The sequence below is a fragment of the Ambystoma mexicanum genome, chromosome 7p, assembly GCF_040938575.1.
Source record: "Ambystoma mexicanum isolate Mex_15411 chromosome 7p, UKY_AmexF1_1, whole genome shotgun sequence".
NCBI classification, from domain to species: domain Eukaryota; kingdom Metazoa; phylum Chordata; class Amphibia; order Caudata; family Ambystomatidae; genus Ambystoma; species Ambystoma mexicanum.
This window is the reverse complement of record NC_090939.1, coordinates 1,354,303-1,931,018: the sequence shown is the minus strand read 5'-3', so window position 1 is coordinate 1,931,018 and position 576,716 is coordinate 1,354,303. Positions and strand designations below refer to the sequence as shown.

General features: G+C 49.7%; 1 protein-coding gene and 2 pseudogenes across 4 annotated transcripts; 1 reads left to right on the top strand and 2 right to left on the bottom strand.

The window, feature by feature from the left end:
- Positions 1 to 77,982: 77,982 nt before the first annotated feature.
- On the bottom strand, positions 77,983 to 88,389 carry LOC138526563 (collagen alpha-1(X) chain-like; annotated as a pseudogene).
- A 23-nt stretch (positions 88,390 to 88,412) lies between these two features.
- LOC138526562 (cuticle collagen 2-like) lies at positions 88,413 to 89,012 on the top strand (annotated as a pseudogene).
- Positions 89,013 to 204,134: 115,122 nt separating this feature from the next.
- MAB21L3 (mab-21 like 3) lies at positions 204,135 to 535,123 on the bottom strand. Of its 4 annotated transcripts, XM_069635640.1 has the most exons (8): positions 534,949 to 535,109; positions 533,856 to 533,968; positions 479,037 to 479,177; positions 476,449 to 476,520; positions 265,867 to 266,158; positions 261,579 to 261,760; positions 215,185 to 215,379; positions 204,135 to 207,424 (listed from the first exon to the last, which is right to left on the bottom strand). In XM_069635640.1, the coding sequence occupies exons 2-8, from the start codon at positions 533,928 to 533,930 to the stop codon at positions 207,191 to 207,193; spliced, it is 1,191 nt and encodes a 396-aa protein (XP_069491741.1). In that variant the 5' UTR covers positions 533,931 to 533,968; positions 534,949 to 535,109; the 3' UTR covers positions 204,135 to 207,190. The 4 variants fall into 4 exon arrangements, with proteins under 4 accessions (XP_069491741.1, XP_069491744.1, XP_069491743.1 ...); XM_069635643.1 differs by lacking the exon at positions 215,185 to 215,379 and having other exon boundaries at positions 534,949 to 535,123; XM_069635642.1 differs by lacking the exon at positions 476,449 to 476,520 and having other exon boundaries at positions 534,949 to 535,113.
- Between the last annotated feature and the right edge of the window lie 41,593 nt (positions 535,124 to 576,716).

Sequence of the window (576,716 nt, the reverse complement as noted above, 5' to 3'; positions counted from 1 at the left end):
AGAATATCGCTTTTCGTACAAATGATGTCAGCACGCATATAGGAGAAAATATGAAACAGCAACCAACATGCCTTTTGGACTCTGATATATCAAAAGTATCAGAAACAACATTGACAGCATTGATTTTTGCCATCAACTCATTGATACATGTCTTTGAGTCACTGAAGAGTGAATTCAAACACACTTGTGCATATTGTTCCAACTAACCAGGAGTCGGGGGCTTTGAATCATCTTTGGTGGGCTTAAGTGGAGCCATTAACAATTTGATATGCGATCCATTGAAGGAGCTAAAAGCTGACAGTTTGGAGCAAGTGCTCGAGATGAAGGGTTTGAAAGAGAACTTTTACAGGTCTCACTGGAGTGAATGGGGTCAGTGATTAAAAACTCTATAGAGAATGGTACTAAGATGGCATTAGAGGAGAAGACCATCATTCTCCAGACGGGTAATGGGGTTTCATACCAAATTTTAGATGACACTCCGCTCTCTGCCCCCACACTAGCAAAATTTATAAGGATGGGACAAATTGCTAATGATTTAGTAGACTTGGAAAACTGAGAAGAAGTTTCAGAGGCTCACACAAAGCGCTTTCAGCAAGGGGCGGCCTTGGCAGCTTTGACGAAGGAAACTTATGACTATGTGGAAAATATCCAAAGTGATCAAATAAGCCAGAATTTTCCACAGGACTCTAGAAGGAAAAGAAAAAGAGGAGTAAAAAAAAAGAAACCTTTGCTAGAAATGTCTAAAACGGAACACAAACTACAGATGGTGCACTGTAAAACTAAAAATACAAAATCAGACAAACTGAAAAAGTCTGGGAAGAAAAACTTCTTCAAAACTTTGAATAAAATTACTGTTACAGACCAGATAATAAAGTCTAAGGCTAAAAGGGGAAATACGATTTTTATCCAACAAGTGGATATGAGCAAGGCCCATCTGTGTACCAATGAATTAAGCTCGAAAAGAGATACATCGAGAGCTGAGCTAAGAAATCATTTGAAAGCTCAAGCTAAAATCAGTCTAGGCTTGTAAAGAATGAATAATGTCATTCCTGCTATGAACCCCATACGTCTGGCACCTATTTGTTGTCGTGGCAAAGAGCTCTGAAATAATTCACAGAATGATACGAAGGCTAAGGAAGGAATTCCTGTGGTTAATATTGACATTCTCCTTTGTCACCGACCAACACTATACATTCCATGGGAAATCCTTCTGAAGTTGTTAGAAGGGCCGAGACGAATATGGACACATCATCATATCCCATGAATAATCAAAAAAGGATAATTCCTGTGGACTTGAACTGGAAACATATATAGGAATTGCCCAAATGCAAATAATACTGTCCAGAATCAGTCCACAGATAAGCCGTTTGCAGCTTCTAGGGTTTGGTTCAGACGGATTTATTTAAACGAAGGCTGTAAAGTATTAAATTGCATCACTATTCTATCTCTTATTAGAAAAGTGCTAGATTTATACCTCTTTTATACGTACGATATTGACCCCATAGGCTTCCCGTATGGTGAAATAACACAAATAGTGGAAATGGTTCTGAAATCGAATGCCTTGCTAATTTCTGCCCCAGATATTAAGAATCTAGGAATAGAGGTGTTGGATCATCTCTCCAAGCTTGAGGTGGGGCAAAATAATGGCAGGGGGAAAGACAGACACTCTGTTACTAAAAGGGATTTTGACACATATAAGAAGGCTAAAGGGGAAAGCAGGGGAAAGCACGAAGGAGCTATGAAAAACTCAGGGGAAAATGACAAGTCTAAGATTTGGTCATTGCTTCCGGGTATTTTAACAGAAGTATTTAAAAAAACTGAATGAGTGTGAAGACCTACTTCAGTAGCAGACCAGGTAAAATTAATTAGGTGGAACACGTGGATCCAGGTCTTTTAGGGATGCTTCTACTAGTAATTCATTTTCCATACCTATGACTTAGTGCTTTTTCAGGGGACATGGCTTATGGAAAATATGAAGATAGTTGGTATAACAATTTTTGAACAACCCACAGTCTGTCACAACGGCAGCCGACCTTTGGGAGGCCTATTAATAGCAACCCGAAACACTCTAGAATTTAGTACAGAATGTATTAGCTACAATTTTCCAGGCATGCTTGCTGTTAGATCTGTTGTTTTGAAAAGAGTGAATAAAACCAGAAGCTTGGTTCTGATTAATTTATTTTGGAATCCAGCGAGTAGAGATTTGTTCCCATTTCTTGAGGACTTGTCCGCCTTGCTCACAGAGGTGAATATTAGATTTGCTGGAGATTTTCTATTACTTGCTGGGGATTTAAATTCCTACTGTACCCCCATTTCTAATGCATTAAAAAAGTCATCTACAGGAAGGGTAAACAGGTCGAAATGGATTGGAATCTGAGGATTGTTAATGGGAACATAGTGGGTGATCTACAGCCAACAGCAACTTCAACAAATGGAAGGGTACGATCGATCATTGATTATTTGGTGGTTTCCCCAGAGCTCTTTCAGTGTTCGCAAGAGTTTACAGGTGGTAAAACTAAGCACGAGTGACCACTGCTCGTTGCAGACCTCTTTTGCATTTGATCCTTAGAAGCGGTAACATATCTTTTCTCAAAGAATTTTTGTAAATGCAAAGAGGAGTCGAGTGTCTCGATTCTCTCGGGAAGGATGTGTGCTTAATGCGAAACTGGGTGACACTGTTTACTCTGTGATTAAAGAAGATCTGGAGTGCTTCCTCTCCCCAGGGAGTTTTGTAGACTTTTTGTGGGAGTTAGACCCTCCGAACTCCAGGTCACGCACAAATCTAGGGAAACACTGGCATAAATTTGATGAGGAGACCAGTCTGCGGAAGAAAGTTTGGAATAGAGATTTGCGTACCATAAAAAAGGGTGGCTATACTCTTAGGAATGATTTCTTAATTGTGGGTAATTATCCTTCCATGTGGCAACCCCTGAACTTTTTGCTGTTGTTTTCACCATGATCTAGACTTTGCCAGAGAAGTGCAGCCTTCTGCCGCACTCCTCTGGGCTTTCGCTCCATTCTTACGGGGAAACTGACATGCCCTTAAGACAGTCAGTGCCAGGAAATGTTGTTTTCGGTAGTTCTTTTATCATGCTGCAGCTCTCGCACAACATGACACAAGAGGGCACTGTAAGCTAAGTTACTGCTCTCTTGGGACTCTAGTCACTCTACAGGCCCTAGACACTCTCTTTGGATTGTTAACGAACGGTGCAAGTGAAAGACGGATGGGACTGGTGGCAGCGATCGTTTCTTTGTGTTTTGAGCTCCTTTTGGCTGTTTAAGCGCGTGTCTCGCGCTTAGCCCAAAATGGTGGCCTGGCTCCCAAAATGGCCAGACCACGAGGCTCTTTGTCCTGCCCGCTGACCGTCTTGCCCCCTTCACCTTCCCCAGGTCGAGCCGACCCGGGGCCTTCCTTATTTGGGCATGTACTTTCCCGCGAAACACAGATGCTTTTGCAGGCTTCTACAGGTCTTGTGTGGGCCTCCAGGATGTGGGCTGGGATGGCTGGTCCCAATACACATCTGGGGTGCCAGAGAGTCTAGTGTGTCTTGAATGCCTGGGACCACCGTGGTCCGTGATAGGTCCACGTATGGTGTGAGTGTTTTGTGAGCAGATCTCCCATTGGGTCCTCTCCGTTTTGGCGCGAAGGGAACCCTGGATAAGAGGAGGCTGGAAACACCACTACCATGTCGATCTCCTGAGTTCTCACGAACGACGGATACAGGAGCCAAGTATCCTGCAACCAAGAGGCTGAACCGAGGAATCGCTGGTGACCCGCTGAAGGACTGCTCCTCTGCACTGCTGTCGCTCTGTGAAACCATTCTGCCTCTGATCGAACGAGAAGGCCTGTACTGGTACTTCGACCCTTTGGAATAGTGGGAACAACTATTCTCGGCATCTTCATCATCTCCTGCACGTAAGCCTTCGGAAGCGTCTCTGGGCCATCCAGTGGACTGACCAGCTTACCCAGGAGTCTTGCTCTGTAACCGCCGTCAGGTTGTGTTGTATTCCGAGTCCGTGACACTCTCACACGATTCGTACACTTGGCATTCCCAGGTCTGAAGTGAGGAGTGTACATTGGGCTGAAATACACACGACCGCTTCGTTGCCCTGCTGTGGTAACAATCTGTGCGAGTTCACTGCGTTTGGGACATCCTCAACTCTAACTTCTGCTGCTGCGGAATCTACACGATGCCGAGACGTCCCCTGCTCGCATCTGAACCTGCCAGCACTGAAACTGATACAGAGAAGCCTGGGTCTGCCTGCATCGGGGACCGGTGAGTAGCAACGCTAGGAACTGGTCGCCCTTCTGCAGTAGCCCGTAGCTTTTCCTCGCTGTGTTAAACAGCACACCTTTTTCGCACTCGCGCTCTGCTTCTGCCCGCAAGTGGAGGCCGCGCTTAAGTAGCGGAGATCTGTTCGCCCTCCTTTGTTCACTGCTCTGAACTGCCTGACTTCCTTGAAGAGACTCCCCTTGGCCCATCGGCACCAGCGTGTGCAGGTACTTTTGAGCACAAGGCTCCACTCTTCGTGGGGCTCGGACTTCCTTCTAGTTAGGGGGCCTCTGAAGGCAAACTGGGTCTAAACGATTACTTGCACTGCCTGTTTTCCTCCCCATCTAGGTGGTCTGCATATTTTGTGTTTCTAACTCTTTAGACCCTTCGGTAATTGTATATATATTGTATTTGATTGTGATGTGTTGGTTTACTTAAGTTTTATCGTTATTCTTTGCTATGGTCAATACTACAAAGGCCTTGTAATAAATGTGTCTATATTTTTAATATAACACCTGCTTGGAGTAATTTATAAGCGTACTTGCTTTGTGTGCTCATTGCGGGCTTTCAGTCACCCTCACCCCTCTTGAGACCTAGTCTTGACTGCCGCGATAGCTACCTTGATTGGTCTGGCTTGTCCAGAGATTACCCTGTTCCAAGAAACTAGGCTGGCCTTCTGAACCTCTGCCCCTCCAGGACAGAGTTCAGAAATCCATCTTAACATATACAGAAGCGACTCTACGCCAAAAAAAGAAGGAAATAAGAAACACATACCAAAATTGGCCCCGTGATCATAGATATAGGTGCAGTTTCCAAGATGGTCAGAGGATGTTAGAGGAAGTTACACCAATTAATTCTAGACATTTCTGGGCAATAGTGAATAGACAGATCTCTCGCAAAGTGCCCTACCAGTGTAATATGGTCACGGAAAAAGATTGACTACAATACTTCAGCAAAGTCTTTGAAGGTCCTGTCTCATACTCCTTGGTGATATCCAAGGAGGTAGGGTGGAAACTGCATATAGACATGGAAATTGTTGAAGCATTAATCAGGCAGGCTTCAAGATCGAGATCAGCAGCCAGGTCCCAAAAGGCATAATGAATATGAACTTGAAGAAGAACATGGTACTTTGGACAAAAGCTATCCAGGATCTCTTTCAGAACATTCTGAGTGCCCAAAGATGGCCCCACTCATGGAGGTGAGCAATCATCATTCCCATCTATAAAAAGGGCGATAGGACTGAACCAGCTAATTATCATCCTATCGCCTTTTGGATCTTGAGAGTAAAATATTCCTAGTCATAATCTTAAAAGATTTGGAGGAGTGGGCGGAATCCAAGGGTATTTTTTCGAAACTACAAATTGGGTTTAGAAAAAGACTCCCAACAACACTAAATGGTTTAGTAATGAATACCATCAGTGATACAACTGGGACAATGAAAGCAAAGCCAATGTATGCAGCGTGGATTGATTTAGTCAAAGCCTTTGACACAGTCGAAAGAGGTAGACTGGGGCAAACATTAAAAGGCTGGGGACCGGCAGAGGGATTGTTGGCGGTATTTATACACATGCACGAACACACGACCATTCAAGTCAGACTTGACATGCAAGGAAATCTGACTTCTCAAATTCCAGCTAACCGGGGTGTGAGGCAGGGTTGCATGTTACCTCCCTGCAACCTATACTTGGCTGACCTAGCGGATTTCTTATCCCCCTTCGGTCTAGCCAGCCCCAGAATTGGAGCATGTCAAATGAATTACATGGCATAAGCGGGTGATATAGTCCTATTTGACTATACTCCCGTAGGTCTCCAAAACATGAACACCGCTTCGGACAAGCATGCCATACTGAATGACCTAAGAGTAAACCCTATAACAACTAATATCATGGTCTTCAATAGTCCAGCAAAAACATTCCGAGGTTTACCTGGAAGTTGCACACACTCCCATTACCAGTGACAAAAAGGTTAAGTGCCTGGGCTTCCTGCTAAGACCCTCACCATCGCAGAAAGAACTCGAGGTAGAACAGGATAGTCAACTACCCCAGTTAGTATGTCAAATGAAAAAGATCATGAACACATGTTGTTGGTTTTCGCTGTTACACTTGATCAGGTTTTAGAAGGAAAAAGCAATTGCAATTATTTTATATGGTATGGGAGCAAGCTCCCTTGCACATAAACTGCATTGGTCGCGTCTAGAAGGTCGGTTACAGAAGAAAGTGTTATCTCAGCCCGACTACTCTATGAGCTGAGCCTACAATCACTAGAAGCTCAGCGAATTGGAAGATTCTGGCACTGTATAGATGGGTGATTCTGCCGGAAAGAGCTCACTGTACAAGGATATTCGAGAGCACATGCATTTAGGGCACTGTGATTATTAGAATACCTTCAAACAAAATGCATGTACAACACTGGCAACATGTGATGAAACAGAGTCGGTACTGATGGAGAATACGGATAAAGGGGGGATTTTAATGTCATATATGAGAGTGTTTTAACTGTTGCACAAATGTATATAATGTGTCACTGCACCTGATCTGAACCTCGCGCCGGTCAACACAAGGCAAAGCTTTCCTGAGGTCTGCACCCTGGGGTCCCTGCGTGGAAGGCACTGCACCTGATCTGAACCCCGTGCCGGTCTGCACCCTGGGGTCCCTGCGTGGAAGGCACTGCACCTGATCTGAACCTCGCGCCGGTCCACACAAGGCACAGCTTTCCTGAGGTCTGCACCCTGGGGTCCCTGCGTGGAAGGCACTGCACCTGATCTGAACCTCGCGCCGGTCCACACAAGGCAAAGCTTTCCTGAGGTCTGCACCCTGGGGTCCCTGCGTGGAAGGCACTGCACCTGATCTGAACCTCGCGCCGGTCCACACAAGGCAAAGCTTTCCTGAGGTCTGCACCCTGGGGTCCCTGCGTGGAAGGCACTGCACCTGATCTGAACCCCGCGCAGGTCCACACAAGGCAAAGCTTTCCTGAGGTCTGCACCCTGGGGTCCCTGCGTGGAAGGCACTGCACCTGATCTGAACCCCGCGCCGGTCCACACAAGGCAAAGCTTTCCTGAGGTCTGCACCCTGGGGTCCCTGCGTGGAAGGCACTCCACCTGATCTGAACCTTGCACCGGTCCACACAAGGCAAAGCTTTCCTGAGGTCTGCACCCTGGGGTCCCTGCGTGGAAGGCACAGCACCTGATCTGAACCCCGCGCAGGTCCACACAAGGCACAGCTTTCCTGAGGTCTGCACCCTGGGGTCCCTGCGTGGAAGGCACTGCACCTGATCTGAACCCCGCGCAGGTCCACACAAGGCACAGCTTTCCTGAGGTCTGCACCCTGGGGTCCCTGCGTGGAAGGCACAGCACCTGATCTGAACCTCGCGCCGGTCCACACAAGGCACAGCTTTCCTGAGGTCTGCACCCTGGGGTCCCTGCGTGGAAGGCACTGCACCTGATCTGAACCCCGCGCAGGTCCACACAAGGCAAAGCTTTCCTGAGGTCTGCACCCTGGGGTCCCTGCGTGGAAGGCACTGCACCTGATCTGAACCCCGCGCAGGTCCACACAAGGCACAGCTTTCCTGAGGTCTGCACCCTGGGGTCCCTGCGTGGAAGGCATAGCACCTGATCTGAACCCCGCGCCGGTCCACACAAGGCACAGCTTTCCTGAGGTCTGCACCCTGGGGTCCCTGCGTGGAAGGCACTGCACCTGATCTGAACCCCGCGCAGGTCCACACAAGGCAAAGCTTTCCTGAGGTCTGCACCCTGGGGTCCCTGCGTGGAAGGCATAGCACCTGATCTGAACCTCGCGCCGGTCCACACAAGGCAAAGCTTTCCTGAGGTCTGCGCCCTGGGGTTCCTGCGTGGAAGGCACTGCACCTGATCTGAACCCCGCGCAGGTCCACACAAGGCAAAGCTTTCCTGAGGTCTGCACCCTGGGGTCCCTGCGTGGAAGGCACTGCACCTGATCTGAACCCCGCGCAGGTCCACACAAGGCAAAGCTTTCCTAAGATCTGCACCCTGGGGTCCCTGCGTGGAAGGCACTGCACCTGATCTGAACCCCGCGCAGGTCCAAACAAGGCAAAGCTTTCCTGAGGTCTGCACCCTGGGGTCCCTGCGTGGAAGGCACTGCACCTGATCTGAACCCCGCGCAGGTCCACACAAGGCACAGCTTTCCTGAGGTCTGCACCCTGGGGTCCCTGCGTGGAAGGCACTGCAACTTATCTGAACCCCGCGCCGGTCCACACAAGGCAAAGCTTTCCTGAGGTCTGCACCCTGGGGTCCCTGCGTGGAAGGTACTGCACCTGATCTGAACCTTGCGCCGGTCCACACAAGGCACAGCTTTCCTGAGGTCTGCACCCTGGGGTCCCTGCGTGGAAGGCACTGCACCTGATCTGAACACCGCGCAGGTCCACACAAGGCAAAGCTTTCCTGAGGTCTGCACCCTGGGGTCCCTGCGTGGAAGGCACAGCACCTGATCTGAACCTCGCGCCGGTCCACACAAGGCAAAGCTTTCCTGAGGTCTGCACCCTGGGGTCCCTGCGTGGAAGGCACTGCACCTGATCTGAACCCCGCGCAGGTCCACACAAGGCACAGCTTTCCTGAGGTCTGCACCCTGGGGTCCCTGCGTGGAAGGCACTGCACCTGATCTGAACCTCGCGCCGGTCCACACAAGGCACAGCTTTCCTGAGGTCTGCACCCTGGGGTCCCTGCGTGGAAGGCACTGCACCTGATCTGAACCCCGCGCAGGTCCACACAAGGCAAAGCTTTCCTGAGGTCTGCACCCTGGGGTCCCTGCGTGGAAGGCACTGCACCTGATCTGAACCCCGCGCAGGTCCACACAAGGCACAGCTTTCCTGAGGTCTGCACCCTGGGGTCCCTGCGTGGAAGGCACTGCACCTGTTCTGAACCCCGCGCAGGTCCACACAAGGCCAAGCTTTCCTGAGGTCTGCACCCTGGGGTCCCTGCATGGAAGGCATTGCACCTGATATGAACCTCGCGCAGGCCCGCACAAGGCCAAGCTTTGCCCAGGCCTGCGCTCTGGGTTCCTCTGTGGAAAGCACTGGAACTGGCCAGAACACAGGTAGGTCTCCCTGCTCCCAACAGGACTTCTTCGAATCTGAACACCATGTACAGGGCATTTCACTCTCCCCAATAAAGATTGCGCGGGCATGATGCGGCTTGTAAGGTCCTGCATGTTTAAACCCCTTCTCTGCGCTACCTGGCTAAGGAGACGGGCAAGGGGGCAGTGGCTGCAGGTCTGCTGATTGCGCAGATGCCAGCGGCTGCGCGTTGCCTGGGCACGCATCTTACACGCGTAGCTGCCAGGGCAAGGCGCCCGGGATGGCGCTTGGCAGAGTGACCTACTGCAGGACACGCGGCTCCGCCAGGCGGCCCCGCCCGGGCTCCTGGCAGCAGCAGTGGGAACTGGACCTGGCCCTGGGGGCACGGCTGTCAGGGCCCAGCTGAGGTGTGTGCGAGGCGCCAGCCATGAGAAGAGGCCAGGCTGTGCCACCTGGCCCGCTCCTCCGCCCTGGGCGCGCCTTGTTCCCAGTCCAGGGTGGAGCAGGGAACAGGCGGCGCTTGCTTTATTGAGAGGCCCCGGGGCCTGAGAACCCCCCCCCCCCGCCCCCGCAGCTGCCAGGGAAAGCATCGCGCCACCTGCGCACTTAACGGGACTTCCATTGATTGTCCGCAAAGTACATTTGCGGCACTTCCCGAACGGCGATGATGAAAGCCTCGCGCGCTGCAGGGCTGCACAGGGTGCACCCTGTGCTACACACTGCAGGGGGGGGGGGGGGGCTGGCGTTCTGCTCCTGGCTCTGTCTTCCCTCTCCACCACGCCCGAGTATGCCCCAGGCCCCGTGCTGCACGAAGTGCGGCACGATGGAGGGCCTGGGGGGTTAGGCGCAGGGTGGGGGAACACAACAAGCAGGAAAGAAAAAGGGAGGGGCAGCCAGGCGGCGCCCCCACCCGCGGCGCGCAAAGAGACACACAAAAAGATAGAGGCAAGGTGAGAGAAGTAACAAAGGGGTGTGGGGAGGACAGGAAGGAGCACCAACGGCCCGTAATCAGCACAACAAAGGTGGAAGGGGTACAAATACCCCAGAGAAGCAGGACCAAGGCACAACCAGGTTAGGAGCTCACCTCACTCGGGTAAGCTCCCAGGGCCTGGATAAGGCGGTAAAGGATTCGTTTTTCTCCGTCTCGTTCGCTTTCGCCTCTGCGGGCTTAAGCGGCGTGGTGTCGGTCCCTCTCTCTCGGTCTTGCCTCTGCGGGCTTGATTGAAAAAGAGACCGCCGGAGGAGCAGAAGAAAAGGAGACTCACCTCGTCGGGCCGACGCTTCCAACGTCGAAGAGCGGGACCAAGGAAGGCGAAACGAAGCAAGAAGTCCGCCATAACATCATCGAAATCCAGTGCAGCGGAAGCGGCGGTCGGAAGCAGGAGAAGCCGGGAGACGCCGTTACCGGGTAGGAGAACCGGGGAAGAGGAAGCAGGTGCCCGCAGAAGAGTCGGAGGTCAACGGCACAGACCAGAGGCGGACTGGAGCAGGAGAAGCCGGGAAAAACGCGGCGCGGGATAGGAGAACCGAAGAGGAGGAAGCAAGCGACCGCGGAAGCTACAGAGAACAACGTCACGCCTCGGAGGCGGGACTAAAGGTATACAGGAGTGGGCCTTAAAGTGGCAGTACACACCGCCAAGCGCCGAAGGAGAGCAGAATAGAAGGTCGGAGGATAACGCGAGGGAGTGAAGGCTCGAGCTTGTGCATCTCGGCATGGCGAAGCCGGAGCTGCGTGGGAAGACCTAAACACATCGCGTCAGCGGACCCAGCGGAGAAGAGGGGGACCCCGGCCGACGAGAAGCGGTGACAGCAGCAGAGGACCCGGGAAGACGGAGCTGCGTGGGAAGACCGAAACACATCGCGTCAGCAGACCCAGCAGAGAAGAGCGGGACCCCAGAAGAGCGGGACCCCGGCTGGCGAGAGGCGGGGACGGAAGGAGGAAGACCTACCACACCGCGTTCAGCGGACCCAGCTGAGAAGAGCGGGACCTCGGCGGGCGAGAGGCGGTGAAGGAAGGCGGCGAGAAGAAAAAAGAAGACGCACTACGGACATCGGGGGAAACCAGGCTGCGGAGTGAAGGAAGCGGACATCGGGAAACCCAGGCCGTGGCGGCGATGAGCAAAGCGGAAGCAGCCGGCCAGCGTCAGGAAGCAGGCACACGCAGAACGTCGCGCCTTGGAGGCGGGGCTAGATAAGGCCTTAAAGCCACAGCACATAAAAACAAAAGTGGTGGAGCAGGAAGGAGGGGCGTCAGCTGGCATCAGGAAGGTGGCGGTTCACGCTAACACTCCAACGGCGGCCAACAGGAAGTAAAAAAAAAAAAAAAAAAAAAAAAATTCGTTTGGAAACAAACGGCCCGGATAACGCGCCGGAGCAGGCAGTGGTGCCACAGGCAGAGAGCGGCCATGGCAACAAGCATTTTGATTCATGAAGCCAGGCATTAAGGAGCCCGGCTAGCTCAGTCGGTAGAGCATGACTCTTAATCTCAGGGTCGTGGGTTCGAGCCCCACGTTGGACGAAAACAACTAAAATCTTACCCAAGCTGGCAGTATAGCTCAGTGGTTAGAGCCAGGTGGAAAAGAACAGCAAAATCACAGGCTGATCCCTGAGTTTTTCAATTTTGAACATTGGTCAAAAAAGTGGAAGGATGGAAGAAAAACTAAGAAGAGCACAGGAATTCAGTGCATGGGCCAAAAAGGCCGAGAAGGAATATGGAGCACAGTGGGTAATGAAGGTGGCACAGTCGGAAGAAAGGGCTAAGGCAATGTCGCCTCTGCTGCTTGAGGAATCCGCTGGCAGCGACGAAGAAGCTGCAGTACCACAAGGCCAAAAGAGGTTAAGAGAGATCTCAAGGGAGTCACAAGAAGAAAGAGCAAGAAGAGCACAGGAATTCAGTGCATGGGCCAAAAAGGCCGAGAAGGAAGATGGAGCGCAGTGGGTAATGAAGGTGTTACAGTCGGAAGAAAGGGCTAGGGCAATGTCGCCTCTGCTGCTTGAGGAATCCGCTGGCAGCGACGAAGAAGCGGCAGTACCACGAGACCAAAAGAGGTTAAGAGAGATCGCAAGGGAGCCACAAGAGCCCTAAGATAAAACGGAAGAAAGGAACCATGAAAGGTATCGTAAAATTGAATAACAATATTAACAAAATGGTGAAAGTGTTAAATGCAGGTATCACGGCTCAGGGTAAGTCGCCCAGAGCCAACAAAGGGAGAAGGAAGGAGTACTAAAATGTGGCATCTGTTACAAATAGTAGGGAAGATGAGGAGAGGGATCACCTGCAAGGGGGGGTTAGCATGGGTGAAAACAAAAGGGGTGATAAGTAAAGAAAAGCAGAAAGCAGATAAGGCAGGTCAAGGGCCAACAGACAGCGGGGATCCAATACCACAAGGGCTTCCACAAAATACGGGTCCCCAGGGGTCACCTGCCAATGCAGCAGTAACTACGACAGAGCCGCCCGTAGCGTAATAACAGAGCCTACCTCAGTGATGACTAAATATGGCAGACCAACTATAGGCAAGGATGCGCAGGGTCGGTCCTTAAAGGCAGAAGCATGGTAGAGATATTATAGGAAACAATATGTTCAGAATGATTATGGTAACGAGTATAGGTACAACAGGAGATACGAGACTCCATATGACAGATCAAGGGAGCAGAATTTTCGGAGTAGAGAGGGTGGCAGAGCAACATATCCCCGACGGCACAAGGGAGTTGTAAAGGGAGCAACGGGACAGCGAGGTCGGAGTCAGCACCATGGGGGCGAACCCTAGCTTACCGGTGACACCCGTAGGGTTCACCCACGTACCAATACAAGGGACAGTCATAGTCCCAGCAGGGCGCCGCACTGGCACAGCGGGAAAGGAGGGTGACCCAGTATGGTAGGCCCACGGTTGGTAAGGACACCCAAGGCCGGTCCATGAAGGCACAGTCATGGCACATTAGGGAGAAAGTAAAGGAGAAAATAGGGAGAAAAGAGTTCATAGATATTTTTGTGAAGGGCCCGGATAGCTCAATCGGTAGAGCATCAGACTTGCCCTGCTAGAATGCCAAAAGAGAAGACAGATTGCAGCAATAGAGGGAGGATGAGAAAGGCTTATTAAGGTACCAAAGAGTTTTTTAAATGGATGGCGGTTTTTCAAATAATGTCCACTATTATACGGCAAACATACCCAGAGGACGGGGTACCGCTGGTGAAATGCCAGCAGAGAGTATTGAAGTTACAAAGCATTTAGGGGGGGAAGTACGGAAAGAATAGGACCAAGAATTTAAGAAAGAAATGGTTTGCTTCCCAGATTTAGGTCGGAATGAGGAAAACTTCAACCTGTACATATTTAAGGTTTTAAAGGAGAAATGGGACACCAGGGAGCAAAGTGCGGGTGGATATGTTAGAAAGCAATACTGCCAAAACGATTACAGAAGTGATTACAAATAGAATAACAAGGGTCTCGGAACACCCCAAATAATCTGAAATCCACCTTAGAGAACAAAGAGGTAGTGGGCAAGGGGCTCCATCATCCGAAACAGAGAGCAGCGATAATGAGGAAGGGGAGCATTGGAAGGCATAGGATAAATGGAAAGGTGTAGTAAACAAGGAGGGGGAGGCAGGGTCGGAACCCAGAGGGACTCCGGCCCCAACACTTCAGGGGGCACAAATAGTGCCAAACTCAGGAGGGGTACCGCAAGGTACCAACCCACAGCCAATAGGACCTATAGGAGCAACAGCAGAACCAGTGGCAGGAAGGTGTACTGAGGAGGGCAACAGTAGTAAAGAGCTTCGACAGCTGGATGACTGCCCTCCAGACAAATGCCCACCATTATATTACAGAAACTCCCAGAGGACGGGATAGCATTGGTAGCATAGCAGCAGAGGGCGTTAAAAGTATACAAGGCATGCGGGGGGGATGCATGGAATGAAGAGGAACACGAGTTTAGAGGAGAAATGGATTGCTTTCCGGATATGGGATGGGACTTTTTTAACCTGACATATTTAACGTATTAAAAGAAGAGTTGATCAGGAAAAAGGAAGCACAGAAATGGCTAGGTATGCAAGAGGAGGAGGAATATTTCAGGGACATATGTCTACATATGAGGCGTGCCAGCTCATGGCATATGGATAGAGGGGAGGTTCAGTCCGGCAAGGGGCAGTCTGCTAAAAGGGACGAACAAGGCCACAGTGACAGAACGGCAAGCATTAGTTGAGAAGCTAAATACGGCGGGAATTGTTCACTAGCTGGGTAGCATTACGTGCAGCGGGAGGGGTGCTGAATAAAAAAGAAATAGCGGTGCAGTCGGATAACATGGCAGTGGTGCACGGGTCGAGTAAAGGGGGTGCATCATGCCCAGCTGTATTAAAACTGTAGCTGTCACCTTGGCGCATTTTCAGTGGCGAGAGGTGCAGGGAGCTAAGGCCGGGCACCAGAAAGGAGAAAACGCCCACGCCAAAGAAGGCATCGGTCCCATCAAAAACTCTGAAAAGGGAAGAACGGTTGACTATAAGGTTAACTCAAAAAATTAAAAAAAAAAAAAAAAAAAAAAAAGTGTGAATGCTTGGTAAGGGCATTGGCCAAAGGGAAAAGGAAAAGTGGAAATGTCCACGAAAAGCTCTGGAATGATAAGAACGGTTAACTACAAGGTTAACGCTAAAAGGAAAAGCAAGAACGCAGGGGAGTGCAATGTGAAAAAAAAAAAAAAAAAAAAAAAAAAAACTAACTGCGGCAGAGAAAGTGTGTGAAGGTTTGGAAGAGGCATTGGCCAAAAGGAAAAAGAAAAGTCCATTAAAAACCTGGAAAGGAAAGCACGGTTGACTACAAAGGTTAACTCAAAAGGGAAAGAGGATACAGGACGGGTCATAAACAAGCGATCAAGGAACGCCCTAATGTACAAAACAGGTAAGCAGTACGAGAAGCAGGTAATAAATGCAGTGGTGGAAACAGGAGCGCAGGATGTGGGCGTAATTTCGGCAAAAAGGGGTGAATGTTGGGAAGAGGCATTGGCCAAAGGGAGAAAGAAAAGGTGGGCCGAGTCATACCATGGGGTTTTTCAGGGCAGGGGAATTAATGGCCCGTAACACGATAGATGGGGAGGGCCAGGCAAAAAGCAAGGTTAGTATACCAATAGGGGCGGGCTGACGCGCAGCATATGCGAGTCATTAAGGGCAATAGCCCAATGTCGGCGGAATACCGAAATTTTCATGTCCGAAATAATTACCCGCAGAACTTGGTATGGGGCACGCTGACGGCAGGCCATTGAGACGGCACGGCAAAAGCTAAACAAAGCTGTAGGGAAATATTGTAGGAGCACGGGGTTACACTTCATAAAACATGGGCTGTCTCAAAATGACACCGAGTGGTTCCATCAGGGCAGTGTGCACTTATCCAACAAAGGGTTGGGCAGATCAAGGCTGGGGCAGATTTGCGGACAACATTTTTTCAGCGCTAGCGGCACAGGGTTGCAAATAGGTAGGGCAGCAGGGTCACTGTTTTGGGGGGACCTGAGCGGTTTAGACAAGCAACCCCTCAGGCGTGGCGGCACGTGTCCAGGAAAGGATGCCACAGGACAACGAAAGGGAGGCTAAAGGAAGGGGGGCATCCCAACCCCTGGACACGAGGGCCCAAAAAGTGTTTAGCTACTGTACAGTTGTCAGAACCAGTGTACAGTGCCATTATTGTATGTAAATAAAAAGGCCTACGGCCACTAATTTTTCCACGCAAACAGAGCTGTGCACGCTTTATCATTTCTGGGTCAGGGCACAGCACAACAGGGTCAAGAGCTGGGGGGGAACCCCCACTACTCAGCCTATGCCCCAGGCCCCGTGCTGCACGAAGTGCGGCACGATGGAGGGCCTGGGGGGTTAGGCGCAGGGTGGGGGAACACAACAAGCAGGAAAGAAAAAGGGAGGGGCAGCCAGGCGGCGCCCCCACCCGCGGCGCGCAAAGAGACACACAAAAAGATAGAGGCAAGGTGAGAGAAGTAACAAAGGGGTGTGGGGAGGACAGGAAGGAGCACCAACGGCCCGTAATCAGCACAACAAAGGTGGAAGGGGTACAAATACCCCAGAGAAGCAGGACCAAGGCACAACCAGGTTAGGAGCTCACCTCACTCGGGTAAGCTCCCAGGGCCTGGATAAGGCGGTAAAGGATTCGTTTTTCCACCCAACCCGCCCTGCAAAAAAGAAAAGAGGAAGCCGGAGCAGGAACGCCGAGTACTTTTTCACGGTACACGGTAGAAGAAAAAGTCGTAGGCGGCGGCACGTGTCCAGGAAAGGATGCCACAGGACAACGAAAGGGAGGCTAAAGGAAGGGGGGCATCCCAACCCCTGGACACGAGGGCCCAAAAAGTGTTTAGCTACTGTACAGTTGTCAGAACCAGTGTACAGTGCCATTATTGTATGTAAATAAAAAGGCCTACGGCCACTAATTTTTCCACGCAAACAGAGCTGTGCACGCTTTATCATTTCTGGGTCAGGGCACAGCACAACAGGGTCAAGAGCTGGGGGGGAACCCCCACTACTCAGCCTATACACGGGCGGGCCCCTTATCCTGGCACTCCAAGGGTGCATGCCTAGGCGCTCAGTCTCTCTGCTCGCGGGGGGGAGTGCAAGGGTGGCTCGGACCCGTGTCCTGCTCCCAAGGCCGCCGCTTGTAAAGCTGTTGGGTGGAAACCACTTCACATATGGCAGGGGTCTGCAACCTACGGCTCTCCAAATGTTTTGGACTGCAACTCCCTTCCGCCCTAGCTTGAAAAGTCAAAGGTGAGGGATCATGGGAGTCGTAGTCCAGCACATCTGGAGAGCCCCAGGTTGCATATCTCTGCTGGAGACCGTTAGACGCACTGATATTGTTCATGTCTGGGACCCAATGGGCTGGAGTGAGTAGCGACTACGTGGGGGCATCAGAGGAACAAAACGCACCCAGCCAGGGTGTCCAGCGGGCCCATTGTTGCTCTCCAGAAGCGAAGGCACCTGAGCCTCACCCCTTGGGTGGAAGCACCCTGAAGATGGATGGCCGACTAGCAGTCCAGGCACACAGTATAGCCTACTAACCCCCCCCACCCCTTACCCCCAGCACGATTATCTGTTTTACAATCATTTTCAAAACTGGCCATTTTATTTAGGCCGCATCAACAGATTGTTCAGCCTGAAACCTACAGGAATACAGCGCAAGAACCTACAGGACGTGTGCCCCTATGCTGCCACCAGCGGAACCAATCAGAAATTAGCAGAACCGTACCCTACCACAGCCTGGATCAGGAACTATGTCCACTGCCTTCCTTGCGTGTGTGCAAAAACTCAACCCACGGTATAGGCCCAACCCTCAACAAAAACGAGGTCCCAAGGCAGTGTGGGCACCTGCGCGCTGATATGGCACGTGCCACTTATAGTATGATCCTAGGATTCGCCCCATGCTCTGCTGCCGTTTGCATGGCCTCCTGCCACTCTGGCGGGCCTGGAAGAGAGTGGGTTGGGTGGCTTAGTTGGGAGGAGAAGGAAAGGTAAGATTGTACTGTCTTGTGTGTGTTCTGTGTGATATTTCAGCTTTATGAAGGCCTACAAAAAGCAGACATATGACATTCATTGAGGGAGGAGGTTAACCCCCCCACCCCACAAACTCCCTGGTAAGCTGCTCCCCTGTCACCCCGTTCCCTAGTCCCCACCCTCTCCCACGCTGGCAGGAGTTTTTAGAAGTTGGCAGGGGAGTTGCTAGGTCTGGAAAGGACCAGGGGCTATGCTGATGTCAGAACTGTTGGGACTGGGGGCCTGCTAGTCTTTTGGCTGTAGCTCCTGAGATTCTATCCGGGGCTACAACTAAAAGATCAGGGGCTATAGCCCCCTTAGCCCCCCCCTAACAACGCCCCTGGAAGTTGGTGTTTCACCCCCTGAAACCTTCTTTCCTCTCTCGTCGCCTCCCTCTCAATCCCACAGCGCATGCACACACAGACTCACAAACAGTTACACTTACTCGCCCTCCCCGCCCCATCACAAACATTCATCCCCGTCTCCCACAGAGACATGCAGACGCACACACACAGACACAAATAAGACACTCACCTGGGTCTCTCCCGGCTCCTCTTCTGGCCCCACCACCACTGTCTGCGCCTGCGCGCACTCATGTGGGGCATTTCAATGTAGAAAGACCGCTCTGAGGGGTCTCCGAGCGGTCCTTCCAAAACAATGTTGGTTTATTTTGATCAAGTTCAACCGATTTGTTTCACTCCACGCCTTGTGAGCAGTGGAGGAGGACGCACGGAGGGATCTCTGTCAGGAATAAGGAGGACCGCTGGCTGGAGAGTCCTCGTCGCCAAATGTTAGGGAGCGTGGGAAGCTCCAAGAAGACACGGACGCCAGCGGGTATAACAGAGAACCTTCTTTATTCGATTAGAACTCGGAAGTGTTAATCTCACACCCCCCCGTTCCTCCTCCTCACGTCACTTCCTACCGTGACGTCCCCCGTTACATGTGGCTTGCCTTAAAGGGGCAGCCACTCATAACAGTTGCAGATCGGAAGTAGCCTGAGCTCTGCATGGTTGCCACCTTTCTGGGTGTGAAATGTAGGAGGCCCCAAAGGCTTTGTGTACAGTGGGGCAGCCATGTGCGTATAGTGCGGGCGGCCGTGTGTTGGCCAGGTGCCGAGTATGTTGGTTGTAGTTGGTGGCGTAAGTTTGTAATGCTGAAAGTTTGGGGAGAGGATTTTAAAAAGAAATCTGTGAAGGAGTGGCTGGTGTGTTTTTGTGTGTGATGAGCAAGGTGGTGAAATATTGAGGGCTGGTGTTTTGGGAGTTTCTCTGGTGCTCTCAAGTTATTGGTCTTGCTGTCGGTTCGTTATGGTGGGAGGTGTGGGCTTTACTGGTTCATGTGTGGAATGTCCTGTGTTGAGGCTGAGATATCCTAGAAGACAGAAAAGACGCCCCCTTATTGATCTGCTAGTGCCTAGATACGAAGTCTTCTCGCCGCTATAGGTTTCTGAGTGTCGGGAGTGAGACTTTAGATAAAAGGACAGCAGCTGCAGGCCAAAAGTCACCCGTTGACACGTTTTTTTCCATGTGTTTTCATAACAAAAAGTATTTTTAAGCATATCATTTTCTTTTTGCAAAATAATCACTTTTTTAAATTTGTATAAACAATGTTGGTGTGACAATTTGAGCGGAAATGGGTGCACATGTGCACATTTGCCATTGAAGCCCCGTGTTTCCATGCACGCCCTTGATGTAAAGGGAGGAGGGGTGAGGCTCGTGCAGCGTCTCTAGAGCCTGTCCCGTTCTCGCGAGAGGACGTCAAGGTCACGCTGTCCCCGCTGCCCCCAGGGCGGCGCCTCTGTTCTCGCGCTTGGCAGCTTTGCCTCTTCCTGGAACAGTCCCCTGCCCCGCCCAGGGAGCAGCTCACATTGCATCAGTTACTTGCAGGCGCCTTGGGAGCTGCACGTGCTCTCTGCAGGCACGTGGGCTGTTCTGTTAGCACTTCACCCCTGTCTGAGTAAATGCCTTTACTCTCAAGTGCCTGCAGGCCCCCTTTGGAAATTAACCTCTGCACTTAAAGTTTCTTAAAAAAAATATGTGAAGTACTGCAACGGCTTGATCAGGAACGCGCAAAGAAGCCCTCAGGACATGGGCAGCGCCAGCAACCACCGACTCCACGTAGAAGAGTCATTTTAATGAGATCGGTCTAAGCTCATAGAAAAGGACACACCTGGCTCGTGGCCCCGCAGACTGTGACCGCGCAACATAACACACGTGCAACTTTAACTCCCGGACCCTCTCTTTCATATGCACTCTTGCAACCGCTCCATATTCAAAGGCCTGTTTTCCAGGTGGCAAATTCCAGCCTAACGCATTAAGCCATTCCTGGACATCCGCCCCCACTGTCCTGCAATGGCGGAGTCGCACTAGAACAAATCCCCTTCTAATATCTACTCTTCGATCCTCCCAGCCATCGCACTGTATCCCACGCTGGGCCTATCCAGCGGGACCAAGCCAACCTCGCCCTCCGCATGTGTTGCTGCCCCATCATACCTCTTCCCATTTTCAGCCAAGCAGCGTTACACACTAACACACTGTAGTAAATAGTAATGGTTACTCACACACGTCGGCAGTAACAAAAAACCTTGTGATGCTCTCTTTCCTAACCTCCATGTGAGACAGCCCAAAACCAAATGCTCTGTCTCGTCTTTATCTGACCCGGACACTTGTGCTCTTCTTTCTATGCTCCTCTTACGGCCTCACCTTCTGACCCTCTTCTGTCTACTCTTACTCCCCAAATGTATTCCCATCCATTGTCTAACTCTTGCTTTCCTTCTCTTGTTAAGCAGGCACTCAGTCTCCCGATCTTGAAGGGACCATATCTCGATCCCTCTATCCACGCTCACTTTTGGCCAATTTCTCTTCTTCAATTCTTGTGTAACCTTCTTGAGCGTGCTGCTCGCTCACAAGTTTCTGCTTGTCTCAATCTTCATTCTCTTCTGCCTCCTCTTCAGTCTGGATTTCGACCTTCTCATTCAACAGAACTTGCCGCTTGCACGTCTCTGATGCTCCCTTACAGCTCGTCACCCCAAATGCTCCTCTATCCTTAACCTCTTTGATCTTTCTGAGGCATTCAATACTGTCGACCATTCCATTCTCATCTCCTCCTTTTCCACTCTTAGTCTATCCGGCTCGATTCTCAAGTGGTTACACTCTTATCTTTCACAGCACTCTTACTCGGTAACGTGGGCTGGTCACACTCCCCCTCTCACCCTCTTCTATATGATGTTCCTTACGGGTCTGTTCTTGTTCCCCTGCTTTTTTGGATTTACACTGTCCCCTTTTTGCTCTTATTTGTTCTTTAATCTCTTTTTTCATCTTTATGCCGATGATACCCAAATGCTCTTTCCTTTCTCTTTTTTGACAGCACTTTACACTCTCCTGTCTCTAACTTGCTCTCTGCAATTCAAAGCTGGATGTCTTCACACTTTCTCCATCCTAATCCTGCAAAAACCGAGGCTCTATTTATTCCTGAGACTACAATCACGCCACTGATATACCTCCTTTCCTCTCTTTTCCCCTTCTTCTCTTTCTTTTTCTTCTCCTGCTAGAAACTTGGATGTAATCTTTGACCCATCGCTTTCTTTTCTTTACATATTTCTTCTACTGCTCGATCTTGTCGTTGTGCTCTTTTTAGTTGTCGTGCTGGACCTTATCTTTCTTTTCATGCTACTGCGCTTCCTCTTCCCTGTGTAGTCTTCTCTCGTATTGATTCTTTTTCATCTCTCCTCTTTGGTCTTCCTGCTTCTCATCTTCTTCCTCTTCGCTCCATCTTTAACTCTTCTGTTCGCCTTCTTTTTTCTCCTTCTCCTCGATCTTCGAACACACCCTCCCTACTTTCGATATCTCTTCTCTGTTTTGAGTCTTGTCTCATTTATCATTTTTTCTCGTTGGTCTTTAAGTGCATCCATGGTCTCGATCCTCTTTATCGCTCTTCGCTTATCTCACTCTATTATTCCCTCTCGGCCCCTCCATTCTCAGAGCCAGTTCCTTTTTTCTGTTCCGAAACCTCTATGTGTGTCTGTGATGCTGGAAATGCATGAGGGGGACAGGGCCTCTGAATCCTTGTCCTTTATTGCTTTATCATGTATGTTCTGACTTGTTTTCCGCACAGGAGTTCATGTGGGACTTTTGACGGTGCGGCTCTTCCTGTATTTGGTTTGGTGAACAGACCCTTGGGATACCCTTATGGCACCCATGGTGGGAGTACGACCCTGTACTCCTACTGTATGTTTTTGGGCACCTGTGTGTGGCCCACAGAGCAGGGCATGGGCTGGTGGCAACTCTGTGCTGAATTGACATGTGCCCTGCGCATCCTCCATTTTGGGATGCCCAGGCCCTGTCTTTGGAATCAGTGGATTCCTGATGGAGACAAGATGGCCCCAGTGGCCTCTTTCCGTCCATCACCTGTTACCTTGGTTTTCCCGAAGTCCCTGGAAACCCTGACTCTGTCCCTTCCCCCTGACTGGCTGTTGGGTGGAAGTTCCATATATGGTAGTGTGGGGAAGTGCGGACCACACTGGCTGGAGCCTTCCCAATGACTATATGTTGTGGGTACGCCTGTGTGTTGGGACCTGGGTGAATAGAGTGTGTGACGAATACGCATTCTGTGTTATGGGTGTCTAGTATCTGGTGTTTGACACAATGACTGAGACAGCCTTGCCCGAAACTGGTATGAATGCAGTGTGTAGTGTTGAATGGCAGAGTGCTTGTCCGAAACCACATTCTGCGTTTTGGGTGTCTGGATGGAGAAGAATGGCCTGAATGCATTGTGAGCTTGATTGGCTGCCTGACTGCCTGAATGCCCTTCTGAGTGATTGGTTGCCTGAGTGTGACCAGCAGAGTGAATGGGAGATGAACAGTATATCTGGGTGCCTCTCACTGCTAGAAATCGTTCAGAAGCTGAAGTTGCTACTTGATGCTTACTCTCGAAGCCGAGCCTGGAAGAAGAAGGTGATCCGCTGGTCCCTTCCGTGTAACCTGAAAGCTGCTGTGTCTTCAAGAACTGATCCAAGAGAGGACCTGGAAAGGAGACCTCTCCCCGAGCTACGAGGGACCATCATGCACCAGCTGATCGTTGCCAAAGCTCCCTGGTGGACAGAACTACGAAAGGCTGCCGACCGGAGAAGGAGACCACTAAGGAGCATGAAGAAAAGCACTGGACAGCTGCCGCCGACCGGAGCCGCCGTGCTCCCGTTTGCCTAACAACATTTGATCCAAGGATTCCCTTGTTCATCATCATCGACCGCTTTCATCCTGCTGGAGAAATTTAAAGGCTGTCGACGACCGTGGAGAATTCGCCGGTGGGTTTCCTTCCACCCGAAGACCTTAGAGATGCAGACGAAGCTACTGAAGCCAGCCGTGGTCATGTCCCATTCGTCGACGCCAGATGCCGACAACCCAACGCCCTTTCTGGGACAATGTTCTTTACTAACTCTTTGCAGCAACAAACCATCGTCGTCGAGGTGCACCGCACGCCTCCCCTGTTGCGGGACGTTTTCGATCACTCGTCTACGAGCACCGCAAGGACCAAAGTTGCTGCCTCAACAGCAATGTTCACCCTTTCTTCATCTCAGAAGTTCGACGACCCGTGGCTCCTACTTGAAAGGTAGTGCACTCAAAAAGGGCCCTTCGATTCCCAGATGAAGAACTCTACAACGCAAGGTACATTGGGTTGCAGAACTATAGAAGAAGATAAGACTCTCATAGAAATATCTGGACTGGGCTTGTAGTGCATCTTCATTTACAGGTTGCCCAGGTGGGGGGATTCTCATACGGAACTGTGCCTAGTGGTAGGGGTCAGTATTCTTCCAATTGTCTAACCAACTCATCTTCCTCCTACGTCTATGGTTGATATCGTTTTACTGTGTTGTCTCGTATGCTATTTGAACTGAATACAGTTGATGCATTTTAATGGAATCAGAGTAATTGTGGTACCACCTAGAACTGTATATATTTACCATTTTAGAATTGTCAGAGCACAAAGTGTATTATCGTGATAGTGAATATAACATTGAACCTTATTTATATAAAGACTGTGTTTTAACTAATACAGTGTGTTGACATTCCTTGTGGGGGGTTGGGGACTACACTGTACTTAAGAACCAGCCTGCATCACCTCCTGAGAAGCTAGGCCTTGATTGCTCGACCACGTACCAATAATAGAGAATCTTGGCTGGGCTGCTCTGTGCCTCTCCTCTGCCATATAGAGAGCAGGGGTACAGACCCCCTCCCCCCTCCAGTGATTTTCTTTTACAGCGTCTTCTTGCTTTCCTTCCTTTGTCCTTCTTGCCCCTAAACATTGGGACTCCCTCTCTATTCGTCCCCCCATCCCTTTGTTCTTTACAGTCTAATCTCAAAGCTCACCTTCTAGCTGCTCTCTAACAACGAAGCTTTGCCTTTCTTCCCTTTTCTGATTTTTATCTGGAATGCATTGTTCAGTTTGATTGTATCACTTTCGATTGTTCCTGTATTAGTGCTTTTGTTGAAAAGTGCTACATAAATGTAATAAAATAAAATACAATTAAATACACAATCCCACAAAATATCCCCATTTCCGTTTCCCCTATTCCATTTTATTCCAGCCTTATTGACAGGTTTTGCAGCGTGATGCTTCACCCAGTCCAAAGTACCTCTGTATTGGACCGAACCACACATATCAGCTTTTGAAACTTTCATGCTTTTCACTGAGGAAACACTTGAGTCCCTGACCAAAGCAGTTTATTCTATAATCATCACCTCAGTGGTCTACTGTTAATTAGGTTTTTGAACTCGTCCTTGTGAGTGTTCTTAGCTCTGAGAAAATTAGGGAGTGAGAAGCAGTCTGCCCTGTGCATAGGTGTGACCATCTCGTTCATCCAACTTCATGCTTCCATGTGACTGGAGACCATGGAATCGAGCCTTTTGTGCATTTAATATTATTTTCTAATAAGCCTCTGACGTCTTCATTGTTATGTTCATGCCTTCTGAACAGGAGACTTGTTCTTTCACACGACTTTGTAGTTAATGTCAGTTCACTCCAGTTTGATAAGACCTTGGTTTCTTGGTTCGTCCAGCCTCGCCTTCTGAAGTGCACTTGTAATTCAATCTTGATTTTTTAAATGCGACACACTGAAATGAGGCCTTTTTGCTAATGTCCAACCTGCTATAATACGTTTAGTGGAAACATCCATAGTTCTCTCATTCCTATGTATGTATACGTTGGCGCTTGCCGCAATCTATTCACTATAAGCTTAAAGCTAGCTTCACGATTACTTTGCTGCTTGTGTTTCTTTTGCATCTGTACACATGTAAAATAACTTGATATCTTCACCTGTTTCTGTGGCATAAGCTTCTTCACCTTGAGCCCAAGATGTCACTTATCCTTATTTCTTTCTTGATGCCTTTATAGAGTATCTGCATTCTCTGGTCACTGCATCTCTTTTATGTACGTCATCTTCAGCTCCATGTAACATATACTGGCAATGGTTAGTGACACTACCATTCATCCTTGCCGCTTATTGGTCGGCTTCTTCAGGGATTTCATTTATATTTCCTTGTGTACAGATATGGTTTTACCTTGGCTCCCAGATTCTCTTAGGTACTGTCCCTTTCACTGGTACTGGACTGAGTCCATACTCTGCTCTTTGTCGATTCAACTGTTCTGTGTATGTCACATACTCTGGTTTCCAGCATACAGGTAAAGGGGTGGGTCGGTTGAGGTGGGGGTACTTGGCTCCTCCTCTATAACCTCCATCACCCTCCTCTTGGCTTCCTAATATCTTCTCCATTGCCACGCTCCGCTAGTCACACATTTCAACCATACTCCTCTGTAACTGCTCAGTGATGAAGATTGCCAACAGTTTCTCAACCAGCCTCAACTCCCTGATATGAGATGATATGGCATTTATAATGCACCTATACACAAGTGTTTCAAGGCGCGACTAGGCAAGGGAGGTGGAACAGAGGGAAGACAGACAACGATCCTACTAGGCCAGGTATTCAGATTGCGCAAATGCATGGGATGGGGGAAGAAGGAAAGTGCAGGAGTGGGGGGGGGAGGCACAGTGCAGTACATGGCATAGAATAATAACAATAGGTAAGGTAACGGCCAGCAGGTGGCAAGTGCGAAGGTAAGTGCAGACATCAGGTGTCAAGTGCTGGTAGTGGCACTGTTTTTTTTTCTCCATACAGCAAAACAATCCTCAGACATCCTTGCTGGCAAAGTCTCTTCCCTGGGGACCGAGGGAATCTCGCCTGCTGCAAAGCAGATATGGTTATGATTGGTCAAGCCTGGGCACTGCCTTGCGCTGAAGACAATACCGATTGCCTAAATTCCCATCATGCTTTCCAAAGCTTCAAACCTTCTTGTCTCTGGAAGGATATCTTTTCACACCCGCTACAGCTGTTTCATTGACGTTATGTTCACGAGTTCCAGAGACTGTACGGATAATAACGGCCTGCACCCTGTGCAACAGGGGTTCCCTGGGCTGTTATCAGCAAGTATAGCAGTGGAAAGGGGATTATTGCTATAAGTATCCAGGGGCAATATCCTGGCGTGCTAAGAACATAAGAAAAATTGAAAACGGGAAGTGGCCACCGGGCGGAACAGGGAATCTGCACGTTTAAAAATGGCCCCCATGGGCATGTAATATGGGCTTCCTGTGCTATAGGTGTTCTCTGAAACGTCGCCCTGCAGACTCCATGTAGCTCCACCCACCGGGATCCAAAGTCAAAACCTGTCCCCAAAGTTTCTAGGACTGGAGTTGGAATAATATATTACTCTCTCCTGGAATATAGAGCAGGGTAAGGATTAACATATCACCAGTGTTATTCAATAATTCTTCACACTTCTGTATTAAGAACATTTTAACATGTGGCTGTGATATAGCACCATGGGTTACTGGGTTACCCAGAGGCACTAGTGGGGTAATACTTAGGCACTTCCATTGTTCCCACACAAAGTCCTTCAGGGTACCACTGCCATACAAGCAACTTATACACCCCTATCACCTCCATCTTCTTCACTGCATCTGCCTTTGCATTTCCTCTCATCCAATCCACTGCCAAAAAAAGCCAATCCATCCGCCGGTTTGTCTGGCCCACTGGGGCTAATAGACGGCCCAATTCCCCTCTCAGCTGCACACACACTGGCTCCTGGTTTCTGCGAGGGTCACGTTCAAGACCCTCTGCATCATCCACAATGCCTTCTGGGGCCTGGGACCCCTCTACAGCCAACTCTCTCTCCCTAAAAACCTCCCTGCTAGAGCCATGCCGTCTTCTAGCTATAGCTCCAACTCTCTGCAGATCAGATCAGACGCAGATCAGACGCTTCTCCAAGCAGAGAGTGGGGGTAGATCTCTCTTCTCAGCAGGTGCCTCCCTCTGAAATGGCCGCCCTACCCCTCTCAGACTTGAGCCGGTCAGCGTCAGTTCCAAAAGTTTCTCAAGACCTTCCTTTCCTCTTCTTCCTTCTTCCTTCCCTCTCCCCTTCCCCTGACGATGGCTAATGTCCCTGCCTTCCTCGTGTCTGGCTCTGTGGTACCCTTAGATACCTACAGGGACCAGGCGCCCCCTAGTCCAGTCTACCCCTGCTCTTGCTCTCCTCTGACACCCCCCTCACCCTGCACTGACCTCCAGGGCCCTCCCCCTGCACTAGCCTGGCTGGGCCTGTACCCTGTAGCCCTCCAGCACCTTGCTCGTGGGCCTCCTTCCCCTGCACTCTCTGCTTTCCACCTGCTTTCCTCACGGGCCCTTCCAACCTGACCGACAACCCAGCCCCCCTGCTCTTTTCGCTACAGCACTTGCACGATCCGAGTGTCACAAGGCATAGTAGGATCATTTGTTTTGTCCTCCCTGTTCCATCCCCTCTTGTCTTGTTGTGTCTTGACACAATAAATAAATAAATAAATAAATAAAAACAGTTCCTGACATTCTTATTTGCGCATGCGCTAATCCTACCTTGAAAGACAAGCAACACTGCACAATAATGCGGAACTGCGCCAATAGGGGGCAGGATGCCCATCACCCCATTAAGAACATATTTTGATACCCATGGGCTAGAAATCCCCAGGGTGCACTGGCATGAGCTGGAAAATCCATTTAATATCACACTTCACCAGAACTGGTCCCCATCCACATGCCTAATCACAGCCACTATCCGATCTACACCAATATTAGAAGCAGAGCAGTGCCTCCCAGACTACTCTGCCTAATCACATCCACTACCCCATCTACACTAGTATTAGAAGCAGAGCAGTGCCCCCAGACTACACTGCCTAATCACAGCCACTATCCGATCTACACCAATATTAGAAGCAGAGCAGTGTCTCCCAGACTACTCTGCCTAATCACATCCACTACCCGATCTACACTAGTATTAGAAGCAGAGCAGTGCCTCCCAGACTACACTGCCTAATAACAGCTGCTACCCGATCTATACTAGTATTAGGAGCAGAGCAGTGCCTCCCAGACTACACTGCCCAATCACAGCCACTACCCGATCTACACTAGTATTAGAAGCAGAGAAGTGCCTCCCAGACTACACTGCCTAGTAACAGCCACAACCTGATCTACACTAGTATTAGAAGCAGAGCAGTGCCTCCCAGACTACACTGCCAAGTAACAGCCACTATCCGATCTACACCAATATTAGAAGCAGAGCGGTGCCTCCCAGACTACTCTGCCTAATCACATCCACTACCCGATCTACACTAGTATTAGAAGCAGAGCAGTGCCTCCCAGACTACACTGCCTAGTAACAGCCACTACCCGATCTACACCAATATTAGAAGCAGAGCAGGCCTCCCAGACTACTCTGCCTAATCACATCCACTACCCGATCTACACTAGTATTAGAAGCAGAGCAGTGCCTCCCAGACTACACTGCCTAGTAACAGCCACAACCCGATCTACACTAGTATTAGAAGCAGAGCAGTGCCTCCCAGACTACACTGCCTAGTAACAGCCACTACCCGATCTACACTAGTATTAGAAGCAGAGAAGTGCCTCCCAGACTACACTGCCTGGTAACAGCCACAACCCAATCTACACTAGTATTAGAAGCAGAGCAGTGCCTCCCAGACTACACTGCCTAGTAACAGCCACTACCCAATCTACACCAATATTAGAAGCAGAGCAGTGCCTACCAGACTACTCTGCCTAATCACATCCACTACCCGATCTAGACTAGTATTAGAAGCAGAGCAGTTCCTCCCAGACTACACTGCCTAGTAACAACCACTACCCGATCTACACCAATATTAGAAGCAGAGCAGTGCCTCCCAGACTACTCTAACTAATCACATTCACTACCCCATCTACACTAGTATTAGAAGCAGAGTAGTGCCTCCCAGACTACACTGCCTAGTAACAGCCACTACCAGATCTACACTAGCATTAGAAGCAGAGCAGTGCCTCCTAGACTACACTGCCTAGTAACAGCCACTACCCGATCTACACTAGTATTAGAAGCAGAGCAGTGCCTCCCAGACTACACTGCCTAGTAACAGCCACAACCCGATCTACACTAGTATTAGAAGCAGAGCAGTGCCTCCCAGATACACTGCCTAGTAACAGCCACTATCCGATCTACACCAATATTAGAAGCAGAGCAGTGCCTCCCAGACTACTCTGCCTAATCACATCCACTACCCGATCTACACTAGTACTAGAAGCAGAGCAGTGCCTCCCAGACTACACTGCCTAGTAACAGCCACAACCCGATCTACACTAGTATTAGAAGCAGAGCAGTGCCTCCCAGACTACACGGCCTAGTAACAGCCATTACCCGATCTACACTAGTATGAAAAGCAGAGCAGTGCCTCCCAGACTACACTGCCTAGTAACAGTCACTACCGATCTACACAAGTATTAGAAGCAGAGCAGTGCCTCCCAGACTACACTGCCTAATCATAGCCACTACGCAATCTACACTAGTATTAGAAGCAGAGCAGTGCCTCCCAGACTACTCTGCCTAGTAACAGCCACAACCCGATCTACACTAGTATTAGAAGCAGAGCAGTGCCTCCCAGACTACTCTGCCTAATCACATCCACTACCCGATCTACACTAGTATTAGAAGCAGAGCAGTGCCTCCCAGACTACACTGCCTAATCACAGCCACTACCCGATCTACACCAATATTAGAAGCAGAGCAGTGCCTCCCAGACTACGCTGCCTAATCACAGCCACTATCCGATCTACACCAATATTAGAAGCAGAGCAGTGCCTCCCAGACTGCTCTGCCTAATCACAGCCACTACCCGATCTACACCAATGTTAGAAGCAGAGCAGTGCCTCCCAGACTACACTGCCTAATCACATCCACTACCCGATCTACACTAGTATTAGAAGCAGAGCAGTGCCTCCCAGACTACACTGCCTAATAACAGCTGCTACCCGATCTATACTAGTATTAGGAGCAGAGCAGTGCCTCCCAGACTACACTGCCCAATCACTGCCACTACCCGATCTACACTAGTATTAGAAGCAGAGAAGTGCCTCCCAGACTACACTGCCTAGTAACAGCCACAACCTGATCTACACTAGTATTAGAAGCAGAGCAGTGCCTCCCAGACTACACTGCCTAGTAACAGCTACTACCCGATCTACACCAATATTAGAAGCAGAGCAGTGCCTCCCAGACTACTCTGCCTAATCACATCCACTACCCGATCTACACTAGTATTAGAAGCAGAGCAGTGCCTCCCAGACTACACTGCCTAGTAACAGCCACTACCCGATCTACACCAATATTAGAAGCAGAGCAGTGCCTCCCAGACTACTCTGCCTAATCACATCCACTACCCGATCTACACTAGTATTAGAAGCAGAGCAGTGCCTCCCAGACTACACTGCCTAGTAACAGCCACAACCCGATCTACACTAGTATTAGAAGCAGAGCAGTGCCTCCCAGACTACACTGCCTAGTAACAGCCACTACCTGATCTACACTAGTATTAGAAGCAGAGAAGTGCCTCTCAGACTACACTGCCTAGTAACAGCCACAACCCGATCTACACTAGTATTAGAAGCAGAGCAGTGCCTCCCAGACTACACTGCCTAGTAACAGCCACTACCCAATCTACACCAATATTAGAAGCAGAGCAGTGCCTCCCAGACTACTCTGCCTAATCACATCCACTACCCGATCTAGACTAGTATTAGAAGCAGAGCAGTGCCTCCCAGACTACACTGCCTAGTAACAGCCACTACCCGATCTACACCAATATTAGAAGCAGAGCAGTGCCTCCCAGACTACTCTGCCTAATCACATCCACTACCCGATCTACACTAGTATTAGAAGCAGAGTAGTGCCTCCCAGACTACACTGCCTAGTAACAGCCACTACCAGATCTACACTAGCATTAGAAGCAGAGCAGTGCCTCCCAGACTACACTGCCTAGTAACAGCCACTACCCGATCTACACTAGTATTAGAAGCAGATCAGTGCCTCCCAGACTACACTGCCTAGTAACAGCCACAACCCAATCTACACTAGTATTAGAAGCAGAGCAGTGCCTCCCAGATACACTGCCCAGTAACAGCCACTATCCGATCTACACCAATATTAGAAGCAGAGCAGTGCCTCCCAGACTACTCTGCCTAATCACATCCACTACCCGATCTACACTAGTACTAGAAGCAGAGCAGTGCCTCCCAGACTACACTGCCTAGTAACAGCCACAACCCGATCTACACTAGTATTAGAAGCAGAGCAGTGCCTCCCAGGCTACACCGCCTAGTAACAGCCATTACCCGATCTACACTAGTATTAGAAGCAGAGCAGTGCCTCCCAGACTACACTGCCTAGTAACAGTCACTACCGATCTACACAAGTATTAGAAGCAGAGCAGTGCCTCCCAGACTACACTGCCTAATCATAGCCACTACGCAATCTACACTAGTATTAGAAGCAGAGCAGTGCCTCCCAGACTACTCTGCCTAGTAACAGCCACAACCCGATCTACACTAGTATTAGAAGCAGAGCAGTGCCTCCCAGACTACTCTGCCTAATCACATCCACTACCCGATCTACACTAGTATTAGAAGCAGAGCAGTGCCTCCCAGACTACACTGCCTAATCACAGCCACTACCCGATCTACACCAATATTAGAAGCAGAGCAGTGCCTCCCAGACTACGCTGCCTAATCACAGCCACTATCCGATCTACACCAATATTAGAAGCAGAGCAGTGCCTCCCAGACTGCTCTGCCTAATCACAGCCACTACCCGATCTACACCAATGTTAGAAGCAGAGCAGTGCCTCCCAGACTACACTGCCTAATCACATCCACTACCCGATCTACACTAGTATTAGAAGCAGAGCAGTGCCTCCCAGACTACACTGCCTAATAACAGCTGCTACCCGATCTATACTAGTATTAGGAGCAGAGCAGTGCCTCCCAGACTACACTGCCCAATCACTGCCACTACCCGATCTACACTAGTATTAGAAGCAGAGAAGTGCCTCCCAGACTACACTGCCTAGTAACAGCCACAACCTGATCTACACTAGTATTAGAAGCAGAGCAGTGCCTCCCAGACTACACTGCCTAGTAACAGCTACTACCCGATCTACACCAATATTAGAAGCAGAGCAGTGCCTCCCAGACTACTCTGCCTAATCACATCCACTACCCGATCTACACTAGTATTAGAAGCAGAGCAGTGCCTCCCAGACTACACTGCCTAGTAACAGCCACTACCCGATCTACACCAATATTAGAAGCAGAGCAGTGCCTCCCAGACTACTCTGCCTAATCACATCCACTACCCGATCTACACTAGTATTAGAAGCAGAGCAGTGCCTCCCAGACTACACTGCCTAGTAACAGCCACAACCCGATCTACACTAGTATTAGAAGCAGAGCAGTGCCTCCCAGACTACACTGCCTAGTAACAGCCACTACCTGATCTACACTAGTATTAGAAGCAGAGAAGTGCCTCTCAGACTACACTGCCTAGTAACAGCCACAACCCGATCTACACTAGTATTAGAAGCAGAGCAGTGCCTCCCAGACTACACTGCCTAGTAACAGCCACTACCCAATCTACACCAATATTAGAAGCAGAGCAGTGCCTCCCAGACTACTCTGCCTAATCACATCCACTACCCGATCTAGACTAGTATTAGAAGCAGAGCAGTGCCTCCCAGACTACACTGCCTAGTAACAGCCACTACCCGATCTACACCAATATTAGAAGCAGAGCAGTGCCTCCCAGACTACTCTGCCTAATCACATCCACTACCCGATCTACACTAGTATTAGAAGCAGAGTAGTGCCTCCCAGACTACACTGCCTAGTAACAGCCACTACCAGATCTACACTAGCATTAGAAGCAGAGCAGTGCCTCCCAGACTACACTGCCTAGTAACAGCCACTACCCGATCTACACTAGTATTAGAAGCAGATCAGTGCCTCCCAGACTACACTGCCTAGTAACAGCCACAACCCAATCTACACTAGTATTAGAAGCAGAGCAGTGCCTCCCAGATACACTGCCCAGTAACAGCCACTATCCGATCTACACCAATATTAGAAGCAGAGCAGTGCCTCCCAGACTACTCTGCCTAATCACATCCACTACCCGATCTACACTAGTACTAGAAGCAGAGCAGTGCCTCCCAGACTACACTGCCTAGTAACAGCCACAACCCGATCTACACTAGTATTAGAAGCAGAGCAGTGCCTCCCAGGCTACACCGCCTAGTAACAGCCATTACCCGATCTACACTAGTATTAGAAGCAGAGCAGTGCCTCCCAGACTACACTGCCTAGTAACAGTCACTACCGATCTACACAAGTATTAGAAGCAGAGCAGTGCCTCCCAGACTACACTGCCTAATCATAGCCACTACGCAATGTACACTACTATTAGAAGCAGAGCAGTGCCTCCCAGACTACTCTGCCTAGTAACAGCCACAACCCGATCTACACTAGTATTAGAAGCAGAGCAGTGCCTCCCAGACTACTCTGCCTAATCACATCCACTACCCGATCTACACTAGTATTAGAAGCAGAGCAGTGCATCCCAGACTACACTGCCTAGTAACATCCACTACCCAATCTACACTAGTATTAGAAACAGAGCAGTGCCTCCCAGACTACGCTGCCTAATAACAACCGCCAACCGATCTACACTATTATGAGAAGCTGAGCAGTGCCTCCCAGACTACACTACCTAGTAACATCCACTACCCGATCCACACTAGTATTAGAAGCAGAGCAGTGCCACCCAGAGTACACTGCCTAATCTCAGCCACTACCCGATCTACACTAGTATTAGAAGCAGAGCAGTGCCACCCAGAGTACACTTTCTAATCACAGCCACTACCCAATCTACACTAGTATTAGAAGCAGAGCAGTGCCCTGTGACTGTATGCCATAATCACAGCCGCTACCCGATCTACACCAATATTAGAAGCAGAGCAGTGCCTCCCAGACTACTCTGCCTAATCACATCCACTACCCGATCTACACTAGTATTAGAAGCAGAGCAGTGCCTCCCAGACTACACTGCCTAGTAACAGCCACAACCCGATCTACACTAGTATTAGAAGCAGAGCAGTGCCTCCCAAACTACACTGCCTAGTAACAGCCACTACCTGATCTACACTAGTATTAGAAGCAGAGAAGTGCCTCTCAGACTACACTGCCTAGTAACAGCCACAACCCGATCTACACTAGTATTAGAAGCAGAGCAGTGCCTCCCAGACTACACTGCCTAGTAACAGCCACTACCCAATCTACACCAATATTAGAAGCAGAGCAGTGCCTCCCAGACTACTCTGCCTAATCACATTCATTACCCGATCTAGACTAGTATTAGAAGCAGAGCAGTGCCTCCCAGACTACACTGCCTAGTAACAGCCACTACCCGATCTACACCAATATTAGAAGCAGAGCAGTGCCTCCCAGACTACTCTGCCTAATCACATCCACTACCCGATCTACACTAGTATTAGAAGCAGAGTAGTGCCTCCCAGACGACACTGCCTAGTAACAGCCACTACCAGATCTACACTAGCATTAGAAGCAGAGCAGTGCCTCCCAGACTACACTGCCTAGTAACAGCCACTACCCGATCTACACTAGTATTAGAAGCAGATCAGTGCCTCCCAGACTACACTGCCTAGTAACAGCCACAACCCAATCTACACTAGTATTAGAAGCAGAGCAGTGCCTCCCAGATACACTGTACAGTAACAGCCACTATCCGATCTACACCAATATTAGAAGCAGAGCAGTGCCTCCCAGACTACTCTGCCTAATCACATCCACTACCCGATCTACACTAGTACTAGAAGCAGAGCAGTGCCTCCCAGACTACACTGCCTAGTAACAGCCACAACCCGATCTACACTAGTATTAGAAGCAGAGCAGTGCCTCCCAGGCTACACCGCCTAGTAACAGCCATTACCCGATCTACACTAGTATTAGAAGCAGAGCAGTGCCTCCCAGACTACTCTGCCTAGTAACAGCCACAACCCGATCTACACTAGTATTAGAAGCAGAGCAGTGCCTCCCAGACTACTCTGCCTAATCACATCCACTACCCGATCTACACTAGTATTAGAAGCAGAGCAGTGCATCCCAGACTACACTGCCTAGTAACATCCACTACCCAATCTACACTAGTATTAGAAACAGAGCAGTGCCTCCCAGACTACGCTGCCTAATAACAACCGCCAACCGATCTACACTATTATGAGAAGCTGAGCAGTGCCTCCCAGACTACACTACCTAGTAACATCCACTACCCGATCCACACTAGTATTAGAAGCAGAGCAGTGCCACCCAGAGTACACTGCCTAATCTCAGCCACTACCCGATCTACACTAGTATTAGAAGCAGAGCAGTGCCACCCAGAGTACACTTTCTAATCACAGCCACTACCCAATCTACACTAGTATTAGAAGCAGAGCAGTGCCCTGTGACTGTATGCCATAATCACAGCCGCTACCCGATCTACACTAGTATTAGAAGCAGAGCAGTGCCTCCCAGACTACACTGCCTACTTTCAGCAACTACCCAATCTACACTAGTATTAGAAGCAGAGCTGTACCTACCAGACTGCACTACCTAATTACAGACACCGCCTGATCTACACTAGCATAAGAAGCAGAGCAGTGCCATCCCTACTGCAACGCCTGATCAAACCCACTGCCTGATGTATGCTAGCAGGAGAAGCTGAGCAGTGCCTCTCCAGCTGCGCTCCTTAATCACAGCCACTGCCTGATCTACACTCGCATAAGAAGCAGAACAGTGCCTCCCTGACTCAACTCCCTAATCATGGCCACAGCCTGATCTATACTACAATGAGGCACTGTGCTCTGCCTCCCCAACTGGACTCCCTAATCACTGCCACTGCCTGAGCTACACTAGCTTAAGAAGCAGAACAGTGCCTCCCTGACTAAACTCCCTAATTACACCTTTGCCTGATCTACGCTAGCATAAGAAACCGAGTACTGCCTCTCCCACTGCACCCCCTAATCACAACCACTGCCTGAGCTATACTACAATGAGACACTTAGCACTGCCTCCCCCACTGCACTCCTTAATCACAGCCGCTGCCTGCTCTACACTAGCATTAGAAACCGAGCACTGCCTCCCCAACTGCACAGCCTGATCTACACTAGCCTAATAAGCAGAACAGTGCCTTCCTGAGTCAACTCCCAAATCACTACCTCTGCCTGATCTACACTAGCATAAAAAGCAGACTAGTGCCTCCCCAACCGCACTCCCTAATCACAGCCACTGCCTGATCTATACTACAATGAGACACTGAGTTCTGCCTCCCCAACTGGACTCCCTAATCACTGCCTCTGCCTGATCTACACTAGCATAAGAAGCAGAACAGTGCCCCCTGACTAAACTCCCTGATCACTGCCTCTGCCTGATCTACACTAGCATAAGAAGCAGAACAGTGCCCCCCCTGACTAAACTCCCTAATCACTGCCTCTGCCTGATCTACACTAGCATAAGAAGCAGAACAGTGCCCCCCTGACTAAACTCTCTAATCACTGCCTCTGCCTGATCTACACTAGCATAAGAAGCAGAACAGTGCCCCCCTGACTAAACTCCCTAATCACTGCCTCTGCCTGATCTACACTAGCATAAGAAGCAGAACAGTGCCCCCCTGACTAAACTCCCTGATCACTGCCTCTGCCTGATCTACACTAGCATAAGAAGCAGAACAGTGCCCCCCTGACTAAACTCCCTGATCACTGCCTCTGCCTGATCTACACTAGCATAAGAAGCAGAACAGTGCCCCCCTGACTAAACTCCCTAATCACTGCCTCTGCCTGATCTACACTAGCATAAGAAGCAGAACAGTGCCCCCCTGACTAAACTCCCTGATCACTGCCTCTGCCTGATCTACACTAGCATAAGAAGCAGAACAGTGCCCCCCTGACTAAACTCCCTGATCACTGCCTCTGCCTGATCTACACTAGCATAAGAAGCAGAACAGTGCCCCCCTGACTAAACTCCCTAATCACTGCCTCTGCCTGATCTACACTAGCATAAGAAGCAGAACAGTGCCCCCCTGACTAAACTCTCTAATCACTGCCTCTGCCTGATCTACACTAGCATAAGAAGCAGAACAGTGCCCCCCTGACTAAACTCCCTGATCACTGCCTCTGCCTGATCTACACTAGCATAAGAAGCAGAACAGTGCCCCCCTGACTAAACTCCCTGATCACTGCCTCTGCCTGATCTACACTAGCATAAGAAGCAGAACAGTGCCCCCCTGACTAAACTCCCTGATCACTGCCTCTGCCTGATCTACACTAGCATAAGAAGCAGAACAGTGCCCCCCTGACTAAACTCCCTGATCACTGCCTCTGCCTGATCTACACTAGCATAAGAAGCAGAACAGTGCCCCCCTGACTAAACTCCCTAATCACTGCCTCTGCCTGATCTACACTAGCATAAGAAGCAGAACAGTGCCTCCCTAATAACGGCCACTTCTCTAGCGTGTGAGGCATAGTAGTTCTACTCTGTGGTGTAATGATTCGCGTATAAACCCTCCGGCCAGGAAAGCGGGTGAATTCATCTATACTCGCCCGGCATCCTCTTCTGCAGGATACCCAGGGGGGAATCCTCAGCACTCACCCCAGCATCTTCTTAGCCGATCTCAGATTTCCCAATACCCTCATCAATTGTAGTCACCTGCGCAATCCATTTAAAACTCTAACTGGATTCTTCCTGCTAGCAGGACGGTCCCCTCCCTGTCTGGATAATCTTTCTTGGGTGGACGTTTGCCAGAAGGGGGGCCTCTCCCCAACCCCAGGCACTTCCACCCCTACCTAGACCTTGCAAAGCCGTGCCTCCACTCTCCCCTGCTCTAACACCCTGAGTGACCAGCACAACTGCCCTGCACACCTGCTGCAATCATGCCTACATTTGCAAACCACCTTAAAGCAAACCTCTTTCTACAGGCCATGCAGATCCTTAATCGAGTCTCCTTGGCACCCTTCCCTACCCCTCCTGGGATGGAGACCTTGAAAAGGGTGGTAAGGGAAGGGGAAGTATGAGCAGTGTCAAGGGTGTGTGTGTGTGTGTGTGCGCGTGCGCGCAATCGGACGTGTGTATGGTACTGGATGTGTGGGTACCATCCATTGGAGATGAAGATTCTTGTCTAAAATGAGAACATCCTCCAAAATTCACATAGGCACAACAAACATTTCTGGTTAGCTCTCGCAATAGACACTGGTAAATATAAAACATTACAATATCCAGTTTTAATTATGTGTATTTATTTGTCAAAGAGAGATGCCACCTGTTCTGAATTATGCAGGACAGTGCTTATTTTCCATAATGTGGGAGGAGGTTCCAGAGTCTTGGGGTGTAGACGTGGAAGGCCTGTCTTCTGGTTCTTTCCTTCCTGCACTGGCAGAGTTGCAGTCTGCACATGTCCTTACATCAGAGGCCTCTGGAGATGCTGCTTATCTCAGGGAGGGGCTTGAGGACTTCAGGGTGACAGCCAAGTAGACGATACAACAGGATTTGAAGATGATACAGGCTTGCAGCGGCAGCCTGTGTGGCTCTATGAGGGTCAGGGGGATGAGTCTTGCTTCAGCATGCAGGACACATCTCAGGTGTGCCAGGGAAGTGGGCCGAAGTCCTTCCAGAAGGGCATTGCCACCATCCTGAAGGGAGAGGGCCAAGGCTTGGACAGCAGATCTGAAGTTGTTTTCTGGGATAAGGGTTTGTCTTTCTGCAGGAGAGAAAGCAGGTACCAAGCTGGTTGTGTCATCCGTGCCCTGTGCTGTTTGAGGGACTTGGTGCAGGTGGCCAGCTGGGGCGTAACGCCCTTGAGGTCCAAAGCACAGAGCCAGGTCTGGATGTCAGGGTGTTCAGTGTTGGTCAGCTGTAGGAATTCAGTCTTGGAGGGGTTGAGCTTCAGGTAAGCACTGGCCATCCACGATCATTGTTTTCCAGGAGCAAAGCATGCCCAGGCAATCCCTGTATGGGAACTGTGCCTGCACAACTATCGATGGACCTACCAATTCATAGGAGGGGCAGCTCAGCCGTGTGTAAGTCTTGCTGGGCCGCGAGTCCTGGCATAACCCACTGCTGAAAGTCTGGGTCGCATTCCAGCCAGAGCTTGACGTCACAGGGCTGCACCCCCTGGCAATGGAAATATGTTCACCTGTAGGGTGCCAGAAGAGAACAGCTGGTGCATTCTGCTGCCTGCCCTCCACTCGGCTTCCCTGGAGGGGAACTCGTTTTTCTGGAGTTGATGCAATCTCTCCAGTGTCTTCTCGGGTCACAGGGAGGACGTCTACGCAGGCCCCTTGCCCCGCCTCCTATCCTACCGTGTGAGCCCTGGGATTGCACGGGGCAAATCTGCATTCTGGGTATTTTGGTTCCCCAGACCACTCGGCAAAGAGAGGGTCCGGAGACGTGTTGTGTGTTTGCACCTGCACACCCCCAGGTCAAACATGCGCAGTGACATTTGGGCACTTTTCAGCAAATATGTGATGTGCAAAGGTTAATCAAAAAATGTATTATATTTCGTAGAGAATGGCCAGGCCAGGCCACTTTCCCCAAAGGGCATTCATTATAGAGCCATGTTCCAGCTGAGAGTTGGCACAGCTCCAAAGTGAGGGGGAAAAGCATAACCAGGTTACAGTGACCAGCTGTGTTCTGTGCTTGGAAAGGGTAGCGGTTCGAAGCGGGTAGCGCTGAGTGCTGTTTATATCACCTCGCTCACTGGTCACTATTTTGATGAGGTAGCACGCCAGGGTAGGAGCTGGTAGCTGTCCCATTACGGCAATTGTACACACATCAAACGTGCCTGGGTGCTTTCCCAGGGTGCTGAGCTGTGAACCAGCTATGAATCCGCAGACTGCACACACCCAGTCCTGTCCGGCTACAAATGCCTGCACACGTGCTTCCCACACACAACTTTCACAGACCCAGTCTTCACCGAGTCCTCCTGCTGGGCAACCAAAATGCCCAGCATGCAACTGGTGCTAAACATGAAGAAAAGACTGGCAAATGACTCATTCCACCCACTGTCCATTGGAAGCACACACCTGACGCTTATTTCATTGGCATGCCAACAACAGATCGCAATTTGTTGTGACCCGCGAGCTGCACAGTCGACCCATTTAGACATTACACGAGGGGGCGGGGGGTGGGGGTGAGTGGGTGGTATGTGCTGACCTCCAAAACGCTTTAAAGCGTGTGTTCGGGAAGTTGCACTCACAGCGCAAGCAGAATCGCAACACATTTCACGTAAAATATATATATTTATTAACTATTGTGACTAAGCCCCTCCTGGGCTCCTGCACAGTAAAGTGTCGTGCAAACGTGGCTGGCACCACTTGCTGTGCTTAATAAAAGGCCTTCCACCATGAGTCCTACCTCCTGTGACTTATTTGGCGCGGTGCTAGCGCTGCGCACCAGGCAGTGGGCCTGTCCAGCAAGGTCATCTACCAGCAGGGCCCGGGACCACCGGCCCCTAACAACTGGCGACGACGATGGGATACGGTGCCCCTATGGTCCCGGAGAAAAGGGGCTTGACTTGCCCTTGCCAGGAGGCCAGCATGGCTGAGCTCGCCCCTGGAGGAGCTAGAGTGGTGTGGCAAAGCAGGCCAACGACATGGGTGAAGCCGTGGTGCGGGTGTCCGGTTAAAGTTTCAACTACAAAAGGATCGAATGCAATAGGGTCGACGCAATAGGACCGAAAACAAAAGGGTCAGATTTTTTTTTAAATTATATATATTTTTTTTGGGTTTCGGTATAGGTAAAAAAAGTGTTTTTTACCACAAAAACGGGGGTTGCGGTGACCCCCCATATTTTTTTTTTTTTTTTTAAAAAACAAACATTTTTTCGACCCTTTTGTTTTCGGTCCTTTTGAGTCGATCCTTTCACCTATAACCCATGGTGCGTAGGGCACAACAGCCAAGATGGTGCCCACAACAAGGGGGCGGCCTTCCCGCAGCCCCCAACACATAATTAGGGTCTGCCGGCCTCCCAGGCACCACATGGATCCACTGGCCTTCCTGGCATGGTGCCCGTGAGGGTCGCCATCAGCCCAGTGCCAGAGGTCCCCCCCTGGCATCAACGGGCTCCACAGTGGAACTTTATGTATCGAAGAAAAAGTCAAAGCATATACTCCCGCCTGGGGGAGGCTGCCCAGTGTGCGGCTTGGACCCCTGCCGCGATGGTTCCTGCCCGGGGGACCCAAGACAGGATTTGGCAGCTTTAAGTGCCGCCCTCAAGAGTATTCCGGGGGATACCTCTGCGTGGCCCCTACACCGCAGCACATGAGATGCAGCCCTCTCCGCTCCTGCCTGGAGGGTGTGGGGGGGTTCTATGCAGGTGGTCCATGACCACTATCTACACGATGCTGCCTAGTGAACTCCCGCCTGCAGAGAAGGCGAGGCCTCCGCTGCCCTGTCGTATCAATGTGAACTCGCCCCTCCTGGGGGAGAGAGCGTGGTGAGCTTCCACGGGCGCGTGAGCCAGCTGCCCCGCCACTGCACAACCTCTACGGCATGCCCCAAGGACTCTCCGTGCGGTGCGGCTGAAGCCCGCAGCCCCCCGTCTAGGACTGACCAAACTCCACCTGCCACGTCTCCAGCCGGCCGCGCCTTTCCTCCAGGAAAGTGCTTGGGGCAGGAAGGCCTCGGACACCCTCTACCCCATCTGGCAGCCCAGGGATGACAGCTACCAGCTTCCCCAACCAACAGACCATCAGCATCGACACGCCAGATGTGGCCCCAGGTGTACCCATGCACGGCTTTTCCTGCCCCACCCAATGGCAATGAACTCATAAAGTTGTACGTGTGGGTCACTGTGGGGTTGGCCCAGTATCCCCAAGTGCATTAGCGGGCAGTGGTGTGTGCAAGTGTTAAGCTGCCATCCTGCCTTACCCTACCTGCATTGAGAGGACTCAGTGATAATGTGTGGAGCCTGCATGCTAGCAAGGTGCGTAGAGTGGGCACAGTAAGGTGGCATTGCCCTTCTGATGCATGAAAGTCTCTCTCATGAGGGTCGACCACCGTGTCCAAGTGTAATAAGAGCTGTACCTGGCTAATGAGACTTATGGCTGACTGTGAAGACCAGCCATCTGGGATGTCTGTCCTTCCATTGTGATGCCATTGTGATGCCATTGTGATGCCATGTGTGTATCAGCGTTTTACTTTAGATCCTTGCCATGGGTGTTATGACCAAGCCCCTCCTGGGCTCGTGCACAGTAACATGTCGTGACACCACCTGGTGTGCGAAAATAAAGGGGTGACCGGCTTCCCGCTGACAGTCTCAATCCACCATGACTCCTGCCTCCTGTGGCTCAGGTGGCATGGTGCCAACGCTGCGCAATAGGCAGTGGGCCTGTTCAGCAAGGCCCTATATCACCAGGGCCCGGGACCACTGGGCCCCTTAACATTAACTGCACAAAATTATTCAAACACACATAAAAGTGTAGATGACACAAACCTGACCTCCTGCTTGCCTTGCACAGGTTTGGGAGTGCTAGATGGCCATACAGAGTACGGTTCTTATCTGCGCTGTGGCAAAACCGCGGTGCGCGCAGGACAGCCAGGCTGCATGAGTGGCACTTTGGCTATAGAGAGACTGAGGGAAGGTCTGCATTGTCACTTCACAGCTGTAACAAACCTTTTACAGAGGCCAGGGGCTTCAGGGCACTCACCTACTCACCAGGGGACGCCGAATGTTAAATGGCATGATGCCTCAGTGCAGCGAGCGTGGACACAAGTGCCTGCTACAGGCAGCCAATCACGGGAGGGGGAGGGTTGGGAGGCGGGGTTTAGCACCGGGAGGTTGCTGCAAGCAAGCACGCAGGGGAATGGGGGCACCTGAAAACAAGGCCCAAGATTTTACGGAGGCCGGGGGCTTCAGGGCACTCACCTGCTCACCGGTGGACGCCGGATGTTAAAACAGTGCTCCCCTGGATACTGGTGATGCCATGGCCTGGTCTCCAATCAACTCACCTACCAGTGTTCTAGTGCCTAGAAGTGAACAGCGCTTCCATGGATACTGGTGACGCCATGGCCTGGTCTCCACTCAACTCACCTACCAGTGTTCTAGTGCCTAGAAGTGAACAGCGCTTCCATGGATACTGGTGACGCCATGGCCTGGTCTCCACAGTGCTCCCCTGGATACTGGTAATCCCATGGCCTGGTCTCCACTCGCCTCACCTACCAGTGTTCTAGTTCCTAGAAGTGAACAGCGCTCCCCTGGATACTGGTAATCTCATGGCCTGGTCTCCACTCGCCTCACCTACCAGTGTTCTAGTTCCTAGAAGTGAACAGCGCTCCCCTGGATACTGGTATTCCCATTGCCTGGTCTCCACCTGCCTCACCTACCAGTGTTCTAGTGCCTCGAAGGGAACAGCGCTCCCCTGGATACTGGTATTCCCATTGCCTGGTCTCCACCTGCCTCACCTACCAGTGTTCTAGTGCCTCGAAGGGAACAGCGCTCCCCTGGATACTGGTATTCCCATTGCCTGGTCTCCACCTGCCTCACCTACCAGTGTTCTAGTGCCTCGAAGGGAACAGCGCTCCCCTGGATACTGGTATTCCCATTGCCTGGTCTCCACCTGCCTCACCTACCAGCATTCTAGTGCCTAGAAGTGAACAGTGCTCCCCTGGATACTGGTAATCTCATTGCCTGGTCTCCACTCGCCTCACCTACCAGTGTTCTAGTTCCTAGAAGTGAACAGCGATCCCCTGGATACTGGTATTCCCATTGCCTGGTCTCCACCTGCCTCACCTACCAGTGTTCTAGTGCCTCGAAGGGAACAGCGCTCCCCTGGATACTGGTATTCCCATTGCCTGGTCTCCACCTGCCTCACCTACCAGTGTCCTAGTGCCTCGAAGGGAACAGCGCTCCCCTGGATACTGGTATTCCCATTGCCTGGTCTCCACCTGCCTCACCTACCAGTGTTCTAGTGCCTCGAAGGGAACAGCGCTCCCCTGGATACTGGTATTCCCATTGCCTGGTCTCCACCTGCCTCACCTACCAGTGTTCTAGTGCCTCGAAGGGAACAGCGCTCCCCTGGATACTGGTAATCTCATGGCCTGGTCTCCACTCGCCTCACCTACCAGTGTTCTAGTGCCTCGAAGGGAACAGCGCTCCCCTGGATACTGGTAATCCCATGGCCTGGTCTCCACTCGCCTCACCTACCAGTGTTCTAGTGCCTCGAAGGGAACAGCGCTCCCCTGGATACTGGTATTCCCATTGCCTGGTCTCCACCTGCCTCACCTACCAGTGTTCTAGTGCCTCGAAGGGAACAGCGCTCCCCTGGATACTGGTATTCCCATTGCCTGGTCTCCACCTGCCTCACCTACCAGTGTTCTAGTGCCTCGAAGGGAACAGCGCTCCCCTGGATACTGGTAATCCCATGGCCTGGTCTCCACTCGCCTCACCTACCAGTGTTCTAGTGCCTCGAAGGGAACAGCGCTCCCCTGGATACTGGTAATCCCATGGCCTGGTCTCCACCTGCCTCACCTACCAGTGTTCTAGTGCCTCGAAGGGAACAGCGCTCCCCTGGATACTGGTAATCCCATGACCTGGTCTCCACTCGCCTCACCTACCAGTGTTCTAGTTCCTAGAAGTGAACAGCGCTCCCCTGGATACTGGTATTCCCATTGCCTGGTCTCCACCTGCCTCACCTACCAGTGTTCTAGTGCCTCGAAGGGAACAGCGCTCCCCTGGATACTGGTATTCCCATTGCCTGGTCTCCACCTGCCTCACCTACCAGTGTTCTAGTGCCTCGAAGGGAACAGCGCTCCCCTGGATACTGGTATTCCCATTGCCTGGTCTCCACCTGCCTCACCTACCAGTGTTCTAGTGCCTCGAAGGGAACAGCGCTCCCCTGGATACTGGTATTCCCATTGCCTGGTCTCCACCTGCCTCACCTACCAGTGTTCTAGTGCCTCGAAGGGAACAGCGCTCCCCTGGATACTGGTATTCCCATTGCCTGGTCTCCACCTGCCTCACCTACCAGTGTTCTAGTGCCTCGAAGGGAACAGCGCTCCCCTGGATACTGGTATTCCCATTGCCTGGTCTCCACCTGCCTCACCTACCAGTGTTCTAGTGCCTCGAAGGGAACAGCGCTCCCCTGGATACTGGTATTCCCATTGCCTGGTCTCCACCTGCCTCACCTACCAGTGTTCTAGTGCCTCGAAGGGAACAGCGCTCCCCTGGATACTGGTATTCCCATTGCCTGGTCTCCACCTGCCTCACCTACCAGTGTTCTAGTGCCTCGAAGGGAACAGCGCTCCCCTGGATACTGGTATTCCCATTGCCTGGTCTCCACCTGCCTCACCTACCAGTGTTCTAGTGCCTCGAAGGGAACAGCGCTCCCCTGGATACTGGTATTCCCATTGCCTGGTCTCCACCTGCCTCACCTACCAGTGTTCTAGTGCCTCGAAGGGAACAGCGCTCCCCTGGATACTGGTAATCTCATGGCCTGGTCTCCACTCGCCTCACCTACCAGTGTTCTAGTTCCTAGAAGTGAACAGCGCTCCCCTGGACACTGGTATTCCCATTGCCTGGTCTCCACCTGCCTCACCTACCAGTGTTCTAGTGCCTCGAAGGGAACAGCGCTCCCCTGGATACTGGTAATCCCATGACCTGGTCTCCACTCGCCTCACCTACCAGTGTTCTAGTTCCTAGAAGTGAACAGCGCTCCCCTGGATACTGGTATTCCCATTGCCTGGTCTCCACCTGCCTCACCTACCAGTGTTCTAGTGCCTCGAAGGGAACAGCGCTCCCCTGGATACTGGTATTCCCATTGCCTGGTCTCCACCTGCCTCACCTACCAGTGTTCTAGTGCCTCGAAGGGAACAGCGCTCCCCTGGATACTGGTATTCCCATTGCCTGGTCTCCACCTGCCTCACCTACCAGTGTTCTAGTGCCTCGAAGGGAACAGCGCTCCCCTGGATACTGGTATTCCCATTGCCTGGTCTCCACCTGCCTCACCTACCAGTGTTCTAGTGCCTCGAAGGGAACAGCGCTCCCCTGGATACTGGTATTCCCATTGCCTGGTCTCCACCTGCCTCACCTACCAGTGTTCTAGTGCCTCGAAGGGAACAGCGCTCCCCTGGATACTGGTATTCCCATTGCCTGGTCTCCACCTGCCTCACCTACCAGTGTTCTAGTGCCTCGAAGGGAACAGCGCTCCCCTGGATACTGGTATTCCCATTGCCTGGTCTCCACCTGCCTCACCTACCAGTGTTCTAGTGCCTCGAAGGGAACAGCGCTCCCCTGGATACTGGTATTCCCATTGCCTGGTCTCCACCTGCCTCACCTACCAGTGTTCTAGTGCCTCGAAGGGAACAGCGCTCCCCTGGATACTGGTATTCCCATTGCCTGGTCTCCACCTGCCTCACCTACCAGTGTTCTAGTGCCTCGAAGGGAACAGCGCTCCCCTGGATACTGGTAATCTCATGGCCTGGTCTCCACTCGCCTCACCTACCAGTGTTCTAGTTCCTAGAAGTGAACAGCGCTCCCCTGGATACTGGTATTCCCATTGCCTGGTCTCCACCTGCCTCACCTACCAGTGTTCTAGTGCCTCGAAGGGAACAGCGCTCCCCTGGATACTGGTAATCTCATGGCCTGGTCTCCACTCGCCTCACCTACCAGTGTTCTAGTTCCTAGAAGTGAACAGCGCTCCCCTGGATACTGGTATTCCCATCGCCTGGTCTCCACCTGCCTCACCTACCAGTGTTCTAGTGCCTCGAAGGGAACAGCGCTCCCCTGGATACTGGTAATCCCATGGCCTGGTCTCCACTCGCCTCACCTACCAGTGTTCTAGTTCCTAGAAGTGAACAGCGCTCCCCTGGATACTGGTATTCCCATTGCCTGGTCTCCACCTGCCTCACCTACCAGTGTTCTAGTGCCTCGAAGGGAACAGCGCTCCCCTGGATACTGGTATTCCCATTGCCTGGTCTCCACCTGCCTCACCTACCAGTGTTCTAGTGCCTCGAAGGGAACAGCGCTCCCCTGGATACTGGTACTTCCATTGCCTGGTCTCCACCTGCCTCACCTACCAGTGTTCTAGTGCCTCGAAGGGAACAGCGCTCCCCTGGATACTGGTATTCCCATTGCCTGGTCTCCACCTGCCTCACCTACCAGTGTTCTAGTGCCTCGAAGGGAACAGCGCTCCCCTGGATACTGGTATTCCCATTGCCTGGTCTCCACCTGCCTCACCTACCAGTGGTCTAGTTCCTAGAAGTGAACAGCGCTCCCCTGGATACTGGTATTCCCATGACCTGGTCACAAGTATATAAGGATTTTCGCACATGGGCCAAAGGCTAAAGAACGTCTGTTGTGGCACAGCCTTAGAGAAAGGGTACCCTCGGGGAACTAGGAGTGACCTGGGTAAGTATTGGCACTGTCGCCCAACTTCACGAGCAGTTTACTCTGGCTGGTTGGCATGGCCATGCATGGCATTAGCTACACGCGCGCATTCCTGGTGCCCTGTTGCTACATTCTATGGCTTTTAAGATTCCCCAGCCAGCAATTGCCACCCTCTCTCGAGAACATAACTTGGCAACGGTTCTGTTTGCGGCAGAAGTGGGCTGCACTGGGGCGCCTCTTGCTGGACCTTGTGTCGAGGCGCTTTTATGCTGCTCTAGAGAAGCGCAGCTCTATGATAACCGAGCAACGAGGGGCGCCGAGGGCGGGTGGTTGGTTGCCCCCGCCCCCCCTGGAATGTGTACTTACAGCCCAGCCACACGCGGCTAACATCGGAAGAAGAGGAAACCCCCTGCTTGAGAAGGAGAGGACGAGTCACGTGATGGCGGCAGGCTTCCACCTGCTCTTGAATGATGGCACCGGCAGGAGCTGCAGCGCACCTGGCAGAGACCCAGCGGCGAGAGGGCGCCTGCACCAGCGCATAGCGCCACGAGGCCTCAAGGATGAGTGGAGACGCACCATCCACCCACTCTGGCTGCACTTCTCTCGCAGTGATGCACACGTCCTTATCAAAAAGGGAGGTTCTGCTGCCCGGTGGCAAAGGCACCCAGAGATGCCCATGGGCACTCATCCGGCCGCCCACCGAGAGAACTGGCCCTCGACGTGACCCAGAGATGGCCATGGACACTCATCCGGCCGCCCACCGAGAGAACTGGCCCTCGACGTGACCCAGAGATGGCCATAGACACGCATCCGGCCGCCCACCGAGAGAACTGGCCCTCGACGTGGCCCAGAGAAGGCCATGGACACTCATCCGGCCGCCCACCGACAGAACTGGCCCTCGACGTGGCCCAGAGATGGCCATGGACACTCATCCGGCCGCCCACCGACAGAACTGGCCCTCGACGTGGCCCAGAGATGGCCATGGACACTCATCCGGCCGCCCACCGACAGAACTGGCCCTCGACGTGGCCCAGAGATGGCCATGGACACTCATCCGGCCGCCCACCGAGAGAACTGGCCCTCGACGTGACCCAGAGATGGCCATAGGCACACATCCGGCCGTCCACACAGAGAACTGGCCCTGGACGTGACCCAGAGATGGCCATGGACACTCATCCGGCCGCCCACCGACAGAACTGGCCCTGGACGTGACCCAGAGATGGCCATAGGCACGCATCTGGCCCTGGACGTGACCCAGAGATGGCCATGGACACTCATCCGGCCGCCCACCGAGAGAACTGGCCCTCGACGTGGCCCAGAGATGGCCATGGACACTCATCCGGCCGCCCATCGAGAGAACTGGCCCTCGACGTGGCCCAGAGATGGCCATGGACACTCATCCGGCCGCCCACCGAGAGAACTGGCCCTCGACGTGGCCCAGAGATGGCCATGGACACTCATCCGGCCGCCCACCGAGAGAACTGGCCCTCGACGTGGCCCAGAGATGGCCATGGACACTCATCCGGCCGCCCACCGAGAGAACTGGCCCTCGACGTGACCCAGAGATGGCCATAGGCACTCATCCGGCCGTCCACACAGAGAACTGGCCCTGGACGTGACCCAGAGATGGCCATAGACACGCATCCGGCCGCCCACCGAGAGAACTGGCCCTCGACGTGGCCCAGAGATGGCCATGGACACTCTTCCGGCCGCCCACCGAGAGAACTGGCCATCGACGTGGCCCAGAGATGGCCATAGGCACTCATCTGGCCGCCCACCGAGAGAACTGGCCCTCGACGTGACCCAGAGATGGCCATAGGCAAGCATCCGGCCGCCCACCGAGAGAACTGGCCATCGACGTGGCCAGAGATGGCCATAGGCACTCATCCGGCCGCCCACCGAGAGAACTGGCCCTCGACGTGGCCCAGAGATACCCATAGGCACTCATCCTGCCGTCCACACAGAGAACTGGCCCTGGACGTGACCCAGAGATGGCCATAGGCACGCATCCGGCCGCCCACCGAGAGAACTGGCCCTCGACGTGACCCAGAGATGGCCATAGGCACGCATCCCGCCGCCCACCGAGAGAACTGGCCCTCGACGTGACCCAGAGATACCCATAGGCACTCATCCGGCCGCCCACCGAAGCACTGGCCCTCGACGTGGCCCAGAGATGGCCATGGACACTCATCCGGCCGCCCACCGAGAGAACTGGCCCTCGACGTGGCCCAGAGATACCCATAGGCACTCATCCGGCCGTCCACACAGAGAACTGGCCCTGGACGTGACCCAGAGGTGGCCATAGGCACGCATCCGGCCGCCCACCGAGAGAACTGGCCCTCGACGTGACCCAGAGATGGCCATAGGCACGCATCCGGCCGCCCACCGAGAGAACTGGCCCTCGACGTGGCCCAGAGATGGCCATAAGCACTCATCCGGCCGCCCACCGAGAGAACTGGCCCTCGACGTGGCCCAGAGATGGCCATGGACAGTCATCCGGCCGCCCACCGACAGAACTGGCCCTCAACGTGGCCCAGAGATGGCCATAGGCACTCATCCGGCCGCCCACCGAGAGAACTGGCCATCGACGTGGCCCAGAGATGGCCATGGACACTCATCCGGCCGCCCACCGAGAGAACTGGCCCTCGACGTGGCCCAGAGATACCCATAGGCACTCATCCGGCCGCCCACACAGAGAACTGGCCTTGGACGTGACCCAGAGATGGCCATAGGCACGCATCCGGCCGCCCACCGAGAGAACTGGCCCTGGACATGACCCAGAGATGGCCATAGGCACGCATCGGGCCGCCCACCGAGAGAACTGGCCCTTGACGTGGCCCAGAGATACCCATAGGCACTAATCCGGCCGCCCACCGAGAGAACTTGCCGTCGACGTGACCCAGAGATGGCCATAGGCACTCATCCGGCCGCCCACCGAGAGAACTGGCCCTCGACGTGACCCAGAGATGCCCATAGGCACGCATCCGGCCGCCCACCGAGAGAACTGGCCGTCGACGTGGCCCAGAGATGGCCATGGACACTCATCCGGCCGCCCACCGAGAGAACTGGCCCTCGACGTGACACAGATATGGCCATGGGCACTCATCCGGCCGCCCACCTAGAGAACTGGCCCTCGACGTGGCCCAGAGATGGCCATGGGCACTCATCCGGCCGCCCACCGAGAGAACTGGCCCTCGACGTGACCCAGAGATGGCCATAGGCACTCATCCGGGCCTTCCACACAGAGAACTGGCCCTGGACGTGACCCAGAGATGGCCATAGGCACACATCCGGCCGCCCACCGAGAGATTTGGCCCTCGACGTGGCCCAGAGATACCCATAGGCACTCATCCGGCCACCCACCGAGAGAACTGGCCCTCGACGTGGCCCAGAGATGGCCATGGGCACTCATCCGGCCGCCCACCGAGAGAACTGGCCCTCGACGTGGCCCAGAGATGGCCATGGACACTCATCCGGCCGCCCACCGAAAAAACTGGCCCTCGACGTGGCCCAGAGATGGCCATGGGCACTCATCCGGCCGCCCACCGAGAGAACAGGCCCTCGACGTGGCCCAGAGATGGCCATGGGCACTCATCCGGCCGCCCACCGAGAGAACTGGCCCTCGACGTGACCCAGAGATGGCCATAGGCACTCATCCGGCCGTCCACACATAGAACTGGCCCTGGACGTGACCCAGAGATGGCCATAGGCACGCATCCGGCCGCCCACCGAGAGAACTGGCCCTCGACGTGGCCCAGAGATACCCATAGGCACTCATCCGGCCGCCCACCGAGAGAACTGGCCCCCGACGTGGCCCAGAGATGGCCATGGACACTCATCCGGCCGCCCACCGAGAGAACTGGCCCTCAACGTGACCCAGAGATGGCCATAGGCACTCATCCGGCCGCCCACCGAGAGAACCAGCCCTCGACGTGGCCCAGAGATGGCCATGGACACTCATCCGGCCGCCCACCGACAGAACTGGCCCTCGACGTGGCCCAGAGATGGCCATAGGCACGCATCTGGCCCTCGACGTGGCCCAGAGATGGCCATGGACACTCATCCGGCCGCCCACCGAGAGAACTGGCCCTCGATGTGGCCCAGAGATGGCCATGGGCACTCATCCGGCCGCCCACCGAGAGAACTGGCCCTCGACGTGGCCCAGAGATGGCCATGGACACTCATCCAGCCGCCCACCGAGAGAACTGGCCCTCGACGAGACCCAGAGATGGCCATGGGCACTCATCCAGCCGCCCACTGAGAGAACTGGCCCTCGACGTGGCCCAGAGATGGCCATGGGCACTCATCCGGCCGCCCACCGAGAGAACTGGCCCTCGACGTGGCCCAGAGATGGCCATGGGCACTCATCCGGCCGCCCACCGAGAAAAATGGCCCTCGACGTGACCCAGAGATGGCCATAGGCACTCATCCGGCCGTCCACACAGAGAACTGGCCCTGGACGTGACCCAGAGATGGCCATAGGCACGCATCCGGCCGCCCACCGAGAGAACTGGCCCTCGACGTGGCCCAGAGATACCCATAGGCACTAATTCGGCCGCCCACCGAGAGAACTGGCCCTCGACGTGGCCCAGAGATGGCCATAGGCACTCATCCGGCCGCCCACCGAGAGAACTGGCCCTCGACGTGACCCAGAGATGGCCATAGGCACTCATCCGGCCGCCCACCGAGAGAACTGGCCCTCGACGTGGCCCAGAGATGGCCATGGACACTCATCCGGCCGCCCACCGACAGAACTGGCCCTCGACGTGGCCCAGAGATGGCCATAGGCACGTATCTGGCCCTCGACGTGGCCCAGAGATGGCCATGGACACTCATCCGGCCGCCCACCGAGAGAACTGGCCCTCGACGTGGCCCAGAGATGGCCATAGGCACTCATCCGGCCGCCCAATGGGCACTCATCCGGCCGCCCACCGAGAGAACTGGCCCTCGACGTGGCCCAGAGATACCCATAGGCACTAATCCGGCCGCCCACCGAGAGAACTGGCCGTCGACGTGACCCAGAGATGGCCATAGGCACTCATCCGGCCGCCCACCGAGAGAACTGGCCCTCGACGTGACCCAGAGATGCCCATAGGCACTCATCCGGCATCCCACCGAGAGAACTGGCCCTCGACGTGGCCCAGAGATGGCCATGGACACTCATCCGGCCGCCCACCGAGAGAACTGGCCCTCGACGTGACCCAGAGATGGCCATGGGTACCCATCCGGCCGCCCACCGAGAAAACTGGCCCTCGACGTGGCCCAGAGATGGCCATGGGCACTCATCCGGCCGCCCACCGAGAGAACTGGCCCTCGACGTGGCCGAGAGATGGCCATGGACACTCATCCGGCCGCCCACCGAGAGAACTGGCCCTCGACGTGACCCAGAGATGGCCAGGGGCACCCATCCGGCCGCCCACCGAGAAAACTGGCCCTCGACGTGGCCCAGAGATGGCCATGGGCACTCATCCGGCCGCCCACCGAGAGAACTGGCCCTCGACGTGGCCCAGAGATGGCAATGGACACTCATCCGGCCGCCCACCGAGAGAACTGGCCCTCGACGTGACCCAGAGATACCCATAGGCACTCATCCGGCCGCCCACCGAGAGAACTGGCCCTCGACATGGCCCAGAGATGGTCATGGACACTCATCCGGCCGCCCACCGAGAGAACTGGCCCTGGACGTGGCCCAGAGATACCCATAGGCACTCATCCGGCCGCCCACACAGAGAACTGGCCCTGGACGTGACCCAGAGATGGGCATAGGCACGCATCCGGCCGCCCACCGAGAGAACTGGCCCTGGACGTGACCCAGAGATGGCCATAAGCACGCATCCGGCCGCCCACCGAGAGAACTGGCCCTCGACGTGGCCCAGAGATGGCCATAGGCACTCATCCGGCCGCCCACCGAGAGAACTGGCCCTCGACGTGGCCCAGAGATGGCCATGGACACTCACCTGGCCGCCCACCGACAGAAATGGCCCTCGACGTGGCCCAGAGATGGCCATAGGCACTCATCCGGCCGCCCACCGAGAGAACTGGCCCTCGACGTGGCCCAGAGATGGCCATGGACACTCATCCGGCCGCCCACCGAGAGAACTGGCCCTCGACGTGGCCCAGAGATACCCATAGGCACTAATCCGGCCGCCCACCGAGAGAACTGGCCATCGATGTGGCCCAGAGATACCCATGGGCACTCATCCGGCCGCCCACCGAGAGAACTGGCCCTCGACGTGGCACAGAGATACCCATAGGCACTAATCCGGCCGCCCACCGAGAGAACTGGCCGTCGACGTGACCCAGAGATGGCCATAGGCACTCATCCGGCCGCCCACCGAGAGAACTGGCCCTCGACGTGACCCAGAGATGCCCATAGGCACTCATCCGGCCGCCCACCGAGAGAACTGGCCCTCGACGTGGCCCAGAGATGGCCATGGACACTCATCCGGCCGCCCACCGAGAGAACTGGCCCTCGACGTGACCCAGAGATGGCCATGGGCACCCATCCGGCCGCCCACCGAGAAAACTGGCCCTCGACGTGGCCCAGAGATGGCCATGGACACTCATCCGGCCGCCCACCGAGAGAACTAGCCCTCGACGTGACCCAGAGATGGCCATAGGCACTCATCCGGCCGCCCACCGAGAGAACTGGCCCTCGACGTGGCCCAGAGATGGCCATGGACACTCATCCGGCCGCCCACCGAGAGAACTGGCCCTCGACGTGGCCCAGAGATGGCCATAGGCACTCATCCGGCCGCCCACCGAGAGAACTGGCCCTCGACGTGGCCCAGAGATGGCCATGGACACTCATCCGGCCGCCCACCGAGAGAACTGGCCCTCGACGTGGCCCAGAGATGGCCATAGGCACTCATCCGGCCGCCCACCGAGAGAACTGGCCCTCGACGTGGCCCAGAGATGGCAATGGACACTCATCCGGCCGCCCACCGAGAGAACTGGCCCTCGACGTGACCCAGAGATACCCATAGGCACTCATCCGGCCACCCACCGAGAGAACTGGCCCTCGACGTGGCTGCACACAGTGCACGCAGTGCACACAGTGCAGTGCACCTGCTCGCGGAAAGTGAATACACTTGAAGGTGCCTGAGAAAGTGACCAAGACCCTACTGCTTTCTCAAGAGGAAATAGGCGTGTAGCAAAGAAAGGCGTAGTGTGAGAGAGCCGGAATGCCTGTGAAGGGAGAATGAGTATAGGGTCATTAGAGGAGAAGAATACAGAAAGAATGGGGTGCCTCTACTGAGTTCAAACTCAGGGAGATTGAAAAGAAAAAGTGAGGACGAACACTCGCCTTGAGACTGGAATTCCCAAAACGTAAACGTGAGGTCGATAAAGTCGACTACTCTCCTTAAACTGAATCAATTTACTACCACAAGTAGAGCGTTGCTGCTCGGGGGGAGGGGGGGCAGAGTGGCAGACTTCCGGCCCCACAGATTGATAGAGGTGCAGCGCGTCTTCTACTGGGTCAACGACATTGACCGCTCCTCATGTGGTTCATAGGAACTAACTGCTTGAGGTTCTCACGTTGGCTCTGGAAGAAACCTCTGTAACTCAGTGAGAAGCTTACACTGTTGGAACCAACACGATTAGCAGGAAGAAAAGAACGAGGCAAATTTCCCAAATACGGACATTGGAACATTCCTTTCTACAGTGGAAAAGGACTTAACACAATGGAGCAAACTAAGCACGAGCTTCTGGGCAAAGATGAGGGGTTAACTGGGAACCCAAATTGGCCTGCAGACATTTTTCTAAATGGCACAATTTCTCAGCATGTGAGCAAAAGCATATGTGTTACTAGATACAGATTAAAATGTAGTTAAATGCAACAAAAGGGTGTGGGGGATGCTGGAAGAAAGGGCGCGGGGTGCATGGGTGAGAGGGTTAGAGGTGCAGAAAACTGGGGTGCTCAGGACAGTTACATATTTATTTATGTATTGTTCGCTTGTTAGGCGCTTATACAGCAAGTATATTCTGTTTCGAAGCGCCCACAGGGCAACAGGGAGGGGACACGGGAAAGAGACACATCCATGGATAACCCTCAACTGACATGTGGGGGTTCACTTTTAGCAGAGTGTTTTATTGTTGCACATGTGTGCTTGCAGGCTGTAGCAGCCAGGACTTCGGGGGCCAGGGTTCACATGGGGGAGCATTACTATGAGGGTCAAAGGAACACTCGCTTCTTGGTCCCAGAAGAGAGTATCTCCTTCTGTATATACAAAAAGTCCCACAAACGCATCCCAACGTCGGAATGCACACTGGGAAGGCTTATGTGTGCTGGCTGGGGTGTGCATATAGAGGTTGCGTGCTGTGCTATACAGATAACCCTGTTCCGCATAGCCTAGAGGCATACTTTAATACAGCGCCTTGAAGGCAGCTGTCTTGGCTCTTACTCCTAGAGATCGGGTCTTCTGGTGGTGGGCGTCTCCGAGGAGGGTTTACACAGACCTGCATCACACACTACACTGACCCTCAGGGCAGAACCTGTCTCAGAACGTATTCACGACACATGTTCACAGCAGGCGTGAGCCATGCTAGCCACAGAACACTTTCAAAATTCAGCACAGGAAAAAAGCACACAAAAAATGAAAATCTTCATGTTGTGTGTGTGTGGGGTGGACCCCTCACACTACTTTAGCTGGAGCTCCTATGCGGCTGGAGACCTCCATGAATTCAGCTGGGAGTACATATTTAGTGGCATGAACTGTTTGCTTCTGGCACTAGAAGTTTAGGGGTGGCTCACCTTCTCCAGCCCACCTTGCAAATGGACGCCCCCACTAGCAGCAGTGCAGCTGTAGGAGCTTTAATTGGTGCTCCATTGCTATCCATGACCTGGCAAAGATGGCCGCCAGGGCAGCAACTCCACGCGTTCTAGCAGTGGCCTGGCCAGGGAAACAGGTTCACATTCAGGCTACCAGGGCCTGACAGTCTTGAGGTAGTGAGAAGGAGCAGCCTCGTGTGGCACCCGTAGCAGTTCCCTAGCGAAAAAGAAGTGCGCTTTTTAGATTGTTTTTGGAATGCTTCTGTCTTCTTTTCAGGCTTCAGATTTTGGCCTATATTATTTTGGATGTATCACAAGCAAGGATTGTGGTCATACATTGGAAGATTTATATCTGATTTTTTCAAACTTGTTTCTCGGTAAAAACAATCCAGTAACACTAGGTACACATTTTTACTGTATATAAATGTTGGTCGAATAATGTCAACCTAGTTTCAATGTTTTGGTTGCAGTAATTTATAATGTTGATGTGAAAAACAATTTGCAGAGTTTATGTTTTATTTGTTTTGGATTTTATTGGTGCAATAATAGTTCAACTGCACTTAAGTATTTTTTCAGCAACTAATGCCCAGTCGCTACGCATTACCTTCAGCGTGTACCAATTTGCAGCAACAGGGATAGCACTCTGTCCTTTGTCTTGCAGGCCATTGCATCTGCTGCATGTGTGCATTTGCTTCTACTCAAACTAAAGCTAATTATTTAGTTTCACCTATAGGTGGGTAAGCATGTGAGCATAGGGCCCTTTGGATAGCATGCATGCAATGTATGGGTTGCAGAATAACTCCGACACCAAATAATCTAACCAACTCAGGAAGATGGCAAAGGTTGCTGTTTTATTAACAATTATCTAAAACAGGGAGTTACAACGGACATCAACAGGCGTTCGCTTTGAGCTCTCAGTGTATTTCGCATAAAAACATTCTTTAATACAAAAAATACATCAGACGTGATATCATAAACGTTGTAAATGAGAAAAACCTATGAGGGGTTGTGATACGTTCAAAGTGAACATCTAAGTATACTTTCTATAAGGGGTGGGATTGTGATTGGATATCTACTGTCAGGTGGACAACTTATGCCTACCTCTAAAACATGTAATCTCCAACACTAGACGTACACTCTTTATCATTGGCCCTTCGTCATATGGCCCTCTACAATTATTTGGCAAGTTTGTGCCATGTCTGGAACATTCGGTTCACTTAGCAGCACGTAAGCTCAGACCCAGGTGCCAGGAGGTGGACTTGACTTTACCTCCCCACCCAATTAGCCCAACGTCTCTCATCACCCATGCCTTCTGCCATGAAGATTGTCTTTGAACTTGGCCTTGCAGAGTATTCTTGTCTCTGGGAATATAAGGGAGTGCAAGCAGCACTATCGTTGTTCTAGAACTCCACACTGAACTCTATTTCCATCCTTCGTTCATGTGACGAGAGACCACGATTTGGTTCACTTTGCAGCATTAAAATGTCATAAATGAATAAAACTTGACACACTTGGTTTTCTTTCTTTGCACCTTAACAAGGGATGATTCAGCTTCTCATGTTCACCGCCTTCAAAAATAGATAACCGGGCTTGACTGTCTCAACTTTGGTACCAGGCCAAACAGCCTTGCCATTCATGTCCACAATCTCAGCTAATTCTTGCTGCGACACAGCTCTCGGCTTTCCTCTCCATGGGTCCGGGTTTACTACATTAATGACACCGATGTCCAGCTTCTATACAATGGTGGCTTCGCCTGCAGTCTACTCACTACTTATAGCCAACTTCTAAGTTGAGTTAATCTACTTGTGTTACAGCATCTGTACAGTTAATGAACGGCTTGCATTTTCTGCAATGCTTCTCACATGTGCAATCTTCTTTTCGTTTATGAAAGTTTACTTCGTCATCAATTTCTGTAAGATCCATACATTCTCTTGAGCCAGTCTTCTCAGGGCGTCACGCTCGTCTTTCATGACGTCACCAGCTCCTCTTTACCACGATATTGACAAGGCTGACAATGTGAGGTTTTGGCCAAATTTGTTAAAGATCACACAGGTGCTTGAAACGCTAGCGCCGCAATTTATTTTGCACAAACTGCCTGCATGACAGATTTATTAATGGTAATTGAAGTAAAAATATTGGGCACAAGCAATATTAAATTACAGTTTTAATCTTTAGCTGTGTTTCATAGAATATTGACAATGCTGACAATGTGAATTGATAGCTTGCCCAGCTGGGCTCTACAGGGTTGGAGTATGTGTCTGATATCAAACATTTGGTGAAATGCGATAGCCGAGATTGATTTATATAAACGGATGGAAATGTCAATTTCGTTGGGGGTCTTTTGCTTGGTTGCTGCGTTGGTATTAGGATGCGATAGGTGTCTTTGCAGCATGCTGTGTGCTGCTACAGTTGGAATATTGTTGGTGAATATTGTAAAGTGCTTATGCTCATTGTGTAAAAGATGTTCTGTTCGAATTCTATATTTTTCTTGTATTTTTTGTGAGATCATGTATGAGATCATGTACTCCAGCAGATGGATGGCACAGCGAGCAGACTCTATGGATGCAGAGTCAGCCGGAGTTTATGTACTCCAGCAGATGGATGGCACAGCAAGCAGACTCTATGGATGCAGAGTCAGCCGGAGTTTATGTACTCCAGCAGATGGATGGCACAGCAAGCAGACTCTATGGATGCAGAGGCAGGCGGAGTTCATGTGTTCCAGCAGATGGATGGCACAGCGAGCAGACTCTATGGATGCAGAGTCAGCCGGAGTTTATGTACTCCAGCAGATGGATGGCACAGCAAGCAGACTCTATGGATGCAGAGGCAGGCGGAGTTCATGTACTCCAGCAGATGGATGGCACAGCAAGCAGACTCTCTGGATGCAGAGTCAGCCGGAGTTCATGTACTCCAGCAGATGGATGGCACAGCGAGCAGACTCTCTGGATGCAGAGTCAGCCGAAAAGCAGCAGCCATTGTATATATGATTGATGAATGTATCCTTGTCTCACCTCCATAAAGTCTACAACTCCCATATAGACCAGAAACTGCATCAGATCACATTTCTCCCACCAACAATGAATTACATGTTGCACATTTCAACCATATAATCTGCTCTATCTCACAAGTGTCAGCGCCAGGAATATTATTTCACAAAGGGAAAGGACCCTGAGCACAAGGCATCATGTTGCCTGCCACCTTATATTCAGTGCTAAAAGAGTTGTATTTTTTAACACACTAGGTTAGTGTTCATTTTCTTTTTGCACAACACACACCCTAGCTTAATAATGTTTGTAACCATGACCATAACCACATGTACTCATTCGACCAACCCAAGGTTTTGGATCTGAGATTAAAAGGCTATGATATATCTTTGCGTGTTTGCTTTCTATGGCTGGAGAGTTTTATTAAAAAAAGGGATTAGCCATGAATGTGTGCCTACCCAAGATCAGACATCCTACGGGAATTGTACATGTTCACGGTAAATGTATAATTACTATGCGTTATGTAATTTAACCCTAAGCCAACTGGCCCAAACGTGCTAGGGTGTCACAATATCATGAGGAACATGAAAAGGGCATGAATGTTCGTATATAGTTTCAAGTATAGGAGGCTGTGTTCGCAGCAACAGTTTGCAAGAAAAAGGAAAAAAGTTTTACATGAACATACTTGCAAAAGTTTAGAGCTTTCACCTTAGTTTGCAGAGTAGGGCGATGTAGGAGGCCTTAAAATTCACAGACAGAAAGGGTGGCTTTTATATATTAAAGTGCAGAAGGAACATATGCACTGTAAGTATTTTGTGAGATTGCTGGCACTGTGAAAATTAAGAGACATGAATCTTTTAACGATCAGACTGGTGTTCAGTTGAACCGTGTAGCCAGTTCATAAGTGTGAGATCAAAAATAAATACCCATTAACATATTTATATTGTGTAATCACGGGCGGCTGGTGGAAGTTTACTGGGTACAACGCCTCTAAACTAGCACATTAGTTCTTGTGGTTAGCGTGCCTGTCACTGTCATATATCTATGTTTAGCACTAACCTCTCAAATTAAATGCTACCAGGCATACATTGTTTTTACAGTGAAGTCTTGATATGCTCATTTATTTTTGCCATTGTTTTATATAGCCAGCATGCCATCTAAATGTCACTCCTGGTTACTTTAGCGAAATACGTTTCAAAACAATCCATCAAGTGTTTCTGCTGTGTTACTCAGAAGCAAGTCCCTACCAAGCTTTAGAATCCTGTGGAACACCAACATCAGAAACACGTGTTCTCGCAGCTTAGTAGTCGTTAGATATGGCAGTGCCACCTATGTACCTGCAAGACAATGCTTCCCAATTTAAAACTGTCTTGGCCACTGTCCATCCTGTAGCACCGGCTTGGGGGGTCAATACCGCTTCCTACAGCGTTCCATGAACGAACCTTGATCGCAATGCTGTCCCAAGTGTATACCCCCTTGTGACAATAAAAACAGTGCAATCCATCCCAGTTCCTTGGTCATACATCCATAATCCGGTGCATTCCCAAGACACTAATTACAGAGCTCCATTGAGAAATCATAAAAGCCAATCTCCATCATTGAACTGTCCCATCCGTTCACCCATATTAAAGTGTCACCCAGGCCATTCTGAAACTGCGGCAGACCCCCTCATCATCTTTATGTATTGCTTGCCCCGCAAGCAGATGGGGTATGTTGCGTTAGATGAATCAATCACCATAAATCCAATGGCTGCCGGTTGTTGGCTGACACATTCCACATCCAGAGAATCTACCCGCTGTGCCATCCATCTGCTGGAGTAAATAAACTCATACCTGACGATCTCACAAAAAAAACCAGAATAATATCAAATCAGAATAGAACATCTTTTACACAATGAGCATAAGCACTTTACAATATTAACCAACAATATACCAACTCTAGAAGCACACCACATGTTGCAAAGACACCTATCGCGTCCTACTACCAGCGCAGTAACCAAGCATAGGACCCATAAGAAATTGAAATTTCAATCCGTTTATATAAAGGAATCTTGGCTCGCACACTTCACCAAATGTGTGATCTCTGACACATACTGAAACCCTGTCAAGACCAGCTGGGAAAACTATCAATTCACGTTGTCAGAATTGTCAATATTCTATGAAACACAGTGAAAGATAAAAACTGTAATTTAAATTGCTTATGCTCAAAATTTTTACTTCAATTACCATTAAGAAATCTGTCATGCCGGCAGTTTGTACAAAATAAATTGCGACACCAGCGTTTCAACCACCTGTGTGATCTTTGACAATGATGGCCAAAACTTCACATTGTCAGCATTGTGGGAAAGACAATGCTTACATTTTTACTGTAGTTTCAAAAAACCTATTACACGCTATCACACTGTTTCAGAAAACACCCCGCCAAATAAAATAGCTTTTTACCATCTAGGACATGTAATGTGTGGCACTTTGCGCGCACACACACACACACACACACACACACACACACACACAGACACACACACACACACACACGGAACAAAGGCACAGTCGTCGCCACTTAGGCCACTTGGGTGCCTGTGCCTTCGTTCCTTGTTAAACTTTGTTTTATCACTAAATTCCACACAATTTGACAGGAACCGCACTTAATGATATGATATGATATGATATGGCATTTGTAACGCGCCTATACACAAGTGTTTCAAAGCGGGAGATAATAAATATTCTTAATAAATAATGAAAAAATATGTGGCACACCAAGAATAAACACCCTACCATTAAAAACGCCTGTATTTGTTATCTGTTAATATGTAAATGGTGCTTACTTAAAAATACATTTCAAATAAAAGTAATAAGAACCCCAGATATAAGGGTCTAAATAGAGATGTAGCAGCCCCCTGTAAATTTGGGCTTGCTTTAATCAACCCTTTCAATCAAACTTTACCTTTACTATGCCTTTACAAATACAAGAGCTACTGACTTTGTCAATGCCTGTTTCTCAATAAACTGCACTGACATTTTAACACAGAAATCTTGAGCCGTGTTAACACAGAGCCCAACCCTAAAACATTTTTAATCAGTCTGTCTTTTAAAAGCCCTTTATATATTGTCACAGAATTCTACAAATACGTTTTTAAACTCCAGGTTTGTCATTAAATGCACACAGTTATTTTAATCTGAAAATAACCGTCTTACCTTTTCTTTCTGGAAATATTCAGCCTAAAACAGACCAGGCTGGGTTTTCAGTCAAAAACCTTGCAGGGGGTTCCTCTGTCCCAGACTCTCAGATGATAGGTCCACGCAAAGCTGCCAGAAGTTCCAATAAATTATCCACACCACAGGGAAGCAGCAGGCCCTGGGGTGCTCCCAAAACTACAAAGTGACATTTCTGCTGGCTGGCATCCAAAGTCTGCTTTTAGACATTAGAGGCCTACAATCACTTGTATGTTGTTTTCATATCAGCACCCGACAGTGTGATGTATTTTTTCAAAAGTGTGGACCCCCCCTGTAGAAATCCTTATCCATGAGTACAAAAATATATTTGTGCTTACTTTGTAAAATAAAATGGGTTGTTTAAAATCAATTTCACAATCATCACTCCTTCATAAGCTTCTGTTGCCAATATATAGCCTTTCATGTACACATATGCCAGGTCTACTATGAGTTTTCTGCTGAGCTGGACAACATAGCTACATGGCAAGCCTGGCTGTGAGTCAGCAAATTCTTGATATTTCGCAGCCGACACAAGACACACTGCGCCAGGACCCTATGTCAGCTGTCAGCATTGTTAATCAACCCACCCAACTGCAGCACTGGTTTCATAGCTATCACCTCTTTTATTTCTCTCTGCTACCGTGTCATGAGTCGCAGCTGCTCTGTTGACCCACCACGTCTTTTGAACAGCATTGATAAAGTCCGTATTTGGTGTTTTTGTATAGACTCTGAGAAACACACATTGTCCAGAGCCTGTAGTTTTATGCCAAAGTTGTACTCTTCATGTAAAAAGGACAATGCGTATTGCCAACAGCCAATAATTTTTAGGCAAAAGTTTCCGGCTTGTGCATTGCCTTCATTTAGTTTGAAGCATGTATTGCCAACAGCCGATAGTCTTTATATCAAAGTTTCACTCTTCATTAAAAAAAACACACACAAACACACACATTGGCCAAAGCCAATAGTTTTTATGTCAAATTTTCACACTTCATTTTTAAAAAGACAAACGTACATTGTCCAAAGCCAATACTCTCTGGTCTTTGACCTTTGATCCCTGTAAAGCAGAATTTGCCTATTTATATAGGGCTATCGTTCCAACTGCTAATTACACTATAATCAAGTGTAATGGTACTAGCCGTTAAAGCTATAGCCCTGTAAAGCGCACTTTCCCTATAAGAAATCAACAATTCGCTGGGGGCTACAAAAGCAGTTTCTGTATTTGTAATCACACTGTGTAAGTTAAAACAGAAAGTTGTTCCAGATGTTGACTTATTTATTATCACAGATGATGCTAGAAGCTCTTAACACCCTTTGTCATAATATATTTCTGACAGCTTCATGCATGTTCGCCCCATAACCACTCAACGTAAAAATACAACAAGATATTATAAACAACATTTCTTTTATTTTTAGCAGTGCCTGCCTATGGTACAAATAAAAATGTATACTAATTCTACCTATCCATGCCAGAAGGAGTACCCTTTCTATTTCTGACGTGCCTGGACGTGCCCACTGTGCTATGGATCCTTTCTATGTACTAATCAAGGCTTTGCCCCTGCAGTTAGAGTGCCTGTTTAGAGAGCCACACCTCATGACTGAAAGGCTCAGAGCATTGGTCCTGGTCAACAATGAGACCCATTCATCAGCACATAGCGATGAGCATAGCCTCAACTGGGCAAGCCTAAACACAAGTGGTGCTACTCACAGACCATCCTTGGGCCTCATACCCACTGGCATGGCAAAAACTGGAGACTTGATGTAAAGACTACCACATAGCTCTGTGCATGCCTGTAGAGAAAGACCGACACATGCCTAAACTACCATGCCAGGGAATTCTAAGAAGCCACGCTCCATCTCCATTTTGATCAAGCACCAGCACAGAATATTCATAATAATACTTGCATTTGTTTGGTGCCTGCCGCCAGCCTTGCACTTCTACAGGTTTTTACAAAACAGGGGTTTTCTTACTCAGTACTTTGATACTTATATTAGAGACAATATTCTTGTGGCTGTGGCCGGCCAGATAGCACAGCGAGTAGAGTGCTCATTTTGACATTTATGCAGAGACTGCCAAAACAGGTTCGAATCCCGGCAGGGCCAAATTTAACCTTTCATCCTTCTGAGGTTGATAAATGAGAACCTCACACCGTGGGTAATAACAAGCAGCGCTCACGTGCCTGAGGGCTTGTAGCAGTAAATAAATGCAAATTATTTATTAAATATTGAAATCTGAACAACTTTCACATGTTGATATAGATTTTCAGATTTGAGAAACCGAATAATTGTTCAGCTCTTATTTTCACAGAGGAAACTCCTCTTGTTACAGACTGCTTGGTGAATCCTGTGAAACCAAGGGAGATTGTGATGACGGCATAAAAAGATTGACAAGCCACTTGGCTGGCTACCTGCTGCACAAGCTATTGGACCTTGAATGTAGCAAAAAATTGTGGATGGCAAAAAAGGGAAGATTAACATTGGATATAAAAGGTACATAAATGCCTTTCAGAATACACTGCTTCCTTTCATCCATGCATTCCTGTGCCAGGCGCACCTTCAGCAAAGTTATAAGGCTTGTTGAGCACCTCCTTTCAAGATCTGCCTGTTGGTTAGATGTATTTTTCTAGCTCTTTAAATCTTCTACAGAATTCTTCCATTTTGCATTTCCGAATGTATCCATTGAAGCACCAGAAATGAGCTTTGCAGAACTCTCACTGTTGAGTCCCAAAAAGCACTGCTAAACAAAATTGGGATCCACCGACTGAAGTGGAAAGCGCCCAATTTGTCTTTTTCTACGCAAGTCAGTCGCAATTTAAGGAATGCAAAACCCATCTTATTTTTCATTCAGTTATTGTATTATAAAATGCTACCTGGGCTGGTTCAAGAGCACTCCCTTGCTGCCTATGCTTGTTCTGGGACCCCCAGCCCTCTTACTCCCTGCATTGTGGCTGGGTCCCTTCCTCCCCTCTTGCTCCCTCACATGGTTTTGTGTCCGCCACTCTCTGACTCTCTTGCTCCATGGACCGCTATCCCTCTCCTCTGCTCCTTAGATTTATCCTGGGACGCCACCTCACTTTGTTCCTGCTTGGGAGGAGTCTGTGTCACCCTCTGCTTTACTCTCATCACTGGGTCTGTGTCCCTACTTTCCCCATTTGCTCCCTGGGATGGGTCATGTCCCATCCAGCTCCCTCGGCTGGGTCTGGGTGCCCCCCTCCCTCGCTCCATAGGCTGGTTCTGGGTCCCCATCTGACTTGTTTGCTCCCCTGGATGGGTATGGGTCCCCAACCTTACTCCCTTGCTCCTGTTGTTAGGCCTGTGCCCCCATCTGACTCTGTCAAATGGGAAATTATATCGTACCTCCTATTGCAATGAATATGTGTACATTGGCCTACGGCAAGCTGCTTGTAAGTCACTTGTGAAGAAATCCGAGTTGCAAGGTCCTGACCTTAGAATCAATATAAGTCTACATTTTAGGTCAATCCGCCATTTTAGGTTCCCTCTGTAAAGTCACCCTGTGAGTTAAAATGGTGGACGATGTCATTCCGAAATACAACATGGCCGTGTTGACCTCTGTGTGTAATTAATATGTAACTTGCCTGCAGGCCACTTATTGGGGTCGTGAACTGAGACCTTGTCCTTCGTTGACCTGTGTGTAAAGGATTACTCGCGTCAATGAAACTAATCCGCGAGCATATGTTAAGAACAATGTATTCAAATACTGAACTGAGAACACTTGTTTAACTACATTGTATTAATGTTTGAGAAGACCTTTATGGGAAATCCCAAAATACATAGTTGCCGTGTAGACTTGTTGACGTATGTATTAAAGGCAAACTAGTTACATGTGGATATGCAAACTCGGCATGAACCCTAGATCAGTAATGTATTAGAGGAATATTAACCCGAAGTAGGGCTGGACATCATGTTCGCAAATGGTATAAAAGAGCGATGAATTATAATGTACAGCGTCTCTCACGGAACACACTGAACCACGCTGGAGTTTGTTGTGTTGTACTGAGGGCCGATAGCTATCTGTTACTTTTCTTGGAAAACTGTTCAGTGTAAAATAAAGTTCTTTGTATGTTCCTTTGTAACCCGTGTTCGGTGTATTTCCTTTTGGGGTACTCAGTCTCAATATTTTGATTTTGTTTTCACAACTCAAGGCCTTGTTCTGGGTGCCTACCGAACATAGCTGGGCTGTGTCTGGTACGCATCTTGCTCTCTGGGCTAGTTCTGGTTTCTCCTTCACCCTTGCTCCCTGGGCCTGACTCCATTGCTCCCTGGACTTGCCCTGGGTCTCCATTTGACTCATTGGCTGGTATTATTTTTTCAATCCATGCATGTCCACAAATTGTAAAGCACCCTGTTGGGATTGCTACAGTCATGCTCGTGTGCTACGTACACAGTTTCAGGTTGAATCTCATTGTGCCTCTTTAAAGACATTCGAATAAAAAGCAGTTGTTAATTTTTTTTTAATAGGTAACATCCCATTAACCTTGATCGACTTTCATGTCTTTTTACCCAAATGACTACTAAGACCCAATGAGTGTAATCACTGTTGGAGGGTTTCCTTTCAGGGTTTATTTTGTATATAATTGTATATCATTTTTTGCGGATTGCATTTTTTTTGGATTTCTATAGAATTGTTTGGGGATTGCATTGCTTTTGGATTTCTACCAGCAAGGATTTCTAATTAACATATTCTGGGTGCATTAAGTCAAAAGGAAGTCAAATACAATCCACTGAGAACAATTGGATTTTCTGCCTTTAAAGAGGATTCAAGTGTTTGGAAAAATCCAGTAGTATTGCACTTTCAATCCAGATTGTTTTGGTAGGGTACTTCCTGGGTACTTCCCAGAATCACCTGTTTGTGTAGCATGGCAGCACTGCACCAATCACAAACGCCCAACATTGGTGCGATACCTGAGCCCACCGCTTCCCGGGCAATAGACCTGCGCAGGGTCTAAGGGACATGAGCCTCATGAATGGTATTCGGGTGAATCTGGTGAAGCAGTCCTGGGGAGTTCTGGAGCAGACGGACTCCTGCTGCCGCCTGAGCCCTCTGTTTTATCTGGAGAAGCAGTCCTGGGGAGTTCTGGAGCGGACGGCCACCTGCTGCTGCCTGAGCACTCTATTTTATATGGAGAAGCATTCCTGGGGAGTTCTGGAGCGGACGGCCACCTACTGCCGCCTGAGCACTCTGTTTTATCTGGAGAAGCAGTCCAGGGGAGTTCAGGAGCCGACGGCCACCTGCTGCCACCTGAGCACTCTGTTTTATTTGGAGAAGCAGTCCTGGGGAGTTCTGGAGCGGATGGCCACCTGCTGCCACCTGAGCACTGTGTTTTATCTGGAGAAGCAGTGCTGGGGAGTTCTGGAGTGGACGGCCACCTGCTGCCAAGTGAGCACTTTGTTTTATCTGGAGACGCAGTCCTGGGGAGTTCTGGAGTGGACGGCCACCTGCTGCCACCTGAGCACTCTGTTTATCTAGAGACGCAGTCCTGAGGAGTTCTGGAGCAGACGGCCACCTGCTGCCACCTGAGCACTCTGTTTATCTGGAGAAACAGTCCTGGGGAGTTCTGGAGCGGATGGCCACCTGCTGCCACCTGAGCACTCTGTTTATCTAGAGATGCAGTCCTGGGGAGTTCTGGAGCGGATGGCCACCTGCTGCCACCTGAGCACTCTGTTTATCTGGAGAAACAGTCCTGGGGAGTTCTGGAGCGGACGGCCACCTGCTGCTACCTGAGCACCATGTTTATCTGGAGAAACAGTCCTGGGGAGTTCTGGAGCGGACAGCCACCCGCTGCCACCTGAGCTCTCTGTTTTATCTGGAGGAGGAGTTTCGCAGCCCTGTGGGGTACGTGCTGTATTTAAACAGCCCTCCCATTGCATCTGGAGCAGTCGTACTTAACCCAGGGGTGCATTCCCATGTCTCCTCAGAAGCGCTTATACTGCATCGTACTGTTCACTCCCGCTGCCTTTGAGCAAGGACCCACTTTGGCTTTGCCTAAGGACCAGCAAGGACAGATTCCTGCCTCATCCTGCAGGGTGCTGCGGCTCTAAGAACACCCATGATGTGAGAGATACCTCCAACTGCTCCTAATAAGCACTGCACTATGTCCTGGGGTTCATATATTCTGCATCCTGGGGTACATATATGCTGCTCCTAGAAATGAGTTTCTCCCCGAAAGAAGCAGTGCTGCACAGTACTATACTCCTGCTGCTTAGGTCAGGAGCAGTCACCCCACAATTGCACTGCACACTGGAGGTTTTTCCTGCTGCTTTTGAGGGCACATATGTGGTTGGTTGCTGCACCCGTGTCGGCCTAGGGGCTTAATATAGATTTGTATAAAAAATCACTACCCTCTAAGATAAAGGGCCTCATTACACGTTGTCCGGTAAAAATCGGAATTTAACGGCATGGCGCTATCAGAGTGTCCGCCCTCGCAAGAGGCCGCTAATAGCGTCCCATCACGAGTACGCAGACCCGAGTATAGCACCATGCCGTAAATGACCGTACCGCCCTGCCGCTAAATTCCCCAAAAAGCTCCTTACCGGCGTCGTCCAAACCATCGATAGCACCTCCGCCCTCCCGCCATCTGTAAATAGCGGTCACCGCTATTACCGGTCACCGTTAAAAAGCGGAACCGGAAATTACACCATCACACAGGAACGGGAAAGAGCACGGCGGCCATCTTTAAAAACACAATCCATTGCCTTCCTCTGCATCCAGGACATATATCCAGGGAACTCCGACCAGGAACCATACCGGATAGCCCGAAGATGCCGAAGGCCCTAAAGAAAACAGCTGATCGCCAGCGCAAAGAAATTTTTTCCAATGAGGAGCTTGTGATGCTGACCACCACACTTGCTGCCAATGCAGAAGTAGTGTTTGTGAATGACATGCGGAGGGAGGCCCTCCTTACGAAAAAGGCCATCTGGGCCAAAGTCGCACAAAAAGTCAGTGCGGTGGGCACTACCACCCGGAGTGTCAAGGACTGCCGCAAGAGGTGGGACGACCTCCGGGTCCGTGTGCGGAATATATTATCAGTGAACCGCAACATGGCAATGGGCACAGGAGGTGGCGCAGAGTCCCCGTTGAAGTTGAAGGAGTGGGAGGAGATATGTGCCTCCACGATTGGAGTTGAATTGATCGAAGGGGTCGGAGATATGGAGCTTGGCGTGGCCATTTCATCCGATGGAGGTGAGTGTATACACCAAACAATGCGCAGTGAAGGGTGAGGGGTCCCCCAATAATGTGTCCATGTGGATCCAGCCACAAACAGACATGCATGCATCACCACATACCCGTCCAAAACAGGGCCAATCATGCATGAGCCAGCCAACATCCCCATTACCTGCCTCCACACTGAAGAGCCCCAAATGCATTGGACGGCATGACGTATGCATCCTGCATAAGGCAGGTCGACCCATAGATGATGATTTACCCCTTTTCTCACCCCTGCAGGATCACACACGGAAACTGATGAGCCACACACTTCAACACCTGCTCCCGCACTCAGGAAAAAAGCCAGGAGGGATGCCACGGGGACACCGCCACATCCTCTAGGGGACCTGGGAGGAGTGACCATGATCACAGGGTCAAAGGCAGCAGGAGCAGCAGTTCCACGCAGCCAGAGGCCATGCCTGCTGCCGTTGTGGCACCCACGGGAGTGTGTCTCCCAGCAAGTGAAGGCAGCATTGAGGGAGTGCACTCTGCTGCCACCAGCTCAACGGGTGAGGCAGCAGCCACTGCTCCACTTTCGGATGCGGAGGTAGCACCTGGCATTGAGGATCTGAGTCAGAGCCCCGTACCGACACGCCCCTTACTGTCGAGCCCATGTTCTCACCAGGTCCGTTTAGCCAAGGCGGATCACCCACCCACAGCCAAGATGTGTCATGGAGCCCCCAGGTATCCTCACCTGATGCCAGTGCAATGGGTCCAGGCGCATCAGCCATCCCACCGGCAGCCACCATGCAACATGACCTCCCAGCCATCTTTCAGCGGCAGACCAAAATCACTGGTCTAGTAGGGCAACATGTGGCTGAGACAGGGCGCCTGAGGGAGGACATTGGTGCATTTGCACAGCAGACAAGGGAGTGCATGGAGGCATGCACCACCCGGATCTGCGATGAAATGGCCCAACTAAGGCAGGCCATGAACCGCATTGCAGATGCAATTGAGCGCAGATGCCCACTCCCAACCCAGGAAGAACAGGGCCCCGCCTCCTCAGGGAGTTCACGGCAAACTAGCCCCCTACGCCGGTCTATGCGCAACCTGAGGCGCACCACATCGCAACCACCCGAAGACGGAGCAGGCACTGACAAATAGGGCCTTCAAGGACTATCTGCCACATGTGGAGAGAGACACGGTCACGCCTTGAGGCTCACGTGGGAGTGTTGGGGGGGGAGGGGAGTAAGGATGTGTTCGGGGGTGTTGTGGGGGCAGGGGGGTAAGGGTGTATTCGGGGTGTTGTGGGGGGAGGGGGGTAAGGGTGTATTCGGGGGTGTTGTGGGGGAGGGGGTAAGGGTGTATTCGGGGGTGTTGTGGGGGGAGGGGGGTAAGGGCGTTTGCACAGTTGGGGTCATGCACTTTCTGTTCACATTATGTTCGAAATACACTGTTCTGAGGTTGAAACACAGGCATGGTCTCCATCATTGTGTGTGTGTGATTTTCTTTGGGAACGGGGCCCTTGTGGGCCTCAATATGGGCACAAGGGCAACAATGCACGTCTCTCCATCCATGATATCCCACCTTTGTACATGATGCTATTCCTGAATCAGATGCTGACGCAGATCCTGTCCCGCCATGCCATCGCCTCTTGCATGTCCTGGCGGGGCACTTCACCCATACTCATCCGCATCCGCATCATGCTCATCTGGTGGTTGCATGGTGGCATGGGCACATTCTATCCGATGAGCCTTACACATGCCATGGCCATCTTCGCCTTGAATCCGGAGGTTTGTTGGCTGCCCTTGTGGTATTTCTGGGTGCCATGGTGGTGCTTGCTGTGCCAGTCCTGCCCTCCTCCTCCTCCTCCTCCTTCGTCTTATCTGTGCTGCCTGTTGTTGTTGGTGCTGCACTGCAATCATGTACACAAGCCCATGTCATGCTGCTGGTATTGGGACCATCTTGCTGTGGGAAGGGGTGTGGGAAGGGGTGTGGTGTGCTCTTTAGTGCTGCCTGTCTCCATTGCCTCCACCTGTGCTGATTGTGTCCACCTGTGGCAGATAGGAACACTGCTCAGGTCTGTTAACGTGTGGTTTTCGTTGATGTTATTAGAGCCATGCCGGTAACTGCTTTTTGGGTCTTTGGGATGCCGGTATTGCCATGTACGCATGGGTTGTGATTGCGTGCTATTAGCGCCATGGCACTATTTACGGTGTGGGCGTCGCGCGCACACGGCCCCGCCGCTATTAGTGGCACCGTACTTTACGGACCCACTAATAGTGGTGGGTCCGGGTCGTGATCGGCTTGGGAGAATAACGTTGCCGGTATTTCGTTACCGGTAACGGTATTCCCTTACCGGACAACGTGTAATGAGGCACAGTGGCTTTAGCCAAATGATGACTATAAAAAGGAGTCGACTGAGAAAAAAAGCACCTGTGGTCGTCAGTGCGGCTCATCCACACTGGGCAACCGGGCACTGGCCTCCCACCCGTTATGGGGGAGCCAACGCCGGCCAGTGCATAAAGTAAGCAGGCTGTGAGGAGCAGCGAGCAGCAGAGGCAGTGCCCCTGCTGGGCTGCCCGGTGTGCTGGAGGAAACCAGGTCCCCTGTGGCTTGAGGTAGGTACCAGCTGCACATGACCATTGCACCACACAAAGGCGCCATTTCGCATCCCGAGCCTAGCATGGCCCATAGTGTGTATGCCGGCCCAAAATGGTGTGGGGGTACTCGCACTCCTGGGGATCACCATACTGGACGCCTTTCCATGGCATCTTGATCCTTCAACTCATGCTGCAGGGACCAGGGCTCAGGGGGAGGTGCTGATGGCACCGCTCCTGGCTTCCTGAGCGCGGGGTGGGTCAACCGGGAGAGTATCAGGCAGCGGCATGAGTGAGGAGCCCCCTACTGCAGCCGAAGGGGAAGGAGGGGAACAAGCATCTTTGTGTGTGAACGGTGTATGTGTAGGTATACATGCAAGCAAGGGATTGTATTGGTCTGTGCATGAGTGCACGTTTGAATGTGTGTGTGAGTGATCTGTTTATGTGCATGCATGTGCAAGGGCATAGGAGTGTCATGTAGTTGCCAGTAAAGATTTATCATGGGAATACTGCCACAAAGTGTACCCCGAGCACAAGACACATATTTTGGGGCAAGGCTGGCATATAGTGGCACAGCGAACATAGCAACGTCTTTGGTGACAAGGCCAGTAACCCGTTCCTGTAAAGGGAGGCAGAAGCCCCTCTCGATGGGGGTGAGGGGGAGGCCTATCACAGGAAACACAGACCCAGTTCAAACCCTAAAGTGAATAAGGGGAGTTGAGAGCGCACCAATCCCCCCGCCAACATGTCTCGGTGCAGTCCACCTTTGACTCGAGCCATGCCTTCATTACAAGATCCTTGCCAGTGCTTTTGCATTTCTTTTAAGCGCATTATCTGTTAGGCAGAATTATATGCAGTACCCTTTGGGAATACTACATACAATTAAGACAAGTGACAGTACAAATTCACCTTTGGTACAAGCCTGTACTACACAGTAAAAGTGGTAGCGATGGCTGAGCAGCCAGGCTTATCTCAAGAGTAAGTGAGCAGTATCAATAGTTACACAAAGGACAGCAATTACTATGGTTCAAACAAACACTGACTCAAGGTTTATGAGTAAAAGAATATACATTTATTTACACGTCAGTTATTAAACATTTCACTATTATCAAGCAGTTGATAAATCACATTACTAATACACTACACTACACCCAATAGATTATGGACAAGTTAGGCTCAAAATGAAGTGTGAGCAAAATGGCACTCCAGTAATTTAAAAGGGAGGGAAAGACAAATTTAGACAGAAGTTGAGCAGCACCAACAAGTAAGTAAACAGGGCATTCTAGAAAAAGAACTACAGTGAGGAAATCAAATCAAGAGGCCAGGGCCAAAGTCAATGGACCAAAGTCTTTGCAGAGGATCACACAGTTCAGGGTAGTTCGCAGTTAAGTCTTTGCCAAGAGTTCAGAACGAAGTTGGTTGGACGAAAAGTTACTTTAAAGAATAGAGAAGGACAAGCCCTCGGATTGGTGAAAGATTTCACACACTTTCACCGCGGGTGGACGAAACGAACAACCGGGTTAGCACAGTCCCTTTAGAGCTGAAGAATGCTGTAGCTGCGGCAGACTTTCCTGGTAGTTCCTGCAGGCTCACGGTTCCTGAAGCGACTGTTGGACTGACAATAAGGAGGAAGACTGGAGGGACCTGCACTGCCCAGGGAAGAAACCAGCAGCAGAGCAAAGCGGCGAATAAGAGGTGCACTCCTTAAAACGCAAGCAGGGTCCGTTCGTCCTGCCTATCCGGTTCACTGTAGCTCTGTACAGCAAATTCGACCAGAGGAGGGAGGCCTGGAGAGCAGTTTGGTGAACTGTTTGGCCCCACCAGCACAAGGGGAGAAGATTCCTTGCAGATCTTCCCTGTCGTCGAACTTTGGAGATTCGGACCCGCAGCAGGGCTTCACCCGGAGGTTCAGTCTTGGTAGAGGTCCTCTTCTGTCAGCTTCTCTTCGGGTTCTCTCGTTCCAGTGGCAACTCTGACTTCCTAGCCCCAGAGACCTGCTTTTTTTTCAGTTTTCCCCCATTCACCCAGCCTGGTTGTCAAGCACACAGCAGGGTGGCTGTCCTGCCTGGACAGTCACCTCAGCCAATCATGCTAGAGTGTGACATTGGTCTCCAAGGAGACCCTGTGCAGGGAGTCTCAAACCCCTCCCTCACATCCTGTCCCCCTCAGACATTCAGGCACCTAAGGGGGGCTTCTGTGCAGAAGCCTGCCAAAGGTCGGCGAACAAAGGAACCAAACCTGGTTTGGCACGCAGAGTAAAACACGAGAAATACGTTTACAAAAAGAAATGGTGAATAAACCCAGCCGGAACCGTATATTAACGTATATGGTCCGCGGGTTAAAGTTCGAGGCTACCAAGATAGCCTAAATCAATACCAAGGCTATTTAGAATAACCGCTGTAGGAAAAATAGGGTAGTTACCACTGCTACCAGCCAAATCTTAATGAAAAGGGAACGAACAATGTTCCATGCGAACAGACAAAAAGGGATAAGGATTAACCCTTTCCAGAACTCTATGTAAGATAGTTTGTACTGGGTCTGTGAGTTTAAAAAGACTAATAAAGTCAATGGCAACTTTACATGTTCTAGGAGACAGTAGTCAGTCCCAGAAAATGGAGTCTGAGTTGGGAAGTCTAAAAAGACAACCCTGTGTCACTGCACTGAAGGTGCTGTGTGACACACAGTAAAAAGATGATGCCTATGGAGTAGGTGAGGCTCCACAGTCTATGAACACAAGAATGTTAAAACACACACAGCTAAACACATGTAACAGTGGGAAAAAAGGCTCACACTCTTACCAGGTGAAGAAAATAACTCCTAGAAATCCTCCAGCAAAGCTGCTGAGGGACTCAGTAGGTAAGGGAAATTAGCCATTCTGGAGAATTCTCCCTAACAACATTAGAACAGGAAACCAAAAACCACCACAGCGTGAAACTACATCCAGTGCCCTGCACCCTGCATACCTGTAAGAAGCCTGATGCCCAACCACCATCACTCAGCAGGGATCCGCAGCACAGAACGAGAAGCCCGGAAGGAGGAAGAGAGGCCGCCACACCCAGGTGGTCTTGCACCACAACATTAGTCAAGGCCAACAAGAATAGAAGGAACTGTGAAGAGAAGCTGCATCAACAAACCAACAGCAGAAGGACCAAAGAGAGCGGTCATGGACACCTGCAAGCTCACGCCAGAATTCAGAGAAACCCTAGACCACCAGGGACAAAAGGGGGAGCTCCTGGAATCCCCCACCCACTGTTTCGTGCTTTGAAACACTTGTGTATAGGCGCATTATAAATGCCTTATCATATCATATCATATCATACTTAACAAAGGGAGACCAGACTTGAACAATTGCCTACCTGAGCCAGCATTGTTCTTCTGTGATAGACCCGCGTGGAAGAGTTGGACAGGACTTAGCCCATTATATATGAACTTCAACATTTCTAATATGCCCTGGGTGGTGAAGAAAGAGCCAGATTGGCCAAGGGGAGCAGACCAATGTCAGGAGAGAAGATAGCATAAAAGGGAGCAACAGGAAGTAGGAAGTGTGCTAATTCGGGTGAGGTCAGAGGTGGAGATGGAGGATGATCCAGAGACCAGCAAGAGGGAGGAAGGAGCAGCAGAGTTTTGAGACGAATTCTGGACAAGGTGAGGTTTTGGTTAGAGAGTGAAAGTGGTACTGTTGTTTGAGTGTGCATGTTTGTGTGGCCAGTGTGATAAGAAATATTAGTGTAAGGAGTGACTGAAGTGGATGGTACTGAGTGAAACGAGGGTGCTTTAGTAGTTGGAGATAGAAGTAGTGTGAAGAAGGGAGTAATAGTGTAACTCCCTGTGGGAGGAAATGGGAAAAAATACAGAAAGGGAAACAAACAAGAAACAAAAGAGTAAAGGAACGCCGGTGCGTGGTGCCGCGTGGAGACAAGAAAATGTTAAGAAAGGCGGGAATGGAGTGCCGTTATTCTGTGAAGCCCGACCCTCACAAAGGAGGACCGAGATGGCACTCCACTCCAAGAAAAAAAAAGATCACTGCTGCTGCTAGGCTTAAAGTGTGGTGCTCTGCTGACAGGGAAGGGAGCACCAACGTCACTGAAAACTCCCGGCACACCATTTGGGAGTGCCCAATATTAACTTCCGCCCCACCCATGCTGCATCTGAATTGCCTGGCGCTCCACGCTCAGGAAGGGGAGCCCCTTGTAATGCTTTAAGGCCCACCCCTGCCAAGCCGGGCCACCAAGACTCCACGGCCTGCATATGGCATATACAGCTTGGATGGAGCGTTGAGTTGGGCCCCCCCACGCTGCCATCGATGCCGGACTGCACCTGGCTTATGCAGACCAGCCATCATGCATAAAGGGACACCCCACCCCATGCTGCTGAGTGTTGGACTGTACCTGCCATATGCAGCCCGGCCAAAAAGGCATCTATGTCATCACTGCGCCGTAATGTCGACTTTCAAAATGACGACTTACATTTAGGGCGCGGCGCAGTGTTCACATAGATCACTTAGGCCCGCATCCGTAACCCACCTCCCCTCCCTACTTACCTTTCGTCAGCACACTTCTGTGCGTGCCGCCTACACCTATCTGTCCCTGCAGCGTCAGTTCCTCCCACTTACGTGGGACGGAGCTGGCGCTGCAGGGTTCTTTTTAAAAAACAAATGTTATTTCGTGTTGCAACCTCTCCATCTAATGGAAGCGGGGGAAACCCCTGCAACCCCTGGTCCGCCTGGTCGCTGCAATGGGAGTCTGAAATTTTGAAAATGCTGAATGCACAGTAACTGCGCATTCAGCATTTTCAAGTCGGTATTTTTGACCGATACCCCAAAAAGGACTTGGGGGCTCCTCCAGGTGTTGCTTCTAGAGACAGCGGTTTTGTAGGACAAAAGTGACTCAAATGTAATGTAGATGAAAGAACACGTTTTTGGACCACTCGGAGCAGAGTGGAGGGTGGAGGGTGAAGAAGGGAGAGGGAAGGTTGGGCCGGGGATGAACACCCAACTCGGCGTGCCTGTCTCTAAGAAAAAACACCCTGTCCTAAACTGGAGTGCCTGTCCCTAGGTGACGTGTGTGGTGGCGCCTGTCTAGCAGAGAATAGAAAGGATGGCTGCCCCTGGACTATTCTACTGGTGATCAAAGTATTCAATTTGAAGGACCACTCAACGCACGAAAAGCTACGATTTTTATTGAGTCTTCAATCTTGTAGACAGTCTTCGATACTGTGGGCAGATCCAATTTCGTTTTTTTTAACAGCAACGTCCAGAACTTTGTAATATATTCTGTGGCTGGCTGGGTGTAATTGGAAAGACCTGAGAGCAGGTCAACTGTGTGTCTTCCTTCTTCTGTGTTCAGTAATTTATTCTTGCCCATAGGTCGCCTAAGAAGGAGCATCTAACAGTTCGATAATTGGAAAAGCCTGGAAACAGGTAAAACTAAAAAGACCGGGAGGCCTGGAGGTGTAAAAATGGCTCTTATAAAAGTGTACACACTTTCACCATAAGTGCGCGTAAGAGCAATTGTGTGGAGTAATATCCATTTCCTCTTGTTGGGGACATTTGTGTTGGGTCATGAGAGCTCTCATGACCTCTGGGGTCGACCGGTTTCAATGGCTAGTGTGGATGCAGCCATCTTCGTCAGGACTGTGAATCCATGTACGGACCAAATCCGGAAGTTCAGAGTGGCTGAACTGGATCAAACGTCTCCTGCAGCGACACAAAGGGGGAAGAAGCAGGAGCTAATTAGGGGAGCGAAGAAGCAGGAGCTAATTCACAATCCTTGAGGTTCCCTTCCCCAAGTTCAATGAACACAGTTCACACAGAAAGGGGTCCTGAGGCTGCGTCCACAAGACAGTATTTTCAGTTCCTCAAATCTCAGGGTTCCCTCCCCCAAGATTTCAGTGTAGCGCTTAAACTGGCTTCAATCTTTCAATGTTCAACACAAAATCAGGTCAACTTGACCCTCCTTCTGGTTCGCTTTACCAGTTCACCCGCAGTGCTCCATGGTATATTTTACGGTGTCTTTTGACCTTCACCATTTAAGGCTCATTAGTCTAGGCACAGATGTCAGACCACACGGTCCACCCATCACAGGTCACGCAAACAGGAACCCCAGGCTCTCCAGCCCACACTGGTTCTTCTGCCCTTTTCCCTGCGCACAGATTAACAAACACTTGGTTTCTCTTTATCGTCCTCTTGGCTCTGTGCGCAGTTTTGCAGTTTCCTGGTTTCTCCTGGATAGCCTCTTGGCTTTGTCACCACGTATTACACACTTCTTGCTAGCCTTTGGCCTTGCCGTATTGTATCCATTTATAAAGTTCACTTTATGGTGGTCTTTTTCATGCCCCACCTTTCTGTGGGATTCTTTGACATTTGCACTCTTGTTTTCAAAGTTCCATTTAGTACGGTATTCAATAACTGCATACAGCACTTAATTTCCAAAGCGTTGCCATCTCTGAGTGCCCCAGTGCTGGGTGACTTTCCTGACACTCACCGGTCCTGGCGCTCCTCTCGGGTGGCCCCGCTTCTCCTCCTCTGTCTTGTAGGTCAGCGGGCCGGCTTCGTGAGCCCTGCTCGCATTTCGGATGCCGTCCTTCAGATGCCAGTGACTTTGCTGCTTTGGCTCGGATGCGGACTGTGTTCTTTCTTCTTCATTTCATGCTCGCAGCTCCAGCTGCTTTCTCTCCAACACAGAGGCTCCCACACCTGTGGTAACTTCACAGCCCACCTTGTCCTGGGCTCTACAGCTCCTCTGGGATCTCGGCCGGCATCCTGGCTTCCTCTCAGGTCCCACCACGGCTGCCTCCTCATGAAACAGGCCACCTGCTGGTCTCTGTCACAGTCCCTGGTTCCCCCTCTGCTGCACTTTCGGTCTCCCTCTATACACCTGCAACCCCTTGACAGGTTGCAGGTTTGGATTTTCAATTGGGCTTGCCTGACCATAATTAAAACGACATGCCTGACCCTTAAACCGTTCTACAGGCATCTTCTTTGTCCCAGTACTAGAGAGGTGAAATTAGGTGTTCGTTTTCATCCTTCCTAGTCGCCTCTTTCTCATCCCAGTACTGTCAGAGGTAAAAGATGGGAAAAAGAGGGGAGAGGTTTTACAGCAGCCTATAAAGGCAGGGGGAGGGTTAGGTTGGTCTTCAATAGGGAAAGGGGATACCATGTCTCGCCTGCATCACCTTTACACCCTCTCTTCTTCACCCTCTTTCTGGTTCTTCTGGTTGGAGAATATTTCCTGACGTGTTCTTGGTCAGTGGCACAGGGCTAGCAATGTCCCATAACTGCCTCTGGGATAAAGGTTTCTCCATGAAAGGGAAATGCTGAATATCGTGGTAGCACAAAAACAACGGTTTTGTAGGAAAATGTATTTAATTACTCAGAGTATCTGAAGCAAAAAACTCAAGTGCAAGGGGTGACAAAAGAGTGGAAAATCCAATGGGGTTGGTACATAGCTGTCCAGAACTGAAGATTAGATTCTGTAGCTTTGTGGTGGTAATCCGACCTGGAAAAGGTCAACTGTTCATATTCTGTTTTCCTGTGTTGTTATTTTAATGGTTCCCGTGGGTCACAGGGAGTCAGGAATACTTGAGGTTCAACGATTGGAAATGCACAAATTAAAAATGGCCAAGGGGCCAAAATGTGAGGGAAGGCTCTTATAAAAATTGCACACTCTCGCAATATCTTATTCCTTTCCGTGAAGATATTTGGTGTAGGTCATGAGAGCCCTCATGACCTGTGGGGTCGACCGGTTTCAATGGCACTCATAATTAGGGCCATCTTCATCAGGACCGTGATTCGAAAAAGGGGGATCAATCCGAAAGTTTCAGAGTTGTCTGAAACGGGGACAAGTTCCTCCTCTATGCACAAAATGTGTGCTGGAGGGGGTCTGTCACAGGCTGGCTGGTAACTCTGTTCTGCGTCTTCAGTGGAGGCGTCTGCTTCGTTCGGTGGAGCCGCTCGGAATGTCTCACCTGAGAACATCTTGTCCCCAATCCCGAAAGATCCTCTACCTAGTGATCCTTCCTCGCTTCTCCACCCCCAGGGCCAGGATCCAAAATCGATGCCTTTCCCTGAGGGCCACCTGAGAAGAGGATCCAAGGGAAGTAGGTGTGAGGATACCCTCCGGTTTCTCACAATATGCACAGAACGATTGCTCAAAATTCACTCAATGGTCCCCTTAAAGTCCCCCCTCCACTCCAACAGGTGTGATAAATTGACCGCCATAACATAATGATGAAATAACAGAAGGCCCAAGTCTCTTCCATATTTTCCAGTTAGAGGGTGCAGATCAAGCAACAATGCTAGATATAGTTATAGAGTGCAGATCACGTTACAGCGTTACATTCAGTTAGAGGGTGCAGATCACGCAACAGCGCTACATTCAGTTACAGGGTGCAAATCACACAACAGCGCTACATTTAGTTAGAGGGTGCAAATCACGCAACAGCTCTACATTTAGTTAGAGGGTGCAGATCACACAGCAGCACTAGATATAGTTGGAGTGTGCATATGTCACTGCAGAACTAGATATAGTTGGAGGCTGTATATTGCATGACAGCACTAGATATAGTTGGAGGCTGCATATCTCACAAAAGCACTAGATATGGTTGGAGGCTGCAGCTCGCACAACAGCACTAGATATAGTTGGAGTTTGCGGATCGCACAGCAGCACTAGATATGGTTGGAGGCTGCAGCTCGCACAACAGCACTAGATATAGCTGGAGTCTGCGTATCGCACATCAGCACTAGATATGGTTGGAGGCTGCAGCTCGCACAACAGCACTAGATATAGTTGGAGGCTGCAGATAGCACAACAGCACTAGATATAGTTTGACAGTGCAGATGACAGGTGGGAGGGATCTGTGATGTTTTCCCAATGGCCGAATTGTCCGAAGCTCGTTTTCCTGGATTCAACTCCTTCACTCCAGGAAAACAACATTTCTCTCTGCACCCCTCCTGGTTCTCCTCCAATGCAGGGTACTTCCCTGACATTCCCTCCCCTCGTAGCCCCACCCAAGGGACGTTCCCCACAACCCCTGGTCTCCTGGCCCGCTCGCCTTACTACCTCTCCCATTCCCCCTTGCCACCCCCGCCCCCCACATCCCTAGCTCTGACCCCACACCCACACCACTGCACCTGGCTCCCCACCTTATCTGTGTCCCCGGTGACCCACTACCTGGCCCCTGCCAGCAACGTCATTTCACCAAAATGCCAGGGGTAGCGGAAGTGGCATCACACAACCCTTGACCCCTGATGACATCACAGGAAGTGATGTCATTTGACCTCACCCCAAAGTGATATCACGGGAAGCGATTGAATACGACCTTTCACCCGTTGACAAAACAGGAAGTGGCATCACATAGCATTGTACACTACGAAAAATATGGTTATGATATCACTATAATGTGATGTACATTTCATACAAGAATGGATCGCCATATGTATTGTTAAGATCAGTGTGTATAGGCCCATATTACCAAATTACTGTGAATGCAAGCAGACGTCCATGACCAAAAGATAATGATGTGTTATTATATAGCACTTACGCTTAAGCGCTTTATGTATATACAATATACACCCAATATCACCCAACCTGTGTTGGTACTCATTCATCGACCTCAGAAGGATGAAAGGCTGAGTTGAGGCGTTTAAGAACAGACTATATCAGTAACTCACCCCCTGAAGTGTGCCTGAAATAAACTTTCAATTAGTCTAGCAGTTATTGTATAGAATTCCAGAAAGACACATTATTTGGTATTCCTTCCTATTCTTTCTTATTTAGGGTCAGTGCTGAAAGTGTTAGACTTGTGGCCCCCCTGTTCTTATTTGAATGTATTTTAAGGGGTCTGTAGAAGAATCCAGCTACTCCAGAATTAAGTTAAAGAGCCACATGTTGCTGGCCACAGCCCAGGAGTTTACATTACAAAAAAAAAAAAGGGTTTTCGTTTTATTTTTTTTACAGGTCACAAGGGAGATCACAGAGGTCGCAAGGGAGACCTCTGAGGTCGCAGTTGCTACTTCTAGCGACCCCTAAATGACATTCCTGGCCCCTGCTCCTTCCTGTGCAGAAAGGGCACGCGCTCATTTACCACCTGCCGCCATTCGGCAACAGTGACCCGTTGGGAACATTTTTATGATGAAATTGGTCGCAATGGGTTTAAGTATTCTACTTTCTATTTATTTAACTTATTGAGTGCTCTTGCCAAAGCACTTTACAAAATGAGTTACAGCGGTACAAAAAAAAGGCAACATGATAACTAAATGAACAGCCAGATCTAAGAGGAGGCAAAAGAAAGGAGAAGGTGTGTTTCTAGTTCAGAATGGAAAGTGTGGCGCGTTGAAGAGGCCCGGACAGGAAGCGGGAGAGCATTCCAGAGCCTGGGTGCAAGGAGTGAAAAAGAATGACTTCGAGAGGCAGCACAGGGTGGTTTAGGAACAGAAAAAAGAAAAAGGGATTGAGAAGAAGAGAACAAGGAGGAGAATAAAAAGAGACAACCGAACAAAGATAAGGAGGAGCAAGGCCACAAGGAGCTTTCTAGACAAAGCAAAGAAAATTAAAGCTAAGGTAGAGATCAAAGGCAAATAAGGAAGGAGAACAAAGAGATGGAGAAACAGAAGATTGAAAAGAAAGCTGCAAAAGCAGACAACTAGCAGAATTAAAAACAGAACTTAAAAGAGTGAGTTGAGACTTGGGAAGAATTAATAGAAAAACTGAACAGTCATTTAGACGAGACCAGACAGTTGGACAGGTCATAAGTTTAGTAGCCTGCAATGAAAGAAAAGGACGAGCACGCCAAAGATTACAAAGATAAAACCAGCAGAACGAGCAGTGTTAGTAATATGCGAAGAAATGGGAGAGAAGAATCAAAAAGGACAGCAAGGTTTCCAGCACAAGAAAAAGAGAGAAAAGAGGGGGGACAAAAAGGAGACCAGAAGGAGGGGAGACAAAAGAAGGGGAAGAGGAATGGAAGAAAAGAACCTCCGTATTGGAGGGATTAAGATGAAGGAATCGTGAAGCCACCCAAAACGTAACTGCGAGCAAACGAGAAGAAACCGTGATGTGACGTGAAGAAGAAAATGTAGAAAAAGAAAAGAAAATGTGTGGATCGTTAGCATACAAGTGACAAGAAAGATTAAATGAGGAACTAAGATCAGACAAAGGAATGCTATAAAAAGAGAAAAGGAGATGACCTCGGACAGAACCTTGAGGTACACCATAAAGAAGTGGATAAAACAAGAAAGCTGACCGGCCCAAGAAGCAGAACATGTGCTGTCATGGAGAGAGGAATGAGACCATCTAAGCGCAGACCCAGAAAAACCACAGCTGAAGGATGAACAGTGTCGAGAGGAGCGGAAAGATCAAGAAGAATAGAGGATCGCTTCTATGCCGAACAAAAAGCAGCGAGTTAGGAAAACGTAACAAGGCAGATTCGTAGCAGTGAGCTGGACGGAAACCAGATCGCAAAGGAGACAGAAGAAAGTGAGGGAGAAGAAAGGAAGAAACTAACTTCAGTATAAAAAACTCGCTCAAGAAGCTCAGATACAAAAGGAAGTGAGGAGAAAGGATGGGCATTAGCTGGAAGAGTGACATCCAAAGAAGGTTTCTTAAGAATAGGAATGATGAGAAGATGGAAGCAAGCAGATTCCAATGAACAATTAATGAAAGTAGTAAAAGAAGGGATCAAGGACTGATAGATAGAAGGAATCAAAGCACAAATGTTAGGATCCAATGGGGATGCCAGAGGGTGCACCCCCCATAAACAAGGAGAAACCCCAGAATCAGAACGAAGAGAGAAAAAAGTAGAAGTGACAGAAAAAGAAGAAGAAATATAAGAAGAAGGGGAGGTAGAAGGAGAGGATGATCGAATAGAAGTCACTTTAGAGGTGAAAAAGTCGGTGAAATCTTTAGCTGAACAAGAAGAAGGGAGAGAAGGGTCTGGGACGAGGAGAAAGAATAGAAGTTAGTAACTGAACGAAGCATCAAGAATGACGAGAACGAGATAGAGCGGCAGAAGATGAATACTGTTTCTTAGCAGAGAAGAGAGAAGAATCATAGGATGAGTGGCAAGAAGATCAAGTCAGTAAGTCTTCAGAGGCAGAGGAGTTCGTCGCACGGCGTTCAGGCCAGTGAAAGAGGTGCAGGTGAAAGGCAAGGTTGGCAGGGCTTTTTAGAAGGAGAACATGGATTTGAGGGGTGAAGTTGGCCAAGTGTGGACCATAGAGTTGAATTAAAATGAGTCGAAGCAGAGCCAGCTAAAAGAGATGAGAATTGACTAAGAGGAGGAAGTGCAGAATTAAAAGAACAAAGAACATGACGTGAAAGAGAAATAGGAGGTGGAGAATGGGAAGGAGAGTCAGGTACAAGAGGATGAAATGAAAGTACAGAATGATGGATAGAGTAGTCCGTGCAACCACATCGCTATCAGGAAAAGAAGAAGTCAAAATGAAGTCAAGGGATGAGCCGGAACTATGAGAAGGAGGGGTAGAAACCTGAGCAAGATGGCATGAAGTAAGAAAAAGAAGCAAAGGCAAAGAAGCATTGATGGCAGAAATATGGAGATTAAAATCGCCAAGAAGTATAAAAGGAGAAGAAAGTGGGCGAAGATGAGAAAGGAGAGAACCGAAAGTCCCAGGCCAGACAACGATATTTCAAACCATTCTTTTGGGCTCGACGTTGCCGGACGAGGGACGATGCCAGAATAGTCGCTCTTATCTCCAGTGATGTGCTTGCAGTGTGTGCCACTTCTGAATACCCTGCATGGGTTTGGAGACTGAGGGCCCGATTTTCAATATGGGGCTAAGTGCCGAAAGTGTTGTGTACAGCATATGGGGCTAAGTGCCGAAAGTGTTGTGTACAGCATTTCCGACATTTTCGGTACTTAAAACATATTCTGAAGGTGGCGCATTGTTCTGAAGTCTGAATGAATGCGCAACTTTTCGGAATATATGTGGCGGTTGCTAGGAAGGGTGATAAATCAACCTAGCAACCGGCACTTCCAGTATCAGGCATTTTACATGCCGATTCCTGTGGCACTCCTCCACTTAAGCAAATGGAAAAAAGTGGCACCCAGGTACGGCACTACTTTGTTGGCGCTGTTATGAAGGATTACCTCAGTGGTGGGTATGCCTTTATATATTGTGTTTTTCTTTTTAAATCTGCCTTCCGGATATAACAAGCTCTATACTTCAGCAGAGGTTGTGTGAAGAGAACGCAGTTGCGTCATTTGTATGGGGTCAAGAGGGTGGCATGAATGGTGCAAGTGCTCTCATCTTTGCACAGAAATACATAATTGCCATGTGGCAACTCCTCGGTAATCAACATGTATTTCTGCCGGTGATTATAGGTTTGGAGGCGAGTCTGCTCTTCTCGCAGTGGTATCGGAGCGTACTGCTGGCTGCGCTCGACCTCTCCTTTTAACAGCCTGCTTGTATAAGCGGGTGCCACCGTGTTCTAGGCAGCACTTTTGTAACATTTCGATGACCTCGCTATTTCAGGAATGTATTGCCGAGATGTTGCAATCCGCCCGTTCCCTATGGAAACAGCCATATTGCAGGCAGTGCTCTGCCGTGCACTGCGATGACGCCCAGGCCCACTTCACAATCAGTGTGGTGCCCGGGCGTCTCCAAAATGCGCACTGAAGCATGGTGTTTAGCACGCGGACTGTGCCAAGATAAGAATCGGGCCCTCAGGTCCCAGTTCTGAGCCTGGTGTTAAGTACCAACAATTTCGAAACCAGCGTTTCTGACATTTTTGTTAGTAAACACATATTCTGAATTGGCGTATTTTCCCTAAATCGGATTTAATGCGCAACTTTCATAATTTGAGCGCTGGTTGCTGGGACGGGTGGTAAAAGATACTGGTGCACTGGCAATCATGTTGTGTTATATAACTTATGAGACTGTTTTACAGCATCATGTTATCTAGTTTGTAACGTCAATATTTGTACTGCTTCATGTGTATTGTTTCAATGTAATGCAGTGAATGTTGCTTTCATGACATTTTTCTGTCGAAATAAAATGTAAGCCCCAAGAGCACAAGGAGGACCAGGAGGACCAGGAGGACCAAGAGGACCAGGAGGACCAGGATGACCAGGATGACCAGGAGCACCAGGATGACCAGGAATACCAGGAGGATCCAGGAGGACAAAGATGACCAGGAGGACTAGGTGAACCAGGAGCACCAGGCGCACCAGGAGGACCAGGAGAACCAGGAGGACAAGGAGGACCATGAGGACCATGAGGACCAGGATGACCAGGATGACCAGGAGGACCAGGAGCACCAGGAGCACCAGGAGTACCAGGAGCATCAGGAGGACCAGGAGTACCAGGAGCACCAGGAGGACCAGAAGGACCAGGAGGATCCAGGAGGACAAAGATGACCAGGAGGACTAGGTGAACCAGGAGCACCAGGCGCACCAGGAGGACCAGGAGCACTAGGAGGACAAGGAGGACCCGGAGGACCAGGAGAACAAAGAGGACCAGGAGGACCAGGAGAACCAGGAGCACCAGGAGGACCAGAAGGACCAAGACGACCATGAGGACCAGGAGGTCAAGAGGACCAAAGGCACCCGGAGGACCAGGAGGGCGAGGAGGACCAAGAAGACCAGGAGGACCAGGAGGACCAAGAGAACCAGGAGGACCAAGAGAACCAGGACGACCAGGAGAACCAGGACGACCAGGAGGATCATGAGGACCATGAGGACCAGGATGACCAGGAGCACCAGGATGACCAGGAGTACCAGGAGCACCAGGAGGACCAGGAGTACCAGGAGCACCAGGAGGACCAGAAGGACCAGGAGGATCCAGGAGGACAAAGATGACCAGGAGGACTAGGTGAACCAGGAGCACCAGGCGCACCAGGAGGACCAGGAGAACCAGGAGGACAAGGAGGACCCGGAGGACCGGGAGGACAAAGAGGACCAGGAGGACCAGGAGAACCAGGAGCACCAGGAGGACCAGGAGGACCAAGAGGACCAGGAGGATCAAGAGGACCAAAGGCACCCGGAGGACCAGGAGGACGAGGAGGACCAAGAAGACCAGGAGGACCAAGAGCACCAGGAGGACCAGGAGGACCAGGAAGACTAGGAGGACCAAGAGAACCAGGAGGAGCAGGGGGACCAGGAGCACCAGGAGGACGATGAGGACCAGGACGACCGAGAGGACCAGGAGGACCAGGAGCACCAGGAGGACCAAGAGGACCAGGAGAACCAGGAGGACCAAGAGAACCAGGACGACCAGGAGAACCAGGACGACCAGGAGGACCATGAGGACCATGAGGACCAGGATGACCAGGATGACCAGGAGCACCAGGAGCACCAGGAGTACCAGGAGCATCAGGAGGACCAGGAGTACCAGGAGCACCAGGAGGACCAGAAGGACCAGGAGGATCCAGGAGGACAAAGATGTCCAGGAGGACTAGGTGAACCAGGAGCACCAGGCGCACCAGGAGGACCAGGAGCACCAGGAGGACAAGGAGGACCTGGAGGACCAGGAGGACAAAGAGGACCAGGAGGACCAGGAGAACCAGGAGGACCAGGAGGACCAGAAGGACCAGGAGGATCCAGGAGGACAACGATGACCAGGAGGACTAGGTGAACCAGGAGCACCAGGCGCACCAGGAGGACCAGGAGCGCTAGGAGGACAAGGAGGACCCAGAGGACCAGGAGAACAAAGAGGACCAGGAGGACCAGGAGAACCAGGAGCACCAGGAGGACCAGGAGGACCAAGAGGACCATGAGGACCAGGAGGTCAAGAGGACCAAAGGCACCCGGAGGACCAGGAGGACGAGGAGGACCAAGAAGACCAGGAGGACCAGGAGGACCAAGAGAACCAGGAGGACCAAGAGAACCAGGACGACCAGGAGAACCAGGACGACCAGGAGGACCATGAGGACCATGAGGACCAGGATGACCAGGAGCACCAGGATGACCAGGAGTACCAGGAGCACCAGGAGGACCAGGAGTACCAGGAGCACCAGGAGGACCAGAAGGACCAGGAGGATCCAGGAGGACAAAGATGACCAGGAGGACTAGGTGAACCAGGAGCACCAGGTGCACCAGGAGGACCAGGAAAACCAGGAGGACAAGGAGGACCGGGAGGACCGGGAGGACAAAGAGGACCAGGAGGACCAGGAGAACCAGGAGCACCAGGAGGACCAGGAGGACCAAGAGGACCATGAGGACCAGGAGGATCAAGAGGACCAAAGGCACCCGGAGGACCAGGAGGACGAGGAGGACCAAGAAGACCAGGAGGACCAGGAGGACCAAGAGCACTAGGAGGACCAGGAGGACTAGGAGGACCAAGAGAACCAGGAGGAGCAGGGGGACCAGGAGCACCAGGAGCACCAGGAGGACGATGAGGACCAGGACGACCGAGAGGACCAGGAGGACCAGGAGCACCAGGAGGACCAAGAGGACCAGGAGAACCAGGAGGACCAAGAGAACCAGGACGACCAGGAGAACCAGGATGACCAGGAGGACCATGAGGACCATGAGGACCAGGATGACCAGGAGCACCAGGAGCACCAGGAGTACCAGGAGCATCAGGAGGACCAGGAGGACCAGGAGCACCAGGAGGACCAGAAGGACCAGGAGGATCCAGGAGGACAAAGATGACCAGGGGGACTAGGTGAACCAGGAGCACCAGGCGCACCAGGAGGACCAGGAGCACCAGGAGGACCTGGAGGACCAGGAGGACAAAGAGGACCAGGAGGACTAGGAGAACCAGGAGGACCAGGAGGACCAAGAGGACCATGAGGACCAGGAGGATCAAGAGGACCAAAGGCACCCGGAGGACCAGGAGGACGAGGAGGACCAAGAAGACCAGGAGGACCAGGAGGACCAAGAGCACCAGGAGGACCAGGAGGACCAGGAGGACTAGGAGGACCAAGAGAACCAGGAGGAGCAGGGGGACCAGGAGCACCAGGAGGACGATGAGGACCAGGACGACCGAGAGGACCAGGAGGACCAGGAGCACCAGGAGGACCAAGAGGACCAGGAGAACCAGGAGGATTAGGAGGTCGAGAAGGACGAGGAGCACCAGGAGGACCAAGAGCGCCAGGAGGGCTAGGAGGTCCAGGAGGACCAAGAGGAACAGGAGGACCAGGAGACCCAAGAGCGCCAGGAGGACCAGGAGCACGAGGAGGACCAAGAGGACCAGGAGCACCAGGAGGACCAGGATGACCAAGAGGATAAGAAGGACCAGGAGGATCAAGAGGACCTGGAGGACCAGGAGGATTAGGAGGACCAGGAGGAACAAGAGGACAAGGAGGTCCAGGAGGATTAGGAGGACCAGGAGGAACAAGAGGACAAGGAGGACCAGGAGGACTAGGAGGACCATGAGGACCAAGAACACCAGGAGGACCAGGAGAAGCAGGAGCACCAGGAGGACCAAGAGGACCATGAGGACCAGGAGGATCAAGAGGACCAAAGGCACCCGGAGGACCAGGAGGACGAGGAGGACCAAGAAGACCAGGAGGACCACGAGGACCAAGAGCACCAGGAGGACCAGGAGGACCAGGAGGACTAGGAGGACCAAGAGAACCAGGAGGAGCAGGGGGACCAGGAGCACCAGGAGCACCAGGAGGACGATGAGGACCAGGACGACCGAGAGGACCAGGAAGAACAGGAGCACCAGGAGGACCAAGAGGACCAGGAGAACCAGGAGGACCAAGAGAACCAGGACGACCAGGAGAACCAGGACGACCAGGAGGACCATGAGGACCAGGATGACAAGGATGACCAGGAGCACCAGGAGCACCAGGAGTACCAGGAGCATCAGGAGGACCAGGAGTACCAGGAGCACCAGGAGGACCAGAAGGACCAGGAGGATCCAGGAGGACAAAGATGACCAGGAGGACTAGGTGAACCAGGAGCACCAGGCGCACCAGGAGGACCAGGAGCACCAGGAGGACAAGGAGGACCTGGAGGACCAGGAGGACAAAGAGGACCAGGAGGACCAGGAGAACCAGGAGAACCAGGAGGACCAAGAGGACCATGAGGACCAGGAGGATCAAGAGGACCAAAGGCACCCGGAGGACCAGGAGGACGAGGAGGACCAAGAATACCAGGAGGACCAGGAGGACCAAGAGCAGCAGGAGGACCAGGAGGACCAGGAGGACTAGGAGGACCAAGAGAACCAAGAGGAGCAGGGGGACCAGGAGCACCAGGAGGACGATGAGGACCAGGACTACCGAGAGGACCAGGAGGACCAGGAGCACCAGGAGGACCAAGAGGACCAGGAGAACCAGGAGGACTAGGAGGTTGAGGAGGACCAAGAGGACGAGGAGCACCAGGAGGACCAAGAGCACCAGGAGGGCTAGGAGGTCCAGGAGGACCAAGAGGAACAGGAGGACCAGGAGACCCAAGAGCGCCAGGAGGACCAGGAGCACGAGGAGGACCAAGAGGACCAGGAGCACCAGGAGGACCAGGATGACCAAGAGGACAAGAAGGACCAGGAGGATCAAGAGGACCTGGAGGACCAGGAGGATTAGGAGGACGAGGAGGAACAAGAGGACAAGGAGGACCAGGAGGACTAGGTGAACCAGGAGCACCAGGCGCACCAGGAGGACCAGGAGCACCAGGAGGACAAGGAGGACCCGGAGGACCAGGAGGACAAAGAGGACCAGGAGGACCAGGAGAACCAGGAGGACCAGGAGGACCAAGAGGACCATGAGGACCAGGAGGATCAAGAGGACCAGGAGAACCAGGAGGACCAAGAGAACCAGGACGACCAGGAGAACCAGGACGACCAGGAGGACCATGAGGACCAGGATGACAAGGATGACCAGGAGCACCAGGAGCACCAGGAGTACCAGGAGCATCAGGAGGACCAGGAGTACCAGGAGCACCAGGAGGACCAGAAGGACCAGGAGGATCCAGGAGGACAAAGATGACCAGGAGGACTAGGTGAACCAGGAGCACCAGGCGCACCAGGAGGACCAGGAGCACCAGGAGGACAAGGAGGACCTGGAGGACCAGGAGGACAAAGAGGACCAGGAGGACCAGGAGAACCAGGAGAACCAGGAGGACCAAGAGGACCATGAGGACCAGGAGGATCAAGAGGACCAAAGGCACCCGGAGGACCAGGAGGACGAGGAGGACCAAGAATACCAGGAGGACCAGGAGGACCAAGAGCAGCAGGAGGACCAGGAGGACCAGGAGGACTAGGAGGACCAAGAGAACCAAGAGGAGCAGGGGGACCAGGAGCACCAGGAGGACGATGAGGACCAGGACTACCGAGAGGACCAGGAGGACCAGGAGCACCAGGAGGACCAAGAGGACCAGGAGAACCAGGAGGACTAGGAGGTTGAGGAGGACCAAGAGGACGAGGAGCACCAGGAGGACCAAGAGCACCAGGAGGGCTAGGAGGTCCAGGAGGACCAAGAGGAACAGGAGGACCAGGAGACCCAAGAGCGCCAGGAGGACCAGGAGCACGAGGAGGACCAAGAGGACCAGGAGCACCAGGAGGACCAGGATGACCAAGAGGACAAGAAGGACCAGGAGGATCAAGAGGACCTGGAGGACCAGGAGGATTAGGAGGACGAGGAGGAACAAGAGGACAAGGAGGACCAGGAGGACTAGGTGAACCAGGAGCACCAGGCGCACCAGGAGGACCAGGAGCACCAGGAGGACAAGGAGGACCCGGAGGACCAGGAGGACAAAGAGGACCAGGAGGACCAGGAGAACCAGGAGGACCAGGAGGACCAAGAGGACCATGAGGACCAGGAGGATCAAGAGGACCAAAGGCACCCGGAGGACCAGGAGGACGAGGAGGACCAAGAAGACCAGGAGGACCAGGAGGACCAAGAGCACCAGGAGGACCAGGAGGACCAGGAGGACTAGGAGGACCAAGAGAACCAGGAGGAGCAGGGGGACCAGGAGCACCAGGAGGACGATGAGGACCAGGATGACCGAGAGGACCAGGAGGACCAGGAGCACCAGGAGGACCAAGAGGACCAGGAGAACCAGGGGGACTAGGAGGTCGAGGAGGACCAAGAGGACGAGGAGCACCAGGAGGACCAAGAGCACCAGGAGGGCTAGGAGGTCCAGGAGGACCAAGAGGAACAGGAGGACCAGGAGACCCAAGAGTGCCAGGAGGACCAGGAGCACGAGGAGGACCAAGAGGACCAGGAGCACCAGGAGGACCAGGATGACCAAGAGGACAAGAAGGACCAGGAGGATCAAGAGGACCTGGAGGACCAGGAGGATTAGGAGGACCAGGAGGAACAAGAGGACAAGGAGGACCAGGAGGACTAGGAGGACCATGAGGACCAAGAACACCAGGAGGACAAGGAGCACGAGGAGGACCAAGAGGACCAGGAGCACCAGGAGGACCAGGATGACCAAGAGGATCAAGAGGACCTGGAGGACCAGGCGCACAGAAGGACCAGAAGGACCAAGAGGACCAGGAGGAGCAGGAGGACCTGGGGGATGGTAGAGAATAAGAACAGCAATTGGATGGGGATATGAAAACTGGGCAAAATGATATTCAAACGAAGAAAAAGGAACGAAGGGGGATTGGTAGAACAAGAGACCAGGATGAATGGAAAAGAATGCCAGTACCGCCCCATTTCCCAGGAATACGAGGGGAATGTGAACAGCTAGTAGAGAAAGTAAGCAAAGAAGCAGGAGTCGCAGTATCCTTGGGGGAGAGAGGTCCCTGTTTCAGTAAGGCATAGAAATTGAAAATGCAAAGGTAAGAAGGTGTCCAGGATAGAGTAGGATTTGTGACATGAGGAACGAACATTCCAAAGGCTAAAAGAGAGGAACAAAGAATTAACAGAAAATAAAGGGTGAGAAAGACAATAACTAGAATCAGGAGTACGTGATGACGAGGGACAAGGCGTCAGAGAAGAACAATAAACAGGTAAGCATTCTTCCATACTAGGAGATGCAAAATAGATAAGGAAGTAGCAACCGGCAAGCAAATGAAATCAAGATGCCATAACTGAGCAAGCAGTGGTGTCTGACTATGGACCGGCCGCGCACATGAGCGGACAGGATATGACCGCGCCCTTGGATGGGTGTGCCCACGGGCGAGACCTGACTTCTTCTTTCTCTCTGCATATTACTCCAATGTAGCTGGTTGCAGTTTTAAGTCGCCTTTGGGAATACATCTTGGTCTGTGTTACACAGTTGAGCACTGGGGATGCAGTAGTTCACAAGTTCACTCTGGCAATCGCCCGGGTAGCAGGGAAATGGGTTTGTGGTGATACCAGCAAGATTCCTGATCAGAGGGTTTTCATTCCGATTCTAATCGCCTGGTGGAGTGCGGAACAGGACCTGTCGTCAGGTGACCCCGGCGTCAGCAAGGCAAGGCCGGAAGATGCTGCCAGTGCCAGGTCAGGCAGGTCAGGCAGGTCAGGCAGAGTGGGAAGGGGCCGGGAAAGACTCCAAACGGCGGGAAGGACCGCGATGGCAAGTGGAGCAAGTGACAGGAAACTGTCAGGAGCTGAGTTCCAGCACATTTATGTCACACTGGTTATAGTTTCACTACTTTTTGAAGTTATGTTTACAATTCCAGAACTGTTCTTTTTGCAGCTAAAGCATCCTTCCTTCTTAGTGTTATCTGGCAGTCCCTGTGGAGCTCAGCGCTTCACGGCTGCTCCTGCTGAGCTGTGAAGAAACAGTAACACATTGCATAAGCCCTGCTGCAGAGGCTGGCACTGGGAGGCATGACCCCCCACCCCCTTTTCTTCTTAAGTGCCCTGGCAGCAGCTTGGCGACTGAACCCAACAGCTGTGCAGGTTGGCTCGCATTGTATCGTTGTCTGAGCTTGTTCCGCGCAAGACTGCGCATGTGGATTCTTCACAAGAGCACACCTGCGTCTGAGGCACTTTGAGGTCATTATCAGCTTCTCCCTCGGCCTATAAGGGGCACGGGGGCCATTCTGAGGGTATTATTGTGCTGCACTAAAACCCGAGGCCTTTCCCACCTCTCCTTAAATGTAGTGATTTGGACAAGAGCTGGGTCCTGTCCCACCAGTTTTATGTCGACTTGAAAGAGTGTGGGGCGTTTGTACAACAACATGTAATGTCATATTAGGGTAGAACATATATGAACATTTTCAAAGACCATCTTTGCTGCATGTTATCCAGGATGGTAGCCATTTTCAGTTGGAAAACCTCCCATCGCCCTCTGAGTGGTCACATCTAAACTGAAATCTGTTTCCAACCAGGAGAACAAAATAAATCCTAAGCACGTGGCTGACTACCCAGCCCACTCCTACCCCCTAAACACATGTGCCCACCTCTGCCACGACCACAGTTTCACTACTGTGTGCTTCCATGTCCACCCCTGCTGCAGATCACACAGTGCCATGTCCACCCTCTGCTGCAGATCACACGGTGCCATGTCCACCCTCTGCTGCAGATCACACAGTGCAATGTCCACCCCCTGCTGCAGATCACACGGTGCCATGTCCACCCTCTGCTGCAGATCACACGGTGCCATGTCCACCCCTGTTGCAGATCACACGGTGCCATGTCCACCCTGTGCTGCAGATCACACAGTGCCATGTCCACCCCTGTTGCAGATCACACAGTGCCATGTCCACCCTCTGCTGCATCACACGGTGCCATGTCCACCCTCTGCTGTAGATCACACGGTGCCATGTCCACCCCTGCTTCAGATCACACGGTGCCATGTCCACCCTCTGCTGCAGATCACACAGTGCAATGTCCACCCCCTGCTGCAGATCACACAGTGCCATGTCCACCCCTATTGCAGATCACACAGTGCCATGTCCACCCTCTGCTGCATCACACAGTGCCATGTCCACCCTCTGCTGTAGATCACACGGTGCCATGTCCACCCCTGCTTCAGATCACACAGTGCCATGTCCACCCCCTGCTGCAGATCACACGGTGCAATGTCCACTCTCTGCTACAGATCACAAGGTGCCATGTCCACCCTCTGCTGCAGATCACACAGTGCCATGTCCACCCCTGCTGCAGATCCCCACGGTGCCATGTCCCCCCTGCTGCAGATCACAGAGTGCCATGTCCACCCCCTGTCGCAGATCACACGGTGCCATGTCCACCCCTGTTGCAGATCACACGGTGCCATGTCCACCCTCTGCTGCAGATCACACAGTGCCATGTCCACCCCTGCTGCAGATCCCCACGGTGCCATGTCCACCCTCTGCTGCAGATCACACAGTGCCATGCCCACTCCCTGCTGCAGATCACACAGTGCCATGTCCACTCCCTGCTGCAGATCACACAGTGCCATGTCCACCCCTGCTGCATATCCCACGGTGCATGTCCACCCCTGCTGCAGATCACACAGTGCCATGTCCACTGCCTGCTGCAGATCACACAGTGCCATGTCCACCCCCTGCTGCAGATCACACAGTGCCATGTCCACTCCCTGCTGCAGATCACACAGTGCCATGTCCACTCCCTGCTGCAGATCACACGGTGCCATGTCCACCCCTGCTGCAGATCACACAGTGCCATGTCCACCCCCTGATGCAGATCCCACGGTGCCATGTCCACCCCTGCTGCAGATCACACAGTGCCATGTCCACCCCCTGCTGCAGATCACACGGTGCCATGTCCACCCCTGCTGCAGATCACACAGTGCCATGTCCACCCCCTGATGCAGATCCCACGGTGCCATGTCCACCCCTGCTGCAGATCACCCAGTTCCATGTCCACTCCCTGCTGCAGATCACATGGTGCCATGTCCACCCCTGCTGCAGATCACACAGTGCCATGTCCACTCCCTGCTGCAGATCACACGGTGCCATGTCCACTCCCTGCTGCAGATCACACAGTGCCATGTCCACTCCCTGCTGCAGATCACACAGTGCCATGTCCACACCCTGCTGCAGATCACACAGTGCCATGTCCACCCCCTGCTGCAGATCACACAGTGCCATGTCCACTCCCTGCTGCAGATCACACAGTGCCATGTCCACACCCTGCTGCAGATCAACCCGTGCCATGTCCACTCCCTGCTGCAGATCACACAGTGCCATGTCCACCCCTGCTGCATATCCCACAGTGCATGTCCACCCCTGCTGCAGATCACACAGTGCCATGTCCACCCTCTGCTGCAGATCACACAGTGCCATGTCCACCCCCTGCTGCAGATCCCCATGGTGCCATGCCCACCCCTGCTGCAGATCACACAGTGCCATGTCCACTCCCTGCTGCAGATCACACAGTGCCATGTCCACTCCCTGCTGCAGATCACACAGTGCCATGTCCGATCACACGGTGCCATGTCCACCCTCTGCTGCAGATCACACAGTGCCATGTCCACCCCCTGCTGCAGATCCCCATGGTGCCATGTCCACCCCTGCTGCAGATCACACAGTGCCATGTCCACTCCCTGCTGCAGATCACACGGTGCCATGTCCACTCCCTGCTGCAGATCACACAGTGCCATGTCCACTCCCTTCTGCAGATCACACAGTGCCATGTCCACTCCCTGCTGCAGATCACACAGTGCCATGTCCACTCCCTGCTGCAGATCAAACGGTGCCATGTCCACCCCTGCTGCAGATCACACATTGCCATGTCCACTCCCTTCTGCAGATCACACAGTGCCATGTCCACTCCCTTCTGCAGATCACACAGTGCCATGTCCACTCCCTGCTGCAGATCACACGGTGCCATGTCCACTCCCTGCTGCAGATCACACAGTGCCATGTCCACTCCCTGCTGCAGATCACACGGTGCCATGTCCACCCCTGCTGCATATCCCACAGTGCATGTCCACCCCTGCTGCAGATCACACAGTGCCATGTCCACTCCCTGCTGCAGATCACACAGTGCATGTCCACCACCCCTGATGCAGATCACACGGTGCCAGGTCCACCCCCCGCTGCAGATCACACAGTGCCATGTCCACTCCCTGCTGCAGATCACACAGTGCCATGTCCACTCCCTGCTGCAGATCACACAGTGCCATATCCGATCACACGGTGCCATGTCCACCCTCTGCTGCAGATCACACAGTGCCATGTCCACCCCCTGCTGCAGATCCCCATGGTGCCATGTCCACCCCTGCTGCAGATCACACAGTGCCATGTCCACTCCCTGCTGCAGATCACACGGTGCCATGTCCACTCCCTGCTGCAGATCACACAGTGCCATGTCCACTCCCTTCTGCAGATCACACAGTGCCATGTCCACTCCCTGCTGCAGATCACACAGTGCCATGTCCACTCCCTGCTGCAGATCAAACGGTGCCATGTCCACCCCTGCTGCAGATCACACATTGCCATGTCCACTCCCTTCTGCAGATCACACAGTGCCATGTCCACTCCCTTCTGCAGATCACACAGTGCCATTTCCACTCCCTGCTGCAGATCACACGGTGCCATGTCCACTCCCTGCTGCAGATCACACAGTGCCATGTCCACTCCCTGCTGCAGATCACACGGTGCCATGTCCACCCCTGCTGCATATCCCACGGTGCATGTCCACCCCTGCTGCAGATCACACAGTGCCATGTCCACTCCCTGCTGCAGATCACACAGTGCATGTCCACCACCCCTGATGCAGATCACATGGTGCAGGGTCCACCCCCCACTGCAGATCACAGTGCCATGTCCACTCCCTGCTGCAGATCACACAGTGCCATGTCCACTCCCTGCTGCAGATCACACAGTGCAATGTCCACTCCCTGCTGCAGATCACACGTGCTCCATTTGTTTCGATAGTTCAGACCATTCAGCTGGCTCCATTTATTTGGCGGCTGCAGACGGTGTTTGTGGGGCCACAGAGTATATTTAGTGGGTACACAGCAATATACATGGGTGATGAGACAGTTTAAAGGCACACAGCATTCAAGGGCTTTGCACTTATTTTGGGGGTGCAATGGTCAGAAACGTCTAACGTTTATTTGCTGGGAATCGGATCACAAGACACGTTCTTCATGTTTAGTTTAGGCGTGTAGCCGGGGTACTAGCCACCACTATGAGAAAAGAAACCCGTGCATATGAAGTAAAATGTGGCCTTGACACTGTTTTGGCTTTTGTGAAGTGACACATATATGCCAGTCTCAAAAAGCATTCCCAAAGCTAACTCAATTCTTGCTACATTAACTTGATTCAAAGCTGCACTTTATGCCAGGAAACCTGTCTGAAAGGTAATGCGTTAATTGGTGTCGATCAGCTGCTCCTTATCTGCCTTCTTGGCACAGTTTAAAAGAGATATTTCTGTCTGAAAGATCACCTGTCTGAAAGGTAATGGGTTAATTTGAGCTGTCAGATAAGTTTATGGTCTAATAAAAACGTTTTAATATCAAAATATATGAATATGAGTGTTGAATTTTGATAGGTACACGACTTGAACTGGCAATAAAGAAGTGCAGACACAATAAGACGCAGGCGCCAATTATTCAGGTGCTAATGATTTACTAATTAGGCGCAAACTGGCCCACCCCACCTCCATGCTCCGTGTTGCTCCCCTGTCCCCCGCCCCCCTCCATGCTCCGTGTTGCTCCCCTGTCCCCCCACCCCCCTCCATGCTCCGTGTTGCTCCCCTGTCCCCCCACCCCCCTCCATGCAACATGTTGCTCCCCTGTCCCCCCACCACCCCCTCCATGCTCCGTGTTGCTCCCCTGTCCCCCCACCCCCCTCCATGCAACATGTTGCTCCCCTGTCCCCCCGCCCCCTCCATGCTCCGTGTTGCTCCCCTGTCCCCCCACCGCCCCCTCCATGCTCCGTGTTGCTCTCCTCATCCCCCCTCCCCACCTGAATTGTCCCCTTGCCCCCTCTCCTCCTCTCTCCCTTTTCTTCTCCTACCCCTCCATATCCCATGCCCCTCCCCTGTTATTTGTCTTACGACCCCCTTGCCCTCTCTCCCCTGTTCTCCTTTGGTGTGGTCTCTCTCCCTCTCTGCACTCTGCTACCTCATATCCTTGCTTAGACATGCCTGATGGCTGCATGTCTTGTCCCCCCTCTAACACTCCTCTCCCCTCTTCCCCCCTCTTTCTGTCCCTCATGCCATTGGCACTTACTCCTATCATGTGTCCCTTGACCTTTGATAGCAGCCTGTCTGTCCATCCTCCCCTTCCTCTTGTTTTTCACCTGCACTGCATCAATTGTCATCATGCATTAATGTTACTGCTTGTTTGTTCTCATGTTCTTTCCCTCCTCCTCCCCCCATAAATGTTTCAGCACTTGCACTATCAGAAATGTCACCAGGCCGAGTACGGTAGTTATTTTCACATTCTGAATTGTTTCAAGGACTTGTAAGAATGTAATTTTGTTTCTCCCATGTTCCCTCCCTCCTTGAAGCACTTTGAAACACATTGTGGGTTACCAGTCATTTGGTTGAAAAAAATTGGTCGACTGGACAAATGGTCGAACCAATTTGGTCGAAAACCAAATGGTCGAATTTTTTTTATTTTTTATTTTCACCCCTTTTTTTTTTTTGGGGTGGTCTCCCCAACCCCCTTTTTTTCTAAAAAAACCCTTTTTTTAAAAAACGAAAACCCGAAAAATAAATATATAATTAAAAAAAAATATTCGCCCGTTTGGTTTTCGACCAAATTGCATCGACCAAATGTCATTCGACCAGTTTTCAGTCAACCAAATGACTGGACACCCACATTGTGTATAGGCGCTATACAAATAAACACTCACTCAATCAATCAATCAATCAAAACCCTGCTTACAACCAACACGTGGGCCACAACCCACAAACATAACCAAAGAAAGGAGACACAGCTCCTTTCTAACGGGATAGAAATAGGAAGTTACCTCTCCCCCTTCCTTAAGATATAACTGGGGAGTTTGTCAGTTCATTTCTTCTATCCAACTTACTGAGGGTTTACGTACCACTCTTCGCGAAGGGCTGCGCACAGGCGGAGCGCCACTTACAGTGCAGTCACTGGCGCTGTCATCAGTATCTCTTTCCTCTTCCCTGTACTCAGAGTCCAGATCAGAAGAGTCTTCTTCTTGAATGGGTTTGACTGTTTCCTGGCCTCGGTCACCTTCGAAAGTTCGGAAGAATGATGAGTTCTGTGTGATGGTACCTTGTGGGCTTGCAGCGGTTATCATGGACCCCTGTATGTGAGTCACAGTCATTGGTTCATGCAGGGACGTCTTTGGCATCTTGGGTTTGTTTTACCAGCACCTGTTATCCTATCTGGATATTGCTGGGTTTTGCCTTCCTCCTTTGATCGGTATATTCCTTCATCCTTGCCTTGCTCTCCTTGTCCTTTGTTCTTTCTGTGTCGACATAGGTGTCTTGGAGGGATGCATTTGGGTTGTGTGGCAATGTGGTTCTTACCACTCATCCAAACATCAGGGCTGAGGGACATGCCCCTGTCAAGCTTTGTGGTGTATTTCTATAGTCCCTTAACAGAGTGTATATGGCCTGCATGAAAGATCTGTTCGTAATTGAGCAGACCTGGAGGGTGCGTTTGAGGTTACCCATGAATCTCTCCACCGTTCCATTGGCCTGCGGCCATGGTGGTGTGATATTGCGATGTTGAAAGCCAAGGTGTTCTGCAAACATGGCAAAATCATGTCCGCTGAAGGGTGGACAATTGTCCGATTTCACTATGGACGGAATACCAGAGTCTGCAAATGTCTTGTCTAAGGCCGGTATTACTGCTTGAGCACTGGTGGAGTGAATGAGGTGCACCTGCGGGAATTTGGACATCTCGCCGACGATCACCAATACATACTTGCCACTTTGTTCCATACTTGCACTGGCATTGATGACATCATGAGAGGCTGTGGAAAAGTGCGTGGGGCAACTGCCTTGCACACAATACACTTGCCTAGTAGCTGCTCTACTTTCTCGTCCATCTGAGGGAACCGCACCTTGGTTCTGAGCTGTCATTTTGTTAATACAATTCCCTTGTGTCCCGAGTGTGGTAGTGCCATCACTTGCTCTTGTAGACTTGCAGGGATGACGATTCTGTTTTCTTTGAGCAAGAGCCCTTCCGGAGACGTGGACAGTGTGTGTTTAATGAGTTTAAAGGTGTGAAAGTGCCTTTCTTCAATAGAAGACAAGGTTTGTTCATGATTGGTTTTTTCGTGCCACTGCCTGATCACAGGCATTCTTGTATTTTGAGAAGCAGGTGCTCCTTCTTTAGGGCTTCCACTAGTTGAGCACTCATGATGGATTTGGGGAGTGCATTGTTTATTAGGTAATGTATGTATTGATTCGCTTTGATGGACTGGTGCTCATCGTGAGCTGGAAACGGATACCTGGACAAGAAGTCTGCCGGGTTGTCGTCCTTCCCTTGTTGGTGTATGATTTTGAACGAGTATTCGTGCAGCCTAAGTCCCCACCTTGCGATGCATGGTGGCATCTTAGCTGTTGGTTTGCCTTAGATTGTAGTGAAGGCCTGGTGGTCAGTGATGATGGTGGACAGGCATCCATACAGGAACAGGGGGTAGTGTTGACATGCCCACACAACTGCCAGGGTTTCCTTCTTCGGTTGTGATTATGCGCATTCGGTTGCTGAAAGGCTGCGGCTTGCATATGCTACAATGTGCCTCAGGGAGTCGGGTGATGCACCAGGTCGTGACTGAGCCGATATCGCCCTTAGTCCGATGGGGCTGGCATAAACTGTCAGTTCTGTGTTAATATCCAGGTCATAGTACGCCATGCAGGATGCTGATGCAATGCGTTTTTTGATCTCCTGGAAGGCTACTTCGCATTCATTGAACCAATAGAATTCCTGATCTTTCCCCATGAGTAGTCTGAGGGGTGTGCTCACTGATGCAAAGTCTTGAATACATTGTGTACAGTAACTTGCCATTCCCAGGAATGATCGTACTGCAGACACTGGGCTGGCCATAGGAGCCTCCACCAATGCTTGCACCTTCTCAGGGTCCGGTTGTAAGCCAGTGTTTGAAAATATGTGTCTGAACATTTTTAAAGTCGACTTACTGATCTCACACTTGTCAGGGTTGAGCGTGATATGGGCATCTTCGAGGGCCAAACACACTCTCCTGAGTGTGTTATCATATATCTCTTGGGTGGTGCCGAAGATCAAGATACCGTCACTATAATCCAAGCAAATCGGGATATGTTTGATGACGTAATGAATTTAATTTTGGAATATTTCGGCTGCTGATGATACGCCAAAACAGAGTCTTTTCAACCTGAACAGTTCCAGGTGCGTAGAGAATGTGGTGATATATCTGGAGGATGGATGTTGCTCGAGCTGCTGATAGCCCTTATTTAAGTCTAGCTTTGACAATACTTTCGTACAATGTAGTAGATGCATCATGTCCGTCATCCTAGGTGCGAGAAGACGTTCCCTTTCTATTGCCACGTTGGGGCCTCTCATGTCCACGCAGATTCGTATGCTGGCATTGTTCTCCTTTTTGGGCACTGGCACAATGGGGGGCACCCAAGGAGTGGGCCAAATGTGTGTTCAATTATGTCTTGTTCTAACAGGGACTGGATTTCATTTTCTACGTGTCTCTGAATGTTGAGGGGAATGCCCCTGTAATGTTGAGCGAGCTGTGGAATCTGCGTGTTTATGTGCAGTCTGATCTGTTTGTCTTTGAGTTTCCTTAGTCCTTTAAATAGCGCTGGGAACATTTTCTTTATCATGTCCTTCGGGTTGGTAGTGTATGCAGACATGATCTGGTACATTATATGTATGAGACCCATCTGGATGGCTGATCGGAAGCTCAGTATGCTCCCTCCTGGTACTTCTCCTTTTATGACGTCGATTTTGACTTTCAAGCTTTTGTCCTTGTATTGACATGTGGCTGTGAACATGCCTCTGTATTTAAGAGGTTTGTTTGACCCATATGGGTAAATTTGCCTGTCGGCTTCATTTAATTCTTTCTTTCTGGCTAGGGACTTGCATGTATCCTCACTGATCACGTTTACCGTGGCCCCGGTATCCATCAGAAATTCATGGCTCTGTCCATTTAATTGTAACAATAATGTCGGGCTGTATTCTGTTGCGATGCTCTTCCCTCTGGCATAGATGTACCCTCTTTTTCTGTCTCCGATGGATGAAGAAGAGTGCGAATCTCATCGGCATTGTGGGGATTCCTCCACGTATCTAACTTTCTGTCGCGGGGTTGTTGTGAGTCGTGCCTGCTTCTGTAGCAGCTGGAATTATCTCTTTTCTCTTCGTGCCATTTGTCTCTGCAGGATGACTCACGTGGGTTGCTGTGAGAGCTGCGTCTCCTAGCGGTAGGGGATTGCCGCTGGTTGCGTTGCGGGCTTTCCCGCTTGAGCGATTGTCTTCTTGTCTCCTCGAGTCCCTGCTAGCTTCCGCTGGTTGAAAAAATATGATGTTCCTGCAAACGGATTAAAAGTGATTCTCACCACCACATGTGGGAACTTGTATCCGCAACTGTAGCAATTTTTCTGCTCTGCTGTGTCTCCCGACGTGTGGATGGGGCATACAGTTGTAGATGAGGCAGATTGCGTAATTTTAATATTGCTCAGAGACTCGGTTTGTAAGGTTTGTAAGGATAGTGCGGAGTCTGTTCTCGCTAGCTGTAATATTTCCTCTAGTGTTTTGCTTTTCTGTAGTTTCCTATCACTTGGGACTTGAGTGTTTGTTCCATCGAGTATCGGTCAAAGTCACAGTATTTAGCTCGTTTCTTCAGCCTCATTATGAAATTATCCATGTTTTCACTTTTCTCTTGGGCGGTCGTAATCCACGTTTCTCAATGGTGCAAAATAGGTATTCAGGGAGTCAATTACACCTTGAAATCTGTCAGTGGTATTTTCTGGCATCTCAAACACAATGTCTCTGACCACAGTGTTAAACTGAATTTGTATAATACCGCCTTGTTATGAATATTGGCCTAAGCCCATTCGCGTTGCACAGAAAACCGTGATTGAAATGCTCCGATTTCTGATCAACTTTGCCGCCATTTTAAGAATCACCCGCCATTTTGATTTTAACTCTTGTTTTGTGTTCTAAAATGTTGGACTGTGTTTTTAACTACAGCCGAGTCAAACGACCTTTGAGTTATGTCAACATTTAGGCTGACCAAGAGCAGACTGTTTGTTCTATGCAAAGAAACCTTGTGACTCAATCCAAGTGTTGTCTGTGCTCACACGCCTCATCCTCATATAAAGAGCGGAACAATGTAGAGCAAACTCAAACTGTGTGCTTTGGTTGTAATATATTGTGTTCTTTCTTGAAACTAGGCTTACTATGAGCAAGAGACCCAACACTGCCATTGTATCTTAATGGAGAAGCAAACTTGTTAAATATGTTAGACAATGTTGTCATATTCGTCATGTGAACTGGGCACAAACCCTAGCATGTAAATTATTAGTTTGTAGAGGGGCTGGACAATGATTGGGAAAATGTATAAAACAGCTTGCATTAAGCTGTCCAGCTCTCTCACCCCTCACTTTGTCTGCTGGTACACACTGCAAGGTGTTGGGAGCCAGATAGCTATCAGTTTTGCTTTGAATTCTGTACAAAAATAAAGAAACTTGTATCTTTCAAACCATAATTGGCGTATTTGATTTTGTGGTACTAAGCCTCGATATTTCTTTGTTCTTTCAGATGACGCCCGAATAGGGACCCTCAAGATTAATGTCTCCTCATTATAAAGAAGATGCAGCTATCGAACCGGGATTGGAGAGTGAGAAAAAGGGGGCCCTTTTGTATGAGACGTGACACCTCGACAGTACTGCACTATCCGATTCCTGAACGGTGAGCACGCGGTTCGAGACAGCATCTTGACAAGGGTCCCCATATCGATGCGGGTTCTTTGTCAAAATCGCCCACCACAAGGATCCTTTATAATACGATCAGACCTCCTTAGTCTTTGAAATCAGGTGAGTCGTGCCCCTTTTCCTAAGAATCCTGACATTGTTTGCAGATTTGCACTTGCGAGTACAAACGATGCCAGATAATACCAGTAATCTGACATGCCTGGGAAATTTTCTGCCTGTTTCGGGGGTTTATTCCGTAGAGACAGAAAATCTTTGGGACGTGGACAACCGGCGCCACCTGTTGGTTCACCTGCTGGTTTAATGTACTGTAAGCACGGCCTCAATAGTATTGTATTTAACGATATTTGACACAGACAAACTAGACATGCTTTGATTTTCAGTGGCCAGTTAATGGTAGTTTTGAAATTGCCCATATAGAATATTTAGAGTCTATATTGTTGAAGAAAAAGGCTAGGCCTGCAATATTTGATGTAATTAAGGAATGGAGAAAGGAAGCTATGCAGCAACTTAAGAGTAAAGAGAAACACGCACTTCGGCATATGTCTAATACTGAAAAAGCATTATTGTATGATAAACAGAAACAGTCAGAATCTATTAGAAGTATGGATAAGGCTTTTCAACTTGGAGTACAGAAAATATATCCATCTCAGGATTTTCATACCTCAGACGAGCTAATCGATAAGCTATTGAATGAGGGTAGGACTGTTGCCACTGCACCACCTCCTTATGTGACTCTCCCTGTTGTTTTACCTCTTCCCACTGTTGCACCTCCTCCTGTTGTTGTTCCTTTTCCTCCCGTTGTTGCTCCTCCTCCAGCTATTGCTCCTCTTCCTGTTGTTGTTTCCCCTTCTGCATACTCACCCTTAACGACAGTTGCTGTTCACTTATTTCCGTCTTTACCGCCAGCGGTAGTGTCTCCACTGCCTATTGTACAAGATTTGTCTGAACTTTCTTTTCCAAGTGGTTCTGCTCCACTTGTAGCGATTGAAGGGGCAAGCGCTGATTCAAGAATAGCGACTCTTGATACAGTATCTAAAGCTAGGAAAAGAGAATTGTATGCATGGGCTATGAAAAATATAGAAGAAGGTAAAAATCAGCTGTTTTAACTGCGATATCTGACCAAGAAAGTATTCCCGAACAAAATATTTTGATAGAGGGGATGGGAATGCATTTGGCTGATATTTGGAGGGATTTGACGGACATGTATGTCCCACAGGGGTTGAGGGATTTATATGCCCTAGCTCGCTCAAGGGACACTGTGGAGAAAGTACATGAGCATGTTGAGAGGGTTTTTGTTTTAAGAGGGAGTTAGATCGGTTACAGAATGATGAAATAGATGGCAATAGATTGGAAGCCTCATATGTGCAGAAAACATTTCTTCCTTCATGTAAACCAATGAGTGAAGAGACGCGTATTTGCACAAGAGACACGCTTAGATGGATTTCGGATGTTTCAATTTCTCCCATTGAAGTATGTGACACGTTTAGTCAGTATGCTCCGGCAATGCAAAGGAAAGTGTTACAGGTAATGGTAGAGTACCTACAGGATGAGTTTATGGAGAAAAAGGTTTGTTGTCCCCCAGATTTGATGGTCATTTATAAGAGAGCATTTTCGCCCGATACTGCATTGACTACTTTGACACTTGATTTAGCTTTGTTTCTTAATGAACGTTCAGAATTGCCTACTTCTCAATTGCAAATGAGGGAGGTTCCTCCGACATTTGTTCCTAAAGTAGAAATTCCAGCTAATGCCGCAACAGGCGCAGCAGCCGCTACTATTGAAGCTCATTATGTCTCACAATTTGTTCATGTCCCATTTTCTAGACAGGAAGTGAATACCATTAGACAAACGATTCCAGATATCAGGAAAAATCCAACAGGGTTTTATAAAGAAATAGAATCTGTCTCGCATTCATCAGTTTTCACACTGGGTGATATAGATTTGATGTTTCCTGTGATCCTACCTGCTGATTTATGGAAACAGATTAGAACTGTAGATGATCAGGCAGGGCTGGGTGACACATGGCTTAACTTGGTACGGATAGATAGAGAAAGGAATGCTGGTGAGAAACCGCCACAGGTGATACTGACACTTCCAGACAGAATAGTAACTAAATTGAAAACTTTGGTTCCAGAGAGGAGAAGCTTATAGCTTGCATCCAATGGAAATCTGAGGGTGCTACTGAATTTTCTAATCGGTTCGAAGAAGTGTTTTCAGATTTCAGTGGTCAGGACAAAAGTACTGAGTCAGGAAAAAGGTTGTTTGTAGACACATTTATGTGCGGGTTGTTGCCTGAAATCCAATCACAAATTATGACTTTTGAAAGCACCTGGCAAGCGAAATCACAGTCCGAAGTATTGCACATGGCTCAGAATTATGAGAATAGGGTCAATACTGAAAAAGAGAAGATAGAAAAGAAGAAGGGAGACTTGAAAACAAAGGTTTTGTTGCAACAAATAGTAAGAGGAACCAGAGGTGGGAATACACAGTTTAGAGGTTAGTTCGCACCACTGGGTAATGCGCAAATGGGTCCTGTACACATGAACCAATGTGCCTATTGAAGACAAGAAGGTAATTGGCGAGCACAATGCCCGATCCTTCAGCACCGATCAAATAACACGTATGGTGCCATGGGTAGACGATCCAGAGGCCGTCCTGGGATAGGGGGTCCTGGTAGAAGTCAGTTCGCTCAGAATCAACAGTCATTTTTACAGGATAGTCAGCAGCATAGTGTTAACAATGGAAATATTTTTGATAATCCTTCGACTGTCTATTTTTCTGAGGATCTTGCCTTTGATGAAATACTGTTACGTTAGGACAGCCCGAAGCAGAGTCTGGGACCAGTACCTATTCCCGTCAATCAGAAAGGGCCCTACGTAGAGAAGATGGTGGGGAATAGGAAGCATCTATGTTTGATAGATACAGGAGCACAGAAGTGTTCCGTTGATCATTCGCGGGTTCCAGATATTCCACTGTCAGGGCAGAATAACATTTTTTGTAGGGTTCTCTCGTACGCCAGTGGTTAGTCCAGTTTCTCAGCTGGTACCGATTTAACTGGGGCCATTCACCGATTCATGTCCATTTCTTTTGATGACAAATTGTGGCGAATATTTGTTGGGGTTGAATGTGTTGAAAGAATTGAATGCTGTAATTTATTGTTCTCCGGATGGAGTGCATGTAACGATTTCACCTCAACAGAACAGGACTGCGAGACTTGTCCTTGGCCTCAAGCCCAGGGATCGTATCTCTCCAGGACTGAAATCTCTGCACTGGCTCCCAGTGGCTGTGAGGATTAAGTTCAAAACCCTCTGCATTGTACACAAGGCCTTCTGGGGTCTGGGGCCGCAATACCTTCAACTCTCTCTTCTTAAATATCTTCCTTCTCAAGCTCTTCACTCATCTGCCTCCAACTCCCTTAGGGTCAGTCGCTTCTCCAAGCAACGAGTTGGTGGCAGATCACTCTCTTTGGCAGGGGCCTCTTCCTGCCTCCCTGTAACTCGAGGCAAACCATCTCCGGTTGCGGAAACACCTCAAAACCTTCCTCTTTGCTTCTGCTTTCTCTCCTCCTCTCCCTTGCTGAATTCCTGACTGAAATTGCACTGGTTACCTGGACACCCTTTCTGATCTCCGGCCCAGGCCCCGTCAATTACCCACCTGCACTGCCTCCCTGGCAACCCTTGCACTTGGGGACCGTTTTTCTGTATCCCTTCAGTCCCCCTACCAGCACTTACGTCTGCACTTCCTTGCACTGCCACTAGCTGGCTGTTTTATGTGTCTTATTTATCCCACTTCCCATGTACTGCACTTTCCCCTCTCCCTTCCCCCTGCGCACTTTCCCTGCACTTGCGTGATCTGAATGACACCTGGCCTAGTAGGATCGTTGTCTGTCCGCCCTTTGTTCCCCCCCTTTGCCTCATCGCGCCTTGACACACTTGTGTATAGGCACATTATAAATGCCATATCATATTATATCATATCATAACAAACTTTTGTTTTTCAATTCTAGAATAGGCCTTTACCGACTGAATTGGAGAAGGTTGCGGCATGTTTATGGGCGGTTGATGATAATGACATTGGTATTTTGCAAATTGAGCCTGTTAAAATTGTGTAGAAACCAGGTGTTAAACTACCACGTATTCCACAGTATAAGATTTCAGTTGATGGTGAACAAGCTTTAAAGAGTATAGTTTCTGATTTTGTACATCGTGGAGTGATTGAGGAAATTTCAGGAAGTTTGTGTAATAGTCTGATTCTACCTGTGTATAAGAAAGGGGATAATGCGATTCCTTTCCGTTTCAGTAGTGATTTGCGTGCTATCAATAAGATTGTTGCTCCACAATTTCCGATTGTGCCTGATGTGACTACTATATTGACAATGATTCCAGCTTCACCTACTCATTTCAGTTTTGTGGATCTAAAGAATGCTTTCTTTAGTATTCCTGTACATGTTGACAGTAGATATTTGTTTGCGTTTACCCTAGGTGGATGCTCGTTTACATTTACTCGTGTGCCACAAGGGTACACAGAGAGTCTGAGCATTTATTGTAGAGCTTTGAAGGAACAACTTGATACACTTGAGTTGTCTTCCACCTGTATGTTTTTGCTTTATCTTCTTTTAGCTGCAGATTAAGAAGATGCTTGCAAGGAGGGCACTGTGTTGCTACTTATCCATCTAGCAGAACATGGGCATAATTCATTCATTCATTAAAAAAGTTTCAATATTGTCGACCGGAAGTCGCCTATTTAGGCTATCTCCTGTCAAAGGAGGGAAGAAGACTGACACCTGAACTGATGCAAAGCATCTCTAGCATGTCTGTCTCAAATACACAGAAAGAGATCAGAGCCTAGATAGGCATTGCTTCATACTGTAGACAGTGGATCCCTAACTTTTCATTAATGATAAAACCAATGTTGGCATTGACAAAGAAGGGCATTTCTTTGCCTTCACTGTGGAATATGGATTGCCAGAAAGCTTTTGATCTGCTCAAGGCTGCGTTGTGTTCAGCACCGTTTTTGGGCACACCAAATTACAACAAGGCCTTTATTTTGTATGTGCATGAATGTGATGGATGCGCTTTGACTGTGTTAATGCAGGAACATGGGGGAAAGAATAGACTGTGCGGTTATTTTTCCTCCATGTTTGACCCTGTTGCATGCACTTTGCTGAGATGTTTGAGAGCTGTTGCTGCTGCCGCTGCATCTGTAAAACAAAGTGAGGGTATGGTTCAGGGTCACTCCATAACCATGATGGTAGCTCACTCTGTACACGTTTTATTGAACAGAACGCAAATGCAACATCTCACATCAGCACGATTAACAAGATACAAGCTAATTCTGTTTGCACCACATATCCAAAGTTGCTCATTAAATCCGGCCAAACTATTGCCTGTTCCACAAGAAATTGATTGCAATGACAAAATGTCACATGACTGCCTCTATACCACAGAACAAGAAACTAAAGGCAGAATTGATTTAAGTGATACACCCTTAAAAGATCCACAAGGGGAGCTGTTTTGCGATGGCTCCTGCTTCAAACTTCCAGATGGTACATCCACTGCTGCTTACGCAATCACTACATTAAGCACGATTGTGAAAACCAAAAGAATTCTGCATAACTCAGCGCAGGCCGCAGAGAATATTGCATTGACTCGAGCATGTGAACTTTCCGAAGGGCTTAGTGTGAATATATTTACAGAGCGTCAGTATGCCTTTGCGGTGGTTCACAACTTCGGTCGATTATGGGCAGAGAGAGGTTTCTTGACCTACAATGGAAACAAGATACAACATGGTACCCTGAGAGGTCGGCTACTTTCAGCACTTGCGCTTCCTACCCAGTTAGCAATAATGAAGTGCGCAGCACATCAGAAAGTAACAGATGATGTAGGAAAAGGAAACGCTTTTGCTGACAGAATAGCCAAACAGACTGCCACCGATTTGCATTAAAAAATGTATATAACAAAAGAGGTCACTAACACTTGTGTGATAGACGTAGGAATTGGATGTATAAAAGACATTCAGGCTGATGCCACTCCAGACGAACATAAACAGTGGTCTGAGGGTTCAGCAAGTTTAGACGATGAAGGTTGTTGGGTAGATAATGGAAAACAAAAATGGATGCTGCCCGATGCTTATGTCACCGCTATGGTTACGATGGCTCATGGTCCAACTCACAAATGTGCTAATAAGATTTGTAAACTGCTAGAACCTGTCTGGGTTAATGTAAATATCTCGAAAACTTCTGAGAGTTTTCTCCAAAATTGCATGGTATGCTTACAACATAATTTTGGGAAAGGTACATTGAAACTGATGGGTAGTTTTGGTCCCACTCTATGCCTTTTGTGGTTATACACTTTGACTTTATCGAAATGGAGCATTGTCAGAATTACAAATATGTTCTAGTAGTTATTTGCGCTTTCAGTAAATGGGTCGAAGCTTTTCCCCTAAAAGATGCCACAGCAATGACGAAGGCGAAAACCACGCTGAAGGAATATTTTCCTAGGTTTGGTTTGTCGAGAGTCATTTGGTCAGACAATGGTCCACATTTTATCGCTGCTGTTATCCTGTAAGTATGCGCGGGATTGCAGATTGATAAAGGGTTTCATTCGGGCAGACATGCTCAGAGTGCCGGACTTGTAGAATGCCACAACGGTATATTAAAGAATAAAATTGCCAAAATCGGTGCAAATAGCAATTTGAAATGCCCAGATGCCTTACCGATAGCTCTATTGTCCATGTGGACGACCGCACAGTCTAAAACCGGGCTCTCTCCCTATGAGATAATCACGGGGAGACCAGCCAATATTTGGAATGTACCTAAACCCAAGCGGATAAAAGATGTAGAGCATCTGCTCCTTTCTGAGTACTGTGACCAGTTAACTCAAAACTTGTATTTGATTTATCAACAGGTGCGAGAAGCCCTCCCAGTAAAATATGAGGGTCCAGGTCATCGACTCCGACCTGGCAACTGGGTGCTCGTAAAATCATTTGAAAGAGCCTCCTGTCTCGCACCTCGCTGGAGAGGACCGTACCAAGTCCTCTTGGCCACGCAGACCGCTGTGCGAGTGGAAGGGAAACAACACTGGATCCACGCAAAGCACATCAAGAATATTCCTTTTCCTCTGCCCCACGACAAAGGGGAGGAGAAGTTGATTGTTCACTTTGATACTCCCCACAAGCCTGTTTAGTCTACGGAAATCCTTCCTGAGCCTGTGGCGCCTGTTGAGACTGCTGCTTTGCATTTGTCACACTCACCTGTGTCTCTGCAGGAGTGATGGATGAGCTTCCTTTGACCCCAAGTTCTCACTTCCCCCGTTTAACCCAGAGAAACACCTGTCAAGTGTAAGATGCAAACTCAGACCTGGGTTCACCTGATTCCTCTGGGCCCCTTCCATTCTCTCTACTATGTGCTGTGATGTCCCCTAAGGGCTTACCTTGGTTTTTAGTGGGGGGCGCACTCCATCCTGCATTCACAGGGGCGCAATTCTGTGGAAGATTCACAGCCCTACACTCGTAGGGATGATGCCAATGTCTGTTTGCCGAGTTCTGATGCCACACGCTGTTATATGCCTTCACAGCGAAGCATAGTGTTCAATGTGTTAGTTTCTTCACTAGCAAGAAAGTCCTTTCCACAAGGTGAACGTTGTGCGGTGGATTTGAGAGTCCAGTATTGACCCAATTGTCTTTATTTTGCCAAAGGTATCTTGAGTGAGTAGTGCTGCATGTAGATCTCAGAACCGCCAGTAGGTATGTGTGGCATTATAGGTTCGAGTGTACCTAGTAATGTCTCTCCTTTCCCTTGCAGGAGTGGATTATGGAGTGCTTGCGCCAGGAGTCTGGGTTCAGCGCTAATGGAGAGCCTCGGAGGTCCGGTAAGTATGCACAGAGGCTTTGGTAAGTATGCACAGCGTTACTGGAGCGAGCGCAGTTAGTAATGTCTCTTCTTTCTTTTGAGGGAATTTGGGCACTCGGACGCTCGGACTACAAACCTGGATTCCAGCATAGCGGGAAGATTCGGTGAGTATTACTGGAGCGAGCGCAATAATGAAAGTTCTTCTTTGTGCTTACAGGTGCCGGTGTAAGCTGCGGCGTGGAGAAAGCACGGAGGTTGATCCGGGGCAGGTAAGCAGAAGCAGGATGATCCAGAGCAGGTAAGCAGAAGCAGGATGATCCGGAGCAGGTAAGCAGAAGCAGGATGATCTGGAGCAGGTAAGCAAAAGCAGGATGATCCGGAGCTGGTAAGCAGAAGCAGGATGATCCAGAGCAGGTAAGCAGGAGCACGGTGAGTGTGTTGCTGATGCAGCTTACAGAAAGCAACACGAAACACTGGAAGAATCTTGGGTGTGGCTTATATAGCCAGCCACACCCAAACACTAGAGAGCTCATGGACTTTCATGCAGTGGTAACCAGGAAGTTACTACAAACGCCAGGAAGGAATCAAAAGAAGGTATCTGCTATGGGTTTTTTGTGTGCCTATGCCAGGCCTGCTAAGCCTCCACCCAGCTTGCCCCGACTACATGCCTGGTACCCAGGACAGCCTTCAAGTTCCTGTGTGTCTCTTTCTGCACTGTTGAGCAATCTTGCTTCCGCTTCATCACTTCCCTTTGGAAGTGATGACACTCTGTTCGTAGATCACACCGTACCTGGAGTCTTGAGGTTCGATCTGCGTCCGAGACACCGGACATACAGCACAGCACGGGCTGTGCTCACAAGGAATCATCGTTGAGCCAGTCCCTTGTCACTCTTTCACTGAAGAATAAATAAGAGGCAGGGACCGGCAAAGTTACCTTCAAGAAAGAGAGCCACTGACGGATTAACTAAAAGAGCCTAACGGAGAGGCTTCTAAAGGGACTCTGAGAAACAATGTCCCGTCCTAAATACACTTGTGAGGAGCAAGCTATTGGTCTTGTGGCTGACAAAGCATCTGTTCATCAGCGATCATGGTCCTTGAGGACCCACTATTTTTTAATCACAGTACTGGTCTGTTTAATAGTTATATTTGCACTTGGGTTCAGGTACATGGAAAGGGTGCGTCCACGTGAGACTTTGTCACCCACTGAAATTATCTCCACTGTGTCTCCACCTTTCGTGCATCTGCACAATCTTCCTTCTCAAGACTCCCAACATAGACAGGATTACCATAATAACACTCTCCTAATGATCGTGAATGCGACCCATGCAATTCAGAACAGAACGAATTGCTGGGTGCGTTCACATGTGCACAACACAGGGAAAAGGGACTGGGCTGGTATATTCATCCTCTTCCTTTAACTACTGCATTCTATGCCTCGCTCAGGGCTTTATTCTTTGGTCGTTGGAATGATAGTATTTCTGGGAACTTCAATGGGACTAATCTAAATGAATTTGAAAAGTGAGTCTTAACACCTCTGGGATGTTCTCTCTTTGCAAATAGAAGCAAAATCTGTGTTGCTTCTATTAGGCCATCTGATAGACTATCTAGACCTTTTCAATCACTGATTTCCTTCAAGATGGCTCCAGTAGGCAACCAGGATGCCATGCCGCCTTCCTATACTTTTAATCATAGCCCCAACTCTGTTTCCTTCTGTATACAAAGGAAAGGTTCTCAGCAAATGGGTACATTGGAGGGTTGTACTAACATTGCAAATCTAACCAGTGAGGACAGAACTTTGTATGCAGGAGACCCTGTTTACTTTGTTTGTAGCAATGAGGCCTATCCTTGATTATCTAGGGATTGGCATGGTACTTGTTATTTTGGTATCTTGTTACCAGGGGTACATGTGGCTACCACTACTGAAGTTTCTAGAGCTCGCCCAAGGCGGGATGAGAATGATGACACTCCTTCACAACTTATGGGTGATGTAGCATAATCCTTTGTGCCATTTTGGGGACAGATAATGAATTCCAAGGATATCAGAAGACTAGCAAGGGTACCTGAAAAAACCATCAATAGGACCAGCGATATTCTGTACAACATGACACTGGAGCAAAAGGCAATTAGATTAGTGGCCTTCCAAAATAGGATGGTGTTAGACATCATCCTAGCTGAGCGTGGTGCGGTATGTAAATTGGTGGATCCGCGTGCTGTGTTTTTGTACCTGACTCCTCCCCTACCATATTCAAGGCAATACAAAATCTACATACCTTGAGTACTGAAGTACATGTCCCTGAGGGAACCTAGAATCTTAGTGCTTGGTTCTGGGACTTACCACGATCATGGGGTTGGAAACTCTTCGCAGTCCTAATGATAGTTCTTGGTGTTCTACAGTTTTGTTGTTGTTGTGTACAATGCCTCCCTGCCATATGTTCGATGTTAGGAGAATGTTGTGCACAAACGATAGGTACACTAGGATCAAAGGTACATGGGCCCAAGAAAACTGCTAATGCTTTAGTAATGAAGGATATTACTATCAAGGAATTTACGACGATTGATATTTCTGAAGAACGCTTTTGAATAGAGTGAATGTTTGAGTAATGCTCTTGGCTTAGGCCAAAAGGAAGGTTTGTTAAACTGAATTCGTATAATACTGCCTTGTTATGAATATTGGCCTAAGCCCATTCACGTTGCACAGAAAACCGATTTGAAATTCTCCGATTTCTGATCAACTTCGCCACCATTTTAAGAGTCACCCGCCATTTGGATTTTAACTCTTGTTTTGTGTCCTAAATGGTGGACTGTGTTTTCAACTACAGCCGAGCTGAACGACCTTTGAGTTATGTCAACATTTAGGCTGACCAAGAGCAGACTGTTTGTTTTATGCAACCTGGATTAAATTGGAGCTAGGTCATTAAATTTGGTTTAAAATGGTTCATCTGGGGGACCCCCCTCTGTGTGTTTATGCTGTCACTCATTTGTCCCCTGTATGCCTTTGAGTGTGTATCCCTTGTGTGGCGGTGTTTTATGCAAAGAAACATTGTGACTCGTATGAACTGCAATCCAAGTGTTGTCTGCGCTCACAAGCCTCATCCTCATATAAACAGCGGAACAATGTAGAGCAAACTCAAACCGTGTGCTTTGGTTGTAACATATTGGCCCTCATTATAAGCTGGCTGCAAAGGGATACCGGGCCCCGGTAATGACATTGGTGCCGAAAATCCCTTTGCGCCCTATTCCGAGGTCCCTTTGTGGGTCCTTCCTTAACACCTGGTTTTAGCAGGCGTTTAGGACGTGACCCGCAAAGGGATACCAGGGTTATTATTAGTTTGGAGAGGGGCCGGACAATGATTGGTAAAATGTATAAAACAGCTCGAATTAGGATGTCCAGCACTCTCACCCCTCACTGTGTCTGATGGTACACACTGTGAGGTGTGGGAGCCAGATAGCTATCTGTTTTGCTTTGAATTCTGTACAGAAATAAAGATACTTGTATCTTTCAACCCATGACTGGCGTATTTCATTTTGTGGTACTAAGCCTCGAAATTTCTTTGGTCTTTCAACAGGACCAAGTGAATGCATTAGAATTCCCCTTCGCCAGCGTTCTTCTCGGACCCTAGACGCATCAATATACATCTGTAGTTCTTTGAGCCATCTGGCCCATCTGGGGGCCAAACTACTGGTGTCTAAAATGTCAAAGGGTTGCATGGCTTGCAACTGCAGTGAGTCAGTACCACCCTCCTCTCTGGGCATGGCGGCACATGGAGTGGAGCTGGAATGGGGGGTTTTGCACTGTACTGTCTGACTCATTACACAACATGATGGCAGAAATCACTTGAGGGTGCCGGGCATGCAAGTTCTCACTTTGATAGGCTGCCATAACTGGTCTCTGGTGGTGATTGGTGCCTTGGGCTCGATGCCCTCAGGGATCAGCAAGGCCTTCTTGGCACACGTTTCTTCTGGAGTTGGTGCTTGAAGCTGAACTTGGGTAAATGACAGCTTGGGATTTGTAGGATGCAAGGTCTTGATTCCTTTATGAAATGTTGAGTGCTTAAATGTGCCTGGGAGTAATTTCCTCTGCGGTGGTGCAATAAAACGTCTTTTGCTGAGGCCCTTGAGGCATGACAGGCAATCATACACGCCATGGATTAGTCCAAAAACACCTGCATTCACTTTACCTATATGGCGGTGCAACAGTCTATTGCTGGAGCAACTGTGTCACCCACCGACCACGTGGTGTGCCGTGCTAGGGGTCGTGTCAGAAAGCAGATTGACACTGGTGCAGTAGTCGGCTTCTCCGCGCCGCAGTGTTCTGGAGCAGCTGGAGTATTCGCTGCGGTGTAGAGTTTAGCGGGATGCACTGGATTCGGAATAACTCCTCGTCGCCATTGTTGTATTTTGATAGACATATGACTTGAACTGGAAATAAAGAAGTGCGGACACAATAAGACGCAGGAGCCAATTATTCAGGTTCTAACAATTTACTAATTAGGCGGGAACTGGCACTCCAGCAGAAACTCTGCCTACAACCAACACATGGGACACAAACTACAAACATAAACATAGAAAGGAGACACGGCTCCTTTCTAACGGGATAGAAATAGGACGTTACAATGGGTAACACAGCTGTTGGCTTTGACAATACCTGGCTTGAAGAAAAAAGATAGTAAAAAAGCTTGCTTTTCCTCCAGAGAAGGGCTCATGGAAGGAGAGACACAGAGACAGAGGGGTATTTGTTTTCCATCCAGAGAAGGGCTCATGGAAGGAGAGACACCGAGACAGAGGAGTATTTGCTTTCCATCCAGAGAAGGGATCATTGAAGGAGAGACACCGAGACACAGGGATATTTGCTTTTCATCCAGAGAAGGGCTCATGGAAGGAGAGACACCGAGACAGAGGGCTATTTGCTTTCCATCCAGAGAAGGGCTCATGGAAGGAGAGGCAATGAGACAGATGGGTATTTGCTTTTCATCCAGAGAGTGGGTCATGGAAGGAGAGACACCGAGACACAGGGGTATTTGCTTTTCATCCATAGAGTGGGTCATGGAAGGAGAGACACCGAGACACAGGGATATTTGCTTTTCATCCAGAGAGTGGGTCATGGAATGAGACACCAAGACAGAGAGGTATTTGCTTTCATCCAGAGAAGGGCTCATGGAAGGAGAGATACCGAGACAGAGCGGTATTTGCTTTCCATGCAGAGAAGGGCTCATGGAAGGAGAGACACCGAGACAGAGGGGTATTTGCTTTCCATCCAGAGAGTGGGTCATGGAAGGAGAGACACCCACACAGATGGGTATTTGCTTTCCATCCGGAGAAGGGCTCATGGAAGGTGAGACACCAAGACAAAGAGGTATTTGCTTTCCATGCAGAGAAGGGCTCATGGAAGGAGAGACACCGAGACAGAGGGATATTTGCTTTCCATCCAGAGAAGGGCTCATGGAAGGAGAGACACTGAGACAGAGGGGTATTTGCTTTCCATGCAGAGAGTTGGTCATGGAAGGAGAGACACTAAGACAGAGTGGTATTTGCTTTTCATCCAGAGAGTGGGTCATTGATGGATAGATGCCGAGACAGAGGGGTATTTGCTTTTCCTCCAGAGACGGGCTCATGGAAGGAGAGACACCCAGACAGTGGGGTATTTGCTTTTCATCCAGAGAAGGGCTCAGGAAGGAGAGACACCCAGACAGAGGGGTATTTGCTTTTCCTCCAGAGACGGGCTCATGGAAGGAGAGACACCCAGACAGAGGGGTATTTGCTTTCCATCCGGAGAAGGGCTCATGGAAGGAGAGACACCAAGAAAGAGGGGTATTTGCTTTCTGTCCAGACAAGGGCTCATGGAAGGAGAGACACCCAGACAGAGGGGTATTTGCTTTTCATCCAGAGCGTGGGTCATGGAAGGTGAGACACCCAGACAAAGGGGTATTTGCTTTCCATCCAGAGACGGGCTCATGGAAGGAGAGACGCCGAGACAGAGGGGTATTTGCTTTTCATCCAGTGACGGGCTCATGGAAGCAGAGACACCGTAATAGAGGGGTATTTGCTTTCTTTCCAGAGACGGGTTCATGGAAGGAGAGATGCTGAGACAGAGGGGTATTTGCTTTCCATCCAGAGAAGAGCTCATGGGAGGAGAGACACTGAGACAGAGGGGTATTTGCTTTCTATCCAGAGAAGGGCTCATGGAAGGAGAGACACCCAGACAGATGGGTATTTGCTATTCCTCCAGAGATGGGCTCATGGTGTGAAAACAAAATCGAACATACAAAGATCTTTAATTTATACTGAACAGTTTTCCAAGAATAGTAACAGTTAGCTATCGGCCCTCAGTACAACACAACGAACTCCAGCGTGGTTCAGTGTGCTTAATGAGAGACGCTGTACATTAGCATTCAATGCTCTTTTATACCATTTGCGAACATGATGTCCAACCCTACTTTGGGTTAATATCCCTCTAATACATTACTGATCTAGGGTTCATGCCGAGTTCGCACCACTATATGCATAGGGATTGCCTTTAATACATTCGCCAACAATCCTACACGGTGACAGTATATTTTAGGATTTCTCATAAAGGTCTTCTCAAACATTAATACAATGTAGTTAAACAAGTGTTCTTAGTTCAGTATTTGGATACATTGCTCTTAACATATGCTCGCGGATTAGTTTCATTGACGCGAGTAATCCTTTACACACAGGTCAACAAAGGACAAGGTCTCAGTTCACGACCCCAACAAGTAGCCTGCAGGCAAGTTACATATTAATTACACACAGAGGTCAAGACGGCCATGTTGTATTTTGGAATTACATTGTCCACCATTTTAACTCACAGGGTGACTTTACAGAGCGAACCTAAAATGGCGGGTTGACCTAAAATGGTGTGTTACAATGATTCTAAGGTCAGGACCTTGCAACACGGATTTCTTCGCAAGTGGCTTAAAAGCAGCTCAGCGTAGGCCAATATACATATATTCGTTGCAATAGGAGGTACGATATAATTTCCCATTTGACAAACCCTCCTTTTGGCCTATGCCAAGTGCTAAACTACTTCGGATCTCCTTGCAAATAATTCATTATCATCATCGTCCATGCACCCTGAATCGCTGTCAGAAATATCTATTGCCATCAGGTCATTTGCTAAAATTTCTTTTAACACGTATTCCTTGGAGGTTTTATCTGGGGCATACACTTTATGTCCTATCGTACCTATCGCTTGTGCGCAACACCCCCCTAGCATCGAACATATACTAAGTATGCACTGGATACAACAACAAAGGAACAACAGAATTCCCCAAAATAATCAGTAAGACTGAAAGTACCTTCCAACCTCAAGATTGCAAGAAGTCTCAGAACCAAGCGCTAAGATCCCAGTTTCCCTCGGGAACATGCACTTCTGAACTAAGGACGTGCAGATTCTGTATTGCCTTGAAGATAGTTGGGGAGGAATCTGGCACGAAAACACAGCAAGCGGACCCCACTAATTTACACACACCACCACGTTCAGCCTGAATGACATCTAATGCCATCCAGTTCTGAAGCGCTACTAGTCTTATCGCTTTCTGTTCTAGTGTCATATTATAGAGTATGTCCGTGGTCCGGTTGATGGTTCTCTCCAGTACTCTCGCTAGTCTTCTGATATCTTCGGAATTCGCTATCTGCCCCCAAAATGGCACAAATGATTTTGTTACATCTCCCAAGACCTGTGCTGGAGTGTCACCGTTCTCGTCCCGCCGTGGACGAGCCTTTTAAACTTCTATTGTACTAGCTATAAATACCCCAGGTAATAGGATCCCTAAATAACAGGTTCCCTAATGCCACATTACCGCAAACAAAGTAGACAGGTTCACCTACATACAAAGGTCTGTCTTCCCCAGTCAAATTTGCAACATTGGCACAACCTTTAAAATCTCCCATTGACTGAGTACCATTCCTCTGTATGCAAAAAGAAACTGAATCGGGGCTATGGTTAGCAGTGTAAGAAGGAGGCACAGCATCCTTATTGCCTATCTGAGCCATCTTAAAGGAAATCAAAGATTGGAGAGGACGAGACAGTCTATCAGAAGGCCTAATAGAAGCAACGTTAAGCTTACTCCTATTTGCGAAAAGCGAGCATCCCAGGGGAGTCAGAACACATTTCTCAAAACTATGCAAATTGGTGCCATCAAAGTTCCTTGAGATGCTATCGTTCCAACGGCCAAAGAACAGTGCTGTAAGAGAAGCATAACAAGCAGTTGTCAAAGGTAAAGGATGAATATACCAACCTAGCCCCTTATCCCCGTGTTGCGGTAAATGTGAGCAGACCCAACAGTTGGACTTATTAAAAATGGCATGCGTGGCATTCATGATAAGTAACAGAGTATTATTGTGATACCTTTGTCTATGCTGGGAGTCCCTAGGGGACAGAGTATGCAAATGTACGAAGGCAATAGGAACAGTGGGTACATTTTCAGTCGGTAACAAGGACTCTAAAGGATGAGTTTCCTCGAGGTACCATAAGCCTAAGACAGTGACTATTATAAACCCAAATATTATTATAAAAACACAGCAATACATTTTCGGGGCCCAAGTACTTTGTCCATTATCCTGGTTAGTCACACAATCATTTACAAGTCCCATACGGGCGGTAGCGGTGGCAGGCATTGTAGTCTTCAAATGGAAGCCCCCAATGTTCGTTGCTGGCGACCTCCCAGCCGCGCGACTTCTTATTCCATCCACAACCCTAGCCAACAGAATCCCCTTTCTCAAATTTGGGCAAAAACAAGCCTTCGATGATCCTTTCCTTCTCCGAATGCACAGCCGAACCGTGCCGTAAGTCTATCAGATGCACAGCAAAACCGTGCCGTAAGTCTATCTTTTTGGACACAGATTGTACATTACTTTTTCTTGTACTGATTTATCTGGAAGCAATGTGTCATCACTTCCCATTGGAAGCAACGTATCAAGAGCAAGTGAAGAAACCGAATTTGAAACGACAGTTTCCAGAAGCAAAGCTTTTGGAGAGTGTGGAGACAAAATGGCAGGTTTCCCAAGCCTCACGGGCTCAGAAAGATTCTCTGATACACTCTCGGCGCTATTTACTGCTTTGGGATCATTGGTTGCAGCGTTAGCGAGGGGTTCTGTTTCTTCTGTATCATGTGGCACTGGGTGAGGAAGTTTCTTGACGTGTGACGCGTGGATCCAGTTCTTTCTGCCAGAAACCTGAACTGCCATCTGTATGACCAACAGGACCTGGAATGGGCCCCGCCAGCGAGGTGCAAGGGAGGAAGAGCGCTCAAATGCCTTGATGAGCACCCAGCTCCCAGGCCGTATGCTGTGGCCTGGGCCCTCGTATCGCACAGGTAAAGCCTCTCGCACCTGGTGATAAATCAAATACAGGTTTTTAGTCAACTGGCTGCAATAATCTGAAAGTAATACATTTTCAACATTTCTCAAAGATCTACATTTAGTAAGGTTCCAGATATTAGCAGGTCTCCCCATTACCACCTCAAATGGAGAGAGCCCAGTCTTAGTTTGAGGGGTTGTACGCATGGCTAATAACGCGATCGGTAAGGCGTCCGGCAATTTTAATTTAGTGCCGGCACACATCTTAGCGAGCTTGTTCTTGATGATACCATTGTGTCTTTCTACTAGTCCGGCGCTCTGAGCGTGTCTGGCCGAATGGAACCGTTTGTCGATCTATAATGCCGCACATATCTTCAGAGTTACAGCAGCGACAAAATGTGGACCATTGTCCGACCAGATGACTCTTGGTATTATTTTAACATGGTTTTCGCAGTAGTCATGGCTGTAGCATCCTTGACAGGGAAAGCCTCAACCCATTTACTAAAAGCACAGATGACCACTAATATGTACTTCATATTATTACACCGTTCCATTTCAATAAAGTCGAAATGGAGGACTTTGAAGGGGACAGAGGGTGGCCCAAAACTTCCCCTTGGAGTTGCTGTCCCCTTTCCCACATTGTGTTGTAGGCAAATCATGCAGCCCTAAACATAGTGCTGGGTGATTTTCAAAATGTTGTCATTTTCCCAAACTTTCTCTAACATTTTTGTGACTTTCTGGGCACATAGATGCATAGGACCATGGGCCATGATGACCATCATCATTACATATGCGTCAGGGAGTAGCCATTTCCCTTCAACTATGTCCACCCAACACCGGTCATCATTGAGTTTCCCCAAGCCTTCAGGCCACCTCTTGGATTCTTCTAACGTGGCATCAGCTTGGATATCCCGTACAGACCCAACACCCTCGTCCATTGCATAGGCATTTACAGTCTCCCTTGAAACATACATCTCCGTAAAGAGATCGGTAGCAGTTTGTCTAGCTATCTGATCAGCGAAAGCATTCCCTTTTCCTATGTCATCTGTAATCTTTCGATGCGCTGCACATTTTATGATGGCTAACTGAGTAGGGAGCGCAAGCGCTGACAGAAGTTGTACTATTAGGGAGCCATGCTGGATTTTTGTGCCATGTGAAGTTAAGAACCCTCTCTCTGACCAAAGTCTCCCAAAAGTGTGTACCACCCCAAAGGCATAGTGACTATCAGTATATATGTTTACTGTAAGCCCTTCGGAAAGTTCACAAGCTCAGGTTAATGCTATAACCTCTGCGGCCTGCGCAGAATTCTTGGTTTTCACAACCGTGCTTAATGTGCTGATTGCATAAGCAGCTGTGGATGTACCATCCGGGAGTTTGAAGCAGGAGCCATCACAAAACAGCTCTCCTTGCAGATTATCTAAAGGAGTGTCTTTCAAATCAATTCTACCCTATGTCTCTTGTTCGGTAGTATACAGACAGTTATGTGACTCTTCATCGTCGCAAGCAGTACCTTGCGGGAAAGGAAGGAGTTCAGCCGGATTAAGAACACAACACATCTTAATTTAGATGTGGGGAGCGAACAAAATCAATTCATATCTCGACAACTGTGCAGAAGTGAGATGTTGTGTTTGGGTTCGGTTCAGTAGAACATCTACAGAGTGAGGCACCATCAGGGTTAGATCATGGCATAGGACCATTCCCTCACTCTGTTTTACAGACGCAGCAGCGACAGCTCGCAAACATCTTGGAAAAGCACATGCTACAGGATCAAGGGGCAGAAGAAAAGTAACCGCACAGCCTATTCTTTCCTCCATGTTCCTGCGTTAATACAGCCAAAGCACATCCATCACATTCATGCACAAACAACACAAAGGCCTTTTCATAGTTTGGTGTGCCCAAAACTGGTGCCAAGCATAATGCAGTTTTGAGCAAATCAAACGATTGCTGGTGTTCCGTGTTCCAAGGCAATGGCGAAGAAATGCCCTTCTTTGTCAAAGCCAACATCGGTTTGATCACTAGTGAAAAATTCGGGATCCACAACCTACAGTAAGAAGCCATTCCTATCAAGGCACTAACTTCCTTCTGTGTATTTGGGACAGACATGCCAGAAATGTGTTTTATTCTTTCAGGTGTCAATCTTCTTCCCTCCTTTGACAGGAGATACCCTAAATAGGTGACCTCCTGGAAACAATATTGAAACTTTTTAAGCGAAGCTTTGTGACCATGTTTAGCTAAATGAATAAGCAACAACACAGTGCCCTCCTTACAGGCGCTCTCAGAATCAGCAGCTAAAAGCAGGTCATCAACATACTGAAGCAATGTACAAGTAGAGGGCAATTCAAGGGTATCAAGCTGCTCTTTCAAAGCCCTACTATAGATGCTAGGACTCTCTGTGTACCCTTGAGGTGCACGAGTAAATGTGAATGAGCGTCCACCTAAGGTGAACGCAAACAAGTATCTACTCTCCTTGTGTATAGGAATACTAAAGAAAGCATTCTTCAGATCCACAACACTAAAGTAAGTAGCTGTCGCTGGAATCATGGTCAGTATTGTCGTCACATCAGGCACAATTGGAAATTGCGGAGCAGCGACTTTATTAATGGCCCGCAGATCAATTATGAAACAGAATGGAATTGCATTATCGCCTTTTTTGTACACGGGTAAAATCGGACTATTGCACAAACTTCCTGAAATTTCCTCAATCACCCCGCGATGCACAAAATCGGAAACAATGCATTTCAAAGCTCGCTCGCCCTCAACTAAAATCTTATACTGTGGAATGCGTGGCAACTCAGTTCCATGTTTCAAGACTATCTTAACAGGTTCAATCTGTAGAACACCGACATCATTGTCGTCAACAGCCCATAAGCACTCTCACTGAATTCTGGTGGCAAAGATCTGGTTAAGAATTGAGAGACAGAATTTTTCTGTGGTGAAATTCTCAAGCGCACTCCATCGGAAGAACAATACATTACTGCATTCAATTCTTTCAACAGGTTCAACCCCAGCAGATTCTCTCCACAATTCGAAGTCAAAAGGAATGGACAGTGGTCCGTAAAGGGACCCAAAGAAATTGGCACCGGCGAAGAAACTGGACACACAACTGGTGTGCCAGAAAACCCTACAGAAACATGGGTTTGCCCTGACAGTGGAATGTTTGGAACCCGTGAATGATCAATGGAACACTTCTGTGCTCCAGTATCTATCACAAACTGATGTTTCCTATTTCCCACCACCATTTCAACGTAGGGACCTTTCTGATTGACGGGAATAGGTGTATGTTCTAACCCCTGCTTCGGGCAATCCTAACGAAACAGAATATCATCAAAAAGAAGCTCTTCAGATAGATATGCAGCAGAAGGATGATCAAATATATTCCTAGTATCCACACTCAGAGTCTGATTATCCTGTGAAAAAGGTTGCTGAGGATCCTGTGCAAACTGACCTCTACCAGGGCCCCCTACACCCGGGCGACCTCTGGATCGTCTACCCATATGACCAAATGTTATTTGACCTCTGTCGAAGGACGGGGCATTGTGCACGCCAATGACCCTCTTGTCGACAATAGACACACTGGTTAATGTTCACAGGACCAAAGGGCACATTCCCTGTGGAACATACTGACCTCTAATCTGCGAACTACCCCCTATGGGGCCTCTAACAATTTCTGTAATAGTACTTTAGTCTTTAAATCACCTTTTCGCTTTTCAACTCTATCTTTTTCATTGTTGACTCGATTCTCGTAGTACTGAGCCATGTGCAGTAATTCTGTTTGGGACTTCGCCTGCCAAGCGCTCTCAGAAGACATAATTTGTGACTGGATGTCAGGCAGCAATCCACACACAAATTTGTCCACAAATAATCTTTTCCCAGACTCTGTGCCTAAGTCTTGTCCGCTGAAATCCGAGAATACCTGTTTGAAGCGATTAAAAAACTCGGTAGCACCCTCAGACTTCCCTTGGACACAGGCCGTAAGTTTGTACCAAATAATTATTTCTCGGGAATTATGGTTTTCAATTTTGCAATGATTCTATCAGGCAAAGTTAGTATCACCTGAGGTGGTCTTTCACCAGCTGGCCTTTCTCCATCGAATCTAGTTATGTCCGCCCATGTATCTCCCAACCCTGGTACATCGTCTATAGTTCTAACTTGTTTCCGCAAAGCTACGGGCAGGAGTACAGGGAATAGCAAATCAATGTCGCCTAGGGTAAACACAGAGGACTGCAAAACGGACTCTATCTCTTTATAGAATCCTGTCGGATTTTTCCTTATAACTGGAATAGATTGTCTAATAGTATTCACTTCCTGTCTTGAGAACGGGACATGAACAAACTGTGATACAGAATGTGCAGGAATGTTCACAGCAACTATACCCGCCGCAGCATTGGCCGCAATCTCAACCTTCGGGACAAATGTAGGAGGAACCTCTCTCATAGGCAACTGAGAAGTAGGCAACTCCGAACGCTTACTAAGCAACAGAGCTAAGTCGAGCGCTAAAGCAGTCGAAGAAGTGTCAAGTGAAAAAGCTCTCTTATAAATACTCAATAGCTCTGTGGGACAACTAATCTTTCTTATCACACAATCATCCTGCAGGTACTCTACCATTATCTGTATCACTTTCCTCTGCTTTTCTGGTGTATACTGACTATATGTGTCATATACCTCAACTGGAGTTATCGATATATCTGAAATCCATCTAATCGCGTCTTTTGTACAAATTCGTGCTTCCTCAGATATCGACTTTCGACAAGGAAGGAACTGTTTCTGTACATACATGCTTTCCCCCTCATCATCCTCATTCTATAACCTTTCCAACTCCTTTCTATACTCAAATAACCTCTCGACATGCTCATTAACTTTCTCCACAGTGTCTCTTGAAAACGCTAAAGTGTTTAGATCCCTTAACCCTTGCGGGAGATCTGTATTATTTAATTTGCCCCACATTACACATAAATGAATCCCTAAACCTTCAATAAAAACATTTTTCTCAGGAAGATTATCCATATTAAAAAGCATGGCAAAAACATTAGCTTGATCATCTCTCTCCATACAATGCTTAGCCCATGCAATCAACTCATGTTTCTTCTCTGGAGGTACAGTATTGCGAGTGACAACCCTTGACCCCGCACCCTAATCGACTACAAGCGGCACAGGACCACTGGGAAGAGGGGGAGCAGGCAAATTCAATGGAGGTACTGTTACTGGTGCAATAGGAAGGGGTGGAGGAATAGGTGGAGGAACAGTAACTGGAGGAAGAGGAACATTAGGAGGAGCAGGAACAACAGGAAGAGGCAAAGCAACGGGAAGAGGAACATACAGAGGTGGCGCAAAGGAACCAGGCCTTTGTTAATTTAACGATTTGTCTATGAATTAATCGGAAACATGAAGATCTTTAGGAGGATAGATTTTCTGAATGCCAAGTGAGAAAGCCCTATCCATATTCCTAGTCGACTCAGAAAGTTTATCTTGGTCATACAATAATGCTTTTTCGGCATTCGTCTTATGACGGCGCGCAAGTTTTTCTCTACTTTTAAGTTGCTGCAATGCTTCTTTTTTCCAATTCTGCAAAACATTGAATGCTGCAGGTCTAGCCTTTTTTTTTAATAGAATCGACTCTAAATACTCAATACGAGGGATTTCAAAACTACCATTGATTGGCCACTGAAGTTCGGAGGCATGTCTGGTTTGTCTGTGCCAAATATCATTAAACACTATACTTCCAATGCCATGCTTACAGTACATAGTACACGCCGGCGACCCCTCCTGTGGTGCTGGACGGCTAAATTCCAAAGATTGTCTATCGCTGTGGAACAGGGCCCTGAAGCAGGTAGACAATTTCCCAGGCATATCAAATTATTGGTGTTACCTAGTCAATAATTGTGTCTGCAGATACAATACGCCAAAATCAAATTATCAGGATATTTAAGAATCGGGTCACGACTCACCTGATCGGTCCTAAGGAGGTCCGATCGGATTACAAAGAATCTTACCTAACTAATCTTACCTCGTGTTTGGTGATTTCGGCAAATCTGCCCGCCTCGATAAGTGGACCCCCGTCAAGGACCACAAGCTAATCGTCCAGGGATCGGGTCGTGCAGCGCTGCTGAGGTGTCATGTCTCATTCAGAAGGGGCCCCTTATTTTGTCACACCGTCCGATCCCGGTCCGATAGCGTGTGTCAACCTTCGACAATCCGGCATCAATCTTGAGGGTCCCTATTTGTCCGCCAACTGTGAAAACAAAATCGAAATATCGAGGCTGAGTACCCCAAAAGGAAATACACCGAACACGGGTTACAAAGTAACATACAAAGATCTTTAATTTATACTGAACAGTTTTTCAAGAAAAGTAACAGATAGCTATCGGCCCTCAGTACAACACAACGAACTCCAGCCTGGTTCAATGTGCTAGTGAGAGACGCTGTACATTAGCATTCAATGCTCTTTTATACCATTTGCGAACATGATGTCCAACCCTACTTTGGGTTAATATCCCTCTAATACATTACTGATCTAGGGTTCATGCCGAGTTCGCACCACTATATGCATAGGGATTGCCTTTAATACATTCGCCAACAAGCCTACACGGTGACAGTATATTTTAGGATTTCTCATAAAGGTCTTCTCAAACATTAATACAATGTAGTTAAACAAGTGTTCTTAGTTCAGTATTTGGATACATTGTTCTTAGTTTCATTGATGCGAGTAATCCTTTATACACAGGTCAACGAAGGACAAGGTCTCAGTTCACGACCCCAACAAGTGGCCTGCAGGCAAGTTACATATTAATTACACACAGAGGTCAAGACGGCCATGTTGTATTTTGGAATGACATCGTCCACCATTTTAACTCACAGGGTGACTTTACAGAGCGAACCCAAAATGGTGGATTGACCTAAAATGGCAGCTTACATTGATTCTAAGGTCAGGACCTTGCAACACGGATTTCTTCGCAAGTGGCTTAAAAGCAGCTTGGCGTAGGAAAATATACATATATTCGTTGCAATAGGAGGTACAATATAATTTCCCGTTTGACAATGGAAGGAGAGACGCCGCGACAGAGTGGTATTTGCTTTCTATCCAGAGAAGGGCTCATGGAAGGAGAGACACTCAGACAGAGGGGTATTTGCTATTCCTCCAGAGACGGTCTCATGGAAGGAGATACACCGTGACAGAGGGGTATTTGCTTTCTATCCAGAGAAGGGCTCATGGAAGGAGAGACACCCAGACAGAGGGGTATTTGCTTTCTATCCAGAGACGGGCTCATGGAAGGAGAGACACCAAGAAAGAGGGGTATTTGCTTTCCATCCAGGGAGTGGGTCATGGAAGGAGAGACACCCAGACAGAGGGGTATTTGCTTTCCATCCAGGGAGTGGGTCATGGAAGGAGAGACACCGCTACAGAGTGGTATTTGCTATTCCTCCAGAGAATGGGTCATGGAAGGAAAGAGACAGAGGGCCTCATTACGACCCTGGCGGAAATTGACTGACCGGACCGCAACAGCGTAAATAGCGTTTCCGCCATTGCACGAAGGAGCAAAGTGCGGCCAATCACGACCCATCGGGCACGAGCATTACGCCATGGCGGAATCCGAAAGGCTGCGATGGCGGAAATGACCCCAAAACGGCCCTTACCGCCGCCGTACGCTGCACCAGGTGCAATACCGCCACCCATCTTAGCGGTCACCGTAATGAGCGGTCACCGTAACGAGCGTGCACCGCAAATTACGGCCACCGTAAATATACGGAAACGGAAGTAAAAGCATGTGGCCGGAACGGGAAACAGCACGCCGCACAACTATAAAATCCGAATCCCAACACAACCATAAAAATCCGACCCTGACACACATCCCAACCCGTTAGCAACCCCAGTCAAAAAAATAAATATGGGAAAGGTAGCCAAGAAAGCGTGTGACCGCAAGCGGCAGGTACACTTCTCCCGAGAGGAACTGACCGTGCTCACCGAGACCCTCCAGGAAAATGCCGCCGTCGTCTTCTCCAGTCAAATGACCAGGACGGCCCTTGCCAACAAGAAGGCCATATGGGCCCTGGTGGCACAGCGCGTAAGTGCGGTGGGGACAACACCCCGCACGCCACAGCAATGTCGCAAGCGGTGGGACGACCTGCGGATCCGCGTACGCAGCATACTTTCTGCGAACAGGAACATCGCCACAGCTACCGGGGGGGGTTCAGAGTCGCCCATCAAGTTGACCCCCTGGGAGGAAATCTGCGCCTCCACCATAGGAATGGAGAGCATAGAGGGAGTCGGAGGGATGGAGAAAGGAGTGCCGACATCCGGAGAATCAGGTAGGTTGGCCAAGAGAAACAATGCGAAATCCACAAACCACGAACATGTGCAGTACCATGTGACCCCATAGTGCAATACATACTTTGCCCTGACAGCGCCCTCTAAAAGTCAGAATGAACAAACAAATCAATCAAGAAGCCATAAACAACCCCTACATGTGCAGCATGCACCCCCTAACTGCAGGCAGCCAAATGAATGCATCCTCAATCCACACGAAAATGAGACCACCTCCAAGGCCCAGTCCCAAATCAGCCTCATGTACCACCCCAATGCATTTGATACGTTGCCATTCCAAATCCGACAGACCCATAACTAACGCTCGCCCCTCTTTACTCCACCACAGGGTCCGATACCAACGACGAGCTGCAGGACACCCCTACCAGCACGCCTGCAAAGAGGGCCAGGACCAACGTCCCAAGAGCCTCCACCTCAGGTGCAAGGATCAAGACACGGCAGCAGCAGGAATCAAGTGGCAGCACACTGGAGGGGACTGCAACAGGCACCCCAGCAGCCAGCAAGTCCACAACCCCAGCACCACAGGTCCCCCCCAAGAACGTATCTGATGGCACTGCCTCTGGTGGTAGCAGCACCATAGGTGACACAGCTGTCATGCCAGCATGCTCCGACACGGAAAACAGTGCTGGCGACGTAGGTACCATCCATGACCTTTCCCAATCCCCCTGCATGTTCCATCCCCTACACCATGACGAAACCACGCAGGGGCACCCTGAAGACGACGACTGGCCAACCCCCACAAGTCCTGTGCCAAGGCAACATGTGTTGAGCAGCCCCCCTGTCACACCACCGCAAATGTCCATGGCCCAGCAGAGGCAACAGTCCCTCGACCTGCTGATCGAGCAACAGCAGGAAGCGTCCACGCTACTCAAGGACCATGCAAATGAATGCGGGGGTTCCAGGGCAGCCATGGAAACATCCACCGAGACACTCAGGGCACAAATAGAGAAAAGTAGTGAGAGCCTCAGGGGAGAAATGGAGAGAAGCACCGAGAGCCTGAGAGCACAAATGGAGAAAAGCACCGAGAGCCTGAGGGGGGAACTGCATGCGACGTCCAAAGACGTTTGTGCTGAACTTGCTGCTGTGCGCCGTGTGCTCTCGGAGCTCTCACAAACCCTCAGAGACATGCATGGACGCGAGCAGGCAGAGACATCATCCGTGGCAAGTTCCGTCCAGGGCAGCCCCCAACGCAGATCTGGCAGGAACCTGCGCTCCACGGGCAGGGGTGCCCCTGATACCCGTAGAGGGGGCTTGCAATAGCGTCTACCCACGGACAGCATGCATATTCGGACACTGGTGTTGGGGGGGGAGGGAGTAGGGTGGAGGGGGTGTGTTGGGCTTCACTGGGTGGCGGGTCCATAGGGTGTATAAATCAAATCACATTAACAATACAGCACCTCATTATCATCCAATGACATGTGTGGACATTGATATTTGCGTACGAGGCCTTCATAGGCGTACAGTCCACAATGTGCCTGTACTACACACACACAGTGCCACAGGTCCCCTTTCCGTGTAATAGGCACCATGCGTGGTTGCTAGAAGCATGCATCTATGATGCTCTGTCGGATTGCACGTACATCCTGTGCCTCATGGACTCCTTGAGGTGCCTCCACATCCCCACCCTCATCATCATCATCATCTTCAAGTGCATGCAGTACAGCGTCAGGGGGCATGGGCACATTCCTACGTATGCACATGTTGTGCAGCATGACACATGCCATGACCATCTTAGAAACCTTCTCATGGCTGTACATGAGTGCCCCGCCAGACCTGCTGAGGCTGCGGAAACGAGCCTTCAGTAGGCCGAATGCCTGTTCAATGACCACACGGGTACGTGAGTGGGCATGGTTGTAGTCCTCCTCATGCTCGTTCTGTGGGTTCCGGATTGGTGTAAGGAGCCATCTCTTCAGTGGATACCCGGCATCACCTGTATGAGACGAATAAAGGGTGTCAGTGGAATGATAGTGCTAAGTAGCCCCCCCCCCCCCCTGCAAGGTCATTGACGCATCAAATGGGCCACGATGTCATGCATGGAATGAGACTCACCGAGTAGCCAGGATCTGTGCCCTGCGTGTCGCTCCATGTAGCGTGGTATTCTTGTGTTCCTCAGGACCATAGAATCATGGGTAGATCCTGGAAATCTGGCACAACAATGCGTAAATATCTTGTTGGAGTCACACACCATTTGCACATTGATTGAATGAAATTGTTTCCGGTTGCGGTACTGGACCTCCATGGCATGTGGGACAACCAATTCAACATGGGTGCAGTCGATGGCACCAATGCAACCCGGGATGCCGCCAAGTGCATGGAATCCCACTTTAGCGTTGGTAATCTCCTGGTACGTGCGTGGTAGTGTGATGTGGTCGTCGGCGTGCTTCAGGAGGGCATCGTGCACTTGGAAGAGTGTCCGTGAGAACAGTGGCTGTGAAATGCCATGCAACTGTCCCACTGTGTGCTGGTAGGTGCCTGTGGCCAGGAAGTGGAGTGCAGACACCACCTTCAGTAGGGGTGGGATGGCGGTTGGGCTATCTATCATGCTCACGAGGTCAGCATGTGTCATGTCCACAATGGCGATTATGGTGTCCCGGTCCAAACGGTAGAGGGTGTGGATCTGCTCAGCAGTGAGGTTGAACAGATCGGCTCGGAGGCGTGGGATTGCGGGCCGCCTGCGTGGTGGTAGTGGCAGTGCTTGTGGGCCTTGCTGACCCTGCCTTGCCCTCCTCCTCCTCCTTCTCCTCCGTCTCCCCTGTGCGCCCGGTTGTTGTACCTGTTGTTGTTCGTCGTCTTCTTGTAGTTGTAGCACTTGCAGTGCTATCTGGTACCCCAGGCCCAACATCGCTAGTCCTGCCGGTAGCATTTTGGAGTGGGAGTGGTTGTGGGAGGGGTTTGGGTCTGCAATATATGTGCTGTCGGCCTGTATGGCCTCCACCTGTGCTGATTGAATGAATCTGTGGCAGATGCAATCCCTTCTGGCCGAGCACGTCCCGCACGTAAGGCTGCATTTGGCCGCATGGCATCTTGGGATTTGAATCATGTATCAAATCCCGATGGCAGTGTGATGTACTTTGACTGATCTTCATGGTATGCTCCCATTGTTACACATGCTATGATTGCAGCCGCTTACATACCTGCGAAGAGTCAGTGGTATGTAGGGCTCGATCGATGGCCGACCCTCATGCAGCACAGTAACGTACTTCACCGACGGGCGTGGCGTGCCATTTGTGATTGCAGCCAGTTAGCATCATGACACACAGCCGCACTACATTGATGTAATTGTGAATGCAAGCGTTCACAGAAGCCTTTTCGACGTAATGTTGCAAGTGAGGAATTCGAAGGCCAGCATTTTGGGTTTTGAAGTAGCGGCGAGGATACGCCCACAGGTCTGGCTGGAAATGTAACGTTCTATTGTAGAATGTCCTTGGGACATGGCCCATAACGAGCAGGCAATGAATGATATGAATTGAATGGGATGCGCAATAGCGTAGTGGACGATAAGGCAGGACGTTCCCAAATCCATCTTGCTTCACAACACTACAGATCCGGCCAGGGGCACAGTGGTTTTTGCGGACTGCATTACGCACAGACGCGATGGAAGTTTCACATATTATGTGAGTGAATATTCATGCGTTTTCATTGCGGGATGAGGGAATGATGTGTGGATGCATGGACTGATGATTCCGTTTAGGGTCTGCCATGTACATGGGTTTTTTGATTCACTCCCCTTCCCCTGCGTTATGTGATGCAAGGCTGCCATAGTGGGACATACGTCTATCTGCCCTTGTCGGATCCTCCCTGTCTCGACGCGCCTTCATACACTTGTGTCTAGGCACGTTACTAATCCCATGTCATGGGTTCTATCTTGACGGACGCATGCACAGTAACCGACGTTGACAATGGTGTATTTAGCTCGATTGGTTTCGTTATGATTCGATACTGATTTAGGGGTGTGTATATTCCTTTGGAGTGGGCTAGCATGCATATGGGTGTGGATTTGGTGTGTTGAATGAAGATTGTAATGCATCATGAGTCCCGTAATGCAATCGGTTGATTTGTGTTTCTTTTGGGTGACAGGTATCTCCTGCCCTATTGCAGATGCCATCTCTACGCCACTCCTCCAGATGGTTTTTACTCTCGACTCCTGCAGCTTCGGGTGAATCAGTGGAGCACCATTTCGATCATATGGGACGATCGCCAATGGGCCACATGCCCTTACGCTGTACTGGTGGCTAGGTGCAACATTTCGGCCTTTCAGCTCGACTAGTGCCTGCCTCATGGGACGGACCTGCGGTTCTTGCCGCTTCCATGTTGCCTTTTGGAACGTTGATGTAGGCCCTGTGTGCCATGATGGTACAGGGCGTCACACAAGTGGAAGCCGGTCAATTATTGCAGATGCAGCCCTCGGTGATGATGGTTGTTTTGGTGGTATTTTGCAAATTGCTGTGGGGCCTTTGTCATTTGGATGTGCATTTAAATTGTATTCCGATATTTGTCGTGTTGCGTTGTTCTTTGCAGGTGATGTGGCGATTTTCGCTTTGTGGCGGTATGTATTGCGTGATGATCTGCATTGTGTTCCGCCTTCTGAGTTGAGTTGTGTGGTACAGTACTGGCCGCGTTTGCCTACGTAGCACAGTATGGTCACGGATAGGGGCTGCCATTGTGACTGTTTACATGATGTGCTGTTCAGGGGCGGGGGATTGGCTTTTGGCCGACTGGTGCCTGTCAGCCAGGTCGATTGGTGGAATGATGGGTTGTTCAGAATGTGGCTGGTCACAGGTGACTGTGTTTGCGTGCGTTTGTTGGAGGGGGACTGGGGTCATGTCCATTGGAATAGCTTCTGTATTGATGCCATCTGTGCCCTGCAGCTCCCATCGGCCCCTCTTGGGATGAGCCTGGCTGCTCAGTCACTCTGCCGACTTGTGTGGTACATGCTTCTGCTGATGGTTGGTTTGTTTACTGGCATGAGTACAGGGCTGGTGCAATCCCCCTCAGGATGCTGTTTTGGATGTTGCCTTGCGCTGGTGGCAAGCGATGGGGGACTACTGTTGTTTTGTGTCATGTGTTCTTGATTTTCATTTTGATGTATTGTACCTTCACATGCCTGTGCTGCGTCAGTACGGCTATGGTGACATGCCGTACATGGATGCCCACTCACGGGGCGCTTTGAGCCCCTGCATGCTTTTCTACGTTGGCATGCATGGGTGAATTGTGGATTTCACTGGTTGCATAGTGTGAGTACATTGCGCCTGCCAGGAGTTGTGCAATGAGGCCAGGGAGTGGAGTACAGGCACTCAGTGGGCCATTTACGGTTGGTTCGCGTTGCCGTATTTCTCGCCATGGCGGAATGGTACTTTACGACGTGCTTGATGGCGTTCAGTACATGTCCGCTAGGGTCAGAATTCGCGTACCGTTGCGCCATGGCGGTGATTCCGGTTTTGCAAGGCGCGCGTGCGCGTACTTGGTGCAGTTAGCGTTGCCGTTCACTGCGGTGTCGCTAATGGCATCGTACTTTACGGTGACGGGTCATGATCGCAACGAGCGGTGTTCGATGGCGGTATTGCATTTCCGCCATCATTTTTCCATTTCCGCAAGGGTCGTAATGAGGCCCAGAGTGGTATTTGCTTTTCTGCTTCATAATATTGTGACTTCCTTGTGCTGAGAAGTGCTGGAGTGATCTGAGCGAGTCATGTAGCAATGCTGCCATCTAGTGTTCATTGTCTGCAATTTCACAGTAGAGGCGCCATGTCCTCTGTCTTGTGTTCCAGGGGCCTGGCCAGGGGGATCCAGGCGGCAGAGAAGTGTGCACAGCCTGCTGGAGCCGAGCACAGGCAGGCGATGACAGATGCCTGCTGCTATGGAAAAGTCTGCATCTGTTGAATAGTTAAAGGGATGTCGCGTAAATAGGGTCCTCGATTCTGTGTGAACCTTTCAAACACAGGGACACCCACACTGGGGTCTTGGGTGGGTTTCTCACCAAGACTCTTATTTAAATGGTTAAAAAAGGTGTATTTTACAGTTCGCTTTTGGGTGGAATTAGATTACAGGGGTGCAGTATTTGCAGGCAGCTCAGAAAGGCAACACATATCATATCCCAATGCTGGATTGCCCTAGTTCTGCCCCATGTGACTGTCACTGCCCAAGTCTTCCCCTCCCCACCCTCAGTGCCTCAGCTCTGCCCCATCTGGCGGTCTCTACGTCTTTCACTGCTACAGTTCCACGCCAATGAAGCTATGTTCTACCCCACTACACACAGTCTGCTGGCGGCCACTGACACAGTTCTGACCCGTGCTGCTTTAACTTGCCATGTTCTGTGCCATTCCAGACGCATTGCCATGTTTTTTTTTAACTCTTTATTGTTCTTTTACAACATATAACAACCAACATCATTTAACATCACACACAGTCTGGCACTTCCTGTTGGGATTCCGCCCTTCTTATTAATTGTGGTGCCACACTTCCGTGGCCTCTCTAGAACAGGTCCCCAGTGTCCTGTATCGCCGCATGATTGACCCCTCGGGGTCATACATTGTCTGAATTGGGTCGCCTCAGCCATCTTCCCTCCTCAGTGAGGGCACACCACCCCTGCATCACTGCCTGAATGTCAACAATCCTCCGGCCTACTGGGCTCACGTATATTATTCCTTCCTTTGTGTTCGAAAAGTTCCTGTATTAGCGAGTTCCATGCAAGTACCTTAGTTCAACTCTCCCTTTCTCCCCTTTGCAGCGCTCTGGTCCACACTGACGTTTCAGCTAGCGTCTATTTCTTCAAGTCTGCCCACTATGCCGCTATAGTCGGCCTGTGCTAGAGTTCCACGCCATTGCTATGTGGCACTTCGCCAGTATGAACATTAAGTCTTTCATTTTTGCTATGCGTGTTTTGTTTGCTGCCTCTTGGGAACAGGCCCAGTGGATAAGACTCTGATGTCCACGAATGCATGTCGATTCCACCCTCTGCTGATTTTGCTTTGACAGTGTCCCAAAACTTTGTTATCACCAGGCAAGTCCAAAACATATTCATCATGTCTGCATTTTCTGCTGTGCATCGTGGGCAGCTCAGAGTTTGCTTGTTGCCCATATTGGACATTCTCCTCGGCGTAAGGTACGCTCGATGCGTAAGGTAGAGCTGTGCTTGTCTAAATCTCACATTCCTGGAGACTTTCGTTGCGTACATGAGGGCTCTGTACCATTCCAGGTCAGTAAAGGTCTTCTGGAGTTCTTCTTCCCATCTTGCCCGTGCCTACAGTTCTCACGCGTTTTTGCTTAACAAAAGCTGTTCGTAGAGTCTGGAGGCTGTTTGTCCCTCTTCTGACACATCATACAACACATCCAGCGCCCCCTCGGTATCTGCCCCTTTGGGTTGTTTCACCCACCGCTTTCTGATTGTCTGAACCATGCTGTTGTACAATATAAATTGGCCTCTGTTTATGTCATGCTCTTCCATCAGGGTTTGGAATTCCACCCATTGTCCGTCTTGCAATAGATCCCCGATCGGAGCCACCCCCTTATTTTCCCAATGTGTTCGATACGTTGCCAGGGTCTCTGTGTGGGCACCGACTAGTCCCGCGAGGGGAATCTGCGTGGAGCAGGGGTCTTGTATTCCTCTGATTTTCCATGCCCTCTTCCGTAGAGTTAGGCCCAGTTTGGCCATGTTGGGGAGGGTTTTGGTCAGGGATTTGTCTATCCACAACAGTTCCCTTAGATAGTATTGTCGCAGTGCAGGCTGAAAAGGCAGTGAGTCTATGGATGTGTCGTCCCCCAGCCACCGTACCACAAATTGCAGTTGTCACGCCAGGTAGTAGTGTTCAAAGTCCGGCAGCCTCATCCCCTCCCGATTCATAGTTCCTTTGTAGAATGTTCAGGGCTGTTCTGCTCCTCCCCCAGGAATTCCCATGTTATTGTGTTTAACAATTTGATAAATGTCCCGGGTGTGATGTGAGGTAAGTTTGTAAAGTAGTATAGTAGGCAGGGCAGTACCGTCATTCTCAACAGGGCCGCCCTACCTTTCATCCCCAGTGAGAGCGTCTTCCAGAACTTCATAGCCTTCTAAATGTTATCTAGGGCTACCTGTGTATTGACTTTATGTGTCTCCGTGATATCATGTTGCATGTCTACCGCTAGGTAGCGGAAGGCATGTGACATCCATGTGAGGCCCAGGTCTGGCAGCTAGTTCGGGGTGACCTGTCTGAGGTCCGCTAGGGGGAACAGTGATTACCTCCCTTTATTAATCAAAATTCCCAATAGTCTAGCAAATGCGCCCATGGCTTCGAGCAGGTCCGGTAAGTGCAAGCGTGGATTCTCAACATAAAGGAGTATGTCGTTAGCGTGTATTGAGATTTGGTGTAAAACGAAGTCTATTTCTATCCCAGTTTCTTTATACTCTGCCCTGAGGAAGGCTGCTAATGGTTACAAGGCCAATATATATGACATCGAGGATAGTGGACATCCCTGGTTCGTGCCCTAATAGAGTTTCCAAGCCTCTGAGATGTGTCTGCCTGTCTTCACCCTCGCCTTGGGGTCCTTGTATAGGAGCTTTATCCAGCGAAGAAATCCCTCCCCTATCCCAAAGTGGGCGAGTGTGCTCAGCAGCCAGTTTCAATTGACAGAATCAAAGACTTTAACAGCTTCCAAAGACGCTACTGTGCATTCACCCTTTCTCTGATTTGTTTGATACAATACGTGGTGGAGTCTTTGCAGATTCCATGTAGTGTTCCTGCCCGGTACATAGCCCGTTTGCTCTTGGTGTACCTTTGAGGGTCTGACTCGTTTAAATCAGCTGGCAAGAGTCGCTGTTAGGATTTTGGAATCCTGATTTATCAAGGATATCGGCCTGTAGGAGCCACAGTCAACTGGCGATTTCCCGGGTTTTAGTATGGGTATTACTACCGATTCCGACATGCTGTTCGGGAGCTGTCCTCTCTCATGTGCCTCTTCGTATCTCTCTAGCAGCCTCTGAGCCAGGGTATCTTTGTATTTCTTGTAGAATTCTCCGGGAAACCCATCGGGTCTGCAGGACCTGCCGGTTGGGAGACTGGCTAATACGGCCACCAGTTCCTCTACTGTGAGGGGGGCCTCCAATATCTGTGCTTGCTCCTTTGTTAATTTGGGTAGGTTAATTCCTGCCAGGGTGTCGGCTATGTTCTCGGCTTCTGCCTCCTAGTTCTGGGAGTACAACCTTTCATAAAATTACGAAAATACTTTATTAATTCCTTCCTGAGTCCTCACCTCCATCCCTGTTTTGTCTTTTATGGCGTTAATTAGGTCATGTTTAGTCTCCTGTTTGGTAAGTCAGGCTAGGAGCCTGCGGGGCTAATCCCCCGTCCGCATGTGTATGTAGCCTCTGTGTATGTTTCCCATAATCCAATCTCCCCAGCTTCTCCCAAATGGCAATACACTTCAGCCTCAAGGATGTGAGTTTCCCCGACTGCTTCCCAGTTATGCCCGCCTGCGTTTCAGCACGTTCTATCTCCCGTTCTATTTCCCCAAGCTCTGCCAGAACGCTCCCCCTGAGTCCCCCTGCTTTCCCAATCGCCGCTCCCCTGACCACCACTTTAAAGGCTTCCCAAACCATCCCTGTACTGTCCACGCTGCCCGTGTTATGCTCAAAATAATCGTTTATCGTATCCTGGATATGCTCTTAAAATTCCCTGTCCATTAATGCTTCTGCCCTTAGTCGCCATGTGGGTATGGGGTCCCCTGTATGTATAAGCTCATACTGCTACCCGTGGAGCATGATCCGATAGCGTTTGTGCTTTGATGTGTGTCCCTGTGAATTCCCCCAGAGTCCCCCTACCCATGAGTAAGTAGTCTATCCATGTAAATGTTCCGTGTGGAGCGCTGTAGTACGTGTATGCCCTGGTTTCTGCGTGTACCTTCCTCCAGATGTCTTCCAACTTCAGCTGATCCAGGATCTTCTGCAGGGCCCTAGCCGGCAGCGCTGGCTTTCTGTGTTTAGTGTCCGACTTGTCAGCAGTGGCTTCAGTGTGCAGTTAAAGTCCCCTGCCCAGATGAAGGACGCCTCTCTGTATGGGGCCAGTCTGGGTGCCACTTTCTTGAAGAACTCATTTGAGTCATGGTTGGGGGCGTACGTGTTTATTAGACACACGTCTTTGTTTTCCACCATTACATGTGTGATCACTAATCTGCCCTCTGGATCACACTCCTGCTTTATAAGCTGGAAGGGGACTCCCGGGGCTATTCACGTGAGCACAGCCCTGGCGTAGTTGGAATACGTTGAACTATACATTTGTCCGTCCCATTTCTTAGCTACCTTAGATTGCTTCTCTGCCGTCAGGTGAGTTTCTTGTAACATTTCTATCTTTACTTTTGCCCTGTTCGGCTAGGCATATACTCTCAGTCTCTTAACATAGGCGTAGAGCCCCCGGACATTCCAGGTAGCTATCGTGGTTTCATCCTGGCCCATTTTCACAATGCGTCTTGTGGCCCCTCCACTTTCATAGGCTTGTGTGCTTTCTTGTATCTGGCTCCGAGCTCTCCTGCTCTGTCCTTTGCAGTCTTTTCCCCCCTCAGGTGTTTCTGACCCTTTTCATCCATGTGGACACTGAGCTGCACAGGTCTTGCATAGATCCTCTGCTTTGAGGTGATGTCTTGACAGCTCCCGTTAAGGTGCGTCTCAATTATATCGCTGCATGTGCCTTCACTATGTGCGCCTTGCATGGTGCGTCCTCCTCTTCTCATGCCTAATTCCAACCAACAAAACAACACACTAACTGTAACTGTTAAAAACGCTCAGCCACCCTCCCCCTGCTCGGACTGCGCCACTTTCCTCGTGCCACCCTCCATCCTCGGTGTGCGCTCGTTGCAGGGTGATGCCTTAAAACTGGCATCTTGAGTTATGTCACTCCGTGGGGTTTCTGGTTGTGGCGTCTGGTTGGCAGCCCTCGGAATATGCGGTTCCCGCTTCAATATCCGCTGGTCTATGTCTGACGTACTGCCATGGTTATGCTCCACTGTCACTGTAACTGCTGAGGTTCTGGTGCTCTCACAGGCCAGGCTCTTCCCTGTGTCATTCTTCTTGGCCCAGTCATGCCCACTGTTGAGCTCATTTCTGCCATAAGTGCGCTTTTGCTCCCTCCAATGCACATCCTTCCATGCGTGCATTCACACAAACACTTACACATGCAAACACACACAGGATAATGTTTTTTATTGTTCCTGTCCAGACCCTCACCTCCTTCCATGTTGACTTTGGCTCCTGACCTCACACATGGGAACAGGAAGCAGGGAGGACAATGGGGGTCATTACGAGTTTGGAGGTAGCCATGGTGCTATTAGCTCCATGGCTGTCTCCAAACTCGTGTCCGGGTTCCTTGAATGGGGACTTACTGAGTCATTCCAACTTTGGAGGACTCGGTAAGTCCCCATTCAAAATACCCATCTCCATTCCCATTCGAGCCCCCATAGGGCTCAATGGGAATGGGGAGGGAGCTAATAACGGGGCCATTAATAACGGGCCTATTATTAGCTCCCTGGTCCCTTAGCGGCTCCCGCTAAAGATGGCTGGTTTTACCAGCCGGCCTTAGTGGGACCCACTAAGGGACCTTGTAATGTGGCGGTAAGGGGTTAACAGCACCGGCATCCTTACCTGTGCCGTTAACCCCTTGCCGCCAGCCTTGTAATGAGGCCCAATGATTTAAAATTCACTTCTGGGTCCTCCCTCTTTGCGCCACCCATAGAGGCCACATGGGAGCTAACATCTGGTGCCCTCATAGCCTCCTATGGGCCAGGGCTCACAAGCGCCATCCTATGCTTCAATGAAGGTTAGGCGGGTGGGGCTCACCTTCAAGGGTGAACTGCAGCCTGTCACACATAGGGGCGTGCAAGGCCCCTCTGCCTGCAGGTAGAAGGTGGAACTGTCAAGCACAATGCCCCACCTACCCCCGGGGTGACTCGGTCAGAGTGACGGCAGTGACAGCTCATTCTCAAGGGAACGGTAGCACCACATTGGCCATGTGGCGGGATGCAAACGAGGGATTGTGTCCAACCAAGTGATATTCTATAGCCTGATTGTTGCTGCTTAAGGGCAGCCAGATCATACTTTACAGGACCATGGTTGTCATTGCTTGCTTAAGGGAGGCCAGCTCAAACTTTACAGGAGTGTGTTTATCGCTGCTTGCTTAAGGCAGGCCAGCTCATACTTTCCAGGAGCGTGGTTATCACTGCTTGCTTATCGGAAGCCAGCTCATACTTTACAGGAGCGTTTTTATCACTGCTTGCTTAAGGGAGGCTAGTTCATACTTTACAGGAGCGTGGTTATCACTGCTTGCTTAAGGGAGGCCAGCTCATACTTTCCAGGAGCGTGGTTATCACTGCTTGCTTATCGGAGGCCATTTCATACTTTACAGGAGCGTTTTTATCACTGCTTGCTTAAGGGAGGCCAGCTCAAACTTTACAGGAGCGTGGTTATCACTGCTTGCTTAAGGGAGGCTAGCTCATACTTTACAGGAAAGTGCTTATCACTACTTACTTTAGGGCAGCCAGCTCATACTTTACAGGAGTGTGGTTATCACTACTTAAGGGAGGCCAGGTATACTTTTCAGGAGTGTGGTTATCACTACCTGCTTAAGGGAGGCAGAGTCATACTTTACAGGAGTGTAGTTTTCACTACTTGCTTAAGGGATGCCAGGTCATACTTTACAGAAATGTGGTATCACTACCTGCTTAAGGGAGGCAGAGTCATACTTTACAGAAGCATGGTTATCACTACTTGCTTAAGGGAGGCTGGGTCATAAAGTACAGAAGCGTGGTTATCACTATTTGCTTAGGACATGCAAGGTTGTGCTTTACAGGAGGGTGGGTATCACTACTTTCTTAGGACATGCAGGGTCATGTTTTACAGATGCGTGGTTATCACTACTTGCTTTAGGGAGGTCAGTTCATACTCTACAGGAGTGTGGTTATCACTACTTGCTTAAGGGAGGCTGGGTCATACTTTACAGGAGCGTGGTTATCACTGCTTGCTTAGGACATGCAGAGTCATACTTTACAGGGGATAGCATCACTGCTTTCTTAGGACACGCGGGGCCATCCTTTACAGGAGCATGGTTATCACTACTTGCTTTGGACTCACAAGGTCATGCTTGCAGGAGAGCAGTTATCACTACTTGGTTAGGAAATAAGATGCCATGCTTTACTGGAGCACTTTTATCACTACTTTATTAGGACACACGTGGCCATCGATTACAGGAGTTCAGTTATCACTACTTGCTTAGGACATGCAGGGCCATGCTCTAAAGGAGAGCTGTTATCACTACTTAGTACAGACAGGACCATGCTTTACAGGAGCACGGTTATCACTACTTAGTTAGGACACACAGGTCATGTTTTGAAGGAGCGCAGTTATCAGTAATTGGTTAGGCACAAGCAGGGACATGCTTTACAGGAGCATGGTTATCACTACTTCGTTAGGACATGCAGAGTCATGCTTTGCAGGAGCACGGTTATCACTACTTGGTTAGGACACGCAGGGCGATGATTTACAGGAACATGGTTATAACTACTTACTTTGGACATGCAGGGTCATGCTTTACAGGAGTGCGGTTATCACGACTTGCTTTGGACATGCAAGGTCATGCAGGAGCGTGGTCATCACTACTTGCCTTGGACATACAGGTCATGCTTTACAGGAGTGTGGTTATCACTGCTTGGTTAGGACATGCAGGGCCATTCTTTACAGGAGTGTGGTTATCACTGCTTGGTTAGGACATGCAGGGCCATGCTTTACAGGAGCATGGTTATCACTACTTGCTTTGGACTCACAAGGTCATGCTTTGCAGGAGAGCAGTTATCACTACTTGGTTAGGACACGCAGGGCGATGATTTACAGGAACATGGTTATAACTACTTACTTTGGACATGCAGGGTCATGCTTTACAGGAGTGTGGTTATCACGACTTGCTTTGGACATGCAAGGTCATGCAGGAGCGTGGTCATCACTACTTGCCTTGGACATACAGGTCATGCTTTACAGGAGTGTGGTTATCACTACTTGGTTAGGATACGCGGGGCCATGCTCTACAGGAGCGCGGTTATCACTACTTGCTTTGGACATGCAGGGTCATGCTTTGCAGGAGCGTGGTTATCGCTACTTGGTTAGGACATGCATGGCCATGCTTTACAGCAGCGTGGTTATCACTACTTGCTTTGGACATGCAGGGTCATGCTTTGCAGGAGCGTGGTTATCGCTACTTGGTTAGGACATGCATGGCCATGCTTTACAGCAGCGTGGTTATCACTACTTGCTTTGGACATGCAGGGTCATGCTTTGCAGGAGCGTGGTTATCGCTACTTGGTTAGGACATGCATGGCCATGCTTTACAGCAGCGTGGTTATCACTACTTGCTTTGGACATGCAGGGTCATGCTTTGCAGGAGCGTGGTTATCGCTACTTGGTTAGGACATGCAGGGCCATGTTTTACAGCTGCGTGGTTATCACTACTTGATTAGGACATGTGGTGCTGTGCATTACAGGAGAGCGGTTATCGCTACTTGCTTTGGACATGCAGGGTCATGCAGAAGCGCAGTTTTCAGTACTTGTTTTGGACATGTGGGTTATGCTTTGGGGGAGCGTGGTTATCACTGCTTGCTTAGGACACGCAGGGCCACACTAAACAGGAGCATAGTTATCAATACTTTGTTAGAACACCCATGGTTGTGCTTTGCAGCACAGCGGTTATCACTACTTGATTAGGACTTGCAGGGCCATGCTTTACAGGAACGCAGTTATCAGTACTTGGTTAGGATATGCAGCGCCACGCTTTACAGGATTGCAGTTGTCACTGCTTGGTTAGGACACGCGTGGTCACACTCTACAAGTGCATAGTTATCACTACTCGGATGGGACACACAGGGCCATGCTTTTCAGGAGCGCAGTCATCACCACCTGCTTTGGACATGCAGGGTAATGCTTTACAGGAGTGTGGTTATCACTACTTGCTTAGGACCCGCAGGGTCATGCTTTACAGGAGCGCAGTTATCAGTACTTGGTTAGGACATGAGGGGCCATGCTTTATGGGAGATCAGTTATCAATACTTGGTTAAGACATGCAGGGTCATGCTTTACAGAAGTGTGGTTATCACTACTTGCTTTTGACATGCAGGGTCATGCAGGAGTGTGGTTATCACTACTTGCTTTGGACCCGCAGGGTCATGCTTTACAGGAGCGCAGTTATCAGTACTTGGTTAGGACATGAGGGGCCACGCTTTATGGGAGATCAGTTATCAATACTTGGTAAGACATGCAGGGTCATGCTTTACAGGAGCACAGTTATAAGTACTTGGTTAGGATGGAAGGGGCCATGCTTAACAGGAGCGCGGTTATCAGTACTTGGTTTGGACACGCAGGGCCATGCTTAACAGGAGCGCGGTTTTCACTACTTGCTTTGGACATGTGGGTCATGCTTTGTGGGAGCGTGGTTATCACTGCTTGCTTAGGACACACAGGGTCACACTGTACAGGACCACAGTTATCAGTACTTGGCTAGGACACGCGGGGCCATTCTTTGCTATGGAGCGCGGTTATCACTACTTGGTTAAACCACGCGGGCCATGCTTTACAGTAGTGCAGTTATCACTACTTGGTTAAGACATGCAGGGTCATGCTTTGCAGGAGCGTGGTTATCACTACTTGCTTTGGACATGCAGGGTTCTGCTCTGCAGGAGCGTGGTTATCACTACTTGCTTTCAACATGCAGGGTTCTGCTCTGCAGGAGCGTGGTTATCACTACTTGCTTTGGACATGCAGGGTTCTGCTCTGCAGGAGCGTGGTTATCACTACTTGCTTTGGACATGCAGGGTTCTGCTCTGAAGGAGCGTGGTTATCACTACTTGCTTTGGAAATGCAGGGTTCTGCTCTGCAGGAGAGTGGTTATCACTATCTTTTTAGGACATGCAGGGCCATGCTTTACAGGAGCACGGTTATTAGTACTCGTTTTGGACATGCAGGGCCATGCTTTACAGGAGCACGGTTATCAGTACTCGTTTTGGACATGCAGGGCCATGTTTTTCAGGGGAATATTATCACTGCTTGCATAAAGCAGGGGACCCACTGCTTTATAGGCGCTATCCCTGCTTTCTTAATCGAGGTGTGCCCTGTGTTAAAGGAGGGTGATATCACTGCTTGCTTAAGTTGAGGAGGCCATGCTTTGCTGGAATGTTGCTATCGCCACTCGATGTGAAGAAGCACCTCCTTAAGCCGCTCTTCTGGCGAGAGGTCCTGGGCGTGTTTTCTTTTCGCCACTGCAATCTCTAGGGCTATTCTGAGGGAACCCCAACAGTCCTCTGGTTTAGCTGAAACCCATGGAACCTGGCAGTGCTGCAGACCCTGCTTGCCCCCCGCCCCGTCCCCCTCAGGTAATAGCCACGCAAATATCTTTTGGAGGGACTTCTGCATAAAGACGAGACTCCATTGGCTTGGGTATGGACACTGTTGAGGCCCCTAAGAGACCCTCTGATGTCTGGTCTTACCTTTTGGAGTGTGTGCACACCACTGTCCCTCACTGGCTCACGAGTCGTGCTCTTAGGGAGGGTGTAGTAAATTTCTCTCAATGAAGGCAGGAGCCTCTGATCTGTTTACGATGTATTTAATAACTCAACCAGATTCGCGCAGTATACACACAACGTGCGTGCATTACTGATAAAGGCCAACGGGCCTGGGTTGGCAGAGAGAAAGCTTCTGTTAATTAAAGTCCCCGCCTCGTAAGGAGCGGGCCCCCGTAGCAGGAGGGCTGTGCAGGACGCGCCTTCTCCGTCGTCCGCTCGTTCGATAATCCGCGCGAAGCACGGGCTCTCGCGGTGTCTCTACACATCTCCCCTTTTCAAACGCGCATCAAACTCATTGTAAAACATAGTTATTATATCTCACCGGTCTTCTGTGTTCCCTTCTGGGACGATCAACAGTCCGGGTGAAATTCTCTCGTTGCTCCTGATCAGGTTCTTCACCCGATGGTTCCAGTTCGACTTCTGTTTCACCCCTCTCTCTGTCGCCTCCTTCTGGTTCTCTTTCCTCACCTGCTCCAAAGTCCCTTTCGGGTTCCGCTGGAGGTCTCTCTGGGGTCTTAGCTCTTCCTCGATTCTTTTGGTACAATGCTACCCTTTCTAAATTCCACGCTCGCCCGTCTTCCGTGCGGATGTGGTTTGTCCCTTTGTGAGTCACTCTGATGGGTCTGCTAAACCGAGACCCTGTGCTTTGATCCTTCTTTGGTAACTGGATTTTAACCAAGTCTCCCTCTCCGATGTCTGCCATCTGCTTGGTCCTTCTTCTTCGATCACTCCATGATTTCATGCGAGCCTTATCGCTTTCAATTCTCCAGACTACTTCTGCCATGTCCACCGCTTCATCCTCTCGTATTTTCGACAACCATGGGGGGATCAGCGTGGATGCTGCACTCCTCCCTCTCAACATTTTGAACAGGGATATTTGGGTGATCCCATTGGGTGTGAGTCTGTGGGCTGCTATGGCCTCCTTGGTAATTTTGAGCGGGTCCATGCCCGAAGCTGTCGCCAATTGGATGGCGCCCTTTATGAACCTGTTGGCCCTTTCGACAAGCCCATTTGCTTGTGGGTGATACAGGGCCGCTTTCTTTTGTTTTATGTGGTTTCTTTTTAAGAACTCCTCCATGTCTTTCGAGACTAGTTGCACCCCATTGTCGGTGACTACTTCCTTTGGAAGACCTTCCCTCTGAAAAATGTCTGTGAGTACTTCTATAACGGTTGCCGTGGTTATGTTCGGGACGAACGCGGCCTCCACCCACTTGGATAGGTAGTCAACCAGTACTACACCGTACCGGTGTTCAGGTGCCATAGCTTCCAAGGGCCCTATGAAGTCAATGCCGACCTTTGACCACACCGCTTCTGGAATTTCTGTGGGTATAAGGGGTGCTTGGCGAACCTTGAGTCTCTTGTCGCTGTTGAGGCATTCATGGCAACGTTCTATCATGGATCGAATTTCCTGATCCATGGATGGCCACCAGTAGGCCTCTCTCACTCTGCGACGGGTCATGGTGTTTCCCAGGTGGCCCGCGTGGGCTCTACCTAGGATGATTCTTCTCATTCCTGTGGGAGGAATAATCTGGTCTGACTTCAGGATTATTCCCTCTGTTTCCGATAGTTCGTCCGACACCTTCCAGTAGGGTCTCATGCCCTCAGGTAACGCCTTTTCACTTGGCCAACCTTCCTTCGTCCATTTGCGGATCATGGCCATGGTGGGGTCTTTTCCATCCTCCTCTTCCCAGTGTCTCTCGCTGAGTTCCAGGTACTCTGGCGCTCTCACGTCCATAATCGATGCCACTATGCATTCTCCACGGAGAAAAGTGGTGGCTTTATCCTTATCCTCCGGCAGTCTCGACATGCAGTCGGCTTGTGAATTTTTCCAGCCTGAAATATGCTGGATCTCGAACGTGTACTCTTGCAGCTTGGCTGCGATGCGTGCCAATCTGGCCGTGGATACTTTTGTGCCTCCCGGGCTAAGCATATGGATCAGGGGCTTATGGTCAGTTACCAACTTGAATTTGGTGCCCCATACATATGTCCTGAAATGCTCCACCGCCCATGCGCAAGCCAGCATTTCTTTTTCGATGGTGGAATAGTTCTGTTCCGCCTCTGATAATGCTTTCGATGCAAAGGCCACGACATGTTCGGTGTCGCCTTTCGTTTGTGTTAGCACTGCTCCCAGTCCATAGGCACTGGCGTCGGTGGTTACAACTGTTTCCCACTCGGGATTGAACGGTTGGAGGCATGGTGCTTCTACGATATGCTGTTTTATCTTCACCATCGCTGTCTTCTGGGGTTCTTGCCACACAAATTCCGAGCCCTTTTTCAGAACTTCTCTAAGGGGTGCCGTGGTTTCTGAAAACTTTGGTATGAACTTCGCATAGTACTCAGCCAGTCCCAGAAACGACCTCACTTCCTCTTTGCAGACTGGTTCCGGTGCTTTAATGATTGCTTGCATTAGATTCTGTTTGGGACTGATCCCTTTTTCTGAAATCTTATATCCTAAGTATTCAACTTCTTGTACTCTGAGCAGACATTTCTCATAGCGCAACCGCACCCCTGCCTCTTGTAGTTTGTTTAAGACAATTCTCAGCGTGGCATCGTGCGTCTGTTCATCCTCCGCATACACGAGGATGTCGTCCTGGAAGTACACTACGTTTTTGACTTTCTTCAGCAAGACGTCCATCATGCGTTGGAACGCCGACGCTGCCGATGACAACCCGAATGGCATTTTGGTAAATTGGTATGTGCCAAATGGAGTGATGAATGCCGTGAGGGGTTTCGATTCGTCATGTAGCTGTATTTGATGATATGCATTCCTCATGTCCAGTTTCGAGAATATCTTGGCTTCTTTCATTAGCAGAATGAGTTCATTTATGCTTGGAAGGGGGTAGTTATCAGTGACGACTTCCAGGTTTAAGCTGCGTAAGTCTATGCATACCCTGAGTTCTTGTGATTGGGGTTTCTTTATGAGCACGACGGGGCTCAGCCATTCAGATGCTTCGATTTCTTCTATGACGCCCTCCATTTTCATCTTCTCCAGCTGACTTCTAAGGGTATCCCTTGCCGTGGCTGGTACTGGCCTCACTCGGTGCTTTACAGGGACAGCATTCCTTTTGAGTATTATCTTGTGGAGGAATCCCTTGATGTGTCCCGGCTCCTCTGAGAACAGAGTTGGGTAGTCGCTTTTGACCACGGGTCCTCTCGTCGCCCTGACTGACAGGACTTGTTCTTCAGTGCTGGGATCCAATCTGATTTTCAGCTTGTCCTGGTCGTCCCACCCTAGCACTGCTGGGCCTTCATGACTGAAGTAGACCCTGGTCGTGGTTTCCCTTCCTTTAAATTCGACTTTGGCGTTGATGTATCCTAGTAGATCGACTGACGCTCCTCCAAACACAGTGGGTTTGTGCTTCGTTGTGAGCACTTGCACCTTTTCCTTTCTCACCATGTCCTTATATGTGCGAAGGGGAAGGATCGTTAGATCGGACCCTGAGTCCGCCATGACCCTAGTTTTCATTCCATCAATTTTGATCACGCAGTGAGGCTTCTCTCTCCTCGCTCTTGTGCTGTTAACCATGATGACAGTGGGTCTCCCTTCTTCGTCGGAGGATGACTCTTTCTCCGGATTGCGATCTGCATTTAAGCTGGACACTTTCTTGTTCCTCCACCTACACACGATGGAGAAATGGCCAATGCGTTTGCAAATGGAGCACTCCTTGTCTCTGGCTGGGCACTCCCTGTCAAACGCCAGGTGTTTCGTGCTGGTGCACCTGTGACACTTTAGGGGTTCTTTTCTGTTCCCTCTCCCTTCTCTCATGTCAGCAGACCGCCTCTCTCTTCTTGCATGGTAACCCACTGCTTGTATTTCTGCCGAACTCTGGGCCCCAGTAAGCTCCTTACGTCTCCCTGCTGTTTCTTCGACTGCCCTGGCGATCTCAATCGCTTTCTCCAACTGCAGTTCTTTTTCAACTATAAACTTATCCTGGACCTTCCGGCTGTTAGTGTGGACGACCAACATGTCACAAATGAGACTCTCCGCGTTGTTGCCAAAGTTACACAGCGCTGCTAATTCCCTCAGCTTGGTGACGTAATCGTCGACCGGTTCAGATATTTCTTGCTTTCGTGTGTAAAACCGTATCCGGTGGAGCACTGTGTTCTCTTTACTGGCAAACCGTTTTATGATTCTCCTGACGGCCTCCTTGAAAACATCGTCATTGTCGCCAGCCACTGGTATCGGGGTGAGACTCTCGAATATTCTCTGTCCTTCCACCCCCAAGGCATTTAATAGCATGGCCCTGCGTCTCGCCGCCGAAAACCCCGCTCCACCTAGGGCCTCCACATATGTCGTGAATAGGGGCTGCCATTGTGGCCATGGAATGGCAGGCCTACCTGGAGTCTGGAGAAATGGCGGCGGTGGCGTTGCTCCTTGCATGTTCTTCCGTGGGTGCTAGTGGTGATCCTCGTCGCCAATTTATGTAGTAAATTTCTCTCAATGAAGACAGGAGCCTCTGATCTGTTTACGATGTATTTAATAACTCAACCAGATTCGCGCAGTATACACACAACGTGCGTGCATTACTGATAAAGGCCAACGGGCCTGGGTTGGCAGAGAGAAAGCTTCTGTTAATTAAAGTCCCCGCCTCGTAAGGAGAGGGCCCCCGTAGCAGGAGGGCTGTGCAGGACGCGCCTTCTCCGTCGTCTGCTCGTTCGATAATCCGCGCGAAGGGCGCGGGGCGGAGCATCTCCGGGCCGCGAGATCTCGCAAGAGCACGGGCTCTCGCGGTGTCTCTACAGAGGGCCAGGGAAAGGAGGGCCAATGAGGGAGGAAGCAAAGGGCCTCTCCACATTTAGTTTAAACACTGCTTGTTTGACTTTTTTCCGTTTTTTTCTGATGCTTGCGGGGAAATATATTATTCCAGTTTAAAAAAAATTAGATTCTATTCAATGCAGACTGGCCTTTTTGAACCTTTGCATTTTCAATGATTCACCAAAATGCCAGGGGTAGCAAAAGGGACATCACATGACCCTTGACCTATGATGATATCACAGGAAGTGATGTCATTTGACCCCACCCTGAAATTACTTCACGGAAAGTGATGGCACATGGTCTTTCATCCCTTGACAAAACAGGAAGTGGCCTCACATAGCATTGTTCCTCAGTACAGTAAGAAAAATATGGTTACGATATTACTCTAATATGATATACATGTCATAAAAGAACGGATCACCATATGTAGAGTTAATTTAATAATAGTGTGTGATGTTCCATATTAGCACATTACTGTGAATGTAAGTAGACGTTCAGCACAACACCCTGGACTATTGTACATCACTCGGGCTGAACTGTAAACAGGCAGAGCATCTCGAAGAGGCCTAAACCCCACAGCGCAGACATCCAGGGCCTGCCAAGTGTCTGCCACAGACTGGAAACAGCAACTGACCAACACAAGTCCAACCAGAAGACAATCAGAGGCTGCACCACTGCATGCTTTCACATCTAGACAATATGCGCAGGGATTTTCTTATCACTAGTGCACTTTGAACCATTGCACAGCAACCCACTCCCGCCAGTCACCCAGAGCCTGAATATCCCCCAACCATTTGCACCACAGGCACCCCACCATCCATTGCGAGTCGCTAAGGGCCCTCCATCAACAGCTTTAAATGTCTGGCACCCACTCCCGCCCTCTAACACCTTACACCTCCAATGCCTTGCTCCAACACCTTCATGTTTACACAGTGCCACACTGCAGCAACTAGAGTCTCCAGCATTCTCCAACGCCATCAACTCAAGCAAACTAGAAACTTAAGTCTCCAGTGCCCTCATTCAACACCCCAACAGTGAGTCTCAATTACCCCCCTCAAACATCTTATATCTGCATTCCATGCTTTTCAACTCTTACAACACATTAAATCTCAAACACTCTCTCCCAACATCTGTAAGTCACTAGCACAACATCTTAAGTCTCCAGTGCCAGCCTCCATATCATTGAGCCTCAAGCACACACCGCAAACCCAGATCTATGCCAGTGGTTATGAATGATTTGAAGCCTTCCAGCCATCACCTTTATGGTTTGCTTATTTGGTAAGTAACCCACAGTTTTTTTTGTTGTTAGATCAGAGATAGAGGGGAAGGATGTGTTTCAGGTCACATTTATTTTAAAATGTAAATGGCAGCAGCTCCATGACATCACCCCTAGAAAAGGCCCATTTTATTATTTTCTTTGGCCCTTGTTATTATATGATATGATAAGATATGGCATTTATAACGCACCTATACACAGTGTTTCAAGGCGCAACGAGCCAAGGGGGGGCATAGGGAAGACAGAGACAACAATCTTACTAGACCAGTGACATTGCGGTCGCGCTAGTGCAGGGGAGAGGGGAAGGGGGAAGGGAAATAGTGCGAGGGGAAAGGGGAGAGGGCAATGCAATACATAGCATAACAGAAAAATAAATAAAAAGAATTAATAAAAAATATGAATGCTTCTCCAAGCAACAAGTTGGTGATAGATCTCTTTCTTCTGCTGGTGCCTCCCTCTGGAACAGTTTCCCTGCCTCCCTGAAACTTGAGGAGAACCATCTCTGGTTCCGGAAGCAACTCAAGACCTTCCTCTTTGCATCTGCTTTCTCTCCTCCTCTCCCCTGCTGAACTCCTGGCTGAAACTGCACTTGTCACCTGGCTTCCCTCTGTTCTCAGACCCATGCACCCTCCCTGCCAGTTGCACACCTGCACTGCCCCCTTGGCTACCACCTGCACTTGGAGGGTGTTTCTGTACCCCTACAGCCCCCTACCAGCAGCTGGCACCTGATGTCTGCACTTACCCTTGCACTTGCCACCAGCTGGCCTCACTTCTCATTTATTGTATTTATCCCTCACACCGCACCTCCATACTCCTCACCAATTACAACACCCCTATCACTCAGGCATGTGACCAAATAGCTCCCCTCAAAACACAAAAAGCTCACAACCACCTTCACAGAAAATGCTTCAACATCTCCCTCCTCTCCATAAAACAGGAAGACAGATGATTTGCTAGAAGTTGGTAAAAGAGCCCCTATTTCATCACCAGAACACCACTCAAACATGGCTGCTCCAAACACTTGATGTTCACATGCAAGGTCAAAGCCACCTACTACCTCCAATCCGCCACTAATTGCACACAGAAACCATTCAACATCAAGTCACTCTCCAAACTGCTATCCAGCACTAGTGCAGCCCATCCACCTCATTATGCGACTGCCTCATGGACTACTTCAACTCTAAAATGCACGGAAGTGCTCGGAAGTGCTGCTTTGCTGGTCACTCTGCCTGGAGCTCATACGGAAAACTCATTGGGTGTGCTTCATTAATTGGGTCATCTATAATTTGTTAAACCCTTCTTGTTTTACCTTGGTTGTGACTACCTTTTTTTTAACACTCGGAGTATCAAAACTTGAGATATCTGGATAATATGCAACCATTTTGGCTTGTACGTCTGCGGTTTTGATCCTGCAAAATCCATTTGCTTAGTGTGAGCTGTGCACTTAACAGCCGTAATGGCCACTGGGAGTTGGAGTGCCTTAACAAGCCTGACCAATAAGGATGCATGTTGCATTGGAGTGCCATCCTCATGGAGGTAGCCCCTCCTTTTCCAACATGCTAGCCCTGCATGTACGGTTGACGTCACATAGGAGGAGTCACTGTACACCGTTACTTCCTGCCCTTTGTGTTTCTCGAGCGCAACTATAAGTGCCACCAAGTCAGCTGCTTAAACTCTCCATTTAACTTGTGCCTTACTACCGCTGCGCCTGAATGCCTTTCCCCACTAGTTTGATACATTTTCAAAGAACCATCAATAAAGAGAATTTTCCCTCCTGACAAAGCATTTTCCATCACACGGGGTATATCATCATTATATTCAATGTAATTAGCACAGTCATGCACATGATCGCCATCAGCAGCTCACAATTTTAATTATCGGATTTAGGCTGAAGCTCTTTCGGATGTCAATGTACCCTTGGGTTTTTCTAAAATGGCAAACAGAGCAAGCTCCACGAAGAGAGTCATAGAGCAGCCCATAAAAATACTTGTAGACTTCTCAATTGCGAATGCGGGGGCTGCCAATGACTGTTTGCAAGGAAAGTGTCCTTTCATAACTGGGCCTAAAATCCCACTGTAATATTCTAAAGGCTTGTACAGTAATGTGGTCTGCTGTGTAAGTACTGCTGTCATTGTCCCATTTTTGTGTGAAAACAGATAAAATTCCTCGGCATAATTGGGAATTCCCATACAGGGGCCATACAAATAGCTTTTTTCAATTCCTCATACCCTTCCTCCATTTCTTCAGTCCACTCAATCTTCACTTTATCCACTTGTGCTTTTTTTAACGCTTGCAAAAGAGGTCTTGTATATGAACTGTAAACAAACACCCACGTTCTAACCTAGTTGCATAGTCCCAGAAACTGTTACATCTGTTTCACTGTGTTTGGCTTTGTGGTTTTCATAATCGCCTCAGCCCTTTCCGGTGTCGCCTTCTTTCCTTCATGTGAAATTAACTGCCCTATATATAACACTTCTTCTTGACAAATTGTAACTTCTCTTTTTCTACCTTGTATCCTTTGTCTGCTAGAATAGTCTTCAACTGAATGAGTCTTGCCTGCACTCCTCTTTCGTTGTGCTACAAATTATAATGTCATCTATGTACTGTATCACTGCACTCTTAAGATCAACATTGCCTAAATCCATCTGCAAGACTCTATTAAATATTGATGGAGACTCACATTACCACTGGTGTAAACGAGTATGTTTGAGTTGAGTTTGGCAAAACAAAAAGGAAGTCAAGTCTTGTGAATCTTTGTGCAACGGGATCGAGAAAAACACATTCTTCAAAGCAATCACTGTGTAATATCGAGCTTCCGCTGGGATACTGCATAGTAACGTTGCCGGGTTGGGAACTAGAGGAAACTTGCTTCTACAATCTGGTAAATCAGTCTCATATCTTGTATAAATCTCCACGACCCTCCCTTTGATGATTCTGATGGCACCAGAATAACTTGTTTCATCAGTGCCGAAATAGTCTGAAATATTCCCTCATCAGCATCTCGAGACATGGGGTATTGTCTTGTCCAAGATAAAATCGCCCTGGCTTAAGGTTTATTTTGATTTCCCCTATTTGCTTTAATAGGCCAACGTCATAAGGGCCTCTGGTCGAAAGGAAGCTTGGCACTTTTTCCACGTCTTCCTGAAAATATGCTGGACGCTGCTGCATTATCGCCATTCGCTGTGGGACTTCCCTTTTCTCTATTTGTATCCAATATGTGATGCTCATACAGACCACTACCTCATTGTCTGTTTGGTCTTCCCTAAACATGTCATCATCAGTGATGTCAGTCACCCTGTATCCTTCTTTGAGAGCTATTACTGTTCTCCATGGTTTACCCTCAACGTCCATTCCTTCAAGCATCATCATTTCCCTCCGTACCATGGCTGCCTCCAATTCTATAGGGATAGTCTGTCCACCCTCTTCATCCATTGGTATCTGTGGCCTAAAGAAGAATTCATCCGGAATCCTCACAGTTTTTCCCACTAAACCAGGTAGCAATGTCAGTGGAATGCTCACTCCATACAGAAAAACGTCTGGATCTAATGGAACGCCTCGCAGAGCCACTTACCCTGTGAACGCCAGTATACATTCGCCCATGTTTATATAGTGTATTCCTGGAGCGGAGCACACTATCCCTTGATCAGTCAATAAAATTGTCATGTTAGGTTTTGTTATTAAGACTCTTGCCAAAATGTTAACTGGTGTCTGTTGCGAGTATAACAAAGGCATAGACATGTCACATCCTCCTATAGAGACTTGTAATTCATCAGTAAAAGCAACTCAAATTGTAGCTCCAGAGAGCCCTTAAGCATTCATGACAATTCCCGAAATTGGCTATTTTCCCTCTCATATACATGAACGAGTAGCCCCAGTGTCTACAGAAAAGAAAAATATTTGCCTCCTATCGTCCCATCGACCCTAGGTTCCTCTTGGGGGTCTGGTGTCACAGATAGTACTGAACACATCAAGTCACTCTGTGAGCTGTCCTATTGTGTGTACAGGCTCATCCTCGTTCCTGTGAAAGGATTTCCTCCTACCGCAGTGGCACCTCCTATTCTGGGTGTCAGCACTTGTCCTGTGTTTGCGTACTGTTGTGTCTGCATGGGGGCTTGCTGTGACTATCCTTGTGGTGGATTAATTTGCATTTGCTCTGGCTGCTGTACCTGCTGCACTCGCGGTGTTGGTGTTTGATACACTATCTGATCTTGGGCATACCGTTCCCTAGTTTGTGTGCTATAGGGTGGAGGATAAACTGTCCCCCCTCTTGAGAATTGACCATTCCATACAATGTGCCCGGTCATCCCACAAGTCCACCATTTTGGGGGTGCCCGTCTGACAAGTCCCCCTTGGTTAAATCCTCCCTGAGTGCTCTGGTTCCCGTTCTGTGCATTCCGAAATCCACCTTGATTATATTGGAATCCCCCTCTTCCTCTATATCCCGTACCTCTGCCTCGTGGCACAAACCCATAACCACCATGGTCCATCGGATGCTGATTATTGCTGATGCTGATTATTCGCCTGTGATACACCCATTGCTTCCTGCATTCCCAGTCCTTCTCCGCTTGTCAATACTGCCCTTTCTATGGCATATTTTGACAATTTCTCTTGGACTCACTTCGTTTCCTCGATTTTCCTAGCCTCACCTTTCTTCCTAATTTTCTCTTGCAATAGCCGACAGTGATGCACTATCGTCAACTGTATCTCAAGCCACGGTTTCACTTCCATTCCTATTTGTTTCTCATTTGTCTCTGTACTGGCTCAGGCAACCCCTGACATAAAATGTAGTAAAATAATGCCACAGTAATTTTCCCACAACTTCCGAGTTTCAAGCTGCCATTTCTCTTGAATAGCCTAAATGTAAGCAATAGGGTCTTCATATTCCTTCATTTTACGTGTCATAATTACACCTATATCTGCTGTGTCAGGATACTGTACCCTGAGAGCCCTCCAAACATCTGCTCTGCAATTATTAAGCAGTATTCCATCGTGCTCTGTGTTTTGTGCTGTCACTCTTGAATACCCTGCTCTCCTCCATATGTCATAAGCCGTTTCACCAAGGAAGCTGCCAAGAGACCCTTAATGTCCCCTATTTATTCATTTATTACATTTATAAAGTGCACTAGCATCCCAGAGGCATCGAAGGGCTGTTACATAAATGTGTTTTAGGGTCTCACTACGAGTATGGCAGTAAGGGATACCGGGCACCGTTAAGGAGACCAGTGCCAGCAATCCCTTACCGCCCTACTACGAGTTCCCTTAGCGGGTCCCTCCTTCAATGCCTGGTTTTACCAGGCGTTATGGACGGGACCCGCTAAGGGAATTCAGAGCTAATAACGGTACCGCAAATTGCAGTAACGTTATTAGCACCTTCCCCCTTTCCATTGAGCCCTATGGGTGCTCACATGGGAATGGGGAATGGCTTTTTCAATGCAGACTTACCGGTCCCGCAAAGGTCGGACTACACCAGTAATTCCCCATTGAAGGAGACCGGTGCTGGTACCGTTATTGGAGGCAGTCAAGGTTACAGTCAGTGTAAGAAGAGTTTTGCTGCAGGAGTACGTTACAGCATTGCTCCAGGTTACAGTGAGCATATCACTGTGTTGCTGCCTGAGCAAATCACAGTAATGAGGTTACACGAGGCAGATATAGTTACCCTAAACCCAGAAGAGAGCTACGCGGTGGGCGAGGGCCCACTCAAACAAACAGCAAGGTTTTGATCGCTTTGAGGAAAGCTAGGTGTGAGTCTATACCTCTGTGGTAGGGTGGTAGGAGTTCCAGTGAGTAGCAGCAATGAACATGAAGCTGGAGCCTCCGTCATGAGCTCTCAGTGTCTTGGGTACTATGAGTCGGTTAGTGTATGCATTTCTGGTGGGTCTGATTGTAGTAGGTTTGGTGATTCTCTGTGATAGATACGGGCAAAGTGTTGTGGATACATTTGTGTGTGAGGGAAAGTGTTTTAAAGATTACACTTTCTTTAACGGGGAGCCAGTGGGCTTGTTTTCTGGCCCCTTTTGTGGAAGCCGATGGCCAATGTATTTCTGCCTGTCATTTTCTCTAACTCGTATATCCATTTCCCAGTGCCTGAGGTCAAACTCGGGAGCTTGCACCTTGAATTATCCTTGTCCATCTGCGGCCATGGAATATACTGTGGTCTTGCTCCCCCTTTTCCCAATAGGGAAACTGTGTAAACCTGAACCCGCAGTCGGCTCCCATCATCAATCTATCCATGGCAGGAACGATCGTCCCTGTCCATCTTCTTGCTGGCAGCGATCTTAGTCTGCTCACATATGGGGGTGATTCTCCCTTCTCACTATATCATCGTCCTTGGGGATGCTCTGGATATGCTATAGGATCGGGCGCCCTATCCTTAGATTGCTCTAAATCTGACCATCTTACTTCCTTGTCTGTCTGCAGGCTTCCCTCAGGGTCGCATGCGCTTCCTCCCTCTTCCCCAAGGAAGGATTCTCTTTCCTCATCTGACATGTCTCGTCCCCAAGAAGTGTGACTATCATCCCCTTCACCCTGGTCTAAGTTCAGTCTGCTTAAGGACAATGCTCTCTGCTCGAGACTGAACAGATTTTCTTCTTTGCTTCGGGATTGAAATGCTAGGGATGGGTCTCCCTTCTATTTCTATAGTTTCTACCTTCCTTTAATTCTTCATAGGCCTTATTGATCCTATCTCCGATGCTGCCTATATCAAGGTTTTCTTCCTCCAATACTGTTCTATATGCCCCTGATGTTGCTTCCTTCATCGGAAGTAACTCTTCTTTTCTATCCCATTGTATTGCTGGGCTTGGCCCTACTGGCTCATTACGAATAAGTCTAATATCAACGACCTGCTGTTTCCTTCTTTGTTCTAGTTCTTTGTCTAGTTCTCTTCACTTTTTCGCCTCCCTTCTAATTCTGTCTTCCTCTTGCCTTTGTTCTTTTCTCCTTACTCCTGCCCTTCTTTCCTCTTCCTCTCTTTGTCTCTGTAGTCTCTTACCCCTCGATTTCTGTGCTTCCTCTTCTTCTTTCTTCCTTTCTTTTCTATGCCTGTCTTCCATCGCCCTTTGTCTATTGTCATACTTTCTTTGCTCTTCTGGCCATTCTTCTTTCTTTTCTGATACATCCATTCTCACAGTTCCATGTGCTTCATTTCATTTTCTGCTCATCCTCTTTCAATCTCTTCTCCCTTTCTCTGTCCCTTTTATCTTGTTCGTCCTGATCTTCTCTTTGCCTAACGTCCTCGATCCTTTTCCCATCTAGCTTGAGTAATATCTGTCCACCCATCCATTTGTTCTGCACAAGCGTTACCTCATCAGCTTTATCCTTCTCTCCTTTCGGGCTCTTAATTTCCCTTTCTATTTCTGTCGATAAGTTCTACAGCTCACCCTTCTCTTCTTTGTCTTGCAGGAACTTAAAGATCTCATATTTTCTCTTATTATCTGTGTTCTTCATGTATTGGATTACTATACCTCGTCGCCGCTTTCAATTCTTTTAAAGGATACAACCCTGCTTCTTCCATACTATCGTCTTTTACTTCAGGTGACGTAAGGGGAGCTGAAGGCTCAACACCTTCCTCTTTTCACTGACTAAGCATCCACTCCTCAGGTGGCGGATCCTCTCTCTCTTCCTGGTATACCTTACAGATCTCTAGAATAGCTAACCTTTTATCTAATTTCTAACCTGTGTATGCAGCGTGCACGTATGTGGTCATGTGTTGCAATACTGCTTTTGACAGCGATCCCCTTGTGGCCACGACATAAACATCTTATCTGCCGTGCCTTTCACCCATTCCGCACAATACTGTTTGAGCATGGGCATGTGAGTTGGTAGTGCCTTACACAAGTGCATACGAGGAGTGTCTCCCATGATAACAAGTCTCAATTGACTGTCAACACTTACCAGACTTATGAATTGACCTATATATTTTTAACTCAAATCACCACTTTTCCAACATTCTAAAACAACAAATATGAGTGCGCACCAACAATCGCTGCTCAAGACTCTAATTTCTTAATCAGCTATCTCTACCTCTTCACTAGATAGTTACTTATAGCTCCTTAATTATTTTCTCAAGGATTTCACAACTTCTATCGTTTTTCAATATCCCTACACAACAAACAACACAGAGACCAGTTGACTTTACACATTTAAACAAACACTGGGATCACACTTTTTCCTTGTCCTTGCCTTTTCTTATACCCTGTACAGGGTTTGAGACATCACCTTATGCAAACCTGTTTGCAGGTTATATATTTCACTATACTCTGACTGGAGTTTGAAATGTTTCCTCCTGAAGCTCCCTTGAGCCAGGTCTCTAAACACTATTTTGTCTTCACACAATATTTCCTGTTACTCAAAATTACTACAACCATGTCCCCTTAATTTGCCATTCCCCTTAGTCTACTCACCATTTGTTCATTAATCGACTCAAGGTCTTTAGTATCATCTCCTCCTCCAACAGACCACTTTTCAGTCTGTCCGCAGAGCGTCCGTGGAAACCGGGCAGTGATTTTGTCAAAGGGGGACCTGCCCACTGGCCTCGTTCTTCTTGCAAGATTTCTATTCGACCGCTCTCCACAGGAAGCCCTGCGATTTTCCGGGTAGATTGCGGAGGATGTCCGATTGTCCGAAATACTGGAGCTGAACTAGTTTGGATTTTTTTTAACCATCCACAATGCTACCATCTGAGCTTAGAGCCCTTTTGGCAACATGCATGCAATGGGTGGGATGCAGAATAACTCTGACACCAAATAATCGAACCAATTTAGGAAGATGGCAAGTTTGTCTGCTTTAATATCAATTGTCTAAAACAGGGAGTTACAACAGACATCAATGGACGTTTGCTCGAGCTCTCATACATTTAATTAAAAAATCACATATATAGCAGAAATTCGTCATACCTGACATCATGCTACATGGCAAATACGAGAAACCAATGAGAGACTGTGATGCGCTTTAGGGGAACATTTAAGTATACTTTCTATTAGGGGTTGGGTTGTGTTAGGGTGTCTACTGTCAGGTGGACATCTTGTGCCCACCTCTAGTGAAAGTCATCTTCATCATTATTAAGTACACTGTATATCATTGGCTCTCAAACTATAAGGCCCTTGTTATATGGCCTTCTACAATTGGTTGACACGCTCTTGCCAGTCTGGAACATTCGGCTATCTAGCAGGATGTAAGCTCATACCCAGGTGCCAGGAGGTGGACTTAACTTCACCTCCCCACCCAATTAGCCCAACATCTTTCATCACCCATGCCTTCTGCCATGAAGATTGACTTTGAACTTGGCCTTGCAGTGTATTCTTGTCCATGGGAATATAACGGAGTGGCGGCACTCACTATCGCTTGTTATAGAACTCCTCACCCAACTCTATTTCCATCATTGGTTCACGTGACAAGAGACCACGATTTGGACTATTTTGCTGCATCTAATTGTCTTAAATGAATAAAACCTGGCACACATGGGTCCTCATTACGACCCTGGTGGTGACGAAATGAACGGTGCCGGAAAGGCACGGCACCATTCATACCATCCCGCCGCATTACGAGTTCTACTCGTGGGTTCCTGACAGCCCGCCAGGCCTTACCTGGCGGGCTGTGTGGCAGCCGCGAGCAAAACTCGTGATTGCACCGGCACCGTTATCAAAGGTGCCGGTGCAACCATACTCCCCACCCCCATTCTGCCCTATTGGGCAGAATGGGGATCGGGAGCCCGGCAATACCGCCACCCGCGAATGGGCAATTACTGGCCCATTCAACTCGTAATGGCCCGGTTATTGTCCAATCGTGGGTGGCGGGGCCGGTAGCGAGCATGGCGGTAGCCATGCCTGCCATACAGGCACGGCTATGGCCATGCTCGTAATAGGGCCCATGGTGTTCTTTCTCTGCACCTTAACAAGGGATGATTCCGCATCTCACGTTCATCGTCTTCAAGAATAGAAAACCAGTCTTGGCTGCTTCAGCCTTGACACCAGGCCAGACAGCTTCACTATTCATTTTCACGATCCCATCTAATTCTTACTGCGACACAGCTCTCAACCTTCTCTCCATGGGTCTGGGCTTACTAAATGTGTGATACCGATGTCCAACATCTATATAATGGCAGCTCTGCCTGCAGTCAATTCACTACATATAGCCAGCTTCTATGATCACTTAATATACTTGTGTTGCTGCTTTATACAGTTATTTAAATTGCTTATATTTTCTACAGTGCTCTTCGCATGTGCACTCTTCTTTTCGTGTATGAAAGTTCACTCGATTCTTTATTTCGTCATCAGTTTCTATAAGGGTCATGCATCCTCTTCTGCCAGTCTTCTCTGGTGTCAAGCATAGCACAATCTCAGGCTGCCGGCATACAGGTGGGAGGGAGGGTGGGACTTCCTGCAGAGGCATTTCGCTGCTCCTCTATACTTTATTCATAATATATCCTTATACACTTATAGAGTGTGTGTGACATTTAAAGCACCCATCATTTCCTGTTCGACGCTAATTCAAATATGTGCAGCGCCATGCAGTGCCATGTGCAGTTTTTTTTTTTTTTTTTTTTTTTTATTTCAAACCGTTGTTTAATTAGTTCGATCAACAAACTTTTACAACTTTTTATAAAAATAAAAATATTTTCTATGTTACACAATTTGACACATAATCTATTACAGAATTTCATTTCAATTACATTATTCGTTTCTTATATGGCATTTGCTTTGCCTAACAAAGACAATTTTATATGCATAAAATTTTGCAACTCATGCTATGTAATTATTGGTACATTCTAATGTAGTCTTATCTCATCTGCATCATTTCCTTTTACTAAACTAGCAGGCTTGCGAAGAGACATTAATAACAATGCTTCATTTTATGTCTTCAAGGTAATAATGAAAATACATCACCATATTGAATTTAACTGAGAGACAACTTTGTAGACAGGCATATATGTCAGTAAAGTTGATTTGACACGCACTGTATTGTGGAATTCTCACAGCTAGTCTATATACTTTATCTGGTCGGCTGATTTGCAACTGCGATATTAATAGCATCAATGAGTTTATTACACCATTTTCGTATTGAACATCCTCACCAATTCACTATTTATTACCAGTAAAAATCTGCACAGAGCTATTATGAGGCTCGTTCGAGTCCCCCACATACAGGCTAACCATATCCATTCCCTAGTTGCCTCAGTTAGTGAACAATCACTTGCAATTGTTAGTGCACGTATTGACTCAAAATGAGCGCAAAATATTACTAGATGTTTAAGAGTTTCTTGAGATGCACTATCTTTACAAAACCTACACCCTAATCCCACCTGTGCTTTCCAATGGTGGCTCCAGCCACTAATTCTTTCTAGGGTTAGGGATTGGTTCATTTTGAAGCGTAAGTAAACTTCCCTAGCTTTATTACAAGGAAACTGGATTACATAAGGTTTATGTGGTCGTCTTGAGGAACAAAAGCGTGCTGCTTCCTTATAGCCCTTGAGATCTGCCATCGCAGAAACCGTTTTACACCAATCATTTTCTATGATACGATGTTTGACGAGGCTAGACCTGAATTCCAAATCTGCTGGTGTAAGTGCAATCTCATCCAATAAGTGAGTCATTTGTGTATGATAAGTCGTCAGAGACGATCGTTCCGGTGCAATCATTAGTTGCCCCAAATCTTCATATAGGCAGTTGGCGGGTGGGTATAACATTCTGGCAAAATTAGCCAACATGCGCCAGTTACGGCGTGCAGATAGTGATGTGAGACCTAGTTCCTGCCTTAACACAGTATTTGGTGTTGCTTTGGCTAATCTCAGAGCCCCCTTCCACATACAGCCTTGTAGTTGATCAAGGTAAGTGCTTATATTTATAAGGCACATGTCCAAAGCAAAAAGAATAACTGACTCTACTTTTAAGATGTAAAATTCCATAAGTGGCAACAATGAAAATTTACAGAACTTCAGGTATACTAGTCGCATTTGCGTAGCGAGCGGTGAAGCCTTTTTCTGTAGAACCTCTCTCCACATCGCCATCGAGTTGGAATCAGTTATGGTATAGCCGAGATAACGAATTTGAGTGACTGTGGTTAGAGGAAAGTTATCAAGACTCCACTTTCGTGTGATATTACCCTTTTTAAGATTCTTGAACACTACTATGTTAGATTTTTCAACATTGCATTTTAGATTATGTGTCGAGCAATAGGATGCAAATAGGTCTAATTTGATTTGCATACCTTTAGGCGTTCGATCAAATAATACAATGTCATCCGCAAAGGCTAACCATTGGATCTTCAAATGGCCAAGCCTTGCTGGATAGGAAATATGGGTGTTCCAAATCTCATTGATACCGCAAAGGTAGAGATTGAATAGGGTGGCTGCTAAATTACAACCCTGCTTGACACCTATGCCGATGTTTATTGGGTGAGTTGTTGCTCCTTCATTATTTACCCTTACTAAGTAAGCTGTATTTGTATGGAGCTTTGATATTAATTGTATAATATAAAGAGGTATCTTCATCTCAACCATTTTTTTCCACAGCAGTGCTCGTATAACTGAGTCAAAAGCAGAAGTAAGGTCGATCGAGGCCATATACAAGGGCCCTGAATCCCTAATTTTATGCTTGGCTAAAAGATGCGCCATAATTGACGCATTTAGAGGTGTACCCATCCTTGAGCGAAAGCCAATTTGAAACTTGGATAAGATCTTGAGGTCGCCAATAATCGCTTGTAGTTCACCTAGGAGCAAAATGGCAAATACCTTTGCAGCTGTATCGATAAGCGCTATCGGTCGAAAGTTGCTTGGATCAGACCTTAATCCTTTTTTGTAAATGGGGACAATGATAGAATTTAACCAAGACGGTGGAGTAACTGTAGTTGTCAGCATGTTGTCAAACAGTTTCTTCAATATACCGGCCCACATAGTGGGATATCGTTTAAATACACAAGATGGAATCCCATCCGGACCGGCTGCCTTTGAATATTTAAGGGCAGATATAGTGGCTTCAATAATAGGAATCTCCCATAATGGGAAGGAAGCAGGAGCCAAATGGGTCCATTTGAATTCCAGATTTTCAAATGTTGCTGGGAGAGCAAATTTTTTTTCAAAGTAAGTTCTCCATGTGTGTGCTGAAATCGATGATGACTGGTCGGTGGGAAGTACAGAGGTTCCTGCCCTAAGTAAACCCCAAGTAGACCTTCTGTCCCTGTGACAAAGTGTGTTGAACATGTTTTGATTCAACTGATTTTGAATGAAGTGCCTGTGATCCCTACATTGGTTCCGATATGTATTTAATATCCTTTTTTTTTCTATGCAGTAGCTCGCCCAATTTGGAGCCATTTTAAGAATCTGCCTCAGGGCCAGTCTCTTTGCTCTTTTAGCTTTCACAATGAAGTCGGAATATTGCGGGGGCGGACCAAACACGGTGCTCGTTGCCTTGGCACGCAAGGATTGTATTATCTCAGTTGTTATATTAAATAGCACATCAAGCTCTCGGTTTGACGTGGGGATATGAGAGGTAGATCTTTGATATAGTTGGAATCGTGAGTAGATCATGTCATTGACCTTATCGCAGAGGATAGTAGTCCAACGAAGCGATAGGCCAGGCCGATCCCCTACTAGAAACCCTTGTTGATTATCAATGGGTAGATACGCAGTATGTAGTTGAAGGTTAAAATGAATCATATAATGGTCGCTGAGCCCAGGATCGTATATTGTTGTATTGCTAGAAACGGACTGCAGTCCGCGCGAAAGGACAAAATAATCAATACAAGTCGATCTCTCACCTCTTCTCCAGGTATTGCACCCATCATTGGTGCTGAAAGGGAGGATGTCAAGTTCCCAAGATTCCAAGTAATCCAACCATAGTTTACCTCTATACCCAGGTTGGTGCATGCCTCCACAATTTGCAGAGGCTAGGTTAATTTTTGTGCAATAAGCATTGAAATCCCCTCCCAATATAATATTACAATTGGGATGGAGTGTCAATATTTCATCAAATAGCGTATCCAACTCTTGAAATACACCCGTTAGGGAGATCGTTGCGGGATTGTGATATAAAGATACCAGGAGGAGAGGCGTAGGATCTACTTCCTTAAGTACAATCAAAGCAGCCAACATTGCCTTAGCTTTGAAAACATTCAATAACAGTATATTTAATGAAGTATTTATACATATCGCCAAACCCCCATACGGTCGACCACTAGACCCGCGTTGAGCGTTTGCTTGCAAAACAGTGTATCCAGATATCAGGAGTTCATGAGTGCACATGGTTTCTTGGCATAACATAATATCACATTCCATTTCACCGTGCAAATTTCTAAACCATGCTGACAAATTGCTAAAGCCACAAGAATTCCAGGATACAATCGATAATGGAGCATGCTTCCTAATTAGGAATATTGTTCATGGCAGGGTTGCGAGTATTTTGCAAAGCAACCAGCCATGACCAATCCTTACTGGAGTTAGATAGCGTTACTAATTGAGCAATCACCTCAGAGCTTACCCCACTCTGCAATTCACCAGGGACCAGTTTGGAGGTTGATCAGGAGGGGGTGCCAGGGGTGTTTCATTGAAGGATACGGCATCATCGATTGAGTCAAACGGATACGGCATTAGGCCAATAAACCGCAACTCCTCAGTATATTGCAAGAGGAGGTTAGTTATGATGGCCGATTGCACCTTGCATACCATGCGATTGTTTTGGATAGGTGGCAATGTTATCCATTCTATGTCGTGTGTGGTCAGTGTGCGAAGACCAGGTATCCGATTGAAAGCTTGCATCAAAGCAGATCGATTTAGTCGCTTTATGGCATTTTTAAATGATATAATTTCCCATCCTATTATGGTAGTAGATAACTTTGCAGGTTCCCCTGGTGATTCATGCTCTCCCCCCAGGTGGTTTGGAGGTGCCCCCTGTCGATTTTGGTTCTTATCTATGCCCTTTGCCTTGCAAGCAGGTGAATCTTTCTTGTCAATCTCTCGACTTGGGCGTGGCCGAAGTGCCAAAGGAGATTCATGATTTGCTGAAACCATCACATCTGGAGTTATAGTCTCCACGTCCTTCTCGCTATTGCATGACAGAGGTTTAGCGCGCCTGCCTGTTTGAGTAATTTTATTATCTATTGGTTTGAAAAAGTTGGATAAATGCATTTGAGATGAGGAATGACCACACTCTTCATTCATAGGATGCTTCATTTGGTTGTACTGTTTTTTTAAGTTTTTATTGGAGAGTAATTCCCCAGGTTCCTCATCATTTGAATGCAATTGCAGTGCTGTAGCATTTGTCTGTGCTGCAGGAGCACTGGACTTCCCTGTCTCTAATTTAGTTTTTTCAATTCCCTTTACAGGTGGGATCAAGTCCTGTTGCAATGATTTGGAGACTTTTTCCCGAGCGACTTTTCTTTTCAAGGCACGAAAAAATAGCCTTTTTTCCTTCCTTGAAATGAAGGATCGCTCTTCAGATTTTGAGGGGCTTTTGGCAGTCGGAACTTGCGTGATGGGAAGTGCAGACGGAATATTTGTGGGCACAACAACCATTTGAGTGTCTAACTTAAATAAATTGGTTAGAGCCGAAGGACTATCAGGATAAAGTGAATGCACATCCTCCTTGGCGGACACGGGTGGACCCAATCTTTCCTCCCCTAAATTGGGTTGGAGAAAGAAGAAAAGTTGGTCCAACTTTTCAGCATGTGAAGCCACTTTGCTACATAGTTGGCCGTATGTGAGGGTCTGGCATGTATCAGAGGGTTTAGGGGCCATCAATGTTTGAGCAAAGGATTGAGGAAATGCATACGTTATAGGGGGAGGATTCATGTCATTAGATTCGTTAGCAAGTAGGTGTGGGAAATCTGTTTGGGTGGTTACTGAGGTTCCAGTGAGAAGTCCCTTTAGCAATGGTTTAGATCCATCAGGAGCCAGTCGAAGGGTATCTGCAAATATAAAGCCCTCAAGTTTGGTAATTTTTAATAAAATTTCTGTGAGAGCTGTTTTACAGTCTCTTAGTTCGTAGTGGGTGTATTCATGACCACGATCTAATAAATTGAGTATCCTTGTAAGGACTGGGTAAGATGCCTCAAGAGATTGTATATCCCCTGTAGGTTCCAGTATGTCAAACCCCAGGGGATGCTCCGATGTCTTTTTTACAGGTGAATAAGGGGGATCTGTGTCCAAATGATTGGTTACACAAGGCTGCCTGTTAGAAGAAGATAAACGGGTCGGGGAAGATGGCCATAAGCCTGAGACAGGCATCTTGGTAGATTGAATTGTGTTGTCAAGCCGAGGAGGAGAAATCTTCAAATCCTCCATTTGCAATTCCTCTTCACAGTGCATATGGACATCAGCTCTTTTTGAGCTTATAAGTGTAACAGGAGTCGAAGGACCCACTGATAACCTCACCCTTTTCTCTAAAGCAGCAAGTACCACAGGCGCTAGTATAGAATTATCAGAAGGGGAGGACGGGGTGTCTTCATTAGGGTGCTCAGACCCCAGAGCAGCAGTATCCATGCGCATACTAAGAAAGCTTTTTCGAGATGATTTAGGTGACAGCTTTCCAGGGTGCACTTTGCACTCAGCGGTAGGTGATCCTTTTTTAGATGGTACTTGTGCCTGGGATCGAGCATATCCAAAAGCCACCTCATGTTTTATTAGGTCTTGGTCAGTGATTGGCCCCCATTGAGGTACTAAAGTAGAGCTCGCAGTCTCCCCGCAAGCGCTTGAATTTTCCATGACTTTAGGAAAAAGAATTTTTTTATTTTTTCTATTTAATTTAGGTGTTTTTTTGGACAGAGATTTCAAGGGGTGCCCACTTCGCAAGCTTGCAACCATTTATCACAACCTTCAATATCCAAAGCAATTAGTGAAGTGTTACAATACTTACTTGCCCCGCACACCCCGCCTCACTGCCTAACAGCCCAACAGTCCACTTGGAGCCCACTTCGATGCGCGCGCGCGATGCGCGTGCGCGAGGTCTAAATAGGACGTCGGCGTCGGCGTCAGCAGGGGGCCGAGCAGCGGAGGCGGGGCGGAGCAAGCGTATGAGTGACTGTGAAAGAATAGAAAAGGGGCTAAGTTAGTCAGTGGAAAATAACAGACAAGTAGATACAATTGGAGGACTCCAATGAGGTGCCGCGGCAAAGCCGCGGCAGTTCTTATTGAGAAGCTGTAAGTTAATTCACTGAGTAACCGAGTTCATTACTTGTTGTTATTCCCAGTACGATGTTTCGCCTTCCAGGGACTTCCTCTCGCGCACGGTGCTGTAGAAAACGAGAAAAGGTCCAATATAAATCTGGTGCCTGCAGATAGTAAACTTCTTTTCACAAAGTTCCAAGCAGCCCAGACAGCCCAACAGTCCACTTGGAGCCCACTTCGATGCGCGCGCGCGATGCGCGTGCACAAGGGCTAAATAGGACGTCGGCGTCGTCGTCAGCAGGGGGCCGAGCAGCGGAGGCGGGGCGGAGCAAGCGTATGAGTGATTGTTGTTATTCCCAGTACGATGTTTCGCCTTCCAGGGACTTCCTCTCGCGCACGGCGCTGGGTCTTCCCTCAGTCACTCGTCCTGATATCTTTCTGATTGACAGTCATCCCAAGCGAAACTACCAGTCTGCTGCGGCGCAAACCTGCGTGCCTCGGTGCTTCAGGGTGGAAAACCCAGTGCGAGAAATCGCAGTTCTGCAGCTGGCTGAGGGCGGGCACGGAAGTACTACACAACAAACCTGCAGCGTGCCGTGTTTACCTTTACTAAAGGCAATCTAACCCTGAATTCAACAATGATGGGACTATTTGATCTGCCTATCATATTATCTATATTCAGTTGAGGGGGAGTACGTGGTACACCCTATACACTTCCCCCCTCTGGTCAATATTCGACCAGTGTTTAATATTCCACCACTAAACCCAGTGTCCACCCTCCCCCATATACAGTGACTCTATGCATCCCTATCTCAGTCATCCCCGTAATGCCATGCTCTCATGCTCTCATGCTCTCATGCTCTCAACATGGGAGGTATCATAAGAGACACTTCTAAAGAATCAGTAGTTTCTTCAAACATATTGTTTTCTCCCAATTATATATGTATCTCTTTTCTGTCAAAAGATTATGGCATAGGTTTTGCCCTCTTTTAATTCTTGTATGTACGTATCCCCAAAAAGTAACTTTGTTTTCTCCCATCTGTTTCCCACCCCTGTTCCCCAATATAAATGTTAAAATAACATGCACAGCGAGTGATTTTGGCCACCACAAGAATCAGGAGAGATCATTAGAAAATGTGCTCATTCCTTGAGGGACCCCGCCAGCCCATGTTTTACTGTTCCTTCCACATGCAACACTTTTATTCAGATATATGTATTTTCTTCTTTCTCCCACCCCACAACACTTCCTCAGTCTCTGCCGTCTGCCCATGTACGTTGAGTTCCGTCTTCATCTTACTCGTGTTCCATCTGCACATCTTCCACCTGATTCTTTAATCTCCTTATTCCAATTCCAAGGACTTTCTCAATTTGCTGAAGGTTCAAGGGCCCCTTAATTCATAAACCGGTCTTTTAGGATCCACTGTTTTGTGAACACTGAGAAATTGAACCCTCAATCTTCTGATTCAGATAAAAAAGATGGGGGAGCTTTATAAAGAAAGTCTTCATTGTTGGTTGCAACTGGGCATCTGGCTGGGTCCCTCAAACACCATTTTCGTGACAAGTGCTTTTTCCCTGCTAACAGGATTGGTTGTCGTCAACCACCTTGGGTGCAGGTGCTGCTCATCAATCTGTAATATATACACTGGATGTGTTTCTTGAAGAATAAGTACATTTTATATCATCAGTACTTCCTCCTCAAATCTAAACCTTATAATAACTGTGTCCTTTTCCTTTGAGCACTCCTAACTCCTAAAAACAATTGCTACTGAATGTCCTCTTTTCCTAATATAATAGAATGGCTGCTTCTTTTCTCCCTTTCATGCATAGCTTAGTGTCACCTATGCTATATATATATATGTTTACTGGCTGATATCTGGGTGTGTTTATGACATGAGACAATAAAGCACATCCATAATTGATTATCTTTCACTTGCTCCATCTTTTCATGGCTCACACGCCATTTTATTTTCTTATAGTGTGTTTATTTTCTTAGTTAGAAATGAAACTTTTTTCTCTGTGGCTGTGTCATTCTTCACACAACTAGAGTTACTCTGTTCCCTTCTTTATGATACAAATAATAAAAAACAAAACAGTCAACATAACAAATTCAAAAAAAATTCAAAAAAAGGATGTTGTCTTCTTCAGCCGCTCCGCTTCTTTCTTCTTGGCATATCCATAGCTAATAGTGTTTCTTGCTCCTTGTAGAAACCAAAATAGAGGCACAGTCATGATAAGCTAACAAAGCGACCAGTTATTGTCCTAAAATAGGCGTAGGTTATTAATTATTTCCTTCAATATAATGTTGCTGGGGTCATCTCTTTGCATCCTCAGCTCAATAAAATGCAGAACGTGTTTTCTTGAAAAATGGAAACGACAGTGCACTTTAACTAGTCTTTTCTTTTGAATGATCATAAATATAGTGGCAGGCATGTTTTTAATCTCTTCTGCTATGCTGATAATGTTCTCTGTACTTTTGAAGTCCTCCTCCTAATGGCGCGGACCGTGGTCTCTTCTTTCTTTGCTGTATTTATTCTGTTGAGACATAATTAAAAAAATGTGTTGCCCTTCCTACACTTATCTTACCTACCCATGGTATTGGAAATAAGCACTGATCCTATTAAGTGCATGCAAGTGTGGCATATAGGCATACAATGGTGTGCCTATCTCCATAGTTTCATGCATTTACCAGGTATACATATTTGATAACAAAAAAAAGGTTACTCCACCTTTCATCCAAAAGCCTTCTTCATTATCTTCATTAGATATGGCCATACTTGCATAAATGTACTATTCTGTGCTTTACACCTGTTTACACCTTTCTTGGGAAAAATGTTGTCTACTTAAAAAGACTGCATCCCTCACTACGTTATTCTCTACTCTCGTGGGTCCTCCTTCTCCTGATAATGATCAATGAGGCTATTCACACACTTACTCTCCACCTGTCCACAAGTACCTACCTTTGTCAGAATGTTTCTTCCCATTGTATCGCTATATTCTGATAAGGCCATATGGATATTCCTCCCGTGCTCCAAATATGACAATGTTAAATCTGTAATACATAAATCAACATTTTCATATAAACACAAACAATGTTCTTGTTACTTACTCTCATATGTTCTTTTGTGCAATTCTGCTAGAAGTTCTCTCATACTGTCAGATTCATCTTGGCTGTCCATATCTTCTTGGCCTTTCATTAATTGCATTCATTTTATCAAATATACTACACTGATCAATTTAAACAGGCACCATCCATTGCTGCTTATTGTTTGAAAATCAAAATATTGTATCCACATCTTCCTCCATCAACGTTGTGTCACAATGTTATTTGTGTTCCTTTATTTACACTGTCTTTCAGCTTGTATTATATTGTTGCTTTAATATTCATTCATTCTTTTTTTTCTTTATTTATTTATTTCACCCCCTGGATTGATGTCAATCTTGTGGTTAGGAACTTCTTACTTCAGCGCTTTTGGTTTGAACTGTTTATTATTATTTTATATTAATTAGTCTAAATACAACACAAACTCGTGTACTTGACATACTATAATCCCTTACATGTGTGTACTTTTATTTTTTACCATATGTACATTTTTCCTCCATTGTCTTAGTGGATGTATTGGCTTCTCTTTTTGTTACCCCTTCTGGGAGTTTGATGCACACTCTTCTACCTGGCCCTGCCTGTAGGAATCCTTATCACTCTTATAGTGTGGACCCTTCCTATCTCTTCTTGAGTCTGTACATTCAAGGTATCCCTATTTCTCTTTCATTTATAGTCCCCAGAAATCCAGCTACTCTTGTATTGTGCTTCAGCAGGACATAATGTTTCTAACTGGTGCTCCTATTGTAAAAGGAAAACAGCTTGTGGGTCTGTGTTCTCATTGTAAGATTGAATTCCCTCTCTGACCACCTAAATGTGTTTTATGTGAATTGAGCCTGTGATCCATTGATTGCCTGTACTTCCATGAGATTGTGTGTGTGTATGTGTGTATGTGTGCATGTGTGGTTGTGTGAAAGTGTGTGTGGGTGTGTGTGTGTGTGTATCTGTGTGTGTATATTTGTGTGTGTGTATGTATGCATGTGTGTGTGCGCATGTGTGTGTGTGTTCATGTGTGTTCATGTGTGGGCATGTGTGTGTGTGCATGTGTGTGTGTTTGTGTGTGCACATGTGTGTGTGTGTATCACTTGTCCTCTCCTTATAAGTATATCAAGACAGGGAATATAACCTAATTATCTCTATTTTCACCCAATCTCATAAAAATATATTCTCTTTTCATAGCTCCAAATTCCACTTCTTTCTACTCCTTCTAATGAATCAATTCATCGTGCATAATAATAATCCATATCATGCTCAATAATTGTGCCAAACCTTCATTGTTTTTCCTTGTCAGCTCCCAGCCTGATTGCACTTATTCATGAATATGTTTCATCTAAACAAACCCTGCGATAAATCTAAATAATATACTCTTTATTTTGAAAATCATACTAATCAGGATAGGTGCGCTACAAAAATACTCATTTGACCTAATGGCACACTTCTTGTTCAGGCCTTAAAAATACTAGTGTGATTTCTTGTGTGTCTACTTAATTAATCCCTAAAACTAGTGCATGTTCTCCCCTACTTACTTACTGAGATCTTTCCTCAATACGACTGTTAATTTATTATAAAATATATCATGCTTTTCTATCTGTAGTGTAGTGCATTTGAGAGTACTTCCTCTCATTACCTGTTGCTTCCCCATTCTAGATATGATTAGTTGCATCAATGCATGCACTTTTAACATTGTTGCTGAAAAAAGGTGTTTTATCTTATTAATTCTTGCTGTTCCCCATAAATATTTACTGTGCTTAATCAAGTATCATTTGATATTGTGTTAACCTACTTTTTAATGTAATTTGCATTCATAATTACATTTTTATTCAAGGCGCATGTCTCACAAATTGTGTGATCTTGGGCACATATTTGTTTTTTTTAATGCCTCTATGCTGTGCAATGGGGGAGATGCTGTCCCCGCTCTTGAAGCTTGCCCATTTTGCTGTGGCTTTGGTTCATATGATTGAATCTGCATGTGTAATATCCTTATGACTCTGTACCGTATTGTGGTGCCTATCCCATTCCTCTACTCTCTGTCCTTAATTACTAATATTCTCACTGTTCTGGTTACTTATATCCTGGGCTTTTATTTTAAATCTCTGTCTTACTTTTGCTCTCCCTATTCTCATCCTCCTTCTCTCCTTCGGCAATCACTTTAGCTGACATTCCTTCTGCTGACATCCTTCCTTGCCTTTTGTTACAAATTCTATGAAAAGAAACTGAGGGCATCTGCTCTTCCTTTTGGTAGCACACTGAAACATCTTAGAAAATCACCTTTCCTTTTTCCCAATTACTTTTCATCAATGTGTCTAGATTTCTTTTAATGGTTTCTTTCCATTGCCTATTTCTCATCTGTGTAATTGCCACATGCATTTTTATGATATATGTTCTTTCAAAATGTCCCAATTTTTACTAATAAGCAATGCCTATATTGCTTAAAACGAGTTAAAAGATCAGGGGTACTCTAGTGTGTGCCTAACAGAGAAAGGATCTGGCATGAATTCCAATATAACTAACAAACACTTTAAAATCGGAATTGGCTTGCGTAATTTTAAAAAGTGACCTTATGGGACCAATCTAGTTCACATATGTGTAATAACAGGGGCAATTTCCAGTGTAAAACAGCGGGATCACAATATGGTTTAATCACATATATCTCTCTTGGCAAAACAACAATGTTTAAAAATATATACCTTTACTTAACTAAACAACCAAGGGTTTAGCGACCCCACAATCTCATATAATTCAATCAACTGCTCCTTTAGCACATGGGTTCAACATAACATGAACAAAATCACAAAAAACTCTCACCTCAAAACCTACTCAATTTTCAATTTCTTCAACTGGTGTTTGTTCTGTGGACCTAAAGCTGAGCTTCCTTACTCAAGAAACACAAGCATTACATGTGTGTCACAAAACCCCCTAAAAAACAGTCACTTAAATTAGTTCTGGTTCAAGGCTACATTTTTATAACGGTGTGAGTCAGCACTGGCTCACTTATAACCTATTACACAAAATATTAATATTTTCAAAATACACAAGTCAATCATTATAATACTCTCCCTATTAATAATGTTGATGCAAAATTACTCTACTCTATACAAAACATATTATTTTGTTTAAAAAACTAAAAGTTAAACATTTTTAAAAATCCTATCCATTTTGATCACATTTTCATGAATGTGTATTGATTCTTTCTGTCTCAATGTTAATACACTTATATACATCTACACCAAGCTTCTTCTTAATTCACATACACTTGTCATTTCTCTAAGCTTCCTATTTTTTCACTGGTGTCTTATAAAGGTATGCCATTTTACTAAGAAAACAGCATATCCCTCATTTCCCATGCAGAGCTGATCCACAGCTGCTTCAACACCAGAGCTACCTCATGTTTTTGCGTGTATCTTGTGTCTTTCACAAGGCATGCAAGCAGCTCTGTTTTCCTGCAACTATTAATCACTCCTTCACTTCATGTTAGCTCTTATATCAGCTTTGAAAAAAGAGCCTTGGTTTACTTCAAAGCAACAGAATGCTGTATCAGTCTGAAATGTAAATCTTGCGCTGAACAACATGCATGGTTTCTGTCAAATATGCTCACATCATGCTTTAAAAAAACACTTTTATTCTATTTTCACTCCTAGGGCACCCCATGTTCAAACTGTCTTCATTTATTCAAAGAAAAAATAGAATCACTGTTGTTGTTTTAGCTCACGACCCTGCCTGGAATGCTTTTTATCTCCTATTCGGCACAAAACACAGACTGCACACTTTCCTAACCATAGAAAAGCGCACAGATTGTTTCCACTTCTGTCATCCTTTGTTTACATGTTATGTTAGTCAGATCTATATCGTTCTTGGTTTTATAATCTGTCCAGCGTTTTTTCTCTATTCATATGTTGATTTTATTTATTTTTAACCCCTAACTTGATGTCAATCCTTGGTTTAAAACGTGTAACACAAATGGTGGTTTGCATGGGTGTATGAGAGGAGTGTCCTCCATAATGACAAGTCTCAATTGACTGTCAATTCTTACCAGATCATTAAATAAACCTTTTACTTTTAACTTAAATCACCACTTTTAACATTTTAAAACAACAAATATTAGCAAGCACCACCAATCTCTGCTCAATCCTCTTATTTCACTGCCCTATCTATTCTTTTGATTGGCGCCAATCAGTTTACTACACTTTGGGGGTCATTACGAGTTTGGAGGTAGCCATGGTGCTATTAGCGCCATGGCTGCCTCCAAACTCGTGTCCGGGTTCTTTGAATGGGGACTTACCGGGTCATTCCAACCTTGGAGGACCCTGTAAGTCCCCATTCAAAATACCCATCCCCATTTCCTTTCGAGCCCCCATAGGGCTGAACAGAGAGGGGGCTAATAACAGGCCCATTAATAATGGGCCCGTTATTAGCTCCCTGGCCCCTTAGCGGCTCCCGCTAAGGGCGGCTGGTAAAACCCGCCAGCCTTAGCGGGACCCGATAAGAGACCTCGGAATGTGGCAGTAAGGGGTTAACGGCACCGGCATTCTTACCGGCGCCGTTAAATCGTTACCGCTGCACTCGTAATGAGGCCCTTTATCTTTATTTTATTTTATTTTATTTTTGGATTTGTAAAGCGCACTGCAGCCCTCTAGGCAACGAGGCGCTATAAGTATAGTTAAGGAGGCTTGCTTGTGGGTTACAATAAGCGGCCCAATGTGTGAAGCTTAACAACATAGTTATTTATACAGTTGAATTACTGGGTACAATGTTCTATAATACAGTGTGTGTCGATTTCAAGTTATAGCAGTAGCAGAAACATTATACAGGTGGAAGAATAGGCTCTTTAGACAAAGAGCCTTGTTTTTAGGGCTTTGCGGAAGGCAACATGGAACTCGATAGATCTAATCTGGTCTGGGAGTTTGTTCCAAAGAGTGGCGGCCATAGTTGGAAAGCTAGATCCTCCAACACGCACTCTGTGTGAGTCTGGTACTGTGCGTTCGGTTAGCATATGCAGTTCTTGCAGGTCTGGAGGCTGTTTGTATGGAGATCCTTTGCGTAATGTATCTGGGGGTGAGGCCGTGAATACATTTGTGGGTTAGGGCTAGTGTTTTGAAGACGACCCTTTCCTTAATAGGTAGCCAGTGTGCCTGTCTTCTGATCGTGGAGATGTGTTCCCTGCGTGAAAGGCCAGTGGCTGCCCTTAAGGCGTTGTTCTGTGCTATCTGAAGTTTGGCCAGGTTCTTTTGAGATGTGCCAATGAAGAGGGCATTACAGTAATCCAGTCTAGAGCCGATGAGGGCTCTAGCTATGGTGATACAGTTCTGTTGGGTCAGGAATGGTCTGACAGCGTTAATCAGTTTGGCGTGGTAAGCTGCAGAGGATGCGATGGCTCACTGTAATCACTGTTACTCTTTACAGTTCTATCACTCCTTGATATTTTATTCAACAAACAATATTTAGACTAGTCACGCATTACATATCATAAAACACTGTGAATACTCTTCTCTTGACTTTTCTTTACCCTGTACAGGGTTTGAGACATCACCTTACACTGTCCTGACCTATGCGTTTTTCTTTATTTCTAATTCCGTTGTCGTTTGAAATGTCTCCTTCTAATTCCCTTGAATTAGAACTCCTAGGCATTCTCTCTCATCTCTACAATATTTCCTGTTACTTAAAATTATCACAATCCCCTTACTTTGTACATAAACATGTTTATTTATTTCTCCTGCCTCTGTCCTTCTCATTACATACCATAATTCACAGATGCCAGGTGTGCTATGCTGGCGGTCATGAGGACATGCTCTTGACAGAAAAGAGACCACACTGCAGCTTGTCACTCACCTATCATCTTTTCAGGCACCTCCTCCTTCCAGCCAGAACATCACCATCAAGAAAAAGGGTCTTGGGTCGTTGACCCTGAATCTTATTAAAGACTTAGGGCCCACGGTTTGGGCATCATATGAACTGAGGGTACTGCTTCCCATCTTTTCAAGCATCAGGCATCTATGAACACTTCTTAGAGAGAGGCAGACAGTTTCATCATAGTCTTTTTTTGCTGGAAAACCAAGACACACTCAAAGACATTTTGCCTTTAACCTACTTTTATAGCCTTTTCAGTTTATGCAACATTTGTATGCAAATGGACACCTTGTACAGAGTATGCTTTTGAAATGTCCCTTTAGTCAGAGAAAAAAACAATCCTTCAGTATCATTGGATAGCTTATCTGGAGTTACAACGAGCCTACTTTAGCATAGCTAACATCCACAATTGTCTCGGACGCATGTAAGTGATAAGCTAATTTTAGACTTGGCTGGACACAACTATGACAGAGCTCAACTCCTGCCAAGAGCATTTCCACAAACTGATGTCTAATCCTTATCTGATTGCTGAGGTCCTCCCAAGTTAGGTTTAGGTAGTGGCTCATACTGTTGGATATATATATATATATATATATATATATATATATATATATATATATATATATATATATATATATATATACACACTCTATGATATGGTTGCCAAAATAATACATCTGGTCTCTCAGTAGTTTGCATAACATACTCTGTGCCCTCTTCAATAAGAACATAGATAAATGTATCTAAGTTTTCCTAACTTATCTGGCCTTATCACAGTCTTATCTACCTTTCATGCCAATTTCCATTTTTATCCTGATAAACCTAATTATCTCACTGCGAGATGCTGCCAAAGACTGTCTCCAAATGTATCAGCATCTGTTGCTTGTCTGAAAACTCTTGGCATGGTTCATAGTCTTCCACACCTGGTTTAGGACTGGAAACCATTTTGCACTTGAGTATCCATTTTGAAATACATTATTTTCTGACACTGGACCTCAATATAAGTTTGCCAGTCCGGGAACTATGGTACCGGTAAGCATGCCTTTCTCTTGACTGCTGCGTTCCCCAGGTTTCTAACCCATCCCCCTGGTTCTTCAACATCTACATGGCTGCCCTGGCATGTGTGATTGCCACTTTCACCTCTAATTTCCAGTGTTATGCGGATGACACAACCAACTATCCTTCAGGCTACCCTCGGCAGCCTCCTCCTCCTCACTCATACCTGTGTCTGACTGCTATTCAGTCATGGTGTGCTGCAAATGACCTTTGTCTCAATGCCAGTAAAACTGAGATTGTTTGCATTGGGACACCTGTCCCACTTTCCCCCTCTCACTTTAGCCAGCCTCCCTCAGTTCTGCGCCTAACCCCACCTGTGAGGCCAAAAGCCTTGGGGTCATCTTCGACTCCACTCTCTCCTTCTCCTCTCATATTTCAGAAATTTCAAAAAAGTCTATCAACTACCTCCTTAGAGGCATTGTACCTTTTCTCACTTTCCCTCAAAGGCTTACTGTCTCCAGAGCCCTAGTTCTCTCCAGGCTGGACTACTGCAACAGCCTCTTCCTCACCCTCCCTCCTTTCGCTCTGTCCTCTGCAATGCATCCAGAACAGAACTGCAAGACTTATCCTTGGCCTCAAGACCAGGGACCACATCTCTCTGGTGCCAAAATCCCTTCACTGGCTCCCCGTGGCTGCAAGGATCACATTTAAGACCCTTTCCATTGTCCACAAGGATTTCTGGGGCCTGGGACCTACTTACCTTCAATGTTCCCTTCCTAAATATTGTCCCTCTCAAGCCCTCTGTTCATCTTCCTCCACGCTTCTGTGAGTGAACCGGGTTCTCCAACCAGAGATTTGGAGGGAGATCCCTTTCCTCAGCAGGTGCCTCCCTCTGAAACAGCTCCCTGCCACCCTCCGTCTTGAACCTGAAATTCTCAAGTGCCAGAAACTCCTCAAGACCTTCGTCTTCTCCTGTTCCTTCTCTCTCACCCTACCCTGCTAACCTAGCTCTCTGCTCTTCCTTCTCTCCCTCCTTCCACACAGCTTATTGACTGTCCGCCTGGTGTACCTCAGAGTCTGACAGGTCCCAGGCACCCCTGCCAGTCCTTCTGCACTTGCCGCAAGGCCCTTCACCCCACTGCACTTGAAATAAAACCCTGAGAGTTTCTCTCTCCGCACTTCACCAGTCTCTACTGACTGGGTGCACATGGTCCCCTGCCCATCCCTTGCCCTCCCGTACTTGCACAATCTGTATACAGCCCTGCTTGAAGATCATCTGTCTGTTCTCCCTCGTCTTCACCCCTTAATGTGCACTTGAAAAAACAGCAGAATCACTGGCAGGCTTATTTGCTGTCTCTAAACTTTTAAATGTTTCATATTCACTTAATCTGCCTGCGCAGACCGTTATCGTCTCAGGAATTCAAGGGCTCTGAGTGACTGTTGTTTTCTCCCTGTGTTCCTTCCCTCCTTGAGCGCTTTCAAACACTTGCATGTGTATAGGCGCTATATAAATAAACATTACCATACCATACCATTACCATCTATATTCAGTTGAGGGGCGGGGTTGGCACACCCACTACTAGTTATTACATGTCTAGACTGGTCTACATTGTGCAGTCAGTTGGACATGTTTTCATGGCATTTTTAATAGCAAAGCATCACATTAATTAAAGCATTAATGTTCCTGTGTATGGTTGGTGACTTGCATGTATTGGATTTTTGTATTGATGTTACCCTACAATTAAATAGCTAACGCTCTCGCTTTGTAGCCAATTTTTCTCAGAAAGTGTGCTGTATGATGCAATAAAACACATATTTACATCTTTCTCCTAGTGCAGTGGGTGGCGTGCCTGCAACAGCAAGTTTGTGCATATTGTGCAAGCATGGTAATCTAGGCTGGCCCAGAGTGTGGTGTGCCCTGTGATTTGTTGTCAAGCTGAACGGGGCCCCTCTCAGCATGGCTCACAGGGGAGCCCCCCCAAATGTTCTGCTATGCCACTTCTGGCAGCCATTGTGCTTCGGAGATGGCAACAGTGAATGCTTAGGGCCCGGGACACAGGAGGCTCACCTGTGCTCTGTAGAAAAAGTGACAGAGGCCTACACCTTGCAGGATCACAGGTCGGAAGAAAACTGTAGCAGAGGACAGAGGTGTGCAGGGATGGAGGGGTGCAGGCCCAGGGCACTGAACAGTATGAAGTATCAGGAGCAGCTGCTGCAGCTGGCGGAGCAAATGACGCCAAACCCACGTCCTGTCGGCACTGTGACTGCGGAAGACCAGGTTGAGCAATAAGAACTCTTCAAGAAGCTAAGCATGGAAATATGCTATTACTTTACACAAGGGGTCTGCAACATTTGTCTTTCCAGATGTTTTGGAGTACAACTCCCATGATCCTTCACAATTGACTATGTTGGCTAGGGCAGATGGGAGGTGTAGCCAAGTACATCTAGAGAGCCCTGCTTCATACAATGTCAACATCCACGGAGTAGCTTGCCATGCACCAACACTTCCACGTTCTCTTCTTTGCCCCTGTTGCTCACATCCTTGATCTTTTGTGCGTGCAAAGTGCTCTGGAGAGGGACACTGGCACAAAAGAGTGTTAGAGAGTGCTGGTAGAGAGAGCTTCACAGGGAGGGGGCAGGCCACTATCGCTATATGTATACTACCATTTTCTTCCGAACACTGAACAGTAAATATGCATGGTCAAAGCCAATATAACGTAGGACTTGATGAATACCTTAGCACCCGCAGGATGCCCACTCTTCCTAGCAGGGCACAAGCCCAGATAGCCAAGTGTTCTGAGTACCAGAATTCAAGGCTGCATTGCATTTCCTATGTTTGTGTTAGCTCACCAGACCTGCATGTTGGAATAGTGTCCCAGAGTTCTAGGCTGATCAGTGGTGGAGCTAGGATCTAGAGAGTGGGGACAGGCACTTCCAGCTACTGTTCATGGAATAGTCCGAAGCTGATGAAACTGGTCCTGTTGGTTGTGCTGCTGTGAACCCCAGGAACCAGATGCATACACAGGGTAGGGCCAGAGTGGGCAAGGCCCATCCAAAATCTGTAAATGCCCACTCATCAACACAGCACTGAGCAGCATGGGTTGCTCTCTATCTTATCGATGCATTGTGTGGATGTGTCTGAGAGTGGCCCCTGCTGCGCGCATGTCAGGAACCAGGAAGCTCTCCCTACTTCCTAGTTCCTCGGGAGCCAGCAGCCTACAGAGCAGCTGAGGAGGTGGCGTCGAGTCTGGACGGAAACAGGTAAGGAAAACATGTGGTTTTCTTTGTGTGGATGTGTGTGTGCAAAAGATATATGTGTGCATGCATGCAAGAGGTTGTCCAAGTGTGTGTATGTATGTAAGGTAGGGGGTGTCTGTAAGTGCACAGTCGATGGTGTACATGGGTGCGAGAGTGGCGCATGTGAATGATAATGCAGAGTGAATGTTCTGGGTGCTTGTGTGAATGACAGAGAAGCTGTATGGAAGTGTGACTGGTGGCTGAATGTGTATGAGTGTGTGTGTGTGTATGTGTGTGTATGCCTGTGTGTATGTGTCAATGTGTGTCTGTGTATGCCTGTGTCTATGTGTGTGTGTCTGTGTGTGTTTGTGTCTCTGTGTGTCTTTGTGTGTGTGTGTGTGTCTGTGTGTGTGTGTGTCTCTGTGTGTGTATCTGTGTATTTGTGTGTCTATGTGTGTATGCCTCTGTGTGTCTCTGCGTGTTTGTGTGTCTGTGTGTGAGTCTGTGTGTCTGTGTGTGTGTGTGTGTATGTTCACGTGTGTGTCTGTGTGTTTATATTGAAGGCTAGTCCCCAGTTTAAGGGGTATTGGAGCATGTACATTTTTTGACGGGGTACGGCATGTTTTATTGCCATCTTTGGGCACAGCAAAACCCACTTGAGTGTTATTATGGGACGAAGCGGCTGGGGTCTGCGGAGGGTACAACAATGGGACTGGCTGGGTACTACTGTGGAATGTAATATTGTACTCGCATTAAGGGCAAAGCCAACATGATGAGTGGTCTTGCATGTGGGAGGGGTGGCATGCTTCCTTACTGTGGCATGGCATTGTTTTAGTGGTGTTTAGGTCAAAGGAAACATGATAAGTGTTCTTATATTCGGGGCATTTGTGCAGCCCGCAAGGCAATGTTTTCTTACTGTGGCATGACATATTTTACTGGCATTAGGGTAAAGCCAGCAAGAGTCCATGTGGATACTGGCATGTATAGGTGATGCCAGAATGGACATGTGTGGGCGCAATCAGTATGAACATGTTTTTTACACTTGCAAAGTACAGACATATAGTGGACAACGCATTATGAATATGTTTTGGAAAATCTCCTGTTCATTGTGTGGTGACTTGGCATCCAATGGATGGATCTGTTTCATGTCTTACCCTAAAAACAATTGTAAACTGTGGATTTTAACTAATGGAAAATGTACCCGTAATTGGTTTGCACTCCCTGTTTATGCTCAGTCACTCCTGCACATTCGGAGGTGGGAGGAACTATGTACCTTCCCTCTGTGGCCCCCCTCAGGGTGGGCCCTACTAAATTAGCTCCAGGCACAACTTGTTAACCAATCCTGGCTACGCCTCTGCTGGGCACTAACCCTAGTGATCTTGACAGATCTTTACCTGACAGCCAATGAGAACAGACCTGCCTCAAGGTATGTGACTGGATCGCTCAGCACAGTGTAGGTCTGACTTAGACGACCCCTGCAGGAGAAGGGGCCGGGGGGTGCATGCACTTGGGTGCTTATTTCCAGGAACAATGTGGATTGTGTCAGTGGAAAAGGGAGGCAGACATGTAGTTGACGCCTGGAAAAGGATTTCCGCCACTCGTGGCACAGACATAAATTAGTGGCGGAGAAGGAGGACCCTAATCCCCAAGCGGGCACTGCACCATACATCAAGTCTCAGCCGGCATTACGAGTATGCCGGTCTGGGAAAAAAGCCAGTAAAACAGCTGATGATACCAGATCAGGCATTGTTCCCAGACCGGCATATTCTGAGTTTGCTGGTAGGGGCAGTGAACTACCGACAGGCCTGACCTGCCTGGAATTTAGGCCCTTACCGGCGAAGAATTGCCCCTATCACCGGCACCATGAGTACTTGTGCAGTAATAGGGGCAAACCCATTCCATGGAGTCCTACTGGACTAATGGGAACTTACCGCCATTGCTGGCACCCGTAGTATCCTGGTAACACTGGGATATCAGGGGCCGGTAACAGTACAGCAAATCTGCCGGTAGCACCGGCGGGTTACCGGCAGACTCGTAATGAAGGCCGGGTGGCTGCTCAACAAGTAGCACATGATCGAGTGTTAATTATGGTATCCCTTAAGACCTTAATTACTTGCTAGACATTACAGGAATAGAAATGTCCCACCTAATGAACAGGAAACGCTCCTGCACTATTACCTCCAAAAGCCTAGTAAGAGTACAAAGAACAGCCCTCATTATAAGTATGGCCGTCTGGAAATAAGGGTGCCGGAAGCAATGTACTGACACCCTTTCCGGACAGCCACACTATAACAACACTGGTAGGGGCCACGGATCCACTGGCAGGCCTGACCTGCTGGGTTTTTAGGCCCCTACCAGCATGGTCATCACTGAAGCAACAACACCTTTAGTAACAGTGCCAGAGCTTCTCTGTCCCCATTCCAGTGGAGTCTTCTGGGACTCCACAGGAATGGGAATTTACTGTTTCCACTTTTGAACGTCCCGTTGGTGCTGGGAAGTTAGGTGGCAGTAACAGTGTTACGGGATTGCCGACAACAAACCATCTACCAAGGTGTTTTCCGGCAACCCCGTAATAAGGCCCTTAGTCACAACGGCCCTCATTACGGGGTTGCCAGTAAAACCCGTCGGCAGGCAGTGGTTTACCGCCAACCCTGTAACTCTGTCAACGCTGCCTGACATCCCAGTGCTACCAGGATATCACAGGTGGTACGAATATTTCCCATTCCCATGGTTTCCAAGAGGACTCCATGGGAATGGGAAACCTGAAGCACCGGCACCGTCAGCATGGATGCCGGTGCTTCAGTGAAAAGCCTGCCCGTTGCTACCAGCACCTTTATCTCCAGACCACAAACCTTATAATGAGGCCTAATGTCTACATGTCCACCATCCAGTGTTTAAAGTGGGCCAGGGCCAGCCGGGGCCAGGCCCTGGCAGTCTCCAAAAAGTGGGTATGAGGCGGGGCCCTCCCAGGGCCCCCCAGTCTCACCACAACATTGTGGGGACACATTATCCCGCCACAGCAGCAACCGTGACGGGAGATGCGAGTGCCATTGAGTCAGGCAAGCTGACAAAAGCATCGCTGTGGCTGGCTGGCACTTCTGTCAGTCACTGTAACTTCCTCTGGTGACGCCCTCAGATGAGGGGTCAACAGAGGAAGTTACTGTCCCTTTGTTTCCCCAGGTCACTGAGGCATCTTTAACCCTCGGCGAACCTGGGGATTCCTCGACATATTTTGAGGTTTATAAAAGATGGCTTGAAAAGTGCACAATTCAATCCATCTTTTATAATGCTTTGCTGACGGACAAAGACGCCTTAGGCTTTTTCCGTCGTGAAAGCTTTATAAAAGATGGATTGAATTGTGTACTTTTCAAGCCATCTTTTATAAACAGAGAAATGTTTAAAAAAGATGGCTTGAAAAGTGCGCAAACCAAAAGGTATGCACAAAAATATATAAATGTAAGCATTTATATATTCAATGAAAAAACTTTGTTAAGGGGACGTTATGGTTAAATTGCACTAATAAAAACCTTTGAAATTCAATGAAAAACGTTGTTAAAGGGATGTTATGGTTAAGATGCGCTACTAAAAACCTATCAAATTCAGTGAAAAAGCTTTGTTAAAGGGACGTTATGGTTAAACTGAAAAACCCCTGAAATTCGCCAGTTATGGTAAGCTAAGCAACCATAACTCACACAACCACCATGCACTGCTAAGAATAACACCCATGACATCAAAGATGACATCACAAATATGATTGATGACATCACTGTAGTTCTCTGTCCAGCCGTTCTTGGCCCTCTTCCTGCTCTCACCTGCAAGGCTAAAAACCTGGGGGTCATCATCGACTCCACACTCTCTTTCTTACCTCACATCTCTGACGTCTCTAAGAAGTCACACTACCAGCTGCACCTCCTCAGACGTATTCTTCCTTTCCTCTCCTTCCCCCAGAAGCTCACTGTCTCCAGAGCTATGGTTCTCTCCAGGCTGGACTATTGCAACAGCCTCTTTCTAAATCTGCCTGCTTCTACTCAACGCCCTCTCCAACTCATCCAGAACAGGACTACGAGACTTGTCCTTGTGCTGAAGCCCAGGGATCGTATCTCTCCAGGACTGAAATCTCTGCACCGGCTCCCAATGGCTGCGAGGATTAAGTTCAAAACCCTCTGCATCGTCCACAAGGCCTTCTGGGGCCTGGGGCCTCAATACCTTCAACTCGCTCTTCCTAAATATTTTCCCTCTCGAGCTCTTCGCTCATCTGCCTCCAACTCCCTCAGGGTCAGTCGCTTCTCCAAGCAACGAGTTGGTGGCAGATCTCTCTCTTCGGCTAGGGCCTACTTCTGGATCAGCCTCCCCGCCTCCCTGAAACTTGAGGAGAACCAACTTTAGTTCCGGAAGCACCTAAAGACCTTCCTCTTTGCTTCTTCTTTCTCTCCCCCTCTCCTCTGCGGAAGTCCTGGCTGATAATGAGACTGCACGGGTTACCTGGCTACCCATCTGATCTCGGGCCCAAGCCCTGCCAGTTGCACGCTTGCGCTGCCTCCCTGAGGAAACCCCTGCACCTGGGGACTGTTGTCTGTATCCCTACAGTCCCCAAACCAGCACTTATGTCTGCACTCACCCTGCACTTGCTACCAGCTGGCATTTCTTATTTATTTCATGTTATTATTTATTATCCCATGTACTGCACCCCCCCCCCCCCGCACTATTCTTTTACCGCTTCCCTTGCACTTGGGCGATCTGAATGACACCTGGCCTAGTAAGATCGCTGTCTGTCTTCCCTCTGTTCCCCCTCCCTTGCCTCGTCGCACCTTGAAACACTTGTGTATAGGCGCGTTATAAATGTCATATCATATCACATCATATCATATCATATCATCACATGTGCATTAACATTTCATAGGCAGTCCCTACAAGGGGCTGTGAATGTAATTTTGGCAACTAAATCTCAGGGGTCATCTGGAGATGTGTGATGACTACATAATTCATTATGCAATGTATTGCTCCAAAGAACATTCCATTGCAGTGTTGTTTCTAGAACAGGAACCTACTCATACAGAAACATAGGCATTGGCTGCAGCACACACCACAGAGAAGTAATATTTCTAATTTTCCCATGTTGGATAGTAAAACGGCGAATGCTTCTGTATCACACTTTTGCGTACTGTGAAACATATACTAAGTAGGTAATCATACATCACTTACTACAGGCTTGTACTACTACACACAAAACATTAAGAGACCACAATGTATACAAATATGGGGCGTATACAGGGAGAGTAAAGCAAGTAAACAAGAGGCAGTATCATGAGCCACTGTGTATAACCGACATGATTATCCGGACGCATAGAAATGATTGATGTGTTTCAGGCCTGCTTCTACCCCTATGCATGTGCATCATAAGATGCGACTGAATTCTAAGGAGAGTACTGTAAGAACATGTGAGAATAGCAACGTCTACAAATGTAATACCTTTTCAATTTTAAGTTTTTGACTGTCAGTGAATAAACTCACCTGGCCTAGATATGTCAGTGAACAAAAAAAGAAGAGGCTAGACATGTGATGTCATCAATCATATCTGTGATGTCATCTTTGATGTCCTGGGTGTTAGTCTTAGCAGTGCACGTAGGTGGCGCGAGTTATGGTTGCTTAGCTTACCATAACTGGTGAATTTCAGGGGGTTTTTGGTTTTACTTGTAACCATAACATCCCTTTAACAACGTTTTTTTCACTGAATTTGATAGGTTTTTAGTAGCGCATCTTAACCATAACGTCCCTTCAACAAAGTTTTTTAATAGAATTTCATAGGTTTTTATTACTGCAACTTAACCATAACGTCCCCTTAACAAAGTTTTTTCATTGAATTTCATAGGTTTTTATTAGTGGAACTTAACCATTTAATAGTGGAACTTAACCCTTTAATAACGTTTTTTCATTGAATTTCATAGGTTTTATTAGTCCCACTTAACCATAACGTCCCTTTAACAAAGTTTGTTCAATAAATTTCATGGGTTTTTACCAGTCCATGCTATTTTCCTACACCTTACTAATATCATACTTACCCAATATAGCAATATTTGTGTCCAATTTACAAAGTGTCACCTTAAAACTTTGCCAACCTTCTAGAATTATTTCGAACACTTCTATACACTTTTTGCAACAATTTCAACTAGTTTTGCATCCGTAGACGTCTACGAACATCTGACTTCATTGCAAACCTTCCGGACAGTGCCACATGATCAAACGCTGGGACGCAGCATGATGACGTGTCCGAGAACCCGTCCGCACTTCACGATAAGATCTGTACTTTGCAGACAGTTCAGAACTGCATTTTTGGGCAATGCCGCAGGGGGGCCGCCGCCCAAGGCGAGGCAGAGTAACTGATGTTACCATCCGGCAGGCTAGAAGAGGGGCAGCGCCCGTCCCACGCCTGCTCCTCTCCCCCACAAGCGCAGAGACATGCTGTCTCTGTCAGGCAAAGCCGAGGCAGGGGGAGGTGCGAACAAATGCCTCACCCTTCCTCCAAACAGCAAGGTGCTAAGCACCTACGGAAAACCAACAGGCGCGCAGGGCCCAGGTTCAAAGACCTGCCCCCTCCTCAGGGGGTAAGACATGTCAGCTAACTGGCTTGGGCTGGCGCACAGCCCCCACCACTATACACATCAAAGACCCAGGGCTTGCCTGGGTCTGATAAATAAGAGCGACATGCTCTAAGAGAACACAATCACCATGAACGGGGACCCAAACTGACAGGAGGTTCGCTGTTCACTCAGCGTCTTCCACACTTTGCTTCTTTTCCACAAAACCCTCCCACCCTACAAATAAGGGAGAAGAACAAAGAAAAGAAGTACAGGGCACTGTAGAGTGTCCACAACGAGTCGTGGGACATGAGAAGGCTGCATGGGCCAGAGGGGGTAACCTCAGGACCCGGTGCCCAAAAGTGTGATATTGTTATGATATTGTGTATCTGCCTAACCATATCTGTACAATAAAATCCTACGGCCTTTTATTGCCAACACTTTACAAAATGTTGTGAGACAAATCATTTCAGGTGAGGGTCGGGGTTCGGCTTACAACGATGCATACATATGGGTTCATCCGTTACTACTGATCTAGGAACTTTCAACTTCAACATTTCCCTTGCACAGCTCCAACACCTATTCCCACTCATCCATTAACAATCTAGTACACAGTACATACTTTTAGCAAAACTACTATTTATCTTAAAATGGCATCAGCTATTTCCATCCCTCCACCCCAAGAGCCACCACCACTGCTGTAATCAATAAGCATGAGAAACACTGCCCCCTACCTTAGAAATAACGCATGTGCAACATTTTCCCCTGTCCACCTGCCCCTCCATATTAGAGTTTGGTGCCTCTTCCCTCATTTCCCTCCCCATATTTCGTTCTAAGCTCTCCTGCCAGAAGAAAAATAATACATCCAAAAACAATACAAGAAAACGTTACTTTAGGAACCACCTTTCACAGTTAAAAAATAGAACTAAAAAAAAAAGTGTAGACTCCATCTACTTTATATTTCCCAGTAAAGTACATAGACTCAAGATTTTCCAACATTTGCATTTGCATTTTGTGTTATGCTAATGAGAATATTGTGCCGTTTATCCCCCGTTTCAGGGACTGGAATGGTGGGTACCGGTACCGGCCTGGCAGCCCAAGTTATCAGCCCAAGGGAAGCGAGGGTGGATATCGAGGTCTCCGGACCATTAGCAACCTAGGTTCCCAAAGCGGGAACCTGGGGTGCTAAAAAAAGGATTTTTCTTCCTACAGGTGTCCCGGTGTAGGAAGGAAAATCCTTTTCCAAGATGGCAACCATGGAAAGGGAAGGCAGGCTTCTGTACAGGTCCCCTCTTCGCTTTCCATGGCAGCCTGCAGAAGGCGAAAAGAGAAACCTATGACCATATTACCACAAGCACATTTTTCTTCCCTTTCAAACCTATCCCAATTTCGAATAACATTACCACAAAGCCAGTCCCAGGCGGACATGGTCACTTTAACCCCATGTGTTGTCCCTTGTGGTCATGGCCAGTAGCCAGATTGTCCGGATAATGACCTTATTCCATGACCCGGACAATCTGGCCACTGCCCATGGCCACAGGCTACACCTCAGTCACCAAAGGTATATCACTATATTTTGTACCTACATTATGACACTTGTCAAAAAATAAAACACAGGCACATTTGCAAAACCATGCTTTCAGGTCCTTGCCAATGCTCCTTACACAAGTTTGCTGGGAATCCACCCACGTTTAATTTTTTCAAAAGTGTCAAATGTATGCACATACAATAGTCATATAACCTCGCCCCCACTTGACAAAATTCATTCAGACTTTACAAAAACATTTATATCTAGATCTATAATCATTTTGCAAACCGTTGTGTAGATTTGTCATAAGGCACCTCATTTATAAGCCTTTAGATTATTTTAGGACCCCCCTCTAATTTTGCCCCCTCTTGACAGAATCCCACCAGACTTCGCAAACACATTTATATCTAGATCTGTTATCAGTTTGCCAAATTAAGTGTAGATTCGTCAAATGGCACCTCATTTATAAGCCTTTACATTATTTTGAGACCCCCCATCTAATTTTGCCCCCTCTTGACAGAATCCCACCAAACCTTGCAAACTCATTAGAATTAGGTCAGGAATAACATTGCAACAAAATGTCATGCAGTCTCATTAAGTGGCGCCAACGTTCTAAGCCATCCAAGAAGTGCCGCCTCAGACTGTAAACGAAATAGTACATCTAAGGTATTCTTGATGGGTTCTATGCAAGCCGATAAACAAAACAAAGAATCACCTCTAAAACCTCAAGTTGGAGATCAAATAAAGATAACCATTGAAGGTCTTGAAAGAGCCTCAGTCACTCCGAACACCATACAAGTGCACCCAAAAAGTCCAGATAAAATCAACGATTGGTCATGGATTGCGTCAGCCTTGAGTTCTAAAACCATCAAATAATGCCGGGCGTCTGTAGCTACTACTGCATACACCCTAGGCTCTTGGAATACTAGAGGGTTTATGCATCTTTTCCAGACCGGCTGGGCAGATGATTTAGACTTGGTGTCTCTACAGGAAACCTGGATAACGGATTGTCCAATTTTACAAGGATTAGAAATAGCAATAAATCCGGCCTTAATACAATCAAAAGGAAGACCAATGGCCGGACCCCTAACCCCTGTAAGGAATTCCTCTGGGCTTTGGATTGTGAAACCTGTTAATATCTCTCTGTTTATCCAGGTCCCAACTGTCACATCATCAAGAGAAGTCAAGAGTGACCTTGGGTCCGTTCATATCATTAATGTATATTGGAATAATGCGTCTGCTGGAACCATGTCCTTTATAGACCAAGTAACGGCAATTGTCGACTCGTTATCTGAAGAATTTGGTCCTACGGACCTTATTATTTGCGGTGACCAAAATATCGACTGTGTGAACATAAGAAAACATGACAACATCAAAAAGAGTGGCATGCTCGCACAGGACCAGGTTGTATTGCAATGGTGTCTTGAAATGGATTTAAGAAAGCTGTCCATGTCAAACGGTAACTTAGATGGAGATAGCTCAGCCTGCCCAACATGGAGAAGACTAGATCAACGTTCTATCCTTGACTACATCTTTGCTTCTCGGTCTGTTCACATCAAGGCCATATGCTTAGAGGTCATACAAATGGCTCGTAGTGACCACAGCATGGTCAAGTTGAGGTTTAACTCTAGTAGCAAGCCGGAGCGACTAGAATGGCCTCACTCAGTGACAGTTGGATCCAGTAGGATACGACTAATTCTCAAAGACGCAGACATAAATCAAATCACAACAAGTTTTCACCATGAAGTGAATGCTACAGAATATCAACACTTGTTAATTCAATTTAGAGAACACAAGCAGCGTCTCAAACATCGTAAATTTGTTCCTCGACATAAATAGGACTTGGATATTCAGCAGCGAGATAGAGCTATGCGTCTTGAGATAACAAACATCCCTAGAGTCGACACTGCAGGTTTCCCTGTCACGATAAGAGCTGTTAAACAAAAATACAAAAACTTGATCAAGGCGCATAAAGCAGTTATGCTACAGAACGACTCTGAACTAATGATGGCAAAGAAGGAGAACAAAAACTCAGCAGAATACTGGAGGATTATTAACAACAAATCTGCTCCACAAGATGCCTTACAAGCTAATTTGGTTCCTGAAGCCATATGGGTCTCGTTCTACACTGAAATGTTTATTAAGAGCAGCGATAGCGATGACTGGAAGCCACCACCAAACGCCCAGTGGGACCCAGTGTTCGAAAGAGATGACATCTTGAGCGTAATCCACAAAGCACGAGCATCAAGAGCTCCAGGCCCTGATGGGTTGACAAATAACACCATCAAGCGCAATCCAGAGACATGGGCAGACTTTTGTGTGACCCTCTTTGATTGATTGATTGATTTATTTATTTATAGAGTGCTTTACACCAAATCATGACTAAACGTGCCACCCCTCAATCGTGGAAATGTGCGGTAATCGTACAGATCTTCAAGAAGGGTGACAGAGCTAATCCACAGAACTATAGGCCAATAGCCCTCCTTAACGTACTGGAGAACATATACGCAACCCTATTACAACAAAAGCTGCTAAAATGGTCCATAGAAAGTAATCATGTGGACCCGAGACAAGCCGGCTTCGTCAAGGGTGTAGGATGTGGCCTAAATCTTCTACTACTGAACTTACTTAAGATGGAAGCTATAAGAACTAAAACAAAAGTTTATCTGGCATTCATAGACTTCTCCCATGCCTTTGATAGTATCAACAGGGAATATTGTGGAAAAGGTTAAGCACCTGGAATTGTCCATCAAGCCTTTTGGATGCAATCAAAGAACTCCACACCGACACTACCGTCAAGGTCAGACTGGACCAAAGTGGGACCTTATCCGCCCCAATCCAGACTTATAAAGGTGTAAAACAGGGATGCCATTGGCAGCGATTATTTTCGGTCTATTCCTATCTGACATCGGTGATGCATTAAATGGAGCTCACATATTTCCACCTAAGATCAACGGATCACATGTCAGCTGGCTCATATACGCCTATGATTTAATATTACTGGACATGACTCCCACTGGGTTACAGCGCAAATTAGATATCCTCGAAACCTACGTGTTAAACAATGATTTACAAATTAACAAACAAAAATGTGAAATAATCATTCTCCATAACTTGACGATGGGGAAAAAGAACAAAACAAACAGGTGTGGCGTCCAGAAAAAGAAAACTTAAACATCATAAGAAACACAAAATATTTAGGTATGAGGATCACCGCCAACATAAACGATGCTCCATGGGCCGAAACAGCGAAAAGTAAGTGTTGGCAGTTGGCTTGTCAAGCCTCCATCATAAACAAACAATATGAAAAATTCTCATTAAACCTAACTGTTGCCTTCTATCAACAAAAGGTGGTACCAGCACTAATATATGGCGCAGAGAATGCATTTGGATGCTCATATGATCTGTGGGGCTCACTGGAAAACATGTTTTGGACTAGGGTACTTAAACTACCGAAAGGAAAACCAACTGTATGCCTACGCTACAAACTATCTCAATCCATGCAAGAATATGCTGGAATCGACTAAGGTTGTTCAGGAAAACGATGCTACTAACACCTGCTCTCCAAGTGCAAATATTACATAAGCCAGGGAACGATAGGGTGAACACTGTTTTATCGATATGGAACAAACAATGCCTGAAGTCTTGAAAGAACATGATATTGAGTTAACAACATTGATAGATAACCCTAATGCGGCAAAAAAAAACTATGGAGATCCGACTGGTGTCAAACATTTGACCTAAGACGAAATTCTCGGCTCTTGAAAGAGGTCCCCTGCGAACAAGAGCCTATGGCGAGTTGCAAGACTAATTATCTCGATTTCCTGATCAAAAATCAAGATCTGTGTACATGCAGTTCACACTCAATGAGCTGCTCACTAAAGAACGCGTAAGTACATGGACACAAAATGTTGACCTAGATTTGAGTTGCCGATTCTGTAAATCAAATGTTGAAACACTCAAACACTTAACAGTATTTTTCCCAAAATTACGGAGCCCTAGGACTCGGATCCTGGGCCCGATTATCAACAGGCATCAAACGTTGAGTGCGGACACTTGGTGGCAAATCATGGTCGATGGGACAGACCGAAAATTAATGTTTGCACTAACAGTTTTCCTGAGAGACTTGAAGGAACATGTTGCCGCCAACAAATGGGACTCAGAGCGAGATGCTTAGAGTGTCTCAACTGGAAATGGAAAATGGAACCCTTGTTTTAAAAAATGAATGGAAACTATTTGATGCAGATGTAAAATGGAGTGTGATGTAGTTGTTTTTTTTTAAAAGGTTTGTATAAACCAATAAAAAATAAAAAATTAAAATTAAAAACACCTGTTTTTCTGCTTCTTGCAGCCATATCCCACCCATCCTCATCACCCCTCACCTCCCAGAGATTATTTGATAAGTTTGACAAGTGCAATGTTGTGTTTTTTAATATGTTTTTACCACGATGTCCGCGGACACAGGTCGCTGTCCGCGAATCCAAGATGGCGGGCGTTTTCAAAAATCTGACGCACTTCATGCTTTTCACCATCCAATCAGTGGGCGCGTCCGATGTCCGCTGATACCATGTTGCCTCCTAAGCCAATCGGAGTCCTGTCCACGGAACGAACAGGAAAGTGTGTCCGTGGAGCAGACACAGATATCACAAATTCTTTGAGACCTACTTTTTGGTCGTTTTAAAAAAACTACTGGATGGAATTCCACCAAATTTACAAAAGCACACTTTCGGGACCAAGCCGCCACTCCTGCAGCAAATTTGGTGAAAATCCATTCAGCGGTTTGGGCTGTAGGCGTGAGCAAAGTTTTTCTCCATTCAGTCTATGGGAAAAAAATAAATTTTGGGACCCCCTATAACTTTGCCCCCCCCCGCCTTGACCAAACCTCACCAAACTTCAGAGTGGACCATACACATTTTTTGCAATGTTTGATGAGGGTTCGTCCAGGGGGAGGGAAGTAATAAGCCGCCCAAAAAGTGCTCTTCCTATGGGATTAGCAACTTAACTATAACTACATGGCCGCTACCGCAGGCTGTGTAATTTATATGCGTACCTTACTATGGTTTGTGTAGTATCAAACTTACTAAAGGCAAAATACCCCTTTGGACACTCCCTCTCTCACACGGTCAGAGGTTGACTACAAGTATTTATATATAAAGGAGACAGTTTAGATTTTTTCAGATTCACTGATCTATACCAATAGTCTGGTGAAGAAGACCTCCCTGTACCTATAGTCCTGAAAGAAAAGACCAAGTACGTAGCTTTTATACACAGTACTCAAAACGTTTAATAACGTTTACAAAAAGATTTCAAAAACTCATAAATGTGTTCTACATGAACATGACCCAACATAAAACACAACTAAATCACTAAACTCACATACATATAACCACATTTAACAGTTATAGAAAAAGCATACAAATGGCTTTGACACCTCATGTGTAGTATGCAAGCTATCTTTTATAAACATAGAAATATGTCACATATTTCTATGTTTATAAAAGATGGCTTGCATACTACACGAACCATAGTAAGGTAAGTATACAAATATATAAATACTTACATGCATTGATATATTAATTTCGGTACCTTACTTTGGTTTGTTTACTTTTGTAGGCCACACCCATGCCACAAGCTACGCCCGCAAATGAGGGCACCCCTCGAGTTCTTACGCCACTTAAAGCCCTGCCACCATGTCTCAAATTCTTGCAGAATATAAGCAATAGAGCCCAGTTTCATTTATTCACAAGTAGACGAATAAAAGATGGAGAGTCAGATAATACACTATAATGCATACCACATAATATAACACACCATAATGTATACCATGTAACATAATACACTATAAGGCATACCATATAACATGACATACCATCATGCATACCATATAATATAACACACCATAATGCACACCATATAATATAACACACCATAATGCATACCATATAATATAACACACCATAATGCACACCATATAATATAATACACTATAATGCACACCATATAATATAACACACCATAATGCACACCATATAATATAATACACTATAATGCACACCATATAATATAACACACCATAATGCACACCATATAATATAATAGACTATAATGCACACCATATAATATAATACACCATAATGCACACCATAAATTATAATACACTATAATGCACACCATATAATATAACACACCATAATGCACACCATATAATATAACACACCATAATGCATACCATATAATATAACACACCATAATGCACACCATATAATATAATACACTATAATGCACACCATATAATATAATACACTATAATGCATACCACATAATATAACACACCATAATGTATACCATGTAACATAATACACTATAAGGCATACCATATAACATGACATACCATCATGCATACCATATAATATAACACACCATAATGCACACCATATAATATAACTCACCATAATGCATACCATATAATATAACACACCATAATGCACACCATATAATATAATACACTATAATGCACACCATATAATATAACACACCATAATGCACACCATATAATATAATACACTATAATGCACACCATATAATATAACACACCATAATGCACACCATATAATATAATAGACTATAATGCACACCATATAATATAATACACCATAATGCACACCATAAATTATAATACACTATAATGCACACCATATAATATAACACACCATAATGCACACCATATAATATAACACACCATAATGCATACCATATAATATAACACACCATAATGCACACCATATAATATAATACACTATAATGCATACCATATAATATAATACACCATAATGCACACCATATAATATAATACACTATAATGCACACCATATAATATAACACACCATAATGCACACCATATAATATAATACACTATAATGCACACCATATAATATAACACACCATAATGCATACCATGTAAAATAATACACTATAAGGCATACCATATAACATGACATACCATCATGCATACCATATAATATAACACACCATAATGCACACCATATTATATAATACACTATAATGTAAACCATATAATATAATACACTATAATGCACACCATATAATATAACACACCATAATGCATACCATATAATATAATACACTATAATGCACACCATATAATATAACACACTATAATGCACACCATATAATATAATACACTATAATGCACACCATATAATATAACACACCATAATGCACACCATATAATATAATACACTATAATGCACACCATATAATATAACACACCATAATGCACACCATATAATATAATACACTATAATGCACACCATATAATATAACACACCATAATGCACACCATATAATATAATACACTATAATGCACACCATATAATATAACACACCATAATGCACACCATATAATATAATACACTATAATGCACACCATATAATATAACACACCATAATGCACACCATATAATATAATACACTATAATGCACACCATATAATATAACACACCATAATGCATACCATGTAACATAATACACTATAAGGCATACCATATAACATGACATACCATCATGCATACCATATAATATAACACACCATAATGCACACCATATAATATAATACACTATAATGCACACCATATAATATAACACACCATAATGCACACCATATAATATAATACACTATAATGCACACCATATAATATAACACACCATAATGCATACCATGTAACATAATACACTATAAGGCATACCATATAACATGGCATACCATCATGCATACCATATAATATAATACACTATAATGCACACCATATAATATAACACACCATAATGCATACCATGTAACATAATACACTATAAGGCACACCATATAACATGACATACCATCATGCATACCATATAATATAACACACCATAATGCACACCATATAATATAATACACTATAAGGCATACAATATAATATAACACACCATAATGCACACTATATAATATAATACACTATAATGCACACCATATGATATAACACACCATAATGCACACCATATAATATAATACACTATAATGCACACCATATAATATAACACACCATAATGCATACCATGTAACATAACACACCATAATGCATACCATGTAACATAATGCACTATAAGGCATACCATATAACATGACATACCATCATGCATACCATATAATATAACACACCATAATGCACACCATATAATATAATACACCATAATGCACACCATATAATATAATACACTATAATGCACACCATATAATATAACACACCATAATGCACACCATATAATATAATACACTATAATGCACACCATATAATATAACACACCATAATGCACACCATATAATATAACACACTATAATGCACACCATATAATATAACACACCATAATGCACACCATATAATATAATACACTATAAGGCATACCATATAACATGACATACCATCATGCATACCATATAATATAACACACCATAATGCACACCATGTAATATAACACACCATAATGCACACCATATAATATAATACACTATAATGCACACCATATAATATAACACACCATAATGCATACCATGTAACATAATACACTATAAGGCATACCATATAATATAACACACCATAATGCATACCATGTAACATAATACACTATAATGCATACCATATAACATGACATACCATCATGCATACCATATAATATAACACACCATAATGCACACCATATAATATAATACACTATATTGCACACCATATAATATAACACACCATAATGCACACCATATAATGTAATACACTATAATGCACACCATATAATATAATACACTATAAGGCATACCATATAACATGACATACCATCATGCATACCATATAATATAACACACCATAATGCACACCATATAATATAATACACTATAAGGCATACCATATAACATGACATACCATCATGCATACCATATAATATAACACACCATAATGCACACCATGTAATATAACACACCATAATGCACACCATATAATATAATACACTATAATGCACACCATATAATATAACACACCATAATGCACACCATATAATATAATACACTATAATGCACACCATATAATATAACACACCATAATGCATACCATGTAACATAATACACTATAAGGCATACCATATAACATGACATACCATCATGCATACCATATAATATAACACACCATAATGCACACCATATAATATAACACACCATAATGCACACCATATAATACACTTTAATGCACACCATATAATATAACACACCATAATGCATACCATGTAACATAATACACTATAAGGAATACCATATAATATAACACACCATAATGCATACCATGTAACATAATACACTATAAGGCATACCATATAACATGACATACCACCATGCATACCATATAATATAATACACTATAATGCACACCATATAATATAACACACCCTAACGAAAGACGCAAATGACCTTTAATGCCATATTTTCCTAAACACAAACTCAATCTCAAATCAATCGCCACATTAATGGATTGATTTGGCAATGGACGTCATGTGCTGGGGAGTGGTGCAGGAGAAATGCAGCATTACCTGGCATGCCATCCACACACTCCTGCATAAGAAACGGTCAGTTGGATATACCAGTATGTGTTGCCCAAAAATAAGCCCACAAGGAAGGAGATTCTGATGGACTGCAGAGAGCACTTAGTAATGGAACTAACTTCTCATCCTCCCGTCTTAGCTCCAGGGCAGTGGGCCTTGCCCAAATCACCAGTTGCAGAATTCCGAGTCATGCACATCAAGAGGTACACAGGAAGCCTCACGCCCTGGCCAAGAGGTCCCTTTAATTATTGATACTACTCGCAATGGCGCTTTGAACCTTCGAACACGACCAGCTTCCATTACAACTTAAGCATGGACAGAAACTTGTAAGCATTTTTCTAGAGTTTATTTGCACATGTCCAACTATTATGACACACTAAAAGGTATACATGCATCAGATCTTTTGGGATCTTCTAGGATCGAGCTGCCCGTTGCTTAGCCATCCTTTCTGAAATCATGCACAATGCTCCAGCCCATCTGGCTTTCAAGGAGACTGTGCCCATCCGGCTCTCTGGCAGACTGTGCCCATCCGGCTCTCTGGCAGACTGTGCCCATCCGGCTTTCTTGCAGACTGTGCCCGTCCGGCTTTCAGGGAGACTGTGCCCATCCGGCTTTCAGGGAGACTGTGCCCATCTGGCTTTCAGGGAGACTGTGCCCATCCAGCTCTCTGGGAGAATGTGCCCACCCAGCTCTCTGGGAGACTGTGCCCATCCGGCTTTCAGGGAGACTGTGCCCATCCAGCTCTCTGGGAGAATGTGCCCACCCAGCTCTCTGGGAGACTGTGCCCATCCGGCTCTCTGGCAGACTGTGCCCATCCGGCTTTCTTGCAGACTGTGCCCGTCCGGCTTTCAGGGAGACTGTGCCCATCCGGCTTTCAGGGAGACTGTGCCCATCCGGCTTTCTTGCAGACTGTGCCCGTCCGGCTTTCAGGGAGACTGTACCCATCCGGCTTTAAGGGAGACTGTGCCCATCCAGCTTTCAGGGAGACTGTGCCCATCCAGCTCTCTGGGAGAATGTGCCCACCCAGGCTCTGGCGTGGCTGACCTCTTTCCTTACAAATCGACCCTCCCAGGTCCAACTGGGGTCCTTCCTCTCCGACATCTTTTTCTCCACCTGTGGTGTCCCCCAGGGATCTAATCTCTCTCCCTGGCTGTTCAACCAGTATCTGGCACTCCTTGCCCACCGCATCGCCGCTCTCTGCCCTAATTTCCAGTGCTATGCGGACGATACCCAGCTCATTTTCAGGCTACCCTCAGCCTCCCCCTCTCCTTCCCTCATCTCTGACTGTCTGTCTGCTATCCAAGAATGGTGTGCCGCCAATGACCTCTGCCTTAATGCCAGTAAGACTGAGATTCTACTCATCGGTACTCCCACTCCCTCCTTCCCTGCAGCTCTCTGGCCTGCCTCCCTTGGCCCCCTCCCTGCTCCTACCGGCAAGGCAAAAAACCTTGGGGTCATCTTCGGCTCCACACTCTCCTTCTCTCCTCATATTTCTGACGTCGCCAAGAGGTCACACTACCAGCTGCACCTCCTCAGAGGTATTCTTCCCTTCCTCTCCTTCCCCCAGAAGCTCACTGTCTACCGAGCCCTGGTTCTCTCGAAGCTGGACTACTGTAACAGCCTCTATCTTAACCTGCCTGCCTCCACTCTCCGCCCTCTGCAACTCATCCAGAACAGAACTGCGAGACTTGTCCTTGGCCTCAAGCCCAGGGACCGTATCTCTCCAGGACTGAAATCTCTACACTGGCTCCCAGTGGCTGCGAGGATAAAGTTCAAAACCCTCTGCATTGTCCACAAGGCCTTCTGGGGCCTGGGTCCTAAATACCTTCAACTCTCTCTTCCCAAATATCTTCCTTCCCGAGCCCTTCGCTCATCCGCCTCCAATTCCCTCAGGGTTAGCCGCTTCTCGAAGCATCGAGCTGGGGGTAGATCTCTCTCCGCGGCAGGGGCCTCCCTCTGGAACAGCCTTCCTGCCTCCCTGAAACTTGAGGAGAACCATCTCCGGTTCCGGAAGCACCTCAAAACCTTCCTCTTTGCTTCTGCTTTCTCTCTCCCTCTCCCCTGCTGAACAGCTAATTAATTGTTCACTGAAACTGCACTGATCCTGCAACTGGACCACTCTTAACGGCCTCGGTCCTGGGCCCAGCCACTCTCCACTTGCACTGATGCCCTGGAACCCCTTTGCACTGCGGGACTGTCTCTGTATCCCTACAGCCCCCCCCTTCCCCAGCACTTGCTCTGCACTTACCTCGCACTTGCCACCAGCTGGCCCTATTTATTTATTTATTACTTTACGAGACTTACCTTGTACTGCACTTCCCCCCCTCCCCTTCCCCTTGCACTTTTACCCCTCCCCCAACCCGGCACTTGCGCGATCTGAATGACACCTGGCCTAGTAGGATCGTTGTCTGTCTCCCCTTGTCCCTCCCCTCCCTGCCTCGTCGCGCCTTGAAACACCTGTGTATAGGCGCGTTACAAATACCATATCATATCATATCATATCCAGCTGTCTGAGAGACTGCCCTGTTTTGTGAGTTCCTTCATTGTAAATGTCTTTCCTGTGACCTCTCTGCTGAAACGCTATCGTTGTACTCTTGTAACCCAACATATGGGTGGAAATAAGATGATTGTTGATCTGGTGTGTCCTGAAGAAGACCATTACAATTATGTGAAACCGAAAGAAGGTTCGCCACACCTTTCCAACCAGCTCACAACTGGAGGCGCTACGAGAACATGGTACAACAGCCAACCAGTGTGCAGGGCTCAGGCATGGAAATAACGACACAGGTACCCGTGGAGCCGCATGCAATGGCTATACAGAGATGATTTAAGACAATTCATGTATTTGTTCCTTCCACTGATCCAATTAACTGCAGTAACCAGGGCCTTGTGCCTATAGCACAACCTTCCCCACTGGTCATCATGAGCCATAAAGTGAACATTTCAGTGTAGGTAACTATATAGCAAACCACATATGTAAATCATTTTAGGCAAAACATGACTTCTTCAAAATAGGTTTTCATTGCATCCTTTAGGATTTAATTCAAATAACGTATTTGCAGTTACAAAGTCAGCCAACAAGTGTTTCTCACAATTTGTGCTCCCTCAAGGTTTTGTAAAAATTGCATTTGTGAACTAATAAATTGTGGAAGAACCTGAGTGCCCAACTAGGTGTTATTTTATCTAAGTATTCTTGAGGGCTGTTTTCTGTCTCCTGCCTTCCTTGTACTCCATGCATTATTACACAAGCACGTGTTTGTATTGCTATACTTGGGAATTAGTTTCCTGTGCCTGAAAACAGTATACAATAGCATTTCCTTACAAGGAAGGACTTCAGTGCCTCTACCACTTATGCAAAATACTCAATTGGTAACCCTTAATTACATACACACATGCATTACCACATCCCACAGGAAGGCTGGGCAGCCCTTCTCACAAAAAGGGCATTTCTGGACATTACAGTGGCGGACTGCTGGATCTCAGTAAATTCACCTTAAGATCCAGCTTGCACCTGGATGTTTATGGGTTTGCAGTGCTGAACTGTGGACTTTCAGTAGGTGTAACGTGAGGATTGAAGTGGTAATATTGTGCATCCTATGTCTTCACTAATAAACCTTCAATTTTCAGCAGCTAAAACTTGGCATCTGTAGTGGTTTTAACGCTTCGTTATCCAGCAATGCTTTTTATAAGTTAAAGCTTGACATCTGCAGTGGCCACAGAAGCTGTTTTAGTGGCAATGCTTTTAGCAAATAAAGCTTGACATCCACAGGGCCCACAGAGGGTCTTTCATTGGCAGTGCTTTCAGCAGATAAGGCTTGACATCTGCAGTGGCCACAGAAGCTGTTTTAGTGGCAATGCTTTTAGCAAATAAAGCTTGACATCCACAGGGCCCACAGAGGGTCTTTCATTGGCAGTGCTTTCAGCAGATAAAGCTTGACATCTGCAGTGGCCACAGAAGCTATTTCCGTGGCAATGCTTTTAGCAAATAAAGCTAGAAATCCACAGTGGCCACAGAGGTTCTTTCATTGGTAGTGCTTTCAGCAGATAAAGCTTGACATCTGAAGTGGTCACAGCGGTTATTTCATTGCCAGTGCTTTCAGCAGATAAAGCTTGACATCTCAATTGGTCACAGTGGTTCTTTCATTGGCAGTGCTTTCAGCAGATAAAGCTTGACATCTGCAGTGGCCACAGAAGCTGTTTTAGTGGCAATGCCTTTAGCAAATAAAGCTTGACATCCACAGGGCCCACAGAGGGTCTTTCATTGGCAGTGCTTTCAGCAGATAAAGCTTGACATCTGCAGTGGCCACAGAAGCTATTTCCGTGGCAATGCTTTTAGCAAATAAAGCTAGAAATCCACAGTGGCCACAGAGGTTCTTTCATTGGTAGTGCTTTCAGCAGATAAAGCTTGACATCTGAAGTGGTCACAACGGTTATTTCATTGCCAGTGCTTTCAGCAGATACAGTTTGACATCTCAATTGGTCACAGTGGTTCTTTCATTGGCAGTGCTTTCAGTAGATAAAGCTTGACATCTGCAGTGGCCACAGAAGCTCTTTCCATGGCAATGCTTTCCGCAGATAAAGCTTGACACCTGAAGTAGCCACAGAGGTTCTTTCATTGGCAGTGCTTTCAGCAGATAAAGCTTGACATCATTAGTGGTCATGGATGATGCTGGATGGTCTGTTGGCTTCTGAAGCAGTCATAAAGAAGATCTTCTTCCCATGTATTTAGCATCTGCACACTGTAGGCGAGGCTGTTACTGCTCATCAGAGAGATCGTGAGACCCAAAGTGCTAGCATAGAGATTATTGGGTCTGCAGACGTGGATGACTCCCTTGCACCAGGAAGAAAGAATATTTGATGTAGTTAGACAGATGTTCTCGTGTCTGCAGTTGTGATGGCTGTCAGCAGGCATAGCTCCAGCCCAAAAGTGGTCATACAGCGATTCCTGGGTCTAGAGAGGGTGGGTTTCAGCAGATATAACTCGGGGTCTGTAGTGGTCGTACAGATGTTCCTGGGTCTGCATCGGTGGACCTCTGACTCTTAGTAGTTTTATCTTGAGCAGTCCTTAAATTAAGCCCTTTCAGTGTGTTTTTAAGGTCAGAATAAGAAGATAAAAATCATTAAAAAAATAGAAAACAAATTTAACAAATTACTTCTATTTGTGGAAACTTAGAGGTTTCTCTAGCTTGCTGGTGGTGAGTTGTTTCTCCTTGAACCTCGCTGTGACACCTTCCAGTGGGTCCCCGTATGAATACGATTGGCTGCCCTGTCCTGTGTTTTGTTCTCACACTTGATAAAAAGCCATACTATACTTAACTATTTATTTATTGTTTCATTGTTAGAGAAGTCATTAGCATCCAATATTTTAGGCAGGAAAGTGTGGAAAGAGTTCCTAGCTTTGAGGCTTGGAAACCGATGGCTTCCCTTCACAGGAGGTTGACTGAAGAAGCTCATAGCCGTGCAGTGGTTCTCGGGTCGCATTTCTGGACAGTTGGCTCTCAGAAGTGGCCAATGGTTTTGCGGTTCTTTTAGCGACTGTCAGTAGATAATATTGGAGGTCTGTAGTGCATAAAGGGGGATTCTGCCCCATCTTTCTAGGATCTGCGATTTTGGGGCTGTTCGTGGTCAGGAGAAAGAGCTTATGGTCTGGAGGCGTGATGAAGAGGTCCTTGAGTGGACGGAGGCAGACTGTTGGCTGTTAGTATGCGCACATTGCTTCATAACATGGCTCTCGTGGGCGTGTTTCTGGGATCTGCAGTCTTGGGTCTGTTTCATCACCCGTAGTGTTCCTCATGAGGTTCCTGGTGGAACATTCTGGCATTCCATCGGGGTACTGTGCCAACTCCCATGCGTCAAAGCTTATGGTCTGACCTGGCCCAGCTTGAATCTCAGGTGGTAGTGCTTGCGGAGCTCAACAGGTACAGATTCAAGTCATGGGTTATGTTAAAGTACTGGCTGGTATAGTTTATATTTTCAGGGTCTGCAGCGCTTGGCCTGTGGCTAGTCCTCACGGGTAAGGCTTAAGTGCTAAGATGGGTGTGTCCAAGTTCGGGTGGGGTTTAGGAAACTTAGCGGATATATTTCGCTGGATTTGTGCTGAACTCGTCCATCTTCTGAACCATGAGGTCCAGCTCCGTGCTGTTGGAGTACTTGAGCAGGTTGGTGCCCCTCACAAAGTAGTGCTTCAGGAAGTGTTGGCTCACGCACTTACGCAGCTTCCGGAATAGGCGCAGAAAGCACTTCTTGAAGTTCTTCCAGTCCTTGGCACGTGGGTATTTTTCACAGGACCACAGAAGGAGCATCTGAAGGAGGGAAGAGAAAAGGGGATTAGATGGGAGACCCTAGGGCTGTTTTCAGTCCCATGTGTCCATGGTTTCATGATCAGCACAAGAAGAGAACCCCAAGAGATGAACAAAGACCCAAGTTTAAAGAGGCTTAAGTCACCCCTCATGTGCAGAAAGAATGAATCCACACTCACCCAAGATGGCGGCCTTTGCCTCATGCACAATACATCACAGTGCTTGCTAGATATGTGACACTGTCCCGCAGCCATTCACCGTGCACTAGACTGGTCCAATATTACACATGGCCGAAGGTCGGTTCCTGGATATGAGACTACCTCCAGATCACATCGGGCATCTCAGGTCAAATCAGCAGGATTGACCTGGTCCAATAACACACTGGTAGTCTGGCGTAAAACTAGTGAGTATGAAACTGATTTAATTTCACAAGGAGGACCGTGGTCACACTGGCAGGTGACATGGCAGGTCCAATATCTTGTGCAGGGCTTGCTTTCACTGAGCAGGTATGGGACTGGTCCAGTGTATCATATGGGGCCAGCGTTTATTTGTTAGCTATATAGTGCATGTTTTGTTTTTCCTTTGATGGGTAGGGAGCTGGTCCGGTATTCCTGATGCTATATATGATCAGTTGCTAGAGGAACTTATACCTGATGCTATATATAATCAGCTGCTAGTGGAACTGGTCCATGATGAGTAGACAGCTGGTCCAGTATACCTGATGCAATATATGATCAGTTGCTAAAGGAACTGGTCCAGTAGAGCACAGGGGTCCAGTAATCAGATGATACCAGAGACTGGTACAATACAGCACTTGGGACCAGGAATCAGATGACAGGCCAGAGACTGGTGCAATATAGCACTTGGGACCAGAAATCAGATGACAGGCCAGTGGCTGGTGCAATAAAGCACTTGGGACCAGGAATCAGATGACAGGACAGAGACTGGTGCAATATAGCACTTGGGACCAGGAATCAGATGACAGGTAGGGGACTGGTGCAATATAGCACTTGGGACCAGGAATCAGATGACAGGCCAGAGACTGGTACAATACAGCACTTGGGACCAGGAATCAGATGACAGACAGAGACTGGTGCAATATAGCACTTGGGACCAGAAATCAGATGACAGGCCAGTGGCTGGTGCAATAAAGCACTTGGGACCAGGAATCAGATGACAGGACATAGCACTTGGGACCAGGAATCAGATGACAGGTAGGAGACTGGTGCAATATAGCACTTGGGACCAGGAATCAGATGACAGGCCAGTGGCTGGTGCAATAAAGCACTTGGGACCAGGAATCAGATGACAGGACAGAGACTGGTGCAATATAGCACTTGGGACCAGGAATCAGATGACAGGTAGGGGACTGGTGCAATATAGCACTTGGGACCAGGAATAATATGACAGGCCAGAGACTGATGCAATATAGCACTTGGGACCAGGAATAAGATGACAGGCCAGAGGCTGGTGCAATATAGCACTTGGGACCATGAATCAGATGACAGGCCAGAGACTGGTACAATATAGCACTTGGGACCAGGAATCAGATGACAGGACATAGCACTTGGGACCAGGAATCAGATGACAGGTAGGAGACTGGTGCAATAAGGCACTTGGGACCAGGAATCAGATGACAGGCCAGTGGCTGGTGCAATAAAGCACTTGGGACCAGGAATCAGATGACAGGACAGAGACTGGTGCAATATAGCACTTGGGACCAGGAATCAGATGACAGGTAGGGGACTGGTGCAATATAGCACTTGGGACCAGGAATAATATGACAGGCCAGAGACTGATGCAATATAGCACTTGGGACCAGGAATAATATGACAGGCCAGAGACTGATGCAATATAGCACTTGGGACCAGGAATCAGATGACATGCCAGAGACTGGTGCAATATAGCACTTGGGACCAGGAATCAGATAACAGGCAGGGGACTGGTGCAATATAGCACTTGGGACCAGGAATCAGATGACAGGCCAGTGGCTGGTGCAATAAAGCACTTGGGACCAGGAATCAGATGACAGGACAGAGACTGGTGCAATATAGCACTTGGGACCAGGAATCAGATGACAGGTAGGGGACTGATGCAATATAGCACTTGGGACCAGGAATCAGATGACAGGCCAGAGACTGATGCAATATAGCACTTGGGACCAGGAATAAGATGACAGGCCAGAGGCTGGTGCAATATAGCACTTGGGACCATGAATCAGATGACAGGCCAGAGACTGGTACAATATAGCACTTGGGACCAGGAATCAGATGACATGCCAGAGACTGGTGCAATATAGCACTTGGGACCAGGAATCAGATAACAGGCAGGGGACTGGTGCAATATAGCACTTGGGACCAGGAATAAGATGACAGGCCAGAGACTGATGCAATATGGCACTTGGGACCAGGAATCAGATGACAGGCCAGAGACTGGTGCAATATAGCACTTGGGACCAGGAATCAGATGACAGGCCAGAGACTGATGCAATATGGCACTTGGGACCAGGAATCAGATGACAGGTAGGGGACTGATGCAATATAGCATTTGGGACCAGGAATCAGATGACAGGTAGGGGACTGGTGCAATACAGCACTTGGGACCAGGAATAAGATGACATGCCAGAGACTGGTGCAATATAGCACTTGGGACCAGGAATCAGATGACAGGCCAGAGACTGATGCAATATGGCACTTGGGACCAGGAATCAGATGACAGGCAGGGGACTGGTGGAATACAGCACTTGGGACCAGGAATCAGATGACAGGCCAGAGACTGTATACAGTTCAAACGTGTTTATTAAAGCATTTATAAAGGGAATTTAAAAAAAAGAAAGTATTAAAAACAAATCACGCCGCTCCAGATATGGGAAATGGCAAGTTTACAGTTTACTTAAGTTCATCCACAAGAGAGCAAAATCAATCAAGCCTTTTGAGTGAATGAAAAATCCCCCACAAAAACCAAACATCACTTTGAACTGCTCCATCTGATGCAAAGCGAAAATCAATATCAAGAGCTTCTGAAACACAGCAACAAACAACAGCACGACTTGCCGACCAGAGGACAAGAGCAACTTTCTCCAGGGCACATGAGATGCCAGAGCAAACTGAAGCAAGACTTGCAACATAAGGACAAGAGCAACATCCTCCAGGCCACATGAGACACCAGAGCAAACTGAAGCAAGACTTGCCAACATAAGGACAAGAGCAGCATCCTCCAGGCCACATGAGACACCAGAGCAAACTGAAGCAAGACTTGTCAACAAGAGGACAAGAGCAACATCCTCCAGGGCACATGAGACACTGGAGTAAACTGAAGAAAGACTTGCTGACATGAGGAGAAGAGCAACATCCTCCAGGGCACATAAGACACCAGAGCAAACTAAAGCAAGACTCGCCGACATGAGGACAAGGGCAACATCCTCCAGGGCACATGAGACGCCAGAGCAAACTGAAGCAAGACTTGCGGACAAGAGGACAAGAGCAACACCCTCCAGGGCACAAAAGACACCAGAGCAAACTGAAGCAAGACTTGCTGACATGAGGACAAGAGCAACATCCTTCAGGACACATGAGACACCAGAGCAAACTGAAGCAAAACCTGCCGACAAGAGGACAAGAGCAACATTCTCCAGGACACATGAGACACCGGAGCAAACTGAAGTGAGACTTACTGACAAGAGGACAAGAGCAACATCTTCCAGGGCACATGAGACGCCAGAGCAAACTGAAGCAAGACCTGCCGACATGAGGACAAGAGCAATATCCTCTAGGGCACATGAGACGCCAGAGCAAACTGAAGCAAGACTTGCCAACAAGAGGACAAGATCAACATCCTCCAGGCCACATGAGACACCAGAGCAAACTGAAGCAAGACTTGCCGGCAAGAGGACAAGAGCAACATCCTCCAGGGCACATGAGACACCAGAGCAAACAGAAGCAAGACTTGCCGAAATGAGGACAAGAGCAACATCCTATGGAGCACATGAGACGCCAGAACAAACAGAAGCAAGACTTCCCGACAAGAGGACAAGAACAACCTCCTCCAGGACACATGAGATGCCAGAGCAAACTGAAGCAAGACCTGCCGACAAGAGGACAAGAGCAACCTCCTCCAGGGCACATGAGACGCCAGAGCAAACTGAAGCAAGCCCTGCCGACAAGAGGACAAGAGCAACCTCCTCCAGGGCACATGAGACGCAAGAGCAAACTGAAGCAAGACTTGCCGACATGAGGACAAGAGCAACATCCTCCAGGGCACGAGACGCCAGAGCAAAATGAAGCAAGACTTGCAGACATGAGGACAAGAGAAACCTCTTCCAGGGCACATGAGATGCCATAGCAGACTGAAGCAAGCCCTGCCGACAAGAGGACAAGAGCAACCTCCTCCAGGGCACATGAGATGCCAGAGCAAACTGAAGCAAGACTTGCCGACATGAGGACAAGAGCAACATCCTCCAGGGCACGAGACGCCAGAGCAAAATGAAGCAAGACTTGCAGACATGAGGACAAGAGCAACATCCTCCAGGGCACATGAGACACCAGAGCAAACTGAAGCAAGACTTGCCGACTAGAGGACAAGTGCAACGTCCTATAGGGCACACGAGACACCAGAGCAAACATAAACAAGACTTGCCGACATGAGGACAAGAGCAACATCCTCCAGGGCACACGAGACGCCAGAGCAAACAGAAGCAAGACTTGCCGACAAGAGGACAAGAGCAACAGCCTCCAATGCACATGAGACGCCAGAGCAAAATGAAGCAAGACTTGCCGACTAGAGGACAAGAGCAACATCCTCCAGGGCACATGAGACGCCAGAGCAAACAGAAACAAGACTTGCCGACAAGAGGACAAGAGCAACATCCTCCAGGGCACATGAGACGCCAGAGCAAACAGAAGCAAGACTTGCCGAAATGAGGACAAGAGCAACATCCTCCAAGGCACATGAGACGCCAGAGCAAACAGAAGCAAGACTTGCCGACAAGAGGACAAGAGCAACATCCTCCAGGGCATGTGAGACGCCAGAGCAAACAGAAACAAGACTTGCCGACAAGAGGACAAGAGCAACATCCTCCAGGGCACATGAGACGCCAGAGCAAACAGAAACAAGACTTGCCGACAAGAGGACAAGAGCAACATCCTCCAGGGCACATGAGACGCCAGAGCAAACAGAAACAAGACTTGCCGACATGAGGTCAAGAGCAACATCTTCCAGGGCACATGAGACGCCATAGCAAACTGAAGCAAGACTTGCGGACAAGAGGACAAGAGCAACATCGTCCAGGGCACATGAGACACCACTCGATCAGGACGCGGGCAACGCTGGGTACCCCAGCTAGTTCACTATAAAATATGGGACTAGGAATCACTTGACAGGCAGGACATTGATTAATTATAAAACATGGGAGCAGGTATCAGTTAATAGACACCGCACTGATTCACTATACAATATGGGCACAGGAATCAGTTGACAGGGAGGACACTGATTCACTGTAAAAAAATGGGACCAGGATTCAGTTCACAGGCAGGGCACTGATTCTCTATAAAACATAGGACCAGAAATCAGTTGACAGGCTGGACACTGATCTACTATAAAACAGTGGACAAAGAATCAGATGACAGGAATGAGACTGATGCAATATAGCACTTGGGACCAGGATTCAGTTGTCAGACAGGGCACTGATTCACTATAGAATAATGGACCAGGAATCAGCTGACAGGCAGGACACTGATTAACTATAAAACATGGGACCAGCAATCAGTTGACGGGCAGGGAACTGATTCAGTATAAAACATTGGACCAGAAATCAGTTGACGGGCAGGGGCCTGATTCAGTATAAAACATGGGACTAGGAATCAGTTGACAGGCAGGGCACTGATTCAGTTTAAAACATGGGAGCAGGAATCAGTTGACAGGCAGGGCACTGATTCAGTTTAAAACATGGGAGCAGGAATCAGTTGACAGGCAGGGCACTGATTCAGTTTAAAACATGGGACCAAGAATCAGTTGACAGGCAGAGGACTGGTGCAATATAGCACTTGGGACTGGGAATCACTTGGCAGGCATGGGACTGATTCACTATAAAATATGGGACCAGGAATCAGTTAACAACCAGGGGACTGATTCAATATAAAACATGGGATCAGTAGACAGGCAGGGGACTGATTCACTATATATAATATGGGACCAGGAATCAGTTAACAGACAGGGGACTGATTCAATATAAAACATGGGATCAGTTGACAGGCAGGGTACTGATTCACTATAAAATATGGGCACAGGAATCAGTTGACTGGCCTAGCTGTGATGTCCCCTGACGACCTCTGCTCCCCAAACCCTGAGCTGATGACTTCTCCAATCACCCTAGTCTCTCTGCCCTCAGTGCTGCTAGCCTTTACATCTACCTGGATGTGGTAGGTCATGAGGGCGACTGCCACTGCTAACCCCTTTTAACTGATGCACTTTAAAGCCACTTAGATGTGGCGGGAGTAGATGACCTCTGCTGCCCAGACCCTGAACCGTTGCCCTTTCCACCCACCTGGGTGTGGTGTGACCTGATGACCTCTGCTGCCCAGCCCCTGAACCGTTGCCCTTTCCACCCACTTGGGTGTGGTGTGACCTGATGACCTCTGCTGCCCAGACCCTGAACCGTTGCCCTTTCCACCCACCTGGGTGTGGTGTGACCTGATGACCTCTGCTGCCCAGACCCTGAACCGTTGCCCTTTGCACCCACTTGGGTGTGGTGTGACCTGATGACCTCTGCTGCCCAGACCCTGAACCGTTGCCCTTTCCACCCACCTGGGTGTGGTGTGACCTGATGACCTCTGCTGCCCAGACCCTGAACCGTTGCCCTTTGCACCCACCAGTGTGTGGTGTGACCTGATGACCTAGATGCTATAACCTTTCAGCCACTGGCCTTTTCATCTACTTAGATGTGTGGTAGCCTGATGTCCTTTCTAACTAGACCCTGAACAGGTGCCCTTTCCATACTCCTAATGTAGTCTGTCATGATGTCTGTCATGATGACCTCTGCTTTATCGCTGAACTGCTGCCTTTTCCATGAACCTGGATGTGGTAGATCATTCACACCCAGGGAAGAGCGCTCAGCCAGTCAGGTGGCTGGACACGCCAGCGAGAACACACCTGCGTTACTCCAGCCACCCGAGACCCTTCCTTGGGACCCACCATCTTGACTGTGGGGATTTATTAGGGAGCCTCTCGCTGTTGCCTCCCCATGCCCCCACCTTCCCTTTTCCCCCTAGACTTCCCGCACCATTCCCCCACCCCACTACCGACTCCCTACTTACCTACCTACTGGACCGCAGCTTTGTGCACTGCTCCGTCCTGCCCGCGGCCACTATAGAAATGGAAAAGGGACTGTTTACTATGGTGGCGCCATCTTGTTTTTTTTGTGGGAGATTGAGCTCACACAATACACGTGGACCCCATGTCACGTAAAACAAAATAATAATAAAACTAGTCACACCCAGAACGAACCCCAGGGTGTGAATAGCAATTACCCCTGTTTAGGTAGCATACAGGGCCGATAACGACACGGAGCCCTTGCCGAGGGCCTCGCGTCACTCATTCCTACCTGGGTTCCGGCTGTTGGGGGGCGTAACAGCCCTGTACGCCGCCCCAAGCAGGGGCGATTGCTACATGATAACCTTTGCTTGCACTCCTGAAACACAACCTTTTTCATGTGGACGGTCCTCATGACCACTGCTCACTGCCCCTAAATCGCTGCCATGGCATCTCACCTGGATGTGGTGAGCTGTGATGACTGGTTTGCATCCGCTGCACCAGAAGTCTTCCTTCAGCTGGCGGATGACCCGGAAGCACTTCAACCGGCAGCCGCCATCCTCGTCAATGCCTTCTATGAGCACGCGCTCGGCCCGCGTGAAGGAGAGCTGCCAGTGGTAGTTGGAGCGGGCCATCAGGTTAAAGCCGAATGACTGTGGGGTCAAGAAAATATCAGCATGTCAGAGGGGGCAGGACACAGGATGAGTGGGAACCAAGGCCCAACACAAGAGGGACCTTGCAGACAAGGGAAAGCTCCTCAGATAATGGCAGCCACTTCTGACAGCTTTCAAATGGCACCCATGATCTGCAAGGGACTTACACACGCCCCCTCATGGATTTGACTCTACCCGGAGGGCAGGTGGGGCTGGGGGTGGGCAGAGGTACTAAAAGAGTCATGGATGCCGTGTCCAGGGACTGGATCTCAGGAGCTTCACATTGTGCGGGTGGAGAGACAAGGACAGGTGGCCCTCAGGTGCACCCACCTCTGGGGACATCAGAAAGAGGGACTCCCAGGCAGGTGCCAAAGGGCCCACAGGGCGGGGCAAGAGAGGGTTACAGGCGGGCTTAGAGGAATTGCCAGTGATGGGGAGAAGAACGACGCCCAACATCGAACGGGCCATCATATCATGAGGAGGGCTGCAGACCACACCACTATCAAAGGAAGGCCTATGGAGGTGCAGCAGAGGGCCTTAACCACTGTTACAAGCCCTCTCCAGTTTCTCTCCCAACATTCCACCTCAATGCTCAGTGTCTTCTTTAGCCAGCATTCCATCAGGCCAATGTTTACTGCAAGGTTCTGAGGACCTTCCCCAACTGTTTTCTGTTTCTAATCTCTTTTTAACCATTTTTTGTAATGTCTGCCATGCCCTCATGATCTTACATCCTTCGGATGGAGGGTTGCAGCAGGAGGTATCATCCCTTACCCTCATTATGCCCCCTCAGCTTCATCTAACACCCATAATTTTGGTGTGTGCCGATAGCACATGCCACAGCCATGCTCCATACACTGAAGGCACTACATTCAGATGGGCACTTCACCCGGAAAGAAACAAAAAATGAGTATACAGGGCGCAGGGGAGGTATGTAGGGCACAGGGGAGGCAGAGGGCTGTATGCAGGGCACAGTGGAGGCAGAGGGCTGTATGCAGGGCGCAGGGGAGGAAGAGGGCTGTATTAGGGGGAGTCAGAGGGCTGTATGCAGGGCGCAGGGGAGACAGAGGGCAGGGGAGGCAGAGGGCAGGGGAGGCAGAGGGCTGTATGCAGGGCGCAGGGGAGACAGAGGGCTGTATGCAGGACGCAGGGGAGGCAGAGGGCTGTATGCAGGGCACAGTGGAGGCAGAGGGCTGTATGCAGGGCACAGGGGAGGCAGAGGGCTGTATGCAGGGCACGGTGGAGGCAGAGGGCTGTATGCAGGGCACGGTGGAGGCAGAGGGCTGTATGCAGGGAGCAGGGGAGGCAGAGGGCAGGGGAGGCAGAGGGCTGTATGCAGGGCACAGGGGAGGCAGAGGGCTGTATGCAGGGCGCAGGGGAGGCAGAGGGCTGTATGCAGGGCACAGGGGAGGCAGAGGGCTGTATGCAGGGCGCAGGGGAGGCAGAGGGCAGGGGAGGCAGAGGGCTGTATGCAGGGCACAGGGGAGGCAGAGGGCTGTATGAAGGGCACGGTGGAGGCAGAGGGCTCTATGCAGGGCGCAGGGGAGGCAGAGGGCAGGGGAGGCAGAGGGCTGTATGCAGGGCACAGGGGAGGCAGAGGGCTGAATGCAGGGCACAGGGGAGGCAGAGGGCTGTATGCAGGGCGCAGGGGAGGCAGAGGGCTGCATGCAGGGCACAGGGGAGGCAGAGGGCTGTATGCAGGGCGCAGGGGAGGCAGAGGGCTGTATGCAGGGCACAGGGGAGGCAGAGGGCTGTATGCAGGGCGCAGGGGAGGCAGAGGGCTGTATGCAGGGCACAGTGGAGGCAGAGGGCCCTATGCAGGGCACAGGGGAGGCAGATGGCTGTATGCAGGGCACGGTGGAGGCAGAGGGCTGTATGCAGGGCGCAGGGGAGGCAGAGGGCAGGGGAGGCAGAGGGCTGTATGCAGGGCACAGGGGAGGCAGAGGGCCGTATGCAGGGCACAGGGGAGGCAGAGGGCTGTATACAGGGCGCAGGGGAGGCAGAGGGCAGGGGAGGCAGAGGGCTGTATGCAGGGCACAGGGGAGGCAGAGGGCCGTATGCAGGGCACGGTGGAGGCAGAGGGCTGTATGCAGGGCGCAGGGGAGGCAGAGGGCAGGGGAGGCAGAGGGCTGTATGCAGGGCACAGGGGAGGCAGAGGGCTGTATGCAGGGCACAGGGGAGGCAGAGGGCTGTATGCAGGGCGCAGGGGAGGCAGAGGGCAGGGGAGGCAGAGGGCTGTATGCAGGGCACAGGGGAGGCAGAGGGCTGTATGCAGGGCACAGGGGAGGCAGAGGGCTGTATGCAGGGCGCAGGGGAGGCAGAGGGCAGGGGAGGCAGAGGGCTGTATGCAGGGCACAGGGGAGGCAGAGGGCTGTATGCAGGGCACGGTGGAGGCAGAGGGCTGTATGCAGGGCGCAGGGGAGGCAGAGGGCAGGGGAGGCAGAGGGCTGTATGCAGGGCACAGGGGAGGCAGAGGGCTGTATTAGGGGGAGGCAGAGTGCTGTATGCAGGGCACAGGGGAGGCAGAGGGCTGTATGCAGGGCGCAGGGGAGGCAGACGGCTGTATGCAGGGTGCAGGGGAGACAGAGGGCTGTATGCAGGACGCAGGGGAGGCAGAGGGCTGTATGCAGGGCGCAGGGGAGACAGAGGGCTGTATGCAGGGCACAGGGGAGGCAGAGGGCTGTATGCAGGGCGCAGGGGAGGCAGAGGGCTGCATGCAGGGCGCAGGGGAGGCAGAGGGCTGCATGCAGGGCGCAGGGGAGGCAGAGGGCTGTATGCAGGGCACAGGGGAGGCGGGCACGGTGGAGGCAGAGGGCTGTATGCAGGGCGCAGGGGAGGCAGAGGGCTGTATGCAGGGCGCAGGGGAGGCAGAGGGCTGTATGCAGGGCGCAGGGGAGGCAGAGGGCTGTATGCAGGGCATAGGGGAGGCAGAGGGCTGTATGCGGGCACAGGGGAGGCAGAGGGCTGTATGCAGGGCACAGGGGAGGCAGAGGGCTGTATGCAGGGCGCAGGGGAGGCAGAGGGCTGTATGCAGGGCGCAGGGGAGGCAGAGGGCTGTATGCAGGGCGCAGGGGAGGCAGAGGGCTGTATGCAGGACGCAGGGGAGGCAGAGGGCTGTATGCAGGGCGCAGGGGAGGCAGAGGGCAGGGGAGGCAGAGGGCTGTATGCAGGGCACTGGGGAGGCAGAGGGCTGTATGCAGGGCGCAGGGGAGGCAGAGGGCTGTATGCAGGGCGCAGGGGAGGCAAAGGGCTGTATACAGGGCACAGGGGAGGCGGTCACAGGGGAGGCAGAGGGCTGTATGCAGGGCGCATGGGAGGCAGAGGGCTGTATGCAGGGTGCAGGGGAGGCAGAGAGCTGTATGCAGGGCGCAGGGGAGTAAGAGGGCTGTATGCAGGGCGCAGGGGAGGCAGAGGGCTGTATTAGGGGGGAGGCAGAGGGCTGTATGCAGGGCGCAGGGGAGGCAGAGGGCTTTATGCAGGGCACAGGGGAGGCAGAGGGCTGTATGCAGGGCACAGGGGAGGCAGAGGGCTGTATTAGGGGGAGGCAGAGGGCTGGAGGAAGGGCGCAGGGGAGGCAGAGGGCTGTATTAGGGGGAGGCAGAGGGCTGGATGCAGGGCGCAGGGGAGGCAGAGGGCTGTATGCAGGACGCAGGGGAGGCAGAGGGCTGTATGCGGGGCGCAGGGGAGGCAGAGGGCTGTATGCAGGACGGAGGGGAGGCAGACGGCTGTATACAGGGCGCAGGGGAGGCGGGCACAGGGGAGGCAGAGGGCTGTATGCAGGGCGCAGGGGAGGCAGAGGGCTGTATACAGGGCGCAGGGGAGGTAGAGGGCTGTATGCAGGGCACAGGGGAGGCGGGCACAGGGGAGGCAGGGGGCTGTATTAGGGGGAGGCAGAGGGCTGTATGCAGGGCGCAGGGGAGGCAGAGGGCTGTATGCAGGGCGCAGGGGAGGCAGAGGGCTGTATGCAGGGCACAGGGGAGGCAGAGGGCTGTATGCAGGGCGCAGGGTAGGCAGAGGGCTGTATGCAGGGCGCAGGGGAGGCAGAGGGCTGTATGGAGGGCGCAGGGGAGGCAGAGGGCTGTATGCAGGGCGTAGGGGAGGCAGAATATGCAGGGCACGGTGGAGGCAGAGGGCTGTATGCAGGGCAAAGGGGAGGCAGAGGGCTGTATGCAGGGCACAGGGGAGGCAGAGGGCTGAATGCAGGGCGCAGGGGAGGCAGAGGGCTGTATGCAGGGCGCAGGGGAGGCAGAGGGCTGTATGCAGGGCATAGGGGAGGCAGAGGGCTGTATGCAGGGCACAGGGGAGGCAGAGGGCTGTATGCAGGGCGCAGGGGAGGCAGAGGGCTGAATGCAGGACGCAGGAGAGGCAGAGGGCTGTATGCAGGGCACAGGGGAGGCAGAGGGCTGTATGCAGGGCGCAGGGGAGGCGGGCACAGGGGAGGCAGAGGGCTGTATGCAGGGCGCAGGGGAGGCAGAGGGCTGTATGCAGGGCGCAGGGGAGGCAGAGGGCTGTATGCAGGGCGCAGGGGAGGCAGAGGGCTGTATGCAGGGCGCAGGGGAGGCAGAGGGCTGTATGCAGGGCGCAGGGGAGGCAGAGGGCTGTATGCAGGGCGCAGGGGAGGCAGAGGGCTGTATGCAGGGCGCAGGGGAGGCAGAGGGCTGTATGCAGGGCGCAGGGGAGGCAGATAGGCTGTATGCAGGGCGCAGGGGAGGCAGAGGGCTGTATGCAGGGCGCAGGGGAGGCAGAGGGCTGTATGCAGGACGCAGGGGAGGCAGAGGGCTGTATGCAGGGCGCAGTGGAGGCAGAGGGCTGTATGCAGGGCGCAGGGGAGTCAGAGGGCTGTATGCAGGGCTCAGGGGAGGCAGAGGGCTGTATGCAGGGCGCAGGGGAGGCAGAGGGCTGTATGCAGGGCGCAGGGGAGGCAGAGGGCTGTATGCAGGGTGCAGGGGAGGCAGAGGGCTGTATGCAGGGCGCAGGGGAGGCGGGCACAGGGGAGGCAGAGGGCTGTATTAGGGAGAGGCAGAGGGCTGTATGCAGGGCGCAGGGGAGGCAGAGGGCTGTATGCAGGGCACAGGGGAGGCAGAGGGCTGTATTAGGGGGAGGCAGAGGGCTGTATGCAGGGCGCAGGGGAGGCAGAGGGCTGTATGCAGGGCACAGGGGGGGCAGAGGGCTGTATGCAGGGCGCAGGGGAGGCAGAGGGCTGTATGCAGGGCACAGGGGAGGCAGAGGGCTGTATGCAGGGCGCAGGGGAGGCAGAGGGCTGTAGTCAGGATGCAGGGGAGGCAGAGGGCTGTATGCAGGGCGCAGGGGAGGCAGAGGGCTGTATGCAGGGCGCAGGGGAGGCAGAGGGCTGTATGCAAGGCGCAGGGGAGGCAGAGGGCTGTATGCAGGGCGCTGGGGAGGCAGAGGGGGGAGGCAGAGGGCTGTATGCAGGGCGCAGGGGAGGCAGATGGCTGTATGCAGGACGCAGGGGAGGCAGAGGGCTGTATGCAGGGCGCAGGGGAGGCAGAGGGCTGTATGCAGGGCGCAGGGGAGGCAGAGGGCTGTATGCAGGACGCAGGGGAGGCAGATGGCTGTATGCAGGGCGCAGGGGAGGCAGAGGGCTGTATGCAGGGCGCAGAGGAGGCAGAGGGCTGTATGCAGGGTACAGGGGAGGCAGAGGGCTGGATGCAGGGCACAGGGGAGGCGGGCACAGGGGAGGCAGAGGGCTGGATGCAGGGCACAGGGGAGGCGGGCACAGGGGAGGCAGAGGGCTCTATGCAGGGCGCAGGGGAGGCAGAGGGCTGTATGCAGGACGCAGGGGAGGCAGAGGGCTGTATGCAGGGCGCAGGGGAGGCAGAGGGCTGTATGCAGGGCGCAGGGGAGGCAGAGGGCTGTATGCAGGGCGCAGGGGAGGCAGAGGGCTGTATGCAGGGCGCAGGGGAGGCAGAGGGGGGAGGCAGATGACTGTATGCAGGACGCAGGGGAGGCAGAGGGCTGTATGCAGGGCGCAGGGGAGGCAGAGGGCTGTATGCAGGGCGCAGGGGAGGCAGAGGGCTGTATGCAGGACGCAGGGGAGGCAGAGGGCTGTATGCAGGGCGCAGGGGAGGCAGAGGGCTGTATGCAGGGCGCAGAGGAGGCAGAGGGCTGTATGCAGGGTACAGGGGAGGCAGAGGGCTGGATGCAGGGCACAGGGGAGGCGGGCACAGGGGAGGCAGAGGGCTGGATGCAGGGCACAGGGGAGGCGGGCACAGGGGAGGCAGAGGGCTGGATGTAGGGCACAGGGGAGGCAGAGGGCTGGATGCAGGGCACAGGGGAGGCAGAGGGCTGTATGCAGGGCACAGGGGAGGCAGAGGGCTGTATGCAGGGCGCAGGGGAGGCAGAGGGCTGTATGCAGGACGCAGGGGAGGCAGAGGGCTGTATGCAGGGCGCAGGGGAGGCAGAGGGCTGTATGCAGGGCGCAGGGGAGGCAGAGGGCTGTATGCAGGGCGCAGGGGAGGCAGAGGGCTGTATGCAGGGCGCAGGGGAGGCAGAGGGCTGTATGCAGGGCACAGGGGAGGCGGGCACAGGGGAGGCAGAGGGCTGGATGCAGGGCACAGGGGAGGCGGGCACAGGGGAGGCAGAGGGCTGGATGCAGGGCACAGGGAAGGCGGGCACAGGGGAGGCAGAGGGCTGGATGTAGGGCACAGGGGAGGCAGAGGGCTGTATGCAGGGCACAGGGGAGGCAGAGGGCTGAATGCTGGGCACAGGGGAGGCAGAGGGCTGTATGCAGGGCACAGGGGAGGCAGAGGGCTGTATGCAGGGCACAGGGGAGGCAGAGGGCTGTATTAGGGGGAGGCAGAGGGCTGTATGCAGGGCGCAGGGGAGGTAGAGGGCTGTATGCAGGGCACAGGGGAGGCAGATGGCTGTATGCAGGGCGCAGTGGAGGCAGAGGGCTGTATGCAGGGCGCAGGGGAGGCAGAGGGCTGTATGCAGGGCGCAGGGGAGGCAGAGGGCTGTATGCAGGGCGCAGGGGAGGCAGAGGGCTGTATGCAGGGCGCAGGGGAGGCAGAGGGCTGTATGCAGGGCGCAGGGGAGGCAGAGGGCTGGATGCAGGGCACAGGAGAGGCAGAGGGCTGTATGCAGGGCACGGTGGAGGCAGAGGGCTGTTTGCAGGGCACAGGGGAGGCAGAGGGCTGTATGCAGGACGGAGGGGAGGCAGAGGGCTGTATGCAGGGCGCAGGGGGGCAGAGGGCTGTATGCAGGGCGCAGGGGAGGCAGAGGGCTGTATGCAGGGCACAGGGAAGGCAGAGGGCTGTATGCAGGGCGCAGGGGAGGCAGAGGGCTGTATGCAGGGCACGGTGGAGGCAGAGGGCTGTATGCAGGGCACAGGGGAGGCAGAGGGCTGTATGCAGGGCGCAGGGGAGGCAGAGGGCTGTATGCAGGGCGCAGGGGAGGCAGAGGGCTGTATTAGGGGGAGGCAGAGGGCTGTATGCAGGGCGCAGGGGAGGCAGAGGGCTGTATGCAGGGCGCAGGGGAGGCAGAGGGTTGTATGCAGGGCGCAGGGGAGGCAGAGGGCTGTATGCAGGGCGCAGTGGAGGCAGAGGGCTGTATGCAGGGCACAGGGGAGGCAGAGGGCTGTATGTAGGGCACAGGGGAGGCAGAGGGCTGTATGCAGGACGGAGGGGAGGCAGAGGGCTGTATGCAGGGCGCAGGGGAGGCAGAGGGCTGTATGCAGGGCACGGTGGAGGCAGAGGGCTGTATGCAGGGCACAGGGGAGGCATAGGGCTGTATGCAGGACGGAGGAGAGGCAGAGGGCTGTATGCAGGACGCAGGGGAGGCAGAGGGCTGTATGCAGGGCGCAGGAGAGGCAGAGGGCTGAATGCAGGGCACAGGGTAGGCAGAGGGCTGTATGCAGGGCACAGGGGAGGCAGAGGGCTGTATGCAGGGCACAGGGGAGGCAGAGGGCTGTATTAGGGGGAGGCAGAGGGCTGTATGCAGGGCGCAGGGGAGGCAGAGGGCTGTATTAGGGGGAGGCAGAGGGCTGTATGCAGGGCGCAGGGGAGGCAGAGGGCTGTATGCAGGACGGAGGGGAGGCAGAGGGCTGTATGCAGGGCACAGGGGAGGCAGAGGGCTGTATGCTGGGCACAGGGGAGGCAGAGGGCTGTATGCAGGACGGAGGGGAGGCAGAGGGCTGTATGCAGGGCACACGGGAGGCAGAGGGCTGTATGCAGGGCACAGTGGAGGCAGAGGGCTGTATGCAGGGCACAGGGGAGGCAGAGGGCTGTATGCAGGGCGCAGGGGAGGCAGAGGGCTGTATGCAGGGCGCAGGTGAGGCAGAGGGCTGTATGCAGGGCGCAGGGGAGGCAGAGGGCTGTATGCAGGGCACGGTGGAGGCAGAGGGCTGTATGCAGGCACAGGGGAGGCAGAGGGCTGTATGCAGGGCACAGGGGAGGCAGAGGGCTGTATGCAGGGCGCAGGGGAGGCAGAGGGCTGTATGCAGGGCACAGGGGAGGCAGAGGGCTGTATGCAGGGCGCAGGGGAGGCAGAGGGCTGTATGCAGGGCGCAGGGGAGGCAGATGGCTGTATGCAGCGCGCAGGGGAGGCAGAGGGCTGTATGCAGGGCGCAGGGGAGGCAGAGGGCTGTATGCTGGGCGCAGGGGAGACAGAGGGCTGTATGCAGGACACAGGGGAGGCAGAGGGCTGTATGCAGGGCACAGGGGAGGCAGAGGGCTGTATGCAGGGCACAGTGGAGGCAGAGGGCAGTATGCAGGGCACAGGGGAGGCAGAGGGCTGTATGCAGGGCACAGGGGAGGCAGAGGGCTGTATGCAGGGCACAGGGGAGGCAGGCACAGGGGAGGCAGAGGGCACGGGAGGCAGAGGGCTGTATGCAGGACGCAGGGGAGGCAGAGGGCTGTATGCAGGGCGCAGGGGAGGCAGTGGGCTGTATGCAGGGCACAGGGGAGGCAGAGGGCTGTATGCAGGGCACAGGGGAGGCAGAGGGCTGTATGCAGGGCACAGGGGAGGCGGGCACAGGGAAGGCAGAGGGCTGTATGCAGGGCGCAGGGGAGGCAGAGGGCTGTATGCAGGGCACAGGGGAGGCAGAGGGCTGTATTCAGGACGCAGGGGAGGCAGAGGGCTGTATGCAGGGCGCAGTGGAGGCAGAGGGCTGTATGCAGGGCGCAGGGGAGGCAGAGGGCTGTATGCAGGGCACAGGGGAGGCAGAGGGATGTATGCAGGGCACAGTGGAGGCAGAGGGCTGTATGCAGGGCACAGGGGAGGCAGAAGGCTGTATGCAGGGCGCAGGGGAGGCAGAGGGCTGTATGCAGGGCACAGGGGAGGCAGAGGGCTGTATGCAGGGCACAGGGGAGGCAGAGGGCTGTATTAGGGGGAGGCAGAGGGCTGTATGCAGGGCGCAGGGGAGGCAGAGGGCTGTATGCAGGGCGCAGGGGAGGCAGAGGGCTGTATGCAGGGCGCAGGGGAGGCAGATGGCTGTATGCAGGGCGCAGGGGAGGCCGAGGGCTGTATGCAGGGCACAGGGGAGGCAGAGGGCTGTATGCAGGACGCAGGGGAGGCAGAGGGCTGTATGCAGGGCGCAGGGGAGGCAGAGGGCTGTATGCAGGGCGCAGGGGAAGCAGAGGGCTGTATGCAGGGCACAGGGGAGGCAGAGGGCTGTATGCAGGGCGCAGGGGAGGCAGAGGGCTGTATGCAGGGCGCAGTGGAGGCAGAGGGCTGTATGCAGGGCACAGTGGAGGCAGAGGGCTGTATGCAGGGCACAGGGGAGGCAGAGGGCTGTATGCAGGGCACAGGGTAGGCAGAGGGCTGTATGCAGGGCACAGGGGAGGCGGGCACAGGGGAGGCAGAGGGCAGGGGAGGCAGAGGGCTGTATGCAGGGCGCAGGGGAGGCAGAGGGCTGTATGCAGGGCGCAGGGGAGGCAGAGGGCTGTATGCAGGGCGCAGGGGAGGCAGAGGGCTGTATGCAGGGCACAGGGGAGGCAGAGGGCTGTATGCAGGGCACAGGGGAGGCGGGCACAGGGGAGGCAGAGGGCTGTATGCAGGGCGCAGGGGAGGCAGAGGGCTGTATGCAGGGCACAGGGGAGGCAGAGGGCTGTATGCAGGACGCAGGGGAGGCAGAGGGCTGTATGCAGGGCGCATTGGAGGCAGAGGGCTGTATGCAGGGCGCAGGGGAGGCAGAGGGCTGTATGCAGGGCGCAGGGGAGGCAGAGGGCTGTATGCAGGGCACAGTGGAGGCAGAGGGCTGTATGCAGGGCACAGGGGAGGCAGAGGGCTGTATGCAGGGCGCAGGGGAGGCAGAGGGCTGTATGCAGGACACAGGGGAGGCAGAGGGCTGTATGCAGGGCACAGGGTAGGCAGAGGGCTGTATTAGGGGGAGGCAGATGGCTGTATGCAGGGCGCCGAGGAGGCAGAGGGCTGTATGCAGGGCGCAGGGGACGCAGAGGGCTGTACGCAGGGCACAGTGGAGGCAGAGGGCTGTATGCAGGGCACAGGGGAGGCAGAGGGCTGTATGTAGGGCACAGGGGAGGCAGAGGGCTGTATGCAGGGCACAGGGGAGGCAGAGGGCTGTATGCAGGGCGCAGGGGAGGCAGAGGGCTGTATGTTGGGCACAGGGGAGGCAGAAGGCTGTGTGCAGGACGCAGGGGAGGCAGAGGGCTGTATGCAGGGCGCAGTGGAGGCAGAGGGCTGTATGCAGGGCACAGGGGAGGCAGAGGGCTGTATGCAGGGCACAGTGGAGGCAGAGGGCTGTATGCAGGGCACAGGGGAGGCAGAGGGCTGTATGCAGGGCACAGGGGAGGCAGAGGGCTGTATTAGGGGGAGGCAGGGGAGGCAGAGGGCTGTATGCAGGATGCAGGGGAGGCAGAGGGCTGTATGCAGGGCGCAGGGGAGGCAGAGGGCTGTATGCAGGGCGCAGGGGAGGCAGAGGGCTGTATGCAGGGCACGGTGGAGGCAGAGGGCTGTATGCAGGGCACAGGGGAGGCAGAGGGCTCTATGCAGGGCACAGGGGAGGCAGAGGGCTGTATGCAGGGCACGGTGAAGGCAGAGGGCTGTATGCAGGGCACAGGGGAGGCAGAGTGCTGTATGCAGGGCGCAGGGGAGGCAGAGGGCTGTATGCAGGGCACAGGGGAGGCAGAGGGCTGTATGCAGGGCACAGGGGAGGCAGAGGGCTGTATGCAGGGCACAGGGAAGGCGGAGGGCTGTATGCAGGGCGCAGGGGAGGCGGAGGGCTGTATGCAGGGCACAGGGGAGGCAGAGGGCTGTATGCAGGGCACGGTGGAGGCAGAGGGCTGTATGCAGGGCACAGGGGAGGCGGAGGGCTGTATGCAGGGCGCAGGGGAGGCAGAGGGCTGTATGCAGGGGGCAGGGGAGGCAGAGGGCTGTATGCAGGGCGCAGGGGAGGCAGAGGGCTGTATGCAGGGCACAGGGGAGGCAGAGGGCTGTATGCAGGGCGCAGGGGAGGCAGAGGGCTGTATGCAGGGCACAGGGGAGGCAGAGGGCTGTATGCAGGGCACAGCGGAGGCAGAGGGCTGTATGCAGGGCACGGTGGAGGCAGAGGGCTGTATGCAGGGCGCAGGGGAGGCAGAGGGCTGTATGTAGGGCACAGTGGATGCAGAGGGCTGTATGCAGGGCACAGGGGAGGCAGAGGGCTGTATGCAGTGCGCAGGGGAGGCAGAGGGCTGCATGCAGGGCACAGGGGAGGCAGAGGGCTGTATTAGGGGCAGGTTACTACCCAGAACAAAGATGAAACACTTGTGCATAGGCACGTTATAAATGTCATATCATATCATGAGTGATGTCTAGAGGGTTCTGAATTAATCAAAGACCTCTGGCATTGCCCTGGGCAACCCTCCAGGCCTCCGTTCTTCCGCTTGTGAAGCCATTACAGAAGGGGAAAAATGTGAAACAGAATTGGTCCCACCCCAAAAGGGGCAGTTCAACCCGAACTGCTAGGCCACATCCCTTCTGCACCAGACCACAAGCAGCCCCAAACATGTTTCTGCCTCATCGGGCCTCATCAGTGAGGAGTAGCTTGGGCCTCTATGTACTTCCACTTCAACCAGCACAACCTTACTCAGCCATGCAGGACAGGACTTTTAGCTAGCAGGAGTATGACTTTGAACATCACCACGTCCAGACCAGGTGCTTGGTCTGATCACTGGTTCATAGAAGGACTTATGCAAGACCCAAACCACGCCAGAAAGACCCATAATCCACCTAAAACAGTCACCAACAGGAATTTGAAAAAGATTGTCTCTGACGATCTGCTTCAAAGCTCAGCACATGTAATGGAAACTACATCGGACCGAGACCCTCCCCCCCCTGAAGCCCTCGCAGATACATACAATAAACAATGAAGCAACTTTCTAGACAGAGTTGCCCCGATGAAAAATAAGGTAGTCAGCGACAACAATTGCAAGCAAATTTGGTTCTCAAATGACTTCATATCACTGAAGAGGAAAAAAGGCAAGCTGAGCGACCCTGGGCAAAAAATCCAATTGAAGAAAACTATCATTTTACAATCAAGAAATAGAAGAAGTAGAGAATAAAGCCAAAATAATATTTGAACTATATCGCAATTTAGAAAAACCACTACTTCAACCAAAGGCCTATACACTGTCTAGGGAAGAGTGCATCGAGGTACAACAGGCGTTTGCCAAAATAATCACCTCAACTAGGGTTAAAACTTCAGAGATGCCAGAGAAAGAAATAGGCAGCAACCCCAAGCCGGAAATCAGAGAGGAATCAACAGGCTCCTTCCAGTTCCAACCAATAACAATCAGTGATGTGTGCACTGTTCTTGGAACTATGCGCCCTACACACTGTCATGGCTAAATTCTGCCCACTAAATTCATCTTAAGCAACCCTAACATTTTTGCCTCTTTTTTTGGTTCGATTGGTAAACTCCTCTTTTCATAACAGTGTGGTTCCAGATTCAATTAAACAGGTAGCCATTAAACCGCTGTTAAAAAAAAAAACAACCTTAACCCAAAGGATCCAAACAATCTTCGTCCCATTACTAACTCACTCTTTCTCCTAAAGGTGGTTGACAGAGTGGCTTCTGCCCAATTCCAACAACATCTGGGGCTGGTGAGCATTGTACACCCCATGCAATCGGGTTTTCGTCCGCATCACGGTACGGAAAGCGCTCTATTAGACCTGCAGTCTCACATGCCCAATTTCCTGGTACAAGGTAAAGTGGATCTACTAGAACTTTTAGACGTATCGCATGATCGATTACTAGACGTCTTGATGACAAACGGGAAATGCTCTAAAAATGCCAGAGACCGGATCCACTCCTTCTTGAGCATTAGGGAATCTCGAGTAAGTTGGGGAGGCGCATGCTCCGACTCAGAGAAAATACTATATGGCATTGCACAAGGAGCTTGTCTATCACGTGCTCTCTTCAATTTATACATGAAATCATTTGTGACTTGTTATCCAGCTTGGACATGTATTTTGCTAACTATGCTGACGACACCCAGCTAGTGATTGAGTTATGTGGGGTTCATGAGAGCGACTCATATTGACTCAACTCCATCTATGATTCAATAAAAGAGTGGATGTGCGGGAATTGGATGGGTCCCAACCCTGCGAAGACGGACTGATGATCTTTGGATCTGTGCAAGCCAGGGCTAAACTAAGCCCTAAATACAATTCCATGACTTTTGGGGGAAACTGTATAGACATCATCGAGAAAGTCAAAACACTGGCCGTCTATATTGAAGCCTCCCTCAGTACCAAGGGACATGTGGACGGAGTCGTTAGCAAACTCGCATTTCCACTTTAGAGTGCTAAGACTCGCCAAACCCCTTCATATCACAAAAGACACGTGAACTACTGGTCCGAGCCATCATCATGCCCCGGCTGGACTACTGTAACACGCTTCTTCTAGGTGCAAATAAACAATGTAACACCAAGCTCCAGATGCTTCAGAATGAAGCCCGAGAGGACGAAGAAAACCATTCATTGTGAGACGCCACCCCATTGGAGCACCCCCAAAGGCAATGAAGGTACCAGGGTTGCCCAGGGCGGAGGGAGGCAAGATGAGAAAAACATGAAAGGGGAAAGAAAAGTCACTGAGCCGCATTACAAGTTTGGTGGTATCTGGGGTGGTAACATGGATTTTTACGCTGTTTAAAGAAGCGGTCCCTTTAATATACTCTTTGCCGGCCCATTAAAAACACCTGTGCAGCGCGAGAGCATGTACGTGAAGTGCAGTGGCCAAAGTGTCTTGGTGTTTGGGTGTGCGGGTGGCGGTTGCTTTCTTCTCCGCTGTAGCAGCGCTCTCGGTGCAAATCTTCCTACTGCAACATCCGGTGAGCAGGTATAAAGTAGGCACACAGCAGGTGAGACTGTATAAAGCATAGCTCACCCTTTATTGTTGTTTGCATAGGCGGAGGGGACTGTTTCGTTTGCTGCGCTGGCTCTGTGCTCTTGGGAGCCTTGTTTAGCTATTCCAATCTATTTGCACGGGACTAGCAAGCTGCTCCCGGTATTAATATTAACCGTGTGAGAGGAGGGACGCGGGGAAGCGACACGAGTGCGCCCTGTTGGCAGTGGTGAACAGGCTCTGCATTGTGATCCTTAGGGTCGTTCATCCTGATGCATCGAGACAGAATGAGACAACGTGATCTGGGTGCTTACCGCCCTCTGTGCAAGTCGCCGACAATGCCGATTAAAGTTAAAACCAAAAGTAGGAGTGCCAACTATAATCTGAGAAATAAAGACGGGAGACGTAGCAGATCATAATAAATGTTGAAGCCCCAGTGCTGTCCGGCCATTTGGTCAACAGAAAATTGGTCGACAGACAAATGGTCGACACAATTTGGTCGAAAGACAAATGGTCGAATTTTTTTTTTATTTTTATATATATTTTTCAGGTTTTCGTTTAGGAAAAAAAAGGGTTTTTAAGCAAAAAAGGGGGGTTGGGGGACCCCCCCAAAAAAAAAAAAGTGAAAATACAAAAAATAAAAAATTCGACCATTTGTCTTTCGGAAAAATTGCGTCGACCATTTGTCCTGTCGACCTTTTTTTTCGACCAAATGACGGGTAACCAAAGCCAGTAACCCTTCCTTTACCCCTCAATCCACCATTGGGGCTAAAACAAAAGGAAAAATAAAAATGTACTTTCTAACTGCAGCTAAAGCGCCCAGAAAGGCAGCACAACCTCCCTTGATCCCTCATTGCACGAGGAGGGGGAGAACACTAGATCTACATTGATTGACAACAATTCGCTCTTGGATTTGTGTTACTACCTACACAATGAGGTTGCTGCAGTGGCTGCGCCTGTGCCATCGCCTCATGGTGTTGGGAGTACATTAAAATAAGATCATTTAGAACTGGGCCAGACACATATAGCTCGCTTATCTACTTCTCTGCACCTGGTTGTGCACAGGAGTGGTCTTCACCTGAACATCTGTCTACCCTCTCCACTCTCCAGTTTGCGGTAAACGTCCTGCTTCAGCTGTGTGGTAGGACACATGAGGATGTAAAGTTCATGGGAGAGTCACTACATACATTTGAACTGAAGTCAGAGGATTGAAATCTCGGTTTGGTTGGTAAACCTGACAGCTTGGTGTGAATGGGGTTCGACCTCCACAGAAAAGGCTTGAGGTTGCTCGCCTAGCGGTGGCTGTGGACAGCTTGCTTGTTGAAGACCCTCTATTGAAGACTTGAACACTGTGGATCGCCATGAAATTTCTGATATCCATCCTACTCAGAATCAATGCCAGAGAAGGAAACGATTGGCAGTTCTGACTCAAAAAGACAAAACTAGTTCAGTATTGAGTGATGCTGAACTTGCCAGTCTTTCCTTGTCTAATGTGGAAAATAGGCCCACTAAGACGTAAGCAAAGGCAGGCAAGATCTGTGGGCATGTTCACCAGGTGGCTGCTGGAGGAGCCTCAATCTAAGGAGAGGGCCGTGCCGTAGCTTTCAGTACCGTTGGCTCGAACAGGCGACGAGGCTGAAGATTCTACGGCTCTAGCAGGTGTGCGCGTTTTGGCTCCAGCAAAAAGTAAAGAGACCCCAATGGAGGTGGGCAGAAATACATCCCTGATAGTCGAACCTCGCCCTAATGATAAGGATTCTTTGGCGACATTAGACTGTAGCTCCTTCACTATAAGGAGTCTTTTTCCAGAAAATTAAGGACAAACGCGTAAATCATTCTGATCTTTTAAATGTATTCCTACTAATTCCTCCTTTGTGAATCTTTAACTCTGTTGATTTCAGCTTTGGGCCACTTTGGATTTCGACAACGAGATCATCTCACGGGTCCATTGTTATTGCACAGACACTGTGAGGACAGATAGGGATCAGTGCAGAGTTTCCTGAAGTTGGGCTATGACCTCTTCCATGTGATAGACCAGCAGTGCCTAACCATAAATCCTCGCCCTTGCCTGCTGAAAAAACATCTATTGGCAAAGCCAGTCCTTTAAACCCAACACCGGAGATGGTTGAACAGTTGTTGAATTGGCTTTCAAGCTTCCTCTCATCTGAGACAGCGGTAGCTTGAATTTATCATCTGGTTGTGAGTTGGAATTCGAGAGGCTGCTCACATTGGCTGGCACCTGATGGGCCGACTATGTCTCCTTTGTAGCCATGACATTATATGTCTGCAAGAGACCTGGGCTTCTACTACTATATATTTGGGTGGTTATGAGATTTACCAAAGATTTTAAGGCAGGGTCTGATTGGGAGGCCAAGTGGGGGTTTGTTGATTGTGGTGAACCATACCACTCCTTCCTCCATAAACAACAGTGGTAATGAAAGTCAACATGTTTTGATTGTGGAGGTTTTGCTAAATATAGAAAGTAAGATTAGGCGCTACCTGCTGATTACCATTTACGATCCCTCAGGTGGTCTATACACCAATGAAATCATGGACAAGATTCGGGAAACTATCATTGACTGGCATGTCGATGATAAGGGCATGATGCTAGTTATGGGAGATTTTAATGCTCAATCTATTCGCCCCCTTCCTAGATGTTGTGCAGAGAATTTAGAAGCAAGATCTGTAATGAGATTTAAAAAAGTATTACCTCCCAGAGTGGTAGATGGTCTGAATTCTTGGAGGACTAGGAATTAATAATGCCTAACGGGAGAACTATAGGCGATAGTTAGGGCAGGTGAATATACCTGGAGAAGTGGAAAGAGGAAATCAACTATAGATTACATTTACTGTGATTACAGGCTGGATCCTATGGTGGAAAATATGAGGATCAGCCACAACTAATATAGTGATTGCGCTACGTTGAGTACATCCGTATCTTTACGCTCACCTCGTATTGGAGCTGTGATGGTAAATGCCTCGGGGTATAGAATAGCATGGATGTGTAAAAACATTGGTATGATTAGGTGACATGTTGCCCAACTGGGGAAGCTTAATGTTGATGCCTTACATGGTTTGGCCTGTAATGAGACTGAGGAGGGGATAATCATAGTTTTAATCCTCAGAAAGCAGTATATGTATCCTCTGAAGACGAAAGGGCTGGTAAACCATTTGATTGTATAATAAGAGAGGATTATGTGTACTCATCATGAAGTAGGCCTGAAAAGACTGAAAGTAAAGCAGATGCAGAACAGATGCCATGAGTGGGCTCGCTGGTGGAGGGCATCCAAGAATAACCTGCTTTGGCAGAATATGTTCTGTACCCAGTCTACGGGTGACTCCAGGTCAATATGGAAATAGTTGGGAACATTTCGAAATACCGGGGGAAAAACGTATTAGCCCAATTTTGCATGTCTCCCCAGACCCAGAAGGAATTTATCTCAGTCCAGTTTGGTGGTGGTCCTATTGAGAACGAGGGGTAGGTTTGCTGTAGAACTCAGTGGTTGGGCAGTGGCACTTATCATAATTGACAGAGAGAACATTATTTTGCTTATGAAAAAACGTAAGTCATCTAGAGCCCCGGGGCCCAATAGTCTGGGGAATGTCATTCTAAAAGCCGATCGGGAAACTTGGGCCTCCCTTATTGAACTACTTTTCAATCAAGTGCTTGCAGAGAAAATGATCCCGTCCTCTTGGAAAACCTCCATAGTGATCCCCGTATATAAGACAGGTGACCGCTTATGTCCCTGTAACTACAGCCTTGTCTATGTTAGATGTAACAGGAAAACTATTTGCATATGTCTTGTTGAAAGAGCTTGAGGAGTGGGTACTGGCCAATGCGGTCCTCGGCGTCTCGCAGACTGGATTCAGAAGAAGCCCTGCAGCAGCTTATAATCTGCGGGAGGCTGATTATTTATCAGGAAGAGACAGGACGAGGGGGGTCCAGGGTTACACGCTGTGTTCACTGACTTCCAGGCACCCTCCGATACTGTAAATGAGAGTTTGTTGTGGCGTAAAGTTGAGGTTGCGCTTCCCGGACGGGTCTGTTGGATTTGATTAATGTGCTGCATCAGGAGACTAGGGGCCCGGGTTAAGTTGGGTGGTGGGGGGACCATAACCGCCCTGCTTTTCAATTTTCATCTCTCTGATTTAGCGAACACTCTAATGATTGTGTCGAATTGCCCTCCACATATTAATCAGACCCATGTTATCTCCCTAACCTATGCCGATGACATTGTGCTCTTGGTCGATACCCGTGGAGGGCTCTCTCGTTCCGTGGAAATGCTGGCACAATATGCCTGTGAGAATGAGCTCAGCATCAAGCTTAGTGAAACCAAGGTGGTGCACGTCAGTGGCAGGACGGCTGCTCCCCCTTCCTTCTTTCTCCAGGGCGATATGTTAGAGTATATGGGTAGCTATGCTTATTTGGGAGTTACTGTACACATTGATAGCGGAGAGGCAAAGAAAAGCAGCCTCGGTGACTGCTTTAATCAATCGTTTTGCCAAACAGTCTGCTGGATGCTCTCTCGATGGTATAATTACTCTGTATAAGTAGACCTTTGTTATCTCAGGGCTTGCTGGGGAAGGGTAATGCTGGAATGTACGAGGGCCCTTTCTGGGGAGCGTGCATGCATATACAGTTCCCCCCCCTTTTCCTCCAGTAAAATCCTTTGTGCTGGGGTCTGATGCCACGTTATGCCCAAATCCCGAGGCGTGATCTCTTTCTGGCATGTTTGGGAAGGCCCACCTGCGTCTGGGTTGCAGGGCATTGTTATTTCCATTCCAGGCGTGGGGCTTACATTTCAACGTTATCATCGACCTTATCACCGTCAGACGCTTTTCCTTGGTGCTCTATTGGACCGCAGTGTAGTTACCACATTGCGGTCAATTACGGTATATGACTGCCCAATATGTTGAAGTGGAGACTTTACATTTTCTTTCATACTGGAGTGTTGGAGCACCTGAAATAGCGCCGCGCTGCGCTGGGGATGTGGTATTTTGTTTTTTTGTTTTTTTATTTGGCTGATTTGTTTCTGCAGGCACATGCTTCATGCTGCCAAGATTTTCCACATGTGTCAGTGCTCCTGTGTCCTGTCTCTTCTGGGTTATGATTGTGCTCACCTTTTATGGACAAGTTCTGCAACTGACCACTTTCTGTACCCGATGGGTAACTTCCCCTCCTTCATTTTCATGACCATGTTTTGCACTGTTCTCTCGGGCCCATTGTCAGTTGCTGGCGGGATGGGGGGTGGGGGCTGCGGGGGCTGCAGGGACTGAGGGTGCTCGATTAGAATGGGAAAGAGGCCCTTGTCAGCTCAAGTGCATTTTAAGTGACATGTGACTTGTTAGAGTGGTTTTGGAGACAAACATCATTTTGGTGGATGTATTTCACCTCCTCGCAGTGCCCTTGCAGTGTGCCCCCGCTTCTGGTTCCTTCAATGGCTGCCTGTGTTTGTATCAGTTTAAGGGGGTAGCGGGGGCAATTCATTTATGATGGTGGGTGCGGTGTTAGTTATGGTTTTTTTTTTTTTCAAAAAGTGATATTGCTTATTATATATGTACAATAATCTATGCCAGCACAATGCTATATTCCGTTCCCATCATTGGGCTTCAGTAATGATGGGGATCTTAATAAGTATGTTATTTAGTGTGTTAGTTCAATGATAAACTGCATTTAATATTTGATTGTGGCTGCCATTCGACCTGTATAGTGTTTAATTGCTACATGGGGGGGTTCTTGAGTTGAGTGCTCCATGTTTTCCTGGCATGTGGTGTGGTGAGTGATTTGTTGGATGTTGGTTCATGTTATGATATGGGGAATTTGCAGCTCTTCATTGTATCATACTGCACACCTTGTGTTGATTGTTGCGGCTGTGCATTATCTGCTATGTCTGGGGAGATTTCATTGGCACTATTGGGGTACTGTGACTTTGTTGTCGGGATCTGGTTGGGCCTTTTGGTGTGAGCTACATGTATCGGCTTGTTTTGACTGCTAGGCTGAGGGGACATGTATTGTTTATTTATTTATTTACAGATGGTTTGGCTAATTGCTTTGTGGTTGTTTTTTCTTGTTGAGGTATGTATATGGTTGTAGGGATTGCAATTTGGTTCTTGGTTTTCAGCAGTGATGCTTGTGTTCATGTGTGGACATTTGTAATCTTATTTGGGAGGGTGCCAGGGGTATTGGGTTTTTTTTTTTTCTTTTCTGAGCGCTTGTAACGTTGGCGTCATATTTCTGCTTTGGGGGTTATGTTTTTCTTGGGTTAATTTGTTTTTTGAACTAGTGCTTACTTTTTGGTTTCATTTCGGACCTTTCACTATGTCTGCTAGCAGGGAATCGTGTCTTTCGATCACCTCATGGAATATTAATGGTATGAATAATCCGGTGAAACGGCAGAAGATTCTTAATTGTATTGAGGATATGAAATGTGATGTTTGTTTTTTGCAGGAAACTCACCTATTGAAAGAAGATGTAATTGTTTTGCAGAAGAGGTGGGTTGGCAGTGCCTTCACCTCCTGCTATTCCAGTAAAAGCAGAGGTGTTGCAATTCTTGTTCGAAAAGGCTCGCCGATTAAGATTTTGAAAACTTGCAGTGATAAAGCAGGCAGGATGATTGCTCTTTTGATGGATATTCAGGGGACTAAGAATGTGTTTTGCAGTATTTATGCTCCATCTATGGACGATGGCTCCTTCTATAGGGATATGTCGCAGTTATTGCTTGATCTGGATTGTTCCAATATTTTGATTGGAGGCGATTTTAATCTGGTTTATGATCCTTCTATTGATCGCTCAACTCAGAGGATGATTCAGCGGAAAGATATTCATTATCGTTCATTTAGGAATCTTATTGAGGATTTTGATTTGAAAGATTGCTGGAGGCTGCAACACCCTAATGTAAGGGAATTTACCTTTTATTCTGGCTCGCATTCGAGTTATTCGAGAATTGATATGCTACTCACGGCGGGTGGAGTGACCGCGAATTTGTTAGACAGCAGTATTGGCTCTATTGCTGTTACTGATCATGCTCCTGTCTTTATGAAGGTAGCTCTGAACTTTGAGTGCTGTAGATCGTTTCAATGGAAAATGAATACATCAATTTTATATGATGATGTCCTTTTGGAGAAGCTCCGGACTGAAGCTGAATTTTTTGTGTTGGAAAATACTTCGGGAGAACTCAGTAAAAGGACTATCTGGGAGGCCTTTAAATGTACAATGCGAGGTCTGGCTCTAAGTTTGTCTAGCAGCAAAAGGAAGAAAATGGATAGGTTGACTTCAGATATTGATGCTCGTATTATTGGGGTGACGAGGGAATTGGTGTGTGCTCCGAATGATGATGGTAAGAGGAATGAGTTAAGGATGCTGAAGAGGTAACTGGATGACATTTTGAGTATGAAAGCTAATAACGATTTGTATAGGATCAAGTGTACTTATTTCGAACGAGGCGAAAAATGTGATAAGTGGTTAGCTTACAGATTGAGACAACAACACTCTGAGGGCGCCATTACTTCAGTTCAGGATGGGAATGGTGTGACCACTTTTGATCCGCGTGAGATTAATGCAGTCTTTAAGACCTTTTATGCTGATTTATATAGAGATGAATCTGATGTTACTGGTCAAGGTGAGCATTTTATACGCGGGTTGGATGTTCCAAAGGTTAATTGTGATGAGGAGGAAGAGTTGAACAGACAGGTCACAATTGATGAAATCAGGTTTGCCATTGGTAAATTGAATTCTGGGAAGACTCCGGGACCTGATGGTTTACCGGTTGAGTTCTATAAAATTCTCCCAGAGAGGGTGTTGGGTCTTTTGAAGGATATGTATACTGAATCCAAGGAAGCTGGATTTCTCCCGTCGTCTACAAACCATGCTACTATTTCAGTCTTTTTAAAGAAGGGCAAGGATGCTAATTTGCCGTCAAACTATCGACCAATCAGTCTGATAAACACTGACAATAAGATTTTGGCTAAATTACTTGCTTTACGGATTGAACAACTCATGCCGAAGCTTATTCACACTGACCAATCTGGGTTTGTTAAAGGCCGTAGGACTTCCAGTAATATCAGGAATTTGTTATTGACCATGTCACATGCACAGGATTTAGATGAAGACGTGGCGATTTTCTCCCTAGATGCTGAGAAAGCATTTGATCGAATTAACTGGCAATATTTGTTTATGGTTTTACGAAATATGAACATGGGAGAAGAATACATTGCGTGGGTGGCCCTTTTATATGCTCGCCCCACAGCTAATGTTAAAACGAATGGCTTATTGTCGGAATCTTTTGATTTACATAGGGGCACTAGGCAAGGTTGTCCATTGTCCCCTTTGCTGTTAGTCCTAGCCATTGAACCGCTGGCTATTGCATTGAGAGGTGATTTGAATTTGCAAGGTGTTTCCTTTCACGGTGTTGAACAGAAGATTTGGTTCTACGCAGATGATCTTTTATTAGTTTTGAGGAACTTGGATTTGTCTTTGCATTCGTTGATGAACACACTTAATTGGTTTCATGAAGTGGCTGGATATAAGATTAACTGGTCTAAATCGGAGGTATATCCGGTGACTGCACTTTGTGATAAGTCTTTGGTGGTGGGGTTTGGATTTCAATGGTGTGAGGAAAAGCTGAAATACTTGGGGGTTTGGTTGACTCCGGATGTCAGTGATATGGTTGAAGAGAACATGGGTATGGTCTGTAAGGAACTGAAACTGAACGTCCAAAGGTGGTCGGTATTGCATCTATCTCTGTGGGGTAAAGTAAATGCGCTAAAGATGAATTCTGCACCAAAAATTTATTATATTCTGAGTATGCTTCCCCTGAAAATTGGTCAATCCTTTTGGAAGTTGATTGATACCACTCTCCAGTCCTTTCTTTGGGATGAGAAGCCGCCTCGACTGAAGCTTTGGAAACTCCAGCTCCCGGTTGAGAAGGGGGGACTAGGTGTCCCAAATTTTAAGGCATATCATATGGCCTTCTCGTGCCAGTTTTTTCTTCCTTTTTTGAAGGATTCTCCTAGTGAGTGGGCGATGGCAGAGGCAAGTGTGATGGGCCCACTCGCCCCAAGAGCGATATTCACGACTGTTAGCAAACGTGGTAATAGATGCCCCTTGACAGAGTTTCTAAGAGACGTTTGGAAGAATATCTATGATATGTGTGGCTCGGTTGCTCTGAAATCGCCTGATGCATCTCTGTGGCTGAATAAAGCTATAACGGACAATGGCAAGTTGTTGTTTTGGCCGGAGTGTTTTCTTGGCGGAATTCAATGGATTAGTGATGTTTTTAAAGATGGAAAATGGATTGACTTTGCTGAGTTAAGTGCTACTTTTAATGTTGAAAATTTTTCTATCTCGGACTTCAGAAAATTGAAGAGATGTATTGGTGAAGTGCATTGTGACGGGGATGTGAATGTTGAACTTTTCACTACTGGTGTTCAGTCGCTTGCGAGTAGGGTGTATCGTCGAATTGTATCGAATTATAAGGAGAATACTGAATTACTTAATGAATGGAGCAGAAGACTGGGTTGTGAAATCACTTCTGACCTGTGGCTTGTGATGTGTGCGAATGTGAAGCTTTGTTCGATAAGTTTGACTGAACGGTCGAGACAAATCAAAATTCTCAATAGAGTTTTTTGGAGCCCGGAAAGGCTTAAAAATAGAGGTTTGTCTGATTCTGATGTTTGTTGGTGTTGTTGGAGTGAGAAAGGCAGTATGGAACATTTGCTGTGGGACTGTGTGAGGGTTCGTGGCTTTTGGCATGAGGTTTGTATTATTTGTCTCGGGGTTCTGAACCAAAATGTTGACTTGGATTTTAAGACTATGGTGCTGGGTTGTGATGCTTTACTGGACGACCTTTCACTATCGGAAAAGACATTTTTGTTCAGAGGTGCTTCTATTTGCAAGAAAATGATTTTGAGGAGCTGGAAGTCGTGTGTCTCACCAATATTGGAGGATTGGATTACAGAAATGAACTGCTTAGCGAATATTGAGAAATTTATATACAGAAAAATGGGGAAATTGAGTTTATATACGAAGGTCTGGGGAGCTTTTTTGAGTAGGTACTAGTGCATTGCTAAGTTCTTTCTTTTTCTATTCCTACATGTATATATCCTTTATGCTGTGTTATGATATTTTGTGATTTATTGGTCAGTTCTGTTCTAAGTACTAAAATTAAAATAAAGAATTAAAAAAAAAAAAGAAGTGAGAGGAATCCAACTTGAAGCACTTAATACAAACTACATAAAAGCCTTGAAACTTTCTTAGACAAGGTCACCAACTGAACCTACAAATGTGTCAGTGGGCATTAAACCAGTTAGCCGTGCGGCCTCCAGGAATGTATCTAAATACATCACTATCTATTCAATCACACCAAATATTCACAAGCCTACCTACAGGATAAAGCCAATAGAAATCCACTACTTTTTTTTTTTTTTTGAAACGTCAGCCATGGTATCACAACTAAGAGAAAAGTTGGACAACCATAACTTTTGTTACATAGAAGACAAAACTGTTCTTCAAAGGGGCGTCTTACAATCAAGTAACTAGATGTACTTGCAGACGTATACAGCCTCCAAGGTTACATTTACGTACCCAGAAATTTTATTGGTTAGTGGGATCATTAATCAATTAATAATTGATTTTGCCTCATGACTTAAGAAAATGGAGTCCAGAAAGTTAACAATGGCACATGTGAGTTGGATGTCATGACCAGAAATTGCCCGACACCACCAATTGGCCATGTCGTTGTTCAGAGGAGCATATTTCCCAAGATGACATTGTCGTTGGGTTTTCACCCCGGCACATGCTGTTATTAAATGATAAGACGATTCCCTGGCGGTGCAGCAAAATCGGCGTATGTTGTCGACAGTGTCCTTGATTTTGCATTGCTACAGCATTTCTTTAGATTGAATGGCGTTCAGCCGAAACTTCAAGAATTTTTCACGATATTGCGAGTTTGGACATTTTACTAAATATCAACAAGGTTTGTTCAATTTATGAACTGTGGTATCTAATTTCAGCGTGGATTTCAGTTTGTTGCGAAGTTCTAAATTGCAAATCCACGACCAATTGTCAAATTTGATTTTTGCCAACTGTGGTAAGTTAATTAAATCATCGATTGATATGTCAGCACTATGTAGATAGGTTGCCAGGGCAGTTTTCCAGGCACGAAGTAGATGGTTGTTGGTAACTACATGTTTCTCAGCCAGAATTTGGTAAGCAGGGGACGGTGCAGCTACGCACATTTTCCTCCAGGCAGTCAATGATTTCCAGATTCCAACAGAGTGTAGAGAGTTCAACGATAACTCATAGCGGATCGCAGTGATGGATACATAGTTTGGAAGTCTTAAGACACGCCTCCAGAATATTGCCTCAAGTTTATGCCAGCTCTGAGCGGCCAAATTCCATCCGGCCTCCGCTCCAAAGGCGATTGCTGGAATTACCTTTTGGGCATAAAATATCAAAACTGGTGATAGACTAAATTTTCCAAATTCTCTGTTTATCTTGGCGCCTTGAATTGCGAACTGGTTCATCCGTGCGATCAGATCTTGCATCCAGTCGTGTTCGTTGATGGAATTATTGAACATGATGCCAAGATAGCGGATGGACTTCACCAATGACAGGGTGTTATTCTCAATGGTCCATTTAAATGCTTGGTCTTTCCGTGATGTTGTTGTGCCGATAGCCATTATCTTGGTTTTGTTGACATTCAGGTTTAGGTCATTTTGTTTTAGATAGTCGCTGAGATTACTCAGCAGCCGTTGAAGACCTATCTGGGTACGATCAATTAAGACGAGGTCGTCCGCGTATGCTATGCAGTTTATCGGTGTGGTGTTAATTTTTGGAGAAAAGCACGGGACCCGTTTTAGGCAGGCTGGGATGTCTGCAATAAAGAGCTTGAAAAGCTCGGCTGCCAAAGGGCAGCCTTGTTTCACACCCCTATGTGTAGGAATTTTTGGTGACAAGTCGCCTTGGTTGTTGAGCCTTACTTGAATTGATGTGCCAAAATGTAAGGCTTGAATGGGTTCCAATATAGATTTCGGACAATTCCAGGCTTGGAGTTTTGTCCACAGCAGGTCACAGTTGATCATGTCAAAAGCTTGGCGTAGGTCAATAAAAGCAAGGAATAGTTTTTTCCCTGTTTGCAAAGTTTCCAGCTTTAAAATAGTTAGTATGAGTAAGTTGATTTCAACACCTACGCCCTTGGTGAAACCTGTTTGTCTGATGTCTAGGATCCCTGCGTGCGAAGCCCAACCTTCAAGTTTTTGACAAAGAGACGAGCCCAGGATTTTTCCGATAGTGTCGAGTAAGGCTATCGGGCGATAGTTGTTTGGAATCGCTCGATTTCCCCGCTTGAATATTGGAACCACGATTGCCTCCAGCCATGATTCAGGCATTAGTTTTGTGAATTGAATCGTTTTTAACAAAGCTTCTATCATAATGGCCCATTGCCGGGCGTGTTTTTTCAACATGATGTTAGTAAGCATGTCAGGACCTGCGGCATGGGAATTCTTCAGAGTCGTGATCATTTTCTCTATTTCGATAGCCGACATGGTTACCTCCCAGACAACACCGGAAGGCACGAAGTCTGAGTTACGTTCTTTTTTAGGCAACTGGTACACTTCAGAAAAGTGCTCTACCCAGGTTGCACTGTTGATTTCGTTGGATATGTAAGTTGAGCATCGGGAATTGCCAGAATTTAAGATGTCCCATATCTGACGGGTGTTTTTGGTTACTAGTATTTTCATCATTGCTTCAGCCTTATTTTGGTCAATGATCATTTTATGCGATTTCAACCAATGACGATACACCTGACGCCTTTGTTTAATTTCTTTCCTGAGTGTCTCGGCCATCAGGGGTGATTTTAAGAGCTTTTTCAGCTGTCGAATGTCAGCTCTCATCGTTTTCTTTTGTGCCGAAATGATTGTGCTTGACACATGTTTGTGAACTATTCCCATTGATCGGGCTGCGATGGTGGTAGACATCATATTGCTGACCAGAGGTGCGTAATTGACGTTTTGATCTGCATAAAGATTATATAGGAGGTCGGTTAGTGCGTGGAGTTTTGAACCATTTATTCGTAGGCGATTTCCTGCTGCATTTACTGTGATAGGTAGTCCATAATGTCCTTCGAAAAGTGCCCACTCAAGGGTGCATGAGAGACGTAAAAGATCATGATCACTATTCTGCATTTTGTCAACCTTTAAGTTTGTTATCTTGGCCATCATGTTTAACGACACCCAAAAGTAGTCCAGGATACTATGAGAAGTGTCACGGTGCCAGATTGAGGATGGAGGATCGTCTCCTTTAACATTTCCATTCACCAAGTGGCAATTTCGATTTTGTAATGCCTTCATCCAGGCCTTGCTTCTGCAAGATAACTCATGTTCGCCAAGGGGTAGATATGTTTGTCGACTCGTGTCAAAGCCAAACCAAGTACAGTTCAGGTCCCCGCAGCAGATTATTGACAAGTTTTTGTATTTTATTACAGCGTTGTCTATGAGACTAGTAATGGCCTTCAGAAATGTGGCAGTACTGATTTTATACGGATTCCAGTAGCCGTTAATAATCAGGAGATTGAGCCGCTCGTCTATGGTGCCTTGAGTCGATTGCATGTGAATCCCCTGGGTAAAGGGGTTCGGATTTGAGACTTCCATGAGTTTCCATTGGTTGGTTATTTTGGTCATTGTTAATAGCCCAGAGTAAGGGCGACCTTGTGGATTTTTTACGGCAGGGTTTAGATGAATTTCAAAGCCGTCTTTCGTTGGAGCCTCTACAAGCCACGTTTCTTGTAGACAAATTATGATCACATGCTGAAGGTCAACTTCGAAGTTGTTAAAGAGGTGTGTAAATCCTCTCGTATTCCATGATAAGATCTCGCTCCGAGGTTCACAATCAGATGGTTGTGGCTATTGTTTCGTGTTGCGGGAGCGGGGAGATTGATTTTCCCTTGTTGACTTTCGACTGTTCTGAAGATTTTGATTGTGTCGTAGTGAGATTGCCGCAAGTGACTGCCTTATCTCTTTGCAGCTTATGGAGACATCAGCCTTAGATGAAGGCGAGAAGGAACGGATGTTGGGACTCATTGTGGGTGTCGGAGGTTCGGTCGAGATATCAAAGCCAAACGCCAGTAACTCATCAGAGGCACGCAACATAGTGTTTCGTACAGAGGCAGAAGGAATATGCAAAATGACCTGGTCAGCCGTATGTTCAGTTGGATATTCGACAATCTTGATGTCGGCTGATTCGATTGTGCGTAGCGATGGAATGCATTTGAGTAGTCTCATCACATTTGCACGATTGAGATTGACGTCGTTTTCGTCGTCTTGAATGTTTTGAAGACGCAATTTCCCAATTTGTATAGTCGAAGAGGAAGAGAGATTTTGGTGAACTCTAGAGGCATGGTGCACCTTCTTGCTTTGTTGGTGTTTGGTACATTTAGGGTTCCATCTAGATGAGTGCTTGGAAACATGTACAAATTGATCGCTCACCCTGTGGGTTTCGTTGCCAGTACATGAACACAGAGCCGTTGACGCTGGTCTTCGGTTTATAGTGAATTTAGACTGACCCTGAACATCAGGAGGAAAAGAACGTATGCCGTCAATGGCACTCACGTTGTGTCTCTCGAGTGAGTATTCCTGTTCAGAGTAAGTAGAGAGATTACAGAGGTCTATTTCAGGATCACTCTCAGAGCTTTCAATTGTCTCACTTGCAGACTCGGTTCTTCGTCTTTTCAATGGGGGATGAACTGGTGCACGAGTTGGTCTTACAATTTGTGCAGATGTGGCAAGAACTTTGGCTGCGTCTTCTTCCGGTTTGGTTGTTCGTGTGAACAAACTCAATTTTGTCGGCGAAGGTAAATTTCTAATGAATTTTTTTTGTTTGTTGTTATTGTTTTCTTTCGATTTATCAATGATGCCATGTGAGCGTTTAGAGTTTATCTTACTGGTGGCCGGTAGGCTCTTCACTTTTTTGAAGGGATTGGCTGTAGAATCCGGAAGAGAAAAGGTTATTGCTTTCGCGGCTCCCGTGAATATGCCAAATGAGCTTGGCATCCCCTGCGAAGTCGAGATTGCGGAAGCCGGGTTCCTGTCTTTAGGAAGAATTGCTGCGGATTGGGCCGTGTCAGAGACCGCTCCTTTTGAAGTCATACATAAAGAATTCGTTTCTTTTTCAATGTTGTCCTTACTTGATTTCAGATTTTGTTGGGAGTCGACGAGATGCGACTGACTACCTGTCGAAATAGGCGTCACAGTTGAATGATTAGATTGCCCAATTTGAGACTCAGTTGAGGATACCAAGAGATTCTTTCCCAAGTTAGAGGTTTGCCCCGAAGCCAAGTTTGGAAGAGCATTTGACTCACTTTCTGTAGGAGACTCTGTTGCTAGAGGTTCTAGAGTTTTAGTATGCGGTGGATATTGCAATACTGAGTGTGAGAGGACGGCGTCGACATTGTGCCGCATCCACTTTAGGGCTTCCAACGAGACCTTCCGATAAGGTGTCGTTTTGGCAGTGATGGCGTGCAGCTAAGTCTGTTAGTCGTTCCTGCCACCGAGTCGTAAGATCGGCTTCTCTCAAAATCTGATTTTTCAGAAAGTTGTTGAAGTTTTCGGTTTTCACCATTTTGTCAGATAAGACTGCGATTAGCGCTGTTTGATCTTTTAAGGCGTCATGAAGTGATTCGTAGAGTTTTGTGAAGGGAATCATTGCCATCGATGTCGCAGCAAGCACATTGTCGTACAGCTGCGTGGCTGCTGCTGCCGAAAGACTGGGTTTCTGAGATGACGATGAAGAGCCATCTACACAGGAATGTTAGCTCGAGGAAGTCGCCTCATCTGACGCTCCTTGGGCGCTTGATTGGACTTTTTTCAGATGATCTGATAAATGTTTCTTCGACAAGGAGGGACGGACTCGAGGAGTACTTGTAGATGTCAGATTTGGTAATCGAGGACCTTTGGCAACACTTTTGTTTGCAGACACATTGGTATTTATAGCAGGCTGTTCGACGGCAATGTCAGGTAAATTGCTGCTCAGGTCAGCCCCATCACTGTTTAATGATGATGAGTGGTCTTGCCGTGAGAAGTTTCCCTGAGTGACCAAGTCAGCTGATTCTGTTGAGTTTAACTGTGGCTTTGTACGAGAACAGGTTTGATGACGTTGATCGTAGTAAGTCAGCAGCCTTTCTTTTGCGGCGGCATAGTCTGCATCAAGTTGTGCCAGAAGTCGTGCCTCACGTCCTTCCGTACTTTGATTTGTATTTGTTTTTTTTCTACTGTTGTTCTCGCACTGTGTTACTGTAGTGTGAGATTTGTTGGAATTGTGAGGCGGCGCGGTTTGAATGTCCTTAAAATGATTATTGTTTAGACCTTTGAGGGTATCACATACTTGATGATTGGCAGGTGTTAAGAGTTCCTTGTCGTTGTTTACTTCGGTTACGAGTTTAATAATGTTCTGAGGCTGTTTCCTTAGTTCTGTTGACGTTCGATTTAGAGTGGAACAGTTTGTAAGGGAATGCATGTCAGGTGGGTCGCATAAGTTGCGAGTACTTGCTGTGAGTTTTGAATTTAAGAAATCATTGTTTGACAAGCGAGGAGTTGTAGAGGCCGAATTTAAAGACGTGGTACTGGAAATGAGTGGTTTTTCGCTCTTACTAGATGTTGCGAGACACTTTGAGGCAACAATTGGAATATCAATATGGGGTGTATACGGTTCGGCCGAAGTGATCACAGTTTGAGGGTCGGCTTCAATCATTTCAACGTCAGTCACGTCAAAAGGCGAAAAAAAGACTTCAGGACTATTGATCGACGGAGTGGGCGATTTATTGTCTCGTAGCAATGGGACAGGATAGCTGAGTAATGCAGCTGCTATAGAGTTTCCTTTGCTGCTAATATGATCATTCTGCTTGTTAGAGTCATCGAGTTGAGAGACTGACGCCGGCAGACAATCAGGTGAGTGAACAGAAAAGAAAGTAGAAGTTGGAATAGAAGGCTGTGACGGCTCTTCGTGGAGCACATGTGACTGATCACGGAGATGGATTGCGGATGCCTTATTTGCAATAATCGCAATGATTTCTGCATCTGGTTGAAGGATGTCGTTTACCTCGACTGGTGCGAGGGATATAGTGGCAGGCATTGTTATGTTGGTGACAGCAGGATTGTGGAGCGTGGATATATGAGGAGCTATAGGAGTTTCTAGACACATAATTGCTTCCACAGGGGCAGGAAGCCCGTCTCCCCGCTCGCTTACCTTTACTGTTTGGGAGCCACTTGTCACTTTCATTGCAGACCACGGATTTAGCATCCTCCGATGCTGGAGCGTTTTCTTCCTTGTTTGTGGACCTGAGTTTGCAGTCATCAGGGGCGCCGCTCCTCCGCTCACCAGCTAAACAGCAGAAACAGTATAGTCAGATGTGTTGCCCTTGTCTCCGCGTGCGGGCTTAACGCCGCAAGGGTGAACTGGCCCTGTGTTTATGGGCTGGCAGTGACACGTGAGCAGTCACGTGATCGGCACGATGCTCTGCCTCCTCCTGGAAGCAAGCGTCCGGCGAGCGCGAGTTTTAAATGAACTCCCAGCGCAAAAAGGCGTGCAGCAACACCTGGTATTTCTGTTTGTGATAGCAAGGGCAAAGCAAAGAAAGTCTTCCACTTCTAGAGAGCGGTTCACGCCGCTCAGCTGCACTGGCCCTGTGTTTATGGGCTGGCAGTGACACGTGAGCAGTCACATGATCGGCACGATGCTCCGCCTCCTCCTGGAAGCAAGCGTCCGGCAAGCGCGAGTTTTAAATGAACTCCCAGCGCAAAAAGGCGTGCAGCAACACCTGGTATTTCTGTTTGTGATAGCAAGGGCAAAGCAAAGAAAGTCTTCCACTTCTAGAGAGCGGTTCACGCCGCTCAGCTGCACTGGCCCTGTGTTTATGGGCTGGCAGTGACACGTGAGCAGTCACGTGATCGGCACGATGCTCCGCCTCCTCCTGGAAGCAAGCGTCCAGCGAGCGCAAGTTTTAAATGAACACCCAGCGCAAAAAGGCGTGCAGCAACACCTGGTATTTCTGTTTGTGATAGCAAGGGCAAAGCAAAGAAAGTCTTCCACTTCTAGAGAGCGGTTCACGCCGCTCAGCTGCACTGGCCCTGTGTTTATGGGCTGGCAGTGACACGTGAGCAGTCACGTGATCGGCACGATGCTCCGCCTCCTCCTGGAAGCAAGCGTCCGGCGAGTGCGAGTTTTAAATGAACTCCCAGCGCAAAAAGGCGTGCAGCAACACCTGGTATTTCTGTTTGTGATAGCAAGGGCAAAGCAAAGAAAGTCTTCCACTTCTAGAGAGCGGTCCACTACACACTGGATCAAACCCAGACAATTAAATAGTTTACAGGTGTAGCTTTCTAGCCATAAAGGTTGTGAACTGAGTCAAACTAGTATCAGCAGCCAGAAGGCATCCCGGCGAGAGAGTGTCCTTATCAGGGAGCCCAGAACACACATTCTGACAACCCTTCGTAGTCCAAACAGTACAGACCCTACTGTTTGCGTGCTCCCGTGCCTTGTTTCTAAATGTACTGTACAGTAGCCATTTCACTCTTGTAATCCATACTACCATACGTCACAATATGAGACCTGGTGTCTCAACGAGCAGGTTCTGTGGAATTACTGTATGTACGGATGAGCTACACAGAGTGGCATTGGTGTAATGGTGAGCTACAGTACTGTGTGCTCAGCAGTAAGCAGAGGAAAAGGCGTGGTTCACCTGCGCGGCCTTGTTTCCTTGCCCTTTGGCCTCTGCAATGTGTGCTCCAAGAGAAATAACCGTGGGGGTGATCGTAATGCGCTAATTGTTTCCGTGTACAATGGTGGATGCCTCGCCAAATGCCTCTGCAGGCTCATGTTGTGTTTGTTGTGTAGAACACACCATTATGCCCAAAGCACTCTGGGATATGTGTTCACTAATATCAAAAACAGAAATGGAATTTAAGAGTCTGTACCCCATGATCTTAGAAAATAATGAGCACTCTGGGGATAGAAACACCAAAACACAATCCACATTAAACAAGTAACAATACAAATACTGAATGCATTTACAGGTTCCCCACACACACACACACACACAAATACTGAACGCTTTTACAGGTTTCCCACACACACAACAAAATACTGAATGCATTTACAGGTTTCCCACACACACACACAAAAATACTGAATGCATTTACAGGTTCCCCACACCCACAACAAAATACTGAATGCCTTTACAGGTTTCCCACACCCACAACAAAATACTGAATGCCTTTACAGGTTTCCCACACCCACAACAAAATACTGAATGCATTTACAGGTTTCCCACACACACACACACACACAAATACTGAACGCCTTTACAGGTTTCCCACACACACACACATACACAAATACTGAACGCCTTTACAGGTTTCCCACACACACACACACATACTGAACGCCTTTACAGGTTTCCCACACACAACAAAATACTGAATGCATTTACAGGTTCCCCACACACACACACACAAATACTGAATGCATTTACAGGTTCCCCACACCCACAACAACATACTGAATGCCTTTACAGGTTTCCCACACCCACAACAAAATACGGAATGCCTTTACAGGTTTCCCACACCCACAACAAAATACTGAATGCATTTACAGGTTTCCCACACACACAAAAAAATACTGAATGCATTTACAGGTTCCCCACACCCACAACAAAATACTGAATGCCTTTACAGGTTTCCCACACCCACAACAAAATACTGAATGCCTTTACAGGTTTCCCACACCCACAACAAAATACTGAATGCCTTTACAGGTTTCCCACACCCACAACAAAATACTGAATGCATTTACAGGTTTCCCACACACACACACAAATACTGAATGCCGTTACAGGTTTCCCACACCCACAACAAAATACTGAATTCCTTTACAGGTTCCCACACCCACAAGAAATTACTGAATGCCTTTACAGGTTCCCCCACCCACAACAAAATACTGAATGCATTTACATGTTTCCCACACACACACACAAATACTGAATGCTTTTACAGGTTTCCCACACACACACATACACACACATACTGAATGCATTTACAGGTTCCCCACACCCACAACAAAATACTGAAGCATTTACAGGTTTCCCACATCCACAACAAAATACTAAATGCATTTACAGGTTTCCAACACCCACAACAAAATACTGAATGCCTTTACAGGTTTCCCACACCCACAACAAAATACTGAATGCATTACAGGTTTCCCACACACACACACAAATACTGAATGCCTTTACAGGTTTCCCACACCCACAACAAAATACTGAATTCCTTTACAGGTTCCCACACCCACAAGAAATTACTGAATGCCTTTACAGGTTCCCCCACCCACAACAAAATACTGAATGCATTTACATGTTTCCCACACACACACACAAATACTGAATGCCTTTACAGGTTTCCCACACACACACATACACACACATACTGAATGCATTTACAGGTTCCCCACACCCACAACAAAATACTGAATGCATTTACAGGTTCCCACACCCACAAGAAATTACTGAATGCCTTTACAGGTTCCCCCACCCACAACAAAATACTGAATGCATTTACATGTTTCCCACACACACACACAAATACTGAATGCCTTTACAGGTTTCCCACACACACACATACACACACATACTGAATGCCTTTACAGGTTTCACACACACACACACACACAAACTGAATGCATTTACAGGTTCCCCACACCCACAACAAAATACTGAATGCCTTTACAGGTTTCCCACACACACACACACACATACTGAATGCATTTACAGGTTCCCCACACCCACAACAAAATACTGATCGCATTTACAGGTTTCCCACATCCACAACAAAATACTAAATGCATTTACAGGTTTCCCACACCCACAACAAAATACTGAATGCATTTACAGGTTTCCCACACCCACAAAAAAAGTACTGCATATAAAGAAATCCAATAGAACTTAGAGATAATTCACAATCATGAATGAATAATTCCGAAGAGCGGCATTGGAGCAGTTCGAAAGGTGTGACCCAGTGGACTTAGCAGTCAGTGGCCTGATAAGGCGTTCGCCTGGCGGAACCCTGGTGCAAACCCTGCTTCCAAGCCTGGTTGCCAATCTATGAAGGGTAACAGTACTGTTGCAGAGACTGCTTGGCACCTGAACACGCGTGTGCTTGAAAGGACTGCCTACACCACTCGGTATGTTTGGGGCAAGGCTAGCACATGAGGGGCCGGTGACATGCATGGCAAGGTGCCACCGACTCGTGACATGATGACCCACGCCTGGGGAAGCCGTGTCCAGCGTGTCTCAGGGACACGTGTAGCCCAAAGTACCCTTGCGATGCTTTGCGGAGGCGGCGGAATCGGCCATTAAAAAGCGATAATGACTAGTGCCCATTACATGCCCTCATCACCCCATGTTCTGCTTCCTGGGGTTACGGTGCCGGCTCGCGAACGCCTCGGAGGTGGCCCCCGCCCCATGGCTTCCTGCAGCAGGGGGGGGGTGCGGGGGGCCAGCGTGTGATGCTGAGCGTATGCAGTGTGCGCTGCGATTCCCCCGCTAGGCCGCCTGCCTGCGGGCCCCATTGCCCCTTAGTGGCCCCTGGGAGCTGTTCCTCACTCAGTCACATGCCCAGTGTAGATGAGTGGGGAACGAGGCGCCTGGAATAGGGTGGCATCTGAACTCATGGCTGCGTGAAGTGGCAGCGTGGCCCTCTGCCACCCCTTACACACAGTCCACATATGATAGCATGTCCTAGAGGCCAAGCAGCCCAGCATACATCAGCCTCTCCTCTGGCAATGCCCATGTACATGCCCAGTCAGCAGCCTCGCGGGTGACGCACGGCACGAGGCACGGAAGGCTTCTGTGGACCCTCAAGGACTTTGCCACGTCCCACGCGAGTCTATAGCGATTGCAAAGAGCTTCCGTCCTGTTCCTTCATTGGACCAACACTCTAGCATTATGGGGGCGGGTGGGGGGGGGGCGCGGAGGAATCTCTGTTTAAATGGTCCAACCCAAGAAGGAAATCACTAACAAGGGGCAAAGGGCAGCTCAGGGGCAATGCGCTGGTCTTGGAAACAAGACAGTTCCGAGCAGACAGGTCTAGCGCTTAGAGGCACGAAGCGCGTTATAAAAAAAATAAACAATTAAAGAGAACACACACACCTGCCTGCCAGGAAGGCAACACAGTTCCGCAGGTCTCTGCTCCTAAGAGCAGACCCGGGTCAAGAAACCGCTTGCCACACTATTGCAAATCTTGTGTCTCACTGTGATAACCTGGGCATTTGTCCTATAGCTATGCCGTTTGTATCCAACCTCACACATTCTGTCAGCCCCTTCGTTTCCCCTCCAGTAAGGTGCTGCATGAGACATTTCCTTTGGTTTGGCATAACAAGGCCGCAGATTTATTTTTACACATACATGACCACTGCAAACAGGTAAAATTTTGAGTTCCAACAGGTGTGGCGACTGCTCCTCGTCCTGCTTCCCCCTTTTTCCTCCATATTGATTGCAGGCACAACTCCCCCGAGGCCCTCGAGTCTGAGAAACCGCCTGCCCATGCAGGTCTTTGCGGACTGGGGGAGCGCCGTTTGTTGGGGGGAAGTTGAGCCCCAATTGCTACCGCCAGACACCCCCGCCGTTTAGGCTCCCAGGAGGCGCTGTCTAGAATGGGCGAAGCCCCTTCCGGTTTAGCAATGGCTCATTCGGAGTCTTTGTCTTATATTAGGTTGCCACAACCCGCCACGCCAAAGGTGGGTTACCGCCCACCGTGGCTCCCCCCTTTCCCGCTTATAACTCCAGTAGTTTTGTGCAGATGTTCCAGAAAAACAGATCCATTCCCTGCTCCGACAAATGCACCCCATCCTTCAAGTAATACTCCTTGTTTTTCTGATTGATCAAACCATGTCTGATATGCTGAAAGCCTCTCCCTTTACAAAACTTAGCCATGGCCCAGTTCAACTTCCTCCTTGAGTTTTCTACGGCTGCCTGACTCTCGGCGCCCCTCCATTCGCACCTCGAGATGATTTCAGACCACACGATTTCCGTGTCCCCCAATTCGGCCGCTAGCTCCTGCAATGAAGACATCATTTCCCTGAATAAGATCCCCCTCCCCAACTCGGCCAAATCATTGCCGCCGAGATGAACCACCAATACATCAGGCCTCCGGTGGCTCCTCAGGAGACTGCGTATGTGCCCTTGTAACTGTGCCCATTTCATGCCCGGCACTCCGTGCCACTGCACCCGATATTCCCCGGCGGTCAGCACCTCCTGCTCGGCCGACCAGCTTCCCTTGGCCCTCGACACAAACGAATGGCCCACCACCCATGCAGACCGCCGCCTTCCCCGCCTTGGTGCTACTGCGAGGAAACAGGAGGAAGGAATTGTTAGTCTTACATTTTCTCAGGCCTGACATACCACTTAAAACAACTGGACCTCCAGCCCCCAATATGTTTGATTGTCTCTGCTCCCAGGCCCATCCCAGCCGCAGTTGTGGCGGCCCCTATCCTGAAGGAATGTGTCCCAAAAACCCCTGTTGAGAACCCCGCCTCCCCCAGTGTCCTGTCTAGAACCTTTTTAAACTGAAACAGGCTTAATGCTGACCCGTCGTTGTGCACCAGAAACGGGGCCTCGTCTCCTGTGTGGCACCTATGACTCACATACCTGCTCACGCATCCTACTGGACAGACCGGACTGTCCTGAATACTCCCTAACGTGATCATTCTGCCTTTCCCCGTCTGATCGGTCTTAGACCTCCTCAGAAATATGCATAACCGTTCCCCTTGTACCCTTATGTCACAGCTCCTCAGGAAACTCAAACCTTTACCCTTCTTGTTGGCTGGCACCAGCTCGCTTACCCTTAAAGCTCCAAAAAACGCCAGAGAAAATGCTGCTGCGAACAATCTTTTTTCATACTCGTCCCTGCACACCACCCCCAAGCTCCTGATCAATTTGTGCAACTTCCCCACATCTATGGGCCGTCTCTCGTCAGGTTTCGCCGTCACCTGCTTGGCCCAACCCCTCATGGCCATGACAATATAATGCTCCCTGGTGGGATCAGGCATGCCCCTTAATTTGTAGAATTGGGCAATCGCCGCCAGATGATAAGCCACCCAGGCCCTGGACCTTCCTTGGCTCCAAGACCATCCCACAAAGGCACGCACTGGCCTGCCCTTTTCGCTCTCGGGCAGGATATTGTTTTGGAAGGCGACGAACCGTTCCCAGCACGCCTTGTATCTTCGCATAGTGCCTGGTGCGAGGGCCGTGTCGATCAATGCACTCAGATCTCCCCAACCAGTCCCCACCACTGTGTCTGGAAGGGTGTCATCCTTGCGCTCGCCTCTGGGTGATTTTCCCGGAACCTTCCCCACTGCAAACGAGAAAGAGAATCAGCGGCCACATTCTTAACCCCAGGTATATGACGTACCCTAACCTCTGCATTTAGTTGCAGCAAGCACTTTGTCAGTTCCCTGAGCAGCCCCAATGCCCTACCATTCTTGCTAGTTCCTTGATTGATAATCTGCACCACCGCTAGGTTGTCCGACCAAACTAGCACTTTTTTGTCCTGCATCTGTTCCGGCCAGAGCTTGAATGCCACCACTATCGGGAACAACTCCAGCACTGTAATGTCCCTGGAGATACCCTTGGACTGCCATTCCGCCGGCCAGGCCTGCCCGCACCACCTCTTGCCCAGGATAGCCCCAAAACCTCGGGCCCCTGACGAGTCGGTAACCAGCTTGGGTCCATCTCCCTTCCCCAGAGGTTCCTTCCACACCAATACCCCGTTAAAATGATCTAAAAAGGTATTCCACATTTCCAGGTCCTTCTTAACCTCCTTACCTAGGCGCACGTGCTGACCCGCGTGCCCCAAGCCCGCCATTTTCAACTCTATGCTTCTAGCAAATGCTTTACCTGAAGGGATCACTTTGCCTGCAAAATTCAGGCTGCCCGCTAGGGACTGCAGTTCTCTCAAAGTGGCTTTCTCTTTGCCTAATAATCCTGCGATTACCTCCTTCAACCTTAGCACTTTGTCTCCCGGAAGCCTGCACACCCCTGCCACAGAGTCAATTTCAATCCCCAAAAACACCAGTGACGTGACCGGTCCCATAGTTTTTTCTTTAGCCAGAGGTACCCCAAACTCTTCCATCAACTCATGAAATACCGTCATAAGGTTCTTGCAGTCATGTGTCCCTTTGCTCCCAATAAACATGAAATCATCGAGGTAATGCACCATCCCCCCGACCTTGCTTCTTTGCCTTACTGCAAACTCGAGGAATCTGCTAAACCTCTCGAAATACGCACATGAAATTGCACACCCCATCGGCAAACATTTGTCGTAGAAGTAATCCTGTAACACCTTGAAACCCAGTAAATGGTGGCTGTCCTTGTGAATTGGTAGCAACCGAAAGGCTGACTCAATGTCCGCCTTCCCCATGAGGGCCCCCACCCCCGCCGCCTTCACCAAATCCACTGCATCTTCAAATGCTGCATAGTGAACCCTGCATTCCTCCCCCGAGATGCCATCGTTCACTGACTCCCCTTCGGGGAAGGACAAGTGCTGTATAAGTCTGTACTGCCCTTTCTCCTTTTTAGGTACCAAGCCCAACGGGGACACTACCAGGTTTTCCAGCGGAGGTGTGCGAAAGGGGCCAGCCACCCTCCCCAACTGTACCTCTTTCCCCACTTTCTGTGTCAAGACTTCAGGCATTGCTAGCGCAGATTTCAAATTACATGCCTCCTTAAGTCCTATCTGTCCCTGGAAAGGAATCTTAAAACCCCATCTGAAACCCTCCCATAACAATTTTGCATCACCCTTGTCACTGTATGCATTCAGGAAAGGCATCATGGCCTGTAAACGTATTGGTGTTGGCAGCTGTGTTTCAATCATGCTTGCTTTTCTCCTTGCCCTTTGCGTTGCCCCTTGCCTTACCCTCTCGGCTGGAGGGGCTGTGCCTCTGTGTGCTTGCAGCCTTTGAGTGTTTGAACCTGCACGCATTACCATATGAGCACCTCCCTTCTGCGAACAACCAACATTCTGGCAACTCCCCTTGGTAGTTGGGCCGGCTGTTCCAAGAGGAGTTCCCACGAAAGGACCCCCTCCCCTTTGAGTAGGACCCCCTGCCCCTGCCCTGGGCTGGTCTTTCACTTGCCACGCTCTCATCTACCGGCCTGTCTGGGACCGTTTTCGTGTCTATGCGCCCCCCCACATCCACTTCATCCCAGGTCATTGCTGGCCATACCTGCATTTTGAGTCTAAAACCTTTATCGTAGTTGCTCCATGTATCCCCCCCATGCTTCAGGTATTGCTCGTGAATATACTGCTCATACGCCATCAATGCCACGCCATCTTGTGGGAATTTTTCTAACATAATAGTGGCATAAACCCTGAACGCCCTTAACCAGGTATGTATATTGAGCTCTATTTTTGGCCTCTCCCTCCCCTTCTTCTCCCTTTCCCTCTCAGTGGGCTCGCTGAAGCCTTGCCCCGAGGGGACCATCCACAACAACTCCATAATAGCCATGAACTCCTTCCTCCATACCCGTTCTTTGTAAGCCAGAGGGATGTGCCATGCCAATGCATTAATCGCCACTCTGGCCGGTGCAAACCCCGGCATTGGCCTCCCGTATATTGTGTTATTGCCGGCCAGCTCCTGCCCGTGCACCTGTGCAGGAGCCTGTGCTCCCCACCAAGGCGTCCCCCCAATTTGTGGCGTGTAGGTGGCATTTGCCCCTTGCGTCGCCATCTGCCCCGGGTTCACTTCCGTTACTGGCTGACCTACGCCTACCACGGGCTGACTCGCCCCCGAGTCAAGCTGCCCCGTGGCCCCACTACCCCCTTGCGTTCCCTTACCCACCATGTTCAAAGCATTATTATTAACAGGCAACTGACAATTTGCACCCTTCGCCCAAGCTTCCATACATTCCCTGAACATACCTTTCACCATCTCCAAGGTGGTTGGCACCTCAGCTGCTACCGCCGGTGTGGCTACAGGTGTGCTGCGAGGACCTCCCACTGGTCTTGGAGCCTCAGCAGGGACAGGTGCCGGAGTGGCCTCAACCTCCTGCGCCCTCCCCTTTCCCTTGGGGTTGGCTTTCCGCCTTTGTGCTGCCGCCGCTTGCTGCTGGCTGTCCCTCGCTTTCTTGGTCATCACTCTTTTTCTTTTGGCGACTGGCACTTCCTCTTCCTCGAGCACCTCGATGTCCAGCTCATTCCCTTCCTGCGAGTGCACTTCCACCCATGCCTCCTCAATGGGTGTAGGTGGAAACAAGAGCGGTGACTTGGACCTCTGGTTGCGCCCCGCAACCTCGGCTCCCACCTGTGCTGCCATCAACTGCATCCAGCTGGTGCCGTATTTGTCCCCAGCCCTTCTTGCCATCATCAAAAATGCCTCCAGGTCATCCTTCTGCTGATCCTCCTGGTTTTTTTCCTGCCTCTGCATGATTTCTTTAGGTAATGTCCTCCCAAATCAATTTCCTATGTGCTTCTTCCTTTCATGTAGAGGACACCTCGTCCAACGAAATTCTTTAAAATGCTGCCCGGGTTTAAAAACACACCGGCACTTTATCGTCCACCTTCGGATTGAGCCGCTTCCGCCTTAGGGCAGCCCCTTCCCAGCCTTTGTGCCCGCAGCCGTTCCCCGCGCCGTGCTTCTTTTTTTTTTTTGAAAATTATCCCCCGCCGTAAACAGGGATCGAACCGTGGTCCTTTAGCACTGTGGGCTCCGGCTCTCCCCACTGCACTATTTCGTGCTGCTCCCAACCTAGGGTAGTGGCCGCTTCTCACCTCCGCTTCCCAGGTTGCTACGCACCGCCATGAGCCTGCAGGACCCCGTCGCCTCGTTGACCAGCTGCCTGGCGCCTCCTTTGCGGGAAAAATCTGCCTTTGCTGTCCGCGAGCGTGCAGCTCCCTGCTGCCTCGACGCTCTGTTAGCTGGCCTCGCCTGCTTCGGTACCTTCGGCGACTGCTCCTCCCCACGCTGCAAGAGCCGCCGCTTCCGCGCGATGCAACGAAGTCCCGGGCGGGCCGACACGAACTCCAGCAACCGTTCCGCCGCCGAGAAAACCGCTGCCACTCGAAGTCGAAAGTGAAACCGCTGCCACACAAAAGAAGTCCTCCACTCTTGGCGGGCGCCCGGCTGCTGGAAGAGCTGCAAGTGCTCCTGTGCCGGGCGCCCGCGGTCTTTATGCCCCAAGCCCCGCCCCCTTCCTTTGTTGCCCTTCGCGGGCTTTCCTGGGCTCTTGACGCCCTTTTCTCTGGCTCCTTTTCCGCCCTCTCCCCTGCCCCTGTGGGGGAGGGGGAAGAGAGCGTAAAGGAGGAAGGCCCCTGCCCCGGTTATCGGGGTGCCTCCTCCACTCGCCGTGCTCTCCCCTCGTCACCTTCAGACTATTCAGTTGTGGTAAGTGCACCTCACAGCAGCTGTGAGTACATCTTCTGGCACTGCTGGCCCTTTCTACCAGTGGAGAAGGCACACCCGCTGAAGTGTCATCCTTAGGGACTGATTTCTGAAGGATTACATTGATCCAATGCTTAATTTAGCACATTTTAGAAGTTGAGTGATATGATATGATGGGTTATTTATAACGTGCTTAATACCCAGAGGCTTCTAAGCACGCACACAGTGATCGAACCTGTGTTGCTTCTGCCGCCTTGCACGTTGCCCCTGAGCTATCCTCCAGAGACAATGGGAATTATATGAACTATCTCCATTAATGGGCCCAGAGCATCACACGGGGCATTCTGCAGATCACACGTGTTCCATTTCATTATCACAGCTTGAAACTTTAAAATGTGCCTTAGCTATTTCTAGTCATTCAAGTCCTGGACTTCCACCCAGAGTTCCCCTGTTTGCCAGGTTTTTGAAAGATTCAACTAGCATTTGAATGTTAAGTAGCAGTGCCTTCATTGTTTGGCCAATAATATGGCTCCTCGTCCTTCTTCCATTTCAGTAAATGGAGTTCCGGAGTGAAAATGGCTGACATGTGAAATGGCTGCTTTGGAACGCATTGGCTCCTCTATCTGGTTATTTTCCCAATAATCAGAGTGAGGGCAGAAGGGTGCTGAGGATGTGTGCCGCTCCCATGCTCCCATCGGAAAGCCTTCTTTTCTTTCATGCCAGGACTTCTGTTGCCAGGACTTCTGATGTTGGCCTTCTGCACTAGTCATATGGCCCAACTCTTACCCTAACTGGCACAAGAAAAATCACTATGTACTTGCATGAGGAATAGGTGTTATTTCCTGCCCCATATGATCCTTGTATTACACATAGACTTTTCCTGATGAAGGCTTGCATGCATACATTCATGTCGAAACATGTTGATATGGTCAATGGTGTAGATTACCCCTTTCTGTAGACACTGGTTCCGAACAAATCAGGCTGTACCCACCTGTATTATACACAGTAATAACCCACTTGGCGTGGACACTGATCATGTTATATTCCATGCCTTGACATACGCCTTTCTTAGAACAATGCAAGCACTTTGACCATACTTGTGAAATTGTATGTTATTGATATCTTCTTGAATAAGCAATTGAATTAAATATCAAAGTGCCTCCTAAGGCCCCTATTTCGGGACGCCGCGCACCTTGCTTGTCCACCTCTCTTCTCCCCTCATTTTACATGGGGTACAATTAAAGGAGGGTCTCAGGGAGTGGGCAGATATTGGGTGACACTGGCAGAGCGGGCATAAGCAGCAATGGCCATTGTGAAGTCAGATTGAGGCCTAATGGGTGCTACCCAGGAGTACCTGGGTGCCTTCTACCTAGGAGCCAACAAATATATCATAGACAAAATCCAGATCTTACAAAATAACGCGCTCAGAGCAGCACTGAGCTTCCCTAAAAAAGAGAACCTATCCATTCTAAGAAAAGCTCACAACTGGCTCTCAACCAAAGACAAAGGGCCTCATTACACGGTAGGCGGAGAACCATGGCGCTATTAGCGCCATGGTTCATGCCGGTAAAATACCGGCACCGCCTTGGTGGAAAGGGGAATTACCGCCCCATTCCAAGGTTGGCGGGGCGGTAATTCCCCCTTCCACCATTGCCCTTCCCCATTCCCATTTTTGCACCATAGGGCTCTATGGGAATGGGGAAGGCGCTAATTATGGTACCGCAAATTGCAGTACCGTAATTAGCTCCACTGGTCCCTTTGCGGGTTGGTTTTTAACGCCTGCAAAAAGCAGGCGTTAAATTCCCCAACCCGCAAAGGGACCTCGTAGTAAGGCGGCAAGGATTTACCGGTACCGGTGAAATACCGGTACCGGTAAACCCTTACTGCCTATCGTGTAATGAGGCCCAAAATTGCTTTAAAAGTTCCATCTCTCACCCACAAATGCCTTAATAACGCTGCGCCGCGTTGTCTCATAGATTTACCAGACACGCCCCTAATCGACACACTAGATCATCCAATTCCAATACCCTCACAGTGCCTAAATACAAACGCTCTAAAACCAGAGGCACCAGTTTCCAAGTACAAGCCGCACAACATTGGAACTCACTCCCCTCCTCTGTAAGAGCTCCCCAACCCTACCCACTCTTCAGGTGTAAATACATCCAATGGATCAAGGAAAATGACATCTAACTCCCCTAACCTCCCTACCTCGGCCAGTACACTTCCTGTACATATGACCGGTACCACTGTACATGTGTCACATATTTTACATATTTCTATTTACTCTTCATATCTCCCACCTCACTTTTATGTATAATTCTTACTGTATATCAAGCTCGCCTATTGTATTTACTGTATTATCTTCATTGTATATGAACGTACAGCAATGTAACCAAGCTGAGAATATTCTTTCTGCTTTTTGCGCCCTGATACCCCCGGGTCCGGTGCGCACTGCAAATATTAAACTAAACTATGTGTAGAGTATGATATGATATGATGATATGATATGTCATTTATAACGCGCCTATACACAAGTGTTTCAAGGCGCGATGAGGCAAGGGAGGGGGATCAGAGGGAAGACAGAGACAGCAATCCTACTAGGCCAGGTGACATTGAGATTGTGCAAGTGCAGCAGAGGGGGAAGGGAAAAAGTGCAGGGGAGAACAGGGAGGGAGCAGTGCAGTACATGGGAACGACTAAAATAAATAGAATAAATAAAGCAATACGTGAAAGTGCGGCCAGCTGGTGGCAAGTGCAAGGGTAAGTGCAGACATCAGCAGTCAAGTGCTGGTAAGGGGCTGTAGGGATACAGAGAACAGTCCCAAAGTGCAGGGGATGCCAGGGAGGCAGTGCAGGGGAGCAACTGGCAGGAAGGGGACCAGAGGGTATCCAGGTGACCAGTGCAGTTTCGGTCAGGAGTTCAGCAGGAGAGATAAAGAGAGAAAGGAGACGCAAAAAGGAAGGTTTTGAGATGCTTCCCGAACCGGAGATGGATCTCCTCACGTTTCAGGGAGCAGGGAAGCTGTTCCAGAGGGAGGCCCCAGCCGCAGAAAGAGATCGACCACCAACTCGTTGCGTAGAGAAGCGACTGACCCTGAGGGAGTTGGAGGCGAATGAGCAAGGAGCTCGACAAGGAAGATATTTAGGAAGAGAGAGTTGAAGGTATTGAGGCCCCAGCCCCCAGAAGACCTTGTGGACAATGCAGAGGGTTTTGAGCTTTATCCTTGCAGCCACCGGGAGCCAGTGCAGAGATTTCAGTCCTGGAGAGATGCAATCCCTGGGCTTGAGGCCAAGGACAAGTCTTGCAGTCCTGTTCTGGATGAGTTGCAGAGGGTGGAGAGGAGAGGCAGGCAGATATAGTATGTAGCATCGCTGAGACATGCCTGGGGCATAAGGATGTATTGAAGTGTCCAGGATCACACAGAAAGCATTTCCACCCCCTCCAACCCTTGCCATACTCCACCCACACCCTCATACCTTGACACAGCGCACTTTCTCTTTGGATGGCCACCGTTTCAGGAAGCGTGGCCAGCGGGACTTCTTGGACCAGCAGGTGGGGATCTCCACGGTTGGCACAAGCTCCACCTCCACCTGATGCTCTGATGTTTCCACGGCAACCCTGACCACCGGCCCTAAGGTCTCAAGCATGGCAACTTTATCTGAAAGTGTTAAAGAGAAGAGGGGGAGAGGTGAGACTTGTCCCACTAAGGTGACAGCATCATCCGATGAAAGATTCTAGGGGCGACGCGCTGCTGCTGCTGCTGGGGAAGCATGTCAAGTCCGGACACGAGCCCCAATTGCAATCCTGAATGCTGGGAAAAAAATTGCCTCAAGCAGTGTCTTAGTTTACTTCATGTCTGAGGTTTAAAATAAATAATACCTTCCCACTCCTGTGAAGAGGATGGAAATGCATGCGGGACTGCAGCACCTCACACTGTGATGGGATGGGAATGCATGCGGGACTGCAGCAGCTCACACTGAAGAGGATGGAAATGCATGCAGAACTGCAGCAGCTCACACTGCAAAGGGGATGGAAATGTATGCATGACTGCAGCAGCTCACACTGTGAAGGAAATGCATGCAGGACTGAAGCAGATTCCACAGAGAAGAGATAGAAATGCATAAAGGACTGCAACAACTCACACAGTGAACGGGTGGAAATGCATCCACGTCTGCAGCAGTTCACTCTGTGAAGGGGATGGAAATGCATGAGTGACTGCAGCGGCTCACACTGGGAAGGGGATGGAGATGCATGAGTGACTGCAGCAGCTCACACTGTGAAGGGGATGGAAATGCATGCATGACTGCAGTGGCTCACACTGTGAATGGGATGGATATGCATGAGTGACTGTAGCGGCTCACACTGTGAAGGGGATGGGAATGCATGAGTGACTGCAGCGGCTCACACTGTGAAGGGGATGGGAATGCATTCAGGACCGCAAAGGATCACACTGTGAAGGGGATGAAATGCATTCAGGACTGCAGCGGCTCACACTGCGAAGGGGATGGAAATGCATTCAGGACTGCAGCGGCTCACACTGTGAAGGGGATGAAATGCATTCAGGACTGCAGGGGCTCACACTGTGAAGGGTATGGAAATGCATGCAGGACTGCAGCGGCTCACACTGTGAAGGGGATGGAAATAAATTCAGGACCGCAAAGGATCACACTGTGAAGATGGAAATGCTTCCAGGACTGAAGAAGCTCACACTGTGAAGGGGATGGAAATGCATGCAGGACTGAAGAAGCTCACACTGTGAAGGGGATGGAAATGCATGCAGGAGTGCAGCAGCTCACACTGTGGAGATGGAAATAAATTCAGGACCGCAGCAGATCACACTGTGAAGTGAATGGAAATAAATGCAGCTCTGCAGCAGCTCACACTGTGAAGGGGTGGCAATGCATTCAGGACTGCAGCGGCTCGCTCTGTGAATGGTATGGAAATGCATGCATAACTGCAGGGGCTCACACTGTGAAGGGGGTGGAAATGCATGAGTGACTGCAGTGGCACACACTGTGAAGGGGATGGGAATGCATGCCGGACTGCAGTGGCTCACACTGCGAAAGGGATGGAAATGCATGCAGGACTGCAGCGGCTCACACTGTGAATGGGATGGATATGCATGAGTGAATGCAGCGGCTCACACTGTGAATGGGAAGGAGATGCATGAGTGAATGCAGCGGCTCACACTGTGAAGGGGATGGAGATGCATGAGTGACTGCAGCGGCTCACACTGTGAATGGGATGGAAATGCATGAGTGACTGCAGCGGCTCACACTGCGAAAGGGATAGATATGCATGAGTGACTGCAGCGGCTCACACTGTGAAGGAGATGGAAATGCATGCACGACTGCAGCGGCTCACACTATGAAGGGGATGGAGATGCATGAGTGACTGCAGCGGCTCACACTGTGAAGGGGATGGAGATGCATGAGTGACTGCAGCGGCTCACACTGTGAAGGGGATGGATATGCATGAGTGACTGCAGCGGCTCACACTGTGAAGGGGATGGAAATGCATGCACGACTGCAGCGGCTCACACTGTGAAGGGGATGGAGATGCATGAGTGACTGCAGCGGCTCACACTGTGAAGGGGATGGAGATGCATGAGTGACTGCAGCGGCTCACACTGTGAAGGGGATGGATATGCATGAGTGACTGCAGTGGCTCACACTGTGAATGGGATGGAAATGCATGAGTGACTGCAGCGGCTCACACTGCGAAAGGGATGGATATGCATGAGTGACTGCAGCGGCTCACACTGTGAAGGGGATGGAAATGCATGCGCGACTGCAGCGGCTCACACTGTGAAGGGGATGGATATGCATGAGTGACTGCAGCGGCTCACACTGTGAATGGGATGGATATGCATGAGTGACTGCAGCGGCTCACACTGTGAATGGGATGGATATGCATGAGTGACTGCAGTGGCTCACACTGTGAAGGGGGTGGAAATGCATGAGTGACTGCAGCGGCTCACACTGTGAATGGGATGGATATGCATGCAGGACTGCAGCGGCTCACACTGCGAAAGGGATGGAAATGCATGCAGGACTGCAGCGGCTCACACTGTGAAGGGGATGGAGATGCATGAGTGACTGCAGCGGCTCACACTGTGAAGGGGATGGAGATGCATGCCGGACTGCAGTGGCTCACACTGCAAAGGGATGGAAATGCATGAGTGACTGCAGCGGCTCACACTGTGAAGGGGATGGAGATGCATGAGTGACTGCAGCGGCTCACACTGTGAAGGGGATGGAGATGCATGAGTGACTGCAGCGGCTCACTCTGTGAATGGTATGGAAATGCATGCAGGACTGCAGCGGCTCACACTGTGAAGGGTATGGAAATGCATGCAGGGCTGCAGCGGCTCACCTCTGTGAAGGGGATAGAAATGCATGCAGGACTGCAGCGGCTCACACTATGAAGGGGATGGGAATGCATGAGTGAATGCAGCGGCTCCCACTGTGAAGGGGATGGAAATGCATGCAGGACTGCAGCGGCTCACACTGTGAAGGGGATGGATATGCATGAGTGACTGCAGCGGCTCACACTGTGAATGGGATGGAAATGCATGAGTGACTGCAGCGGCTCACACTGCGAAAGGGATGGATATGCATGAGTGACTGCAGCGGCTCACACTGTGAAGGGGATGGAAATGCATGCGCGACTGCAGCGGCTCACACTGTGAAGGGGATGGATATGCATGAGTGACTGCAGCGGCTCACACTGTGAATGGGATGGATATGCATGAGTGACTGCAGCGGCTCACACTGTGAATGGGATGGATATGCATGAGTGACTGCAGTGGCTCACACTGTGAAGGGGGTGGAAATGCATGAGTGACTGCAGCGGCTCACACTGTGAATGGGATGGATATGCATGCAGGACTGCAGCGGCTCACACTGCGAAAGGGATGGAAATGCATGCAGGACTGCAGCGGCTCACACTGTGAAGGGGATGGAGATGCATGAGTGACTGCAGCGGCTCACACTGTGAAGGGGATGGAGATGCATGCCGGACTGCAGTGGCTCACACTGCAAAGGGATGGAAATGCATGAGTGACTGCAGCGGCTCACACTGTGAAGGGGATGGAGATGCATGAGTGACTGCAGCGGCTCACACTGTGAAGGGGATGGAGATGCATGAGTGACTGCAGCGGCTCACTCTGTGAATGGTATGGAAATGCATGCAGGACTGCAGCGGCTCACACTGTGAAGGGGATGGAAATGCATGCAGGGCTGCAGCGGCTCACCTCTGTGAAGGGGATAGAAATGCATGCAGGACTGCAGCGGCTCACACTATGAAGGGGATGGGAATGCATGAGTGAATGCAGCGGCTCCCACTGTGAAGGGGATGGAAATGCATGCAGGACTGCAGCGGCTCACACTGTGAATGTGAAGTGCCCCTGCCAACCGACTGGGGGATGAAGGGAGTAGGTCAGGGGTTCCTCCCTGCACTGCCCAGCAGCATTAAGCGGGTGATGGCTGCAAAGCCCTGTGGCCACCCCAACACCCACACCCTACCTGGGGGGTCAGGGAGGGGAGCTCTTCAAACCCACCATCTTAACTTCACAGATAGGACACGCCTCCATTTCCCTACTAGCCCAGCCAGTGGGAACCTCCCTGCACCTGCTTCCCAGGGGTGCCCTGAGGGCCACCTCTGCAAACACTCTAAGCTCTTTTCTCTGCTGACTTGGGTACCTCCCCACTCACACGTTAGCAAGAGTCCCCACCGTGGGCTGCTTGCCAGTCACTCGCTCACCTGAGAGTTTGCAGGACGCGATGGACCTCTCCAGGAGGTCCCGGAAGACCCTGATGACCTTGGCAGGGATGAGGTCTCCCTCCACGTTCACATCGCTCTCGTGCCATGGTCGGCTCGTCTTGGGGAACTGCTCCGCCTCCAGCCACTGGTGCAGTTTTTCTGGCTCCATCACAGGGGACAGGAGCTTGGTACCACTCAGCGAGTAGTAGCGCCAGCGGCGGGCTTTGCGATGGCGGAATCCAGCCAGGCCCCGCAGTGGGACGGTGATGAGGAACTGGGCTGGAGACAAGACCTGGGGCAACCCAGATAAGAACATGTGAGTGTGGAGGCTGCAGTAAGAAATTACAGAAACTTTAAGACCGATGAATGGTATGGTATGGTTTTGGTTATTTATAAAGCGCCTATACACAAGCAAGTGTTTCAAAGCGCTCAGGGAGTGTGGGAACATGGGGAAAAAACAACAGTCACCCAGAGCTCTTCAAAATCATTCTTTTTAATAGCCTTTTTATATCCTGGGCATTTGTCCATAATTATACCAACATTACTGCTTATTCCATTCGCTAGCCTTACACCCGCTTTTGGAAAGAGGTGCAGAAGAAGACATTTTTCTTTTTGTTGGCATAAAAGGCAGCAGATTTATTTTCACAACATTGGTAAACACTACATGCTACTCCTCACTGCAAACCAAACTTTTGTGATATAGTTCTCCAGGTGCAGCGACAGCCAACTGCTTCGGGTCCAAAACCTTGCTTCCCCCTTTTCCAAGCAGATCCACTCTAGGCCACAGCTCCCCCAACAACCATTCTTGTCTGAGCCCCACCTACCCTTGCCATGTGATCCTGAGCTGGAGGAGTGCCACTGTGCCAGGGGAAGCCGTGCCCTCATCAATACCTCCAGAGCCCTTGCCGCTAGACCGCAAAGGAGTGCTGATCGCAAGAAGAGCGAAAACCCTTCCTGCTTTCCCGCAGCTTGTTAGTAGTCTCTACAGTGTAACTGGTCGCGAAACACTGCCACCCCACGGGAGAGTCCACGCCCTCTGTGGCTCCCCCGTCCTTGCTCATAACTCCAGAAGCTTTGTGCACAAGTTCCAGAAGAACAGATCCATGCCTGTCAGAGACAAATGCACTCCGTCCCTCACGTACTATTCGGGTGACTTCAGGCTGATCAAGCCATGCCGGACCTGAGTGAAACCTCTGCCCCGGCAGAATTTGGCCATTGCGCCATTCAATTTTCTCCTCGATTTTTGCACCACCGAATGACTTTCGGCTCCCCTCCATTCTTGCATTGGTATAATCTCAGACCAGATGATATCTGTATTGCCCAACCGACGAGGCCAATTCCTGTAGTGTGCTCATCATTTCCCTCATTAATACCCCACTGCCCAGGCTTGTCAGGTCATTTCCACCCAGATGAATGATCAATACATCAGGCCTGTGATGTCTAGTCAATAACTTATCCACGTGCCCATGTAGCTGTGCCCATCTCATCCCGGGCACCCCGTGCCACCAGATCCGGTACTCGCCAGCAGTCATCCTCTCTCTTTCTGTTGTCCATTTAGCCTTGGCCCTTGTCACAAAAGAATGACCCACCACCCAAACGGACCTCCTCCTCCTTCAGGCTGCGGTTATTTGAGAGAAGATGAGAACGTGGCATGTTAACATTAAATCTTGTCCGGTCTGCCGCTGATCTGTAGAGCTGCCTGCAACCGATTAAGCCTGGCCAACTAATGCTTGGCAACTCCACATGCACCTACCTCGTCGCCGTTAGGTATCCCTTGCACCTACAGCGTGATGTACTGCACCGCATCTCAAGTGTGCACGTGGCTGAGCGTCGCTGCTCACCCAATTCAGGGGCGGAATATGGGTCAGAATGATGTAGAACAATGTCACAGCATGCACCGCGTGCAAGTGGGTCTGCTGCCAGTGATCCCCCACAATTAAAAGAAAAATGCAAAGCATATACACAGTATGGGCCAAGCCTCGCTGTCATGGTGCTTGAACCGACATAGTGGGCTGGACCATACAACATATGGGACGGCGAAGGGAACATGCCTTATGAAGAATGGCTTTTCAGCAGTGGTCGAAGTGTACGAAAAGAAGTAGTGGAACTATGTTCCCTACTGGCCTGCACCCACTCCTCACAAACCCCATTGATGCACCCCCTCCCATGCACAATACAAACCCCCAAACACACGTGCCTGATGTTTAAGGGAACATCCAGTGCAGTGCACTGAAAGTGCAAGTTTCAATGTGTTCCTACGCCTTTATTTTAAAACGAAACCGTTCCGGAATGGTTTCTTTTTAAAATAAAAGTATAGGAGCGGTAAAGCCTATTTAAAAGAAGTAGAGGAGCACCGCTCCCAACCGCTCCCGCCCCCTTCGACCACTGCTTTTCAGGGCCAAGCGCTTGTTATGCGTGAATTGCCACCTCAAGAGTGTCTCCTTCTGCTAAATACAAACTGAGCTGGTTCAGGGGGACGTGCAGGAAGAATAGAGCAAGTGCAGAATGGGGCGATGTCCCAGTTTTGGTGGTTTAGAGTAACAAAAAATATATACAGAACAATCACACACGTTTTTATAAAGTGCTGGGACGTAAGATAGTGATGGCTGTGTGCACCGGAAGCAGAATGCCCACCGCAGACAGAGTTTGGGCGCACCAAACCTAAACACCCCTTCCAATGTCTGAGAGAAGGTGGGTGCCCGCTCTGCACAGCACCGGGGCCCAAGTGCATTCTGATGTCAAGAGCTCAATTATTCTGTTTCAGGAGACTTGAAAAGTCATTCCCTTATTACAGTTGGATTCTGACGTCAGAATGATCCATTTATGACAGCACGTGAGCTCTGGGTTCAGGCCTCGCTTCAGTTTTCAGCAGATAAAGCACCAGCAGTCGGATTACCATATATTTACGGGGGAAAACTAATTGTGCATGTTCTATACAAACAAGACTACCACAAAAACATTCCAAGAACATGTGCATTGCACATGCTCACATGTTCAGTTATTCAGTGCAGTTCGAATCCTGCATCAGAAAACTTAGACCTTAATCCTTTTAAGGTCGACAAATGGACTACTACTGTTAAACTGGGTAAAAATAACACTTATTCATGCAGCCCTTAATGTAGCGGTAGGAAGCCAGCATAAAGCACTACAGCAAAACAGCATATTCATATTTCAAGTATGGCATATTATACTGTCCGATCTTTATTCAGAAAATATTTAACAGCTTACCTTGTATTGTGTCTCCCCCTATGGTCTTCAACCTGACCATAGCCCCTTCATGGCATTAGGGTGTTGGGGCATGTGCTTCACTCCACTATTCTGCACAAGACAAGACCGTCCAGGGGCAGGATGCAGGGTCTGAAGGTACATCAGGTCATGCTGCCGTTTCCACTTACTGCCTTCCTGCTTCCTACTCTCCCTGCCCTGCAATCCTGTGTACTGCAGCAGACCGTCTGGTGGCAGCCTGCAAGCACTCGGCAGAAGCCATAGGCGTGGATGGTTTATCGTATTTTATGGCAGAAGGCTTTTGCCAGCTACGGAGAAGTCTTCCAGGGCTTCGCTGGCCTTCCTGGGTTGCACGATGTACAGGACAATTATACTCTCAAATGAGCGAAAATGAGGTCTAACAAAGGGGGTGGCGCGCCCTTGGATGGAAATTAATTTTCCAAGGACCAACAGCGCCACATGTGATGCGATCCCTGGTGGTCCCGCTAACTGAAACTATCACCCATGGTACGCATCCTAGGCAATCCGGGCATGGCTGAATTTCCGTCCTTGAATTTCAATGATTGGTCAACAGGCTGCTCAACTGGAGCTGGGAAACGGCCTTGTCAAATATCCCAATTTTAAAATTCGATCGGCAAGGCAGCTCAATTGAGTATTTGCCAAGATTACGTGTAACCTGCAGGCACCATGGGCAATGCAAGCGGGCACATACATTGTCATTCCCCCAAGAAAAGAGGCGCGAGGACTAACGGGAAACTCAGGACATAGCTGCTTATTCAGTCTGCTAGGCCTCACGCCACCCTGCCTTGCTGACCGCAGGCGGGGGCCGTCAGCCCAGCCGCCCAAGCCCAGCCCTGCTGGGAAGAAGAAAAAAAAATGGGCAGCGCCTGCCTTAGTCGGTGTTGGTTGCCGGCACTGCAGGCAGCCAATTTATAGAAAACCACCCATGCAGAGGCGGGTTCACTCAATGTGTACCCTTCCGCTGTAAAGAGGCCCTACAGGCAGAGGCCTACCGGGGGATGTCCCAGTGTCCCGGTGGGGCAGTCCAGCCCTGGTGTGGATGCTCTGCATGCCAGCGCCAGCCTGCCCGCCGTCTCACTGCGTGTGCATGCACTGCATGCCAGCCTGCCCACCGTCTCACTGCGTGTGCATGCTCTGCATGCCAGCCTGCCCGCCGTCTCACTGCGTGTGCATGCACTGCATGCCAGCCTGCCCGCCGTCTCACTGCGTGTGCATGCTCTGCATGCCACCCTGCCCACCGTCTCACTGCGTGTGCATGCTCTGCATGCCAGCCTGCCCGCCGTCTCACTGCGTGTGCATGCTCTGCATGCCAGCCTGCCCACCGTCTCACTTCGTGTGCATGCACTGCATGCCAGCCTGCCCACCTTCTCACTGCGTGTGCATGCTCTGCATGCCAGCCTGCCCACCGTCTCACTGCGTGTGCATGCTCTGCATGCCAGCCTGCCCACCGTCTCAGTGCATATGGATGCTCTGCATGCCAGCCTGCCCACCGTCTCACTGCGTGTGCATGCACTGCATGCCAGCCTGCCCACCGTCTCAGTGCATATGGATGCTCTGCATGCCTGCCTGCCCACCGTCTCACTGCGTGTGCATGCACTGCATGCCAGCCTGCCCACTGTCTCAGTGCATATGGATGCTCTGCATGCCAGCCTGCCCACCGTCTCACTGCGTGTGCATGCACTGCATGCCAGCCTGCCCACCGTCTCACATGGATGCTCTGCATGCCAGCCTGCCCGCCGTCTCACTGCGTGTGCATGCACTGCATGCCAGCCTGCCCACCGTCTCACATGGATGCTCTGCATGCCAGCCTGCCCACTGTCTCAATGCATATGGATGCTCTGCATGCCAGCCTGCCCACCGTCTCACTGCGTGTGCATGCTCTGCATGCCAGCCTGCCCGCCGTCTCACTGCGTGTGCATGCTCTGCATGCCAGCCTGCCCGCCGTCTCACTGCGTGTGCATGCTCTGCATGCCAGCCTGCCCACCGTCTCACTGCGTGTGCATGCTCTGCATGCCAGCCTGCCCACCGTCTCAGTGCATATGGATGCTCTGCATGCCAGCCTGCCACGGCCTGCACTACTCTCATCACGGCCTGCAATACTTTGCCTACATTGCCACTAAACACTGCTGCCACATTGTTGTCCATCTTCCATAACCACCGCCCCAACCTGTGCGTTGCATGGAGCTGTTACAATGTACACGCAGCCTGGATCTCTCCACCTGACAGACTTGTTCCGCTTGTCCCAGCACTGCTGGGTGTTTGCTGAGCCTGTCTGCGAGGCATGAGTGGGTGCCCACCTGTGGGTTTGGTGGTGCCACTGTTTCCTCCTCTGTAAACCAGGGGGTGGCAGTGTGTGATGAGAAATATTCTGCAGGGTAAGGAAGGTTAACTCCTCATCATGCGGTGGGTGTGGTGGTGGCTTCTTCAAGCCTGTGGTCTGCATCAGAAGAAGTGACCTCACGATGCGGTGGGACATGAATGGAGACTACTTCCCCAAACTGTGGGGTCGCAGCCTGCAGGCATGCCTGCCACCCAGTGCCATGTCTCACTACTTCTGTACCCCCCCTCCCCACCCCCATCATCAAGGAATCGTTAAGGTCATCATCCATTCTTAAGAAATGCCAATGCTTGCACAGCGCTACCAGCTTGCCTTCTTTGGCATATGTAGCGATGCATCCTGCAGTGCTATTTGTATTCGTCTGTTTTGATTTAGGGATTGCAATCTCTTTTCTTTGCCTTTAAAGATTATATCAAAGAGCACCAATATTGCGCTCGCACCCTTGTCCCAGTTTCATGCACACAGCCAAAGCCAATCCCACGGGACCTTGCAGACCGCAACACGTAAATGTGGCATTTGCAATATGTGCAGGTTTGCGATGAGCAACACATTACTGCTTAGAAAGAAAGAAATGTGCACTTTGAAAATCTCAGAACATTTGAATTGTAGATCTAAATATGCTGTCCTATGCTGTCCCATGCTGTCCCATGCTGTCCCATGCTGTCCTATGCTGTCCCATGCGGTCCTATGCTGTCCTATGCTGTCCTATGCTGTCCCATGATGTCCCATGCTGTCCTATGCTGTCCCATGCTGTCCTATGCTGTCCCATGCTGTCCTATGCCCGTGCAAAAGATTGCATATCGGACGCACCATCCGTGAATTACAAAAAAGGAGCAGACAATAAACCCCTTAACTGCCAGGCTATTATGCATGTCTATGCAAAAAGGACGAGCATACTCCTCCTTGGCACTGGCATGCTGGGAGCACATGATCCTAAGCTCCCAGCTCCCATTGGCCGCACATTGGCATGCTGGGAGCACATGATCCTAAGCTACCATTGGCCGCACATTGGCATGCTGGGAGCACACCATCCTAAGCTCCCATTGGCTGCACATTGGCATGCTGGGAGCACACCATCCTAAGCTCCCATTGGCCACACATTGGCATGATGGGAGCACACCATCCTAAGCTCCCATTGGCCACACATTAGCATGCTGGGAGCTCATGATCCTAAGCTCCCATTGGCTGCACATTAGCATGCTGGGAGCTCATGATCCTAAGCTCCCATTGGCTGCACATTGGCATGCTGGGAGTACACGATCCTAAGCTCCCATTGGCCACACATTGGCATGCTGGGAGCACACCATCCTAAGCTCCCATTGGCCACACATTAGCATGCTGGGAGCTCATGATCCTAAGCTCCCATTGGCTGCACATTGGCATGCTGGGAGCACACGATCCATAGCTACCATTGGCCGTGCATTGGCGTGCTGGGGGCACACGATCCTAAGCTACCATTGGCTGCACTACCATTGGCCACACATTGGCACGCTGGGAGCACACGATCCTTAGCTAGCATTGGCCACGCATTGGCATGCTAGGAGCACATGATCCTAAGCTACCATTGGCCGAGCATAAGCATGGTGGGAGCACACGATAATACGCTACCATTGGCCGCACATCGGCATGGTGGGAGCACACAATCCTAAGCTACCATTGGCTGCACATTGGCATGCTGGGAGCACACAATCCTAAACTATCATTGGCCACGCATTGTCATGCTGGGAGCACACAATCCTAAACTACCATTGGCCACGCATTGGCATGCTAGGAGCACATGATTCTAAGCTACCATTGGCCGCACATTGGCATGCTGGGAGCACACGATCCTAAGCTCCCATTGGCCGCACATTGGCATGCTGGGAGCACATGATCCTAAACTCCCATTGGCTGCACATTTGCATGCTGGGAGCACACCATCCTAAGCTCCCATTGGCCACACATTGGCATGCTGGGAGCACACGATCCATAGCTACCATTGGCCGCACACTGGCATGCTGGGGGCACACGATCCTAAGCTCCCATTGGCCGCACATTGGCATGCTGGGGGCACACGATTCTAAGCTCCCATTGGCTGCACATTGGCGTGCTGGGAGCAGACTATCCATAGCTACCATTGGCCGCACACTGGCATGCTGGGGGCACACGATCCTAAGCTCCCATTGGCTGCACATTGGCGTGCTGGGAGCACACGATCCTAAGCTCCCATTGGCCGCACATTGGCATGCTGGGGGCACACGATCCTATGCTCCCATTGGCTGCACATTGGCATGCTGGGGGCACACGATCCTATGCTCCCATTGGCTGCACATTGGCATGCTGGGAGCACACAATCCTATGCTCCCATTGGCTGCACATTGGCATGCTGGGAGCACACGATCCTAAGCTCCCATTGGCTGCACATTTGCATGCTGGGAGCACACGATCCTAAGCTCCCATTGGCTGCACATTGGCATGCTGTGAGCTCATGATCCTAAGCTACCATTGGCTGCACATTGGCATGCTGGGAGCACACGATCCATAGCTACCATTGGCCGCACATTGGCATGCTGGGAGCTCATGATCCTAAGCTCGCATTGGCTGCACATTGGCATGCTGGGAGCTCATGATCCTAAGCTACCATTGGCCGCACATTGGCATGCTGGGAGCTCATGATCCTAAGCTCCCATTGGCTGCACATTGGCATGCAGGGAGCACACAATCCTAAGCTCCCATTGGCTGCACATTGGCATGCTGGGAGCACATGATCCTAAGCTCCCATTGGGATGCTGGGATCACATGATCCTAAGCTCCTATTGGCTGCACATTGGCATGCTGGGAGCACATGATCCTAAGCTCCCATTGGCCGCACATTGGCATGCTGGGAGCTCATGATCCTAAGCTCCCATTGGCTGCACATTGGCATGCTGGGGGCACACAATCATAAGCTCCCATTGGCCGCACATTGGCATGCTGGGAGCACACGATCCTAAGCTCCCATTGGCTGCACATTGGCATGCTGGGAGCACATGGTCCTAAGCTCCCATTGGCTGCTCATTGGCATGCTGGGAGCACATGATCCTAAGCTCCCATTGGCTGCACATTGGCATGCTGGGAGCACACAATCCATAGCTTCCATTGGCCGCACATTGGCATGCTGGGAGCTGATGATCCTAAGCTCCCATTGGCTGCACATTGGCGTGCTGAGAGCACACGATTTGCTCCCATTGGCTGCACATTGGCATGCTGGGAGCACACAATCCTAAGCTCCCATTGGCTGCACATTGGCATGCTGGGAGCACACAATCCTAAGCTCCCATTGGCTGCACATTGGCATGCTGGGAGCACACGATCCTAAGCTCCCATTGGCTGCACATTGGCATGCTGGGAGCTCATGATCCTAAGCTACAATTGGCCGCACATTGGCATGCTGGGAGCTCATGATCCTAAGCTCCCATTGGCCGCACATTGGCATGCTGGGAGCACACAATCCTAAACTCCCATTGGCTGCACATTGGCATGCTGGGAGCACATGATCCTAAGCTCCAATTGGCTGCACATTGTCATGCTGGGAGCACACCATCCTAAGCTCCCATTGGCTGCACATTGGCATGCTGGGAGCACACGATCCTAAGCTCCCATTGGCTGCACATTGGCATGCTGGGAGCACACGATCCATAGCTCCCATTGGCCGCACATTGGCATGCTGGGAGCACATGATCCTAAGCTCCCATTGGCTGCACATTGGCATGCTGGGAGCACACGATCCTAAGCTCCCATTGGCCGCACATTGGCATGCTGGGAGCTCATGATCCTAAGCTCCCATTGGCTGCACATTGGCATGCTGGGGGCACACAATCCTAAGCTCCCATTGGCCACACGTTGGCATGCTGGGAGCTCATGATCCTAAGCTCCCATTGGCTGCACATTGGCGTGCTGGGAGCACATGATCCTAAGCTCCCATTGGCTGCAACATTGGCATGCTGGGAGCACACAATACTAAACTGCAATTGGTCGCACATTGCCATGCCGGGAGCACACGATCCACAGCTACAATTGGCTGCACATTGGCAAGCTGGGAGCACACGAGCCTAAGATACTATTGCCCTCAGAATTGGCATGCTAGGAGCACACGATCCTAAGCTACCATTGGCCGCAACATTGGCATGCTGGGAGCACACGATCCATAGCTACCATTGGCCGTGCATTGGCGTGCTGGGGGCACACGATCCTAAGCTACCATTGGCTGCACTACCATTGGCCGTGCATTGGCGTGCTGGGGGCACACGATCCTAAGCTACCATTGGCTGCACTACCATTGGCCACGCATTGGCATGCTAGGAGCACACGATCCTCAGCTAGCATTGGCCACGCATTGGCATGCTAGGAGCACATGATCCTAAGCTACCATTGGCCGAGCATCAGCATGCTGGGAGCACACAATAATACGCTACCATTGGCCGCACATCGGCATGGTGGGAGCACACAATCCTAAGCTACCATTGCCTGCGCATTGGCATGATGGGAGCACATGATCCTAAGCTACCATTAGCCGCACATTGGCATGCTGGGAGCACACAATCCTAAACTATCATTGGCCACGCATTGTCATGCTGGGAGCACACAATCCTAAAATACCATTGGCCGCATATTGGCATGCTGGGAGCACACAATCCTAAACTACCATTGGCTGCACATTGGCAGGCTGGGAGCACACATTTCTAAGCTACCAATGGCCACACATTGGCATGCTGGGAGCACAGGATCCTAAGCTACCATTGGCCAAACATTTGCATGCTGGGAGCACACGATCCTAAGCTATCATTGGCCGCGCATTGTCATGCTGGGAGAACATGATCCTAAGCTCCCATTGGCCACAACATTGGCATGCTGGGAGCACACTATCCTAAGCTCCCATTGGCTGCACATTGACATGCTGGGAGCACACGATCCTAAGCTATCATTGGCCGCGCATTGTCATGCTGGGAGCACATGGTCCTAAGCTACCATTGGCCGCATATTGGCATGCTTGGAGAACACAAACCTAAGCTACCATTGGCTGCACATTGGCATGCTGGGAGCACATGATCCGAAGCTACCATTGGCCACAACATTGGCATGATGGGAGCACACGATCCTAAGCTCCCATTGGCTGCACATTGGCATGCTGGGAGCACACGATCCTAAGCTATCATTGGCCGCGCATTGTCATGCTGGGAGCACATGATCCTAAGCTACCATTGGCCGCATATTGGCATGCTGGGAGAACACAAACCTAAGCTACCATTGGCTGCACATTGGCATGCTATGAGCGCATGATTCTAAGCTACCATTGGCCGCACATTGGCATGCTGGGAGCACACGATCCTAAGCTATCATTGGCCGCGCATTGTCATGCTGGGAGCACATGATCCTAAGCTACCATTGGCCGCATATTGGCATGCTGGGAGAACACAAACCTAAGCTACCATTGGCTGCACATTGGCATGCTATGAGCGCATGATCCTAAGCTCCCATTGGCCGCACATTGGCATGCTGGGAGCACATGATCCTAAACTCCCATTGGCTGCACATTGGCATGCTGTTAGCTCATGATCCTAAGCTCCCATTGGCTGCACATTGGCATGCTGGGAGCACACGATCCATAGCTACCATTGTCCGTGCATTGGCGTGCTGGGGGCACACGATCCTAAGCTACCATTGGCTGCACTACCATTGGCCACGCATTGGCATGCTAGGAGCACACGATCCTCAGCTAGCATTGGCCACGCATTGGCATGCTAGGAGCACATGATCCTAAGCTACCATTGGCCGAGCATCAGCATGGTGGGAGCACATGATAATACGCTACCATTGGCCGCACATCGGCATGGTGGGAGCACACAATCCTAAGCTACCATTGGCTGCACATTGGCATGCTGGGAGCACACAATCCTAAACTATCATTGGCCATGCATTGTCATGCTGGGAGCACACAATCCTAAACTACCATTAGCTGCACATTGGCATGCTATGAGCGCATGATTCTAAGCTACCATTGGCCGCACATTGGCATGCTGGGAGCACACGATCCTAAGCTCCCATTGGCCGCACATTGGCACGCTGGGAGCACATGATCCTAAGCTCCCATTGGCTGCATATTTGCATGCTGGGAGCACACCATCCTAAGCTCCCATTGGCCACACATTGGCATGCTGGGAGCACACGATCCATAGCTACCATTGGCCGCACACTGGCATGCTGGGGGCACACGATCCTAAGCTCCCATTGGCCGCACATTGGCATGCTGGGGGCACACGATTCTAAGCTCCCATTGGCTGCACATTGGCGTGCTGGGAGCAGACTATCCATAGCTACCATTGGCCGCACACTGGCATGCTGGGGGCACACGATCCTAAGCTCCCATTGGCTGCACATTGGCGTGCTGGGAGCACACGATCCTAAGCTCCCATTGGCCGCACATTGGCACGCTGGGAGCACATGATCCTAAGCTCCCATTGGCTGCACATTTGCATGCTGGGAGCACACCATCCTAAGCTCCCATTGGCCACACATTGGCATGCTGGGAGCACACGATCCATAGCTACCATTGGCCGCACACTGGCATGCTGGGGGCACACGATCCTAAGCTCCCATTGGCCGCACATTGGCATGCTGGGGGCACACGATTCTAAGCTCCCATTGGCTGCACATTGGCGTGCTGGGAGCAGACTATCCATAGCTCCCATTGGCTGCACATTGGCATGCTGGGAGCACACGATCCATAGCTACCATTGGCCGCACATTGGCATGCTGGGAGCACACGATCCTAAGCTCCCATTGGCCGCACATTGGCACGCTGGGAGCACATGATCCTAAGCTCCCATTGGCTGCACATTGGCATGCTGGGAGCACATGATCCGAAGCTACCATTGGCCACAACATTGGCATGATGGGAGCACACGACCCTAAGCTCCCATTGGCTGCACATTGGCATGCTGGGAGCACACGATCCTAAGCTATCATTGGCCGCGCATTGTCATGCTGGGAGCACATGATCCTAAGCTACCATTGGCCGCATATTGGCATGCTGGGAGAACACAAACCTAAGCTACCATTGGCTGCACATTGGCATGCTATGAGCGCATGATTCTAAGCTACCATTGGCCGCACATTGGCATGCTGGGAGCACACGATCCATAGCTACCATTGGCCGTGCATTGGCGTGCTGGGGGCACACGATCCTAAGCTACCATTGGCTGCACTACCATTGGCCACGCATTGGCATGCTAGGAGCACACGATCCTCAGCTAGCATTGGCCACGCATTGGCATGCTAGGAGCACATGATCCTAAGCTACCATTGGCCGAGCATCAGCATGGTGGGAGCACACGATAATACGCTACCATTGGCCGCACATCGGCATGGTGGGAGCACACAATCCTAAGCTACCATTGGCTGCACATTGGCATGCTATGAGCGCATGATTCTAAGCTACCATTGGCCGCACATTGGCATGCTGGGAGCACACGATCCTAAGCTCCCATTGGCCGCACATTGGCACGCTGGGAGCACATGATCCTAAGCTCCCATTGGCTGCACATTTGCATGCTGGGAGCACACCATCCTAAGCTCCCATTGGCCACACATTGGCATGCTGGGAGCACACGATCCATAGCTACCATTGGCCGCACACTGGCATGCTGGGGGCACACGATCCTAAGCTCCCATTGGCCGCACATTGGCATGCTGGGGGCACACGATTCTAAGCTCCCATTGGCTGCACATTGGCGTGCTGGGAGCAGACTATCCATAGCTACCATTGGCCGCACACTGGCATGCTGGGGGCACACGATCCTAAGCTCCCATTGGCTGCACATTGGCGTGCTGGGAGCACACGATCCTAAGCTCCCATTGGCCGCACATTGGCATGCTGGGGGCACACGATCCTATGCTCCCATTGGCTGCACATTGGCATGCTGGGGGCACACGATCCTATGCTCCCATTGGCTGCACATTGGCATGCTGGGAGCACACGATCCTATGCTCCCATTGGCTGCACATTGGCATGCTGGGAGCACACGATCCTAAGCTCCCATTGGCTGCACATTGGCATGCTGGGAGCTCATGATCCTAAGCTCCCATTGGCTGCACATTGGCATGCTGGGAGCACACGATCCATAGCTACCATTGGCCGCACATTGGCATGCTGGGAGCTCATGATCCTAAGATCGCATTGGCTGCACATTTGCATGCTGGGAGCTCATGATCCTAAGCTACCATTGGCCGCACATTGGCATGCTGGGAGCTCATGATCCTAAGCTCCCATTGGCTGCACATTGGCATGCAGGGAGCACACAATCCTAAGCTCCCATTGGCTGCACATTGGCATGCTGGGAGCACATGATCCTAAGCTCCCATTGGCATGCTGGGATCACATGATCCTAAACTCCCATTGGCTGCACATTGGCATGCTGGGAGCACATGATCCTAAGCTCCCATTGGCCGCACATTGGCATGCTGGGAGCTCATGATCCTAAGCTCCCATTGGCTGCACATTGGCATGCTGGGGGCACACAATCATAAGCTCCCATTGGCCGCACATTGGCATGCTGGGAGCACACGATCCTAAGCTCCCATTGGCTGCACATTGGCATGCTGGGAGCACATGGTCCTAAGCTCCCATTGGCTGCTCATTGGCATGCTGGGAGCACACAATCCATAGCTTCCATTGGCCGCACATTGGCATGCTGGGAGCTCATGATCCTAAGCTCCCATTGGCTGCACATTGGCGTGCTGAGAGCACACACTTTGCTCCCATTGGCTGCACATTGGCATGCTGGGAGCACACGATCCTAAGCTCGAATTGGCTGCACATTGGCATGCTGGGAGCACACAATCCTAAGCTCCCATTGGCTGCACATTGGCATGCTGGGAGCACACGATCCTAAGCTCCCATTGGCTGCACATTGGCATGCTGGGAGCTCATGATCCTAAGCTACAATTGGCCGCACATTGGCATGCTGGGAGCTCATGATCCTAAGCTCCCATTGGCCGCACATAGTCATGCTGGGAGCACACAATCCTAAACTCCCATTGGCTGCACATTGGCATGCTGGGAGCACATGATCCTAAGCTCCAATTGGCTGCACATTGTCATGCTGGGAGCACACCATCCTAAGCTCCCATTGGCTGCACATTGGCATGCTGGGAGCACACGATCCTAAGCTCCCATTGGCTGCACATTGGCATGCTGGGAGCACACGATCCATAGCTCCCATTGGCCGCACATTGGCATGCTGGGAGCACATGATCCTAAGCTCCCATTGGCTGCACATTGGCATGCTGGGAGCACACGATCCTAAGCTCCCATTGGCCGCACATTGGCATGCTGGGAGCTCATGATCCTAAGCTCCCATTGGCTGCACATTGGCATGCTGGGGGCACACAATCCTAAGCTCCCATTGGCCACACATTGGCATGCTGGGAGCTCATGATCCTAAGCTCCCATTGGCTGCACATTGGCGTGCTGGGAGCACATGATCCTAAGCTCCCATTGTCTGCAACATTGGCATGCTGGGAGCACACAATACTAAACTGCAATTGGTTGCACATTGCCATGCCGGGAGCACACGATCCACAGCTACAATTGGCTGCACATTGGCAAGCTGGGAGCACACGAGCCTAAGATACTATTGCCCTCAGAATTGGCATGCTGGGAGCACACGATCCTAAGCTACCATTGGCCGCAACATTGGCATGCTGGGAGCACACGATCCATAGCTACCATTGGCCGTGCATTGGCGTGCTGGGGGCACACGATCCTAAGCTACCATTGGCTGCACTACCATTGGCCGTGCATTGGCGTGCTGGGAGCACACGATCCTAAGCTACCATTGGCTGCACTACCATTGGCCACGCATTGGCATGCTGGGAGCACACGATCATCAGCTAGCATTGGCCACGCGTTGGCATGCTAGGAGCACATGATCCTAAGATACCATTGGCCGAGCATCAGCATGCTGGGAGCACACGATAATACGCTACCATTGGCCGCACATTGGCATGCTGGGAGCACACAATCCTAAACTATCATTGGCCACGCATTGTCATGCTGGGAGCACACAATCCTAAAATACCATTGGCCGCATATTGGCATGCTGGGAGCACACAATCCTAAACTACCATTGGCTGCACATTGGCAGGCTGGGAGCACACATTTCTAAGCTACCAATGGCCACACATTGGCATGCTGGGAGCACAGGATCCTAAGCTACCATTGGCCAAACATTTGCATGCTGGGAGCCCACGATCCTAAGCTATCATTGGCCGCACATTGTCATGCTGGGAGCACATGATCCTAAGCTACCATTGGCCGCATATTGGCATGCTGGGAGAACACAAACCTAAGCTACCATTGGCTGCACATTGGCATGCTGGGAGCACATGATCCGAAGCTACCATTGGCCACAACATTGGCATGATGGGAGCACACGATCCTAAGCTCCCATTGGCTGCACATTGGCATGCTGGGAGCACACGATCCTAAGCTATCATTGGCCGCGCATTGTCATGCTGGGAGCACATGATCCTAAGCTACCATTGGCCGCATATTGGCATGCTGGGAGAACACAAACCTAAGCTACCATTGGCTGCACATTGGCATGCTATGAGCGCATGATTCTAAGCTACCATTGGCCGCACATTGGCATGCTGGGAGCACACGATCCTAAGCTCCCATTGGCCGCACATTGGCATGCTGAGAGCACATGATCCTAAACTCCCATTGGCTGCACATTTGCATGCTGGGAGCACACCATCCTAAGCTCCCATTGGCCACACATTAGCATGCTGGGAGCACACGATCCATAGCTACCATTGGCCGCAAACTGGCATGCTGGGGGCACACGATCCTAAGCTCCCATTGGCCGCACATTGGCATGCTGGGGGCACACGATCCTAAGCTCCCATTGGCTGCACATTGGCATGCTGGGAGCACACGATCGATAGCTACCATTGGCCGCACACTGGCATGCTGGGGGCACACGATCCTAAGCTCCCATTGGCTGCACATTGGCATGCTGGGAGCACACGATCCTAAGCTCCCATTGGCCGCACATTGGCATGCTGGGAGCTCATGATCCTAAGCTCTCATTGGCTGCACATTGGCATGCTGGGAGCACACGATCCTAAGCTCCCATTGGCTGCATATTGGCATGCTGGGAGCACACGATCCTAAGCTCCCATTGGCTGCACATTGGCATGCTGGGAGCACACGATCCTAAGCTCCCATTGGCCGCACATTGGCATGCTGGGAGCACACGATCCTAAACTCCCATTGGCTGCACATTGGCATGCTGGGAGCACACGATCCTAAGCTCCCATTGGCCGCACATTGGCATGCTGGGAGCTCATGATCCTAAGCTCCCATTCATTGGCATGCTGGGAGCTCATGATCCTAAGCTACCATTGGCCGCACATTGGTATGCTGGGAGCTCATGATCCTAAGCTCCCATTGGCTGCACATTGGCATGCTGGGAGCACACAATCCTAAGCCCCCATTGGCTGCACATTGGCATGCTGGGAGCACATGATCCTAAGCTCCAATTGGCTGCACATTGTCATGCTGGGAGCACATGATCCTAAGCTCCCATTGGCTGCACATTGGCATGCTGGGAGCACACGATCCTAAGCTCCCATTGGCTGCACATTGGCATGCTGGGAGCCCACAATCCTAAGCTCCCATTGGCCGCACATTGACATGCTGGGGGCACACAATCCTAAACTCCCATTGACAGCACATTGGCATGATGGAGGCACACGGCTCCCATTGGCCGCACATTGGCATGCTGGGAGCACACGATCCATAGCTACCATTGGCCGCACATTGGCATGCTGGGATCACATGATCCTAAGCTCCCATTGGACGCACATTGGCATGCTGGAAGCACCCGATCCATAGCTACCATTGGCCGCACATTGGCATGCTGGGAGCTCATGATCCTAAGCTCCCATTGGCTGCACATTGGCATGCTGGGAACACACAATCCTAAGCTCCCATTGGCTGCACATTGGCATGCTGGGAGCACACGATCCTAAGCTCCCATTGGCTGCACATTGGCATGCTCGGAGCACACGATCCTAAGCTCCCATTGGCTGCACATTGGCATGCTGGGAGCACACGATCCTAAACTCCCATTGGCCGCGCATCGGCATGCTGGGAGGTCATGGTCCTAAGCTCCCATTGGCCGCACATCGGCATGCTGGGAGCACACAATCCTAAGCTCCCATTGGCTACACATTGGCATGCTGGGAGCACACAATCCTAAACTCCCATTGGCCGCACATTGGCATGCTTGGAGCACACGATCCTAAGCTACCAATGGCTGCACATTGGCATGCTGGAGCACACGATCCTAAGCTCCCATTGGCTGCACATTGGCATGCTGGGAGCACACGATCCTAAGCTCCCATTGGCTGCACATTGGCATGCTGGGAGCACACGATCCTAAGCTACCATTGGCCGCAACATTGGCATGCTGGGAGCACACAATCCTAAACTACCATTGGTCGCACATTGGCATACTGGGAGCACATGATCCTAAGCTACCATTGGCCGCACATTGGCATGCTGGGAGCACACGATCCTAAGCTCCCATTGGTTGCGCATCGGCATGCTGGGAGCACACAATGCTAAGTTACCATAGGCCGTGCATTGGCATGCTGGGAGCACATGAACCTAAGCACCCATTGGCTGCACATTGGCATGCTGGGAGCAAACAATTCTAAACTCCCATTGGCTGCACATTGGCAGGCTGGGAGCACACGATCCTAAGCTACTATTGGTCGCACATTGGCATGCTGGGAACACACAATCCTAAGCTACCATTGGCCGCACGTTGGCATACTGGGAGCTCATGATCCTAAGCTCCCATTGGCCGCACATTGGCATGCTGGGAGCACACAATTCTAAACTACAATTGGTCGCACATTGCCATGCTGGGAGCACACGATCCACAGCTACAATTGGCTGCACATTGGCAAGCTGGGAGCACACAAGCCTAAGCTACTATTGCCCTCAGAATTGGCATGCTGGGAACACACGATCCTAAGCTACCATTGGCCGCAACATTGGCATGCTGGGAGCACACGATCCATAGCTACCATTTGCCGTGCATTGGCGTGCTGGGAGCACACGATCCTAAGCTACCATTGGCTGCACTACCATTGGCCACGCATTGGCATGCTGGGAGCACACAATCCTCAGCTACCATTGGCCACGCATTGGCATGCTAGGAGCACGTGATCATAAGCTACCATTGGCCGAGCATCAGCATGCTGGGAGCACACGATAATACGCTACCATTGGCCGCACATCGGCATGGTGGGAGCACACAATCCTAAGCTACCATTGGCTGCACATTGGCATGCTGGGAGCACACGATAATACGCTACCATTGGCCGCACATCGGCATGGTGGGAGCACACAATCCTAAGCTACCATTGGCTGCACATTGGCATGCTGGGAGCACACAATCCTAAACTATCATTGGCCGCATATTGGCATGCTGGGAGCACACTATACTAAGTTCCCATTGGCTTCACATTGGCATGCTGGGAGCACACAATCCTAAACTCCCATTGGCCGCACATTGGCATGCTGGAGCACACGATCCTAAGCTCCCATTGGCTGCACATTGGCATGCTGGGAGCACACGATCCTAAGCTCCCATTGGCTGCACATTGGCATGCTGGGAGCACACGATCCTAAACTACCATTGGCCGCGATATTGGCATGCTGGGAGCACACAATCCTAAGCTACCATTGGTCGCACATTGGCATGCTGGGAGCACATGATCCTAAGCTACCATTGGCCGCACATTGGCATGCTGGGAGCAGACGATCCTAAGCTCCCATTGGCTGCGAATCGGCATGCTGGGAGCACACGATGCTAAGTTACCATAGGCCGTGCATTGGCATGCTGGGAGCACATGAACCTAAGCTCCCATTGGCTGTGCATTGGCATGCTGGGAGCAAACAATTCTAAGCTCCCATTGGCCGCACATTGGCATGCTGGGAACACACAATCCTAAACTACCATTGGCCGCACGTTTGCATGCTGGGAGCACACAATACTAAACTGCAATTGGTCGCACATTGGCATGCTGGGAGCACATGATCCTAAACTACCATTGGCCGCACATTGGCATGCTGGGAGCACACGATCCTAAGCTCCCATTGGCTGCACATTGGCATGCTGGGAGCACACGATCCTAAGCTACCATTGGCCGCACATTGGCATGCTGGGAGCACACGATCCTAAGCTCCCATTGGCTGCACATTGGCATGCTGGGAGCACACGATCCTAAGCTACCATTGGCCGCACATTGGCATGCTGGGAGCACATGATCCTAAGCTCCCATTGGCTGCAAATTGGCATGCTGGGAGCACACAATCCTAAGCTCCCATTGGCCGCACATTGGCATGCTGGGAGCACACGATCCTAAGCTCCCATTGGCCACACATTGGCATGCTGGGAGCACATGATCCTAAGCTCCCATTGGCTGCACATTGTCATGCTGTGGGCACATGATCCTAAGCTCCCATTGGCTGCACATTGGCATGCTGGGAGCACACGATCCTAAGCTCCCATTGGCTGCACATTGGCATGCTGGGAGCACACGATCCATAGCTACCATTGGCCGCACATTGGCATGCTGGGGGCACACAAACCTAAGCTACCATTGGCTGCACATTGGCATGCTATGAGCGCATGATTCTAAGCTACCATTGGCCGCACATTGGCATGCTGGGGGTACACGATCCTAAGCTCCCATTGGCTGCACATTGGCATGCTGGGGGCACACGATCCTAAGCTCCCATTGGCCGCACATTGGCATGCTGGGGGCACACGATCCTAAGCTCCCATTGGCTGCACATTGGCATGCTGGGAGCACGCGATCCATAGCTACCATTGGCCGCACACTGGCATGCTGGGGGCACACGATCCTAAGCTCCCATTGGCTGCACATTGGCATGCTGGGAGCATGCGATCCTAAGCTCCCATTGGCCGCACATTGGCATGCTGGAGCTCATGATCCTAAGCTCTCATTGGCTGCACATTGGCATGCTGGGAGCTCATGATCCTAAGATCGCATTGGCTGCACATTTGCATGCTGGGAGCTCATGATCCTAAGCTACCATTGGCCGCACATTGGCATGCTGGGGGCTCATGATCCTAAGCTCCCATTGGCTGCACATTGGCATGCAGGGAGCACACAATCCTAAGCTCCCATTGGCTGCACATTGGCATGCTGGGAGCACATGATCCTAAGCTCCCATTGGCATGCTGGGATCACATGATCCTAAACTCCTATTGGCTGCACATTGGCATGCTGGGAGCACATGATCCTAAGCTCCCATTGGCCGCACATTGGCATGCTGGGAGCTCATGATCCTAAGCTCCCATTGGCTGCACATTGGCATGCTGGGGGCACACAATCATAAGCTCCCATTGGCCGCACATTGGCATGCTGGGAGCACACGATCCTAAGCTCCCATTGGCTGCACATTGGCATGCTGGGAGCACATGGTCCTAAGCTCCCATTGGCTGCTCATTGGCATGCTGGGAGCACACAATCCATAGCTTCCATTGGCCGCACATTGGCATGCTGGGAGCTCATGATCCTAAGCTCCCATTGGCTGCACATTGGCGTGCTGAGAGCACACAATTTGCTCCCATTGGCTGCACATTGGCATGCTGGGAGCACACAATCCTAAGCTCGAATTGGCTGCACATTGGCATGCTGGGAGCACACGATCCTAAGCTCCCATTGGCTGCACATTGGCATGCTGGGAGCTCATGATCCTAAGCTACAATTGGCCGCACATTGGCATGCTGGGAGCTCATGATCCTAAGCTCCCATTGGCCGCACATAGTCATGCTGGGAGTACACAATCCTAAACTCCCATTGGCTGCACATTGGCATGCTGGGAGCACATGATCCTAAGCTCCAATTGGCTGCACATTGTCATGCTGGGAGCACACCATCCTAAGCTCCCATTGGCTGCACATTGGCATGCTGGGAGCACACGATCCTAAGCTCCCATTGGCTGCACATTGGCATGCTGGGAGCACACGATCCATAGCTCCCATTGGCCGCACATTGGCATGCTGGGAGCACATGATCCTAAGCTCCCATTGGCTGCACATTGGCATGCTGGGAGCACACTATCCTAAGCTCCCATTGGCCGCACATTGGCATGCTAGGAGCTCATGATCCTAAGCTCCCATTGGCTGCACATTGGCATGCTGGGGGCACACAATCCTAAGCTCCCATTGGCCACACATTGGCATGCTGGGAGCTCATGATCCTAAGCTCCCATTGGCTGCACATTGGCGTGCTGGGAGCACATGATCCTAAGCTCCCATTGGCTGCACATTGGCATGCTGGGGGCACACGATCCTAAGCTCCCATTGGCCGCACATTGGCATGCTGGGGGCACACGATCCTAAGCTCCCATTGGCTGCACATTGGCATGCTGGGAGCACGCGATCCATAGCTACCATTGGCCGCACACTGGCATGCTGGGGGCACACGATCCTAAGCTCCCATTGGCTGCACATTGGCATGCTGGGAGCATGCGATCCTAAGCTCCCATTGGCCGCACATTGGCATGCTGGAGCTCATGATCCTAAGCTCTCATTGGCTGCACATTGGCATGCTGGGAGCTCATGATCCTAAGATCGCATTGGCTGCACATTTGCATGCTGGGAGCTCATGATCCTAAGCTACCATTGGCCGCACATTGGCATGCTGGGGGCTCATGATCCTAAGCTCCCATTGGCTGCACATTGGCATGCAGGGAGCACACAATCCTAAGCTCCCATTGGCTGCACATTGGCATGCTGGGAGCACATGATCCTAAGCTCCCATTGGCATGCTGGGATCACATGATCCTAAACTCCTATTGGCTGCACATTGGCATGCTGGGAGCACATGATCCTAAGCTCCCATTGGCCGCACATTGGCATGCTGGGAGCTCATGATCCTAAGCTCCCATTGGCTGCACATTGGCATGCTGGGGGCACACAATCATAAGCTCCCATTGGCCGCACATTGGCATGCTGGGAGCACACGATCCTAAGCTCCCATTGGCTGCACATTGGCATGCTGGGAGCACATGGTCCTAAGCTCCCATTGGCTGCTCATTGGCATGCTGGGAGCACACAATCCATAGCTTCCATTGGCCGCACATTGGCATGCTGGGAGCTCATGATCCTAAGCTCCCATTGGCTGCACATTGGCGTGCTGAGAGCACACAATTTGCTCCCATTGGCTGCACATTGGCATGCTGGGAGCACACAATCCTAAGCTCGAATTGGCTGCACATTGGCATGCTGGGAGCACACGATCCTAAGCTCCCATTGGCTGCACATTGGCATGCTGGGAGCTCATGATCCTAAGCTACAATTGGCCGCACATTGGCATGCTGGGAGCTCATGATCCTAAGCTCCCATTGGCCGCACATAGTCATGCTGGGAGTACACAATCCTAAACTCCCATTGGCTGCACATTGGCATGCTGGGAGCACATGATCCTAAGCTCCAATTGGCTGCACATTGTCATGCTGGGAGCACACCATCCTAAGCTCCCATTGGCTGCACATTGGCATGCTGGGAGCACACGATCCTAAGCTCCCATTGGCTGCACATTGGCATGCTGGGAGCACACGATCCATAGCTCCCATTGGCCGCACATTGGCATGCTGGGAGCACATGATCCTAAGCTCCCATTGGCTGCACATTGGCATGCTGGGAGCACACTATCCTAAGCTCCCATTGGCCGCACATTGGCATGCTAGGAGCTCATGATCCTAAGCTCCCATTGGCTGCACATTGGCATGCTGGGGGCACACAATCCTAAGCTCCCATTGGCCACACATTGGCATGCTGGGAGCTCATGATCCTAAGCTCCCATTGGCTGCACATTGGCGTGCTGGGAGCACATGATCCTAAGCTCCTATTGGCTGCAACATTGGCATGCTGGGAGCACACAATACTAAACTGCAATTGGTCGCACATTGCCATGCCGGGAGCACACGATCCACAGCTACAATTGGCTGCACATTGGCAAGCTGGGAGCACACGAGCCTAAGATACTATTGCCCTCAGAATTGGCATGCTGGGAGCACACGATCCTAAGCTACCATTGGCCGCAACATTGGCATGCTGGGAGCACACGATCCATAGCTACCATTGGCCGTGCATTGGCGTGCTGGGGGCACACGATCCTAAGCTACCATTGGCTGCACTACCATTGGCCGTGCATTGGCGTGCTGGGAGCACACGATCCTAAGCTACCATTGGCTGCACTACCATTGGCCACGCATTGGCATGCTGGGAGCACACGATCATCAGCTAGCATTGGCCACGCGTTGGCATGCTAGGAGCACATGATCCTAAGATACCATTGGCCGAGCATCAGCATGCTGGGAGCACACGATAATACGCTACCATTGGCCGCACATCGGCATGGTGGGAGCACACAATCCTAAGCTACCATTGCCTGCGCATTGGCATGATGGGAGCACATGATCCTAAGCTACCATTAGCCGCACATTGGCATGCTGGGAGCACACAATCCTAAACTATCATTGGCCACGCATTGTCATGCTGGGAGCACACAATCCTAAAATACCATTGGCCGCATATTGGCATGCTGGGAGCACACAATCCTAAACTACCATTGGCTGCACATTGGCAGGCTGGGAGCACACATTTCTAAGCTACCAATGGCCACACATTGGCATGCTGGGAGCACAGGATCCTAAGCTACCATTGGCCAAACATTTGCATGCTGGGAGCACACGATCCTAAGCTATCATTGGCCGCGCATTGTCATGCTGGGAGCACATGATCCTAAGCTCCCATTGGCCACAACATTGGCATGCTGGGAGCACACGATCCTAAGCTCCCATTGGCTGCACATTGGCATGCTGGGAGCACACGATCCTAAGCTATCATTGGCCGCACATTGTCATGCTGGGAGCACATGATCCTAAGCTACCATTGGCCGCATATTGGCATGCTGGGAGAACACAAACCTAAGCTACCATTGGCTGCACATTGGCATGCTGGGAGCACATGATCCGAAGCTACCATTGGCCACAACATTGGCATGATGGGAGCACACGATCCTAAGCTCCCATTGGCTGCACATTGGCATGCTGGGAGCACACGATCCTAAGCTATCATTGGCCGCGCATTGTCATGCTGGGTGCACATGATCCTAAGCTACCATTGGCCGCATATTGGCATGCTGGGAGAACACAAACCTAAGCTACCATTGGCTGCACATTGGCATGCTGGGAGCACATGATCCGAAGCTACCATTGGCCACAACATTGGCATGATGGGAGCACACGATCCTAAGCTCCCATTGGCTGCACATTGGCATGCTGGGAGCACACGATCCTAAGCTCCCATTGGCCGCACATTGGCATGCTGGGTGCACATGATCCTAAACTCCCATTGGCTGCACATTTGCATGCTGGGAGCACACCATCCTAAGCTCCCATTGGCCACACATTAGCATGCTGGGAGCACACGATCCATAGCTACCATTGGCCGCACATTGGCATGCTGGGGGCACACGATCCTAAGCTCCCATTGGCTGCACATTGGCATGCTGGGAGCACACGATCCATAGCTACCATTGGCCGCACACTGGCATGCTGGGGGCACACGATCCTAAGCTCCCATTGGCTGCACATTGGCATGCTGGGAGCACATGATCCTAAGCTCCAATTGGCTGCACATTGTCATGCTGGGAGCACACCATCCTAAGCTCCCATTGGCTGCACATTGGCATGCTGGGAGCACACGATCCTAAGCTCCCATTGGCTGCACATTGGCATGCTGGGAGCACACGATCCATAGCTCCCATTGGCCGCACATTGGCATGCTGGGAGCACATGATCCTAAGCTCCCATTGGCTGCACATTGGCATGCTGGGAGCACACTATCCTAAGCTCCCATTGGCCGCACATTGGCATGCTGGGAGCTCATGATCCTAAGCTCCCATTGGCTGCACATTGGCATGCTGGGGGCACACAATCCTAAGCTCCCATTGGCCACACATTGGCATGCTGGGAGCTCATGATCCTAAGCTCCCATTGGCTGCACATTGGCGTGCTGGGAGCACATGATCCTAAGCTCCCATTGGCTGCACATTGGCATGCTGGGAGCACACGATCCTAAGCTCCCATTGGCTGCACATTGGCATGCTGGGAGCACACGATCCATAGCTCCCATTGGCCGCACATTGGCATGCTGGGAGCACATGATCCTAAGCTCCCATTGGCTGCACGTTGGCATGCTGGGAGCACACTATCCTAAGCTCCCATTGGCCGCACATTGGCATGCTGGGAGCTCATGATCCTAAGCTCCCATTGGCTGCACATTGGCATGCTGGGGGCACACAATCCTAAGCTCCCATTGGCCACACATTGGCATGCTGGGAGCTCATGATCCTAAGCTCCCATTGGCTGCACATTGGCGTGCTGGGAGCACATGATCCGAAGCTACCATTGGCCACAACATTGGCATGATGGGAGCACACAATCCTAAGCTCCCATTGGCTGCACATTGGCATGCTGGGAGCACACGATCCTAAGCTATCATTGGCCGCGCATTGTCATGCTGGGTGCACATGATCCTAAGCTACCATTGGCCGCATATTGGCATGCTGGGAGAACACAAACCTAAGCTACCATTGGCTGCACATTGGCATGCTGGGAGCACATGATCCGAAGCTACCATTGGCCACAACATTGGCATGATGGGAGCACACGATCCTAAGCTCCCATTGGCTGCACATTGGCATGCTGGGAGCACACGATCCTAAGCTCCCATTGGCCGCACATTGGCATGCTGGGAGCACATGATCCTAAACTCCCATTGGCTGCACATTTGCATGCTGGGAGCACACCATCCTAAGCTCCCATTGGCCACACATTAGCATGCTGGGAGCACACGATCCATAGCTACCATTGGCCGCACATTGGCCTGCTGGGGGCACACGATCCTAAGCTCCCATTGGCTGCACATTGGCATGCTGGGAGCACACGATCCATAGCTACCATTGGCTGCACACTGGCATGCTGGGGGCACACGATCCTAAGCTCCCATTGGCTGCACATTGGCATGCTGGGAGCACACGATCCTAAGCTCCCACTGGCCGCACATTGGCATGCTGGGAGCTCATGATCCTAAGCTCTCATTGGCTGCACATTGGCATGCTGGGAGCACACGATCCTAAGCTCCCATTGGCTACACATTGGCATGCTGGGAGCACACGATCCTAAGCTCCCATTGGCTGCACATTGGCATGCTAGGAGCACACGATCCTAAGCTCCCATTGGCTGCACATTGGCATGCTGGGAGCACACGATCCTAAGCTCCCATTGGCCGCACATTGGCATGCTGGGAGCACACGATCCTAAGCTACCATTGGCCGCACATTGGCATGCTGGGAGCTCATGATCCTAAGCTCCCATTGGCTGCACATTGGCATGCTGGGAGCACACGATCCTAAACTCCCATTGGCTGCACATTGGCATGCTGGGAGCACACGATCCTAAGCTCCCATTGGCCGCACATTGGCATGCTGGGAGCTCATGATCCTAAGCTCCCATTCATTGGCATGCTGGGAGCTCATGATCCTAAGCTACCATTGGCCGCACATTGGTATGCTGGGAGCTCATGATCCTAAGCTCCCATTGGCTGCACATTGGCATGCTGGGAGCACACAATCCTAAGCTCCCATTGGCTGCACATTGGCATGCTGGGAGCACATGATCCTAAGCTCCAATTGGCTGCACATTGTCATGCTGGGAGCACATGATCCTAAGCTCCCATTGGCTGCACATTGGCATGCTGGGAGCCCACAATCCTAAGCTCCCATTGGCCGCACATTGACATGCTGGGGGCACACAATCCTAAGCTCCCATTGGCCGCACATTGACATGCTGGGGGCACACAATCCTAAACTCCCATTGACAGCACATTGGCATGATGGAGGCACACGGCTCCCATTGGCCGCACATTGGCATGCTGGGAGCACACGATCCATAGCTACCATTGGCCGCACATTGGCATGCTGGGATCACATGATTCTAAGCTCCCATTGGCCACACATTGGCATGCTGGAAGCACCCGATCCATAGCTACCATTGGCCGCACATTGGCATGCTGGGAGCTCATGATCCTAAGCTCCCATTGGCTGCACATTGGCATGCTGGGAACACACAATCCTAAGCTCCCATTGGCTGCACATTGGCATGCTGGGAGCACACGATCCTAAGCTCCCATTGGCTGCACATTGGCATGCTGGGAGCACACGATCCTAAGCTCCCATTGGCTGCACATTGGCATGCTGGGAGCACACGATCCTAAACTCCCATTGGCCGCGCATCGGCATGCTGGGAGGTCATGGTCCTAAGCTCCCATTGGCCGCACATCGGCATGCTGGGAGCACACAATCCTAAGCTCCCATTGGCTACACATTGGCATGCTGGGAGCACACAATCCTAAACATCCATTGGCCGCACATTGGCATGCTTGGAGCACACGATCCTAAGCTACCAATGGCTGCACATTGGCATGCTGGAGCACACGATCCTAAGCTCCCATTGGCTGCACATTGGCATGCTGGGAGCACACGATCCTAAGCTCCCATTGGCTGCACATTGGCATGCTGGGAGCACACGATCCTAAGCTACCATTGGCCGCAACATTGGCATGCTGGGAGCACACAATCCTAAACTACCATTGGTCGCACATTGGCATACTGGGAGCACATGATCCTAAGCTACCATTGGCCGCACATTGGCATGCTGGGAGCACACGATCCTAAGCTCCCATTGGTTGCGCATCGGCATGCTGGGAGCACACAATGCTAAGTTACCATAGGCCGTGCATTGGCATGCTGGGAGCACATGAACCTAAGCACCCATTGGCTGCACATTGGCATGCTGGGAGCAAACAATTCTAAACTCCCATTGGCTGCACATTGGCAGGCTGGGAGCACACGATCCTAAGCTACTATTGGCCGCACATTGGCATGCTGGGAACACACAATCCTAAGCTACCATTGGCCGCACGTTGGCATACTGGGAGCTCATGATCCTAAGCTCCCATTGGCCGCACATTGGCATGCTGGGAGCTCACAATTCTAAACTACAATTGGTCGCACATTGCCATGCTGGGAGCACACGATCCACAGCTACAATTGGCTGCACATTGGCAAGCTGGGAGCACACGAGCCTAAGCTACTATTGCCCTCAGAATTGGCATGCTGGGAGCACACGATCCTAAGCTACCATTGGCCGCAACATTGGCATGCTGGGAGCACACGATCCATAGCTACCATTGGCCGTGCATTGGCGTGCTGGGGGCACACGATCCATAACTACCATTTGCCGTGCATTGGCAAGCTGGGAGCTCACGAGCCTAAGCTACTATTGCCCTCAGAATTGGCATGCTGGGAACACACGATCCTAAGCTACCATTGGCCGCAACATTGGCATGCTGGGAGCACACGATCCATAGCTACCATTGGCTGCACTACCATTGGCCACGCATTGGCATGCTGGGAGCACACAATCCTCAGCTACCATTGGCCACGCATTGGCATGCTAGGAGCACATGATCATAAGCTACCATTGGCCGAGCATCAGCATGCTGTGAGCACACGATAATACGCTACCATTGGCCGCACATCGGCATGGTGGGAGCACACAATCCTAAACTACCATTGGCTGCACATTGGCATGCTGGGAGCACACAATCCTAAACTATCATTGGCCGCATATTGGCATGCTGGGAGCACACAATCCTAAATTCCCATTGGCTGCACATTGGCATGCTGGGAGCACACAATCCTAAACTCCCATTGGCCGCACATTGGCATGCTGGAGCACACGATCCTAAGCTCCCATTGGCTGCACATTGGCATGCTGGGAGCACACGATCCTAAGCTCCCATTGGCTGCACATTGGCATGCTGGGAGCACACGATCCTAAACTACCATTGGCCGCGACATTGGCATGCTGGGAGCACACAATCCTAAGCTACCATTGGTCGTACATTGGCATGCTGGGAGCACATGATCCTAAGCTACCATTGGCCGCACATTGGCATGCTGGGAGCAGACGATCCTAAGCTGCCATTGGCTGCGCATCGGCATGCTGGGAGCACACGATGCTAAGTTACCATAGGCCGTGCATTGGCATGCTGGGAGCACATGAACCTAAGCTCCCATTGGCTGTGCATTGGCATGCTGGGAGCAAACAATTCTAAGCTCCCATTGGCCGCACATTGGCATGCTGGGAACACACAATCCTAAACTACCATTGGCCGCACGTTGGCATGCTGGGAGCACACAATACTAAACTGCAATTGGTCGCACATTGGCATGCTGGGAGCACATGATCCTAAGCTACCATTGGCCGCACATTGGCATGCTGGGAGCACACGATCCTAAGCTCCCATTGGCTGCACATTGGCATGCTGGGAGCACACGATCCTAAGCTACCATTGGCCGCACATTGGCATGCTGGGAGCACACGATCCTAAGCTCCCATTGGCTGCACATTGGCATGCTGGGAGCACACGATCCTAAGCTACCATTGGCCGCACATTGGCATGCTGGGAGCACATGATCCTAAGCTCCCATTGGCTGCACATTGGCATGCTGGGAGCACACAATCCTAAGCTCCCATTGGCCGCACATTGGCATGCTGGGAGCACACGATCCTAAGCTCCCAATGGCCGCACATTGGCATGCTGGGAGCACATGATCCTAAGCTCCCATTGGCTGCACATTGTCATGCTGTGGGCACATGATCCTAAGCTCCCATTGGCTGCACATTGGCATGCTGGGAGCACACGATCCTAAGCTCCCATTGGCTGCACATTGGCATGCTGGGAGCACACGATCCATAGCTACCATTGGCCGCACATTGGCATGCTGGGGGCACACAAACCTAAGCTACCATTGGCTGCACATTGGCATGCTATGAGCGCATGATTCTAAGCTACCATTGGCCGCACATTGGCATGCTGGGGGTACACGATCCTAAGCTCCCATTGGCTGCACATTGGCATGCTGGGGGCACACGATCCTAAGCTCCCATTGGCCGCACATTGGCATGCTGGGGGCACACGATCCTAAGCTCCCATTGGCTGCACATTGGCATGCTGGGAGCACGCGATCCATAGCTACCATTGGCCGCACACTGGCATGCTGGGGGCACACGATCCTAAGCTCCCATTGGCTGCACATTGGCATGCTGGGAGCATGCGATCCTAAGCTCCCATTGGCCGCACATTGGCATGCTGGAGCTCATGATCCTAAGCTCTCATTGGCTGCACATTGGCATGCTGGGAGCACACGATCCTAAGCTCCCATTGGCTGCACATTGGCATGCTGGGAGCACACGATCCTAAGCTCCCATTGGCTGCACATTGGCATGCTGGGAGCACACGATCCTAAGCTCCCATTGGCTGCACATTGCCATACCGGGAGCACACGATCCACAGCTCCCATTGGCTGCACATTGGCAAGCTGGGAGCACACGAGCCTAAGATACTATTGCCCTCAGAATTGGCATGCTGGGAGCACACGATCCTAAGCTACCATTGGCCGCAACATTGGCATGCTGGGAGCACACGATCCATAGCTACCATTGGCCGTGCATTGGCGTGCTGGGGGCACACGATCCTAAGCTACCATTGGCTGCACTACCATTGGCCGTGCATTGGCGTGCTGGGGGCACACGATCCTAAGCTACCATTGGCTGCACTACCATTGGCCACGCATTGGCATGCTGGGAGCACACGATCCTCAGCTAGCATTGGCCACGCATTGGCATGCTAGGAGCACATGATCCTAAGCTACCATTGGCCGAGCATCAGCATGCTGGGAGCACACGATAATACGCTACCATTGGCCGCACATCGGCATGGTGGGAGCACACAATCCTAAGCTACCATTGCCTGCGCATTGGCATGATGGGAGCACATGATCCTAAGCTACCATTAGCCGCACATTGGCATGCTGGGAGCACACAATCCTAAACTATCATTGGCCACGCATTGTCATGCTGGGAGCGCACAATCCTAAAATACCATTGGCCGCATATTGGCATGCTGGGAGCACACAATCCTAAACTACCATTTGGCTGCACATTGGCAGGCTGGGAGCACACATTTCTAAGCTACCAATGGCCACACATTGGCATGCTGGGAGCACAGGATCCTAAGCTACCATTGGCCAAACATTTGCATGCTGGGAGCACACTATCCTAAGCTCCCATTGGCTGCACATTGACATGCTGGGAGCACACGATCCTAAGCTATCATTGGCCGCGCATTGTCATGCTGGGAGCACATGGTCCTAAGCTACCATTGGCCGCATATTGGCATGCTTGGAGAACACAAACCTAAGCTACCATTGGCTGCACATTGGCATGCTGGGAGCACATGATCCGAAGCTACCATTGGCCACAACATTGGCATGATGGGAGCACACAATCCTAAGCTCCCATTGGCTGCACATTGGCATGCTGGGAGCACACGATCCTAAGCTATCATTGGCCGCGCATTGTCATGCTGGGAGCACATGATCCTAAGCTACCATTGGCCGCATATTGGCATGCTGGGAGAACACAAACCTAAGCTACCATTGGCTGCACATTGGCATGCTATGAGCGCATGATTCTAAGCTACCATTGGCCGCACATTGGCATGCTGGGAGCACACGATCCTAAGCTCCCATTGGCCGCACATTGGCATGCTGGGAGCACATGATCCTAAACTCCCATTGGCTGCACATTGGCATGCTGGGAGCTCATGATCCTAAGCTCCCATTGGCTGCACATTGGCATGCTGGGAGCACACGATCCATAGCTACCATTGGCCGTGCATTGGCGTGCTGGGGGCACACGATCCTAAGCTACCATTGGCTGCACTACCATTGGCCACGCATTGGCATGCTAGGAGCACACGATCCTCAGCTAGCATTGGCCACGCATTGGCATGCTAGGAGCACATGATCCTAAGCTACCATTGGCCGAGCATCAGCATGGTGGGAGCACACGATAATACGCTACCATTGGCCGCACATCGGCATGGTGGGAGCACACAATCCTAAGCTACCATTGGCTGCACATTGGCATGCTGGGAGCACACAATCCTAAACTATCATTGGCCATGCATTGTCATGCTGGGAGCACACAATCCTAAACTACCATTAGCTGCACATTGGCATGCTATGAGCGCATGATTCTAAGCTACCATTGGCCGCACATTGGCATGCTGGGAGCACACGATCCTAAGCTCCCATTGGCCGCACATTGGCACGCTGGGAGCACATGATCCTAAGCTCCCATTGGCTGCACATTTGCATGCTGGGAGCACACCATCCTAAGCTCCCATTGGCCACACATTGGCATGCTGGGAGCACACGATCCATAGCTACCATTGGCCGCACACTGGCATGCTGGGGGCACACGATCCTAAGCTCCCATTGGCCGCACATTGGCATGCTGGGGGCACACGATTCTAAGCTCCCATTGGCTGCACATTGGCGTGCTGGGAGCAGACTATCCATAGCTACCATTGGCCGCACACTGGCATGCTGGGGGCACACGATCCTAAGCTCCCATTGGCTGCACATTGGCGTGCTGGGAGCACACGATCCTAAGCTCCCATTGGCCGCACATTGGCACGCTGGGAGCACATGATCCTAAGCTCCCATTGGCTGCACATTTGCATGCTGGGAGCACACCATCCTAAGCTCCCATTGGCCACACATTGGCATGCTGGGAGCACACGATCCATAGCTACCATTGGCCGCACACTGGCATGCTGGGGGCACACGATCCTAAGCTCCCATTGGCCGCACATTGGCATGCTGGGGGCACACGATTCTAAGCTCCCATTGGCTGCACATTGGCGTGCTGGGAGCAGACTATCCATAGCTCCCATTGGCTGCACATTGGCATGCTGGGAGCACACGATCCATAGCTACCATTGGCCGCACATTGGCATGCTGGGAGAACACGATCCTAAGCTCCCATTGGCCGCACATTGGCACGCTGGGAGCACATGATCCTAAGCTCCCATTGGCTGCACATTGGCATGCTGGGAGCACATGATCCGAAGCTACCATTGGCCACAACATTGGCATGATGGGAGCACACGATCCTAAGCTCCCATTGGCTGCACATTGGCATGCTGGGAGCACACGATCCTAAGCTATCATTGGCCGCGCATTGTCATGCTGGGAGCACATGATCCTAAGCTACCATTGGCTGCATATTGGCATGCTGGCAGAACACAAACCTAAGCTACCATTGGCTGCACATTGGCATGCTATGAGCGCATGATTCTAAGCTACCATTGGCCGCACATTGGCATGCTGGGAGCACACGATCCTAAGCTCCCATTGGCTGCACATTGGCATGCTGGGAGCACATGATCCTAAACTCCCATTGGCTGCACATTGGCATGCTGGGAGCTCATGATCCTAAGCTCCCATTGGCTGCACATTGGCATGCTGGGAGCACACGATCCATAGCTACCATTGGCCGTGCATTGGCGTGCTGGGGGCACACGATCCTAAGCTACCATTGGCTGCACTACCATTGGCCACGCATTGGCATGCTAGGAGCACACGATCCTCAGCTAGCATTGGCCACGCATTGGCATGCTAGGAGCACATGATCCTAAGCTACCATTGGCCGAGCATCAGCATGGTGGGAGCACACGATAATACGCTACCATTGGCCGCACATCGGCATGGTGGGAGCACACAATCCTAAGCTACCATTGGCTGCACATTGGCATGCTGGGAGCACACAATCCTAAACTATCATTGGCCATGTATTGTCATGCTGGGAGCACTCAATCCTAAACTACCATTAGCTGCACATTGGCATGCTATGAGCGCATGATTCTAAGCTACCATTGGCCGCACATTGGCATGCTGGGAGCACACGATCCTAAGCTCCCATTGGCCGCACATTGGCACGCTGGGAGCACATGATCCTAAGCTCCCATTGGCTGCACATTTGCATGCTGGGAGCACACCATCCTAAGCTCCCATTGGCCACACATTGGCATGCTGGGAGCACACGATCCATAGCTACCATTGGCCGCACACTGGCATGCTGGGGGCACACGATCCTAAGCTCCCATTGGCCGCACATTGGCATGCTGGGGGCACACGATTCTAAGCTCCCATTGGCTGCACATTGGCGTGCTGGGAGCAGACTATCCATAGCTACCATTGGCCGCACACTGGCATGCTGGGGGCACACGATCCTAAGCTCCCATTGGCTGCACATTGGCGTGCTGGGAGCACACGATCCTAAGCTCCCATTGGCCGCACATTGGCATGCTGGGGGCACACGATCCTATGCTCCCATTGGCTGCACATTGGCATGCTGGGGGCACACGATCCTATGCTCCCATTGGCTGCACATTGGCATGCTGGGAGCACACGATCCTATGCTCCCATTGGCTGCACATTGGCATGCTGGGAGCACACGATCCTAAGCTCCCATTGGCTGCACATTTGCATGCTGGGAGCACACGATCCTAAGCTCCCATTGGCTGCACATTGGCATGCTGTGAGCTCATGATCCTAAGCTCCCATTGGCTGCACATTGGCATGCTGGGAGCACACGATCCATAGCTACCATTGGCCGCACATTGGCATGCTGGGAGCTCATGATCCTAAGATCGCATTGGCTGCACATTTGCATGCTGGGAGCTCATGATCCTAAGCTACCATTGGCCGCACATTGGCATGCTGGGAGTTCATGATCCTAAGCTCCCATTGGCTGCACATTGGCATGCAGGGAGCACACAATCCTAAGCTCCCATTGGCTGCACATTGGCATGCTGGGAGCACATGATCCTAAGCTCCCATTGGCATGCTGGGATCACATGATCCTAAACTCCCATTGGCTGCACATTGGCATGCTGGGAGCACATGATCCTAAGCTCCCATTGGCCGCACATTGGCATGCTGGGAGCTCATGATCCTAAGCTCCCATTGGCTGCACATTGGCATGCTGGGGGCACACAATCATAAGCTCCCATTGGCCGCACATTGGCATGCTGGGAGCACACGATCCTAAGCTCCCATTGGCTGCACATTGGCATGCTGGGAGCACATGGTCCTAAGCTCCCATTGGCTGCTCATTGGCATGCTGGGAGCACACAATCCATAGCTTCCATTGGCCGCACATTGGCATGCTGGGAGCTCATGATCCTAACCTCCCATTGGCTGCACATTGGCGTGCTGAGAGCACACAATTTGCTCCCATTGGCTGCACATTGGCATGCTGGGAGCACACGATCCTAAGCTCGAATTGGCTGCACATTGGCATGCTGGGAGCACACAATCCTAAGCTCCCATTGGCTGCACATTGGCATGCTGGGAGCACACGATCCTAAGCTCCCATTGGCTGCACATTGGCATGCTGGGAGCTCATGATCCTAAGCTACAATTGGCCGCACATTGGCATGCTGGGAGCTCATGATCCTAAGCTCCCATTGGCCGCACATAGTCATGCTGGGAGCACACCATCCTAAGCTCCCATTGGCTGCACATTGGCATGCTGGGAGCACACGATCCTAAGCTCCCATTGGCTGCACATTGGCATGCTGGGAGCACACGATCCATAGCTCCCATTGGCCGCACATTGGCATGCTGGGAGCACATGATCCTAAGCTCCCATTGGCTGCACATTGGCATGCTGGGAGCACACGATCCTAAGCTCCCATTGGCCGCACATTGGCATGCTGGGAGCTCATGATCCTAAGCTCCCATTGGCTGCACACAATCCTAAGCTCCCATTGGCCACACATTGGCATGCTGGGAACTCATGATCCTAAGCTCCCATTGGCTGCACATTGGCGTGCTGGGAGCACATGATCCTAAGCTCCCATTGTCTGCAACATTGGCATGCTGGGAGCACACAATACTAAACTGCAATTGGTTGCACATTGCCATGCCGGGAGCACACGATCCACAGCTACAATTGGCTGCACATTGGCAAGCTGGGAGCACACGAGCCTAAGATACTATTGCCCTCAGAATTGGCATGCTGGGAGCACACGATCCTAAGCTACCATTGGCCGCAACATTGGCATGCTGGGAGCACACGATCCATAGCTACCATTGGCCGTGCATTGGCGTGCTGGGGGCACACGATCCTAAGCTACCATTGGCTGCACTACCATTGGCCGTGCATTGGCGTGCTGGGAGCACACGATCCTAAGCTACCATTGGCTGCACTACCATTGGCCACGCATTGGCATGCTGGGAGCACACGATCATCAGCTAGCATTGGCCACGCGTTGGCATGCTAGGAGCACATGATCCTAAGATACCATTGGCCGAGCATCAGCATGCTGGGAGCACACGATAATACGCTACCATTGGCTGCACTACCATTGGCCACGCATTGGCATGCTGGGAGCACACGATCATCAGCTAGCATTGGCCACGCGTTGGCATGCTAGGAGCACATGATCCTAAGATACCATTGGCCGAGCATCAGCATGCTGGGAGCACACGATAATACGCTACCATTGGCCGCACATCGGCATGGTGGGAGCACACAATCCTAAGCTACCATTGCCTGCGCATTGGCATGATGGGAGCACATGATCCTAAGCTACCATTAGCCGCACATTGGCATGCTGGGAGCACACAATCCTAAACTATCATTGGCCACGCATTGTCATGCTGGGAGCACACAATCCTAAAATACCATTGGCCGCATATTGGCATGCTGGGAGCACACAATCCTAAACTACCATTGGCTGCACATTGGCAGGCTGGGAGCTCACATTTCTAAGCTACCAATGGCCACACATTGGCATGCTGGGAGCACAGGATCCTAAGCTACCATTGGCCAAACATTTGCATGCTGGGAGCACACGATCCTAAGCTATCATTGGCCGCACATTGTCATGCTGGGAGCACATGATCCTAAGCTACCATTGGCCGCATATTGGCATGCTGGGAGAACACAAACCTAAGCTACCATTGGCTGCACATTGGCATGCTGGGAGCACATGATCCGAAGCTACCATTGGCCACAACATTGGCATGATGGGAGCACACGATCCTAAGCTCCCATTGGCTGCACACTGGCATGCTGGGAGCACACGATCCTAAGCTATCATTGGCCGCGCATTGTCATGCTGGGAGCACATGATCCTAAGCTACCATTGGCCGCATATTGGCATGCTGGGAGAACACAAACCTAAGCTACCATTGGCTGCACATTGGCATGCTATGAGCGCATGATTCTAAGCTACCATTGGCCGCACATTGGCATGCTGGGAGCACACGATCCTAAGCTCCCATTGGCCGCACATTGGCATGCTGGGAGCACATGATCCTAAACTCCCATTGGCTGCACATTTGCATGCTGGGAGCACACCATCCTAAGCTCCCATTGGCCACACATTAGCATGCTGGGAGCACACGATCCATAGCTACCATTGGCCGCAAACTGGCATGCTGGGGGCACACGATCCTAAGCTCCCATTGGCCGCACATTGGCATGCTGGGGGCACACGATCCTAAGCTCCCATTGGCTGCACATTGGCATGCTGGGAGCACACGATCCATAGCTACCATTAGCCGCACACTGGCATGCTGGGGGCACACGATCCTAAGCTCCCATTGGCTGCACATTGGCATGCTGGGAGCACACGATCCTAAGCTCCCATTGGCCGCACATTGGCATGCTGGGAGCTCATGATCCTAAGCTCTCATTGGCTGCACATTGGCATGCTGGGAGCACACGATCCTAAGCTCCCATTGGCTGCACATTGGCATGCTGGGAGCACACGATCCTAAGCTCCCATTGGCCGCACATTGGCATGCTGGGAGCACACGATCCTAAGCTACCATTGGCCGCACATTGGCATGCTGGGAGCTCATGAGCCTAAGCTCCCATTGGCTGCACATTGGCATGCTGGGAGCACACGATCCTAAACTCCCATTGGCTGCACATTGGCATGCTGGGAGCACACGATCCTAAGCTCCCATTGGCCGCACATTGGCATGCTGGGAGCTCATGATCCTAAGCTCCCATTCATTGGCATGCTGGGAGCTCATGATCCTAAGCTACCATTGGCCGCACATTGGTATGCTGGGAGCTCATGATCCTAAGCTCCCATTGGCTGCACATTGTCATGCTGGGAGCACACAATCCTAAGCTCCCATTGGCTGCACATTGGCATGCTGGGAGCACACGATCCTAAGCTCCCATTGGCTGCACATTGGCATGCTGGGAGCCCACAATCCTAAGCTCCCATTGGCCGCACATTGACATGCTGGGGGCACACAATCCTAAACTCCCATTGACAGCACATTGGCATGATGGAGGCACACGGCTCCCATTGGCCGCACATTGGCATGCTGGGAACACACGATCCATAGCTACCATTGGCCGCACATTGGCATGCTGGGATCACATGATCCTAAGCTCCCATTGGACGCACATTGGCATGCTGGAAGCACCCGATCCATAGCTACCATTGGCCGCACATTGGCATGCTGGAAGCTCATGATCCTAAGCTCCCATTGGCTGCACATTGGCATGCTGGGAACACACAATCCTAAGCTCCCATTGGCTGCACATTGGCATGCTGGGAGCACACGATCCTAAGCTCCCATTGGCTGCACATTGGCATGCTCGGAGCACACGATCCTAAGCTCCCATTGGCTGCACATTGGCATGCTGGGAGCACACGATCCTAAACTCCCATTGGCCGCGCATCGGCATGCTGGGAGGTCATGGTCCTAAGCTCCCATTGGCCGCACATCGGCATGCTGGGAGCACACAATCCTAAGCTCCCATTGGCTACACATTGGCATGCTGGGAGCACACAATCCTAAACTCCCATTGGCCGCACATTGGCATGCTTGGAGCACACGATCCTAAGCTACCAATGGCTGCACATTGGCATGCTGGAGCACACGATCCTAAGCTCCCATTGGCTGCACATTGGCATGCTGGGAGCACACGATCCTAAGCTCCCATTGGCTGCACATTGGCATGCTGGGAGCACACGATCCTAAGCTACCATTGGCCGCAACATTGGCATGCTGGGAGCACACAATCCTAAACTACCATTGGTCGCACATTGGCATACTGGGAGCACATGATCCTAAGCTACCATTGGCCGCACATTGGCATGCTGGGAGCACACGATCCTAAGCTCCCATTGGTTGCGCATCGGCATGCTGGGAGCACACAATGCTAAGTTACCATAGGCCGTGCATTGGCATGCTGGGAGCACATGAACCTAAGCACCCATTGGCTGCACATTGGCATGCTGGGAGCAAACAATTCTAAACTCCCATTGGCTGCACATTGGCAGGCTGGGAGCACAAGATCCTAAGCTACTATTGGCCGCACATTGGCATGCTGGGAACACACAATCCTAAGCTACCATTGGCCGCACGTTGGCATACTGGGAGCTCATGATCCTAAGCTCCCATTGGCCGCACATTGGCATGCTGGGAGCACACAATTCTAAACTACAATTGGTCGCACATTGCCATGCTGGGAGCACACGATCCACAGCTACAATTGGCTGCACATTGGCAAGCTGGGAGCACACAAGCCTAAGCTACTATTGCCCTCAGAATTGGCATGCTGGGAACACACGATCCTAAGCTACCATTGGCCGCAACATTGGCATGCTGGGAGCACACGATCCATAGCTACCATTTGCCGTGCATTGGCGTGCTGGGAGCACACGATCCTAAGCTACCATTGGCTGCACTACCATTGGCCACGCATTGGCATGCTGGGAGCACACAATCCTCAGCTACCATTGGCCACGCATTGGCATGCTAGGAGCACATGATCATAAGCTACCATTGGCCGAGCATCAGCATGCTGGGAGCACACGATAATACGCTACCATTGGCCGCACATCGGCATGGTGGGAGCACACAATCCTAAGCTACCATTGGCTGCACATTGGCATGCTGGGAGCACACGATAATACGCTACCATTGGCCGCACATCGGCATGGTGGGAGCACACAATCCTAAGCTACCATTGGCTGCACATTGGCATGCTGGGAGCACACAATCCTAAACTATCATTGGCCGCATATTGGCATGCTGGGAGCACACTATACTAAGTTCCCATTGGCTTCACATTGGCATGCTGGGAGCACACAATCCTAAACTCCCATTGGCCGCACATTGGCATGCTGGAGCACACGATCCTAAGCTCCCATTGGCTGCACATTGGCATGCTGGGAGCACACGATCCTAAGCTCCCATTGGCTGCACATTGGCATGCTGGGAGCACACGATCCTAAACTACCATTGGCCGCGACATTGGCATGCTGGGAGCACACAATCCTAAGCTACCATTGGTCGCACATTGGCATGCTGGGAGCACATGATCCTAAGCTACCATTGGCCGCACATTGGCATGCTGGGAGCAGACGATCCTAAGCTCCCATTGGCTGCGAATCGGCATGCTGGGAGCACACGATGCTAAGTTACCATAGGCCGTGCATTGGCATGCTGGGAGCACATGAACCTAAGCTCCCATTGGCTGTGCATTGGCATGCTGGGAGCAAACAATTCTAAGCTCCCATTGGCCGCACATTGGCATGCTGGGAACACACAATCCTAAACTACCATTGGCCGCACGTTGGCATGCTGGGAGCACACAATACTAAACTGCAATTGGTCGCACATTGGCATGCTGGGAGCACATGATCCTAAACTACCATTGGCCGCACATTGGCATGCTGGGAGCACACGATCCTAAGCTCCCATTGGCTGCACATTGGCATGCTGGGAGCACACGATCCTAAGCTACCATTGGCCGCACATTGGCATGCTGGGAGCACACGATCCTAAGCTCCCATTGGCTGCACATTGGCATGCTGGGAGCACACGATCCTAAGCTACCATTGGCCGCACATTGGCATGCTGGGAGCACATGATCCTAAGCTCCCATTGGCTGCACATTGGCATGCTGGGAGCACACAATCCTAAGCTCCCATTGGCCGCACATTGGCATGCTGGGAGCACACGATCCTAAGCTCCCATTGGCCGCACATTGGCATGCTGGGAGCACATGATCCTAAGCTCCCATTGGCTGCACATTGTCATGCTGTGGGCACATGATCCTAAGCTCCCATTGGCTGCACATTGGCATGCTGGGAGCACACGATCCTAAGCTCCCATTGGCTGCACATTGGCATGCTGGGAGCACACGATCCATAGCTACCATTGGCCGCACATTGGCATGCTGGGGGCACACAAACCTAAGCTACCATTGGCTGCACATTGGCATGCTATGAGCGCATGATTCTAAGCTACCATTGGCCGCACATTGGCATGCTGGGGGTACACGATCCTAAGCTCCCATTGGCTGCACATTGGCATGCTGGGGGCACACGATCCTAAGCTCCCATTGGCCGCACATTGGCATGCTGGGGGCACACGATCCTAAGCTCCCATTGGCTGCACATTGGCATGCTGGGAGCACGCGATCCATAGCTACCATTGGCCGCACACTGGCATACTGGGGGCACACGATCCTAAGCTCCCATTGGCTGCACATTGGCATGCTGGGAGCATGCGATCCTAAGCTCCCATTGGCCGCACATTGGCATGATGGAGCTCATGATCCTAAGCTCTCATTGGCTGCACATTGGCATGCTGGGAGCTCATGATCCTAAGATCGCATTGGCTGCACATTTGCATGCTGGGAGCTCATGATCCTAAGCTACCATTGGCCGCACATTGGCATGCTGGGGGCTCATGATCCTAAGCTCCCATTGGCTGCACATTGGCATGCAGGGAGCACACAATCCTAAGCTCCCATTGGCTGCACATTGGCATGCTGGGAGCACATGATCCTAAGCTCCCATTGGCATGCTGGGATCACATGATCCTAAACTCCCATTGGCTGCACATTGGCATGCTGGGAGCACATGATCCTAAGCTCCCATTGGCCGCACATTGGCATGCTGGGAGCTCATGATCCTAAGCTCCCATTGGCTGCACATTGGCATGCTGGGGGCACACAATCATAAGCTCCCATTGGCCGCACATTGGCATGCTGGGAGCACACGGTCCTAAGCTCCCATTGGCTGCACATTGGCATGCTGGGAGCACATGGTCCTAAGCTCCCATTGGCTGCTCATTGGCATGCTGGGAGCACACAATCCATAGCTTCCATTGGCCGCACATTGGCATGCTGGGAGCTCATGATCCTAAGCTCCCATTGGCTGCACATTGGCGTGCTGAGAGCACACAATTTGCTCCCATTGGCTGCACATTGGCATGCTGGGAGCACACGATCCTAAGCTCGAATTGGCTGCACATTGGCATGCTGGGAGCACACAATCCTAAGCTCCCATTGGCTGCACATTGGCATGCTGGGAGCACACGATCCTAAGCTCCCATTGGCTGCACATTGGCATGCTGGGAGCTCATGATCCTAAGCTACAATTGGCCGCACATTGGCATGCTGGGAGCTCATGATCCTAAGCTCCCATTGGCCGCACATAGTCATGCTGGGAGTACACAATCCTAAACTCCCATTGGCTGCACATTGGCATGCTGGGAGCACATGATCCTAAGCTCCAATTGGCTGCACATTGTCATGCTGGGAGCACACCATCCTAAGCTCCCATTGGCTGCACATTGGCATGCTGGGAGCACACGATCCTAAGCTCCCATTGGCTGCACATTGGCATGCTGGGAGCACACGATCCATAGCTCCCATTGGCCGCACATTGGCATGCTGGGAGCACATGATCCTAAGCTCCCATTGGCTGCACATTGGCATGCTGGGAGCACACTATCCTAAGCTCCCATTGGACGCACATTGGCATGCTAGGAGCTCATGATCCTAAGCTCCCATTGGCTGCACATTGGCATGCTGGGGGCACACAATCCTAAGCTCCCATTGGCCACACATTGGCATGCTGGGAGCTCATGATCCTAAGCTCCCATTGGCTGCACATTGGCGTGCTGGGAGCACATGATCCTAAGCTCCCATTGGCTGCAACATTGGCATGCTGGGAGCACACAATACTAAACTGCAATTGGTCGCACATTGCCATGCCGGGAGCACACGATCCACAGCTACAATTGGCTGCACATTGGCAAGCTGGGAGCACACGAGCCTAAGATACTATTGCCCTCAGAATTGGCATGCTGGGAGCACACGATCCTAAGCTACCATTGGCCGCAACATTGGCATGCTGGGAGCACACGATCCATAGCTACCATTGGCCGTGCATTGGCGTGCTGGGGGCACACGATCCTAAGCTACCATTGGCTGCACTACCATTGGCCGTGCATTGGCGTGCTGGGAGCACACGATCCTAAGCTACCATTGGCTGCACTACCATTGGCCACGCATTGGCATGCTGGGAGCACACGATCATCAGCTAGCATTGGCCACGCGTTGGCATGCTAGGAGCACATGATCCTAAGATACCATTGGCCGAGCATCAGCATGCTGGGAGCACACGATAATACGCTACCATTGGCCGCACATCGGCATGGTGGGAGCACACAATCCTAAGCTACCATTGCCTGCGCATTGGCATGATGGGAGCACATGATCCTAAGCTACCATTAGCCGCACATTGGCATGCTGGGAGCACACAATCCTAAACTATCATTGGCCACGCATTGTCATGCTGGGAGCACACAATCCTAAAATACCATTGGCCGCATATTGGCATGCTGGGAGCACACGATCCTAAACTACCATTGGCTGCACATTGGCAGGCTGGGAGCACACATTTCTAAGCTACCAATGGCCACACATTGGCATGCTGGGAGCACAGGATCCTAAGCTACCATTGGCCAAACATTTGCATGCTGGGAGCACACGATCCTAAGCTATCATTGGCCGCGCATTGTCATGCTGGGAGCACATGATCCTAAGCTCCCATTGGCCACAACATTGGCATGCTGGGAGCACACGATCCTAAGCTCCCATTGGCTGCACATTGGCATGCTGGGAGCACACGATCCTAAGCTATCATTGGCCGCACATTGTCATGCTGGGAGCACATGATCCTAAGCTACCATTGGCCGCATATTGGCATGCTGGGAGAACACAAACCTAAGCTACCATTGGCTGCACATTGGCATGCTGGGAGCACATGATCCGAAGCTACCATTGGCCACAACATTGGCATGATGGGAGCACAGGATCCTAAGCTCCCATTGGCTGCACATTGGCATGCTGGGAGCACAAGATCCTAAGCTATCATTGGCCGCGCATTGTCATGCTGGGTGCACATGATCCTAAGCTACCATTGGCCGCATATTGGCATGCTGGGAGAACACAAACCTAAGCTACCATTGGCTGCACATTGGCATGCTGGGAGCACATGATCCGAAGCTACCATTGGCCACAACATTGGCATGATGGGAGCACACGATCCTAAGCTACCATTGGCTGCACATTGGCATGCTGGGAGCACACGATCCTAAGCTCCCATTGGCCGCACATTGGCATGCTGGGAGCACATGATCCTAAACTCCCATTGGCTGCACATTTGCATGCTGGGAGCACACCATCCTAAGCTCCCATTGGCCACACATTAGCATGCTGGGAGCACACGATCCATAGCTACCATTGGCCGCACATTGGCATGCTGGGGGCACACGATCCTAAGCTCCCATTGGCTGCACATTGGCATGCTGGGAGCACACGATCCATAGCTACCATTGGCCGCACACTGGCATGCTGGGGGCACACGATCCTAAGCTCCCATTGACTGCACATTGGCATGCTGGGAGCACATGATCCTAAGCTCCAATTGGCTGCACATTGTCATGCTGGGAGCACACCATCCTAAGCTCCCATTGGCTGCACATTGGCATGCTGGGAGCACACGATCCTAAGCTCCCATTGGCTGCACATTGGCATGCTGGGAGCACACGATCCATAGCTCCCATTGGCCGCACATTGGCATGCTGGGAGCACATGATCCTAAGCTCCCATTGGCTGCACATTGGCATGCTGGGAGCACACTATCCTAAGCTCCCATTGGCCGCACATTGGCATGCTGGGAGCTCATGATCCTAAGCTCCCATTGGCTGCACATTGGCATGCTGGGGGCACACAATCCTAAGCTCCCATTGGCCACACATTGGCATGCTGGGAGCACATGATCCTAAGCTCCCATTGGCTGCACATTGGCGTGCTGGGAGCACATGATCCTAATCTCCCATTGGCTGCACATTGGCATGCTGGGAGCACACGATCCTAAGCTCCCATTGGCTGCACATTGGCATGCTGGGAGCACACGATCCATAGCTCCCATTGGCCGCACATTGGCATGCTGGGAGCACATGATCCTAAGCTCCCATTGGCTGCACATTGGCATGCTGGGAGCACACTATCCTAAGCTCCCATTGGCCGCACATTGGCATGCTGGGAGCTCATGATCCTAAGCTCCCATTGGCTGCACATTGGCATGCTGGGGGCACACAATCCTAAGCTCCCATTGGCCACACATTGGCATGCTGGGAGCTCATGATCCTAAGCTCCCATTGGCTGCACATTGGCGTGCTGGGAGCACATGATCCGAAGCTACCATTGGCCACAACATTGGCATGATGGGAGCACACGATCCTAAGCTCCCATTGGCTGCACATTGGCATGCTGGGAGCACACGATCCTAAGCTATCATTGGCCGCGCATTGTCATGCTGGGTGCACATGATCCTAAGCTACCATTGGCCGCATATTGGCATGCTGGGAGAACACAAACCTAAGCTACCATTGGCTGCACATTGGCATGCTGGGAGCACATGATCCGAAGCTACCATTGGCCACAACATTGGCATGATGGGAGCACACGATCCTAAGCTCCCATTGGCTGCACATTGGCATGCTGGGAGCACACGATCCTAAGCTCCCATTGGCCGCACATTGGCGTGCTGGGAGCACACGATCCTAAGCTACCATTGGCTGCACTACCATTGGCCACGCATTGGCATGCTGGGAGCACACGATCATCAGCTAGCATTGGCCACGCGTTGGCATGCTAGGAGCACATGATCCTAAGATACCATTGGCCGAGCATCAGCATGCTGGGAGCACACGATAATACGCTACCATTGGCCGCACATCGGCATGGTGGGAGCACACAATCCTAAGCTACCATTGCCTGCGCATTGGCATGATGGGAGCACATGATCCTAAGCTACCATTAGCCGCACATTGGCATGCTGGGAGCACACAATCCTAAACTATCATTGGCCACGCATTGTCATGCTGGGAGCACACAATCCTAAAATACCATTGGCCGCATATTGGCATGCTGGGAGCACACAATCCTAAACTACCATTGGCTGCACATTGGCAGGCTGGGAGCACACATTTCTAAGCTACCAATGGCCACACATTGGCATGCTGGGAGCACAGGATCCTAAGCTACCATTGGCCAAACATTTGCATGCTGGGAGCACACGATCCTAAGCTATCATTGGCCGCGCATTGTCATGCTGGGAGCACATGATCCTAAGCTCCCATTGGCCACAACATTGGCATGCTGGGAGCACACGATCCTAAGCTCCCATTGGCTGCACATTGGCATGCTGGGAGCACACGATCCTAAGCTATCATTGGCCGCACATTGTCATGCTGGGAGCACATGATCCTAAGCTACCATTGGCCGCATATTGGCATGCTGGGAGAACACAAACCTAAGCTACCATTGGCTGCACATTGGCATGCTGGGAGCACATGATCCGAAGCTACCATTGGCCACAACATTGGCATGATGGGAGCACAGGATCCTAAGCTCCCATTGGCTGCACATTGGCATGCTGGGAGCACACGATCCTAAGCTATCATTGGCCGCGCATTGTCATGCTGGGTGCACATGATCCTAAGCTACCATTGGCCGCATATTGGCATGCTGGGAGAACACAAACCTAAGCTACCATTGGCTGCACATTGGCATGCTGGGAGCACATGATCCGAAGCTACCATTGGCCACAACATTGGCATGATGGGAGCACACGATCCTAAGCTACCATTGGCTGCACATTGGCATGCTGGGAGCACACGATCCTAAGCTCCCATTGGCCGCACATTGGCATGCTGGGAGCACATGATCCTAAACTCCCATTGGCTGCACATTTGCATGCTGGGAGCACACCATCCTAAGCTCCCATTGGCCACACATTAGCATGCTGGGAGCACACGATCCATAGCTACCATTGGCCGCACATTGGCATGCTGGGGGCACACGATCCTAAGCTCCCATTGGCTGCACATTGGCATGCTGGGAGCACACGATCCATAGCTACCATTGGCCGCACACTGGCATGCTGGGGGCACACGATCCTAAGCTCCCATTGGCTGCACATTGGCATGCTGGGAGCACATGATCCTAAGCTCCAATTGGCTGCACATTGTCATGCTGGGAGCACACCATCCTAAGCTCCCATTGGCTGCACATTGGCATGCTGGGAGCACACGATCCTAAGCTCCCATTGGCTGCACATTGGCATGCTGGGAGCACACGATCCATAGCTCCCATTGGCCGCACATTGGCATGCTGGGAGCACATGATCCTAAGCTCCCATTGGCTGCACATTGGCATGCTGGGAGCACACTATCCTAAGCTCCCATTGGCCGCACATTGGCATGCTGGGAGCTCATGATCCTAAGCTCCCATTGGCTGCACATTGGCATGCTGGGGGCACACAATCCTAAGCTCCCATTGGCCACACATTGGCATGCTGGGAGCTCATGATCCTAAGCTCCCATTGGCTGCACATTGGCGTGCTGGGAGCACATGATCCTAAGCTCCCATTGGCTGCACATTGGCATGCTGGGAGCACACGATCCTAAGCTCCCATTGGCTGCACATTGGCATGCTGGGAGCACACGATCCATAGCTCCCATTGGCCGCACATTGGCATGCTGGGAGCACATGATCCTAAGCTCCCATTGGCTGCACATTGGCATGCTGGGAGCACACTATCCTAAGCTCCCATTGGCCGCACATTGGCATGCTGGGAGCTCATGATCCTAAGCTCCCATTGGCTGCACATTGGCATGCTGGGGGCACACAATCCTAAGCTCCCATTGGCCACACATTGGCATGCTGGGAGCTCATGATCCTAAGCTCCCATTGGCTGCACATTGGCGTGCTGGGAGCACATGATCCGAAGCTACCATTGGCCACAACATTGGCATGATGGGAGCACACGATCCTAAGCTCCCATTGGCTGCACATTGGCATGCTGGGAGCACACGATCCTAAGCTATCATTGGCCGCGCATTGTCATGCTGGGTGCACATGATCCTAAGCTACCATTGGCCGCATATTGGCATGCTGGGAGAACACAAACCTAAGCTACCATTGGCTGCACATTGGCATGCTGGGAGCACATGATCCGAAGCTACCATTGGCCACAACATTGGCATGATGGGAGCACACGATCCTAAGCTCCCATTGGCTGCACATTGGCATGCTGGGAGCACACGATCCTAAGCTCCCATTGGCCGCACATTGGCATGCTGGGAGCACATGATCCTAAACTCCCATTGGCTGCACATTTGCATGCTGGGAGCACACCATCCTAAGCTCCCATTGGCCACACATTAGCATGCTGGGAGCACACGATCCATAGCTACCATTGGCCGCACATTGGCATGCTGGGGGCACACGATCCTAAGCTCCCATTGGCTGCACATTGGCATGCTGGGAGCACACGATCCATAGCTACCATTGGCCGCACACTGGCATGCTGGGGGCACACGATCCTAAGCTCCCATTGGCTGCACATTGGCATGCTGGGAGCACACGATCCTAAGCTCCCATTGGCCGCACATTGGCATGCTGGGAGCTTATGATCCTAAGCTCTCATTGGCTGCACATTGGCATGCTGGGAGCACACGATCCTAAGCTCCCATTGGCTACACATTGGCATGCTGGGAGCACACGATCCTAAGCTCCCATTGGCTGCACATTGGCATGCTGGGAGCACACGATCCTAAGCTCCCATTGGCTGCACATTGGCATGCTGGGAGCACACGATCCTAAGCTCCCATTGGCCGCACATTGGCATGCTGGGAGCACACGATCCTAAGCTACCATTGGCCGCACATTGGCATGCTGGGAGCTCATGATCCTAAGCTCCCATTGGCTGCACATTGGCATGATGGGAGCACACGATCCTAAACTCCCATTGGCTGCACATTGGCATGCTGGGAGCACACGATCCTAAGCTCCCATTGGCCGCACATTGGCATGCTGGGAGCTCATGATCCTAAGCTCCCAATCATTGGCATGCTGGGAGCTCATGATCCTAAGCTACAATTGGCCGCACATTGGCATGCTGGGAGCTCATGATCCTAAGCTCCCATTGGCTGCACATTGGCATGCTGGGAGCACACGATCCTAAGCTCCCATTGGCCGCACATTGGCATGCTGGGAGCTCATGATCCTAAGCTCCCATTGGCTGCACATTGGCATGCTGGGGGCACACAATCCTAAGCTCCCATTGGCCACACATTGGCATGCTGGGAGCTCATGATCCTAAGCTCCCATTGGCTGCACATTGGCGTGCTGGGAGCACATGATCCTAAGCTCCCATTGTCTGCAACATTGGCATGCTGGGAGCACACAATACTAAACTGCAATTGGTTGCACATTGCCATGCCGGGAGCACACGATCCACAGCTACAATTGGCTGCACATTGGCAAGCTGGGAGCACACGAGCCTAAGATACTATTGCCCTCAGAATTGGCATGCTGGGAGCACACGATCCTAAGCTACCATTGGCCGCAACATTGGCATGCTGGGAGCACACGATCCATAGCTACCATTGGCCGTGCATTGGCGTGCTGGGGGCACACGATCCTAAGCTACCATTGGCTGCACTACCATTGGCCGTGCATTGGCGTGCTGGGAGCACACGATCCTAAGCTACCATTGGCTGCACTACCATTGGCCACGCATTGGCATGCTGGGAGCACACGATCATCAGCTAGCATTGGCCACGCGTTGGCATGCTAGGAGCACATGATCCTAAGATACCATTGGCCGAGCATCAGCATGCTGGGAGCACACGATAATACGCTACCATTGGCCGCACATCGGCATGGTGGGAGCACACAATCCTAAGCTACCATTGCCTGCGCATTGGCATGATGGGAGCACATGATCCTAAGCTACCATTAGCCGCACATTGGCATGCTGGGAGCACACAATCCTAAACTATCATTGGCCACGCATTGTCATGCTGGGAGCACACAATCCTAAAATACCATTGGCCGCATATTGGCATGCTGGGAGCACACAATCCTAAACTACCATTGGCTGCACATTGGCAGGCTGGGAGCTCACATTTCTAAGCTACCAATGGCCACACATTGGCATGCTGGGAGCACAGGATCCTAAGCTACCATTGGCCAAACATTTGCATGCTGGGAGCACACGATCCTAAGCTATCATTGGCCGCACATTGTCATGCTGGGAGCACATGATCCTAAGCTACCATTGGCCGCATATTGGCATGCTGGGAGAACACAAACCTAAGCTACCATTGGCTGCACATTGGCATGCTGGGAGCACATGATCCGAAGCTACCATTGGCCACAACATTGGCATGATGGGAGCACACGATCCTAAGCTCCCATTGGCTACACACTGGCATGCTGGGAGCACACGATCCTAAGCTATCATTGGCCGCGCATTGTCATGCTGGGAGCACATGATCCTAAGCTACCATTGGCCGCATATTGGCATGCTGGGAGAACACAAACCTAAGCTACCATTGGCTGCACATTGGCATGCTATGAGCGCATGATTCTAAGCTACCATTGGCCGCACATTGGCATGCTGGGAGCACACGATCCTAAGCTCCCATTGGCCGCACATTGGCATGCTGGGAGCACATGATCCTAAACTCCCATTGGCTGCACATTTGCATGCTGAGAGCACACCATCCTAAGCTCCCATTGGCCACACATTAGCATGCTGGGAGCACACGATCCATAGCTACCATTGGCCGCAAACTGGCATGCTGGGGGCACACGATCCTAAGCTCCCATTGGCCGCACATTGGCATGCTGGGGGCACACGATCCTAAGCTCCCATTGGCTGCACATTGGCATGCTGGGAGCACACGATCCATAGCTACCATTAGCCGCACACTGGCATGCTGGGGGCACACGATCCTAAGCTCCCATTGGCTGCACATTGGCATGCTGGGAGCACACGATCCTAAGCTCCCATTGGCCGCACATTGGCATGCTGGGAGCTCATGATCCTAAGCTCTCATTGGCTGCACATTGGCATGCTGGGAGCACACGATCCTAAGCTCCCATTGGCTGCACATTGGCATGCTGGGAGCACACGATCCTAAGCTCCCATTGGCTGCACATTGGCATGCTGGGAGCACACGATCCTAAGCTCCCATTGGCCGCACATTGGCATGCTGGGAGCACACGATCCTAAGCTACCATTGGCCGCACATTGGCATGCTGGGAGCTCATGAGCCTAAGCTCCCATTGGCTGCACATTGGCATGCTGGGAGCACACGATCCTAAACTCCTATTGGCCGCACATTGGCATGCTGGGAGCACACGATCCTAAGCTCCCATTGGCCGCACATTGGCATGCTGGGAGCTCATGATCCTAAGCTCCCATTCATTGGCATGCTGGGAGCTCATGATCCTAAGCTACCATTGGCCGCACATTGGTATGCTGGGAGCTCATGATCCTAAGCTCCCATTGGCTGCACATTGTCATGCTGGGAGCACACAATCCTAAGCTCCCATTGGCTGCACATTGGCATGCTGGGAGCACACGATCCTAAGCTCCCATTGGCTGCACATTGGCATGCTGGGAGCCCACAATCCTAAGCTCCCATTGGCCGCACATTGACATGCTGGGGGCACACAATCCTAAACTCCCATTGACAGCACATTGGCATGATGGAGGCACACGGCTCCCATTGGCCGCACATTGGCATGCTGGGAACACACGATCCATAGCTACCATTGGCTGCACATTGGCATGCTGGGATCACATGATCCTAAGCTCCCATTGGACGCACATTGGCATGCTGGAAGCACCCGATCCATAGCTACCATTGGCCGCACATTGGCATGCTGGGAGCTCATGATCCTAAGCTCCCATTGGCTGCACATTGGCATGCTGGGAACACACAATCCTAAGCTCCCATTGGCTGCACATTGGCATGCTGGGAGCACACGATCCTAAGCTCCCATTGGCTGCACATTGGCATGCTCGGAGCACACGATCCTAAGCTCCCATTGGCTGCACATTGGCATGCTGGGAGCACACGATCCTAAACTCCCATTGGCCGCGCATCGGCATGCTGGGAGGTCATGGTCCTAAGCTCCCATTGGCCGCACATTGGCATGCTGGGAGCACACAATCCTAAGCTCCCATTGGCTACACATTGGCATGCTGGGAGCACACAATCCTAAACTCCCATTGGCCGCACATTGGCATGCTTGGAGCACACGATCCTAAGCTACCAATGGCTGCACATTGGCATGCTGGAGCACACGATCCTAAGCTCCCATTGGCTGCACATTGGCATGCTGGGAGCACACGATCCTAAGCTCCCATTGGCTGCACATTGGCATGCTGGGAGCACACGATCCTAAGCTACCATTGGCCGCAACATTGGCATGCTGGGAGCACACAATCCTAAACTACCATTGGTCGCACATTGGCATACTGGGAGCACATGATCCTAAGCTACCATTGGCCGCACATTGGCATGCTGGGAGCACACGATCCTAAGCTCCCATTGGTTGCGCATCGGCATGCTGGGAGCACACAATGCTAAGTTACCATAGGCCGTGCATTGGCATGCTGGGAGCACATGAACCTAAGCACCCATTGGCTGCACATTGGCATGCTGGGAGCAAACAATTCTAAACTCCCATTGGCTGCACATTGGCAGGCTGGGAGCACACGATCCTAAGCTACTATTGGCCGCACATTGGCATGCTGGGAACACACAATCCTAAGCTACCATTGGCCGCACGTTGGCATACTGGGAGCTCATGATCCTAAGCTCCCATTGGCCGCACATTGGCATGCTGGGAGCACACAATTCTAAACTACAATTGGTCGCACATTGCCATGCTGGGAGCACACGATCCACAGCTACAATTGGCTGCACATTGGCAAGCTGGGAGCACACAAGCCTAAGCTACTATTGCCCTCAGAATTGGCATGCTGGGAACACACGATCCTAAGCTACCATTGGCCGCAACATTGGCATGCTGGGAGCACACGATCCATAGCTACCATTTGCCGTGCATTGGCGTGCTGGGAGCACACGATCCTAAGCTACCATTGGCTGCACTACCATTGGCCACGCATTGGCATGCTGGGAGCACACAATCCTCAGCTACCATTGGCCACGCATTGGCATGCTAGGAGCACATGATCATAAGCTACCATTGGCAGAGCATCAGCATGCTGGGAGCACACGATAATACGCTACCATTGGCCGCACATCGGCATGGTGGGAGCACACAATCCTAAGCTACCATTGGCTGCACATTGGCATGCTGGGAGCACACGATAATACGCTACCATTGGCCGCACATCGGCATGGTGGGAGCACACAATCCTAAGCTACCATTGGCTGCACATTGGCATGCTGGGAGCACACAATCCTAAACTATCATTGGCCGCATATTGGCATGCTGGGAGCACACTATACTAAGTTCCCATTGGCTTCACATTGGCATGCTGGGAGCACACAATCCTAAACTCCCATTGGCCGCACATTGGCATGCTGGAGCACACGATCCTAAGCTCCCATTGGCTGCACATTGGCATGCTGGGAGCACACGATCCTAAGCTCCCATTGGCTGCACATTGGCATGCTGGGAGCACACGATCCTAAACTACCATTGGCCGCGACATTGGCATGCTGGGAGCACACAATCCTAAGCTACCATTGGTCGCACATTGGCATGCTGGGAGCACATGATCCTAAGCTACCATTGGCCGCACATTGGCATGCTGGGAGCAGACGATCCTAAGCTCCCATTGGCTGCGAATCGGCATGCTGGGAGCACACGATGCTAAGTTACCATAGGCCGTGCATTGGCATGCTGGGAGCACATGAACCTAAGCTCCCATTGGCTGTGCATTGGCATGCTGGGAGCAAACAATTCTAAGCTCCCATTGGCCGCACATTGGCATGCTGGGAACACACAATCCTAAACTACCATTGGCCGCACGTTGGCATGCTGGGAGCACACAATACTAAACTGCAATTGGTCGCACATTGGCATGCTGGGAGCACATGATCCTAAACTACCATTGGCCGCACATTGGCATGCTGGGAGCACACGATCCTAAGCTCCCATTGGCTGCACATTGGCATGCTGGGAGCACACGATCCTAAGCTACCATTGGCCGCACATTGGCATGCTGGGAGCACACGATCCTAAGCTCCCATTGGCTGCACATTGGCATGCTGGGAGCACACGATCCTAAGCTACCATTGGCCGCACATTGGCATGCTGGGAGCACATGATCCTAAGCTCCCATTGGCTGCACATTGGCATGCTGGGAGCACACAATCCTAAGCTCCCATTGGCCGCACATTGGCATGCTGGGAGCACACGATCCTAAGCTCCCATTGGCCGCACATTGGCATGCTGGGAGCACATGATCCTAAGCTCCCATTGGCTGCACATTGTCATGCTGTGGGCACATGATCCTAAGCTCCCATTGGCTGCACATTGGCATGCTGGGAGCACACGATCCTAAGCTCCCATTGGCTGCACATTGGCATGCTGGGAGCACACGATCCATAGCTACCATTGGCCGCACATTGGCATGCTGGGGGCACACGATCCTAAGCTCCCATTGGCCGCACATTGGCATGCTGGGGGCACACGATCCTAAGCTCCCATTGGCTGCACATTGGCATGCTGGGAGCACGCGATCCATAGCTACCATTGGCCGCACACTGGCATACTGGGGGCACACGATCCTAAGCTCCCATTGGCTGCACATTGGCATGCTGGGAGCATGCGATCCTAAGCTCCCATTGGCCGCACATTGGCATGCTGGAGCTCATGATCCTAAGCTCTCATTGGCTGCACATTGGCATGCTGGGAGCTCATGATCCTAAGATCGCATTGGCTGCACATTTGCATGCTGGGAGCTCATGATCCTAAGCTACCATTGGCCGCACATTGGCATGCTGGGGGCTCATGATCCTAAGCTCCCATTGGCTGCACATTGGCATGCAGGGAGCACACAATCCTAAGCTCCCATTGGCTGCACATTGGCATGCTGGGAGCACATGATCCTAAGCTCCCATTGGCATGCTGGGATCACATGATCCTAAACTCCCATTGGCTGCACATTGGCATGCTGGGAGCACATGATCCTAAGCTCCCATTGGCCGCACATTGGCATGCTGGGAGCTCATGATCCTAAGCTCCCATTGGCTGCACATTGGCATGCTGGGGCCACACAATCATAAGCTCCCATTGGCCGCACATTGGCATGCTGGGAGCACACGATCCTAAGCTCCCATTGGCTGCACATTGGCATGCTGGGAGCACATGGTCCTAAGCTCCCATTGGCTGCTCATTGGCATGCTGGGAGCACACAATCCATAGCTTCCATTGGCCGCACATTGGCATGCTGGGAGCTCATGATCCTAAGCTCCCATTGGCTGCACATTGGCGTGCTGAGAGCACACAATTTGCTCCCATTGGCTGCACATTGGCATGCTGGGAGCACACGATCCTAAGCTCGAATTGGCTGCACATTGGCATGCTGGGAGCACACAATCCTAAGCTCCCATTGGCTGCACATTGGCATGCTGGGAGCACACGATCCTAAGCTCCCATTGGCTGCACATTGGCATGCTGGGAGCTCATGATCCTAAGCTACAATTGGCCGCACATTGGCATGCTGGGAGCTCATGATCCAAAGCTCCCATTGGCCGCACATAGTCATGCTGGGAGTACACAATCCTAAACTCCCAGTGGCTGCACATTGGCATGCTGGGAGCACATGATCCTAAGCTCCAATTGGCTGCACATTGTCATGCTGGGAGCACAGCATCCTAAGCTCCCATTGGCTGCACATTGGCATGCTGGGAGCACACGATCCTAAGCTCCCATTGGCTGCACATTGGCATGCTGGGAGCACACGATCCATAGCTCCCATTGGCCGCACATTGGCATGCTGGGAGCACATGATCCTAAGCTCCCATTGGCTGCACATTGGCATGCTGGGAGCACACTATCCTAAGCTCCCATTGGCCGCACATTGGCATGCTAGGAGCTCATGATCCTAAGCTCCCATTGGCTGCATATTGGCATGCTGGGGGCACACAATCCTAAGCTCCCATTGGCCACACATTGGCATGCTGGGAGCTCATGATCCTAAGCTCCCATTGGCTGCACATTGGCGTGCTGGGAGCACATGATCCTAAGCTCCCATTGGCTGCAACATTGGCATGCTGGGAGCACACAATACTAAACTGCAATTGGTCGCACATTGCCATGCCGGGAGCACACGATCCACAGCTACAATTGGCTGCACATTGGCAAGCTGGGAGCACACGAGCCTAAGATACTATTGCCCTCAGAATTGGCATGCTGGGAGCACACGATCCTAAGCTACCATTGGCCGCAACATTGGCATGCTGGGAGCACACGATCCATAGCTACCATTGGCCGTGCATTGGCGTGCTGGGGGCACACGATCCTAAGCTACCATTGGCTGCACTACCATTGGCCGTGCATTGGCGTGCTGGGAGCACACGATCCTAAGCTACCATTGGCTGCACTACCATTGGCCACGCATTGGCATGCTGGGAGCACACGATCATCAGCTAGCATTGGCCACGCGTTGGCATGCTAGGAGCACATGATCCTAAGATACCATTGGCCGAGCATCAGCATGCTGGGAGCACACGATAATACGCTACCATTGGCCGCACATCGGCATGGTGGGAGCACACAATCCTAAGCTACCATTGCCTGCGCATTGGCATGATGGGAGCACATGATCCTAAGCTACCATTAGCCGCACATTGGCATGCTGGGAGCACACAATCCTAAACTATCATTGGCCACGCATTGTCATGCTGGGAGCACACAATCCTAAAATACCATTGGCCGCATATTGGCATGCTGGGAGCACACAATCCTAAACTACCATTGGCTGCACATTGGCAGGCTGGGAGCACACATTTCTAAGCTACCAATGGCCACACATTGGCATGCTGGGAGCACAGGATCCTAAGCTACCATTGGCCAAACATTTGCATGCTGGGAGCACACGATCCTAAGCTATCATTGGCCGCGCATTGTCATGCTGGGAGCACATGATCCTAAGCTCCCATTGGCCACAACATTGGCATGCTGGGAGCACACGATCCTAAGCTCCCATTGGCTGCACATTGGCATGCTGGGAGCACACGATCCTAAGCTATCATTGGCCGCACATTGTCATGCTGGGAGCACATGATCCTAAGCTACCATTGGCCGCATATTGGCATGCTGGGAGAACACAAACCTAAGCTACCATTGGCTGCACATTGGCATGCTGGGAGCACATGATCCGAAGCTACCATTGGCCACAACATTGGCATGATGGGAGCACACGATCCTAAGCTCCCATTGGCTGCACATTGGCATGCTGGGAGCACACGATCCTAAGCTATCATTGGCCACGCATTGTCATGCTGGGTGCACATGATCCTAAGCTACCATTGGCCGCATATTGGCATGCTGGGAGAACACAAACCTAAGCTACCATTGGCTGCACATTGGCATGCTGGGAGCACATGATCCGAAGCTACCATTGGCCACAACATTGGCATGATGGGAGCACACGATCCTAAGCTCCCATTGGCTGCACATTGGCATGCTGGGAGCACACGATCCTAAGCTCCCATTGGCCGCACATTGGCATGCTGGGAGCACATGATCCTAAACTCCCATTGGCTGCACATTTGCATGCTGGGAGCACACCATCCTAAGCTCCCATTGGCCACACATTAGCATGCTGGGAGCACACGATCCATAGCTACCATTGGCCGCACATTGGCATGCTGGGGGCACACGATCCTAAGCTCCCATTGGCTGCACATTGGCATGCTGGGAGCACACGATCCATAGCTACCATTGGCCGCACACTGGCATGCTGGGGGCACACGATCCTAAGCTCCCATTGGCTGCACATTGGCATGCTGGGAGCACATGATCCTAAGCTCCAATTGGCTGCACATTGTCATGCTGGGAGCACACCATCCTAAGCTCCCATTGGCTGCACATTGGCATGCTGGGAGCACACGATCCTAAGCTCCCATTGGCTGCACATTGGCATGCTGGGAGCACACGATCCATAGCTCCCATTGGCCGCACATTGGCATGCTGGGAGCACATGATCCTAAGCTCCCATTGGCTGCACATTGGCATGCTGGGAGCACACTATCCTAAGCTCCCATTGGCCGCACATTGGCATGCTGGGAGCTCATGATCCTAAGCTCCCATTGGCTGCACATTGGCATGCTGGGGGCACACAATCCTAAGCTCCCATTGGCCACACATTGGCATGCTGGGAGCTCATGATCCTAAGCTCCCATTGGCTGCACATTGGCGTGCTGGGAGCACATGATCCTAAGCTCCCATTGGCTGCACATTGGCATGCTGGGAGCACACGATCCTAAGCTCCCATTGGCTGCACATTGGCATGCTGGGAGCACACGATCCATAGCTCCCATTGGCCGCACATTGGCATGCTGGGAGCACATGATCCTAAGCTCCCATTGGCTGCACATTGGCATGCTGGGAGCACACTATCCTAAGCTCCCATTGGCCGCACATTGGCATGCTGGGAGCTCATGATCCTAAGCTCCCATTGGCTGCACATTGGCATGCTGGGGGCACACAATCCTAAGCTCCCATTGGCCACACATTGGCATGCTGGGAGCTCATGATCCTAAGCTCCCATTGGCTGCACATTGGCGTGCTGGGAGCACATGATCCGAAGCTACCATTGGCCACAACATTGGCATGATGGGAGCACACGATCCTAAGCTCCCATTGGCTGCACATTGGCATGCTGGGAGCACACGATCCTAAGCTATCATTGGCCGCGCATTGTCATGCTGGGTGCACATGATCCTAAGCTACCATTGGCCGCATATTGGCATGCTGGGAGAACACAAACCTAAGCTACCATTGGCTGCACATTGGCATGCTGGGAGCACATGATCCGAAGCTACCATTGGCCACAACATTGGCATGATGGGAGCACACGATCCTAAGCTCCCATTGGCTGCACATTGGCATGCTGGGAGCACACGATCCTAAGCTCCCATTGGCCGCACATTGGCATGCTGGGAGCACATGATCCTAAACTCCCATTGGCTGCACATTTGCATGCTGGGAGCACACCATCCTAAGCTCCCATTGGCCACACATTAGCATGCTGGGAGCACACGATCCATAGCTACCATTGGCCGCACATTGGCATGCTGGGGGCACACGATCCTAAGCTCCCATTGGCTGCACATTGGCATGCTGGGAGCACACGATCCATAGCTACCATTGGCCGCACACTGGCATGCTGGGGGCACACGATCCTAAGCTCCCATTGGCTGCACATTGGCATGCTGGGAGCACACGATCCTAAGCTCCCATTGGCCGCACATTGGCATGCTGGGAGCTTATGATCCTAAGCTCTCATTGGCTGCACATTGGCATGCTGGGAGCACACGATCCTAAGCTCCCATTGGCTACACATTGGCATGCTGGGAGCACACGATCCTAAGCTCCCATTGGCTGCACATTGGCATGCTGGGAGCACACGATCCTAAGCTCCCATTGGCTGCACATTGGCATGCTGGGAGCACACGATCCTAAGCTCCCATTGGCCGCACATTGGCATGCTGGGAGCACACGATCCTAAGCTACCATTGGCCGCACATTGGCATGCTGGGAGCTCATGATCCTAAGCTCCCATTGGCTGCACATTGGCATGCTGGGAGCACACGATCCTAAACTCCCATTGGCTGCACATTGGCATGCTGGGAGCACACGATCCTAAGCTCCCATTGGCCGCACATTGGCATGCTGGGAGCTCATGATCCTAAGCTCCCATTCATTGGCATGCTGGGAGCTCATGATCCTAAGCTACCATTGGCCGCACATTGGTATGCTGGGAGCTCATGATCCTAAGCTCCCATTGGCTGCACATTGGCATGCTGGGAGCACACAATCCTAAGCTCCCATTGGCTGCACATTGGCATGCTGGGAGCACATGATCCTAAGCTCCAATTGGCTGCACATTGTCATGCTGGGAGCACATGATCCTAAGCTCCCATTGGCTGCACATTGGCATGCTGGGAGCCCACAATCCTAAGCTCCCATTGGCCGCACATTGACATGCTGGGGGCACACAATCCTAAGCTCCCATTGGCCGCACATTGACATGCTGGGGGCACACAATCCTAAACTCCCATTGACAGCACATTGGCATGATGGAGGCACACGGCTCCCATTGGCCGCACATTGGCATGCTGGGAGCACACGATCCATAGCTACCATTGGCCGCACATTGGCATGCTGGGATCACATGATCCTAAGCTCCCATTGGCCACACATTGGCATGCTGGAAGCACCCGATCCATAGCTACCATTGGCCGCACATTGGCATGTTGGGAGCTCATGATCCTAAGCTCCCATTGGCTGCACATTGGCATGCTGGGAACACACAATCCTAGGCTCCCATTGGCTGCACATTGGCATGCTGGGAGCACACGATCCTAAGCTCCCATTGGCTGCACATTGGCATGCTGGGAGCACACGATCCTAAGCTCCCATTGGCTGCACATTGGCATGCTGGGAGCACACGATCCTAAACTCCCATTGGCCGCGCATCGGCATGCTGGGAGGTCATGGTCCTAAGCTCCCATTGGCCGCACATCGGCATGCTGGGAGCACACAATCCTAAGCTCCCATTGGCTACACATTGGCATGCTGGGAGCACACAATCCTAAACTCCCATTGGCCGCACATTGGCATGCTTGGAGCACACGATCCTAAGCTACCAATGGCTGCACATTGGCATGCTGGAGCACACGATCCTAAGCTCCCATTGGCTACACATTGGCATGCTGGGAGCACACAATCCTAAACTCCCATTGGCCGCACATTGGCATGCTTGGAGCACACGATCCTAAGCTACCAATGGCTGCACATTGGCATGCTGGGAGCACACGAACCTAAGCTACCATTGGCCGCAACATTGGCATGCTGGGAGCACACAATCCTAAACTACCATTGGTCGCACATTGGCATACTGGGAGCACATGATCCTAAGCTACCATTGGCCGCACATTGGCATGCTGGGAGCACACGATCCTAAGCTCCCATTGGTTGCGCATCGGCATGCTGGGAGCACACAATGCTAAGTTACCATAGGCCGTGCATTGGCATGCTGGGAGCACATGAACCTAAGCTCCCATTGGCTGTGCATTGGCATGCTGGGAGCAAACAATTCTAAGCTCCCATTGGCCGCACATTGGCATGCTGGGAACACACAATCCTAAACTACCATTGGCCGCACGTTGGCATGCTGGGAGCACACAATACTAAACTGCAATTGGTCGCACATTGGCATGCTGGGAGCACATGATCCTAAACTACCATTGGCCGCACATTGGCATGCTGGGAGCACACGATCCTAAGCTCCCATTGGCTGCACATTGGCATGCTGGGAGCACACGATCCTAAGCTACCATTGGCCGCACATTGGCATGCTGGGAGCACATGATCCTAAGCTCCCATTGGCTGCACATTGGCATGCTGGGAGCACACAATCCTAAGCTCCCATTGGCCGCACATTGGCATGCTGGGAGCACACGATCCTAAGCTCCCATTGGCCGCACATTCGCATGCTGGGAGCACATGATCCTAAGCTCCCATTGGCTGCACATTGTCATGCTGTGGGCACATGATCCTAAGCTCCCATTGGCTGCACATTGGCATGCTGGGAGCACACGATCCTAAGCTCCCATTGGCTGCACATTGTCATGCTGGGAGCACACGATCCATAGCTACCATTGGCCACACATTGGCATGCTGGGGGCACACAAACCTAAGCTACCATTGGCTGCACATTGGCATGCTATGAGCGCATGATTCTAAGCTACCATTGGCCGCACATTGGCATGCTGGGGGTACACGATCCTAAGCTCCCATTGGCTGCACATTGGCATGCTGGGGGCACACGATCCTAAGCTCCCATTGGCCGCACATTGGCATGCTGGGGGCACACGATCCTAAGCTCCCATTGGCTGCACATTGGCATGCTGGGAGCACGCGATCCATAGCTACCATTGGCCGCACACTGGCATACTGGGGGCACACGATCCTAAGCTCCCATTGGCTGCACATTGGCATGCTGGGAGCATGCGATCCTAAGCTCCCATTGGCCGCACATTGGCATGCTGGAGCTCATGATCCTAAGCTCTCATTGGCTGCACATTGGCATGCTGGGAGCTCATGATCCTAAGATCGCATTGGCTGCACATTTGCATGCTGGGAGCTCATGATCCTAAGCTACCATTGGCCGCACATTGGCATGCTGGGGGCTCATGATCCTAAGCTCCCATTGGCTGCACATTGGCATGCAGGGAGCACACAATCCTAAGCTCCCATTGGCTGCACATTGGCATGCTGGGAGCACATGATCCTAAGCTCCCATTGGCATGCTGGGATCACATGATCCTAAACTCCCATTGGCTGCACATTGGCATGCTGGGAGCACATGATCCTAAGCTCCCATTGGCCGCACATTGGCATGCTGGGAGCTCATGATCCTAAGCTCCCATTGGCTGCACATTGGCATGCTGGGGGCACACAATCATAAGCTCCCATTGGCCGCACATTGGCATGCTGGGAGCACACGGTCCTAAGCTCCCATTGGCTGCACATTGGCATGCTGGGAGCACATGGTCCTAAGCTCCCATTGGCTGCTCATTGGCATGCTGGGAGCACACAATCCATAGCTTCCATTGGCCGCACATTGGCATGCTGGGAGCTCATGATCCTAAGCTCCCATTGGCTGCACATTGGCGTGCTGAGAGCACACAATTTGCTCCCATTGGCTGCACATTGGCATGCTGGGAGCACACGATCCTAAGCTCGAATTGGCTGCACATTGGCATGCTGGGAGCACACAATCCTAAGCTCCCATTGGCTGCACATTGGCATGCTGGGAGCACACGATCCTAAGCTCCCATTGGCTGCACATTGGCATGCTGGGAGCTCATGATCCTAAGCTACAATTGGCCGCACATTGGCATGCTGGGAGCTCATGATCCTAAGCTCCCATTGGCTGCACATAGTCATGCTGGGAGTACACAATCCTAAACTCCCATTGGCTGCACATTGGCATGCTGGGAGCACATGATCCTAAGCTCCAATTGGCTGCACATTGTCATGCTGGGAGCACACCATCCTAAGCTCCCATTGGCTGCACATTGGCATGCTGGGAGCACACGATCCTAAGCTCCCATTGGCTGCACATTGGCATGCTGGGAGCACACGATCCATAGCTCCCATTGGCCGCACATTGGCATGCTGGGAGCACATGATCCTAAGCTCCCATTGGCTGCACATTGGCATGCTGGGAGCACACTATCCTAAGCTCCCATTGGACGCACATTGGCATGCTAGGAGCTCATGATCCTAAGCTCCCATTGGCTGCACATTGGCATGCTGGGGGCACACAATCCTAAGCTCCCATTGGCCACACATTGGCATGCTGGGAGCTCATGATCCTAAGCTCCCATTGGCTGCACATTGGCGTGCTGGGAGCACATGATCCTAAGCTCCCATTGGCTGCAACATTGGCATGCTGGGAGCACACAATACTAAACTGCAATTGGTCGCACATTGCCATGCCGGGAGCACACGATCCACAGCTACAATTGGCTGCACATTGGCAAGCTGGGAGCACACGAGCCTAAGATACTATTGCCCTCAGAATTGGCATGCTGGGAGCACACGATCCTAAGCTACCATTGGCCGCAACATTGGCATGCTGGGAGCACACGATCCATAGCTACCATTGGCCGTGCATTGGCGTGCTGGGGGCACACGATCCTAAGCTACCATTGGCTGCACTACCATTGGCCGTGCATTGGCGTGCTGGGAGCACACGATCCTAAGCTACCATTGGCTGCACTACCATTGGCCACGCATTGGCATGCTGGGAGCACACGATCATCAGCTAGCATTGGCCACGCGTTGGCATGCTAGGAGCACATGATCCTAAGATACCATTGGCCGAGCATCAGCATGCTGGGAGCACACGATAATACGCTACCATTGGCCGCACATCGGCATGGTGGGAGCACACAATCCTAAGCTACCATTGCCTGCGCATTGGCATGATGGGAGCACATGATCCTAAGCTACCATTAGCCGCACATTGGCATGCTGGGAGCACACAATCCTAAACTATCATTGGCCACGCATTGTCATGCTGGGAGCACACAATCCTAAAATACCATTGGCCGCATTTTGGCATGCTGGGAGCACACGATCCTAAACTACCATTGGCTGCACATTGGCAGGCTGGGAGCACACATTTCTAAGCTACCAATGGCCACACATTGGCATGCTGGGAGCACAGGATCCTAAGCTACCATTGGCCAAACATTTGCATGCTGGGAGCACACGATCCTAAGCTATCATTGGCCGCGCATTGTCATGCTGGGAGCACATGATCCTAAGCTCCCATTGGCCACAACATTGGCATGCTGGGAGCACACGATCCTAAGCTCCCATTGGCTGCACATTGGCATGCTGGGAGCACACGATCCTAAGCTATCATTGGCCGCACATTGTCATGCTGGGAGCACATGATCCTAAGCTACCATTGGCCGCATATTGGCATGCTGGGAGAACACAAACCTAAGCTACCATTGGCTGCACATTGGCATGCTGGGAGCACATGATCCGAAGCTACCATTGGCCACAACATTGGCATGATGGGAGCACAGGATCCTAAGCTCCCATTGGCTGCACATTGGCATGCTGGGAGCACACGATCCTAAGCTATCATTGGCCGCGCATTGTCATGCTGGGTGCACATGATCCTAAGCTACCATTGGCCGCATATTGGCATGCTGGGAGAACACAAACCTAAGCTACCATTGGCTGCACATTGGCATGCTGGGAGCACATGATCCGAAGCTACCATTGGCCACAACATTGGCATGATGGGAGCACACGATCCTAAGCTACCATTGGCTGCACATTGGCATGCTGGGAGCACACGATCCTAAGCTCCCATTGGCCGCACATTGGCATGCTGGGAGCACATGATCCTAAACTCCCATTGGCTGCACATTTGCATGCTGGGAGCACACCATCCTAAGCTCCCATTGGCCACACATTAGCATGCTGGGAGCACACGATCCATAGCTACCATTGGCCGCACATTGGCATGCTGGGGGCACACGATCCTAAGCTCCCATTGGCTGCACATTGGCATGCTGGGAGCACACGATCCATAGCTACCATTGGCCGCACACTGGCATGCTGGGGGCACACGATCCTAAGCTCCCATTGGCTGCACATTGGCATGCTGGGAGCACATGATCCTAAGCTCCAATTGGCTGCACATTGTCATGCTGGGAGCACACCATCCTAAGCTCCCATTGGCTGCACATTGGCATGCTGGGAGCACACGATCCTAAGCTCCCATTGGCTGCACATTGGCATGCTGGGAGCACACGATCCATAGCTCCCATTGGCCGCACATTGGCATGCTGGGAGCACATGATCCTAAGCTCCCATTGGCTGCACATTGGCATGCTGGGAGCACACTATCCTAAGCTCCCATTGGCCGCACATTGGCATGCTGGGAGCTCATGATCCTAAGCTCCCATTGGCTGCACATTGGCATGCTGGGGGCACACAATCCTAAGCTCCCATTGGCCACACATTGGCATGCTGGGAGCTCATGATCCTAAGCTCCCATTGGCTGCACATTGGCGTGCTGGGAGCACATGATCCTAATCTCCCATTGGCTGCACATTGGCATGCTGGGAGCACACGATCCTAAGCTCCCATTGGCTGCACATTGGCATGCTGGGAGCACACGATCCATAGCTCCCATTGGCCGCACATTGGCATGCTGGGAGCACATGATCCTAAGCTCCCATTGGCTGCACATTGGCATGCTGGGAGCACACTATCCTAAGCTCCCATTGGCCGCACATTGGCATGCTGGGAGCTCATGATCCTAAGCTCCCATTGGCTGCACATTGGCATGCTGGGGGCACACAATCCTAAGCTCCCATTGGCCACACATTGGCATGCTGGGAGCTCATGATCCTAAGCTCCCATTGGCTGCACATTGGCGTGCTGGGAGCACATGATCCGAAGCTACCATTGGCCACAACATTGGCATGATGGGAGCACACGATCCTAAGCTCCCATTGGCTGCACATTGGCATGCTGGGAGCACACGATCCTAAGCTATCATTGGCCGCGCATTGTCATGCTGGGTGCACATGATCCTAAGCTACCATTGGCCGCATATTGGCATGCTGGGAGAACACAAACCTAAGCTACCATTGGCTGCACATTGGCATGCTGGGAGCACATGATCCGAAGCTACCATTGGCCACAACATTGGCATGATGGGAGTACACGATCCTAAGCTCCCATTGGCTGCACATTGGCATGCTGGGAGCACACGATCCTAAGCTCCCATTGGCCGCACATTGGCGTGCTGGGAGCACACGATCCTAAGCTACCATTGGCTGCACTACCATTGGCCACGCATTGGCATGCTGGGAGCACACGATCATCAGCTAGCATTGGCCACGCGTTGGCATGCTAGGAGCACATGATCCTAAGATACCATTGGCCGAGCATCAGCATGCTGGGAGCACACGATAATACGCTACCATTGGCCGCACATCGGCATGGTGGGAGCACACAATCCTAAGCTACCATTGCCTGCGCATTGGCATGATGGGAGCACATGATCCTAAGCTACCATTAGCCGCACATTGGCATGCTGGGAGCACACAATCCTAAACTATCATTGGCCACGCATTGTCATGCTGGGAGCACACAATCCTAAAATACCATTGGCCGCATATTGGCATGCTGGGAGCACACAATCCTAAACTACCATTGGCTGCACATTGGCAGGCTGGGAGCACACATTTCTAAGCTACCAATGGCCACACATTGGCATGCTGGGAGCACAGGATCCTAAGCTACCATTGGCCAAACATTTGCATGCTGGGAGCACACGATCCTAAGCTATCATTGGCCACGCATTGTCATGCTGGGAGCACATGATCCTAAGCTCCCATTGGCCACAACATTGGCATGCTGGGAGCACACGATCCTAAGCTCCCATTGGCTGCACATTGGCATGCTGGGAGCACACGATCCTAAGCTATCATTGGCCGCACATTGTCATGCTGGGAGCACATGATCCTAAGCTACCATTGGCCGCATATTGGCATGCTGGGAGAACACAAACCTAAGCTACCATTGGCTGCACATTGGCATGCTTGGAGCACATGATCCGAAGCTACCATTGGCCACAACATTGGCATGATGGGAGCACAGGATCCTAAGCTCCCATTGGCTGCACATTGGCATGCTGGGAGCACACAATCCTAAGCTATCATTGGCCGCGCATTGTCATGCTGGGTGCACATGATCCTAAGCTACCATTGGCCGCATATTGGCATGCTGGGAGAACACAAACCTAAGCTACCATTGGCTGCACATTGGCATGCTGGGAGCACATGATCCGAAGCTACCATTGGCCGCACATTGGCATGCTGGGAGCACATGATCCTAAACTCCCATTGGCTGCACATTTGCATGCTGGGAGCACACCATCCTAAGCTCCCATTGGCCACACATTAGCATGCTGGGAGCACACGATCCATAGCTACCATTGGCCGCACATTGGCATGCTGGGGGCACACGATCCTAAGCTCCCATTGGCTGCACATTGGCATGCTGGGAGCACACGATCCATAGCTACCATTGGCCGCACACTGGCATGCTGGGGGCACACGATCCTAAGCTCCCATTGGCTGCACATTGGCATGCTGGGAGCACATGATCCTAAGCTCCAATTGGCTGCACATTGTCATGCTGGGAGCACACCATCCTAAGCTCCCATTGGCTGCACATTGGCATGCTGGGAGCACACGATCCTAAGCTCCCATTGGCTGCACATTGGCATGCTGGGAGCACACGATCCATAGCTCCCATTGGCCGCACATTGGCATGCTGGGAGCACATGATCCTAAGCTCCCATTGGCTGCACATTGGCATGCTGGGAGCACACTATCCTAAGCTCCCATTGGCCGCACATTGGCATGCTGGGAGCTCATGATCCTAAGCTCCCATTGGCTGCACATTGGCATGCTGGGGGCACACAATCCTAAGCTCCCATTGGCCACACATTGGCATGCTAGGAGCTCATGATCCTAAGCTCCCATTGGCTGCACATTGGCGTGCTGGGAGCACATGATCCTAAGCTCCCATTGGCTGCACATTGGCATGCTGGGAGCACACGATCCTAAGCTCCCATTGGCTGCACATTGGCATGCTGGGAGCACACGATCCATAGCTCCCATTGGCCGCACATTGGCATGCTGGGAGCACATGATCCTAAGCTCCCATTGGCTGCACATTGGCATGCTGGGAGCACACTATCCTAAGCTCCCATTGGCCGCACATTGGCATGCTGGGAGCTCATGATCCTAAGCTCCCATTGGCTGCACATTGGCATGCTGGGGGCACACAATCCTAAGCTCCCATTGGCCACACATTGGCATGCTGGGAGCTCATGATCCTAAGCTCCCATTGGCTGCACATTGGCGTGCTGGGAGCACATGATCCGAAGCTACCATTGGCCACAACATTGGCATGATGGGAGCACACGATCCTAAGCTCCCATTGGCTGCACATTGGCATGCTGGGAGCACACGATCCTAAGCTATCATTGGCCGCGCATTGTCATGCTGGGTGCACATGATCCTAAGCTACCATTGGCCGCATATTGGCATGCTGGGAGAACACAAACCTAAGCTACCATTGGCTGCACATTGGCATGCTGGGAGCACATGATCCGAAGCTACCATTGGCCACAACATTGGCATGATGGGAGCACATGATCCTAAGCTCCCATTGGCTGCACATTGGCATGCTGGGAGCACACGATCCTAAGCTCCCATTGGCCGCACATTGGCATGCTGGGAGCACATGATCCTAAACTCCCATTGGCTGCACATTTGCATGCTGGGAGCACACCATCCTAAGCTCCCATTGGCCACACATTAGCATGCTGGGAGCACACGATCCATAGCTACCATTGGCCGCACATTGGCATGCTGGGGGCACACGATCCTAAGCTCCCATTGGCTGCACATTGGCATGCTGGGAGCACACGATCCATAGCTACCATTGGCCGCACACTGGCATGCTGGGGGCACACGATCCTAAGCTCCCATTGGCTGCACATTGGCATGCTGGGAGCACACGATCCTAAGCTCCCATTGGCCGCACATTGGCATGCTGGGAGCTTATGATCCTAAGCTCTCATTGGCTGCACATTGGCATGCTGGGAGCACACGATCCTAAGCTCCCATTGGCTGCACATTGGCATGCTGGGAGCACACGATCCTAAGCTCCCATTGGCTACACATTGGCATGCTGGGAGCACACGATCCTAAGCTCCCATTGGCTGCACATTGGCATGCTGGGAGCACACGATCCTAAGCTCCCATTGGCTGCACATTGGCATGCTGGGAGCACACGATCCTAAGCTCCCATTGGCCGCACATTGGCATGCTGGGAGCACACGATCCTAAGCTACCATTGGCCGCACATTGGCATGCTGGGAGCTCATGATCCTAAGCTCCCATTGGCTGCACATTGGCATGATGGGAGCACACGATCCTAAACTCCCATTGGCTGCACATTGGCATGCTGGGAGCACACGATCCTAAGCTCCCATTGGCCGCACATTGGCATGCTGGGAGCTCATGATCCTAAGCTCCCATTCATTGGCATGCTGGGAGCTCATGATCCTAAGCTACAATTGGCCGCACATTGGCATGCTGGGAGCTCATGATCCTAAGCTCCCATTGGCCGCACATAGTCATGCTGGGAGCACACCATCCTAAGCTCCCATTGGCTGCACATTGGCATGCTGGGAGCACACGATCCTAAGCTCCCATTGGCTGCACATTGGCATGCTGGGAGCACACGATCCATAGCTCCCATTGGCCGCACATTGGCATGCTGGGAGCACATGATCCTAAGCTCCCATTGGCTGCACATTGGCATGCTGGGAGCACACGATCCTAAGCTCCCATTGGCCGCACATTGGCATGCTGGGAGCTCATGATCCTAAGCTCCCATTGGCTGCACATTGGCATGCTGGGGGCACACAATCCTAAGCTCCCATTGGCCACACATTGGCATGCTGGGAGCTCATGATCCTAAGCTCCCATTGGCTGCACATTGGCGTGCTGGGAGCACATGATCCTAAGCTCCCATTGTCTGCAACATTGGCATGCTGGGAGCACACAATACTAAACTGCAATTGGTTGCACATTGCCATGCCGGGAGCACACGATCCACAGCTACAATTGGCTGCACATTGGCAAGCTGGGAGCACACGAGCCTAAGATACTATTGCCCTCAGAATTGGCATGCTGGGAGCACACGATCCTAAGCTACCATTGGCCGCAACATTGGCATGCTGGGAGCACACGATCCATAGCTACCATTGGCCGTGCATTGGCGTGCTGGGGGCACACGATCCTAAGCTACCATTGGCTGCACTACCATTGGCCGTGCATTGGCGTGCTGGGAGCACACGATCCTAAGCTACCATTGGCTGCACTACCATTGGCCACGCATTGGCATGCTGGGAGCACACGATCATCAGCTAGCATTGGCCACGCGTTGGCATGCTAGGAGCACATGATCCTAAGATACCATTGGCCGAGCATCAGCATGCTGGGAGCACACGATAATACGCTACCATTGGCCGCACATCGGCATGGTGGGAGCACACAATCCTAAGCTACCATTGCCTGCGCATTGGCATGATGGGAGCACATGATCCTAAGCTACCATTAGCCGCACATTGGCATGCTGGGAGCACACAATCCTAAACTATCATTGGCCACGCATTGTCATGCTGGGAGCACACAATCCTAAAATACCATTGGCCGCATATTGGCATGCTGGGAGCACACAATCCTAAACTACCATTGGCTGCACATTGGCAGGCTGGGAGCTCACATTTCTAAGCTACCAATGGCCACACATTGGCATGCTGGGAGCACAGGATCCTAAGCTACCATTGGCCAAACATTTGCATGCTGGGAGCACACGATCCTAAGCTATCATTGGCCGCACATTGTCATGCTGGGAGCACATGATCCTAAGCTACCATTGGCCGCATATTGGCATGCTGGGAGAACACAAACCTAAGCTACCATTGGCTGCACATTGGCATGCTGGGAGCACATGATCCGAAGCTACCATTGGCCACAACATTGGCATGATGGGAGCACACGATCCTAAGCTCCCATTGGCTACACACTGGCATGCTGGGAGCACACGATCCTAAGCTATCATTGGCCGCGCATTGTCATGCTGGGAGCACATGATCCTAAGCTACCATTGGCCGCATATTGGCATGCTGGGAGAACACAAACCTAAGCTACCATTGGCTGCACATTGGCATGCTATGAGCGCATGATTCTAAGCTACCATTGGCCGCACATTGGCATGCTGGGAGCACACGATCCTAAGCTCCCATTGGCCGCACATTGGCATGCTGGGAGCACATGATCCTAAACTCCCATTGGCTGCACATTTGCATGCTGAGAGCACACCATCCTAAGCTCCCATTGGCCACACATTAGCATGCTGGGAGCACACGATCCATAGCTACCATTGGCCGCAAACTGGCATGCTGGGGGCACACGATCCTAAGCTCCCATTGGCCGCACATTGGCATGCTGGGGGCACACGATCCTAAGCTCCCATTGGCTGCACATTGGCATGCTGGGAGCACACGATCCATAGCTACCATTAGCCGCACACTGGCATGCTGGGGGCACACGATCCTAAGCTCCCATTGGCTGCACATTGGCATGCTGGGAGCACACGATCCTAAGCTCCCATTGGCCGCACATTGGCATGCTGGGAGCTCATGATCCTAAGCTCTCATTGGCTGCACATTGGCATGCTGGGAGCACACGATCCTAAGCTCCCATTGGCTGCACATTGGCATGCTGGGAGCACACGATCCTAAGCTCCCATTGGCTGCACATTGGCATGCTGGGAGCACACGATCCTAAGCTCCCATTGGCCGCACATTGGCATGCTGGGAGCACACGATCCTAAGCTACCATTGGCCGCACATTGGCATGCTGGGAGCTCATGAGCCTAAGCTCCCATTGGCTGCACATTGGCATGCTGGGAGCACACGATCCTAAACTCCCATTGGCTGCACATTGGCATGCTGGGAGCACACGATCCTAAGCTCCCATTGGCCGCACATTGGCATGCTGGGAGCTCATGATCCTAAGCTCCCATTCATTGGCATGCTGGGAGCTCATGATCCTAAGCTACCATTGGCCGCACATTGGTATGCTGGGAGCTCATGATCCTAAGCTCCCATTGGCTGCACATTGTCATGCTGGGAGCACACAATCCTAAGCTCCCATTGGCTGCACATTGGCATGCTGGGAGCACACGATCCTAAGCTCCCATTGGCTGCACATTGGCATGCTGGGAGCCCACAATCCTAAGCTCCCATTGGCCGCACATTGACATGCTGGGGGCACACAATCCTAAACTCCCATTGACAGCACATTGGCATGATGGAGGCACACGGCTCCCATTGGCCGCACATTGGCATGCTGGGAACACACGATCCATAGCTACCATTGGCCGCACATTGGCATGCTGGGATCACATGATCCTAAGCTCCCATTGGACGCACATTGGCATGCTGGAAGCACCCGATCCATAGCTACCATTGGCCGCACATTGGCATGCTGGGAGCTCATGATCCTAAGCTCCCATTGGCTGCACATTGGCATGCTGGGAACACACAATCCTAAGCTCCCATTGGCTGCACATTGGCATGCTGGGAGCACACGATCCTAAGCTCCCATTGGCTGCACATTGGCATGCTCGGAGCACACGATCCTAAGCTCCCATTGGCTGCACATTGGCATGCTGGGAGCACACGATCCTAAACTCCCATTGGCCGCGCATCGGCATGCTGGGAGGTCATGGTCCTAAGCTCCCATTGGCCGCACATCGGCATGCTGGGAGCACACAATCCTAAGCTCCCATTGGCTACACATTGGCATGCTGGGAGCACACAATCCTAAACTCCCATTGGCCGCACATTGGCATGCTTGGAGCACACGATCCTAAGCTACCAATGGCTGCACATTGGCATGCTGGAGCACACGATCCTAAGCTCCCATTGGCTGCACATTGGCATGCTGGGAGCACACGATCCTAAGCTCCCATTGGCTGCACATTGGCATGCTGGGAGCACACGATCCTAAGCTACCATTGGCCGCAACATTGGCATGCTGGGAGCACACAATCCTAAACTACCATTGGTCGCACATTGGCATACTGGGAGCACATGATCCTAAGCTACCATTGGCCGCACATTGGCATGCTGGGAGCACACGATCCTAAGCTCCCATTGGTTGCGCATCGGCATGCTGGGAGCACACAATGCTAAGTTACCATAGGCCGTGCATTGGCATGCTGGGAGCACATGAACCTAAGCACCCATTGGCTGCACATTGGCATGCTGGGAGCAAACAATTCTAAACTCCCATTGGCTGCACATTGGCAGGCTGGGAGCACACGATCCTAAGCTACTATTGGCCGCACATTGGCATGCTGGGAACACACAATCCTAAGCTACCATTGGCCGCACGTTGGCATACTGGGAGCTCATGATCCTAAGCTCCCATTGGCCGCACATTGGCATGCTGGGAGCACACAATTCTAAACTACAATTGGTCGCACATTGCCATGCTGGGAGCACACGATCCACAGCTACAATTGGCTGCACATTGGCAAGCTGGGAGCACACAAGCCTAAGCTACTATTGCCCTCAGAATTGGCATGCTGGGAACACACGATCCTAAGCTACCATTGGCCGCAACATTGGCATGCTGGGAGCACACGATCCATAGCTACCATTTGCCGTGCATTGGCGTGCTGGGAGCACACGATCCTAAGCTACCATTGGCTGCACTACCATTGGCCACGCATTGGCATGCTGGGAGCACACAATCCTCAGCTACCATTGGCCACGCATTGGCATGCTAGGAGCACATGATCATAAGCTACCATTGGCAGAGCATCAGCATGCTGGGAGCACATGATAATACGCTACCATTGGCCGCACATCGGCATGGTGGGAGCACACAATCCTAAGCTACCATTGGCTGCACATTGGCATGCTGGGAGCACACGATAATATGCTACCATTGGCCGCACATCGGCATGGTGGGAGCACACAATCCTAAGCTACCATTGGCTGCACATTGGCATGCTGGGAGCACACAATCCTAAACTATCATTGGCCGCATATTGGCATGCTGGGAGCACACTATACTAAGTTCCCATTGGCTTCACATTGGCATGCTGGGAGCACACAATCCTAAACTCCCATTGGCCGCACATTGGCATGCTGGAGCACACGATCCTAAGCTCCCATTGGCTGCACATTGGCATGCTGGGAGCACACGATCCTAAGCTCCCATTGGCTGCACATTGGCATGCTGGGAGCACACGATCCTAAACTACCATTGGCCGCGACATTGGCATGCTGGGAGCACACAATCCTAAGCTACCATTGGTCGCACATTGGCATGCTGGGAGCACATGATCCTAAGCTACCATTGGCCGCACATTGGCATGCTGGGAGCAGACGATCCTAAGCTCCCATTGGCTGCGAATCGGCATGCTGGGAGCACACGATGCTAAGTTACCATAGGCCGTGCATTGGCATGCTGGGAGCACATGAACCTAAGCTCCCATTGGCTGTGCATTGGCATGCTGGGAGCAAACAATTCTAAGCTCCCATTGGCCGCACATTGGCATGCTGGGAACACACAATCCTAAACTACCATTGGCCGCACGTTGGCATGCTGGGAGCACACAATACTAAACTGCAATTGGTCGCACATTGGCATGCTGGGAGCACATGATCCTAAACTACCATTGGCCGCACATTGGCATGCTGGGAGCACACGATCCTAAGCTCCCATTGGCTGCACATTGGCATGCTGGGAGCACACGATCCTAAGCTACCATTGGCCGCACATTGGCATGCTGGGAGCACACGATCCTAAGCTCCCATTGGCTGCACATTGGCATGCTGGGAGCACACGATCCTAAGCTACCATTGGCCGCACATTGGCATGCTGGGAGCACATGATCCTAAACTCCCATTGGCTGCACATTGGCATGCTGGGAGCACACAATCCTAAGCTCCCATTGGCCGCACATTGGCATGCTGGGAGCACACGATCCTAAGCTCCCATTGGCCGCACATTGGCATGCTGGGAGCACATGATCCTAAGCTCCCATTGGCTGCACATTGTCATGCTGTGGGCACATGATCCTAAGCTCCCATTGGCTGCACATTGGCATGCTGGGAGCACACGATCCTAAGCTCCCATTGGCTGCACATTGGCATGCTGGGAGCACACGATCCATAGCTACCATTGGCCGCACATTGGCATGCTGGGGGCACACGATCCTAAGCTCCCATTGGCCGCACATTGGCATGCTGGGGGCACACGATCCTAAGCTCCCATTGGCTGCACATTGGCATGCTGGGAGCACGCGATCCATAGCTACCATTGGCCGCACACTGGCATACTGGGGGCACACGATCCTAAGCTCCCATTGGCTGCACATTGGCATGCTGGGAGCATGCGATCCTAAGCTCCCATTGGCCGCACATTGGCATGCTGGAGCTCATGATCCTAAGCTCTCATTGGCTGCACATTGGCATGCTGGGAGCTCATGATCCTAAGATCGCATTGGCTGCACATTTGCATGCTGGGAGCTCATGATCCTAAGCTACCATTGGCCGCACATTGGCATGCTGGGGGCTCATGATCCTAAGCTCCCATTGGCTGCACATTGGCATGCAGGGAGCACACAATCCTAAGCTCCCATTGGCTGCACATTGGCATGCTGGGAGCACATGATCCTAAGCTCCCATTGGCATGCTGGGATCACATGATCCTAAACTCCCATTGGCTGCACATTGGCATGCTGGGAGCACATGATCCTAAGCTCCCATTGGCCGCACATTGGCATGCTGGGAGCTCATGATCCTAAGCTCCCATTGGCTGCACATTGGCATGCTGGGGCCACACAATCATAAGCTCCCATTGGCCGCACATTGGCATGCTGGGAGCACACGATCCTAAGCTCCCATTGGCTGCACATTGGCATGCTGGGAGCACATGGTCCTAAGCTCCCATTGGCTGCTCATTGGCATGCTGGGAGCACACAATCCATAGCTTCCATTGGCCGCACATTGGCATGCTGGGAGCTCATGATCCTAAGCTCCCATTGGCTGCACATTGGCGTGCTGAGAGCACACAATTTGCTCCCATTGGCTGCACATTGGCATGCTGGGAGCACACGATCCTAAGCTCGAATTGGCTGCACATTGGCATGCTGGGAGCACACAATCCTAAGCTCCCATTGGCTGCACATTGGCATGCTGGGAGCACACGATCCTAAGCTCCCATTGGCTGCACATTGGCATGCTGGGAGCTCATGATCCTAAGCTACAATTGGCCGCACATTGGCATGCTGGGAGCTCATGATCCAAAGCTCCCATTGGCCGCACATAGTCATGCTGGGAGTACACAATCCTAAACTCCCATTGGCTGCACATTGGCATGCTGGGAGCACATGATCCTAAGCTCCAATTGGCTGCACATTGTCATGCTGGGAGCACACCATCCTAAGCTCCCATTGGCTGCACATTGGCATGCTGGGAGCACACGATCCTAAGCTCCCATTGGCTGCACATTGGCATGCTGGGAGCACACGATCCATAGCTCCCATTGGCCGCACATTGGCATGCTGGGAGCACATGATCCTAAGCTCCCATTGGCTGCACATTGGCATGCTGGGAGCACACTATCCTAAGCTCCCATTGGCCGCACATTGGCATGCTAGGAGCTCATGATCCTAAGCTCCCATTGGCTGCACATTGGCATGCTGGGGGCACACAATCCTAAGCTCCCATTGGCCACACATTGGCATGCTGGGAGCTCATGATCCTAAGCTCCCATTGGCTGCACATTGGCGTGCTGGGAGCACATGATCCTAAGCTCCCATTGGCTGCAACATTGGCATGCTGGGAGCACACAATACTAAACTGCAATTGGTCGCACATTGCCATGCCGGGAGCACACGATCCACAGCTACAATTGGCTGCACATTGGCAAGCTGGGAGCACACGAGCCTAAGATACTATTGCCCTCAGAATTGGCATGCTAGGAGCACACGATCCTAAGCTACCATTGGCCGCAACATTGGCATGCTGGGAGCACACGATCCATAGCTACCATTGGCCGTGCATTGGCGTGCTGGGGGCACACGATCCTAAGCTACCATTGGCTGCACTACCATTGGCCGTGCATTGGCGTGCTGGGAGCACACGATCCTAAGCTACCATTGGCTGCACTACCATTGGCCACGCATTGGCATGCTGGGAGCACACGATCATCAGCTAGCATTGGCCACGCGTTGGCATGCTAGGAGCACATGATCCTAAGATACCATTGGCCGAGCATCAGCATGCTGGGAGCACACGATAATACGCTACCATTGGCCGCACATCGGCATGGTGGGAGCACACAATCCTAAGCTACCATTGCCTGCGCATTGGCATGATGGGAGCACATGATCCTAAGCTACCATTAGCCGCACATTGGCATGCTGGGAGCACACAATCCTAAACTATCATTGGCCACGCATTGTCATGCTGGGAGCACACAATCCTAAAATACCATTGGCCGCATATTGGCATGCTGGGAGCACACAATCCTAAACTACCATTGGCTGCACATTGGCAGGCTGGGAGCACACATTTCTAAGCTACCAATGGCCACACATTGGCATGCTGGGAGCACAGGATCCTAAGCTACCATTGGCCAAACATTTGCATGCTGGGAGCACACGATCCTAAGCTATCATTGGCCGCGCATTGTCATGCTGGGAGCACATGATCCTAAGCTCCCATTGGCCACAACATTGGCATGCTGGGAGCACACGATCCTAAGCTCCCATTGGCTGCACATTGGCATGCTGGGAGCACACGATCCTAAGCTATCATTGGCCGCACATTGTCATGCTGGGAGCACATGATCCTAAGCTACCATTGGCCGCATATTGGCATGCTGGGAGAACACAAACCTAAGCTACCATTGGCTGCACATTGGCATGCTGGGAGCACATGATCCGAAGCTACCATTGGCCACAACATTGGCATGATGGGAGCACACGATCCTAAGCTCCCATTGGCTGCACATTGGCATGCTGGGAGCACACGATCCTAAGCTATCATTGGCCGCGCATTGTCATGCTGGGTGCACATGATCCTAAGCTACCATTGGCCGCATATTGGCATGCTGGGAGAACACAAACCTAAGCTACCATTGGCTGCACATTGGCATGCTGGGAGCACATGATCCGAAGCTACCATTGGCCACAACATTGGCATGATGGGAGCACACGATCCTAAGCTCCCATTGGCTGCACATTGGCATGCTGGGAGCACACGATCCTAAGCTCCCATTGGCCGCACATTGGCATGCTGGGAGCACATGATCCTAAACTCCCATTGGCTGCACATTTGCATGCTGGGAGCACACCATCCTAAGCTCCCATTGGCCACACATTAGCATGCTGGGAGCACACGATCCATAGCTACCATTGGCCGCACATTGGCATGCTGGGGGCACACGATCCTAAGCTCCCATTGGCTGCACATTGGCATGCTGGGAGCACACGATCCATAGCTACCATTGGCCGCACACTGGCATGCTGGGGGCACACGATCCTAAGCTCCCATTGGCTGCACATTGGCATGCTGGGAGCACATGATCCTAAGCTCCAATTGGCTGCACATTGTCATGCTGGGAGCACACCATCCTAAGCTCCCATTGGCTGCACATTGGCATGCTGGGAGCACACGATCCTAAGCTCCCATTGGCTGCACATTGGCATGCTGGGAGCACACGATCCATAGCTCCCATTGGCCGCACATTGGCATGCTGGGAGCACATGATCCTAAGCTCCCATTGGCTGCACATTGGCATGCTGGGAGCACACTATCCTAAGCTCCCATTGGCCGCACATTGGCATGCTGGGAGCTCATGATCCTAAGCTCCCATTGGCTGCACATTGGCATGCTGGGGGCACACAATCCTAAGCTCCCATTGGCCACACATTGGCATGCTGGGAGCTCATGTTCCTAAGCTCCCATTGGCTGCACATTGGCGTGCTGGGAGCACATGATCCTAAGCTCCCATTGGCTGCACATTGGCATGCTGGGAGCACACGATCCTAAGCTCCCATTGGCTGCACATTGGCATGCTGGGAGCACACGATCCATAGCTCCCATTGGCCGCACATTGGCATGCTGGGAGCACATGATCCTAAGCTCCCATTGGCTGCACATTGGCATGCTGGGAGCACACTATCCTAAGCTCCCATTGGCCGCACATTGGCATGCTGGGAGCTCATGATCCTAAGCTCCCATTGGCTGCACATTGGCATGCTGGGGGCACACAATCCTAAGCTCCCATTGGCCACACATTGGCATGCTGGGAGCTCATGATCCTAAGCTCCCATTGGCTGCACATTGGCGTGCTGGGAGCACATGATCCGAAGCTACCATTGGCCACAACATTGGCATGATGGGAGCACACGATCCTAAGCTCCCATTGGCTGCACATTGGCATGCTGGGAGCACACTATCCTAAGCTATCATTGGCCGCGCATTGTCATGCTGGGTGCACATGATCCTAAGCTACCATTGGCCGCATATTGGCATGCTGGGAGAACACAAACCTAAGCTACCATTGGCTGCACATTGGCATGCTGGGAGCACATGATCCGAAGCTACCATTGGCCACAACATTGGCATGATGGGAGCACACGATCCTAAGCTCCCATTGGCTGCACATTGGCATGCTGGGAGCACACGATCCTAAGCTCCCATTGGCCGCACATTGGCATGCTGGGAGCACATGATCCTAAACTCCCATTGGCTGCACATTTGCATGCTGGGAGCACACCATCCTAAGCTCCCATTGGCCACACATTAGCATGCTGGGAGCACACGATCCATAGCTACCATTGGCCGCACATTGGCATGCTGGGGGCACACGATCCTAAGCTCCCATTGGCTGCACATTGGCATGCTGGGAGCACACGATCCATAGCTACCATTGGCCGCACACTGGCATGCTGGGGGCACACGATCCTAAGCTCCCATTGGCTGCACATTGGCATGCTGGGAGCACACGATCCTAAGCTCCCATTGGCCGCACATTGGCATGCTGGGAGCTTATGATCCTAAGCTCTCATTGGCTGCACATTGGCATGCTGGGAGCACACGATCCTAAGCTCCCATTGGCTACACATTGGCATGCTGGGAGCACACGATCCTAAGCTCCCATTGGCTGCACATTGGCATGCTGGGAGCACACGATCCTAAGCTCCCATTGGCTGCACATTGGCATGCTGGGAGCACACGATCCTAAGCTCCCATTGGCCGCACATTGGCATGCTGGGAGCACACGATCCTAAGCTACCATTGGCCGCACATTGGCATGCTGGGAGCTCATGATCCTAAGCTCCCATTGGCTGCACATTGGCATGCTGGGAGCACACGATCCTAAACTCCCATTGGCTGCACATTGGCATGCTGGGAGCACACGATCCTAAGCTCCCATTGGCCGCACATTGGCATGCTGGGAGCTCATGATCCTAAGCTCCCATTCATTGGCATGCTGGGAGCTCATGATCCTAAGCTACCATTGGCCGCACATTGGTATGCTGGGAGCTCATGATCCTAAGCTCCCATTGGCTGCACATTGGCATGCTGGGAGCACACAATCCTAAGCTCCCATTGGCTGCACATTGGCATGCTGGGAGCACATGATCCTAAGCTCCAATTGGCTGCACATTGTCATGCTGGGAGCACATGATCCTAAGCTCCCATTGGCTGCACATTGGCATGCTGGGAGCCCACAATCCTAAGCTCCCATTGGCCGCACATTGACATGCTGGGGGCACACAATCCTAAGCTCCCATTGGCCGCACATTGACAGGCTGGGGGCACACAATCCTAAACTCCCATTGACAGCACATTGGCATGATGGAGGCACACGGCTCCCATTGGCCGCACATTGGCATGCTGGGAGCACACGATCCATAGCTACCATTGGCCGCACATTGGCATGCTGGGATCACATGATCCTAAGCTCCCATTGGCCACACATTGGCATGCTGGAAGCACCCGATCCATAGCTACCATTGGCCGCACATTGGCATGTTGGGAGCTCATGATCCTAAGCTCCCATTGGCTGCACATTGGCATGCTGGGAACACACAATCCTAGGCTCCCATTGGCTGCACATTGGCATGCTGGGAGCACACGATCCTAAGCTCCCATTGGCTGCACATTGGCATGCTGGGAGCACACGATCCTAAGCTCCCATTGGCTGCACATTGGCATGCTGGGAGCACACGATCCTAAACTCCCATTGGCCGCGCATCGGCATGCTGGGAGGTCATGGTCCTAAGCTCCCATTGGCCGCACATCGGCATGCTGGGAGCACACAATCCTAAGCTCCCATTGGCTACACATTGGCATGCTGGGAGCACACAATCCTAAACTCCCATTGGCCGCACATTGGCATGCTTGGAGCACACGATCCTAAGCTACCAATGGCTGCACATTGGCATGCTGGAGCACACGATCCTAAGCTCCCATTGGCTACACATTGGCATGCTGGGAGCACACAATCCTAAACTCCCATTGGCCGCACATTGGCATGCTTGGAGCACACGATCCTAAGCTACCAATGGCTGCACATTGGCATGCTGGGAGCACACGAACCTAAGCTACCATTGGCCGCAACATTGGCATGCTGGGAGCACACAATCCTAAACTACCATTGGTCGCACATTGGCATACTGGGAGCACATGATCCTAAGCTACCATTGGCCGCACATTGGCATGCTGGGAGCACACGATCCTAAGCTCCCATTGGTTGCGCATCGGCATGCTGGGAGCACACAATGCTAAGTTACCATAGGCCGTGCATTGGCATGCTGGGAGCACATGAACCTAAGCACCCATTGGCTGCACATTGGCATGCTGGGAGCAAACAATTCTAAACTCCCATTGGCTGCACATTGGCAGGCTGGGAGCACACGATCCTAAGCTACTATTGGCCGCACATTGGCATGCTGGGAACACACAATCCTAAGCTACCATTGGCCGCACGTTGGCATACTGGGAGCTCATGATCCTAAGCTCCCATTGGCCGCACATTGGCATGCTGGGAGCTCACAATTCTAAACTACAATTGGTCGCACATTGCCATGCTGGGAGCACACGATCCACAGCTACAATTGGCTGCACATTGGCAAGCTGGGAGCACACGAGCCTAAGCTACTATTGCCCTCAGAATTGGCATGCTGGGAGCACACGATCCTAAGCTACCATTGGCTGCAACATTGGCATGCTGGGAGCACACGATCCATAGCTACCATTGGCCGTGCATTGGCGTGCTGGGGGCACACGATCCATAGCTACCATTTGCCGTGCATTGGCAAGCTGGGAGCTCACGAGCCTAAGCTACTATTGCCCTCAGAATTGGCATGCTGGGAACACACGATCCTAAACTACCATTGGCCGCAACATTGGCATGCTGGGAGCACACGATCCATAGCTACCATTGGCTGCACTACCATTGGCCACGCATTGGCATGCTGGGAGCACACAATCCTCAGCTACCATTGGCCACGCATTGGCATGCTAGGAGCACATGATCATAAGCTACCATTGGCCGAGCATCAGCATGCTGGGAGCACACGATAATACGCTACCATTGGCCGCACATCGGCATGGTGGGAGCACACAATCCTAAGCTACCATTGGCTGCACATTGGCATGCTGGGAGCACACAATCCTAAACTATCATTGGCCGCATATTGGCATGCTGGGAGCACACAATCCTAAGTTCCCATTGGCTGCACATTGGCATGCTGGGAGCACACAATCCTAAACTCCCATTGGCCGCACATTGGCATGCTGGAGCACACGATCCTAAGCTCCCATTGGCTGCACATTGGCATGCTGGGAGCACACGATCCTAAGCTCCCATTGGCTGCACATTGGCATGCTGGGAGCACACGATCCTAAACTACCATTGGCCGCGACATTGGCATGCTGGGAGCACACAATCCTAAGCTACCATTGGTCGCACATTGGCATGCTGGGAGCACATGATCCTAAGCTACCATTGGCCGCACATTGGCATGCTGGGAGCAGATGATCCTAAGCTGCCATTGGCTGCGCATCGGCATGCTGGGAGCACACGATGCTAAGTTACCATAGGCCGTGCATTGGCATGCTGGGAGCACATGAACCTAAGCTCCCATTGGCTGTGCATTGGCATGCTGGGAGCAAACAATTCTAAGCTCCCATTGGCCGCACATTGGCATGCTGGGAGCACACGATCCTAAGCTACTATTGGCCGCACATTGGCATGCTGGGAACACACAATCCTAAGCTACCATTGGCCGCACGTTGGCATACTGGGAGCTCATGATCCTAAGCTCCCATTGGCCGCACATTGGCATGCTGGGAGCTCACAATTCTAAACTACAATTGGTCGCACATTGCCATGCTGGGAGCACACGATCCACAGCTACAATTGGCTGCACATTGGCAAGCTGGGAGCACACGAGCCTAAGCTACTATTGCCCTCAGAATTGGCATGCTGGGAGCACACGATCCTAAGCTACCATTGGCTGCAACATTGGCATGCTGGGAGCACACGATCCATAGCTACCATTGGCCGTGCATTGGCGTGCTGGGGGCACACGATCCATAGCTACCATTTGCCGTGCATTGGCAAGCTGGGAGCTCACGAGCCTAAGCTACTATTGCCCTCAGAATTGGCATGCTGGGAACACACGATCCTAAGCTACCATTGGCCGCAACATTGGCATGCTGGGAGCACACGATCCATAGCTACCATTGGCTGCACTACCATTGGCCATGCATTGGCATGCTGGGAGCACACAATCCTCAGCTACCATTGGCCACGCATTGGCATGCTAGGAGCACATGATCATAAGCTACCATTGGCCGAGCATCAGCATGCTGGGAGCACACGATAATACGCTACCATTGGCCGCACATCGGCATGGTGGGAGCACACAATCCTAAGCTACCATTGGCTGCACATTGGCATGCTGGGAGCACACAATCCTAAACTATCATTGGCCGCATATTGGCATGCTGGGAGCACACAATCCTAAGTTCCCATTGGCTGCACATTGGCATGCTGGGAGCACACAATCCTAAACTCCCATTGGCCGCACATTGGCATGCTGGAGCACACGATCCTAAGCTCCCATTGGCTGCACATTGGCATGCTGGGAGCACACGATCCTAAGCTCCCATTGGCTGCACATTGGCATGCTGGGAGCACACGATCCTAAACTACCATTGGCCGCGACATTGGCATGCTGGGAGCACACAATCCTAAGCTACCATTGGTCGCACATTGGCATGCTGGGAGCACATGATCCTAAGCTACCATTGGCCGCACATTGGCATGCTGGGAGCAGACGATCCTAAGCTGCCATTGGCTGCGCATCGGCATGCTGGGAGCACACGATGCTAAGTTACCATAGGCCGTGCATTGGCATGCTGGGAGCACATGAACCTAAGCTCCCATTGGCTGTGCATTGGCATGCTGGGAGCAAACAATTCTAAGCTCCCATTGGCCGCACATTGGCATGCTGGGAACACACAATCCTAAACTACCATTGGCCGCACGTTGGCATGCTGGGAGCACACAATACTAAACTGCAATTGGTCGCACATTGGCATGCTGGGAGCACATGATCCTAAGCTACCATTGGCCGCACATTGGCATGCTGGGAGCACACGATCCTAAGCTCCCATTGGCTGCACATTGGCATGCTGGGAGCACACGATCCTAAGCTACCATTGGCCGCACATTGGCATGCTGGGAGCACACGATCCTAAGCTCCCATTGGCTGCACATTGGCATGCTGGGAGCACACGATCCTAAGCTACCATTGGCCGCACATTGGCATGCTGGGAGCACATGATCCTAAGCTCCCATTGGCTGCACATTGGCATGCTGGGAGCACACAATCCTAAGCTCCCATTGGCCGCACATTGGCATGCTGGGAGCACACGATCCTAAGCTCCCAATGGCCGCACATTGGCATGCTGGGAGCACATGATCCTAAGCTCCCATTGGCTGCACATTGTCATGCTGTGGGCACATGATCCTAAGCTCCCATTGGCTGCACATTGGCATGCTGGGAGCACACGATCCTAAGCTCCCATTGGCTGCACATTGGCATGCTGGGAGCACACGATCCATAGCTACCATTGGCCGCACATTGGCATGCTGGGGGCACACAAACCTAAGCTACCATTGGCTGCACATTGGCATGCTATGAGCGCATGATTCTAAGCTACCATTGGCCGCACATTGGCATGCTGGGGGTACACGATCCTAAGCTCCCATTGGCTGCACATTGGCATGCTGGGGGCACACGATCCTAAGCTCCCATTGGCCGCACATTGGCATGCTGGGGGCACACGATCCTAAGCTCCCATTGGCTGCACATTGGCATGCTGGGAGCACGCGATCCATAGCTACCATTGGCCGCACACTGGCATGCTGGGGGCACACGATCCTAAGCTCCCATTGGCTGCACATTGGCATGCTGGGAGCATGCGATCCTAAGCTCCCATTGGCCGCACATTGGCATGCTGGAGCTCATGATCCTAAGCTCTCATTGGCTGCACATTGGCATGCTGGGAGCACACGATCCTAAGCTCCCATTGGCTGCACATTGGCATGCTGGGAGCACACGATCCTAAGCTCCCATTGGCTGCACATTGGCATGCTGGGAGCACACGATCCTAAGCTCCCATTGGCTGCACATTGGCATGCTGGGAGCACACGATCCTAAGCTACCATTGGCCGCACATTGGCATGCTGGGAGCTCATGATCCTAAGCTCCCATTGGCCGCACATTGGCATGCTGGGAGCACACGATCGTAAGCTCCCATTGGCTGCACATTGGCATGCTGGGAGCACACGATCCTTAGCTCCCATTGGCTGCACATTGGCATGCTGGGAGCACACGATCCTAAGCTACCATTGGCCGCACATTGGCATGCTGGGAGCTCATGATCCTAAGCTCCCATTGACTGCACATTGGCATGCTGGGAGCACACGATCCATAGCTACCATTAGCCGCACATTGGCATGCTGGGAGCTCATGATCCTAAGCTCCCATTGGCTGCACATTGGCATGCTGGGAGTTCAGGATCCTAAACTCCCATTGGCTGCACATTGGCATGCTGGGAGCACACGATCCTAAGCTCCCATTGGCCGCACACTGGCATGCTGGGAGCACATGATCCTAAGCTCCCATTGGCTGCACATTGGCATGCTGGGAGCACACGATCCTAAACTCCCATTGGCTGCACATTGGCATGCTGGGAGCACACGATCCTAAACTCCAATTGGCCGCACATTGACATGCTGGGGGCACACAATCCTAAGCTCCCATTGGCAGCACATTGGCATGCTGGAGGCACACGGCTCCCATTGGCTGCACATTGGCATGCTGGGAGCACACGATCCATAGCTACCATTGGCCGCACATTGGCATGCTGGGAGCACATGATCCTAAGCTCCCATTGGCCGCACATTGGCATGCTGGGAGCACCCGATCCATAGCTACCATTGGCCTCATATTGGCATGCTGGGAGCTCATGATCCTAAGCTCCCATTGACTGCACATTGGCACGCTGGCAACACACAATCCTAAGCTCCCATTGGCAGCACATTGGCATGCTGGGAGCACACGATCCTAAGCTCCCATTGGCTGCACATTGGCATGCTGGAGCTCATGATCCTAAGCTCTCATTGGCTGCACATTGGCATGCTGGGAGCACACGATCCTAAGCTCCTATTGGCTGCACATTGGCATGCTGGGAGCACACGATCCTAAGCTCCCATTGGCTGCACATTGGCATGCTGGGAGCACACGATCCTAAGCTCCCATTGGCTGCACATTGGCATGCTGGGAGCACACGATCCTAAGCTCCCATTGGCTGCACATTGGCATGCTGGGAGCACACGATCCTAAGCTACCATTGGCCGCACATTGGCATGCTGGGAGCTCATGATCCTAAGCTCCCATTGGCCGCACATTGGCATGCTGGGAGCACACGATCGTAAGCTCCCATTGGCTGCACATTGGCATGCTGGGAGCACACGATCCTTAGCTCCCATTGGCTGCACATTGGCATGCTGGGAGCACACGATCCTAAGCTACCATTGGCCGCACATTGGCATGCTGGGAGCTCATGATCCTAAGCTCCCATTGGCTGCACATTGGCATGCTGGGAGCACACGAACCATAGCTACCATTAGCCGCACATTGGCATGCTGGGAGCTCATGATCCTAAGCTCCCATTGGCTGCACATTGGCATGCTGGGAGTTCAGGATCCTAAGCTCCCATTGGCTGCACATTGGCATGCTGGGAGCACACGATCCTAAGCTCCCATTGGCCGCACATTGGCATGCTGGGAGCACATGATCCTAAGCTCCCATTGGCTGCACATTGGCATGCTGGGAGCACACGATCCTAAACTCCCATTGGCTGCACATTGGCATGCTGGGAGCACACGATCCTAAACTCCAATTGGCCGCACATTGACATGCTGGGGGCACACAATCCTAAGCTCCCATTGGCTGCACATTGGCATGCTGGGAGCACACGATCCATAGCTACCATTGGCCGCACATTGGCATGCTGGGAGCACATGATCCTAAGCTCCCATTGGCCGCACATTGGCATGCTGGGAGCACCCGATCCATAGCTACCATTGGCCTCATATTGGCATGCTGGGAGCTCATGATCCTAAGCTCCCATTGACTGCACATTGGCACGCTGGCAACACACAATCCTAAGCTCCCATTGGCTGCACATTGGCATGCTGGGAGCACATGATCCTAAGCTCCAATTGGCTGCACATTGGCATGCTAGGAGCACACGATCCTAAGCTCCCATTGGCTGCCCATTGGCATGCTGGGAGCACATGATCCTAAGCTCCAATTGGCTGCACATTGGCATGCTAGGAGCACACGATCCTAAACTCCCATTGGCTGCACATTGGCATGCTGGGAGCACACGATCCTAAGCTCCCATTGGCTGCACATTGGCATGCTGGGAGCACACGATCCTAAGCTCCCATTAGTTGCACATTTGCATGCTGGGAGCACACGATCCTAAACTCCCATTGGCTGCACATTGGCATGCTGGGAGCACACGATCCTAAGCTCCCATTGCCCGCGCATCGGCATGCTTGGAGGTCACGGTCCTAAGCTCCCATTGGCAGCACATTGGCATGCTCGGAGCACACAATCCTAAGCTCCCATTGGCTGCACATTGGCATGCTGGGAGCACACAATCCTAAACTCCCATTGGCCGCACATTGGCATGCTTGGAGCACACGATCCTAAGCTACCATTGGCTGCACATTGGCATGCTGGAGCACACGATCCTAAGCTCCCATTGGCTGCACATTGGCATGCTGGGAGCACACGATCCTAAGCTCCCATTGGCTGCACATTGGCATGCTGGGAGCACACGATCCTAAGCTACCATTGGCCGCAACATTGGCATGCTGGGAGCACACAATCCTAAACTACCATTGGTCGCACATTGGCATGCTGGGAGCACATGATCCCAAGCTACCATTGGCCGCACATTGGCATGCTGGGAGCACACGATCCTAAGCTCCCATTGGCTGCGCATCGGCATGCTGGGAGCACATGAACCTAAGCTCCCATTGGCTGCACATTGGCATGCTGGGAGCAAACAATTCTAAACTCCCATTGGCCTCACGTTGGCATGCTGGAAGCTCATGATCCAAAGCTACCATTGGCCGCACATTGGCATGCTGGGAGCTCATGATCCTAAGCTACCATTGGCCGCACATTGCCATGCCGGGAGCACACAATCCACAGCTACAATTGGCTGCACATTGGCATGCTGGGAGCACACGATCCATAGCTACCATTGGCCGTGCATTGGCATGCTGGGAGCATACGGTCCATAGCTACCATTGGCCGTGCATTGGCAAGCTGGGAGCACACGAGCCTAAGCTACTATTGCCCTCAGAATTGGCATGCTGGGAGCACACAATCCTAAGCTACCATTGGCCGCAACATTGGCATGCTGGGAGCACACGATCCATAGCTACCATTGGCCGTGCATTGGTGTGCAGGGGGCACACGATCCTAAGCTACCATTGGCTGCACTACCATTGGCCACGCATTGGCATGCTAGGAGCACATGATCCTAAGCTACAATTGGCCGAGCATCAGCATGCTGGGAGCACACGATAATACGCTACCATTGGCCGCACATCGGCATGGTGGGAGCACACAATCCTAAGCTACCATTGCCTGCGCATTGGCAGGCTGGGAGCACACATTTCTAAGCTACCAATGGCCACACATTGGCATGCTGGGAGCACAGGATCCTAAGCTACCATTGGCCAAACATTTGCATGCTGGGAGCGCACGATCCTAAGCTACTATTGCCCACATATCAGCATGCTGGAAGCACACAATCCTAAGCTATCATTGGCCGCGCATTGTCATGCTGGGAGCACACGATCCTAAGCCCCCATTGGCTGCACATTGGCATGCTGGGAGCACACGATCCATAGCTACCATTTGCCGTGCATTGGCGTGCTGGGAGCACACGATCCTAAGCTACCATTGGCTGCACTACCATTGGCCACGCATTGGCATGCTGGGAGCACACGATCCTCAGCTACCATTGGCCACGCATTGGCATGCTAGGAGCACATGATCATAAGCTACCATTGGCCGAGCATCAGCATGCTGGGAGCACACGATAATACGCTACCATTGGCCGCACATCGGCATGGTGGGAGCACACAATCCTAAGCTACCATTGGCCGCACATTGGCATGCTGGGACCACACAATCCTAAACTATCATTGGCCGCATATTGGCATGCTGGGAGCACACAATCCTAAGCTCCCATTGGCTGCACATTGGCATGCTGGGAGCACACAATCCTAAACTCCCATTGGCCGCACATTGGCATGCTGGAGCACACGATCCTAAGCTCCCATTGGCTGCACATTGGCATGCTGGGAGCACACGATCCTAAGCTCCCATTGGCTGCACATTGGCATGCTGGGAGCACACGATCCTAAACTACCATTGGCCGCGACATTGGCATGCTGGGAGCACACAATCCTAAGCTACCATTGGTCGCACATTGGCATGCTGGGAGCACATCATCCTAAGCTACCATTGGCCGCACATTGGCATGCTGGGAGCAGACGATCCTAAGCTCCCATTGGCTGCGCATCGGCATGCTGGGAGCACACGATGCTAAGTTACCATAGGCCGTGCATTGGCATGCTGGGAGCACATGAACCTAAGCTCCCATTGGCTGTGCATTGGCATGCTGGGAGCAAACAATTCTAAGCTCCCATTGGCCGCACATTGGCATGCTGGGAACACACAATCCTAAACTACCATTGGCCGCACGTTGGCATGCTGGGAGCACACAATACTAAACTGCAATTGGTCGCACATTGGCATGCTGGGAGCACATGATCCTAAGCTACCATTGGCCGCACATTGGCATGCTGGGAGCACACGATCCTAAGCTCCCATTGGCTGCACATTGGCATGCTGGGAGCACACGATCCTAAGCTACCATTGGCCGCACATTGGCATGCTGGGAGCACACGATCCTAAGCTCCCATTGGCTGCACATTGGCATGCTGGGAGCGCACGATCCTAAGCTACCATTGGCCGCACATTGGCATGCTGGGAGCACATGATCCTAAGCTCCCATTGGCTGCACATTGGCATGCTGGGAGCACACAATCCTAAGCTCCCATTGGCCGCACATTGGCATGCTGGGAGCACACGATCCTAAGCTCCCATTGGCCGCACATTGGCATGCTGGGAGCACATGATCCTAAGCTCCCATTGGCTGCACATTGTCATGCTGTGGGCACATGATCCTAAGCTCCCATTGGCTGCACATTGGCATGCTGGGAGCACACGATCCTAAGCTCCCATTGGCTGCACATTGGCATGCTGAGAGCACACGATCCATAGCTACCATTGGCCGAACATTGGCATGCTGGGGGCACACAAACCTAAGCTACCATTGGCTGCACATTGGCATGCTATGAGCGCATGATTCTAAGCTACCATTGGCCGCACATTGGCATGCTGGGGGTACACGATCCTAAGCTCCCATTGGCTGCACATTGGCATGCTGGGGGCACACGATCCTAAGCTCCCATTGGCCGCACATTGGCATGCTGGGACCACACAATCCTAAACTATCATTGGCCGCATATTGGCATGCTGGGAGCACACAATCCTAAGCTCCCATTGGCTGCACATTGGCATGCTGGGAGCACACAATCCTAAACTCCCATTGGCCGCACATTGGCATGCTGGAGCACACGATCCTAAGCTCCCATTGGCTGCACATTGGCATGCTGGGAGCACACGATCCTAAGCTCCCATTGGCTGCACATTGGCATGCTGGGAGCACACGATCCTAAACTACCATTGGCCGCGACATTGGCATGCTGGGAGCACACAATCCTAAGCTACCATTGGTCGCACATTGGCATGCTGGGAGCACATCATCCTAAGCTACCATTGGCCGCACATTGGCATGCTGGGAGCAGACGATCCTAAGCTCCCATTGGCTGCGCATCGGCATGCTGGGAGCACACGATGCTAAGTTACCATAGGCCGTGCATTGGCATGCTGGGAGCACATGAACCTAAGCTCCCATTGGCTGTGCATTGGCATGCTGGGAGCAAACAATTCTAAGCTCCCATTGGCCGCACATTGGCATGCTGGGAACACACAATCCTAAACTACCATTGGCCGCACGTTGGCATGCTGGGAGCACACAATACTAAACTGCAATTGGTCGCACATTGGCATGCTGGGAGCACATGATCCTAAGCTACCATTGGCCGCACATTGGCATGCTGGGAGCACACGATCCTAAGCTCCCATTCGCTGCACATTGGCATGCTGGGAGCACACGATCCTAAGCTACCATTGGCCGCACATTGGCATGCTGGGAGCACACGATCCTAAGCTCCCATTGGCTGCACATTGGCATGCTGGGAGCGCACGATCCTAAGCTACCATTGGCCGCACATTGGCATGCTGGGAGCACATGATCCTAAGCTCCCATTGGCTGCACATTGGCATGCTGGGAGCACACAATCCTAAGCTCCCATTGGCCGCACATTGGCATGCTGGGAGCACACGATCCTAAGCTCCCATTGGCCGCACATTGGCATGCTGGGAGCACATGATCCTAAGCTCCCATTGGCTGCACATTGTCATGCTGTGGGCACATGATCCTAAGCTCCCATTGGCTGCACATTGGCATGCTGGGAGCACACGATCCTAAGCTCCCATTGGCTGCACATTGGCATGCTGAGAGCACACGATCCATAGCTACCATTGGCCGAACATTGGCATGCTGGGGGCACACAAACCTAAGCTACCATTGGCTGCACATTGGCATGCTATGAGCGCATGATTCTAAGCTACCATTGGCCGCACATTGGCATGCTGGGGGTACACGATCCTAAGCTCCCATTGGCTGCACATTGGCATGCTGGGGGCACACGATCCTAAGCTCCCATTGGCCGCACATTGGCATGCTGGGGGCACACGATCCTAAGCTCCCATTGGCTGCACATTTGCATGCTGGGAGCACGCGATCCATAGCTACCATTGGCCGCACACTGGCATGCTGGGGGCACACGATCCTAAGCTCCCATTGGCTGCACATTGGCATGCTGGGAGCATGCGATCCTAAGCTCCCATTGGCCGCACATTGGCATGCTGGAGCTCATGATCCTAAGCTCTCATTGGCTGCACATTGGCATGCTGGGAGCACACGATCCTAAGCTCCCATTGGCTGCACATTGGCATGCTGGGAGCACACGATCCTAAGCTCCCATTGGCTGCACATTGGCATGCTGGGAGCACACGATCCTAAGCTCCCATTGGCTGCACATTGGCATGCTGGGAGCACACGATCCTAAGCTCCCATTGGCTACACATTGGCATGCTGGGAGCACATGATCCTAAGCTACCATTGGCCGCACATTGGCATGCTGGGAGCTCATGATCCTAAGCTCCCATTGGCTGCACATTGGCATGCTGGGAGCACACGATCCCAAGCTCCCATTGGCTGCACATTGGCATGCTGGGAGCACACGATCCTAAGCTCCCATTGGCTGCACATTGGCATGCTGGGAGCACACGATCCTAAACTCCCATTGGCTGCACATTGGCATGCTGGGAGCTCATGATCCTAAGCTACCATTGGCCGCACATTGGCATGCTGGGAGCACACGATCCATAGCTACCATTGGCCGCACATTGGCATGCTGGGAGCTCATGATCCGAAGCTCCCATTGGCTGCACATTGGCATGCTGGGAGTTCACGATCCTAAGCTCCCATTGGCCGCACATTGGCATGCTGGGAGCACACGATCCTAAGCTCCCATTGGCCGCACATTGGCATGCTGGGAGCACATGATCCTAAGCTCCCATTGGCTGCACATTGGCATGCTGGGAGCACACGATCCTAAACTCCCATTGGCTGCACATTGGCATGCTGGGAGCACACGATCCTAAACTCCCATTGGCTGCACATTGGCATGCTGGGAGCACACGATCCTAAGCTCCCATTGGCCGCACATTGGCATGCTGGGAGCACACAATCCTAAACTCTTATTGGCCGCACATTGACATGCTGGGGGCACACAATCCTAAGCTCCCATTGGCAGCACATTGGCATGCTGGAGGCACACGGCTCCCATTGGCTGCACATTGGCATGCTGGGAGCACACGATCCATAGCTACCATTGGCCGCACATTGGCATGCTGGGAGCACATGATCCTAAGCTCCCATTGGCCGCACATTGGCATGCTGGGAGCACCCGATCCATAGCTACCATTGGCCTCACATTGGCATGCTGGGAGCTCATGATCCTAAGCTCCCATTTGCTGCACATTGGCACGCTGGCAACACACAATCCTAAGCTCCCATTGGCAGCACATTGGCATGCTGGGAGCACACGATCCTAAGCTCCCATTGGCTGCACATTGGCATGCTGGGAGCACATGATCCTAAGCTCCAATTGGCTGCACATTGGCATGCTGGGAGCACACGATCCTAAGCTCCCATTGGCTGCACATTGGCATGCTGGGAGCACACGATCCTAAGCTCCCATTAGTTGCACATTTGCATGCTGGGAGCACACGATCCTAAACTCCCATTGGCTGCACATTGGCATGCTGGGAGCACACGATCCTAAGCTCCCATTGCCCGCGCATCGGCATGCTTGGAGGTCACGGTCCTAAGCTCCCATTGGCAGCACATTGGCATGCTCGGAGCACACAATCCTAAGCTCCCATTGGCTGCACATTGGCATGCTGGGAGCACACAATCCTAAACTCCCATTGGCCGCACATTGGCATGCTTGGAGCACACGATCCTAAGCTACCATTGGCTGCACATTGGCATGCTGGAGCACACGATCCTAAGCTCCCATTGGCTGCACATTGGCATGCTGGGAGCACACGATCCTAAGCTCCCATTGGCTGCACATTGGCATGCTGGGAGCACACGATCCTAAGCTACCATTGGCCGCAACATTGGCATGCTGGGAGCACACAATCCTAAACTACCATTGGTCGCACATTGGCATGCTGGGAGCACATGATCCTAAGCTACCATTGGCCGCACATTGGCATGCTGGGAGCACACGATCCTAAGCTCCCATTGGCTGCGCATCGGCATGCTGGGAGCACACGATGCTAAGTTACCATAGGCCGTGCATTGGCATGCTGGGAGCACATGAACCTAAGCTCCCATTGGCTGCACATTGGCATGCTGGGAGCAAACAATTCTAAACTCCCATTGGCCGCACGTTGGCATGCTGGGAACACACAATCCTAAGCTACCATTGGCCTCACGTTGGCATGCTGGAAGCTCATGATCCAAAGCTACCATTGGCCGCACATTGGCATGCTGGGAGCTCATGATCCTAAGCTACCATTGGACGCACATTGCCATGCCGGGAGCACACAATCCACAGCTACAACTGGCTGCACATTGGCATGCTGGGAGCACACGATCCATAGCTACCATTGGCCGTGCATTGGCATGCTGGGAGCACACAATCCTAAGCTACCATTGGCCGCAACATTGGCATGCTGGGAGCACACAATCCTAAGCTACCATTGGCCGCAACATTGGCATGCTGGGAGCACACAATCCTAAGCTACCATTGGCCGCAACATTGGCATGCTGGGAGCACACGATCCATAGCTACCATTGGCCGTGCATTGGCGTGCAGGGGGCACACGATCCTAAGCTACCATTGGCTGCACTACCATTGGCCACGCATTGGCATGCTAGGAGCACATGATCCTAAGCTACCATTGGCCGAGCATCAGCATGCTGGGAGCACACGATAATACGCTACCATTGGCCGCACATCGGCATGGTGGGAGCACACAATCCTAAGCTACCATTGCCTGCGCATTGGCAGGCTGGGAGCACACATTTCTAAGCTACCAATGGCCACACATTGGCATGCTGGGAGCACAGGATCCTAAGCTACCATTGGCCAAACATTTGCATGCTGGGAGCGCACGATCCTAAGCTACTATTGCCCACATATCAGCATGCTGGAAGCACACAATCCTAAGCTATCATTGGCCGCGCATTGTCATGCTGGGAGCACACGATCCTAAACTCCCATTGGCTGCACATTGGCATGCTGGGAGAACACAAACCTAAGCTACCATTGGCTGCACATTGGCATGCTGGGAGCACATGATCCGAAGCTACCATTGGCCACAACATTGGCATGCTGGGAGCACACGATCCATAGCTACCATTGGCCGTGCATTGGCGTGTTGGGGGCACACAATTCTAAGCTACCATTGGCTGCAACATTGGCATGCTGGGAGCACATGATCCTAAGATACCATTGGCCGCAACATTGGCATGCTAGGAGCACACCATCAATAGCTACCATTGGCCGCACAGTGGCGTGCTGGGGGCACACGATCCTAAGCTACCCTTGGCTGCACTACTATTGGCCACGCATTTGCATGCTGGGAGCACACGATCCTAAGCTCCCATTGGCTGCACATTGGCATGCTGGGAGCACATGAACCTAAGCTCCCATTGGCTGCACATTGGCATGCTGGGAGCAAACAATTCTAAGCTACCATTGGCCGCAACATTGGCATGCTGGGAGCACACGCTCCTAAGCTCCCATTGGCCGCACATTGGCATGCTGGGAGCACACGATCCTAAGCTACCATTGGCCGCAACATTGGCATGCTGGGAGCACACAATCCATAGCTACCATTGGCCAGAACACCCACAACATGCCATCATGCAAACTAGATGAAGCCACATATACTAACCAATTCGCCCTCCTCTTCTGTGAAGTCATGCAGCCCAGCAATACTGCCCGCCATCTCGCTGCAACCAGGGCAGCACCCCGGCAACACTGCATAGAGTCCCCTGTAACCCATAACTGCATCCCAACAATATGAGTTGCATGACTCATAATTGAAGTCGGCCCCTGGGAAATCTGCGGCAAACCCCCGTAAACTATGGCTGCACCCAGCTAGTCTGTATACATGAACCCGTAACTGCAATCGGTTCCCCAACTGCGTGCCCTCACCCCTATATTCCTGATCGGAGCATACCTTTGCGCGTTGATTCCGATGCGATTGGGACTTTGCGCATGCCTTCATGTGGTGGGATTGCAAGCTTTGCGTGCTGATTTCCCTGACATGCCGGTGCGTAGTTACATCCATGAATGCGTCCGGTTTTGCGCAGTGCTGGGCATGTGATTTCCTTGCGCAGGCCATCCCTCGACATGCCCACATAATGCCATGTTCTTTCTCATTCTGCGTGCAGAATGGAGAATATGCATGTTACACCCCCTGTTTACTTCATTGCGTAGGCCCCTCCCACACTTTGTCTGGGGTATCGTGCACGTCTCTCGACTGCACTCAGAAAACAGCACAGACCTGGACAAAGTATCCGCAAGACCCCAGAAATGCATGCAAAGTGTGTTCCATGAATTGGTGAATGTACTTTTGTGCGCCGATTAGTGCGCAAAGTCACTTATCACCAGGCAGAAAATTGCATAAATCGGCCTCTTAGTTTCATAACTATATTATAATTATATTTGACTATGGCAAAAGGCAACACATCATTCCCAGTATTTTCCCCCTAAATAGCTAGGATAAAGACCACTATACAATTGTGCCTGCAATTATAGGCAATATTCACATACACGCCTGTTCTAGAATATAAAGATGGTGATATGCATATACAAAGTATCAGGCGTGAAACGCGTAACATTACACGATTACGCAACCACTCAAAGACATCACATAATGTTATGATATCATAGGAACTACACAAATACAATAACAAAATGGCAGCCGCCACTGGGTAAGCCATATCGAGAATATTCAGCAGAAGGCAACAGGAAAGATGGCAGCGCTGTACCCACTCCTGTAGACCAAGTCCATGCCCCTCCGGACAAAGAGCAATGTCTACAAGACGATCATCGTACCTACCCTGACGTATGCTGCCCCAGCATGGATGACCTGCCATGAGCGACACCGGAAGAGTCTTCACATAGTCCATAACAAGGCCCTGCGGATATCGTCTGGAGCTGCAACCTTCACAATGGTAGCTGATCTTCACAGAGAACTGGATATTGAGACGTTGTACGAGCATCTAGCGAAGCTGAGTAAGAACTTCTGCCAAGGACTGGATCAGAACCCAAACCCTTTAATCAGAAGACTCACTGCCACCACTGCAAACCCCTTCGGCTGCTACCCACGGCCCATCATGGCGAAGACTCTGTTACACCAGCCCTACTGTGACACGTCCACAGAGACCATGAAGAAAGCAACCCCACTACTACAGACTCAACAATGAGGCTCAAGCCTCGGTATCCAAGAATCACCGCTGATGGGTACAATCTATCGGTAAGAAGAAGAGAGACAGACAGAGGCAGCGCTACACACACGGATCGCCGCCGAGCGAGGGTACCAAGGCCATATACCTACATGGCAATTCCTAAGTTTAGACTCTCAGAGAGTTTATGGAAAACTCCAGCTCTACTGGCAAGAATAACCGTTATCAGAGTACTTGATGTGTTACAGGGATGCCCTTTATAAAGGAAATAGGAAACCGACTAAGAAAGAGAGAACGATTAGTACCTGAAGAGAAAATAGTACAGTTGTAGCCCAGGTGCAAACCTAAACCCAATCAACTTGGGTAAGATATGATTTGATTTTGTAATTACACAATAAGAATATATATGCATGCTTGTGCATATTCACTGTCTCTTTATAGTACAGGCTCGTGCACATACGTGAGACAGGCTCGTGCACATACGTGAGATAGGACAAATGCGAGTCATGTGGTGACTGCACCTATACAAGGAAACTAGGTAAGAAATGTCATCTTCTAGAATAATGAAGCATAACAGGAAATTATACCAAATTCATCTTTTCCCTTTTTTCTTCACTATTTCCTTATTCTTTTCTCACAATAAATGTGTTTTGACTGAATTTTACTGAATACAAATTACTCATGTTTAAAAATAAAAAAAACCTTTTACTGTAGGAGACATTTTCCCAAGCAATGATTAGCCTTGAAAAAGCCATATTGGCGAACCACCAAGCACGTGGATATTAAACGCACATATGATCAAATAAAACGATTTGGAATGTCCATTTTAAGACTATGTTGTAATACGAAAATTACACATTAGGAATTTTTCAATAATCGAAATGTAATTGGATCAAACCCAGTGAGCAGCACAAGACATTTGATAGCAAATATGTATTCCACAATGGACCCAGCATAACCATTGGTTTGCTGCCGACTCGACCACTGCCCCAAACCGCTGGAAGCCATCGTCTCAACTCACTCGATCGTTTCGAATGCCGACTCGGCCCGCACCTTCAAACCGACTTGAAGACCGGCCGCCAGTGCGATAACATTGATGCGTACATCTCAAAATCAGCTCAACTGCAGCAAAAGCAACTAGAAGGCCTGCTCAGCACTCTGCATCACCATAAACAATATTCAAAGATGCTGCCTGGAGGCCATGTCCCTGTGGGCCACTTTTTGGGTCCATAGTGACTTTTAAGCCACACTTGTCTACCTCTTCTTCAAGAACATATCCTTGAACTTTGGCGCATGCAGAAATCCTTGTCGGAACACCGCCGCTTATTAACCCCGAGTGCCCTTTCACATCCTAAAACCATCACACACAATTCTGACACTTTGCCAGGACTTTAAGAGCGTGATGACGTCTGATGACGTCTGATGATATGGGAATGGCTACTGAGGTGGTTCCATGATCAGCAAAGGACTCCAGGATGGTCTCTCAAGTCATCCTTTTAGATCAGGGGTTTGGAATTCTCTGCTTCTTTTACAGGCGTGGGTTTTTAGTATTTTTAATTGGTTTGTTTTCATTGATTGTTGCATTAAAGTAATTATATTTATTTGATAGAACCTTGATTGGACATTCATGTATTCTGGAAGCACTCTGCCCGCGCTGTTTGGGTTGGGACTATTATCCGCTCACAGCCCTCCTGAAGATATAGGCTGCCCACCCACACAGGGCGAAGGAGGGCCTGGTCCTGTGTCACCCTGCTGATCGCAGTCACTGCGGGTTTAGAAGTTAGTAGTGGTGCCGCGCTGAGTCAGCGCTTTAGACACTACGCATCCCTGTACATGGGCACAGCGGGTATTCACAGATTCTCATTGAGCAATGGTAGCAGCTGCCAGAAGTGATGCCAGCGGGATGTGGAAGCGCCTCTGGTCTACCGGTTGGCTCAGCACTGCGTAAAATGACGTTGCTAGAAGCGCAGTAGCCGTAAGGGGCGTATTTGCTTGGGTGAGACTATCCTTGCATCACGCTCTCTGTGGTAGAGTGTGTGAGTAAACGATGACTTTAGGGGTCACTCGCCCACCCACGAAATCGTAAGACGTCCCTTTAGATGAAGCAGCGTGTGCCACTACTCTTCCCTCCGTTCCGGGACACTATGCCTCTGGCATGGGCACTCATTTATGTATTTATTTATTTATTTGTAGCGCGCCGGAGCCCGCAGGCATCATTGGTACCCGGGAGTCTTATGACATCCCTGCAGTTTATCTTTCAACATGAAAGCTCCTGAGGTTGTAGGCTCTCAGGTGGGGTTTCCCGAGATTAGGGACAACTCACCACAGTGGCCGTTTCACAGAAAGTATTCACCATTTAAATCCATGTTCTAGTGCCGGCAGGGCCTGCTCATCCTTTCATCCTTGCGAGATTGATAAGTTAAATGGTAATTAATTGGGCAATAGAAAAAACGTGTACTCACAGCACCATGAAATGGTGAAGACCCGCGTAGCAGAGAAAGCGCTATTTAAATACAAGTTGTTATAATTATGAACTCAGATGGAGAGACGTTCTTATGGGTGGGCAAAATGGGCACATGACCCGGCCCCCATACTGGGGGGTGGAGGGGAAGCAGATGCTTCCCAACTTAAGGGGGGACTGGAATTTAGGGGGGTGCATGAAGCCCAGCCTGGGCGGGTGCTGCTGGCCAGGTGGGTCGCTATGCAGAAAACACACCTTTGCTTATTAAAAAAGAAAATGACGTTTTCTATATTTGCAAATGTCACATTTGCAAACATAACAAAAGTCTTTTTGTGCTGGGCTGCCTGGTCTCGCCTGGGAAGATGCAAAAGAACCTGGGCGGGCCTGGAAAGATGCAATAGAACCTGAGCGGGCTCATATGGTCTCTGTGCTTTATCCTTTCTCTTCATCTCCCATTAATGGTGGCACCCGGTGGGATGCCCTCCTGGCCTCCTTCCACTCCTCTAAGGTCATCATTAATGTCTACCTGAATGAGACCTTCCTGGTGCAAGGCCCTCAGGCTAATCTTCTCCTCTTTGATAGATGCTTCCCACGCCTCATCAATTTCCTTCCTTCTCCTGCTGTAGCCTCACTTCCCTCACGGCTTCTTTGCCTCACCCTGGTGTCTCCCCCTTGGTTATCTTGCCCTCTCCTCCTTCCTCTTTTGCCCCCCCTCGGACTCCTTCTACACCGCGGTAGGGCATCCCTCTGATCTGTACTCCTCCCCGAAAGTCTTTCAAGGATGGCAACCTTCTCCATATTGCCACTCTAAACTCTCGCTCTGCTGTCAAACACTCCGCTGACATCTGCCACCTCCTTGAAGAACTTGACCTCGATGTCCTCGGTCTTACTGAGACATGGTTCACGGCCAGCTCTGTCACAAGCTATGACACTCTCCTCCCTGACGGCTACAAGATCCTCTCCACGCCCAGGTCCAATCGCTCCGGGGGTGGTGTAGCCCTGATCTTCCCCGAATGGATTCCTGCCTCTGTCATTCCTACACAGGGCTACTCTTCTTCCGAATGCCTCGTCTGCAGAATCTCTCTCTCTCCTGGCCATTCCCTTATTGTGGCTACTATCTATCGGCCACCTGGCCAGATCTCCTCCTTCCTCTCTGAGTGGGCGGACCTCTCCTCTTCCCTCCTGGTCTCGACCACTCAACTCCTCTTTCTTGGAGACTTTAACATCCACCTGGATGCTTCCTGTCCTTCCTCTGGACTCTTTCGCGACTTCTGTGACTCTCTCTCATTCTCTAACCTCCCCTCTGGGCCGACTCACTCTGCAGGGCACATTCTGGATGCTCTGATCTCTACAGACCTTCTCCTTTCTATCCCTCTCACCACTCCTCTCTCCTGGAGTGATCACTTTCTCCTTTCCTCCCAGCTCACCCTCTCCACCCCTCAGGTCAAGCCAATTCCAGCACTGCCACCTACCTTCTCGGTTATCTGACCCATGAAGCGTGTGTCAGTTGAGGCTTTTGCCACCACTTTCTCACCCCCTTCTCCCCCTTTGGCTGACTCTCACCCTGACACAGCCCTCTCCACGCTCCACTCTGCTATCTCTGATACTCTTGATCTCCTTGCCCCTGTCATGAGGATCCGCTTGAAGCCCAAAGCCAAGTGCAACTCCTGATACGACTCAGACCTTGCCACCCTTAAACGCAAGTGCAGGGTGGCTGAGAGAAACTGGTGTGCTTCTGGTACATCTGTCATGGCCACAGGACCCATAACACAAAAACCACACCATCTAGTGATGGGTCAATGGGTCACTTTACTCACTTATGTCCCTTTGGAACACATAAAAACAGAGGCCCTGGCTGGACTCAGTCCTGGTGCCTTTGGCACAAGGCTCATATAGAGATATGAGCAGGAACACTTTATTTCAGTGCAGGAGTGCTTTTACTTTATTTCAGTGCAGGAGTGCTTTTATTTTACAAGAACTTTCCAGGAGCTGAAAGCCTTTATTCCAGAGAACATCCTCATGTGCTGACTCATCGGGTGTGGCTCCCTAGGCCTGGTCTTCATGTGCTGACTCATCGGGTGTGGCAGGGTGTGGCAGGCAGGCTGAACCTGGTGGGTGAGGCTTCAGAAGTTCAGCTATATAAGCTGCTCCATCCTTAAGGCCGGTGCATCGCGTTACTGTGCACTTGCGTGCAACGTGACGCTCACCGCTACTTGGACCAGTTTACTTATCTTTGAAACCAGGCGTTCTCCTGCATATAAAGGGTTCTTCAACACTTCATCTGCAGACTCATCTCCTGACATCCAGTGATCTTGATACCGACGCCGGAGCACCGCACTCCGCATCCATGAACTCGGACCCTGTGAAGAAAAAGAAAGACAAGGTTAGAACCTCCGTCCTAGGGCCGCACCGCATTTGAACCCTGCGCGCCCCCTAGTTAACAACTTACCAGCTACTGTACTGCTGCAGCTTGGTTCCTCATTCCCTCCGGCTGCCGCCTCGAGCTCCGCAGCTTCTGCCAGGCCGGCAACATCACCTGCAATGGAAGAAAGCAAAAGAGCAAACATCAAAAGTGGACCGGACAGCAATACAAGACAACAAACTTTACAATACAACAAAAACAGACAAGGAAAGACAAAGGCAAACAGGAACACTTACTGAAGTATAGTGGCTTAGTCGCAGCAGGACTGGACTACCACGTGCAAGGGACCAGTGAAGGAACTCATTCCAGATTATACAAGCGCCCCTGCCAGAAGCAGCAGGACGGAGTGCTCGCCAAAACTAATCAACAGGTGAGCTTTCCAGGGACAGCACATCCCACGGGCACCACGGTTTTGCAGAAGGGGTCTGGAAGGGGATCAGGTGCCCAAGCTGGCGTACTCACACCCCCTATTCTCCACGCAGGAGCAGTTCCAAGCAGCATCACCTATTACCACCAGTCACCACATAAGCGCAGAGGGTGAAGTCGGACCCGAGCGACCTCACCCCCGGGAGGGCTGCAACCATGCCCCAACGCCTCCACAGAGACCAGGTGAGCGTAACAACATCCTCTGACAAACTGGCCTGCCGCCTGCTCCAAAGACAATACCGGCTCTCTGTCCGCACCAAGAAGAGAGCCCACATCCAAGTCCGCGTCTCTGCGGCATCAAACAACTTGCTCGAACTCTTTAAAATCTGCAAGGAACTGGCCAATCCTGCTGCAGTCTCTACCTCTCCTGTCCCTTCCCAGGCCCTCTGCACTGCTCTGGCTTCTCATTTCATATCTAAAGCTCACGACATCCTGTCCTCTCTCTCTTCCTCTCACCCTGCCCCCTCTACTCCCTACTCTTCCTCCAGCCCTTCTTCGGCTACCTCTCCTCTCTCCTTTTCTTCCTTTCCCCTGTTCTCACCAGATGAGGTTTCTAGACAAGTCCGATCTATGAAAGCCTCATCAAAACAGGTCCACCCCTGTTCCTACAAAACCATCAAGGACCTTATTGACACCTTGGCCCCTGCTCTGGCGGACTTCTGCAGCCACTCCTTCGCCACTGAGGCCTTCCCTTCCCCCCTTAAGCATTCCCTTCTGCACCCTCTTCTTAAGAAACCCTCTGCTGACCCATCCTGGCAAGCTAACTATTGCCCATTCTCCATCACTCCTTTCCTGGCCAAACTACTGGAAAAGCTGTCCATCTCCCAGCTTAATCCTCACACTGAATCTGTTGGTTGTCTTATGATCATCAGTCTGGCTTCAGAGCTGCTAGAAGCATGGAAACTGCTCTCCTGAACATCTGCAAAGACCTGTTCTCCAACCTTGATTCCAACACCCCCTGTGTCTTCATCTTGCTTGATCTCTCTACTGCCTTTGACACTGTCAACCATGCCATCCTGCTCAACCGTCTCCGTGATAACCTGGGTATCACTGGTCAGGCCATGGCGTGGCTGGCTTCCATCCTTTTTGATCGACCCTCCCAGGTCCAACTTCGGTCCTTCCTCTCCTCTATCTCTATCTCTACATGTGGTGTTCCTCAGAGGTCTAACCTCTCTCCTTGGCTGTTCAACCAATGCCTGGCACTCCTTGCCCACTGCATTGCTGCTCTCTGCCCCAACTTCCAGTGCTATGCAGATAACTCTCAACTCCTTTTCAGGATCCCCTCTGCCACCGCTTCTCCTTCTCTCATCTCTGACTGTCTGTCTGCTATCCAGGAGTGGTGTGCCGCCAATGATCTCTGCCTTAATGCCAGTAAGAATGAGATTCTCCTTATTGGCACACCCGCTCCCTCCTTACCTACCACTCTCTGGCCGGCCTCTCTTGACCCTCCTCCTGCTCCCACTTGTGAGGCTAAAAACCTTGGGGTCATCTTCGCCTCCACGCTCTTCTTCTCTCCTCACATCTCTGACATCTCTAAGAAGTCACACCAGCAACTGCACCTCTTCAGTGGTATTCTTCCATTCCTCTCTTTCCCCAGAAGCTCACTGTCTCCAGAGCTCTGGTTCTCTCCAGGCTTGACTACTGCAACAGCCTCTTTCTAAATCTGCCTGCTTCTACTCTCCGCCCTCTGCAACTTATTCAGAACAGGACTGCGAGACTTGTACTTGGTCTCAAGCCTAGGGATCGCATCTCTCCAGGACTGAAATCTCTGCACCGGCTTGCAGTGGCTGCGAGCATTAAGTTCAAAACCCTCTGCATTGTCCACATGGCCTTCTGGAGCCTGGGGCCTCAGTACCTCTAACTCCAACTCTCTGTTTGTGAATGCCTTCCTAGTCAAGCTCTTCGCTCCTCCACCTCCAACTCCCTCAGGTGCAGTCGCTTCTCCAAGCAACGAGTTGGTGGTAGATCTCTTTCTTCGGCTGGGGCCTCCCTCTGTAACAGCCTCCCTGCCTCCCTGAAACTTGAGGAGAACCATCTCCGGTTCTGGAAGCACCTTAAAACCTTCCTCTTTGCTTCTGATTTCTCCCCCCCTCTCCCCAGCTGAATTCCTGGTTGAAACTGGGATTGCACTGGTTACCTGGCTACCCTTCTGATCTCGGGCCCAGGCCCCACCAGCTGCACACCTGCACTGCCTCCCTGACAACCCCCACACTTGGTGACTGTTTTCTGTATCCCTACAGTCCCCCTATCAACAATTATGCCTGCACTTACCTTGCCCAAGTTGACCGTACTTTTATTTCTCTATTCTTTTATCCCATGTACCTCACTGTCCCCTCTGCCTCCCCCCTCGCTCTTCTGCCCTTCCCCCTTCCTATGCACTTGCGCAATCTGAATGACTCTGGGCCTAGTAAGATCGTTGTCTGTCCTCCCTCTGTAGAGAGGAATGCTCTGGCTGCATTGAGGGGCTTAGCATGGTAAACTGCAGAAGAGGCGATCGCGTTGACCTGCCTGGTCATGGATAAGTTAGAATCTAGGTAGACTCCCAGAGTTTCAGAGTCAGATACTGGGATTCTAATGGAGTCGATGCTGAAGTGGCTAAATTGTGCATCAAGATTCTTGAGTGTGTCGGTGGAACCTAGCATGAGAAGTTCTGCTTTGTTTGAGTTAAGGCAGAGTCCGTTAGCTGTCATCCAAGTCTGGATGGTGTTGTATATGTTGTTTAGGGTTCTTGAGTCATTGTCATAGTCGCCTGTGAGTGTGAGTAGGATCTGGGTATCGTCCGCGTAGTTGGTGTAGGAGATACCCAGAGCATCAAGGATGAGGAAGAGGGGACGAGTGTATATGTTGTAGAGTGTGGGCGAGAGGCTAGTGCCTTGGGGCACCCCACATAGCATGGTGGTTGGAGAGGCGGAGGCTGAGTCAAAGAATACTTGCGTGGACCTCCCTTGTAAGAAGGATGTAATCCAGGCAGTAGGGATGTGTCCCGGTAGGATAACTCAGTGGCAGGGTGCTCGCCTTGGAAGCAAGACAACACGAAGCAAAACAGGTTCAATCCCTGGGTCCGCGCTTAGAACCCTCTGGGTATTTAAGCACGTTATAAATGTGCAACTAAGACAACAACAAAAAACAAAAACAAAAAAATCTGTAACAGCGCCTCGATGCCCAAAATGCAAATAAATAAATAAAAGTAGCGTCAGGGGAGAATATGGCCATGGTAGTGAGGTGGTGGCATAGGACATCATGGTCTATGAGGTCAAATGCTGCAGAAAGGTCGAGACGTAGGAGTAGGGCTGGTTTCCCTGCGTCCCTGGCATCGTCTATCTGGATTTTTAAGTCCAGTAGGGTGGTTTCTGTCCCATGTCTAGGGCGAAAACCGGATTGGCGTAACCCTAGGAGCTTGTGCTCCTGAATGAACTTTTGCACCTGCAGGTAGGCTGCCTTGTCGAGTATTTTTAGTAAAAAAGGGACGGTAGTAATGGGCCTGTAGTTGTTTGGAGAAGTGGGATTGAGAATGTTTTTTTTTTTAAGAGAGGGCGTACCCAGGCTTCCTTGAGGCAGGAGGGAACCTTGTCTGTGGCAATTGAGGCATTAACAAATGCTGTGAGGAAAGGTGCAAGGGTGTTGGCACAGTCCTTAATGATTTTCGCTGGGCATGCGTCTCCTTTACAGTTGTATGGCTTTATGGTTTTCATAATGTTGATCATGTCTTGTTCCTGAATGGCTTTGAAGGAAAATAGGAGGGCCGGCTGGGCATTGGCAGTGTTGTGGATTGAGATGTTAGAAGGTGTTTGTTTGAATTTTAGCTTGCAGAGAGTTAATTTTGTTGTGCATGGTGGTTTGAATTTCATCGCACCAAGTTTTGTCTTTCGTGAAGTTTTGTGGAGGGGGTGGGGGTCTCAAGCTCTCTAAAAAAGGAGAATATCTCTTCAGTGTTGGATTTGGCTTCTGAGATCCTGGTTTCGAAAGTGTTGGCTTTAGCGCAAGTAATAGCTTTCTTGTACTCTTTAGAGAGATTTTGGAAGATATGTTTGTCCGTGTCGGAGTGGGTGGTTTGCCAGTGGGATAATGCTGTCCGTTTCAATGAGGTCTGCGTTGAACCATGCATTAGTATGACTAGTAGGTTTGGCTTTGCTGGGCTTAAGCGGGGCAATGGAGTTGACAGCAGAAGTGATGGCCGTGTTGTAGGATAGAGCAAGGGTCTCTGGATCAGAGGAGAAAGGAGGCAGAGCGCAGGTATCTGAAGGTAAGGTAGGATCCTTTCCTTTGTGAGCTGACAGGAGCTTCTGGCTAGTGCAGGGGGTAGGGGGAAAGTAGGGTGTGAGTTGGCTCTGGTGGTGGGGATGTTGAACGTAATAATATGGTGGTCAGACCACGGGGTGGGAGAGTTACCAGTGATGAGGAGAGGACAGTTGTGGTGGGCTATCCAGTCAAGCGTTCGGCCTTGTGTGTGTGTAGTATTGGTGACAGAATTGTGGTACCCTAGGGTCTCAAGGGCTGTGTTACGTGATTAGGCAGCTGGGTCCTTCGCATCGTTAAGGCCTAAATTGAGGTCACCAAGTAAAATGGCTTTGGTGTTTTTTTTTAAGTTGTCAGAAAGGAGGTGAGTGAGGGCTGCCTGGAAGTCCCCTATAGGTCCAGGTGGACGGCCTGCTAGATGTAAGGTAGTAGTGCTCAGTTTCAGTTGGAGGTAGTCACTATTGTTGTTCATGTCTTTGTTGACCTTCCTAATGGAGAGTGAGTCTTTCACTATGATAGCTACTCTGCCACCTTTGGATGGGCGGCCTTGTCTGGTGATGGAGTAGCCTGGCGGAGGGCTTGGGCGAGCATGACCTGAGGCATCGTGTAACCAGGCTTCGGTTCTCATAAGGCGGTCCAGGTTGCGGGTGATGAGGAGGTCATGGATATCTAGTGTGTGGGCATCGATGGAGTGGGCATTAACCAGAGCGCAGAAGGCGCTGAGTGGTTCATATGCAGTTAAGCCTCTAACTGTGTTGTCCTTCTGAAATTATCTGCGATGCTAAAAAACAGTTAAACTTTGAGTGACTGAACCAGGTATTAGCATCTGTCTGTGCGAGGTCAGCGCTTGGCAGTACTGTGAGCTGCTGGTGGAGGGGCCCCTGGCCACACTTGTTGGGACTGTGGCTGTCTCGCCACTTGGCACGGCTGACAGGCTGCTGTTGTACTGCGGCCCTGGTGCCTCACTCCTGCTCTTCCCGTGACTGACCTGTGCAGGGGTGGAGGTGGTGTGCACTGGCAGTACTGCCTTCAATGTTGCCTCCCAGTGAATCGGGTCCCTTGCTGGTAATGCATGCTACGTGAGAAACGATGAATGTGCTGAGATAACATGTTTCTGGGCATGCCGCGATAGCCTCCAGGCTGTGTTTGGGGGTTGGGTGGTGGGGTTACTGAGTATATGCTTGTTCATTAACTAAGTGCCCCTCAGCCAAATGGGAAGATCAGGGTGTTGGCTCATATGCCAGGTCTGCATTGGCGCTGTTTCTTGAGACCCATTTGCTGCACAACCCCCAAGTGAAAAGGCAAGCAGCCTGGTTTACTTTTAACATTGACCACCTGGTTAAATGGGAAAGAACAACCAATACAAGAATGGTTCCGTTGTCTTTTCCATTTCCCACATGATGACTACAAATGCGTGAATTTGGTCCCATTGTTTTTTGATGGGTCCAAGTTGTTCAGCCAGTGTTGGCTTTCAAGATCACTTTGCATTCTGGTATATGTAGTCCTGTATGCAAAGATAACACAAAGGTGTAGTTACAGGAATTCAAAAACACATGCCAGCATAAAAACCAACACTTTAAGAACAGCAATAGGGGGCTTTTGTATATCAAAAATAAGCATTGGCAATGCCAACAGTTTGAGCTTTTGTGTAGTCATGAGAAAGGCACTTGCCAGTCACGGCCGTAGTGGCATTAACTGGCCATTGATGGTACCGGGTGCAAAATGGTGCGAATACCTGCACACCTAATAGCAGTGCCTGGAAAATGTCAAAACAAGTGCAAAGTGTGATAGTAAGGCTTGAATAAAGCAAGCTCAATGAGTTCCCATGAGGGGGTGTTTTGGGAGAGTCAGGAACTGGGTGTGAGTGGCCATAGGGTTTAGCACAGCCATGGGAAGTCAATGGGTGGGCAAATAACCAAAGAGCCCCTACAAACTGTGTGTTCCTCCTCATATGCCATTTCTCCATAGCTGTGCTCTAATGCAATAGTTCTGGCTTATAGGTGGCGCAAGCACCACTTAAAAGCTCTAACTACAAATGTCCATGCATGGGGTTTCAGATGAGAAAGGGAGGCCCATTACCAGGGTTATTGGACGTTCCTCTTCATCAGTTTCTTTAATGCTCTTTACTGTGCGTCAGACGAGATGGCATCTAATGCCAATAACGGGAATGTATTTATTGGGGCATGGACTCTGCCAGTTACAGGGCTGGCATTGCCTTGCACTATGGCTTCATGTCCTCTGGCGTTGCTAGCTGTAGATTTGCACATTGCGTTATATTGGTCCCTGTAGTTGTGTGTTTTGGACTGGTCTGCCATGGTTATTTCCCCACATCCTCGGGGAGGAGACCTTGATATGGTAACACCACACAGCGGCACATGGCTCTAGTACATTGGTAAGTAGTGTGAGAGGATCCTGCCACACAGCGGCACATGGCTCTAGTACATTGGTAAGTAGTGTGAGAGGATCCTGCCACACAGCGGCGGCATGGCTCTAGTACATTGGTAAGTAGTGTGAGAGGATCCTGCCACACAGTGGCGCATGGCTCTAGTACATTGGTAGTGGGGGAGGATCCTGCCACACAGCGGCGGCATGGCTCTAGTACATTGGTAGTGGGGGAGGATCCTGCCACACAGCGGCGGCATGGCTCTAGTACATTGGTAGGTAGTGTGAGAGGATCCTGCCACACAGCGGTGCATGGCTCTAGTACATTGAAAGTGGGAGGGGATCCTGCCACACAGCGGCGGCATGGCTCTAGTACATTGGTAGTGGGGGAGGATCCTGCCACACAGCGGCAGCATGGCTCTAGTACATTGGTAGTGGGAGAGGATCCTGCCACATCACTGCGGCATGGCTCTAGTACATTGGTAGTGGGAGAGGATCCTGCCACACCACTGCGGCATGACTCTAGCACATTGGTAGTGGGGGAGGCATGGCTCTAGTACATTGGTAGTGGGGGAGGCATGGCTCTAGTACATTGGTAGCGGGGGAGAATCCTGCCACACAGCAGCGGCATGGCTCTAGTACATTGGTAGGTAGTGTGAGAGGATCCTGCCACACAGTGGCGCATGGCTCCAGTACATTGGTAGTGGGGGAGGATCCTGCCACACAGCGGCGGCATGGCTCTAGTACATTGGTAGTGGGGGAGGATCCTGCCACACAGCGGCGGCATGGCTCTAGTACATTGGGAGTGGGGGAGGATCCTGCCACACAGCGGCGGCATGGCTCTAGTACATTGGTAGGTAGTGTGAGAGGATCCTGCCACACAGCGGTGCATGGCTCTAGTACATTGAAAGTGGGAGGGGATCCTGCCACACAGCGGCAGCATGGCTCTAGTACATTGGTAGTGGGGGAGGATCCTGCCACACAGCGGCGGCATGGCTCTAGTACATTGGTAGTGGGAGAGGATCCTGCCACATCACTGCGGCATGGCTCTAGTACATTGGTAGTGGGAGAGGATCCTGCCACACCACTGCGGCATGGCTCTAGCACATTGGTAGTGGGTGAGGATCCTGCCACACCACTGCGGCATGGCTCTAGTACATTGGTAGTGGGGGAGGATCCTGCCACACAGCGGTGGCATGGCTCTAGTACATTGGTGGCGGGGGAGGATCCTGCCACACAGTGGTGGCATGGCTCTAGTACATTGGTGGCGGGGAGCATCCTGCCACACAGCGGTGGCATGGCTCTAGTACATTGGTAGTGGGGGAGGATCCTGGGCATTGAAACCTCAGATTGAATCCTAGCACATCTCTGCTAATTATGGCTAATGTTGCTCGTTGTGGCCATTGGGCAACGTCTTGGTTCCCTTCAGGCAAAGAGGTACTTGTGATATTTGTGATGTCATCTTTGATGTCCTGGGTGTTAGTCTTAGCAATGCACGTAGATGGGGTGAGTTATGGTTGCTTAGCTTACTATGATGGGGGAATGTGCAGTGGTGTTTGGTTGCACTGTGAAGTATAACATTCCTTTAGTGACATTTTCTTTACTGAATGTACATATATATGTATGGCAGGGAAGGAAAAGAAAGGGGCTAAACAAGTGATGCTGTCATTGATGTCAGCATTGACATTTGAGAGGACATCTTTCATGGTCTGGGTGTTAGTGTTAGCAGTGCACAGGGGTGGTGGCAGGGTTGGGGGCTTAGTCTACCATAACTGTCGAATTTCAGGGGTTTTTCGGTTTTCATTTGAAGCAAAAAGGGGAGGAGGAAAGTTTTTTTTTTAGTGTTTTGTTAAGGCAACTTAACCATAACGTCCCCTTAACAAAGTTTTTTTTGTAGGGAATTGTATAGGTTTTTGGAAGGTGGAACTTAAGCATGAAATTGTGGCAATGAAGTTGTTGAGCAGAATATACACTGCAATCAGGTGATTCCTGAGAGATACGTAGTATAATCTACGTACTTGACATACATTTAACATAGAACAATCAGAACCCCCTCCCTATTGATATTGGAAAGGGACGGACTGAGCCCCTGTTTGCGGACGGGGTTGGACAGGATCAACATTACCCAAAGAGGCGGGGGGGTAGCTGAAAATGTACTGTTGTGTTACACAAAAAGTGTGCAACGTAGAAGAAGGACATAAAGACATTATAAGTAGTAATAAGTAAATATGGAAACCTGAAGTTAGGAAAAGAAAGCCACACATTTAATAACTATGTAGAATAAAGTCGATGGTACCATAAAAAAGAAAGGATGCCTCCAGCGTAAGCACTTCACAGAAACTCGGCAGCCTGGAACGACAGTGGACGGACGCAGTGGGACGAAGGGAGATTACAGCAAAGGAGTGAGTGCAGGCCATTTTTTATATGGATGAGGTTTTTTGTGGTATGTGGTGGAGAAATAATAATGTCTTTCTGTTGTTTTGACTCAGAAATGGCTAGTACTTTGGAGTGGCTGGAGGAGTATTTCCTGCATGAGGAAATGTCTGAAGACAGCGACAATAATGGTACAGATTGCTCTGCATATGCAAAATAGTGACCAGTATTTTAGAGGCATGCATATATATATAATGTATTTATTTTATTTCTTTATAATGCCCCAAAGCCCGCAGGCATCAGAGCGCATTAACAAGTAAGCTTTGGAATTAATGGCTAGTTTACTCAAATAGGCTTGTTTTCAGGCTTTTCCTGGAAACCTCATAGTTTCCTTCTGTTCGCATGGATATGGAAAGTTTATTCCAGTTTTTTGCAGCAAAATTGGGGAAAGATCTGCCAAGTCCTCTCGTTCTTTTGATCTGTGGTGTGAAGCACCAGAGCGCAGGGACCTGTTTGGTACATATTTTCGTACTGTTTGCTTCAGGTATGGTGGTGCCTCTACGTGGACACATTTAGTCAGTGTCTTAAATTGAATTCTTTTTTTCTATCAGGAGCCAATGAAGTTTCTTACGATACTGTGAGATGTGATCCCTTCTTGTTGGATTGAAGATTATTCTGACTGCCTCATTCTGGACGATCTGCAACATTCGGATGTTCACTTTACCCACGCTGCTCAGTAAGGCGTTGCAGTAAGTGGTTTCTAAGTGCGGACCCGTGATTCGAACCCCTGTTGCTCTGCATTGACTTGCTGCCAAGACGAGCGCGTTGCCATTGAGCTATACTACCTGTACCAAATGGGCGTTCCAGTTCAATGGGGGGAATTCTGCGCCCCTTGTATTAGCGTGTGGTGGTCTGATTTACACAAAGATGTGTAATGATTATAGTGTATTAACAACTAGATTATCCATTTAAAGCCTAGATAACTTTTTCTAGAATTGTACTCAATGTTTTGCAAATTGGGAGGGTGGGGCATGAGTTTCGGGAGGGGGAGACATTGCGCCTCATTACAAGTTGGGCGCCAAGGGATTACCGGCACCGGTAAGGACACCGGTAATCCCTTTGCGTCCTATTCGGAGTTCCCTTAGCGGGTCCCTTCCTTAACGCCTGGTTTGACCAGGTGTTAAGGACGGGACCCGTTAAGGGACTTTAGAGAAAATAACGGTACCGCAAATTCCGGTACCGTTATTAGCTACTTCCCCATTCCCATTGAGCCCTATGGGGGCTGAAATGGGAATGGGGAATGTTTTTTTCAATGGGGACTTACCGGTCCCTCGAAGGTCGGAATGGACCGGTAAGTCCCCATTGAACCAGGGCGGACTCGGTACCGGTATAGGAGGTAGTCATGGCGCAAATAGTGCCATGATTACCTCCATAATCGGAATGAGGCCCATTGTCTTCCGGGGAGGAGGGGCATGGGTTTTTGGTGGGTGGAGTGGGAACATGAGTTTTGGAGGGGCCCCACGGCTGTCTGTTCCCCGGAACCCAAAAACTGTAAAGATTGCTCTGCTTCTGGGGGGAGGGGTCAGGGGGAAGGGGCAGTTTTTAGCTTTGATGATCTGTACTCCATAAAGTCATCTTCCCTTAGAAGTTGAGCAAAGCAGTTGTGTGCTCGCTGTATTGTGTCGCCCTGTGCTTTTCTAAGTGTGAACTTGTGTTAGTATTGCAATGGCAGATTGCATTACAGAGCATTAATTAGGGACCTCGTGCACTTTTGCCATTCAGCCCCCCCCCCCCTGAAGTAGCCCCTTGGCTGCATGAAAGCGCTAAACAAGTAGGGCTCAAGTCGAGGGTACACCCTGGGGACGGAGCCCACCCACTATATTCAGAGGGTGGACCCAGTCCCCCCAGCTAAAAGAGAAACATTGGATGCCCTCTTTGAATGTATGAATTAAAGCCGGCCTAGGGGATAAACTGTGGTTGTCAGGTTTGTGGGCTGGACAAATCACCACTGTACTCTATCACCTGATGAAAAATGACTAACAACTAAGGGTGAAATATCCCATTTCAGTACTGCAATTCACAGGGAAAACACTTGTTTTGGTTCTTTGAGTTTGAAAAAGTTAAAAGGTGTGCATGTTTTAAAAACAGTATTAGGAGAAAATACCCTGTCTTGGTTTTGTGTGTGTGGTGATTTTATGATAGCCAAATGCCATTCGCCCTGTGCAATGTGGGTGCTTATGCAAAGCCAATTGAATGAAATGTGGATGTTTCACCTTAATATGCTAATTTCTGGCGACATCACATCCCATTGCGTTTGCCATCACCTGGTGCAAACTGCCACAACGGCCGTCATGCGGTGATAAGACCCAAATACCAATGTACAAAGAGCAATGTGGCTTAGCTTGGAAGGAAAAGGTGGGGGTCAGCGTCACGTGTCAGGTCCATATCTTGGAAGTAGATGAACAGGCGGCCCCTTCTGTGGGGAGCCGAGGGCTGTTTTAAGTCCGATTTTTCTTATTTAATGCTGCTGTTGGCAAGTAGAGGCGCGTCGCTCTCCACCTGGAGCCCCGAACCCCACTTCTGTTGCAGACTAAGGGTGCTTAGGTGAGGGGCCCGCCTGTGCGGCATGACGATGAGGGCATGTGCTTTAGGATGGATGGTGCTGTCAGACTAGAACATGTTTTAATGGTCTACATGAGGAAGAAAACTACTCATAAGCGAGAAAGGCGCTTCCTGGTCATGGAAGCACTGCCCAGATGACCCTGTGCTGCTAACTGTACTTTTCATCTTTAGGTGGCCACAAGGTGGCGGCATTGGCCAGGCTTTGCTATGAACGTTTCTCTGCGTTTCATAAGTGTGCACTGAATGTGTCCTCGTGTAAAATACCCACCCCATGTGTACCACAGGCGACTCTCCCCTCCCCCCCAGGACCCTGCTGACGATGGCGATGACTACCCCATCACAGGCCACCAATTACCGCCCCTCCCCCAACCACCACCCAATCACATTTCCAGCACTTCTCCTTTCTATAAACTGTATATGATCTCATGTGTGCCGTTTTGGCTGTAAATCTTAACATGTTAATTCAAAACAGGTGTTTGCGCTCATTGATATGTCATGGCTTGCTGTACACTCATTTCCAAGCCAGTCTCAGTGGCGCAGTCACTAAGTGTTGTGATTTGTACCTAAAAGGTTGGGGGTTCCAGCCAATCCTCCAACTTCACACTTCTGAAAGTGTGAAAAAAATGTACAAATTGTATTACTGTCGCCACCCAAGCAAGCAAACCCGGATGGAGGGTGATTTCCCCGCACGTGTGGGTGGAAAAAATGGCGGTAATTCCATTACCGCCATTTTTCCCACAACGCTAAATTATAATATTTTGCGTATTTAACGCCAGGGGAATTACTGTGCGGTAAATCTCCCTATTGTCATCGGAAAAGTTGAGGATTTACCTTTACCTAAAAAGATCTGCGGATTTACCGCACGATAATTCCGCTGGCGTTAAATCCGCCAAAAATACACAGAGTCCTATGGAGTCCAAAAATGGTGAATAACCAGCACTAGGGATCCTGTAGTAACCACACAGGGCCAAGTGGCTGTAACAACAGTTGAGTTTGGTGGTAATTCCGTATAGTTACTGCCAAATTACCACCAAACTCACAATGATGCCCACTGTGTTTATATACTTATTTTAGGATAGGAAACCCAATGCCCAATTTTTGTCAGTTTTAATTAATTTAGTTATTTTGTAAAGCTTCAACATTGCAGGAAGTTGCCTCATAGCGCTTGAACAGAAGGAATAAGGGAGGGGGGTTCCGCGCTCTACTTCGTTGTCCAGCACCGGCAATAGGTCCTAAGGCCATTACTAGGAAGAGAATGTGCAACACCACAATCATTACTTTCTTGCTTTATTGCTATATTTTGTTTAAACAAAATAAAAAAATCTTAATATGTAAAATCCTTTCAAATTTCGACTATTCATAGAAAATTCATAAAAAAAACCTCCATAAACGAGTAAAAATTAATATTATTAATAGGCTAACGTAGAATCCCTTGATTGCAAGTATTGGTTTTCTATCCTGGGTCAATCATGAACATACTAATTATAATAATTGTTCTTTTATATCGCTTAATACCGGAGACCAGTTTCTAAGGATTCAAACTTGTGCTGTAAGACGTTGTCTTGCTTCCAAGGCGAGCGCGTTGCCCCTGAGCTATCCTCCAGGCGTGATGATGGAGCCTTCGTGTACTGGGGCAAACGCTTTACGCGTAAATAATCAACCACCTCAGCCATCATGGAGATCATTAGCAACGCACAATAATGGATGTCAGAGGAGATGGAGTCACAGCAGATCAAAGGACAGATCAAAGCAAGCTGTTTGCTCTGGTGGCCACCGTAGTCCTCTCATGGACATTACCTGCTGGGGGGGAAAAGGGGGCTGCCACCCAATACACCTCGGAATGTTAACAAGTTGACACACTATGGCCCACCTGTTCACCTTAAGTCACTCTTCACATTCATTTCAGTGAGGCTTGCCTGCAGCTGGGAAATCCTGCCTGCATATCTTATCAACAGAAATGCCTGGATGTGCTGTAGTTTAGCTTTTAAAATGGAAAAGGGCAGTGGGAAAATGGTAAATATGTTTTGGAGGCACAAGCACTTTCAGATGGTGCTATTCTGTCTCCCAGGAGCACTTACTTCTCACACAATATACAGCAGAAAGAATGACTTCACTGCGGCACTGATAAGGGCCATGGTTGGGGGAGGCGTCGGTGCGGTTCATACCTTATACTGGAGAATATCTTTCCCAGTTCACAAATCTTTGTGGTCAGCATGACATAAATGAGGGAACCCAAAAAATACAAAGGTGTCTTGCTCACTTTTCAGGAAGCTTTTGCAACAGGGGTGTTGCTAGGTCAGGAACAGATCTGGGGCTATGCTAATGTCGGCACTCTCGGGACTCAGGGCTAGCTAGCCATTTGGTTGTAACCGCTCAGCTTCTATGCAGGGCTATAACCAAAAGACCTGGGGCTATAGCCCACCCACGCCCTTCTAGCAACGCCTCTGTTTTGCAAACTCGAATTTCTGACATGCAACCCATCCCAAATGTTATTAGGGGCTTAGAGGAGTAAATAAAGTGGCTTGGCATCTGTGTTTTCTTGGGCACGGTTTCAACATGGCCGGGCTCACCATGACAGTGCGGAAGGCTCAAGTGTCTGACCACTCCTTAGCCAAGTAAAGGCTTTGTGCCCTTAAGCAACCTCAATGTCATGGTAATCTTGTTGGGGAGGTTGGCTGCATGAATCAGGCAGAACGAAGAGTACACATTGTTAACAGATGTTGTCGTTTGTACATGGAATGAGCATTATTGAGAAGGCAAGTTGCCCTGCGGTCGCTTTCTGTCTGATCTGTAGGGTGCAGCTGGTGGGAATCTAGTGTGTGCTGGAGTTCCTCCCGGGAGAGGTTATGAAGGTTCAGCTTAGGGCTCTCATTGTCTCCTTGGCCTGGATAGCTGGTGGCTCGAGCTATTTTGTTATGCATGCTATTTTATTGAGGTACAGAGAACCATACCCATGACGTAGCTTACAGCAGCGAATATTACTGGACACAAGTCCATGGTGTCTCCTCTTCCTCTCACCTACAAGTTACCCCGTGTTCTCCCCGTGCATACTTCTATACACGTCCAACTCTGGGCGCCGACTGCTGTGAGCTGGCTTTGCAAACCCAGTGCTCTCCCTTCTTACAACCTAGTCTGGTGAACGTCTCCACACTGCTAGTGCCTGCTTGAGCATCTCTCAAGTCCATCACGCAAGCCCTCACTATCTAACTACATCTAGTACCATGCTGCGGAGGTTCTAGAAATTGCCATCACAATAAAACTCTGCTCTAACCCGAGCTGTACCCTCCTGACTCCCACACTCCTGCTTACCAATAATGTACCCCATTTGAGAAACACGCACCCCTACTTGAACAACTATATCCCTCCCACTCATCTCAATTGTTTTTCCTCAATGATTTTGGTAATTCTATTGTTTAATTTCTCTTTCCTATCACCCCCACCCCCAAACTCCTCCCTGCTTTCCACAGACTATGGTCTGGTGCCATCCCTGGCAGGGTATAATATGCCACCTTTAGGATAAGGCTAGCTGCCGTAAGAACACTGCAGTGGTGATGGGTGTGGTATAATTATTTGATCGCAAAACATAACATCCCACTTTGGTCATCTCCATGCTTTCATTAATGGAGGCTGCAAACAGGGTCCCATCTTGGATTTCATTACTCTCCGACCACATTCGCTGGCCCTCAACAGAGAACTAAAAGAAGTAGCGCTTCATTCTCTGGCCAAATCCTAGACAAAGCAATGGAGGGAGGGTGTAAGTGGCTACTGATTACCGTGGGGCAGGTTTGCTGGACTCTGCACAGCAGAACAAAGAAAGGCAGTCAGCGTGGATGCTATTGAACTCTCCTTGTGTGAGTTGCCAGGGGTCCTCAAGGTGCGGGGCCATTTCAATTGGAAGGGTTCAAAGGCCCCAGTGCAGACTCTGCCTGCAAGTGCTATTGTGCATGCCCCTCCTGTATTGTGTTTACAATGTTACCCTTCTGATGTTTGGGTACAAATACCAGGATCCACACTGATAATGTTCTACAAAAATGCAATTTCGATATTTTGCAAGAGTTTTGGCTTACTCGTGGCAACTTATTCTAAAGGCACTTCCATAGTGCCTCCAAGTATCAAACGAGGTTTGCATATATTTTGCTTAACGAGGTCTAGCACTGAGCCGGCACGGGCCGCCCGGCACCCACTCTACGGCCGGCGGCCGGTCCCGGGACCGGCATTAGGGGGCCAAGATTTTTTGGACACTGGCACTTATTTTTTTACAAATTAAGCACCGAGGGGAGGAATTGATGAGAAATTTGAAAGACAAAAGGTGGGAAGAACCTAAGGCGTTACAGGAAACAGAAGAACACATGAGCGGATGAGCTGGGGGGGGGGGGGAGATCCAGAGGAGTGTTAAGAGGGACAGTCAAGAGCGAAAAGATGGAAAGAATCCAAGAGGGGGAGAAAGGCGGAGGAAGAGGGAACGCAGTCAAGATGCAGGTTAAACTCACTGAGCAGAAAGAAAGGAGAGGTAGAAGGCAACATAACAGAGAGAAGAATAACAAGAGAAGAGATGAAAGCGGCCCAGGAGGAGGGCAGATAATAACTGTCGCCCAGGAGGAGGGCAGATAATAACTGTCGCCCAGGAGGAGGGCAGATAATAACTGTCACCCAGCCCAGGAGGAGGGCTCGCCCAGGAGGAGGGCAGATAATAACCGTCGCCCAGGAGGAGGGCAGATAATAACTGTCACCCAGCCCAGGAGGAGGGCTCGCCCAGGAGGAGGGCAGATAATAACCGTCGCCCAGGAGGAGGGCAGATAATAACTGTCGCCCAGGAGGAGGGCAGATAATAACTGTCACCCAGCCCAGGAGGAGGGCTCGCCCAGGAGGAGGGCAGATAATAACCGTCGCCCAGGAGGAGGGCAGATAATAACTGTCGCCCAGGAGGAGGGCAGATAATAACTGTCACCCAGCCCAGGAGGAGGGCTCGCCCAGGAGGAGGGCAGATAATAACCGTCGCCCAGGAGGAGGGCAGATAATAACTGTCGCCCAGGAGGAGGGCAGATAATAACCGTCGCCCAGGAGGAGGGCAGATAATAACCGTCGCCCAGGAGGAGGGCAGATAATAACTGTCGCCCAGGAGGAGGGCAGATAATAACTGTCGCCCAGGAGGAGGGCAGATAATAACTGTCACCCAGCCCAGGAGGAGGGCTCGCCCAGGAGGAGGGCAGATAATAACCGTCGCCCAGGAGGAGGGTAGATAATAACCGTTGCCCAGGAGGAGGGTAGATAATAACTGTCGCCCAGGAGGAGGGCAGATAATAACTGTCGCCCAGGAGGAGGGTAGATAATAACTGTCGCCCAGGAGGAGGTTAGATAATAAGTGTCGCCCAGGAGGAGGGCAGATAATAACTGTCGCCCAGCAGGAGGGCAGATAATAACTGTCGCCCAGGAGGAGGGCAGATAATAACTGTCGTCCAGGAGGAGGGCAGATAATAACCGTCGCCCAGGAGGAGGGTAGATAATAACCGTCACCCAGAAGGAGGGCAGATAATAACCGTCGCCCAGGAGGAGGGTAGATAATAACTGTCGCCCAGGAGGAGGGCAGATAATAACCGTCACCCAGGAGGAGGGTAGATAATAACTGTCGCCCAGGAGGAGGGCAGATAATAACTGTCACCCAGGAGGAGGGCAGATAATAACCGTCGCCCAGGAGGAGGGCAGATAATAACTATCGCCCAGGAGGAGGGCAGATAATAACCGTCACCCAGGAGGAGGGCAGATAATAACCGTCGGCCAGGAGGAGGGCAGATAACAACTGTTGCCCAGGGCAGATAATAACTGTCGCCCAGCCCAGGAGGAGGGCTCGCCCAGGAGGAGGGCTCGCCCAGGAGGAGGGCATATAATAACCGTCACCCAGGAGGAGGGCAGATAATAACTGTCGCCCAGCCCAGGAGGAGGGCTCGCCCAGGAGGAGGGCAGATAATAACCGTCACCCAGGAGGAGGGCAGATAATAACCGTCGCCCAGGAGGAGGGCTCGCCCAGGAGGAGGGCAGATAATAACCGTCGCCCAGGAGGAGGGCAGATAATAACTGTCGCCCAGGAGGAGGGCAGATAATAACTGTCGCCCAGCCCAGGAGGAGGGCTCGCCCAGGAGGAGGGCAGATAATAACCGTCGCCCAGGAGGAGAGTAGATAATAACCGTCACCCAGGAGGAGGGCAGATAATAACCGTCGCCCAGGAGGAGGGCAGATAATAACCGTCACCCAGGAGGAGGGCTCGCCCAGGAGGAGGGCAGATAATAACTGTCACCCAGCCCAGGAGGAGGGCTCGCCCAGGAGGAGGGCAGATAATAACTGTCACCCAGGAGGAGGGCAGATAATAACCGTCGCCCAGGAGGAGGGCAGATAATAACCGTCGCCCAGGAGGAGGGCTCGCCCAGGAGGAGGGCAGATAATAACCGTCGCCCAGGAGGAGGGCAGATAATAACTGTCGCCCAGGAGGAGGGCAGATAATAACTGTCGCCCAGGAGGAGGGCAGATAATAACTGTCACCCAGCCCAGGAGGAGGGCTCGCCCAGGAGGAGGGCAGATAATAACTGTCACCCAGGAGGAGGGCAGATAATAACCATCGCCCAGGAGGAGGGCAGATAATAACCGTCGCCCAGGAGGAGGGCAGATAATAACTGTCACCCAGCCCAGGAGGAGGGCTCGCCCAGGAGGAGGGCAGATAATAACTGTCACCCAGGAGGAGGGCAGATAATAACCGTCGCCCAACCCAGGAGGAAGGCTCGCCCAGGAGGAGGGCTGATAATAAATGTCACCCAGGAGGAGGGCGGATAATAACCGTCGCCCAGGAGGAGGGCAGATAATAACTGTCGCCTAGCCCAGGAGGAGGGCTCTCCCAGGAGGAGGGCAGATAATAACTGTCACCCTGGAGGAGGGCAGATAATAACCGTTGCCCAGGAGGAGGGCTCACCCAGGAGGAGGGCAGATAAAAACTGTCACCCAGCCCAGGAGGAGGGCTCGCCCAGGAGCAGGGCAGATAATAACTGTCACCCAGGAAGAGGGCAGATAATAACCGTCGCCCAGGAGGAGGGCAGATAATAACCGTCGCCCACGAGGAGGGCTCGCCCAGGAGGAGGGCAGATAATAACCGTCGCCCAGGAGGAGGGCATATAATAACTGTCGCCCAGGAGGAGGGCAGATAATAACTGTCACCCAGCCCAGGAGGAGGGCTCGCCCAGGAGGAGGGCAGATAATAACTGTCACCCAGGAGGAGGGCAGATAATAACCGTCGCCCAGGAGGAGGGCAGATAATAACCGTCGCCCAGGAGGAGGGCAGATAATAACTGTCACCCAGCCCAGGAGGAGGGCTCGCCCAGGAGAAGGGCAGATAATAACCGTCGCCCAGGAGGAGGGCAGATAATAACTGTCACCCAGGAGGAGGGCAGATAATAACCGTCGCCCAGGAGGAGGGCAGATAATAACTGTCACCCAGCCCAGGAGGAGGGTTCGTCCAGGAGGAGGGCAGATAATAACCGTCGCCCAGGAGGAGGCTAGATAATAACCGTCGCCCAGGAGGAGGGCAGATAATAACTGTCGCCCAGGAGGAGGGCAGATAATAACTGTCACCCAGCCCAGGAGGAGGGCTCGCCCAGGAGGAGGGCAGATAATAACTGTCACCCAGGAGGAGGGCAGATAATAACCGTCGCCCAGGAGGAGGGCAGATAATAACCGTTGCCCAGGAGGAGGGCAGATAATAACTGTCACCCAGCACAGGAGGAGGGCTCGCCCAGGAGGAGGGCAAATAATAACCGTCGCCCAGGAGGAGGGCAGATAATAACTGTCACCCAGGAGGAGGGCAGATAATAACCGTCGCCCAGGAGGAGGGCAGATAATAACTGTCACCCAGCCCAGGAGGAGGGCAGATAATAACCGTCGCCCAGGAGGAGGGCAGATAATAACTGTCACCCAGCCCAGGAGGAGGGCTCGCCCAGGAGGAGGGCAGATAATAACCGTCGCCCAGGAGGAGGGCAGATAATAACCGTCGCCCAGGAGGAGGGCAGATAATAACTGTCGCCCAGGAGGAGGGCAGATAATAACTGTCACCCAGCCCAGGAGGAGGGCTCGCCCAGGAGGAGGGCAGATAATAACCGTCGCCCAGGAGGAGGGCAGATAATAACCGTCGCCCAGGAGGAGGGCAGATAATAACTGTCGCCCAGGAGGAGGGCAGATAATAACTGTCACCCAGCCCAGGAGGACGGCTCGCCCAGGAGGAGGGCAGATAATAACTGTCGCCCAGGAGGAGGGCAGATAATAACTGTCACCCAGCCCAGGAGGAGGGCTCGCCCAGGAGGAGGGCAGATAATAACAGTCGCCCAGGAGGAGGGCAGATAATAACTGTCACCCAGCCCAGGAGGAGGGCTCGCCCAGGAGGAGGGCAGATAATAACAGTCGCCCAGGAGGAGGGTAGATAATAACCGTCGCCCAGGAGGAGGGCAGATAATAACTGTCGCCCAGGAGGAGGGAAGATAATAACCGTCGCCCAGGAGGAGGGCAGATAATAACTGTCGCACAGGAGGAGGGCAGATAATAACCGTCGCCCAGGAGGAGGGCAGATAATAACCGTCGCCCAGGAGGAGGGCAGATAATAACCGTCGCCCAAGAGGAGGGCAGATAATAACCGTCGCCCAGGAGGAGGGCAGATAATAACCGCCGGCCAGGAGGAGGGCAGATAATAACCGTCGCCCAGGAGGCGGGCAGATAATAACCGTCGCCCAGGAGGAGGGCAGATAATAACTGTCGCCCAGGAGGAGGGCAGATAATAACTGTCGTCCAGGAGGAGGGTAGATAATAACCGTCGCCCAGGAGGAGGGCAGATAATAACTGTCGCCCAGGAGGAGGGTAAATAATAACTGTCGCACAGGAGGAGGGCAGATAATAACCGTCGCCCAGGAGGAGGGCAGATAATAACCGTCGCCCAGGAGGAGGGCAGATAATAACCGTCGCCCAAGAGGAGGGCAGATAATAACCGTCGCCCAGGAGGAGGGCAGATAATAACCGTCGCCCAGGAGGAGGGCAGATAATAACCGCCGGCCAGGAGGAGGGCAGATAATAACCGTCGCCCAGGAGGCGGGCAGATAATAACCGTCGCCCAGGAGGAGGGTAGATAATAACTGTCGCCCAGGAGGAGGGCAGATAATAACTGTCGCCCAGGAGGAGGGCAGATAATAACTGTCACCCAGCCCAGGAGGAGGGCTCGCCCAGGAGGAGGGCAGATAATAACAGTCACCCAGGAGGAGGGTAGATAATAACCGTCGCCCAGGAGGAGGGCAGATAATAACTGTCGCCCAGGAGGAGGGCAGATAATAACTGTCGCCCAGGAGGAGGGCAGATAATAACCGTCGCCCAGGAGGAGGGCAGATAATAACCGTCACCCAGGAGGAGGGCAGATAATAACTGTCGCCCAGGAGGAGGGCAGATAATAACTGTCACCCAGCCCAGGAGGAGGGCTCGCCCAGGAGGAGGGCAGATAATAACCGTCGCCCAGGAGGAGGGTAGATAATAACCGTCGCCCAGGAGGAGGGTAGATAATAACTGTCGCCCAGGAGGAGGGCAGATAATAACTGTCGCCAAGGAGGAGGGTAGATAATAACTGTCGCCCAGGAGGAGGGCAGATAATAACTGTCGCCCAGGAGGAGGGCAGATAATAACTGTCGCCCAGGAGGAGGGCAGATAATAACCGTCGCCCAGGAGGAGGGCAGATAATAACCGTCGTCCAGGAGGAGGGTAGATAATAACCGTCGCCCAGGAGGAGGGTAGATAATAACTGTCACCCAGGAGGAGGGCAGACAATAACCGTCGCCCAGTAGGAGGGCAGATAATAACCGTCGCCCAGGAGGAGGGCAGATAATAACCGTCGCCCAGGAGGAGGGTAGATAATAACCGTCGCCCAGGAGGAGGGCAGATAAATACCGTCGCCCGGGAGGAGGGTAGATAATAACTGTCGCCCAGGAGGAGGGCAGATAATAACTGTCACCCAGGAGGAGGGTAGATAATAACTGTCGCCCAGGAGGAGGGCAGATAATAACTGTCGCCCAGGAGGAGGGCAGATAATAACCGTCGCCCAGGAGGAGGGCAGATAATAACTGTCGCCCAGGAGGAGGGCAGATAATAACCGTCACCCAGGAGGAGGGCAGATAATAACCGTCGGCCAGGAGGAGGGCAGGTAATAACCGTCGCCCAGGAGGAGGGCAGATAATAACTGTCACCCAGCCCAGGAGGAGGGCTCGCCCAGGAGGAGGGCAGATAATAACTGTCACCCAGCCCAGGAGGAGGGCTCGCCCAGGAGGAGGGCAGATAATAACCGTCGCCCAGGAGGAGGGCAGATAATAACCGTCGTCCAGGAGGAGGGTAGATAATAACCGTCGCCCAGGAGGAGGGTAGATAATAACTGTCGCCCAGGAGGAGGGCAGATAATAACCGTCGCCCAGGAGGAGGGCAGATAATAACCGTCGCCCAGGAGGAGGGTAGATAATAACCGTCGCCCAGGAGGAGGGCAGATAATAACCGTCGCCCAGGAGGAGGGTAGATAATAACTGTCGCCCAGGAGGAGGGCAGATAATAACTGTCGCCCAGGAGGAGGGCAGATAATAACCGTCGCCCAGGAGGAGGGCAGATAATAACCGTCGTCCAGGAGGAGGGTAGATAATAACCGTCGCCCAGGAGGAGGGTAGATAATAACTGTCACCCAGGAGGAGGGCAGATAATAACTGTCGCCCAGGAGGAGGGCAGATAATAACCGTCGCCCAGGAGGAGGGCAGATAATAACCGTCGCCCAGGAGGAGGGTAGATAATAACCGTCGCCCAGGAGGAGGGCAGATAATAACCGTCGCCCAGGAGGAGGGTAGATAATAACTGTCGCCCAGGAGGAGGGCAGATAATAACTGTCACCCAGGAGGAGGGTAGATAATAACTGTCGCCCAGGAGGAGGGCAGATAATAACTGTCACCCAGGAGGAGGGCAGATAATAACCGTCGCCCAGGAGGAGGGCAGATAATAACTGTCCCCCAGGAGGAGGGCAGATAATAACCGTCGCCCAGGAGGAGGGCAGATAATAACCGTCGGCCAGGAGGAGGGCAGATAACAACTGTCGCCCAGGAGGAGGGCAGATAATAACCATCGCCCAGGAGGAGGGCAGATAATAACTGTCACCCAGGAGGAGGGCAGATAATAACCGTCACCCAGGAGGAGGGAAGATAATAACCGTTGGCCAGTAGGAGGGCAGGTAATAACCGTCGCCCAGGAGGAGGGCAGATAATAACTGTCACCCAGCCCAGGAGGAGGGCTCGCCCAGGAGGAGGGCAGATAATAACTGTCACCCAGCCCAGGAGGAGGGCTCGCCCAGGAGGAGGGCAGATAATAACCGTCGCCCAGGAGGAGGGTAGATAATAACCATCGCCCAGGAGGAGGGTAGATAATAACTGTCGCCCAGGAGGAGGGCAGATAATAACTGTCGCCAAGGAGGAGGGTAGATAATAACTGTCGCCCAGGAGGAGGGCAGATAATAACTGTCGCCAAGGAGGAGGGTAGATAATAACTGTCGCCCAGGAGGAGGGCAGATAATAACCGTCGCCCAGGAGGAGGGCAGATAATAACCGTCGTCCAGGAGGAGGGTAGATAATAACCGTCGCCCAGGAGGAGGGTAGATAATAACTGTCACCCAGGAGGAGGGCAGATAATAACCGTCGCCCAGGAGGAGGGCAGATAATAACCGTCGCCCAGGAGGAGGGCAGATAATAACCGTCGCCCAGGAGGAGGGTAGATAATAACCGTCGCCCAGCAGGAGGGTAGATAATAACTGTCGCCCAGGAGGAGGGCAGATAATAACTGTCGCCCAGGAGGAGGGCAGATAATAACCGTCGCCCAGGAGGAGGGCAGATAATAACCGTCGTCCAGGAGGAGGGTAGATAATAACCGTCGCCCAGGAGGAGGGTAGATAATAACTGTCACCCAGGAGGAGGGCAGATAATAACTGTCGCCCAGGAGGAGGGCAGATAATAACCGTCGCCCAGGAGGAGGGCAGATAATAACCGTCGCCCAGGAGGAGGGTAGATAATAACTGTCGCCCAGGAGGACGGCAGATAATAACCGTCGCCCAGGAGGAGGGTAGATAATAACTGTCGCCCAGGAGGAGGGCAGATAATAACTGTCACCCAGGAGGAGGGTAGATAATAACTGTCACCCAGGAGGAGGGCAGATAATAACTGTCACCCAGGAGGAGGGCAGATAATAACCATCGCCCAGGAGGAGGGCAGATAATAACTCTCGCCCAGGAGGAGGGCAGATAATAGCCGTCACCCAGGAGGAGGGCAGATAATAACCGTTGGCCAGGAGGAGGGCAGATAACAACTGTCGCCCAGGAGGAGGGCAGATAATAACCGTCGCCCAGGAGGAGGGCAGATAATAACTGTCGCCCAGGAGGAGGGCAGATAGTAACCGTCGCCCAGGAGGAGGGCAGATAATAACCGTCGCCCAGGAGGAGGGTAGATAATAACCGTCGCCCAGGAGGAGGGCAGATAGTCACACATGGCACATTCAGTGGCTTGGGAAAGGAGGAGAAATGATATTGAAAGGCCAGGAAAGGGGAAGAGAGCCAGACTGCTTTGAGAAAGTGTACTGGGACGCATCTGGTTTGCTTGGCGACGGCCGGAGGGTACGCTCCGGTCCTCCTTGCAACTGAATAGTAACTCAAATCCTGGCAGAAGAGTAAAAGCCAACCTACTGGCTCTCTCCCTCCCTGCCTGCTACCGCTGTCCCTGGCGTGGGAAACCACAGATGGGGATTCAAAGCACAAGACTGAAACAAGACTAACACAATATTCACAGACACACATTCCCTGTGTATAGTGCAAAAGACTCAGGGGTATCAGGGTATTTTCCACAGCAACAATCAAGATACATTATCGAGGGTGGCTCGTCCAGAATGGGCAAAGGGGCGCAGAGCAACTACCCACTATTGGTGAGTCAGGCTAGCCAAGTGAAAGCACTGATCACTCCATCAGCTGCTGCATGTAGATGAGGGGGGCACCCCCGGAATGACCCCCAACTGTACAGGGACACGTGGTTTCAATGTGACCGTTCTAGAAGCGCAGCATGCCTGCCCAATGAGCAGCGCAAGACCAGGGGCATAATACTTCACCAGCCTTGCATAGTCCATTGGGGATGCATGTTGGAGACTTCCGGGCTGAATGCGCATAGGAAACAATCCTGAACTACCGCGCACATTCCGAGGGCCTGGAGCTGCACGGTGTAGGAGCACAAGCTCCACTGCACATGTGCAGGGACCTCTCCCTGCTTCCTGATCCTGCTTAGTGTTGTGCCGGAGCCGTAGGGACTTCATGGCAGGGGAAGTGATGGAGGCTGCATGTATGAAAGAAATTAGGACTGTAAGTGCATTTGTGAGTGAACGGGTGTATTGTTGCTGTATGGGTGTGTAGATGAATGCGTGAGTGAGTGTATGTATGCAATATGGGCAATTGTGTGCAATATCAATGCGTGTGTGCAATATCAATGCGTGTGTGCTTGTGTTTGCGCGGGGCTGAGGACCTCTAATTTGGAGGGATGGCACCTCATTTGGGCTGCAGCCGCTGTGAATGAGTGGTTGTGCACATGCTGTATGGTTGCGCATGGGAATGAGCAAGTGTATGCTGTACAAATGAAAGCACTTGCATTTGTTCCAGGCCTCTGATTTGTTGGGGGTGGGGAGGGTACCTCATTTGTGTATCAGCCAGCCTGGCTATATTTTCTTAAAGTGGCGTGGCAGTTTAGACTGGGCATCCAAGGTAAAGGAACCATAAGTGGTGTGACGTGGCTAGTCTGGCCTACATTGGTGAGCCAGCCTGAATATATTGTCATACTCTGCCATAGCATTGTTTACTGGGCACCGAGGTAAAGCCAGCATTAGGAATGTTTCTGCATGGTCACAGTGGCATACGTTGAAGATGTTTTCTTACTGTGGCATGGCATTTTTTACTGGGGATGAAGAATAAAGGCAGCATGATGAATTTTCTTACATGGGCGTACTAGTCCGGATGTGTTTTCTTACTGCGGCAAAGCATTTTTACTAGCATAGCCAAAAGTAGGATGATCTTACATGAGGATACTGCCATATGTTGGTGCAACCAGCTTGGCCACGTGTGGGCACAGCCAGAATAGGCAGGTCTTCTTATGATATCATTACTGCCATTATTTGCAAAGCAAACATGCGTATGTTCTTATATAGAAGTGCTGGCCTATACTGGTGCTGCCAGCAAGACATGTATGGGCACAGCCAGCGTAAAAATGTTTTTTCCTACTGCCTATATAGTGGGAAAAGGCATTATGAAAATGCATTGGAAAACCGTCCTGTGCACTGTTGGTGAGTTTCATCGATCGATTATTTTTTCATGAGATCCCCTACAAAACTAAATCAAACTGTGTGTCTTTTATCCCAATTCTTTACAGAAAGAGTGCTGTCAAATGCACCATTTTAACCCATTCTCAGAGGGACAGAGCCACGCCCTCTAGTTCCACTTTGCTGGTTCCGGCTTCCTCCTTACACTCGATCATCCTTGCATTTACTCCACTCCAAGTCAAATCTTCACCGGCCGCCACTCGCCATTGTAGAGAGGGGAGGCGTGTCTTCACAACAAAACGGCACCCAAGGACCCACATCAGCGGCAGTGGATGAAAGGAGGGGCGATTTGAGCACTAGGGACTGGCAGAGGGGAGGACTATTGGGGAGTCAAACCTTCAGGAATTTGCAGAAGGAGATTTTTAAATGTTCCTGCAGGGCGGGGATGTCGGCCGTGCCAGATTTTGACGCAACATCTGTGCAAGGCATTAGCTCAGCATTTTTACTATAAGTACATTAAGAAAGTATAACATAACACATACATTGCATTATGTTACATTAAGATAATATTACAGGCATTTCCTCATACTTTTAAGATGCTCCTAGAAACAAACAAAAATCGAAATGTATTTGATCTTTTCTGCTTCATATTTTTAGAGGTACAGAATTTCTTTATTAAACTTAGCCAGCACACACTGCTTCCTTCCTCTCCAATAGACAATCAACAACTTCTTGTCAAAACTTGCAATATTCTTTCTTGCTATAAATTGTGACCAATTCCTAACCTCATCGATTACAGAGATGAAGATATTGCAGTAAACCATTAATATTGTTTATACCAGAGGCCCATTTTAGCGCATAATGATCGTCTCATTCAAAACGCCTCATTTCTATCAGGAATGCGTCTGTTCATCCATGTGAAGGGCTCAGGCTGTCTGTGGATCATGTGCACACTTTGACCACTAGATGGCAGCAGAAGGCTAAGGATATCTGTACAAATTGGTTGCAAGCGCCCACTGATAGCAGAACAAGTGCATTTACAAAGGTCACTTTCATTGGCACTGATAACAAGTGTGCACTGTTGCCCAATTTAATTGTCCTCATTTACTCGACCTCGGAAGGATGAAAGGCTGAGTCGGCCTGCCGGGATCGGAGCCTGTGACCATGAACACATAAACATGTGCTGAGAGACATTAGTCCAGTGAACCACAGACAGGCTAAGTCACACATCGTCATATGTGATGCTGGAAACCGCTAGTTTAATGTTTTATTCAACATTTCTTGATGGATTCAAGATTTTATAATCCGAACATAAATATTGTATAAGAAATCTTTGTTTTCATTGAGAACAGAGAACAAAAAAAACCTGCTGAGACTGCCTGTCCCCAAATCTTCTTTTGGCGTCTTTATTTTCCAAATTCTTTAGTGAGTTAAATTCAGATCTTAAGACATTTGAGACTGCTACCACAGAGACAGGCTGGGTCCAACATTTCAAGGCTCGGATAGCTGACAGGATTCGGAGCTGGTCAAGGTGGCTCCAAACCGGGGCAAGCCAGCGCACCATTGCCCGGCAATGAGCCAGGCAGAAAAAGAACAGATGCGCCACATCCTTACGCCCCTTGCCACAACGCGGCATAGAGTTGAGGAACAGGACCCATTCTTCCACTTGGCAGACTGGGCCAGCGGGAGTGTGCCTAATCGAAACTTTGCAAGCCAGCTTCTTGTTTTCACTGGCATTTGGCGGTCCAGATACGCCTCCGAACCCCAGACGTCTTTAAGCTGCAAGTAACCCCTATCTTTGTTCCCCATTAGGCAATTATCGATCATCATACTCCACGGCCACTCTCGACATTTATTCTTGACCACCATCTTGTAGCCACTGCCTAACCTTGAGGGGTCACTCCATAGATCCCCCAGCCCAATGTTAAAAAGTACGGTTCTTACATGCCTACACCAAGAAAGTTTCCTACCACCTGGTAATGAGAGCAGCTCCTCCAAAGCTTCCCAAAACAAAACGAAAGCTTTATTGTTCCAGATCCGCAGCCAGTATAACACCGGCTGCATCATAATAGCACATCGATCTCAATGAGGCCAAATTCACATGCCACTGGTGTGGATGGCGCATTAGGGGGCAAACTAAGCAATGATTTCTAGAATCTATTTTCAGCTATCTGAATGGGGGTACAATGATTTGCACCCCAAAGTGCAGCTCCATGGGTTACTCCTGGGATTGTCTGTAGCTGGTAGAACTTAAGAGGTACAGAGAGAGCCTCGCCATCCAGTCTTTTTACTAGTTTCTTAATGAGGCTGTGCTGACGCAAGCACTACAATGAACACTTCACTATCTGGTCCTGCCATTTTAGTTTGAGAAAATCAACCCCAAATATGTATACGAGTCCACAGACTCCAGAGGCTGGGCATTTAATTTGAAATTCGCCCTTACTCGGGCCTTTTTCCCAACCCCAGCAAGATGGAGGACTACCCCGGATCGAAAAGTAATCGAAAAGTAAGAGGACAGTGGTCCCCACAGTCACCGACGTCTAAGTTGTTCTTTGTTGTGATTCACTTGGTTATGACCTAATTGTAGAGCACTCTTTGTTTTTTTCTGTTTTTTTTCTGTTTTTCTCTTCTTCTCATGAGCCTGTTGCAAATGGTCCTAATATTTTGTGTGTCAAAGGGGCGGGGGTGGGGGGAAGAGCGGGATTAGTTATATAGCTGTCAATTGGAGAGTTCACATTGAGTTATATAACAAAAGGCCAATAAAGAAAGTTTTAAAAAAACTAAAAAAAACAACCTCTAATTGCTTCTGCAGGACAAGCAGGGGTTTTTAACAGCAAAACTGTGTCACCCGCAAACAGGCTCCATTTTCTGTTACCAAATGTTGAGGCGTCCCTTGCAGCTTCTAAAAATGCAGGGACTACGCTATTAGTATATAATAAGAATAACAAAGGCGCCGCAACGCACCCCAACCTCAATAGATACTGGATGGGTTAACTCGCCAGATGGGCCCCAACTTATCTGTGCCGAGTTGCCAGAATATAAAGATTTAATGTCATAACTCAAGGAGGAGGGGATGCCTAGTTCCTCTAGAACAGACCACAAAGAATCCCTCGGCACTGTATGAAAGGCTGATTGTAGATCGACAAATGCCAAATACAAGCCTTGTGAACAGAGAAGCGCACATTTCCCGCAAAAGAGGTCAAGCCTCATAGCCTGGTCTAACGTGGCGATACCCGCTCTAAATCCCGCTAGCACATTGGAAAGAATTCCTTCACTGGCAACCCAGTCCTCCAAGTGGTGCAGAAGCTCCCTGAAAGAAAGTTTTGCCAATGAATCATTCAACAGAATCGGCCTATGATTACACAGCGAATCCCGGTCGCCTTTCTTATATATTGGGATGATGTTTGCCTCCCTGCAACTGCTCAGCGGGAGGTTGCTAGAAAAAACACCATTAAAAAATGTAATTAAAAAAAGTACCCATAACATAGGTTCACTTTTAAAAAGATCAATGGGAATAGAATCCGGGCCTGGGGCCTTTCCCTTTTTCTCTTCAGCCAGCGCCTGGCCTACTTCTCGGGCTGTAATCGGATCAACCCTACCCTCATTGGAGAGAAAATGGATACCAGTGCCTCTGCCATCTTCTCCCACTGGTCAGCACTGACCGCCCTGCAGCATAGAAGACAGTAAAATGATCATGACAGGCATCCAAGGAGATGTTGCTTCTCACACCCGGCTGCTCCGGTTCAAGATTCTTCTTCACCATTTGGCAAAACTCTTTAGAATCGTTTCACCCAGCAGCCGTACCAAGAACTGACCAAATGCTTTTACCCTGTTCTCTCTTCTTTACAGCAAGCATGAGTTTATAGTCATGCCTGAGTTTTTTAACCACCCCCGGGGGAATAGCTACCCTGAACTTAAGCGTGTTAACCAAGACATTCTTGGCCGCCCGACATTCATGATCATACCAACACACGGACTTTCCATTAGCCAACGCTTGAGGACGTCTTTCATTAGTAAGGAACGGGCACAGTCTCTCTATCAACAGTCTGTAAAAATCAACATATGATAACGGAGAATATGTCTCGACATAAGTGTCCAAGATTGGCAATAAAGCCTCGTAAATTCTGGCCTGGAAAATGGCTGTTGCTGACTGTGGCCATCTATGGGAATTCGGGCCTTGGAAGGAGTGCTGACTGGTGGAGGGGAAGACCTACTTTGGCCACTGGGTTTTAGAAGAGACCAAAAAAGAAACCACCAATGGATCATGGTCACTCTCGGCTCTCTCCAAAACCTTAAATGAAACCAACCCGTCCCAGTGGGAAGCAAGAGCAAGAATAGAATCAATACGTCTCCCTTTGGTCTGTGTGCGAAAGGTAATGTGTGCCGGAGAATCTTCCGAAAACCTCCCACTCGTAGCTCCCAGACCACGTGCATATAACATCGACCGAACAATGCCCGCTAAGATGTAGCAACGTGTGATCGAGGGGACCAACGGCCATGGGATACCCCATAGTTCATCTTCCACAGCAAGATTCCACGTGGACTGGCTCGGTTCCTCTAACTAGCAATTAAAATTTTCCAGGACAAATAACTGGCAGTTAGGGGAAGCAGTAGTGGGTAGAGCAAGCTTGTTCAAAGCAAGCTGCAGGTGCTTAATGGCACTCAGGGTTTGCCTCAAGTATACATTTACGAAAAAAAAACAGTCAGGCCTTTCCTGTAGTTGCACACCACACAAAGCAGGTCAGGTGAGCCCACGTCCAGAACTTTACATGTTGCCTTAATGCTTGCATGAGTCCAATTCAATAATCCTCCCTTAGGGTGCCCAATTGGGGATCTAAAAGCTGGTGGGAAAAGCACCCGATAATAAGGCATGTGGACCTGAGCAAGTGACCACATCTCCTGCAAGCATATCGCCCTATAGTTATTTATTACGGTGTGCCAATCAGATTGAATTTATAGGGATGATTTTGGTTTCCAGTACTTGCAGTAAGTACATTAGGAGTTCTTGTGGATCTTCCTGTATGTTTATGGTAAATGTGACCATTCCTGCACAGCAGTCCCATTCCTGCCTTATACCTGAGACAATGTAAGTGTTGTCAGGATTATGTGTGGCATTTCTATGAAGGACGAGCATTTGCAAACACAACTGGTCTGACCCATTTAAGTAAATGTTGTGAACAATTGGTGGCAATTGAAAGAGAAGATTCCTTATCACATTAGCATTACAATTTACTCCAGTTGTGTTGCTGAATTTAAATGGACCAAAGAGTTCTGTTTGCGGATCGTTTGATGGGCCTGAAGATCTTTCTGAAGAGGAGACATTTGTGTTTTTCTTTTGTGATGGACATGCAGTTGACTTTGTACTAGACAATTCTGTGGTTGTATTGTATGATGCAGAAGGAGTTGGTTGTTGTTTCTTTAGTGGTATTGTTGGGAGATGTGCTATAACTTCTGTTTATATTACGTGTCTTTTTAAAGGTTTATTTTTTTGAGGTAGAGGGTACATATCTAGTTGGGGGTGTATAAGGCCTGTAGCCCATTGTATTCCAGGATGCAAGGAATGTCAGTGTTGACTTTGTTTGCATCAAAGTTAACTAGGAATAGACCATTGAGTGTACAGAGCAGAAAGTGCTATGTAATTCATATCTTCTTTAAAGATTGTGCTGCCAATGTCAATCAATGCTTGATCTAGGGTGAGACCTTTGGATTTGTGAATAGTGACAGCATATGCAAGAGATAGAGAACATTTTTCTCTGCGTACGTACATGTCTTTGAAAAGTAGGAAACGTGCTATTGTCTGGCCAATTTATTTTACTTATGCAAGTTTGTTAAAGTGGATGTTGACAAACTGAATGTTGTTGTCATGCAGATATGTATGGAAGCCAACAACTTTACCAATTGCTCCATTGACTAAACCTTGTTTTACGTCAAGATTACGTTTTAGAATTACTCTGCATCTTAGACACAAAGTTAATATTTTCTGCAATCCAGCTCTGTCGGAGATACATTTTTCTAAGCTATTTAGTCGTGCTGTTGCTTGTTGACACATAGGAAGTGTCGTGCCGTGCACTTCTAGTTTGTCTATGGAGCTGATATGCACTATGGGAGGCATTTCTTTTTTCAACATTGTCTCATTGAATTGACTACAGCTTTCAAGGGTTGGCATTAAGGACATGCATTTTAGATTGTGTTGGGTTAATTGTCCCATGACATCAGGAGCAGATGTGATTTGTCCATTTAGCTCACATATCGGTCTACTATTTAAGATGGATTTTGCATCTTTAGTAAGCAGACCAGTTCTAATGTTCTTTAAAATGTCAGCATAGGTGAGGTCTGCAGACTGATGCATGTTTTGAGTAAATTCTCTGTAGTGAACATGTTGCCAGAGATTTACATTTCCAATGCTGCTGAGGGTATTGCAGCATTGTTTGTGTCCTAATGTTTTGAAAATAGGTTGAACTTTCACTGGTGTCAACTGCAGCAGGTCACCGAAAACAATAACATGTTTTCCTCCAAACAGTTCTTCGTAGATGGTTTTTAGGATTTCTTGGATTCTGAGATGAATTAAAGCCAACAAGAGGATGGAAACCATGCTTACTTCATCTATCAGGAGATCTTTCATTTGTTTCAGAATTCTGTGTACTTCAATAGTAGCTTCTGTTGATGATTTGCAGTATTCTAATTTGTTTTGCTGTTCTACGGAGAAGAGCAATAGTTGGTGCAAAGTTACACCTCCTATGTCGTAGGCAGTTAGCCCTGTGGGGCTATTACTACAGCTGAAAGGTTGTTGTTTGTTAAGTTTTGTAGAATGTTTTACAGGAACCAGCTTCACCACGTAATTACAGGAGCAGAGGTTTATAATTTGTACAGCTACAGGTTTTAGTTTCATGTTTAAAATCATGTGGAATTTCTTGAGTGACTTCTACATAAATGGTGAGTTGTTCATCATTTAGCTGTGATTCAAGCACTAACAGTCTCCCTTCAGATTGTTTATATCGATACCCAGTATTTTCTACCTCAGTCATGGCTATTTCTGCTTCATTTAGAACGAGTGGTTCTCCAAGTGTTTCTTGGCTTCCTGTAAGGGAAGGTTGACTGCCCTCAAGAGTGTTTTTGTCTAGTTGAGCTTCAATTTCTTCCTCTTGTTGGCTTCATTGTCCAACATTTTATTTTTTGAAATTGTTATTTGTTATACTGTTTTCATTAGCTTTGAATGCAGCTTTAAATGAGTCATCGGGCCCCACCACGAGTTGGGCAGTAGCCCTTAAATGCGGTGGTAACAGGGTTACCACCACATTTACCGCTCTGCCCAATCTCAAGCCCAGTCGGGAAAATGCTAATTTTCGGTGCAAATGCCGCCAGCAGTATTACTGCACAGTAATTTCATGGAAAATGTCCCAATGGACCCAAAGGGGAATGAGAAGTAACATTTAGCACCCAACCCTTGATCTGGCGGTAATACCACAGTACGGGTGAGTGCTAACGCAAATAAAGTTGGGTAGTATCCCAGTCAGGATACTGCCCAACTCATGATGAGGCCCATAGTCCCCTAATAATTATTTTTCTTTTCTCCAAATTTTGAAAAGTTGGAGTAGGGCCATGTAACAGCCGTTCTCTATGTTGTGGAGATTTAAATGATAACTCTATATGATTTATTAGACTGAGTTTGGTGAGTTTCACTAGTCTTCACTCACAAGTTGAGACTGAATATTTGCAGTTGTGTCAATTGGTGTGACATTGTTTTTGTAGGTGTAGTTTTGGGCAATGTCGTACAGTAACAGTACTTCTGTTTGGGTTGCATGTGTCAATTCAATCATGTTTTTAAATGTCCTGGCTGTTGGGATCATTTGTGGCTATTTTTTCTATCTCTTGGTAGAATATTAGTTCTCTTTTTCTGGGATGAAGTTGGTTCAAGGTATAGCCAATGTGTTCAGATTTTCCATATAAGGCTGTACCTGTTAAACGGTCTGCAGCTTCGCAGCACTCGCAATCTCTATGGTAGAGCATTTTTATACCGAAGATCTATAATTTTTGTGATAGTGTTTTGTCAGATGATATGTCATGCCAGAGGTCTTTTAGCTCTGTTTTATCAGCTTTGGTGAGACTGTGAAATATCTTGCAACTGCAGTGGAATTTCCTGAAATGTATTGTATGTATATCTTTGCACTCTACAAGAGGGCAATGTTGAATTGTAAACATTTATGTACTTGGATGATTCGTCCCTTTTAAAGTTGTATGTATTTTTACGGGATTCGCCGTTTAACAGCACACATCAAGCTATTTACTTGTCCTTTTTTGCAAACTGGTCTAGGGAAGCCAAAGCGATATTTTGTATAGTATTTGCCTTTGTTTTTATAGCTACGTCGGCAGTATTTGCCACACTTATGTATTTGGAAGTGTAAGACTTGTGTATGTAGGTCACTATCTGTGGTTTTCTGAAAGGATGTATTTTTCAATAAACTGTAAAACAGTGGCATCACTGTCATGGCCAAATTTAGGAGCATCTTTTAGCCACAAAAGCATGTGGATGTGTGGTGCTCCTCTGGATTGACATTCTTTTATCAAAAAGAAGTGTTGCACTTCTCCAAGCGGAGGGGTAGTTTTATTGCAAATAAAGTGCAGCATGGTAATGGTGAAAGTACCTTAATACATTGACATGTTCAAGAGAACACAGTTCTCTTGATGTTTTTATATCTGTTCCGTCTTTATTTTGGTTTGCAGTGCATCAGAAGTCGTGAAAGTCATCCCATGCATACTCTGCACAACTTAAAGTAACAAACCATGTGGGTGGGCCTAGGTTTCTTAGCATACAACATACATCAGCGTGGCATCGGAACCAGTGTTCTTTTGTACTATGCATGTTTGCCAAGTGATTTGTGATACTTGACTGCAAAACTTCATCTTTGTATTTTATTTTTTGAAGCAGTTGGGTAGCGGATATGTTTAAAATGTTAGAGCCTGTTGTGTGTGCAATTCTATAACATATAGTTGCTAGTTCACTTTCAAAGAGGAGATGGAAAATGTATTCAATGTTTTGTCTGAATCTGGGGTCTTCAGAATACATTTTTAAAGAGCGATATTCTGATGTACTAATTTGTGTGGAACTTTAATCATATCATCCTCCTTTTCCTGTAGGAAACAGAAGGGGAAAAGAATGTGATCCCATATGTTCATTGGGGATCCTTTGGTTTGATGCATTTGATATGTTTCTAATGCATCGTCAATGGTGTCTTCAGAGTGTAGTGGGTGAATTGTGCAGAGGAGGTCCCAAATAAAGCCTGCACTCCCAACGCCCATTTTGAAGTACCAGGAACATTCACACCAAAATATGTGACGTATGATGAGCAAATAAACCAGCACAGAGCCGCAGTAGGGCTCTGCCCAGTAACCATCAGAAGAGCAACACCTATTGAAGTACCAATACCCAGACAACCATGGACAGTAAGGTATCCATTGAGAAAACCCTACCAACAAATGAGACGAAATGAAGATTGCCTAAGTACCGTCCCGGAAGGAACCAAGAAGGTCTTAATGGAAGTTGAATGGTGCCGCCACGAGAGCCCGGATGGACTCACAGATAGAACAAATGACGAACCAAAAATGACACAAGGAGACGAAACACCATGAGAAAAGAGGTTGTGAGTGTAAAGTGATAGAAAGCTATCAAAGCGTAAGAGAGTCAAGCTGTAAGCAGGATGAAGATATTCAACCAGCTAACGCCTGTACATATGCTTGAAACTGCAAGAAAGCTAAGAAAACAGTTGTTAAGACGGATTTCTGAACTCTGTCCTGGTGGCGCAGAAGTTCAGAAGGCCAACCTAATTACTTGGAACAGGGTAACCTCTGGACGAGCCAGACCAATCAAGGTAGCGATCGCGGCGGTCAAGACTAGGTCTCAAGAGGGGTGTGGGTGACTGAAAGCCCGCAATGAGCACACAAAGCAAGAGCGCTTACAAACTACTCCAAACAGTTGTTATATCAAAAATATATACACATTTATTTTAAGGCCTTTAAAACAATGACCGTAGCGAGAAAATCACAATATCACAATATTAAGCCAACACATACCATATCAACACAATATATATACAAATACGACAGTCGCAAGCGTTATATGCACGAAATGTGTAGTCCACCTGAAAGGGAAGGAAAACAGGCAGTGCGATAATGCTTTAGACTCAGTTCGCCTTCAGAGGCACCTAACTAGATGGAAGTCCGAGCCCTGCGAAGAGTGGAGCCTTGTGCTCAAAGTACCTGCACGCGCTGGTGCCAACGGGCAAAAGGAGAAGCTCTTCGGAGGAAGTCAGGCAGTTCGGGTTAGTGCACAACAGAAGAAGAACAGGTTCTGCGACTCAAGCGCAGCCTCCACAGTGAGCAGAAGCAGAGCGCGAGTACGGACAAAAGGGTGCTGTTTTTACACAGCGGGGAAAAGCAATGGGCTACTGCAGGAGGGCGACCAGATCCTAGCTAAACTACTCACCGGTCCCCGATGCAAGCAGACCCAGGCTTCTCCACGTTATTTTCAGCAGCTGGCAGGTTCAGAAGAGCCGGGAATGCCTCGTCGTCGTGTAGAGAAAAAAGACGTCCCAATCGAAGAAACCTGCACAGTTTGTTGCCGCAGAAGGGCAACGGAGCGGCCGTGTGTATCTGAGCCAAATGTACACTCCTCCCTTCAGACCTGGGAACGCCAAGTGCACGAAGCGTGGGAGAGTGACAAGGACTCGAGATACTACACAACCTGGCGGCGGTTACAGAGCAAGACTCCCGTGTAAGCTGGTCAGTCAACTGGATGGCCCAGAGACGCTTCCGAAGGCTTACTTGGCAGGAGATGGTGAAGATGCCGAGAATAGCTGTTCCTGCTATTCCAAAGGTCGAAGCACCAATACAGGCCTTCTGGTTCGATCAAAGGAGGAAAGGGTGTCACAGGACGACAGCAGTGCAAAGGAGGAGTCCTTCAGCGGGTCACCAGCGATTCCTCGGTCCAGCCTCGTGGTTGCAGGATACTTGGCTCCTGTATTCCTTTGTTCGTGAGAACTCAGGAGATCGACATGGTAGTGATGTTTCCAGCCCCCTCTTATCCACGGTTCCCTTCGCGCCAAAACGGAGGGGACCCAATGGGAGATCCGCTCATCAACACTCACACCATACGTGGACCAATCACGGACCACAGTGGTCCCAGGCATTCACACTACCCTAGACTCTCTGGCACCCAGGATGTGTATTGGGACCAGACATCCCAGCCCACACCCTGGAGGCACACAAAAGACATGTAGAAGCCCGCGAACGCATCTGTGTTTCGTGGGAAAGTACATGCCCAAATAAGGAAGGCCCCGGGTCACTCGACCTGGGGAAGGTGAAGGGAGCAAGACGGTCAGTGGACAGGACAAAGGAGCCTCGTGGTCTGGCCATTTTGGGAGCCAGGCCACCATTTTGGGTTCAGCGCGAAAAACGCGCTCAGAACGCCAAAAGGAGCTCAAAATACACAAAACGATCGCTGCCACCATTCCAGTCCCTGAATGACTTGCACCGATCAAATACAATCCTAAACGAGTATCTAGGGCCTGTAGAAGGCTAGAGACCCAAGAGAGCTGTAACTTAGCTTACAGTGCCCTCTTGTGTCATGTTGCACTAAAGCCGCAACATGATGAAAGAAACTACGAGAAACAGCGTTCCCCGGTACTGACTGTCTTAAGGGCATGTCAGTTTCCCCGTAAGAAAGGAGTGAAAGCCCAGAGGAGTGCGGCAGAAGGCTGCACTTCTCTGGCAAAGTCAAGAACAAGGTGAAAAACAACAGCAAAAAGTTTAGGGGTTGCCACATGGAAGGAAAATTACCTACAATTACGAAATCTTTCCTAACAACAGTATGGCTTGCTATGCTAAGTAGAAGAATAGCACAGCAAGCACCATTGTACATAATCTACCTCAAAACGAAGCACAGTATTATAAGTGCGATTCCACTTTACACGAAAAGCAGAATCAACTCAGGTTACTTGAGGCCAAACAAGACAAGATTCATATTCTAGCAAAATGAGAAGAAACAGTTGAATCAAAACTCAGCAGATGCAACTCATGCAAGAGAGCCAAGGTCATACCAATAGAAGGAATGAACAGTAGCTACATTTAATTGAAACTTAAGAACAGAATATCCTGTCTTTGCAAGGTCAAGATAAGGAAGCGTAGGCAGGTGGCAAGCCAAATAAGAATTAAATGCACAAATCGAGAGAAACTAGGCAAATTCATGGTGTCTGCATCACGTGACCATCCGAGCGAGGAGAAGCACGAGTTCACACCTACGCTTGGCATCCGCCCAGGAAGAGATATCAGAACTTTCCCAGACAGAGGTGCAGTTTTGAGGCCAACCACAGTGACATAATTGACACATTGTTGTTGAAGTGATGATTGATTGTAACCTTAATTGGAGGAAGGCCGGGAAGCTGAGTGGGCACCCTCTACCTGGCTGACCATTCTGCGTGCTGCTAAGTAAAGTGGAAATGTTTGCATGGGGTTGGTGCCAACCCAATCACAATGGACCAAATAAACTAGGGTCCTATAGTTAGTAGAACCAATGGGACGTCGTACTTTTAGTGATGTCTACAGTGGTCATTTTGAAGGAAGGGCTTAGACGCCCACCTGACAATATTTACCCAATCCCCTCACTCCGTTACTATATACAGATATAGCACCTATATTAAAGTTACCTTTTCAGAACCAATAGAAATGCTCATTAACGTTTGAGTGTTACACATCACTTATGACAAATTTTCAGTATAAGTGATATATTTTTTATGAAGTTCATTGGATTTGAAGCAAGACGGACTATCAAATCACTGCTGATTTCCATGACTCCCCGTTTTTTGTACTTTGCCAAACCATTGAGTTGTCCTTATTGATTGGCGTTGGAGTAATACATCTGCACCCCCATCCATCTCAAGGTGCAGCTATCTCATCCTAAAGTACTCTCGGAGCAAACCTTGGCTATATGGGCCGGCGGGGGGTCTCCCGAGTACACTTGTTTACTGGCCTAAAATGTTGGCTACAGTAACAGTATCTACACGTTCAAATTGGCCAGTTGCTGGCAAGTCTTGAATAATTTGGGTGGTTTCTCTTAAGTTTTCCTCTATATTTATATCTTTGTAGAATTCATTGTTTTCTTTTAGATATTGTAGGGATGGTCTAACTTTGTTTAAGTCGAATTGTTGTTGTCAAATTGTTTTGTCTTTTGTTGCCACACCGTTAACTAGTACATCGAAAGATTGATCTATTGGTCGTTGTACTCCTAGAGTGTGTACATTTTCTTTTAGCTCTAATGGTAAATACGTTACTTTGCCACGGATGCCCTTTAGTAACTCGGATGGAGGTAATTTGGCTGATTCCTATTTGAAGGTGTATTATAGCTTGGAATGGTTGCACTGTTTGTATTATAATCACCTTGTACATGTTAAATTGTTGGGAGAGCTTTTGGAAGTGGGAATATTTATAAGTTATTAGTGATAGCACGTGATGGCATTTGGTTATTGTCAAGCTTTGTTTTGTAGTACAAGCAAACTGTTGAGGGGTCAGTTATTTTGTATTTGGTTTCTGATGTTAGATATAATGATTAGTGGAACTATCGAGATTCTTAAATTTCTTCTATTTTGTAGGCTAGATCTACTATTTTTGTGGTCTTTTTATAAAACGTTCTGCGACAACAGACATGTATTTATTCTGGCATTTCAGCAGATGTGTTTTGAAATTTAGCTATCTATTTTTTGTATGTCTTTATTAGGACGTTGGTGGTGATGATGTTTTCAGTAATGTTTTCTGAAGGTACAGCACTTTCTAAGTCACCTTCAGTTCCAAAGTATTTACGTTGGATGTGCTCTATTTCTTGAAGCAGTTCTTTGGCTGTTCCATGTAGGAGAATGTAATTAACATTATGCAGTTCCACAGCAGGACTTTTTGCATGGTATAGTCGATGCACAAGATTCTGTTTAGTTGAATGGTGCGTTGCTAACATTTTGATTTGGTGGAAAGTGCTTTTGCAAGTAGTTTCTAAAATGTAGGCTAATGAATGTCCTTGCAGACCAGTGTGTCAGCGCACTGGACAGGAGTCTTTGGTTTGTAATGTTTTCATTCTCCTTTTGTCTTTTAGTTTCACATAGTGATCAAGGAATTGTCGTAAAGATTTAAAGGATTGTTGGCATACATTACACATTGAGCTGCATGTCCATTTGTACACTGGGCGGTTTGTTTGGATAAAAGGAGCATTTGGTTCAAAATGTATTGGGGACTTTTTTTCTATTAGGGGGTCTTTTGTCGTAATGGTGTCTCCTACCACTTCATAGCCTCACCCATTATTATGTATGGCAAGTGTTTTTTGTTGTTCTTGTTTATAAGCTTCTTCATTGAAATATGTTTCTGTGCTGCTTGTGTGAATCCATTCACCATTTCAGAAGCTTGAAAAGGTTTGTATAGTGACACTGCGTATGTAAGTAGTTTTTGTAATTTATTGATTGATTTAGTTAGTGGTTTAATTCTGTTTGAAATCAATACAAACATTTTTCTCTTTAGTAAAAAGGCACTGTAAATTAGAGCTTGCAGGATTCATCTCCTGCAGTATTTTTAAGGGTAGATCGTGACTTTTCAGCGGTTTTTATACGATTGTGAAGAACTCTACTGCGGAACATTTTCTGTAACATAGATATTTTTGATTGCTTTACTGTGACTAATTTAACACTGGTAGGTTGTGAGAGTAAGAGTCTGCAGGGGTGTGATGGTGTTGGGTTAGTGAGTAAGGGAGCGGTGGTGTGATGTGATGCAATCTGTAAGGTCATTGTGCTTTTTTGAGCAACAGAGTGGGTGTTGCAATGGCGGTGTGTAGATGGGAATAGTAATAGTGTGAATGGTGGAATATTATGGGCTAGCGTGAAAGAAATGTTGGTTTGAAAAGAGTAGTCTGGGGTTATATATATAGTGGCACTGTGCTGCTGTAATAACATACATATACCTGGTTCATTAATGTACTTAGTTTGTCGGGTGCGAAGGGTCTTCATTTTCAGTTGTTGATTACAGTGATGTACTTCTTTCCTGTAATTGTAAAGGAACGTTAGTGGGGATAAGTGGTACTTGCAAAGTGCTTTTAGTAAGCAAGGTTGATATTCATGAAGGAAGGAGGAGGAGTGGTGGGGAAAACAGTTATTAAAATTGGCGGACAGTTAAAAATGGTTGCTTTTAGGAGCATTTTCACAAAAGTAAAAAAAATGCGTATTTGCATTTGTAGAAGCTCTGTAACGTTTTGTAAAAGAGAAGGCAATCACAGCTAGTCGGAAGCAGCCTCATCTCTGTTTCCTGTTTCTCTGTTGCGTGAGGTGCGGATTGACTAGGTTCTTTCCTCTAGCCCTGCGGTTACTGCGGCTGACTCAGGAGCGGAGACAGTGATTTTGGAGCTTGCTCGGCGTGGTTGCTGAACTGAGAGTGGTCCGCCCGAGGTCTCAGAGTTGAGAAAGCGGGTCACCCGTGGGTAAGGACCCTTGGTGGGTCTTAGAGTTGCTTGGAGTTGCTTGGATTTGGGTGAATGTTTCTTAACTACCCATAGTACCTCAATTGGTCGAGATCAGGCTTGCGCTGTACGCTCTGCCCGTGGCAGTGTTGTTTACCTTTTGTTTTTTGGATTTTTTGATTAATCTGATTTTTTTTTTATCTTGACTTTCTGCTGGTGTGGCTTGACACAGAGACATGCGTACACGTGTACACACAGAGGACCATTTCACTCTACCTCTCAGTGGCAGTGAGCAGACCATCGTGTCTGGAGAGAGAAGCGGTGTAGGGACATGAATACCCGGAGTCCCGGATATGGATACCGCAAAATATTGCAGGCTGCATTCATCAGCAAGGTATTAGTGACAAGGGGGGCACATTTTATTTTGTAAACTTTAACACCGTTCTGCCAGTGATTCTGACACTTTGGGGTCTGCAGCCGGCACGATACAACAGTTCCACTGATACGGTTTTCAAATGATAGATGGCGGGTGACTGTGGAGGTGACTGCAGAGGTTTTTTCCTCTTTGAACCTCTTTGAACCACACTGACTATTGAATTAGTACCATATACCCGCCTATAGATTTTTTGGATATTCCTATATAAAAGAGAAGAAAAGTTAATGGAAAAGATTTGTAGTACACTTTTAAATGGCAGTTGGTGTGTGAAAGTTTAATATGTTAGGAGTATATGCATACTTGCCAACATGATGCCTTCTAATCTGTAGGTGTTTATGTAGTCCTAGATTTTTTGTTTGCATTCTGGGACTTGTAGTTCCACTTTTCCCATTGTGAAAGTTTGAGTACAAGTCACAAAATGTAGAGAAAAAAGTAGGACTGCATAAGCAGCTGAAGATTGGAATGGGGTATGTTGGGACGTATGCATGTGCGGCCAACATATTAAACTGGCAGACACTAAGTGCCACCAAAAATGGTCCAAAGATATATTTGATCTGCTTTTCCCTTATTGTATGAAACAGTGACACAGGGCTGCTATGAATGCACATATGCATTTTTTAACTTTCATCAAAATGCTTCTAAATAGAAACATTTTGAAGTGCAGAGCATTGTAATTGCTACTTCATGTGAGCAGGGGATGAATGCTGCAATGCATGGCATTTGCTAGAGTGGTTAAAAAGAGAATATTCTTATTGAGAAGCTTATTAGAGGGTAAGTAGCAGGAACCCTCTCTCTCTCTCTCTCTCTCTCTCTATATATATATATATATATATATATATATATATATATATATATATATATATTCAGTAAAAAAAAACTTTGTTAAAGGGATGTTATGGTTCCAAGTAAAACCAAAAACCCCCTGAAATTCGCCAGTTATGGTCAGCTAAACCACCAAAACACGCACGACAACCGTGCACTGCTAAGACTAACACCCAGGACATCAACGATGACATCACAAATGCCATTGATGACATCACCGATGACATCAGATGTCCAGGTCCCTCTTTTTTTGTTCACTGACATATCTAAACCAGGTGGCTTTCTTCACTGTCAGTCAGGAATTAAAAACATAAAAAATACTGTATGTGTAGACCTTACCCTTCTCATATCTTCTTACAATACTTCCTTAAGGTACAGTTACGTCATATGATACATATGCATAGGAGAAGAAGGAATCGTGAATATTTTGTAAGCATTAAGTTAAATAGTTTGGGTACGGACACTTTCTAGTAAAACTGCAGTGTTTTTTGCTTACTTTACGTTGCCTGTATATGCTTCTATTTGTATGCATTGTGGCCTCTTTATGTTTTGTGTGTAAAAGTACAGTTATGCAGTGAAGGATGCAATCGTAGAAACTTTTGTTTCACAGAATGCAAAAAGCTATAATGGAAGCATTTATTTTTTCACTATTCAACATCGGAAGATTTTCTATATGACACCTCTGTGCCACATGCAGCAGACAATGCCTACGTTTCTTCATGAGTTCCTTCATATACTGAAAGAACTCAGTAATGCAATACTATTTCTAGCAATGCGTTGCTTATGGAACTATTTGTCATACACTTTTCTGCCAATATTATAATGACAATCCCTTCTGGAGGCTGTCCATGAAAAGTAAATGCGCGTGTGATGTCATCAGTGATGTCATCAATGACATTTGTGATGTCATCTTTGATGTCCTGGGTGTTAGTCTTAGCAGTGCACGGTTGTGGTGCGAGTTATGGTGGCTTAGCTTACAATAACTGGTGAATTTCAGGGGTTTTTCGGTTTTACTTGGAACCATAACGTCCCGTTAAAGTATTTTTTACTGAATTTCACAGGTTTCTATTAGGGCAACTTAACCATAACGTCCCTTTAACAAAGTTTTTTACTGAATTTCATAGGTTTTTAGTAGCGCCTCTTAACCATAACGTCCCTTCAACCACATTTTTTTAATGAATTTCATTGGTTTCTAGTAGTGCTACCTAACAATTATGTAAACGAACATCTGACTGAATTGCACACCTTGTGGAGAATGCCAAATGGCCATATGCTGGTGCACAGCATGGTGACATGTGTGAAAATCTGTACACACTTACCAATAAGATGTATGCCTCGTGGACAGTGTGAAAATGTATTTTTTACTGATGTAGGAACTTTCAACTTCAACATTTCCCTTGCACAGCTCCAACACTAATTTGTGTGCATGCATTATCAATGCATTACACAGTGCATATTTTTTAGAAAAAATACTATTTATCTGAAAATGACATGAGCTACGACCATCCCTCCTCCCTAAGAAACAGCATCACCGCTGTAATGAAGGATCATGAGAAACAGTGCCCCTAGCTTATAAATAACACACACACAACATTTTGGCCCGTCCACCTAACCCCCCATATTACTGTTTGATGTGTCTTTGCTCATTTCCGTCCGCACCTTTCCTTCTGAGCCGTGTCTAAAAAAAAAAAGCCTTCCTTACACAAAGTAAAGGTTCCTTTAAGAACCACCTTTCACATTTTTAATAGGTAAAAAAATAAAAAAACGCATAGACTCTATCTACTTTATATTTCTCAGTAAAGGCTACTTGCACCCCTAAAATAGGGAATGAATGCCATTAACAATGTAGATTTCCTAAGCAGTAACACGCGGTACTGAAAAAGGAGGCAGGCGTCCCGGATTAAAAGCAAAAAACCTTTCCAAGATGGTCACCATAGAAAGGGAAAGCGGTTGTTCCATTCAGGGCCCCTCTTCGTATTCCATGACAGCCTGCAAAAAGGAAACCCTGTTAACATATCAGCATGAGCACTTTTTTCTTCCCTTTCAAAGTTATCGTAATGTGGAACAACTTTATCACAAACCCAGTCCCAGGTGGAAAGGCCACTGTAATCCTATCTTATCTCCCTTCTGGTCATGGTCAATAGCCACATGGTGTGGATCATGAGATTATCCTGCCATGTTCTTTCTGGAGAAGAGCGCCTGCTACCTTTTTTGAAATATTTGAAAGGAACTTGGGGTTGGTCACCCTAAGTTACCTGGGGGCAACCGGACGTGGTCTCCCTGCTCACTGTGCTCAGAGAGGCACAGCTTTGCCTCACTGATGAGGCCCAACAAGGCTGAAACACGTGTATGGGGTTGCTGGTGGTACTCTTGTTCAGAGAGGAATTGCCATAGCATTTCGGTGCTGAACTGCCCATGTGGGCGGGGCAAAGACTGATATGCAAATGGATATTTCCCATCTGTGAAAGGTACAGTGAGCAAAAAGCGTGTGCTGCAAACTCTCATCACAGAACAGGTTATCATGCCATGTTCTTTCTGGAGAGGAGCGCCTGCTACCTTTTTTGAAAAGTTTTTGAAACATAACCTTATCAAATGGTATGTTTTGCAAATGTTTACTCCCTAAACTCTTACAAAATTTTCCCTTTAGCTCAAGGTCAAAAAACAATTGACCCTTATGGTTCAGGTAGATGTGTGGGCCTACTGAGGTCGCAATCAAAAAAGGAAAGCAAATGACATTCACTCAGAATGCAAATACATACTCACTTTGCAACAACATATGAGAATCCATTAATGAGAACCGCTACTCCCATACACTTGTAGAACCGCTGTTTCCATCAAATAGTGCAGGTGGCAGGCTCAGATTTGAAACTCTAGGACACCAGTGTGACTGCAATATTACTGTAAATGCATTGTAACACAGACGCAGTAATTCTTCGCCATACATGGAGCACCAACTTCCAATTTACCGTATGATTTTGGTGGCAAGAACACACCACTTTGGTGACAAGCTGCCACATCCCCTTCCACCCTCATTAACGCTCACCTTCCAAAACAGTATTTCATAAGGGAAACAAGTGAAGTGGTGTCTTGTTTTATATGTGTTACCGGCGATGTCCGCGTACACCAAAACACGAACGAAACATGGCGGGCGCAGCGAAAGAATCTGTTCCACAACCAATCAGTGAAGGCGTTACATGTCCGCGGACATGATGCCACCGATTAGCCAATCAATTTCTTGTCCGCAGAGTAAACAGGGAAGTGTGACCGCGGAGCGGACATAGATATCACTAATTTTTAGAGACATACTTTTTGGTCATTTAAAAAAAAACAACTACTGGATGTATTGTCAGCATTCAGTCTATGGGAAAAAAGAAGTTTTGCGACCCCCCCATAACTTTTACCACCCTGGACGAAACATCACCAAACTTTGCAAAAAATTCAGAGTGCCCATATACTTTTTTTGCAAAGTTTGGTGAGGATTCGTTCAGGGGGAGCGAAGTTATAAGCCGCCCAAAAAATGCTCTTCCCAAGGAAACAGCAACTTAACCATAACTACACGGCCACCACGTGGCCGTGTAATATTATATATATATATATTTGAAGAAAACATTGTTTTAAATATAAGCATACCTGCACTATGTTTTGTTAGATGCACATCTTGTTGAATCTGGAAATAGAAATCTTGGACAGTTGCACAGTAGTTTTTGATGCAGATGCCTTTCCTTAACAGGAGATTTGTACTCTGAGAATTCAAGTGTTTATCTGAAGTGTTGAAGTGAGATGACAGGGTTAGGTGGAGAGGTTTTGGATGTGATTGGTGGATGGATGAGTGACTCTTTGAAAGCAGCCAATGAGGGAGTGTTGAAAACATGGAAGTGGAAAGGGTAGAAGGGCTGCCCCTGTGTAATGGGGTCTGCTGCTACCGCAGTAGCCCGTGGACAGCGTATGCCACATCTGGGTCTTTTGTGGATGCCTGACATGGAAAGGGGACTTTGGGGATTAGCCAATCAGGTTTGGTTGGTGTGGTGTACAGGAAGAGAGGGTAGCAGGAGTTTTGTTTGCAGGAGTTGTGAGAGCACTGACAATGGCTCTGGCTATGTGTTGGAGAAGGCAGACTGTGTGGATTCTGGAGGACTCTTCAATTCAGTCATTGACGGTCTATGCTGAAAATCACTGCATCCTTAGAAATATTGGATTGGCAGAAACAAGGAGTTTTGTGGCATGCAGTTTGTGGCTTAAAATGGGCAGGCTTGTTTTAATTCTGTGAGAGTATGGCTCACTTTAAATGTCCAGACATTGTGGTTGTGTGTTGTGTAGGGGGCAGTTTGGTATTTGTGACTTCAGTGTCTTTGTAGGTTGTCCTGAAGGATTTCTTTAAAAGCCTAATGGAACTGTTTCCTGATGTCAAGATTGTTTCTTCTGAAATAGATCAGAGGCAAACATGGAGATGTCCAGCAAACATTTTCAGTCCACAAATTGAAGAATCAAGGCAGCTTGTCAATAAAGCTGTATCTGCTTTTTTATATGCTGCAGGAATGTCATCCTTTGAGAAGGGCAATATAAGTTCTGATGGTGTGAATTTCTTTTGTCAACATGGAGTTCATTTCACAGATTTTGGAAAAACTATTTTCCTTAACAGTTAGGAGTGCATTGAAAAGGTTCCTGTAAATAAATTGTAAAGAAAGATGTAGACTGTACAGTACTACTGTACATGAAAGCAAAAAAAGGAAAGAAAGGTGTTTGTTAACGACCCCGAAAAAAGGTTGTTTTCAGAGCCACCACTAAATATTAAATAACTTAAATTGTGTTTAATTTTCCCCCCACCCCTTTCAGTGGCAGCAGAGTCTGCACACACTGTGGACGCCGTGGAAGGCACGTGCCACTTCCAAGTCTTTTAAGGATGCCTGGCATGGAAAGGGTACTTCAGAGACCGCCGACAGTCATGGTGTCCGCAGACATCAGAGGATCAGCCAATCAGGTTTCCTGGGTGTGCTGTACAGGAAGAGAGGGTACAAAGCGTTTTGTTAGTAGAAGTTGTGAGAGGATTGACAATGGCCATCGCTCTGTCTTTCAGCAGGCAGAGTGTTTGGATTTTGGGAGACTCTTGGGTCCATTGGCTGAAGGTCTATGCTGAGCATTGTGCAATAGCCAAAAATCTTGGATTCCCTGAATTGGACTTGTTCTGGTATGGAGTACAAGTCATGAAGTGGATGGCTTGCTCCCATTTTGTTCAAATATGGTTCAATTGAAACATCCGGATATTATTATTGTTCATTGTGGAGGAAACAGTTTGGGGAACATGACTGGAATTTAATTGCAGTTTGCAATGAAGAAGACATTGGGAAAGTTGAAGGAAATGTTCACTAATTCGAAAATTATTTTTTCAAGCATTGCCCAGAGACCGATGTGGATGCGCTCAAGTTCATTTGGTCCACCAATGAAAAAAGCAAGGCGCAACATCAATAAAGCTGTGTGTGCTTTTGTGCGAGATGTTGGCATGATATTGGGTCTTATTACAAGGTTGGCGGTCCAGTAATAAGGATACCCGTAAGGGAATACCGGCATCGTTTATCGGACCGGTGCATTACGACCCACGATGCTGGTGCTACCGGCATCTGCAGAGACCTGTTGTGACCGGGTAGCACCTACCCAGGTCATTATCAACTCATTTGTGTGAGTGCCTCACCTGATGGAAAGGTCCCTTAGACGTGAATGGCACACAACCCCCCCCCCCAAGCATGGGTCATCCCACAGTACCTCTGCTCCACCATGCCAGTACACACCCAGCCCCCTCGCAGAAATGTTTGCCGTCACTGGCGTACCATACCACCATTGCCATTGGACATGGTCATATGGGGGAAGGCAGTAATGTACAAGTACATGGTGACATCAAGTAGTCGTGAACGTGATCACCAAACCACAGTGTATCATGAGGCACATCAGGCAAACATGTCATGATGCATTCCACATGTATAGTACACATTTCAAATGCATCACACCCATCAGATGCCGGCAGATGATGGTCATTATCAACTCATTTGTGTGAGTGCCTCACCTGATGGAAAGGTCAGTTAGACGTGAATGGCACACATATCCCCCAAGCACGGATCATCCCTAGGTACACTTACCTGGGTCTCATTATGAGGAAATGCCAAGTGCAGTCATGATGAATCTGTGGCATGTGACCATGAACACTGTACAGGCATTGCACACAAGGAATGACAACAATGTTCACAAATGCACTTTCCATTGCTCCTGTGCAGGTGATTCCGGGTATCCCCTGAAGCCATGGCTCCTGACCCCCATCAGGTAACTAGTCAACAGACATTTAGAGGACTACAACCGTGCACATGCACGCACTCGTGTCACGATTGAGCAGACTTTTGACCTGTTGAAGGGCCATTTCCACTGTCTCAGCAGGTCGGGTGGGGAACTCATATACAGGCCTGAGAAGGTGGGCAAGATAGTGTTGGCATGTGCCATGCTGCACAACATGTGCATCCGGCGCACCATACCCCTGCCCCCTGACACAGACCAGATTCCACCAGAAGAAGAGGAGGAGGATGATGATGGTGGAGAAGATGCATATCGACCAGGCACAATGTGAATGGAGGACGTGTAGCACGCCAAACTTTGATTGTACATTACTTTTGATGGACTGGGTTACACAAGGCACTTGGAATGGGGGACACAGGACACTGGGCACTGTTAAGAAATAAATTGACACACACTCAAAAAGCAATGTCCAGTCATGTGTTTTTCTCATGCACACCAGGTGTATTAATTGATTCAGAACTATGTACAGTGAACAGGGATCCATCAATATGCAAAAACTTCCCCCGCCCCCTCCCTCCAACATCCCCACACACCCATGCCCTCTACCCCTCTCCCCCCAACAACCCCACACACCCACACCTCCCACTCCCTCCCCCCAACATCCCCACACACCCACGCACCCCATCCCCTGCCCCCAACATCCCCACACACATTCCCCCACCCCCCTCCACCAACATCCCTACACACCCACGCCCCCCACCCCCTGCACCCATTTCAAGTTCAACTGTGTCAGGCTACTGACGCCCCCTTTTGGGTGGAGGGGGTTGTTCATCTGGCCGGCACAGACTGTGCATTGACCTGCCCACCTGGCTCGTCTGAGTAGAACTTGCCAGTGTTGAGCTGGTCGATGGGTGGGGTTCAGGGTTGGGCTCTGCAGCGCGATGTTGGGCAATGGTGGCCACCAACTGTGTGACCGCCTCTGTCATTGCTGCCATGCCCTCACACATGCGCCGGGCCACACGGTAGATGGCACGGTTTATTGTGTTGGTGTTATCTTGCATGGCCTTGCGTGTTGCTTCACCTTCCACTATGTATTGTCTAACCATATCCTGCATGGCCTGCTGGCACTCCTCCATGCGGGTTAACCGCCCCTCCAAGTCCCGGATTGAATCCGCAGCTGGTGCTTGCACGAGGGGTGATGGGTGACTTCTTCCAGGGCTGCTCTCATGTACGCTCATCTCCTCCACAGAACTGCGTCAACCAGATCCAGGTTCCATAGAGTACTGTGGTATGTGCAGCATGGTCAGTGTGTGTTGCATGTCCTCTGACATGCAGTAGCCTGCTGTGTCTGCCTCATCCTGTTCCTCGTCCACCTCTGCACTATGCTGGGTGGATTGTGCCACCTCACCCAAGTCACTTGTGGCAGTTGACTGCGGCCCCTCTACATCACTGGCCACTGGTGATGCATCCTCCTCCACATGAGGTGTCTGCTGGGGGGCCAGAGTTTTTCTGGCTGTGACCTTTGGAGCCGGTGTTACTTTTGGCATGCATGCCCTGATGGCACCAATGTGTCCGGGGTGAGGCTCCTGACTATGTGTCGGAGCTAGCTGCTCCTCTTGGTCTCCGGCCTGTGGGGCCTTTAGGCTGGTGGGCTGTGGTTTGGGAGCAGTGGTTTTCCTTGGGCAAGCCATTGACGTTGACGGCCTGGTGGCATCATCATCCCCCCTGCTCATGCGTGCAGGTGTTTTTTTGGTAGTTGCGGTGTGTTCCGCATTGCTCTCTGATTCCGTGCCTCTGGGGGACGGAGAGGCAGGGCATCAGTCATGGGTGAACGTACATCCTACATATATCGATGTTACTACATTTCGAGTCATGTGCATTGTCCTGTGTTGAAGGGGCAGCCATGGTGCTTACAGGAGTTGGCCATCCTTCTGGTGCAGCCATGATGTCCATGGTGTCTGTTTGGTGGCCTACAGGTGTTTCGTGGCTTGCATGCTGTAGCCATGCCTCAGGGGCTGTGTGCCATGTGCTGTTTGGTTATGTCTCAAGTGTGCAATCGGTAGTGGAGATGTGTGCACCATACATTGAGATGGCACAGTGGTGAAGCCTGCATCTCGACTGTGATGTATATGTGTGTGTGCATCCATGTGTTGCTTGTGTTTGCAATTGTGGACTCATGTGGTTTGTGTCAGTGGGGTTTGTAGTGTGTTTTCATGGCAGAGATGTAGGGTTTGAGTTAGGGCTGAGTTTAGCTGGGAGGTGAAGGCCCATGTATTTGCTCTCATCTACTTGCCAATTGGACTCCAACATTATACTTGGGGTATTAGGTGTGTGTGGTGACTTTTGTATTATGCTAAGGGTCACTCAACGTCATTGTCCGATGATGGGACTCTCATCTCTGAATGCCTGACTCCCTCTATGGCCTCCATGTCCATTATAGAGCTGCAGGTTTCCTCCCACCGTGCAAGCTTTATGGGTGATGTTGCTGCACCACCTGTTGCCTGAGCCTGGCTGTGGTTTGCTGACAAGATGTTTCGAACATGCAGCCACAGATCGGCCTGCTGTTTTCTGCAGTCTTTCACACTGCATGGGGTTGTCCCCACTGCAGGGACCTTCTGGGTCACCTCCTTCCAGATGTTTTATTTCCTTATTTGTGCGGCACGGTGCAGGTGTGGACAGAACACGAAATCCATATGCTCGACCAGGGTGTCGGAAAGCATGTATAGGCTCATCATCGCTAAAATGGGGCTTACGCAGCCGAGGTGTGCCTTTACGGGTAGCCTTAGACATCTTCTTGCTGACAGGGTACACGGTTTGCAAAAACGAGGTCCTGTAGGCAGAGGATTGCAATGGATTATGTTTTTCAAGATGGCCGCCAGTGCATTTCCCGTTCTGGCGCGATGGCGTTGCTTCCGTTACCGCCCCTTCCGGTGCCAGTATGTACAATGTCGGTATCAACAGTACCGTTCTTTACAGCTTCTAGGATGCCGGTGCCCGTGCCTGCGGCATGGATGATGCCACTATCTGGGGTTTGGAGGGCCTTACTGGCATGCCAGTGCAGCCATTACTGGTATGCCGGTATGCGTGTGCCCGCTGACTCAGAAGCAACCGTTGATTCCGGCAGCAGTGCAACACGGACACGGCTGCACTGGCATGCCGGTAATTTGGTATTTTTACCGGCCAACTCGTAATGTGGCCCATTGTTTGGTAATGAGAACATTCAATTTGATAGGGCCAAGATTATTTTGGAGAGATGGAGCCCATCTAAATGATGTGGGCAATCAGATTTTTGTGGAAAACATTCAAAATGCTTTAAGGAAGGTTTTGTGAAAGTGAGAAGAAATAATTAAATTCAGTAAAATGTTTTCTTAGTTGAGTTTGTAAAACCAAATATTAAAAAATATATAACAGCCAAAAACACAAAAAAGTAATTTTTAAGAGCCACCTTTTTTAATGCAAAATAATTAAAATTATTTCAATTGTCCCACCCCATGCCTGAAATCTTTTAGATGTCAGCAGACTACGGCGCTGTTTGCTGACTTTGCAGGCTTCACAAGGGCCTGTGACTTGTTTTCTTACTTCTATTTTTTAACTGTGAAAGGTGTCTCATAAGGAAACCTTTTTTTGTGTTTTTTCATTTTTGTATTTGTTTAGGATGTTTTTTAGGAGAGGCAAGGTAAGGGAGGGCAGAAGGAAGGGGCACAAACCACAGGGACAAAGATGCAAGTGGAGAGATGAAGATGTTGGGCTGGCCTTAATCAAGTTGGTGGCAGTCTTTCTCATGCTCCATGACGGCAGCCTTGAAAGCACTCCAAAACTGCTCGCCCCACAGATAGGTGATTCGTAGTGCGTACATAGTACTTTGACCCTCGAAAGGTAAGGGTCAACAGTGTTCTGTATGGTCTGTGAAGCCGCCACTGCGAACCTCTGCCCCAAATGAGGGTCCTTTGTGGTGACCGGAGCAGATGAAGAGGATGGGGTGGAGGAGGTCAACCTGCTCTTACCTGTGAAAGGTATTCCCTTTCTCAGAGCAGTCAATTTGGTGTGGCGCCTCATGGAAGTAGTCCCGTAGGAATACAAGCCAGGTTTCCCGTGACTGAGTACAACTTTGCACTCAGTACATCAAACCTTGCTTGCAGGAGCTTTTGGGACATTTCCAACGGTTGTGAAAAATTGCCATACCCAGGACTTGCTCTGAGTACTGGTGGCAGGGACTTCCTCCTCCTCATCCTCTTCTTCCTCTTGATCTTCCTCTTCTGTATCCCTCTGCCTGTTCCCCTCTCCGGGCCCTCCAGATGATGATGGTGGTGGGGGTAGCTGGGAAGAAGCGATGGTCATAAGAGATGCCATGGTCTCCAACAACAACTTCTGAAAAACAAATCTGCAGAGCAGTGAAGCAGGTGCTCTCTCCTGGATAGCCAGATTGAGAATGAGAAAAAGTAATGGGTGGGTCCCTTTAGAGGAAACGTCCATGGACAGTCGTACTGTCCGCGGACTACAGAGTCGCAAAAAGGCCTTGAAAAGTTATAAAAGGTTGCAAGATCATCCAAGAATGGTTCTGGGCGGACTGGAAGGGTAACATTTCTGCTTGAAGCACCGTAGATTGGCTGGAAAAGCATTTTTAAACTGTCTGTGGCCACAGACACCTATCGCAGACACTGCTGTCATGCCGCAAGTGTGCGGTAACATGATGACGTCTGTGGCCGTCCAAAGTCTTGACGGCCGTCCGCGGACACCCTTTGGTCAGGAATCGCAGGGTGCATGCGCTGAGTGTTCATAGGACAGGCACAGTGTCCACTGACTAATTAAAAGTGCATCACACGAAAACAGACATGCCTGGACATCCCGCCTGTCCGGGGGCACCTCCATTTTGAGTGTGGACGCCCCAGAAAGCCGTAGTGTCAGCGTACTCATAATGGGAGTTTAAAAAAAATAGGAAATGTCACACAACAAAAAATGGATAGTACCAAAAATATATGTATTGAAAAAAGCAATGGGGTATTGGAATGGGAAACATAAATGGGAGAATTAGGAATTTTTTCACAATAATCATGACGGGAGGAAGGGAGTGAGGTTTAATCAAAGCTTCTTTGATTAAAATGTTCACAATTTGTTGGGAATGATTGCTGAGGAAAAAGGGGACAGATGCAAGAAGGACATTGATAGGGAACATTTTTCATGACATGATTTTTGACACACTGTACAAGTTCCTGAAAATCATTACTCATTTCATCCACTATTTTAGACAAGTTAATGATTTGATTATTTACAGTTGGGGGTAGGACTTCTGTTTGTGATTCTTGTGATTGTGTGTAAATAAAAGGGGGTGTGGTTTCTTCATCAAAACTATGTACTGTAAGAAAAACAGAAATTATTATTTTAGTAAGGTATGTACAAAATACATTATTTGTTGACATTAACACATCTATTGGATACCATTGGAGAGGTTATTGTTGCTCAGTTCTTCTTTTGGGAAGTTCTCCTCTAACCACTCAAGTGAGCTTACCTTTTCTGTGAGGAACAAAGGGCTTCAGTTTTATGACACATGTTCATGTAATGAAAGTTAATGAAGAGAAATAAATGCAAAGCACTTACTATTAAGTGAGAATGTGCTGTCCAATAAGCGCCTGGTGTTTCTCATGCAGAGTTCTAGTGAGGAGATTATATGAAGTGCACAGTTTCAGTTTGTGATTGGTGCATTGTAAAGTGTGCTAAATAAAAAAAATAACTTGTATTTTTTAATGAAGTGTTTGTACAAAAGGGTATGTTTGCATGTTGTAAACATTAGTTGTGATTTTCTGTACATCTGTTTGTTGGTTGATGGTTACATCTTTTTTGGGTCTCCCCTATGATTTTAAGCCTTGTAAATGCCGTCCGACATCCGCGGACTGCCGCACTGTCCGCGTTCTCCATATCTGCCATATCGGGGGAGAGACTTGTAGCAGATTAAAGGTGCACTAGTAAAAACTCATGAAATTCACTGAAAAAACTTTGTTAAAGGCATGTTATGGTTACAAGTAAAACTGAAAAACCCCTGAAATTCTCCAGTTATGGTAAGCTAAGCAACCATAACTTGCGTCACCTCTGTGCACTGCTAAGACTAACACCCAGGACATCAAAGATGACATCACAAATGTCATTGATGACATCACCAAAATTAATTGTGATAAAAAGTCTCTAAAAGGGGTTGTGTTTATAATGTTAGTAACACGATGTCAGGGGTGATCGGGAGATCCATCATGAACTACTTTATGTATTAAAGAATATACTCATCTGCGCAAAACATAATATTGGAGTGTTGTTGCCATAACTGGTGAATTTCTGAGGTTTTTCGGTTTTACTTGTAACCATAACGTCCCTTTAACAATGTTTTTTCAGTGAAAATACATATATATCTCTAAGTGTAAGAAATTAATGTTTTCTTGACTATATGTGATATGAATGTCCTTTGCATTAAGGACATCAAAGAACTCTAATTCTTGATCAGCATGGCAGATCACTTGGGCATCATCAATGTATCTAGTGCACCGTACAATGGTTGGCTCCAGACCGCTTTCTATATATGTGTCCTCTATGCGCTATACGGCTCATAAAAAGATTACCCACGGACGGGGCCCATTTTGTGCCATTTGCCTCCACAGGGTATCATTCCATTCATCTCGCCCTTGCCTCCGCAGGGTATCATTCCATTCATCTCGGCCTTGCCTCCACAGGGTAGCATTACATTCATCTGGGCCTTGCCTCCACAGGGTATCATTCCATTCATCTCGGCCTTGCCTCCCCATGGTATCATTCCATTCATCTCGGCCTTGCCTCCACAGAGTATCATTCCATTCATCTGGGCCTTGCCTCCACAGGGTATCATTCCATTCAGCTCGGCCTTGCCTCCACAGGGTATCATTCCATTCAGCTCGGCCTTGCCTCCACACGGTATCATTCCATTCATCTCGCCCTTGCCTCCACAGGGTATCATTCCATTCATCTGGGCCTTGCCTCCACAGGGTATCATTCCATTCAGCTCGGCCTTGCCTCCACACAGTATCATTCCATTCATCTCGCCCTTGCCTCCACAGGGTATCATTCCATTCATCTGGGCCTTGCCTCCACAGGGTATCATTCCATTCATCTCGGCCTTGCCTCCACAGGGTATCATTCCATTCAGCTCGGCCTTGCCTCCACACGGTATCATTCCATTCATCTCGGCCTTGCCTCCACACGGTATCATTCCATTCATCTCGCCCTTGCCTCCACAGGGTATCATTCCATTCATCTGGGCCTTGCCTCCACAGGGTATCATTCCATTCATCTCGGCCTTGCCTCCACAGGGTATCATTCCATTCAGCTCGGCCTTGCCTCCACACGGTATCATTCCATTCATCTCGCCCTTGCCTCCACAGGGTATCATTCCATTCATCTGGGCCTTGCCTCCACAGGGTATCATTCCATTCATCTGGGCCTTGCCTCCACAGGGTATCATTCCATTCATCTGGGCCTTGCCTCCACAGGGTATCATTCCATTCATCTGGGCCTTGCCTCCACACGTCTCATTCCATTCATCTGGGCCTTGCCTCCACAGGGTATCATTCCATTCATCTGGGCCTTGCCTCCACAGGGTATCATTCCATTCATCTGGGCCTTGACTCCACAGGGTATCATTCCATTCATCTGGGCCTTGCCTCCACAGGGTATCATTCCATTCATCTGGGCCCTGCCTCCACAGGGTATCATTCCATTCATCTCGGCCTTGCCTCCACAGGGTATCATTCCATTCATCTGGGCCCTGCCTCCACAGGGTATCATTCCATTCATCTCGGCCTTGCCTCCACAGGGTATCATTCCATTCATCTGGGCCTTGCCTCCACAGGGTATCATTCCATTCAGCTCGGTCTTGCCTCCACAGGGTATCATTCCATTCAGCTCGGTCTTGCCTCCACAGGGTATCATTCCATTCATCTCGGCCTTACCTCCACAGGGTATCATTCCATTCATCTCGCCCTTGCCTCCGCAGGGTATCATTCCATTCATCTCGGCCTTGCCTCCACAGGGTATCATTCCATTCATCTCGCCTTGCCTCCACACGGTATCATTCCATTCATCTGGGCCTTGCCTCCACACGGTATCATTCCATTCATCTCGGCCTTACCTCCACAGGGTATCATTCCATTCAGCTCGTCTTGCTGTCACGGCTCGCACCCTTCGCTCCCGTTCCCGTCACTTGGGGGCATGTTTTGGGGTTTATTCCCTACTGGACATTTCCTCCGAACCTTATGCTACAGTGCTGTGATGAATTGGGAGCGCTAAAACCTTATTTTCCAAATTACTTCCCTTCCGGATCCATTCCAGGTTTTTGGCAGCCAGCATGCTACTTTAATCTAATGACTATGCTTCCCAGAATGCCTGGCTCACTGCTTCACCTCCTCCCTTGCAGGACAAGGTTGGGTGGAGGATAGGCAACACCTGTGGCTGCAGGTGCATCAGGCGGCACACCTGAGGGGTGTGCTCGTTAAGCAGCTTTAAAGCCTCAGTTTACTTCAGTCCAGCGCTGGTCATTGTTGCAGTGTTCCTGTTGTGACTGGTCCCTTGTTCCTTGTTCCTAGCTTTTGTGCCTAGTTCCTAGTTCCTGTTTCTTGTTCCTCTGCCCTGGATTTCGGATTTATGTGCTTAATTGATTTCTGCTTTCTGGATTTCCCTTTCTGTCTTCCTCTGTCTGCAGGCAGCCTTTCTCTGTGCTTTACCCTTTGATGCTGCCCAATTTGCCTGTGTTCTCAGTTTCTTTGATGCTGTCCTTTGCTACTGAAAAACTTGATGCATTAGTCTTTCCCTTTATAGATTTAGCTTCCTGCCTTTTCTCCTTGGATGGGCGGGAAAGGTTTCCTTTTGTGATATCATTTTCCCTGCTCCTGATCCTTACTTTCTATTGGGATCCATTCCATTCCATGTTTTCCATTGCACTTCTGCATTTATTTCCCATTGATTATTAGGTGTGGGGTGCTGTTGTAACTAGTCCCTGTGTGAGTGCCTTTTGTTTTCCTCACTATTCTATAATCGCAATTCCTACTTGCACCTTGACTTGGGTCTTATGTAGTTAGTTATCCTCCCCCCATTGCTGTTATAGCCTTCTGGGTCCCTGTTTTATCAACTGGGTTTGTGGGTTTACTGACATTCAAGTGGTCTTTCCGGTCCTCGTGAGTACTGTTTCTAAGTTCCTTATTCAGTATCATCCAGAGTGTCAGCAGACAGATCCTGTCCTTGCTTGCCCTCTACATGGGCTTAGCGCTGTCAGTATCTGTAATAGCATAGTGGGTAAGGAGTTTGCCGACTTTCCTTTCAGTCATAAGGAGGTTCTAAGTGCTTACCCCACATCCCTTTTCATATATTGGTATTCTTGTTTCACTCTATTTGCACTCCTGGGTTTTAGTATACACAAGTATTGGGTATTGTATGCACGTTGTTAGATTCAAAGTTGTTCACTGTGCGATTCCGTGCACATTTCCCTTGCCATATTCATTGCCTTCTTCCTTTCTTAACAGAATGACCAGCCGTTATTCCCGTTTGAATATGGCCAGTTTAAGAAAAAAAGGCAGCAAGGCCACTAACAAGTTTGTACAGAAAGCTTCCCTTAAGTTTACCTGTGACAATCAAATCACTGATCCTGACTTAAATGAACTCCTTGTTACAAATGGGTATTTACGTGCAAAGTATTTTTCCCACAGGATGGCCCATCGTACATTGCCTGATCCTAGTTCTGTCTTTAATTTTGATCCAGATTCTATGTCCGCACAAGCCTTAGCAGCGATTTACTACACACGAGTACGTCTGTTGTTGAACCCCATGATTCCGGTTGTGCTTTACCTCAGATTGAACAGTTTCATGATTCAAACATAAAGAATGGAGGGGTTCATTGCATATCTTCTGTTTTCAGCCCTCAGTCTACTGCTTACTCCTCTGCACAAGTACTTACTGTAGTCCCTAATGTCAAGAGGTCTGATATCAGTAGTCTGCTTAAGGGAAACACAGACCAAGTCGGTAAAAGAGAGAATAGATCACAAAAATTGCAAACAGTAAATGACAATGTACAATCAGTGCACATCCGGAAGGCTAGGGCAGGATCCAGCCCTGATGCCATCATGCCTTCCCCTGTGCCTACTGATAGGGATGTACAGTTAAGGCGGGGCATGCTAAAAGCTGAACTTGAGGAGTTAAAACAAGAATACATTACTTTACAAGAGGAGAATAAAACCTTACAGTCTTTTCTGAATACACCTCAAACTTTATCCGTTGATGAAGTGAATACTGTTCAATCCCTGAGTGCGGAGGTTTTTGTAGGTCATGATACTTGTCAATATGAAGATTCTATTGGGAGTGAAAGTCCTCTTTCTAGCACAGCACTTATTCAGGGCACAGGTTCTGACAATTGTTCTACCGTTTGTCAGGAATTGCTGTTAGCTGAAGATTCACAAGCCACTCCTTTACCTGAGGCTTCCTGTGTAGCAGTTTGTCATAACTCTGAGCTTGAACACATACATGCTTCTGATTTCCAAACACAATCCGCAATGGTGGCATACACAGAATCAGTCACTACTGTAGGCTTAGGTTCTGCCCTTGATCTAGCTGCTGAGACTGAAGTAGACATTCAAGCTGATGTGGAAAACGATGCTACCTCTGTGTTCGCTCCTCCTTCTGCCAATTTTTGTCACAACGAACAGTCAAAGACAGTACAGAATTCTTGTTTTGATGGACTCATTCCACAGTATACTGAACCAAAGACCCGGCAGGCGATTCCTGAACTGTTGATTGTTAAAATGCCACTTTCAGAAGCTAAGACAGAGGAATGGACATTTGACGAAATCCTGATTAACAGAGACTTTACTATGGTGATTCCTCTGGTTGATTTTGACTTCTACAAAGGAAGAGACTCTGTGTCATCCACTAAGGAGAGGGACGGCATGGGTACAACTCAGTCTTTGGTTACTGGTGCCAAGGAGTCAACCGCCCTAAAGGTGCTTTCCATTCCTGAGCCACAAATGTGTCTGTCGACTTCTGGGACTTCAGTCTGTCCTCCTACAACCATTGACTTTTCGATTATCCAGTCCACGGCTCTGCAGTCATCGTTGACACACGTGTCTTCAATCAATGAACAATTGCTATGTCTGCCAGTCACTCAAGAGCCTTCACCATGTACGTGGTCAGAGCCAAAGACCTTGACAAGTTTGTCTTCAGCTAACGAGACGGCTCCAGCTTGCATGCCCTCAGCCTCAGAATTTCCTCTGGCATGCCTGTCTTCGGCTACAGTGACTCATCCAGCGGATTATCCTTCAGCCATGGAGCCTCCGGTAGCACATCCCGAGTGCATGTCTTCAGTCCCAGAGCCTACTGCTAGTTTGGCTTCAGTTCATGAGAGACCTGTATCCTGCTCAGCTTTGCTGCCAAAATCGGAGGTGCACCTGTCTACTCTGTCTGATCATGTTGCATATTCTTCTACTTCCGAGTTACCTCCTGAATCCCAACCATTTATTACGGATGAACGTCCAGCCTGCCCTTCTTATGCTTCAGGGGGATCACCAGAATGCCTGCCTTTTACACAAGTTGATTCTCCCAACTGCTTGACTGTAGCATCAGCGCCTCCCGAATATGCAACATCTGAGTCTGAGACTTCTGCCAGAAACATCAAGCTGGATCACGGCTCAGGAGGGCCTTACATGCGAGGCCGTTGGACTTGCCTGGAGTGTTACGAGAGGGAGACGGAAACCATCCGCCATGGTCCAGTCACCGAACAAGTAGCCGACCAGGTTATCGGGCTGGACGGTTCACATTTTGGGGCCGGTTCGGATCAGCCGTTTGACAGCTTTCTTGTTGCCGGATCCCACATGAGCCTGAGGGAGGGGAGGGGCGCGGCCCCCCAGCTGCAGCACCAGTCGGGTGCAAGTAGCCAAAGGAAGGATATGACTGCTGCAGTTCAAGATGTGCCTGTTATTGCTCCTGCTGCGAGTGTGCCTGATGTACCAAGTACTGCGTCTATCACTCCTATCGGTATGCCAAACGTCCCTGCGGTTGTATCCCACGTGCAACAAGGTGGCTATATGACTGACACCAGGAGTGCCAGCCTCGTACAACCCATTGGACTTCCAGGCTCCCAAGGCTTGGAACAGATGCAGTCGAACCTTGGTCACCCTCAACCACAGGCCTTTACCCAGATGGATGACGGGAGAAGATCCGAACCTCTACCTCGGCCACCACCTTCTTTTTCTGAACATGAACATTTCCTGAAACCTGCTATTTTCTCACCTCCTCTGTGTCCGCTCTCGGCAGGGAGGCTACCAGAGCATCGACCATTGTCTAAAGCATGTTGCACCAGCCTGCCTCCCTCCTCAATGATGTATGAGTGTTCGCTCCCAGTGTCTGAGCTTCCTGGGCCTTCCAACTCTGCTTTGGGTCCTGCAAGTCCTTCATGCCTTTCTTCGACCCATGAGTCTCTTCCTCACCGAAAACCTGCCTATGGCTCTTCTAGACTGCGGCCTGATTCTATTCATTCCAGTCCCTCTGCTTTTTCCCGCGGGTCATCGTTTCCGTCAGTGCCACCTCCGAAGACAAAGCGCTCCTGTCATGGAAGGAAGATGTTTTGTGCGGGTGACGGTCGCCTGGAGTCGGCCGTGGGAGGGGGTATACTGTCACGGCTCGCTCCCTTCGCTCCCCTTCCCCTCACTTGGGGGCATGTTTTGGGGTTTATTCCCTACTGGACATTTCCTCCGAACCTTATGCTACAGTGCTGTGATGAATTGGGAGCGCTAAAACCTTATTTTCCAAATTACTTCCCTTCCGGATCCATTCCAGGTTTTTGGCAGCCAGCATGCTACTTTAATCTAATGACTATGCTTCCCAGAATGCCTGGCTCACTGCTTCACCTCCTCCCTTGCAGGACAAGGTTGGGTGGAGAATAGGCAACACCTGTGGCTGCAGGTGCAGCAGGCGGCACACCTGAGGGGTGTGCTCATTAAGCAGCTTCAAAAGAGTCAGTTCACTTCAGTCCAGCGCTGGTCATTGTTGCAGTGTTCCTGTTGTGACTGGTCCCTTGTTCCTTGTTCCTAGCTTTTGGGCCTAGTTCCTAGTTCCTAGTTCCTGTTTCTTGTTCCTCTGCCCTGGATTTCGGATTTATGTGCTTAATTGATTTCTGCTTTCTGGATTTCCCTTTCTGTCACCCTCTGTCTGCAGGCAGCCTTTCACTGTGCTTTACCCTTTGATGCAGCCCAGTTTGCCTGTGTTCTCTGTTTCTTTGATGCTGTCCTTTGCTACTGAAAAACTTGATGCATTAGTCTTTCCCTTTATAGATTTAGCTTCCTGCCTTTTCTCCTTGGATGGGTGGGAAAGGTTTCCTTTTGTGATATCATTTGCACTGCTCCTGATCCTTACTTTCTATTGGGATCCATTCCATGTTTTCCATTGCACATCTGCATTTATTTTCCATTGATTATTAGGTGTGGGGTGCTGTTGTAACTAGTCCCTGTGTGAATGCCTTTTGTTTTCCTCACTATTCTATAATCGCAATTCCTACTTGCCCCTTGACTTGGGTCTTATGTATTTAGTTATCCTCCATCCATTGCTGTTATAGCCTTCTGGGTCCCTGTTTGATCAACTGGGTTTGTGGGTTTACTGACATTCAAGTGGTCTTTCCGGTCCTCGTGAGTACTGTTTCTAAGTTCCTTATTCAGTATCATCCAGAGTGTCAGCTCACAGATACTGTCCTTGCTTGCCCTCTACGTGGGCTTAGCGCTGTCAGTATCTGTAATAGCATAGTGGGTAAGGAGTTTGTCGACTTTCCTTTCAGTCATAAGGAGGTTCTAAGTGCTTACCCCACATCCCTTTTCATATATTGGTATTCTTGTTTCACTCTATTTGCACTCCTGGGTTTTAGTATACACGAGTATTGGGTATTGTATGCACGTTGTTAGATTCAAAGTTGTTCACTGTGCGATTCCGTGCACATTTCCCTTGCCATATTCATTGCCTTCTTCATTTCTTAACACTTGCCTCTGCAGGTATCATTCCATTCAGCTCGTCTTGCCTCTGCAGGTATCATTCCATTCAGCTCGGTCTTGCCTCCGCAGGGTATCATTCCATTCATCGGGGCCTTGCCTCCACAGGGTATCATTCCATTAATCTCGGCCTTGCCTCCACAGGGTATCATTCCATTTATCTGCGCCTTGCCTCCACAGGGTATCATTCCATTCAGTTCGGCCTTGCCTCCACAGGATGTCATTCCATTCATCTGGGCCTTGCCTCCACAGGGTATCATTCCATTTATCTGCGCCTTGCCTCCACACAGTATCATTCCATTAATCTCGGCCTTGCCTCCACACGGTATCATTCCATTCATCTCGCCCTTGCCTCCGCCGGGTATCATTCCATTCATCTCGCCCTTGCCTCCACAGGGTATCATTCCATTCATCTCGGCCTTGCCTCCGCAGGGTATCATTCCATTCATCTGAGCCTTGCCTCCGCAGGTATCATTCCATTCAGCTCGGCCTTGCCTCCGCAGGGTATCATTCCATTCAGCTTGTCTTGCCTCCGCAGGGTATCATTCCATTCAGCTCGGCCTTGCCTCCACAGGGTGTCATTCCATTCATCTGGGCCTTGCCTCCACAGGGTATCATTCCATTCAGCTCGGCCTTGCCTCCACAGGGTATCATTCCATTCATCTGGGCCTTGCCTCCACAGGGTATCATTCCATTCATCTGGGCCTTGCCTCCACAGGGTATCATTCCATTCAGCTCGGCCTTGCCTCCACAGGGTATCATTCCATTCATCTGGGCCTTGCCTCCGCAGGGTATCATTCCATTCATCTCGCCCTTGCCTCCGCCGGGTATCATTCCATTCATCTCGCCCTTGCCTCCGCAGGGTATCATTCCATTCATCTGGGCCTTGCCTCCGCAGGGTATCATTCCTTTCATCTGGGCCTTGCCTCCGCAGGGTATCATTCCATTCATCTGGGCCTTGCCTCCGCAGGGTATCATTCCATTCATCTGGGCCTTGCCTCTGCAGGGTATCATTCCATTCATCTCGGCTTGCCTCCGCAGGGTATCATTCCATTCATCTGGGCCTTGCCTCCACAGGGTATCATTCCATTCATCTCGCCTTGCCTCCGCAGGGTATCATTCCATTCAGCTCGGCCTTGCCTCCACAGGGTGTCATTCCATTCATCTGGGCCTTGCCTCCACAGGGTATCATTCCATTCAGCTCGGCCTTGCCTCCACAGGGTATCATTCCATTCATCTGGGCCTTGCCTCCACAGGGTATCATTCCATTCATCTGGGCCTTGCCTCCACAGGGTATTGTTCCACAGGGTATCATTCCATTCATCTGGGCCTTGCCTCCACACGGTATCATTCCATTCATCTCGGCCTTGCCTCCACAGGGTATCATTCCATTCATCTCGCGCTTGCCTCCGCAGGGTATCATTCCATTCATCTGGGCCTTGCCTCCACAGGGTATCATTCCTTTCATCTGGTCCTTGCCTCCACAGGGTATCATTCCATTCATCTGGGCCTTGCCTCCACAGGGTATCATTCCTTTCATCTGGTCCTTGCCTCCACAGGGTATCATTCCATTCATCTGGGCCTTGCCTCCACAGGGTATCATTCCATTCATCTCGGCCTTGCCTCCGCAGGGTGTCATTCCATTCAGCTCGTCTTGCCTCCACAGGGTATCATTCCATTCATCTCGGCCTTGCCTCCACAGGGTATCATTCCATTCAGCTCGTCTTGCCTCCACAGGGTATCATTCCATTCATCTCGGCCTTGCCTCCACAGGGTATCATTCCATTCATCTGGGCCTTGCCTCCACAGGGTGTCATTCCATTCAGCTCGTCTTGCCTCCACAGGGTATCATTCCATTCATCTGGGCCTTGCCTCCGCAGGGTATCATTCCATTCATCTGGGCCTTGCCTCCGCAGGGTATCATTCCATTCAGCTCGGCCTTGCCTCCGCAGGGTATCATTCCATTCATCTCGGCCTTGCCTCCACAGGGTATCATTCCATTCATCTCGGCCTTGCCTCCACAGGGTTGTAAGAGGATTCAATTCAACACTACAGCTAAGTCAACGCCTAGTCTAGAATACTGAATGAAAACCCTTATTGATATATCTTTATGTCCAGTTCATGCGTTCTGGATGACTACCCCTATATAACACCCCTCTCTTGGAATCCTCCTGACCCCACTGAGCCAAGAAGTAGTTCTGTTTTGCAAGTTAAAAGGTTTATTTGATAATTTAAACAATAGATATATATATCACGCTTTATAGTAAATTAATAATTGAATATCACACTTAATCTGATATGATAAATATTAACAACGGAGAATCTGGCACTAGCACACTTCTTTATAATCACTAATGAGTTGACATGAAATGGATAAGATAGCACACTGGTAAATAGGAACAAAAGAAGAAGGTGGTAAAGAATGCTTTATGTAAGCTCAGGTGGAAGCACTATTCAATGAATGCAGTACAGAAAATACTCAATATGATTTCAACCAAACAATGTAATCACTTTTCTCTGGCTATTCACTCCCCCCCCCCCTTTATGGGATGCAAGGAAATGGGAGGAAAGCACACAGTTCTCAGAAATGCAATCAAATGTGATTCAGTTCACCCCAGCAACTTAGACTACAGAAGTTGAAAACACAGGCAAAATGCTTTTATATGTGCTAGCAATGGATGAGAAATATGCTGGAAATGCTTTTAATTCCCTTTCAGAGGTTCAGGGTGAGTGGTATCTAGTTAATATTAGTCCAGGCTCACACTAGCAATGATGCAGGGATAGTTTTTATGAGGCAAACGATTTTTTTCAGAGGAAAGCAAAAGCAGCTATCTTTTTGCAAGTGGAGAAATTGCCAAATCGCGGCAAAATTTGCGAATGCGTGTTCCGCGATTGCGGTAAAACTATAAGGGGTAGGAATGCGGTACTAGGTTCGTAGGAAAGGCACGATTCTCAGCTTTCAGGGGAAAGTTACTGCAAGTCTCTAGCACAAACGGTCGCGGAGATATGAGCGATTTTGTGAAGGTCGTTTTTCAGATTTGAAATTTTAAAAGCTCAAAATGACAAGTGACAGATTTTACTAGAAATGACAGGTGACAGATTTGGAGCTATCAGGCAGTTCTACTTAGGTTAAATAGATTGAATTAGATGAATTTAAACTAAGAGCTTTGGTTTGGTACAGTTTGGCGGTACTCACAAGAGATTTTAAACAGGAAGGCGGCTTTGTCACGATCTGGTCAACAGGTCTGGACTTCGGACGGTCTCTGGGCACAGCGTCTGGTCTCTGGAACTGCTCACAGCATCGGGGTCAGCTCTCTCTGGTTCTCTGGATTCTGGAGATTTGATAGATTTGAAGTCTCTATGTCTGCTCTCTGAAGGTTGAGGGAGGTAAAGTATGGATCTTTCTGCACAGCTTTCTCTGGAGATTGATGGAGGTAAAGTATGGATTTTCCCGGCAGAGCTTCCAGCTGCAAATGGATTTGAAGGTCCCTATCGGTCCTGTCTCTCTACTTTTATGTGTTTAGAATGTGGGTGTGTTCTTGCATCACTGACCCTACCTCTCTCTCAGCTTCTAATTGGTCAAACCTCCATTTCTCACTTGATTGGGGAAGGAACTGTGTGTCAGCGTGATGTCATTTTATGGCTTGCAGAGAGTCCACTCCTCCTGTCAACTTACACACAAATCTAGATTTGAAACAAATACATATTTGCAGAGGTACATATTGTTTTAAAATCATATGCACCCATCATGCATTACAGGAGGTATACCCTGTTCAAACTCTGCTCTTCCTGGGAGCTTGCATTCAGAAATGGCAATATTTTGCACTTTTTAACTGGTTTGCAATTCCGGACATTACCCCAAATTTACACACATGTGCGCAAGGAGTATGGACATTAGTTGATGAAGTGTCAGATTTTTCACATGCACACATTTTGAGTAATATCCTCTTTTCCGCTAAATCCCCCCTGAACATGCCACCGGTTCTAAAAACCTCTTAAAATGTGGGCAGAAAAATCACAAGAATTATGGTGTCATTTATACAATTTTCACATGTCCGCTCTATGAGTTATTCATCTTTTTCTAAAACCATATTCTGGCTATAGAGGTGTGTCTTTTCAGGTCACATGGTACAGAAACCAGTCTTTCCAGTTTCTGCCAAGCTCAGAGACCCTGCCACTCCCAGCTTCTGCCAAGAGGAAGCTGTTTACGACTCCCGCCAATAAAACATTTGCCTGAGTCAGGACAGGGCTTTGTTCAATTTCCTGCAGAGCCCAGGTAATTCAATCAGGGAAGTGTCATATCCCTTTTGGTGTGAGCAGCAAAAGGGCAGCTAGGCCTGGGAACACAGCTGTGACTCAAGTTTCACTCCTGATGTGGGTAGTTGCCAGGCAGAATTCAGTTCCTTAAGCCAAGTTTCAGATAAAATGTCACTTTTTGTTCCCCAGTTCCTGCATTCAAATAAAACTAAACATTTTTACATATGCAGCTAGAATGCTGATTCTAAGTTTAAAACTATGACATTTAAACAATTTCAACCTATGTGACACTCAAAAGTAGGTCACTCAGTCAATTTGAACATTTAGATTTGTAGTGTCTTTCAGTCCAAATTTACTTAAACTGCTGAAATCCCCACCTCTCAGTAAGTCTTTCTTTGGCCTGTTTTGGGTTCATTTATTCAGTTTTGCAAAAAGTAAAATCTGGTGTTGTTTTAAAATGCCGGCTTTTGGATAGTGGTGAGTACTGGTACTGCACCCCTTTTTGGGATTTAAGAAAATGAATTCCCAACAGTTATGGGTTTGCTTTTGGCAATCAGCATTGCCATTCCCAATGGTTTCAGACTACTGTGTGGGTAGTCCAATGGTGGTTTTAGGCAGTGTCCTTCTGTGCCCATAACATCGGCAAAAATGAGTGGCAGCCTATTCTTCATGCATTTCCCTGTGCATTTTCTGGAAAGCTCTGGCCATCATGATGTTTCCATGTCAGTACTGCACAGTTTTGAGGTAGGGCTCGGATGCATGGGTAAATACATCCCACAAGCCCCCCTCTTGCGATGGCCATTCTATTTCACGAATGGGACTCGCAAGACCTGGGATGTTTCCTCATCTTCTTCCAATAGATGGCACAGTTCAGCATCTTTTCCTCCATCCAGTACTGATCGATCGGTTCTCCTCGCCGGTCCTGATGGCAAGATTGGGCGGTACCCCGGGCCCGTTGCGTCTCTGCTCGCGGTCTCCGGATCGTCCTCCTTGGTCATTCTCCATGGTTTCATCTCTCCTAGGATGATAAAGCAAAAGCAGCAATACCTACTCATAGACGTTTTTCCACCACTGTTGAGATAGTGGGGCAGCATATGCATTTCATCATAACAAAACATTACATTCTTATTTTGAAAAAAAAAACAGTATAACTAAGAGACAGTTTCATGCAAATCACAATATTTTAGAGACTAGATGTGGTATGTTTTATGGTTGGAACTGAATTAGTCTGAGACAGTGCCCGCTAGGATTCCAGAGGATTCCTCCAGTTGTTGCAGAGTGTGCCTGGGATGGCAACATTTCAACTGGTTTATGTGGACCCACTTGTCTTCCCCCGCTGCCAAAGGACCTTTGGGGATGTGGATTTTGTAGGCCACAGGAGAGATCTTGTCGATGATCTCAAAGGGTCCCTTCCACGTAGGCAAAAATTTGCGCTGCTTTGCCTGGTTCCTTTGGAAGTTGTATAGATAGACCCGGTCTCCTACCTGATATTCCTTCCTGGAAGTTTTCAGGTCATAGTGGGTCTTCATGCTATCAGCTGATCTTTCTAGATTCCGCTGAGCATAAGCAAAAGCATGTTGAAGGTGTTTCCTTAAATTCTCCACATACTCATGAGTAGTGGAGGCATTTATCAGTGTCTGCTCTTGGGTCCTGTAGAGCAAATGCTGAGGAAGCACCATCTTGCGCCCAGTCATCAACTCAAACGGTGACATTTTGGTTGCAGATGAAGGGGTAGATCTGATGGCCATTAGGACCAGAGGTAATCGGATATCCCAACTTGGCCCAGAATCTGCCACAAACTTTTTTAAGATGCTCACAATTGTCCGGTTATATCTCTCTACTGCCCCAGAAGAAGCTGGTCTATAAGCAATATGCAGCTTTCTCTTGACCCCCAGTATCTCCCACATCTTTGTCATTACTTCACTGGTGAAGTGGCTACCTCTGTCTGACTCAATCCTTTGAGGTAGACCAAAACGGGAAAAGATGTGGTTAATCATCAAGGCAGCTGCAGTTTCTGCCTTGCAATTTGGGGCTGGGAGACATTCCACCCACTTGGTAAACAAGCATGTCACAGTCAACATGTACTTATTCCCCCTAGCCGAGCGAATCACAGGGCCTACAAAGTCGATTTGTAAATCTGACCATGGCAGTGTCATCCCCCTCTTTTGGAGAGGCGCGCGGTGCGTGAGGGATGATGGCTGAAATTGTGCACACACAAGACACCCCTTCAAGTATTGGTCGAGGTCCTGCCCCATGTGTGGCCAGTATGCAACCTCTCTTAAGATTTCCAATGTTGTGTGAAACCCCCTATGACCGGCAGTGGCCGCATCATGGGCGTGACTTAACATCAGGCTTCGGAATGAGGTAGGAACCACCCACTGATCGTGGCCAGCTTTGGATTTCCTTACCAACAAACCGTCTTGGATCCGGAACATTTTTGGACATTTCATCAACACTCTTAGGCCCTCTTTCCCAATGTAATCGGTATCCGTCAGGGGAAAGTTCTCAGGGTCCTCAAGGTGCTGGTAAAATTTACCAATAATTGGATCCCCCTTCTGAGCGGTAATCAAATCAGCATCAGGGGTCTCCTTACTCCATTGTACAATTGAAAGGTCGTTGTGAGCATTTGTCTGGGACCTAGTGATGGCAGTGACCTGGATTTCCCCCAACAGGGACTCGATCTCAGTTAGATCCCCTTGGCCAGCTGATCAGCTAAGTCATTTCCAGTTTTGTCTGGTCCCTCTACTTTGGAATGACCCTTGATCTTTTTCCAGTAGATGGTCATCCCATTCGATGTGACCAGATCATCAATGTTTTGGATCAACTTCCCATGTTTCAAGGGTTTGTTGTTAGCACATAACATGCCTCTGGTTTTCCAATTAACCAGGTGCTCCACGAACCCGTTCCGTACATAATCCGAAGCTGTGATTATGACCAGTTCGTGGAGTTGATGCTGGACAGCAGTGAGGATGGCCTGATGCACAGCCATCAATTCTGCCACCTGACTACTTCGGGGACCAATTTTGTATCCAGCGGAGGGTTCTGGGGACTCATTCACCCATGCATTCCCTACGCCGGCCACCAGTTCTTTCTCCCCGTTGTTGTCAACATGGTAAGAGCATCCATCCACATAGACAGTGGGCATTCCCTCACACTTGTCTTCTTCAAAGACTTTGTGGGGGGAATTAAGGTATGCCTCCATGTTGTCCTTTATTTTTAGACTTTCGTCCTCGAGACAGTTTTCTCTGGCACAATCATGCAAGTCAGCCAGACCTTGCGCGAGGTGACTCTTCTTATTTTGGCCATATCTGACCTCCACAGGAAAGCCTTGCATTGACAGAATCCAGGAAGTAATTCAGGAATTACTCACATTTCCGGCCCAGATTCTGTCACTTTGGAGATATTGCAGAGGCTGGTGTGGAGTCTCCACTATGATGTGTTCCCCCTGGATAAACGGGCGGTAATTCTTCAATGCCCACACCGTTGCCAGGAGTGCCTTCTCACAATCGTTGAATTTTTCCTCCACAGAGGATAAAGTTTTGCTCGCATAGGAGATTACTTTATTGACCTTGTCATGCTTTTGGTATAATACTGCCGTCAAGCACGTATTAGAGAACCCTGTCTCCAGGAAGAACTCCTTGTTTCTGACAGGGTAAGCTAGGCAAGGCGCTTGTGAGAGGCTTCTTTTGAGTTGTTTTACCGCCTCGGCTTGTTCTGGACCCCATTCCCACTTGACCCTCCCCTTCAGGAGATGAATCAGGGGTCTGGTGATCTCTGCGTAGCCCTCAATGAACTTTCTGCTGTAATTAGTCAGTCCAAGGAGGCTCCTTAGTTCCCGCAGAGTTGTGGGGTCTTTCAGTTTCTGAAGTGCTTCCACTTTCTTTTCCTGGGGACAGAGGCCCTGAGGAGTAATCTCATGCCCCAAGAAATTAACACGGGTTCTACACCACTGTGCTTTCTGAAAGGAAAGTTTTGCTCCGGCGGCCCTCAACTGCGTCAGAACATAACGGATCTCCGCTATGTGTTCCTCCACAGATGAACTTTTGATGAGGACATCATCTACATAGGCCAAGTTACCCCTCGCACCCAGGTCGGGCATGGCCTTATGTAGGAAAATGTTGAATTCATTGCCGGAGTTGAGGTATCCGAAGGGAGTCCGGGTCCATGTATACTGCTGGCCCCCAAAGGTAAAAGCCAGCTTGTATTGGTCCTCCCTACTGACAGGCACAGTCCAGTATCCATTGGTCAGGTCTATTGCTGTGAATACCTGTGACCCCTGGATCTGGGCCAGCCCTTGGTCAATGTAGGGCAGAGGCCATCGGGAAGTATGGACCCGTTTGTTGAGCTCCCTGAGGTCAGCACAGAGTCTCCACTGGCCGTTTGGCTTCAATATTCCCAGCACTGGATTATTGAAGGTGCTGTGGACTGGACGGATTATTCCCCGGGACTCAAGGTTCTTGATTATTTCAGTGAGGGACTCCATTAATGCGAGAGGCAAGCGATATTGCTTCACAAACACAGGAGTCATGCCAGGGTCCGTGGGGATTGTTGTGGTGTGGATGTCGGTGCGACCACAGTCATATGAGTCTACCGCAAAGAGATCTTGGAAATCCAAGAAAACTTGTTTCAACTTTTGCTTTTGTTCCAGAGTCACACAGGCATCAGCTAGCTTGACTCTCTCTTCCACCATCTGCCTGAAGCCTGGAAAGACTTCTGGTTTGGCTATTTCAGCAGCCTCCTCCAGCTGGGTGGAGAAGTCCCTGGTCAGAGTGCTGATTTGGACTGGAGGCTTCAGGTGGGAAAGGCAGCCCTCATGGACCTGGAAAATCACCTCATCCCTCCTGAAGTCACAAGTCACATCTTCCTTACCATAGGGGCAGGAAGTGTACACCAGGAAGTTCCCCCCATGCCGGGTAAAAATCCTGTCTGGTGTTGTATTGTCCTCACTGTCACTGTCAAAATAGTCCTTGGGGATTGGTCCTAACAGTTCATTTAATAAGTCGATGGAAAAATGTCGGTCATCAACCGCCATTCCAATAATGATGCCTGCGGCTAGAGTAATACTCTTTAAGTCGCTGTTATCCACCTCTATTGGAATGGTGTCATGTTCTATGTTGACTAATGGAGTTGGGTTTACCCCCAACCCTTGCTGTTGGAGAGAAGCATTTAGATGTATGTAAGCATCAGGGTTTTTCAACTCTTGTCCCCTTTTGACTTTCACTTCCAGGGAGAATTGTCGGGTCCTTTCTGGGATGGTGACTTCCTCTTTAACCTGAATTTCAACTGCATAAGGTAGCAATTGAGCTGACCTAAATGCTTTTTCTGGATCATCAAAGCTCATGGGATTATCCGCTAATCGGGACCAAGCTTTGAAGTTTATTAGGTCCAAACTAATGGCAAAGCGATTGAGAATGTCACTGCCTAAGTAAAAGGCGGCAGGGACGTCTCGCACGACCCAACAATTGTGGACTATGCTCTTGTTGCCAATGGAGATTTTGAGCATACACCTGCTTGGCAGGAGATGTTTGGAATCAGGTGCTTCCAGGTCCATTTCCCATTTGTCTATCAGTTTGAAGGTGGGAATGGCTGGATCTTTTGGGAGTTGGCGAAACATGGCTTCGCTGATGAAGCTCTTACCGTTGCTCACACACACTCGAGCGAGAACAGAGTCCTTCCCATCATTTAACTGAACAGGGATGAACAACTGCTCTCCAATTTGCTGAATATCAGCCAGGCTCTGAGCTGATTTCACATCTTTCTGGACTATAGGAGTGGGAGTTTCTAATTGTGGATTAGTATAGAATTTCAGAGTGTTTCCTTCCAGCGTGGAATACCACCTTAAACTGGAAGGAAGGTTGATTTTCAGAAATAGAGAGGACCCCCCATCACCAGTCTGTTGTCCTACTGCTATTACTGTCACGTCTGGAATTTGGCTATTCTGGAAGTGAAATTCTACTTGGTCAGATTTTTGTTCAACCATGTGGCAGGTGCCGTTTAAACTAACATGGTTGACACTCTGTTTTAATTTTATTGGTCGGCTAGTCTGGGTCCAGAGGACCTTGTTTACGCAATCTATTAGGGGTGACAACCTTCTTAGGAGGTCATTCCCTAGTAAACAAGGGGTGCCCTCTGGGGTCACAACTATGACCGGGTGTTTCAACTTGTGTCGCCCGATCTTAATGTCCAAGTCTGCAGTCCCCTCAACGGGAATTTCCTTCCCGTCAAAGTTCTGTAGTTGTCCAGGAAGAGAGGTGAGAGGAATTTGGTAATTCTCTCCCCTTCCTGCATTCAGTTCGTCAAAAGCCCTTCTGGACAGAAGGGTAGCTTGAGATCCAGTGTCCACCAGTGCCAAAATTGTACCCTGCCCCCTGTACTTGTACCGGGGCATAGTATCTTCCCTCCTTCTCCTCAAGGGGGCACAGATAATGTACATTTTTGGACAACTGGTGGGCTAATTTTCTGGTTTTGGACATTGCAAGAGAAGAAATTTGGGCAGAATTCTGTGGAGAGCCTTGGGAATCTGAAAGAAAAAGTTGGCAACTGGATATCAGAGCCATTGTGGGTTCCCCTGGTTCCAGTTCTGGGCCGCCCCCCCCTTTTTGGAGGCAGTCCCCAGGATGGGTTTGAACCAGGGGATGTTCTTGCTGTTGGTTCTGGGATGAGATGGTGGGCGGCGGTAGCTCAGTCTCCACATCTCCCCAGTCTGGATTTGCATCCCTAGGGACCCATTTTTCTTTGGGAGGAGTTCCCCCTCTCTGAAGGAGAAGATCCTTTTCCCAGGATCCTCTGAGGATCCCTCTCCCTCAAATTGGAAGATCTGTACCTCCTCCTCAAACTGAGTCTGTTTGGGTCTTTTGTTTCTCCTACCCCCCCTCTGCCCCTTAGGAGGCAGACTTTCAGGGGCAAGAGATTTTGTTTCCGGTTCCTGGGTTTCCAGGGGCTGTTTACAAGTGAGGAAGGAAGCTTCCTCCAAGGCTTTACACCCCCCTTCCCCTTGTGCCTCCTCCCTGGGAACCGGTGAGTCGTCGGGGTGCTGCCCCCGTCATTGTTCTGGAGCACCAGGTCCAGAGTTGGGTGCGTTCTGCGCCGGTATGCCGGTCTGAGGGTTCTGCTGAGCCCTCAGTATGTGACCCAGATCCCGCGCCATGTTTTGAACCTGGCGCTCTAACTGGGAAACCCGCTCAGGCTGATACGGGGCCCTGTTTTCTCCCCTGGGCTGATCCCGGGAAGGGTAGCTGTCCCTCCTCTGGTAATACCCCGGGTTGGGAAGATTTGGGTACCCCTCCACCCTTGGCCTCTCCTCTCCCGGATTCAGTGGTCTGGGCTCAGGGAATTGGGGAAAGAAGGATGGATGGTTTTGGGGCTGAAAGTCGGGTGGATTTCTGGGGAAAAAGTTCTGCCCAGGGTTTGGTAAATTTCTGCCCTCCTGTGGGAAGTTTGGAGGGAAGTTCCCTGGGTTAGGTGCTTGGCTGGATCCCCCCCCTTGGGCTGGAGGAGTCCACACATAACCCAGGATGGGTCGATTTCCCTTGTAACGGGGACTTACATAATCAGGAGAGCGGGGGACCCCATTTGTGGGGCTGCCTCCTTGGCTCCCTGTCTGTGACTGACCCGAGGACCTCCTGGGCCTAGCATTATTAGGTGCAGGTAGGTTTTTAGGCCCCCCCATCTCCAAATCCAAAACGGGGGTGACCTTTACCTCTGCCACCTTGGCAGCAGCAGGGGTGCTGTTGGCTTTGGGGTTTTTCTGGGCATTACTTTTGCTATCTATCGGTTTCTGCACCTCATAGATCCGGGTAGCCTGTTCAATGACCCAGTCTAAAGATCTTTTCTCGTGAAAATCCCTCACGAGCTGGGTCATGATATATTTGGGCAAGGCATGGAAAAACGTATTAATAAATTCTCTGCTATCCGTGCGCACCCTTCTTGTGGTCTGTGCAAAAGCACGCTTTAACTCCTGCACAAATTCTTGTGGGGCCTGATCCTCCCCACATTGCAAATTGTAGGCTGCCTTGCGAGCCTCTTGAGGATTTCTGTGAACAGAAAAAAGTTTCAAGATGGCCGCCTTATAGGTGGACCATCTTAAATGATTTTGGTCCTCCAGCCCCGCAAAGAAACTGGAGTATTCCGGGGAGAAGGTCCACTTTACATATTGAATACAGCTTTGGCTGTCCTTCAAATGGAAAGTCTCCATCATTTGTTCAAACAACTCTAAGTGCTCCCAAACAGAATACTTAGCGTTCTTATGGTAAGGCGTGATAACGCTCCTGATCGCCTTAATCTGCCTTAAGGGGTCCTTAAGCAAGGCCCTTTTTGCCTTATTGGCCTTTTTGGTTCAGGTAACCCTTGTCCATTCGTCCTCGGACTCGGAGGCACTGCTCCCAGAGGTTCCCGTCTGTTCTTCCAGGTTTTCCCGGATTCTGCGAGCCTGGGAATGGCTGGCAGAATGTGGGGACCTGGTCTCCTGTGTCCTGCGCAGTTCAGAGGAGTCTTCAGATTCCTCCTTGCTGCCAGGATTTGATGGGTACCCCCTCCACTGACCTAACTGGGCAGAGGTTTTCAGGATGCCCTTAATGGGCCTACTCTCCTGGGGTTCCCCATTGAACTGTACTGTACTTGGGTGCCCATACCCGGATGCCCACCCCTCCATTCCTGAGTGGTACTGGCCTATGAGCTCCATACTCTTAGCTGGATAGTAATCTGCCATCCCTGTGGCCCTGTGCTCATGTGCGCCAGGGGACATGGGGGTGGTAGAGTCCAGGGACTGGGGGAGATGAAGGCCCCTGGTGTTAGGGCTCCTGCGGTTATGGTCAGGAATCTCTCTTTCCCAGCGGACCTCATCTCTATCCGCCCCTGCTCCCTGTTGCAATGCAAGAGCCTGCATTTGTGCTTTCAGTTCCTCTGTTAAGGCCTTACTCGACTCTATCAGTTTCTCCTGCATCGCTACCTGTTGCTGGAGCCTCTCATTGTGCTGACAGAGAGCCTCATTTTCCCTCTGTGCTTCCTGATTGGTCCTGGAGCACTGGGCCAGTCTTTGCTGCAGGAGGGTTACCTCCTGATTCCCATCCCTACTGGCCTGCTCCTTTCTTGCCAGAGCATCTTCCACCCTTCTGGTGTGCTCTAACAAGTTTGCATGCTCTTTTTGGAGATCACCCAGCCCCTGGAGGGCCAAGTGATTTTCTTCCGTTTTTCTTTTTAACTGACAGACTTCCTGGCCTAAGGTGTCCCTTTCCTGAGTAAGAGCCTGCATCTGTGCCGCCAGGTCATCCCTCTGCCTTTGAAGGGCACCAGCTTTACGGCGCTCTTCATCAAACTCTGCCTGGGTATCCAGGTCTTTCCGAATCAGTTTATTGCTTTCTGCCTTTTCCCTATCTAGGTGGCCTTGCAGGGTGACTACCTGCTCAGCACATGCCCTGTTAAAGTCCAGTTGTTGCTCCAGCTTTTTCTGGCTTTGCAGTAGGGAGTCCAAACCTTCTTGGTGTTCCTTCTGCAAGGCCAGAAATCTGGTATCCTGTTCTGACTTTTCCTTTTGCAGCACATCCATATCCTCCTTTATTTTAGTGATGTACTGTCTGGTCTCATTTTCTGACTCCTGGCTTCTGTGCAGCCTTTGCTCAGAAGAGTCCAGATCAGATTGGGCCTTCTCTAACGCCATCTGTTGTCTTTTTGCCAGATCATGGCCTTCAGCACATTTATTCTGTATGGCTCCCATATATAAATATAAATATGCCGCTATCCTAACAATCTTGTCGTGTTCATCTTTGGCCTTAGGAGCCATATATAGTTCACTCAGGGCCACATGTAATGGACCCTGATCTCTCCATAAGTCTGACCCTGTTTCAGTGACCTGTCGCGTGATGGCCTGCAACCAGGCATCCTGGCCCTGCTCAGCCCATTCACCTCTCACAAATAGTTTATGTAAGAAGTGCTCTCTGGCTATTTTCATATCTACCAAGATCGTCATTCTAGAGATTGGTCTCTGTCCTGACTTACAGAAGTTAGTATTTTATTTTTGCAGAACAGAACTTTTCTTGGAGTGTCCCTTTTGAGGAAAGCTTCACAGCGTAATGCAGCGTGGTGATCCGACTGGGTGTATGTATCCCGTCAGTTAGCACACTGTATTAAGCTGCACAAGTGGTATTCTAACCCAGACGTACGGCCCGAGCCCCCAATTTGTAAGAGGATTCAATTCAACACTACAGCTAAGTCAACGCCTAGTCTATAATACTGAATGAAAACCCTTATTGATATATCTTTATGTCCAGTTCATGCGTTCTGGATGACTACCCCTATATAACACCCCTCTCTTGGAATCTTCCTGACCCCACTGAGCCAAGAAGTAGTTCTGTTTTGCAAGTTAAAAGGTTTATTTGATAATTTAAACAATAGATATAGATATCACGCTTTATAGTAAATTAATAATTGAATATCACACTTAATCTGATATGATAAATATTAACAACGGAGAATCTGGCACTAGCACACTTCTTTATAATCACTAATGAGTTGACATGAAATGGATAAGATAGCACACTGGTAAATAGGAACAAAAGAAGAAGGTGGTAAAGAATGCTTTATGTAAGCTCAGGTGGATGCACTATTCAATGAATGCAGTACAGAAAATACTCAATATGATTTCAACCAAACAATGTAATCACTTTTCTCTGGCTATTCACTCCCCCCCCCCCTTTATGGGATGCAAGGAAATGGGAGGAAAGCACACAGTTCTCAGAAATGCAATCAAATGTGATTCAGTTCACCCCAGCAACTTAGACTACAGAAGTTGAAAACACAGGCAAAATGCTTTTATATGTGCTAGCAATGGATGAGAAATATGCTGGAAATGCTTTTAATTCCCTTTCAGAGGTTCAGGGTGAGTGGTATCTAGTTAATATTAGTCCAGGCTCACACTAGCAATGATGCAGGGATAGTTTTTATGAGGCAAACGATTTTTTTCAGAGGAAAGCAAAAGCAGCTATCTTTTTGCAAGTGGAGAAATTGGCAAATCGCGGCAAAATTTGCGAATGCGTGTTCCGCGATTGCGGTAAAACTATAAGGGGTAGGTACATATTTGCAGAGGTACATATTGTTTTAAAATCATATGCACCCATCATGCATTACAGGAGGTATACCCTGTTCAAACTCTGCTCTTCCTGGGAGCTTGCATTCAGAAATGGCAATATTTTGCACTTTTTAACTGGTTTGCAATTCTGGACATTACCCCAAATTTACACACATGTGCGCAAGGAGTATGGACATTAGTTGATGAAGTGTCAGATTTTTCACATGCACACATTTTGAGTAATATCCTCTTTTCCGCTAAAACCCCCCTGAACATGCCACCGGTTCTAAAAACCTCTTAAAATGTGGGCAGAAAAATCACAAGAATTATGGTGTCATTTATACAATTTTCACATGTCCGCTCTATGAGTTATTCATCTTTTTCTAAAACCATATTCTGGCTATAGAGGTGTGTCTTTTCAGGTCACATGGTACAGAAACCAGTCTTTCCGGTTTCTGCCAAGCTCAGAGACCCTGCCACTCCCAGCTTCTGCCAAGAGGAAGCTGTTTACGACTCCCGCCAATAAAACATTTGCCTGAGTCAGGACAGGGCTTTGTTCAATTTCCTGCAGAGCCCAGGTAATTCAATCAGGGAAGTGTCATATCCCTTTTGGTGTGAGCAGCAAAAGGGCAGCTAGGCCTGGGAACACAGCTGTGACTCAAGTTTCACTCCTGATGGGGGTAGTTGCCAGGCAGAATTCAGTTCCTTAAGCCAAGTTTCAGATAAAATGTCACTTTTTGTTCCCCAGTTCCTGCATTCAAATAAAACTAAACATTTTTTACATATGCAGCTAGAATGCTGATTCTAAGTTTAAAACTATGACATTTAAACAATTTCAACCTATGTGACACTCAAAAGTAGGTCACTCAGTCAATTTGAACATTTAGATTTGTAGTGTCTTTCAGTCCAAATTTACTTAAACTGCTGAAATCCCCACCTCTCAGTAAGTCTTTCTTTGGCCTGTTTTGGGTTCATTTATTCAGTTTTGCAAAAAGTAAAATCTGGTGTTGTTTTAAAATGCCGGCTTTTGGATAGTGGTGAGTACTGGTACTGCACCCCTTTTTGGGATTTAAGAAAATGAATTCCCAACAGTTATGGGTTTGCTTTTGGCAATCAGCATTGCCATTCCCAATGGTTTCAGACTACTGTGTGGGTAGTCCAATGGTGGTTTTAGGCAGTGTCCTTCTGTGCCCATAACATCGGCAAAAATGAGTGGCAGCCTATTCTTCATGCATTTCCCTGTGCATTTTCTGGAAAGCTCTGGCCATCATGATGTTTCCATGTCAGTACTGCACAGTTTTGAGGTAGGGCTCGGATGCATGGGTAAATACATCCCACAGGGTATCATTCCATTCATCTGGGCCTTGCCTCCACAGGGTATCATTCCATTCATCTGGGCCCTGCCTCCACAGGGTATCATTCCATTCATCTGGGCCTTGCCTCCACAGGGTATCATTCCATTCATCTGGGCCCTGCCTCCACAGGGTATCATTCCATTCATCTGGGCCTTGCCTCCACAGGGTATCATTCCATTCATCTGGGCCTTGCCTCCACAGGGTATCATTCCATTGATCTGGGCCTTGCCTCCACAGGGTATCATTCCATTCATCTGGGCCCTGCCTCCACAGGGTATCATTCCATTCATCTGGGCCTTGCCTCCAAAGGGTATTATTCCATTCATCTGGGCCCTGCCTCCACAGGGTATCATTCCATTCATCTGGGCCTTGCCTCCACAGGGTATCATTCCATTAATCTGGGCCTTGCCTCCACACGGTATAATTCCATTCATCTGGGCCTTGCCTCCACACGGTATCATTCCATTAATCTGGGCCTTGCCTCCACAGGGTATCATTCCATTCATCTGGGCCTTGCCTCCGCCGGGTATCATTCCATTAATCTGGGCCTTGCCTCCACAGGGTATAATTCCATTCATCTGGGCCCTGCCTCCACAGGGTATCATTCCATTCCACAGGGTATCATTCCATTCATCTCGGCCTTGCCTCATCTGGGCCTTGCCTCCACAGGGTATCATTCCATTCATCTGGGCCTTGCCTCCACAGGGTATCATTCCGTTCAGCTCGGCCTTGCCTCCACAGGGTATCATTCCATTCATCTGGGCCTTGCCTCCACAGGGTATCATTCCATTCATCTGGGCCTTGCCTCCACAGAGTATCATTCCATTCAGCTCGGCCTTGCCTCCGCAGGGTATCATTCCAATCATCTCGGCCTTGCCTCCACAGGGTATCATTCCATTCATCTGGGCCTTGCCCCATTAAAGAAGGTATTCATTGTATTTTTCAAGGGCACTTTCAGTTTAATATCTTATGATTGTTTCTGCATTTCTGAACATCTGACTTTCTCTCCTTCAAGTGTAGCTTTATTGACAGATAGTGCATGTTTCAGTCTCCTGTCCCCTTTCTGAAATGTCACATCTAGGGGGCTTCCTGGTGATTTGAAGAAGGTGCCTTTGCGGGTGAGTTTGCTTTCAAGCAGCCCCCTGCTTGTGAGGCCTAATGGGGCTGGGAAATGTTTGTGGAGGCCCGGAGATATGTCCGAACGCTGTGGCCTGCAGAGAGTGACTTGTTGCTGCGCCTCTTGCACCCGGACGTCCAGTGCCTGCGGACTAACAGTAGAAGACCTTTAGTAAAGCGCTTCAATGAGAATAAGGTGGGCTTCATCCCTCCGAAATGCCATAAGCAGGCCCTGTTATTCCAGACACTGCCTTCTACACCTGCTGGGAAATGATCAGGGCACGACACAGTCCAAGCGGGAAGCACCTCCCAACCCACAGCCACACCATCCTTAATGGATATTTCTATGTAAACATGTCCACTGTTTTACCAACAAGGATCCTATTTTTACTTTCTGATTGGAAGCAGATGTATTGGCACAAGGCGTGGGCAATGTAGGCTGCTCTGCATCTTCACTGGAAGCTGACCTTGGAGATTATAGCCCCGCTCTCAGCTCACCCCTTGATCAGCGCTATCCTTCGATCGCTCTTCACTAATGCTGCAGGCATGCAACTATCACAACCTCCACCCCTGCCTTGCACCCCTCTCTTTCCTATACAAATCGCGTATGCTTGTTCAACTCTCCTCTGCCTTCACCCATTTTCTCCTCTGAGGCCAGTTTTCATTCCACTCTAGGCTACGATCTGGACCCCCATGACGGGGACCCAACCATCCACTTCCCAGGCAAGCATCATCTCTGTAGGACCCCTACAGTAGTGACTGTCGCAGGAGGAAAAACTCCTGACATAAGATTCGATCGATTCACGTCCACATAGTGGCTTGCAACCACTCCAAACCCTGCTATTTCTTGCACATTGGCATGGATTTGTCCTAGAGACTATCCACACAACTACAAGCTCAAACTACCAAGTGTGATACAATGAACACCCTTCCCAGTGTACACATTAACCTTCAGCCAAAGCATTGACACGTTGATAAAAATATTGACATGTTTCAGCAACTACCACTTAACCTTCATGCCTATTCCAAGACAGGACCAAACCGGTCGCGTACTGCACTTCCCATGTTTTACTATTTATATTGCCACCAGCACTACAAAGAAAATCATGAGAAGGGAGGGACGGGAAATACAGATATGAGCTCTACCTTACTTGGAACAGTGTAGGGGTGTGAAAAGAGTGGTACCGGCATTTAGGAATTGGGATAAGTCGCCTCAAATAAATGGATACATTAAAAAAAAATCAAATACTAATGCAGTCCATTGAAACAAAAGATGTGCACGTAATCTGATGTATGTTAAATAACAATAACCACTCCTTTTCCATCAGCTCCTTCTCTCTACTCCTCAAGCAACCCCTTGAGCATCCCCTCCTTAAAAGACCCTCTTCTGTCCTTTCCTGCCTTGCTAACTATCGCCCTATGTCCATTTCTCCCTCGCTGGGCAAATTCCTGGAAAAGCTGGCCATCTCCCAGCTTACTCTCCATACCAAATCTGTCGGCTGTCTCCACGACCACCAGTCTGAATCAGAGCTGCCAGAGGCACGGAAACTGCTCTCCTGAACAACTGTTATGACTTGATCTCTAGCCTTGACTCTAACTCTTCTCCCATTCTTATCCTCCTGGATCTTTCCTCTGCCTTCGACAAGGTCAATCATGTCACCCTGACAAATCGGATGTGTGACTGACCTGGCATCACAGGCCTGGAACTGGACTGGTTGACCTCCTTCCTCTCCAGCCAACCTTCCCAGGATAAATTGGGCCCTTTTATCTCCCCCATCAAACTTCAAACTCTCCACCTGAGGTGTCCCTCAAGGCTCTATCCTCTTGTCGTGGCTTTTCAGCATCAACCCTGCCTCCTTGGCCAATTTGATCTCTTCCTTCTCTCCTCACTTCCAGTGTTATGCAGATGGCACACAACTCTCCTTCAAGCTTCCCATCCCTTCTTCCGGTTCCTCCTCTCTCATCCCTGACTGTCTGACTGCCATTCAGTCATAGTATGCTGCCAATGAGCTCTGCCTTATTTCCACTAAGACTGAGATCCTTCTCATTGTGACCCCAGCACGCACTTTTCCTCCCTCTGGCCGACCTCTATGGGTCCCCTCCTCTCACCATCTTGTAAGGCTAAAACCTTGGTGTCATCATCTTTGATTCTGCTCTCTCCTTCTCTCCTCACTTTGCAGACCTTGCCAAGTAGGCCCACTATCAGCTACACCTCCACAGAGGTATTCTCCCTTTCCTCACCTTCCCCCAGAAACTCAATGTCCCCAGATCGCCGGTCCTCTCTAGGCTAGACTGCTGCAACAGCCTCTTCCTCAATCTTTCTTCATCCTCCTTCGTCCCCTTCAACTAATCCAGAATAGGACTGCGAGGCTTATTCGTGGCCTCAAGCCCAGTGACCACATCTCTCCAGCCCTAATTACTCTCCACTAGCTCCCGGTTGCTACTAAGATCGAATTCAAGACCCTCTGCATCACCCACAAGGCTTTCTGTGGCCTGGGACCCCGCTACATCCAACTCTCTCTCCCTAAATACCTCCCTGCTAGAGCCCTTCAGTCTGCTGGCTACAACTCTCTTCGAATCAGATGCTTCGCTAAGCAAAGAGTGGGGTGTAGATGGCTCTCCTCCACAGGAGCCTCCCTCTGGAATGGTCTCCCTGCCCCTGTCAGGTTTGAGCCGGATCTCCACAAGACCCTCCTTTTCTCCACCTCCTTCACTCTCCCCCTCCCCTGCTAACACGTTCTCCTGTCACAGCGATGGGCACCCTGGTTCCCCCTGTGTATTACAAGGCTCCAGGCTCCCCTGCCCAGTCCACCCCCTTTCCCTGCACTTACCTGCATTCTCTGGCACTTCCGCTATGACCTCACCTTACGCACCTTACCACCTCAGCACTTCGTTGTTGCACAGACCGGTACTTCCCCCCTCCTTTCTCCCTCGCACTTCTTGTTCTGTACTTGCACGATCACAATGTCACAAGGCCTAGCAGGGCCGTTATTGTATCTTTCTCCTTTGTCGCCCCTCCACCCCTTTTGTTGTCTTGTGGCACCTTGAAACACCAGTTGTTGTACAGGCGCCGTACAAATATCCAGTAAATAAATAAATAACTCCCTAATAGGCAGGCAAATAATGTTATGGAATCTGTCTGGATTAAGCATTATGTTCTTATATTACTAGTGATGTGAATCAGAAGTTAACATACGCCGTGAAGGAGGAGGCAAAGTGGCTTTGCTCTTTTCATACGTATGACATTGAGGTGGACAATCGACTTAATAGCTCGAGGGGATCCGGCCTGGATGGCATCTCTAACTCCGTTCTAAAGGAGGACCCTTGTCTTTGGGCTGAGATTTGAGTAATCTCTTCTGTCGGGTAGTGGCATCAGCAGAAATACATCAATCAAGGAGCGAAGGAATAAAAGTTCCAATCTTAAGTATGGAGATTGGGGTCCCCCCCTTAGCTGCTGCCCGATTACTCTGATAGACACTCCATCTAAAATTCTTGCGGTCCTTATAATGAAAGATCTAATAAAATGGGCAGATGAAACTAATAGATGCAGTTTCTTTCAGACGGGTTTTCGGAATGGAATGGGGGTGGATGCTAGTGGGTTCCTCCTGAGTTTGTGTCTGTCTCCATTCAAGAGGGGAGGGCTACCTTTCTATATACAGCTATTCTGGACCTGTCTTCAGGATTTGACAGGGTGGTGAGGGCAAAACGTTGGGGGAAACTTGCTGCCTGGAATGTGGAACCTAGTTTACCTCATATGTTGATCCTGCTGCACAGGGATACAAATGTACGGGTTTGCTTGAATGCAGAAGGCGATCTCCCAGGGAGTGGCAGGCAGGACATTGGACTGAGACAGGGATGTGTCCTTGCCCCTACACTTTTTAATGTGTACATGTCTGACCTCTGGAGCACAGATCAACAATACCCAAGACGACCCCCTAGAACAGGGCACTTAAGGGTCGGCTGGATACCCTATGCAGATGATATCATCCTCTTGGATTATACGATCCGCGGGCTGAGGTGCGGCTTAGATAGAGTGTCTATGTATAAGGATCCGAATGGCCTGTCGGTCAACCCAGAGAAGGCCATAATACTCCTAGCGCGTAAGACAAAAAAGAGGGAAGAACAGAGTGTTGCTTAAAGGGAGGAAATCAGCAGTAGTAACTCACTTTACCTACTTGGGTTTTGTAATATCTTTCCAGAACAGGAAAAAACAGACTATGGTAAACATGGAGATCAAGGTGGCCTCTCTGAAGACCTTAATGAAGATAATTAAGAGAAAAAAGTGTGCCTACTCCCTTTTGCCATTAATACATGTCTATAGGGCAAATGTCATCCCTGCTGTGCTTTACGGTACAGATATTCTCTCTTTTAAGAATAGGGAATGGTTAGATAGTCAGGAGGGGATTAGCTAGTGTGAAGTTCAGGGCTTGCCGGGGTCTGTTACTATTACATGTCTTGAGTTAGGTTTACGGTCCTGGTGGTCCATATATCAGTGCAGACGTTTGGGGCTCTATAATAAATAATGGAAGGCATGGCTAATACCTTGTTTGGTGGTCCAAAAAACCCTTGGAGCAGGGTAAGGTGCTGATGGTATTGAAACTGGATGGTGAATGTGAACAGTATCTGGTCAAGGCTAACATCCAGGGTGACATTACATGGCTTAAAAGGAAAATAAAGATGCGACGATGAGTTCAGATTTGCGATGAGATGGACATTCAAAGGCTATCTCTATATAGAGGAATCCTAAGCTATTATGCAAATATGACACATCTACAACCCTTTTTGATCAAATCCCCATCTGAAAAAATTAGGGGAGAGTTCCTGAGGTTCCAGTTGAACTGCCTACATATATAAGAGATAATAGGGTATTGAGTGGGGATTGTGAAAAGTGAGAGAACCTGCAGACTCTGTAAACTCCCAGAACTTCGAGTCGCTGTACCATCTCATTATGAGATGCCCGGCAGTTACGGAAAAAGGATGTTCTATTTTGAGAGACTGTGACTGCTATTCCCTGTAATTTGTGGTCTAGACTTACTGAAGGTAGACATACGTCCATCCTTGTGGCACTCGTAACGATCATTTGGGTTAATTTTCTGCTAAATAGATAAGATCTAAAGGATCAATTTCCTTAATTTAGACTGTGATTTGAATATGATTTTAAATTCATTCAACATTGTATGGGTTCTATTAAGGTGTTACAGATGTGTGAAAATGTGCTGTCTTTAAGGGAGTTTATAGAATCGTTGTTTTACTCTAGGATTTAGTTTGTTGTGTTTTTATATCTGTCTTTATATATTTGATGAATTAATGTTTTCTATAAATGTATTCATGATAAAATAATTGTGTTCGTTTTTTTAACCCTAAATACTATTTAAAAAATAGATTTTTTAAATATTGTTCCACTTACCTAATCAACAAACATTACATGCATACACTAATGATGTCAGCTAATGAACGAAGGGCCAGCATCTCCATGTCTCTACTGTAACGCTCACCTGATTCCCGTAGAGGCGCCGGTCTTGACTGGGCGTATACCGTATCTTCAAAGGTGATGTGTAACACACGGCTGGCTCTTTGGGCTGGACCTCTGTGCACTGTTTGTCTGGCTCGAAGGGTAAGATGTCTTAGGTAAGTGAACGCCGTGCTCTCCATCTGCCTCGAGGCAGGGTGCTGTAACCAGTTTCTTCACTGGATAAGGGGAGCAGACCTCTTGACTTCAGAGGACTGCTGTCCATCGTTTACTGCACGAACGGTAAGTTTCGAGTAATTCTAATGTCTTTAAAGTCTTTAGTAATGATGTCTCTTGTTTTGCAGGGTTCCGGCGATGGCGGATGGCGGGCTAAAGTGAGTTGAAGATGGAGCCCGTGTGATGAATAGAAGCGCCTGGAAGCACGTAAGTAAGCGCTTGTTGCCTGCTTCACGATGCGCTCTAACTGTCTTTTTATTTTGCAGGTACAAGTTCGGGGCAGCTGCAGGGTGCCGGAATACCCACTGGGTTAGATGTGGAAAGGAGTAATGGCACGTGAGTATTAAAGTTCCCCAATGTCTTTAAACGCACCTTGTTTTGTCTTTCAGATGCGGGATGCAGCGCCGAAGGCCTCCGGAGCGTGCGAAGAGTTAGTAAGCTTTTGTCTTTCAGATGCCGGAATGCAGTGTGAAGACTTCCGGAGCGCACGAAGAGTAGGTAAGCCTTTGTCTTTCAGATGCCGGAATGCAGCGTGAGGCGTTGGTGACAGCCGATGGACCAGGTAAGTGAAGAGCTGTCACTGAAGACCGTAATGCTAACCTGTTCTTTCTTGTCTTTATAGGTGTTGCTGAAGACTGGATTCAGAATGGTAAGCCTTTTTCCTTAGGCCCAGGATCAGATGCAGAAGACACGATGAGCGTTCTGCTGCTGAGGATGCAGAATAACGCAAAGCAAGATTCATCCATCGGGTGTGGTTTAAATAGCCTCCTGTAGTGCTTAGGTGTCTCCTTCCACAGCCACGCCTAGGTAAGAAAAGAGTTCCTGCTTTCCAGAAGAGTTCCAGTGTTCTGAATCTAGGGAGTGGCTCCTGCCCCACCCAACAGGAAAAGTAGTTCCAAACAGAAGAGGATCAGAGACTCAACTGGCAGGCAAGTAAGCAGCATGGTCTGCTGCAGGTAAGTCCACCCAAGCATTATGAGCCCGGCGCTTCCAGCGCTGGGACTGGGCATATTTATGAGCCTGGTGCCACTGGCGCCAGGACTGGGTCCAAAAGGTCCCAATTGGGACTGGTTGGCACTCGGAACCTGGGTTATGGATCTGCTTCCAAGAGAGTTGGGAAAACCCTGACCTTTTGGAAGCAGAGATCATGACAGTACCCCCCCTCAAGGCCCCTCCCAAACCGGGCTTCTCCGGGGGTTTTGGCTTGTCAGGAAATGTTCGGTGAAATCTTTTGATTAGGCGAGGAGCGTGGACATATTCAGCAGGTTCCCAGGATCTCTCTTGGGGGCCGTAGCCTTTCCAGTCAATTAGATAGAATAGTTTAGATTTGGAGATCTTGGAGTCCAGAATGCTTTTGACTTCAAACTCGAGTTCTCCATCAACTAGGATAGGTTTTGGAGATTTGGTTAGTCGGGTTTGAGGTTGCACGGGTTTTAATAGAGAGACGTGGAAGACCGGATGTATCTTCATGTGCGGGGGCAAGTCCAACTTGACCGCTACTGGGTTTACTATGGTAGTGATGGAATAGGGACCAAGGTATCTTGGGTTGAATGTGCGTGGCCCTTTTAGAGGTAGATATTTGGTGGATAACCAGACTTGATCCCCTACTTGATATTGAGGGGCTTCCTTCCGATGTTGATCTGCTCCTTTCTTGTATTGTTCTTTAGCCCTTTGAAGGTGAGAAACAGCTTCCTTAAAGGCTTGGGTGATTGTAGAATGCAGGTAGTCTACTGCTGGTGTTTCAAGATCTTGGAGGGGATCCAACTCCGAGGTTCGAGGGTGACTGCCGTACAAAAGAAAAAACGGGGTTTTCCCAGTTCCCGAATGGACAGAGTTATTGTATGCATATTCGGCTATCCAAAGGATGTCTTTCCAAGTTTTTTCAGTTTGTTGCAGCATGCAGCGTAAATACTGTTCCAGAGTTTGATTGGTCCTCTCGGTTTGTCCGTCGGTCTGAGGGTGGTGACTGGTCGATAGTCTCACATCAATTTGAGCCGACCGACAGCAACTTCGCCAAAAATGAGAAATAAATTGACTACCTCGATCCGAAATTAGAACCGAAGGAAAACCGTGCAGTCGGACGATGTTTTCGAGAAATTCTCGGGCCAGAGTTGCTGCTGTTGGCAAGCCTTTGAGCGGAATGAAATGCGCCATCTTGGAGAATAAGTCCACGATTACTAGAATCGTATTGTATCCGGAGCATGGAGGTAGATCGGTGATGAAGTCCATAGAAAGCGTATGCCAAGGGCGAGGTGGGATGTCAATAGGGCGTAAGAGGCCTGCTGGTCTTTCCTTTTGACTCTTGTTTTGGGCGCATACTCCACAGGACATTATAAAGTCTCTGATATCTTTTTTCCAAGACGGCCACCAGAGGTAGCGCTTGATCTTTTCTGAGGTCTTGGCCATACCGGGATGTCCTTCCATAAAAGAATCGTGATAACAAGAGATTACTTTTTTCTGTAAATCTGTGCTGGGTAGGTATAATCGTTCTTGGAAATACAATAAGTTGTCCTTTACTGCAAAGTCCTTTCCCTGCAGATGCCAATTCTGTATATCTGCTGGAGTTACAAGTTGCCTGGCTTTATCCTTAACTTCCTCTATGGATTCTGTGGCGATTACACCCAGAATTCTTTGTTCGGGAATGATTGGTACAGGTTTAGGGTTGATCAAGTGTTCTTCCACTCCCATCCGAGAAAGGGCATCAGCTTTACCGTTTTTGTACCAGGTCGATAGGTAATTATGAAGTCAAACTCGGCAAAGAATAATGCCCAACGGAGTTGTCTAGAGGATTGGGCTTTTGCGGTTTTCAAATATTGCAGGTTTCGGTGATCCGTAATCACAGTAACGGTGTGTCAGGCCCCCAGCAGATAATGCCGCCAAGCCTTAAAGGCAGACTTGATAGCCAGAAGTTCCTTGTCAGTAATCGTGTAATTGATTTCAGGAGGCGAGAATTTGCGGGACCAAAATGCCACGGGATGCAACTGATTGGTTACCGGGTCCTTTTGTGATAGAACTGCCCCCATGGCAAGGCTTGAAGCATCAGTTTCCACGATGTAGGGGAGTTCGGGGCGAGGGTGTTTTAAGATTGGTGCAGAGATAAATTTAGTCTTCAAATCCTGGAAAGCTTGTTCCGCCTCGGTAGACCATTCAAAACGTTTGTTTTTCTTTAACAAGGCAGTGATGGGTTGGACTATTCGAGAGAATTCGGGGATAAACCTGCGGTAAAAGTTAGCGAAGCCTAACATGCTTTGCACACCTTTTACGGAGGATGGTGATGGCCATTTGAGAACTGCATCGACCTTCTTTGAATCCATACGCACTCCGCCAGGTGATAATATGAATCCCAAGAATTCAACTTCAGTCACGTTGAAAACACATTTTTCCAACTTAGCGAAAAGTTTGTGTTGACGCAATCTTTCGAGGACCATTTTCACGTGTTTCCGATGTTCAGATTCCGATGAAGAATAAACGAGGATGTCGTCAATGTAAACAACAACACACACATCTATGAGCTCTCTGAGGACATCGTTCATAAAATATTGAAAGGCGGCCGGGGCATTACAAAGTCCGAAGGGCATGACCTGATATTCAAATAGCCCATACTTGGTGCGGAAGGCCGTCTTCCATTCATCGCCCTCTTTTACTCGGACCAAGTGGTAAGCTCCTCTAAGATCCAGCTTTGTATATATGCATGCTTTTCTGACTTGGTCCAGGAGTTCAGGGATCAAAGGTAACGGATATCTATTCTTAACGGTGATCTGGTTCAGGGAGCGATAATCTATACAAGTTCTAAGGTCTCCTTCCTTTTTTGGAACGAAGAACAAAGCTGAAGAAGCAGGGGACTTGGAAGGACGAATAAACCCATTTGCCAGGTATTGATCCAGGTATTGTCGAAGGTGAAGGTTCTCAGGCTCGGTGAGGGCATAAATTCTACTACAAGGAGGAGTAGATCCAGGTATCAGGTCGATCTGGCAGTCATAAGACCTATGAGGAGGTAGAGAGTTAGCCTGGTCCTTCCGGAAAACATCTTGGTATTCTAGGTATTCGGGAGGTAACTGGGGAGTCTCTGAAGAAATTGCTGCCAGCGCAACACCAGGTGGAGGGTGACAAGTAGAGACACATTCTGGAAACTGGACCGTTCTTGCTCGCCAATCGATCAGAGGATTGTGTTTCTCTAACCAAGGTATTCCTAGAATAATCTGAAACTGAGGGGCCTTGATCACATCGAACACGATCTTCTCATGGTGTCCATCTTGACTTACTAGCGTCACTTCTTGAGTGGTATGCGTTACTGGCCCGGAGGCTATCTCCGTACCATCCACCGTAGTAATGACGTCCTTTACAGCCTTGGGACAAAGAGTTAGATTCATCCTCAAAACCATTTCATGATCCACATAATTGCCGATGGCACCGCTGTCGACGTAAGCTTCAATTGCATGTAATCGATCCGGATTATCAGGGCTAATGAGGACCATAGGTATCACGAAATGCGAGGTCACGGAGCGTGGTTTTCACGCTCGGCAAGAGGACCTCTATTCTTGTCGGGCGAGGACGTTTCCCTGCTCAGAGTTTGTAACTTTGGTAACTGCAGCTCCTACTGCCTTCTTGGCAGGTTTCACCGGACAGTCTCGAAGAAAGTGCCCTGAGTTTCCGCAATAGAGGCATAATTGCAACTGTTTTCTCCTTTCCCGCTCCTTTTGTGTTAGAGGACCTTTCAGACCCCCTATTTGCATGGGTTCCCCGGAGTCTACTCCTTTGGAAGGAGTTGGCGGTTTGGAAAATACTCGAGCATCAAACTTGGAACGATCGGCCTTCCTGTTCTGCAGTCTGTGATCTATTTGAAAGACTAAGTCTATATAGTCCGAACAATCTTGTGGGGGATTCACTACTTGGGCTAACACATCTTTGAGCTCTCCGCGTAGACCTCTATAAAACAGCGTAATCCTTTTGTCCTCAGGCCAGTGAGTTTCCACTATCAGTCTGTTGAAAGACGCAATATAAGCTAAAAGGTCTTGATTACCTTGTTGCAACGAAAGAAGCTCATTGTCCAAGGCCTGCCCCTGTGAATGTCTTGCGAACAGTTTTTCCATACTGAGCTGAAAAGCTTGAAAATCATGGAGGACCGGATCATCTTGATTTACTAGAGGGATCGACCAGTCTGCCGCATTGCCACTAAGGTACGAAAGCACGAAAGCTACTTTAGCTTGATCAGTTGGAAAGGCTGCTGGCCGGCATAAGAAATGCAACCGACACTGATTGATAAATACTGCAAACCTCTTTGGGTCACCAGAAAATCGTTCGGGCGGAGCCAGAGGTACATTCCCAGGTAGGTTGATCTGCACTGGATTCATAGAGGATGTAGAAGGAAGATTTCCCCCAGATGCGGGTAACGGGGTCTGTCCTGCTTGTGACTGTAGCAATTGTCTAGCGAGATCATCTGTTCGCTCCTTGGAAATAATCAGTTCCCTTCTTAGAGCGTTCGTTTCCTGACGGGCTGCATGCACTTCTGCCCTTAGTTCCCCAAGTAACTGGGCTAGCTGGTCAGTATCCGAGGTTTCCATAGCGCCTGGACGAGAGTTTTGTGGTAGGCTTTGCGTTCTGTAACGCTCACCTGATTCCCGTAGAGGCGCCGGTCTTGACTGGGCGTATACCGTATCTTCAAAGGTGATGTGTAACACACGGCTGGCTCTTTGGGCTGGACCTCTGTGCACTGTATGTCTGGCTCGAAGGGTAAGATGTCTTAGGTAAGTGAACGCCGTGCTCTCCATCTGCCTCGAGGCAGGGTGCTGTAACCAGTTTCTTCACTGGATAAGGGGAGCAGACCTCTTGACTTCAGAGGACTGCTGTCCATCGTTTACTGCACGAACGGTAAGTTTCGAGTAATTCTAATGTCTTTAAAGTCTTTAGTAATGATGTCTCTTGTTTTGCAGGGTTCCGGCGATGGCGGATGGCGGGCTAAAGTGAGTTGAAGATGGAGCCCGTGTGATGAATAGAAGCGCCTGGAAGCACGTAAGTAAGCGCTTGTTGCCTGCTTCACGATGCGCTCTAACTGTCTTTTTATTTTGCAGGTACAAGTTCGGGGCGGCTGCAGGGTGCCGGAATACCCACTGGGTTAGATGTGGAAAGGAGTAATGGCACGTGAGTATTAAAGTTCCCCAATGTCTTTAAACGCACCTTGTTTTGTCTTTCAGATGCGGGATGCAGCGCCGAAGGCCTCCGGAGCGTGCGAAGAGTTGGTAAGCTTTTGTCTTTCAGATGCCGGAATGCAGCGCAAGGCGTTGGTGACAGCCGATGGACCAGGTAAGTGAAGAGCTGTCACTGAAGACCGTAATGCTAACCTGTTCTTTCTTGTCTTTATAGGTGTTGCTGAAGACTGGATTCAGAATGGTAAGCCTTTTTCCTTAGGCCCAGGATCAGATGCAGAAGACACGATGAGCGTTCTGCTGCTGAGGATGCAGAATAACGCAAAGCAAGATTCATCCATCGGGTGTGGTTTAAATAGCCTCCTGTAGTGCTTAGGTGTCTCCTTCCACAGCCACGCCTAGGTAAGAAAAGAGTTCCTGCTTTCCAGAAGAGTTCCAGTGTTCTGAATCTAGGGAGTGGCTCCTGCCCCACCCAACAGGAAAAGTAGTTCCAAACAGAAGAGGATCAGAGACTCAACTGGCAGGCAAGTAAGCAGCATGGTCTGCTGCAGGTAAGTCCACCCAAGCATTATGAGCCCGGCGCTTCCAGCGCTGGGACTGGGCATATTTATGAGCCTGGTGCCACTGGCGCCAGGACTGGGTCCAAAAGGTCCCAATTGGGACTGGTTGGCACTCGGAACCTGGGTTATGGATCTGCTTCCAAGGGAGTTGGGAAAACCCTGACCTTCTGGAAGCAGAGACCATGACATCTACAGAGGTTTAGATGTAGTCTGTTGCACTTACAATTATGAAGATAAATAAACACAGGACGCGGTCTCATTAGATATCTGGAGAGTTCACTGGATATGGGAGGCATTCTGGAGAGGAAGATGCTGGGGTATGTGGACATACAGAGACATGGCTGTGTGGGAGTGTAGCATCCCCTCCCACCGCACACATCGCTTCAAGCCCCACCAGGTCCCCTTGTGCTGAGCTTGTGCTTTAGAGACTCTTCCCTACACACGAGAGAAAAGGGAAATGCACAAAGCATTAAACAAAGCAAACAGGCAAGAAATGGGGAGAAGTAGGTGGGTGTTTCCCCATGCCTTCCACGGTGTGCATTCATCAATGTGTTGGGTAGTGTTCTGCAGTACCATATTGGCAAAAACTATATGTCCCCAAAAAAGGTCCTTCCTTTCTTGGATGAGATTAACAGGGCCCGCTCGGCATAACCCTGGACCTCTGCTTCTCTGAAAAGGTGATTTTAGATTCTCCTTCTAGCAACAATATCCTTCAGAGACATGCCTCCATTTTCCGAATTAAAGTTAGCATTCATAAAGCCCTGAGGAAGAGCGTTTGCTCGAAACACGTGTCGGCTGGGCACACATGCTTTATGGTGTTAATAAGGCTCACGCATGTAGCTTTGTGCAAGTAGTAATGTATTTGTAATAGTAATTTACTGCTTATTATTCACCCAAGAACAAATTGACCACCAGCTGCTTTGGACAATCATTAGTTAGAGGTCAAGTAAGATTGACTGTTGTAAAATTAAATTGATTGGTGCCAGGATTAATTTATTGCTGCAGCAACCACCTTCCTCTTTGGACAAGTCCATGTTGCAAATGTCTTAATGTGTCTTACTAACCTTTTACCTTTGTGGCAAATATACAACATATCAAACACTTTTCGAACTGTTGAATTTCTTCCTTTACTTTTTGAGAGCGTCGCTCTGCGAGACGCCTGCTGGCACTACCTTGCTCTTCTTAACAGGTGTCCCAGGGAAACACGCCCTTTTTGTCTCTAGTGCGACTCCCTCCATTTCTAGATCTGCTGATGCCTTAAATTCGGCCACACCCTCAACGAGCCTGAGTGAGGATTATCTGAATTTCCCACCATTTGAGGAGTTTCAGGTTAATGAATTCTTTATTTATTCATTTATTTATTTGCATTTGTATAGCGCACTTGCAGCCCAGGGGCATCGAGGCGCTGTTACAAGAATTTGTTGGAAATTTGATTCAAAGGTTAGACAGGTGACCATAGGTCTCTTAATTACACAGATACAGGAATAGTTACATGGAGAGGCACAATATGCGTTTTACAGATACAGACGAGCATCATGTACATTTCATACAAAAAGCTTGGTTTTAATGGCTTTGCGGAGAGCGTGGTGGGATTCAACCATTCTTACGTGAGGTGGCAGTGTGTTCCAGTGGGTGGCAACCTGGGTGGGAAAACTGGAGCCACCGGCGCGTATCTTGCGCGTTTTGGGCGTGACAATCATATTGCAGTAGCACTTCCTTAAGGGTCTTGTGGCAGTATGCTTGGTGATTCTTTGGGTCAGGTAGGGTGGAGCAAGTTCATGGAGACATTTGTGGGTGAGGGCGAGTGTTTTGAAGACAATTCTCTCTTTGACCGGGAGCCAGTGGGCCTATCTTCTGATTTCGGAGATGTGGTCTTTTCTCGCGGTACCTGTGGCCACCTTTAGTGCGTTGTTTTGGACTAACTGGAGTTTGGCAAGGTTTTTTTTGGAGGTCCCGACGAGTAGGGCATTACAGTAGTCCAGTCTTGAACCATTTATTGCCCTGGCAATGGTGAGGCAATTCTGGCGTGATAGGAAGGGTCTAGCCGCGTTGAGGACCTTGGAATAGTAGGCTGAGGAGGAGGCGATGTCAATGACCTGTCTATCCATGGACAGATCGGAGTCAAGGTAGACTCCGAGTGTCTTCACATAGTTGGAGACCATGATGGGAATATTGTCAATAGTGAAAGAGGCGTACCGTTCACCGAGGTTACCCAGGGTGGAGGGTGACTCTGCAAGTAAGGGTTCGGTTTTTTAACTGTTGAGGCAGAGCTAGTTATATGCCATCCATGATTGGATAGTGGAGTAAATGGTGGTGAGTGTTTTAGTATCTGCTAGGTAATCACCCGTGAGTGGGATGAGTACCTGTGTGTCATCCGCATAGTTGGTATACGAGATGCAGATGGAGTCAAGGATGCTGAACAGGGGCCTCGTGAAGAGGTTGTAGAGCGTGGCGCGATACACAAGCCCTGTGGAACACTGCATGTGATATGGCTAGGTGTGGCACATGCTGAGTCAGAAAAAACTATCATGGCCCTCTCTTGGAGGAATGAGGTAATCCATTTGCACGCTCTGGGGGAGAAGTTAGCTTGGGTGGCTGGATGGTGGCACAACGTGTTGTGGTCCACCAGGTCAAAAGCCGCGGATAGATCCAAGAGCAGGAGCAGTGCCGGTGTGCCTGCGTCCCTTAGATCGTCCATTTGGTTCTTTAAGTCTAGGAGAGCCGTTTCGGTCCCATGTCGTGGGCGGAAGCCAGATTGCCTCAGGCCGAGGAGACGGTTTTCTTCCAGGAATTTTTGGACTTGCAGGTAAGCTGCTTTGTCCAAAATTTTAAGCAAGAAAAAGGTACACTGGTGATGGGCCTATAGTTCCCCAGGACCGTTCGTTCCAAAGGTTTTTTTTTTTAGGAGTGGGCGTACCCATGCCTCTTTGTGTCCAGTTGGAACGTGGCCCAACTGGAAGCATGAGTTGATAAATGCTGTTAAGAAGGGAGCTAGGATATATGCTGAGTCTTTGATAAGGGTGGCTGGGCAGGCATCTCCCTTACAGTTAGAGGGTTTGATGGATTTGAGCAGGGCGATGACCTCCAGCTCAGTAATATCTTTGAAGTCAAATAGTGGGGAGGAGTTGGTCTTGGTGGGCAAGGTGGGTTTGCTGTGCAGGTTAGCTATGAGGCGAGAAAGGGCTTTTTGATGGCCACAATTTTTGGTTTGAAGAGTGTCAAGCTTGTCTAGCATGGCAGCTTGAATACTATTGCACCAGTTTTCATCTTTGATGAGGAAGGGAGGAGGAGAAATGGTTTTTCCAATTCCCTAAAAATGGTGAAGATTTCTTTGGATACCGATTTGGCGTCATATGTCCTGGCGTTAAAGGAGGCAGCTTTGGTTAGGGTGATGTTGGTTTTGTAAGATTTGGAGATGGCTTTGAACGCATTTCTGTTGGCTTCAGATGGATTGGCTTTCCATGCGGTGAGGGCAATCCTCTTCTGAGCTCGTTGGTCAAGGAGTTCTTTGGAAAACCATGAGTTGGAATGTTTAGCTTTTTTTGCTTTTTTGCGGGTCAATGGTACAACGGCATCAACTGCTTGGGTGACGATATCTTTGAACGTGTTGGCTAGGGTTTCTGGGTTGTTAGAGAATGGGGCCTGCAGGGCTGGGTTGAGAAAGTACGATGCAATGTTCTCAACTGTCAATTGGCGTGAGCTCCTAGCGAAGGTTGCTGGGCACGGGAATGGAGGTATAAGGGGTCCTCTTTTAGTGTTCAGGTTGATTAGAATGTAATGGTGGTCAGACCAAGGGATGGGAGTGTTAGCTGTGATGAGTAAGGAGCTGTTATGGTGACTGTTCCAGTCGAGTGTGCGCCCTTTGAGGTTGGTAGGGTCAGAGATATATCGTGCAAAGCCCATGGTGGATAGGGCATTCTTGAGGGATTTGGCGTGCGAGTCCTTAGGGTCATTGAGCCCTAGGTTGAAATCGCCCACGAGTATGACCTGGGACGTCCTTTTGATGTTGTCGGACAGAGAGAGGATGAGGGTGTCATGGAAGTCAGTGCAGGGTCCAGGTGGTCTGTAGACAATGTGCAGGGTTATGGTACAATTATGGGAAACATTAATTTTTAATGGGAGGTAGTCACTATTGAGGTCGAGTTGCCCTGCCACTTCTCTAATGGCAAAGGAGTCCCTAGCAATGAGGGCAATGCCTCCACCTCTTTGAGAGGTGCAGTCTTTTCTAAAGATAGAGTACCCAGATGGAATGGCAAGGGATAGTGCCGGCCCTGAGCTTTCATTGAGCCAGGTTTCGTTAAGAATTAGGAGATCAAGGTTGTCCTTAATGATAAGGTCATTGAAGTCAAGGGCGTGGGCAGGTACGGAGCGAGCATTAAGGAGGGCGCAGCTGAAGGTGTGAATCATAGGAGGTGACGAGGTGGGCGGCCTGATGGGCGGTTCAGGCATGGAGGGCAAAGTAGAACCAGCATTGTTCATGGGGGCAACAATCACAGCATTAGGCATGGAGGCATCATTAGGCATAGGCATAGAAGGCAGTGCAGAGTCAGTGTTGGCATTGGGCATTTCGAATGTCGAGGGCTTAGGAACAAGGTTGTTGTTGAGGATGTCGAGGAAATGATGAAAAATGGCTCCTGTGGGCAATGGAGCCTTGAAGTGAGCAGGTATGGGGAGCACAGTAGTTCCAGCGAGGTAAATCAGGGTGGAGTTGTGCCTGGAAGAAGGTAGCGGACATCTGAGGCCTACCCTCATGTTGTGGTATGCAGGACCTGGGGTGTAGGAGAGGCAGGTGGTGGGAGGGGTGCAAATTCTGTTACAAATGCCTCTGATTGGCGATTCGGCATGGCCTCCGAGTATGGATTTCCTGAATTTTCCACCGTTTGAGGATTTTCAGAATCCTTAATTCTGCCAATATTGCCTCTGATTTTCAGTTGGACATTGACTCTGAATGCTTATTTGCTGAATTTTCCACCATTTGTTGCTCTTTGGGATCATGAATCCTGCTAATATCGTCCTTGACTGTTGATTGGTCAATGTTGCTTTAAGTGGGGATTAAATGTGTTTTCCAGCTTTCGAGGATTTTCAGGAGCATGAATTCTGCTAGCATTGCCTCTGATCGCCAATTGGGCGCTTGCTCCAATGCCTACTGAATATTGCTGAGTTGAATAGGAATATTTTCCCTTATTTTGCTAGCCACACTGCTTTAGGTACTCCTTCCTTTACACTTATCCCAGTTGCCCCCATCCTCACATGTCACAGATGCCACCTCTTCTGCCTTCTCCCCTTCTTTGCATGGACACCTTCGGGGTTGATGTCCCCCATCAACAATGAGTGCTTGGTGTTTCTCCCCATCGGGCCTCAGTACGTGTTTGGTGGTAATTCAGCAGCAAATCTGCAAAATGACTGCCTGATTCAATTACCGCTGCCACCACTTGGTCCCATGGGATTACCACGGGATTACAAGTGGGGGTAGGGCGGTGTAATTCCCCACTTTTGGAGTCCTTAGGACTCCATGGAGATTTATGCTACATTTACCGCTGGTAGATTTACTGCAGAGTAAATACGCAGATTTTTGGAGCTAATGTGACAGATTTAACTCTAGCATTGCTAGAGGTAGACCTGCAGTTTACCTCCAAATGTTTAATTTGTCGGAGCAGGAAAAGCAGCAGTAATTCCATCACTACCCAAACCTGTGGTGGTAACAGAATAAGCACCCCTTTTGTCCTGCCTCGCCGAACTTGTAATGAAGGCGGACTTGTCGGTGAAACCTTCAACATTTCTCTGTAATCAAGAACAGGCCTTTTAGAATAAATAGTAGATTCCGAAGGCATGACAGGCTGCTTATGGTGTCTGAAATTGCCAAGTGATATAATGCTTTCACAATAGTGAGAGTGCAACATATTGTTTTACCATCCCTGAAGCCCATTGGTAACTGAAAACAAGGCATTCCTTCAGTACAACAACTCAACATACCATATTGAACTCCAGGTCAAATTGGGGTCCTTCTTATCCCCTATTATGCTCTCTATGTGTGGTGTCTCCCAGGGTTTTAACCTATCCCCCTGGTTTTTCAATGGCTACATGGCCCTCCTGCCCTGTATGATAGCCACCTTCACCACCAACTTCCAGTGTTACGCAGATGACACGCAGCTCTCCTTCAGACTGCCCTCACTCTCTACCTCCTCCTAACTCACACCTGACTGTCTGTCTGCAATTCAGTCATGGTGTGCTACAAACGACCTCTGCATCAATGCCAGTGAGACAGAAATTGTCCTCATCGGGACCCCTGTCCCGCCTTCCTCTTTCTCTCTGGCTGACCTCCCTTGGCCCCCTGCCTCCACCTAACAACAGGGCAAAACATGTTCGACTCCACTCGCTGCCTCTCGTCTCAGATCGCAGACATCTCTAAAAAGTCCCACTACCAACTGCACCTTCTCAGAGGTATTCTACCTTTTCTCACATTCCCCCAGAGGTTCGCCGTCTCCAGAGCCCTGGTCCTCTCTAGATTGGAGCACTGTAACAGCCTCTTCCTCAACATGCCCTCTTCTACCCTCTGTCCTCTTCAAATCATCCAGAACAGAACCGCAAGATGTATCCTTGGCCTCAAGCCCAGGGACTGCATCTCTCCTGCACTGAAATCCCTTCACTGGCTCCCCATGGCTTCAGGGATTAAGGTCAAGACCCTTTGCATTGTCCCCAAGGCTTTCTGGAGCCCGGGCCCACTCTATCTGCGACGCTCTCTTCCTAAATACTCTCCTTCCCGAGCCCTCCGCTCATCTTCCTCCAGCTCTCTGCGGGTGAGCCGCTTCTCCAGCAGAGACTTAGGGGGAGATCTTTATCCACTGCAGGTGCCTCCCTCTGGAACAGCCTCCCTGCCTCTCTCCGTCTTGATCCGGATCTCCTTAAGTTCTGGAAACTCCTCAAGACTTTCCTCTTCGCCTCGTCCTTCTCTCTCCCTCTCCCCTGCTCTCTCGCTCTCTCTCCTCTACTTCTGCTCAGTTTCTCTGACTGTCTGCCTGGTGTACATTCAGAGCCTCCCTGGTCCCAAGCTTTCCTCGCCAGTCTCCTGCACTTGCCCCCGGGCCTTGCACTTGCCTTGCACTACTGCACTTCGGTTATGACCCATGAGAGTGGTATCTCTCTGCACTTCACCCATGTTCTGACGGGACTCTTGGTCCCTACTGTCATCCCCCCATGTACTTCCTGTTCTGTTCACCTGCATAATCTGAATTTACCTTGCCTAGTAAGATTGTTTGTCTTGTTTTCCCTGTGTCTTCCCCTCCCATGCACGGTTGCGCTTTGAAACACTCGTGTATAAGAGCATAATAAATTAATAATCAATCAAGCATGATATGGAGATAACTGTACTGCTCTGTGTCAGTATGGTGGCTGTCTCTTCAGGGGAGACCCGTCAGCATGCGGGTCCCAGGAGAACCCTGCTCATTGGGGCCACAGTCCTGCTAATCGTAGTGTTGAGGTTTTGTAGATATGGGTGAAGAGTAGACTGACAGTTGCAGTGGTAGCTTGAATTCCACTGTAAATTGGTGTACTGTTCTAAGATGGCTGCCAATATGCTGTTTGCTTGTTGGTATTAAGACGGCTGGGAGGTTTCCAAAGTCATCATGGCATGCATGTGCTTTCTTCCTGTCAGGTGACTCTTGCTGTCTAAATGAACACAGGCCGGACAAAGGTTGCATGACTCCTCTTTTTACCTCACACCCATGGCGGTGCCGATATAGTGTTTCACCTGGAATATCACGGTGCTGTCCCATTACTGTGGACCAGAAATGATGGGTATGACTCTCAGGCCAGGACAAGATCATGCACCTGTGTGTACTAGCGAAATGCGGTGCAGTGCCTTCTGGGAAGGGTTGCCAGTTAGCAGCCAAAATATCACAGCACATTTTAAGAATGGGCTGTTTTTGTTTACAAAAACACAATATGCACTAATCGCACGGGCAACCGCTTTACAACAAAGAGAATTTTTGTAATTCTACAAATGAGAACCAGGTTTTAAGTATTTTAATATTTAAACTTTTCAAGTAGATTAACCAAAATAGGTCTGATTTCAAGTCAGAAATGTCAAATCAATTTATGATATTTCATAATGGAGGTTTCAGATATGTATCCTAAAATATGCTTCATTTCCAGTTTGGAAGTTAAATGAACCTATTGTAGAATATTTAAGAATAAATAGGGCAGATTAAGGGATGTGAATGGTGGTTTGAGCAAGTTCTCCAAATATTCCATGTTTTGAGCTGTGGATATAAAATGGAGACATTTTATAATATTTTTAGGAAAAACGAATGTGCTGTGATGCAGTGTGTTCTTTTTCAGTGTGTGACAAGTCCTCACTGCTGTGAGATGTCTTGATGATCATCTATTTGGAGTACATTATGGACCTCATTTACAAAAGAAGCGCTACATCTGCGCTAAGTAGCTAGCGCCAGGAAGAACATTGCGCAGATCAAATGAACTGTGCTGGGAGTTTATTCATTAAATCCCAAGCGCCCAGAAACTTGCAGCGCAAAGAATAATGAGTAGCACTTGGCATGCCCACAACATGCCCACGTGGCAAACAGAACATAGCACTGTCGAGACCACTTTTACACCAGACCTATGGAAAATAAGTAATCAAGGATTTCTTAACAATAATCATCATTACTTTCACACCTCTCCTGCGATTGACAAGTCCTCATTCCAGTACCCACATACCCCCACAAGTTCCCATTCCCTCTGCTGGACACTGACCATCCTAGCAATGCAGAGGCCCGGTGTTAGGTGGAGCTGGTGAGGGATTCACAGCACAACAGGAGTACCATCAGGCAAGTTACCACCAGGTAAGGATGTGCACGGTCATTTATTTGCACGGCTGATGATAAATGCATCCCCATTGTGGCATGTTGTGGCACCGGTAGGGTTCAGCATGTACATCAGATGATGGTGATAATTGGGTGATAGCCACTGTCACTTGAGATGTGAGTTGTCCTACATGATTGTGTGTGTGCATGTCTCCTTGATCAGCTATGCATGTGCGTCGTGTTACTGGATACACCTCCACGACTTGCTGCTTGGGGTCAGTGTCCTCTGGATGTTCCTGTGCACAGGTCTATGGTGAGGGATGATCCAGTAGGTTCTTTTGTGGGGGCTTATATTTGCACTCCTGTCACGTCAGCCTTGCATGCTGTCTCCTGACATGTGTCATGTCATGTTGCCATTCCATGATCAGGGGTGGACTGGCCTATATGGGAGTCTGCTATTTCCCTGGTAGGCCTCTGCACCCTGGGCCTCTTTAGTGGGGTATTTACAATTGTTCGTATGGGAAAAGGGTTGGTCTTGTAGTAGAAATGTGAAATGAAGCAACTTTGGATTTATTTCCAGGGGCTCCTTTGGATCCCAGTCCACCCATGTCCATTAGGCACGCGCATGCAACACACCTGACTCTCAGAATCCACATAGGGTGATGGTCCAGATGACATACATACATACATGTGGATGAAGTGTGAAGTAGGCGGTGAATTGCTGGTGAGGCGTGGGTGTCGTACTCATGTGTGATGTTGCTGCTGTGCTCCCAATGCAGTGATCAAGGACTTTTGATAGAGAGGGATGTGTAACCTTACATCACTTAGGTTTGTTTGTGTATTCTGTGAGTGGCTACATTGCTTTCTGGTGGCTGTGGAGGACAATGCCTGAGGAGGGGGAGGGTGGGCAGCAGTTGCTTTTCTCCAGTGCAGGAGCACATACATGGCAGTGGTGGTGAGCAGGACCAGCAGCAATGGTGCAGCGGGACACAGTTAGCAGATGGCAGTCAGGTCAGCCATTTTAATTGCACTTGATGCACAGGACTCAGGGGCACACATGTGATCGAAACCATTGTGCCAGGGGTGGCTTTGCAATATCAGAAATGTTGTCAGTGTACACGGACAATTGTCTTCCAATTTGACTTGGGTGTGGACGTGGTTTGTGCACTTTATGTAAAGGATAGTAATGAGGTTGCTGTGTACCTTTAATGTTATGGGCCACCCACCGTTAGCCCTTCTGAGACATTCATTCTCAGGGTGTTGTTATGATCAAGCTGGATTAGCCTGATTGCATCATTGGAGGCCATCAAGGATGTGGATTTACTGTGCGTGTTCCACAGGGGTTGTTATACATGTGTAGTATGCTTGTACTAATTGGTTGTGTGTCCTGTCCCTGTGCCCCTTGTCCTGCTAAAGGAATGGATAGTGCCTGTGGAGGAGGGTGGAAGCCCTCCTGTATCTCTACTGCTATGCCACAACATGTGGCAATATTGTGCAGGACAGAACATGGCAGGATGATTTTGCATACTACAGGGAGTGCATATAGCAATACACCACCAGAGTGATGTAGGGAACGGAAGAGTGACTCCACTGTGCCACTAGTGGCTATGTGTTCTGCGTTGTAGTGCCTCACCAGGGGCAGCTGGATTTCAGGTGGGTGTCAACAGGAATGGTGACAGCGGATAGGCACTGCCCCCTGCAAAGGCTAACATGGTTATTGATCACATGTATTATATTTTCTTGTGTTTCTGTGTGTCATGTGACCACTTGTGTGTGCACGTGACAGCAGTTACTCACCCATCAGCCAGATGTTCCCAAAGGTTCCCAATGCCATGGCCTGGTATATGGGTGAATGGTGCAGGATGTAGCTGTCATGCGTGTATCCTGGGAAATTGGCATTGACATGTATGATATGTCTCTAGGCATTACAAATCACCTGCACATTGATGGAATGCCAATGTTTTTTCTTGCGATAGTTGTGCTCCATCTGTCAGGCGGTTGCAGCACTGTATGGGTACAATCGATGGCTCCCAGGAACCGGGGAAAGTGTGCAATTGCATAGAATTCCTGGCACACACTCTGCCTTTGCTGTAGTGTGTGCGTGGCACTCCAATGTGCTTATGCTCACATGCTAGGATGCAGCGCAGGAACTGGAGGAGGCACCAATATTGTGTGGATGGTGATATACCCCCAACGATGGTTGGGGTGGAAGGATCCAGTGGCCAGGAAATGTAATGCTGCTAACACTTTGACCAGATGTGCCCCAGTCTGTGAGCACTTGGTGGGTGATACCAGATCATTCTCCCATGCCCTGACCAGGTCTCGGAGGACATGGGGAGGGAATCGGTATCTTCCATACACCTCCTCATCTAGAATCCCAGAGTTGTTTGTGGATTTAACATTCTGGCACTCCTCATACTCCTCCTCCGTCTTCCATGTAGCAGGTTCAGTGCTAGTTCACCTGAGTTGGTCGGGGTTGCCTTCTGCGTTTTTATACGCGGCCTTTCATTGCGCTTTGTGCTTTGCAACTGGTGCTGGGTGGCAGTAAGATCGTTTTCCTTTGGAGGTGGCAAAATTGCTCAATTGCATCTGTGAGTAGCGTTTACTTAGTGCTTGGTGGGGGCGCATAGGTTATTTGTACCGTGCTTCTCTCCCCACCCCCATCTTCTTCCTCATTTTCCTTCCTGAATGGGGATTCTGCATGTTCCGCCTCCTATTTAGTTCTATGTGCCGGCCCCTCCCGCGCTTTGCACTCGCTGTTGCGCAAAGCACTCCTGCACAGCACAAAGCACTCCTGCACAGCACAAAGTATGAAGGGCCAGTACAAAGCACTCCTGCACAGCACAAAGCACTCCTGCACAGCACAAAGTATGAAGGGCCAGTACAAAGCTCCTGCACAGCACAAAGCACTCCTGCACAGCACAAAGTATGAAGGGCCAGTACAAAGTCCAATTTATGAATTGGGTAAACCCATTCAGCGCGGCGCGGCTTACGTTTGCGGCGCAAAGTCACTTTGCACAGCATTAAACAGTGTGTAAATGAGGCCTTACATCCAAATGTCCTCTTTTTTGTGCAAGCCATTATTTCATGTATTCAATACTAATTGTTGTTATTAAAGAGAGATTTGCATGGAAGGCTGGTGCCTTATCTTAAGCAGCCTGACTGAGAATGACAAGGTACCTACTGCACAGGAAGAAACACTCAGTGCCCGATTCTCAAAAATGTGTGCAAATGAAAAAAGAGCAGAGAATGTGCTCATTTCATTTCTGCTACTTTTAAAAATGAGGATGAGGAGAGCACCATATTCTCAAAGGGGACCTGCACATTTCAGGAGGGACCGGATATTGGCTCAAATGGTCGCTGTCCAGCCCCCTTGCATAAATTAGTGCCGGGAGTGGCTTCAGACAGTAACGTATGACACGGTCCCGACTACCACGTGGTTGCGCATTGAATTTATGAATTTGGGATGTGCTTTGAAATGCCTAGAAACACTCCCTTATTTGCACAAAGGGAGAAAGAAGGCGTCTAAGATGCACTCCTTCAGATGGACTTTGAGAATTGGGCTATAAGTGCAGTGATGCGCTCACTCTCTACGGGGGAACCGAACCGTCCAGTTTCGCTGTGATTGGTTCCACAAGTCCGGGTGCAGCAATAGAGGCAGAGACATCATGTCAAAGAGGCAAAAGATACATCCATTAAAAGCAATAAATATGCAAATTATTCCTTGTTCTAATATTTTGATGAATTATTCATCCTCATGCTTTACGACAGAAGAGTACCTAAGCACTGGACACAGACATTTCCCAATCAGGGAGGCAAAAGACAGGTGCTGGGGGTTAGGATGGGTGCAGAGGAAGGGTGCTGGGGGAGCCTACAAAGCTGGCCAGGGTAGCGGATCGGGGTGGGGGGAAGGCTTTGTTAAAGGGATATTTCACTGGGAAAGGAGGGAGTGAAAGGTGCAAGGGAAGGTCCACATGAAGGCCAGGGCTCGGATACCGGGCGGGTAGGGCAGACAGCATTGTGGATAGGATCCCCCTCCGTACCTGGATGGACGGGTGCAGCACACGTTTCCCGCTGAGGAGGGCCGACCACTTGGCCACTAAGTCCGGGGAATCCTGAGAGGCAGAGGAGAAGACAGAAACAGAGATAAGCCGGGGGCAGGTGAAGATGAAGCAGGAGGCGTGGCTAAGAGGAGCCGGGATATCCACGGGCCAGAGTCAGCCCTTGCCGCCATGTCAAGAAGCATAGCTAGGGTATATGAACTCTACCGCCATTTAGACAAAGAGATTTCAGTATGCGTTCTGTGTTCAGTTGGTGGATGGTGGACGAGTTTGCGGTCTTTGAAATGTGTTAGAAATGAGTGGCCGGTTTGGCCCACACTCCCTCTGGCACCAGGGCACCAGGAGCTTTGTGTCTGTGTGGGCACTTCCTGTTTAGTTGCTGCGGGATGAGGGCAGCGGTGATTCAGTGGTGTTTTAACAGATAACTCATTACAGGTTTGGTGGTATTTCCTGTGAAAATACCACCAAACTAATTTAACATTCCCGCGTGCAGTAGGCGTCATATGGGTCATTCAGTAATCCCCCGTTTTGGAGCCTGAAAGCACCCCATGGGGAATAGCAGGATGACTGCACGTGTGAATATCTCATCTGGGGTGTATGTGATATAATCACTGGAAAAAAACATTGAGGGTGACTCGATGTCTCTTCTAAAGGCACTAAACACCCTTCTCAACATATTTTAGGACTGATGCAATTATATAAACAAACTCCAGTCCTAGAATGTCTGGGAACAGTGTGGGATAGATCTTTGAAAAAAAATATCGAGCCGCACTGAATGTTTTCTTCCAGCGATGATATCACTGGAGACCCAGAAGCAGGTGTTGAGTCAGACTTTGGCAGAGTGGTTACATACCTGTTGTTCTGAAATAATCGAGGTTAAACCTCCACCCCCAAACTCGTAATGAGGCCCTAATGTTCAACTGCTTGGGAAGGGGGAGGGGTCATTGGTAATGGTCCCAGGAGGCACAGCTGAGAAATGATTGGTCCAAGGGAGATCAAAGACCATTTTCAGGCAACGTTGGAGGCCGCTGTTCGGCCTCTTTCACACAGCTTTTAAATCTCCTTAAGTGGCCGATCTGGCTGGGGAATAGACACATCCTCCCGTGTGATTGCTTTATGCAATGCAGCTATGACTACCCTCAGGTATGACGTGGCCTCGGGTGTCACGTGGCCTCGGGTGTCACGTGGCCTCGGGTGTCACGTGGTCTCGGGGGTAACGTTGCTGTCACGTGGCCTCAGGTGTCATGTGGCCTCAGGTGTCACGTGCGCTCAGGTGTGATATGGCCTCAGGTGTCACGTGGCCTCAGGCGTCACATTCCATAGGTGTGATATGGCCTCAGATGTCACGTGCCTTCAGGTGTCACGTGGCCTCTGGTCACCTCCTCTTTGTGCTGCAGATGTTGGGTGTCCACCTGGTGGTTCCTCCAAACACAATATTGGGCAGTTGAAGTTATTCATTAAAAAATGGATTCTAGACAAATCTTCTCCCTGCGTTTAAGGACAGAGGCGTCGAGAAAACTATAACTATCAGCATGTTATTGTGGTCTGTTTATAAGGGATTTTCACACAAAGCACTGCATTCCAAACATATGTGCAGTAGAAATTCCTCCGCGGTGTACTGCAGGCACAGGGCAGCGCCTTCTCGGCACACTGCTGTCCAGTACGGTTTGGGTGTGTTTGACTAAATAATTTTTGATTGCAGCAAACTGACCGCAATTTATCTACCCGGGGCCCAATTTAAAAACACATTTTGTGTAATTTTGTTTTTGGTCCCCACCTCCAATTTTAAGACAAGGTGTGATTTACAAGCACAGACAAGATGTGACTTACAAGCACACAGGAGTTGTCGCACGATCCTTTTGCAACCTACTCCATCCCCATTCAAGGCTTCTGGAGCAACGCAACCAAGATTGGACCTGACTCAAGAAATGATAGCTTTATGAGCTGCTGATCAACACTAGACCGTCCCACAACTCCTATCCGTGGTTCCAATTGTACACAAACCCACGGGAAACCCCCTCTCTCACCACCACACCATCCAGATGAAGGCCTGTAAAGATTGGCTACCACTGCAGTCACCCATGGCCGAAACACAGTCGTGTTGATTTTTTATCCTCAGTGTTTGAATCCATCCACTGTCAAAGTGTCGTGCTTGACAGCACTATCTACTGTATGTTATATTGCCCAAGTGTTCCTTCTCAGGGGTCAAGGCCCGTACTATGTATCATAACATTTGCCCAAGGGATTGGCTTCGGTTCAGCACCACCTTCTTCATTTGATGACCTTTCTCTCGGTTCTAAATCTAGTTTCTCTGTGATTGTATTTAATTTGAAAATTCATCATGCTGTGATGACAATGAAAGTGATTGCCGATGATAACCATCAATAATAATGTGTGCATTTAATACAGGAATGTGTGTGTTATTTGGTTCCTTGGCCCTGTTCATTTGTGCGCTTTAATGGTCACTAATCTGCCCTTACTGATCCCAGACTCCGGGTCTGCCTCCCCACCGACCTGATCCAGGTGATCATTGGCCCAGATAGGCTGCTGCGCTTCGCCCAGACCCCTACCTTAATGTTGTCATTGTGGATCCCGGAGTTGGAGATCGACTGGAAGCGGGAGTCTTTCAGGCTGATCTCATGGGTCAACTGCTGGATAACTTTCTGCACCTCTTCCACCATCTTGGAAACCCGGCGGCGCCTGAGATCCACCTGCAAAGGCAAGAAGGTGCAGTTACTGAACTGAGAGCAGCTGGTAAAGGGAGTCTCACAGCCCACCCGAGGAGAGAAAAAACAGACACACTGTAGAGGAGGTGCCAAGCTCGATTCACACTCCAACCGCCCATTTCGAAGTAACAGGAATGTTCACGCCGAAATATGTGACGTATGATGAAGAAATAAACCAGCAGAGAGCCGCAGTGGGGCTCTGTCCTGTACCTATCAGAAGAACAGCACCTATCGAAGTACCGACACCTACGAAAACCTGGACTGTAAGATACCCATTGAGAAAACCATACCGACAAATGAGACAGAATGATTGTCAAAATGCAATACCTGAAGAAGCCAAGAAGATACTAAAAGAAGACGAATGGTGACGTCATAAAAACCCGGACTGACTCACAGATAGAAGATACAATGACCTGAGAATGATGAAAAGAGATGAAACACCATGGATAAGTGACATCCCAAGTCTAAAGTGAAATGATGGATGTCAAAATATCAGAAACCTATGCCATGAGCGTGATGAAGATATTCAGCCAGTTTAAACGTGTACATATGCACAGTAACCACAAGAAGCACAGAAAATCGTGAGGCTTGCTTACTATTAGTAGTAAAATAGATTGCGGCAAGCGCCACCTATACAGATCTACCTCAAAAGGAGCACTTTATAGAAGTATTCTTCCATTATGCACAAGAGTAGAATTGACCAAAGGTTACTAAAGGTCTCAAGAGGAGAGCCTCGCAGAAAACAAATCAAGAATTAAAATGGAGAGAAACTCAGACGAAGACTACCATGCCAAGAAGCCAAGGTCGTATCAGCTGAACTAGACCAACAGTGGATACAATTAATGAGAAGAAGAACAGCGTGTCCTGTTCAGAAAGGTCAAGATAAGCCACAGATGGCAGACGAATGACAGAATTAAATCAAATACATGAAACTGCATGGAGAATAAGACAATTTCACGGCGTCGAAATCACATGACCAAGCAAGCAAACGGGATGAAACTTTTATACCTACACATGGACCCTTGCCATGCCCAGACGCCTTAACTTTCCCAGACCAAGAAGCAGACTCGAGACCAAAATACAAAGAAATCATTGACACATGACCACTGAAGTGATGATTGATAGTTGCAATAATTAGAGGGAGGCTGGTGGTGCAGACGAACTCCCTGCACCTGGCCGGCCATTCTGAACGCTGCTAAGCAAGTGGAAAAGTATGAGTGGGGTTGATGCCAACCCAATCATAGTGGACCACGTAATCTAGGGTCCTATAGTGAGTAGAACCAATGGGACGTCGTACTATCAGTGACGTCTACAGTAGCCATTTTGAAGGAAGGGCTTAGATGCCCCACCTGATATCCAATCCCCTCACTTTGTTACCATATACAGATATAGTACCTATATTAAAGTTACCTTCCTAGAACCAATTAAGTTGCATGCTAAGTTTTGAGATATTACACGTCAGTGATGACGAGTTTTTGGTATAAATGATGTATGTTTTCTGAAATTAATTTGAGTTGAAGCGAGAAGGAAAATCGAATGATTGCTGATATTCATAAACTCCCTGTTTTTTGTACTTGTCATTAAACGGACTCCCTTTGCCAAACCGTTGAGTTGTCATTATTGATTTGATGCGAGAGTATCAATCTGCATCCCCATCCATCTCAAAGGTGCTGCTGCTCAACTGAAAGTGCTGTTTGGGAAACCCCCAGTCCTATGGGTTGGCTTGTGTCCCTGCTACACACTTGGTAGTAGAGATTGATGGTTTTCGATTATCGACTAGATAAGACACCCATTGGACGTCGACATAAGTAACTCTAGGTCCTCGGCAATATCACAAGTCCTTTGCCATCTGGCTAAGTAGACTGAGAGGCTCCTCATAGATAGTGGATAGTCTAAGTCTAAGTAAAACCCTGCAGGTTGAGGGCTGAAGGAACCTGTGCTTTCCCCCACAAACCCCTCCCCGTTCTACAGGCAGCTGATCGGACGAACAGCAAGGAGAAGCGGTAGCGAAGGCGGTGATCCCGAGCATCCAGAGAGGAAAAAAAGAAATGCGAACGGTGAGTGAAAAAAGACTAAATGCTTTGGCAAACAGTTGCATGCCTTAGAACAAGTAAGGGTAGGTAACGGAGGGAGGTGGGATAAAACATAACGACAGAGTAAGAGTGTCATATATATAAGGGGAAAATATTGACTCAAGGGTACCCGAGCAATAGAGAGAGATACCGGGAGGATACCCGAGCATAAAGGGAGATACCAGGAGGATACCCGAGCATAGAGGATACGCCCAAATACCTAGGCTTTAATATAGCGCTAGAAGAAGCCTGCATTTAAAGTCTTGAATGAATAGGATGACATGGGAGATCAGAATCGATGAAAGAGGCAATCTGAAGGAAATGGGCCTAAATTGCATGTCAGAATAATGATAGGGGCATGAGATTTATCTAGTCTGTCACGTCTGTCTTGTGTTTTTCTTTTTTCTCTGATGTTACGAGGTAAGAACACTTTTGGGGGAAATAGCATGAAAATTGTGCGATTGTATAGCCTGGATGTTGTATGACATGAATTGATGGTTGTTGCTTGAAAAAATAAAAGTAACATTTCTGGGGAAAAAATGGGTTTGGAGCTTGCGACAGTTGATGCTCGCTCATATTGTTGATTTTGTTTGAGAAACATAAAGCATAACAAGGTGTTGTATGAGGAGAAAATAAATAAATTTAAGTATGGAAGACATTACACCGTTAGTACACTTGTGCAAACAGTTGCCAAAGCATGCACATAAGCTGAAGTAGTACAGGGCAGAATGGGTTAAAAGGAACCGCCCACAAAATGTTTATGCCACGGCCCCAAGGTGGATCGCTATCTAAAACGGTCCTGCAACACATGACAACATATTTGCACGCCACGTATACTGGCAAAAAGTTAGATAAACGCCTGGCAAGTTCAGAGCTTTGGAAAATGTACAGAGGATAAGGAGGAGCCACCATTAGATTGGAAACCTAACATATGCACAGAGGGGGTTGAAACGACTTCTGCGCCACCTGCCCCGTCTGAAACAAAAAGCGAAGTCAGTAAAGACGATGGATTATATCCGTTGAGGGAACTTAAAACAGCCACGGGATATAGCAACCCCGCAGATGAGTCACCTACGCAAAGTAGGGATGAAAACCCAGACAAAGACAGAGATAGAGATATCACCTCCAAAGTCCCGAGGGACAAGGAGAGACCCAGGAAGGAAAAAGGAGATCAAGCACAAGCAAGTACATCTCTAGATATGAGTAGAGAGGGGAAAGAGATGGAAAGGAGATGAGGACAGAACTGATGAGATGGCATTCACACAGAATGATGGGAGGTCAGATTTTATTGAAACTCGATGGTAAAGGCATTGAGGACGTGAGACAAAAGGGAGAGTCAGACGATTCAAAATGGAAAGAGAAGGAAAAGGAGAAAGGATGGAGAGACGAAAGAATCAGGAAAAAAGATAGACAGAAACGAGAGCAGCTGTATTGCGAAGAGCAAGAAAGGAAATTAGATCATAAGTCAAGAGCAGCTAATGATCAGGACAGGCAGGAACGAAGAATAGAAGAAGAACAAAAGATACGGGAGAAGAGAATAAAAAGATGAGATGAATGGATGAGGAAATACAAAGGGCAAATGAACGTAGGGATTTGAAGAAACAGGAAGAAGATTGAGTCAGAGAGGAAGAGAGTAAGCGCAGAGTGTTCGATGATGACATAGAACGCAAGCGAAGACAGAGGGCACGGGATCTTGAATATCTGGAAAAAGAGGTTAAGAAACCTGATCCAGTGGTAAACTGGGAGCACATAGAAGAATGATTTCCCGAGTACGATTCAGTACCAGGCACGTCTAGGGCAAACATCGAAGATGACTTCGACACAAGAAGCATCGGAGAAACAATCGATAGAATATATGATGAAATGGGGCTGTAACAGGTACCCCAAGGGAGAGGAGAGGACAAGCGTCTTGAGAGCACTCAGTTGTATGACACTGAGGATGCCTCCCGAAGTAGCAGAAATAGAGACCTGTCCCTAGATAGGTTGACACTAAATAGGAACGAGGAAGATGAGAGGAGTTACACGAGTTGGGCACAGACAATATCAGATGCAGAAAGAGAAGAATATTAAGAAAAGGAAGATGAGAGAAGACACGAAAAATGCTTCTTGAGGGGAAAGGGAATAAGATGGTCAGATTCTAGTGAGTCTGCACCTAAGGCATCAGAGTCAGCCACACAATAAGACCGACATGAAGGAGTATCTTACGATCAGAGGGGGGTGTCTCCACCGCCCTGTGTGAGCAGACATTGCCAGGTAGACGGCGCTGCAGGAATATTACCCCTGCAGTGGATAGAAAAATGATGAGAAGAAAAGGAGTGCCATGTGTTAGAATTCCCGTTGCTCGAAAAAGGAGGAATGAGGCCACAGTATATTCCTTGGCCACACATGGATAGAGAAAATGTGAAAAATAAGCTTCCAAAGTTAACATCGGGAGCCGGAAAATGGAAAATGGATACATGATCTAGAAAAAATGACGGGAGGTAACACGTTAGCTATCGGGGACATAAAGGGTAGTTTAATCGCCATATTTGGTGATAGAGCTGACAACGTGTGGACACAAGCAGGTTATCCTGCTGATTGCTATACCAAGATACTTCTGACACGGGAGCTATAATGACACGCAAAATGAAGGAATCAGAAGATCCTTTGCTTTACATTCACTCCTGGGTGCTGGAAACACATTAATCTTGGGGGAAGTACATAACTGTGTTTTACCACATATTATGCCAAGGGCTACCAGATCAGGTACAGAAGCAGCTCAAGAAATTGGTAGGAATCGATGCCAAACCGTGGTCTGAAATACAGTTGACCATAGCTCACTTTTGCAGGCTACTGCAAGAGAAAAATCGCAAAAAAAGGCTGCACGAAAAGCTGAAGAGGCAAAGTTAGTGCAGAAGAAATTGTCAAAATATGCCATTGAAGGGGCGATGATAACTAGCACAGAGGGATCAGACATACAACAGGTCAATAATCAAAGGCAAATTGATCAAGGCAGTAATGGGTTTTCCCCCAGAGGGAGAGGGTTTCGAGGAATAGGTTTCCAGAGTAATCAGGGAGGTTTCCAAGGTAACCAGGGAGGTTTTCAAAATATGAAAAATGACAATCAGGATATGTCAAATAGGCAAATAATCAGACCACCGCCAATATGTTGAACGTGTGGGATGACAGGGCATCTAGCACGCACATGCAGAAGTCAAGGCATGTTGCAAAATGACCAAGTAACAAGAGTAGGAATGGTGAATCCACCTGTGTTTTTACAGCAGGGTGGAAATGGAGTTGCACAAAATCACACGGTGCAGCAGCAAGCGCCAGGAGCACAACAAAGCTTGCAACCTCACAGTATGACAAGTTTTCCATAAGGACAGTCTCAACAGTCGCTGATGCAACTGTCACAGACAACAAGTGCAGGACAGGCATTGAATTCTGGAATGAGAAATAACACTGGTGATGGAGGTAGTCCATTCACTCAGCATGGGACGTTTTATATGGACTAGGACAGCTCACTGGGAAACCTGATGTGTTCTATCCTATCAGTGACACCAGACCCTCATGAGGAACCAAGGGTAGATGTCCTCATAGGGGATAAAGAGTATTCCTTCTTAGTTGACACAGGTGCAACATGCTCGTGTATACATGAAGGCAAGTTTTCCTTGTCCGGCAATGCCATAAATACTCAGGGCTTCTTAGGAGCAAAAAGTCGTGTTCCTTTTACAAAAGAACTTCCAGTCTCTATAGGAGAACGTGACATGAATGTGCCACTGCTATATTCAAGGCAAACGCCAGTAAACATATTGGAACGAGACCCAATGACGACGTTAAACATGACAATCTCGTTCATGGAGAAGGGCATAGTATGTTCGACTCCAGGAATGCATTATTTGAACGTATGCAAAATGATTAGAGCATACGTGGGACAAACAGCTATGAGAGCTGCTCCATTGGAACCAGAAATATTTGCGTATGGAGTGCGTATATTAATGGCAGGGCTACCAGGCCTTGCTGACAAAACCATGAGATCCCCAGATGAGTTTTTATTTAGGCCAAGAATACCTATGCATGAGGAAAAGGGACAAGTGTTTCTCTTGGCAATACACACAGCCATCGTGCGAGGGAGAATGGCACTGATCGATGGTTGCGATGATGAAGGCAGGCAATGGTGCACAGTAATCGCCATTGAGGAAGGATACAGATTGACTGACGTCACTGATGATGATCTATTTGATGAACAAACAGGTGTAGATGAAAGGACAGTTGAGGTTAATCTCATTTATTGGGTGAGAATGATCAAAAGAGAAGTGCCCCAGAAAATGATGCTGGCACAAAAACGTCATGAATATTTTGATGACAACATGGCCCAGGTGCCTGTCTCAGTGTGGACCACAGGCCCTTATGAAGTAGGCTTGTTGAAAGGAGCAGGAGAAGTAAGGATTGCATTGAAACTAGGATCAATTTTACCAAAAGCACGATAACATTCCATGTCTAGGGAAGCAGATAAAGGTATTTTTAAGACAATTTCTACTATGATGGAGCAGCGCATCTTAGTGATGTCAGAGTCGTCATGCAACACCGCGGTGTACCCTATCAAAAACTCAAAGGGAGGGTCTTGGCGTTTAATCCAGGATTTAAGGTCAATAAATGCTATTGAAGAGGCTGAGTTCCCTCTAGTCCCTAAACTGTGCACAATCCTATGTAATATACCAGTTGAGGCAAATTATTTCACAGTGATTGACTTGCAAAATTAATTTTTCTCAATCCCATTGCACAAAGACTCACAAGATTTGACGTCATTAACGTTCAGACAAATTCTGCTGCACAAGGTTACCTCAGGGGTACTGTGAGTGTCCTTCGATTTTCAACAGAGTCCTGCAGATGGACTTAAGCAATATTGCATTAGAGAGTGTTGTCTTACAATATGTGGGTGACATCTTAATTTGCAGCACAACAGAAGAAACGTGCAGGCACAATTCTATTCAGCTATTGACTGTATTGGCTGAAAAAGGATATAAAGTTGACAAAGAGAAGTTACAATACTGTCAACAAGAAGTGCTGTACATAGGCCAGCTAATATCACAGGAGGGGAAAAGAGTTACCCCTGAAAGGGCTGAAGCCATATTAAACACAGCCAAGCCACACACGATAAAACGAATGCAGAGTTTTCTAGGATTATGCAATTATGTCAGGGCATGAGTCTTTGACTACAGCTCTTATACCAAGCCCTTGTTACAAGCTCTAAAGAAGGCACAGGGGAGGAAAGAAAAAATTGAATGGACTGAAACCATGGAAGAAGGATTTATCGAACTAAAAAGGGCAATTTGCACGGCACCAGTTTTAGGGATTCCCAATTATGCAGCAGAATTCTACCTGTTTTCACACACGGATGGCAGTGTTATGATAGCAGTACTCACACAGAGAACCACGTTAGGGTAAAAGCCCCTGACATACTACAGTAGGAATTTGGACCCAGTGATGAGAGGTCACTTTCCATGCGAACAAAGTTCAGCTGCCGCAGGGTTCGCCACAGAGAAGGCTACAACCATTGTGATGGGATGCTCAATGACGTTGTTCGTCGAGCACGCACTATTTGCTATTCTAGAGAAACCAAAAGGCACATTGACATCTCAGAGAGCTTCTGCATATGAAGTGATCATATCAAATCCATTGTTTAAGATAATTCGATGCAAGATCGTGAACCCAGCTATGTTTATAGCAGAGCCAGTCACTGAAGGAGAGCCGATCCATGACTGCGCGAACTATGAATAATTTTATGATGAGATTCCCAGAGTGAAAGAAAATGCATTGGCAGAAGGAGAAATTGTCTTTGTTGACAATTCTTCGAGAATCGATCAAAATGATGGGAAAAGGTATACAGGCACTGCTGTGATAAAGCACACAGCAAATGGAGAATTTCAAGTTATTCAGCACAGGCTGCAGAATTATTGACGTTGATACTCACACTTGAGAATCACGCAGACCAGGAAGTGACGGTGTACAGTGACTCCACCTATGTGACATCAACAGTGCAAGCAGGCTTAGCATGCTGGAAAAGGAGGTGCTACCTCCGAGTGGATGGCACGGCAGTGCAGCTCGCAGCCCTGTTGGACAGGCTCATTAAGGCACTACAGCTCCCAGTGGGCATAGCGGTTGTGAAATGCGGCAACCCCAAAAGGCGACAGAAGCCAAGGGTGTGTTGACCAAAGACGAAACAATAATGAATGTGGAAATAACTGATGTGCATGAGAGAATGATTGTTGCACGAAGTAAACCGGACAGTTATAGTAATATGGAGAAAACCCAATTAATGGAACTCCAAGGGGAGGCACCACAGGAGGATAAAACTCTCTGGAAGCGGCAAAGGTGTTCTTTAAACCCCTCCGAGAGCTTGTGGCGACAAGACAGCACTGGTAAAACGGTGATGCCTATAGCCTTATTGAAGATTGCACTGGGACAGTTACACTATCCAGCATACATGACGAAAGAGAATTTAGCAGAGACGATTGCTGAAGACTTGTTTATACTGAACTTAGCGGAACACGTTGCATTTTTTATGGTGAACTGTATAATCTGCCAACAGTTCATGGATGGGCACACACTACGAGTAATTAGAGGAGTCATCCCAAGGCCCAATGGACCTTTTCAATACTTGCATGTCGATTATGTCGCTATGATTCAAGTATGTAACGCATACAGGTACCTAATCGTTGTGGTGTGTCCATTCTCTAGATGGATAGAAGCAGGTCCATGTACACACCCAGACTCTACCTGTGCGGCCAAATTTCTGTTAAGGGAGGTATTTCCCAGATGGGGAATATGTGCGGTCATGAGATCAGACAATGGGCCTCACTTTGTTAGTGCAGTCTTTGAACAGATCAGCTTGTTGCTTGGTATAAAGCACAAGTTTTCTTCGGCCTATCATCCTCAAGGTAATGGAATATGCGAGAAGCTCAACGGCTTGTTAAAGGAAAGGATAGCCAAGTTGAAGCTTACTCTAAAGAAGGGATGGCTACACTGCCTTCCACTGGCACGGTATGCGCTCGGAAACCAGCCTGGTTCTGACCACCACCTTACGCTGCATGAAATCATAACAGGCAGAAGGATGCACACACCACTGACACCCCGAGATAGAGCTAGATGTGATGCTCAGCCAACAGGGGAAGTTTTAGGATCTGAAATGCAAAATTACTTGAATTGCATGACATCTTGTCTTACTGTAATTTCAGGACCGGTGCAGTGGCGACAAAAAGGATGAAGGGGAGCACAGAACACAGAAGGAGATACTACAACAGACTAAATTCAGGGTTTACGTGTTCCACAACTGTTTCCTGGGGACATGGTCCTGGTGAGAAATTACACAAGAAAGAAGTGGGACGAGCCAAGGTTCAATGGTCCATTCAGAGTGGAGGACGTAACTCCCTCTGCAGTCAAGCTACAGGGAAGAAGAGCTTGAATATTTCTGGTTGACATCAAGCCATACATTGGAAAAAGCCCCCTGCCTGCACCCCAATGTGTAGAGACTACAGACAACGGGGAAGAACCACAGCACGTGCAGACGAGATCCATGACGAGGAAGAAGGACGCATGACCAGCAAAACAAAGACCAAGAACTTTTGTGTAAAGTTGTGGCTTAATTTTGGACATTTCCTTTGAGAAAAAAAGGGGATAAGGACATAAAACACAGACAATCTGTGTATCCTAGTTGCAGGGTGAAGAAGAAAAATTGTACGTATAAGCCACAACATAGGTTATTGACTTTGAACTTTGGACTGAGGCATACTGAAGCCTTGACAAGAAAAAGATATGCCAAATTTTGATCGAGGACACATAAATTGGAGGAAAATATAGTATCCAGACTCTTTTCATACAGGAGCCTTATTCAAACTTGCTTACGGTGTCCCACAGCAGTGACATCACTAAGGACATTTTGATATATTTTGAGTTAGTATTGAGATCGTACCCGTCCTTAGAGGGAAGGCTCACTAACATCACTGAATTTCTTCAAGACCCTGAAAATGAAAAGACCATAAGCAGGCTGCTCATCGTGATTGCCGAGCAGTTTCTTGTGCTTCCGGAATACAGGGAGGACAAGACCAATGTCCCAAGCAGAAGAAGCAGCGAATAGGCTTGTCAGAGTGCTATTCTATCACTAAATTGCTTTGTGAAACCTAGGCCTTTCTCCCTTTATTCAGGATTCTCAAATGTAGGTGTGTTTTCTCTGCTGTCTTAAAAATGTGCCTTTTCTAGCTCTTAATCCTGAGCATCATCATCTTGTCCTACTGCTCAACTTGCTTGGCTCTCGCTGTCTTGTCTGCCTACTCTAGTGTGCTTCCCTAGTATTTTCACCTCTCTCCTTTCCCACCTACTCTATGGTGCGCTCTCTCTCTCCTATCTTTTCTAACTGCTTCTCTATTGACTATCCTGCTCTCCTCACTAAATCTGGTAGGAAAAAGTTTAAAAAGGACATCCTGGTCTCCAACCCAGGCCTCCCTCTTGCTGACGCCTATACCAGTGCCTCCTCCAAGGAACCTCTGACTGAGATCCTCTTTGTCGTTCCTTCGCCAGACCTATGGACCCCTCATATGGTCTCTGTGCTCTCTCCTTTCTCCTCTTCTCCCATTAATGGTGGCACCTGCTGGGATGCCTTCCTGACCTCCTTCCATTCCTCCAAGGTCATCATTAATGTTTACTCTAATGGCACCGTCCTGGTCCAAGGCTCTCAGGCCAACCTTCACCTCTTTGATAGACGCTCCCTGCGCCTCATCAATTTCCTTTCTTCTCCTGCTATCCCCTCTCCCCTTTCTGTGGCTACCTCACCCCCACTTTCTGCCTCCACCTTTGCTATCTTGCCTTCTCCTCCCCTCTCGGCCCCTCCTCGGGCCTCTACAACACCTCCAAAGGGCGTACCTGTGATCTGTACCCCTCCCGGAAGTCCTTCAAGGATGGCAACCTTCTCCAAATTGCCACTTTAAGCTCTCGCTCTGCTGTAAAACACTCCTCTGATATCTGTTGCCTCCTGGAATAACTTGACCTCGATGTCCTCGGTCTCACCGAGACATGCATCCAGCTCCAGCGGAGAAGGGCACGAGCCGTCCTCTCCCCAGTAGGATCAACCACGAGACCTGATCGCCAAGCCATGAGAAGAGCATACCTCCATCCAGCCCCTCCTGCATTCTAAGGTGATGCACGCAGCGCTCCCTTCCTGATTCTTAGTTGTTTTGGTGACCTGCACCATTGCTGCCCATCCACCATGTCCCGCCAGCACAGGCGCACCTGGTTACACGAAGTCTCCGGTCCAGCTGTCTGCCGAACACTGCCACCAGGGTACATCATCCTGCGGCAAGACAGAATATCCAGTAGAGGAGGAGGGGTCGCCCTAATCATCAAAGAATCCCTCAATGCCAGACAGTTAAAGACCAATGAAGCTGAGAACTTTGACTCACTGTCAATCAAACTATCTCCCTCGCCAAATGACACTATAACAGTACACATCGTATATCGCCCACCATGCCCAAAACTCAACTTCCAATCTAACATTATCCACATCCTAGGCGACAACCTGAAAGCAAACTCAAAAGTCATTCTTTTAGGTGACCTCAACCTGGGCTTTAAAGAACCAAAAGATTTTTAAAAAGCAAAGCCTTCGCCAAAGCCCTCTTAGACCTAAGCTTCACTCAACTTGTAAATGATCCTACCCACACCAAAGGCCGAAACCTTGACTGGATTGCTGATCACAATTGTGTAGCCGACATCAGCTCTAACACTCCCAGGCCATGGACCGATCACCACTTATTACACTTCTTTGGTAGGAACCCTCACCCAACTGCACCAACTACCATGGCAAGATAAAAAAACTGCTCACCGTGGATAGAATTATCCTGCTCCTGGAAACCCCAGCACTCGCTCACCCTACCTCCAAAGACCCTAACACGCTAAAAGACATAATAGAAAAGGTAGCGCCACTAGAAAAGAAAAAAGAAAAAAAAATACTCCATGCTAACTCCTGGTTCACACAAGAACTAAAGGATGCACGCATTGCCAAAGGAACATCACTAACCGCTTGGCAGGTAATCCAGCCACCACCACAAGGGACTCCTACCTCACTATCGCTAAACATTACAAAAAGGCCATATCTACAGCCAAAGCTGCTACCTACTACAATACCAGAATTGAGAAAGCCAACTCACAGTCTAAAGAGCTATTTGCCATCTATAATGAGCTTACTATCCCCACCACCTCTGCTCAACCCACCGAACAAAACTCCACATGGTGCAATAACATCCAACACGCCATGCTAAATAAAATTAATACACTCAAAAACAAAATCAAAACTCAATTTGACAAACTTCCTAAACCCAACCCTACACCTAAGCCAGCCACAGACAAGCCACACGGACACAACTGTAGTAAACCACCCAATTCCTTCACTTTCAGAGAAGTCCTCCACATCTTGAAGCACATCAAACCATCAATATGTAAAGGTGACATATGCCCAGCTAACTTAATCAAAGACTGTGCTACAACACTTGCCCGTTTTATCACCTCCTTCATCAACACATCCTTTGCCTCCAGCGCCGTCCCAACCACCCTCAAGGAAGCTTGGGTACAGCCCCTACTAAATAAAACCTCCCTCGACCCAGACTCCCCTAACAACTACTGCCCCATCACCACAGTGCCATTTCGACTGAAAATCTTAGATAAAGCTGCCTATCTACAGATTAAAGCTTACGTGAAAATGCACAACATCCTCGGAAAAAGACAATCAGGTTTCCACCCCCGTCACGGCACAGAATCAGCCGTACTCGACCTCAAGAACCAACTACTCAAAAACATGGACAAAAACAAAACCTCACTCCTCCTCTCCTAGACCTCTTGGCAGCCTTCGACTTGGTTGACCACAAGATCCTATGTAAACATCTCACCGACACAGCCCACTTCTCTACGGAAGCCACTGCATGGATCACCTACTTCCTGGATGGTCGAGCCATGAGAGTTTTCTCTGACCAAGCAACTGCCCTACTGTCACCCATCGAATGTGGTGTCGCACAAGGTTCATGCACCTCCCCCACACTCTACAACCTTTTTACCCTCCCACTATTCATCGACCTAGAAGACTTCGGCATAGCCTTCACCAACTATGCTGACGACACACAAGTTCTCATTCCCCTAACGGGCAACTATGACCAAGACCTAAAAGCCCTCCAAGAGATATACGCCCGCATCCAGGCTTGGATGGCAGTAAACAGACTGTGTCTAAATGGGGAAAAATATGAAATACTACTAGTAGGCCCTAAAGAAGCCCTAAAAAGACTTGACAACCCGTATAGTTCCTTCATCATCGAAGACACAGTCATTACAACTGCAGCCTCAGTGAAAACCTTAGGTGTTTACCTAGAATACACACTATCTATGGACAGACAAGTCAGTGCCATTTCATTAGTAGCAGCTCTCATCTCTAAAATCATAAATGCAGTGAACCCCTATCTATCACAAAAGAACTGCCGCAACATTGCCAGAGCCACAATAGGTGCAAAACTAGATTACTGCAATATCTTGCTTCTCGGCACCTCTACACATAACATCAATCGTTTGCAAGCAGCACAAAACAATTCCCTCAGAACGGCACTCAGCATTGCCAAGAGAGAGCACATCACCCAGGCAAGAAGGGACGCCCACTGGTTCCCAGTCAAAGAACGCATAACATTTAAAGCCCTTACAATCACACACAGATGCATTACCCAAACCGCACCAGCGTACTTAGACAGAATACACCACGCACCAACCCAAAGCATGGAACTCGCTACCGCCCAATCTGAGAAGCGAACAATCCCTCTCTACCTTCAGGAAAACACTGAAAACACTGAAAACAAAGCTATTCAACTAACTCTCGCATTACTTTGCCTTGCCTCCAAACTGTTCCTCTGTAACCACGGAACCACTGTTTGCTAACCTGTACTAAGCTGAATATTCTGTTAACAGCGCCACAATGCCTCTGGACCGCTGGGCGCTTAATAAATCCAAATAAATAAATGGTTCACGGCCAGCTCTGTCACGAGCTTTGAGACGCTCCTTCCTGACGGCTGCAAGATCCTCTCCACGCCCAGGTCAAACCGCCCTGGAGGGGGTGTAGCCCTGATCTTCCCCGAGTGGATTCCTGCCTCTGTCACTCCCACCCAGGCCTACTCCTCTTTTGAATTCCTCGTCTGCAGGCTCTCTCTCTCTCCTAGCCATTCCCTTACTGTGGCTACTATCTATCGGCCACCTGGTTATATCTCCTCCTTCCTCTCTGAGTGGTCGGACCTCTCCTCCTCACTCCACCACCCAACTCCTCCTCCTTGGAGACTTCAACATCCACCTGGATGCCTCCTGTCCTCCCTCAGGACTCTTTCGCGACCTCTGCGACTCTCACTCACTATTCTCCCCTCTGGCCCAACTCACTCTGCAGGGCACACTCTGGAGGTTCTGATCTCATCCGACCTTCCCCTCTCTATCCCCCTCTCCACTCCTCTCTCCTGGAGTGATCACTTTCTCCTCTCCTCCCACCTCACCCTCCCTACTCGTCAGGCCAAGCCAATTCCATCACTGCCACTCACCTTCTCGGTCATCCGACCCATGAAGCGCGTGTCCGTTGAGGCTTTCGCCGCCACCTTCTCTCCCCCGCAACCCCCTTTGGCTGGCTCTCACCCTGACACAGCCCTCTCCACACTCCACTCTGCTATATCTGATACTCTTGATATCCTTGCCCCTGTCATGAGAATCTGCCTGAAGCCCAAAGCCAAGTGCAACTCTTGGTATGACTCAGACCTCGTCACCCTCAAATGCAAGTGCAGGGTGACCGAGAGGAAATGGCATGCTTCATATACATCCTCTGACAAACTGATCTGCCGCCTGCTCCAAAGACAATACCGGCTCTCTTTCCTATCCAAGAAGAGAGCGCATATCCAAGTCTGTGTCTCTGCGGCATCATACAACTCGGCTGAACTCTTTAAAATCTGCAATGAACTGGCCAATCCTGCCGCAGTCTCTACCTCTCCTGTCCCTTCCCAGGCCCTCTGCACAGCACTGGCTTCTCACTTCATCTCTAAAACTCAAGACATCCTGTCCTCAGTCTCCTCTTTTCCCCTCCCTCTACTCCCTGCTCTCCTCCCTCCTTCTCTGACTTTCTCCTGTTCTCTGCATACAAGGTTTCTAGACAAGTCGATCTATGAAATGTGATATGTAATATGTGGTATGAAATATTGTCAAAACAGGTCCACCCCTATTCCTCAATAACCATCGAGGAACACATCAACTCCATGGCTCCTGCCCTGGCTGATGTCAGCAATCACTCCTTTGCCACTGGAGTCTTCCCATCCTCCCTGAAGCACTCCCTTGTGCACCCTCTTCTTAAGAAAACCTCTGCCGACCCCTCCTGCCCAGCTATCGCCCAATCTCCATCACTCCCTTCCTGGGAAAACTTCTGGAGAAACTGGCCATCTCCAAGCTTAATCTCCACACTGAATCTATTTTTTGTCTTCATGACCATCAATCTGGCTTCAGAGTGGCCAGAAGCAGGGAAGCTGCTCTCCTGAACATCCGTGAAGACCTCTCCAACCTTGACTCTAACTGTAACGCTCACCTGGCTCCCACGGAGACACTGACCTGGTCTGGATTGCTGTGACCTCTTCAAGTGTGATGCGCAGGATTCGAAACACCGACTGAACTGGACCCCCATATCTGGCTTGTCTGGCCCGTAGAAAAATCTTTCTGTAGGTGGAGAAAGGGGATTTACTGACTGCAGAGTATTGTGATTGCTTCCCACCTCCCCTTTGCTCTTCTCTGACCACCTCCGAAATCCACAATCAAGGCTCACCTTAATGTTTGAATGGATGAGCTCTCCATCCTGCTTCTGGTGCAGGGGCGCGTATTTGACCAGTTACTTCACTGGTTTCGGAAGGCGAAATGCTGTAAGTATGTAGTTTAAAAAGTTCTAGAGTAGAGTCTTCTCTTTGTTTGCTTTTCTTAACCTGCGATCTGTCCTTATTTTCAGATGCAGAGTGGAAGTGATGCTTCGAGGGATATTGCCGGAGATAAACTCAGGTGAGTTTGTGATAAAATGATCCCTTTAAATGTCTTTGAATCCCTCTAGTAATGTCTTTCTTTTTTCCCCTTAGGGGCCGGGGTGCGGTACCAGGCCAAGAAGTGGCGCCGACCCGAAATGAGGAGTGATTCCGTCAAATATGGCCAGGTAAGTCTTGTGACGGAAAATCAGGCTTTCCTCATTTGTTCTCCTGCTCACCTTTTGTCTCTTCTTCTCCCCTGCAGGTGCAGAGATGTGGCGGAATGCCCAGAAGGTCGCGGTGGATAGTGAAGAGCCCACGAGGCAGGTGAGTGATGCGCGGCGCTGCAACAAGTAGCGCGATGCTTTTAAAGAATGTCTATCTTCAGGATCGCTGGCGTGATGGTTCCGGACACAGGTAGGAAGTTAGATTAAGTTCTTGCTTTTCACCTTTTCTCTTCCCTTCCTTCCTTTCAGGTATCCCAAGATCGAGGCGGGCGTGGCTGGAGGCAAGATGCAGGAGCCGGCACGGTGAGCGTTCAGCTGCTAGATGCAGAGCAACACGAAGCACGTGTGGCAGTCCGGGCGTGGTTTAAATAGCCTTGGAAGAAGTTCCAGGTAAGTATTCTTCCACGGTCCCCATCCAAGTAAAATAGTTCCTTTGATAAAATAGTCCCTCCCAAGCCTCATTTGGCTTGAGGCTTCATGCAGCATGGTCTGCGTCAGGTAAGTGCACCAAACACCCTCTTTTATTCGCCTGGCGCCTATGGTGCCAGGACTGATGTCCAACATGAGCCTGGCGCCAAAGGCGCCAGGACAAAGTCCAAAGAGCCCCTATTAGGGGTCGCTGGGCTTTTACCTGAGGGCATGATGCCTGCTCCCGAGGGTGCTGGGCCTGTCCTGGTGCTCCAGGGGTAGGCATCATGACACTAACAGCCTTTGCGTCCTCATCCTGCTTGATCTCTCTTCTGCCTTTGACACTGTTAACCATGCCATCCTGCTCAACCGTCTCCTTGATAACCTGGGTATCACTGGTCAGGATCTAGCGTGGCTGACGTCTTTCCTCTCTTACCGACCCTCCCAGGTCCAACTTGGGTCCTTCCTCTCCGCTATCTTTTTCTCTACCTGTGGTGTTCCCCAGGGGTCTAACCTCTCCCCCTGGCTGTTCAACCAATACCTGGCACTCCTTGCCCACCGCATTGTCACTCTCTGCCCCAACTTTCAGTGTTATGTGGACAACACCCAGCTCATTTTCAGGCTACCCTACGCCTCCTCCTCTCCTTCCCTCATCTCTGACTGTTTGTCTGCTATCCAGGAGTGGTGTGCCGCCAATGACCTCTGCCTTAATGCCACTAAGACTAAGATTCTCCTCATCGGCACACCCGCTCCCTCCTTTCCTGTAGCTCTCTGGCTAGCCTCACTTGGCCCTCTTCCTGCTCCCACCGGCAAGGCTAAAAACCTCAGGGTCATCTTCGACTCCACACTTTCCTTTTCTCCTCACATCTCTGACATCTCTAAGCAGTCACACTACCAGCTGCACCTCCTCAGAGGTATCCTTCCTTTCCTCTCCTTCCCCCAGAAGCTCACTGTCTCCAGAGTGCTGGTTCTCTCTAGGCTGGACTACTGCAACAGCCTCTTTCTAAATCTGCCTGCTTCTACTCTCCACCCTCTGAAACTCATCTAGAACAGGACGGCAAGACTTGTCCTTGGCCTCAAGCCCAGGGATCGTATCTTTCCAGGACTTAAATCTCTGCACTGGCTCCCAGAGGCAGAGAGGATCAAGTTCAAAACCCTCTGCATCATCCACAAGGTCTTCTGGGGTCTAGGGCCTCAATACCTTCAACTCTCTCTCCCTAAATATCTTCCTATTCAAGCTTTCTGCTCATCTGCCACCAACTGCCTCAGGGTCAGTCGCTTCTCCAAGCAATAAGTTGGTGATAGATCTCTTTCTTCAGCTGGTTCCTCCCTCTGGAACAGCCTCCCTCCCTTAAACTTGAGGAGAACCATCTCCGGCTCTGGAAGCAGCTCAAAACCTTCCTCTTTGCTTCTGCTTTTTCTCCTCCTCTCCTCTGCTGACCTCCTGGCTGTGACCTGAACCTTGTCACACGTGCGGTACAATCCGCACTATGCCCTTTGCTTTATCCTTCTATGCAGGAGCAAAGACGGCGGAGAACGGCTCCCTTCTGGCAATGCTGGAGGTTGCTAGGGAAACGAAGGTTGCTGTCACGTAGTCACGTGACTGATCAGCTGACCGCTACGTTGTCAGCCGGTAGCACAACATGCCCCTTCAGTTCCCATTCACCTTCCCATAAAGGTGTCCGTAACACCAGACTAGGTGCTTCTGATTAGCGTTACTACTTCCATACCTGTACTGCCGAACTCCTTTGTGAAACTGACCTCGGATATCCTTTTTGACTACTCTTCTCGTCTCTCCTTTGTTACCTGGCTTTTGACTCGTTGGCTTCAGACCCGGACCATCCGACTATGATTCAGCGCTCCACTCCTCGAGTTCTTCAAGGCGACCTCCCGCCCGCCATCCTCCCTGCCCTGCACGAATCCCGTCTTTGAGCTAAGCAATCCCGCGTACCCAGCATACTCATGGAAGGTCATAACCCCGCCCGATCAGCGATCTTGATTGGCTGAGACTTCTCCTCGCCTGGTAAGATTGAAACTGTATCATTTCTCTCTGAGAATTCTCCACACCCTGTGTCCGCCATATCCACTTACTTTCAATGCCATACTTGGCGATGGTTCACCATCAACATGCTTGGACAATACATACCATCCTCATTTCTTTTCTACGTTGGAAACTTACCTGAAGATCAGTGCAATAATCCAAATGCTCTGCTGAAACTAGTATCGGCCCTCGTTCCGCCCGGGGAGTCCCCCATACTAACCTTCCTCTTTCATCCTGCCGTTGTTTACCAATATCTAGGCATTACTTTAGGATACAGAGGGTAAGAACAGGCAATTCCCTTATTGTTCCTCTGAAAGCTTTTCTCCCTGACCCTGGCTAATATAATTCTCCATTCTCTTGCTCATAGATACTACCAATCACCCATCACCTGTATTTCAGGTATTAGTCCTATCAGCAGATCTGTATTACATTCCTTCTTCCATTTTTGGTTCTAATATTTTGTCCTTTCTTTACAGCTTGGTGAAAGCGCTGTGGGTATCCCCGCTCTTTTGGGTAATTTATCTTCTTGGCTGTTATCTAAAACAGCGGGAAGGTCCATTACCAAAAAGAGTTCCCTCAGTGAGAGGGGGTCTGGTCTGGGTATTTTCCCTTCTGGGAATAACACCAGCAGTGACTGAAGATTCTGGACTCATTGAATAGCTCTCGTCTGGTCCTGAGCCACCGCCCCGGCCAGTCTGCACGGTGGTGAGTCTGACAAACCTGCACTGGCTACCTGGACACCTTCGATTCTCGGGCCCAGGTCCCTCCCCCGCCAGAGTCACATACCTGCACTGCCCACCTGGCAACCCCTGCACTTGGGACTGTTCCGTATCCCTACAGTCCCCATACCAGCCTGACACCTGATGCTGCACTTACCCATGCACTTGCCACTTGTTGGCCATTATTATATTCCCATGTACGGCACTGTCCATGCCCCCCTCCCACGCACTTGCGCAATCTAAATGACACCTGGCCTAGTAGGATCGCTGTCTGTCCCCCCTTTGTTCCCCTCCCTTGCCTCGTCACGCCTTGAAACACTTGTTTATAGGAACGTTATAAAAGCCATAGCATATCAATTGAAGACTGTCCAGATCTTGTTGGGAAGACACACTGGCGTCTTGACATTCTTTCGAGATCCAGCAAACACAGAACGTTTGAGTATACTCCTGAACAGAATCATAATTCAGATTGCTCTTCAAGCTCATCGAAATCACAGAAGCTGCTCCTAGTGAGTGCCGAGCAGTTACAGAATTCAGCAAGGACAAGACAAATGTCCCTGTCACCAGAAGATAGCAGACTGGCAAGCAACGCATTCTTTCACCCAATTGAGGACCTTGCAGAGCTCGTGGGGAGACCTGCCAGTGTTGACGTCCTCACTTTCATCAGAGACCCAGCGAACTCTACACAGATGAGCATATTGTAATGCAGGTTGAACTTTCTAATCATCACCAGAATTTCCGGAGAAGATTGTAAGACTTTCCGCCGAGGGACAGATCGAGAAAGCATTGCCAGAAACTTCACTCCTGTTTATGCTGACAAGGATACAACATGTCTGGAGTGAGACAGATAAGAGGCATTGACTGGGAACTTGTTTATTTTGAACACGCACATTAATGACCTGCTGAACTTATTACATTATTTTGACATTTTCGTATACGGAAATGAGGACTGTTTCCAGAGACAAGAGACAATCACTTATTCAGGCGAGGAAGGACAATCGTTCCAGTATCTGCAACCTACGAGCAGAAACAGCAGAACCCAGAGATAACCTATAACGTGTTAAAGAGGTTTTCTTTCCTTAGATGATCGAGATGGGCAACCAAAGTAGTAAGGTTGTCATCCCTCAGGAGGAGAGGCGATCGCATTGTCCCAGAACTAAGTGTTGTAGGTTGACATATAGAGGAATTATGTACCTATGCATTATATTCATGATTGTCGTACTGTCACTGACGATTCGTACTGCATTTTTCATTGGTGCACAAAGCGTTCCGATTCCAGTGCACCCACCTAATGATGTAAGCATGAAACCCACAAAAGTGCCCAGACCTTACAAAGTCATTCCAGTCCCTAGAAGGTCTGAAAGCGGAATGAGTGAGCTTGAAATGGATGTGGTGAGCAATAATACACACTCACTTGTGGTAACAAACAAATTGAAAAGCCGGAGACAGGGTCGGCAGAGCAAGCATGAGAAAAGGTTAATGAAAAACACATACACGCGAACGATGAGTGCACATACACCAGGTTTAGTGTCAATAACTGCAGAACCACAGTCCAAAGAAGGGGAGAGATTTGGACAACCAACTATGAGATGTTCCACACCAAATGAAGTGAAAAGGGAAATGGAGAAAGATGAACTTTTAAAGAGACAAAAGGAGTTGGAGAATAAACCAACAGAGACAGCATTGACAAGCACCCCTGATCCAGCACTGAAAGGGGCTAGTGCAAGCCCAGCAAAACTATCACGTGCGGAGATGATAGCAGAATCAATTTGGCCAGTCATAACCAGAGCCAGGAAAAGACAAGAGGACAAGAAAAGAATTACCAGGCTTTCTCCTACTCAAATGGTACAGATGAAGATGCCTGGACCATGGATGGAGGTGCTGAGAATCCTCCAGTGAGAAGGAGCTACCTGGATGCTATTAAGGATGTGATGATAGCAAACTACATGAAAACCCTAACAATCAGAAGAAGCACCCAAGAAGACAACAACAAACTAAACGACTACCTGACAGCATAGCACACTTGGGAAATAACATCTGGTATTAACATATAAAAGAAGTTGGACGACGAAATTCAAAGGAGGAATGCTTTGTTTGTGCACTCCTACCTTACAGCATGGGGAAGTCAAAGAACTTTGTAGCTGTTGAAATAGATGTGCAGACGGCGCACTGTCTATCACACATAGCAATGTGCAAGACCAGAGGACAGTTCATGGGAAGTGATGCTTCACTCAAATGGGCAACTGAAGCAACGAATCCAAATGAAGACGATTATGTCCAGGACATAAAGACAAGAAACAATGGAAAAACAAGGAACATGGTAATCAGATATGAAAAGCCTGGAGTTAGAGGAGCAGAGATCAGAAGAGACGTGAATCAAAAGCTGAACGCTCAAGGAAAAACTCCAGAGGAACCTCGAAGTTGGAAGAACAGAGGCCAAATACAAATTTGGGGAACAGTGCTTTCACCAGACGGATGGGAGAAAGGAGTATGGATGGTCATAGGTTGTTACAAGCCTACTACTGACATAGTACAGAATAGATTCAAGCCATTATGGCCAGGACTTGCTAAACTATTGACATGGGTCGAAGACAGAGGAGGACCCTTGCAGATAGTGCCATTGGAGAGCCCAAAATTCTGCTTCAGGAATAATGGTACAAGAAAAATGGGAGAGGATCAGAATTGTGGCCATGTCTTTGACACTCCAGGAATGGTGTGTGTTCCTGTGATGAAGGAGCCTCCAGTTCGCTTGCCACAAACGTGAAGGGCGATACACTCCAGCCTTGCCAAGCATGCCATGCCGTGCCCTATAGCGTGAAACATGATGAGGCAATAAGGTACTCCTGTCGGGACGTGTGTGTTTGGGTGCTGGTTGGGAAGAGGCTGTGGACGTGGAGGGGCGTGTCTTCATAGGAAGAGTAGTAGCCTGTGCGGGGAGCGGTGTGACAGCTAGTCCTGCTATTGGCTAGTGGGAGTTTAAGCTCCTACCTTGCTTTTAAGATAAGAAGGGGACCCCTGCACCCATTCTTCACAGATCCTGGAGAAACCTGAAGGAGCCAAGTATCCTATCCAGCTGTGAGACCTGCGAAGAGACCCGAGACCCGATTGAAGGAGTCCTGGCAACCAACTTCTGCTGCAGCCCTGGAGGAGCCCTGTCTTGCTCGTGATCTTCAGGAGGCCTGCGAAGGTGCTACCACCCTTGGAGTGGAGGGACCATCCATTCCCGACGTCTGCTCGGTGCCAGCACAAAAAACGCCTTCAGAAGTGTTGTGGAACTGTCCTGTGGCTGACCAGCTTTGTTTTTGGGCTACCATGCTAACTTCGTCACCACACCGATTTCCGGCCTGAAACCCAGTGGACCCTCAGCTGCCATGGCAAGGCTCCCTCCTGCGGAATATCGGCTTCCTAGCACAAAGGGGACCCGAGATAGACTGGGAAGTCTGACCGCAGCTACTGAGTCCTGTTGCATTGCTGTGCACGGCGTGCACCATCCTAAACCTGCTTACTTGAACCGAGTCTAGTCCTGAGAGGGGGGCTGCATTGTTTGTTTTTGTATTCCTTGACTTAGAGTCCTTGCACCAGCAAAAGACACCAACCGGAGTGAAGCTCGAACCTGCAACCCCTGAAAAATGAGGACCATGGATTTCTGTGGGAAAAGTAACTTAGGATACCCACCCTTTTTTCTACCAAGACTGGGGAAGATTCGGAGTAAAGGGGGATAAGTCATTGAGCTTTTAACTCACCCCTATACTCCCATTATAAGTCAATGGGCTCATAATAATCCAATTTCTAACACTATTGGCTTTGCCAGTGCTTGCCTTTGCAAGACTCTTCACTGTTGGGGATCATTCTGGGCATTAGTCAACTTAGGGCTGGGCAATTTTAGCTAGGGACCCTCTCTGCGGATCTTTTGTATATATTACTTGTCTATCCATTCCTTTGCAGGAGTATTTGATTTGTAGTATGCTTTACACCCCCAGTGAATGTATATATGTGTTTAGTTTGATAGCATTGTGTGATAAGTCTACCTGCTTGTATTCATTTTCTCATAGTGTGTTTTGGCCGCAATTAAATAATAATTAAATAACTGTATTTTTATACATCCTGTCTAAGTGCAATTTGTGATGCCCATTGTGTGACCTCAATATGGACACTTTCCAAGCTCACCACCTCTGAAGAACTTAGCCTAGACTGCCTGTCACTGCTACCTAAACTGGTTTGGGTACCCCAGAGGTGTTCCTGTCACAATATAGGTTGACCTTCTATACATCTGTCCACCAGGCCAGACTATAGAAAATCAGTCCCAACAGCCAGCCAGCTTCCCCGGAACAGCAGCCTGCTCCACGGGCAGTGGCACCCCCTTTGCGTCCATCTAGAGCACCCCCACATCACACGGCACCAACTCTGATGAGGCTGATGCAGCAGATGTAGGGCAAGACTTAGGTGACACACCCCAGTGCTCCACCACACCCTCCCCCACCGTCGGTCCATCCACCTTCCACAGCCCACCAACGCCGTCTATCAGGGAGATGGATGAGCGCATATGGCAGATGGACGCCCGCCATGAGGAGATGGTTGGTATCCAACACCAGCAGCTAGCAGAGGCCCAGCTGATTAGGCTGGCCATTCAGGCTACTGGCCACCACTGTGTCCATGCCCTGGGCCATACCAGTTCTGCCCTCATAGAACTTGCCCAGAGGGTCCAGGAGGGGAATGGAGGTGTGTCTGCACTGGCGGAGTCCATGGCAGTATCTGTGCGGGCAATCCCGGACCTGTAGTTTGTAGTACAGTTCAATACATACGTATAGTCACTTGCAATGAGTGGACAGTGGGTATTCAAGGGTATGGATTTTATTGGGCGAGTACATTAAATACAGTGACATATCTTGGGTGGTGCACAGTGAGGGCACCTCAGAAGAAGGTGTCTATGATTTCTTGTTGTGCAATACGCCTGTCCCTGGCATCCATGTGCACGTGCCAGTGCCAGGCTGGTGCTGCCTCGTCAGCATCATCACCATCTTCTCGCCCTCTGGGGGGAGCATGTCGAGATCTGGGGGCAAGGGTATGTTTCATTTTATAGAGATATTATGCAACATTGCATAGGCCAGGAGTATCTGCTCCACATTCTCTGACCTGTACATAGGTGCACCCCCAGACCGCTGTAGGCATCTGAAATGTGCCTTTAGGAGTCCATACATCTGCTCGATGGTTGCCCTTGTTCGCACATGGGTACGGTCATATGTCATGCCCATTGACGACTGTGGATCCCTCAACGGTGTCATTAGGCAGGGCAGTATTCGATATACAGAATCACCTGCAAGGTAGGGCGGGGCAAGGTGAGCCATGGCATGCATGTGGCAGCACTGGCGTTCTAATGGCACGTTATTCTATTCCATGATACTCCATGCATCCAAAACCATGGTAAGTATGCGAGTCATGCACTGTGAGGCACCCTGCAATGGCAATTGTGTGTCATCCGTACAGAGCTGTGTTGTACTCTCTGGGGTGGATTGGTTTGGGTGGGAATGCACTAGCCACCAACAGTCCCAGCATGCATATCCCCACGGTGTGGTGCGCTAATCACCAGGCCACCACCCCAAAAGTATCTGCACACACCACATGACACCCGCACTGCGGTCTGGCCATGCACTGACATGCATCAACGTGGCAAGAGGGCACACCTGCACAGTAGGCACAGTATACACATTGCTTCTTTGTCATCACAGTAGCTGGCAACAGCACTCCAGGACGTTTTGTCCATCTCCCATCCTATCCCACTGACTTACGCCCCTCTACTTGTCAGAGAGCAGTCACAATTGTGCACTGGCATTCACACAAGTGGGAAAGGTGTAGTGCATGGGGCACTTCGCCTTTTGCCTTGAATGTGTACATGCATGGCTGGTGGTGCACGGCAGTGGTGTTGCCTGTGACTGAGGGTTCTGCACGATCTGTGCATACATGCACCTTGTAGGGCATAGCTTCATTGGCCTGGGTGGGACGGTACACTGCAGGTATGGATTTCTTGATGTGGCAGTGTTGCATTCGCTACCTGTAGTGATTTGCCTATTTGATTCCTCAGGGTTAACGTATGTACTTGACTGACGCAGCAACAGTCTGGTGTTACACCTGTGCTTCGTTGACTGACTTTTGGGAATGCACTGGTTGTACCCTCTTATACTTGCTGGTTGTGGGTCATGCATTTGTGTTATAATCCCCCCTTTGGCCTGTGAACCATGCAGCACTGTGTGTGTACTTGTGCATGTACTCACCCAACATCCAGGTCCTTTGTCCGCTGTGCCGTGCCATGCATGCTGGCATGGTGCTGTTCCGCAGATCATGGAGTCGTGGGTTGACCCTGGGAACTGTGCAGAGCAATGCATGATGGTGAGGTTGGCGTCGCAGGTAATCCGTATGTTGAGGGAATAGTACTGCTTGTGGTTCCTGTACACCTCCCCTGTGGCGTGTGAGGACACCAGATCAACATGTGTGCAGTCCAATGCGCCGAGCATGTTCACCTGTGTCAGGGTGGTTGGGAGGGCGATGTGTTGGCCCAAATGGTGCAGGATGAGCCTCCAGTACCTGCACCAGCACTCTGGCGAAGGTGGGCTGCGATATGCCATGCAGCTGACCCACAGAGTGCTGGAAGGTATCTGTGGCTAGGAAGTGCAGGGCCGACACCAGCTTCAGCAGCAGTGGTACGACTGTCCAGATGCCGATCCTGCTCCCTATGTCGCCCTGGATTAGGGTCAGTAGTTCTTAGATTGTCTCCCTGTTTAGCGGGTACAGAGTATGTTTCTGCCCATCTGTCAGGGCCCGGGTGTGGCCCTTGTGCGAGGTGTGACTGCTTGCCTCTGCCTCGCCACTTGCATCCCAGCCATCATCATGCTTCTCCTCCTCTCTCTGGCCTCCTGCCACCATTGGTGCTGCTCCAGCTCATTCAGCTGCACTGCAGCGTGCAGCGCCTCCATGTCCATTGCTACCACAGAGAGTTGCTGCACTGCAGCATGCAGCGCCTCCATGCCCATTGCTACCACAGAGAGAGGCAGAAGGGTTATGTTGGTCCGGTGTTCTGGGTGTGGGCCTTTTCTAGTGTTCCTGGTTGTATTGGGTGCACCTGGGGGGAACTGGTGCACCTGTGGCTTATTTGGCCCCCCCTGGGACCATTTCCAGACTGGTCCACGATGCCAGTGTTTCCGGCATGGATTTTTCGGTGCTACCAGCATTTTATGCCAGTTGTACCGGTAATACCATGTTGGTATTAGGACGCTGGATCTGTGGTGCCAGTGATTCCGGCATGTGTCTGCGGGGTTGCCGGTACTTCCGATGTCTGTGTCTCCGGTACTGATGGCACAGGGTATGCTGCTATCAGTGCCAGTGTTACCAGCATTTTGGCTCAGAATTGTGCTATCGGGTAATAGTGCCTGCACACAGTGCTACCAGCATGGTATTACCGGACCGCCAGACTTGTAATGAGGGCCCTTGAGTTGGAGACCCAGAGCCACCCTCAGAAAAGTTGAGGCAGGGAGTGACCCTGAGGTTCAATGACAGGCTGAGGGCGCTCCTCTATCTCTCTTGGCGGGGTCTGGGCCATGCAATGCCAATGTGATGCATGGGTGTGAAGGTCCACCGACTGAATACCTGGAGCAGCTCCAAATAGAGTGCGGGACCTGAGCACCCCACTGTAGGCAGCACTACAGGACACTCTTGACCCTTACTGCTTTCCATAACTGTCACGACTAAAGCACACCTCAGTCTGGTCTTCAGAGCTACCTTCGTTTCTGCTCCGAGCACCCAGAAGCACACCTCAGTCTGGTCTTCAGAGCTGCCTTCGCTTCTGCTCCGAGCACCCAGAAGCACACCTCAGTCTGGTCTTCAGAGCTGCCTTCGCTTCTGCTCCGAGCACCCAGAAGCACACCTCAGTCTGGTCTTCAGAGCTGCCTTCGCTTCTGCTCCGAGCACCCAGAAGCACACCTCAGTCTGGTCTTCAGAGCTGCCTTCGCTTCTGCTCCGAGCACCCAGAAGCACACCTCAGTCTGGTCTTCAGAGCTGCCTTCGCTTCTGCTCCGAGCACCCAGAAGCACACCTCAGTCTGGTCTTCAGAGCTGCCTTCGCTTCTGCTCCGAGCACCCAGAAGCACACCTCAGTCTGGTCTTCAGAGCTGCCTTCGCTTCTGCTCCGAGCACCCAGAAGCACACCTCAGTCTGGTCTTCAGAGCTGCCTTCGCTTCTGCTCCGAGCACCCAGAAGCACACCTCAGTCTGGTCTTCAGAGCTGCCTTCGCTTCTGCTCCGAGCACCCAGAAGCACAGCACACCACCTCCACTGGGCGTTACCAAAAGCTATGCCCAGCGGAAAATGCATGGAAGGCCAAAAACTATTGTCAGCCTGTATTTCAGGATAGCTCAGGGGCAACATGCTCGCCTTGGAAGCAAGACGACGCGGAGCAACACAGGTTCGATCCCCGGGTCCGCACTTAGAAACCTCTGCGTATTAAGCGCGTTATAAATAACATATCACATCATACTCCAGGTGTGGTGCCAGTTGGGCATGGCCGGTGGCACACCTAGCATGGATTGCAGTGAGTTTCACTATGCATGAGGCACTGCTCAAGCAAATTCCCTCACACAGTGGCCAAGTGATATGGCTACTGGCCATGCCCAGCGAGCACTGCAGAAGACTCATCATTCCCGAGACACAGTGACCATTGGACAATGACACATATTTAAATAGTGTGACGTTAAAAATCTCAAAATGGAACTCAGACGGGCAATGGTTGGAATGTTTTGTGGGAGACCAAACCAGCACCCTTCATATAGATGAGAACACAGCAAGCAAAGTTCCTAAAAGTCGAGCTTTATTGTCATAATGAAGAAAACATGAGTACACCAAAAAGGACTCCACCGAGAGAGACCCTGTAGGCCCAGCTCATGGCCCCAACTGCCATTCCCACCACCTTCCACGGGGTTCCATGCCATGGAACCCACACGGTAAGGTTCTATTGATGACGTCACAGCAGGGAGTGGTGGGGTGCAGAGGCACCAGGAGCCCAGCATACCCCTCTCCTTTGCCGCACACTTCTGGAAGGATGACGGCTTTGTCAAGCTCTCCTCTTGTTTCTCTTTCTTTGTTCGTTAGGTGAACATAATACCAACAAAAGTAACAGTACAAATTCCTGGAAACACATTGCACAAACGTATTAGTTATATTTTACCACTTTAGGCTGGTTCCATGTAGAACCACCCAATAGTTGCATAGTATTGGCATTACATGAACCATCTTCCTGGATTTGGCAATAGCGATGCCACTTTCATGGCATGTCTGCATAGTTTAACCTTGACGCTTTGTCTCACATGAAACAGTACAGAGACTCTTACATCGTGGTCCTTCTTTACCCGACTGTTGAAATGCTCTACTCTTTCCCTCCCCTCCTCATCAGACCATTCCACATTGCATGCTCAACCCATCCAAGCTGAGCATAGTTTCATGTGCCGCTACGTTTATACCAGACCCCAATAGGAACGAGAATTATGACAGCATGTGGGGCCGAGCCATATGTTGTCAGTCTCCTAAAAAGTTCCTGCTCCCAATATTTTCTTGTTTAATGGCCATGTTCGCCCCATCAAGTGCCATTGAAACGCTCAATTGCGCCATTAGATAGTGGGTGATACAAAGATGTCCTACTATGACTTAGGCCATTTGACTGCAAGAATGCATCCATCTCATTGCAGGTCATTTGGACACCAGTAGGCATACTTATATTGAATGGAAAGCCCTCATTCCAAACACGTTCTCTAAAACATGCATAACAATCTTCCTTGTGATGGTAACTTTGATCTTTGGCATCTTGGAGTAAAGATCAATGACCGCTGTAATAAACCTAATTTCTACCCTGGGATTTACAATTGGACTCACCAAGTCGATTGCGACCGTCTCCCAAGAGCCTTTGGGGACCGGGTGTACGCCCATGACTCTTGCCCCACTGGTACTCTGCCACTCTGATTACAGACCTCGCAACCCTTCATCTGGCTCCCAGCCCGACATCAATGCCGGCCCATCAGTAGTTTCTCTGGAGCATCCCTTTGACCCTGTTGAGATGCCGCACAGGCAATGTGAATGAGAATGGTGGAAAGGCTCCAGTGAGCTACTACTGTGACAACTACACAGAGTAAGTCCCAACTCATCCTCCGCCCTCCTGAATTCCTCACTTTGGTCAGAGCAGGGCCCAGTGTCCCTCCAGCAATTCCTCACACATTCCAGTAACCGTACATATTCCATAGTCTCATCTTCCTCAATCTTCCTCAACAAGCTGGGGACCTGGGATACTTGTTCCTCTTCCCTCCCCCAGGTACTGCACCCCTTGCTCAACCCCTGAACTGCGGCGTAGAGCAGCAGCAACAACATTATCCTTCCCAGCAAAGAACCCTAAGGTCAAGCTATGACCTTGCCTTCAGAGGACCCACCTGGGGAGCCTCCCTGAAGTGCCATCTAACCCCTGCCTGAAAACACCCCTTTGAGTGGCTTGCTGAGTAATTTATATGGCATATTTTCCTGATGGTTTAAAGAAGAAACTAAGTGCATTCAAAACATGACAATAACATTGGCTGTACAGTGATTCTTTCAATATCTCTACTTCACTCCAAAATCTCATATTTGTAGCCATTAGAAAGTGTTCTAAATCCCCCGCCCCATATTTTCTAGAATGTGAGTGGGCTTCCCATGTTTGTATGTTACCTCATCCCATGACCTAACTCTGTCCATCTCTCTTTCCAATGTGGATATTGTGATGGACAGGGCTTGGCCCACAGCATAGCGATATCTCTTTGGGCCAGAACGAAGGATATTTTCAGAAAAGTTACAATGCGCCGGTTGACCACCCATATCCTCTGATTTTGGTGTACCATGAACTATCCTAGTCAATACGTGCAACAATTAGTAAATATCTTAGTCCAAAGCAGCTGACCAACCCTACACTCCAAATCCATTTAAAAAGAATCCTTTCTCCTTACAAGGTCCTGGACATCGATCATCTGCACTTCTAGTCATTTTCACGAGCTTCTCTTTTTAATAGTGGATACGGTGTAGGTATTTGTATTGGACCAGTCCCAGTTCTGAACTATTGGCCCACCACTCCTGGAAACTGCGTGGCCTCCCTGAACTCATCCTCGAAAACCTCCACCAGATCCAATGCTGTGTAACCTGCAATTGCCTTCCTTGTGCACCGTCTTTTGGCGGGCTTCTGCCAAGAAGCCCTCCTCTTGGCACCTGGGTGTCTAGGTGGGCTGAATGCGAGGGAGGGGTGTAGTCACCCCCTGCACAGGGTGTCCTAGGAAACCCAAGTCGCACTTTGCCATGATTGGCTGAGGTGGTTGTCCGGGCCGGACAACACCCCTGCTGCGTGATTGACAGCCAGGCTGTATGAATGGGGGATTTTCGCATAAAAGGCAGGACTCTTGCGCTGGAAGTCAGAGTCGCCACTGGAACTACAAGGAACCGAAGAGAAGCGGAGAAGAAGACGGCTGCTGCAACCCCGAGTCCCGGTGAAGCCCTGCTGCAGTTGAGAGCTATCTACGCTTCAACGACAGAGAAGATCCAGTCCGGAGTCTTCTTCCCTTGACCCTGGTGGGATCAACCAGCTCATCTTCCACAAGCAGAGGATCCTCTTTTTGGTCGAAATCGCTGCACACTGCTGTAGCGGTCCGGATAGCCACCTGAAGAGCCTCTCCTGTTTTAAAGGAGCGCACATTTTATTCACTGTCACTGCTGCTGGCCTCATCCCTGGGTAGTGCAGCTCACTCCAGACGTCGTCCTTCTTGTCCCCACGATGGAAGCTCCAGGAACTGTGAGTCTGCGGGAAACTACCAGGAACAACTGCCGTGGCACCAGCTTCTTCAAAGAATAAGGTACTGTGTCCAGCTTCGAGGAACTAGCGTGAACCCTTTTCTCCTCACCCAAAGCTTGCCCTTGTCTTCCTTCCCTCTTATAACTTTTTCTTCCTCCATTGACAATATCCAAGTACTCCTGGCAATGTTGAATCTTGAACTGTCCGACTGTGTGATCCTCGACAACAGGAACCCGGTTCCACTTGACACTAGCGCAGGCCTATTGACTTTTATCTTCCTTTCAGCAAGTGTTCTCGGATTCTGTCTGCCTTGACAAATGTATTGCCTATGATTTTTGCCCCCAACTCTCTTTTGTTAACTCAGGTGCTATGTGTGTTTTTACCCTGGTAACATTACTTCCCGCCGATATGCGTATCTTTAGTAAGACCGAACTGTCATTACTGTCAAAAAGTGATTGCATATGTATTCCCGGTAACGCCTTTTGTTTCACAACACCGGTCCGTCAAATCATAAGGTACTTACCTTGAGTTGTTCTGCACAAAGAGAATTGGTTGTGTGTAGTGTATTTTACGTGTGGTTTTAAACTAATAGAAGTGAAGTGTTTTACGAGCAGATGGTCTAGAAATAAATGTACTTTTACTTTTCAACCAAAAACCTTGAGTCAGTGTTTGCTTGAGTCACAGTAATCGTGGTCCTTTGTGTAATCTCTACTACTGCTCATTTGCTCTTGAGATAAGTCTGGCTGCTCCGCTACTGCTACCACTTTAACAGTGTAGTACAGGCTTGTACCAAAGGTGAACTTGTATTGCCATCTGTAGTCTTAATTGTGTGTAGTGGTCCCTAAGGGCACTGCACAGGATTCTGCGTTACACTGGTGTACAGCAGTGGGATTTTTAAGTATAGTGATTACACTTAGAGTGCTGCTATTACCTTGGGTCAACTAATCACAAGGCTAAACACCACTATAGTCTAATAACTGAAAAATCATGTCAAATATGGAACACTACAGTGAGGAGAATCTCTTGAACTACACTGCTGAGGTTTTGAGAACCATGTGTAGAGAACAGATACTCTCTGGTAAAGGAAAGAAGTCTGAACTGGTTGCTAGGTTAATGGGAAAACAAAGTCTGGAGAGTGGGTCAGAAGGGCCGACCCCTCCAGCAAATGTGGATACTGATGTTTCGGATTCTGAGAGTGTTACTTTAGAAGAAGTAGATGAGTCCTTGTTAGGAAACCCTACAACTCCCTTGCCTGCTCAGAAACCACAACCTCTGTCCACAGGGACCCCATCAGGTCCTACACTCACTCCTGAATGTATTGGCCTTGAGAAAATGAGACTTGAATTGGAAGTGCAACGTATTGAGGCACAAACTGCCATGAAACATCAAGAGTTAAGGCTCAGAGAAATGGAGATGGCTCATGCTCTAGAAATGAAGCCATTGTCTTTGGGAAAGGCTTCTCTCCCAGAGTCTTCTAGGTTTTCCAGCCCTAAGAGACCCCATATTCCAAAGGAAATGATTGGTATGTATGAGACTAAATTTGAGGTTTTGGATTTGTTAGGAATGTTTGAATACAATCATGGGATTCAAGGTATCTCAGGGAATCAGTTGATTTTCTCTAGGCTTCCCCCTGTTGCAAGTGATGCTGTAATGGAGTTGGGGGAGGAGGATAAACTGGATTATGAGAGTGTGAAGCTATCTTTGATAGCTAGATTTGGGAAGACCCCTTCCCAATACCTTGAGAGGTTTAGGACCCTCAAAAAGCATGATGGTACCCCTTGGGCTACCTGGGTGAGTGACAGTTTGAAGAACTTAGATGGTTGGGTTAAGGGTTACAAAATGAACACTTATGAAGGTTTGAGGAATCTTGTAATGTTGGTTGGAGTCAATCTATGTTGCCTGCTCCCCTGAGCTCAGACAGCACTTGGCTGATTCAAAGGAGATACATCCTAAGAGGTTAGCTAGGCTGCTGACTTGTGGGTTGCCAACAGGGCTACTCACACGGATTCTGGGGCAACTCAGAAGAAGGAGGAGGGAAAGCAGCCAAAGAAAGACAACAAAGAGAATTCCAATACCACCCCTCCAGAAGAGGTCCCCAAACATAACCAGGTTAAGCCACAAGGGAAACCAAATAGGGCTAATGTACCTCCTGGTGCCAAACCAGAGGTAGGTCAGGACAGACCCCCATTCCAGAGAGCATTTGCTAAATGCTTTAGTTGTGGGTCAACTGACCATATGACAGGAGATCCCAGATGCAAGGGTAACCCTGCAGGGGTCAGCACTACTTCCTTAGCCTTCTCCCCAGAGGGAGAAGTACAGATGGCTAGTGCTCACTTTCACTTGTTTGCTGAAGAACCTTTGGCTCTTCAAGCAACGGTATCCTTAACGTCCAATGGTCTGGGTAAGAAACCACATAGTGATGTGTATGACTCCATTCCTGAAAACTCTAGGGAGTATTATGTGGACGACAGAGTTCTTGTCAATGGCCAGGACACCCCTGCAATGAGAGACACTGGGGCCAGCAGAACAGTTGTGGATGCAAGATTTTTCAAGCCTGAGGATGTTGCTAAGGCACCCAAAGGCCCAACCAAACTTGCTGGAGGCCCTGTCCAAATGGTCCCTATTCTACCAGCTCTCATTCAGTATAAGAAAATGACAGTACGGTTCCCTGTCAGTATTCAGAGTGAGGTGCCTGGGAGAGTCCTGTTGGGGAATGATCTAAGAACTCTAGGAGTAGTATCCAGTACCCCCAGGCCTCCCTCTATGGAGAAGCAGAACCAAACCAAATTGGCCAGAGAGGCCACCTTAAGGGACCACTATGAGCCTGTGGGAACCTCTACTGAGAACCCCACTACAAACTCTGATGTTAGTAAGTTGACCTCTAACCCAGGTGCATTTCAGGCTAGTATGTTAGGGAAATGGGAGCCCAAATCAAGCTCCATCATTGTTCCCCAGTTTTAAAGTCTCTGACTCCCCTTGCTTCTGAGGAAGAGGTGGATAGACCAACTGGACCCCTCTCTAGGCCTAAGAACTGGTAACTCTCAGTGCTGGGGGAAAATCAGAAAAGAAAAGTCTAAGGCCAAAAACCTTCAGACTGTTGGACCTTCCACAGAAGACTCCAACCCGAATCCTAATGTTTGGAGAAACCCTCCTAAAGTAGGTAAGGTTAGATCTAAGAGGAAGGGGAAGCATGTACCTTGCTTATCCCCAGCCCCTCCAACCAAGATGCCTGAGACCCAACCTGCTCCCAATAGAGAGGTGGTGAGGAAACCTGGAGGCCCCTCTAGATCTAAGGGAATCCTTTATAAGAACCCCTTGAAAAATCCTATCACAGATTCAGGAGTTGTACCAACTTCTGAGGAGCTGGTCAATCAGATCCCCTATAGATTCAAAAATAAAGATGTCTCTAAAAGGGTGTGTAGGTCATATAGCTTACAAAGGAAAACCTTTTATTATAACATTGAACACAGAGCAGGAAGTCACCTCCAAAATGCTGATGGTCTCTCTAGGATGTTTATAACTGACTAGGAGTATGAGATCCATCCAGGAGTGGATTAAATCCTCCTGTCCCTTAGTCTGGGGGGGTGGGGCGAGTGTTAGGGAGAATTCTCATTCTATGGCTAATTTTCCTCACCTAGTGAGTCGCCAAGCAGCTTTGCTGGATTTCTGGAGTTTATTTTTTCCACATGGTAAGAGTCTGAGCCTTTTTCCCACTCTTAAATGTGTTTTGTCATGTGTATCTTTACTGTTTGTGTAATAGTGGGCTCTGGAGGACACTACTCCATGAGACCCACTTTTCATGTGTGTTACACAGCACCTTCAGTGCAGTAACACAGGGTTGTCTTTTAGACTTCCCCCCGACTCCATTTTTCTGGGGCTGACTACTGTCCCCCAGAAACAGGTAAAGTTGCCATTTACTTTATGTAGCCATTTAAAACTACAGACCCAGTACACACCATTTTATATGGAGGGTTCATTCCTATCCCTTTTTGTCTGTGCCTCTCTGAGCTTTGTTTTGCTCTTTTAACATTTAGACTTGGCTGGTGGCAGTGGTATCTACCCTAACTTTTCTACCGCGATTATATTATATAAACGTGGTACTGTTCGAGGCTATTATATTAGCCTCGAACATAAACCCGCTTGACCAAATACTCTTTCTTTTGGCTGCGGTCGGGTTTATTTGCCATTTCTTTTTGTTAAAGTCCTTCTTGTGTTTTACTTTGCGCGACAAACCAGGTTTGCCTTCTTTGTTCACCGTCTTTTGGTGGGCTTCTGCTAAGAATCCCTCCTCCTGGCGCCTGGGTGTCTAGGTGGGCAGAATGTGAGGGAGGGGTGTAGTCACCACCTGTACAGGGTATCTTAGGAAACCCAAGTCGCACTTTGCCATGATTGGCTGAGGTGCTTGTCCAGGCCGGACAACACCCTGCTGCGTGATTGACAGCCAGGCTGTGTGAATGGGGGATTTTCGCATAAAAGGCAGGACTCTTGGGCTGGAAGTCAGAGTCGCCACTGGAACTACAAGGAACCGAAGAGAAGTGGAGAAGAAGATGGCTGCTGCAACTACCCCATCCCGGTGAAGCCCTGCTGCAGTCCTGAGCTATCTACCCTTCGACGACTAAGAGGAGATCCAGTCCGGAGTCTTCTTCCCTTGAGCCTGGTGGGGATAACCAGCTCATCTTCTTCAGCCAGAGATCTCCGCCGTGGTTGAAATCGCTGCACACTGCTGTAGTGGCCCAGATAGCCTTCTGAAGAGCCTCTCCTGTTTTAAAGGAGCACACCTCTTATTCACTGTCGCTGCTGCTGGCCTCATCCCTGGGTAGTGCAGCTCACTCCAGATGTCGTCCTTCTTGTCCCCATGATGGAAGCTCCAGGAACTGTGAGTCGGCGGGAAACTACCAGGAACAACTGCCGTGGCACCAGCTTCTTCAAAGAATAAGGTACTGTGTCCAGCTTTGAGGAACTAGCGTGAACCCTTTTCTCCTCACCCAAGGCTTGCCCTTGTCTTCCTTCCCTCTTATAACTTTTGCTTCCTCCGTTGACAATATCCAAGTACTCCTGGCAACGTTGAATCTTGAACTGTCCGACTGTGTGATCCTCGACAACAGGAACCTGGTTCCACTTGACACTGGCGCAGGCCTATTGACTTTTATCTTCCTGTCAGCAAGTGTTCTCTGATTCTGTCTGCCTTGACAAAGGTATTGACTATGATTTTTGCCCCCAACTCTCTTTTGTTAACTCAGGTGCTAGTGTGTTTTTACCCCGGTAACATTTCTTCCCGCGGATATCCGTATCTTTAGTAAGACCGAACTGTCATTACTATCAAAAAGTGATTGCATATGTATTCCCGGTAACGCCTTTTGTTTCACAACACCGGTCCATCAAATCATAAGGTACTTACCTTGAGTTGTTCTGCACAAAGAGAATTGGTTGTCTGAAGTGTATTTTATGTGTGGTTTTTAATTTAATAGAAGTGAAGTGTTTTACAAACAGATGGTCTAGAAATAAATGTACTTATATTTTTTAACCAGAAACCTTGAGTCAGTGTTTGCTTGAGTCACAGTAATTGTAGTCCTTTGTGTAATCTCTGCTACTTCTCATTTGCTCTTGAAATAAGTCTGGCTGCTCCGCTACTGCTACCACTTTAACAGTGTAGTACAGGCTTGTACCAAAGGTAAAACTTGTATTACCACCTGTGGTCTTAATTGTGTGTAGTGGTCCCTAAGGGCACTGCACAGGATTCTGCCTAACACTCTGCTACCAAAGTATGTTATTCCATGCAGTGTCCCCCATCTTGGAGCGGTGAGTTTCAGGGGTCCTGCATAACAGAGAGTTCTGAGTGCTCGGTGCTGTTTGCTGAATGTGCTGCGCGTGCAGCGTGCTCTCCGCTCCTGTCATTTAGGATGATGGGCCTTATTGAGGACAAGGCACGGATTGGAGATACTGAGTGACAGAGCAGTCGATCGGGGCTGATATAGCGCTTCATGGCAGATTCCTATCACTTCTAAGTGCTGTTACATTAGGCGTCATGAATACCCAACTGAATGGCTTTTGACGTACCAGCCTAAGATGGATGAAAGGCTGAGTCAGCCCTGCTGGAGTGTGAACGTGTGTACTGCAGGCTGCATGAGCGCAGATGTGTAGAGTGAGCGCTTGTGCTGCTGAAAGCGAGGACAGGGGTTATGTGACGAGTTTGGGGAACAGCAGCGGAACGCTGACATCTTCAGGGGCGAGTGATAGATAATCATTGGAGGTGACTACACCAAGAAGCAGCAGAAGGGGCTGAAGGTGGGGGCGGGGTGGGGGTTAAGCACCCATAGAGCGGGGTAGGCGTAAGAACCCGAGCGGAACACAGACACCATGAAGAAGAGGATTGGCACTCGGAATAGGTGAGGTATGGGAGGCAGAAGCTGTAGAGTCGGTGATACACCATATGTGATGTCCAGGGTATGGCCGCGTCATGGCAGAGCCAGAGGGTCAGGCATGCCTCTGAGGGCTGAACATGAGCCGAGGCAGCAAAATGGCAGTGCAAAAACATGGGATGGAGTATTGTCAGTGGTTAAAGTGGGCCGGGGCCTGCCGGGGCCAGGCCCCGGCAGTCTCCAAAAAGTGGGACTGAGCCGGGGCCCTGCTGGGGCCCCCGTCCTACCGCAACATTGGCGGAATGCATTATCCCGTCCCGGCTGCGGCCTGCAATGAAATCAGGCAAGCTGACAGAAGTGGCGACCAGCCACAGCGACGCTGTGCCTGGCTGCCACTTCCGTCAGTCATAGTAACTGCATCTGGTGACCCCTCTTGCGAGAGAGGTCACCAGAGGCAGTTAATGTCCCTTTGTTTCCCCAGGTCGCCGAGGGATTCCTCCACATATTTCGATGTTTATAAAAGATGGCTTTGAAAGTACACATTTCAAGCCATCTTTTATGAAGCTTTGCTGATGGACAACTTTGTCCGTAGTCAAAGTTTTATAAAAGATGGCTTGAATTGTGTACTTTCAAAGCCATCTTTTATAAACCTGAAATGTTTAAAAAAGATGGCCTGAAAACTGGGCAAACCGTAGGGTACGCATACAAATATATAACGTATATATATTTCTGTGCATACCCTACGATTTGCATACGTTTGAGGCCATGCCCCCCACAAGCCACTCCCCAGATGAGGGCCCCCCTCGATTTCTTACCCCACTTAAAGCCCTTAACACCACAACAGCTGTCCCTGCGGGTGGCGTGCGGCGATCACTAGGATCCTGTACCCTCGTGGTGACGGGTCTTCAGTCAGGTGTGTGGCGTGGGGGGAGGGGAGTGTTGCATAGTGCCCCTCCTGGAGCATGGTAGCCCCAGGATGTTGTCATGGGCCGTAGCCACATGGCCTAAATAATAAAAGTAAGGAGCCGCTTCCGGCTCGGCAGTCACTCCATCAAGAGGCTCCGGTGTGGTTCTTTGTTAGCACCCTGCTGGTGCTGCACCGTGTTAGCTGGGCCCAAGGACGGGGCCCCTGCCGGGCAACGCCGTCCCAGGGTGATCCCTGTGCCATGTGACCATGGCTGGTTGAGGCGACCCCGGCCTGGGTGCCCCCAGCCACATGTGGGCTCCAGTGGCCTGGAGCACAGTGGGGTGACAATAGGACTCGCCGAGTGATCCCGACCTGAGAATGGGGCCTGCTCGGTGACCCGGAGCAGGCCCCCAACAGGGAGGAGTGGGAATCTGGGGGTGTGTTTGCACACCTTGCATGCAGAAGGAGACACTGCATAGACATTCAAATAATAAGAAACTCCCGCGTTATTTCGGCTCCCATGACGGCGCCAAGTCAGGACACCCCCATTGCAGGCAGCTCAAGCCCCCTCTCCTCTGGCTCGGGGGGCAGGCCCCTCCCTCACACATCCGTCACAAGGCGTCTTCAGCCACGTCTGACAAGCTTCAATGTGTGCGAAGACCACTCCACCAACCCCTCCACTCAGCTGGCCCAGCCTTAAAATCACCCCAATAAGCAGATCGCCCTAAAACCACAAGAAATCCACGAGGTCGGACTATGAAGGGAGCAGGGAAGACGTCAGGGGCACCCCAACACACGTGCTCCAATTGTGTGAGTGCCAATGTGTGAGTTGTCATGACCAACTTGTTGAATGGTAACTGGCAGAGATGTTTTGGAGTTGTGGGAGGCGGGGGCGTTACAAACAATCATTTTAAAGCAATTTGCGCCAGTAAGTCTGATTAAAAGAGCTGCACAGTGCGCTAGGGGTTAAATCTGGCCCGTGCAGCCGGCCCACACTGGCCCGCCAGGCCACTCGAGTATTGCCCAGAGGCGCCCTCCATCTATCCTGCTCGCCTCCAATCAGCCGCCCGTGTTCCCCTCACTTTTGGGAAGATAGCTCAGTGGGTGAATATGCCTGCTGCAAAGATCGGGAATGGACTATTAGTCAAGCCTTTGGAAACCCACGTGGGCTTTCTCAGCTGTGCATTCTTGCAAGCTTAATGACACTGAGCTGTGAGATAGCAAAGCTTGCTGCCTGGTGGCAAGTGTTCTGTATAAATGGCTATTATTATTATGAAAGCGCCTAAAATAGCATCTCCAGGCCAAACCATAAAACACGCCTGTGTGCCTCTGCAGTGCTCCGTATGGCATGTTGTGGGTCACTTAATCTCTATCATGCACCCATAATGCACCATACGGATTTAACACTGTTTGAAAAGCCAACCACCTCACCGATTCTTTAACCTTTCTCTCTGCCTTCTCAGCCCCAGCCTCTTTCCTCTTTTGTCACCCTGTTAGGGCGAATTCTCAAGAATGTGCTCCTTTCCTTCACCTTTTGAGACCCTCCAGCAATTTTTCTGGATTTCTAGGATTTGATTTTTTTACCTGGGAAGAGTGTGAGCCTTTTTTTCCCACTCTTCCATGTATTTTGTGTGTGTTTTACTTTTGTGTTCTTTGGTTATGGAGTTTTAAAACAACTCCATAGGCATCATCTTTTTCTGTGTGTCACACAGCACCTTCAGTGCAGTGGCACAGGGGTGTCTCTGACTCCCCAAGGTTTAAATACCTTCCCTGGGACTGACTACTGTCTCCCAGGGCATGTAAAGTTAAATTGGCTTTACTAGTCTCCTTAAATTTACTGACCCAGCACACCCTATTTTACTATAGAGTGCTGGAGGGGTTGCCTAGCTTCCCCTGAGTCAAAACACTCATGTAACAGTCAAATGTTACCCTTTCCTACTTCAAATGGCTGGTGGCATTGGTTTAGATCAATCTACCATGATTTTTCCCGACCGCGAACAACGGTAGCTAAAAATCGGGTCAGCCATGTTTTTCAATATGATGCCCAAGACCTATCTGTAAAAACAGATTCCAGTCAACTTTTTTCGCTGTTTCTTTTAGGAAAGGTCCTTCTAGTGTCCAACTCTGCATGCCAAACCAGGTTTGGTTCCTTTGTTCGTTGGCCTTTGGTGGGCTTCAGTGCTGAAGCCCTCCTCTGGCGCCTGAGTGTCTGGGGTGGACAGGATGTGAGGGAGGTGCCCGGAACTCCCTGTGCTTAGTCTCCTAGGAGACCTGAATGCACTCTGGCGTGATCGGCCGGCTGGCTGTCCGGCAAGGACAGCCACCCTGCTGTGTGAGTCCTTCCCTAATCATTCATCTAACTTTTCGCCTAGCCAAATTCTTCTGAAATCCGTGGCAAAGACTTAATCGTTTACTACCAGAACTGTGCTATTCTACACAAAGACTCTGAACCATTGACTTTGGCCCAGGCCTATGAACTGAATTGCTGGTTGTAGTTTAATGAAACCCTTTGTCCTGCCTATGAAAGTATTTGTGCTGTTGATTCTTATAACCTTGTCTTTTTACCCCTTTTAAAAGTATCAGAAGTGCCATTTTGCTCCCACTTCAGGGGAGCTGAACTTGTTCAGTAACTTATTGGTTGTGTATTTGTAGTATATGATATTGAGCTGCTCTTGCTAGTGTAATGTTTTCCAACTGACTGTGTAAATAAATGTATATTCTTTTACCAAGAAACCTTGAGTAAGAGTATATTTGAATCACTGTATTAGTTGGTCCTTTGTGTAACTTGTGCTACTGCTCACTCAACTCTTGAGATAAGTCTGGCTGCTCAGTACCAAAGGTGAAATTGTACTGACACTAGTAGTCTTAATTGCATGTAGTGTTCCCTAAGGGTACTGCATGTGACTCTGCCTAACACACCCCCTTCAGAGCATGTTTATAACAACAACAAAAAGACCCTGCCACAGCGGAACGCCTTGTTATTGTCCATTGCTGACCTTTGAACTGTACGATGAGATGTCCTCACCTTCAACTGTGTATGTCTTTGCTGCAGGCCATCTGGCAAAACATCTCAGCAAACTGGGTGCTCATTCCAGCTGTCTGTATGCACAAGGTTCCAATCCTAGCACGGCCGACTCAGCCCTTGCTGTTGCGGAGGTCGAGAAGTTCAGTACCATTACATTGTGTCATTATAAAACATGTCATTACAGCGCTGAGAAACAGAAGGAATATGGAACAGCGCATGATGTCAAAGGGCAATGCTAGGAAGAATAGCCCATGGAGAGCCTTGTTGTGATAAGTGCAACGAATGGCAATTGCTCGAAGCGTCTGTGCATTTCTGGACCGACAGTTGCGAAATGACCTCAACGGTTGTTCCAATGAGAACAAACGCAGCGACCGAGACCGCGCTCTCTGTGAAACATCCTGCAACCCTTGCAACCTCTGGAAACTTCCCTGGAACCTAAATATCAGTGCGCAGCAAGTTCCTCCAGTGTACTATCTAGTTTCAAATATATCCCAACTTTCACACATCACTATTCTTAAAAATGGACCACTTCAATACGAATCACCGGCATTCGCTTATCTTTTTATCGTCAGTATGTTTCGGCAGGTGTCTCTCTTCGTCAGGGCTACATATATAACAAATGTTGGCATATACAGAAGATATTAAGAATGCATATATCAAGTGAACTCACTGAAGGGGTGTCGCAGACCGAAAACACGGTCAAACTCTCAGATTAAGAACAGGAAGGAATTTGCCACATTTTAAGATCTCTCCTCTGAGATAGAAAATTACAAAAGTCCCCAGGACCAATGCTGTTCCCATTGGCTGAGAACCTGAGAGGCGTGACTAACACATTTGCTAATTATTCATCCTCCAAATTATCTGTATATTTAATGCAAAACAATATATCTGAAAAGAATGAATGAAATATTCAATATTCTAAGTACGAATATGTTCTGCTTATTATAAAACAGGTCTGACCCACCCGGGGTGTATTCCTGGCGGTGTCGCAGTCCTAGAATATTTGGGGAAAGTGTTTGATTTTACTCAGGGACGTCATTTGGGGGTCGCCAGAGGTCGCAACTGCGACCTCTGAGGTTTCCCTTGAGACATCTGTAAAAAAAATGTAAAAAAAAAAATCGTTTTTTTCTTTTTTTTTCGTTTTTTGTAATGCAAGCTTCTGGAGTGGCTGACTTTCATGTTCAGGCCCTTTAACAAAAAAAAATAAGAAAAAAATAAGAAAAATAAGAACAGGGGGGCCACAAGTCTAACACTTTCAGCACTGACCCTAAATAAGGAAGATTAGGAATACCAAATAATGTGTCTTTCTGGAATTCTATACAATAATTGCTAGACCCATTAAAGGTTTATTTCAGGCACACTTCAGGGGGTGAGTCACTGATTTAGTCTGTTCTTAAACGCCTCAACTCAGCCTTTCATCCTTCTGAGGTCGATGAATGAGTACCAACACAGGTTGGGTGATATTGGGTGTATATTGTATATACATAAAGCGCTTAAGCGTAAGTGCTACATAATAACACATCATTATCATTTGGTCATGGACGTCTGCTTGCATTCACAGTAATTTGGTAACATGGGCCTCTACACACTGATCTTAACGATACATATGGCGATCCATTCTTGTATGAAATGTACATCACATTATAGTGTACAATGAATGCTATGTGATGCCACTTCCTGTTTTGTCAACGGGTGGAAGGTCGTTTTCCATCGCTTCCCGCGATATCACTTTGGGGTGATGTCAAATGACATCACTTCCTGTGATGTCATCAGGGGTCAAGGGTCATGTGATGTCACTTCTGCTACCCCTGGCATTTTGGTGAAATGACGTCCCTGATTTTACTGCGGGTGTATATTTGGGGAAATGTCACCCACGGGCGGCAGGTTCCATTATTCACAATAAACACTGCAGGGCCAGGCTCCATTATTCCCAATAAACACTGCAGGACCAGGTTCCATTATTCCCAATAAACACTGCAGGGCCAGGTTCCATTATTCCCATAAACACTGCAGGGCCAGGTTCCATTATTCCCAATAAACACTGCAGGGCCAGGTTCCATTATTCACAATAAACACTGCAGGGCCAGGCTCCATTATTCCCAATAAACACTGCAGGGCCAGGTTCCATTATTCCCATAAACACTGCAGGACCAGGTTCCATTATTCCCAATAAACACTGCAGGGCCAGGTTCCATTATTCCCATAAACACTGCAGGGCCCGGTTCCATTATTCCCAATAAACACTGCAGGACTAGGTTCCATTATTTCCAATAAACACTGCAGGGCCAGGTTCCATTATTCCCATAAACACTGCAGGGCCAGGTTCCATTATTCCCAATAAACACTACAGGACCAGGTTCCATTATTGCCAATAAACACTGCAGGGCCAGGTTCCATTATTCACAATAAACACTGCAGGGCCAGGTTCCATTATTCCCAATAAACACTGCAGGGCCAGGTTCCATTATTCCCAATAAACACTGCAGGGCCAGGTTCCATTATTCCCATAAACACTGCAGGGCCAGGTTCCATTATTCCCAATAAACACTACAGCACCAGGTTCCATTATTCCCATAAACACTGCAGGGCCAGGTTCCATTATTCCCAATAAACACTGCAGGGCCAGGTTCCATTATTCACAATAAACACTGCAGGGCCAGGCTCCATTATTCCCAAAAACACTGCAGGGCCAGGTTCCATTATTCCCATAAACACTGCAGGACCAGGTTCCATTATTCCCAATAAACACTGCAGGGCCAGGTTCCATTATTCACAATAAACACTGCAGGGCCAGGCTCCATTATTCCCAATAAACACTGCAGGGCCAGGTTCCATTATTCCCATAAACACTGCAGGACCAGGTTCCATTATTCCCAATAAACACTGCAGGGCCAGGCTCAATTATTCCCATAAACACTGCAGGGCCCGGTTCCATTATTCCCAATAAACACTACAGGACTAGGTTCCATTATTCCCAATAAACACTGCAGGGCCAGGTTCCATTATTCCCATAAACACTGCAGGGACAGGTTCCATTATTCCCAATAAACACTACAGGACCAGGTTCCATTATTCCTAATAAACACTGCAGGGCCAGGTTCCATTATTCCCAATAAACACTGCAGGGCCAGGTTCCATTATTCCCATAAACACTGCAGGGCCAGGTTCCATTATTCCCAATAAACACTACAGGACCAGGTTCCATTATTCCCAATAAACACTGCAGGGCCAGGATCCATTATTCCCATAAACACTGCAGGGCCAGGTTCCATTATTCCCAATAAACACTACAGGACCAGGTTCCATTATTCCCAATAAACACTGCAGGGCCAGGTTCCATTATTCACAATAAACACTGCAGGGCCAGGTTCCATTATTCCCAATAAACACTGCAGGGCCAGGCTCCGTTATTCCCAATAAACACTGCAGGGCCAGGTTCCATTATTCCCATAAACACTGCAGGACCAGGTTCCGTTATTCCCAATAAACACTGCAGGGTCAGGTTCCATTATTCCAATAAACACTGCAGGGCCAGGTTCCGTTATTCCCAATAAACACTGCAGAGCCAGGTTCCATTATTCCCAATAAACACTGCAGGGCCAGGCTGCATTATCCCCTGAATACACTGCAAGGCCATGTTCCATTATTCCCATAAACACTGCAAGGCCAGGTTCCATTATTCCAATAAACACTGCAAGGCCGGGCTGCATTATTTCCAATAAACACGGCAAGGCCAGGTTCCATTATTCCCAAGAAACACTGCAAGGCCAGCTTCCATTATTCCCAATAAACACTGCAAATCCACGTTCCGATATTCACAATAAACACTGCAAAGCCAGGTTGCCTTATTCCCAATAAACACTGCAAGTCCACATTCCATTATTTCCATAAACACTGCAAGACCAGGTTCCATTATTCCCAGTAAACAATGCAAGGCCAGGTTCCATCAATCCCAATAAACACTGCAAGGCCAGGTTCCATCAATCCCAATAAACACGGCAAGGCCAGGTTCCATTATTCCCATAAACACTGTAGGGCCACTTTCAATTATTCCCAATAAACACTGCAAGGCCAGGTTCCATTATTCCCATCAACACACTGCAGGGCCAGATTAAATTTTCCCAATAAACACTGCAAGGCAAGGTTACATTATTCCCAATAAACAATCCACGGCCAGGTTCCATTATTCCCAATCAACACTGCAAGGCCAGGCTCCATAATTCCCAATTAGCACATAAGAGACAGAATGGATTATTCTCAGTTAGCACAGCAGTGCCTGGTTCCACTAGTCCCAATAAACACTGCAAGTCCAGGTTCCATTATTCTCATAAACACACTGCAGGGCCATATTCAATTGTCCCAATAAACACTGCAAGACCAGGTACATTATTCCCAATAAACACTGAAAGCTTGGGTTTCACTATTCCCAATAATCCTTGCAGGGCCAGGTTCCATTATTCCCAGTTAGCCCAGCAGGACCTGGTTCTATTATTCCCAATAAATACTACAGCGCCAGATTCCATTATTCCCAGTCAGCACCTGAGTGGCAGGTGAGCCTCCTTAGTGACAGGCTGTAAATGAGACATCCTGGCAGGTATCAGGCGAGTGAGAGGGGACCCTGGTACCAAAGACGTTGGGCCTCATTACACGGTAGGCGGTAAACCATGGCGCTATTAGCGCCATGGTTCATGCCGGTAATTTACTGGTACCGCCTTGGAGGAAAGGGGAATTACCGCCCTATTCCAAGGTTGGGAAGGCGGTAATTCCTCCTTCCTCCATTGCCCTTCCCCATTCCCATTTTTGCCCCTAGGGCATAATGGGAATGGGGAAGGCGCTAATTACGGTACCGCAAATTGCGGTAACGTAATTAGCACCCCGGTCCCTTTGCAGGTTCGTTTTTTAATGCCTGTTAAAAGCAGGCGTTAATGTACCAACCCGCAAAGGGACCTCGTAGTAAGGCGGTAAGGGTTTACCGCTACCGGTAAAATACCGCCTACCGTGTAATGAGGCCCAATGTCTATTTTCAGTTTTTCTTTAAACAAAGCCCAGGAAATCAATGCTGCATAAACCGGGACAGAACCGAGCACAACTGCAGAGATAAAGGGTAGATGATCTCATCGTGTCTGCCAAAACCACAATCCCACACCTTATATTCAAGACACACAATGCTAGCACGACCCAGGCAACTCTATAGCACCGCATCTTTACCAAACGGAGCAGCCGTCATCACACTAGTGGCAGTTTCCAACTGGCCTATGGCATGTGCCCTCCTGCTCTCCAGGCAATGAATGTCAAGTCACATGGTGCGATTGGTAGGGAATGGAAAAAGGGACACTACAATTCCCAGAATGCAAAATGATGTTGGCTGAAATGGCCGGACTGGGGCAAAACAATCCCATTGACACATAGCTAGCAGCTCTGTGATGCCTACAACACGTCAAAGAGTTGCTTTGATGTGTTAATCAACCTGCAACAGAACACAATCCTGGCATGTGCACAGCTAGCCCAAGATGTGATAAAATATTCTCCTATGCCAGGTGAGGGTAGGCTATCCAGTCATGATTTTTCTATGCATTCTGGTAGTTGTAGTCCTGGATTTGTAACGACAAAAGATTGTGGATTGATTGAAACAATAACATGACTGGGTTATTGGCTCACGCCGAGCATGAGGCCCGAGGACATCTTTGATCAGATTTGTTTTCCATTTATAAATGAGTAAAATCGAAATCGTTATGATACGTACTGTGAAGAATCCTGCAGATCCCTCACTGAAGCCCTGCCTAAAGTCTCCTCCCAGGTGGCCAGGAGAGAGCAGACGCTTCCTGATCCCAGCCCTGGGGGTGGTGTACTGCGGGAGGATCACCTGGGTAGTGAGGAGATTCCGTGGAATGAGACATGGTATTTATCCTTAAAAGGAAAGAACCTTTTAAAGGTACCAAAACATGTAATGGCTTATTTTCCTTAAGGTGCATCGGAACCACATCATAAGTCTGTGAATGTGGGTAAATCTGATATGACATCTTTACCCACCCCAAAGAAAGAACGATCATTTGAGACGTCCAAGATTAAAAATCCCCCTTACTCCCAAATGTACAGGTGAAGGAAACCTATAAATATTGGCTTTAAATAAATTGCCTACCTCTTTTCAAGTCAACTTTAATGCTTCCTCTTTAAATGCATTTAAGAAAAATAACTATGCATTTAAAAATAAGAAGATAACAAGAAAATGTAATGTTGTTGTTAGGGACTCAAAGTCTCACAACCCCCAAAGTACTGTGATGAGGAAGAGGGCTGAAGAGCAATTTTTCAGTAGTAGTCAGCCTATTAAGCCTAATCACCCACACCTGGGTGAGGCAGAGAGGTTTAAAAGGCCCCCTCTGTTGCAGGCCATTAGATGGAACTGTAGCGGGAGTGCGTGCAGCAGCAGTAGCAGGAGGAAGAAAGCACGGTGTTGGAAATCCAGGAAGAAGTGGGAGAACCGAAGGGATGCCGGGACTTTGGTCAAGCAGATTTCAACTTCCTGTCCTGAGAGGGTCTTGTTCCCCCAAACTCTGAGGTGCAGAGGCTGCGCAGCGGAAGGCCTGAAGGAAGACTGCTTTTCCCCATGTGAACGTAATTGAAGAGATTGCACAGCAGGAACCGGTTTCCTAAACCATTATGAGGTTCCTACAGTGTCAATGCTATTCTATATTCTCCATATGTTAGTCACACTTGGCTCTGTCAGGTCCCATAGGTGCACCTGCAGTTCACTATGGTTAATTGCACATAAGCATCTGCAAGCTTTATTTAGGATCTCATGCTTCTTGCGGTTTCTGCGTTGTTGCATTTAGCTAATTGCAAACATAATAAGGCAATAACTGAAAAAGACGGTCTCGCTGAATGCTGGGTTACGCCTGATCCAATTCAAAATATTAAACCAGCTCCCCTACACCCCGGTCAAAATGGCCAGATTCACACAGAACTGCAAGGGGAATGTTTGAAATGCGGGGACCCGCATGCAAATGCTTATCACATGCATTGGGTATGTCCACAGATTGTGGTGTTTTGGAAAAGTGTTGCTGACATAGTCGAGCAGATTACTCAAATCCCGGCCTCTCTTACCCTCTTGAGATACTTGTTTGGGGATATTGGCAAAGATGCTGAAACCACCAGAAGGTTATTTAATGTATCATGTGCTGTAGCGAAACAATGTATACTGAGGTGCTGGAAGGCCACTTATGCTCCTCAGACAAACAACTTCCTCTGTGAATTGACATTTGTGAACAAAAGTGAAGAACAATATGTCTTATGAATGCAAGTAACGAACCGACCTAAAGATGTATGGGCTGCATTCAGAGGGTATTTATGTGAAATGATGTCAGACAATGATTGATTCCTGCCCAGCATCCACACATTGATCTTTTACTTGTAGTACAAATGTATACTATCACAGCTGTATTGTAACACAAAGTATTGTACTGCATAAGCACTGACATGACTGTTAATAAATAAAGTTTAAAAAAAAAAATAATAATAATAAGGCAATGACAGTATATATATGTATCTGTCCTCTATAGAACTGCACGCTCGTGTTCTTCGGTATTCAAGTGTGTGTTTTTGTCCCGATGTGCGGATGGCACGTATGCTTCCTGTCTAACGCTGCTACGTCGTGGTGTCTCTCTAACGACATCAGTGACTTTGGCTTCTCAGTGCTTTGTCCACTCTGGGTAAGACTTGTACCACACCTGGTCTGTAGGGCTGGCTGAGTGGGTACCTCTCGACATACTTAGGGATTATTTGTTCACGATAACTCCTGGCGTTATGCGTCATGTGGAGGAGGGAGCGAATTTGCCCATCCCTCTTCATTGTGACCTCCTCTTCCCCATGCGCATTTTGAGTTGTGTGCCACAGGGCTGTGCATCTCTCTCTTCTCTCATCCTCCACCTACCTCCTTCACCCCCCTATGGTGGTCTCTGTCTCTCCCATCTTCTCTAACTGCTACTCTATCTCTTACCCTATCCGTCTCACTAAGTCTGGAAGGAAGATGTTCAAGAGGGACATCCTGTTCTCTAACCCAGGCCTCCCTATCACTGATACCTACACCAGTGCTTCCTCCAGACAGACTCTCACTGACATACTCTTTGTCGTCCTCTCTCCAGACCTACGGACCATTTGGTCTCTGTTCTCTATCCTTTCTCCTCCTCTCCCATTGATGGTGGTACTAGGTGGGAGGTCCTGTTGGCCCCCTTCCACTCCTCCAAGACCATCATTAATGTCTATCTGAATGGCAGAGTCTTGGTTCAGCGCTCTCAGCCCAACCACCTCCTTTTTGATAGGTGTTTACCGCGTGTTAACTTCCCCCCTTCTCCTGCTACTCCTTCTGCCACCCCTCTGGCAATCTCATCTTCCTCCTCTGTCCACCCTCGGGCCCCTCTACCACCTCCACAGGGTGTTCCTGAAGCCTGTACCCCTCCACAGAAGTCTTTCAAATGTGGCAACCTTTTCCACGTCGTTACTCTCAACTCTTGTTCTGCTGTCAAACATTCCTCTGACATCTGTCACCTCCCCAAAGAACTTGACCTAGACGTCCTTGCTCTCACCGAGACATAGTTTATGGCCAGGTCTGTCACAGGTTTTGATACTCTCCTCCCTGTGGGCTACAAGATCCTCTCCGAACCCATAACAAACCGTCCTGGAGGTGGAGTAACTCTGATCTTTCCAGAGTGGGTCCCAGCCTCTGTCATCCCTAGGCAGGCCTACTCCTCCTTTGGAGGCCTGGTCTGCAGGCTCTCCATATCTCCTGGCCTCTCTCTGACTGTGGCCACCATCTACAGGCCACCTGGCCAGGTCGCCCTCTTCTCCTCTGAATGGGCTGACCTCTCCTCTCCTTTCCTTTCCTTGCCTTGCCTCTACTTCTCAACTTCTCCTCAGAGATCTCAACATCTACCTGTATGCTTCTAATACCTCCTCTGGGCTTTTCTGCATCCTCTGCAACACTCTCTCTCTTTCCATTCTGCCCTCTGGCCCGACACACTGTGCTGGGCATAATTTGGATGTTCTCATCTTCTCAGACATCCCCCTCTCTAACCCTCTCACCACTCCTCTCTCTTGGACTGACCACTTTCTGCTTTCCTCTCATCTGACACTCACTATCCCTCAGGCAAAGCCCCCACCCAGCACTGCCACCTACGTTGTTGGTCATTCGGCCTATGAAGCATGTGCCAGTGGATGTCTTTGCCTCTACTTTCTCAGCTCCTCCTACTCATGCAGCTGACTCACACCCTGACACAGCCCTTTCTAATCTGCATCCTTCTATTTCCAACACCCTGGACATCCTTGCCCCCGTCATGAGAATCCAGCTGAAGCCTACCTCCAAATGGAACTCTTGGTAAGACTCAGACCTTCCCATCCTGAAACACAAGTGCAGGGTGGCTGAGAGGAAGTGGAGGGCTCAGGGCACATCCTCTGACAAACTGGCCTGCCGTCTGCTCCAAAGGCAAAACAGACTCTCTGTCCTGTCCAAGAAGAGAGCACACATTCAAGCCTGCGTCTCTGCAGCCTCTAGCAACACAGCCTAACTCTTTAAAAATCTGCAAGGAACTGGACAGTCCTGTTGTGGTCTCTACCTCTCCTGTTCCCTCCCAGGCCCTCTGTACGATTCTGGCCTCTCACTTCTCTGCTATAACTCAGGACATCCTGTCCTCTATCTCCTCTTCCCTCTTGGTCTGCCTTTGGCCATCTCTCCCTCTCCTCTTACTTTCTCCTCTTTTTGCCTGACAAAACCTGAGGAGGTTTCTAGACAAGTCTGATCTATTAAAGTGTGGTCCAAACAGGCACTCCCCTGCACCCCCAGAACCATCAAGGACCATATTGATGCCCTCATTCCAGCTTCGGCCGATTTCTGTAATCACTCTTTCGCCACTGGAACTTTGCCCTCTCCCCTTAAGCACTCCCTTGTGCACCCCTTCATCAAGAAGCCATCTGCTGATCCTACCTGCCTGGCAAACTATCGCCGAATCTCCATCACCCCTTTCCTGGGCAAACTCTTGGAAAAGCTGGCCATCTCCCAGCTTACTCTCCACACTGAATCTGTTGGTTGTCTCCATGACCATCAATCTGGCTTCAGAGCTGCCAGAGACACGGGAAATTGCTCTCCTGAACACCTGTGAAAATCTGCTCTCCAACCTTGATTCCAGCATTCCTTCTGTCCTAATCTTTCCTATGCTTTCGCCACGTTCAACCACACCACCCTGATCATTCGACTCTGAGAATGCTGACCTCCTTCCTCTTGGACCGCCCCTCCCAGGTTCAACTTGGTCCCTTTCTCTCCACCAACTCTCTCTCTACCTGTGGTGGTCCCCAGGGCTCTATCCTCTCACCCTGGTTTTTTAACCTCTACTTTTCCTCTTTGGCCCGCCTGATCTCTACCTTCTCCTCTAACTTTCAGTGTTATGCAGATGACACGCAGCTCTCCGTCAGGCTCCTCTCAGACTCTTCTCCTCTCCTCTCTCATTCCTGGCTGTCTATCCACAATTCAGGATTTGTACACTGCCAACGCTCGCTGCCTAAATGCCAGTAAAACAGAGATTCTTCTCATTGGGACCCCTGCCCCAGCTTTCCCACCCTCACTCTGGCTACCGGCCTTAGTCCCACTTCCTTCGCCTTCCTGCGAGTCAAAAAACCTTGGTGTTATCTTCAACTCCACTCTCTCTTTCTCTCCTCACATATCAGATGTCGCCAAGAAGTCCCGCTACCAGCTGCACCTCCTCAAAAGGACTCTTCCCTTTCTCACTTTCCCCCAGAAGTCCTTTTTCTCTCTAGGCTGGACTACTGCAACAGCCTCTTTCTCAGTCTTCCTTCCTCTACTCTTCGCCATCTGCAAGTAAACCAGAACAGGACTGCAAGACTGGTCCTTGGCCTCAAGCCCAGGGATTGTATCTCTCCAGCCCTGAAATCTCTCCACTGGCTCCCGGTGGCTACAAGGATCAAGTTCAAGACCCTTTGCATTGTCTACAAGGCTTTCTGGGGCTGGGGCCCGCACTACATCCAACGCTCTCTTACAAAATATCTTCCTTCTCGAGCCCTTCGTTCAACTACCTCCAGGCAGAGAGTGGGGTAGATCTCTCTCTTCTGCAAGTGTCTCCCTCTGGAATGGCCTCCCTGCCCCTCTCAAACTTGAGCCGGGCCACCTGAAGTTCTGGAAGCAGCTCAAAACCTTCCTCTTCTCCTCTGCTTTCTCTCTCGCCCTTCCCTGCTGACCTACCTTATATACCTGTCTGCTGTACCCACTGGTTGCTTGGCTACCCTCAGAGTTTCACTGGGTACCAGACTCTTTCTTGATCAGTCACACTTGCACTGCCTCCGGGCCTACCACGCACTTAGGGGCTGTAACTGCAACCCTATAGTCCCTTGTTCTCCTTGCACTACTCAGAGCCGCGCTGCCCTGGCTGAACTTACTCAGAGCACTACTGCCCTGTTTTCCCCTCCCCTCTTCCTTGCAACCCCCCCTTTCACCTTGTACTTCTCGTTCTCGCACTCGCTCTATCTGATTGACACAAGGCATAGTCAGATCGTTTGTCTTGTCCTCCCTCTGTCTTCCCTCCCTTGTCGCGCCTAGAAACACTGGTGTACAGGCGCGTTATAAATGACTTATCATATCATAACTAGCTAGAGAGAGTTGTCGCTGTTCAGAATTGTCTCCTTCAGGGCGAGCTGCAAGCAAAGGTGTCAGAGAAATAAGCAAGGACAGCACTGAATATAGAATGAAGCAAAAGCAGGACAGGATGAAAGCCAAATATTATACTAAGCGTCCTTCTGAGGTGCCTACCACTCAAGACAGAGAAGATTTGCGGAAATACCCTCAAAACAGAGCAAAAGACAAGCAGTGGCAAGAGGGCGGGAACCCCATGCGTCACTTGAAGGTGGGAGTGAGAGGCGATGGTAAAAAGGAAGTGATGCATTAGATCAAGATGAGGGAAGTCAAGAAGAGGCCCAGCGAGCAGAATGTGGGCAGCATTCTGAGGAACCACCTTCCTCAGTAAGAAAAGAGGAAGGAGAAGCCCCAAGAAAGGATTACGACGATGATCCTGGACCATTGAGTGCAATAATGGGAACTCAGACCAGAAAGAAATAGAGTATTCTGCAAGAGACCCAGGCCTCTAAGGAGAAGCAAACCCAAAGACTGGGAGTTGTAGAAGACTTTTCTTTCGCTTTGTGAGGAAGAGAGGTGTGTGACAAATGCAGTCTTTCTTTCCTTTCCGACACAACCCCACGAACCGCATCTGGGGACGCGCCACAGCAAGCAAAAGCCGCACAACATTGAGAAAGCAGAAACGAAGCAACAGCGTTGGGGAGATCAACATATGAAACGCATCACGCCTCGCCAGACTCTTGATATGTACTGTTACGGTTATGGGTTTACCACTTGAGCTCTGGGCCCTTTAGGGACGTGCATGGAATGGATGGGATCACACAGAATAACTCGCAGTCCAGATAACCGAACCATCTCAGGAAGAGGGCAAAGTACCATTTTATTAAGAATGATCTAAAACAGGGAGGTTACAACGAACATCAGCAGGCGTGCGCTCAATCCCTCAATGTTCCCCACACAAAACTGTGTTGGTCCTTATGAAGAAAGAAAAACAAAGAAGATAGAGTACGAAAAGAGGAAAGAAAGACAGAAGAGAAAGAAAGACAGAAGAGATAGAAAGACAGAAAGAAAGAAAGAAAGAAAGAAAGAAAGAAAGAAAGAAAGAAAGAAAGAAAGAAAGAAAGAAAGAAAGAAAGAAAGAAAGAAAGAAAGAAAGAAAAAGAAAGAAGAGGAAGGAAGGAAGGGGGAGGGAAGGGAGAGGAGGGCAGGAAGGGAAAGGAGAGGAGGGCAGGAAGGGAGAGGAGGGCAGGAAGGGAAAGGAGAGGAGGGCAGGAAGGGAAAGGAGAGGAGGGCAGGAAGGGAGAGGAGGGCAGGAAGGGAAAGGAGAGGAGGGCAGGAAGGGAGAGGAGGGCCGGGAGGGAGTGTCGGTCCCCTCCCTCGCCACCGCTCCGGGGCCCCAGGGTCCTTACCTTGTTGTGCAGATAGTGATCCAGGTCCTCCTCACTGAAGTCCTTCATAGCGCTGCGGCCCCTCCTCCCACACATCGCTCTCCGGGGTCTCCCTTCTGGACCCCCACAGGCTCCTGGCAGTAAAGAGAGAGCAAGGCGTGACGGTACGCAGCGTTCAGGGGCCCCACGCCGAGGGAGTCACGCGTGCCCGGCCTGTGAGTGCCGCTTCCCCCTCGGCCCCTCCCACTCGCTCAGGCCAGCTCGCTTTATTTGTTTATTTTTGCTTTCTTGATTCTCCTCTCCCACATCTCCTGCCGCCCCCCCCCACACATTCACTATTCTTTACACTTTCTTTTCCCCCTTCCATCGCTTTCTCCCATGTTTTCCAATCTGGCTACTCTATCAAAATGCTTCTTCCCTCTGTCGATTCCCTTTTTTGTTCTTCCTTTCTATTTTTATTTTTGCTGTTTTCTTTCTCTCCCCTTTTGATTTAATGTTCTCCTGTTTCTTTGTTGTTTCATCGTTTAAGATGTATTCCTAACACTCTTTCTTTCTTTCTTTCTTTCTTTCTTTCTTTCTTTCTTTCTTTCTTTCTTTCTTTCTTTCTTTCTTTCTTTCTTTCTTTCTTTCTTTCTTTCTTTCTTTTTTCTTTCTTTCTTTCTTTCTTTCTTTCTTTCTTCCTTCCATCCTTCCACCTGCCTCCCTTTCTCCCTCCTTCCTCCCTCCCTTCCTTCCTTCCGTCCTTCCCTCCCAGCCTCCTTCCCTTCCTCCCTCCCGCCTTCCCTTCCTCTCTCCTTCCCTCCCTTCCTCTCTCCCTCCTTTCCTTCCTTGCTTCCTTCTTTCTCTCTTTCTTCCTTCCACCCGCCTCCATTTCTCCCTCCTTCCTTCCCTCCCTTCCTTTCTTCCTTCCTACCCTCCATGTATCACTCCTTTACTTCCTTCCTTCCATCTATCCTTCCTTCCCTCCCTCTTTCTCTTTCTTTCTTTCCTTCTTCCTCCCTCCCCCCTTTCCTTTCTTTCCCTCCCTTGCTTTCTTTCCTCCTTCGGTTCCCTCTTCCCTTCTCCCCGCCTCTTCTCTCCCTCCAGCTCTGCTGACAGTAAACACATCACCCACCTGCGTGCTGCTGGCAGCCGCTCGCCTCTTCTCTTTACAGTAAGCACACAGCAGGCAGGCAGGCGGGATGAACACGCAAACACCGCCCGGCCGGTCCTGGGAGTTAAAAGCGATCAAATCCTTCGATTGGCTGCAAAGCCCGCTTCTCTATATAGATCCCACCCAGCCCAGAGGCCTGGCAGCTGGCCACAACGGGGCTGCACCCCCTGCAGCTCGCCACACAAGGGCTGCACTCTCTGCCCACCCCCTTCAGCTCGCCACACGGGGCTGCACCCCGTGCCCACCCCCTGCAGCTCGCCACACAGGGGCTGCACCCCCTGCCCACCCCCTGCAGCTCGCCACACGGGGGCTGCACCCCCTGCAGCTCGCTACACGGGGCTGCACCCTCTGCCCACCCCCTGCAGCTCGCCGCACAGGGGCTGCACCGCCTGCAGCTCGCCACACGGGGCTGCACCCCGTGCCCACCCCCTGCAGCTCGCTACACGTGGGCTGCACCCCCTGCAGCTCGCTACACGGGGCTGCACCCCCTGCAGCTCGTCACATGGGGGCTGCACCCCCTGCCCACCCCCTGCAGCTCGCTACACGGGGCTGCACCCCCTGCAGCTCTGTTAGGCGGAAACCTGTGCAGTTCTCTCTGGGACCACGGCAAAAGATTTAGGACTACAGGTGTTTGGCAGTAAACCCACTTGGTAGCAGTCTGTACCACACAGATTCACTTGGTAGCTGTGGCTGAGCAGTCAGACTTCCCTCAAGAAGAGTTAGGCAGTATGTGGAGTATACAAAATAGGGCAATTTACACAGTAGAACAAGCAAACACGGAACAGAGCTTTGGTGTAAAGATATATAGTTATTTATTTATAAAAACACATCTATGAAAAACACACTGGCACTAATACGGCAGACAACTTCAATTACAATTACTACAAGTAAATCAATCCCCCTAACAATAGTTCGACAAGTCTAGGTTCAACGGCACCACTTATTTACAGACAGAGGTGAATGCTTTAACCTAGATGGCACTCTAGTATTTGTTAGGACGGGAGAGAAAAGGCAGGGTATGAAATCAACTCGGTACCAACACTTTTACGAACAAATGCAAGGCAAGTAAGGCAGGGTCTACTGTAGATCGCAAAGTTCAGAGGCCAGGCCCACTCGGAGAGAGGCAAGGCGATATGTCCCAAAAAGTATCACAGTGGAAATGCACTTCGAGTCTTTGGCGCAAATTGTCACAGAAAGATTGGACCAGTTCAGAACAGAAAGTTAAGAAAGCTTGGAGGCGACCCAATGGAGAGGCGAGGATTAAGACACCTCACGCTAACCGTCACAAGGGAAGCCAGGCGGACACGGTACCTTGTATGTGGAGGGCAGCTCCAGCGGGGGCAGCTGTTCCTGGTGGTGGATGCAAGTCGGGCTTTGTCAAGAGAAGAGATGCTCTCGTCGTCGAAGGAAAGTTGAAGATCGTTGCACCACCAGGGAAGAGACCAGCTGCGGAGTGCTCCGTCACAAGGCACCACCTTTTGGTCGCGGTACGGGTTAGTGGCTATCCGGTTGCCGGGGTGCTCAGCACGGGCAATTCGACCACTACGCCCTGGAAGCGAAGAAAAAGCAAAGGGGACTGGTTGTTCCCACCAGTCAGGGGAAGAGACTCTCCGGCAGGGAGATCTCCTCTGTCGTCGGGAAGTGGTGAGTCGGTTCCGCAGGGCTCCACCGGAGGTGTTGTCGTTGCAGGTCGGCTCAGCTTTACCCTCGTCAGATTCTTAGGTCCTGTGGCGACTTCTGAAGATCCAGTCCCAAAAGCCCTGCTTTTATGCAGAAAACCCCCATTCATTCAGCCTAGCTGTCAATCAAAACACGCTAAGTGGTGAGCGGGGTGGCTCACCACTTGGGCCAATCACACCAGAGTGCGACTTGAGTTGGCAAGGCAACTCAGTCCAGGGTGCCTAAACCCCCTACCACACCCCCTGTGGTACCCAGACAGAATGGCACCACTTTGGAGTGCCTCTGTGCAGAAGCCCGCCAAAAGTGGAACAAAGGGCTCAACCTTTGGTTTAGGAGTCACAGAGACGAACACAGACGCCATTTTAAAAACCGAGTTCTGGCAGAAAATACCAACCGATAGATTTATTTAAGATAAATAAACCAGTGGTATGTTAGAGATTAACGAGAAAAAGTATTAACCTTCAACAATGGGAAGAATCCCATAGGGTTATATTCGGGATCGAATATAACAAGTAGTTTCCACTGCCACCAGCCAAAACTCGACGAGGGGGGACGGGACAGTGCCCCCTTGAATAACAGACCCAGGGGTAATCGAATTACCCCTACTAGTACGTCCACAATAGGATGGTTTGTACTAGTTCTGTTAGTTAATTTAGGTCTAGTAAAGCCAATGGTGACTTTACATGCCCTGGGAGACAGTAGTCAGTCCCAGGGTATGGAGTCTATGGTGGGGTCCTCTAGGATGCCCCAGTGTTACGGCACGGAGGGTGCGGTGTAACACACATAGCAAAACATATGAGACCCTATGGAGTAAAAGACCCCGTAGCCCATAGAACACATTGACATTCAAAGGAATTAACCACATTCATGTCCAAGAGTGGGAGAAAAAGAGTCTCACTCTTGGCAGGATGGAAAAAAACAAACTCCAGAAATCCAGCAAAGCTGCTGGGGGACTCACTAGGTTCGGAAATTCAACCTAAACAGAGAATTCTCCCTAACAAGCTCGCAACACAGGGCTGCACCACCTGCCCACCCCCTCTGCAGCTCGCCACACGGGGCTGCACCCCCTGCAGCTCGCCACACGGGGCTGCACCCCCTGCAGCTCGCCACACGGGGCTGCACCACCTGCCCACCCCCTGCAGCTCGCCACATGGGGCTGCACCACCTGCCCACCCCCTGCAGCTCGCCACATGGGGGCTACACCCCCTGCAGCTTGCCACACGGGGCTGCACCCCCTGCAGCTCGCCACACAGGGCTGCACCCCCTGCACGGGGGCCGCACCCCCTGCCCATCCCCTGCAGCTGGCCACACGGGGGCTGCACCACCCTCCTGGCAGCTGGCCATACGGGGGCTGCACCCCATTCAGCTCGACACACGGGGGCTGCACCCCCTGCAGCTCGCCACATGGGGGCTGCACTCCCTGCAGCTTGCCACATGGGGGCTGCACCACGTGCCCACCCCCTGCAGCTCGCCACACGGGGCTGCACCACCTGCCCACCCCCTGCTGCTCGCCACACGGGCTGCACCCCATGCCCACCCCCTGCAGCTCGCCACACGGGGGCTGCACCCCCTGCCCAACCCCTGCAGCTCACTGCACGGGGGCTGCACCCCCTGCAGCTGGCCACATGGGGGCTGCACCACCCTCCTGGCATCTGGCCACATGGGGGCTGCACCCACTGCAGCTCGCCACACGGGGCTGCACCACCTGCCCACCCCCAGCAGCTCACCACACGGGGGCTGCACCCCCTGCTCACCTCCTGCAGCTTGCCACACGGGGCTGCACCCCCTGCCTACCCCCTGCAGCTGGCCACACGGGGATGCACCTCCTGCCCACCCCCTGCAGCTCGCCACACTGCTCCCCCTGCAGCTCGCCACACGGGGCTGCACCACCTGCCCACCCCCTGCAGCTAGCCACACGGGGCTGCACCCCCTACCCACGCCCTGCAGCTGGCTACACGGGGGCTGCACCCTCTGCAGCTTGCCACACGGGGCTGCAGCTCGCCACACGGGGCTGCACCACCTGCCCACCCCCTGAAGCTCACCACATCGGGCTGCACCACCTGCCCACCCCCTGCAGCCCGCCGCACGGGGGCTGCACCACCTGCCCACCCCCTCCAGCTCGTCACACGGGGGCTGTACCCCCTACAGCTCGCCACACGGGGCTGCACCACCTGCCCAACCCCTGCAGCTCATCACACTGTGGCTGCACCCCCTGCACACCCCCTGCAGCTCGCCACACGGGGCTGCACCCTCTGCCCACCCCCTGCAGCTCGCTGCACGGGGGCTGCACCCCCTCCTGGCAGCTTGCCGCACAGGGGCTGCACCCCCTCCTGGCAGCTCACCACACGGGTCTGCACCACCTACCCACCCCCTGCAGCTGGCCACACGGGGCTGCACCACCTGCGCACCCCCTGCAGCTCGCCACACGGGGCTTCACCCCCTGCCCACCCCCTGCAGCTCACCACACGGGGGCTGCACTCCCTGCCCACCCCCTGCAGCTCGCCACACGGGGCTGCACCCCCTGCAGCTCGCCACACAGGGCTGCACCACCTGCCCACCCCCTGCAGCTCGCCACATGGGGCTGCACCCCCTGCAGCTCGCCACACGGGGCTGCACCCCCTGCAGCTCATCACACTGCAGCTGCACCCCCTCCTGACAGCTTGCCACACGGGGGCTGCACCCCCTCCTGGCAGCTCACTGCATCACGGCTGCACCCTCTACTGGCAGCTCGCCACACTGGGGCTGCACCCCCTCCTGGCAGCTCATCACACTGCGGCTGCACCCCCTCCTGGCAGCTCACCACACGGGGCTGCACCACCTGCCCACCCCCTGCAGCTTGCCACACAGAGGCTGCACCCCCTGGAGCTCGCCACATGGGCCTGCACCCTCTGCCCACCCCCTGCAGCTTGCCGCATGGGGGCCGCACCCCCTCCTGGCAGCTCGCCGCATGGGGGCTGCACCCCCTCCTGGCAGCTCACCACACGGTGCTGCACCACCTGCCCACCCCCTGCAGCTGGCCACACGGGGCTGCACCCCCTGCAGCTCACCACAAGGTGCTGCACCCCCTGCAGCTCGCCACACAGTGCTGCACCCCTACCCACCCCCTGCAGCTCACCACACAGGGCTGCACCCCCTGCAGCTCACCACACGGGGCTGCACAAACTGCCCACCCCCTGCAGCTCGCCACACAGTGCTGCACCCCTACCCACCCCCTGCAGCTCACCACACAGGGCTGCACCCCCCGCAGCTCACCACACGGGGCTGCACAAACTGCCCACCCCCTGCAGCTCGCCACACGGGGCTGCATCCCCTGCAGCTGGCTACACAGGGGCTGCACCCCCTGCAACTCGCCACACGGGGCTGCACCACCTGCCCACCCCCTGCAGCTCGCTACACGGGGCTGCACCACCTGCCCACCCCAAGCAGCTCGCCGCACGGTGGCTGCACCACCTGCCCACCCCCTGCCTACCCCCTGCAGCTCACCACACGGGGCTGCACCACCTGCCCACCCCCCGCAGCTCACCACAAGGGGCTGCACCTCCTGCCCAACCGCTGCAGCTCGCCACACGGGGCTGCAACCCCTGCCCACCCCCTGCAGCTCGCCACACGGGGCTGCACCCCCTGCAGCTCGCCACACGGGGCTGCAACCCCTGCCCACCCCCTGCAGCTGGCCACAGGGGGGCTGCACCCCCTGGCAGCTCGCCACACGGGGCTGCACCCTCTGCCCACCCCCTGCAGCTCGCTGCACGGGGGCTGCACCCCCTACTGGCAGCTTGCCGCACGGGGGCCGCACCCCCTCCTGGCAGCTCACCACATGGGGCTGCACCACCTGCCCATCCCCTGCAGCTCGCCACATGGGTCTGCACCACCTGCCCATCCCCTGCAGCTGGCCACATGGGGCTGCACCCCCTTCCCACCCCCTGCAGCTCGCCACACGGGGCTGCACCCCCTGCAGCTGGCCACACGGGGGCTGCATCCCCTGCAGCTCGCCACACAGGGCTGCACCCCCTGCAGCTCGCCACACGGGGCTGCACCCCCTGCAGCTCGCCACACGGGGCTGCACTACCTGCCCACCCCCTGCAGCTTGCCACACGGGGGCTGCACTCCCTGCCCACCCCCTGCAGTTCACCACACGGGGGCTGCACCCCCTGCCCAACCCCTGCAGCTGGCCACACTGGGCTGCACCCCCTTCCCGCCCCCTGCAGCTCGCCACACGGGGGCTCCATTCCCTGCAGCTCGCCACACGGGGCTGCACCACCTGCCCACCCCCTGCAGCTTGCCACATGGGGGCTGCACTCCCTGCCCACCCCCTGCAGCTCACCACACGGGGGCTGCACCCCCTGCCCAACCCCTGCAGCTCACCACACAGGGCTGCAACCCCTGCCCACCCCCTGCAGCTCGCCACACACGGCTGCACCACCTGCCCACACACTGCAGCTCGCCACACGGGGCTGCACCACCTGCCCACCCCCTCCAGCTCGTCACACGGGGCTGCACCCCCTGCAGCTCTCCACACTGCGGATGCAGTCCCTGCAGCTGGCCACAGGGGGGCTGCACCCCCTGGCAGCTCGCCACACGGGGCTGCACCACCTGCCCATCCCCTGCAGCTGGCCACACGGGAATGCACCCCCTGCCCACCCCCTGCAGCTCGCCACACAGGGCTGCACCCCCTGTCCACCCCCCTGCAGCTCTGCCACACGCTGCTGCACCCCCTGCCCACCCCCTGCAGCTGGCCACACGGGGGCTGCACCCCCTGAAGCTCACCACACGGGGCAGCACCACCTGCCTACCCCCTGCAGGTCGCCACATGGGCTCACCCCCTGCAGCTCATCACACTGCAGCTGCACCCCCTCCTGGCATCTTGCCACACGGGGGCTGCACCCCTTCCTGGCAGCTCACTGCATCGTGGCTGCACCCCCTACTGGCAGCTCGCCACACTGGGACTGCACCCCCTCCTGGCAGCTCACCACACGGGGGCTATACCCCCTACTGGAAAGCTAGCCACATGGGGGCTGCACCCCCTACTGGCAGCTCGCCACACGGGGGCTATACCCCCTACTGGAAAGCTATCCACATGGGGGCTGCACCCCCTACTGGCAGCTCGCCACATGGAGCTGCACCACCTGCCCACCCCCTGCAGCTCGCCACACGGGGCTGCACCCCCTGCCCACCCCCTGCAGCTAGCCACATGGGGCTGCACCCTCTGCCCACCCCCTGCAGCTCGCCACACGGGGCTGCACCACCTGCCCACCCCCTGCAGCTCGCCACACGGGGTTGCACCCCCTGCCCACCCCCTCCAGCTGGCCACACGGGGGTAGCACCCGCTGGCAGCTCGCCACACGGGGCTGCACCCCCTGCCCACCCCCTGCAGCTGGCCACACGGGGGCTGCACCCCCTGCTCACCCCCTGCAGCTCATCACACTGCAGCTGCACCCCCTCCTGGCAGCTCGCCGCATGGGGGCTGCACCCCTTCCTGGCAGCTCGCCACACAGGGGCTGCACCCCCTCCTTGCAGCTCGCCACACGGGGGCTGCACCCCCTCCTGGCAGCTCGCCGTATGGGGGCTGCACCCCTTCCTGGCAGCTCGCCACATGGGGGCTGCACCCCCTCCTGGCAGCTCGCCACACCGGGGCTGCACCCCCCGCCAGGTAGCTCATCACATGTGCGTTGCGCCCCCTACTGGCAGCTCGCCACTCAGGGGATGCACCCCCCTCCTGGCAGCTCATCACACGGGGGCTGCACTCCCTCTTGGCAGCTCATCACACTGTGGCTGCACCCCCTCCTGGCAGCTCGCCACACGGGGGCTGCACCCCCTCCTGGCAGCTCATCACACTGCGGCTTCACCCCTTCCTGGCAGCTCATCACATGGGGCTGTACTCCCTCCTGGCAGCTCGCTGCATGGGGGCAGCATCCCCCTCCTGGCAGCTCGCCGCATGGGAACAAAATACACAAGTGGGTTCGCTCTGACAACTAGATTTAGAGGGGGTACTCTTTTTTTGAAGTACACATTAAGTTATTTAGTCATGTCACAGGTATTCAATCATGTGTAATAAAGGTGAAACCTAAACTCAAATAGAATTAAAGATTCACATATTCACATATGGTAAAGTTGCATTTATTAATTATGCATCTCAACATAGAGGGATTAGTAACCCAAAGTATTTAGTTTTTTATCAAAGGCTTTTGCAATGTTGTAGACCTTTGCATTTAAATTTGTAAATTCGAAAAAGTTTTTTCACAAATATAGTTCCATTTTGGTGCTTTGGAATTGAATAGTGACCACCACCTATTAGTGACAAGTGATAGTAGATTTTATCTATATAAACATATTACAACCAATATTGACAACAATAAATTTGAAAAGCTATTGGTTTTCTGTAGCCAGGCTTTCGGGTGACCTAACACATGGTCTGTGGGATCTTTCCTGAGTTTTTGGTAATTTTGTTCTTCGTTAAGTAGTGTCATTACCATCTCCTTGTATTGTATTATGTTTTGAATTACAATACCTCCCCCTTTATCCGCTGGTTTGATGATTAGTTGTTTGTTTTCTGCTAGGTTTTTCAGGGCCTTACTTTCGCCTGTAGTGAGGTTATGCCTTGTGCGTCGTGGTCGGGTTTGGAGTTTTTTAATTTCTTTGGTGATGCATTTTTCAAAGGTTAACAGGGACCCTTGGACCTCATTATCCATAGGGTTGAAAGTGGATTTTACTTTCAGGCCTGTATCATCCAATTGTTGAGGGGAGTCCAAATCTTTGAAATACACTTTTCTCCTTATACTCCTGAACAGAGTAAAGAGTTCTATGTCCAGATTAAACCAATCTGTTGGTTTTGTGGGGACGAAGGATAACCCTTTGGTAAGTATGGAGGTTTCATCTTTAGATAAAAGTATCCCAGAGAGGTTAAAAATAGGGATTTTGTTTAGAATTGTTGGTTGGTTCGTTTCCTCCTGTTCCGTTGACCCCACTGTGGGTAGTTGGGGAACTGCATTGCTTGGGGATATTGTGGTGGCCCCCAGTATGCTCCTCTGGGGGCCATCTGCCCTAAAAAAGGCATCTGATGCGGTGGTGGATATTGGCCTTGTTGTGGATTTCTACTTCTGGGGGGGATGGAATCTCCTGATGATGAGTCCGAGCTGGAGGCCCCTGAGAAGGATACCCCTTTGCGTCTATTCCTGTTCGCGGAGGACTGATTGGCTAGCCTTTCTTTATCTTTCTTATCTTTGTATTCAGCCGAGAAGGTTTCACCTTTATTACACATGATTGAATACCTGTGACATGACTAAATAACTTAATGTGTACTTCAAAAAAAGAGTACCCCCTCTAAATCTCGTTGTCAGAGCGAACCCACTTGTGTATTTTGTTCTCTACAGCCCTCTGCTCTGACACTTCAAGGGCCCTTCCCTCCAGTTACAAAAACCAAGATATAGCACCTTGCTATAATAGGGATCCTAGAATTATAGTACCCCACAGGGGACACAAAGCTTAACTCATAGGCTTCCCACGCATCTACACACACAAGGACACAGCACGTCTACTGACCCCGGGGAGGTCTTCCTCCCCTAGTTACAAAAATGGATCAAATGCTTTCCTTCACAGAAGACCAAATTAACGATATCATAGAAGGACCCTCGCTTTTCAATTTGGCAGGAGCCCAGCAACACATTGTAACGCTCACCTGATTCTCGCAGAGGCGCCGGTCTTGACTGAGCGACTACCGTATCTTCAAAGGTGATGTGTAGCACCCGGTTGGCTCTTTGGGCTGGACCTCTGTGCACTGTATGCCTGACGTGTAGAGTAAGATGTCTGCAGATAGAAAATATGGGGTTAATGAACTGGGGTTATTGGGGTGTCCCTATCTCTTTCCTCTTCTCCTCTCCTGTAGACCCCCAAAGGTTAACGCTCTCACCTTAGGTAAGTGAATGCCGAGCTCTCCATCTGCCTCGGGGCAGGGTGCTGTAGCCAGTTTCTTCACTGGATAAGGGGAGCAGGCCTCTTGACTTCAGAGGACTGCTGTCCGTCGTTTACTGCACGAACGGTAAGTTTCGAGTCATTCAAATGTCTGTTTAAAGTCTTTAGTAATGATGTCTCTTGTTTTGCAGGGTTCCGGCGATGGCGGATGACGGGCTGAAGTGAGTTGAAGATGGAGCCCGTGTGATGAATAGAAGCGCCTGGAAGCACGTGAGTAAGCGCTTGTTGCCTGCTTCACGATGCGCTCTAACTGTCTTTTTATTTTGCAGGTACGAGTTCGGAGCGGCTGCAGGGTGCCGGAATACCCACTGGATTAGATGCGGAAAGGAGTAATGGCACGTGAGTATTAAAGTTCCCCAATGTCTTTAAACGCACCTTGTTTTGTCTTTCAGATGCGGGATGCAGCGCCGAAGGCCTCCGGAGCGTGCAAAGAGTTGGTAAGCTTTTGTCTTTCAGATGCCAGAATGCAGCGCAAGGCGTTGGTGACAGCCGATGGACCAGGTAAGTGAAGAGCTGTCACTGAAGACCGTAATGCTAACCTGTTCTTTCTTGTCTTTATAGGTGTTGCTGAAGACTGGATTCAGAATGGTAAGCCTTTTTCCTTAGGCCCAGGATCAGATGCAGAAGACACGATGAGCGTTCTGCTGCTGAGGATGCAGAATAACGCAAAGCAAGATTCATCCACCGGGTGTGGTTTAAATAGCCTCCTGTAGTGCTTAGGTGTCTCCTTCCACAGCCACGCCTAGGTAAGAAAAGAGTTCCTGCTTTCCAGAAGAGTTCCAGTGTTCTGAATCTAGGGAGTGGCTCCTGCCCCACCCAACAGGAAAAGTAGTTCCAAACAGAAGAGGATCAGAGACTCAACTGGCAGGCAAGTAAGCAGCATGGTCTGCTGCAGGTAAGTCCACCCAAGCATTATGAGCCCGGCGCTTCCAGCGCTGGGACTGGGCATATTTATGAGCCTGGTGCCACTGGCACCAGGACTGGGTCCAAAAGGTCCCAATTGGGACTGGTTGGCACTCGGAACCTGGGTTATGGATCTGCTTCCAAGGGAGTTGGGAAAACCCTGACCTTTTGGAAGCAGAGATCATGACACACATAGCCTCCTCAGCTTCAGGAGATGAGCTACTCAATCTAAAGAAAAAATGTTTCCGTACGGAGGTACATGGACACTTCCTAAGGGAATATCTTAGAGTGAATCTTGTCCCGATGGGACTGATGGTTAGGAATGAACCAGCACTATTCCTAGAAGATAAGGACTACATGCTAGGCTTTAGCAAAATATCAACAAAATGTAGTAGAGATCTTATGGCCCTCACTATCACTACAGCCAAACGGATCCACGCGAAGATACAACAAGACCTTCAAGAAGAAGAGCAAAAGTTTTTGGCAGATGACAACATTACAAATGCGAGAGAGAAACTTAAAGAAATCGACAAAGCAATGGAACAATTCTCATCCAGTACCTTAGAGAAGAAACACAAAAAACTAGCAAAAGATATTGCCAATTTCAAAATCGAACATGTATACCCATACCTCTCGGCTGAATACAAAGATAAGAAAGATAAAGAAAGGCTAGCCAATCAGTCCTCCGCGAACAGGAATAGACGCAAAGGGGTATCCTTCTCAGGGGCCTCCAGCTCGGACTCATCATCAGGAGATTCCATCCCCCCCAGAAGTAGAAATCCACAACAAGGCCAATAGCCACCACCGCATCAGATGCCTTTTTTAGGGCAGATGGCCCCCAGAGGAGCATACTGGGGGCCACCACAATATCCCCAAGCAATGCAGTTCCCCAACTACCCACAGTGGGGTCAACGGAACAGGAGGAAACGAACCAACCAACAATTCTAAACAAAATCCCTATTTTTAACCTCTCTGGGATACTTTTATCTAAAGATGAAACCTCCATACTTACCAAAGGGTTATCCTTCGTCCCCACAAAACCAACAGATTGGTTTAATCTGGACATAGAACTCTTTACTCTGTTCAGGAGTATAAGGAGAAAAGTGTATTTCAAAGATTTGGACTCCCCTCAACAATTGGATGATACAGGCCTGAAAGTAAAATCCACTTTCAACCCTATGGATAATGAGGTCCAAGGGTCCCTGTTAACCTTTGAAAAATGCATCACCAAAGAAATTAAAAAACTCCAAACCCGACCACGACGCACAAGGCATAACCTCACTACAGGCGAAAGTAAGGCCCTGAAAAACCTAGCAGAAAACAAACAACTAATCATCAAACCAGCGGATAAAGGGGGAGGTATTGTAATTCAAAACATAATACAATACAAGGAGATGGTAATGACACTACTTAACGAAGAACAAAATTACCAAAAACTCAGGAAAGATCCCACAGACCATGTGTTAGGTCACCCGAAAGCCTGGCTACAGAAAACCAATAGCTTTTCAAATTTATTGTTGTCAATATTGGTTGTAATATGTTTATATAGATAAAATCTACTATCACTTGTCACTAATAGGTGGTGGTCACTATTCAATTCCAAAGCACCAAAATGGAACTATATTTGTGAAAAAACTTTTTCGAATTTACAAATTTAAATGCAAAGGTCTACAACATTGCAAAAGCCTTTGATAAAAAACTAAATACTTTGGGTTACTAATCCCTCTATGTTGAGATGCATAATTAATAAATGCAACTTTACCATATGTGAATATGTGAATCTTTAATTCTATTTGTGTTTAGGTTTCACCTTTATTACACTTGATTGAATACCTGTGACATGACTAAATAACTTAATGTGTACTTCAAAAAAAGAGTACCCCCTCTAAATCTAGTTGTCAGAGCGAACCCACTTGTGTATTTTGTTCTCTACAGCCCTCTGCTCTGACACTTCAAGGGCCCTTCCCTCCAGTTACAAAAAGCTCGCCGCATTGGGGGCTGCATCCCCCTCCTGGCAGCTCGCCGCATGGGGGCTGCACCCCCCCTCCTGGCAGCTCATCACATGGGGCACACCCCCTCCAGGCAGCTCATCACACTGCGGCTGAACCCCCTCCTGGCAGCTCGCCACACGGGGCTGCACCCCCTGCCCACCCACTGCAGCTCGCCACACGGGGTTGCACCCCTGCAGCTCGCCACACGGGTCTGCACTCCCTGCCCACCCACTGCAACTCGCCACACGGGGCTGCACCCCCTGCAGCTCGCCACATGGGGCTACACCCCCTGCCCACTCCCTGCAGCTGGCCACATGGGGGCTGCACCCCCTGCAGCTCATCACACTGCAGCTACACCCCCTCCTGGCAGCTCGCCAGACGGGGGCTGCACCCCCTCCTGGCAGCCTGCCGCATGAGGGCTGCACCCCTTCCTGGCAGCTCACCACACTGTGGCTGCACCCCCTCCTGGCAGCTCACCACACTGGGGCGGCACCACCCTCCTGGCAGCTCGCCACACGGAGGATGAACCCCTCCTGGCAGCTCATCACACGGGGCTGCACCCCCTCCTGGCAGCTCATCACACTGCGGCTGCACCCCCTCCTGACAGCTCACCACACGGGGGCTGCACCCCCTCCTGCAGCACGCCACACAGGGGCTGCATCCCCTCCTGGCAGCTCGCCACACGGGGGCTGCACCCCCCCTCCTGGCAGCTCATCACACTGCGGCTTCACCCCCTCCTGGCAGCTCATCACAGGGGGCTGCACCCCCTCCTGGCAGCTCGCCGCATGGGGGCTGCACCCCCCTCTTGGCAGCTAGCCCCACGGGGCTGAAGCCCTCCTGGCAGCTCGCCACACGGGGGCTGCACCCCCTCCTAGCAGCTCATCACACGGGGGCTGCACCCCCCTCCTGGTAGCTCATCACACTACGGCTGAACCCCCTCCTGGCAGCTCGCCGCACGGGGGCTGCACCCCGTCCTGGAAGCACGCCACATGGGGCTGCACCCCCTCCTGGCAGCTCATCACACGGGGGCTGCACCCACTCCTGGCAGCTCGCCACACGGGGGCTGCACTCCCTCCTGGCAGCTCAGCACACGGGAGCTGCACCCCCTCCTGTCAGCTTGCCACACGGGGGCTGCACCTCCCTCCTGGCAGCTTGCCACACAGGGGTTGCACCGCCTCCTGGCAGCACCCCACACGGGGGCTGCACCCCCCTCCTGGCAGCTCATCACACTGCGGCTGATCCACCTCCTGGCAGCTCGCCACACGGGGGCTGCACCCTTCCTGGCAGCTTGCCGCACGGGGGCCACACCCCCTCCTGGCAGCTCATCACACAGAAGCTGCACCCCCACATGGCAGCTCACCACACGGGGGCTGCACCCCCCTCCTGGCAGCCCATCACACTGCGGCTGCACCCCCTTCTAGCAGCTCATCACACAGGGGCTGCACCCCCTCCTGGCCGCTCACCGCACGGGGCCGCACCCCTCCTGGCAGCTCTAGTGGTTTTGTAGCCAGGGGGTGCAAGTAGGAGATTGTTATTGGATCTTAGTGATCTAGTGGATTCTTTTAACTGTAGAGTGTTGTTGAGGTATGTTGGGCCTTTTTTTAGCAAGACATGTTATTCTGAAAACTCACACTGGCATGAGCCCTGCACTGCTAACTAGAACTACACATGAATATCACAGTGATGTATTTGTAGCGCCTAGCACCCTAGTTTTGTAGCACTGTTACTATTAGCCAACTCCGTGGCACAAGCGTGAGAGGCGGAGCCAGCCACACGAAGATGCACACCTGTAATAAGCAGATGCCTCACACAGCTCAACCGTTAGCACGCAACACACTGAGCTCTCTTGCCAGACTTATGCATGTAGTTAACATATAGGAATCACATCGTTGGCAAGTGTGTCATACCAGTGGAGGGGGGCATTCCAGTGCAGTAGGACGTGCAGGGAAAAGGAGAGAAAGCGGGAGGAGGCCCGTGGGGGGGCTGGGGGAGCTGGGGGCTGATAGGCTCTGAAGCAGCGCGGAGTGCAGAGCTGCAGAGGAAGGGTGCAGTGATAGGCTGAGTAGTGTGGGTTCACTTTGCTCCTCTTACCAGATCCCTACCTAAGTAATAAATCACAGACCACTTATGAGTATGGAAAAGTTGTAGGCCGCAGGCATTTTATTTTCTTACAGAAAATACAACACAACAAAATAATTACACTGCCATATGCTTTTGGGCACCTTGTGTCCAGTCCCGAAGCTGCCCAAGGCTCCTCCTGAGTCCTTGCTACACTTGGGCCTTCGTTCCTGGGCACATGCCACCTACGATGTGTCTTGGACCGTGTACCGAAAGAGTACTCAGCGTTCCTTTCTTCTGCCTGCTCCTTCCTTTCTTGGACCGTGTACCAAAAGAGTACTCAGCGTTCTTACTTCTGCCCACTCTTTCTTTTATGGACTGTGTACCGAGAGAGTACTCGGCGTACTGGCTCCTGCCTGCACCCCTTCTTCTTCCGTTTTTCTTGTAGGGTGGGTTGGGTGGCAAAACGTTTTTCCTTCCCCTTCTCCAGGTACCAAGAGCCTACCCTAGAGAGGTGAGCTCTTACCTGGTTTGTACCGCCTCTCTTTTTCCAGGCTTACTTATAGCCCCCGACCTTTTGTTCCTTCCTGGGGGCGGCCGGGTTACCCCCTGACCTCTTGCTGTTACAATTCGCACCTACCCAGGTGCTGTTTCCTGCCCCTCCTGGGCTTTTGTTTCTTGTGGCGCCATTCGGACGCCTCTCCCTACGCTTTCGCGCTGTTTTCCCCCACCCCGCGCCTAAACTCCCAGACCCTCTATCATCCCGCATTTCATGCTGCCCGGGGCCTGAGTCATAGGCTGAGTAGTGTGGGTTCACTTTGCTTCTCTTACCAGATCCCTACCTAAGTAATAAAAAACAGACAACTTATGTGTATGGAAAAGTTGTAGGCCGTAGGCATTTTATTTTCTTACAGAAAATACAACATAACAAAATAATTACACTGCCATATGCTTTTGGGAACCTTGTGTCCAGTCCCGAAGTTGCCCAAGGCTCCTCCTGAGTCCTTGTTATCCCTGAGCCTTCGTTCCTGGACACATGCCGCCACACCTGAGTGGGTGTCCCTTACGCCCGCTCAGGTCCCCCCCTACAGCCTCGTTCCTGGAGTGCCCTAAAAATGTTGTCGGAAAAAACCCCCATCCCTTCCTTTGATAGGTGCACCCCATCCTGGTGAAACATGTCCGGGTTGTTCCGGTGTAAGCCATGTCTTATGAAATGCAGCCCTGTACTCTTGCAGTACTTTTCTACTGATTTACTTAGTTTCTTTCTTGCTATCTCAATTGCGTGCCTCTTCTGTGCCCCATGCCCGACCCTTCTGGGTATTATATCCAACATAAAAATCTCGGTTTTCCACCAGCTGCGGGCTATGCTATGTAGTGACTCGCAGATGTTCCTTTGTAATTTACCCCTGTTTGTGCTCACCAGGTCGTTCCCCCCTAGATGTATAACCAGGTACTCGGGGGGGGGGGGGTAGAGGGGGGTTCCCTGAAACCTATCAGGTCCGATAATCTGTTGTGGATGTCCTCCCAGTGCATCCACGGGAATCCCCACCATGATGTAATTGTGTTCCTGAAATGTAATCCTTGCTTCACCTCCTCCAGCCACCTGCCTGCCCGGGTCACGAAAGAGTGTCCCACTATCTATGCCGATTTGTATGGTTCGGCCTCTGTAAAAACGGGGGAGATAAGCGTCATATCAGTTCCTCCCTTATGTATTTCTTAAAACATTGCGACTTCCATCCCCCAATTCGTCTCACCCCCTTTGCTCCCAGGCCCCCCGCCCACGGAGAGGTTGCTGCCCCTATCCTAAAAGAGTATGTCCCAAAAACAGCTGGATCCCATCCCGCTTTCGCCACCGCCTGTTTTAATACTGCCTGAAACTGGTACCTGCTGAGCGCGCTGCCATCCCTAAGGATCAATAACTGTCCGTTGACCTCTGGTCGCAGCGCCAGACATTCTTGGGTGATGCATCTGGGACAGTGTTCCTTTTCTCTGATGCAATTGAGATCTATTGCTCTCCCCTTCCCCATTTGGTCTGTCTTAGATTTCTTTAGCATTATCGACATCCCCTTCATACCCATACTAACGTCTTTTCTTGCCAGGCCGTCTCCTGCCACCATACTCCTGGCCACCAGTTCCCCTATTCTGAATGCTCCATAGTATGCTAGCGCAAATGCTGCCCTGAACTGCGCGGTTTCGTACGTGCTGCTGCACGTGTCTTGCAGCACCTTTAGCAGAATTATCAATTTCCCAAAATTTACCGGCCTTCTGCTATCTGGTTTCTTCCCCTCTAATTTTGCCCATCCCCTTATAGCGTATTTTATCTTAGCGCTGTCAGTCGGGTCTGGTATGCCCGCCACTTTTGTGGTACATGCCACCGCCGCCAGGTGCGCTGCTGCCCAGCTTTTCTTTTTCCCTTTGGCAAATGCCCCTTCAAGAAATTCCCATTGAAATCTTTTCCACCTCTTTTACACCTGTTTCCATCAACACATCTTTAACATATTTTCGTACTGCTTACCCTTTTTGTATGTCAGGGCATTTCTGGTCAGCTTGTCGATGACCCTTTCTTTTTTCCGTTCTTCTCCCACCTCTTTTGAGTCGACCTTGAGGCCAACCGTGCTTTCCTTTCTAGTGCCTCCAACGGGACCCATGCCTTCCGCGGCGTGGGCGTTCTTTCCTTGTCGGCGTCCGGTCTCTGTTCCCTGAATTTCTCCCACTGAAAGCGAGAGATTGCATCAGCCACCACATTTTCTTCCCCAGCGATATGCCTCGCCTTTATGCATGTGTTAATTTTTAGGCTTTCCAGTGTGATTGCCCTCATTAATTCTAATACTATCATGCATGACGCACTTCCTTTGTTTAACACGTGCACCACCGCCATGTTATCTGACCATACCGCCAACTCCTTGTTGCCTAGCTCTTCCCTCCATGATCATAACGCGACCCATATCGGGAAGAGCTCCAGCAGCGTTATGTTCTTTGTCCATTCCGCCACTTGCCATGATTTTGGCCACTTGCCTGCACACCATTTTTTCCCCAGTATTGCGCCAAAACCAAAATCACCGGCTGCATCGGTGAACAACACCCTTTTACCTTCATCGTTCACCGGTGAGCGCCATATTACCGCCCCCTTGAAGTTTTTCAGAAATTCTGCCCATACTTCCAGATCTCTCTTGATTCCTCCCCCTAGCCTGACCCTGTGGTGCCCTTTGGTAGCACCTCTTGTTTTCAGCTCGATCCTTCTCTGGAACACCTTCCCCTGAGGTATGACTCTTCCTGCGAAGTTCAGTTTCCCTGCCAGTGCTTGCAATTCCCTCACTGTTGCTTTGGTTCTTCCTCGTAGTTCTTTTATTGTCTTGAGCAGCTCCGTCACTTTGTCCTCCGGGATCCGACACCTCCCCTTGTTTGAGTCGATTTCTATGCCTAGGAATTGGATAACCTGCGTTGGCCCCATCGTTTTCTCCTCCGCTAGAGGAAAACCCCACTCGCTCGTTATTTCTACGAATTTGTCCAATGTTGACCTGCATATATCCGCACCTTTGGGGCCGACGAATAAGAAATCATCCAGGTAATGCACCATCATGGACTCCCTCATTTCCTGTGCCACTGCCCATTGTAAGAATGAACTCACCCTCTCGAAATATGCGCATGAGATGGCGCACCCCAGGCATTTGTCGATGAAGTATTCCCCCTCCCAATGCATGCATAACCATCTTTGTGAACTGCTGTTGACTGGCAACAGGTGAAATGCCGATTTAATGTCTGCTTTCGCCATCCATGCCCCTTCCCCTGCCTTTCTGACCAGTTCCATCGCCTCCTCAAAGTCTGAATATGATACTGTCGCCTCGCTCTGAGCGATGCCGTCATTCACCGAGGCACCCGGAGGGTAGGACAGGTGGTGTATCAGCCTGTATTCCCCTTCGTCTTTTTTCGGCACCAGCCCTAGTGGCGAACAAAAAAATTCTTCGAATGGTAGGGCCGTGAACAGGCCCTCTACCCTCCCTAGTGCTACTTCCTTCCTGATCTTACTGGTCATTATCTCCCTGTTTTTGATTGCTAATTTTAGATTCCTAGGAATGTCATGTGCTCCCTGCCCGGTAAACGGGATGGTGAAACCCTCTCTAAAGCCTTGCCTGATCTGTTCTGCCGCTTCTTGGTCGGGTTATTTCCGGAGCCACCTTTCCATCTTCCCAATTTTTACCGGCGTGGCCCCTTTCCTTTCCCAGTTCTTATTTCCGCGTCTCCTCGCTTCTGCCGCTTGGAGCTGCGGCCCTTGTGCACTTGGAGCTGCTGTGGTCACCCTTGCATTTTTCGCACTTGTGGCTGAATTTGCACCTCCATCCCCAGCTACATGGTACCCCCTTTTCAAAGCTCTTGCATTGCCCTGGTTCCGCTCGTGCCGTCCCCGTGTTCCCACTGCCACCACCGAGTGTTGTCGGGGGCAGGCTGCTCTGCCATCCTCTCTGTGACCCGTAATTTCTGCTCCGAAAACTCTGGTCTCTATTCCTGTCATAGCTGGATTCATACCTTCTGCCACTCGATCTATAATCCGTTTTGTAATCATTCTGCCAGTACTGCCTTCTCTGCTGTCCCCCTGTGCTCCGCTCCTTGGAATCCCATTTCTCTTTTAGTACGTTAAAAATGTAGAGGTTAAAGTTTTCTTCGTCCCAGCCCATATCCGGAAAGCAGTCCATCTCCTTTCTGAACTCATGGTCATACTCCAGCCATGCATCCCCTCCAAATGCTGCGTGGACCTTCAGCACCCTTTGTTGATATGCCACTAACGCTACCCCGTCTTCCGGGAATTTTTGTAATATGATTGTAGACATTATGGTGAAGGCCGACATCCAATTGTCAAAGTTCCTTACTACTGGCCCTTTTTTAGTAAGCTTTTTTCATCCTCTTTCATGTCCTCCAGGGCCACATTCATCCCCCTCTTTTGACAATCTAATAATGTAAATATATCGATCAATTCTTTTTCCAGATTTTTTCCTTTACTTTGTCATTTTTGTACCAAGCCATCGCTTTCATTGACCTGCCCTGTGCGTCTTTACCCATGGTTGGCCTGCCATATTTCGTCATGAGTGGCGCCTCATTTTCCGCCGCTGCCACCGACGGTGCTGCGCCCCGTGGTGTGGCCCCTGCCCCTATGTTTGGCCCTACCGGCACACCTTGTGGTGTCGATAAAATTGGCGCTCCTTGCGGCACCGGGACTACTGGTGCCCCTTGTGGTGCCGGGACCGGGATTCCCTGGGCTCAGCTGGTGCCCCCTGTGGCGCAGGGACCTGGGCCTCTCTGGGTTCTGCCCCTGCCCCCCCTACCCCACTCCGCCTTTCTTTGCTCACCACTCCTCTCCATTTAACCCAAGCTTTTAGGTGATCCCTTTCTTCGTCATCACTGCTTGATTCGTGTGATGAACACCTCTGCCATTCTTCCCTGCTTTTCTTCCCCCGTCTGCTCTTCTTGTCATTGGTTCTGGGCGACTTAGCCGAAACCGTGACGCAATTTTTTTACATTTTTACTATTTTATTCCCCACATTATTATTCACAGTACCTTTCTTTTTATCTTTTTTCTTTCTCTTGGTCGATGCCTCCGTCAGTTCCTCTGTTCTTTTCGACTCCGCTCTCCCCCTTTTCTGTCCTTGCGGTACCTCGTCTTCACCTTTGCTGCTGCTGGGCTCTATGAACAGCATAGGTGACGTTGACTTCGCTCTTTCTTCTTTCTGCATTACTTCCAGCACCCATTGTGCCCCATACTCCTTCTCCGCCTTTCTTGCCCATTCTGAGAATTCTCAGGCCCTCTTCGCTCTTCCTTCCGCCATCCTTCTCGTCTGAATTCTGTCGGTCGCGCTTCTGTTTGACCACTGCGAAAGTATCCTTCGCTCCAGCTCCGGCACTGTTGTAGCCACCGCGATAGTATAAACGTCTAGAGAGGTAGAAAATGCGTGAGCCCGCAAGAGCAAACATTTTTCCTTCCCCTTCTCCAGGTACCAAGAGCCTACCCGAGAGAGGTGAGCTCTTACCTGGTTTGTGCCGCCTCTCCTTTTCCAGGCTTACTTATACCCCCCGGCCTTTTGTTCCTTCCGGGGGATGGCCGGGTTACCCCCCTGACTCCTTGCTGTTACAATTCGCACCTACCCAGCTGTTTCCTGCCCCTCCTGGGCTTTTTTTTCCTGTGGCGCCATTCGGACGCCCCTCCCTACGCTTTTGCGTCGTTTTCCCCCACCCCACGCCTAAACTCCCAGACCTCCTATCGTCCCGCATTTCATGCGGCCCGGAGCCTGGGTCAGAAGCAGTGAATGAGGCAGCGCAGAGCAGGTCCATGGACGGCTGAATAAACGGGTAGCAGGACTGCTAAGCCAGGGCTAGCGAGCCATGCCGCGTGGAGGCGGGAGGTAGAGGCGCGGGAAGATCTGGGTAGCTTTAAAAGGGTGAGTTCAGGACTTTCCTGGGGGGAGCAAAAGTGGAAAAGGCAGGCCAGAAAGTATTTTCACAGAGTAGTGCTGTTCGCCCCGCGCAAGAGCAGAGAGAAGGGTTTTGGTTGAGTGGCGCGTGAGGTGTGGGTGGGAGTTTGTGTCTGGCTGCGGTGCCACATGATCCGATGATTTTAGTGGGGGAAGTAGGAGGCAAAGTCATAGGCAGACAGTGGGGGGAATGGGGTGGTTCTTTGGGCGGAGAAGCTGGGCTTGGAGGAACATGGACTATTTGTGAGGGAGGGGAGGAGAGGAGCGCTCAACGAAGGGACCAGGTGGAGGAGAGGAGCACTCAGCGGAGGGCACTCGTGGAGGAGAGGATCGCTCAACGGAGGGAGCAGGTCGAGGAGAGGAGTGCTCAACAGAGGTAGCAAGTGGAGGAGAGGAGCGCTCAATGGAGGGAGCAAGTGGAGGAGAGGAGCGCTCAACGGAGGGAGCAAGTGGAGGAGAGGAGCGCTCAACGGAGGGAGCAAGTGGAGGAGAGGAGCGCTCAATGGAGGGAGCAGATGGAGGAGAGGATTGAGCGCTCAACGGAGGGAGCAAGTGGAGGAGAGGAGCGCTCAACAGAGGGAGCAAGTGGAGGAGAGGATTGAGCGCTCAACAGAGGGAGCAAGTGGAGGAGAGGAGCACTCAACGGAGGGAGCAAATGGAGGAGAGGATCAAGCGCTCAACGGAGGGAGCAAGTGGAGGAGAAGAGCACTGAACTGAGGGAGCAAATGGAGGAGAGGAGCGCTCAATGGAGGGAGCAAATGGAGGAGAGGAGCGCTCAGCAGAGGGAGCAGGTGGAGGAGAGGAGCGCTCAGCGGTGGGAGCAAGTGAAGGAGAGGAGCGCTCAACGGAAGGAGCAAGTGGAGGAGAGGAGCGCTCAAAGGAGGGAGCAAGTGGAGGAGAGGGGCACTCAACGGAGGGAGCAAGTGGAAGAGAGGAGTGCTCAACGGAGGGAACAAATGAGGAGAGGAGAGCTCAACGGAGGGAGCAAGTAGAGGAGAGGAGGAGCGCTCAACAGAGGGAGCAAGTGGAAGAGAGGAGCGCTCAATGGAGGGAGCAAGTGGAAGAGAGGAGTGCTCAACGGAGGGAACAAATGGAGGAGAGCTCAACTGGGGGGGCAAGTAGAGGAGAGCTCAACGTAGGGAGCAAGTGGAGGAGAGGAGCGCTCAACAGAGGGAGCAAGTGGAGGAGAGGAGCACTCAATGGAGGGAGCAGGTGGAGGAGAGGAGTGCTCAACGGAGGGAACAAATGGAGGAGAGGAAAGCTCAACCCTCGCTGGGGCTCCTGGCATTCCTATGGAACACATCGAGAGAACCTTACCAGAATGGCAGGTTTGGCATGGAGCGTTGGAAAGTGGTACTCATGACATACATGCGGACACATGTAGAAGGCACACCCAGACCAAACAGGCTTAATAGACTCCAGGCATTGTCATGTATGATTCACTGACCACCAAGCTGGCAAATAAACGACAACATGCCGGTGGCTGTATAACTGTGTTATCTCAGTAGCCACCATATCAAAACCATGCATGGCTTATATTTAGGTATTAATCTGCACCCATGCTTCTGGGGCACACACCTGTGATATTTGAAAGCAGCGGTGCACACATTGAAGAACCCACCTCTGCCTGTTGCAACTTGGGGTACCGGCATCAGTGTTCAGGAATGCATATGTGACCTTTGGACCTCCTCTGTTGCCACTGCAAGGCAGCCTGCAGCCGGGGTTATACGTAGACGGTCACAGCAAGGTACATGTTTGCATTATGCTTTTTAGCCTGGAGCATTATGTAAGAGGGATCTAATTAGTAGATCCCACATACAGAAACAAATACCCACCCCCCCCCCCAGTGTGATTGCCTCTGTGGCAATCACATCCACGGATAACAATGTGCACCTCTGCTGGGTTCCACCTTCAACTGATGCCACTTTAGTCCTGATTTTCTTGGCAGTTTCCCTCCATTCCTCAGCCTCTTTTCCACGCCCCTCTCCTGCCCCTTGAATTAAAATCCTGCTGATCCCCACTCCGGGCATGGGGGCTGCCCCTGGCATTGCCAAATTGCCAATGTAATGACATTTGTGGTATGCATATAAAACCACCTATCAACATGATTTCAACACCTTTTTAACTGACAATTCGCAGCTGCAGAGAGAATTCAGGCCAGGTAAGTGCAGAAGACACGGTAATGCAGTCAAATAAGAAGGTGTGTACAGTAATCACGTACTGGCAAAAGCACAACAGGTGAGAACGCGGACAGTCAACAGAGCAATCAAGAACAAAGTGCCTACAATAATAACGCATTAAGAGAAAACTAAGGGGCCAGAGGCGGGGTGGAGGGGGCAGAGGAGAGGCGGAGGGGGCAGAGGGGGAGTGGAGGGGGCAGAGGAGGGAGTGGAGGGGGCAGAGGAGGGAGTGAAGCGAACAGAGGCGGGGTTGGGGGGCAGAGGAGGGGTGGAGGGGGCAGAGGAGGGGGTGGAGAGGGCAGGGGAGGTGTGGAGGGGGCAGGGGAGGGGTGGAGCGAGCAGATGCAGGGTTGGGGCAGAGGAGGGGTGGAGGGGGCAGAGGAGGGGTGGAGGGGGCAGAGGAGGGAGTGGAGGGGGCAGAGGAGGGAGTGGAGGGGGCAGAGGAGGGAGTGGAGGGGGCAGAGGAGGGAGTGGAGGGGGCAGAGGAGGGAGTGGAGGGGGCAGAGGCGGGGTTGGGGGGCAGAGGAGGGGTGGAGGGGGCAGAGGAGGGGTGGAGGGGGCAGAGGAGGGGGTGGAGACGGCAGAGGAGGGGTGGAGCGGGCAGGGGAGGTGTGGAGGGGGCAGGGGAGGGGTGGAGCGAGCAGATGCAGGGTTGGGGCAGAGGAGGGGTGGAGGGGGCAGAGGAGGGGTGGAGGGGGCAGAGGAGGAGTGGAGGGGGCAGAGGAGGGAGTGGAGGGGGCAGAGGAGGGAGTGGAGGGGGCAGAGGAGGGAGTGGAACAAGCAGAGGCGTGGTTGGGGGGCAGAGGAGGGGTGGAGGGGGCAGAGGAGGGGGTGGAGAGGGCAGAGGAGGGGTGGAGCGGGCAGGGGAGGTGTGGAGGGGGCAGGGGAGGGGTGGAGCGAGCAGATGCAGGGTTGGGGCAGAGGAGGGGTGGAGGGGGCAGAGGAGGGGTGGAGGGGGCAGAGGGGGAGTGGAGGGGCCAGAGGAGGGAGTGGAGGGGGCAGAGGAGGGAGTGGAGGGGGCAGAGGAGGGAGTGGAGCGAGCAGAGGCGGGGTTGGGGGGCAGAGGAGGGGTGGAGGGGGCAGAGGAGGGGTGGAGGGGGCAGAGGAGGGGTGGAGGGGGCAGAGGAGGGAGTGGAGGGGGCAGAGGAGGGAGTGGAGCGAGCAGAGGTGGGGTTGGGGGGCAGAGGAGGGGTGGAGGGGGCAGCGGAGGGGTGGAGGGGGGGTGGAGAGAGCAGAGGAGGGGGTGGAGAGGGCAGAGGAGGAGTGGAGGGGGCAGAGGAGGGGTGGAGAGGGCAGAGGAGGGGTGGAGAGCGCAGTGTAGGGGTGGAGAGCACAGAGGAGGGGTGGAGGGGACAGAGGAAGAGTGGAGGGGACAGAGGAGGGGGAAGGAGGCAGAGGAGGGGTGGAGAGGGCAGGAGGGGTGGAGAGGGCAGAGGAGGGGTGGAGAGCGCAGAGGAGGGGTGGAGGGGACAGAGGAGGGGTGGAGGGGACAGAGGAAGAGTGGAGGGGACAGAGGAGGGGGAAGGAGGCAGAGGAGGGCAGAGAGGGCAGAGGAGGGGTGGAGAGGGCAGAGGAGGGGTGGAGAGGGCAGAGGAGGGGTGGAGAGGGCAGAGGAGGGGTGGAGAGGGCAGAGGAGGGGTGGAGCGGGCAGGGGAGGGGGAAGGAGGCACCATATCGGGAGGCAAGGAGGCGGCATCTTTTGAACAGAAATGTTTGGCGTTTTATTTGGGAGCAAGGATGTATCCCTCCGATGTGGGGGTGGGGGTGGGGGGGCATTCCAAGCGAAGGCACCTGCCGTGTCCAGCGATTTCCCATCATGAAAGGGATAACAGCCAACTGCCTGCTGGAGCAAGAGCTTGGGGGTGTTGGTGGAGCGCACACCTTAGTCTTAACAATGAGACACATGTTGTGGTGCCGCGGCCTGCGCCGGGCCCCACCTGCATGCGCTCCGAGTCACCGAGTCATTTGCGGTGGTAACTGGCGCACGGTAAGCCGTGCCCCGCTTTTGGTTCAAACATATAGGACCTGATTCACAGACTGTTTTCCAATGGGATTTTGCCATTATAAGATGCTTCTTTGAACTAGGCCCATGGTGTGCCACGTGTTTTCCGTGACACTGCACGAGCCCTGGGCGGGGCCTAGATCTCCAGAAATGCCAGGATATGCTGAGTTTTGAATATGATCAAAGCCGTGCGGGGTAAGGAGGGCCTGCCTGATGGGGTCACGGGTTCCAGTGCCACGATCAGGAAAGATGCCTTATTTGGAACCAGTTGAAGTTGTGGCTTATATGTTTCGGGAGGCCTAGCTAGGGCGCAGGCTAAGCGTGATGGGATCATGGAAGCTGTGACCGGAACTTGTCACATGCTGTACAGAAGCCGGGATATGCGTCTCAGAACCCAGAAGGAATTGCATGACCGTCTTAAAAAAAATGCATACAGCATATAGTTAGCTTAATAAAAGTATCATCCCGATTACTTGTGATTTGCAATTATTTGGAAAATAAAATAAAACATTCTTGCCTAGCACTCCCATACACAGGACTTTGGCACTTAGTGCTACTGCACTCTCTCTCCATTAGCCCCTTTGAACTTCAAGAGAAAGGGGTGGAGAGAGCCCTGAAGGTAAGAGCGGAATGCAGGGAGAGCTGTGCGCTCATTGGAGACAGCAACTGAAATAGCTAGCTTTGCTACACAAGTGCCAGTTTAATTAGCAAACGTACACAATTGCAGAGCAAATTGCTACATAAGACTGCTTATTTTATGCGGTGCCATCACAAGCGGCTGAAAGAAAAGATGGAATAGCAGTCTTACTTAGACATGATATGAGCAAAATGCACACTCTGACAAGAATCCTTTTAATTGTGACAGCAAGCAAGAGGCAGACACCTTCAATACATGGCAGAGTCTGCACATATCTGTTCTCTTGCTCTGCCAGGACACACATACATATTATATGTTAATGTAGGCCTCACTTTTACTCCAAAACTCCTGCCTGTGATAGGAGGAAAGTATTCCAAAAGAGGATGCTGCAAGGGGGGGGAGGGGGGAGAACGAAAAAGAAGAGATGATGGATGAGTTGAAATTGAACAAAGCAGAAGCTCGCCAATTGCTCACTTATTTCAGGTGAGGCAGAAACCAGTAAGGCTGACAGTGTGGACTCAAGATGGCCAAGAGGCCATTTTCTTTATAAGTGGCACTTTCATTTAGATCACTGAAAAAGCTTTTAGGACAGCTGTATGGCTCTTGTATAGACCGTAACCTGGGACTGGCAGCAGGCACACACTCTGTAGGGTAAGCAAGTCTCCACTGATGTTCGAAAACCTCTGTTTGAGAAACGTCAGCCTCCATTTCAGGCGTAAACTACTTGCGCCAAACTGTAACTGGGGACTGTCAAATGCCAGAGGTGTGTTCTTGGATAAAGTAATTGCAGATAACACCTCTCCCGGAAAAAGTATGGTTACCTTCCAACCCAGACAAAATCAAACCCCAGGAAAAGAATTCTGGATAAATCCCGTGTGGGGTACCCATTTAATTAACCTTTTCAAATGTGACACAAAAACGTGCACTCAAATCCTTATTGAATAGTACAATGCGTTGCAGCGACAACTGCATTGAGTTTTAAGATGTGATCTGGCTTCCATTTCCTAGACATCTTGAGCTTATCCTGATCTTGCCATTCATCTATCGTGCATTTTATGGCATTTATTCATCAACGGGGAGGTAATATGGGAATGAAAGGGGAACATACCAATGAACGAGGGAGGCTCTCCTACTAGTCCTGGTGAGCATTTAGAGCGCGAGAGAGAGGGATGAGGGGGGTAAGTGCTAGGAATCACAAGGAGGGACTTGCTAAGTAGTACGTTCCAAGCAGTTAAGTTATTGGCAGAGATCGTTTGGCGAGTGATCGACTGCCAATAAGTAAGTGCAGCCCTGTGATAGCACAGGCCAGTGGGCGGCTAAGGGAAGAGCTGGAAGTGGGCGGAGACTGAAGGCCATTGGGGGTGTGAGGCCAGGACCCAGGAGGGCATATAAGGGCCCTGGTCACCAATCTCAGCGACTCTGGGATTTTTCAAAGGAGGGAGGAGGTTCTTGAGGAGCTTCTGGAATTTGAGGTGATCCGGCACAAGACGAAGAGGAAGCGGGAGGCTGTTCCATAGGAGGGAGCCAGCCGAGGAAGGAGATCGGCCACCCGCTCGCTGTTTAGCAAATTGCTTCACAGGCAGACGGCTGCTTTCTGGAGGAACGTAAAGATTTGGAGGGAGTGTATTTAGTGAGAGCCATTTGTAGATAGTGCGGTCCCCTGGCCCCACACAGTCTTGTGGATGATGCAGAGGGATTTAAATGTAATGCTTGTAGCAACCGGGAGCCAGTGGGAGGTTTTTAGGGCTGGAGAGATGTGGCTCCTGGGCTTGAGGCCAAGGATAAGTCTCGTTGCCCTATTCTGGACAAGCTGGAGGGGACGCAGAGAGGAGGAGAGGAGATTAAGGAATAGGCTATTGCAGTAGTCAAGCCTCGAGAGGAATCAGTGCTCTGGAGACAGTGAGCGTCTGGGGTCAACCATATTCTTTATAGAATGGTGTCTGTGACAAACGCATATGGACCAGTTCAGCCTTTATTTTTATTATTTTTTATTTGTATTTATAAAGCGCACAAGCGGCCCTGGGGCATCGTGGCGCTGTTACAGCGAGCTTTAACTTACACAAGTAATATGAAACAGAGTTGGTTACAATAATGTATACAGTATTGAATACAGTAGTAAAGACAGGAATGAAATGTCACAGAAAGATGCAAGTATTATGCTATTGCTATGGTTACAGTGCAATAGCACGACTATGCAGGCTAATTGTGTACATTGAGCAGAACAGTAAGGTTTATAGGGTTCTGCGGAAGGTGGTGTATGATTTTTCATTCCTTAGTGTGATTGGCAGGGTATTCCAATTTTTAGGTGCAAGGTGTTGGAAGCTAGATCCTCCCGCTTTGGTTCTTTTGGAAGTAGGTACATAGCCTTGGGGTCACTACTGAACCAATTCATTATCCAAAAATCCAACATTATTTTAATTTGTTTTATTGCTTAGAGCAAGAACCTAGCTCAAGAGCAGAGGAGCGCTGTACAGCAGTGCCGTGACAGAATTGGGCTTGCCATTTTATACAGTAAAGCATCACTGCTGGTGGAGGGAGAGAAGCTGCGAATACAGCTTAAATCCTAGCCCAATTCTGAGTGAAACAGTCATGGTGCTGAATATTGCACATCAAGGAGCTGTCCAGTGCATTCACATACTGTCAGATAATAGCTATTGTGCCAGTTTAATGATTTCCTTCATTCATAAATGTGTTGTCCTACTTTAACTGTTATCCCAATGAACTGTGCCCCTCGGCATCCTACACTAATTGTTTGCCATCAGCACAATATGTTTGCCCCAACAGTAACACTCGCTTCTAAACGTTCACATGCAGCAATTTACAATCACTCCCTACAGACATCAAAAACAGAATTCTACAACAAACCTACGTAGCATTGCCCGACCAATGGACACTACCACCATAGGCACACAAGGCTCCCAACTGGGCACAAAAGCCTCGATGACCTTGATACAGACCATCTAGAAACAGACCTGCACACAGTGTCCGTCAACCTCCACAATGCATGTATTAAAAACAGCACCAAAGCCATCTTCAATTTCCCTCTCATCCCCACTGACCTAAGCCACGCCCTCTTTCCCATCCTCCAGAGCACCTGGAGAACATGCAAACGGCAGCATCGTGCAGTATTAATCCATTTAACATAACATATAGTACAAAGTGCACACTAAGCACAGTACACCATACCGTGACAAGGCCAGCACGTTTGCCCTGTCAAGAGGCGATGAGGACATTTCCCCTATAGAGGTGGAGGTCTTGCAAGGGAGTTCAACCTAAGCCTTGACCCCTCTCAGTATGCCTTTGTCTCACACCTTATCTCAAAAACACTGTCCTCGCCATGGTTTCTCTTTTCCTTGCAGCCCCCAAGCATTGCGATATAAAACATGGAGAAACCAACTGAGGGTTCGAGACCCCGGAATTATGCAACCGCTACCTCTGGAAACACCAAGAATCGTGACTCAAACCAGGCGAGTCAAGGCCAAGACAGCCAAACAGGAGCGACAGACACCGGAGAAGGCCGCCAGCCTGCATAGCAACAGAAGAACCGCAAGGGCCGCCCACAATCACCAGTGGCTTATACATCCTGACCCCCTAGATGACCGGGGGCCAAGAGGGCAGAGGGACCACCCCTGTCCCACAAACATACCAGTGTGCCCCCGAAAACCTGTTTTCAAGGCAGGAACATGAACTCCCACTGCAGTCAGCATCTTTGCGCAGCTAGTCCACGCGGACAAAATGGACGGGGCTTAGCCCATCTAAAGACTTCCCTATGCCCATAGACATGGTAGGAGGGGAAGAGAGAACAGGATTGGCTACAGAAAGCTGCACTGTGGCAGGAAGAGGCGGAGTATAAAGGAGGAAACAGAGAGAGGCGGGTTATCTGGGTGAAGTCGCAAGAGGAGGAGGTGGTGGGCCAAGAGACCAGAAGGAGGAAGGAAGGTACAGCGGGGGTTAGAACCACTGAACGGAGAAGGTGAGGTGTTGGTTTAGTGAATGCAAGGATACTGCAGTGTGAGTGTTCGTGGTTGTGTGGCTCAAAAGAGTGTGTTAAGCAGAGCTTGTGAAGCATCTTGTTACAGAGTGAAAGGAATGTTGCTTGAGTAGGAGTAGTGGATTGGAGGGAGGAGTAGTGGTTTGGAATAAGGAGTAGATGGTGTGAGATACTGCAGAGGGTCAGGAGAGCCAACAGAAGGAACATGCAGGAGCGGTGGAGACGGAGGATGGAGAAGGGAAGGGAAAGGCAAGAGTGGGCGTGAATCCTGCAGGGTGTATGCAAGGCACTTCCCAAACATCCTGATAGAACACTAACATCTGAATAGAGTAGGGACAGCCAGGAGGTCCCCGGGGGAGTTTAGGGAGCCATGGTCTTAGGTAGCCACCTGTAGCCAACGGTAGCAATTAGGCAGTAGGGCTTACCAGTCGCTAGCACTAACAGTGGGTTACAGAAGCCTGTGCTAGGGACCGAATCCCAAGGTGACCAGAAAAAGAAGGACGGACCAAAGACCAACAAACTTAAATAAAAATACTTGAACTGTCCTTTGGACTGTATGTACCTGGGCATATGCTGGGTAATACCGGACAATATCTGGGAGCCTATCCTAATGCCAAAACTATTGCCTTTATCAATGCGGGTGATCCAATGTCTCCAAAGAACTGAATTGCAAAAAAAAATAAATAACACTTTAAAAAATGACCAAGCACCACTGGTAAGTGGATAAGAAAAGAATGTAGCAGTTTAAAATAATACTCAGTAATACTCAGTATGTACCTCCAGATGTTTCAGACTTCAACACCCACCAACCATAGCCAGGATAGCCAATTGTGGAGGATCATGGGAGTTGTAGTTCAAAATATATGGAGGGTCACACCATGAGTAACCATTTATTCCCGACTTTCCGAACAGTGCTCAGAGAACAGAGCCTGTTCATTTAATTTATTTATTTATTGTACTTTTGTAAGGCGCTTATACAACAAGTAAATTGTGTCTCAGAGAGCCCACAGGTCAACAGGGAGGGAACATGGGAGTAAAATTAGATATAACACTGCAAGATAGAGGCGGGCCTAGTAGGCCGTGTGAGCATTCAGAGCGTGGAAGTGCAGAGAGAGAGAGGGGGGGTGGGGCAGTGGGGGGGGGGGTAAGAGCTAGGGGTATCGGGTGAGAAGTGCTATGGAGTGGGCAGCTGTAAGTGTCTGGGTGGACTAATATACCACCAATAAATAGCTGCGTGCAAGCCTATGGTGGCACGGGCCAGGGGGTGCCAAGGCAAAGTGCTGGGAGGGGCAGAGGCTGTAGGAGATTGGCTGTGAGAGGGCCCTGGTCACCAATCTCCACAACTCTGGGTTTAGCAGAGGAGGGAGGAGGTGAAAAAGAAAGTCTTGAGGAGCTTCAAGAACTCAACACGAGAAGGAAGGGGGAGGCTGTTCCATAGGAGAAACCCTGCCGAGGAGAGGGATCGGCCACCAGCTCGCTGTTTGGTATTACCCGAATTGTTCGTTTACAATTGTTCGAATGACACAATTGTTCGAATAATAGGGGTCCTAATTAACCTTCTGCACAATTGACCGTATGGTCATTTTAATATATATTATGGGTTGGGTTGGTGTAATAATAATATAAGGGGATTGGGAGGGGGTTGGGGTGGGGGTTGGATTGGGTGTGGGGCTGCGGGGGGGTTTCCCCCCGCATATATTTCCTAATTGACCATTTAAATTCGGTCAATTGTGCAGAAGGTCAATTGTTATTCGAACAATTGACAATCGAACAATTCGTATACAACCAGCTGTTTAGCGAAGCAGTTAACACACAGAGAGAGACAAACAGAGAGTAGGTGCCAGAGGAACATAACGATCTGGAGGGCGTGTCTTAAATTTAGTGAGAGCCAGTTGTAGATAGGGTGGTCCCTGGCCCCAGACAGCCTTATTAATGATGGAGAGGGATTTGAATTTGATCCTTGCAGCAGCCGGGGGCCAGTGGAGAGTTGCTTTTAGTACTGGAGAGATGCGGTCCCTGGGCTTGAGGACAAGGAGAAGTCTTGCAGCCCTATTCTGCATTAACTGGAGGGGTCGTAGAGAGGAAGAGGGTAGATTAAGGAAGAGGCTGTTGCAGTAGTCAAGCCTAGAGAGAACCAGAGCTCTGGAGACATTGAGCTCCTGGGGGGAAGTGAGGAAAGGGCGAAAAAAGGATAAAAGTCAACAATAATTCAGGAATGTAACACAATCCATTGCATAGTTTAAACACCCACTGAAATGCAGGGAATGCCCAAAGGGGAAAATCCTGACCTATTTTATTGTTCTTTCTCTTTATTGTTTAGATGCAGAGCTCAGTGGACTAATGGCACCTGCTCAGAGGTCGAAGTGGGTGGGAGCGGTGCTCCCATATATTTTTTTTTTTAAACATGTTTTTATTATTTTGTTAACAAAATAACAAAGAGCATAACGTCACCACCAATGATCTCCCCAACATCTCCCTGCCCTCCTGCCCTCCCTCCCCCCCGGAAGAACAAGGGTCCTCTATGTCAGTCTGTTCGGGAACTTTACGTGCTGAAGATGTCCGTTATTTTAATGTTGTGTGGACTCCACTGTGCCATATAGTCTGAGTTCAAGTATTCCAACACTGATCCCCAATCCTTTGTGAAGTTGTTGCTCCGGTCCTGGAGATGGTTTGTAATTATTTCCATAGTAATTTGGGACCAGACCTTTCGCAGCCATGTGTATACCAGTGGTGGGTCTCGTTTCTTCCAGTTTTGGGCTATTGTTGCCCAGGCTGCAATGACCAAGCTCATAAAACTCCTCCACTGTGATTTGTGATGTGTTTTGACCTGTGAGTCTTTAAATCCGCACATCCACACCTTCTCTCCCATACTTTTTATTTTTAAGTTTCACTGTTCCTATACTTTTATTTTAAAAAGAAACCGTTCTGGAATGGTTAAGTTTTAAAATAAAAGTGTAGGAATAAGTTGCAGCTTGCACTTCAGTGCACTGCACTGCACCATAAATAGCAGATGTGTTTGTTTGGGGGGTTTGGATTGTGTGTGGCTGGGGGCGCAGGGATGGGGTTTGCGGGGAGCGGGGCAAACCAGCAGAGAACATAGCTCCACTACTTCTTTTTGTACACTTCGACCACTGCACCTGCTGAGGAGTTCTCAGTGAATCAGCTCTCAAACGAGTAAAGCAGCTCAATGTGTTACTGCAACTACTTCCGTGATCTCTGTATGGGTTCTAGATGCAGCGCTCTAGGCTTCTTACCTTGGAACCCAGGGTACACGTTTAACATTGTGACCAAAGTCATGTGTTTGCGGGTAGAGCACCTCTTTTCTACAGTATAGAGCGGGGCGAAGTCAGCGGACCTCGGTCCTGCCCGGATGCAAGCTTGGGCTCTGTCCTGACCCTCCACTCAGGTCAGTGCCAGTGCAAAGCAGTGGCCAGTCATGACCCTCAGGCCCCACCGGCTGCCCTGAAACCCAGAAGAAGAATGTTTTTAAAAAAAATAATGTGCACCTTTAACTCGTGACATACAAACACCACACCGGGTTTTCCCTGTCGAATAATTGAGTAGAGTGACCGCGATGGACTTCACGGTGTGAGTAAAAAAATGTTTTGTTAAAATGTTTGTAGCGCATAGTACAGTTTTTGGATATGCACAACACATGACTGAATAACAGATCACAGTTCGGATCATAAACCTTAGTGTTTATGGCATTTGTGTTTCTTTATGAAGAATTCCTCTTCATGGACTTCCCAAGCTTTTATAAGCATAAATGAAAATCTGATCTTTTATGATACGTGTACTCCTTATTGATTAACCGATGAGAGCGTAAATAACATCACCAGCAATAGCTGTTTTGTATGTGTTTTTGTGATGCAGTGTGAGCCACTCAGAACAAGACTGTATGAAGAGAATTGAATAAAGCAGAGTCCACACTACAAGCCTCTGACCAATTTCTATTCCAAAGGTGGACCTTAATGAACTATCATTTGTTCATCAATAAGATCACTGATATACCCCTGATGAATTTCCAATGAATACTTCAATTATCGTGTAGGAAAGAAACATGTTGGGCTACGTTGGCGTGAATGTAAAGTGTGTTTAATTGAGGTATTGTGAGTTTTGTATTTTTTCAAGTTGTACGATTATTTCTTGATTTAATAACACAACTTGTGTTTTATGCACACTGTCTTACTTTGTCTTACCATGTGTTGATGTTTACATGATCTTTCGTGAATACTATTTATTGTATTCTAGTGACAATTTATTTACACCAAATTAGTGGTGTCAAATTTTAGAATTGTGCGAAGCACTTTTGATGTTGTAATTGTATGTATTGGGGAATTCACTTATTTTTCACCCAAATCGAACCATTTTTTACTTTTTGAATGACTAATACAATCTTATATTTAATCTAATTTCCAGGGTAATTGTACTCTTTACCCTACTGTCATATGAGTGTGTCTATCTACATCACATAAGATGGACCTAACACACACCTGCCCAAAGTCTGTTGTTGTTTAACGGTGTGCATACTATCCCAGGAATGACTTTGGGGCTACTTTTCCTGGTACCCCCCCCCCCCTAATGATGTTAGATGGACCTTTAAGTGCCGACACTCCGACAGCACTTGCATTGGTGCTCCCACCTGACTTCCGGTCCCTGTAACCTGTCACGCATTGATTGGCTGGGACAGGAGAGCAGTGCCCCCCAGTGCAATGGTGCAGCAGCACATTTAAAAGGTAAGTGGGCACAAAGTTGTGGTAGGTAGCGCTTGCTCCCCTTGTCATCTCCCATGCCCTCCCCCCACCATTCGAAAAACAGAAGCCCTGCCCCCGCAAAGCACCTCTAGTGGTTCCCCATCACCCCCAAATAGCCCCTTCTCTTGCCCCAGTAACCTTTAGCCGCTTTTGTTGCTTCCAGTCTCGTTTAACCCTTCGTCATGCCCCCAAACACTTGCTCCCTTTAGCCGGCTTTCCTGCCCCCAATCCCTTTTGGATTGCCCCCTAGTCCCTTGTGGCCCCTTTTGTGTCCGCCAGCCGCTGACACGGGTCCCTCCCCCGTTGTGGGCAGTCTTTTCCTCGGCTCAGCTCATGTTTGGCCCCCCGCTCGCCCCTGGCTAGGCCCTAGCCCTGCTAGCAGGCTGCAGGGGGTGCTGCCTCTGGGGGTGCGGGGGAAGCACGTCACAGAAAGCAGAATTAAAGTGTTCAAAGTGACACTTCTAGACGGCTCCATGCGGGTACCTTTAGATTTTGTTTCACCTAATTTTAGAGGTTTTCCTTTTAATGGGCGGTCACTCACACATGCCCCCCCCCCCCCCCATCCAGCTCCACTTCACACCCTCCTGCACTTAGCCATCTATTGTGGTTCACATTTAGGGCAGTGGTCAAGTGAGCGGGAGCGGTCGGAGCGGTGCTCCTATACTTTTTTAAATAACCTTGTGCAGCTCCTATACCTTTTTTTAAAAAGAAACCGTCCCGGAATGGTTTTGGTTTAAAATAACAGTGCAGGAAGAAGTTGAAACCTTCACTTTCAGGGCTCTGCACTGAACGTTCCCTTAAACAGCAGGTGCAAGTGTTTGAGGGGGTGTATTGTGTGTGGGAGGGGTTGTGGCAATGGGGTTTGTGGGGAGCAGGGGCAGGTCAGCAGGGAACATAGTTCCACTACTTCTTTTCGTACACTTCGACCACTGATTTAGGGTGACTAAGCTTAGCACACCCCGTTTTGTTTCCAGGAACCCACCAGACACTGTGCGCCCCACATGAAATGCAGTGTTGTGGCGGGTCCCTGAAGCAGGTGGCATCGGGTGCCCTGCGCTCATCCGCGTGGCCCGTGGCACTCCGGGCACCTGTCAATACCACGAGTCCCGCCCGCCCCCACCTCGGTTCTCATTGCAGCGCCTGGGGACCAGGGTCAGCGAGGAGCTCTGCACAATGGCCTTAATTGGGGGTGACAGCTTCGGAGCCCGTCGCCAGCGCTCTGGTATTTACATGGCTGTGGGCGCTGAGCCAAGGTCGCGCCAAGGTCGCGGGAGGGAAGGCTTTGAAATACTAAATGGTGGACCTTACTAAATGGCCAATATTTCTAACAGTGGGATAACTGTCCATACGTCCTACGTGTAATTATTATAATGGCTCATGTACAACGCGCTTAAAACCAAAGTGTGCTTTCTAAGATCAGGGTCGGGATTCGGCCTGTGTTGCCCTGCATTATGTTGCTTCCAAGACAAACACGTTGCCCCTTAGCTATCCTTCCTCCCCGTACGACCATGTTGCTTTTTTATGTATTACATTTTTAATAGCAAAATTGGTGAGATAGCTCAGCAGGTTGAGCACTCGCTGCTGTGGTCTGTGTGCGATCTGCAGTTCGCAGGTTCAAATCCTGTCAAGGCCAATTCAGCCTTACATTCGTCTGAGGCTGATAAATGACTGCTACCTATGGTTGGGATGATAATTGCATGTAGACATGCGCTATGTGCAGCGTGTTGGTGAAAGTGCTGTATAAATAACAAATCACTATTATTAATTAAGGCATTCATTCGCCTGTGCACTGAAAGTGACTTGCATCTAGTGGATTTTGGATACTTTATTATCGCAGCAACTGGCAATGTAGGGGATCCTCTCATCATATAATGACAAAACCCGACATGTGGATATAACTGGCATAACCTGTAAGTAACTGGCATACAAGGCTGAAGTGGCATATCTATGGCAGTGACTCGGCCTATCTTTTGTGTGTGTTTATAGTTGATTCAAAACGTGATACTTCACAACTCATAAAAACTACAATAAATTGCTTCAGACACAACATTCTAAAACAAACATTACAGACATGTATTCATTAAACACAATATAATGTAATACTATATCCCTATCTGGGCTTGCAGTTCTAACCCCCAAGGCTCCAAGGAACTTTTCACCATCTTCAGGGAACTCGAAAAACCATCTGCCCCCCCCCTCCTCTATCATCAAAGATGACAAATGGTGTAACAACATTCAATCTGCCATGCTTGAGAAGCTCAACACTCTCCAAAGTAAAATTCGTGGCCACCAAAAAGCCCTCTCCGAGATTATAGCGAACATGCATGCTAAACCAGCCACCAAGACCACGTCCTCCCCGCTGTTCGAATTTAAAAACATCACAGAGCAAGAGGTCATCACCCTGCTCAACTCCATTAAACCTTCCAATTGTAAAGGGGATGCATGCCCCGCCAGCCTCATCAAGGATTCCGCACCCAGCCTAGCCCCCTTCCTCACAGCCTTTATCAACTCATCCTTCCAATCAGGCCATGTTCCACCAGGACTTAAGGAAGCTTGGGTTTGCCCGCTTCTCAAGAAACCTTCTCTTGACCCAACCGTCCCGGGGAACTACAGGCCCATTACGACTGTACCGTTCCTTCTCAAAATCTTGGACAAAGCAGCTTACCTGCAAGTCCAGAAGTTCCTAGAGGACAACCGCCTCCTCGGTCTACGACAATCTGGCTTCCGCCCTCGCCATGGCACTGAAACGGCCCTCCTAGACCTGAAAAACCAAATGGACGATCTCAGAGACGCAGGCAAACCGGCCCTTCTACTGCTCCTTGACCTCTCTGCTGCGTTCGATCTGGTCGACCACAATACCCTGTGTCACCACCTAGCCACACAAGCCAACTTCTCCCCTAAAGCCTGCCAATGGGTCACCTCCTTTCTCAAAGAAAGGGCCATGAAAGTCTTTTCTGAAGTTGCTGCTGCCACCCCCAGCCTCCTCACCTGCGGTGTCCCCCAGGGCTCCTGTATCGCACCCACTCTCTACAACCTCTTCACGAGGCCACTGTTCAGCATCCTGGACTCCCTGGGTATCTCATACACCAATTATGCGGACGATACGCAGGTACTCATCCCACTCACAGGCGACTACCTAGCGGACTCTAACACCCTCTCCTCTATCTACTCTACCATCCAATCCTGGATGGCGGAGAATTGGCTTTGCCTCAATGGTGAAAAAACCGAACTCCTCCTCATTGGCTCACCTTTCACCATCGGCAATCTCGGAGAACAGTACACCTCCTTCACCATTGATAATATTCCAATTAAAGTCTCTAACCATATTAAGACACTCGGAGTCTACCTTGACTCCGACCTGTCGATGGACAGACAGGTTAATGCCATCGCCGCCTCCTCAGCCTACTACACCAAAGTCATCAACGCAACCAGGCCTTTCCTGGCCCGTCAAAGTAGCCTCACGATTGCCAGGGCCATCATCGGATCAAGACTTGACTACTGTAACGCCCTTCCCGTCGGGACTTCCAAAAAAAACATCGCCAAACTTCAGCTAGCCCAAAACAATGCTCTAAGGGCAGCCACCGGCACCGCAAGGAGAGACCACATCTCCGAAATCAGAAGGCAAGTGCACTGGCTCCCTGTTAAAGAAAGAATTGTTTTTAAAACTCTTGCCATCACCCACAAATGCATTCACGAGCTTGCCCCCCCCTACCTGACGAACAGAATCACCAGGCACTCCGCCACAAGACCACTTAGATCTCTCTACGCCAACACCATTGTCAGGCCTACCTCGCGGAAAGTGCGTGCTGGTGGCTCCAGTTTCCCCACCCTAGCAGCCACACACTGGAATGCCCTGCCACCTCACCTCAGACTCATCGAGTCACACCTAGCCTTTCGCAAGGCTATCAAAACCAGACTCTTTGTATGACCTTAACCTGTTTCTGCATATATGCCTGCTAACCTGTAACTAAGAGCCTCCTGCACCCGAATGTAATCTTAAATCTGTGTATCCTCTGTAACAGCGCCTCGATGCCTCATGGGCTGCAAGTGCGCTTAACAAATGCAAATAAATAAATAAATAAATAAATTACATTTTCCACCTACCTGTCAAACTATCCCCTTGCCTACTTTTTGCGAGTCACTATTAAAATATTCACTAAAGCAATGTTCATTGAGATAGAGCATCCGTACACGAGCCGAGCCCACTTGACTTTGCTGTTTAAATCCCCTAGTCTCCTTATGAATTTTCCCAAACTCATTTTGCTCAACCCTAGTGCTGCACTTCAGCCAATCAGCCAATGTTGTAGTGTTTGTACCTCCCCCGGCTTTTTAACAGATCGGACAACTTCTTTCTTGCCAAGGAACCCCTCTTACGGGACCCCACCTTTGTAGGGAGCCTAGTAAGTTAAGACGAAAGCACATAAAAATGTAACAATATTTCGGCCCTGGGAATCTCATCACGGAGGACTGCATCTCCTCATATGTTCTTGGGTGTGTGGTTAGCTCCCTTTGTAGTTCATACAATGACATTCTCTGTGTAGCTTTCGCCATTTTACAATGTTCATTTTCTTGAACGTCTTCACTGGGTTTTCCATCAATGTAAGTTTGTCTGCGTCAATTTCAGCAAGATGTAGTACTATTGGGTCTAACCCGATCATATCATGACCCCTTCCAGGGCCTATGAAGACAGCACCAATCTTAAAATGTGGTTGGTATCTAAAATACTCTTGTCTGCTTCAGTATGTATTTGGTATTTTAAAATGTGTATGTACTGTTTTTTATGCCTGCAAGTCACTTCCCGGGAATGTCACCAGGGTTAAAGAAGAACTGATTCCGTGGGTCAAAAGGTCAAGTGACATCACTTCCTGGGATGTCATCAGGTCGGTTGTGTCACTTCCGCGACAGCACCTGGAAGCCGCTGTGGGGTATGGTTACTCCCATAATGAGCCGACACCCTTGGCACCTACATGTACGACTTGGCCTCCTGGTTTCAGGAGATTATCATCACTGGAACCGGATTCACCAGTACAAGTCACTGAGCTCAAGTCGCTTAGGGTGACAGATAGCATGCGTCAAACTGGACTTCAAAAAAACCTTATGCCACGTGGGGAATAGTTGAGGAGGATTTTGATTAATGCCAGGTCTGCTATAGCCCACTATAGATTATAGACATTCACTCTGCGTTAGAAGACCTGCCCCGGATATTTTGTGTTTGACTGAAACCTAGTTTTCGCCATCATAGGGTCCTGTTATTGTACAGCCACTACCTCCTCAGTACAGCCTTCTGCAGCTAATCCCTAATCTTTTTATCATCATTGAATGGCACTGTTATTACTCAGAAGAAGAATTTGCCATGTGAACTATTTTTTGTTAGGCTACAGCTTTCGCTACAGGCCCATATTTCAGTTAATTTTCTGTTGGTGTATCGGTCACCACCTCACTCCATGGCTAATTTTGTGTCGGATTTCACCCAATTGGTTGCAGGACGGTCGCTGGTTCATCGAAAGCTTGTGCGCATTGGGGGGGGTTTTAACCTGCGGCCTACCAATCCCGCCGATTCCTCTGCTAAGAATTTAGGGTGCATTCTTGCAGATTCTTCATTTTATTTGAGAAATCACCTTCACACGCACAACTTGGGTAACACTCTTGATTGAATTTTTTCTGAAACTAGTCCTGGTTTGTGGTCTGACCACTATTTGCTGCCTTTTTCCATTTCTTCTGAATCCCCGCACTGCGGCGCTAGGAAGTCCCTCCCGAACTGACCTCACTGGGCCAGGATCAGCCCAAACTCGACTGCAAATGTATTGACTCCTCTAACGCAGAAGGGAATGGAGGCTGGGAAACAGGACCCTTGTACTGCGTTGCTGGACGCTGTGATTGACACTGCTTAGTTTAGTTTCGTTATTTATACCGCGCGCCAAACCCTGGGGCAACTGGGTGCCAGAAACCTAGAAGCAAGTTCTACAAGTTACAGTTACTGATGCTTTGGCCCCTATGAAATCATCTTTTAGTCGCTTGAAACCCTGGCCCGTGATATTCAGATACTCTTAGGTCGCTTAAAGAAGCCTGCCGCCGCGCTGAAGGCAAATGGCGCTCTGACTTTGAGCTATGCGCCAAACCGTCACATAAACGAGCCTCGGTGGAGTGCCAAACTGCAACTCAAGCTGCTAAAGCTGATTTATTTGCAAATCGCATATTGACAGCTTTCTGCTCTGCTCGGGAATGATTCCAGGTGGCAAGAGAACCCTCAGCTCCTGTGCGTCCATTGCTCGACGCTTTGGGCATGTGTGTGCCATGGGACCGGATTGGCTCCTTCAATGTTGAAAAGATCCAGAAGATTGGGCAGTCCATTGGGGCTGCCCGGTTCTGCCCTTTGACCTTCCTATTGCAGGGAGTAATCAAGTTAGTTCTTTCCAAGTTGCACCAGTGACTATGAGCATGGTTCTGACCGCTCTATCCAAACTTAGGTCAGCCTCTGCCCTGCAGACCCGATTCCTTTCTATGTCATCCAGGATCTTCCAGAGGGGGCTATTGTCTTATTCACAGCAGCCTTGCACCACTCTTTTCTGGACTGGGACGATTCTCAAGTCTTTAAAACATGCAATTGTTTTCTCCGCTATCGAAGAAGGCTCAGCTTGACCCTTCTTTGATGGAGAACTATTGGCCTATTTCACTCCTCACAATTCTCATAGAGTTGGAGGCAATTTCTTGAATCTAACCACCACCTTCTCCCGTTCCAGTCTGGTTTCCACCCCCTTATGGGCACAGAGTCTGTGGTGCTTTCTATCCTTGACGTCATCACCTTGCTTCATAGTTGTGGAGAGGTCAGAGTTTTGATTCTTCTTGACCTCTCAGCAGCTTTTGATACTATTGATCACGGGATTCTGTTACGGAGTCCGGAGGGGATGGGTATTGCAGGCTATCCACTTCTATGCTTCTCATCTTTTTTGTCCGATCGATTTCAAACTGTGTTGCTTCCTCCATTTAAATCCTTGCCAATGGCACTAACGTATGGTTTCCCGCAGGGCTCAGCCTTATGTTGTTTAATTTGTTTCTGCACCCATTGACCAAACTTATTGCCGACTATGGGGCAGTTTATTTTTCGCT

Coding starts and splice junctions, on each gene's coding strand:
- MAB21L3 (XM_069635640.1), bottom strand. CDS start 533,930: ATGTGTGGGAGGAGGGGCCGCAGCGCTATGAAGGACTTCAGTGAGGAG. Junction 479,178..533,855: donor ATCACTATCTGCACAACAAG/GTAAGGACCCTG, acceptor TTGCCTTTGCAG/GTGGATCTCAGGCGCCGCCG. Junction 266,159..476,448: donor TGCTGCACCCGTCCATCCAG/GTACGGAGGGGG, acceptor GGGTTGCCCCAG/GTCTTGTCTCCAGCCCAGTT.